We start from the raw sequence: 557,919 nt of genomic DNA on the forward strand, positions 1-557,919 counted from the left end.
AGCCAGAATCAACACTCAGACAAAAGGGCAGCTTTCCAAGGCTTTAATTCCATTTATCCTAATGAGGCATACAGATGCTAATTGCTTGAGACTCAGAGGAACCACAAAGGGACAGCCATCTAGGGGTTTCTAAGGGTTAGGACGTCAGTTGATCTCCGTTTGGGAAAAACACGGCAACTCTCTGAACTTAAGGGGTGAGAGGGGAAGATCTCCCCCTCTCCCGTGATGCTTCTGGGCGCAGCTGTTGACATCGAGCCAATCAGGCTGAGTGCCGAAGCTCAGCCCCTGTGATCTCTCGCTTGTGCCTGCATCTGCGCCTCACATCTAAAAGCTCAGGTTGTCCCTCCCTTTCCCATGCCTGGTTCACTGTCACTCCCAGGGATGTGAGCAGGGGGGGGACTCCCCCTCCAGCTGCGCCTCTGAAGTCTGAGAGAGTTCCTCCCCCTCGAATTGTATCTCCTCCTCAGAATCAGAGCTGCTTTGGGACTCTGTGGGCTCAGCTACAACCCTGACACCAAGGGAATGCCTTTATGTTAGTGTCTTGTGCTCCAGACAGTTCCCACTCCAGGTTTTTTAGGGTCCCAGAGCAAGACACCCACAATAGTCCCCTTACCTCAGCAAGTCTACCTTCTCACTGACATGGGCACCAGCTGCTATTATTCCTAATCCTCTTTCTCATCATTGCTACCACTTGCTTGCTTGACAAGCAGAGCTCCAGTGAGCAAGTAGGCAGTCATAGCTACTGCTCTACTTTCTCACCACCGCTGTTGTGTGGGCCAGAGTGAGAGGCAGGTGAATAAGTAGGCTGTAATGGTGAAGAGGAGGAGCAAGCCCAGGGGGATCTTGTAAGTGGGCCCCTGCTGGGATGTGGGCCCTTGGTAGGTGCCCAACCATGCCTACCCTTCACACTGGCCCTGGCTTCAGGTTTGGCATTACAGAACACACTGAAAAACTGAAGAGGTGCTCCTAGAGTAAAATTAAGGTTATTTTACACCCATTCTCAAAGCAAGGATTTGTACATTGGCTACAAGTCCGATGCTTGTCCTGAACTGGTCTTTGTCAGGCATTTGGGCCAGCAAGGACTTTAAAATAAGATGTGTTATATTGCAAGGAATATCATTTGGGGGGCATCTGGGAATGTGAGGATGTTCCCTAAGTATACACATTTGTAATTTTGGCATGGCCCCTTAGGGGCAAAGCAATTGTTGTAGTTTAGTTTCACTTACCATTCAGTTATGCCAGGGCACGAACTAGAAGAAACCTTGCCTCGGCTCTAATAAAGGGTGCTTCCAGGGCTCCTAGCACTACCTGTAAGAAGGCATTGTGCAGCTATCCCACCTTTTTTTCCTTAACAGATTTTCTGAAAAAAGAAGGAAGAAGTGGTAGGAAAACACAGGAGGTTTACAGGCAGAATATGACATTTTTGGACCCCTTGTGCAATTCTGTGCAGTAGTGCGATGGTGTGATAAATGCTTCGTCTGGAAGTACCAAAAGTTTCAACTTGTCATCTAATGGGTGTTTGTGGAATTATTACAGGATGAAAAACCCTAACCTATATGTGTGCTATCATTGCTGTGGAGGCAGGATATGTTCACATGGTATATCCAATCCCATATATTACAGACATGTCAGTGTGATTGTTTATCTCAGTATGTGGCATCAAGCCTTTTCCTCCTCTCCGAAAGATGTTTATACAGCAGTGGGGGTATAAAGGGCAGGGCACGAATGCAGTAGAGTGGGGAGACCATGTAGGGTTGTCACCTTTTAATCTGGCAAGCTATAGACTGTCTAGCCATTCACTGCTTCACTGGATTATTACAACCATAGTATAATCATGGAGATATAGTCAAATTGGTTTAATTATTTTAACTAGTAAAATAAAGAATTGGAAAACAACACTAAAGCCTATTATGTCATTATTATGCCCCCTTCATACACACAGACATTTTCAAATACAGCATTCTGTTTTCAGAGCATGTATGGCAAATGAAATTATAGTTATGAATTACATTTCTTCAAAACAACTTATCCTTATTACTACTACTACTACTTTCTCATTGTACCTGGTGTTGCTTTTTGCTGTTTCCAGAAGCTGCCGTCCCCCCCAACCCCAGCACATAGATACTTATGACATTTAAGACTGGACTGATAAAAGTTTGTTTGAGTTCTGCCTTCAAATACACAACAATGGACAAACCCCTACCCATAATATTGATTGTGGACAAACCTTTCAAAATTTGAACAGTACATAATATTGATGAAGAGGCAGCAACTCTAAGCTCAGGAGGGGCTTTACTCCTGAGAACAGATTCTGCTGGGATTCTGTAATGGAGCACATGGCTAATCTACACAGCACCTCAGGGAACCGGTGGGATTAACATGCTACATTTGCTCATCCTGTGGGGGCTCCGGCCTGCTCTAGGGTGGGGGAGTGGGACATTATCGCCTACTCTTTAGCTGATAATCACTAAGTGATCAGCATTACCTACTTAGGTCTCTGTCTCAGGGGTCATCAGTATTGTCTTGGTTCCATTAGACTGCTGTGACCATCTTAGCCCCACACTGCTGCCCCACTAAAACAAAAAGCCCCCATTCTTGCTGTCCATCATCAGATATAAGTCTCCCATAATAATTTGGGTTGTTACAGTGTGTTACAGGACAATTTGGGGGGGGGACCTGTTAACAGGGGTAGAGGATGCCGATTCAGACAATGATTCTGCTCAGAATCATGTGTTGTTTTCCCTCCCTCTATTTAATTATGCTCTTGGGGAATGTCAAAAGATCATATCAAGCCCTGAAACATCTTTCTTAGTGTTATAAATAGCTCTGCCCCTCACCTCCATTTGGACTGGGGCTGCAGCATTGGAGGCCGCTCAGTGCTTAAAAAGAGGTTCAGATATTTGGCCATAGACCCGTTGTGTCACACGTAATCCGGCCCTGAATGACATGAACAGTCACAATTCTGTACACCACCAGTCAATGTCTGTTTGGACATTTTGCTGTGGTATGCAAAACTGCTTTCTATTCGTGAGAAAGAGATGACCATCCAGCAAGAAAGAAAAATCACCTGGCTATGTGTGGTCACATGATCCATCTTGAAAGTCCTACACAAGGTGTACTGAAAGCTCTCCCGTCCATGGCTGAAATAAAACCCTTGTAAAAATAGTGAAGGAAAGTGGGAAAGGAACTGGAGATCCATGAATTCTGTTGGCTGGGTGGATAGAATGATTGACTGTCCAGGCTTGAGAGAGACCTATGCAGAGTGCATTTCTTGCCTCACCCTGTGTTTGCATGGGAACTAATGCTGATCCTGGCAAGCAACAGGGTGATGTGACCTGCTTCAGGCAGCACCATTAGGAGTGAGATAGATGAAGGCACAAATTCATCTAGCTCTTTTCAGGACTGGCCCTAGTATTGTGTGTGTACAGCTGGCCATTTGGGACCTACTACAGGCAGCAAATATCTTGGGCTGCCACTGATTGGAGCTGTGTGTACCACCTTGGAAGACTAAAACAAAAAGATCGCACAGCTGTTTGTGAGGGATTTTGGGTGCCCAGCTTTGTATAGGCAGAAAATGCCACCATGCTTGCAACTAGTGGAGCAAGTTTTAAATGCGGAATCTCTGATGCTTGGCCCAACCCAGCCTTCACTCTTTTTATCACAGTCACTTCACAACCACTTAGCAGGGTTGTAGCCAGGGAGGGGCCAGGGGGTATATCTCCCCATCCAAAGCACTGATTTGTTGCCCCACCAACATTTTTTTAGAAAAACCAGCATTTTCATCTGTAAGATGACAACTTCCATTTCAAGAACAAGGAGCTGTTTTCAGAACAGAAGAAGAATGCCTATGGCAGCTGGTTTCTTCCCAAAGAAGTAGTGCTCCGAATTCCACCCACTTGGCCAACCCAGCCCTGCCCACTGAAGATTCCCTATGGCTCAAGATGAATTTTTCCAAGATGTCCGTCACTTTTACCATGCTTGTTGTCCACTTGCAAAAACCTCCTTTTAGCTACTATGGGCATTTCTATACCAGGCTAAAATCCCACAACTTTACTAGAGCTTTCTGCTTCCATTTTCTTTGCAGGTTTAGGACGGGTTCCTTTAAACAGCGAGCACTTGATGTGGGATTGAAAACATCCTTTTTCAGCAATGCTCTATGAATTCAATGAAACTGCACCAGCTAGTACTATGCTGGCTTCACACACTGCCAGTATTGCGTAATTAAGGTTTATTACAGCTTATCTCTGATCTTTTTGAAAGCAGGATAACTGGGGGAAAGTGCAGGAGACATCCTGGAAGGTGATGACATACTGTAAAGGACCTGCAAACTTCCATGAGTGGCCAATCATGAACATGCAATAATTGCCCATGTAGAGAAGCCCTATGACTGTGAATATGTCAGGGTGCTTAAAGGAGGTACACAGTAAAGGAAAGCTTGAGGAAGTTATTGTTTATTTAAGGAAGGTGCTCATTCTAAGCAGCAAAAGCTACTGACCATTAAAGGGCGCAATCCTATGCAGATAGGCGGCTGCCTTCGAACTTGGAGGCGACTGCCTATCCAATGCAGGGCAGGAGAAGCACGGAGGGGATCGTTCCCTCTGCACTTCTCCTGCCCTGCACTTTCGGCGAGACAGCTGATTGCGGCTGCCTAGCCACGGGAAGGCGGAGTGGGGGAGCAAGCTGCTGTATGACACACTGGATGTGTTGTACAGGCATATCCACCCTCCCCGCCTGGGAGCACCCCATTCTGGCCGCTCCACACTCCTCTTGCGAGCACAGAGCACGGGGCTGTTCTGTGCTGCCTGCAAGGCAGCGCAGAAGTGAGGGAAGGTCAGTTCTCTGGGAACTAACCTTGGAGCACGGGCTTGGAGGTTGGTTCCCGGAAAACCAGATATCGTGTGGCTGTTCAGCTGCTGACTAGTGGCCATAGGATTGCTCCCTAAATTATTGTTCTTATTAAACTTCCACCTTTCTGATGTTAACAATTCATAGACACCTAAAAATACATAGGGACTTGGCTTGGTAACAGGATTATAGACATCTCTCTCTCTTTTTTATGAGGAAATTACTGATTTTCTCATACATTTCTTTGAAGCACTACCTGGAAATGTGACAGACCTGCTTAGCGAGGAAGGCTGGCTATTTCCCTGGCACATCATTGCTCTTGTTTAAGATTTTTGAATGTTCAACTCTACCATAATTGAAGCACACTCAAAGGTGTCCCCTATGATTGCTAGGTAATAGATAGTATCATTAAGAGCTATGTGCAAATGGCACCATCTGCTGGTTATTGCCTTTTCTCACTATTAAGAAGTTAAGTGCACAGCTGTTGCAAGAACCGTACATATCTCCTGCTCATTTCAGTGGAACACTCCGTGTGAATTGTGCCCTTGTGGCTGATGAGCAAAACAAGAATATAAGCTAGGTAAGGCATTACCATTGAAAATTGTGAGTTCATACTGAAGGTAACTCATTCAATTCAGATGAATAATAACATGCTTTGAATGTGGAACTATTTTATTAGCAATACATATACAATGTAGAACACAACACACCTCTGATAATAATTATCAGATTAGATACATTATTTTAAATAAATTAAATACATACCATATTGAAAACACGATATTATTATGTTTTATATTTAAGCTACCCTTGAGCTTTAGGGGTGTATTTTAAAGATAAGAAAACCCCAAGCCACTGGTGGAATGGTGGAGTCAATATTAACACACTATTTCAAAAGACATTACTCAGAAGTATGTCTCATTGGTTTCAATGGGAACTCCCCTACCCCATCCCAAGTACTGTGCTTAGATTAGGTCAGGGTATAAGATATTTGGAAACCTAGCAGGACAGTCCTAACCATGTTTAATAGGAAATAATTTATATTATTTATTTTGGGAAGCATGCTTAGGGTTGCAGCTGGGATCTCACTAGAAGTCACCACCCATGTGCTTCTGAAAACGTACCCTAAATTTGTAAAGTATATCAGAGCTGATAAATTTTAAAACTTCAGATACTCAGAATGGCTTTTGCTTTTGCATAGCTGTACTTCAGCCATACCAGAGCATCCTTTCTATTGGCTTGTCCTTTGCAGTTCGGTGTAAATGCAGTTATCAGGTAGTTCAAAGGACTCCTTATATCCATCCTGAACTACTGAAAAACAATGGAATGTTTGTAGAGATGAATGAGGATAAAATCAAGTAAGCCTGAGCCTGGCATGGTGGGAGAGGGAAACCGCTACTTTCATCTTCAGAAATTTGTTGCAGTCTTAGCAAGACCTCTAAAAACTGTATTTTCAACATTAAAACATTCATAAAACTTGAACATAAATATATATATATATATATATATATATATATATGTCATCAAAGGAAAATTCATAATTAAAGGCAGAGCAGGAATTTTTGACTGCATCTTATTGCTATCAAAGAAGTGTTCCGCAGCCCTGCTTTTAACTGTGGGCCTGAAGCTGATTATACAAGGATATAAATTCTTTAAATTGGCATGAATGGGAATATTCCGGTGAAGTATTCCGGGGCTGTGGATATAAGCCATAGTCTTTTCATTCTGTTGATATATATAAAATGTTGTAAAACATACTTCTATTTTAAAAAAAAAAAACCAGTTATCTTTTGCCATATATTTGGGAGCATTTTACCTACATTTTTCTGTAGAAGTAAATATTTTAGCAGTTTTTGAATCACACAAAACTGCACTGAGAGGAAAATGCCCAAGTAATAAATACAAGAAGTGATATAAATATTACAGTACCAAATCCCATAGGGATGAAATATTTCTAAAGCCTTAGTTGGTTTCAGAAAACACACTAACATCATGGATGAAATTACACCTTTGCTTTTACATAGAGAATTCGGTTATCATAGGAAAGTGCTCTGTAAAACAGCAGTCAGTGAGGGAAAATATTACATAATTATAGCTAAAATAAAATTCTGAATAAGTTTGATCTTTGCAAGCTCCGCATTTGAGAAATGGAATGGAAAATTCATTTCAATGCTAGTTAGAGATAAAAGTATTTTGTTAATACATTTTTATGACTATAAAAACTTGAATTCTAAGTTTCAAAAACTATTTTTGGGGGCTGAAACAAGAAGTCTCATTTCCAAAGGCTAAGCACTTGGACAAAGCTAAAATCCATCTCCAACCAGGCTCTAAAAACAAAATATCAAAATGTTGCACTCATTTGGACATCTTTGGATTTGTGTATAGCTGCATGACAATTCAAAGTATGAAATTCTAGGTCAGAATTTCCACATATACATTTAACAGTTGAGTGATATTTTTTTCCACTAGTACATTTCTGCTCTAGCACTGTAACAGTAATTATTGTATTTCGTGAAATAAACTTTATTTAATAAAGTTTATACAGGACATTAGACCCAATGGGTGCTAGACCCACTGAAACAAAAGTGAGCTAGCTGTGCATTGCAACACAGTGGGTCAGGAGAACGTCCTGGTAGATTGTGCTCAAGGCCACCTGTTCGTACTAAAAACCAAACCCAAGCAGGATTGCTGTGGTGTAACAGGAAGATATTTCTCAGGTGTTGGTCACCAGTGTGTTTTCTCTTCAGTCCGTAGGATGATCGGTTTCTTCCCAAGGCAGCATGTTTTATCCTTGTCCATGTAGAGGCCATGCTCAGAAGCTTGCTGGATATTATCAGAGAGACTACCAACTTCACTTGCCACAAGCAACCATTTTGTTCAGGTTGTTCTTATTGGCAAAACACAATAGCTTCTGATTTCTAACCTATTCTCACTCTTCATTCTTCTTCAGATTTTTCAGTTATTAGTGAAGACTGCTTGGAATCCTATGGAAATACAAAATTTGCAATTTAAAAGAGAGGCATTCAGGAGAAAGCTTGCATAGTCTCTTATTCCAAATACTTCTATGGCTGGGCTATAAACTGTAACTTATTTTTCCTCACAGGTATTGTTTGACCTGCATGCAGGCCCATAACCAGCCTTTCTCAGAAGTTAGAGGTGCCATTTCCAGATGGGGCTTCAAGGAAATGGATGGAAAGCAGTGATTTCCTCATAATTAATGCAACTTCTATAATCCTATTGCCAAGCTTATGCATTAATACCTTCAGAAACATATGATTTTATAACACTGTTTAATGTTCCAAAGCTTTTACTTACTTCTAAGGAAAATCTTCCTTAAGGAAGTTAAGATTTTAAGTTATCTCCTACCCCCTTTAAGCAGTCATAAGACCTAATGGTAGTTTTTTTTTCCAGGAACATTTAAACATGACAAGGGTGATGATGCTCTTTAAAAACCTACCCTGGAGCAAGGAAAATCTTAGGTAGGCAGAGCTGGAGCAACAGGTTGCTAAGATGACAGGAATCTAGAACACTACCACTTGTACGAGGGAGCACCAGCCCACAGTATTTTTTTTAAATCAGAATTTTCTGTATACTAGAAATAATCAATCATCCTTTGAATGTCACAAAAGTAAATGACCACTGTTTAAAAATAATGATGATGATGCACATCTTAATTGGGGAAAATCAGGAGGGAACTGCAGCCACTGGGCCCCAACCTGACTATGGTCCTACCTATATGTAGGCAACAATTTGTTCCATGGAATGTTCAAAGCCCCAGGTCCTTTTCTAATTTCTCCATGGTTGCTCGCACCTTGAATACTCAAATTATGTGTCCAGTTGCTGCCTTGGACCCTTGGTGAAAAGTAGGGCGCAATCCTATGCATGTTTAGACAGAAGAAAGTCCTACAACTCGCAGCATTCCCCAGCCAGCAATGCTGGCTGGGGAATGCTGGGAGTTGTAGGACTTTCTTCTGTCTAAACATGCATAGGATTGCACCCTTAGAGAATTAAATAGATGTCCAGAGCCAGCAACCAGGAAAAAACAAAAAACACTATACTCCATACAAATGAATCCTGGTATATGTCTCCCACAGAACCTCCAGCATGATTTTTCTAGGAACCAGAGGACTAGGAACATGTGCTAGGGAAAGGAAGGAAGGAAGGAAGGAAGAGTGAGCGAGCCTCGGCTCATGGGATTCTGTGATAGCTGTAGTTTCAATTGTAATTTTGGCCATGTTGGTTCCCAGGCTCCCTGCACATAAATGAACCAAAGGCAAAACCTATGAATGCATGCAGCTACATTATGCTGACCAGTACTGTCCTCTTTGGCCACCAGAATCACAGACAGGGGTCCTTCCTGGTTTTGCTCCCTATGATTCCTTAGCTGGAGATGCCAGGAAGTCCCCTTGCATTCACTGAGATATGATGACTCCTGCCCCCAACAATGGTCCAGCGTTATATGCATTTCCCAAACAAACAAAGACTGTGACTTTTCTGTAACTTACTTGATTAAATCAGGTGATCGGTACTTTGGAAAGCACCTTCTGAATCAAAGCTCTGGCAACTACTGTAAAACATAAGTTTAAAAAAAAATCAAGTCACTGGGCCTGAAAACAATATGGTGCCAGCCCAAAATTACTTTGAATTTCCCATATGAATTTTGAAGCACAACATACCTGGCAGGAATAAATTTCTTTGCTGCAATAGACAGGCAGAGAGAAAAGATATTAGTTCTTAAACATTAAGGCTGCAATTCTATGCACACTTACCAAGGAGTAAGTCCCACTGAATTCAGTTTTCATTGGACTCACTTCTGAGTAAACATGCACAGGAGTGGACTTCACATAATTTTGCTTATATCCCATTTTCTTATCCATTACTAATATGAACTCATCTGACCTGTCCTCTTGTACTCTGTAAAGTTCCATGCATGTTAATGGTGTTATAATAAATAATAGTAAATATTGCACTGATATACACCATCAGTCATGTAACTGGATGGGCATGGGATGGGAGACAATGTTGCTCTTCTCCTATTTATTACACTGTCCTCTTCTGCCCATTCTCACAGAGCCAAACTAGACATAACGTTAAATGTGTCTTTGCATTTAACATGCAGGTTTTTAAAAAGAAAACCTTCAATGGGTACCAATGGGAGATTTCCTCCCAGTGCGAATACAAGCTTCAGAGGTGTGTTGTCCCTCAGGACTGCAGCAGGAGCAGAAAGGATTATGTGTCCCATCCATGCCTGCTGTGATCTCATTATTATCAGCCCTCTCTGCCCACCAGCTGATCCTAGCTGCATTAAAAAAAAACCCAACCTTGCATGTTAAATACAAAGATGCATTTATCATCACATCTGTTTTGGCCATTTGTACATATACTTGCAGTTTTGAATCAAATTCAAACTTAGTTTATTGCTAAATTGGTAATCAGCCATTATAACAGTCTGCAGTCAACCTCTTTTGATTTCCAGGCTTAAGTGCCATGCCCTGAGGTGGTCATGGGAACACTAATGCCACTTGCAGAACTCAGTATGGGTAATTTAGATAAACGATCGATCGATCATGCCTTTTACAGACTGTGTGTTTCTGTCTCATCCTAAACTAGCCTTCCCCAACCAGGTGCCCTCCAAACATGCTGGCTGGCTGGTCATGATGGGAGTTGGAGTCCAACATGCCTGGAGGGCTGCAGCTGGGAAGGCCACTGTAAACACAACTGGGTGTAACGTGACAGTAGCAGATGGTGGGAATCTCTCACCTTTTCTTCGAAGACGCTTTATGAGCCAAATAAGGAATGATCCTACTGACATGAAGGAGGCTCCAGCAGCTGTTGCTCCAATTGTCAAGTAACGCCCCAAATCCTGAGGAGCTAAAGTATGAAAGTTTGAATTAGCTCAGTTCTGAACATGTTTTTCTAGTCAACCCCCCCTTTTAAATTTACTACATTTCTATCCTGCCCAATTGCCGAAGCAATCTGGATGGTTCACAAAAAGGCATTTTCCTGCCTTTGTTTTCTATTACTATTATCCTCATGGATAAACTCCTGTTTATGACTAGTTGTTTATCTCCCATAACTCATATAAGTGTTTCCTCAAACTAGACCCAGCCCCAAATCTATTTCCCAGGGCCCCAAATCTATTCTCCAGGCCCCCGATCTGTCACCAGGAAAAGGGCCTACAATGAAGCTCTTAGTGTGTTGTGCACCATGTACCTGAGACCCAAGCTGTGCAGGATTTTAAAAGGAAGCACAAGTACTTCGAATTGTACTCAGAAATGTACTCTGAATCAGTGGAGCTATTTCAGAACAAGATAGTTGTTGTGTGTAGTAAACTAGTTTTCATACAAGTCTTCATCCACAACCTATCCTGAAACAGGTTTATTATCATTCCTGGCTACTTGTGTGACCTTGGAATATAACTTATAGAAAAGTGGGCTATAAATATATCAACATAAGTAAATAATAGGCCAGAGAAAACTTTACTAAATATGTTCAGGATAAAAGTTGCAATCCTAGCTTTGAAGAAAGTAATTCCTCCTCACAGACTTGAAATCTCACCTTTTTCGCATTTGGGAATTGACTCTGACCATTGGCCTGTTGATGAGCACTGAATTTTGGATGATCCTCTTAAGGTGTAGCCCTCCATACAAACAAAATCACAAGTTGAGTTGAAGGTCAGTTCTGTGGCTGTATGGGAGCAATTCACAAAGCCTTTTTCAAGCTGATGCACCTCTTCACACTTCACTGCTGGAAAAGACACCGTTGAAACCTACAGTTAGTTTGGATGTCACTGGAACAGTGCCATACATACGGAAAACGAATCTCTTGGTGCAGGCAAAGCCAATGGCCAAAATGGGATGGTACCTTCACATTCTGGCTGCAATCCATCCCACTCTCCAGAAGCACCACACTGGAGCACACTGGATCCCTTCAGGTCAAACCCTTCTTCACAAGCAAACTTGCAGGATGAATTCCAGGCAAAATGTCCAGCCGGGTGAGAGCAGTTCAAGAAGCCATGAGCAGGAGGCTTTAGTTCATGACACTCTGCAGCTGTAAATGACATATTAGCGTGCATTAATTATGTCCTGGGGTGAACAAGGAGATGTGCTTTACAAGTTAAGCATACAAATAATGATGAGGTTAGGTTTAAGGTTTTGTAAGTGGAAAATATGCTTTTAGGTCAAAAGGACTAGTAGGCTTGAAGGTTTCAAAGACAAGATGCTGAGAAGTAGCAATATTTCCACATTGTGGAATTGGGCATAGGTAATTTCAAAGAGGCTGGTGAAGAGAACGTGGTGATGGATTCTACCCATTATTTCATGAAATGAAATAATTATTTGTATAATGGTTATAGCTGAAATGTATTAGTGGGAAAATTCTCATTTAAATTCTCAATTTTTAAATGAAGACGTGGAACTTTGAACCTGGGGCTAACAGCTGCATGATTTTCCATGGGAAAATGACTGGCAGTGGGTTGGTTGGTTAAAAGGCTCTTCCAGCACTGTGATCCTCATACATTAAAGGGACAGCAATGCATTCATGTAGCTTAACTTGTAGCTTAGCTCATACGTGGCTGTGGATTTTTCAGATTTTTTCTCTCTCGTGGGTGGCTTAAATCTTACCTTCACATTTGGGAATTGACTCTGACCATTGGCCTGTTGATGAGCACTGCATTTTGGATGATCCTCTTAAGGTGTAGCCCTCCATACAAACAAAATCACAAGTTGAGTTGAAGGTCAGTTCTGTGGCTGTATGGGAGCAATTCACAAAGCCTTTTTCAAGCTGATGCACCTCTTCACACTTCACTGCTGGAAAAGACACCGTTGAAACCTACAGTTAGTTTGGATGTCACTGGAACAGTGCCATACATACGGAAAACGAATCTCTTGGTGCAGGCAAAGCCAATGGCCAAAATGGGATGGTACCTTCACATTCTGGCTGCAATCCATCCCACTCTCCAGAAGCACCACACTGGAGCACACTGGATCCCTTCAGGTCAAACCCTTCTTCACAAGCAAACTTGCAGGATGAATTCCAGGCAAAATGTCCAGCCGGGTGAGAGCAGTTCAAGAAGCCATGAGCAGGAGGCTTTAGTTCATGACACTCTGCAGCTGTAAATGACATATTAGCGTGCATTAATTATGTCCTGGGGTGAACAAGGAGATGTGCTTTACAAGTTAAGCATACAAATAATGATGAGGTTAGGTTTAAGGTTTTGTAAGTGGAAAATATGCTTTTAGGTCAAAAGGACTAGTAGGCTTGAAGGTTTCAAAGACAAGATGCTGAGAAGTAGCAATATTTCCACATTGTGGAATTGGGCATAGGTAATTTCAAAGAGGCTGGTGAAGAGAACGTGGTGATGGATTCTACCCATTATTTCATGAAATGAAATAATTATTTGTATAATGGTTATAGCTGAAATGTATTAGTGGGAAAATTCTCATTTAAATTCTCAATTTTTAAATGAAGACGTGGAACTTTGAACCTGGGGCTAACAGCTGCATGATTTTCCATGGGAAAATGACTGGCAGTGGGTTGGTTGGTTAAAAGGCTCTTCCAGCACTGTGATCCTCATACATTAAAGGGACAGCAATGCATTCATGTAGCTTAACTTGTAGCTTAGCTCATACGTGGCTGTGGATTTTTCAGATTTTTTCTCTCTCGTGGGTGGCTTAAATCTTACCTTCACATTTGGGAATTGACTCTGACCATTGGCCTGTTGATGAGCACTGCATTTTGGATGATCCTCTTAAGGTGTAGCCCTCCATACAAACAAAATCACAAATTGAGTTGAAGGTCAGTTCTGTGGCTGTATGGGAGCAATTCACAAAGCCTCTTTCAAGCTGATGCACCTCTTCACACTTCACTGCTGGAAAAGACACCGTTGAAACCTACAGTTAGTTTGGATGACACTGAAACAGTGCCATACATACGGAAAAGCCAATGGCCAAAATGGGATGGTACCTTCACATTCTGGCTGCAATCCATCCCACTCTCCAGAAGCACCACACTGGAGCACACTGGATCCCTTCAGGTCAAACCCTTCTTCACAAGCAAACTTGCAGGATGAATTCCAGGCAAAATGTCCAGCCGGGTGAGAGCAGTTCAAGAAGCCATGAGCAGGAGGCTTTAGTTCATGACACTCTGCAGCTGTAAATGACATATTAGCGTGCATTAATTATGTCCTGGGGTGAACAAGGAGATGTGCTTTACAAGGTAAGCATACAAATAATGATGAGGTTAGGTTTAAGGTTTTGTAAGTGGAAAATATGCTTTTAGGTCAAAAGGACTAGTAGGCTTGAAGGTTTCAAAGACAAGATGCTGAGAAGTAGCAATATTTCCACATTGTGGAATTGGGCATAGGTAATTTCAAAGAGGCTGGTGAAGAGAACGTGGTGATGGATTCTACCCATTATTTCATGAAATGAAATAATTATTTGTATAATGGTTATAGCTGAAATGTATTAGTGGGAAAATTCTCATTTAAATTCTCAATTTTTAAATGAAGACGTGGAACTTTGAACCTGGGGCTAACAGCTGCATGATTTTCCATGGGAAAATGACTGGCAGTGGGTTGGTTGGTTAAAAGGCTCTTCCAGCACTGTGATCCTCATACATTAAAGGGACAGCAATGCATTCATGTAGCTTAACTTGTAGCTTAGCTCATACGTGGCTGTGGATTTTTCAGATTTTTTCTCTCTCGTGGGTGGCTTAAATCTTACCTTCACATTTGGGAATTGACTCTGACCATTGGCCTGTTGATGAGCACTGCATTTTGGATGATCCTCTTAAGGTGTAGCCCTCCATACAAACAAAATCACAAATTGAGTTGAAGGTCAGTTCTGTGGCTGTATGGGAGCAATTCACAAAGCCTCTTTCAAGCTGATGCACCTCTTCACACTTCACTGCTGGAAAAGACACCGTTGAAACCTACAGTTAGTTTGGATGACACTGAAACAGTGCCATACATACGGAAAAGCCAATGGCCAAAATGGGATGGTACCTTCACATTCTGGCTGCAATCCATCCCACTCTCCAGAAGCACCACACTGGAGCACACTGGATCCCTTCAGGTCAAACCCTTCTTCACAAGCAAACTTGCAGGATGAATTCCAGGCAAAATTTCCAGCCGGGTGAGAGCAGTTCAAGAAGCCATGAGCAGGAGGCTTTAGTTCGCGACACTCTGCAGCTGTAAATGACATATTAGCATGCATTAATTATGTCCGGGCAGGGGGCGGGATCTTCATGACAACAGAATGTTGGAGTATTACCCGGATTTTCATGGAATCGGCTTTGCTCCATCAGGAACTCATGAGCAAGATAAGCAGAATGCACCGTGCCTTCAAAATCTGGTTGTCACTTCAGGGGCTGCACAGTGCTTGGAAGAAACATACGTCCGGGTGGGGTGGGGGGAGTAGAGCTGAACATCATCAAACTGGCAGGGCTGCTCAACCAATGAGAGAGGCTTGTTTTCCCCACCTGACCATGCTTCCCCTTGCTAATACAGTATTATGCATGGAGAGAAACTAATTTTCCCCATCTGTGCAGAGTTCCCTGAAGGAGCCAAAATCCCTGGTTCTGGAGTGCAGCATCTGAAGGGTCCCCCTGAGAGCTTTCCCCACCCCAATTTTGCCCCATTCCAGCACTCTGCTCTGGAGTTATTGCTTCCAACCCCCCCCCCCTTTCTCCTTCTCCCTGCTGGCCTGCTCACAATGAGAAGCTCCCATAAACCCAAAAGATCGTTACTGCAATAAAGAGAAGGGACTTTACATAACAGCAGAGAAATGACTTGAAAATACAGAACTTCAAAGAAGCACAGCATTACAATAGTGATTTAAGAGAACACTGGAGAAGTGAAAGAGTGCTTAGGGTGAGTTACTGAAGTTAGCCTTTAACCCTTGCACTGCAAGGGAGCAGGATTTATTTTTTTACTTCTGAGTAAACATGCACAGAAGGGGGGCGGGATATGTTAAAGATTAAAAGCGGGCTACCTAAGGTGAATGATTGTCCCCACTACTGCAGTAAAGTGAGGGGTCTCTACTGCGCTCCTGAGGATTTTCTCAATGGGAAAAACTACTTCCACTGGGGAAACAAGAGAGAATGGGGCGTCCCACCCCGTTGACCACATCTGTGTCAGATCACAGAGGCATGCCCAGGATTTAATGTGGGGGGACATGGCACACCGTGATAAAACCGCCAGGGAGCCGCTTTCAGTAAAAAAGTTGGAGTAAAAGGAGTTTCAGAAAATGTGGCTTTTCAAGAGGGAAGCAGCTGGTTGGCAGCAGATTGGTGACAACATCATCTGTCACAAAGGAATTCAGACTTCTCTAACTTCACATTTGGGAACTGGCACTGACCTTTGGCCCATTGATGAGCGCTGACTTCGGGATCACAGAATAGTAGAATCATAGAATAGTAGGGTTGGAAGGGGCCTATAAGACCATCAAGTCTAACCCCCTCCCTTAAGAGGGATGACCCTCTTAAGGTGCAGCCCTCCATACAACTAAATTCACAGGCTGAATTATAGGCTGGATCTATATCAAGAGGGGAGCAGTTAACAGAGACCATTTCAGGCTGATGTACTGCTTCACATTTCACTGCAGAAAGATACAGTTGGCACCTACAGTTAGTTTGGATGTCACAAGGACTCCATACATTTAAAAAATGAACTCTGTAGTACAGACAAAGCCAGTAGTCAAAATGTAGTGGTGCACATTCTGTCTCCTGTCCGTGCCATTTTCATAAAAGGTTTAAATCTTACCTTCACATACAGGAATTGACTCTGACCAGTGCCCTGTTGATGAGCACTGGATTCTGGGTGATCCTCTCAAGGTGTAGCCCTCCATACAAACAAAATCACAGGTGGCATTGAAGGTCAGTTCTGTGGCAGCCTGGGAACAATTCACAAAGCCTCTTTCAGGCTGAGGTACCGCTTTACATTTCACTGCTGAAATAGATACAGATCACAGCTCTAGGTAATTCAGGTATGTTATAGGAAGGCCACATAGAAAAATAATGAGCTCTGTGTGAGCAGGCAAGGCAATGACACAAAACTGTCACCTTCACACACTGGTTCCTGTCCATCCCACTCTCCAGATGCACCACACTGGCGCCTATTGGAGCCCTTCAAGAGGAAACCTTCTTCACAGGCAAAGCTGCAAGATGAGTTCCAGGCAAAATGTCCCAAGGGGTGGGAGCAGTTGAGGGAGCCATTTGCAGGATTCTGTAGCATACGACATTCCACAACTAGAAATACAATGGAAGTGTATTAGAATTGTTTACCTTCTCCAATCAAGATACGCAATGGGTAGAGCTGAACCTAAAGTCATGTATTCTTACTGGGGAAGTGACAGTAATAAATGAAAATGTGGTAGGGGATTGATAATGGAACATTGATCTATCTAGTTTACTAGCCTCCTCAGATCATGTTCATTTAACATGATCATCTTTCCAATTCAAAGATTAACAGAAATTACATGTGTACCTGCAACAAAATGTTGCAGTGTGGAATTCTCATGAACAGTGTTCCAGCCATGTTCTTTCCCAGAATATTCCATTCCATTCCCGCCCCCCGTTTTCTGTCTTTTCCTCTCAACACTGTGTGGCCACTGAGCATGCTTTGTCCTCACTGGACTGTTTTGTGGGGAGGGGGAGCTCCACCTCCCCCCTGCCCCAAAGGTGGTTTTTAAAGTTTATTCAGACCTTGGGATTCCCCCAAGCCTCCCTCTTGTGTGTGGGTGGTGGTGTTTTGGCTGTGTAAGGATCCACACTCAGAGAATGAGTTTGCTATTCGTATGGAGGATTTGGGGATGATTCAGGCTATCTTCTTGAGACATATTCTCATAACTCCAACAGAAACTAGCACAAAACAATCTTCTTGGCCAACTGAACGAAGGGTTTGACACTGCATGGCTAAGGTAGAATAATTTATATCACCTTATCTAGATCTTCCTCTAGTTCAAAAACATTGACCTTAGGGAATCTGCACTGGCTTTCACTGACTTAGGACTTGCCCAAATCTCTTACCTTTACACACAGGGGTGGCTGCCGTCCAGTCTCCAGAATGGGTGCAAGCTACTGGTTCGTGCCTAGTTGATTTGTAACCCTCCAAGCATTTCACGTTGCAAGATGAGTTATAGCTGAAATCCTTCACTGGATGGTTGCACTCTAAGGTACCATGATCTGGTTCTTTCAGGTGATCACAAGTAATTACTACAGAGAAACACAAGCAAGGAGTTCAGGCAGTTGTTTCAAGCCACATACACTACATTTACAGAATTAAAAATTCCACTTAGTGGAAGTAGAACTGATTTGACAATGCTCACTTTGTTCAGTTTGAAAAGAATTATAAGATTAATCGTACCATGTTCGCAGTCACGCCCATAGAATCCTCTATTGCAGTGGCAGGTATAATTATTAATAGCCTCCACACATTCACCATGACCACTGCAGGAATGTGGCTTACAGGAGGCTGTAAGACAAATCAACAGAGTATGAATAATTTCATAATATATTGGTTGATACAACATGATCTAAGCAAACTGTTATAACGAGATAGTGGAATCAGACCTTGGGTGTGTCTCTACGAGTGATTTACTGTGAGGTTGCTGCGTTCGGAGGTCATTCGGGGCACATGACATTGGGGCCATCTTGCAGTCACCCTGGAGTTTCACACCGAAACTGGTTCTTCTGGGACTACTCTTAGTCTAATTGTTTTCCTTAATTTGGCTTGTCTGCACTTCTGTTGTGGTGTGAACTACCCTACGCATCTACTCCGGCATGATTTCCCTGCCCAGGGGTGTTTCTTTCACCTGGCCATGACCTCACTGACTCCGGTCAAGGGGTGCTTCCCCAATGTTTTCCCCGCCTCTGTTTCCCCGATGTTTCCGCCATTTCAGGGCTGGCCGTCAGAGTTCTGAGCTACCTCATGGCATTTACTTCACCTTGCCAGGACTAAACTCTGGTGGCCAACCCTGCAAAGTATAGGTGTGCTCCAGGCAGCCTCTAACTTTTTTTAAAAAGTAAAGCATTAAAGCAAAATAGTGCTTTCGTCCAGCAATACCCACTATCCCACTATCTCACTATCGCACATTTGCCAACAAGTCCTATAGCCCCTATCTCACTATCTCTGTATTGCACAATTGTGCGATAGTGAGATAGCATTCTTTTTGCAATCCTTACAACAATCCTTTAAAATAGACCAAGCTAATTATTTCCAATTTATAGGTGCAGAAATCATTGTTAGAGAATCTTGGTTTGCCTATGACCATTTAGTGAGTTTATGCCATCCATGCTGAACCATGCTTTTGAGAGGGTGTGTGTTGCGGGGAGGGGAGAGAGAGATGCTCAGCAATCTGCTTGCCATAGAGCACAAAAAAGTGCCTTCTTACACCTAGTAGAGTCTGTCAAATTCTCTGAATTTCAGCAGGCTTGTTTTTGAAAAAGCAAGTTTCTAGCAGTTTTAATTGCCTAGATATTAATCAAAAGGATCATACCTGTATAGCACAACGCTATTTTCTTTTTACGGCATGGTTCATCATTCCACTTCCCTGCATCTTTTTCTCTTTTGATGTAGATTTCCACACAGTCCTCATCTTTCCTTCGGTTGTTTGGCTCACCTCTCGCCCAGTTTTTAGCTTCTTCAGTTAGTGGCTTGTTTGTTCCAACCCATCTCCACTCCTTGTCAATTTTTCTGATCCCGATCCAGTAATGACCTTTAGAAAGGTTTGCATTCAAGTACTCAATTTCTCCCTTGTTTTGAATAGCAACCAGGTGAGTAAAGTAGGTTTTACACCAGTTTTCTGCTTCAATGTAAGTGTAACTTATATTTTTGGGTGAAGAATGGTATGTCCAGCAGGTGCTGTCCTTAAATAATACAAATCCTAGAAAGAGAAGACACCAACAAGTTGTTATGCTGGGGGAAGGTACCTGGATTGCACTGAAGTCCTAGGGTTCAAGAACGGGGTCCATGCAGGAGAAAGAAAGTAAAAGAGACAGAGGACCAAGTCAAGAGGCAAACTATGGCAGGAGCAGCAGCTTGGCCATGGAAGTGGTGGCAACTATGTCTTCCCAGTGACTGACCCAAGAGGACAGCACAAAGCCATCAGTCATGCAGCCCCAAATGCTCCCCCACCTGGGAATGGAGGCTATAGTTTGTTTGCGATGTAAGCCTATTTGTAAACAAGGACATCCTCACGACTAACTACAAACTGAGGGTGGAAAGGAAATGGGGTGTCTTGGCCTATAAAAGAAAGAATGAGGAAGCAACCAAGGATCTCCTGAACTCCCAGAGTTTCTGAGGCCTTGGGCAACTGGTTGGGGGAGAAGCTTAAGATCTCCTCTGATGGGTGCACTCCCAAAACACACACATCCTGCATAGTCTATATTAGTTTGCTCTCTGTTTTTTTTAATAAATAGATGGTTTCCAGTTTCTGACATTTTAGTATACTTTAAAATAAATCTCTGCAAAAGAAGATTGCTTTTTCAGTTAAAAGAAAACCCAACAAGGAATGTTGCTTCCATCTAAATCTAGAGGGTTTCCCACTTTGAAACATACCCACTTACCATAGATGACAATGGGCAGGAACCAAAAGGCATTCATCGTGAGCTTCTTTTTTCACTTGGGCTGGCCTTGCAGAATTAACTGCATATAAGTAAGGAAACACAGCATAGCGCATCATTTAAAACAGATAAGCAAGTAATGGGTTTTTAAGTACAAGAAAAATATATTGAGGTTGAACATTTGGGACACATTTTTAAGTTGTACTGTTGTTATAATTCTGCTTTTGTTTCAGGAATTCTAAGTGGAAAACATTTAAATCACATAACAATTGATATAGATATTATAAACATCAATCTGGAATCAAAATCAAACTAGCAATTAAAATTCAAACCTATTCTTAACATTTTCCTTAAAGTTTCTCTCAGCTCAATAATAGCAGTAACAAGCTGTTTGAGGAGATTATGGATTCTCCTTCCCTGGGAATGTTCAAGAGAGCTGGACTTAATTCTGTTGGTAACACTTTAAATATAAAGCAGGATGCCCTTTTCAATACATAATATGTATATTGTCCTGGTGCACTCATTCCTCATGATTGGTTATGACTCCCTGGTGAATGTATGGTTGATGGTAATGCTAGCGTTGCTGTCACATTAATGTGTGAAATACCTCATATATTTCTATGATTTTGCAGTGTAAATATAAGGCTTTGTAGTAGAATTTTCAGCAAATTCTGGTTTCAAGGTAGAAGGAGTCCTGGAATTATTTAGATGGCCTTTCTGCTCAACTTTCCCTTTACCCTCTTATTAAAAGTAAGATGCACAAGAATGCTTTCAAAGCCTTTTTACTTACCAATAATGGCTGCACAAGCTAGGGTCTAAGAATTCTGCTGGTGTAGTTGCCTTGTAGTGCCTGTTTCCTTTGTGAACTCAGTATTATAAGTTTTGGTCTTAAATACAGCTTATGACTTTCACTTGCTGATAGTTGCTTCGGCTCTGGCCTGGCATCCTTTATATAGAGAGCAGCCTTCTCATGCCCCCTTGGAATTCCCATGACGAGTCCAGCAAGATGTTACCAGAAAGAAAGTAAGAATTTCCCTAGGCAGGAAAAACAACAACCCCTAAATCCTTGGAATATCCATGATGCTAAAACAGCCAGTCAGCCTCCCTGCCTCTTCCGTTTCAAAACACTTGCCTTGATGAATATCTGTGCTGAGTTTTAATTCCTGGACGCAGATGTTTACAGTAGAAATCAGTCATAACAATAAAAATTGATGTCTTCCTTTGTTGGTGCAGCTGTATGGGGGACTGAGTTTATCTTCACACAAGAAAGGTCTTTATTCTAAACTAAAATAACTCAAATTCTGGAATCAAAATAAGTTAATACAAATGTACAAATAATTTCTTTTCTTTCAAATCCAAGTTTCCAGATTTTTTACAAATACGTTTACAAATAGGTTCTCAAATATTTGGGTGTGGGTTGAATGTTGTAGCCACTAACTTCTTTTCCAGTCAGGCCTGGCCTTAGGGGTGGGCGAGCTGGGTGATTGACCTGGGGGCACTGAGCTGCGGCGGGGGGGGGGTGCCAAGCTGAACTGAGGGTGGCATGCACCAAGGTGAGCTCAGTGGCTTGTTTTTTTAATGTACTGTCTGCAGTGAGCTAAGGTGGCAATTTGTTTTAACCTTTCTTTCTTTGAATATATTTTTATTTATTTTATCTTTATAAATGAAATATACAATACCAACCTGATCAATACTAGAATTTCCCAACAACCTGATCAATACTAGAATTTCCCAACAATACAATATTCTGATGAGGACACCATAATAACAAGAAAAGGAAAAAGAAAGAAAGGAAAAAAAAAAGGAAAAAAGGCAAAGGGAGGAGGAAAGGAGGTGAAGAAAAAGGAAGAAGAGTCTTTCCCCTTCCCCCCCTCTCCCTCTCCCTCTCCCTCCCCCTTAAAGAATTAAATTTAAACTCCAATACTCCCCAGCCTCCGATGCCATTCTATTTTACAAACTATATAACCTTAACAATCTTACAGTTTAATAAACAACCTTACATTTCAATATCATATCATCAATCTTTTATCCAAGAAACAGGTCTACAGTTTCCCAGTAACCTAGATTATTACTACTACTAATAATAATAATTTTAAAAAGGAATATAGTGTTATACAATAATAAAACTTAAAAGAAACCTTCAACAGTCAGTAATATATTTTATATTTTATGCTAGATATATAAGTACACATTGTACCCTCAAACATTTAATTTAAATACAACATACCATATCTATTTTGAAATAAACAATATAAAGAAAAGCAAGAAAAAACAAAAGATGAAAGAGAATAAACGAATGTATATATAATCATTTATCTTCTGACCTAGCCTGGATCATGTAGACTAAACACAAACCGTTAACAAAACTTGTTTAAAGATTCCAGTTCATGGGGTTGTAACAGGAATCTCGCCCATTTTTACGTTCAGCCATGCCTCCGCCATTTCATGATTTATAAACTTCTTCATCTGACCTTCAGACACGATACAAAGTGTAGCAGGATATTTTAAGTAATATTGTAAGTTCATTTGTTTTGCCATATTTTTTGCTTTGATAAATTGCCTTCTTTTATTTGCCACCTCTTTGATGTAATCTGGAAATAACATAACTTTATCTTGTTTCCAGGAAAGGCTTCCACCCTCTCTTGCCAAACGCAGGATATAATTCTTTGTGGAGACATTTGCAAATTGGACTATGATGGTACAGTCAGTCCCTTTCACATTTGGCACATGAAATGCCTGCTCAATATCAAGTAAATAATCAGATGGGATAGGGAGTATCCCGATGATATGGGATACCCACTCCCTGTAGTTGTTTCATTAAATACTGATGAGTTTTCTTCTTTTTTATAATGTTTCTGGACAGAGGTCCTGGAAGAACATGACTGTTGCCTTTGTACTCTGCATTTTTCAAGCTGTTGGGCAGTGTGAAGGGTTTTATCTTATAAATATTATCTTATAATATTTTAATTGTTTTTATGTATTTTATTGTTGTAAGCCATCTTGGGAGGGCTTCTGCCCTGAAAGGTGGCCAAGAAATATTTTAAATAAATAAAAAATAAATAAGTTGCTGTTGGTAAATCATGAGAATGCCCCCAGGTCTTCCATTTTGCAGTTCAACAGCGAGGATTCTGTTCACAACATCTATGTCCTTGGGATTCACCATTAGTTCTGGAAATACTGTAGATATGAGCTTTACCAGGAACGTTGTTAAGTCTTGCCCTTCTATTGATTCTTTAATTCCTTGGACCCTTAGATTCAGACATTAGCTCTGGTTTTCCAAATCTTCTACACATTATTGCAGGTCGGTATTAGATTTCTTGAGTTTTGCTTTGGAGGTTTGATGTTTTATTCCTAACTAGGAGGCTTCGTTCACTGTCTTGGAGATATCTCTGACTTTTTCAATTAAGTCCAGTATTTTTGTTTCCCAAAGTTTGATTGCATTGAAACTCTGTGCCTTTAATTCTTGTTTAAGTTATTTTATCTGTACCAGGACATTGGCCATTAATTCCCAACTCTCCTTCCCTGAGTTTGGATATTTGCATACTATTTATGGGCCCCTCTCCTTGTCCATCTGGATCATGCTTGAGAGGTTATTCCTTCATCTCAAATATGATTTCAGTCAGTGTTCCCAATGGTGCAAGGGGCTCTGTAGCATGACCTGTTAGTTCTTTGTTATTTCACCATTATTTTGTTTAGTTTGGGATACTGTTTTTAATTAAATAGCTTTGTTGGGGTTGGGACTTCTGAGCTGAGCTGCAATGACATCACAACCCCCATAGTCTCTTAGCCAGTATACCACACTTAAGGATAAGGTAAGTCTACTGAAGGCCTATGGGCAGCTTTTAGGGAAAGGAAGGAATGATGATGAGAAATAATGGGCACAGGGGGTGCTTTACTTTACAGCTGCTTACCAGTTTTCCTTTGAAATTCAAACACCCCCCTCCCGAAGCTGTTTTTCCCTGAAAGAAGCTGGTATCGGGGTTTTAATACACATGTTTTCATATCATGTTTAGCCCCTAAAGAGGGGCTCTATGAATACTGAATTTGACCATCATTGCTATAGGTCCTGTAATTATAACAACATAATTCACCAATAAAATGTGCACCTTATAGTTTCCAATTAGGAATCCCATATCCTTATATTTGCTGTGATTATTTATTAAGCAATTCCAACATACTCCCAACATTAGAAGATTCACTTGTGAATTAAAATGTATACTTAATCATGACTGGCTATTTTCCCACTAGTGGATTTTCCCTACTGGTTACCGCTCTGGTTCAAATACTTCTTTATTGACAGGAGCTCTCAAAATGCTTTGTGGTAATTTCACTGGAATAATGGCTCATTAGTGGAGTTCCCAAAAGGAAGGAAACTCCTAGTTATTTGGCTTAGATAGAAATACCTTTCCTGTGTAGTGCCAAACAAGACTTTATGTCTGGTGGCAAGTCAGGAAAAATGACACAGTAGCATTTCAAAACTGTCTGCCAAATTTGTTTTGGCTGCATACTCAGCGTCTTTGGAAAGCGCAGGAGCATTTGCTAATATAACTCAAGCAGGTCTATTAATAAATAGTGTGTGTGTGTGTGTGTGTGTGTGTGTATTTATTCATTTATATCTATATATCCTCTACCGATGAAATCCTTCCCATCAAGCTGCTTTTTTTTCTTTTATCCCTGTGATAGTTTTATCCTGATTTCACCTGCAGCAATTTAAATAACAGAAGATCTAAACACAAATTTCCAGTGGCAGAAAATGGTAGTTCTTGCCTCTTTTGATATTATGAGTCAAGGATAATCAACATAAAAAATTGAATGTTCACCCCCATTCTGCAAATCCTCTTCCATCTTTACATTTTAAAAACGCCTGTAGTTGGGCCTTTCCGCCCGATCAGGTTATTGCACATTAAAAGTCAATTTTTGCACACAGTTCATGCATTGTTTTCCAGATCGCATTCTTGTTGCAGGTAAAGCGTCAAGGCAGCCATCTATTCTTCTGTCTTAACTTAAAAGGTAAGTTTGGAGACAGGCCAAGGAACTGCCCAAGGAAACCAGACTACGGTTGCAATCCTAAACCCACTTACTTGGCACTAAGTCCCATAGAATTCAATGGGACTGACTTCTGAGTACATATGTATAGAATTGTTCTGTAAAAGATATTATCTTGAGCAGAATGAAGGGATATGCAAAACTGTCTCCAAGAAACATCAGTAGTCTTATTCAAACTATTTTTGAATAAGACTACTTACAAATTCCTCAGAGGGGGAACCCTTAGAATCTAGGTAGAGAAATTGCTAGTTTAAGGATGTTGGACATCCTGCTGTGCAGTGACAACTCCAACCAGCCATGCTGCCACCATCTCCCTACAGGAAGCAAAAACGAAACTCACACCTCATCATATGCTTCTGCCTACGCACACCCTCCACACCACTGGGTAACACCAATTCAAACAGAGTAAAGGTGCAAATATATGCTTAAATTTCACTGGTTGGGGAGCTTTAGAATTTGGCATAAGTCCCTTGCTCTGGTGGAATTGGCCATGAGCAAGTTCCCATGAATACAACAGATACAAAGGGCAGGTAGCATCAGACTGAAATTCCAGGAACATAGATAGCTCCTGTCAGCTAACTTGTTCAGACAAGGGCTCAACTGAGGCCTATTATCCCTTTGACAATCATAGTATCATAGAATTGGAGGGGGCCTTGAAGGCCATGTAGTTCAACCACTGCTCAATCCAGGAAATCCAGAGCTAGAGCATCCCCAGCAGTCCTACCTCTGCCTGAATAACTACAGTGAGGGAGATCCCACTCCTTCTAAATAATTGTTTCTATTGTCAAACTGCTCTTACTAGTAAAAGATTTATCCTAATGTACAACTGACATCTACTCTCCTGCAACTTAAGTTCATTACCCAGTCCCTCTGGGGCAGCAGAGAACAAGTCTTTATGAGGGCTGTGCACTGCTTCGGTCCAAAGCCCGAATAGCGAGTCAAAGCAGGCTGCTTCGGAGGTGCCTCCACATGATACGAGGTGGAGCAGAATAGCATCGAGGTGCCTCGAAGCAAAGCGGCTTTTATACAAAGTGCCTCGTCCAACTCTGTGATTTGTTCTGAGCAACCCAGACAGCCTGAGAAAGTTCAGCGAGGGGTTGAGGAGGAGGGAGGGGGAATGGAGGAGGAGGAGGAGGAGGGAGGGAACTTTGGTGAATGGAAACTCTAGTTGCCAAATCAGGGCTGAATGTAACCCAGCAATCCCCAATCAGTGACAGTGGTGGAGGAGAGGGGGAAGATTGAATAACTGGAGAAAAACAGCTGCGTTTCAGAGCCAGAGATCATTGTGGTGGTGTTATTTAGGGATGTGAGAACCCACCCCCATCCAGGTACTCCGGATGCCCCCCCCAGCCCTGCTCCGCTCGCCGGTCCCTTCACCTCCACCGTGATCGCCATGTTTTTAAAAAACATAGCAATTGGAAGTCTATGGGCACATAGACTTATACGCAAAAAGCTCTGTGAATCACCCAGGCAGGAGAAGGCACTGTGCACGCCGCTAGCTAGCTGTCCTCCTCGCAAGCAGGAGACGGCTAGCAGTGGGGGGCATGCACCACACCAGCTCTTCCTCCTCCCTGGTTGGCTGTCAAGGACAGCTGACCAGCAGTGTGGCTCACACTCCCGAGGCTCGCTAGCTGTCTCCTCCTCGTGAGCAGGAGATGGCTAGCAGTTCTTGGGGGTGTTTCCACCAGTGATTTACCCCTTCAGCTGGCAAGGCACAGCACAATCTCAAGGCACCGATTCTCCTTTGTTTGGTTTATTGCCTTAGGAAGAAACTTTGACCCTTTGCTATAGAGATCCTGTGGGTTAAAATGGGGTGTGGTTTCGCTCTTTGTGTTTACTGTTCTCTTTCCCACAACAAACTCATTGGTGTCTTCTCAGAAAACTCCTATTGTGGTCAATGAGGCTTGCCCTCTTAATGCCCACAGAATTTACATAGATCCCCCTCAATTGGCACGGCACTGTTTAAAGCCCAAATTCCCTAAGTGCGGTAAAACGCAATCTCAAGGCTCCAATTCTCCTTTCTTTGGTTGATTGCATTAGAGAGAAACTATGTACACCCTTTGTTATACAGATCCTGCAGGTTAAAATGGGGGCTGGTTTCTGTCTTTGTGCTTACTGCTCTCTTTCACAACACAAGAATGTGTGTGTAGTAACTCCCATTGTGGTCAATGAGGTTTGCTCCTGAAATGCAGGTGCATCTGGACTTTCAGGGGAAAGGAGAAAGGGGGGGAGCAACCTCTGCCAGTCAGATGATGTTCACTCCAGCCCCCACCCCCATCCAAAAGTATGTTCTGTGAAGCGATTTTTACTGGTGCAGAGAACCTGCTCGTGGAACCCTGCATGGACCACATCTCAGCAAAGCTGATTCCTTTTTAAAAAAAATCTGGTACTCCTCCATTAGCTCCTCCTTCTGTTGTCCTGGAAACATGGCCATAGGCAGCCGAACAGGCAGGAGGAGGAGGTATAGCTGAGAGGTATAGCTCTTTGCTTTGAGAGTTTTTGTGGAAAAATCAAATTTCAACTGCACCTGACACAAAAAGTACTGGGCCAAAATAACTGAAATTTGGCAGGTGGGATCCCTTCCATGGGGGCAGAGAGGGCCCCAAGGGTCATGTATTTATCATGAAAACAGAAACAGTTATGGCCATTTGTGTTTTCCCATGCAAGTCAACTGGAAAACACCCAAACCAATCTGGATATCCGAATCTCAAACTGAATCGAAGCAGAGGTGGTCCGAATTGGTCCGACTTGAAGTGGGGCTGATTTGAAGGGTCCGAAGCAGCATCTAAAGCAAAGCGGGGGGTCCGTGCACAGCCCTAATCTTTACCCTTTCTGTGTAACAGCCCTTCAGGTATTTGAAGAGTGAAACATGTCCCTCCTCAGTTTCTCTTCTTCAGGCTGAACATACCTAGTTTCTTCAACCTTCCTCATAGAACTTATTTTCCATACCCCTGGTCATCTTTACTGCCTTCCTCTGAACCCATTCCAATTTGTCTATATCCGTCTTAAAGTGTAGGGTTCAGAACTGAGATCTAGTGCAGACTAAAGTGGAAATATTACTTCTTATCACTTGGAAATAATGGTTCTACAAATGTGTACTAAAGTCACATTAACCTTTTTTGCAGCCACATCACAGTGCTGACTCATGTTTGGCTCGTAATCAGCTGCAATCCTGAGATCCTATCACATTACTACTGCCAAACTAGGTAGTACAATACACAATAATATTGCTCACCTAGCAGGACTTGAACCTTTTTTCCAGGGATCCCTGCATGGTATTTTAGGCTGGTCTCTGCCCATAAAAGCCGACCACATGTACTGCAGTGTCTATCCATCCTTTTTTTCGGGGGGGGGGATCTTAAAAGGATTCATGAAGGTGGGCATACCAATGCCACAGGGTGGCAGTGTGTTTTTTTTTTCTTTTTCTTTTATAATTTTAAGAACACCAATGAGCTCCTCTGAGCAGCTACCAGTTGGGAGCTTCCATTCCTCCCCTTGGATGGAACATCATTCCAGGGCAGTCTGGGCAGGTTCCAGTGGTGAGGGTCTCACCAGGACAAAAACCTGGGACTTTGTTTGGAGCTGGGTGTCAGCCGGGTCCCTCCCACTCCCAGCCTACCGCTGTGGGGCAGGTGGCTGGAAGAGCCTGAGATGCTGCTGCTGCTGCTGCTGCTGCTGGTGAAGGCAGCTGGAGCAGCTCCCTGCAGCTGTGGGCGCCAGGTTAGCAGAAGGCTACAAGGTGAGGGAGCCATCGTCACTGTGGGAAGGAGAAAGGGAGTTGGGGGTTTGCGTGGTATGTTCCCCTCTTTCGTCTTAGCTGTCTGCGTGGAGAGTGCGCCCGACTTTGTACACTCCCCTTCCTCCGTTCCCTTCCTCCCCCTCCTCTTGATCCTGCCTTTCTCTCCTCCGGCCTGTGGAAATAGAGAGCTGGGAAGAAAAACAAAAGCTCCAGCCAGGGGTGGGGGAGACGGAGGAGGAGGCTGGGTCTAAGAAAACTCCTGCAGCCTTTCTGTGTTTTTCCTTCTGCTTTTCCCTGTGTGCTTAGTGGAAGGGAAACTGGGGAAGGTGGAGTCTGTGTTGTGCCCAGTAGTGCAGTGGCAAATTCAGAAGTGCGGGGTCCTTTCGAGACAGTCACAGCCACGCCCCTTCTAAGATTGTACAACTTTGTAAGATATACAGCCTTCAGCTGGGATGCAAAAACAGTGCAGCTGAGAGTAAGGCAGGGGTATTTCAATTGGATGTTTGTGGGGAAAAATGCAGGGGTGTTAATCTTTTTCACTCACTTAAACACAAACATTTTAGGTTTTCAAAATATGATACTCTATGGAGGCTTCACCCTCTCAACTCAGGCCTCATGGACAGATCCCTTCTCATTGAAATTTGAAACAGCCCCCTTGCGCACTCCCTTAGTGCCCCAACATTACCCATTAGCCTTCCCTAAGCGCCTTCATTATATCTCTCCCATCCCGCAACGGAAACGTCCACACACCCAGCTGGATTGAACCACGCATACTTGTGCACATACACACACACACACACACACCCCTTACCTTCTTTCTCCTCTCCCTGCAACTGATTTTTTTTGTTTCCCTTCCCTCCACCACGGTTTGTTTGCCCAGATACATGCCAACCTTGTACCAAAAAGTGTAGCTGACAGAGCAGGTTGCATTTGGCAATTCTGCTTACTGTAGAAATTGTTCAAGAATGAACAGTGCAATCCAGTGGGTGTGTATTTCGAATTAAATTTACAGAGATCTGGGGATGGCAGCTAACGCAGTCCTATGCACACGAACCTGAGAGAAAGCCCAGTTGGCACTTGAACATAGTGGGGCTGACTTCTGAGTAAGCATGCATAGGATTGTGTGATAAATCCTAAAAACTGGCACAAACCAGCCACCTGCCCTGCCCCATTAGTAAATGGTGGCAGCGTCCCCCCTCCCCCGCTGCTGCTGTGGCCAGCAGCAGCAGCAGCCCTGAACGGGTGGCCGGTGTTGCAGGAGACGAGGGCAGCGCACAGGCACAGAGCAGGGACGGGCGGAGAAGCCAAGAGCTGAGGGGGGGGGGGCGAGGGGAGGCTGGAGAGGTCCCTCAGGCTCCCTCTCTTGCTCGCCCCCTCAGTCTGTCCAGCTCTGTGTAGTAGACGAGAGGCAGCCAACAGGCAGTTTCCCCCACTCCCTCTGCTCCCTCCTCCTTCCCTAGCAGACTGCGACCCAGCTGGGGGCTGGCTTCAAAAAAAGTGCTGGAGCAAAGCCCCAGCGTGACCTGCCACCTCTGCAGCACTGGTTGTGCCACTGCACAGTACATGGTCTTGAGGAGGTTACATTAAAAAAAAGGCAGGTGCAGGCCCCTAGAATTTAATGGGGTATAAACACTCATGGATTCCTGACAGGCCTCTTTGATTTCTTTATAATAACAGAACAGCCTGTTTGGCTGTTGCATCTGAAAGAGGCAGTGAGTTAGTTTATGTCTCTTTCTTGAGTGAGAGAGTGCATCAATGTGTGTTTATGTTTTCTGTGTCTGTGCACTGTATTTTGTAAAAGGAGAAGCTTGTGTTTGTATTTCAGTTTTCTACCATGAAAGAGCAAAGTCTTTTGCTTCCAGGAAAGCATGGAAGATGATTTCCACTAAAGTATGTAGTGAAAAATGTTTTTGCATTATTATAGTACATTTGTGACTCTCTCTCTCTCTCTCTGTATGTATGTTGTGTGTGAGTTCAGTGCCGGGGGCCGAGTAGGAGGCTCACTAGGGACAGCTACTCTGGGGCCCATCATGGCCTTGAGCTGGCCCTTGCTGAGTGGCTTTGAGGATATCATCATTAGCAGTGGCAGTAGCCATTGTTTCTTGAACAAGAGAATGTGGGTCCAGAGAGAGGAGTGCTTTTGTGTACTGTGATTTCTCCAAGGTTGAGACATTGCTCAGAAGGCCACATAAAGGGTTGGATCGAGACTTAGTCTTGCTTAGAATAGACTCACTGAAATCAATGGGGAAAGTTAGTCACGACTTATGACTGTCTTAAGGTCCTCTGATTTCAGTGACTCTACTCTAAGCATAACTAAGTCTGGATCCAGCTAAAACACCATAAGAGATGACTGAACTATGGATTCAGGACTCATGAAAAAAAAACACACCCAATGAAGTCAGTGGTCGCAGAGGCCACAGAATGTTGAAAGAAACTGAAACAGTGATCAACAACCCTGACTGCTGCTCTATGGAGAATATAACAAGATGTCTTTCTGGCACTGTGGGTGATCAATTGGAACTTCTGGAAGCAATTATTGCCTTCTTCTTGCTGAATCTCAAAAAGACATGCCCTCATCCTGCATTCATCGCTCAACCAAACTTAAAAATCACTGAAAGCTCATTTTTATTGTATAATCTTACGAAGTTGTATAATCTTAGAAGGGGGCATGGCTGCGAGGGGCGTGGCTGTGACTATCATGAAGGGACCCTGCACTTCTGAATTTGCCACTACATTACTGAGTCTGGGGTGGGAGAATGGTGGAGGTCATTTTTTGTGACACTGCATTGGGACATTTTAGTGCCATTTGTTCTCCAGAATGATGCTTCCCTGTGAGAAATTGTATTCTGGTGTGGGCAAGAATGCTGGCTGCCAGACAGCGGCCACCAAGAAAAGCTCCTCATCGACATCCTTAATTTTTTAAAAACATTTAAAAAAGAAAACTCCTCCCCACAACCTATTAAGAAATCCTGCCTCAAAACTTCACCCAGTTTTCATACACAGTGCATCCAAATTTGAGTTAAAATGTATCTGGTGAGAACGTTTGGCTCAGCATTTGCTCTTATAGCTGCACCGCAGTGGTTGCTACACTGAAAAGCACTGTGGTGTCCTTGTCTGTCAGGCTGGGCCTTGTGTGCCATGGTGGCTTAAGTGACATGGTTGGGGCTTTGCACCCTTATTGTGAGTGGATTAGTGCCATCCATGCATCACTAATGAGGGCGTGTTGTCAGCATGCCACTCTGTGACTGGTGTGTAGTGGCAATGTTGCCATGGATACTTGGGGTGGTGGTGGCAGATTTGCTATGCTGTCTGTTTTTCAAAGTGATGTTGTTTTCTTCTCAACTTTGCTGCTGGAGGTGTGTTGGATCCTGACTGCGCTATGCTGATGTTACACAATAATAAGCTGGCCACCAACTTGCTGGGACCATAGGATTGCCTAGTCCATGTTGAGCATCCAGGACCCATACCCCGTGCACAACAGAGAGGATGAGAAACAGCTGTAGAAAATGTCAGAAACAAAAAAGACAGCTGTACAACTCTAGAAGTCCCCAACGTGTGTCTTTCAGTTTCAAACAACTTGAGACACCTCTTTCAGCTCAGTTTAACAACTTAATGTCAATTTTTTCTGGAAAAAATATTGATCCTTTTTTGGAATTAAGTATGAACAATTCAGGCCATAGGTCCCCAGAAGCCTCAGAAAACTACTTTTCCTGCTCTGCAAAAAGCTCAGAAGCACAGAAAAATAAAATCTTTAATATTTTAAGACAGAAAGGATTAGATATGGTGAAATAGGAAGAAATGGCAGCAACAGCTGGAAGATGTTTCCTGTTCATGTGTGTGGGGGACAGAAAGAGTGTGTGTGTTCCTTAAGATTTTGGCATTACTTTAAATTACTCCTTTGTGTCCAGCAAAGAATAGAAACATGCCTGTCAGTATTTTTTTTTCCCTGGGAAGAAGCCTTTTGCAGATGCAAAGATGATGCTGAAATGTTTAAAAAAAAATTCTTGCCCCACCTCACATTTAAGGGAAAGAGACAAAGCATTGAATCCTGCCAACTCGGCATTGGGAGGTTTCTGATATTCTTTTCTTTTGGCGTCGGGTGAGAGAGACAGTCTCCAGTCCGTCTGGCACTTGCTATTGCTAGAATTTGGAATTCTCTGCTTGAGTCATACTGATTATCTCATTCAGTTCCAAGAGCTACTTTTCTTCATACGGCTGGAGACACAATAGTTTTTAAGAGTGTCGAAAGTGATTTCAGAGAAGTTTCACTTCCCACAGTGTCCTCAAATTTCTTTCTGTTGCCTGCGAAAAACCTGTTTCCCAGAGGCAGAAGTGGGTTGAATGTGTGTACACACTGTGAAGAGCTATCCCTCTTTCAACCCTCCTTCAGTTTATTGACACAACTAACATCTGTTACATATTTTCTTTAAATATGTGGAATGGATATCAAAGAAAACACTTATAAGGTGCTTATTAAATAGTTTGTTACTCCTGTACAGATTAGTAAAAAACCCCAGCAATTACAATCTTAAGCGTTGGAAGCATCAGATCATGAACAATTTTTTTCTCCCCCCCCCCACCACCTATTTTGTGGGTTTCTTTATAGCCAATCCCTCCCACAATGGGAAAAGATAAAAGCTTTAATGGAAATATAATATATAACTGGAACTGCTGCTTTTCTTCTTACTTACAGTATTTTAATTGTACTTATATTGATGTAGTATACTTAGCAAGGACAGAAAGCTAATAAATTATATGGTTAAAGCAGCAAGAATAACTTATATGATTTTGGAAACAACCAAATATTTTATCTATTAAGGACTGATTAGATAAACTGTGGGAATCCCCCAAAATAGCAAAACAAATCTTATATACACAAAGAAAATGTTAAACAAATGCTTTCAAAACAAACGGAACATCTTTTTATTCATTTCTCTAGTAGTAATGTTGTATTTTGATACACAATCTGTTTGAGCTTCTTATGAGTATTTTTTAAAATCCCCACTTTTCAAACAAACCAGCAAGCAAGCAAACAAAAAGCACTGTACCATCTGTCCAGCAAGCAGGATAGCAAGATCATTAAAGAGAAAACAGCTGTCAGAAGAGCTTTTACCGCAAGGATATAAGCTCATGTGAAGGGCAGATAGTTGTAAGATTTTTTTTTAAAATGCTGAGGCAACTTCTATACAGCCAAAAATATACCCTTTCATCAATGGAGTTGCAGATGTTAACATTTGTGGCTTGCCTCCAACCCTGCCCCGCATCCTCAATTCTAGCCCTCTTTACACAATATTTCTTTTTCCTACACAGAAATAATCCCCCATTTAGGAAAATCTATTACACCATCACATGTGAAGAACAGACAAATATTTACTTTGCTACAAGAATTTGTGATGAGGAGCTGGATTCAGAATGGACAGTGGACCAAGCAGCCTCATCAATTCTTCCTCCAATAATTCAGCACTGCCACACTCTGAAAAAGTGGTAGTGTAGTCAAGCTCACTGCCACCTTTGGCAATTAGCCAAAAATCCACTTCAGGAGAAGAGCTGAAACTGTCTACACATCCAGAGTAATGCTTGAAGTTGAGAACTACATCAGCAACTCTTGCTCAAGCTGGAAGGGAGATCACTACTGCCACTGGTGTATAAGACAGGAGATACCAGGAGAGAATCCCCCAATATCAGGTGGGAGCAAGCAATCTTCAGCTAAGTGGAGGTGTGCCATTTCTGTCTCCGGCTTATTCTCCCTCCTGTTTCCACATGTTCAAAACTGAAAAATAACCCCAAGACATCTGCCCCAGCTATGGCCAGTTGTCCTCACTGAATCCCAAAGCTTCAGCCCTTTTACCTTGTGTCAAGGAGACACCCACTAATTTAACTGGTTTCCTTTAATCAATATAGGCGTAGTAACAGGAAAACAGATTTTTCTAATTTGGTGGTGTATTTTTAATACTTTTTATTTTATTTTTGTCTTTATAAATGAAATAAACAATATCAACAACCTAATTGGTAGCTACAGTTTCCCAACAATACAATATTCTTAAGAGGACACAGCAATAACAAAAAGGAGGGAAAAAATTACTTAAAAGGATTAAATTTAAACTCCAATACACATGGGCTTCAAATCCCATTCTACTTAAAAATTATACCTATAACATTGGTAATATTACAATTCAATACAGCATGAATAATCGTATCATGTCATCAGTCTTATAGCAAAGAAGCAGGCCTACAATTCATTTTCAGTAACTGTATATTGCTTTTCAGTTAGCATATAATAGTAAAGCTTAACAATTTTACTAGCCAAAAATCTTACTAGCCAGTCTCAATAATGATAATAATAGTAAAAAAGGAGATTAAAAAGGATAAATAATAATAACAAATCACTAATAAATAAAGGTTAAAAAACAACCTTACAACAATCAGTAATATATTTTATACTAGATATATAAATGAGTGTGCACATTTCTATACACCCTCAAACAGTATATTTAAGTACAATGTGTCATATCCATTTTAAAGAATAAAGCTTTTTTTAAAAAAGGAGAAAAATAAGAGAAAGCAGGCGGATATATATATAAGCAATTAATTCTGGCCTAGCCTGAGTTATTCAGACTAAACATAGCCAGTTGGCAAAACATGTTTGTTAAGGATGTACGAAAGTCACTTACCTTTCCGCGGATTATGTTCATGGAGGGGGGGAGGTGTTCCGTCCTTCCCCCCGGAATCCTCGACGGCCGGCTGTGCTCCGCGGTGGCTCCGCAGAGCAGCTGGCCATGCCCAGTCCAGAGCTGTCTGCAGCCAGATTTCTGGCTGCGGAGGGCTCTGGGTAAAAAACAAAAACAAAACCCCCCATGTACGGCTACGGCCGCCGCCATTTGCTTTCCTTATTTTTCACCGTCTTAGTCTACATAAATATTTTCGTAGGCTAAAACGGCGAATCAAAAAGGGACGCAAATAGCGCCCACTACGCTATTTGCATTCCCCTTTATTTTCACCGTAATAGTCTACGTAAATATTTACGTAGACTAAGATGGTGAAAAATAAGGAACGCAAATGGCGGTGGCCGTAGCCGTAGCCGCCGCCATTTGCGTACGCATTTTTTTTTAACCCAGCCGTGATAGGCTACGTAAATTTTTACGTAGCCTATCGCGTCTGTAAAAAACAACAACAACCCCCCCCCCAGATTGCAAATGGCGGTGGCAGCCAGTTGGAAGACCAGCCGCCGCCGCTGCCGGAGCCGCCGCCACCGGAACATCCGCCCCAGGTAAGTCTCGTCCTGGGGGGGATCTGCGGGGGGGTGGTAGGCCGTTCCGCCACAGATTTTGGGGGGCCAAATGCACTGGCATTCGGCCTCACCGAGATTCGTGGCGGAATTCTCTGACATCCCTAATGTTTGTAGATTCCAGTTCATGGGGTTGGAACACCAATCTCATGCATTTTTGCATTTAGCCATGCCTCTGCCATTTCATGATTTAGGGACTTCTTCATCTGACCTTCAGAAACAATGCAAAATGTAGCAGGATATTTTAAGTGATACTGTTAAGTTCATGTGTTTGCCAGATTTTTCACTTTGATGAATTGCCTTCTTTTCTCAGCAACTTTTTTGGTGTAATCCGGAAATAACATAACTTTATCTTGTTTCCAAATAAGATTTCCACCCCCTCTTGCCAAACACAGGCTATAATTTTTTGTGGAGATCCTTGCAAATTGGACTGTAATCGTATAACCAGTCCCTTTGGCATTTGGCACACGGAATGCCTGCTCGCTATCAAGTAAATAGTCAGATGGCACAGGGAGTATCTCATGCAAAACTTATCTACAAAAGTAGACAAATTTACATCACTAGGCAAATCCTTAATACCAATAATACATACATTTGCTCTGTGCATAAAAGCCTCCAGTTGGGAAATTCTGACAGAGGAATTGTTGAAAAAAACTTGTGACGCAGTTTCATTCACTGCCACCCTATCTTGCAGCTCGTTAACCTCCATTTTTTGCCAAGAAGTGTTAATTAAATCCACAGCCCCTTGCAGGGTAGTGATGGAATTTTGAATTGTATCCAGCCTCTTAGCCTGTTCAGCAAATTGCGAAGACAAAGTTTTTATCACAGTAAATAACTCCCCTGTTTTTTCAGTTCTTGGCGACTTTGCCAAAGGAGGTACAGGGGGAGTAGGCGGAGATGCATTTCCTTTTTTTCTTTTTGTTGCAGCCATGTTTCTCTTCAAACAGATCTTGCAGGTCCTCAAATATCCTCAAATATTCTTAATATTTCTTAAACCATTCCTCAGATATTGTTGGTATTTCTTAATCCATAAATTACAATGGAGCACGTCAGCCCTAATTTCTCCTATTTAGATAGGAGTTTCAAAACAACTTTTGGCGATAATTAAGCTCTGGGAGGGTAGTCTCGGAATCCAGCCCCCCTGCTGCTTCGCTGAGAGGACTAATTTTCTAAGACTTCATCCAGATGCTGCCTTGCCTCCCCTTTTCATTCCAGGGGAAAGATGAAAAGGTTTTTCAACCTTTTAAAAAGCTGTTTGAGATAGCATCCCACCGAAACTCCGTGGAATGCTGCAAGGGCGACTGCAAGGCGCACACCATGCATCCACTATATTTAAAATGACTGTACGTTTTACTATCTGTTGTAATGGGGGGTGGGGTGTCAATATCGAAGTGGACCAAATACTCCCTAAGGTTTTTAGCGCATCTGAATCCTGTTTATGGTGAAACAGGATTGAAAGCAGATTCCTGTAATCTATCTACGTTTATAAACATCCAAGCTTCAGCTTTGTACTTCATGTGCTGACCTATGCCTTTGTAACCAGTATGTTTCACTCCTGGACGGTTTATCTTATAATGTAATCAGTGGAGCTCATGCTACATCAGTTTTGATATTGTGTTGGTCTGTTTACCTCTTTGTTGTTGTTACTAATTATATCATTACTTCTCTCATTTTTGTGCAGTTGTATGCATTTTACCATTGATTCATTTGGTTTGCATTCAACTGGTGCCGTGGGTTTGTGGTAATGGGTGAAACTCCGACTGGAACTCTAATTTGGTAGTGTTAACCAATCAAGCTGACATGAGGAATTATATAAATAATAAAACAAATAATATTTTATGATTTATGAGAGAGTGTATAAAGGTTATTATTTAACCATCTTATATTTATCCCTAACCTATCTACCTCCCCTTCTAAACCCATCACTCAAGCCAGTCTCACTAAATGTACATTCATTGGATCACTAAACCCTCTCGACTGTTAAACTGTCTTAAACCCCTTAGAATTCCACTCACTCACAAGCACCTCCCACCTTTCCCTTACACACCCACATTCCATTAACTCTAACTTACCTGGATAACATTCTACAACTCAAACACAAACATTTTATCTTTTATATTCTTTTACACTGTTGAACATTTTTATATCCCAACATTTTAATATGTACCTGGGAGGACTATTGAGCAACTCAGGGGGTCGGGGAGGTGCCACTATAACTGTGGTCATGGGCAGCAGGAGGTATGGCGTTGGGGGATTAACAGGCCAGCTGAGGAGAAGAGGGGCTAGACACCTTACAGCTGTCCCCTCTTCTGGTTCTTCCCCTAACCTGATGGTTCCTGGCAGCCTTACCAGTCTGCCCTCGGGTCTGGTGGTGCTGCTGCTGAATGCCAGGTCGGCCCAAAATAAAATCTCCCTCATCCATGATTTGATTGTGGATGAGGGGGCTGACCTGGTATGTATTACTGAGACCTGGGTGGGGGAACTGGGAGGGGTTACTCTCTCCCAGCTGTGCCCCCCTGGGTACTCAGTGCAGCACCAACACCGACTCAAGGGTCAGGGAGGGGGGGTTGCCGTGGTCTATAGGAATTCAATCTCCCTCTCCAGGCTTCCTGCTCATTTGAGTGAAGATCTTCAGTGCTTGTACCTTGTGTTGGGTACCCGGGACAGATTAGGGATTCTGTTGGTGTACCTCCCACCCCGCTGCCCATCAGACTCCCTGCCTGAGCTGACGGAGGTGGTCTCAGACTTGGTGTTGAGGACCCCTAGGATGATGGTCCTGGGGGATCTCAACTTCCATGCTGAGGCCGCTGTATCCGGGGCAGCTCAGGACTTCATGGCCGCCATGACAACCATGGGGCTGTCCCAACATGTCATCGGCCCAACGCATATAAAAGGACACACGCTTGATCTGGTTTTCTCAACTGGGCAGGAGGATGGTGATCTAAGAGTGGAGGAATTAACATCTGTCCCTTTGTCATGGTCAGATCACTACCTGCTGAGGTTTAGACTCCTGGCAGCCTTCCCCCTCTGCAAGGGTGGGGGACCTATTAAAATGGTCCGCCCCCGGAGATTAATGGATTCCGATGGATTCCAGAGGGCTCTGGGGGATTTTCCTGCTGGTATGGCTGGTGCTCCTGTCAAAGCCCAGGTCGCTCTGTGGAATGCAGAGATGACTCGGGTGGTTGACACGATTGCGCCCAAGCGCCCTCTCCTTCTGAGCAGAGCCCGGCCAGCTCCTTGGTATACATCTGAGCTGAGGGCAATGAAAGCAAGAGGGGAGATAGCTAGAACGCAGGTGGAGGAAAACTCGTGCTGAGTCTGACCGAACACAGGTAAGAGCCCACTAACAAGCCTACTCTGTGGCGGTGAGGGTGGAAAAGAGACAGTTCTTTTCCACCAGCATTAGTGTCGTCCAGCGGAGATTTTCCGAGTGGTTCGCAGCCTGTTACATTCTGGGCCAGGGCGAGAGACGGTGGAACCCTCGGTGGCACGCTGTGACGAGTTTGCATGGCACTTTGAAGATAAAGTCACTCAGATTCGTCATGAATTGGACACCACGATTAATGCAGTTCCATTGGTAGAGGCTTTCAGAGCACCGTCTGGTTCAGTTTTTATTGGATGAGTTTCAGTTACTGAAGTCTGAGGATGCGGACAAGGTGCTTGGCCAAGTCCGATGAACCACTTGTGTGCTTGACCCTTGCCCTTCATGGCTTATTAAATCAAACAAGGAGGGGATGTCTGGCTGGGTCCAGGAGGTTGTAAATTCCTCCTTGAGAGAGGGAGTGGTGCCGGCTGCTTTAAAAGAGGCCGTAATCAGGCCACTCCTAAAAAAGCCTAACCTGGACCCGGAGGATGTTAACAATTATAGGCCAGTGGCCAACATCCCCTTCCTGGGCAAGGTGCTTGAGCGGGTGGTTGCAGGACAGCTCCAGGCACTGTTGAATGAAATGGATTATCTAGATTCATTTCAGTCAGGCTTCAGGCCTGGTTTTGGAACGGAAACTGCCTTGGTTGCCCTGTGGGATGACCTCTGCCGGGAGAGGGATAGGGGGAGTGTGACCCTGTTGATTCTCCTGGACCTCTCAGCGGCTTTCGATACCATCGACCATGGTATCCTTCTGGATAGGTTGTCTGGGTTGGGAGTTGTAGGCACTGCATTACAGTGGTTCCGCTCCTACTTGGATGGCCGACTCCAGAAGGTGGTGCTGGGGGATTATTGCTCTGTGCCATGGCAATTGTGCCATGGGGTTCCACAGGGCTCTATTTTATCCCCTATGCTGTTTAACATCTACGTGAAACCGCTGGGGGAGGTTATCCGGAGGTGTGGGCTGAGGTGCCATCAATATGCGGATGACACCCAGCTCTACCTCTCTTTCTCATCAAAACCAGGTGAGGCAGTGGCTGTTCTGAATCAGTGCCTGGGCACGGTAATGGACTGGATGAGGGCCAATAAACTGAAACTCAATCTAGACAAGATGGAGGTACTGTTAGTGGGTGGTTCGTCTGCCCGGCTAGGTGATATTCAACCTGTTCTGGAGGGGGTTGCACTCCCCCTAAAGGATCAGGTTCGTAGTTTGGGGGTGCTCTTGGATCCAGAACTGTCACTTGAGGCACAGGCGAACTCAGTGGCACGGAGCATTTTTTATCAGCTTAGGCTGGTATACCAACTACGCCCTTATCTGGACAGAGATAGCCTAGCTACAGTTATCCATGCTCTGATAACTTCTCATCTGGATTACTGCAGTGCGTTATACGTGGGGCTGCCTTTGAAAACGGTCCAGAAACTTCAGCTGATCCAAAACAGGGCAGCAAGATTGTTAACAGGGACTGGCCTGCGAGCTCATATTACGCCAATACTTTTTCAGTTGCACTGGCTGCCAGTCCATTTCCTGGCCCGATTCAAAGTGCTGGTATTAACATTTAAAGCCCTTAACTGCTTGGGGCCAGGTTATCTGAAGGATCGCCTCCTCCCATATGTGCCTGCCCGGACCTTAAGATCATCCTCAGCGGCCCTTCTCCGTGAGCCCCTGCCAAAGGAAGTGAGGTGGGTGGCTACTAGGAGGAGGGCTTTTTCTGCTGTGGCACCCCGGCTCTGGAATGAGCTCCCTGGTGAGGTTCGCCTGGCACCTACATTGTATTCCTTTTGGTGCTAGGTGAAGACCTTTTTATTTTCCCAGGCATTTTAGCATTTTAGCTTTCTAAACTTTTAGCTTTGATGTTTTAAATTTGTATTTTAAACTCCTGCACTGCTGCTAGGTTTTATTGTGGTTGTATTGTTATATTGTGGTTTTAATGTTCTATATATTTTAAATTGTTATATTGTGTGCTGTTTGGTTTTAATTTTTGTGAACCGCCCAGAGAGCTTCGGCTATTGGGCGGTATAGAAATTAAATAAATAAATAAATAAATAAAATTTACATTACCATGCATATGTTACGAGATAGGCAAAAGGTCACTTCCCAAAATGGCAGTTAGTAGGCAGACAGGCCAGAGGCAAGTAGTATAGTCCAGACACATAAACATTCCAGACATAGCAGCAACTGAGTGGAAAGGTGGCCAGCAAGCCCTTAGTCTGGCCAGATCTTCTCAGCAGTGGGTACTGGGCAGGTTGCTCTGACTGACAGGCAGGTTCCAATACTGAGGATTTGGAGAACCAGGTGAGCTGCACTGGTTCCCTGGATTGCCTGCCCAGGTGATGAGTCAGCTAGTGTGGCTTGTAATGCCATCTAAGCTGCGCCTGAGGCTAACACAGTGCAATCCACAAGTCCTGGGGAATTTTCTTCCAAATTGATAGGTGCTAAATCAATGAATTCGCTCTTAGAAGGAACAAGTGGGAACTGCAACAAAATGTTGCAGTATAGAGTGCTCTAATTCAGTGTTCCAGCCAGCTAGCCAGCCATGTCCTTTTCCAGGATATTCCATTCCATTCCTCCTCTCCACCCCACCCCCCCACCAGTTTTCTGCCCCTGTGCCCCAACAGACACTCAGTACTCTGTGACCACTGTGCATGCTTAGTTCTAACTGGACTGTAGAGTCCCCTACCCCACTTAAGATTTTTTTGTACTTCTACAAACTTTGGGATTCTCCCAAGTTTGCTGATACCTCCCTCTTCTGTGTGGGTGACACCATTTTGACTACGTAACGACAGACACTCAGAGAATGAGTTTGCTATTAGTATATACTATAGGATGATGATAATACTGATTCTAGACATGAAGCTAGATCAGAATATTTAACCTAATGTTCTGTTCCCAGCAGTGGTCAGACAGATTTCTCTGGGAAGCTTACTATTAGGGCATGAAGGCAAAAGCCTCCCCTCCTGACTGCCTGCAACATCTGATACTCTGTGGTATAATGTCTCTGAACAAGGCAGTTCCATTTTAACTATCATGGCTAGTTGCCATTGGCAGACCTGACATTTCTGAATTCATCTAGTTCCCCCTACCTCTTAAAAATCCATGTATGCCGTTACATCCTGTGACAGTGAATTTTATATATTAATTATCCTCTAGAACATGATGTTCCACTGCCCTGCATGTGGGCTTCTCAGAGGCATCTGACTAGCCACTGTTGGGAACAGGATGTTGAACTAGATGGACCATTGATCTGGATTCAGTGAGGCTCTTCTTATAGCATTACATGAGTGTTATACACAGATAACACCATGTTAATGTTTAAAATAGTTCATGTTCTCTCTTAAGCCACAAATACCTGAATTTCATCAGAATATTGATTTCTTAGTCGTTTCTACTGAGGAAAAACAATTATGTTCGAATTCATTGGAAATTTGGAAACCAGCTTGCTAATAAACCTGTCTTGCACACATTTATTTTCCCTTCTCTCCATTCAGCACCTATATTTCTAGTCATCTGATTGGCGCTACATCCTGAGTTACTATTGCAATATACAATTAAGACTGCATTCCTTACATACTAGCCCCATTGGATACAGCGGAATTCCCTTCTGAATAAACATGCATAGGATATCTGGCATAGAAGAAGGAAGCCACCCCCCTCAACAGCTGTGTACCCTTCTGTTGGGAGAAAGAGGCACCCGCCATTGTGCAAGGAAGAGGCAGCAGCAAAGAGAATACACTGGGTAGACTGGATTTCCACATAGACAGAGAGAGATTTGAGAATGCCTCAGGTCCAGGGGTCAAGAAAAATAGTTTGTATAGATTTGGAGCCATCCATTCCAAAGTGTGATCCAAAAGTTGTATACTAGTTCTCATTGTGGGACACATTTGCTGTAATGCACCCTATAATCCATAACTATTATAAAAAGCAGGCCATCCAGTCCTTGGATTAGGTTGGAGAAATAATCCCCAATGGACAATGAAAACAGCACTAGCAAAGCTTTCAGGGACAAGGTTGTAAGCTTCGCTACAGCGAACAATGGTGGAATTACTTTTTTCCTTGTAATGTTTATATTACATGTCTAAAATGTGTTTAATGATTCCCAAACATAAACTGAAGCCCCTGGATCCATTGTCTGAATTTTGACTCTTCAGATTTTATTACTAAATGTTATAAGAACACAAGTAATTAAACACTTCAAGGATAGGAACTTCGTATTTCCTTTATTTGTGGCTGTAAAGGCTAAGTCAGCAGCCTTATTCTGCTTCTGCGGAGGATTCTAGCAACAATACCATTTGTTAAGTTTAGAATTGCATATCAGAATTTTGTTTACAGGGTAAACTTTACACTGGTGTGATACTGTTTCTGTCAAATTGGATCAAACCAAGACTTGCCTCCTAGGCACTGATTTTTCCAAGGTTGTCCACTGTGGAGAAGGGGTTGAGAATTCAAAAAAAAATTGCCTCTTTAAAAATCCCCTGTATATGGCACAAAGGCCTAGCTTTGCCATTCCTATTAAACATCCTGCCATATCCAAGCATCACTCAAACAAACATGATGGAATTTCCCCATTTTAATGTGTCCTATGTACCAGGAGTAAAAGGGAAATCTCTCCCCATTCATATCTCTTAATTCTTCCTACCTGGATTGTTGGAAAAGTGTTAATATCACCTTTCCACAAATTCCTCTGCTTAGGTGCTGAAATGCCATGTTTCCAAGGCTACTGTAAAAGCCCATCAAGAACACCATGGTCAAACCTGATTGGTGGATTCTCTTCCCCCTGCCAGTACTCCAGCGCCTGAGTCTACAGGGATAAGATACGGGGCTTTTCCCTATGATATATATCATCCATTTTATCCTTTTGTCATCTTGGAACACCTTGTATGTAAGTTTTAGAATCTCGCTGTAACACTGTCTAGTAGAGATTATTTGTTGTTGTTGTTGTTGTTCAGTCATTCAGTCGTGTCCGACTCTTCATGACCCCATGGACCATAGCACGCCAGGCCTTCCTGTCCTGCGCTCTCCCCCGGAGCGTGCTCAAGTTCATATTCATTGCATCAGTGATGCTATCTAGCCATCTCATCCTCTGCCGTCCCCTTCTCCTTTTGCCTTCAGTCTTTCCCAGCATCAGGGTCTTTTCCAGAGAGTTTTCTCTTCGCATTAGGTGGCCAAAATATTGGAGCTTCAGCTTCAGTATCTGTCCTTCCAATGAGCACTCAGGGTTGATTTCCTTTAGGATTGACTGATTGGACCTCCTTGCAGTCCAGGGGACTCGTAAGAGTCTTCTCCAGCACCACAGTTCGAAAGCATCAATTCTTCGGCGCTCAGCCTTCCTTACAGTCCAGCTCTCACAGCCATACATTACTACTGGGAAAAACATAGCTTTGATTAGATGGACCTTTGTCGGCAAGGTGATGTCTCTGCTTCTTACTATGCTGTCTAGGTTTGCCATAGCTTTCCTCCCAAGGAGCAAGCGTCTTTTAATTTCATGGCTACAGTCACCGTCTGTGGTGATCTTGGAGCCCAAGAAAGTAAAATCTGTCACTGCTTCCATTTCTTCCCCTTCTATATGCCAGGAAGTGATGGGGCCAGATGCCATGATCTTAGTTTTTTTAATGTTGAGTTTCAAACCAGCTTTTGCACTCTCCTCTTTCACCCCCAACAAGAGGCTCTTTAGATCCTCTTCACTTTCTGCCATTAGGGTGGTATCGTCTGCATATCGGAGGTTGTTGATAATTCTCCCAGCATTCTTAATTCCGACCTGTGATTCATCCAACCTGGCGTTTCTCATGATGTACTCTGCATAGAAGTTAAATAAGCAGGGTGACAATATGCAGCCTTGTCGTACTCCTTTCCCAGTTTTGAACCAATCGCTTGCTCCATGTCTGGTTCTTACTGTTGCTTCTTGACCCTCGTACAGGTTTCTCAGGAGACAGGTAAGGTGGTCTGGTACTCCCATCACTTTCAGAATTTGCCACAGTTTGTTGTGATCCACACAATCAAAGGCTTTAGCATAGTCAATGAAGCAGAAATCAATGTTTTTCTTGGATTCTCTTGCTTTCTCCATGATGCAGCGAAAGTTGGTGATTTGATCTCTAGTTCCTCTGCCTCTTCGAAACCCAGCTTGTACTTCAGGTAGTTCTCGGTTCGCATACTGCTGAAGCCTAGCTTGTAGGATTTTGAGCATCACCTTGCTGGCATGTGAAATGAGCGCAATTGTGCGGTAATTTGAACACTCTTTGGCGTTGCCCTTCTTTGGAACTGGAATGTAAACTGACCTTTTCCAGTCTTGCGGCCATTGTTGAGTGTTCCAAATTTGTTGGCATATTGAATGCAGCACTTTAACAGCATCATCTTTTAGGATTTTAAATAGCTCAGCTGGAATACTGTCATCTCCGCTAGCTTTGTTGTTAGTAATGCTTCCTAAGGCCCACATGACTTCACTCTCGAGGATGTCCGGCTCAAGTTCAGTGACCGCACTATCATGGCTATCAGGGACATTCAGATCTTTCCTGTATAGTTCTTCTGTGTATTCTTTCCACCTCTTCTTAATCTCATCTGCTTCTGTTAGGTCCCTGCCTTCTTTGTCCTTTATCATGCCCGTCTTTGCACAAAACATTCCCTTGAGATCTCCGATTTTCTTGAAGAGATCTCTAGTCTTTTCCATTCTGTTGTTTTCCTCGATTTCTTTGCATTGTTCATTTAAGAAGGCCTTCTTGTCTCTCCTTGCTATTCTCTGGAACTCTGCATTCAGTTGGATATATCTTCCCCTTTCTCCCTTGCTTTTTGCTTCCCTTCTTTCCTCAGCTACTTGTAAAGCCTCCTCAGACAGCCACTTGGCTTTCTTGCTTTTCTTTTTCTTTGGGATGGATTGAGTTGCTGCCTCCTGAACAATGTTACGGACCTCCATCCATAGTTCCTCAGGCACTCTGTCTATCAGGTCTAATCCCTGAAATCTATTCCTCACCTCCACTGTATATTCATAAGGGATATGATTTAGGTCATACCTGAATGGTTTAGTGGTTTTCCTTACGTTCTTCAATTTAAGCCGAAATTTTGCAAGAGGCAGCTCATGATCTGAGCCACAGTCAGCTCCAGGTCTTGTTTTTACTGACTGTATGGAGCTTCTCCATCTTTGGCTGCAAAGGACATAATCAATCTGATTTCGATATTGACCATCTGGTGATGTCCATGTGTAGAGTCGTCTCTTGTGCTGTTGGAAAAGCGTGTTTGCTATGATCAGCGTGTTCTCTTGGCAAAACTCTATTAGCTTTTGTCCTGCTTCATTTTGTACACCAAGGCCATGCCTGCCTGTTATCCCGGTGATTTCTTGACTTCCTACTTTAGCATTCCAATCCCCTATGATGAAGAGGACATCTTTTTTGGTGTTAGTTCTAGAAGGTATTGTAGGTCTTCATAGAACCGATCAACCTCAGCTTCTTCGGCATCAGTGGTTGGGGCATAGACTTGAATTACTGTGATATTGAATGGTTTGCCTTGGATTCGTACTGAGATCATTCTATCATTTTTGAGATTGTACCCCAGTACTGCTTTTCCCACCCTTTTGTTGACTATGAGTGCTACTCCGGTTCTTCTAAGGGATTCTTGCCCACAATAATAGATATGATGGTCACCTGAATTAAATTTGCCCATGCCTGTCCATTTTAGTTCGCTGATTCCCAAGATGTCGATGTTCAATCTTGCCATCTCATGTTTGACCACCTCCAGCTTACCTTGATTCATTGATCTGACATTCCAGGTTCCTAAACAATATTGTTGTTTTATATCTTCTTCAGGGCCACCCAATTTCTCCTTCATCATTAATCTTAATAAAACTTAAAAATCTTGGGTTTGACTGTATACAGTATTGTGGATAGCCCAAGGATCTAACCTCTGCATTCCAGATCACTCTTGCACACTTCACAGAAGGAAGAGACAAGGAAGAGACAAGGGGAGAAATTGGCTAATTCAGTCAGGGCTGATCGAGGAGTTTTTGCTGGTAGATGCCCCCTTCTAGGTGAAAGCCCATGTCTCTTGGGGTTCCCTTGCCCACATTTTAGGGTGAATTATAAGGGAGAAGTGCTGCAGCCTGGCCTGCACCACAGGGCGGGTGGGGGCATTCTCCACATCTACATCCTGGCTTCCCCATGAAAGGCCGAAATACTGTACACAGTATTAAGCAGCTATGCATAGCTACTTAAGAGTAAGCCCAATTGAACACAATGGGTCTTACTTCCAAATAAACACATATAAGACTGGGCTACACCTCTCTAAAAATTCACAGTGAGGAGCCTCCTGTTGACTACAGTGGGAGTTCGATCAGTCTATCAGCATACATATATACCAGTTAACAACTTATTAACTACTCTGTCATGTGTACAATTTGAGGAGACAAAGGGCAATAAAGGGATAGATTCCCCCAACCCTGTCAATGCATGTTTGTGGTGAAACAAAGATTCTAACCTGTGTTGGTGATTGTGATTAAAAAAAACAAGGGATTCTTCCATATTAACGAAGTACAAATGCAAGATCTTCTTTATGGGTTGTATGAAGCAATCCTTCCTTTGGCCTTCCTCTCACTTGAAGTAGTAAACCTGTCTCTGGACTGTACCACTTCAGACTACATCTGTGGACTCACATGATTGAATGCTTCTTCTTACAAAACTATTTCCTTCCTGCACATCAAAAACTAAATGTCAGAGGGAATGGTTCTAGTTGAGCTAGTTTTTTACATGTGGGATTTTTTTTCCCCTGTGAGACATTGCTGAGTATGGCAATCAGTGTGGTTCAACAGACAGCACACTCTGACCCAAGCGTATTTGAAATGACCAATGCTGTTTAAATACACATTTCACTTAATTCACTTCAGCAGGCATCTCAAGCAGTAGATGGTATGATGCCTCACCCTGCAGGTGAGAGGATATTTGCTGGTATTACCAGCCCACTGCCACCTCTTCAGGAATTTTCTTCTGTTACCCTGTGCCCTCAAGTGTGCAATGGTAGCTGTTGCTGCTATTGCTGCTAGGAAAGCTAACCATGTAGGAGCTGACTTCATCCAAGCCACACTGGATATGCAACAATATATTCTATTTTCCTTTGAAAGAACAGTAACAACTTGCATCTTTCTCACAAAGCCTAATTGCTCATGCAACCTCCCTTCAACCATCTTAACAGTTTACAGAATCCCACTGTCCAGTCTAATCTCAGGAAAGAACCCCAATCGGAGTGAAGTTCTAGCATCACAACAGCCAATCAAATAGTATATTTGCCTCCCTTCTTATTTCATAATAGCCAACATAGCATTTTATATTTCTCATAGGTAGACAGACAGAGCAATATGCAATGGAGAGCTTCCTCCCCCACTGATTCTTTTCCACCCTGCCGATTCCATTGTGCAAGTGGTAGGTCCCACCGACTGTGTTGCGCAAGTGGGACCCACTGCTTATGGGAGATTTAGCATCCTAGGGGAAATGCTTGTTTCTGGAAGGAAGCAGGTCAGCAGAGCTCCCTTATGTGAGCTCTGCTGACCTCCCTCCTTCCAGAAATGAGCATTTCCACTCATTTTGGGTTGTCCTGGAAGTGTTAAGGCACTGTTGTGCAATCGGGGGCAGGGAATGCCCTGCTGGATTCTGCCTATAGAGATATAATCCATGGAACTTTAATAAAACTCAACAATTCTGTTTCACCACAGATGGTCATTTTTAAATGTGCGTCTGTGTGTGCATGGACAAACATGCGCATGCAAGCCTGCGAGTCATCACTGGGCTTATCTGAGCTGCGGTAAGCTTCTATTCCGACAGGCCTTTAGTCACTGAGCAGTCAATTAAAGTACTGCCCAACGTATGAGCCATTAGCATTTCCTCTCCTTTGAACAAAAGTTATTTTCAGTGTCCTGTTGGGCACAGAACATGTCTCTTGGGCTTAATGAACAAAGGCGAGAGTGCCTGATAGTAATGTAGGGCAGTGACTAAACATGAACTATCTATAGACAGACAATTTGCATGCTTAAAGTGTTGCTTTCTAAAAGCTTATCTTTGCAGCACCAGATATACTGTTGCCCTATTCCCATATCCTACTTGGGCAACAGAACAGACACATCAAATTGTTCAGAAATGGCCAGTTCAGAATTTCCCCAATAGAAGGGAATTTTCCACTGGAACAAAGCCAGTTCCTTTTCCACATGCCTCCAGCTATCCACTTCATTATACATTATGATGCAGAGGTGCAGAAGTAGCCTAAATACGGAACTGGAGTTTGCACACTGCTACACCCCAACATAATTTTTGGACCACCCGAGTCTTATATTCCTGCCACCATGAGATTATTTCCCAAGATACCATAAGATTGTATGTAGCTCAAAGTTTTATTTTTATGCAAGTTGCTCTCAGACATGATTCCCCATGTCCATAATTGCCAATTCACCTACAGAAAAGGAACTGGGACTTTGCACCACAAACCAGCCACCCAAAATCATAAACCTGGGAGATGTCCTCATAGATGTTCTCTATGAAATGTCTGGGTCACCCCTTTATGTCTGGGTCACCCCTTTGTTTAAGTGTAAGGTAAAGCTGGATGCTTTACCCCTTCATGGATCACTGCCTTATTTATTTATTTATTTATTGCATTTATACCCCACCTTTTTTCCTCTTGCAAGGAACCCAAGGCGGCTTACATTATCATCCTCCTCTCCATTTTATCCTCACAACAACAACCCTGCGAGGTGGGTTGGGCTGAGAGTCTGTGACTGGCCCAAAGTCACCCAGTGAGCTTCCATGGCTGAGTGGGGACTAGAACCCGGATCTCCCAGCTCCTAGTCCAACACTCTTGCCACTACACCACACTGGCTCTTGTTGTGGCGAAGGGGCTTGCGTAACTCAGTGAAGCCATAAGCTATGCCGTGCAGGGCCACCCAAGACGGACAGGTCATGGTGGAGAGTTCTGACAAAATGTGGTCCACTGGAGAAGGAAATGGCAACCCACTCCAGTATTCTTGCCAAGAAAACCCCATGGAACGTATCACAAGGCTAAAAGAGATGACACCGGAAGATGAGCCCCTCAGGTCGGAAGGTGTCCAATATACTACTGGGGAAGAGCAGAGGGTATTTCCAAGTAGCGCCAGAAAGAGTGAAGTGGCTGGGCCAAAGCCAAAAGGACACTCAGCTGTGGATGTGTCTGGTGGTGAAAAGAAAATCCGATGCTGTAAAGAACAATATTGTTTAGGAACCTGGAATGTAAGATCAATGAATCAAGGTAAGCTGGAGGTGGTCAAACATGAGATGGCAAGACTGAACATCGACATCTTGGGAATCAGTGAACTAAAATGGACAGGCATGGGCAAATTTAATTCAGGTGACCATCATATCTACTACTGTGGGCAAGAATCCCTTAGAAGAAATGGAGTAGCACTCATAGTCAACAAAAGGGTGGGAAAAGCAGTACTGGGGTACAATCTCAAAAATGATAGAATGATCTCAGTACGAATTCAAGGCAAACCATTCAACATCACAGTAATTCAAGTCTATGCCCCAACCACTGATGCCGAAGAAGCTGAGGTTGATCGGTTCTATGAAGACCTACAACACCTTCTAGAACTAACACCAAAAAAAGATGTCCTCTTCATCATAGGGGATTGGAATGCTAAAGTAGGAAGTCAAGAAATCACCGGGATAACAGGCAAGCATGGCCTTGGTGTACAAAATGAAGCAGGACAAAAGCTAATAGAGTTTTGCCAAGAGAACATGCTGATCATAGCAAACACTCTTTTCCAACAGCACAAGAGGCAACTCTACACATGGACATCACCAATATCGAAATGATATTATGTCCTTTGCAGGAAATATTATGTCCTTGGGAGGAAACCCTGGACTGCAAGGAGGTCCAATCAGTCAGTCCTAAAGGAAATCAACCCTGAGTGCTCATTGGAAGGACAGATACTGAAGCTGAAGCTCCAATATTTTGGCCACCTAATGCGAAGAGAAAACTCTCTGGAAAAGACCCTGATGCTGGGAAAGACTGAAGGCAAAAGGAGAAGGGGACGGCAGAGGATGAGATGGCTAGATAGCATCACCGATGCAATGAATATGAACTTGAGCACGCTCCGGGAGAGAGCGCAGGACAGGAAGGCCTGGCGTGCTATGGTCCATGGGGTCACAAAGAGTCAGACACGACTGAACGACTGAACAACAACAAAGCTGGATGCAATGCTAGGGGCATCTGAAGGAGACAGTTTCCTGGAGGTAGGGGTGTATATTTTGGGATGGCCTATAGGTTATTTTGGGGAGCAGATTTGTGGAAACTTCAGTTTGTTATTCAGACTGCGTCTGCACCTCCATGTTGAATAAGGAACTGAGAACAAGGTAGGGTTCTGCCCTTAAAGGCAGCCTAAAATATTTTTAAATAAAATAAAGTTCAGAATTCCATCAAACCAGTTTCTTAGCAGGTATGCATAGAATTATGGCATTCCAGCTCCAGTCTACATTGCCAAGATTACTTAAGATGAATTCCCTCTTAAATAGCCTTAAGCATCCCTTTCATATTCCCAGCTAGGGTGATTAAACAGTGGTAGAGAAGTTCCCAGTGGGCGTGATCTGATTTTCTTTTTTTGTGAATGGTAGTCTCTGCAGTGTCTGTAACATAATGGTACAAAACTTTCAAAGTAATGGAGAATACACACAAGTGTCCAATTATCTGAGGTAATTTGTGGACTTACACTGGGGAGGCTCATATGTTCAGATACCATAAAGCTCATTGAGCGACCCTATCCAGTCACTATCATTCAACCCTAGTCTATTACAAGGTTAGTATGAGAATACTAAAAGCCCAGGTAGCCATGTGATGTTGGCAATAAGAAAAAAGAAATCAAGCCCCCTATTAGGGTAATACCTTTATTAGGCCAACTTAAAGGTCACAGAATTGTGTGCAAGCTTTCAAGATCTCTTCATCTGGTAAGCAAGTTGGTGCGGTTACGGAAGAGGAGGAGGAAAGGGCTGACTTAAATGTTGGTCCTAAAATCTGCATGGTCAAGAAAGAGACTACAGACATTCAAATTAGGTTCTTATCAGTTGCTATGACTGTTTCAAGTTGCACTTGGGACTGACCCAGGACTGCTGGGATGAAGAAACAAAAGAACAATGGTTAATATACCCCATTTTTAAAAATACAGCTGTTTCCCAGAACTGTCTCCATCCTTAGGTGGAACACATAGGTTCCTTGGTAGGTGGAAAACAGAAGTAGAGAGAAACCAGATAATTTTAGATGATGTACTAAGTAAAAAATAATAACCAATAGCTTTATCTAGTAGCCAGAGGAGATATACTTTCAGAGAATAAAGTCCCAGCTTCAGGATAGGGTCTATGTTGGAACCCTTTTGTTTCTGAGTCACCACTTTGCCAGTTTTTTTTTTTCATACACTACTGCTGCTCTGTAGTCACTTGTCAATGAATACAGCCCAGTATCAGCTGTGTTTATAACATGATCAAGTGCTATGTACCAATGCATAGTGTTGTAACTATGGAAGAAGTAGGAGGAGTTTGAAAGGTCACATGTGTTTTATCATTGCATTTATAGCACAAGCACATGCCACATAGCTCTGCAGTTGCAGGCGATGTGGGAAGTTGTGCTGCCATTGTTTTGTTTTTAAGGTCTAGTAAATGCATGCATGCACGCACACCTGTGCAGGAATGCAGGTTTATCTATATATTTAAAAATGTGTGGTCATTCAGAGCTGTGCGTTGAAAAGTAATAATTAGACCAACCACCCTGGTCATTGAAGGAGAGGAAATGGAGGACAACCACAGATTTCCTTTCTGCAAATCCCTTCCCTGGGGCCAAAGGAGAAGATGGGGGAAAAGGTTGCCAAACAGGTGCTACAACTCTGAAGCCACTCCCAAAGGTAAGAGTTACAATACCGCTGGATTGGAACACACATAACTCAGTAGTTCATGGAAACCACAATCAACATAACAGGAAAAAATGGAATATTGAGGGGGAAATAGCATCACGACAATGGGTGGGGAGTGAGTCATGTGCCATGCAAGTGAGCCAGATGTTACAGTAGCTATATAAAATGCTAGCATACATTGGCTCCAAATGGTATAAAATCCTCTCCTCCAGTGTAGAATCCCGCTGTCTACAACCTTCTTCCACATCCCATCTTAAGACTTTGACCATGCAGACGTCATGATTGTAATGTCAACTCAGTCTTCCCTGCTCTCCTGCTTTTTGTAATATCTTTCCTGATGAAGAGATCTTGAAAGCTTGCACACTATTTTGTGACTTTTGAATTGGCCTAATAAAGGTATTGCCCTAATAATATGGATGCAAGAATACTGTGTTAGGTCAGGTGTTGTAGAGAATGTCTTAGAGGAGAGGAATCCAGGTTTAAATCCCTGCTCAACCATGAAGCAAACTGAGTGACCCTGGGCCAGTCATACACTTTCTTTCAGCATAGCCTGCGTCACAGGATTGTTGTGAGTGTAAAATGGGGAGGAGGGAGTTATGTACTCCGTTTATGGAAAAATCTCCCTGATGAGGCCCGCCTGCACCAACATTGTCATCTTTCCAGCACTAGGTTAAAACTGCCATCTTCTCTTGCATTTGGCAGCATATAATGCATCTCTTGATTGTCTCTGGCTGATTGTTTTAAATTGTTTTAGATGTTATGTGTGTTATTTGTTTTATGTCATTATGTATATGGCTTATATTTTATATATTTCAGTTGGTTTAAATTTTTGTGAACCGCCCAAAGAGCATCAGCTATGGGGTGCTATAGAAATATAATGAATGAATGAACAAACATCAGTCTGATTTCCTTGGAGAAAGGGTGAGTTGAGTATGTAATAAAGATAAACCATCTGGAGAAAGTTAATGTTTACTTCTGGGCTTTTTATCGGTTTCTTTTCCCACTACAGTTCTTGTAGTCTAACACTTCGGGAGTAGGAGGCAGGCAACCTGAGGCAGAGAAAGTCTGCAAATTAAAACAGAAGCGATCCCACACATATTATGCACTTTTGTCGCATTTATCTCAGCAGTAAAGGTTCAAGCACATCCTCACTTCTCCCCTGGATTCAATTCGAGGAACTTCCGTTAGGCTGGGTCGTGCCACCCTAGACCGCTACGCTTCCAGTCCTTATTCCCAGAACTATCCCCGCCTCCCGCCGCCAATGACCCAACCAGCGACTCACTTATGATAGGTTCGAGCCAATGAGCATTTGCGGTTAACGCCCCCCCTCGAGTTCCCGCTCTTATTTTAGAAGCAAGATTCGCGCGTCCCCGTCGGCCTTGAGGCGCCGTTCCGCTCTGGGGTTGCTTGGGCTTCTCCACGGTGAGGCCCAGTGATGGCGGCGGCAGGAGAGCGGCTGAGCTTGGTGCCCGAGGTGCAAATAGACTCCAGCGGCACCTTCAAATACATCCTGGTGCGGGTGCAGGGCGGCGGTGACGAATACCGCGATGTCGTGAGGGGCACCGCGACCGCTGAGTTCCACAGTGAGTGGAGCCGCCGGCGGGAGGACTGCGGGCGGGCCTGAAGCCCCTCTCCTGCCCCCCTGAGAATGCGAACGTGGGAATGAAGGGCGCCTATCCCTTCGGGCTGGTGTGCGCTACTTGTGGGGAAGTGTTACAAGGAACGCAGCCCGCTTCGGTTTGCATAAGACCGGTATGGGTTCGTGCATGTGTACTTGAGTGCTCGCCGACTCACTTGGGGTAGTGACATTTCCGGGCTAGAGAACTGAAATTTGATTCGCTGTGGCCCAGGGCACCACAGTGACTAGAAAAGTGTGAAAGTGAGGTGCCGCTTCATCCTACAAAGGGTGCGAAGAGGATGCGCACCCTAAAATCATTACATCGCTTCCGCAGAAAGCTGAAATTTTACACGTGATACCAAGACATCCGATTTCTCAGAAAAGCCTAAAACCAGGATGAAAGTATGCCTTGTGGAAATATGGGATATAAAGAGGATCCCAAAATTTTGCTTTGAGAAAGTTTGAAAACCACTACCATAACAAGAGGTTTAGACATGAGGAGTTAGATGTCCCCCTCGTGTGTTTTTTCAACTGGGGGGGGGGGGGGCTGGTCGTCTGAACACCACTACCCCTATTTCTTCCTTCTTGGGAGCCAGTATGTCTCTAAACCTGAATGTATCCATTTAGCTGACCAGGGCATTAGATGTAACAGCGGTTGACATCCCACGCTGCTTATACATACACACACTTAAGGAAGGCAGCCTTGTTCAAAATGGATTTAGGAAGCAGGGATGGTACAGGAGATACAACTTGAAATGTTTAAATGCTTAGTGAGAGAATGTAGCAACACTTTCCCAACTGGTATAGGATAACCTTTGGATGTACTGGTTCAGTATTGTAACGTGATGTTTGACTTCACTGTAAGATGCAGTTGTAAAAAGAGCTGCTCAGATATAGGGATTGTTTCTGTTGTGGACTACTGTAAGTTTTGTCTTTGGCTTTTTTACTCACAACAATCCTTTCTGGTATTACTCTCATGATGAACCGAGAATGAGAGAGTGGTTTGCCTGTAATAAAACCAGGCCTCCCAGGCTCAAGCTCAACTCTATCCTATAGATTTTCTTTGTTCTGGTGTAAACCACAAGATAAGGAGCAGCAGTGTTGGGTTGGAATAATTCCTGACTTCTTCTAGGCCTGGAACACCATGGACAAAAGAGCTCAAAAGTTATCTGTGTAACTTTAATGAATACAAAAGCTCATGCGGCAGAACTTTTCTACTACTTCTGATCTTTCTACTTTTCAAAAACATTTTTTTAAATCCTCATTATGCTTTCTTGTTTTAAGGTCCTCTTAGTATTCTACTTTTGTCTTGCAGATCACATATTTGAAAAGGTAAATCCTGAAATGGAAAAGCTGGGCTTCGTATGCAAGTGTCTTGGAGGAGGAAAAATTGAGCATAATAGCAAAGACAAGAAAATCCGTGTATTTGGTCTTTCTACAGTAAGTGTTGTATACATCTAATGCTTAAATATGATACATTCATTTGCATATAAAGATGTGATTATAATAACCCATTAAAAATTCTTCATTTTTTTCTTGCCAGAAGGAATAGGCTTCTGAGTACATTCATAATCCTATAAATTATGTATAATTTTCATAGATTTGGAATGTTTTTATTCAGCATGTGAACATATTATTTCATAATCCACTAAAAAACACATGCAATTGCTCTTTTACATACAGAATAAACAAGAAATTAGATGCACATAATCTGTTAAGGCATTCTGAATAATATGCTCTACGAAAGTATAATTTTATAATCAAACTGCTACAAAAGCTCAGGATAGGTAACAACATCCTAAAATAAGCTAGCAGAAATGAGCCATGAAGGAAGGACCATTAGTGGTTGAAGTACAGTTTGCTGAAGTCCAACATTTACAACTCAGTATTGGGTATTAAAGGTATCTAATAAGATGTCCCCTCCATTCCCACCTTTCTTGTCACAAATAGATTATTTAATGGCTTCAAATACCATAGAATTCCCCCTTCTCCCTTTCCCTAGTAGTCACTCTCTAACTTTGGGACATAATCTATCCTTTAATCACTAGGTTTTCCAACTGTGAAATGTGCCCTCCTTTGGCTGTTCATTGTTAACAACAAGGAGCAGTGCTAACTCCTTTCTCAAAACGCATGGAATGCCATTTCTGTAGATTGTCAGTGGCCTAATTTCTACCAGTTCAAATATCCATATGCAGTTTCACTGTGCCATAGTGATGCTACTGTGCTAGAACTATGCAGGCACAGTACCAGAAGCATCGGATGAAAGTGCCTGTGTTGACTTACAGATGTTTTGTACAATAGTTTAGTAACTGTTCTAATCCAGTTCCCCTTGTTCTCTCTACTTCCCACTCCCCTCACTGTTTTGTTTCCCAATAATGTCTTACTATCATTATAGGAAGGAATAATCTGGCCCATTGACCATAGAATAAGAGAGCCCAGAGATCCCAGCAGATCAAAACTATGGGTTGCTCTGAATTATTCATTAAGAGAGCAATCTTATGGTCCCTGGAGATCATCCCAGGGACTTTATCATTTTTGAGAGTCCCTCTCCTGAAGCTATAGACAGTACTATGACTTCAAGAGGGGGACTCCAAAATTCGATCCCTCCCCTGCTCCTAGTAGAGGTTTTAAAGGGGAAGAGAAGAGGAAAAGCCAGGATATGAAAAATCCTATGACCAGCACGCTTCCTCTAGACAGGCTCAGAGGTCTGTCTAGAGGGAAAATAAACAACACAAGGACAGAGAGGTGAAAATTGCCTCCATCACTCCTCCCACCCTGCCATCAGCAGCCTGGTGGGGGATTGGACACTTGGAAGCCTCCAAGTTCAGAGGCCTCCATCTAACGGAGATGCAACCCATAGGATTGCACACTAAATGAATGAAAAATGAGGCTGAAGATCATATGCTCTCTGCTTTTTTTCAGGTACTACTAGGAATCTCTTGCAAAGAGTCTCTCCCTCTTTGGGAATAATCCTAATGGGGAAAATTTTGTTTTCTTCCTACAGGGATACGGTAAAGCTGATCATTCCGTGACTGTAGAAATACTGAAGAGAAGCTATATAAATTATGAAATTAGTTGGTCAGATGACAAGAAGTGAACTACTGCTGTGTATTCTAAAATGTCAACGTAATGTAGACTTAATTTTAGGTTTTCACCAGAAAGTACAGTCAGTGTATTTAGCTTATTCTGAATAAAAAGCTTGAATGTGAATTTGTGGGTGCATTATTCAAATAGGCTTAAGTACCCAGAAAGGGTACTTTCTGGTACCCTTTCTGGTACTTTCAGGAACAGAAAGGGAGGTGGGGTTGCACTGTATGTGAAAAATACATATCTCTGCACAGAAATACAGGAGGAGGAGCTTGGTAGCCCCATCGAGAGCATCTGGGTTGAAATAAATGGAGCAAAGAATAAAAGGAACCTGGTGGTCGGAGTCTACTACCGGCCACCCAATCAAGGAGAAGCCAAGGATGAAACTTTTGAAAAGCAAATAGCCAATGTTTCAAGGAAGCATGATGTAGTAGTAATGGGGGACTTCAATTTCCCCGATATTTGTTGGGAGACAAATTCTGCCAAACATGGCCCCTCCAGGAGATTCCTGACTTGTGTGGCGGATAACTTCCTCCTACAGAAAGTAGAGGAAGGAACTAGAGGATCGGCTATCCTTGATTTGATCCTAACCAACAGAGATGACTTAGTGGATAAAGTAGCAGTTACAGGAACTCTGGGGGAAAGCGACCATGTTGTACTTGAGTTCTTGGTTCTAAGGGAAGCAAAAGCCGAGTGTACTCAAACGCGTACCCTGGATTTTAGGAAAGCTGATTTTAATAAACTCAGAACAATGATCAGTAAGGTCCCATGGCAAGCGATGTTAGCGAGAAAAGGAGTCCAAGATGGGTGGGAGCTTTTAAAAAAAGAAATTCTCAAGGCACAATCACAAGCAATTCCAACAAGAAGAAAAGGTGGAAGACAACAGAAGAAGCCAATGTGGCTTCACAAAAAGCTTAGGGATGACCTGAAAACAAAAAAGGACACATATAGGAAGTGGAAAGAAGGCCAAGTAACAAAGGAAGAGTACAGGCAGGTAGCACAGAATTGCAGGGATGGCGTCAGGAAGGCTAAAGCGGAGAACGAGCTGAGGTTAGCGAGGGATGCTAAAAACAACAAAAAGGCTTTCTTCAGCTACGTGCGTAGTAAAAGGCAGAGGAAAGAAATGGTTGTTCAGCTATTAAATAAGGATGGCAAAACAATAACAGATGACAAAGAAAAGGCAGAGGTGCTCAATTCCTACTTTGGCTCAGTCTTCTCCCAAAAGAGGGTCTATGACCCCCCTGGCAAAGGCGAAGTGCAGGCTGAAGGGGCAGGATTGCAGCTTGAGATCGACAGGCATATGGTCAAGGAACACCTAATGACTTTGAATGAGTTCAAATCTCCAGGGCCAGATGAACTGCATCCTAGAGTCATAAAGGAACTGGCAGAAGAACTCTCAGAACTGCTGTCTATTCTCTTTGAGAAATCATGGAGGACGGGGGAAGTGCCAGATGACTGGAGGAGGGCTAACGTTGTCCCTATCTTCAAAAAGGGTCAAAAGGAGGAACCTGGGAACTACAGACCAGTCAGTCTGACATCAATCCCTGGGAAAATTCTGGAGCAGATCATAAAGCAATCCATCTGGAAGCACCTTGACAACAATGCCGTGATTACTCGAAGCCAACATGGATTTGTCAAAAACAAGTCCTGCCAGACAAATCTGATCTCATTTTTTGATCAAGTCACCTCCCTTGTAGACCGTGGTAATGCTGTAGACATCATATACCTCGACTTCAGCAAAGCTTTCGACAAAGTGCCCCATGATATCCTGATGAGCAAACTAGCTCGATGTGGGCTAGATGAAACAACGATCCGGTGGATCCACAGTTGGCTACAGAATCGGACTCAAAGAGTGCTTATCAATGGGACCTTCTCAAGCTGGGGAGAGGTAACGAGTGGTGTACCGCAGGGCTCAGTCCTGGGCCCAGTGCTCTTCAACATTTTTATTAATGACTTGGAGGAGGAGGTGCAGGGAATGCTGATCAGATTTGCAGATGACACAACATTGGGAGGGATAGCTAATACTTTGGAAGACAGAAACAAAATTCAAAGTGATCTGGATAGACTGGAGTGCTGGGCAGAAAACAACAGAATGGCATTTAATAGGGACAAATGCCAAGTTCTGCACCTAGGAAAAAGAAACCAAATGCACAGTTACAAGATGGGGGATACGTGGCTCAACCACACTACGAGCAAGAAGGATCTTGGAATTGTTGTCGATCAGAAGCTGAATATGAGCCAACAATGTGATGTGGCTGCAAAAAAGGCAAATGCTATTTTGGGCTGCATTCATAGAAGCATCCTTCCAAATCCCGGGATGTACTAGTTCCCCTCTACTCAGCACTGGTTAGGCCTCATCTGGAGTACTGTGTCCAGTTCTGGGCACCACATTTTAAGAAGGATGCAGACAAACTGGAGAGGGTTCAAAGGAGGGCAACAAAGATGATCAGGGGACTGGAAACAAAGCCCTATGAAGAGAGACTGAAAGAACTGGGCATGTTTAGCCTTGAGAAGAGAAGACTGAGGGGAGATATGATAGCACTCTTCAAGTACTTGAAAGGTTGTCACAGAGAAGAAGGCCAGGATCTCTTCTTGATCATCCCAGAGTGCAGGACACGGAATAATGGGCTCAAGTTACAGGAAGCCAGATTCCAGCTGAACATCAGGAAAAACTTCCTGAGTGTCAGAGCAATACGACAATGGAACCAATTACCTGGGGAGGTGGTGGGCTCCTCCACACTGGAGGCCTTCAAGACGAGGTTGGACAGCCATCTGTCAGGGATGCTCTGACTTGGATTCCTGCATTGAGCAGGGGGTTGGACTCGATGGCCTTGTAGGCCCCTTCCAACCCTACTATTCTATGATTCTATACCTTTGTTCTTGTGTAATTTCACCATTAACACATAATAGCAGTATCATTAGTATACTAAAGGCACAGTAACCAGGCATTATTCACTTTGTAATAAATTAAGGACATAATTGATTGCTGCCTTGATGATTGTAAGCCCCTGAACTCAGAGGCTTATGAGCATCCAATGCAGGGTGGGAGGAGCAGCAGAGGCAATCTTCGCCTCCCCATCCTCCCGTCCTGCATTTTCGCTAGGTGGGCTTTTCAGCCTGTCTAGCAAAGGCATTTGAGAGGGAAGGAGTCTGGCAGAGGCTCAGGATAGCTCATATCCTGGCCTCTCCAGTCTCTTCCCTGCCCCCCTTTCCCCCTCTCCAAGGTCAACTTCCTGACCTCAGAAGCCAGCCGATGCAGTTCTTTCTGTGCTGGCTGTGATCGGTCAGGGCCGGGGGGAATCCGAACTAACCTATCTATGGCCCCTCAGATGCTGTCTAGGAGCCATAGGATTATTCCCTCCGTCCCTCTTTTTAAAGTAGCTACAGACGTTCCTATTAAAAATACGAACAGTTGCATTCTTTGTTGTGTTAAATTTAATCTGATACGAATGAGCAAATTTCAAGCAGTCAGTTGTTACAAAATCCCACCCTCGCATTTTCTATCACTGCTACTGCCACTCAAAGATGTTTAGGTGGCCCAAAGGCCAACTCCAGTTTTCCTTCAAGAATCAACTTGCATAGGATGGTTTCTGTGTTCGTTATGATTCTGTACTGAATTGTTGCAATTGTCTTGTTTACTGAGTGACTGTAAGCCACTCTAGGAGCCTTTAGTGGCTGAGGAGCAGGATAAAAATACTTTAGATAAATAGATAAATAACCTGCACTTCAAATTTTATGCAGGGGCATTTTCTCTCCAATGTTACACACAGCCCTTCCTGCAAATGATACCCATTTAAAAATCATCTAGGGACCTGAATTGACCTAAGCCCTATTCAGGTGTTACTCATCCTTAAAGTCAACATGGATACAGCAAGGCTATGGGGCTGCATGTTTAGCCCCACCCTGAGGTCACATGACTCTTCCTGACCCCTCAGGTGATCAGGGTGAAATTTGTCTTATCTCAGTATTCACAAGGCAGTCATTCTATGGGCCAGCAAATTAGTTCAAGATGTTTCTCCTGAAGAGCTAGAATGAGGGCACTAAGTTCAACCTGGTCTCCGTGCTTCATTGGGGATGTGATTTCTGGAGATTCTTCAAAGGACCTTTTAGCAGAAACCATACTTAAGAACATCATGCCTTCAGCCTTGAAGGAGGAACTGGAAGAGCAACAAGCCCAGGGATTCTAGGGACCATACATCTCCCTGAGTCAAACTCCGGAACAGTCCCATAGCGAAACTGGCCCTACCTCAAGTGGAGGGAAACCTAATAGAAGACAACAGCTGGCATGACTGCCAATTTGCCCCTCGCTAGTGGATAGAGATTGCAACTGCTGCTTCTTGACATGGGTGGCTTTCTCCATAGATTAATGGGTCATCCAGATGGTGCAGGAGGGTTGTTATATAGATCTGTTACACTTTCCCCACAAGCACTTCATTGCATCTCCAGAAAACCAGAAACACACCTGCTGTCCTAGTCAGCTGGAGATACAGACCATCCAAGTTTCAGCACAAGAACTGGAAGGCTCCTTCTGTTCAGGCTTCCATTCAGGCTTATTGGTTCTCTGCAGCCTTTCCTTAAAAATGTGAATGAGTTACGTGATTCACAACTGCAAAGGAACTATACACCTATCTGATGTGCCTAATTGTATCTGGTATGTGAGGGTTTGGCTCTATAAAGTGGCTTATAAATACTTTAAATAAAAAATAATATCACTCAGATAATTACTCCATGTTCATAGTTCTTGAGAAGAATGGAGAACCATTTTGGAACTCAAAAGGCTAAATTGATTTTGCAAGAGGTTCGGATTCCACATGGAAACTTTGAGGACTATCAGTGAGAGCATCCATCAAAGTGGCTAATTGTAAGAGTGTTCAAACTACCGCACAATTGCGCTCATTTCACATGCCAGCAAGGTGATGCTCAAAATCCTACAAGCTAGGCTTCAGCAGTATGCGAATTGAGAACTACCGGAAGTACAAGCTGGGTTTAGAAGAGGCAGAGGAACTAGAGATCAAATCGCCAACATTCGCTGCATCATGGAGAAAGCAAGAGAATTCCAGAAAAATGTCTATTTCTGCTTCATTGACTACGCTAAAGCCTTTGATTGTGTGGATCACAACAAACTGTGGCAAATTCTGAAAGTGATGGGAGTACCAGACCACCTTACCTGTCTCCTGAGAAACCTGTACGAGGGTCAAGAAGCAACAGTAAGAACCAGACATGGAACAACCGAGTGGTTCAAAATTGGGAAAGGAGTACGACAAGGCTGCATATTGTCACCCTGGTTATTTAACTTATATGCAGAGTACATCATGAGAAACACTGGGTTGGATGAATCACAGGTCGGAATTAAGATTGCTGGGAGAATTATCAACAACCTCCGATATGCAGACGATACCACCCTAATGGCAGAAAGCGAAGAGGATCTAAAGAACCTTTTGTTGAGGGTGAAAGTGGAGAGTGCAAAAGCTGGTTTGAAACTCAACGTTAAAAAAACTAAGATCATGGCATCTGGCCCCATCACTTCCTGGCATATAGAAGGGGAAGAAAAGGAAGCAGTGACAGATTTTATTTTCTTGGGCTCCAAGATCACCACAGACGGTGACTGTAGCCATGAAATTAAAAGACGCTTGCTTCTTGGGAGGAAAGCTATGGCAAACCTAGACAGCATAGTAAGAAGCAGAGACATCACCTTGCCGACAAAGGTCCGTCTAATCAAAGCTATGGTTTTCCCAGTAGTAATGTATGGCTGTGAGAGCTGGACTATAAGGAAGGCTGAGCGCCGAAGAATTGATGCTTTCGAACTGTGGTGCTGGAGAAGACTCCTACAAGTCCCCTGGACTGCAAGGAGGTCCAATCAGTCAATCCTAAAGGAAATCAACCCTGAGTGCTCATTGGAAGGACAGATACTGAAGCTGAAGCTCCAATATTTTGGCCACCTAATGCGAAGAGAAAACTCTCTGGAAAAGACCCTGATGCTGGGAAAGACTGAAGGCAAAAGGAGAAGGGGACGGCAGAGGATGAGATAGCTAGATAGCATCACCGATGCAATGAATATGAACTTGAGCACGCTCCGGGGGAGAGCGCAGGACAGGAAGGCCTGGCGTGCTATGGTCCATGGGGTCACGAAGAGTCGGACACGACTGAACGACTGAACAACAACAACAACATGGAGGCATACTTACATATACCAATTCATCCCAGATACTGGAAGTCCCTGCACTTTGTGTATGAGGTAAACCAATATTTATACAGAGCTCTTCCTTTCAGTGTCTCCTCTTTGTGGTTGTTCATTAAACTGACAGACACTGTAGTGGCACATCAGAGAATCTCTTTCCTGGACAACCTCATCTATTAATTCTCTCTGCCAACAATATCTAAGAGATACCTGGTTGACTTACCACTGTTTAGTGCAATATACAGTCAGGGTCAGAAATATTGGAACAAGGATAACTGTTTTGGCAGTTGGCCTCTGTACACCACCACATTGAAGTTGAAAGGAAACACACCCAGATGGGAGCGAAGTCAGGACTTTCAGCTGCAATTCAAGAGGTGTGACAAAAGTGGGGCACTAACCATTCAGGAAGGACTGCCAGTGGCATGCACACACATCCATTGTTGGTGGCTCATAAGTAATGGAACAAACCATCATTTCAAACTTAAGGATCGCCTTTAATACCTGGCTGAAAATCCTTTGCAGTCAGTGACTGCCTGAAGTCTGGAACCCATGGACATGACCAAATGCTGAGTTTCCTCCCTCAAGATGCTTTGCCAGGCCTTCTCTGCAGCTGCCTTCAGCTGCTGCTTGTTTGTGGGTCTTTCTGCCTTCAGTCTTGTCTTCAGGAAGTGAAAAGCATGCTCTATGGGGTTGAGATCAGGTGACTGACTTGGCCATTGAAGAACATCCCACTTCTTTGCCTTCAGAAACTCTTGGGTAGCTTTTGCTGTATGTTTTGGGTCATTATCCATCTGCAATATGAAGCGGCGTCCTATCAGTTTAGCAACATTCGGCTGAATCTGAGCAGAAAATATAGCCCTATACGCTTCAGAATTCATCCTGCTGCTTTGATCAGCAGTCAGGTCATCAATACACACCAGTGACCCGGTTCCATTGGCAGCCATACATGCCCATGCCATAACACTGCCTCCACCATGTTTGACAGATGATGTGGTCTGCTTTGGATCATGAGCTGTTCCTTCTCCATACTTTTCCCATCATTCTGGTACAAGTTAATCTTGGTTTCATCAGTCCAAAGAATCTTACTCCAGAACTGGGCAGGCTTTTTTAGGTGTTTTCTGGCTAAGGGTAATCTGGCCTGTCTGTTCTTGAGCGTTACCAGTGGTTTGCACCTTGTTGTGAAGCCTCTGTATTTACATTCATAAAGCTGTCTCTTGACTGTAGATGTTGACAATGACATGCCTACCTCCTCAAGAGTGTTCTTGACCTGGCTAGATGTTGTGAAAGGGTTCCTCTTCACCTTGAGCAGAATTCTGTGGTCATCCACTTTAGTGGTCTTCCATGGTCTTCCAGGCCTTTTGCTGCTGCTGAGCTTGCCAGTTAATTCCTTCTTTTTCAGGATGTTCCAAACTATTGTGTTGGCCACTCCCACTGTTTTTGCTATCTCTGATGGGTTTATTTTGTTTCCTCAGCCTAATGATGGCCTCCTTCACTTGCATGGACACCTCTTTGGACCTCATGTTGGGAGTTCCAGTGAACAACTACCAAATGCAAATGTAACACTCAGAACCACCTCCAGGCCTTTCATCTGCTTGAGTGATCATGGGGCACCCAGGAAATAGGCCACACCTGGCCATGCAGCTGCTTGTCAGCCATTTCTTCCATTACTTATGAGCCACCAATGATGGGTGTGTGTGTATGCCACGAGCTGTCCTTCCTGAATGGTTAGTGCCCCACTTTTGCCAGACCCCTTGAATTACAGCTGAAAGTCCTGACTTCGCTCCCATCTGGGTGTGTTTCCTTTCAACTTCAATGTGGTGGTGTACGGAGGCCAACTGCCAAAACAGTTATCCTTGTTCCAATATTTCTGGCCCTGACTGTACATTCTTGGTGAACACCCAGAAGAGAGCTTTGCAACCTGCCCAAAGTCTGCAACATCTAGGGCTCAGTTCAGCCACCTTCAAGAGATAGTAGCTCTCTCCATGAGCCTATCTCATTTCATACCTGATGTGAAGCACCTTCTGAGGTGGGGTTTTGTTGATGGTACATAGGTTTATTGAAAATATTTATTACTTGCCTTTCAATATGAAGACCGTTTAAAATAAAATAATAAACAACTGAAAAATAATGGCTTGGTTCATAAGGTAAGTAAACTTAAGGAAGTTCTCAGAAGGAACATTTCCCATCCCCTGCAGCCACCAGTGCCTCACTGAAAAACCTCTCGGGGGGGGGGGGGGTCTAAACAATGTACAGCAGGGTACAAGAGGCTGCTGGAAGAGGGAAAAATTGCTGGAAATTGGAAAGGGTTCTGCCCAATTTGGGGGCAATTATTCCCTTTCCCAGTAACCCAGTGTCTCATCCGATATTTATCAGGAAGCCTCAACCTCTAGAGCAGGGATAGGAAACCTTTTTGGGCCCATGGGCATATTGGCAATTTGAGAAACTGTCCTTGACACTACCACAAAATAGCTGCCATAGGAGGTGTGACTAGTCCCAACAGACAAGCAACCTGCCCAAAAGACTGAGTAAAAGGAAGAGGTAGGGTCTGAGCCACAATGCACTAAACAATTATCTTGAACCCATCAACAGAAACCTATTTCACAGAAGGCAAACTCTTTTTCTCTAACCCATCTCTGCCAGCCAACTCATTCTACACTATGTCTTTCTCTCACACGTTCTGGTTTACCAGCCATACGCTCTCTCTCACCCTAGCTCACCACCCATAGACATGTGCACTCTCTCTCTCTCTCTCTCACTCACACACACACACACACCCCTCCATACGCATGCAAGCACACAAGCATCCATCATGCATGCATACCCACATGCCCTCCTATCTCCTCAGTGAAGGCACATTAAAAAACACTTCCAGGATCCCTCTAAAATCCTAGCTAAACCCTTTATTTCCCTCTTTCTCACACACATGCAGCCCTCATCTGACCAGATATACAAACACACAACCCCCAGAAGAGGAGCATGGAGCAACCAAAATGTGGCGTTCCGGGGCGAGGAAGGCGGAAAGGCTGGTACGACACATCCTATGTGTCATCCGGTAGCCTCCTCCCCCGCTTCACCTTCCCGTGGCTAGACAGCCGAAATCTGTCTAGCCGCAAATGCAGGGCAGGAGAAGTGCAGAGGGGACAATCCCCTCCATGCTTCTCCTGCCCTGCATTGGATAGGCAGTCGCCTCCGAGTTCGGAGGTAGCCGCCTATACCCATAGGTCTGCACCCTAAGTTAACTTTCGATTGAAGTTAATTAGAACCGAATTTAAAACATTTCCCAACCTGGGAACTATACATGTTCTAGGCTGTAACCAAGCTGCTCTTCAAAACCACATGCAATATTTCCCCTTAAGATGCTGTCTCGGAAGGTACTGTTCATGGTTGCACTTACATGTACATGTTGATTTTGAAACTGGGAGCTCTGAAAGGAGCTCTGCATAATCCAGGCAGGGATAGGGTCATCCTCAGGATAGATCCTACCTTCCTACCTGTGATTAACTCCACCTTCTATAGAGCCAAGAGCTGGTGCTTTGCTTCTTTTATCTAAATCCCAAGGACCTCACGGGGAAGGAGTGTCACACCAGACATTCACAGCACCTTCAAGGTGTAAAAGGCACAAAGCTCTTTGTCTTTCAACTGTCCACCAGTCGCTAAAGCCAGGCTATCCTGGTAGATAAGGGCCTGCATTCATTTTCCTTTGTGGTCATGGCCACTAGGGTGCCTGAACCTATGACTGCATGTTCCACACATAGTGAAACCACTTTGGTGGCCCAGTAGCACTCCTACTGGATATATGTATAGCAGCCACATGACCATCAGCATCCACCTTTGTTTGCCATTAGAGACTGGACTCTGTTAAAGCCACCTCTGGGAGGTGGGTGCTTCGAGTTGTCCACATCTGACCCTGGGAGAGGGCTTATTTGGGGATGGTACCACTACTGAGCATCCTGCTCAAGGATGGCTTCATCCACGGAAGGAGAAAACAACAGTGATATGTTCATTTTCTTCAGCGTATTCTACCCACCTGGAGTCTGGTTATCTTACTTTCAATGTATCAGTAGGGAGGGTTCTCTGGTTCCCAGAGGGTCCATTCAGAATAATATGCCTCCTGTTGGGAATGAAATTATTTCTCTAATTTTGGGGTGAGAGTTCTGTTACTGTTGCAGCTTAACTATTAATAACTGTGATGTTTTTATCCTTTATTTTCTTCTTAGCTGTTTTGGTGTAGGCTTCCTCAAACATCACTTACATTTCATAGGAGTTGGTTCTTCTTTTATTGTAATGCCTATTTGGCAGATTGTGTACTGCTTTGTCCAGCTGGAAAAATCAAGAATGCCTAGAAGGTCCAGCCATGTCACCTAAATATATTCAAAAGAGCACATCTATATTTTTTATGTGTATGGTACTGAACAAGAAGCTGGCATCCCAAAATTTTAAAATGTAAAATTCCCATAGATATCACAGTTGGAAAGCTCTTCAACAAAGGATTAATTACGGATATATTTTAATCAAATTATTAAAATGGGACAAGGTCTTCACACCAGTATATAAAAATGAGTTCCTCCGGCCTTAGCACTGTCTTTCCATCTACCTATTCCTTTGCTCCAAACTCTATTTGGGATAATTGTAGAAGCTGCTGCTAAACTGGCTCAGCAGCCTCTTGAGTCTAAATTTACATTCACTTCCTGCAATCAGTAAAACACACTTAATCCCGCAAAGATGATTCCGCTAAGACAAATGCTTGTCCCATTTGAATTATGCACCCCACTTCCTTTCTGCACTAATTGCCAACACAGTTGATGGCACTTCATTGTCCTGCTTGATTACTGGAAAAAAAATGAAGGCAGGCTGGCTTTCATACAAGAAAGTTGCATCTTTTGATACAGAGATATAGTGGAAGCACTGGAAATTGTATGCAGAAGGTAGCAAAATAGACTGGACAAGCCTGAAAAAAATGGCATTTTAAGAAGCCAGACACCGGTTGAAAAAATATTAAACCATTAGACGCCAGCATTATATTTGTAGGAACCTGGGCAATCAGGCACCTGTGTCTTTTTTAGGTGTGGGATGGACTCTTCAGTGAAGTTTGCAAGGAAAACACCTTAGAATCAGCCTTCCCCAATCTGATGCCCTCAACGGCACACTGTGTGACAAGTTTCCATAACACCTTGATCTGATCCAGCACAGCTGTTCTTATGTTTTTAACACCTTGAAGCTAAAGTTGCTTGCATCAGACATGACTTAGATTCCACAATTAGTAACTCCTAGCAGTGGAGGTGTCCCAAACACCATCTACTCCAGTTGCGTTGGATGAGGAAGTGGACAAGGTGCTTGGTCATGTTTGGCCAACCACTTGTATGCTTGCCCCCTTGCCCCTCTTGGCTTATTACATCCAGTAGGGAGGGGATGTCTGGCTCAGTCCAGGTGCTTATAAATTCCTCTCTGAGAGAGGGGGCAGTAACAGCCTCTTTAAAAGGGGCAGTAATCAAGCCAATTCTGAAGAAAGTTAACCTGGACCTAGGAAGTGAAAACTACTATAGGCCAGTTGCTAACATCCTCTTCCGGGTCAAGTGCTCAAGTGAGTGGTTGCTGATCAACTCCAGGCTCTCTTGGATTAAATTGTTTTTTTAATTGTTTTTCTGTTTTCAGTTTGCTTCAGCCCTGGATTTAGAATGGAAACTGCCTTGGTTGCCCTATGGGATGACCTATGCTGAGAGAAGGATGAGGGAGTGTGACCCTGTTGTTTCTCTCAGCCCTCTGTGCAGTTTTCAGTACCATTGACCACGGAATCCTTATGAACAGGCTGTCTGAGTTGAATTGCGGAGGCACTGCATTGCTGTGGTTTTGCTCCTGTTTGGATGGATGATTCCAGAAGGTGGTGCTGGGGGGTTACTGCTCTGCCTTGTGGCAATTGTGCTGTGTGATTCCTCGGGGCCCTTTTTTATCGCCCATACTTTTTAACATCTACATGAAACTACTGGAGAAGTTATCTGGGGATGTGAGCTTTGGTGTCACCAGTACATGGATGATACCCAGCACTACCTCTCCTTTTCATATAATACGGGTGAGGCAATTGATCTGAACCACTGCTTGGGCAGAGTAATGGACTGGATGAAGGTCAATAAACTGAGACTCAGATAAAATGGAGATACTTATTCTGGGTGGTTCATTTGTCCGGTTAAGTGGTATTCAACCTGTTCTGGAGGGGGTTGCACTCCCCCTAAAGGAGCAGGTTTGTAGTTTGGGGGTGCTCTTAGATAAGTCATTGTCATTAGGTGGCCTCAATGGCCTTTTATCAGCTTAGGCTGATATACAAATTACAACCCTACCTAGACAGAGAGAGCCATGCAACAGTTATTCATGCTGTGGTAATCTCCTGTTTGAATTATTGCGATGTGTCATATATTTATTTATAGCATTTTTACCCCACTCTTCAGCCAAAAAAGGCTCTCAGAGTTGTGTACACAGATTAAAAGTAAGACACAGGGCTGCCTTGAAAACTGTGTGGAAACTTCAGTTAGAACATAGGGTGGCTGCCAGTCCATTTCTGGGTCTAATTCAAAGTGCTGGTTTTAACTGTTAAAGCCATAAACCGCTTGCATCCAGGTTACCTTACGGAGCATCTCCTCCCATATTCATCTGCCCAAACACGAAATCATAATTGGAGGCCCTTCTCCAGGTGCCCGCATGGGTGGTTATAAGACAGAAGGCCTTTTCAGTGGTGGCACCTGGTCTGTGTAACACCCTCTCCAAAGAGGCGCACTTGATGCCTGCGCTATGGGATTTTTGGCACTTGGTGAAGAGCTTTTTATTCTCCCAGGCATTTTAAGAACTGTTTTTAGTGCTTTTCGGTCACAGCATTTTAATTTTTTTGTTTTTATGTGCTGTAATGTTCTTACTTTTTGCTGCTTTTTACCTTGGATTCATTATGTGCTATTTTTATTCATTTTTTGTTTGTACATTGTCCAGAGAACTTGGGCATTGGATGGTTTAAACCCCAGTCAGTGTTTTTTAATGGTCACTTCCCACCTCTCTGTGAGAACTTCCATCCCCTGATGTTACTCTGAGTGTGGAAGCTACTAAAGTGAAGTTATTTCCCACACTGCTGATGTTACAAAGGAACATCACACCCTTTGTTTGGTTTCCAATTTCTCTCATTCCAAAAAATGGTTTCCAATTTCTCTCATTTTCCTGAAAGGGCAGTGTTTAGAGGCCTTGCAACACCAGTACCTGGGGGACAAACAACACATGTTGCACACGTCTCCTATTTGTTGGTTTCCCAGAAACATCTGGCTGGCGACAGTTGGAAACAAGACGTTGCAGTGGACTGGCCCAGAGTCTAATTCAGCAGAGGTCTTCTTATATTCTTACCTTGCTGGCTTGGAAAGGACTCACACTGCAAATATAATATAAAAAGGGGGCTTAGGCTTTGCCCAACACTCATCAAAAGTGGATGTGGAGAAAGGAGAATACTGCCATCACTATGGCTGTATTGCTTGTCATCTCCATGGATTGAGAGGCATGTGGTGGAGTTAGCATTTTTCCAACTTACTTTGGCCAACCAAACAGCCATATTAGATAGCTCACTTGTGTCCAAGACTTCTTCACTGGTGTGAATTGCTGGGAAAATGAAAGGTTTCTATGCTATTGAACTCAGTGAGGAGTACAAATAATGGATAAGGAAGAGGCAGGAACAGAACAAATAAGACTGGAGGAAGAGAAGGGGGAGGTCAGAGATGGGGATGCAGAAAGATAAATAGGGAAAGAGCTGGGGGCAGAGAAAACACTATGAGCTGAAGAGAAAAAGGGCAAGAGAGATGTGGCTGCTAGCTAGCCTTTGGTGGTACAGAGAGAGAAAAGAGGTGGGATACACTATGGGGTAGAAAGGGTGGAGAGCGGGAAAGAGTGCACAGTGAGGTGGAGAGAAAAAAGGGAGCATTAACAGAGAGGGGTTCAGAGAGTGGTGCAGAGATAAGCTATGCATGTTGTGGGCACAGACAAAATTGAGAATGGGTTAAAAGAAAAACATTGACTTAGGGCGCAATCCTACGGGGATAGTCGGCCGCCTCCGAACTTGGAGGCAACCAAGTGTCCCATGCAGGGCAGGTGGAACGGATCATCTCCTCCGTGCTCCAGCCACCCTGCATGTGTGGTTACACAGCCAATTTTGGCTGTCTAGCCAGGGCGCCTTGGAGTGGTGGGGGGGGGCGGGGTGTGCATAGGAAGCGCCGTAACAGTGCTTCTGCCATCTCCTCCCCTCCCCTCGGAACACCCCCTTTTTGGCGGCTCCGAATTGCTCTTGTGAGCGAGGAGCTGAGGACGAACAGTGTCACTCACAAGGTGGCGGGGAGTCAGCTTTCTGGGAACTGACCTCAGAGTGCGGGTTCCAAGCTCAGTTCCCAGAAAACAAAAAAATCCTATGGCTATCTAGCGTCTATAGGACTGTGCTCTTAAGAGTTGTAGTAAAAATGCTTTAATGCAGTTAACACAGCAATGTGGCCGTCTCAAATTAATAAAAATATAAGACTGGACTTCAGAGTGATTAGAGCTATGCACCCCTGGTATAATGCAGCAGTTGGCCCATCTTCAGATTATCCATTACACAAATTCAGCCGTCTACCATGTTGATTGTAGAATATCAAACACATGTATTCGCTATAGGTGTGTTACTTTCCAGAGGCAGCTTATGCAACAAATTTAGAGATATAATTTTGATTATCAGGTGCAAAAGATGGACGCTATAACTATTTTGCCCTGCTTACTAACATCTTAGAGGCACTTGGCATGGGACTCCAAGGCTAGATGGACTTTTGTATCAGTAAGAACAGCTATGGGGGTGTACATGTCAACTCTGGATAGATGTGTAAGAAGAGAAAAACATTTTTGAAAGAACAGTATCAGTGCTAGACAAAATAGGTAAGGAAATAATCTCTTTTGAATCAAGTTGAGTGAATGAAATAATGCAACCTTTGACCTTTACAGGAGAGCTCATATACCTGATACAAGCAAAATATCCAGACCTGGTGTATCCTGCATCAAACAATAACAAATGAAACTCAGATTGTGATTTCTGTGTAAATTATGATCTCTTGGGTTTTTGAGTTTCTGGCAAGGACTCTACGGTGGAAGAGAAGGGGGAGTAATAGGAGCAGGGAGACAGAAAAGGAGCCATGCAAGAAAAACACAACTATGAGCCAAAGACAAATACACTAGCAATTTACCAAAAGAATGCAAAAACATGTCTTTATTAATGCACTGAGATAGTAGGCATGTTAGTACAGGAATTCTTAAAAACCAGTTCAATTATAAAACGCTTTAGCCCTTTGTCAATAACTGTAACTGTTCTACACTTAAACACATTTTTCTCTTCAATGAATTTTGTAAAAAGGAGGACCCCACCTCCACACCCAAAATAGTGTGCTTTGCTAGCCAAATATACACAGCCATTTATTCCAAGTAAACTTGAAAGTGTACCATGCAATGCCTCATAGTAATCAGGATTGTAAATTGTCTCTGAGGTGAGTATAAGATCATATTTTGCTAAGGGATTATTGCTGTTTAAAAGAAGTTTACTAAACTCTGACCATTCCCCAGAAAAGAATCTGCATTTAGAGAGCAAGTCTTGGGTGAAGTTTTCTTTCCTGCATCGTGTTAGAGGAATCTCAGTAATTCCTCCAACATCATCGTCCTGATGAGCACAGTTAACCAGTACATTAGGCAGGGTTATTTCTTCAATTACTGAGCTGTTATAGTCCTGAAAATGAACTTCTTCAGCATTTCCTTTTAATGCAACTATTCCTAGCAGTCCAGCCCCACAGCCAAGATCCAAAACTAACTTGTGTGCAAACTGAATTTTAGATTCTGACAAATAATCCATGAGATCAAAGGTGCACTCCCAGATCTTCAGACCTCCTTCATAAACACCTGTGATTAGGTCAGACTGAGAAGAAATACTTTTAGACACTATGTCTTCCCCAAGGGAGTCATCTGGGATTGCCATCTCCACCACAGAAATATTTACATGGCACATGCCTGGTAGAACCCCCACAATTTTATTTTCTAACGCTTTGCTGATGTCTTTAGGGACATTATGTTCCTTGACAGATTTAGGACACGAGTGTTTCTTTGGCAAAGCCATGGCCTCGCTTTTAAAAACACTGTTGTCTCCCACATTAACGGTGATTTCTGATAAAGGCTCCTGGTTTAATATATTTTCTTCTGAGGAAACCTCTTCCCTCTTTTCTGAAGAGTTTTCTTGCTTGTCCAACGGGACTAAAGACTTCTGAATCATTTCCTGTTGCAACTTTCCATTCCCAATAGCCTCTGTTCTGTTTTCTGCTGTACTGTCTACTGAGAAGTTGAACTGAAATTCCATTTTCTTGTGAAGCAGGCACAAAAAATAAGAGTATGTCCAAAGTATGAACACGCAGAGACACAGGACCAATGGAAGTACTGACTGTAATGTGCTGAAAGAAAGTTTGCAAGTCCAGTCTTTACTGTGAGATTCTCTTCTGTGAAATTAGTTTTTCCACTGGCTCTACCAAGATCCTCTTAAGTGCGCACATATGCTCTGAAAAAAAGAAAAGTGATATACAGTACGTATGACTGACACACACACACACACACGATAACAGTAGTAGTGGTAGTAGTAGTAAAAAAATAGCAGCTACATTTTTTCCCCCTAACATGTTGGCAACTCTGAGGGGTGGGAGAGCTAAAGGTGTTTAAAAAGTACCCAAGATTCCCCAAGCTGTTCCTTGCTGCACTTTTCCAACCAGGGAGGAATTTTATGCTGTGCTGTCCATAATAAATACAGAAGCTATTGTGGATAGAGTTTGTCTTTATGTTTTGTGGAGGCAGGATTGTTTGTTCAGAACAACTTCAATAGTCCTGTCTTTGCTTTTAAAAATATATCCTTAGCTTCTGGATAAAGCTAAGAGCAATAGCAAGTATGCTGTCTACCCTATTAGGGTGATTTGCATATCCACTCTTGAAAAATGAACTTTCTGTGTAATAAGGAGTTACAATGATAATTTGGAATCAGTTTGAGATTCATTTCCACTTCCACATTTAATAACTAAAAGCATGTGGAGATTTCACTTGTAAAATACTCATATTTGTTATTCATATGGTGAAAAAGGACTGGACAATCCATAATTTGTGAGGTTAAAGTGACTGTCCTGGAAAAAATAAATTCCCTTACCACCAGCTGGTGGAAAGGTGTGTGTCAGAGAGCAGTCCCCAAAGAGATACGATGGCATGGACTTTCCTTGGCAGTAGGATTACCACCTTGACTCAGAATTTGACCAGGTTTCAGCTAGGTCAGCCACCATCTCCTCAGCATCTCCCCAAAGAAGCTTGTCTGGCACCAACACTGTCATATTTTTGGCGCCAGGCAACGACATACTTATTTTCCCAGTCAACTGGACATTAGTTATGGCCCAATTGTTGTGGGCTGCTTTTGTGATGTTCATTCTAGGATACGAGTAGGGGGAGATTTTGTGTATTTGTGGATGGACACTTTTCATACTGTATTGTTTTTAGTTTTTATTTATATTATTGTGCTGATTATGGCTTATATTGATTTTGTCCCCACCCCCTTATATTTATCATGGATTTGTGTATTGTGTAAGTTGTTTCAAGACTGCATTTTGCAGTGAGAAGCAACACATACATTTAAATAAAAATAATAAATCAGTGTGGGAAGCTCTAGAACCACAACTCTGAAGCATTACGCTCTTCCCATGCCATCTCCTGCCCCCATCAGGCTCCACCTCCCTTACCTGCAAGGAACAACATCTTAATTCCCAGGCGCCTTTTCCTGCATTTCAGGGTCTGACAGCTCCTAAAACCCCTACCTGGACATCCTGTTTCTTGACCCAGAATCCTTTCCTGCCAGTCAGTAAGTGGAGGGAGCTTGACGAATGTAGCGCCTCTCTTAACCTTAGGGGGAAGGGCCACAGGTCAATATGCATACAAAAAGGTCCCAGGTTCAGTCCTTGGCATCTCCTGATGAAGGTGGGAAAGACTCCTGTCTAAAACCAAGAGACTCTACCAGTCAGGGTGGACAATATACTGAGTTACACGGACCAATGATCGGACGCTGCACAATAAAGGAGCTTGCTATGTTCCCAGTTCTTACTGACGAGGTAACCTGTGGTCCGGATTAGACCAGAGTACAAAGAGGGGCTCACAGGCTTGAATACTCCTCTATATCAAACAGCATCAGGGCACTAGCATGTCAGCGAGAAGGCTAGGCGCGCCTGGCTAGCCTTCCAGGAACATGCCTCACTCTAACGTGCTAGTTTTCTATGTGGAGGGATTTTTAATTTTATTATGAGAGAATATTCAAGCGCGTGAACCCCCACCTGTAGCCTAAAGCGCTACTGTCCAGACAAGAGGCGAGAACTAGGCCCGAATTGTCCACTACTTCGTCACTTCCCCACAAACGCAGGCTCCACGGCCAGCGCAGTCCCGCGGGGAGGCGGGAGGGGAGCAGGGGCTTGACGAACGCACCTCCGTTCCCCGGGCGGCTTCCTCGCCGTTCCTCGTCCCGCGACTTTCGCGTCAGCCGCCATCGCGAGGGCCGCGCGGTGCCTGCTGGGAAGACGCGATGGGCGGGCGGATGGTCTCCGCGCGAGGCGGCAGATTCGGAAGGCGTCGGCGAGGCCTGAGGTGAATTCCCGGCGTCGCCATCGTCATGTCCCAGGCCGAGCCCGAGGCGCTGTCGCTGCTGACGGAAGTCGAGGGCTGGGATCCCGAGTTGTGTCGCCGGCAGCTCCCCGCAGCCCTGCCTCGTCTCCTCATATCCTTGTCCCCCGCTGCTGTCGTTCGCCCGCGGGGGGTGGGTGGGGGAGGGGGCTCGGTAAAGGGAAAAGCGGCCGAGAGGAGGGAGGTAACGAGGCCTGAGGCGCTGCGTTCCCCGTTTCTCGGCCCGATGTGATCATGGCCTTGCACTCCTGTAGATGCTTATATTGTGGTGGATGGCGTGGTGGAATGAGGAGACTTGAGTTCAAATCCCTTGCATCAGCATTGTTGCCGACCGGGCGGCTTTAAGCCAGGCACACACAGCCAGCCTTGCTCACAGGTTGCTCTAAAAATTAAAAGTGGGGTGGGGTAAGAGGGGCCATGTTGGAGGAAGGTGGGATAGAAATGTGAGAAATAAATATTTATGGTAGGGATAGGCAACCTGGTGCTCTCCAGATGCTTTGGACTACAACTCCCATAAGGTCCCATAAGGTCCAGTCAGCGGCCAAGGATTGTGGGAGTTGTAGTCCAAAACATCTGGAGGGCACCAGATAGCCTACCCTACGGAATTACTCTCCACCCTAAGGTCTATCGAAAAAATGGGTGTGGGAAAAATCCCCATTTTGCTATAGTCGGACCTCTCTCATACTCTTAATCCTGCACACAAAAGGTGGTTAAAGAAGGGCTTCCATAGTGACAAATTCCAGACATGTGTGGTAGTCTGTTGCATAAAAAAATCTTGTGGCATCATAAGACTTAACAGATTTACTGTGGCAGAAGCTTTTGTGGACCGGAATCTGCTGAAGTGGGATTTAGTCCACAAAGGCTCATGCCACAAAAATGCGTTGTCTTTAGGGTGCCATAACACTGTGTGTGATTAAAAGATGCAATCCTAAACATGTGTACATTATTTACTTTAATTCCGAATTGCCTTTCTGCCATGCACTCAAAGGGATGTACAGTTAAACCTAAACTCCATACATTTAGAGTGAAATCCTATGCATATTTAGACAGAAAAAAGTCCTGCAACTCCCAAGATTCCCCAGCCAGCATATGATTGCACCCTTAAGAAAGAGGATGCAAAATCCATACAATCTCCAAATCACAGTATTTCATATGAAACAGTAGAAGGCCAGCTCATTTAAAACCACTATAGTTATCAAGCATCAGCTACCAGCAGGGCCTGATTAAGACATGCTGAGGCCCTAAACCATATCATGTTTCAGAGGCCCCATACCATAAAAATAAAGAAGTATTACATTATAATAGGAAGGGTAATGAAAGGGTACCATCCAGTATTAGGGAGTGCCAGTAGTTAAACAGTGTTAGTCTCTGAAGATGTGCACTAATAAAGTAAGGGAGCAATCCTATGGTGCTAGTCAGCGACTAGATGGCCATAGGATATGTGGGTTTCCAGGAACCAACCTTGGAGCCCGTGTTCCGAGGTCAGTTTCTGGAGAACCAGCCTTCCCTGCCTTCTGTGCTGCCCCAGCAGGCAGCACAGAACGGCCCTGCGCTCAAGCAAAAAGGGCATTCTGGGGCTGGGGAGGTGGAAATGCTGGTACGACATGTCCTATGTGTTATCTAGCAGCCACCCACCCCACTCTGCTTTCCTGCAGCTAGACAGCCAAAATCAGCTGTTTATCTGCAAATGCAGGGCGGCTGAAGCACGAAGGGGATGATCCCCTCCATGCTTCTCCTGCCCTGCATTGGATAGGCAGCCACCTAGCCCCATAGGTTTGCACCCTAAGTTGATTTGAACTTCTTTTAAACTGGCTCTTGTTTGCACTTATTACCTCCAGTGCTGTGTTGCTATGCTTTCTTTGTATAAGGCAACTCTGCTATAAGTCAGCAGATTTTCCAACATATTTAAGCCAAAGCGATTTCATCGTAGTTATCTTACATCTTAATTATCTCCAGCATATTTAGAGGTCCCTCAAAATAAGAGGCCCTAAGCCATGGCTTACTTGGCTTGTTCCTAAATCTGTCCCTGGCTGCCGGGGGAAGCTTTCTTAAATGAAATAGATTTTAACCTGTCTCCTAAAAAACAAAAAGTAATGTAGAATACATTCTACATTTTAACCTGTCTCCTAAAAAACAAAAATGAATGTACAAATACCCCTTCCCCCAGGAATTCTAGAGGGCAAACACCATGACCTGAAAACAAATGCTGTTGAACTCTTGTGTGTCAGAGTGAATATGGGTAGGATCAGGTTAAAAGTGTGCTGTGACCTTGATACATCAAGTTTGGGTTCACGCTTTTATACTAGATTATTTAATACAGAATGACACTCATTCCTTTGCTCAGCCATTAAAATTAAAAAATGTATGTGTTTCCGTATAAAAAAAACATACATGGGAATCCAATGGAACCTGCAGCAATTGGAAATGGACGAAATGCTACTTTCCAGAATGAAGCAGGTCAGCCAGTCTTGCAGAAGGGGGCTCCGCTGACCTGGCCCTTTATGGAAATGAACATTTCTGTTTGCAGAAACAGTGGGAGCACAGTAGCGGTATTGGATAATGCCCACTGACATAGCAGAAAAGGGATCAGCTCACTTCAGGGCAGGTCCAAACAAGTAAAGAAATCCTTATTGTATGTCCCCCCCCCCCCCAATCCTTTTTCCTCTTGAATCTTTAGCTATCCTGATTGTGAGGATGGTGTGGTTGAACATTGGTAAGGAATTTCTAATAACAAAGTGTTAAAAGACTTGTTAAACAATGAAAATGGCTGTAGGGGTTATGTGATCTTGTATGTTTGTCCCATAACCCTATCTTTTTAATTAGAATTAAAGTCTGCTGAATTCAGTGGGACTTACTCCCATGTAAATGTGCCAAGTAAATGATTTTTGGGCTTAGTTTGTTCTGTCTGTTGACCAGTAGAAATAGTATTATTTATAATATTTATGAGTTGCCTGTTTACATAAAGGCAGGTACTCAAGGGGACATACAATAAGGATTTCTTTACTTGTTTGGACCTGCCCTGAAGTGAACTGATCACTTTTCTAATTATCTGGCTTTTCTGACCTTTTGTTCTAACATCTATTTTAAGGTTAATTGCTAGGAAGTTAACTAGTCCTGGAGACGAAGAGGTTGTGCGTTCTAGCTCAGCCTAGGGCCAGTTGCTTTTTCTGCCTTCTGTGGGTTGGATATGGAGAATACTGTTGCTTCTCAAACAAGTAAAATTCACAGAAAATACCAAATCTGATCTCTATCTGGGACTGGCTCAGGAAGCAACTGACACATTCCTTTGCAGTTTCATTTCTCTAAAAAGCAATATTTATTACATTTTATCCTGCCTTTTTCCATGATGGAACTCAAGGTAGCATACATAGAGTTCTTAGGTAGTCCCCCAGCTAGGCATTGACCAGACTCAGACTTGCTTAGTTTCAGCAAGGTTGCTACTTCTTGTGCCTCAGACCAGACCCTTCAATGGCAAGCATGATATTCTTCATTCTTTGCTTTCCTACAGTACCCACATAATTATGTTGATATGCTCTGTTTCTGCCTTTTCTTTTTGAAGTTTTCAGTGAACAGGAAGGTTGGAGATTATGTAAAATCATTACAATACTGGAAAATATATCCATGATTATTCTGATAATTGGTACATTCATAGTTATATTTGGAAAATAAAAATTATATGCACAACATTGCATCAGAAGTGGCACTAAAAGAGAAGATAACAATAGTGTCAAGCAGATTTAGGATGGTGTTCAAGAAAGCATAATATACTTACTAAAAACTGTTTAGTGCTTAGCTAGTTGATTGTAGTAATTTGTTATTGCTGTGTTTTTATTGTTTGAAATTTATTGTTCGTATTTTTTTCTAGGAAGCCGCCTTGAGAGGGGTTTTACTCTTAAAGGGGGCATAAACATATTTTAAATGAATAATTTCAGCCTGCAACCTTGTTGTTCTGGGTTTAAGTACATTTTGGAAAATACCCTTCATGCACACACCTAGGCTGTAATCCTAAACATAGCTACAAAGGAGTAAACCCTATTGAATATACAGGGATTTACTTCTGAGTAGACATGCATAGGATTGCTCGCTAGTTGTGTAGGAGCTATTTCTCTGTGGTGTGGTCCTACAATGCTGTTGAGTGTATGAGAATTCTAACCACATGGGTGGAGATGATTGGGTCGGTCCTTCCTACTGGATTAGGTGGGAAAGACCCACATGGTTAGAATATTCACATTTCCCAGTAGTGTAGGATCACGCTGCAGGGATACAGCTCTCAGGCTGCTTGGTATGTGTAAGGAGATTTGTGTTTTAAGGAATATAGTGGTTAGAATGCTTATGGATTGCACTCCAGAATTCTACACTCCAGAATTAAAACCGTTTAACAATAATACCATCTAGTGGGTACACTTTTGCCAGGGGCAAGGATGCTGATTATCCAAAAATGGAAAAGTCCCAATTGACAATTGATAAGAAGATCTGACATGTGATGATGTAATTTTAAAAGTAAGGGCAGGACATGAGGATGGAATTATCTTATTTAGGGTACATTGGGGAAAATAGTATTTTGCAAATGTCTCTGATTCCTGCCTGACCTCTCATGGTGGTGGGGCTTGGAGTAGGGCCTTAGAGGTCAATCTCAGCACCTGAACAGGCTCATCTGGTAGGAGGTGGTCTTTATAGGTCAAAACCAGCTCTGTGAATTGTGCTTGGAAATGGACCAGAAGCCAGTGTAATTGTTTCAAAACTGGCAAGATATGTTCCATACCTCTGGCCTCAGTTAATAAGCATGGTACTGTATTTTGCACTAACTGTAGTTTCAGAGTAGAATGGAAGGTGATAAGACTATTCTAAAACAGTTTTGAGGCATCCTTTATTTGCAACCATATGCTGTTTTCCTTAGTGTTTCTACTCTATGTATCAGACAACTGAAAATTGGACTCAGCATATTTGTAAGTAATTCCTGTGCAAACTTTAGTTAAACTTACAGTGCATACTTACAAGTGTGTTTCTATTCGCATTTATTGTACAGGCATTCTTCTGCTACATATATGATTTATCTTACTTTCTTTTCCATGAGGAATGATTGCATGTTTTAGGAATGAATATGGGAAACATTTTCTTTTACTACGAACTATCAAAGAATTTAAGATCTTACTCCTTAAACATGTATCTCTGTGTTCCAGCAGAAGAAGTGGACATTTGATCTTTTTTCCCATGCAGTTAACATAATTTGCCTGTTCTTTTAATGAACAAGACAGAAACCACATTTCTTAGATGAACATGCTGATTTATTATATTAAATTTATGTTCGGTATATAAAATCTTGATATATCAGATTGCAAATCAGGAGAGCTCAGATACATAATAGATTTGGTTGATTGTCTCCTGTTGGAGAGTACGTAGCCTGGCTGTACCCACTTTGACCAACCTTGCAAATGTGCTGATGGGATGAGAGAAGCTTTAACCTCTGCCCCGCCCCCCGGCTATTAGCAGCAGGCAAACAGTGGTCTTGGTCAGGACCGTGGGGGGGGGGGCAGGGAGTGTCTCCATCCCTCCTAGTAATCCGGATCACTTGCAGTTGGGAGGATTTAACTATCCCCTTCCCCTTGCGATCCAAATGCAGGGAAGATAGCTGTTTCCCTGCTACTATTAGCTTAGATGGTTCTTCAGCACTTTGTTATATTTTTCCAAGCTATAAAGAAATAGAAGATTTGTGGCTATAATTTCAGTCCTCACTATTCAGGATGTACAGACAAGGCTGTGTACAAACAATTATACCTCTGGAGCAATGGGAGTGGTTTCCCCCTTCTTTGTATCCATGGCTCTATTCCTTACTAAGCAGCAGTGTACAAGTTAATGTGCTGGGGGGGGGAAGGGGGGGGAGCTTGTTCGCTACATTTTCCTAATTGCAGCCACTTCTAGTCCCATACATGTCTGTGCAAAGATGAAATTAATTAGACAGGATTGTAAGTTGCTGCTATTGAGACATTTTCACTTCGAAGGAAACTTTGTGCTTTTTTTCTTTTTGAAGAGATATGTAAGGATGGGTATGAAAGGAAACCCATCCTTTAATGTATTTAAAATAACTTAATTTGTAAAAAGATTTACAAATCGTTTGCTCAGTATGGGAGCAGTGGGTAGAGGAACATGTCGCTTTTGAGACACCTCTTGGATCACACGCATGATGTTAGCATACCAAAACACACAGTTGTTGTCATGCTTGCTCAGGATGTGTCTCTCTCTATACACATCTGCAAACTCCTTCTCCATGTTCAGGAAATACGTTCTTCCAGAACATGAATGACTGGGGGTGAATTTAGCTCAAGTGCTCAGGAGACCTCTTCTCACGACACTTCTAGCTCTATTTTGCTGGAGGACAGAGTGCTGTCAGTCTAGTAGAGCTGACCCAGAAACTATCACATTTACCAAAATACATAGGAGCACAGTGTGCATAACTTTAGGCACCTAATCTAGTAATTAAGTGCCCTCATAAGGTAATTTGGAAGGAGCAATAGAGATGAGTTCAGAGGTTTTCTTTATTGAAAAAGTAAAGCAAAAGGCAATTTATGGGTTAACCATTGAAGGCTGTCCCAGGGAAAAGAGGAGTAAAGGAAGAATGAGAAGTAAGACAGCAGCAAGTTAGGGAGGATGCATCCTGATGCTTTGCCTGGGGGGGGGGTGATGAGGAGGAAGCTGGCAGTGGAAAGAGAAGGAGAGAGTTACATATTTCCTTCCTTATGACCTGTTCAAAAACACTTTGAAATGAGAGGAGTAAAGGTCCGTAGTGCTGGGGGCAGAAAGAGGAGATTTTCTTCAGCCATGGCAAGGCTTTGCTGGGCAGAGACCACTTGATGCTGAGGTGCAGAAAAGGGCCCAAAGCACCAAAATCACTCTCTGTATATGAATATATTCATCCCAGTAAAACCTCTTCTGGAATAGCCTTGAGTTTAGAGGTTCAGGTTTGCAAGAATGGCACCTGAATCCAGGAATTCAGAAGCTAGCTAGACTGAGTTAATTTCAGCAAGGCTACTCTCCTGGAGGTTACGTTGACTTCAGTGTTATAGTCTTAGAAAGACAGTCATGGTCTTAGACAACAAGCAGTACAAAAGAGTAAGGTGGTCCTGGAATGAATGATCTCCAGGTGAACAAAAGAAAGATGACTGTGGGTGTGTGTCTTCGGAGGTCGCTCAAGAACTCTCAGTAGCCAGTTGATCAGTGATACAGTCTTGCCTTATTGAATTAGGAAATGGAGATTAAGCATGAGTGATTCCAAAAATTCCTAAACCAATGTATAGAGGGTGGGACACTCCCCCATCCATCTTAGGTGTCAGTAGGAACTGCAAATGCATTTGTCCTAGAGTGTTCAACCTTGCCAGCTAACTTTTCCAGAGACCTTAGCAAAGGTGATCATGTGGGGACTCAAATGGAGGCAGTATGGTGCTCTCTGGCAATATTGGTTACACTTTGAAGGGAGGAAGTTTCAGCAAATCCAGAATACAGCTTAAAACACTACAGAATTGCAAAACCAGTTTGACCAGAAACCCCAAATGAGTATGAAAATGAACGTTTGTTCCTTGGGCAATTATAGCTCTTTACAGTACCAAGTTTCTGAAAAACTCTTCTCTGTCTACAGCCTCAGCGTGCTTAGAATTGAAGTCTTTCAAACTAGTATCCTACATCATTCTCAAAACCTCTGCTTAGTATACGTTAATCATCTATACCTTAATTTTATTCTTAGATGAAAAGTGCAAAATAATATTTCCATATATGTATGTATGATCACTTATTCATGGTTAGAAGCTGTTATTCACCAACATATAAACCTTGATTTGATTAAAATAATGTTTCCTAAACTTATTCATTTGCAGGTGTCTTAAGGATCATAACAGAGAGATTTTTACCTCACATTAATATTTCTGAGTTAGAACAAGCATTTTCCTCTAAAATACTACCAAAGGTATGATGTTATATGTTATGAACTGGCAAGTGTGAATTAAGAAATGCTGAGTCTTCACTGTGTTCTAATTTGCATGATTAAGCTGTTCTTCCAGAAGCATGTCATTTCCTTTTTTAGGTATGATTTTTATTCGTTGATTTTGTTGCTTGTTTTAATGAGAGCTTGGCTTGGGCTGGGCCAATGGTCAGTTTTGGACAGGAGAACCAGCAAATACTGGGTTTTAACAACTGAAACAACTCTTTAACAACTTTGTTTAATTTAACAAAAAAAGTCTCAACCTGCATTCTATTATTTCTTCCTTATCTATAAAAAAATACACTTCTGAATCTGGAAAGTTTGTTAACCATTGGAAAACAAAAATGGTATTATTCCCCGTTCTAGAAATTCACTTGCTGGGCAAAATGTCAAAATAAAGGTTGAATTACACAAACATTTTTCCATTCTGTGGGGAAAGACACTGTGATGTTCCTGCCCAAGGTTCTTTCTCCAGCTTCCTCCTCAGAAACTGAGAATCAAACCCATCAGGAATGTCTGCAAGAAGGAAATAGATATAATAAAGATAGTGTAAAAATCAATCAACACATGGGTTGAGAGAATCAATTGAGCATAATGAGTTTCTCTGGAACCCAGAGAGAGAAAAAAGGCTGAAGCTTGTGGGACAGCTGTCCCAAAGTGAAAGCAGGCGCTCCTGAGGGGTTTGGTTCTCAATTTCTGAGGAAGAGGCTGGAGAAAGGTGGAACCTCAAGTGGGAATGTCACAATCACCTCTCAAGGAATGGTGCCATTATAAACTTCCAGTGGCTCTCAGTCTTTTCAACAGTTCACTGTGTGGTCAGATTATAGGATAAGATGAGCTAGGCAAAATTGAGGTCGGTTTAATTGGGTCAAAGATTTGCAAGCCACCATGCATTTGGACATTTATTGATTTGTGCTTTAATCTGCATTGGTGTATTATCTCTTTTGGAACTTTTAAAATGATTTAAAATGTTTTTCCTGTTGCTGACATTGATGGGTTTTGCCTGGTATTCAAGACTGGTAGGTTCTTGAAAGGGCTGACTGTTTCCAAGTAAAGTGTTTTGTGTGAATGGAGCAGAAACAAGATTGGGAGAAAAAAGCTTTTTGCAAACCTGCATTGAGAAGTAAAGAATAATGGTAAATTTAAATGAGCATTATGGAAAGCATAAATTACTTTATTTACTAACAGAGCAGATCTTAGAAGAAGATGACGTCATGCTATTTTAGCATGTTATGCTTCTGGCAAGCATGCTGCTTTGGAACAGTTACATGTAAACCAGGAGTGGGGAACCTCTTGTTGTGGGCCAGATGTGAACTGTGGGACCTATTCATCTTGCCTGTGGCCTGCCCTTTACCCCCCCCCCCCCCGGAATTACGCTTTTAAATAGCTTCCATTGGTATTGTGTGTTGTGTCCAGCAGGGCTTTTCGAGCCCTCTCTCTTCCTGTTGTGGCCTCTCATGCCTGCCCCCACCCCAAAGCTGCCAGTGATGTTTAGGAGAACACACCAGAACATTGTGCTGTTGTGCAGGGGCTTGCAGGTAGAAATTAAAATGGGGGAGAGGGGGGAATGGGACAATATGCATGCAGGGGTCTTGGGATCTTTGCTTTCTTCAGTGGCCATCTAGATGAAAAAACAACTGGTAATCAAATGTATGTTATTTCTTAATGTGGAGGTTCTGTGTTTGGCTGTCATAGCTAATAATCATCATCTGCCCTGAATCAGTCTTGTACTTCTTAAAAGCCATCAGAACTAGCAATCATCACCCCAGGGCTCTTTGTGAGAAAGAGTGGGATATAAATCAAATAAGAATAATAATCCCATCCTATGACAATGCCCTGCATTTTGGTTGTATTTAATCTGTAGAAGCCCATATTGGTTCTCTGCTAATATAATTTTAATTATTTTAATCTGCTTTGCTTTAACAGACAGTACAATTATTTGATCTTTTGATATATGAAATATCCAGCCAGGCTAAACGATTAACAAACCAGAATGTAGAGTTACACATGACATTGAGGAACCATCTGCAGGTAAATCCAGTAAAGTTAGCTCTAACTAAAGGAATTGTGGCTATTACATATTTCTCCATAGTGATGGCAATATTTTGGGAGGATTTATACCAGTATATAAAATTAAATCCATTCAGAATTTCTGAGCTTTTGCTGGGTGGTCCTATTGTACAATGTGTGTCTATTGTTTAAAGGGATTCTGTCTAAATATATCCAGAAGGGGAGCTGTATTAGTCCGTGGCAGCAAAAACAACAGAGTCCTGTGCCAACTTAAAGACTTACAGATTTAGTCTTTAAAGTGGCACAAGACTCTTTGGTGTGTGTATATGTGTATGTTAGGAGTAATGTGACTTGAACAGCTAATGTGCATAACAACTAGGGATGTACGAAAGTCACTTACCTTGTCACGGATTCTGTTCATGGTGGGGGAGGCGTTCTGTCCCTCCCCCCGGAATCCTCAATGGGGGGGAGGCGATCCGGTCCTCCCCCCCGGAATCCTCGACGGCCGGCTGTGCTCCGCAGCAGCTCCGCGGAGCAGCCAGCCAGCACAGGGCTGTCAGTAGCCGGATTTCCGGCCGCGGTGGCTGCTGGGTTAAAAAAAAAAAACCGCGTATGCAAATGGCGGCGGCTATAGCCGCTGCCATTTGCTTTCCTTATTTTTTGCCATTTTAGTCTACGTAAATATTTACGTAGACTATTACGGCAAAAATAAAGGGGAATGCAAATGGCGTAGCGGGCGCTATTTGAGTCCCTTTTTGATTCACCGTTTTAGCCTATGTAAATATTTACGTAGGCTAAAACGGCGAATCAAAAAGGGACGCAAATAGTGCCCACTACGCCATTTGCGTTCCCTTTTATTTTCGCCGTAATAGTCTACGTAAATATTTACGTAGACTAAGACGGCGAAAAATAAGGAACGCAAATGGCGGCGGCCATAGCCGCCGCCATTTGTGTACGCGTTTGTTTTTTTTAACCGGGATGTGATAGGCTACGTAACTCTTTACGTAGCCTATCACGTCTCTGTAAAAAAAAAAAAAAAACCCTAACGACCAGACTGTGAATGGTGGTGGTGGCAGCCGGTCGGAAGACCAGCCGCCGAAGCCGCCGGAGCTGCTGCCGCCCGGAACATCCTCCCCAGGTAAGTCTCGTCCCGGGGGGGATCTGCGGGGGGTCAGAGGGGGGGCAGGCCGTTCTGCCACAGAATGCACTGGCATTCGGCCTCACCGAGATCCGTGGTGGAATTCTCTGACATCCCTAATAACTTCCGGTTGTGCACAATTTGGGCTCTATTCAGCACATAGCAGATGGCAGGTGATGGTCTTTGTATGATGTCTGACCCATACCACCATCGTTAAAAGTTGACTAAAAACCTCAGCTTCCATAGCTGAAAGGATTGTATGAATAGGTCTGCAAAGTTTCCTTTTTTCCTTGAAGTCAGATAATACTTTATTAAATGGATAGGTTTCTTTAAGTTTTCTTTAAGATTTCAGATTAAGTTGAACTGTTGTTTCTATAATCACTGTTGATGCTTTTATTAATAACATGTTTTCCATGGCAGGCACTGGTACATGTGCTGGAAGCATTGACAGGGTGTGTGCGACACATCTGTACTATGCAGGAGACTGTGTCCTTAGAACATGTCCACAGTCTTCCTTCTTCCGTTCTTCATGTAATCAAGAACACATTTATACATTGCAAGGTTGGTGAGTTTAATCACACAATAGGTGTTTAATATTCATGATCTAGCAGATAAGAAAATGTTCTAGGCTTTTTGTTTTGGGGGAAGTTTCAGTTGTCAGCCAGCAACTGCAGCGGACCAGTTGCAGAAGGGGACTTCACTTCCAAGCAAACACCTTTTATTTTTAAAGGCCGCTTCATGTTACACTGAAGTATTATCACCCGCACCAACAGCTCCTTCCCTTCTGCAGACACCAGTCACTTTTGCCTCCCCACCCCCCACCCTTTGTGCTTGTCACTTTCCTCCACTCGTCTCCATTGCTAGCTGTCAGGTGTACATGAGGGTTACAGAGCAGTGAGTGGGATTGCAAAAATTATGCAACATTCATGGCAGGGCAGTAAAACAGAAGGGAAAATGGTGCAAATTTCAAGGAAAAGCAGTACAACGAAGGGGAACTTTACACAATTTTCATGGAAAAGCAGTGCAGTGGAGGGGAACATGCAAAATTCGTGGCAGAGCAGTAGAATGGAGGGGAATTTGCACAAATTTAATGGCAGGGATTTTAAAAAAAACTTTGCAGATGCTTAGCAACTTATGCTTAGCAACTACAGATACTATGAATGGAGAAATAACTTGTATTATGAATTAGTTGAAATATTTTCTATTTCCTGAACCTGCATCCATCGCTGATCTGTATAATATGTTCATTTTATTTCTGATTTTGTCTTTTGCTACAGAACAGTGAGACATTGTACAGTGAGTGTCTTCACTTGTTTTCTGATTTACTCCAGTCTCTGTTTAAGGAGGCCTATTCTTTGCAAAAGCAGCTTATGGAACTACTTGAGATGGTATCTGTGAACTCCTGTACTCCTGAAGACAGTATAGCAATTATGGTATCAGGTGTGTATAAAGAAGATGCATCTTACAACAGGCCACTCTTTACTGATGCTACAAACCAGGTCTCCAAAACTTGAAAACACGCATTTCCTTTCGTGAAAGTTGATGTTACTCATCAGTTCAAAGAAACCTATATTTATTTTGCCAGGGCAAAATATATTTATTTTGCCAGGGATTACTCCCTCCTCAGATTCAGGCCCACATACAGATGGAAGTAATTGAAAACATATTTTTCCCTTATGCATTCCATTAGTTAATTGCTATTGTGAACTTATGGAAAACAATATTCCGGTTATTGAATACAGTAAATGCTGTTCACTGTGTTAGATGCTGAATTTACCTTGCATTTAATTTTTGTTCCTTTTTCCTCCACAGTGATTCACACTGTGCTGGAGATCTGCTCTGCTATTTCCAGAATAGATCATGCCCTTCATGCAAATACATGGAAGTTCATAATCAGGTACGTTTCATGCTATTAATGTTATCTGTTATATTATATGAAGTTCTAAACAGATCATATAGCCACTTTTTTACAAACAGCCAGTCTGACTTACTGTTGAGCTCAGATGACGTTCTTGAATTTAAAGCAGTGTAGTTCTGTAGTTTCTTATATGTCAAAACTGCCTAAAATCCAAGTATTTCAGTTGTGGGTTGAGTAGCTAATTTAAATGTTTAGGAGTGTGTATGTCCTTACTCCCATTGTAATTCAATATTTAATTAGAGCACAGTGGAGCAGCTTTATAATTTAGACATGGGACATCCCGGGGTATGGAAGTTCTGTTGACTGGTCCTGCTCCAGGGCTACTCACCTCTCTTCACATCTCCTCCACCACGGAGCATTCCTGATTCTCATCTCTCCCTTTATCGTTCCTTCCTTTGTGTAAAGCTCAGGCCCAGCTGCTTCAACATCCTCTCTCAGCTTGTTGAGAGGGAGGGGGTGAAAGGAATATTTGACCATTTGCCCTGGGTGCTGATTCTTCACCTTTACTCCATTCTTTGTCTTCATCCTCTGGGTCTTCATCTTCAGTTTCCACGTCTTAGGGATTTCATCCCAATCGGGCGAGGTGATGATGTTGCGCACTTTGGCATCCTTTGTGCCATCCTTCCGAGCTCAGCGTATCAGCCTAATGGCTACTTGTTCAGCCTTACGCTCCCACGCCTCCTCGGAGGCCAGGCTGTCTTGCAACGTTTCTCTAATTTAACATCTTCAGATCTTGTTCTTTCCCCCGCTCGTCCTTGAGCTTTTCTGCTTTCTCCATTCTGACTCCTTCTGCCCGACAGTTTGTAATGCTGTCAGCAAAAAGCCATGCCAGAGTTCCTGCACTCTGTGCCTCCTTAGCTGACCACTTTTCCAGCTGCAGAGATTCCAATGCAGTTTCCAGAGCCCCTGGCATGCAGTCCTTCTTGACCTCTGGCCATGCAACTGGTCCGCTCAGGACTGCTGATTGCTTTGCGACTGGACCCCACAGCTCCAACTGCGGACAGCCCTGGAGTTGGTTTTGCACACCGACAACTGCATCCTCCTTCCCTTTGAATCCGAACATATCAGTTCTCTTGGCACCCTGCTCACTGCGCCAATTGTATGCCTTGGCTGTGGGCTGCTAAGGTTTGGAGGTGCTGAGATAGTGATGAGCCAGATCCAGGTTTGCTTACAAGGAGACTTTATTGAGTACCTACAGCACACAGAAGTACCCAATGGTTGGATCAGACAGCTTCTCTGAACCCAACCATTGGGTATGCCTGTGTACTGTAAGTACTCAATAAGGTCTCCTTGTAAGCAAACCTGGATCTGGCTTATCACTATCTCAGCATCTCCAAACCTTAGCAGCCCACAGCCGGGGCATACACCAGTGGAGAGGTTCTTCTGGCTAGACATCACTCATGGACTGCCAGTTAAACCACACTGAACCAGACCTAAGTGAAAGTTGCACTGAGACTCTCATTCTGTTATTTTCCTTTAAAAAATTATATATTATCTGTGGCTGTAATGTTCATTCCTTAACATCTGAATCAACTCATTATTTTCATTTGGAATTTAAGCATTATCTAGTCTGAGTACCCAGCTCCTATTTTATGTTTCAGTATGTAAGCATACTGTAGGTAGTTAGGCCAGAATGGTAAGATCTATCACTAAATTGTCTTTGGTTTTTTCCAGGCCTGTGCATACATCTATTCATGTAATTATTCCTGTATTTAGTAAAATTAGAAGTCTGCTTGTAGAATAGTAAGACAGAAAGCACCTCTTCTGAAGATTTCTCTGATTGTGAACTTGGAAAACTCTTGAGTCCAGGGAAGATCAGATATGCTCAGTAGACTAAAACAAGTGAGTCCTGCAACAAAATGTTGCAGTGTATCCTTACCTTCTAACATGAATGCTGCTGTTCAGGGTGTCAGCCAGTCATGGCATCCTCTAGGTTTTATTTTATTTATTTCATTTCTATACCGCCCAGTAGCCGAAGCTCTCTGGGCGGTTCACAAAAATTCAAACCAAAGAGCACACAATAAAACAATATAAAGTATATAAAACATTAAAACCACAGTATAACAATACAGCCACAATAAAACCTAGCAGCATTGCAGGGATTTAAAATACCTGATTTAAAACAGCAAAGCTAAAAGTCTAGAAAGCTAAAACGCTAAAATGCCTGGGAAAATAAAAAGGTCTTCACCTGGTGCCGGAAAGAATACAGTGTAGGTGCCAGGCGAACCTCACTAGGGAGCTCATTCCGCAGCCAGGGTGTCGCAGCAGAAAAATCTCTTCTCCTAGTAGCCGCCCGCCTCACTTCCTTTGGCAGGGGCTCATGGAGAAGGGCCACTGAGGATGATCTTAAGGTCTGGGCAGGCACACATGGCAGGAGGCGATCCTTCAGGTAACCTGGCCCCAAGCTGTTAAGGGCTTTGAATGTTCATACTAGCACTTTGAATTGGGCCTGGAAATGGACTGGCAGCCAGTGCAGCTGAAAAAGTACTGGTGTAATATGAGCTCGCAGGCCAGTCCCTGTTAACAATCTTGCTGCCCTATTTTGGACCAGCTGAAGTTTCTGGACCGTTTTCAAAGGCAGCCCCATGTATAACGCATTGTAGTAATCCAGATGAGAGGTTATCAGAGCATGGATAACTGTAGCTAGGCTATCTCTGTCCAGATAAGGGCGTAGTTGGTATACCAGCCTCAGCTGATAAAAAGTGCTCCATGCCACTGAGTTCACCTGTGCCTGAAGTGACAGTTCTGGATCCATTCTCCCCCTTCCTCAGTTTTCTACTTTTTAGACAGACACTCAACATTCCATGGCTATTGATCATATGAGCATGAGCATGTGAGTATGATCAATCCTGATTTGACTGTTGGGGTGATTGCCCCCTTAGGCTTTAAAAAATATATATTCTTCACTTCCACAAGCCTTAGGATTCTTTTGAACATGCTGATACCTTCTGCTTGTTTCTCAGTGGCCCCTGTTAGCAATTACTATTTCATTCACTATTAGAGGGATTGATGGAGAGGTTGTGGTTCTAATAACCTATTGATTATTTACAACTTGGCAAATATTTGTCCTTGTCAGGCAAAGCCTCAAGCACAAATCACTGATAAAGAACAGCTTGAAACATTCTGATATCTTCAGTGGCCTTTGTGAGGACATCCTGTTTTCTTTCCAATCTTGTTTGCAGCTGGCCGAGCAGATGAAACGGTCTGGAACACAGGTGAATAGATTATTACTTACAGTATGGGTGGGACATGTTTTGGCCTACACCTCTTATCAGCTCTAGCCAGCACAGCCAATGATGAGGGATGATGGGAGTTGCAGTCTAAAAACATTTGGAGGGCCATAAGTTGCCCACCCCTTGATTAGAAGTTGACTTCTAAAAGTGCCGAAATTAAAGTTGCAAGGGATGATAATTGAAAACACATACATACATATTAGGCAAGGCTACAAGGATAGCCTTTAGGCTTTGGGGCAGCATGTACCCTACTGTTAGAATCCTGGGAATCCTAGCTTTCCTTTTGCCTTTTAAAAAAAGTATATGGCAGGGATGGGCAAAGTCCCCTTCAAGGGTCTACCTCAGGATATGTAAAAGTTGCCCCACAATGGCTTGGGTGAGCATCATGTTGACTGTCACTTGTCAATGGGACTACACTGTCAACGGGGCTACACTGCTTTCAGGGAGCAAACTTTATTGTTGATCTGTGATGCACTGATTTAGCCAGAGCTTGATGAGAAAATTAGGTAGAGCCACAGTGGCGGGGATTCCTGGATGGAACATGATGCAGTAAAGAAACCCCTGGCATAGAGATGATGAATCTGTCATGCAGGCCATAAGATGCCTGAAAATGTGGTGGTGGATGGAACAGAAAACGTATGGAAAAACAATAAAGTCAAGTTATCTGTTTTGAATTTTCAGAATTCCTAAGCTCATGTATCATGTTATATACTGGAAGTTAAAAAAAAAAGTCTATTAGCAGCTATACTGTAACTTTCATACATAAACAGTTTTTTCCTATTCCATCTCTTGATCATGTTGAACTTCCATTATGCACATAGAAGCACCAGAAGAAGTTTTCTAAAACATCGTTTAATGTTGTCCATTTGAGCTTTGCTGTTTCTTCCCTTTTGGATAGGAGAGCATTGATTACAAGTTGTTCCAGAGGACAATCAAACTCTGTAGATTCTTCGCTAATTCCCTGGTACACTACACCAAGGTAATTTATGTGTGTGGTGGTGAAGAACTATGCTATCTATATGTTGATACAGTTTTGGCAAGCAAGTCCCCAAAAGTTACTAGCCTGCAAAATGTTTTACTAGACTGCTGAGGGCTGACAAAGGAGGGATGGAGAGCTGCATTGGGCATGGCAGACAGGGATTCCCTCCTTCAGCAGTGTGCCTGGTTTCTATGTTAGGCACAGAGAAGGGATGGAATGCTCTGTCCCTCCTCTGCCAGCCTATTCACTTGTCTGTATGGAAGTCCATGCATTCACCTTCATGCAATTCCTCATAACCTATGGCGACCAGGCTAGTGCTTAAATACAAGGCTGTATTAATTTTGGTATTCTTCTTGACCATAGTGAAGCCATGCAGTTTGTACCCAAAGTCATATCTGAATATGGCTAAGTTTCCAGTTTATCATATCAATTTTGTCATATCTGATTATCTCTTTTTCACTGTGTATTATACCAGTTCCACTTCTATTTAAGTCTTCAATTATAAAAGACAGTTCCAATGTGTCAGTTAGTGAACATCCTCTCCCTTTCTCTAAATCTTTTGTTCCAGTTTGAAATTAAGTGATTTGATTGCTTCAGAGAAACATCATCTGACTCAGAATCACTAATTATATCTGAACTATAAGTTTTTCTTCTAACAGAGGGTGTGTTTTTTTCTTGGGGGCATCAGCCCTAATCTTATCCTGTTTTGAATTTTACATTAAAATAGTATTTGACACTGTTGGCTTTACAGGAGTTCACTTCTTTCCTGGTGGATTCCTGCCCTCAGCTTCATCGGACATATCTTGAAATATACAGGTAAGTGAAAATGATGATTTAGATCCTTTCCGATCTGGATTAAGGCCTTGTTTGGGGACTGACACTTCCTTGGTTGCATTGGAGGATGATCTTCACTGGAAACTGGACAGAGGGAGTATATCCCTGTAGGTGCTACTGGACCTCTCAGTGGCTTTCGATATGATTGACCTTGGTATCTTTCTGGGACACCTGAGATGGAGCTTGTGGGCACTACTTTCTGTTGGTTACTGTCCTACCTGCTGGGCAATCCCAGAAGGTGGTGTTGGGGACAGCTGTTCAACCCTTAGACCATTGACCTATGGAGTCCCTTAAAGCTCCATCTTGTCCCCCATACTGTTTAACATCTACAGGAAACCAGTGGGAGAGGCTGTCTGAGAACTGGGGTTGGGTGTCATCAATATGTAGTGGTGATCAGCTCTATCTCTGCATTTCCTGTTATGCTGAGGAGGCAATGAAGGTTCTGAATAAATATCTGAGTGCAGTGATGGATTGGATGTGGACTAATAAACTGAGATTCAGTCCAGAAGTGCTGTTCGTCAGCAGTGTACTCTATGTGTGGCTGCCTTTAAAAACATTCAGAAGCTTCAGCAGGCACAAAACTTGGTGACCAGAGTGATCTCTAGAGTTTGTTTTGTGGAGCATATTACTCTATTCTTGTACCACTTCTCCAGGCTTCCAGGTGAAATTCAAACTGCTGGTTGTTACCTTTAAACTCATAAACAATTTGGAGCCAGCCTTATGAACCTGCTCAGTCACAGTGTTCAGTATTGGAGGCCTTGCTCCACATACCATTGCCTTCCACAGTGCAGTTGGCTGGGAAATGGAATAAGTCCTCAGTTCCAGGAACCATATTATGGAGCTCCCTCTCTAAACAGGTTTCATTGGTCCCCTCTCTTTTGAGCTTCAGATGAACTTATTTCATCTGAGTTTTTACTTAGGGTTATTTTCTCCTGTTATTGGTTGATTTATATTTTTTGTTATCCTTTTTGTTCTTGGCTTTATTTGATTTTTTTTTTGGCTTTTAATTGTATAACTGTTAATTTGGCTTTTATTATAAGTTGTTTAGGGGCCCTTTTTAGGACCAAAAATCATGGTATAATAAATGAATACAAAAAATTAAAAAACATATGTTTTATTTTTCCTGGACCTTAGAATTTGCTCAGGACAAAGAAAAACTTGTGTTTTTATGGATAGCCAAAGGCTTACTTTTATGTAATACCTCAGTGAAACCAGCTCATCTTAAAATACCCTAGGCAATTTAAAATATCCTTGCCAATACACTGGCAATTTATTTTATTTAAAATATGAATAAGCCTCTCTTCAGCAATGTTCTCAGAGTGACCCAGAATAACATAATAAATTCACATTTTAAAAACAATGAATCATAAGTATTCAACAAAATAAAATACAGCAGAGCTAAAAAAAAAAAAAAAGATAAAATGCCAGCACAAAACCTTGGACACTTAAAAGGTCTGGGCAATTGGAAAGGTTTTCACCTGGTGCCAAAAAGAAAAGAATGGTGTTAGGCCCATCTGTTAGGAGAGGGGATTCTAGAGGTGAGATGCCATAACAGAAAAAGCCCTGTTTCCTGTCATCACTCACCCAATCTCCAAAGGTTGGTGGGACCCAGAGCAGGGCTTCAAAAGCTGTTCTTAACACTCAGGCAGGTTCATGTGGGAACAGCTGGTCCTCTAAATAACCTGGTCACAAGCCATTTAGGGCTCTGTAGGTCAAAACCAGCACTTTGGATTTTGGCTGGAAAAGGACAAAAGCCTGTGTAACTGTTTAAGAACTGACAATATGTGTGCCATACATCCAGTCTCAGTTAATAATAAGTGTCCAAGGTTTTATGCTGTATACATGCTGCTGTATTTTGCACTGACTGCACTTTCCGAAGGTTCCTCAAAGGTAGCTCCAAATGTAGTGCTTTATAATTATTTAAGCAAGATAAATACCAGTGCATGCATACCCTGTGGCCAGACTATTTATGTCCACGGCGATGTTGCAATTGGGTCAGCAGTCTGTAAGCTAAGGCCACTTGAGCTTCCAGTGATGACACTGGATTGAATAGTACAGTGCTTTAGTTTATGCTACTTTTAATCTTAGAAATTCATGCATGGTGTTGTTCAGAATGCAAGCAGTAATGAAGCGTTCTGTATTCCTTCTTGACAGCAAGTTTCCTCCAAGTCTTCATGCTCCAGTGATTTCTGAGGCTCATCAGGATGAAATAGCAAGGGGATTCCTAGTGGTGCTGGATTCCCTCCTCCTGCAGCTGCTCTCCTCTAGGCCATTCCTAGAAGTGGTATTATGTAAAACTTTAGGTAGTCTGAAAGGCCCTGATTTGTCTGCACTGCATTCTCTGCAGTAGAGAACTGAATAACTGCTACCAGGGGCTCACACTTCTCTCTGGCCTTGGTAGCCAGTCTTTTTTTTTCTATTAGGTAGCTGTGTAGTACAATCCCACTGCAATAATATTATATGCATTTTCAAAATATATATTGGTATAAGCAGATTGATTAACTCAAAGGTTATCTATGTTAATGAACACCTGACTATTTATTTATTGCTGTTAATCATTTCATAGCTTTCGACTATTTTTCTTTTCTAACTGTTAAGGCTCATCTGCACAGAATTACATTTTTTAAAATTAAAAACTCAGACATTATATCCTTTTACATATTGACCCAGTTCACATGTAATACTAACGCATGGGTGAGCATGAGCAAGCGCAACCTAGAGTTTAACACAATAACTAATTGAACTAATAACTGTCCATGTTTAGGTGTCACACTTAACCTACAAAAGGGGAATCGTAGGTTGGAAATTGAAAGTGGAAGTGAGGAGCGTGCCAGAGGCAGCAGACTTGCTTGCTCCCACTGGTGCGTGATGACCCATGGTTTAAACAACTCATCGGTTGGCATGATATCTGAACCAGCTCATTATGATATAAAATCCAAAATATGGAGAAAGTATAGATTTTGACGAGTAAGATGCCTATTTTAATTCCTTTCCAAGAAATTTCATTGTAAAGATGATGAAAGAATTACAAGTCTTTCAAGAAGCAGAAGCCCAGTGGCTCTGTATGGACTAACAATTTTTTTTTGGCTTGAGTTTTCACAAGCTAGAGTCTACACAGTTGTTCAAGCTAAATCACTGAAACTGGGCCCACAGGATTTGGAAAAGCTGTATTCAGAGGTTTCAATATGAAACTAGATTTTTAGCATGTATGGCCTTCCATTTAGAGTTCTCCGAATGGTCCAAAAAGTTTTATTAAAAAAATGAGCAAAGGTCTCTGTTAGAAAGGGGGAAAGCAGCTGTATTTGAGTTATAACGGGTGTTCTACAGACTATGGTGTCTCCAGCCGAGGCTTTTATGCCACCGTGGCTCATTCTCATTCACAATATTTTATGGGTGGTGGTGAGGTATCCAGACATCATCTCCACTCGTAATCCTCCGTGTTTTCCTAGTGCTTCTTCTGTATTTTTCTTACCGCAGAAAATCCATTAAGGAATAAAAGATGGAATTGTTGCACAATTTCTCATCAGTAGTGGTAGGAACTGTCTGTCCGGAAGCACCCTGAGGCTGCAATCCTATATTTACTTATGTGGGAGTATCATTAAATTCAATGGGACTTACTTCTAAGTAGACACATATATTATTGTGCTATACTCCTATGCGTGCTTACATTAGAATAAACTTTATTGAACTCAGTGTAACTTACTTTTGTGTAAGCATGCATAGGATCAAGCTGTAAAATGCACTGAGCACTTGATTACCAAAGCCTCTCCTGCCACCTGTAGTGCAGCCTTTGCACTTCAAATGCCCAGCTAAATAATCTCACTAATAATTACTTCATTTCTAAATGCTTGCTCTTGGTTTTCTAAAAGTTTTAAACTGTTAGGCTGTGCTAGGAACCCTGACAAAGAAAAAGAAATATACTACCTTGCCCTGCATAATTATTTTCCTCGTTCTTCTATTTTTATTTATTTATTTTTGGTATTTAGTCTAAGTTCAGGCTAACAGCTTGAAACATTAGAATTTAAAGTATATGCTCAAATCTGTCCTGTGACTTGTGGATCAAAAAAAGAGGGAAATCAAACTTGTATGTTCCCCCGTTGATTTTAGTCTGGAATCCCTGTTGGCACCAATTAGCAAAGATAAGATCATTAGTCCCATGTGCCTCTCAAATGCCCCTTAGAGTGCCTTGCCCAGCTTCCTATATTTTCACATTTCACTTGAGTCAGAGAGGAACAGGAGGGACATTCACCAGAACACGGAGGGGCAGTTGCTTGGAATGTCCTCTTGTGGACTGCTGACTGCTTCTGTTCAACCTTCATTTGTTTCAGCAAGGCTTTGTAGCAGTAGCACTTCGTAGATTTGTGCCTCAAATCATTTTGTGTCAAGCATGGGTGAAATCCAGTTCAGTTTTTCTGCTAACAAAGCAAACTTTGTTGTTGTGTTGGGGGAACTGGGGCCTAGGGTCCATAGTGTACCGTATTCATTTTTCTTTTCTTTTTTAATGTGATTCCCCCTTTGTCATGACCTTTGGCTTGTACAATAAAATGTGTAGATATATGATTCTGTGAATGAAGGATTAAGCTTTGAAGTGATGCAAATATCCTCATTTACAGAAGAAGAACGTAGGATTTCTACTCACAAATGTGTTTATGGAATCCCTGATCCAAACCTGTTAAATGGGCTATGGTGTTTTAGGATCTAAACTAGAGTTGTAAATTTCTGGAGTTGTAAATGTTTGCATGGTTGTAGAATTCTATCAGGATATAACATGAACGCTCCATACAAATGGAAAATTATTTTAAAAGTTGTAACACTTTTAAAACATTAACTTCAGATCTCTCTCCTGAGCTGCACTTTCCGCAATGTCGTCTTCTGCTTTCTGTCATGGACATGTTGCCATCTCAACCCCAAGATGTGCAGGCTCTTTGGAACACAGGAAGTCAGTTCCCAGAAGAGATTCCCAGGTAATTCCTTGCTACTACACTGGGTCTGTGTTAGCAGGTAGGGGTTTATTTGACTCAACATGCTCTATGTTGGCAAGGTACCTGTGGTACCTTCAATATGCTTTATAAAGAAAAGGTGTGTTGATCTTTTGAAGGAAGGATGGTGTCTGGATTTAGTGAATAAATGAAGGTCAACATTTGTTGTTGTTGTTGTTCAGTCGTGTCCGACTCTTCGTGACCCCATGGACCATAGCACGCCAGGCCTTCCTGTCCTGCGCTCTCTCCCGGAGTGTGCTCAAGTTCATATTCATTGCATCGATGATACTATCTAGCCATCTCATCCTCTGCCGTCCCCTTCTCCTTTTGCCTTCAGTCTTTCCCAGCATCAGGGTCTTTTCCAGAGAGTTTTCTCTTTGCATTAGGTGGCCAAAATATTGGAGCTTCAGCTTCAGTATCTGTCCTTCCAATGAGCACTCAGAGTTGATTTCCTATAGGATGGACTGATTGGACCTCCTTGCAGTCCAGGGGACTCGTAAGAGTCTTCTCCAGCACCACAGTTTGAAAGCATCAATTCTTCGGTGCTCAGCCTTCCTTATAGTCCAGCTCTCACAGCCATACATTACTACTGGGAAAACCATAGCTTTGATTAGACGGACCTTTGTTGGCAAGGTGATGTCTCTGCTTCTTACTATGCTGTCTAAGTTTTCCATAGCTTTCCTCCCAAGGAGCAAGTGTCTTTTAATTTCATGGCTACAGTCACCATCTGCGGTGATCTTGGAGCCCAAGAAAGTAAAATCTGTTACTGCTTCTATTTCTTCCCCTTCCATATGCCAGGAAGTGATGGGGCCAGATGCCATGATCTTCGTTTTTTTAATGTTGAGTTTCAAACCAGCTTTTGCACTCTCCTCTTTCACCCTCAACAAGAGGCTCTTTAGATCCTCTTCGCTTTCTGCCATTAGGGTGGTATCGTCTGCATATCGGAGGTTGTTGATAATTCTCCCGGCAATCTTAATTCCGACCTGTGATTCATCCAACCCAGCGTTTCTCATGATGTACTCTGCATATAAGTTAAATAAGCAGGGTGACAATATGCAGCCTTGTCGTACTCCTTTCCCAATTTTGAACCAATCGGTTGTTCCATGTCCGGTTCTTACTGTTGCTTCTTGACCCTCGTACAGGTTTCTCAGGAGACAGGTAAGGTGGTCTGGTACTCCCATCACTTTAAGAATTTGCCACAGTTTGTTGTGATCCACACAATCAAAGGCTTTAGCGTAGTCAATGAAGGAGAAATAGACGTTTTTCTGGAATTCTCTTGCTTTCTCCATGATCCAGCGAAAGTTGGCGATTTGATCTCTAGTTCCTCTGCCTCTGCGAAACCCAGCTTGTACTTCTGGTAGTTCTCGGTTCGCATACTGCTGAAGCCTAGCTTGTAGGATTTTGAGCATCACCTTGCTGGCATGTGAAATGAGCGCAATTGTGCGGTAGTTTGAACACTCTTTGGCGTTGCCCTTCTTTGGAACTGGAATGTAAACTGACCTTTTCCAGTCTTGCGGCCATTGTTGAGTGTTCCAAATTTGTTGGCATATTGAATGTAGCACTTCAACAGCATCATCTTTTAGGATTTTAAATAGCTCAGCTGGAAGACTGTCATCTCCACTAGCTTTGTTGTTACTAATGTTTCCTAAGGCCCACTTGACTTCACTCTCTAGGATGCCCGGCTCAAGTTCAGTGACCGCACTATCATGGCTATCAGGGACATTCAGATCTTTCCTGTATAGTTCTTCTGTGTATTCTTTCCACCTCTTCTTAATCTCATCTGCTTCTGTTAGGTCCCTGCCTTCTTTGTCCGTTATCATGCCCGTCTTTGCACAAAACGTTCCCTTGAGATCTCCAGTTTTCTTGAAGAGATCTCTAGTCTTTCCCATTCTGTTGTTTTCCTCGATTTCTTTGCATTGTTCATTTAAGAAGGCCTTCTTGTCTCTCCTTGCTATTCTCTGGAACTCTGCATTCAGTTGGATATATCTTCTCCTTTCTCCCTTGCTTTTCGCTTCCCTTCTTTCGTCAGCTACTTGTAAAGCCTCGTCAGACAGCCACTTGGCTTTCTTGCACTTCTTTTTCTTTGGGATGAGTGAGTAACTCTAAATTTAGACAAAATTTAGACCTCAGAGTGGTCTTTTCTGCCAAGGTTCTAGTAAATGTTTGTTGGCTATAAGATGCCAATTTATGTTTAGTATATATCAGTGCTTGCAGATTTTTACAGCTCCTGTTTTTTTCTGGAAACCTAGTAGATAATAGCATATTATCTACCAAGCATTGCTTAGTGCTGCACAGTCTTGATTCTTTTTAGTGCAGCTTGACAGATGACTAAAAGGATCTAGTCATTTGGTAGTAAGGAAGTAACCCTGCTGTTCTCCATTTCTCTGCAGGATGCCCTTGTTTGCAGCCCTGTTCCTCAGTCTTCAGCAGTGCTCTGGCGAGCTTTCCCTTCCCTTTTTGCCAGGAGCGATGGGGACAGGGCAAGCTGAAGGTCCTGTCACCTTCTACCACTCTGTTTGTGTCCACTTGTGTACCTTCATCACATCCATCCCTGAATCACATTTCCATCTACTGGTAAGGAGGAGTACTACAAGCCAAGACTGATCTGCTGACTTGGAACAGCTGGTGGATTTTGAAACTTTTAAATCAAGCTTTTGGTTCATGAGATAAAGATAAGTCATTCCTCCCTGATGCATATGTGGGAAATACTAGTATTATTAAGAAACGTAGACCATTAAACCCCCCCAAATCATGTACTATTTTCATTGGGTTGTATCCAATGGTTTGGTTCGCAAGCAAAAGGGCAACTGCTGGTGGAATGGATTTCCTCTGCCCCCTTCAGCCCCCCACAACCTCCCCAAAACAGCTCTGGAGGTTTGGGGGACCCTTCAGAACAGATTTGGGGACGTACACAGGAAGAAGACAGGGAAGTCTTATAGCGCCAGCAGACTTGCGCTCATGCGACATTGGATGCAACCTATGGTTGCTACAGTTGTGGCCAGAACTGAGTGTCTGTACTGTGATCTTAGCTGGAAAGTTCAAATTTCCAGGATGCTGGTATCAGTTTTTAAGTACCTTCAGAGTTTAGAGTGACTTGAATTGATCTTAGGTTAATCCAAACACTGTCCTTTTTGCAGATAAATCATTGCTATCTCTAGCTCCTTGGATTAAATGTACAGCACAGTATGAATTGCATCTGACCTGTCAACATACCTATAAAATCTGGAGCTCTTAGAAGAGGCTCTGAATGGAATGAGTCAGATCATGTGATTCTTATTCACACCATTCTAGATTTCCTAGACTGGAATCTAGTACAAAAAGCCTTGCTCAGGCCAAACCTTCTCTGGAGCTGTATATTTCACAGTGCAAGTAGTGCTATACTTTTGATAGTAGCTTGATATGTATGGGCAGTACTCTTGCTCTAGTTTCCAAATAGGACATAGTGGTTTCTTTGCACAGCTAGACCCTGGAATGTTATTCTGGGGTGTTTTGCTTGACTCAGCTGAAAGTTTGTCTGTGTTCTCTTATTAGCTCGTGTGATGACAATAAAAAGCAGTTTTGAGTTCTTCTTAAGCAACGTTTTGCTTCTGTATGTGTTTGTTTTTTCTCAGGAATGCTCCCTGCTGGAGGCTGTACTTGGTTCTAACATGATGACTGCTCTCTTGGCTATGGATGCTTGGTGCTTCCTTGCCCGGTAAGATACCAGTGTACTGAAGGATAGACAGCTGTAGCAAAGGCCTAAGCTGCTATGTTTCCTCTTCTGTGAGGAGCTACTTATTTATTACACCTGGAAACCACCCTTTCTTCAAGGGCTGAATGCCATGTATGGCATTATTCCAGTTTTTCCCCTCTCAGTAAACCCGTTAGACCAAGAAATAGTAGCATGCCAGCTAATGAGCTTCAAGATTAAATAAGGACTTGAACCCAGGTCTTCCCAGATCAAGCTCAACACATACTAGCAAAGGAGGAGGAGGTGGCCTGCTTGACTAGCTTGCTAATCTTGCGCTCTCTCATCTTGTAGGTATGGAACAGCAGACCTGTGTGCTCATCATGCATTTATAATAGCACATTTGGTAAGCAGAATGCAGTTTTGTTTACAAGTAGACATATGTTTGAGCAGAGCAGAAAATTTAACTGCCATTGCACAGCATGAAGTAGATCCAAATTCTAATCTCACGGCTCCTGAAGCCTTGGGAAACTTTATTGTACAAAACAAGGAAAATGCTAATCTTCCCTCTCAGTTTCCTGACACGCTTGTACATTTAAGTGCTAAGTCTTTGCTTTGTAATGTACCAGAAAGAATAGACCAAGTGCAGTGAAAAAGTTGATAAAAGATACATGGTTGGATGCCACTTCCCAAAGTTGCATGGATCACTTTCGGGCTGCAGCACCCAACTTCCCCGAGCCACCTGCTCTTTCTTAAGGGGAAAGCTGGGTGGAATGGTGGAGCATGCAGTGGATGCCACAGCCTGAATGAAATTTCCCACTCCTGCTTTGGGAGATGCTCCTTTGTTGGGCTATGTTTCATTTTGGAAAGCATTTTCTCTATGCTTGATTGTCTGATGACTAGGATTTTTTCCTTCCTTTGAAGTATGTGATTTGGCTCATTTGTTTGAGCCATTTAGATGATTTTGCTAAACTATTCCTTGCCTTCTTTAGGCACCTCTCATGAGGGATTCTTTGGGGATTTCTGCTTCTGGAAATAGGATAATGCATGTGGTACAGGGTACTCTGAAGTGGCTTGTGTGAAACAGGTGCAGATCTGTGCAGATGGCATTATGCTAAACAAATTACTCCTAAACCATTGTGGTAAATCAATAACGTTAAGAATAAAATTGTGATCTTGGATTCGTTGCTGCTTGAAATTGGGCTCAGTATATGATTAATCATACAGTGCCTTGCATAGGTATCTCCACACACACACACACACACACACACTTGACTTTTCCACATGTTGTGTTACCAGCTGGAATTAAAAGGGCTTTAACTGACATTTTTACTATTTGATTTACACAACATACTTAACATGTTGAAGGTGCAAAATATTTTTATTGTGGCACAAAAGTTAAACAAAAACAAACTGGCATTTGTTGGTTGCATAAGTATTCACCCTCCTGAGTCAATGCTTGGTAGAAGCACCTTTGGCAGCAATTACAGCTGTGAGTCTTTTGGGGTAAGTCTCTACCAGCTTTGCTCATCTGGATCCTGCAATTTTTGCTCATTCTTCTTGGCAAAATTGCTCAAGCTCGTCAGGTTGGATGGGGATCATTAGTGAATAGCAATTTTCAAGTCTTACCACCGATTCTCAGTTGGAATAGCTTTGACTGGGCCATTCGAAGACATTCTGGTTCTTATTTTTAAACCACTCCAGTATAACTTTGGCTGTGTGTTTAGGGTCATTGTCCTGCTGGAAGGTGAACCTCCACCCCAGTTCCAGGTTCCTTGCAGACTGAAACCGGTTTTCCTCTAGAATTGCCCTTCATTTGGCTCCATCCATCTTGCCCGCAATACTGACTAGTTTCCTAGTCCCTGCCGATGAAAAGCATCCCCTCAACATGATGCTGCCACCACCATGCTTCACCATGGGGATGGTGTTCTCAGGCCGATAAGCACTGTTGTCTTTGCGCCACACATAGCATTTTGTGGTAAGGCCAAAAAGTTCAATTTTGGCCTCATCATACCAGAGAACCTTTTTCTACATGTTTGCTGTTTCCCACATGCCTTTTGTCAAAATCCAAACAGAATTTGATATGGGTCTTTTTTTTCAGCAATTGCTTTCTTCTCACCACTCTTCCATAAAGCCCAGCTTTGTGGAGCATCCAGGTGATAGTTGTCTCATGGACGGTTTCTCCCATCTCAGCTGTGGATTTCTCCAGCTCCTTCAGAGTTACCATTGACCTCTTGGGTGCTTCTCTGACTAATGCCCTCCTTACCTGGTCACTGAGTTTTGGTGGATGGCCTTCTCTAGGCAGAGTTGCAGTTGTGCTATATTCTTTCCATTTTGTAATAATGGATTTAACGGTGCTCCGGGGGATGTTCATAGTTTGGGATTTTTTTTATAACACAACCATGATTGGTGCTTCTCCAGAACTTTATCCTGGACTTGTTTTGATAGCTCCTTGGTCTTCACCATCATCATCATTTAATTTATATGCCGCTTTTCTACAAAAAGTGCCCAAAGCGGCTAACAAAACAGCAATACAACAACAACATTATAATAGACCTCATCACAATCATAAATAACTCATTACACTGATACTAACATAATATTTCAGATTAATTACGAAATAGGCAAAATCAAACATTGCATCACAATATCAATTATTATCTTTCAGTAGTGTGTAAACCAGAGCCCAATAAACTGGATCTTTCCTGGTCATTAAGGCATTAATAAACATTACAAACTGCAACAGCTATGCCAGGAAAACAAAATTCAGCAAACAGCAGCCAAGTTTCTTAAAGCCTGCAGCAGATCTCTCCCATGCTCCACTCTCTCATGCTGGTGAAGTTCTCAAAGCTTCAACAGAGATGAGGGGGCGGGGGCATTCAGTCTCTTCCCCTGTGCTCTAGATGTTTCTGCTGCTCCTGGGGGGCCTGTGGTGGCTGCAGGTATATACCCAGCCACTCTGGAAACCAGGTGTTTTCAATTTACCCAAGACAGAACTCACTATATTCCACTCTCTCACAGTGGTGCAGTTCTCAAGGCTCCAACAGAGACAAAGGTGGTGGTGTTCTGTCTCTTCCCCTGTGCTCTAGATGTTTCTGCTGCTCCTCATGATGCTGTATGTTTAGATGTGCTCTCCAACAAACTGTGGGGCCTTCCAGAAACAGGTGCATTTAATCTGAGATCATGTGACACTTGAATTGCACGCAAGTGGACTCCATTCAACTAATTATATGACTTCTGAAGGCAGTTGGTTGCACCAGAGCTTATTTAGGGGTGTCACAGCAAAGTGGGTGAATACTTATGTAATCCAGACTTTTTTTTTATTTATAAATCATTTTGTAAAATATGTAGATTTTTTTTCCACTTAGACGTTATGGACTATTTTGTGTAGATCAGTGACAAAAAATCCTAATTAAATCAATTTTAATTCCAGATTGTAACACAACAAAATGTGGAAAAGTCAAAGGGGGATGAATATGTATGCAAGGTGCTCATTGTTTCTTATCCCATTTCAGATAAAAGCTTGCCCTGCTGAGGGTTACGAAGTCTCTCTACTAGGCGTCCTGTTAAGACGGCTGCTCTTTCTGATGGCTGCTGATCACCAGGCAAGTAGTGCTGCAGCCTCTCCTTCCTGTATTTGCCTACAAATACTTGGGTTGCATTCTTCAATGTTGAGCTGGTTAATTGGTAGGGGACAGTTCCAGCTGAGGAGAGTCAGTGTGAATTGATGAGACTGAGCAGCAGGGGGACACTCGTTTATTATTTTAGGCTAGTCCAGTTTTGGTGTGTTGTCATAATGGGGAATGAAAAAAATGTTTTATTTAATATGTGTATATGTTACTTCTTTGACTGATATCAGGCATCCAGGGTGCCTAACAATAAAATGTAATGTTAACTCATTATAGAATTACAATTAAAAATCTACTTACCCAAGAATGAAACAGGATATAAACAGAAAAACAGCATATAGACAATAATTCCCAGCTAGCAGAACTGCACGATCAACAACCTTCCTTTGGAGACTTTCCTAAAAAGTAGAGGGTTTACTTCTGTTTTGGAAGAGGGAAGAGAGGAGCCCACTTCCCTGTGGAAGGGGTTCCATGGACAGGGCCCCATGTGTAGTAACCATGTACCTTACTTCAGAAGGTGGGGGAACCTGAAGCAGGGCCTCCAATGATGTCATAGCCATGCAGGAAGATTGATGCAGAGATTGGGGTGGTCATTCAGGTATCCTGGTCCCATTCTGAGTTGTTTATGGGTTAAAGAACCCAGAGTTAACCCATGGGCCATTCCTGGGCTCTTGATTAAAAGTGTAAATGGCTTGCACGCAGCTTGCATGTTCAGCTCATCTTCGCAATTCCTGGGTTAAACAACTCCGGGATTCCTACCATGATATGCAGACCAGGTCAGTGAGTGGTCGCTGCAGAATGGAGATGCCTTCCTAGAAGTTTCAGAAAAGTCCATCCTGTAGTCTAATTTCATAAAGACATTCAACATTTTAATACTATGGGAGGTAGAGGGGAGAGGTGTCTTCTCATCCTAGGATGTTATTGCCCTTGAACTTTCCTCTTCAGACTTCTTTCACTCAGTGAGAATGGCAAATTAGGCTCACCATGCATTTCCTTTCTGTTTAGTGAGAGAAGAGTCATATGTTCCACCAGTGCTCTCATTTACATCTGGAATAAAGTTCCAGGCCCAATTCAGCTGTTACATGCACCATGGAAAGGTGGTCAAAATATTTCTTTAGGGTGGCTGCCTTAAATTTTGTGCAGTTAGATGAGACTTATCATGTGGAGAGTCCCCATACCAACAGCTTCCATGAATTTGCAGGACTGCCATGGAGAGTCTCTCTTTGCACATAGGAAAGGAAAGGTTCCTCTTGTGCAAGCACCAAGTCATTACTGACCCCTAGAGGGACGCCGCTTACGCTGGCGTTTTCATGGCAGACTATAGCGGGGTGGTTTGCCACTGCCTTCCCCAGTCATGACTACCTTTCCCCCAGCAAGCTGGGTACTCATTTTACCGACCTCAGAAGGATGGAAGGCTGAGTCGACCTGAGCTGGCTACCCGAGACCCGGCTTCCGCTGGGATCGAACTCAGGTTGTGGGGAGAGTTTTGGTTGCAGTACTGCCGCCTACCACTCTGCGCCACACGAGGCACATAGTAAACAGCATGCAAACTCCTGCTCTGCAAAAGCATTTTATGCAAGCCTTAATGTCTGAACATGAATCCAAAGAGTCACTGTGCAGAGGTTCTCTGTAGTTAAAGGCACAATCCCATGTCCCCTAGACAGCATTTGGGGGACATAGGAGAATTTGGTTTCTGGGATCTGAAGTGGGAACCAGAAACTGTGCTCTCTGCCCCCTCCCCCGCCCCCTCGTAGCCAATGTAGTCCTCTCCATGCTGGATGCATCTCTGCACTTGGAAACGGAGTGCGGCAACGATGAAAAGAGGGGTCCCGGGCAGGGCGGGGGGAGGAGAATGCTGAAGCTGCGTTACAGAGCTTCCTATGCATGTCCTGGCTTCCTTCCCTCTTCCTCCCCAAAGCCATGCCAACATGGGCAAAATCATTTGACTAGGGAACATGCAGGGTGGCCGGAGCATGGAGGCAAGGATCACCTCTGTGCTCCAGCTGCCCTGCATTGGATACTTACCAGCCCCTGACTTTGGAGGCTGCTGATTATCAAGATAGGATTGCACCCTAAGTCTCTCATGGATGTGTCTCAGCACTAATTGAAGCTGTGTACCCATCTGTTCTATTGTTAGTGTAGACATATTTTGTGATTATTGGCATGATTAGTTGACTGTCTTAGGAGGAGAGGGGATGAAGTCATGTTCTACTAGGGGAGTGGAAAAGCTGCACCTGTGTAGATTGTTTCAGCTGCACCTGTGTAGATTGCTTCAAAACAATTGGCCCTGTTTTGTTTTTTTTAATTTGAGAAGGAGAATGAACTTTCTCCAAACTGACCTCTGATTATATCTCACAAATGTTTAACTTTTCACAAACAGTAATGTTTGTGGGATTTTCACATTGAATTCTTCTTCGTGGTCTCTGTGCATCACACACAGGGGCTATGTGCCTGCACAGAGCCTCGATTCGGGAAACTTCTATAGCTGAGGAACATTTCTGGTGGGAACCCTCCCCCACCGTCTACTGTGCATGTCCTAGTGGGTTCCCACCCATTCCCTCAGTTCTCTTTCGACCGCTGTAGTGGTTTCCTCATTGGGACCTTTTCTGCATCATTTTGATATTTGTAATTGCTGAGGTCCAATTCCTTTTTTTTCTTCATTTCATTCTAGCTTTTCTATCATTGTTCTCCCTTTCTTTCCTGCGTTTTTATTTCGTTCACGTTGTGCTTGTCGATCACTGTCCGCCTTAAGCAGATGGCCCTATGGGCACCATTTCGTAAGTGTGTCCATTGTGGGAGTAAACTCCCCCCCACAGATGGACACTCCTTCTGTCTTTTCTGCTTGGGAGAAGCTCAGGTAGTGGAGGCCTGCCCGCAGTGTCAGTCTGTTTCGAAACAAGCGCAGAAGAATAGGGCTGATAGACTGTAGGCGTCCCTTTGGAAAAAAGCTTTGGAAGTAGTGGACATGCCCAAGGTACAGAGGTCTCCCATTTCAGAGTCGGCTCTGGCAGCGGAGCATGCAGTTCTACTGACGCCTTGTCGCTCCTTGTTGCTTTCGGCGGCTAAGAAGCTCACAAAGAAAGCGAAGACTCCAAAACTATCCATGGATGAGCAAAGAAGAAAGAAAAAGAAAAATAAGGAGAAAGAGAAGGAAAAAGTGTCTATTCCCCCTCTTCCTCCACTATTAGACTCTCCAGTATTGACTGTCTTGGTGTCGGTACTGAGGTCTTCGGTACAGACTGTAGATACAGGCCATTCGATATTGATATAGGCGGTGAAATATGTGACCCCTCACCTGTTTGGTCTCATTTGTCAACACCACCACGGGTACAACCTTATCCTCCATTGACTTGTCACCCTGATGCCCCACGCTCGAGAAACAGACCTCTGGAATTGCTAAAATCATTTGCATTGGGCTGTAGGATGCACCCTTATAAACATGGAGATTATCATGCTAGATCTAGGTAACTGATGCGAGAGTGGGATCGATATTCTGATTACCAAGACCCATCTAGAAGATTTAATTATTGGGAGGATTGGAAGCAATATGATTGAGACAGATATCGTGATTGCATGCGTTACCTGGGAGTGCCAGTGCCTCGATACCGAGCTGCCCCTTCAGTGTTGCTTTCCTGGCCTCCAGCAGAACCAGCCTCTCCATCGCCGCCTCCACCAGTGGGGCCTTCACCAGTGGGGCATGATTTTCTTCCTTCACCAGTCCTTCCGTGTTCTTCTTCGTTGATGAACAGACAACAAGAATCATGTCGTGACCTACCTCTTCCAGCTACATCATCAGGACCACACATGGAAGAGGCCCCTGCGGTCACACCACAACAATCTGAACTTGAAGACTGTCGGTCGGATTCTACTCCTTATTCATCAGTGCCTCCTTCTATCTCTTCTCCAGATGAAAATGTCTGCATCCATGACATGACATCACCTTTGGAGGATATGGGGATTTCACTGATCAGGTGCTTCATATGGCACAATCACTGGGAATTGAAACACAGCAACCTATGGAAAAATTGCAAGATCCTGTATTTGATGCTGTCTATACAGAGTCTACCACACCGGTAATGGTACTGTTTCTACCTACCTTGTTGCAAACCGTACATCTCTCGTGGAAGGCCCCATCTTCAATGTCTCCAAGTCCCAAATGCTTGGAATCAATGTACAAGGTGCAGGAGAAGGAGGCAAGGTTTTTGTTCATGCACCCGAAACCAAATTCCATCATTATAGAATCTTTGCAGGAGAAATTGCAGAAAATACATGTTTCACCAGTTGACAAAGAGGGCCGTTGACTCAATCTACTTAGTCAGAGAATCTGTTCATCCACTGCGTTAGGACTTCATGTTTCTAACCACCAGGCAATGATGGCCAGATACCAACTTTTTCTGTGGGAAAAGTTGGATCTTTGTGTGACTATCTACCAGACGATCAATGTGAACTCGCCAGGGCATTTCAAGAGGAGGCTTTAAAATTGTCAAAGCAGCAAATCAATACTGCTCAATACCAAACTGATTGTGACGCGAAAGTGATGGTCGGAGTAGTAGCTCCGTAGACACACATGGCTTCGCTCAGCTTGTCTAACCCCAGAGGCCAGATCACAAATTGAAGACCTGCCTTTTGATGGGGCGGGCTTATTTAATGCTGGTACCGATGAGGCCATGGATAATGTCCAAAAGGCCAAGAACACGGCGAAGAAAATGGGATTGGGACAAACTCAGCAGTCTTACAAACCGCATTGTTGGTTCTGACAACAGCCTTATTACACTCCTCATCACAGTAATGACCATGCAGTGCGCCAACAGCCATTCATTCAGCACAAATGTCCCTATGTGCCTGGTCACTTTTGCCAAAAGAAGAGGGGAGAATGAATCAGCCTCAAAGCGTTGTTGGAGATCATCTGGCCTATTTTTTTGTGAATTGGATGGTAATAACATCAGACACTTGGGTGCTAAATATCATTTGGGAGGGATACAGGATCGAATTTGAAGTCCTCCCATCCCTCAGTACCATAAAACATTCTACATCCACAGACATACTGCTGTTGGAAGCAGATTCTCTACTCAAGAAAGGAGCCATTCAGCGTGTGCCACGGATTCTACATCCAGATGGGTTCTATTCCTGTTATTTTACGGTACCGAAAAGGGATGGAGGGCTTCTGGACTTCAGAAATCTAAATTTCTTCATCTCCACCAAGAAGTTTTGCATGACCACACTCGCGACCATCCTACCACTTCTACAGGAGGGTGTGTGGTTTGCAGCGATCCATCTCAAAGATGTGTACTTTTTCATAGCAATCCACCCCTCGTATCACAAGTACCTTCATTTTGCGATCGGCCAGCAGACTTTTCAGTTCCAAGTGCTCCCCTTTGGATTGGCCACAGCTTCAAGGGTATTTACAAAATGCACAGCTGTAGTTTGCACTTTCCTTCAGACCCAGCGAACAGAGATATAGCCATATCTGGACGATTGGCTAATAGTGGGACAGTCCAGAGCGACTCTATCTTGAGTCGCTCTGGACTGTCCCACTATTAGCCAATTGACAAATCGCTTTCATATGCAACTTTTTGCAGGTTTTAGGTTTGTGCATCAACAAGGAGAAATCACAACTTCGCCCGTCATAAAGAATTCTGTTTGTCGGGGCTGTTCTGGACTCCAAAGTTGGACGGGCTTTCCTCCCACCGAACAGGATATTGGCCATTACCAGTATAGCCACAGAAATATTCCATTGGAAGGAAGTGACAGCTTTTTACATACAGTGTCTCCTTGGATTTACGGCAGCCACGGTTTCAGTGGTGGAGTGGGCCCAACTTTGGATGCAGCCTCTTCAAAATTGTTTTTTGCGGGCATTTTCCATGACAGAAAATGCTCATCGGGTTCAACTGCGAGTGCCGAAAGGCATCCGGCAATCTCTCCTGTAGTGGACAACTGTCAAGAACCTTTGCCAAGGGCTACCTTTTCACCCAACTCCATCATGCTGTATACTTACAACAGATGTTTCACTCCTCGGATGGGGAGTGCATTGTCTCTCTCGTCAAACTCAAGGTCTCTGGACTGCGTCAGAGAGAAGGCGGCGCATAAATCACCTAGAGCTCTTAGCAGTGTGGAGAGCATTGAAGGCCTTTGAATGCATCTTGTCCAGTAATCATGTACAAATTGCGTCAACAACACAACGGTTGTTTGGTACATAAACAAACGGGGTGGGACTCGAGCACGGGGTTTACTGCCTCTGACCCTAAAGATGTACCATTGGGCCATTCACAGAGGAATTTCTTTGTCAGGAGTACATATTGCAGGGAAAAACAACATACTAGCAGACTCCCTAAGCAGGATTTTTTAGTAATCCCACAAATGGCAGCTTGCACCCGACATTCTCCACTGTCTTTTTCGGATGTGGGGGACCCCCACGGTGGACCTGTTTGCGACTCCAAACAATGCGGTATGTGAGAAATTTTGCACAAGAGCAAGGATAGGAAGTCTATGAGATGCCTTTCTCCTTTCTTGGATAGACAGACATTTTTACCTGTTTCTTCCCTTTCCACTGCTATCGAAAGTCATCGAGAAATTAATAGTGGACAAGACAAAGGTGATTCTAATTGCACCGTGGTGGCCACGACAAAGCTGGTTAGCTCCCCTGCTAGCCCTTTCCAAGGGCAGGTATTGGCACCTCCTGTTGACTCCAACTCTGTTGTCACGGAATCAAGGTCAGGTGAGGCATCCAGATTTGGAAAGTCCTCTTCATCATAGGGGATTGGAATGCTAAAGTAGGAAGTCAAGAAATCACCGGGATAACAGGCAAGCATGGCCTTGGTGTACAAAATGAAGCAGGACAAAGGCTAATAGAGTTTTGCCAAGAGAACACGCTGATCATAGCAAACACTCTTTTCCAACAGCACAAGAGGCGACTCTACACATGGACATCAGCAGATGGTCAGTATCGAAATCAGATTGATTATGTCCTTTGCAGCCAAAGATGGAGAAGCTCTATACAGTCAGTAAAAACAAGACCTGGAGCTGACTGTGGCTCAGATCATGAGCTTCTTGTTGCAAAATTTCGGCTCAAATTGAAGAACGTAGGGAAAACCACTAAACCGTTCAGGTATGACCTCAATCATATCCCTTATAAATATACAGTGGAGGTGAGGAATAGATTTCAGGGATTAGACCTGATAGACAGAGTGCCTGAGGAACTATGGACGGAGGTCCGTAACATTGTTCAGGAGGCAGCAACTCAATCCATCCCAAAGAAAAAAAAATGCAAGAAAGCCAAGTGGCTGTCTGATGAGGCTTTACAAGTAGCTGAGGAAAGAAGGGAAGCGAAAAGCAAGGGAGAAAGGGGAAGTTATGTCCAACTGATTGTAGAGTTCCAGAGAATAGCAAGGAGAGACAAGAAGGCCTTCTTAAATGAACAATGCAAGGAAATAGAGGAAAACAACAGAATGGGAAAGACTAGAGATCTCTTCAAGAAAATTGGAGATCTCAAGGGAACGTTTTGTGCAAAGACGGGCATGATAATGGACAAAGAAGGCAGGGACCTAACAGAAGCAGATGAGATTAAGAAGAGGTGGAAAGAATACACAGAAGAACTATACAGGAAAGATCTGAATGTCTCTGATAGCCATGATAGTGCGGTCACTGACCTTGAGCCGGACATCCTCGAGAGTGAAGTCAAGTGGGCCTTAGGAAGCATTAGTAACAACAAAGCTACTGGAGAGGACAGTTTTCCAGCTGAGCTATTTAAAATCCTAAAAGATGATGCTGTTAAAGTGCTGCACTCAATATGCCAACAAATTTGGAACACTCAACAGTGGCCACAAGCCTGGAAAAGGTCAGTTTACATTCCAATTCCAGAGAAGGGCAACGCCAAAGAGTGTTCAAACTACCGTACAGTTGCGCTCATTTCACATGCCAGCAAGGTGATGCTCAAAATCCTACAAGCTAGGCTTCAGCAGTATGCGAACCGAGAACTACCGGAAGTACAAGCTGGGTTTGGAAGAGGCAGAGGAACTAGAGATCAAATCGCCAACTTTCGCTGGATCATGGAGAAAGCAAGAGAATTCCAGAAAAACATCTATTTCTGCTTCATTGACTACGCTAAAGCCTTTGATTGCGTGGATCACAACAAACTGTGGCTAATTCTGAAAGAGATGGGGGTACCAGACCACCTTACCTGTCTCCTGAGAAACCTGTACGAGGGTCAAGAAGCAACAGTAAGAACCAGACATGGAACAACCGATTGGTTCCAAATTGGGAAAGGAGTACGACAAGGCTGCATATTGTCGCCCTGTTTATTTAGCTTATATGCAGAGTACATCATGAGAAACGCCAGGTTGGATGAATCACAGGTCGGAATTAAGATTGCCGGGAGAACTATCAACAACGTCAGATACGCAGATGATACCACCCTAATGGCAGAAAGCGAAGAGGATCTAAAGAGCCTCTTGTTGAGGGTGAAAGAGGAGAGTGCAAAAGCTGGTTTGAAACTCAACATTAAAAAAACTAAGATCATGGCATCTGGCCCCATCACTTCCTGGCATATGGAAGGGGAAGAAATAGAAGCAGTGACAGATTTTATTTTCTTGGGCTCCAAGATCACCACAGTCGGTGACTGTAGCCATGAAATTAAAAGACGCTTGCTCCTTGGGAGGAAAGCTATGGCAAACCTAGACAGCATAGTAAGAAGCAGAGACGTCACCTTGCCGACAAAGGTCTGTCTAATCAAAGCTATGGTTTTCCCAGTAGTAACATATGGCTGTGAGAGCTGGACTATAAGGAAGGCTGAGCGCTGAAGAATTGATGCTTTCAAACTGTGGTGCTGGAGAAGACTCCTACAAGTCCCCTGGACTGCAAGGAGGTCCAATCAGTCCATCCTAAAGGAAATCAACCCTGAGTGCTCATTGGAAGGACAGATACTGAAGCTGAAGCTCAAATATTTTGGCCACCTAATGTGAAGAGAAAACTCTCTGGAAAAGACCCTGATGCTGGGAAAGACTGAAGGCAAAAGGAGAAGGGGACGGCAGAGGATGAGATGGCTAGATAGCATCACTGATGCAATGAATCTGGACTTGAGCACGCTTCCGGGAGCGAGCGCAGGACAGGAAGGCCTGGCGTGCTATGGTCCATGGGGTCACGAAGAGTCGGACACGACTGAACAACAACAAGCTAACAGCTTGGAAAATTCATTAATTGCCTTACCACCTGCTGTGTGGTCGGTTCTGGAAGCAGCGAGGAAACCCTCAACAAGGCGTTTTTATGCTAATAAATAGAAAGCTTTCTCTGTGTTTCTCAGTACCAACGATGTGGATCTTCTCCATTGTTCTTCGGGTTGCATTCTACGTTTTTTATATTCCTTATTTCTCAGAGGCTTGAAATAGTCTTCCATCTGAGTTTACCTAGCAGCTATATCTGCTTTTCACTCACCCGTAGATGGCTGTATGTTTTTTTCTCAACCATTACTAAGACAGTTCCTCAGAGGACTAAAGAACATTGCTCTTCCGGTTCGAGCACCAGTATCTCAATGGAGTTTATCGGTGGTTTTTACATGCCCTCACAACTAAACCCTTTGAACTGCTTGCCATGGTCAACTTACGTCTGTTGTCTTGGAAGGTGGCTTTTCTTGTAGCCATTACTTTGGCAAGAAGATTGAGTGAGCTCGCTGCATTGAGAATAGATTCTCTGTACCTGATTTTTCATAAGAGACAGAGTAGTTCTCTGCCCAGACGTTACTTTCCTTCCTAAGGTAGTGTCCGAGTTTCATCTGAACCAGGTTCAATTTGCCAGCTTTCTTCCCGAACCCCACATCTCCATTGGAAGTATCTTTGCATGTTTGGAGGGCATTGGCTTTCTACAAAGCTCGTACAGACTCTTTCCGTAAGTCCAACAGAGTGTTCATTTGCTACGGAGGGCAGCAGAAAGGTTTTCCGGTATCATCGCAACAGTTAGCTTCATGGGTTGTCCAGACCATTCGTTTGGCTTATGAACTAGCTGGCCTGGCGTTATTGCCACACATAACAGCTCATTCAACAAGAGGAGCGGCTACTTGGGTAGCGTTCGACAGAGGTGTGGTATTGCCTGATCTATGCAAGGCTGCAACCTGGGCGAAGCCATCCACGTTCATACGACACTACAGGCTCAATATTCAGGCGAGAGCAGACTGTACTTTTGGTCGTACGGTCCTATCGTCTATCTTACATTGAAACACTGACCCACCTCCAGTAATTAGCTTGTTATTTGCCCATATGTGTGATGCACAGAGACCATGAAGAAGAAATGTGGGTTGCTTACCGAGTGGTCATCTGTGCATTCACACAATCCTCCCACCGTCCCTCCTTCGATGTTAATGTTGGATTTGATGTTGCTGCCAAGGCGTTTTTGTTTTTCCTTGGATCTGAGGCCATGTTAGGCGGTCTCAAGGAACTGAGGGAACGGGCGGGAACCCTCTAGGACATGCGCAGTAGACAGTGGGGGAGCGTTCCTGCCAAAAATGTGCCTCAGCTATAGATGTTTCCTGAATCGAGGCTCCATGCAGGCGAAGAGCCCATATGTGTGAATGCACAGATGACCACTTGAAGAACCACAGTTACAGGTAAGCAACCTGCATGCCTCTCATGTTCTTTCTAATGTTGTCATCTCGTTGCAGGTGAAGTTTATCCAAAGCTTTCCTCCAAAAGATACAGAGAACCTACTATTGTGGCAGCATCTTTCTCTCCAGGCTTTGATACCTCTGCTTAGGCAGCAAGTTGCTCATGAGCTTTTTGTGGCAGGACTTGCACAATGTCAGGAGTGGCTGAGCGGTGAAAAGTCAGTGGAGGAACTTCCACAGGTGGTAAGCAAAGGCTTGAATGAATGGGCTTTCCTTGTGTACTAAAAACTCAAGTGAAGATTCTCCTTTCCTGTTTGGTCTTACTGCATCTCTGTTTGAGGATCCCTACAAGAAGGAGCCCAGCTTCCTGGATTTTTGTTCTAATAATAGGGGACGTAGTCTTCATTGACGTATTGATTGATTTTACAGAGAGCTGGGGCTTGGTGTATACCTTTTTGTGGCATTTCTTGGAATCTGTGCGGCCATAATCAAGCATCTGTATAAAGGATGCAGAACTCCAGAATCCTGAGATCCAGAACTTTTACTTTAAAAAGAGAGTTCACCCCCCCCCCCCCATTCCTTGTGATTGCTGTGAGGAACCTGAATGTGCAAGAGACAATTTCTGCTGAAGGCTTATAGATCTGGTTCGTGCTTCCAGGGATCAAAATATGCACCATGATAAAGCCTGGTTGATTTGTTTTAGTTATTTCAGTGAAAGAGTTTATTTGGCCACTGAATTTTTGTAGTGTTGCCTCTACAGATCTAACCTTGTAAAACTGTTCCAGTAAGGCTCCATGTCATGGAAATTTTTGTGCTTTGGAGTTCAGCTCATGAAGTGTTCCTAATTCCTCACATCTCTTCCCTACTCTGCTAGAACACTGCTCTCTCTGCCTTGCTGTCCATGTGCCAAACTGCTGGGGAAATGGTGGAGGAGGGACAGCGAACAGCCCTTGTTGGAGCTGTCGGCCAGTTCTTGGTAGTTCTGCATGCCACACAGGTAAGGAAATTCTATTTTCCCCGCTTGCTGTTGCATCATCTTGTCCTCCCTTCCCCATAAGAGATATATTAGAATGGATGGATGCAGTTTCCTCTAATAAGAGGGCTACAGGAGGAGAGAACAGACTTCTATAAGAGTGTGTGTGTGTGTGTATCTATGTATTTACTATTTAAGATGGGGTCTTCAAACTTTTTGGGGCTAATTTTGAAGCAATGGGCTGGGTACTGCCACAAATTAGTTGCTGGAGTGGATGGAGAGTGACCAACCACAAAAATATTGGGGGCGCGTGCTCCTTCTCTGTGCTTGAAATAGTGTGTGTGTGAACACACTTTCTCTGTCTGGCTTCTCTTTTCTCTCACTGACCTCTCTCTTTTCTTTCTCTCTGCCTCTGTCTTTCTTCCTTTGGCTTCTGCTTTTCTCTCTCTCTCTTCCCCCGTGCAAGTGAATGGAGGAATTTCTCCAATTCATTTGCGTGCATGCGTGTGCGTGTGTGTGTAACTGTTGATGCCAAACATCATACATTTTTGTTTTGGCCTCCTCTGGCAAATATAGCTGGGCCAGGGTGCAGCAGTTTGTGTTGATCTAAATTTAATGCTAATGTAAGCAGTTCCAGGAATCTTTTAGAATCCAGAAATAGGGGTGCTATGAAGCCATAAGATTTTCTTTTTGTCTGATGAAGGTTTCCAGTCTGCCCTGTCTGCAGCAGGCATTTTGCTTGATGCTTCATCTTCTACAGCTCTTCATCCAAATGTTGGAGCCTCAATTGCTAATTCAGGTAAGAAACTGTGTGATGGGCAGGCTTGCCTTACATACACAGATGCTTGTGTGGCAGAAGCAGCAGGCAGCAACAGCTCTCAAGACTTCAAAAAATGGCTTGAGAACACCACTAGCTGGGAGATGGTGCCTCACTGCTACTTGTAAAGTGGGTAGCTGACATTAGTCAGCTATGTGGGGTTCCGCCAAGTCCCCACAACCTGAATCAAGCTCTTTCAGCACAGTACAGGGAGGGCAGGGCACCACTTTCCTGCTAAAGATGGGGTCTGCCATCCACCTTTCATAGGGGGCCATATGCTTCGGGCCACCAGCTAGTGTGGCTGCTGGTGGAGGACCTCTCTTGCTGCCTCACTGTGCCCACCCGCCAGCACGCACTTCTGTGTTTAACACAATCACACAACCCATGGGTGAAGCAATACAGCAAATTGCCAGCAAACCCGGGGGGCGGGGGGAGCCTTTGAAGCAGGGTTTGTCACTGCGGCATGTCCAGAAGCCGTTTTCACTCCCCCGACTCCCTCGTGGGCTTCACTCCTGCTACCACCAGCGCCCTGTGGATGCTTGTGGTGTGCCAGTGGCAGAACATTACACTGGCCAAAGTTACTTTAGAAAAAGCATCTGGGCCAAGAAGGAGGATTCTGAGCTGATCCCCCCCCCCCCCCGCCCTAATGGTTGGCCTCTGTGTATGTATAATGCCACCATGGTTTATAAGGGCAGGGGGAGTTCATGCTGTGAATGGGGGAAAGGGAGCAATATGTGAGCCTTCAGCTGAATCCTGATTCTTAATGGGCAATCTTGGACATTCTCTTCTCAGTGTAACAAATTTCTTTTCTGAAATCTTCCTGGTGTTTGATGATATGTAGAATTCTCTCTTCCTGTAGATACTTGCACTGCAAATGTCCCTCCTCCAGCTGAATCCCCCAGATCATGTTTTAACTGCAGTCTTAGATTTTCTCTCTTCAGTGGGGAAACTCTTTATTCCACCAGATTTCCAGGTAAATATACTGGATCATTATTCTAGTCTTCTGTAGGTGCTATTTACAGGTGGATATAATAAGATGATGACTGTAGTACTAAGACATTATTTGTCAGTGCAGCCACTAGGTCCAGAGTACATTAATCATGAGGATTCCAAGTTCCTAATATTTTTTAGAAATCCTATATGATAGACATAGTATATGTACAGAGTAAGATCTTTTAATAGTCCTCCAGGGACAGAAATATATTTCACTTTTACATTACCCCTGGACTTGGTGTTCTTGCCACTGAGTTTATTTTAGCCCAACAGTCATTGACACCTGGCAGTTTTCCATTTCTAAAGTTTAGTCTCCTGTTGAATATAGTGGGTTAGTGTACATGTGTGCATTTCGACAGCTGGGCTGGTACATTGAAAGCCTGTTTGTTGGTTTATTTTGGAGGGTGAGAAATGCTGATTCTTTGGCAAGCCAAGACAGCCATGGACTTTCCATGACTGTAATTCTGGGAGCTATATCTGGGCTGTCTTTCTAATTATGATTCCCAGGAAAATAAGGGAAACGGGGAAATATATTGACTTAAAACACAAATGGTAACTTCATTATCCACTTGTTAGGTACAGGTTCTATCCAAGCTGCCCTGTCTGTTTGCTTCTTTGCTGGCCAACAGTAGCTGGCTGATTCAACAGCATGCTATAGAGGCATTCACTCAGTTTGCAGAGGTAAGAGGAAGTCCAGTTGTGCTTTTCAGTTTTGAAAACAAATGAGCATAATTCAGCTAAAATTAAGCATTTTAAAGTCCAACATTAGTTCTCTCATCAGTGTTAGTAGGACTTAAAAGGACTCAATCCAGCTAAATTTGTTTGCAGGTGAATAATGGGTGTGCAACATGCACACACACACAACACATATACATGCACACACACATCCACACCCACTCACCAGCGATTTTCATGAGGATCTCTGGGGAAGGGAATAGAGAGAGTACAAATGACAGGGAGCTTGGTGGCAGTGAAAGGGTCAGGGCACCCTTGGGAGCCCCAGGTTGTGCACTCCTGAAGTAACTGAACTCCAGGGGCAAGTGCCCTGGACCTCTGGTGAGGACAACCAGTGGCACATCCCCTCCTTCGAGGTCTCATTTAAACTGCAGTTTGCATAAATTAGAAGCAGCAGATGTCTTTGCCAGTGTTTCTTATGTTGTCCAAACTATAGTTTAATGCATGGGAGGGGAACCGAGTTAGAGTGGGGGGCTGCATGCTCCCCTACCCAGACCTCTGCAGACTGGATGGTGTCAGGGAGCATGGCTATGCCCCCAGTGAGGCACTGGCTGGAGCTCCAGCTGGCACTTCATGTCAGGGCTGCTTCACTCAAGTCATGTCCTCCCCGACAGAGGAAGGTGCAGTGAGGCAAAGCTGCCCTGGCCAAAGCTGCAGCTGGAGCACTCCAGCCTCAGCTGGGGCTAGTTTGCTGTGATGTCCCCACCATGTCCTCCATGATGGGGGAAGGTGTGGTGTGGGCAAAGCACTTACTGTGGTGCTTGCCCTCCTAATTGGGAGGGGCGTGCTTGGGGGGATCCTCCTCCCCAAGGCTCCAGGGTGCTTGGGGGAGGAATTCCTGTCAATAGTCAGGGACAACAGGGGGATTCCCCCCGCTTTCTCAAGCCTGGGTAGACTCCTGGGAGCGGGGCTTGGGCAGGGGCGGGCATGCAGAGGGAGCCAAAGCCTCTGCAGGCCAGATGGGGATGTTGGAGAGCCAGGAGCTCCCCTTTGCAGGTTTAATGAAAGAAGATTCTGCCTGTTGCGGAAGGTACCACTTAACTTCCATTCCTTTCAATAGTACTTAATCAAGATTAACTTGAATGAGATCAGGACCCATGAACTGCTTATAATTGGCTGGACTATGCTCCATAATAGAAGTGGTATAAGTTACAATTGTGCACTACCAACTATTTTTTCTGGATGACTGTAAATGTTTGTGCCATTAAAAGATGGCAAGTGAATGGAGAACGGCTACTGAGGACAGGAGAATATATATGGAGAAGCTTGACACTTCTGGACAGCAACTCTGCTTATCTGAGTTGATGGTTTTAATTTTTCCTCTTTTCATAAGTTACCATAGGTATAGTGTACAGAGTCAAAAGTTATGGAATTTTTAAATAGTAACATTAAAATACATGTATTGATCAGCAATACAGATAATGGAAGAGGTGGTTTAGGAGCCTGAACGTTAGCAAGTGACTGAATCATCTTCATGCACTTTCATTGTAAGTTCCACTTGTGCCCACTATTTCCAGTAATTTAGTAGACATTCCTGGATTCATCTTGATTCTTTTGCCAAAGTAATTGAGTAACCAAGTTGGATTGTATTTGAGCCCCCCATCCCACCCTTTTTTTTTTTTTGTATTAAGGGAACAAGCCATGAAGTCATACTTCCCCAGTGTCTAAACTCTGAAGAAATTAAAAGCAAAGTTGTTGGCTTCCTGTCAAAGGTATTTCTTTAACATGAAATTGATGACTTACTGCTGGCGTTAGTTTTTGAAATTAATGTTTCCTAATCAAGCATGCATATTATCTTGCTGTTGTAATTATGACATCTGGGGATGGATCCAGGATTTGCCTTCCATTGATGGAAGAGCTCCGCTCACAGAAGGTGCCTCCACCTTATTCAAGAGGATCTCCCCCTACAGTACCGCTCACCCCATTCATCAGGGGCCCCTAACCCTCTGTGTAGTATTTTCAGGGGGCTACAAGGGCTGCCGTGGGGAGGAGGGGACAGGGAAGTCTGCTTCCACCAGCCCAGTTCTGTGTGTGGCTATTGGGTGGCATAGAAATGTAATAAGTAAATAAATATAAAAACTCATTGCTTTTGCAACTAATTGGAGCCTTTTTAGAACGTAGGAGCATAATTCAAAGCCTTTGGTTATGTAGCCCAAACCCCTTGTGTATTGCAGAATTATGTCTTCATAGTGATTAGACAGATTTCTTTCACTGTACATATGTAAGGACCCTAAGCAAAATCACTTCTTTGTGGTCCCTGTGCAATCCCACACATGTATTTATTTTATCATACTTTTCAGCCTGACAATAGGCCCCCAAGGCAGCCAGTAAATGAAAATCAGTAAAATGAGAGCTGTGGGATCTTACCTATACAGAGCTTGATTCAGAACATTCTAAAGCTTTAACCTGGAAACTGATCTAACCCCTCCATCAGTAAAGTGGGAAGGGTTAGATCAGTACCAGAGGCATTAAGCCTATGTACCCCAACCAGTTGAACATGGGTGGGAGGTTGCTGTTGCGCTCATGCCCTGTGTGTGGGTTTGTGGTTGACAGCTGCTTGGTCACTGTGAACAAAATGCTGGACTAGATGGCCCCTTGGTCTGATCCAGCAGGTCTCTTCTTATGTTCCAAAGTGGGAGATCCTGCATGTGTGCATATGACCTTACAGGTAGGATGAGCAACTTCCTCTTCACCCTCATCTAGGGGAAAACTGAGCTAACACAGCCATTAGAAGCTCAGTGCTCTTCTAACTCCCATAGTAGTAGTAGCTATTCTTTTAACTGCATCGTTGTCTACTCTTACTTACGTTTCCTTTGGCTTTCCCCTCAGACCTACCACATAGACGAGACAGCAGAAGCAAGAGCAGAACGAATTAAAGAGGAAAATGCTCTTTTCAAGTGCCATTTACTAGAAGCTACAGCCGACAGACAAAGGCCCCTGATCTTAGAGGTACGTTGCAGTCCTGTGGGTGAGACTGAATGCAGCAAGTGATGCCCACTGACACACTCACTTTCATTTTTACACAGCACTAAAGGCAGTATTAGGGCTAATTTGTACCAGACATTTTTTTGTCAGTATGAGTAACCCTACATGAACATATGTATTGTGTGAACTAGGTGACCACAGCTGTAGTCAGCAACCATGGAAATTGCTGTTTGTCCAGTTCATACTGTTTGTACACAAGAATGTGTACGCAGAGGCTGTCAGAATTACTCATATAGACAAATATTGGGTTTAGGCACATTAGTCCTCATTTTATAACACTTCAGTAATGTTGAGCTTTACACATAAGCTCTTGCTAGCTTGTAGAAAAGAGGAAGTCCTGCCTGCAACAGGGAAGATACCACCTGCCAGTCACTTCTTTATGGAGAACAGACTTCGCTCATGCACTTCTAATTCAGAAGGTGGTGCTTAATCTTTTGTTATTAGGAGGTGAGGATAGCTCCACTCTGTGGCTTATTCTTATCTTTAAGCAGATCATCTTAAGCCAGATCAGAGAGACTATTGTAAAGGGTTTTGACCAATGTAACTTATGGGGGAAAGGTCTCTCAGTTCTCCACCCCATGTGGCATGGAAGGAACTGCAGAATTTCCCCCTCACAATAGCTAGCTTAGTGTTTAGGAGTCCTTTTAGGCAGGTTGAGACATATGTTAAGATGCATTCTATGGTTATTGAATATCCCATCTTCATAACATAGCCTCTTCCCCAAAATGGAGTTTGTAATGACTGGGCCACAGCTACTTCCACAGTCCTGTTAAATGGCCCATGCTGGAGTATGATAAGAAACTGTTTAGTGTACACAAGTAACCAGAGGCATGAAAGCAGCTTTAACAAAAATGCAAATTGGAGGGTACCTGATGTCCCCCTTCTTCGGGGTTGGCAGTCACAGGCTGAGGAGCTGGCTTCTAGCGATCTCTCCAAACAGTTGCAAATCAGACCATCTTAAAGCCTGTTTGTAAGAAGCACCTTTTAGCCAGCTATGGGCAGTATCTAACTAATGCTGCCCAGGTGCCAGCAAGACCAAGTGCTTGTGCAACAGGTATTTAGTGCTTCGGATAGGAGCCAGGAATGAGCAGAAATCCAGAACGACTTGTTGCGTAAGGCATAGGTCAGACGTCACAATGGACTCGGTGGGAGCACAGCAGCTCCATTGGACGCTATGCTTAGGGCCTATGGTTCACAGAAATTGCAAAGCAGATTCCACCAGCTAAGCTCTATTGGGCTTTACTGCAATGACTGGATGAGTCATCTTACAATTGCTAACATTCCTCTGCTTGGATGCTTTCTGTTATACAATGATTCCTTGTTTTCACTCTGTAGCCCTCTCCCAAAAGAACGTGCTTCTCACCTAGCGAGGCACAGTACAAGTCAGCAATGGACACTGCTGAAGGGATGTTGGAGGCTGTGAAGCTGCTGCTACAGAAGGGCCCGCCTCCCATTTGGCTCCCAAGGAAACTGGAAGCAATACAGACAAAGCTGAGCAGCTTGAAGAATAGCATATGTTGACTGGTTTAAGTCTCCTCTTCTGGGTGATTGCTAGCTGCACCTCCACCCAGGACCCGCCACTAGAAGCCAAAGAGGTAAACTGCAGCCCACCAGGGGTAGCTCCAGAATCTAGATTGAACCTGCTTTATGTCTGTTTATGTATACAAGTTGCAGGGGCTTGCTGAATAGAAAAGTAAAGATAGCAAATTATCACTTAACATGAATGATCGAACATAGACTAAAATAAATACCTTTTTTTCTATGACATTCTCTTATACTGCAGTCTGCCTTTACTACCAGTAGGTAGGAAGCATTACAGATATGTTCAACTGTTCCCTCTAGAAACTAAATTGTTCAGCATAAGAACAAAAATTTGCTATGCTATGATACTGTTCTGCCATCCTAATATAAGTCCACAGCTGCTCACATTGTAGATATGGCTTTGTAGAAACATCCTTGAATCTTGCATGTTCACCTGTAGAATCGATAGAACCACACTGAAGCCCAGTTTTCTCATTCAAATAGAGTGCACAAACATTTAACTAGTGAATTATCCATTTATTTTTCCTAGAATTCCACAAACAATAATAATTGTGGAAAAATAAAATCACACATCTGCAATATCTTCCTCTGTCCAATAACTCCTTTTTAGCACCTAGGGCAGGAGGCCCTAGTTTTAGTTTGGGGCAAAATATTGCAGGTCAGAAGGGCGAGCACTTGAACTGGCTGTGAAGATCACAAGTTTTTGCTGCTTGTGGAGGGAGGTATTGGGAAGAAGCTACCCAACACAGCACAAGATCGTAGTTGTCACCAGGTGGTATCATCTTCCCAACTCAGCTCCTCCTCTTCTTCCCAGCCAGCAACATCCACCTAGGATGATGATAAAAACATTAATTACATCAGCAAGATCAGTACTAAGCTAACCAGCCGGACAGCTAAGCTATTCCAGGCCACTGCTTTTGATTGGCAGGGGAAGAGGGCAGCCAAAACTTTTCACAGTCTGTCCACTACTCCCTCCCTGAACAGCCACAGGAACAAAAGTCACAGCCATCATGGGAGTCCTGTCTGATTAGCCTGCACCTGAGGCAGCTAAGCAAAGTACAGGTCAAAGCAAATTTACTTTACTTGCTGTTTGCTTGATATACAGTTTAGCTCGTTATACAGTCTCCTCTTACACCCTATCAGGAACCTGCATAGGCTTGCTGCAACCACACTAAATGAACAGTGATGCTGAAACCAAGCCATGCAGAGATCCCCTCCCTCTTCTTCAAATTACTCAGTCCATATAGCCACTGTAGCATTGCTCACAAGGACCCCGATTCCGTTTCTTGGGCATTATGAGAAATACTTGAGGCCTGTACCACGAAACCATCATAATAAAAAATAAAATGTTAAATAGCTAATAAAACATACAACACATTGAACAAATAGTATCTTGCTGTAGGAGATATGGGAGATACCACCCTTCCTGCACTAGAATAAACAGTTGTAGCTGGGGTAAACAGCTGCTTCCTTTGAACAGTAACCCACTCAAGAATAGAGCCATGTGGTACTTTCTCCTTCCCAGAGTAAGTATTAGAAAACATTTTAACAGGTCTCTATAGTATTACACAGGAACCAGGGCTGCAGTGGATAGAATCTTATGTTACACCTCATCAAGGTGATAATAGTAGTAACATCTAGATATCGCTACTTGACCAGTATATAAAGCAAATTGTGTACAGCATTAGAATTACATGTCTTAGCAGTTCTCTGTCCCACAGTTCCAAATCCTCACCTCTGTAATTTCAGCAGCTGCAAATTTAGAAGAAAACGGCACCTCCTGAGCTTCACATTCAGTGCTGGAAACTGTGTTTAGGTTGCTATGAATGACAGGCTGGGGCCCCAGTTCTGGCAGAATCAAAAGAGCTGATGGCTTGATATCTGGAACCATGTCAGCAAACCAGTCCAGCTCTGTATCATACAGCTCTTTCCTCTTCACCTGGATCATGAATTCCTCTCCTAACCCACATTCTGACTTGGGAGACCTCTGTAGAAATGATGACTTGAGCAGAGAGATTTCACCCTGCTGGTCTCTGTGGTCAATCCCATCACTGTTGCTGCTGGACTCTGGAGAGGGATTGAATGTGAGAGTTCTAAATTCTTTCTTGAGTTCAAACATATTTGGAGACTGCTGGAGCTCTGTGATGTCATTTAAACCTATAGCACCGGGGCTAGTTCCTGAGGAGAGTTTAATGTTAGGGTTATGAGCCTCATCATCCCAAGATTTCTCATCCACATCATGATTGGCAAGACAGGGGCTGCTGTTGACACAAAGTTCATTCCTTTTAGAATCTACAGTTGCACTTTTCTCACTTTCTGGCTCACACTCACTCCAGTCTGGCCATTCTTCTGCTGTCTTCTCAGTTGCATGCTGGCAGCTTCTACCATTCCTGAATGTATTTAATCTACCAGGAACACTGTATAAGTTCAAAGACTCTTGTTCCCCTGTAGAAGATACAGAACATATGTCTATTTGACCAGTAACGCATTCCCGTGTCTTACGCCTGAAAATTATAACCTAAATTATATATAAAATAATAACCTACGTGCACACCATTACTTCCACTTAAAAACCTAAAATTTAATCTAAGATAAGGAGAATTGCCCACTGGATCAGAGCATTCATCTAGCCTGACACATGGCCTGCTATGCTAAGGCTCAGCTAACCAGTAGGCCAGCAGATGTAAGCGAAAATTTCAGAGGGTTTTTTTTTAGTAGGAAGGGCTGTTGCAAGAAAAAAGATCAAGGTTACCTTTTTGTAAGGCAATGTGAGGATCTTGCCTTGGCACATGGTTTCTGTTGGTGAAGGACAGATTCCCAGAGTTGGGGCACTTCAGGAACACACTTGAGTTATTCTGCAGTGGCTGATAGATCAGCTTTCTCTGGCAGCTCATTACATGGTTGGGGGAATCTACAAGGGTACATGAGCAAAAAAATTGACAGAATAGCATCATGCATAAACAAAATATTTTTCAAAATTTGTTTATTAATTTACATATCTATGTAATGTTAATCAATTAAAACATGATAAATGAGCTACATTTCTTTGAGTGGTAGCCTTGATCGTTAGTACAATGGATAACTGCCCGGAAGATTGCACGTTGTATTTATGGGGCCCAAATGTAAGATTTCTTATCCCTCTGTCACATTTTGATGAGGGCAGCCTTCCTGAATAGATGCGATATCTGTACTGCTGAGTGGAATTCATTATTTTTAGTGCACCAAGTACACTTGGCTCCTTCTGAGTTAATTTCCCATGCACAGAGGGGCTTGGGGGAGAGGCAGGGATTTCTCTCATTGCTAGGCTATGAAGAAAGGAAACAGCAGGAATCTGCTGCTTAATTCCTTCCAACCTCACTGCAAGTTTTCTGGCCATTGACAGGGTGGTGATGGTTCAGGCATTTCTCTCAGTTGTGCTGAAGCTTGAAGAGACTCCTGCTGTTTCTTCTTCAGACCACAATTATGGACATCCTTGCATTTGGGCTTGATGGAGTCACAAGATGTGCAGACTTCTACAAGGTCGGCACTGTGTGTTCATACCCTTGTGAACACCCACAGTGACAACAGCAATATGCATTTAAGAAGCTAGGTGCTGCTGGTGCATCAAACATCATGTGAATAATCAAGTATAACCAAATGTCCATTCCTCAATTTCATAATATTAGAAATAGGACACAACAGGTTGGGCCAATTCTTCTTCCTGGGACCCTCGGTTCACAATTTGTTTTCCTAGAATACGTTTACTCATATTTCCATTCTTTAAGTGGAAGATCCCTTTAAAACACACAGACAGAAACCTAGGAACATTTTTGGCATCAGAAGGATCGGCTGCAATGCCATTTCTGGACTGACTTAGCACGTGCACAGGCAATAAGCATTGTATTGTATTACAATGAAAAGGAATTTGCTGCATAAAGTGTAATGATCTCTTTCTGCTAACCTCATAATGCACTCTAAAGTCACATTCCATAAGTAAATATTTCCTTTGTTTAGAACTGATAATGTAAACAACCTCCCACCCAATGGAGACAATCACTGAATTTAAATGGCCCAGCTAATCTTAGTGGAGTCTCAACAGTGTAACTGTCATCCCTGGTGCTTTCCTCTTTAGATTATAATTGCAGCAGCATACAGAAAATACAGTTTGTTAACAAATATGTTACCCCAATTACAATCACTGCTCCAGTTTGACCATCAGAGCTGGTCTCCAGCTAATTTTGACTGTAGGAGAACACAAAACCTGCCGTATTTCCTTACCTTCTGGGGAAAGGTCCATAGTTTTAGTGAAACTTGGTGCTGAACGTTTGAAGATCTTTGTTCTGTCACCTCCCACAACAACATCAGGTCCCAGCAGAGAGACCAGCACTCCTAAGCTTTGCAGCGTTACAGCCACCAAAGAGTCACTGGTATCTCGCAGCCCCAGTAAAACCTAGAATAAGGATAGGCTGTCAAGCACAGCTTGCTTCCTACATTCACCTGAGAAACTACACCTAATGTAGGTTCCCACAGTTCCTTTCTTGACAGTCCTACCATTTGGGAAAAATCCCTTCTTCCATGGCTCACTTCTTAACCAGCTTGCCCCCAAATCCAGTGTATTTTAAGCAAATCCCACTATCCTTGAACTCCCTGACTTCTTTGCAAAGCACGTTTAGTAATTTGGACACCAGACATCACCTGCTCAGCATGGATTCAGACCATGAACAATGAGACACAAAAATGTGGGAAAGAGAGTCAATCAGATAGCAGTAAGCATTTGTTGCCCAAACCACAGAGGTCTGACTGTACAGCATGGGCTATAGGAGACTATTGTGTATACATGTGTATACCCACAAACAAGCAAAGATGGGAAAGTGGGTCAGGACTGAGAATGATGGATAGAACTTGGCAGAACTATCTTTCTGCGTAGACATGTGAAATAAGATTGAATGGTGTCAGAATAGGGCAGCCTAAACAATCCCATAGCAAAAGCCAATGCTTCCTTAATACACCACTCCCAGGTTCTTATCTGCTATATTTACCTGTGGCAATATGATGTTTTTCAACTCTTTCTGAGTGAACAGTTCTGCATAGGCATCTAGGTGAGATAGCAACACCACCCGAACATGCTCTTCATGCACTTCAAACAGTTTCAGCAGCACAGGGCTGACATGTGCTTGGAACACAGCTGGAGACAGCAAACCATTGATCTGGCTTTCACCCACTTTATCTGGGGTGAAAGGGTTGAAGGGTTAACATGATGGCAGTTGAAACGAGCGATTCAAAATTCTTGTCACAGGTATATAAATGTCTGTACTATCACAAAACCTTCAATATTGTTTAGCTATGTGGCTCTATTGGCACTGGAAGCAAAAGTTTAAAGCTATTCAAAGACCTCTACAGTGACCCACTGTCTTTTCTAGTGCCTACAGGCGGCCGGGGGCGGGGGGGGAGTATGTGACGGAGGGGACAGAGATACTTGCTGAATGAAGCCAAGTGGAAGAAGGGGAGAAGCAGGGCACCACTCTTCTGATGGTAAGGGGTGAAACCCACTGGAACATTTAGACCAGAGGGCAACCTTAATCTCTGCAGGAATGTTAGGGAAGCAGAGACAGAGAGGCTGCAACAGACATAACCCTTACAATTTGTGGGCAGGTATACAGTATGGGTAACAACTCCACAAATGAAGCCATCACCTGTAGCATTATTCAGAATTCTACATCAAGAGTCAGCCTTAATTCCAAGCACCCCCACATGCACACTGCATATTTGTGCTTATTCTGAAGAGAAAAAATTCAAAGTTTACCTTTCTTTGGACCCAGGAGATGAGGAAGGAAGCTCTTGACAGCTACAGGCTCAGCAAACACAAGCTGATTGAGCAAGAGAGGTACCAACCGCAAAGCTATCAACTTCTCTGACAAGCCAGCCGCTCTGTCCAGCAGGAATCTGTATTAGAACAAATTGCTCAACTTTCCCTGTCACTGCCTCACACACAGTTTACACATTTACATCTTATATTGACCTCCTTCCTCTCTCTTTCTGGCATGTCATTTTGCAGTTCAAACTCTCTGGGTGCCGCAACTAACTCCCACCATGTGTCCTGAGTGCATGTCAGATGTAGCAATGGCCACAATTACACAGGAGTCCAATACAATAGCAATACAAACAGATGTGTCAATTCTCCTTCAGCAGTGGACATTATCCTGGAGTTGGTTATGACGGTTCGCCCTCAGGGAGTGAGAAGTCTATTGCTGGTATTACTAGTCTGCTGCCTGCACTTGAGGAATTTCCTGGTACCCTCAAGTATACAAAGGTAACTTAGTTGTTGCTATGAAAGCTATTAATTAACCTTTTGAATAAAAGTGTGACAATTGAACTGAAGTCATACTGAATAGGCCCTGTCATACTTGATTTTTTAAAATAGCAGTGGCTACTGTACAAAAGTATGCACAAAGTCAAGACAAGTAGGCAACCAAAGCAAAGAAGACAAAATATACGGACCTTACACTTTTCTGTGTGTTTGAATAAAAATTAAAATTATTTGAGGGAGTACTCCTTTCCTTGCTCTCCTAGAACTCAAGGGCAGGAACTGTCCTTTTTTTAATTGAGTGTATGTAAGCTGCTCCAGGAGCCTTTTCAGCTGAGAAGCAGGATAAAAATGCTTTAGACCAGAGCTTTCCAAACTTTTCATGTTGGTGGCACACTTTTTAGACATGCATCAATTCGTGACATGGTAATTCAGTTTTACTAGCAAACCGGAGGTTAAACTAACCTGTTATAAGAGATACGGACACATACATAAATTGTAATAACGAAATGTATGGGGATAGAACGTATCTCATGAAAACCTTTCATGTATATTTTTAAAAATAAATGATTTGTAAGATAACATACATTGTTGTCATTTATGAGTAATAGTATGTAAATATGTGAAAGAAAATGTGAAAAATAAACAAAATTAACTAAAGTATTTACAATACATATTAGGACACATAGGTCCAGGTAGGAGCTCAGCTGCAAAAACACATGAAGTAGAGAAGCAAAAGTCCAACAAAAATGGTGTAAATATATATGTCTCACTACAAGGCTATATTGCTGTAAATATTTGCAATGCCTATGTCCAGAGTCCAGTTCCAGCACTCTCCGGTGGTACACTGCCAGTGGGTGGTTAATCCACAATTACAGCAGAGTAAAAATAAAAATAAATGGCAGAAATCAAATTATAAGTGCCACGTGGTGGTTGGCTTGCTGTTTGCCACACTGGGTTTAGGAGGGTGGCCTCCCTTCAGCCGGCAGTAGGTGGGTTGACTGGGTGAGAGCCTGCAGCTGCGCTCGCCCAGGTGATTGGGAACACGCTGATTCTGAGGCTTCTGGCCTCCACTGAGCTCCGTTCCAACTGGCCAAGACGGCGGACGGCCCGCTTGGTGCAGTCCCAGTCCCAGGTGGCGTTTCTGCCCGCACGCTACTCTGGCCTGGCCGTGCAGGAGCGCGGTGCAGAAGTCTGCGAAGGGCGCGCTCGAAATCTCGCAGGGCTGGTGGCCGCTGCCACTTCTCCGCGCTGGCGCCAGCCAAGCTCTGCTCCCAGGGCGGCACCTCCCCTCCCCTCTCTTCGCCCCGCACCTCTACCTCACCGTACTGCTCCAATACTGCCAATCACATGCGTCCTATGTCAAGACGCTACATGATCCTAAAGCAGCTAATGTTAAAGCAGCTAAGCCTTAGCTGCTTTAACATTAGCTGCTTTAGGAAATTCTGGGGGAGAGGCCAAGTGAAGCAAACGCGAGTAAGGGAGCTCCGCGGTGCCCTTCCGCACAATTTTCTGCATTTCGCGCAACACACCTATACACTGCTGCCGACACGCTAATGTGTTGCGGCACACAGTTTGGAAAGCTCTGCTTTAGACAAACAAATATTTGGCTGGAGAGCCTAGTGCAAGAATCTATGTAGCGCAAGGCTGGCAGTTTCAGAGATCAGTCACAGCAATATTTTGGTTAGAGGTCAGAGTGATTGATCTGGCTCTACAAGTTTTTATTCTGTTTTCAAAGGAACATGTGCTGGTCTAAACAGACAGTATCATAACAAAATCATATGGAAACAAGAAAAGAAGGATAAGATAAAGTCGCTGTTCCTGAAGCCATCCTCTTTCTTTATGGAGCACCATGTTCCTACAGTATTTTAATAACAGTTCTGGTGAAGGGAATTTACAACAGCAAAGCCTTCTCAGCCTTTTGGCTAAGATCAAGTGTAGTTTAAAAAACACCAAAATGGACTTGCTGAACTACTAGGATTTGGATGGAGTGGAATCCCAACCCACGGTTTTTCTTTGACCTGTAGGTCTCCCTCTTTCCTTCTCCAATCAACTAAGTTTACAGATTCCCTGCAAGCTTTCTTTGTGACAAAACAGAAACCATAAATGCACTAAGTGCAGTGACTCCTCCCCCCCCCCAAGGTCTCCTACAGGCCTTCATACCCCCAGTGCTTCTCTCCAAGTTGTCTTGAAATGCTAAGGCGGCAAGATCAGACATAATTCTGGTAGCTTCTTGCTGACCCCAAAAGGAGTATAATTTTCAGTTTAGCTTGTCATTCTTCCCAACCTTCTGCTACAGCCAGACCTAGTGTCAGGGATTACAAGCCCATCACACCTGAAGTGACTAACAGAGGCTGGGGGCTGTCCTCTGGGCCTAATTAGCTAAACAGAGCTTTTGTTAAGAGAGCTACTCTTGCCTTTCAACCAATGGACGGGTTTCCTGCTGTGCTTGGCAGGATTTTTCTGGGCTCCTTCCTTCAGGGAGGATCCTCTTGCCCCAACTTCTGATTAGCAGCTAATCTGGCGGGACACCTCCCACCTCCTCTCAGCTCCACCCACTTAACTCAGTGGCAAGCTCTGGCATCTATTAATTCTGGTGCTTCCTCTTCCAACAGAGCCTGGGTTCCCTCAGGGAGGGGGAGGGAGACAGTCTCTGGCCTTTCTACTTGCTTAGCCCCTGGGAAGGTTTTTCGCTGACTCCTAGAGATCTTGGGGAATTTCCTCCCCTGCTCCCTGTTTTGGCTGGGCTTCTTCTAGGTCCGTCTCCAAATCTCAATCAGAAACCAAACCAGGGAGCTTGGGCCCAATTCTGACACTTAACCTAGCACTACCTCGCTGTTTATAGAGACTGAAAGATACATTCTGGAATCGTTTCAGTATAATAAAGGAGAAGTGGACACTCCTAACTTCCAAAAGTGCATCTATGTGAAAAGCTTCTCAGTGATAGTGCAGGTGTTGGAAAAGAAAAGAAGATTCATTCCTTGATGTTAATTCCAGGTCTTTCTTGACAATTATTACTATTTATTCATTTATACTTGGCCTTTTGACAAATTGTTCACAAAGTGGCTTGCATAAAATTACTGTAATACAAAGCAAGATAAAAATACAATCTAAAAAACAAACTAACAAGTAAACCAACAATCATTAAAATGAACAGCCTTTTAAAAACAGCAACAGAATACACAGCACAATCCAGTTTCTGAAAAGTCCTGCTTCCATGCCTGTCTAGAAGTAGACCATGAGGGTGAGGGCATTCCACATCCTGGGGGCCACAACTGAGAAGGCCCTTTCTCATGTACCCACCCAATTTAGCCCAATTGTCTTTTTTTTTTTTAAATGCCATATAGTAGACCAAGCAACTGTGCTAGGTAATAAAAGTACCTAGGTTAATCTCTAGGCATCCTCACTTGTGGCATTTCCTTAAGGGAGCTTCTCTGCTGAACCCTCTGACTGCTCAGCTATTCCCTACTGAATCTGTACACTGTTCGCAGAGTTCTTACTAGGAGCCTATCAGGTCAACGTCTCTTGCAGTTCTAGAGTAGTGTATTTTGTTTTGGGATGACAATAACTTTAGATCTCCCTGTGAGGAAAGAATAAGGTGCCTCCTTCAATTAAAGGTGTAATCAGGACTGTTTCCAAGAACAGTATGTTCTTCAATAGAAGCCAAGAGACTCTTACATTATTTTTGTTCTAAGCCTAATCCCAAGGAAGAAGTATGGCACACAATATGTCCAGAGGCTGGAGGATGTACGTTAAATGGACTTGGGAGTTCACGGTGTCAATCACTTCCTTCCACACTTTCACTATGAGAAGTTCCAAGGGCATTTTGGCAAGGTGGATAAAGGCACACAACTATGTCAGGTCCCATCTGGCCTTGCTGTTCAGTTGTTCAGTCGTGTCTGACTCTTCGTGACCCCATGGACCATAACACGCCAGGCCTTCCTGTCCTGCGCTCTCTCCCGGAGTGTGCTCAAGTCCATCTGGCCTTCCTATTTTTAACACACCAAACATTTTTGCCACCTTCAGAACTGTAGGACAGGTACTTGGGCTTCTGTCACTTTTGTTCAGCACTACAGACTAAAAGTGTCCACACCTTCCAGTGCTGCATTCATCAGGTGGATGCTCCAACAAGTAGTCTTCTGTAGGACATTTTGCAGTGAGGTACACCACCCAGGTTGGCCATACTACTGTTTTACATCCCATTTAACCACCACTACTGAAGTGAAACAAATTTTGTGGGAGACCTAGTAAAGGGCTAACTTTCAGACAAACACAGCTAACATATATACCCATCTAGACTGTTCACAGGAACAGTAAGATCCATTTGTGGGGAACTTGTGCAGTTCTAGGTATGTGAGGGCTGGGGAGTAAGGGGAAGTGATTTGCAATCGTGACAGGCAGATAATTTTCTGCAAAATGCTACTGCTCTGACAGACACAGAAGCAGCCATTATTTCAACACAAGGTTAGCATGACATTATTTTGGAATTTGTAAATGTTGTATGCCAGAGGTGGGGGACTTCTTCCTCACTGAGGGCTGCATTTGCTTGGGGCCCTGCAAGCCAACCAGAATGAAAAGTTGTGTCGTTCCTTGGAGAAGGTGCAGCATCTCATTCTCTTCTTAACTAGTCTGCCATGAGTGATGCAGGGCACCATGGGATTTGGAGGGCTGGGGGAGTCACTGTGGTTCATAGAACCTCTCCAACTTGGAGCAGGCCTTGAGGGGCTGCACTTGCTGTTGGGCCATAGAGAGAGATTGGGGATGCTGCTGGTGTACTGCGCACCTGCTGCCCAGCAGCCTCCCTGACTGAACTGGCAGAGGCAGTCTTGAGTGTGGTGTTGGAGGAACCCAGGATGCTGGTTCTGGGTGACTTCAACTTCCATGCTGAGGCTGTCTCTGGAGTTCCAGCTCAGGATTTCATGGCCTCCATGACAACCATGGGGCTGTCTCAGTTTTTCATCGGCCCAACACATGAAGCAGGCCATACCCTTGATTTGTTTTTTGCTCCAAGTTGTGAGTTGAAGATTGGGGGGGGTGTGTGTCCAAGTAACCCCACTGTCATGGTCAGATCATTTCCTGGTGAGATTTGAACTTGTGGTGTTACTTCCCTCCTGCAGGAGTGGGGGACCCATTTGGATGGTCCACCCCAGGAGACTGATGGAATTCAATGGATTTCTGAATGCTCTTGGGGATTTTCCAGTGGAGAGAGCTGGTGATCCAGCCAAGGCCCTAGCCTCACTGTGGAACTGAGATGTGGAAGACCACCGATTTGATTGCACCTGAGTGCCCCTCCAGTGCTGTACAGCCCGCTTTGCTCCTTGGTATACTGGGGAACTGCAGTCAGTGAAACAGGCTAGATGTCGGCTAGAGCAAAAATAGTGTAAGACTTGAAGTGAAGATGACTGAACACGCTCTAGAGCACATAATCGTGCCTAATGAGTGCCAGTGCGGGCAGCAACAAAAGCTTATTTTGCTGCCTCCATTGTGTCCTCGAATAGCTGTCCAGCGGAACTCTTCCAGGTGGTCTGGGGGCTGTTAACACCCTCCCCAGCAAGTGGGACCCTGGCAAGGACCCACTGTGACCTTTTTGCATTGCACTTTGAGGACAAAATCATTTGTTTCTGCAGCAAACTTGATGCTGTTATTACAGCTCCAGTCCAAGTGTCTTATGCCACCATCTGCTTGATTTTGTGGGATCAGTTCCAGTTCCTGCAGCCTGATGATGTAGGCAAGGTGCTTGCAGCAGTGTGACCGGCCACATGCCCTCTTGATCCCTGCCCTCTTGGCTAATAAAAGCTAGCCAAGGATGTATGACTGGGTGGGCTCAGGGTGCTGTGGATAAATGCTTCCCTGCGGGAAGGGCGGTCCTTGCTGTTGTTAAAGAGGAAGCAGTGCAACCACTCCTGAAGCTGCCCACTCTGGACCCAACGGTATTAGACAACTACTGCCCAATCGCAAATACCCCTTTCTTAGGGAAGGTACTTGAGAAGGTTGTGGCAGAGCACTCTTTGAGAATACTGATTATCTAGACCCATTCCAGTCTGGGTTTAGATCTGGTTATGGGACTGAATCTTCCTTGGTCGCCCTGATGGATGGCCTTTATCGAGAGAGGGACAGGGGGAGTGCACCCTGTTAATACTGCCCAACCTCTCATCAGCTTTTGATACCCTCGACCATGGTATTCTCCTGGATTGACTCTGTGAGATGGGTATTGGAGGCACAGTGCTACAGTGGTTCCAGTCCTACCTATGGGGCCAATTTCAGCCAGTAACATTGGGTGACTATTCCTCAACCCTTGGCAACTAAGCATGACATTTGTGAAGGGACATGAGCAAACTGGAGGAGGGGCAACAGGCTGCTCTGTCACACTTCCAGCCGGTTGCTCTGCTTCTGTGCTGGCAGGGAAGAAAGGGGCTTCTCTTTCTCCCCAACCAGCAAGGAGGCAGAGTGAGCTGCCAGGTCTGTCCCCACTCAAGCATGCTTGGCTTCCTCTGCACCCATCCTAGAATAGGCTCACAATGAAGACTTCTTTAAAGACTGGCTTCATAGTGGTTGAAAGGTGGAAGGGATAGGGCCAGATCGGAGTGTGTTACAGGTCAGTGGCTCCCTACCCCTGGCCTACATGTTAAAACCAAACCACAGATGCAATACCATAATTAATGGGAGAAAATCCTAATTGCCATTTGAAATGGGACTTTTTAAACAAAACAGTAGACTTTTCAAAAGTCAGATCCATTGAAATCAATGGGACTTGACTTAGTCATGACTAACTTAAGTCCCACTGATTTGAAAGGGTTTTCTCTAAGTATGATAAACCTTTTTAAAAGGTTTCTGTTTTCTCTAAAAACTCCCTTTCCAAATGGCCAACAATTTTTACTTACTTGAAAAATTCAGTTTTCTCCTCCTCCGTTTTCAGTGTTAAACTGTTCAGAAAGCTCACAACTTCCAGGAAATCATTTCTGAAATTGTTTTTAAAAGGTCATTACTAAATAAGAATTTATAACCAGAAGTAACAGGAACTCAATATCCAAAAAACAACTCTCAAGCAGAATAAAATGTGTTGAAACTAGAAATGCCAGAATGTGGCATTTATACCTGTTGGTGTGGAAACACACAATCAAGAGACCATTCCATTCCAAACCTCTCAAGGGGGCATGATCTTGAAATCTGTTCTGGAATGGCAGCTGATGCAGAAGAGGACGGCTCTCCTCTTAACGTGAGTTCCAGATTGTGCACTGGAATGTCTCCAAGGGATAATTCAAGTTGTTGGTTTTAACCCATAGTCCTAAATAGGTTGGGTTCAACATACTAAGGAAGTCCCTGTCTCTACTGTTAATTCTACAGTCAGACATGATCAGATGCCTGACAATGGCTCTGCACACCAAGCACAAATGGCAAAGGCACACATGTGCAACCCTATGTGCCATATTTGAAACTTCCTTTACCTAGATGTTGCCACACCCAAGGCTGAGCATCATCATTCTAGATGAGATGTAGGAATGTCAGCCTTTTTTAGGAGAGAAATTTTGCAAACAGATATAATTTGGGGTGATTTTTACTTGTGTATTGATCATTTGATCTTTGGAAGAGAATTACATGACTTGTTCTGTTCCTGCAGGACAACACTACATAAACTCCAGATTACGAGACAGAACTGAACGATGCAAGGATCACAAGTTTGGCCAATTACAGGCAGAACACAATGAGATTTTTCTTCACCACAGCATATTGGAATTATGGTTGGAAATAATATTTTCTATATCAGAGGACAGTGTTGTTTAGGCAATTCTGACTGCTGGGTGTAGAGAATGTCAGTAAATATAACCCTGGAACACTAGAGTGCCTCAAAGCATTGTTTCCTGTCCCATATATTGCAAAACCAAAATTGAAGCAATTACAGTTGCCACCACTTTACTACCTAGTACTTAATTTAAAAGGCTACAGAAGTTCATTTAAGCGTTAAGGAATACCCTTGTTATATATTCCCAAATGTAAGATTCCTTTCATCCACACTCCGAACTTGATAATGACCTCTGAATTTCCCACTCAGAGAGCACTCTAAGAAGTTTTAAGAGAACAACCAGTCAGCACATATTCTAATGGTATGCTCACCTGAAGAATTCATGAGAGAGTAGACTGGACAGAGGAGCACGGCACGTTAGATCTGGATTTAGCAAAGCAGAGCGCAGGGTATGCTGAAAGCTAGAGAGAACATCTTCTGAAACTGAAACACACCGTTTAGCAATGAAGTCTATGTAAGGAATTGAGACCAAAATGTTCTGGCAGCTCAAGAGAATATAGGAGGTAGTAAGGTTCATTATTCTGCACAATACGTTTAACAATACTTACAGAAATGGGAATAATTTTTTCCCTACAGTGGCTAAAGAATGTAGAAAACAAGACAAGGCCAAATGATGATACAAGCACTGAGATGAAAGTGAAGTACCAAGGAAGACCCTTCCAAAGGAACAGAATTTGAGAACATGCTTAAGAATTAAGATTATCTCCTACTTTAGGACTTAGTCCTACTTGGTAATTCTGGGAAGGTACTCTTATGGAAGCAAAGCTGCTATCCTGTACACAATTACCTGGGAATAAGCCCCATTGAACTCAGTGGGGCTTACTTCTGAGTAGACATGTGTAGGATTACACTGTAATTCATAATACACCACAGCTGAGCAGCACCATTTGCTTTGGTGGAGCTTCTGCAGATATGCAAGTGCAGTGCTTTGTAGAGTACTTGTGCCCAAAAAGCAGAGAAATATTACCACAGAATGGTCCACCAATATAACATTTTTGTGAACTGCCCAGAGAGCTTCGGCTACTGGGCGGTATAGAAATGAAAATAATGATGACGATAATATAATTTTTAAAAATGATTATTAAAAAATGACTTCACTGCAGATTGCCATGCTTTTTCTATAAATCCTTTGTCTAATTTATGTGAATGAGAGAGGCCACTGCTGTCTCAGTGAAGATCATCTTAAACACAATAAATGAGCGCATTAACTACTGGACAATTCCCACACTTAAGGGAATCTGTGTAATTCTTACACAGATTCACCACAGCAGAATATCTAATGGAGGAATTTAGCGAATCAAAAACCCTCAATTCGTTACTGGCTTTAAGCAATATTTTGTCCCCAATGTTGCTAAATGTATCATTTTGTAAAACAAAAATCAACACTGCTTAAGAGGTTGTTTCCAACACGGAGTATCTATGGAATTAGAACAATCCTTCAGTATCACCAAATTCTGAAATATCAAGGGGAAAATAATGGATAATTCTGTTTCTCTGGAGCAAATGTTCTACTAAGATTCTCTACCAAAAGCAGTTCCTTAGAACGTAAGATCAGCAGTGCTGGATCAAACTAAAGGACTATCTAGATCAGCATTCTGTTCCTACAATGGCCAACTAGATGCCTATGGGAAGCTGATAGGCAGGACATGAGTGCAATAGCATCCCCTTGCTCGTGTTCCTCAGCAACTGGTATACTGAGGCATACTGCCTTGGAATCTGAAGGCAATATGTTGCCATCATAACTAGCAGCCATTGATAGCCTTATCCTCCGTGAATATGTCTAATCCCCTTTCAAAGCCACCCAAGTTCGGTGGCCATCACTACATTTTGTGGTAGTGAGTTCCACAGTTTATGAGATGAGTTCTTCCTTTTGTCTGTCCTGAATCTCCTACCATTCAACCACAAAAGAAACTTAGCATTAGTTATTTGAAACTATGCTATTTCATTTCCATATGATAAAATGGTTTATGATAATATTCTTACCCTCTTCATTTAAAAAAATCAGCAGATTTTCAACCAATACACCAAATGAGTAGGCATCCCGGGAATGTCCTTGGCCCTCAGGAAGAATTTGGAAGTCTGCAGACTATAGTAAAACAAAGAAGATTATGCAGCAGAGACCGCCTTAATCATCGTCAGAAACACTCCCCTCCTCTTAATATATCGATAGTGGACATTTATACCCCACCTATCCATTAAAACATTCAAGATGTCTTACAAAAGTTAAAAACAATAATACAAAACAGGTAAAAGACAATAGCAAGGAACCTAAAATATATATCTAAAAGAGCAACCTAAAAATCAGAATCACAAATGCAAAGTTTTCATATAGAGCAGCTTCACCCCAAAAACAAAATTCAGGCAGTTCAGACTGAAGAAAAATTAAAACAACTTCCTATCCACTGAAGGCCTTTTAAAGAAGAAAGATCTTACCCTTGTGCAGAAGGCCATCAGAGGAGGACCTCCCTAGGAAGGAAGTTCCAAAGCCATTGAGAAGTCCCTCTCCCTAGTCCGAAACAAACACACTTTTGATGTTGGTGGGGCAGAGAAGAGCACCTCTGCTGGTGATCTTAATAAGTGGGCTGGCTTATATAGAGAAGGTGATCGTTCAGGTATCCCAGACCCAAACTGTAAAGGGCTTTAAAAGTCATAACCAGCACTTTAAATTGGGTTTGGAAACAAACTGGAAGCCAATGCAGTTGTTTCAACACAGGAAATACACACTCCCAATACCTGGTTCCACACAACAATTCAGCCATCACATTTTGGAACAAATGCAACTGCAGGCAGTCTTGAAAGGCAACCACACCTAGAGCACCAGTCATTATGTAAATAAGGCATGTGTCAGTAAAACCCAACTCGAATAGTACCTGCATCACACTGCAAATGAATAAGTATAGGAAGAAGTCATGCCAGACCAATCTTATCTCCTTATTTGAAAGAGTTACTGGTTTGGTAGATCATGGGAATGCTGTAGACATAGTATATCTTGATTTCAGCAAAGCATTTGGCAAGGTTTCCCATTATATCCTTGTTGATGATATGGTAAAATGTGGGTTGGACAATACTACAATTAGGTAGCTACACAGCTAGTTCAGCAATTGTACTCAATAACTGCTAATTAATGGCTTGGCATCCTCCTGGAGGGAGGTCTTGAGAGGAGGGCTGAAGGGCTCTGTCCTAGGCCCTGTGCTGTTCAACATTTTTATAAATGACTTGGATGAGAGTGTAGACGGATCACTTATCAAATTTGCAGATGACATGAAGCTACAAGGGGCAGCTAACACCACAGAAGACAGGATCATAATTCAAAAGGATCTAGACAGGCTGGAATACTTGGCTGAATCTAACAAGATGAAATTCAACAGACATAAATATAAATTCTAAAGGCACAATTACAAACAATTCCAACAAGAAAAAAAAAAAAGGTGGAAGATGACAGAAGAAGCCAACGTGGCTTCACAAAAAGCTTAGAGATAACCTGAAAACAAAAAAGGACACATATAGGAAGTGGAACAAAGGAAGAGTACAGGCAGGTAGCACAGAATTGCAGGGATGGCATCAGGAAGGCTAAAGCTGAGAAAGAGCTGAGGTTAGCGAGGGAAAATAAAAGCAAAAAAAGGCTTTCTTCAGGTATGTGCATAGTAAGACAGAGGAAAGAAATGGTGGTTCAGCTATTAACTAAGGATGGCAAAATGATAACAGATGACAAAGAAAAGGCAGAGGTGCTCAATTCCTACTTTGGCTCAGTCTTCTCCCAAAAGAGGGTCTATGAGCCCCCTGGCAAAGGCAAAGTACAGGCTGAAGGGGCAGGATTGCAGATGGAGACTGACAGGCATATGGTCAAGGAACACCTAATTACTTTGAATGAGTTCAAATCTCCAGGGCCAGATGAACTGCACCGCAGAGTAATAAAGGAGCTGGCAGAAGAACTCTCAGAAGCATTTTCTATTATCTTTGAGAAATCATGGAGGATGGGTGAAGTGCCAGATGACTGGAGGGGGGCTAACGTTGCCCCTATCTTCAAAAAGGGCAAAAAGGAGGAACCTGGGAACTACAGAGCAGTCAGTCTGACATCAATCCCTGCGAAAATTCTGGAGCAATCCATCTGTAAGCACCTTGAAAACAATGCAGTGATGACTTGGAAGCCAACATGGATTTATCAAGAACAAATCCTGCCAGACAAATCTGATCTCATTTTTGGATCAAATAACCTCCCTTGTGGACTGTGGGACTGCTGTGGACATCATACACCTCGACTTCAGCAAAGCTTTCGACAAAGTGCCCCATGATATCCTGATGAGCAAACTAGCTCAAAGTGGGCTAGATGAAACAGCTATCAGGTGTATCCACAAGTTGGCTACAGAATCAGACTCAAAGAAGGCTTATCAATGGGATCTTCTCAAACTGGAGAAAGGCAGGAAGCGGGGTACTGCAGGGCTCAGTCCTGGGCCCAGTGCTCTCCAACTTCTTTATCAATGACTTGGAGGAAGAGGTGCAGGGAACGCTGATCAAATCTGCAGATGACACAAAATTGGGCAGAATAGCTAATACCTTGGAAGACAGAAACAAAATTCAAAGTGATCTTGATAGGCTGGAGCGCTGGGCAGAAAACAACAGAATAAAATTTAATAGGGATAAATGCCAAGTTCTGCACCTAGGAAAAAGAAACCAAATGTACAGTTACAAGATGGAGGATACTTGGCTCAACAATACTATAAGCGAGAAGGATCTTGGAATTGTTGTAGATCATAAGCTGAATATGAGCCAACAATGTGATGTGGCTGCAAAAAAGGCAAATGCTATTTGGGGCTGCATTAATAGAAGCATAGTGAAGTACTAGTTCCCCTCTACTCAGCACTCGTTAGGCTTCATCTTGAGTACTGTGTCCAGTTCTGGGCACCTCACTTTAAGAAGGATGCAGGCAAACTGGAAAAGGTTCAGAGGAGGGCAACCAAGATGAGGGGACTGGAAACAACGCCCTATGAGGAGAGACTGAAAGAACTGGGCATGTTTAGCCTTGAGAAGAGAAGACTGAGGGGAGATAGGATAGCGCTCTTCAAGTACTTGAAAGGCTGTCACAGAGAGGAAGGCCAGGATCTCTTCTCCATCATCCCAGAGTGCAAGACACGGAATAATGGGCTCAAGTTACAGGAAGCCAGATTCCGGCTGAACATCAGGAAAAACATCCTGACTGTTAGAGCAATATGACAATGGAACCAATTACCTTGGGAGGTGATGGGCTCTCCCACACTGGAGGCGATCAAGATGAGGCTGGACAGCCATCTGTCGGGGATGCTTTGACTTAGATTCCTGCATTGAGCAGGGGGTTGGACTCGATGGTCTTGTAGGCCCCTTCCACCCTACTATTATATGATTCTAAGTCTTGCATTTAGGTACCAAAACAATCAAAGGCACAAGTACAAGATGGGGGAGACCCTGCTTGGGAGCCATATGTGTGAAAAAGACTTAGGTGTCTTTGGGCACAATCCTATGCATTTTTAGACAGAAAACAGCTCTACAGCTCCCAGCATGCCACAGTCAGCCAGCCATGTAGGGGATAGTAGGACTTTTTTCTGTCTTAACGTGCATAGGATCATGCCCTTAGTGGATCACAAACTGAATTTGAGCCAGCAGTGTGATGTGGCAGCTCAGAAAGCTAATGCAACTTTGAGCTACGTTAACAGATGCATAGTGTCCTGGAAGTAATAGTTCCGTTCCGTTCTGCATTAGTCAGGCTGCATTTGGAGTACTGTGTCCAGTTCTGGGTGCTCCATTTTAAGAAAAACACTGGCAAGTTGGAGCATGTCCAGAGAAGGGCAACCAGGATGGTGAAGGATCTGGAAACCAAGTCCTATGAGGAATCGTTGAAAGAGTTGGGTATATTTAACCTGGAGAAGAGAAGATTAAGGGGAGACATGATAGTGGTCTTCAAATGTATGAAAGGCTGTCATGCAGAAGATGGAGCAGACTAGTCCTCTGTTGTTCCCAGGGACAGGACTAGCTTACAGGCTGAAATTGCAGGCAAGCAGATTTGGCGTAACATTAGGAGAAATTTCCTAACATTGAGAGCTATTCAGCAGTGGAACAGATTCCCTCGGGAAGTGGTGGGTTCTCCTTCACTGGTAGTACTTAAGCAGAGGCTGAATGGCCATCTGTCTGGGATGCTGTAGCTGCACCCTGCAGTGCAGGGCCTGCACTGAGCAGGTGGATGGACTAGATGATCTCTGAGGTATCTTCCAACTCTATGATTCTATAATCAAAAGTTGCAAACAAGAACACTATGGTCCCCTACTAACACCTCATGGTGTCTAGTAGCCTAATCTTAAAAACACTTCCTTGTACCCCTGTATTAAAGAGTTATAATTTGTTGATTTTAGCAGTACCTAATTGAAATACCTTCCAATGAAATCAGACACATTATCATGGCATAATGGGATAACGATGGCAGTTTGTACAAACAACATTTTCAGTGCTGGGCACAAAGTTTTTTTTATTCTATTCACATACTTCAAGTATAGAAGATAAATTAATAAAAAGCTCTTGGTATTCAAGAGCTTTTTATAAATATATGTATTTGCATAAGATTCAGAACACCCCCTTTTGGGGCAAGATGTTTGATAGGGTCGTGGCCGTGCAGTTGCAGAAGTTCTTGGAAGATACAGATTATCTTGACCCATTTCAGTCTGGGTTCAGGCTTGGTTTTCGGACAGAATTGGCTTTTGTCACCCTGAAGTGGGAAGGAGACTGAGCAAGTGCAACTCTGCTGATCCTACCTTAGATCACTCTGTTGACCGCAGTATAGTTCTAGATCATCTTTGGGAGCTGGGGACACTGTTTTACAGTGGTTCTGCTCCTACTTATGGGGACAGTTCCAGAAAGTAGCACTGGGTGACTGTGTTCTGGCAGCCTAGCAGCTATGCTGTGGAGTGCCATAGGATACCAGCTTGTCCCCAATGCTCTTTAAAATCTTTATGATGCCTCTGGAGGTGGTCATTAGGAGATTTAGGGCAAAGTGTCATCAGTATGGTATAATTCTCAGATATCCGAGTCAGGGGCGGCCATGAATGATCTGAACTAGCGCCTGGTCACAGTGATGGGTTAAATGAAGCGCAAAAAACAGATAATGAATCCAGACCAGATCGAGATTCTATGGGTGAGCAGTTCCCGAGTATGGGAATTGGGGAGTTTGCCTGTTTTAGATGAGGTTACACCCACTCATAAAGAACATGTACACAGTTTGGGGGTGCTCCTGGATTTAGCAATGAGATTAGAAGCCCAAGTGACTTCTGTGGTCAGGAGTGCCTATTACCAACTTTGGCTGGTGTGCCAACTACGCCCTTTCTTAGACAGGAATAGCCTGGCCACTGTAGTCCATGTGTTGGTAACCTCATGTTTAGATGACTGTAAGGGTGCAATCCTATGGCCACTAGACAGCGGCTAGACAGCCATAGGATTTTTCGTTTTCTGGGAACTGACATTGGAGCCAGCACTCCGAGGTCAGTTTCCAGAAAACCGCCTCCCTACCCCGCCACCTCATAGGTAGCGCAATTCATCCCTGGCTCCACGCTCGTAAGAGCAGTGCGGAGCAGGGGAAAAGGGGGCGTTCTTGGAGGAGGGGAGGGGACAGAGAAAGCGCTGGTACGATCCTTCCTATGCACCGTCCGGCCTCCCCCCTCCCAGCCACCCCAGCTAGACAGCTGAAATCGGCCATCTAGCTGCAAATGCAGGGCAGCTGGAGCGTGGCAGAGACGATCCCCTCTGCGCTCTGCCCGCTGTGCACTGGATAGTCATTCACCTCTGAGTTTGGAGGCGGCTAACTATCCCCATACAATTGCACCCTAAGACACTTTATGTGGGACTGCCTTTGAGCTTGGTTGGGAAGCTGCAGTTAGTGCAGAATGTGATGGCTAGGATGCTGAGTGGGGCGCCTGCACATATTATGCTGAAGCAACAGCACCAGCTGCCTACTAGTTACTGAGCAAAATTCAAGGTTTTGTTGCTAACATAAAGTTCTGAACAATACAGACCTGTTAGATCACTAAGATCCTCAGAACAGGCCTTGCTAGTTGCACTGCAACTGGCAGAGTGCCATTTGGTGGCAACCTGGAAGCAGGGTTTCGCCATGGTGGCACCCACTTTGCGGAATGCCCTCCCCCTTTTTATGTGGGAGGTGCCAACCGTGGCATGTTTTAGGCACCAGTTAAAGACTTACCTTTTCACCCAGACCTTCCCCTTGGCTGACTGTGCTGCCCAATTTGTTGATTGTTATTTCACTGATTGTAAGTGTTTTAACTGAGGATGCATTTATTATTTTAAATACTTTTAACTGAGATTCTTTGTATTTTTCTTTTTAGTTGTTTTAACTCTGGATGTTTTGTATTTAAAATGTTTACATTGTAAACCACTTTGAGAAGTTTTTTCAGATAGAGTCAAGCAGTCTATAAATTAATTAAATCCATAAACAAACTGCACTTTTACAGACATTAGCCATGAGAATTAAATAGGGCCTCCAGATTCAGAGGCAGTGTACTTCTGAATACCAGATGCTGGGGGCAAACAACAGGGAGGGCTGCTGCTTTCATGCCCTTGCTTGTGGACTTCCCATAAGCATCTGGCTGGCTACTGTTGGAAATACAATGCTGGACCAGACAGACCCTTGTCTGATTCAGCAGAGCTTTCCCCCCTCATATCCTTATCACTAATAGCAAGAGCAATGCCTGGGATTAGGTTCAGTCCTGTCTGGGTCTGCCTCCCCACTCTGGAGAAGAGACTGGTTTGGATGACTCACCTCCCAACAGGAGACAGGGCAACACTACAGCCACTCAGAAGCAATCATCTGAGGCTCCCACAGCCCTTGACACTGGTGCTGCAGCAGAACAAGCACTTGTTTTAGGCATCAGAGATGACCAGGCAACTGAGATGTGGCCTGCCCCCAGGTCTCATGACAGGCAGAGAGCCTCTTGCAAGTAGGGATTGACGGGCACCCCCTCCCATCTGGGTTCTCTGGGCGCCTGCCAAGCCCCTGCCCCCACTCGTGCCAACCCCAACCCCCGAGCCGCCCACGCTCATCCCGGGCCCATCCAGCGATTTGTGCAGCTGTCATTTTGCAAAAAAAAGTGCCTGCAGATACAGTCAGGGCCAGAAATATTGGAACAAGGATAACTGTTTTGGCAGTTGGCCTCTGTACACCACCACATTGAAGTTGAAAGGAAACACACCCAGATAGGAGTGAAGTCAGGACTTTCAGCTGTGATTCAAGGGGCTTGACAAAAGTGGGGCACTAGCTATTCAGGAAGTACAGCCAGTGGCATACACACACACCCATCCTTGGTGGCTCATAAGTAATGGAAGAAATGGCTGACAAGCAGCTGCATGGCCAGGTGTGGCCTGTTTCCTGGGTGCCCCATGATCACTCAAGCAGATGAAAGGCCTGGAGGTGGTTCTGAGTGTTACATTTGCATTTGGTAGCTGTTCACTGGAACTCCCAACAGGAGGCCCAAAGAGGTGTCCATGCGAGTGAAGGAGGCCCTCATTAGGCTGAGGAAATGAAATAAACCCATCAGAGAGATAGCAAAAACAGTGGGAGTGGCCAATTCAACAGTTTGGAGCATCCTGAAAAAGAAGGAATTACCTGGCAAGCTCAGCAACAGCAAAAGGCCTGGAAGACCATGGAAGACCACTAAAGTGGATGACCACAGAATTCTGCTCATGGTGAAGAGGAACCCTTTCACAACATCTAGCCAGGTCAAGAATGCTCTTGCGGAGGTAGGCATGTCATTGTCAACATCAACAGTCAAGAGATGGCTTTATGAATGTAAATACAGAGGCTTCACAACAAGGTGCAAACTACTGGTAACGCTCAAGAACCGAAAGGCCAGATTAGCCTTTGCCAGCAAACACCTAAAAAAGCCTGCCCAGTTCTGGAATAAGATTCTTTGGACTGATGAAACCAAGATTAACTTGTACCAGAATGATGGGAAGAGAAAAGTATGGAGAAGGAAAGGAACAGCTCATGATCCAAAGCATACCACATCATCTGTCAAACATGGTAGAGGCAATATTATGGCATGGGTATGTATGGCTGCCAATGGAGCCAGGTCACTGGTGTTTATTGATGACCTGACTGCTGATCAAAGCAGCAGGATGAATTCTGAAGTGTACAGGACTATAGTTTCTGCTCAGATTCAGCCGAATGCTGCCAAACTGATAGGACGCCGCTTCATATTGCAGATGGATAATGACCCAAAACATACAGCAAAAGCTACCCAAGAGTTTCTCCAGGCAAAGAAGTGGGATGTTCCTCAATGGCCAAGTCAGTCACCTGATCTCCGCCCAATAGAGCATGCTTTTCACTTACTGAAGACAAGACTGAAGGCAGAAAGACCCACAAACAAGCAGGAGCTGAAGGCAGCTGCAGTAAAGGCCTGGCAAAGCATCTTGAGGGAGGAATCTCAGCATTTGGTCATGTCCATGTGTTCCAGACTTCAGGCAGTCATTGACTGCAAAGGATTTTCATCCAGGTATTAGAGGCGACCCTTAAGTTTGAAATGATGTTGGTTTGTTCCATTACTTATGAGCCACCAACGATGGGGGTGCGTGTATGCCACTGGCTGTCCTTACTGAATGGTTAGTGCTCCACTTTTGTCAAACCCCTTGAATTACAGCTGAAAGTCCTGCCTTTGCTCCCATCTGGGTGTGTTTCCTTTCAGCTTCAATGTGGTGGTGTACAGAGGCCAACTGCCAAAACAGTTATCCTTGTTCCAATATTTCTGGCCCTGACTGTATGTGCACATCTGCTCTTATGCACAATGGTGTTGTGAAGGGCTGATATACGTGAGATTACAGGTGTAACTGGGCCATTTATACCTGTAACCTTGCATATATCGGCCATTCACAGCACCATTGTGCATAAGAGCAGATGTGCACATATCTGCGGGCTCCTTATTTTTTTGCAGAATGGCAGCTGCGGAGATTGCTGGACAGGCCCAGGGTGAGTATGGGCGGCTTGGTGAGCGGAGGGGGAGGGGCTCAGGCAGGGCAGGGAGCTCAGCAGGCACGGGGTAGCGGGGAGTCTGCTGGACTCCTGGACTTAATCGGGGGCTGCACCATCCCTACTTGCAAGCATACAGACTTTGCCACACTTTTTGGCATGGGAGGGAAGCAGCCCTATATCTTTGCTCTCTGACTTGATGGTAGGCATGGAAAAGAAGGAGGAACAAAGTCCCAATAAATCTCCTTTCTTACATATCTGAGTCTCGCAGAGGGCAGGAGATATCCAAAGTGTAATAATTCTATTCTAAGCTGATATGAGTTTGTAATGTGTATTGTTATGTTTATTTTTGTGATTTTGATATTTTATGTTTTATGATGTTTTAGATTTTTATTAGCCACTTTGGATATAGCTTCTCTATGGAGCAGCAGGATATACACTAATAATAAACCATAAAGTTGCCAGGCTACAGAACTTTTTATTCATCTAAGCTTTTCATGTTTCATGGTTCCATGTTACTGTTTGAGGTTTTACAGCTGTTTTTTTCTGTCTCTGGTTGTATTTTATTTATTATTTTTAATGTTGCTGCTGTTGTTTTTAACTAGTGAAAAACAAGTGCCCTGAATTTATTTATGTTTTCAACTATACGGCAGGATATACATTTCGAAAAATAAAGGTAATTGTCAAAAAGGTAAAATGTATGTAGCATAAAAAAAGAAACAGAAGTAAACTTCAGTATTATTATGTGGCTATCTGTTTTGAGAGGGTTTGGGCTCTAAAAACTTTAAATAAATTAACTTTACTTATTAAAATATGCCTGAGAAAGTCAAGCTGGACATCTGGGGCTGCCAAGTTTGGAACTAAAATTAAAAATGTTTACAGACAGACAATCCAGACATATGATTCATGAGGGTGTAGTTCTCTCATTTAAATTATTTCAGTTTTTCTTACAGACAACTCCAATACAGAAATGGAACAGCAACATCACCTTAGTATCTTCTAAAGTAGATGCACACAGGAGATAACAATGTTATCTTTTATTTGTTATACATCTCAGATGAATCACACATAAATGGAAACTGTTTTCTGAATTTATTTTTCATGTCTGCCTTAGCAGAGCTCCAGCAGAAAAATAGAAAAGGCCTACCAGTTCTTCAGGTGGAATGCCTGTCTTCTCCCGTATTGACTGGATACTATGTAGAAACTACAAAGAGAGAAGAAAACTTTTAGCTAATGAAAGGCTACATTATCACTGAGCAATACTTTGTGAAAAGCAGAAGCAACAGAAGCCGTCACATGTTAATCTTTGCTATTCCCATTACCCTGGCCACACAACACAAGTCAAAGATACCAGACTACCTAGCCTAGAGCAGTGCTTTTTAAGTTGTGTTCACAGAGCCATGGACTTCTGCAACAAGTTAAAGATGGAATAAAACAAAGCTACTCATATGGTTGTCTTTCAACCTTGGGCCTTAAGAACCAGCATCCCTTAAAGGCTATAGCACAGAGAAAAATCACTTCACGTGGCAGCACAGCACTGTGCGGGTTAAGAGGTACAGGAGTGCTGCTGTTGAATGTTGGGGCCAGTGATTGACAGTTAGTGAAGGATAGGGATGTCGGAGAAATCCACAACTGAGTCAAATGAGTTCAGATTTTTATGAATCCGACCTGTGGATTCTGCAGTGGACCAGCTTTTCTCCAGTTGGGCAGATTCTGAGGACTTGCTAACAGTTTTTCAAACTTTCTGGAATTTTGTGCAAATTTAGTAACAGAAAAATACACAAAATAAAAAAAAAAAACTGACTGAAAATGTGCATTTCCCCCATAGGATAAAGTTTGAAAATGTGCATATGGGGTGGTGGGGCGGTTGCACATTTTGGGGGGTTTGCACATTTTCACAACCACAAATTTGAGCAAATGTGAATTTTCGCAGGTGCAAACTTGCACAGGTTTGTTCAAATTCAGAAACTAAAAAAAATCTGATTCCGTTGATGAGCGGACAACGGAACAAAAAGCGCCTGACAATCTGTGAAATGCAGACAAAACAGACTATACAATCTGTACATCCCTAGTAAAGGGTATAATTTATTTCTAGTGCAGATTGCCACTTTCCTCTGAAGCTTTGATTCCAGACATCTGTTTCTCACTGTATAGGATACTAGTCTATAAGAAGCAACATCTGGACAAGTGCAAGGATATAATGGATAGCTTCTGTCATCTTCTCTCTTCACTGTACACATATACTGGGCTGGTTCAGACATCACGCTAAGCCATGATGGTTGGGGAATTTCCACTAACCACAGTGGCTTAGTGTGTCATGTGGGGGAAGAAAACCACGTTCCTCATGGTTAGTAAGCTAATCACTCCCCTGCAAAAGGGTTAAGGGGCCCCAGGGTGACTTACTGTGTCATCTGGCGGGCTCCCTGGTGGTTAAAATGGGCTCTGGAGGACTTCCAGGCTGCAACCACAGAGTCCGCCAGCTAGAGCATCCACCACTGCAGATGAAGGGATGCTCAGTAACCACACCAAGAAGATCACTAGGTATCTACAGATGGGGGGTGATTAGCAAAACCATGTGGAGCCATGTGGTTCCCGGTTGTGCAACAGGCACGCATGCTGTGATTTTGCTAACCCCTCCTCTGTAGTTACCTTAACTACCCTCTACCGATGTGTGTCTGAACAGCCCCCCCCAAACAGACACATAATCATGGCATTCTCTCTTCACCAACATACACAACCGTTACATCTCATATACACATCTATACAGCACCATATTACCCCCTCCAGCAGTTGCACTTCTAAAGACCATATAGCATGTGTTCTCACTTTCGCACACACTTATAAAATACCCTCCACAACCACCTCCTCACTCTCCCTCATTCACTCTCTCTCACACACACGCACACACAGAACGACCTTCGCTCATATTTCCTGGCCAGACATAATCTCTTCAGTTTCCACCATGTGTTATTAGTGCAGAGGTAGCTTCCTACATAATACTCTGTAGTTCAGGCACTGCACATTCTGGCAGTCTTAACTGGGTATGCTGGGATTACACGTTTTCTCATTTAGGCTGCAGGAGTGAAACCTGCACATATGCCACAGCAACTAGAGCACAGTGGTGATCAGGCACAGAAATGAACAGAATAAAGGCATGATGATTACCCAGGCTGCAACAGCATTACTAAGCAGCTGTCCTCAGCAGCCTACACGAAGTAGTCACTTTCAGGATTGCAGTTAATTATTCCCTGATTTTGTTCAATACCATTACTTAGGGAATCTGCAATCTCACTTTGAAAGAAGGGATAAGGCAAAAAGGCTGGGTAACAAGACCACACACTTTTCAACTGAATGAATGTCAAACTACTAAATGGGGTAGAATTCAATGGTGAAGATCACCTAGGGAGCAGGAAATGCTCTGCTTCGGTGCTGCAAAGGAAAATGATGCTTGACTCTACCTCTGCTGTAGCTTCATTCTGGTTGCAGACAGTTTCCATGCCTCCTAGTTTCCAGTGTCCATCCTCACTCACAAATACAGAGGACAGACACACATTGTTGTGTGTTAGGTTTCCCTGAAATATATTTTTTAAAGGAAGGGAAAATATACAGTAAGATTGGGAATAGTTGTATTTATAAAACTCTTGTTAGTACTAATTAGGTGTCATGAGACTCCAGAGGACTGCTGCCAAAACCACAGAGAAGTTTTATATGCCACCTGAGAGCTCTGACAAGGAGGGGAACTTTATGCTAGGTCAAATTTAACTAGTGCAATTCAGTTGATTCCCGGCACACCATATCTGCACAGAGAACAATTTATGTTGTTGCCTTAGGATCTGCTCCCTTAAGTTCCAGAAAAGAACCCCCCAAAAACAAATTCCTAAACAAAACATTTGAAGACATAGTAATAAATTGTATAAACAATGGAAATAAACTAATTAGTCTAAACCCAGGAATTATTCAGAAGGCACATGTTTTCAGTTATATATTCCAAAAAGCATCTTCCTTTATTTGGCCTGCACCTACAACTAACTCATCTATATGAGGTACCTAGGACCAGATATTTATTACCAGCAAGTTATCTTAGTGGGCTCTTTGTGAAGAGGGGTAGGACATAAATATAATGAATAAAAACCTTCAAGAGCATGATTTCTCTTAATTACACAAAACACATCTACCACCAGGAATAGATGGATTTCACTGTTCTTTGTGCTGTTAATTCCAGCCAGCATGGTTAACTATTCCTCCCACACAGTCTCTCATTCCCTATGCATATAGCCCCATGTGTCCCTGTTGGCCCTCTCACTCCAGACAGTAATCTAACATTCTAAGGGTGTAATCCTATGGCAGCTAGTCAGCAGCTAGACAGCCATAGGATAGGTTGTTTTCCCGGGAAGTGACCTTCACCCCCTCCTGCGCTAACGGCCCCGCGCTCAGGAGAGGAGCATGGAGCAGTGAAAATGGGGTATCCCTGGGGGCATGCCGGGGCAGGGAACTCGGAAATGCTGGTATGACACATCCAACGTGTTGTCCGGCCGCCGCTTCCCCCACTCCGACTTCCTGCAGCTGGACAGCCGAAATCGGCTGTCTAGCCGCAAATGCATGGTGGCTGAAGCACGGAGGGGACAACCCCTTCCGTGCTTCTCCTGCCCTGCATTGGATAGGTGGTCGCCTCCGAGTCTGGAGGTGGCCACCTATCCCGGTAGGAATGCTCCCTAAAAAACCCAAATGTCAAGGTGAGAATAAAGCAGCCAAATAGAATGTTTTTTTTAAAAATGATCAGATCTGTATAAAATGTATTTCCAAAAATGTGTGCTCAAAAGGCAGCTTTTAATATAGAATTTGTCTTATTTTTGAAACAGGTTACAACATGTCTTCCAAGGGGTCCTCCTAACTCTACAAGTGCAAAAGCAGCTCAAACAAGACATAAATATATCTTCTTAGAAGGCTGAGGCTTCTACAAAGTCCTTCTTGCCATCTGAAAGCACCCCTGTAGCTCTGTTATCAATGGGCATAAAGTTAAGTTGTTCACTTTCATTTGGCTGTGGAAGTGATGGAAGAGCACTTCCATCAACTGCTCTTGTTACGAAACAAGCAGACTTAAAGAAGCATTGAAAAGCAACATCAGACATTTGATTTTACAAGTCTTACACCTTGCAATCAAAGCAACACAGCCCATCTCCCTATGCAAAAACCCCTCCATTCCCACATAAACATCCACCTCTACGTACTCACCCTATCATGCAGGAACACGAGAGCTTGCAGAACATCATAGATTCCAGCACATATCTCTGAAGAAGAGAGGGTCTCCAGGACCTTCTCCAGTGGTTGAACACGCTCCGTAACCAGGTGGATTCCATCTGTTTCCACAGTACAAGAAAGGAAGCGCAGGAGGCAAGGGTGGCGTAAAGTTTTCAGGTGCTTCCAAAATGCAAGATAAAACCACTCAGTATGAGACATCACACAGCCAACCGTAAAAAGGGATAGTAGATATGCATGATTTTCCTATGGCTGCTATGTAATCTGAATGTTTTGGCTGAAATTATTACTTCTAGTTTCCTTGCCCTACAGTTAAGACTCCCATCAACATATCCAGATCAGACTCTAGTTTCACACAGCACAAAAAGTGATATAGAAAATCCTGACAATGTAGAGTCCGAATTTCAAAAAGCAGTCAAATAGAAGGAGACTGAGGTCAAAGATGGACCACTCTATATGACTGTCCAACTCTCCAGTGCTTGGAAAGGAAACTCTTCACCATTTCTATGAAATGTCGCAGATCTCCAGTTGTGAATATCCTCTTTTCCAGGGCTTCTGCGTAGATTACTTATAATGGTCATAACAGAGATAAATTTAAGTTTGCTCTGATCTTGCATTTATTTCCCAAAAAAGGTTTTTAGTAACTGAAAGGGCACTGATAAAAGAATCTGTAGACAAAGTTAGTTTTGAGTTAATTTCATTTGAGAATTATAATTAAATCATCTTGAAGTGCTCCTTATTGACTACTAGGATTGGGACAATGAAAACTGGACTTACAGATTTCACCTTTTTACATATTTTCATTTATTTTTCTTACTCTACACCGTTACTCAATGCTGTCAGCTCAATTCTAGTCCATATCATTTTTTTGAACAGCACTCATGGGGAGTATCCAACAGGGCACAGCTGCTAATGTAAATTATGTTGCGCTACTGTAAACTACTCTAGTGCAATGTTAATAGTGTTAGCTGGGGTGCCAAATTCCTGGGGAAACTGACATGCCAGCTAACATTATTGGCACTGCTATATTTCTATAATAAATAATAAAATAAATAATGTTGAATCAATACAATACCTTGGCAGCTTTGTTAACATTATCTTCATTCTCTCTCCTGTACACAAAGACTGAAGCAAGTTTGCCACGCTGCAGTATTGCTGGATAAATATCAACTCCAGAGGGTAATGTAAATGGAAGCTCTTCCAGTGCATCACGCTTTAAAGCGCTGTTCTCCGAGCCCATTACCTTGTAAACTCAAGCCGTTTTGCAGTGGCTTTTTCTAGTATCAAAGAAGCTTTAAAGAGAAGTGATTCCAGACAAATTATTCATCAAAATTTTTAATGTAAAATTTCTTACAGAATTCTTGGTACAAGGCTGAAAGAACGCACAGTAGGTATTGGGCTGGATCCAGGAGCTGCCTTCCATGAGAGAAAGGGCTCTGCATGTGGATGGTTCCTCTGCCCAATTTATGGGACTCCCCCCCCCCCCACACACACATCACAGTTCACCCATTCAGCAGGGTCTCTGTGTAGCATTTTCAGGGGGCCGGAAGGGCTGCCATGGGAAGCAGAGGGCAGGGACGTCCACTTCCATCAAAGCAGTGGATCCAGAGTAAATCTGGATTCAACCTATTGTATTGGTTTTTGTGTTGATAGAACTGAGATTAAAGCTGCAATCCTAAATAGATTTACTATCAAGTAAGCCCCATTAAACACAATGGGACTTACATCCAAGCAAACATGCATAGGGCTGCAGTGAATGAATCTTGGGTCAAAGTGTTCACATTCCAATCAGTGCCTTGAGCAAGGTTCCAGATTCATCATGTACTGTAACTGCTGTTTAAAGTAATATCAGCACTACTGCTATCTGTCAGTGCTGAACCATTAAAGCAGAAGCACTGAAATAGCACCAGAATCTGCCTTCTCACCAACTCTGGAAGCAGAAAACTAGCTGTTCATACTCCCTGTGCAGCCCATATTGCAGAAGGGGAATCAGCCACAAACAAGAAGGGGGACCAGTGCAATTTGGACTTCCCCATATACACCCCATCTGTGGGGTTTGGAAGTGAATCTAAAGAATTAAATCTTTTCAAAAATCTATGCAAAAAGAGAGGAGAAAGGACTAGAAGTGGATTAATAAGAAAATCTTTAGCCAAAATGTATTTTTCATACAAACTATACTGTTGTTAAGACATTAAGGCATTGGTGTTTATTTGTTTTTGAAACAATCCATGTAATCACTTGTGGATTTGCCCCTTGAGCCTAATGCTGAAAACTCTAACTATCCCTATAGGCTGCACAAGTTTGTTTTTTCTCCTTGACTCAGAAGAATACAGGAACAACACATGTACAATGCCAGCACTTGCCTTCAGAACACTCCTGTGTGCTTCAGATGTTAAGCTGTCTTCCTCTTGCTTTCCCTGCTATCTGCGTGAAAGTCTCGTTAAAATCAGTGATCATACCAGATAGGCCCCCTTGTAGCTGCTTACTGCTTGTGTACTATATTTAGGAGACATTGCTTCATATGCAGAACGCAATTATGTTTTCAGGTTTCTCCTCTGTAGCCTAAAGCTATTAAAGGTGATAATTTTAAGATTCCAGCAAATAGCTTTGCTACCCAGAGAAAACCTCCTGTTGACAAATACAGTCAATGAGATCTTTGGTAAGACAGAACTGTCTCATATTCAGAAATAAGATGAGTAATATTTTCCTCTGTATTATTTAAGCGAAGTTTTCTGGGCACCCAGAATGTAGTGCCAGTAAATATATGCTGAGTTAAATCTGATACAATTAAAAGATCTGCTGCTCATGACACACCATGAAGACTACTTGACAGGAGCCTGGCAAAACCAACCCTCTCCCTTATTCCTAAATGGGCAAAGTCACCTACCCTACCCACCAAAGTTACCCAGTTTGACAGCCCCTAACTCTCAACTTTCCCCTGGCGCGGGAATGTCACTGGAGGAAGTCCCGAGTTCACATGCACGCACACAAGCACAAACAACTAAGTCTTGGGCACCTTAAAAACTGACAGCTTCATTGTGGCATAAGTTTTTGTGGCCCAGAGCCCACTCCATTAGATCCAGGAAAGGTTATCCTCAATTAGCAACAGACACAGGCACACACATACTATACAGAAGACTGTAAACAGTGGGGGTGAGAAGGCCATGAGATGCAAGAGACAACACTAGCATTTCTATGTCACAGACCTACTGCTGCCTCTTACTGAGTGGCCTTTTCATCCCACTCTTTAACCCCCCCCCCCCGGTGTTCCCAAGGGTCTATATACATAAATCTGTCAATTTAGGGCAGCATCTGCATGTGATTGGGCTCTAGTTCACAAAAGCTTCTGGCACAATACCTCCACTGATACCTAAGGCGTCACGGAGTCCTTGCTGCTTCTCTGCAACAGACTCACACGGCTACCTCTGGAATAAACGCCGATGAGCGCGGGCGCGCGCGCGCCTCAGCGGGGCCACAGAACAGGGCACGGATAGGAGTGTAACCCTTTGCTTCCTTTCAACCACCAACGCCTTTTATTTTTTGGTGGGTTTTCCTCTAGAAGCTCCACCTCAGTATTGTCGGGGAGAGCAACTGGGGGCATCCCCAAGAGACACCGACCCCCCCAAAATGCCTCCCTGTCAGAGTCGACCTGGCCTGAGCAATCACCACAGAGTTAAGGCGGGGGGAGAAGCCGCCGCCGCGCCCCGCTCACCTGCTGCCCCGCGGAGGGGGAGGGGAGGAGCCGAGCTGCCCTCGACTCCCCGATCTTCGCTTCCTCAACAGCCGCTTCCACAGCCAGCGGAGGGAGGGGGAGGAGGCCAACTTCCGGCTCAGCCACACCATCGAATTTCACCGGAGGACCGACTGACTCCCACAAGCACTTCCGCTGCGTCTTCCGTCGGCGATGCCGCCATACTGGTTGAGGGAACCATCCTGGCTGTCGGCTGAGGGAAATTGCGATCGACTTTTCTTTCAGAACAGCGACAGTGCTCCGAGGGCGTACGCAGGCATCCTGCCTCTGGTACTGGAGGTAGCTTAGAGCCGTCAGGACTAGGATCCATGGACAGCCTCATCCACCATTAATTTGTCCAGCGGCGTTTTAAAGCCGTCCAAATTGTTGGCCTCACAACACCTTGTGGAACTGAATTCCATAGTTTTACCTATGTGCTGTGTGAAGAAGTGCTTCCTTTTATCTTTCCTGAATCCCCCTCCAATCAGCTTCACAGGTTCTAGTATTATGAGAGGGGGAGAAAAATGTCTCCCTGTCCACTTTCTCCACACCGTGCGTAATTTTGTACTCCTCCATCATGTGCCCCTTATTTGCCTTTTTTTCTAAGCTAAACAGTCCCAACTGCTGTAACCTTTCCTCAATAGCTGCCCTAGCCCCGTGATCACTGGAGGGAGCAATCCTGTCAGGATAGGCGGCTGCCTCCGAACTCGGAGGCGACCGCCTATCCAATGCAGGGCAGGAGAAGCGTGGAAGGGATCGTCCCTTCCGTGCTTCAGCTGCCCTGCAGTTGCGGCTAGACAGCCGATTTCGATTTCTGCTGTCTAGCCGTGGGAAGGCAGAGCAGGGGAAGCGGCTGCCGGACAACAGAGAGGATGTGTCGTACCGGCATTTCTGCCTTTCCTGCCCCGGAACACCCCCAGGAGCGCTCTGAGCGCAGAGCGCGGGGCCATTCCAAGCTGCCTGCAAGGCAGTGTGTGTGGGGGGGTCGGTTCTCAGGGAACCGACCTCAGAGCCCGGGCTCCGAGGTCAGTTCCTGGAAACTGACGTATCCTATGGCCATCTAGCCACTGACTAGTGGCCATAGGATTGCCCCCAGTTGCCCTTTTCTACATTTTTCCCAACTCTACAATATCCTTATTTAAGCATGGTGACCAGAACTGTATACAGCAGCGGCCCCCAACCTTTTTGGGACCAGGGACCGGTCCGTGGAAGACAATTTTTCCACGGACCGGGGGGGGGATGGGACTGGGCCACATTAGGGGTATGGGAACCCCCCTTACTTTGGGTCTGCGGGGGGGGGGCATCCGCCCCTCCCCCCCCCGAATCCTCGCCAGCCCTGGCCGGCTCCGCTCCGCGTCTGTGGAGCTGCTGGCCGGCTCCGGCCGGGGGAGGACTTCCGGCCACTTGGATGCAAATAGCGTCCGTATAGCGGATAATAGGCTATTATGGCAAAGAACAGGGCTGGAGCTGGCGGGCAGCTCTGTGGACTCATGGCAGGGCGGAGCCGGCCAGGGCCGGCAAGGATTACGGGGCGGGGAGGAGGGAAGGATCACCTCCCCCCCCAGAGACCCAAGGTAAGGGGGGTTCCCACACCCCTACTGTGGCCTGGTCCCTAACAGGCCACATACCGGTACCGGTCTGCGGCCTGGGGGTAGGGGACCCCTGGTATACAGTATTCTAAGTGTGGTCGTATCATAGATTTATATGCTTTTAGCAGTTTTATTTTCAGTTCCTTTTCCAATTATAAGTAACAGAATTCACCTTTTTCACAGCTGCCACACACTGGGTTGACCTTTTCATCAAGCTGTCCACCATAACACCACAATCTCTTTCTTGGTTGGTCACCATTAGCTCAGTTCCCATCAGCTTATACTTGTCATGCCCCCATTGGATGACTCCTCCTCCGAGGAAGAGTTAGAGGCCCCCAACAGAGGAAGGTGCCCAATTCTTGCCAGGGCCTGCACCGCAACAGGGGCCTGAGTCCATGGAGGAGCCTGCTGAAATCCCAGCCACTCAGGAAGAGGGGGAGTCTACCTCAGAGAAGGAGGCTAAGCAGCCCCCCAAATACGAGGGAGTGATGGTACCAGAGGAGGCAGGACGAACTCAGAGAACCTCAACAAAGTGCCAGGCTGCAGCAAAGGTCTACTCAAGAGGAAAGGGGCTCCACATGAGCAGGGCTCTGACCTACTCTACTCTAAGGTGCTGTAGCTGAGCCCTGGATGGGGCAACAGACTCTGCTGTTAAAAGCCTTCAATATCTGCCTACCTAGTATTGGAAACAACACTGTTCCAGCTGCTCTAGTTCCTTGTACTATGCCTCCTGCACCTTGTCCTGTGACTGGTGCTCCATGATACTGACCCTTGGACTCCTTCTTGACTTTGCTTCTGGACTGAGTAATATATCTGACTACCTAGCTGTGTTTGACCACTGCCTGTTTGACCACTCCTGCTTTGCTTGTCTCCATATACTGGACTGATCGCCTGTGCTTTGACCCTGCTTAATTGACCGCTCTCTTGTGTACATTCCTGCATTGGCTTGCAAAAAGCTAGGACCCAGTTTAAAGCAGGACAATACCTGAAGTTGGGATTTTTTTGCCTCAATGTACATCGCTTTGCACTTGCTTACATTAAACCATATTTGCCATTTTGCTGCCCATTCCCCTAATTTGGAGAGATCCTTTTGGAGCTCTTCATAATCCTGTTTTGTTTTAACCACCCTAAAGAATTTGGTGTCATCGGTGCTGGCCACTTCACTGCTCACTCCTCATTCCAGATCATTTATGAACATGTTGAAAAGCATTGGTCCCAATACAGAGCCCTGTGCAACACCACAGTTTGCATCCATCCACTGGGAGACTTTTCCATTTATTCCTACTCTCTGCTTTCTGTTCTTTAACCAGTTACTGATCCATAAGAGGACCTGTCCTCTGATTCCATGACTGCTAAGTTTGCTCAGGAGTCTTTGGTGCCGAACTTCATCAAAAGCCTTTTGGAAGTCCAAGTAAACAATGTCCACTGGATCACCACCACCCCCATCCACATGTTTATTGACACTCTCAGAGAACTCGGAAAGGTTAGTGAGACAGGACTTACCTTTGCAGATGCCATGTTGATTCTTTTTTCAGCAGGGCTTGTCCTTTGATATGCTTACTAATTTTATCTTTGATAATGCCAACTTACCCAGAACAGGCATTAAGCTAACTGGCCTGTTATTTCCTGGATCTCCCTTTTTTAAAATAGTGTTACATTGGCCTTTCTCCAGTCGTTACAGAGGTTGATCTTAGGGACATGTTACTTTTGTTAGAAGATCAGCAATTTCATACCTGAGTTCTGTAAGAACACTAGGCTGGATAGCATCTGGGGCCGGTGATTTATTAATCACCAGGCTCAATTTGTCAATAATGTTAAGAACTTCATCTTTTGTCACCACTATTTGTCTCAGTTCCTCAGACTCCCTTCCTGAAAACATCCGTTCAGGCACAGGTATATTGTCCTATATCTTCTGCATTGAAGACAGGTGAAAATAATTCATTCAGCTTCTCCACAGTCTCCCTTAGACTCCTTTGGTACTCCTTTAACTCCATTATCATCCAATGGTCTAACTGCCTCCCTAGCTGGTTTCCTGCTTCTGATATATTTAAAGAATTCTTTATTGTTGGCCTTTATGTTGTTCGCGATATGCTCCTCAAATTTTTTTTTTGCACCTTATTGTCTGCTTCTATTGCCGTTGTGCAAGCATGTGCTGTGTTTTCTTTTCCTTATTTGGGCAAGACTTCCATTTTCGGAAAGAAGTTTTCTGTTCTCTAATAGCTTCTTTGATGCTGCTCATTAACCATGCTGGTGACCTCTTAGACTTGGTGCTGCCTTTCCTATCCTGGGATATACATTCTAGCTGAGCTTCTGTTACTGTGGTTTTGAGTAACCTCCAAGCATTTTGAAGGGATTTTATCTTCTTAACCCCTCCCCCCCCTTTCAATTTTGTTTTTACCAGTCTCCTCATTTTAGAGAAGTTTCTTCTTTTCAAGTCAAATGTGACTGTGGTGGACTTCCTGGGCAATTTTCCACTTAAATATATATTAAATCTGATAGCACTGTGGTCATTGTTTCAATTGGCTCTACAACATTTGCATCTTGTACTACATCCTGGGTGACACCACTTAGGAGTAAATCCAGGGTTGCTTCCCCTCTATTGGTTCCATGACCAATGGTTCTAGGGCACAGTCATTTAGGACATTGAGAAATTTAACCTCTTTGTTGTAACTGGAACATGCATTTATCCAGTCAAGGTGGGGATAATCAAAGTCACCCATTATTACAACACTTCCTTGGCTCCCAGATCTTGTTTTCCATCTCAAGATCACCCTGGGCGAATAGGTATTGGGAATGACAGCATGTTCCTACTACTAAATTAGTTTTGGAGCTTGGTATTGTCACCCACAGCACTTCTGTGGAAGAGTCCGCCCCTTTTAGGTTCTCTAGTGTGCTCAACACTATGCCCTCTTTGACGTACAAGAGCAACACCTCCTCCAATATACCCTGCCCTGGCCTTCCTATAGAGTTTATATCTAGAGGTGACCATATCCAACTGGTTCTCTCTATTCCACTAGGTTTCCATAATGCCCACTATATCTAGGTTCTTCTTTAAAACCAGGCACTCCAACTCTCCCATTTTGGCTTGGAGGCTTCTAGCATTTGCATAGAAACACTTATACACAGCATCCCTCCCCAGATGGCATCTTCTGCTATGGCACTTAGGCCTTTCCTTTGTTCATTCCCTTGATCCATCCTACTCCTCTTCTACCCTTAAAACTTCTGGAATGTGCTGCTAACTCCTGCATTTTTTTCTATTTTTCAACTCCTTCTTTGACCTGTTGCAATCTGGCTGCTGCCCTCAGTGCTCCACTGAAACTACACTCACCAGAATCACTGATGATCCCTACATCCCAGGTCCAGGGGTCTCTATCCTGACCTCATCCTCCTTGACCCCTCTGCTGCTTTTGATACTGTTGACCATCATCCCCTGCTTGATCCCTCATTGTTCTAGGTTCTGTCCTTGGCTCATTCTCTTCCTATCTGTTAAACTGCTCATTCACTTTTTAGACAGGGAAAAACCCTCCTTTGTTTTACTCATGTATGTTGGGGTTCTTCAGGGTTCTGTTCTTGGTCCTCTGCTATTCTCTGTGCACATTCTTCCTAGACTGCTTCTTCAAATCCTGTGGCTTTCAGAAGGTACTACATATACACAGATGACTTCCAAGGGTGCACTCCCTCCATCCAACTTTGTCAGCTCCCTGATACTTCTTGTTTTGATGTCTCATTGCAGTCTCAAATTCAAAATGCCCAAGACTAAATTTCTCATGTTTCCTCTAAAGCCATCCTCCCTAGTTCACTTTCCATAGCCATTGACATAGCCACTTTTTATGTGTTACATTTATATCTTGCCTTTCCTCTTAGCAGCCCAAGGTGGTGTACATGATCCTCCTCCTCTCCATTTTATCCTGTTTATCAGGCATGAAGCCTTGGCTTTACCTTTGACTCCTCCCTCTCCTTTGCTCCGTAAGCCATATAGCTTCTCCCTGTAAAACATTTTGAAAATCTGTCCCTTCCTTTCCAACTTAAAGTTAAAACTCAAATTTCATGGCCCTGATCATCTCTGCCTTAACTGCCTCATCTCACCTCTATCCAGAACTCGTCACCAAAATCGTATACCTCTTTCATTGCTCAGACTATACAAGACCCTTCCTTAAATCCCTTAATTAGCTTTCTATCCACATCAAATTGAGTGCTTGTGTGTTGTGTCATTGGTATAGTATGTTAATTCATGCACATGTATACTATTCCAAAATCAACCTTTCCTTTCAGTTTCAGACAAAAAGCCCTGTTGAAGGATGCCTCCACATGGTGGCGGAGACGAACTTGTATGGTGAGTTCAGTATTTCTATATATCCCACCCAATGGTGTTAACATGAGCTGGGATATTTTAATGTAGTTCAAAAAACACTGAAGAGATACATAAAATCTCTTATTTCATATATTATGGGAATGAGTCCAGGCTCAGATTGAACCAGTCTTGCAGCATTTAGGGAGATTTCCCCTGCCCCAATTTGTTTCTGTGGGATTTGTCCATACAATCTTGACACACATTACACATTGGGAAGCCTGTTAGTAACTGCTCAAGTGGTCTGAAGTGTGAGCCATGGATGTGAGGACCAAATGGGCAAGGCAGGTGGTCTGTGTGAGGCCTCCCCCACTCAGAGAAGCTTGGCGTTTTCTTCAGCATTTTAACGAAAAACAACATAAACAGGCAGGTTTAAAGCCATTAAAGCAAATAGTTTTCCATGCGATGTAGTAAAAGGACTAAGGGGAGACATTTCCTGTGAGCATTTTGGACAGCAAAATGAACATGGGGAAAAATAACTCTACCACATTGGGAGGTCTGGCTTTTCCAATTTTAATTTCATCAGGAATTATTCTTGTTCTATATGACATTGAAATATTAGGATATGGTTTGCCAATTAATTTTGAAGCTCAAATACAGAACAAGTAAAAATGTACCTGTGGTTTTGCTTATAAGAATTAATATAATTTTGCCACATTAATTATGTACTAATGGTGGCATGGCTAAAAGAAGTCTGATGTAACTGAAGGCTCCAGCAATCTGGGTCCCAATGCAAAAGTGGCTGCCACACACCTGAATGTCTTGTGTTTCAGAGATGAACCTTTCAGTTAATGTTGTATCATAATGAACATGCAAAACAAGAGTCAATCTTGAGTTGCACACATTATTTCATGTAACATGGGTTGGGCATCTTGACAGAGCTGTTCCTTGTATCATACTGCTCCACTAGGGAGGAGGTACTAGTATCTACTTAAGCAAAAATATACACCAATGCTTTGAAAGACCCATCCTGAATGGTGCAATGGCTTTCTGCCAGGGTATAAATAATGGGTAACTTGGAACTGTATCTTTACGTTTCAATTATTTGGGAATATCAGTATGCTAATAAACTCTGGCTTTCTGGACCCCACATCTATACTTGTGGGTTCCTTGCCAGTTTGTGTCTATCTCCGCATGTCTATTTCAATCAAAGCAGCTTTGGTCGAGAGTCTCTACCCTTCAACACTTCCACCGCATACAGTTCAGGCATAGCATATCCAGCTCTTGAAGCCAGTGTCAAAAGCTGCAGTATACCAGATGTTGCTGCAGATCCTCCATTCATTTTGACATAGTAGTAATGGCTAGCAGACAAACAAAAGAGTTGATAACAGCACTCTCTTAGAAACAGACCACTACATCAAAACACACTTTATCAGATCCCAGGAAAATGGGGTTAGGGAAAAATATTATACCAGTATTGAGAAATACCAGAGAAGCTGCAAAGAGAAAAAGGGGACATTCTATCATACATATTGGGACTTTTCTATGACTATTTTTTTCCAAGGATATTCAAGAATAACAATTAGTACTGAACAGTTCATCATACCAAATATCCTGTACATCAAGGATTTGGGGGGGAGGGGGAATTTGACCCACAGCCCCTAGGCCCTGCTCCCTGCGCAACAGTTATGCTTAGAAAAAAAGCTTCTGTTGGTGCCAATAGCTTTTCTCTGTAAGCCTAATTGCAATTAATGGGGGTGATTATGTTGAGGGGAAATAGGAGATGGGGGGAAAGGCCCCACCTCTGACTCTGGCCTCACTTCCCCCCATCCCAGTATATGGCCCCCAAGCAATATGGCCCTGGACATTTAAAAAAAAAACACCCTTTCCCACTCCTGCTGTAGATCATATTCATGTACCACTAGAGGTTATGAAAAAAAAGGAAGGAAGGTACCAATCCAAGTAAAAAGAAGGGAAGCCTCAAAGGCACACAAGAAACAATGCAGTTTATACTAGGGCTGTGCACTGCTTTGGTCCAAATCCCAAAGCGGATTGGGGTGATTCAGACTGCTTTGGTCCAAATCTGAAGCAGGTCCAGAGAACTCTGAAGCAGGTCAGAGTGTTCTGAAGTGGTTTGGATCGCTTCAGCCGATTCTGAAACCCAGACAGCCTGTCTGAGCAAATGTAACAACTAGCTAGAAAAGGGAGAGGGGAACTGAGCCTTGGGAAGTGAGATCTCTAGGTGATAATAGGGCAAAACTCTTAACCTAGCAGTTTGTTTACTTGCTTTGTACTGTTTTTTCTTTGGCTCCCCGCTCTTCTCAATTACTATTCCTTCCCTTTTTTCAACTTTCTATATTCTTATTAAAAAACCCTAAAGAATACAAAAACAACAACACCCTTTTCTCTTCTGTTAGGCTTTAGTGTTATTTCCCTTCTCCTCACTCTTATAGGTAGTTTTCTTTTTGTAACTGCTTTTATTTTGGTATTGTGTGTGTGTGTGTGTGTGTGGTGTGAGTGCACCATACAAATGACTGTGCACAAACTGTGTGTGGCCAAAGCAGTACACTAATACACATAATATGAAGCATCATCACTTTGGCTGATTTTCCAAGACGCTTTGCCTGTCACTTATTTTCCCTTGTGTACATCAAATGACCATAAGAGCCAGGGCCTGCAGGAGAAGCCACCACCACCACCGGGGAAGAGGCGCGCCTGCTGCTGCTGGGCCTGCTGCTGCTGCCGCCGACACCACCACCACCACCACCACCACCACCACCACCAGGCCTTCCCTGTGGACTTCTGCCTGGCAGACTGCCAGTCCCTGCAGGACCAGGCCCCCAGGTACCGAGCCAGCTGTGCTGCTCCACCTGCCCCTCCCTGGAGGGGCTACATAAGCTGGCTGGCTGAGGTGGCCTGGGAGAGCCAGGGCCTGCAGGAGAGGCCACCACCACCACCACTGGGGAAGAGGCGCTGCTGCTGCCGCCACCACCACCACCACCACCACCACCAGGCCTTCCCTGTGGACTCCGGCCTGGCATTATTTTTAAGGAGATTTTAATAGTTTTTTTGGTGCGTGCGTGTGTGTGTGTGTGTGTGTGTGTGTGTGTGTGTGTTTTTCTGGGGGATTTTGTTGTGTTTTTAGGGGTGGGTAGCCTGCCTGGTAGGCGGGAGCGAGGGGGCATGTGTCCACCTGATGGAGGCAGTGGGGGGAGTGTTGGGGGCCAGAAGATACCGAGTCTGGGCGGCAGGCACTGGCGGAGTGCTAGGGGCAGGCCATGCCAGGTAAGGGGAACCAGGGAGAGATGTGTAGTATCTGTCCCCTGCTCCGGGCCTGTCCAGAGCCAAAGGATGGCTGGGGGAGGCGTGACCCCATCTTCTGGCCTTCGTTTGCTGCTCTGCAATGCCAGGTCTGTTACCCAGAAAACCTCCCTCATCCATGACATGATCCTGGATGAGGGTGCAGACCTGGCATGTATTACGGAGACTTGGCTGGCCGAGGCTGCAGCTCCAACCCTTGTAGCCATGTGTCCAGCCGGATTTTCGTGTGCACAGCAGCCAAGGGCTGGGGATCGGGGAGGGGGAGTGGCTGTTATCTACCGAGAGTCCTTGGTCTTCACCAGACCCCCTCTCCCGGAGACCAAGGTTGCTGAGTGCATGTACTGGAGGTTGGGCCCGAAGGGCAGTCTGGGGATTCTGCTCGTGTACCGTCCACCCCGCTGCACGACTGACTCCCTGGCCGAGGTGCTTGAGGTGGTCTCTGATGTGCGTGTACAGTCCCCTAACTTATTGGTGTTGGGGACTTCAACGTACATTCAGAGGCCATCCTCACAGGAGCACCTCGGGACTTCATGGAGACCATGGCCTCCTGGGAGCTGCACCATACTCTAACTGGGCCCACCCATGTAGCCGGTCATGCACTACACCTTGTGTTTGTTTCTGGAGAAGCGGGGAGTGATCTGGAAGTCGGGGGTATATCCACCACCCCCTTGTCATGGTCAGATCACTATCTGGTGACGTTGGACTTCTCGGTTCCACAACCCCTCCGCAGGGGTGGAGGACCCATTAAAATGGTCCGCCCCAGACGTCTTATGGATCCAAATGGATTCCTGAATGCGCTTGGGGATTCTCTGGGGCACGCCAACGGCCACTCGGTCGAGACCCTGGTGGGTGGCTGGAATGCCGCAATCACTGGGGCATTAGATCAGGTGGCTCCGAAACGCCCTCTCCCCCTGAACAGGGCTCAGACTGCACCATGGTTCAATCCGCGGTTATGAGCTCTGAAACAGGAGGTTAGACGGCTAGAGCGCCGGTGGCGGAAGTCTCGCTCCAAAGACGATCAGACACGGGCTAGAGCTGTATCTTCAGTCTATCACGTGGCGGTGAAGGCAGCAAAAAAGGAATATTATGCTGCCTCCATCGCGTCTGCAGAGTGCTGTCCCAGGAGGCTGTTCCAAGTGGTCCAGAGCCTGGTCTATCCTGTGGCACCGGAACCACTGGAGCATTCTAAGGCCTCCTGTGAGGCCTTGGCAAGGCACTTTGCAGATAAAATTGATCAGATTAGGTGTGTTACTCTGCACGCTGTGGATACAGTTAGTGAGCAAGAGGCGGCCTGTGGCAAACCGGTTTTGTGGGATTGGTTCCAGCTTCTTCCTCCTGATGAAGTTGACAAGGTGCTTTCATCTGTACGGCCGACCACCTGCTTACTTGATCCTTGCCCATCTTGGCTCATTATGGGCTGCAGAGAGAGACTGGGTGAGGGGATCAAGGCAGTGGTGAACGCCTCCCTTGAGGAGGGAGTGATGCCATCAGCCCTCAAGGAGGCAGTGATAAGACCGCTCTTAAAGAAGCCCTCCTTGGATCCTCAAGTTCTGAACAACTTTTGCCCAGTCTCAAATCTGCCATTTTTGGGCAAGGTGATTGAGCGGGTGGTGGCGGTGCAGTTGAAGGCACACTTGGAAGAAACTGATTATCTAGACCCATTTCAGTCGGGCTTCAGGCCTGGGCATGGGACAGAAACGGCCTTGGTCGCCTTGGTAGATGATATGAGGAGGGCTCTGGATAGGGGTGAATGCTCCTTCCTTGTTCTCCTCGACCTCTCAGTGGCTTTTGATACCGTTGACCACGGTATCCTCCTCGACCGCCTGGAGGGGTTGGGCATTGGGGACACCGTATTGCGGTGGTTCCGGTCCTTCCTCTCCGGCAGGTACCAGAGGGTAGCACTGGGAGAGGAGGTTTCAGACCTGTGGCCACTTACTTGTGGGGTGCCACAGGGTTCCATCCTCTCCCCGATGCTATTTAACATCTATGTGAAGCCGCTGGGGGCTATCAGGGAGGTTTGGGGTGCAGTGTCATCAATATGCGGATGACACGCAGCTCTACCTCTCGTTCAAATCTTCACCAAGGTTGGCTGTAGAATCCCTGTCCAAATGTCTGGAGATGGTGAGTGGCTGGATGGGGAGGAATAAGCTGAAGCTGAACCCTGACAAGACTGAGGTACTTTTGGTGGGAGACAAGAGGAGGCTGGGGGATGTTGACCTGGTGTTGAATGGGGTACGGCTACCCTTGAAAGACCAGGTCCGCAGCCTGGGGGTCATTTTGGACTCCCAGCTGTCCATGGAGGCTCAGGTGTCAGCTGTGAGCCAGACAGCGCTGTATCAACTCCATCTGATATGGCGGCTGCGCCCCTTCCTTCCCAACCATCTGCTCCCATAGGTAGTACATGCCCTGGTCTCCTCTCGTTTAGACTACCCTAATGCGCTCTACGTGGGGTTACCCTTGAAGACAGTTCGGAAGCTGCAGCTGGTGCAGAACGCGGCGGCTCGCCTGAATAAAGGCAGCCGCCGGCGAGATCACATCACTCCAGTGCTGAAGGAGTTGCACTGGTTACCAGTTGTTTTCCGGGCCAAATTCAAGGTGTTGGTTTTGACCCTTAAAACCCTATATGGTTCCGGCCCAGCCTATCTTAAGGAGCGCCTCCAGCAGCACCAGACAGGCCGCTTAACAAGATCAGCCTCAGATGGCCTTCTGTCTGTCCCATCAGCCAGGACAGCTAGACTGGTGGGGACAAGGGAGAGGGCCTTTTCTGTGGTGGCCCCCACTCTGTGGAACTCCCTCCCTAGGGAACTCCGTCATGCCCCCCCTTTAATGAGCTTCCGCCGTGCATTAAAAACGTGGTTGTTCAGGCAGGCATTTGGGGTGGGTTAGGGTATTTTAGGAAATGTTTTTATTGTAGAATTTTATTGTTTTAAACTGTTTTATTGTATGTTGTACATCGCCCAGAGTGGCTGGGTGACCAGCCAGATGGGTGATTAATAAATTTAATAATTAATAAATAAATAAATAAATAAAACCCTAAGAATATGATCAGGCTAGACTATGTGCATTTAAAAAAATGTTTGCTTCATCTTACTCTTCCTGGGGAAAAGGGCTGGCAAAATGATCAGGGGGCTGGAACTCCTCCTCTATAAAAGGCTTCAATGTTTGGGCTATTTAATTTAGAAGAAAGGCAAATAAGGGGGAAGGTTTATAAAATTATATGGAGTAGAGAAAGTGCAGCAGTGCAGTTACATAAGACCCACTGAGTTCAGTCAGTGTGACTTTTCCAGGTAATGTGTATTGCAATGTGCAGCCAAAGAAATGCTTAACTTTTCTTTCTTCCCTTGAGAACCTCTCAGTGGCAGATTCAGGAAAGACAAAAGGAAAGTACTTTTACACTTGAAAAAACCCTACACCAGAGTTTAGGGATAATGACCTCCTAATTGTCACCTTAAACACCTTCTGATTAGGATCTCTAATCCCCTGCATGGCTGAGTTTTTTTACTTTTTTAGTTTCTGAGAAAAGGAAATGTTATGCATGGCTAGAACAAAAACTAGTGGACGAGACTGACATTTGGCAGGTTCAGTCACCTCCATAGGGGCTGCCAGTTCTCTAAATTTCATGCACTTACATGGAAGCACTGAAACATTATAGCTCTTTGCTTCCACAGATTTTCTTGAAAAAAGCCAATTTTACCTGTGGCTAGCACAAAAACTACTGGACCAAACTGTCTGACATTTGGCAGGTTCAGTCACCTCCGCCAGGTATCTAAATGTCATGTATTCATTATAAAAACCAAAGAAGTTTGTTTTCCAATGCAAGTCAATGGGAAAACATAATATCAGAATATTTTGGATGTCTGAATCTTGCTTCGGATCCAGAGTCTGATGCAGATCAGGGTCAGTTCAGAAGCCAGGGTGTATGTCCGTGCACAGCCCTAGTTTATACAGTCAAACAGCAGCAACTGCAACTATTTTATGAAAGAAACCACTTGAGAGTAGCACAGTCTCTTGAAATGAGACAGAAGACAACCCAGAGGGAATTTCATGCCTTTGTGTTGAAGAGGTAAAAGACATTCCTGCCTGTCATTACCATTTCAAGAAGTTTTAGTGCAAAGGATGTTTGACTTGAAATGCATCGGACCTAAATAAACTGCATTGTTTCTTCTGCACCTTTGAAATATCTCCTTTCTTCTGCCTGTTACTGGTTTACCAAATGTCATAAAGCGGTGGGAAGTTAAAATGCAGAAAGAATGCATCCATAATTTGTGCTAGGTATCAAGATGATTCATACAGATTATAGACTGACCCTACTGAGAATGTATCTGTATATTGCATGCTAAATATTCAGACAGTCCATATAGGGTATTCTTGGTACTGAGATGGACTGCCTGCACAGTAACTGTTCCAAACATGAATGAGGTACTCATTCAAAGCAGCACTGAACTTCAGGAATAGCAGGTGTGGGGTTTCCAAAAGCCTCTGGAAATGACCCCACAGAGGCTCTATGCTTAAACCAATCAGAAGCTACAGGAATTGTGGGCAGAGGCATCAACAGCTAATAGGTGAAATAGTTGGCATTGAAGGTTCTGTAGTAACAGGAGCTGGAACCCATGCAGCTTTGGGGATATGAGCCTCTCTTGTACTCCTCATGAAACTAGCTGTAGTTGAGATCTTCGCAAGAATTGCTTGTTTGTGAACCCTACTATCCTGAAGCCTTTAGTCTGGATGGTCTATAAATTGGATTTTACAGAGTTGTTTGGGCTGGAGAGTCAACAAACTGGATCTGAGACTGACATGGCAACCAAGGCAAGTAGTGCAGAGACGGATTCTGGAATTGTACCTATGGTGCTTTTACAAGTCATACCTGGATCACTCGAACATCGGACACTCTGGGCCACACACATGGAGACGTTTACAATAAACACCACAGAGGCAGAGAGAGATGTTGAACACATGGGAACTGATTCCAAGTCAGCTGGGCAGGGGGCAGGGGAAGGCATTGGCAAGGTGTCAAGGTTGCAGGAGTGGTGGGGATAAAGTAATAGAGGATGAAGCCCAGCTGCTGTCCGATCATTTCGACAGCCAGGCTGGGCCCTCTGAACAGGTGGGAATGCAGGCTCCTAACGAGGGGGAGGGAGTCAAGTGAAAAAGGAGGAACAACACAGGGTCATGAGGCACTCCAAGAGACTTGCAGCAAGGGAGGCTACCCCATGGAAAGATCCACCTTGAGGGTAGGACGTGGTAGCCTACTCCATCTGAGAAGGGGGGGTGCATAGTAGCAAGCAGCAGTTTAGTAGCAACTCTAATTCATGGTGGTTTACCTGGAGCTACCTGAAACCTATTGTATTATGCAAAGCCTGCTAGGGAAGCTTGTTGCTGACTGCTGCATGAGGATACTGTTTGTAGCCTGAGACAATACCTGTTTGTTTGTAGTTTGCATAATAAAGGTAACTGACTGGAAACATGGCTTGTTGGTTTAACTACAAAGGAAGCCAGGGGCTGGGCACCTGGCATGTTATCTTGAAGAAATTCAATGTCTTTTCCCAGGGAGGCATGTACGCTTAAAGCCTGATGATCACAGGCTTTTTTTGTGTGAGAGAAATTCAAGCAATGCAGGCAGAAGCTGATATTAAGATGGAGTTGTACAAGACCTTGAAAGCCATCAGGTCCAACCTCCTGCTTAGTCCAGGATCTACAATGAAGGATGTAACTACAGCATCCCTGACAGAGGCCATCTCGCCTCTGTTTAAATACCTCCAACAAATCTATGAGTCCTATCAAGCCACAGAAGACACCACTGTGACTGTCAATACAGATTTTCCCATGGAGACACAGCCTATTCGGGTATGGACTCAACCCAATGCTCTTCTCTCTCTGTTTTTGATGATGACAGTAAATGACAATGAAGTGAGAGGAAAACAAATGAAATCTAAAGTAAAAAAAATCTTCTGAGTAGTAGTTATAAGGAAAAAACTTTAAAGCTCTAGACACAATTCCGTATTACACTGCTCAGGCTTGGGGGTCAAAAAGGAATTGAAGAGAGACTTTGCCCCTTGCAAAAGATTTAGGAATCTCGGCTTTCTAGCTCAAGGGCAAGGGTGAAAAGACTCTAGGTCGGGGGTCCCCAACCTTTTTGGACTTGTGGGCACAATTGGGAATTTGAGAAATGGCTGTGCACATCACCATAAAATGGCTCCCATGGAGGATGTGGCTAGTCACATCATGGCTGCCATGGCTAGTCAAAAGTCAGCTTAAAACGTTGTGGGGAGAAAAATGGTGAGGCTAAAAACTGGGAAGGAGGGGGAAATAGCAAGGCAAAGTAGTAGAGGGAGAGAAAGAGCAAGGCTAGAGGCTAGAAAGGGAGAGAAAGAAGACTGCCCATTTTCCAAAGTTTTTTATTAGATAACTTTTTTAAGGGAGGGGGGAGTGGAGCGCTTCATGGGTACCACTAGAGGTCCCTGAGGCTGCCATGGTGCCTGTGGGCAACAGATTGGGGACCCTGCTCTAGGTCTAGAAATTTATGAAATGCTGGTCTTTATAGGCACAGATCCTACATAGGTGCCAGCCCACAGACCACAAGGAACACTTTTTAGCTGTTACTTGATTCTGATAAAATTGGAAAGAAAAGGAAATGATAATCCATAAGTGCATATTGCTGGCAAAGTTGTGGAAAAAGAGAACATTATACCATACAGCTTGAAACTGTTCTATACTGTTTGACAATCACGTCATTTAGTCGGGGGGGGGGGGGGTTGCCACTAAAGTAGTATGGCAAAAATGCATGCTGGTCCAACACCATAATGTTTGCAAGCAACCCTAATGTTACCAATCCTAGGAGTGCAAAGAAAAAACAGGCAACCTTGAAAAGGTGCTATTAAACAGTTTGTGATGAAGAAGTTTCCATGTAGAAACCCAAACCCCTTCCAACTTCAAAAACAACTCAGGCAACACAATCTTTGCATAAACGTAAGTTATGAGCAATTTTTCCCAAGGAAGAATAATTAAACTCAAATTTGGCATCCAAATGAATTCTTCACCTTTATGGTGCTGCTGCCCGTATTTCTAACAATACAGCATCGCGTAACTATGGTTTCCCTTGTAATCTGCAGACAACAATGTACAGTTTGAAGTTTATTTCTACCACCGTTAAAAGTCACAAATGTACACACACATCTATGCAATAACATCAATACAACATACAGGTGTGTAAAGTGTGTGGCCTGTTTGGAAGAAGTCTCAGAGAAAGGGAATGCCTGGCTCTGGATTTAAGAGGGTTATTGAGTCTTCCTCAAGAGCATTAAAAATGATAAATTAGTTACATTTTCACAAGCCAATTAAATTATTGCTCAAACACGAAGTAATAAGCGTTGTTAAAAACTAATGACACCTGGGCATTCAGTACCATAGACTACATAATCAGTTTTTAATAGTAATTAAATTAGTTGCACAACATACATAACAGTGTTTACTTTCCAGTCAGTAGATTCCAACATCTGGCAAAAACTGTACAAAAGTAAAATAATGTACGGGGATGGGGTGCAGGATGAGGAGTCACCAAATGACAAACATTTCTTTGGAATAACACATACTAAAAGAAATGTACCACACAGACCTGAAAACAGTAGCATCATGCAGTACTAAAGAAAGAATCTTAATTCAGCTACAGTTCAAGAATACAGGAAGGTAATAGTTTAATACAGCAGATTGCTTTATCGGGCTCCAAAGCTGTAGTAGTAAGGTTCATCAGGACGATATCCATAAGCAGTGGTGGGGCGGCTTGGAATACCCATGGGCTGACCAAATCCATCCATTGCAATGCTATACAGAAAAGAAAACACAGTTGACATTTTTAATACAGACATGGGACATCATCCAGTGCAAGGTGCTTTGATTTTTTCAGAATGCAAAAATACCTTGGCAAGTATTTATTTAGTACCAGCCATATGCTGGGTGCTGAAATCTCTGTCCAGTCTTAAGAGCTGGTTCTGATGATCAAATTCTACAAATATCTGTTCGTGTGAGTGGTCTCTGTGTGTGTGACCAGTGTAACATGGCAGCAACAACTAACAGAAGCATCTCCTTTCCCATCTGTGGGCTCAGAAATGGCAGGTTGTGATTCTTCTAGCTGATGGAAGAGGAGTCATAATCATAACTAAGTTCCTAGTTCAAACATTACACTGCCCATGTGAGTAGACCGCTTATGTGAGCAGTTATTTGTTGGCTACTTGATCATGGAAACCAACTGTAAATAAGACAAGAAAAAGGTAAAAAGAAGTGGGGACAATGATGAACAAACCAATGAAGCAAGCATGAAAGGAAGGGAGAGCAGCATATAATGTAGGAACTTAGTACCAGGTAGGACCAAAATACTTATGGCTAGTCACCAACCAACTACATAGTACAGGTGAAAAGTGTTATGTATGCATCACCTGGAAAGACACTCTCACGCATAGCAGATGGGAGTAGAAAATTCCTTTTGAGGTCAATGGAACCTACTCACAAGCCAACTGGCATAGGATTACATCCTTATGGGGAAAAATGCAAAGTTTGGTATATTAACCAAACACATTGTCCCAAAGCATCACTGCTTGGCTAACAGATTCTATCACTGATGACATTATTTTTATCCTTACAAACGGATGAAAGCAAGACTTCTTTCACACAGTTTAAGTTGATGTTTCCAAATTCAAGCTCTTGGAGGCTGTCATGAACAAATTTGAAAAGGCTTAATAACTTGAAGGCAGGAGAAGTGGGATTCTACAGGTACATGTTCTGTATGTAGATGATCAGCTCGCTGAGATCTGACTCATCCACAGATCAAAAAGAGTTGTTATGTGCAATTCTTTATAAACTTGGGAAGTGTAAGCTCTTTAAGGAGAATATATATGATGCCTGTGAAAATAATGTCATCAATGGAATCTGTACCACCAAGATTCTCCTGGAAGATTTATTTGATGAATATCCCTTGATTTGAATATCCCAGTGTCAAGAGAACAGGTAAAGCTACACAGGTCTAATAAGGGATCTGCAGAACTATATTTGAGAAAGGACTTAAAGGAGCAAAGGCTGTAAAGGCACTTCTGGATATAGGACACTAAGTGGAAGAAAGCTGGAATGAGAACAAGAAAAACATGGAGCAGAGCAAGGGAATGAGGGGAGCAAGATACCTATTGAACTTCTTTAATGACAAATTCCCCACCAACACAGGATTTGCATGATAGTACTCCCTTGTTCTTAGTACAGCTGTTAATGATGCTAGATGTAGTGGGCTGGTTGGTGAGAAGAAAATGTGGACTCTACAGAGTTCCCAAAATGCATAGAGATCTGTGAAGTTTAACTTAACCAGCAGTTTTATGGTTAAGAAAGCAGGCCTTTAACACAGGCTGACAATTCACAGCCTGCCTTGAAGCTGTTTATACCAGCTAAATTATGTCATTCTGAAGGCAGAGATAAGGATGAACTGCCTTGATTCTCATGGAAGTGTTGGGAGACTCCCCCACCCAAAAGGCAATTAGATTCCCAGGTTAAATGTTTCGGGAACCTTTTGAGTAAGAGAGAAGCCCACCTTCTTTTGCGTGTGTGTTAGCCTGTTGGTTTGAGAGAGGAGGGAGAGAGGCGTTGCTCATGGACTAGAAGGAGGCGTCCAGCAGAGAAGCTTATAAGATGCAGCTTGCTGGCCCGCCCTTTGGTCTCACTCTAAGGAGGAACACGGATGCCACTAGCCTGGAGAACCAGGAACGGCTTCCCCTTCTGTCTTGGGGACTCAGATAGACATATCAGCTTATGACAAGGGTGCCTGCTTTGTCAACTGCGGGGAGGTGTGAACTGTCTTTGTATATATATATTCTGCATCCATTTTCTATCAATAAACTGTCAAATTTTGCACAAGAGGCTTGTTTCATCTTGGTAATCAAAAGAATCTGATAGATGACTGGGACCTGACAGACTCAGAACCCAGAACCAACACATGAGAGCCCTCCAAAAGTAGCAGAACCTTGTAACCTTAAGGGGAACCTGCTGCTTACAGACTCAAAACCCAACATAACTTGATGGTATGAAACAAGAGGAGGCAGGAATCAAGGGCTGACTTGTGAAGAAAAGATGTGAAGGGAAAGTATGGGTTCCTGGGGTACTGTTATCATCTCTCCCAGTGTATATTATAGCTGTTATAACTATATTAGTATTCATATTTTAATATTGAGTATTTCACTTTTTAAGCTGCCTTGATTTTTTTTAAGGTGGTTTAGAAGCTTTTTAAACAATCCAGCTTAATATCCCATAACTGAACAAAAGTCCTTGATCTCATCCTCAAATCGGGTACAATCCTACAGGGGAAAGATTCCTGTTGCTTTCCAAAAGAGTATCAAACAGGAGAAAACTCTTATGCACATAAGGGCTGTCTGTTCGGGATAGGACAGGTAGGTACAGCTTTGGGGGCAATTTCATAATGTAAAGACAAGGTGAGTTCCTGGTTTACATCTTTATATTTGATAGCACATCTAGTAGAATCACTGGCTATATGAAGTTCTAACTAGTGCTAGGTTTGATTGGTTACTTCAGGAGCATGGGGCAGGAGCATTAGAGGCTGCTTTGTACATACAAAGTTGCCTTACACGAAGTCAGATCACTGGTTCACCACAACCAGTATTGTCGGCTCTAACAGCAACTCTAAGGTCTATGCATGACTTTCCCAGTCTTGCTACTAGAGATGTATTTATTTAAATATTTATAAACAGCCTTTCTGGTCAAGTACATTCAATGTGGCAAACAATAGCTCCTGAAGACTGAGCAGATGTTCCTTTGCTGGCAGAAATGTTGTGCCCTATTGCATGCATTTCTTTGCTAGATACAAGGGGACATAAGAGCAGGCTATCTAGAAGTCTTCTTGAACCACTAGATGGCACCCTCTCATCTCTGGACATCACTAGCTGGTTCCAGCCATTTTCAATCTACTTCAACTTAGCTCAAAGTACTCCTGAACATATTTTTAATTAGGTAAGGGAGGTGACTCATGGTTTCAATTACATTCTGATCAAATCAACCCTTTTAGTTCAACAAACAAGTAAGTAATTAGGTACAGAGCCTTAGAGTTCAGAGCTCGAGACGCTTTGGTTATTTTCAAATGGCTTACGTATGCAGTGGCTCAGGTACGAACATTTTGGACATTAGACCAAACTGATATTAAAGAATTCAGACTATGAATCTGGCTTAATTTACATGTTATTTTTGTGGCATGGTTGCTGCTCCTCTATGGTCAATTCCCACATTGCAATGGTAATGTCTGAAGTTTCAGTTGTTGGGTAGTTCCCATGGCAATGTGAGTGGTCCAGTAGACAGGTAGCATTGGTGTGGAACTGAAGACATTTCCTATTTGATGTGGGAACCAACCATGGGAGAACAACAAACTTGCCACAAAGTTAACATGTTAATTAAGTCTCTCTCTGCTTCTCATACTTATTGTATGTTTCCAGGAGCAGGAACACAGCCACTCACTGATTATCTTTTTAGGTTGGTACAAACACAGAAAACATATCAACTGATCTTCAGACCACCATGATGATCAACTCACATCTGTAATACTGTCAGAAGTTGATTATCTTAAAATATGTTGTCTTAGTTCTTCATTGCCCTTTTCCCCCACACAGGGAATCTTTAAGTTTCAGATAGAAGAGGGAAACTAGGAATAATTCACATTGCAGGCTACAGGCTAGCGGAGACTCACTGTTCCATACAGAGTGGAAAATGTGGGTGTTTCCAGACGGGACTTTTATCATTTCATCCCCCTGCCTCATTCATGGAATTTTATGGGGGCTTTAGATGTTGACATCATCCACTTGTAACCCTCCTGTGTTTTCCCACCACTTTTTCTGTCATTTCTCTTACTACAGAATATCCACTAATGAGAAAAAGATGGAATAGCTGTACAATGCCTTCTAATTAGTAGCACTAGAAGCCCTCTGTCTGGAAGCACCCTAAATGGCTCAAAGCTGGCCACAATGTTTATTCTAAAAGCACAGGGGCACATTCACTCCAGAATCCCAAGAAAAGATTGCCCAGAGCAGTAACAGGCAGCTTGAAATGTGTGAAACATGCAGATAGCTGGAACTGACCAATGCTCTGCGTGTGCACGCACACACACATGCATATAAAATTGTTCTGGAAATAAATACTCTTGAAATACCAATGAGCTTTAAAACGATTATACAAATTCATGAAGATTTCATCTTTTCACGCCTATTAGTTTAGATTCCTAGTTCTCAAAGTGGAAGACAGAACTTCCAAGGGTCTTTCCAGACTATCTTTCTTGTATAATAAATGTGCAGTGTGTCCCCCTACCCTGAGCTAATGTGCCCATTATGGCTGTGAACTCAGTACAGAGTACGGTTGTACAAATATCATGTGGGGACGAATGATACCGCCAAGCGGAGCTACGAAGAAATCAAGTCAGACTTTGAAGCTTTGGGAAGGAAACTCAAGAACTTTGGGGCCCAGATAGTTTTCTCATCCATCCTTCCAGTTGTTAGAAGAGAGACAGAAAGGGAAAGAAAAATACTCCGGGTGAATGACTGGCTACAAAGGTGGTGCTGGCATGAGAGATTTGGATTCTGGGACCACGGGCTATACTTCCTGTAAGATGGGCTGTTGGCAAGGGACGGGTTGCACCTCACAAAGGCTGGGAAGAATGTGTTTGGCCACAGCATGAAGAACTTCATCAGGAGGGCTTTAAACTGAATCCTATGGGGAAGGGAGACGTAAAGTTGGGGGTAACAATGGATGAATGCTCATGCACCACAACGGAGATAACAGCTCTAACAGCGCCCAATAACAGTCTTCAGAAACATGTAGGAAGAAAGCCAGACCATGAAGCACATGGTCTCCGATGTCTATATACTAATGCCCAGAGTATGGGAAACAAACAGAACGAACTTGAACTCTTAATACAGGAGGGAAATTATGACTTGATAGGTGTAACTGAAACGTGGTAGGATGACTCCCATGGCTGAAATACAGCAATTGAAGGATATAAGTTGTTTAAAAAAAAAACCAGGAGGAACAGAAAGGGAGGTGGAGTTGCACTATATGTTAAAAATACTTATCTCTGCACAGAAATACAGGAGGATGAGCTTGGTAGCCCCATCGACAGCATCTGCATTAAAATAAATGGAGCAAAAAATAAAAGGAACCTGGTGGTCGGAGTCTACTACCAGCCAACCAATCAAGGAGAAGACGAGGATGAAACTTTTGAAAAGCAAATAGCTAATGTTTCAAGGAAGCATGACGTAGTAGTAATGGCGGACTTCAATTTCCCCAATATTTGTTAGGAGACAAATTCTGCAAAACATGGCCCCTCCAAGAAATTCCTGGTTTGTGTTGTGGATAACCTCCTCCTACAGAAAGGAGAGGAAGGAACTAGAGGATCGGCTATCCATCCATTGCGGGTGGCAAAGAGACAGTTCTTTTCCACCAGCACTGCATCTTCTCAGTGTCATCCAGGGGAGATTTTCCGAGTGGTTCACGGCCTGTTACATTCTGGGCCAGGGAGAGAGATGGTGAAACCCTCGGTGGCATGCTGTGATGAATTTGCAAGGCACTTCGAAGATAAAGTTGCTCAGATTCGTCATGAATTGGACACCACAATTAATGTAGTTCCATTGGTAGAGGCGTTCAGAGCACCTTCTGGTTCAGTTTTATTGGATGAGTTTCAGTTATTGAGGCCTGAGGATGTGGACAAGTTGCTTGGCCAAGTCCGATCGACCACTTGTGTGCTTGACCCTTGCCCTTCATGGCTTATTAAATCCAACAAGGAGGGGATGTGTGGCTGGGTCCAGGAGGTTGTAAATTTCTCCTTGAGAGAGGGAGTGGTGCCGACCTCTTTAAAAGAGGTGGTAATCAGGCCACTCCTAAAAAAGCGTAACCTGGGCCCGGAGGATGTTAACAATTATAGGCCAGTGGCCAACATCCCCTTCCTGGGCAAGGTGCTTGAGCGGATGGTTGCAGGACAGCTCCAGGCACTGTTGAATGAAATGGATTATCTAGATCCATTTCAGTCAGGCTTCAGGCCTGGTTTTGGAACGGAAACTGCCTTGGTTGCCCTGTGGGATGACCTCTGCCGGGAGAGGGACAGGGGGAGTGCGACCCTGTTGGTTCTCCTGGACCTCTCAGCGGCTTTCGATACCATCGATCATGGTATCCTTCTGGATAGGTTGTCTGGGTTAGGAGTTGGAGGCACTGCACTGCAGTGGTTCTGCTCCTACTTGGATGCCTGATTCCAGAAGGTGGTGCTGGGGGATTATTGCTCTGTGCCATGGCAATTATGCCATGGGGTTCCACAGAGCTCTGTTTTATCCCCCATGCTGTTTAACATCTACATGAAACCGCTGGGGGAGGTTATCCAGAGGTGTGGGCTGACATGCCATCAATATGTGGATGACACCCAGCTCTACCTCTCTTTCTCATCAAACCCAGGTGAGGCAGTGGCTGTTCTGAATCAGTGCCTAGGCACAGTAATGGACTGGATGAGGGCCAATAAACTGAAACTCAATCCAGACAAGACAGAGGTACTGTTAGTGGGTGGTTTGTCTGCCCGACTAGGTGATATTCAACCTGTTCTGGAGGGGGTTGCACCCCCACTAAAGGATCACGTTCATAGTTTGGGGGTGCTCTTGGACCCAGAACTTGTCACTTGAGGCACAGGTGAACTCAGTGGCATGGAGCACTTTTTATCAGCTTAGGCTGGTATACCTACGCCCTTATCTGGACAGAGATAGCCTAGTGTCAGGAGTGCCCTAGCTGCCTCTTACAGTCCCGTCCAACAGCCAACTCAAGACACAGATGAAAAGGATTCTTTCCAAGGCTTTATTTCTTTTACAACTTAATGACTCTTTCAGATGCTAATCACCAACGACTAAGCAAGGAACTGCACTGGGGTAGTTAGCAGAGTAGCCTAAGCGCCAGGTAAGGCAGTTGGTCCCTGTTTGAAGGAGGAGGGTGGGAAGACTCTGAACTTATGGGCTATGGAGAGGTCCTCCCTGTTACCCTTGGGTCCTCGGGACACGACCATTGTTTTAGCGCCAAGTGAGCAGAGCGCCTCCTCTCGGCGTCCTCCATCTGGCGCCACTCCCTGCGTCTGCACCGAGTGTCCAGCAAGGCCCATCCCCCACTCTCTCGCTGCGAGGGTCACTATCTCTCTCAGGAATGCAGGCAGGAGGAATCTCTCCCTGCCGCTGTGCCTGTGAGAGATTAGCGAGCTCCTCTCCCACGGGTTGTTGCTCTTCTTCAGAATCAGAACTGCTCTGGGGCTCTGTGGGCTCAGTTTCCACCCTGACACCTAGCTACAGTTATCCATGCTCTGATAACTTCTCGTCTGGATTACTGCAATGCGTTATATGTGGGGCTGCCTTTGAAAACAGTCCGGAAACTTCAACTGGTCCAAAATAGGGCAGCAAGATTGTTAACAGGGACTAGCCAGCGAGCTCATATTACGTCAGTACCTTTTCACCTGCAATGGCTGCCAGTCCATTTCCGGGCTGCATTCAAAGTGCTGGTATGAACATTCAAAGCCCTTAATCACATCTATGTGAAGCCGCTGGGGGCTATCATCAGGAGGTTTTGGGTGCAGTGTCATCAATATGCGGATGACACGCAGCTCTAGCTCTCATTCAAATCTTCACCAAGGTTGGCCGCAGAATCCCTGTCCAAATGTCTGGAGACGGTGAGTGGCTGGATGGGGAGGAATAAGCTGAAGCTGAACCCTGACAAGACCGAGGTACTTTTTGTGGGAGACAAGAGGAGGTTGGGGGATGTTGACCTGGTGTTGAATGGGGTATGGCTATCCTTGAAAGACCAGGTCCGCAGCCTGGGGGTCATTTTGGACTTCCAGCTGTCCATGGAGGCTCAGATGTCACCTGTGAGCCAGACAGCGCTGTATCAACTCCATCTGATACGGCGGCTGCGCCCCTTCCTTCCCGACCATCTGCTCCCATCGGTAGTACATGCCCTGGTCTCCTCTCGTTTAGACTACCCTAATGCGCTCTACGTGGGGTTACCCTTGAAGACGGTTCGGAAGCTGCAGCTGGTACAGAACGCGGCGGCTCGCCTGATTAAAGGCAGCCGCCGGCGAGATCACATCACTCCAGTGCTGAAGGAGTTGCACTGGTTACCAGTTGTTTTCCGGGCCAAATTCAAGGTGTTGGTTTTGACCTTTAAAGCCCTATATGGTTCCGGCCCAGCCTATCTTAAGGAGCTCCTCCAGCAGCACCAGACAGGCCACTTAACAAGATCAGCCTCGGATGGCCTTCTGTCTGTCCCATCAGCCAGGACAGCTAGACTGGTGGGGACGAGGGAGAGGGCCTTTTCTGTGGTGGCCCCCACTCTGTGGAACTCCCTCCCTAGGGAACTCCGTCATGCCCCCTCTTTAATGAGCTTCCGTCGTGCGTTAAAAACGTGGTTGTTCAGGCAGGCATTTGGGGTGGGTTAGGGTATTTTAGGAAATGTTTTTATTGTAGAATTTTATTGTTTTAAACTGTTTTATTGTATGTTGTACATCGCCCAGAGTGGCTGGGTGACCAGCCAGATGGGTGATTAATAAATATAATAATAATAATAATAATAATAATAAATTGTTTGGGGCCAGGTTATCTGAAGGATCGCCTCCTCCCATATGTGCCTGCCTGGACCTTAAAATCATCCTCAGAGGCCCTTCTCCGTGATCCCCTGCCAAAGGAAGTGAGGCGGGTGGCTACTAGGAGGAGGGCTTTTTCTGCTGTGGCACCCCGGCTGTGGAATGAGCTCCCTAGTGAGGTTCGCCTGGCACCTACATTGTATTCCTTTACGTATTCCCAGGCATTTTAGCTTTCTAGATTTTTAGCTTTGCTGTTTAAATCTGTATTTTAAATTCCTGCACTGCTGCTAGGTTTTATTCTGGTTGTATTGTTATATTGTGGTTTTAATATTTTATATTGTTTTATTGTGTGCCGTTTGGTTTTAATTTTTTGAACTGCCCAGAGAACGTCGGCTATTGGGTGGTATAGAAATGAAATGAATGAATGAATGAATGAATAAATAAATAAATTCAGAAGAGCAGGAATAATCCAACAAAAAGCTAGAAGAGAAAAACAGTCATTTACCAACACCTTTTAGATGGTGTGTCAAAGAAGGCTGGGTTCACACAACATGTTAACCCACCATGGATTTTCTTGTTGTCTGAATGTAGCGTGTTTTCTGCAGGGTGGCTTGTTAAACATGCAGGGTGGTTTATTTTTGGCTTGTTGTTGGGTTGTTCAGGGTGTTTAACAAGCCATGCTGCATGGTTAACTAATGACCCCGTGGAAAACGGGCTGCGTTCAGACAACACGATAACCTACCCCGTGGAAAAAGCCCTGCATAACCCACCCTGTGGAAAAAGTGCTGCATTCAGACAACATGAAAATCCACAGTTCAACAACAACTCTCACTGCATGGGTAGCGTGTTGTATGAACCCAGCCTTTAAATTACAGAAGTTTCATGTCACTGATGGAACGTACTGACAAGTAACACAGGCTCAGAGGCATCATCTTCTCCTGGACCCTTGACACTGTGACTGGGAGACATGGAGTTAAAGTAGTGAACAGCTTAGTTTAGCTAATTACTGTTTAATGCTAACCTCAGTTACTAGATCATTTTAGAGATCCGTTAAAATAGGAACTGTGTATTTTACCCCTATGCACTCTTAATGATTTGTTTTTTTAGTCTGAAATCATTTCCAGCCATCAGCTATACTTGTGGTCTCTACTACATGTGCACTCCTCTTGAGCACAAACATTTCTTTTTCCTACTGGCCTGCCAGCCTTGTCAGAATGAATTTCACTGTAAACTAAAAGCCAGTACTTAAAACTCTTGGGTTACCCAAGCTACTAGCATGATCTAGGACCTCTTCACAATGACAGCTGAGCTTTCTAATTTGCTTATAAGAACTTGTCAAAAAAGGAAATGTTCCAAGAATGCAAGATACATTTTGTAAAGCTATTGGGACTTACACTGATTCAGAGCAAATGAAATGCCACATGTATTCAGGGTCCCTAAAGCAGCTAAGGCACATCAAAATGCAATGACCTAACATAATCAGAATTACGCTAATAAATCACAAGCTTCTTTCATAACCACATCCTCCAGCGCTTTGGACAGTTACGTTCTGGTGCAAAGGCCTGCCTCAGCACCAAAGGTGCATGTCCAAATAGGTGGGGACAGCACCTTCCTGCTCTGATCCCAGTAGACTGATGCAGGAGCCAAAGCAAACCAGGGCCTAAAACATGAAAGAAAGCAAGGTCCCACAAGCTGCAGAAGGGAAAGTGGATGGCTGCACAGATGACCACCTGAACAACTACAGTTACAAGTAAGTAACCTTTTTTATGCATGGAGTCAAGAAATCCATTTTCTTATTAAGATTTAGCTGCTTCGAAGGAAGCTCCATTTCATGAGGAGGGGCCTGCACACATTAGTTAAAACCAGCTGTGTGCGTCATCATACAATTTTTTAGTCTCTAGGCTCGTCAAGGCCAGAGTGGAACTTTTGCCAAATTACACTGACTGATTTAAGCTGGGCTGCGGTGAGAACTTTTCACTTCCCCCTCACCTTGTGGAAGACAGGGAAGTTATCCAGCCCAACAGTGACTGGCTATGGAGGCTCACCTCACATTTGTCAAGGGCCTGCAGGGGTATAAAGCCGGGGGGCTAGTGTTGCCATTTGGTCTTCATCTTGGTCTTTGTTTGGGTCTCCAGTCTTCATCTGCATGTGCTAACTGGCTCTCAGGCCTGTGAGCTTTTGGATTCTGAACTGGGCCCTGACCTACTAGAAGAACTTTACCTAGGGATAGAATAGGATAGGATAGGCATTGCATCGTTATTTTTGCCTGCAGCATTCTTTCAAAACGTCTCTCTATTCTTCCAAAGGGTTTCTCTGGTTTCCCTGTTTTCTCTAATATTTGTACACCATTTTATCCTTCCCCCATTCCTTAATAAGCTTCACATCCATTTCAAAGTCTGTGTGTACTTTGCTTCAAGTAAAGTCCCAGTACTAAATTCTGAGTCTTCTGTTTGGTCTTCCTACTGTCTAGAATTTTTGGCTTGGGGCTGGAAAAGAGGGTTCAGCTTGCACCCTCATTTCTGCGTCCTGAATGTGTCCTGAAAGGTCTGAGAATTCTCTGGCTCAGGCTGAGGTGGATGTAAGGGGTGATGGTAGTCGGGTAAAAGTTTGCCTGCTGCCTATCTTCCAGGGAATTTGGGCAACTCCCTTCCTCCCCTTCACACATGGTTTCTGTGTGGTTGCACATATAGAAGATCCAACATAGTGCTTTGCTATGTGGAGGGCTGAGGTCACGTTGCAGCTCAACAGAACTCGGGGACTGACACACTTTCAGGAAGCAGCCAACACAACAACTGCCCTGGTTGAACGAGCCCAAATGTCACATGGCTAGACATTGGCTTGGATGCAGACTATGTTCACTGAACACAGTCTAACTTGTCCCATCAATTTCAACTAATTTAGCTTGGATCCAGCCTGTTATGGCAAAACGCAGAGGTACTGGGGTGTGATCCCACCAGCCTACTGCATATTGAGTTAGCTGAATGTGCACAGGGCTCGTGGCTTTTGCCTACTGATGCTACCAGATCATATCACAAGAGGGGAGGAATCCAAATTTCCAAATCACAAAACAAAGTATAAAGGCAGATACTCCCTCTTCCATATCATGCATCAGGAAGAAATAACAAATATAAATTCTCCCTTAATAAGTTTATAAAGGAGAATTCATGGTGACTTCTGCTCAAAGGAACAGATAAAGAAGACTTAGAATAATAGAATAGTAGGGTTGGAAGGGGCCTACAAGACCATCGAGTCCAACCCCCTGCTCACTGCAGGAATCCAAGTCAGAGCAGCCCTGACAGATGGCTGTCCAGCCTCGTCTTGAAGGCCTCCAGTGTGGGAGAGCCCACCACCTCCCTAGGGAATTGGTTCCATTGTTGCATTGCTCTAACAGTCAGGAAGTTTTTCCGGATATTCAGCCAGAATCTGGCTTCCTGTAACTTGAGCCCATTATTCCGTGTCCTGCACTCTGGGATGATCAAGAAGAGATCCTGGCCTTCCTCTCTGTGACAACCTTTCAAGTACTTGAAGAGCGCTATCTTATCTCCCTTTAGTCTTCTCTTCTCAAGGCTAAACATGCCCAGTTCTTTCAATCTCTCTTCATAGGACTTTGTTTCCAGTCCCCTATTTTCACTATGAAACTGTGAGCACAAAGAATGCATTTACATGCAGCACAATTCTATACAGCTTTACTCATAAGAGAGTCTCACTGAGTTCAATGAGACTTCCTCCGAAATAAGTGTATATAGGACTGCAAAATACTATGTTCAAATACTAGCTTGGATTTAAATTTGCTTCAATGCCTCTTTGTATCATGCTATTCCCATAGAATGCCAGACCCCACTGATTTTTTAAAGCTATTATTGACAACATTCCCATCACTGCTGGGAAGTATGACAGGGAACAGTGATCCCACTCAGGGTCACTGGGGTGGAGAAATAGGCTTTAGCCTCCTCCCTGCCACCGCCCTATTGATCCTATTGCAGCTGGGATCACTGTTTCCCTGCTGTTAATGGTGGTGGGGAAACGGCAATACAGACTGGAGCCACAGAGAGCCTTTATTCTCCCCAGCCCCAAGTGATCCCAGTGCTGCCTAGATCACTGCTGGTCAAGGGTGAAACTTTAACCTCCCCTCCCCCCAGCAATCCCACCTCAGCAGGTATGGAGGGGAGGGTTAAACCTCCCCATCCTTGCACGCTGAGACATGTGTGTGTTTCTACAAGTTATGTATCCCTGCAGTTTTCTGCAGGGATACATTAGTGTACTAATGTTTATTAGTACACTAACCAGTTAACAGTGCAACCCTATACATATCTACTCCCATAAGTCCCATTTAGTTCAATGGTGATTACTCCTAGGTAACTGGGTACAGGACACACACAAAAACTGAGGATGAGTAAATCCCTGTCATGGGTTCTAATAAGACTGAGCCAATTGTCACTGTTTCCAGTACCCTCCACCATCCAATTTCCCCAAGATATACTTCTGGGACACTGTTGTAGTAACAGGCTTAGAGGACAAACTGAACTGCTAGGAACAACTTCCCGCTCCTCTGTATGTCTTAGTAAGATTCAAGATAATTAATAATGATCTTCAAATGATCCTTTTATTAGCATGTAGTGATTGTCCCAGCTCTCTCCAATTCTATCCTCCTCCAATAAAATGTTTAAAATTGATTTTTAGAATACCACAAAGTCCTGTTTCATTCCATTGGCTCCATCTAAAGAAGAGAACTGGGCCATGAGTTTAGAGAGTGCAATACTTATGCTAAAACTCAGTGGCTTTGACACTGTAACTCTACTTCCCATGCAAATACTTCCACTTTGAAAATAATTTGTTTTCATTCTGAAAGACTAACAACCTGACCCTCAGTGCTCTCCACTGAGGGTAACCATATTCTTATAATACTATCATTTAACTTCTGGAAGAATATATTAGTTTGACAGTTTTGTAATTAACATATGGTATTGCTATAGTTTTAGCAACCATAGTGTAAAAAGCACATACTATAAAACATGGTAATTTATAATGCTGAATCAGGTGGCTGCATATCATAGACAGAATGAATGGATTATGTGCAAAAAAGTAGAAATTAATATTTTTCTCACCGGACGTTCAAGTAATGAAATCAAAGCTTCAGTCAAAATAATGTTTAGACCCAAGCATGACAGCAAAATAACTATATATACTATTTAGGTGCAACGTTTTGTTTCCAAGCACCAAAAGCGACAGGAATATATTAAACTTTTGAGATCTATTTTGCTACACACACACACACACACAGTTTAAGTGCTGAGAAAAGATTCTAGCAGCCAGACTGAGGACCTCAAACACTAAGCTTGTTCTTGTTAGCTTTTTCTTGAATTGTATTTTTTGGCTGCTGGTTTTACTTCCATTGTTAAAAGCAGCCTAAAAATACTTTTAAACAAACAAACAAACAAACAATTCAATAAAGCCTTGCAAGAGCTCCCAACCTGCTATCTTTTTGTTTTGAAAACTATTAATTCTAAGCTAGAAACTAAACCTATAGTCTCCAAATGTTATTCTACTCACTTCAAATAGACAGCAAGACATCTCATATACCATACAATTTTCTAGCCATATACTCTTAGTTTGATATCTGGTTTGTTTTAATTAAACAGAAAGAAGTTTTGAGCAGGAGGGAACTATTGCAGTCATATCCTGCTTGTGGGATTTCCACAGGCATCTGGCTGGACACTGTGGAAACAGAATCCTGGACGAGATGGGCCTTTGGTATGATCCAGCAGGGTTCTTCTTATGCTCTTAGAACAAATCACAGTTCCCCAAGCTGAGATGTAACACGGAATGGTAGTTACTTTCGAAAGTGAACGCTTTCAGTCTCTGCCTCTGAATCATGAGGGAGGACAGGGGAGCACCTGAGCCCAAGGCTCATGCAGGCTTGTTCTTGTAATGGGAAACCACCATTTCCCATTACATCTAAACCAAGTTACTCTGTGTTCAAAAGAACTTTCCTTAAGGCCAGTTCTGACTGTTTAAATAAACTTTTAACACACACACCCTGCCCCCATGAATAGCTATAGTACAGCAAAATCAAGATTAAGGTTTGCCTATTTTAATGAGAAATTACATCATCATCATCATCATCATCTATTTATCTATATCCTGCCTTTTCCCCAATACTGGGACTCAAGGCGGCTTTACAACATTAAAAACTTGTACAGTTAAAACATATATATAGATATATACACAAAAGTTAAAAACATAATTGTATCAATATATTAAAATTATATAAAGTGTTAGAATTTTAAAAAGCCAACAACAATATAAACAATAGTATCAATCCATCATGGCAGTTTAGATCACGTAACTGATTGTGTCTATGTTAAAGCTCTCTGAATTCTAGATAGCAAAGATATAAGGTTACTGATTATGCAAACCACTGTAAGCGGTGCACTACCCCTTGAGGACACGGGTGAGATCAAGTAGTTACTGGACAAACAGGTAGTAATTTTTAGTCAGTTGTCTAGTTTAGAATTCTGGTGACTAGAGAGATTAGGGTTATGTCAGAGCTTTGGAACCTTAATTAGTTTGCTTTGCTCTGACAGTACACTTTTATTTTTCTTCTTTGAAATAAGTTATTGGGGAAGAAGGATTGGAATACAGAATATGGATGTGGAAACAAATACGCAGAGGAGCAGGCTTAAAATGTCTGCTTGGTGAAATATCACCCACTAGTGACTGGAAATCCAAAACTATTTTCTAGCTCCACATTTTAGGTGGATATTTTAGTGAAAAAAATTCAAATTATTCTCAGCTAGAATGAACATGTAGCTCAGCGGTAGGGCAACTGCCACACATCCAGATGTCTCAGGGTCAGTCCTTGGCATCTTCACTTAAGGAGCCGCAGGCTGGGAAAGACCTCTGCCTGAGACCCTGTAAGGGAAGACAGTACTAGTCTAGATAGAACAGTGGTCTAATTCACTCGCTTTATATGTCCAAGAACTAGATGCCTGTACTTTAAAACAACAACTGTTTCTCTGGATTCAATGGGATATACCAAGTTCTGCCGTAGAGCTATTCCCTGTGTGACTTGTAGTCAGATTCTTAGGGCATAATTCCCAGCATATATGAACCCCAGTGCTTAATCTGTCTCTCATTTCTAAACTAAATGCACTGCTAGGACAGCTGTCTCATAAAATATCACAGAACTAAAATATGCCAACTAGCAAACAATAATTACAGTGCATTGTCTGTACCACAGGAATTCCTGTGAGAGGAGGAGAGCGAGAGATGGTTCACATTTTTTTTTTACCACCCTGACCTAGAAGTCAATACCTCCCCTCCTACCTCCTGAACTTTTGCTCCATTTCAAATAGCCTCTGCTGAAAGTCTGGTGATCCACTACCAAGGCTCCACTGATGAGTATCTATGCCACAGATAAATACAGCAGAGGAATGGATAATCACATTCTGAAAGCCAGAAAGATGATGAGCCACCTGTCTACAAATACAATAGTGCAATCAGTCTTCGAAAATAAAATATTGCTATGGGATTGTCAGTATTCACTTTGATACACAGAGGAAGTACAAATGATATGGACGAGCAGCGATAAAAAAAAAGAATTCTTACCTTCAGAAGGAGTTGTAGGATCACGTTACAAGACTGGTTTTCCCACTGAGAGGTAGGGATGTATGAAAAAATTCTTTCAGTTCATTTTTTATCAGGATTTACCCAGTTTGTACCTTCCAGATCAAACACAGACTCAGACACAATCTGTGGGTCAAAGTCTGTACATTTCCAAGGTTTCAGTGTGATTCGTGTACCAAAAAATTTGTGTTTGACAGCATGGGTACATTTGAAAAATGTGCATAAATACATTTTAATCAATGGGAGAAGAAAACGAAAATTTCAAAGATGCACACATTTGGAAAAGTATGCACAAAAATATGCACGCATTTTTCATGCTTAAAGAAAAAAACCCAAAGCTTGCAATCTGATACTGAGTTGGATTGAGCTTCAAGATGGAATTCAGAGAACTTTGGTGAGCTCAAGTTTTCTTGATTCGCATATCCCTACCCAGAGGATTATGCAGCTCTAACAATATTAATGGCTACAAGACATGCAGCAGTGTTACTATGGCCTCTGAAACAAAATCTGGTGCATCATATAGAACCCAGCAACAGAGTTGGCTCTTTTATCTATTCTTTAAAAAAAATAACTATGTTTTTACTGAACAGGAAATTTTTTCATATCATTTTTATAAGAAAAAAGGAATATACAAAAAAATAAGGACTTAAGGGTGCAATCCTACTGAGACAAATGTTGGCCTCCAAACTTGGAAGCTGATGTCTATCCAATGCAGGCTGGGCGGAGCATGGAGGGGATCCTCTCCTCTGTGCTCTGCCTGCCCTGATTTCTTGGCTAGATGTGCGATTTTGTGCATCTAGCCAGGGCTGCAGAGAGGGAGCAGGAACCGGCCTGGAGATCCCATAAGAAGCAACATAAAGGGACTTCCACGGCCTCCTCCCCTTGCCCTTTTTGTCCTCTCTGCAGTCCATTTTACCAGCACAGAGAGGCAGCCACTGTGGTTCTCCCCATGCAGGCTATGAGGGGGCAGGGGTGGGGAATGCAGTTTCCTGGCTCAACCTCGGAGCTCTGTCTACAAGCTTGGGGCCAGTAAACCAAAACATCCTATTCCCTCTAGACAGTGTCTAGTGGCCATACGATTGCTCTCTAGACATAGGAAAGATATATTTATTTATTTGTTTACTTTCCCGAAGCTCTCTGGGCAGTTCACAAACATGAAAACCACAAAGTACAACATAAAACAATATAAAATATGAAAGCTTAAAATTACAATATAAAAGTACAACCACAATGAAACCTAGCAGCAATGCAGATATTTAAAACACAGATTTAAAACAGCAGAGCTGAAAGATCAGAGTTCTAAAATGCTGGGAAAATAAAAAGGTCTTCACCTGGCGCCAAAATGAGTACAATGTATGGATTCAGTATACTATTATAATGGGACTTAATTTATTTACACCGTAAGTACATCTGACCAGAATGACATGTATCTCTCAGAAAAACATGTAATTGATGGCTCATTATTTACCTATTATATGAATGGATACCAAGCATCCATAAAAGCATCCAAATTATTTCATTTTTTATAGGCGTAACTTTGTTTTGTTAATTTCTCCATTAAAGCCAGGGTCCTCTACCAATGGTATATGGGAATCCTGACTCTTTCATGGCTGTGCTATTTCTAGTCTTCCTGCAAACAAGAAAAAACAAGAGTCTTGTGCAGAATGTCCTAACGTTTCTGTCCAAAAATGCTTAGTAGCACCAATTTAGTTGTAAGTATAAAACTATAGTACATTATGTTAATTTCATCAAAGATTTGCCTCCAGAATCTGTTGATGACATCACATTCTCCTTCAATGTTTTGGAGAAACATTGTAAATAGAACAAAGTTTTAGCGGATACCAGCAATGGATTACATTTAAGGAGCAGCGCTTAAAAACATGAAACTGTGTTATGTTGAACTGAACCACTGGTGGGACTGTTTGTGGCCCCTCAGTGACAATCAATTTAGAACATAATCCTATGAATGGGTTAAACGAGCATGTGACTCCCATTTCGGATATCCAGCAAATCTATGCTCCACCACCTACATCTCTATTGTAAAGTTAATATAACAGGTGAAATTGTGGTGGTGGAAGAATGTACAAACATCCACAGAGTAACATACCCTCACTCTGTGGACGATGGTGGCATGCTCTGTTCTAATACAAAATGGTTCTTTCAAGGCTACCCAAAAGGTCTTGTTGCACCGGGTATAATCATGCTAGATGGAATCCAGAATACTGGGGGGTAATTTTGCAAGGGCTATGAGAAGGCCCACTATAAAGCTGCATTAAGTTATAGCTTCTGAAAAGCAAAGCGCTTTGTAAAACAATAAAATTCTACCTGGCAAAAACAAAAAATTAATTATCTGAGTTGTTAAATAGGCCAGTTTTACTCAGAAATATAATCCTCAAGAAATGGGTCTGGTAAGATCACTCTTCGTCTCTTTAATTTGGAATTATTCAAGCACGTCTATTCACAGTCACACACAGCCCTGTTCAATTTATTAGTATTTTAAATCTTTTTTCCAAGTCTGGCTTTGCAATTGCTAGTTTAGAAATAAATAGGGTCACATAAAAAAGGAAAGCACAATAAAATGAATTATGAAGGACAAGACGATTAAACCGATTCTGCCGCTTTTGTACCATGCAGTGGAGCTCTGCAAACATTCTACTGGCTGTGGCTTGGCATTTAACAGCAAGTGATCAGTGAGGAGGAGGAAATTTTATTCCCTTTAACTGTCGCAGATTTACTGCAGTGAAAAAGGGCTATGTAACCTGAGAAGTGACAGAACAGAGAGATCAAAGCAGTAGTCTGGAAACTAAAATAAACCTTCAGGCTACTTCCTGCAAGAAAATTCACTTTGGCAAACTAAAACAGAGTCCACCTAAAAACTGTTCTGTTTTATGAGCTGTCACAGCAGCTCAAGTGGTTTGGACCAGTCAAGTTCAGAACATTATATTTCCTTGTTTCTGTCTCACATACTTCTGTAAGCAGTTTTATAGGGGGGTTTATTTAAAAAAAAGAAAAACAGAATTCTTTCCTTTTGGTTGAAATTGAGAAGGTCACAGCTAAACTCATTAAAATAAGCAGGTCTTCATTTGCACATTCCTTTCCCATTTACTACATTTCAATATTTTATTTTTGAGATTTACAGGCAATGTACATGTTCTTTAATAACTCTTCCGCATTCTGTTCAATTATTGTTTAATACAGGCACAAATCAGTTTACACAGGCCATATGGCTTGTAACTCAGGAGCTGGTCTATTCCTAGCAGCACATCTGGAGGAAGTTCAGGCAGCAGCAAGAACATGGGAATTAATTAATACTAAGTTTCAAAAACTGACAAAAAAATTGTTCCCCCATAGGACATGGAAGAACCTGAAATTACTGCACCTATATTAAAGACAGTGTTTTGGTATGTATTAATGCTACAGGTGAATCGCGTTAAAGAGCCATATGTAAAAATCAATGCAGGTAAATACTTGATATAAATTAACAGCTCAATACACTGTCTCCTTGAAAAAGGTAACATATAATTATCCTTTTCAAAATTATCACCACTGATGGAAGCCCACAGGCCTCTATTAAAATAGCTGAAAACTAACTGCTGAAGCAATTATGGGACTTCTACAAATCACAAGCCAGAGCCACTGAGTGAAATTCATTGTTACTGAGCAACCCTCCATTAAGGATTGTGCAGCGCCTGAGGCATGTCCAACTGAAATAACAGAAATGTTACCATCCAGATCTTGGATGATTTCAGTCAGTATTGATAGCCCAACTCCTTATCTTCCCACTGTAATTCAACACTACCCCAGTTATATAAAGAAGCAATCATGATGCAGCAACTCCAGGACTGTCAACTGGAGCACTGAATATTAAGGTTGGAGAACAAATTCAGAAATGAGAGGGTTTGGAAACAAACTCCCTCAGTTTGGAAATCCATGAACCAAACTCAATCCCATCCCTCCAAAATGGCTCAATGCCAGCCCTCTTGTCTATGAACATCATTGACCAAGAGGAATAAAAAAACCCAAACACCTTACATTTCCCAGAGTTAAGCAGAACTCTATTTCTAAGCGGTTATGGAGTCTATAATGAAGAGTCCTGAACATGCTTGTAGTTTGCACTGCTGTGTCATTTTCCAGAGGGACTGGGAGAAGCTGAGCCAGATGAGGAAAAACAATCTCTCATCAGGAAACCCTTTTGTTTAGGTGTTGGAGGCAGGGTGCAAGTAAACCACAGCCGAAAGCCCAGCCTAGAATGGTGTCCCCTGCCACAAGAGAAATAAACTGCTGAAGTAAAATTAAAATGGTGTCACAACAGTTCAGATAATGAGCAACCTCAGAACCTTGCTGCTTGCTAACCAGGCTGCTCTGGTCTGGGAGTGAATGTGAAACACCTCGTCTTGGTGTTATTCTTGCTAGAGGCCCTGCTTGTCAGCCAAGAAGAGATTATTCCCAGAAGTAAAAACTGCCCCACCTCAGAACTACTGGAGAACAACTATGGGGGGTGAAGCATGCCTGAAAGCCTTTGTTTTAGAGAACTGGAAACTTAAGAGAGCACCCTGGGATTTTGCAAACTGGCTTGGTTCTTCTCCACCCACTCCCTGCAACTTCTATGTTTGGAATGTGTGGGAGAGGGTAGGAGAAAGGAAAGTGACAGCTTAGAGGGCTGGTAACTGTAAGAAAAGCTCCCCTCAAGCTGGCTTTTTCTAAGCTTTGGCAAGTTGTGTAAAAAAGCCTGAGTTTGCTCCTGGTCAAGATGGGCAGGTTTTACCCATCTCAGTTAAGTAACTGCTGCATTAAAAGGGATAGAGGGACAAAACATGACAATGTACACAAACAGATGTCGAGGATTTCATATGCTATGCGACTGATGACAAAATCTTGCCTATTAAATCTGATTCTAAACTTTTGGCTAATACACTTAATATTATAGGTGAATGCATTGGTGGTGATCAAACAGGTGAAAATAGTGAAAATTAGTTAGCAAAATTAGATGGGGAATTAACACAAATAATGCTAAGATCAATAAAGGTTCCAATGTTACTTTTAAGTTTAATTTTAACAAAGTCCTTTGATCACATGGAATGAGCTTATTTATTTAAAGTTTTGGAGAGATTTCAGATCGGTAAGAAATTTAGAACTTGGATACATTTTATTTATTTAACACCTACAGCCAAGAAACATATCAGAGATTACTCCAGCCCACTGTATTGTCTAGTGTTATGAGTAGGCTGACCATACATACCGTTTTAAACAGGACAGTACCGTTTTTTCCATATTTCCCGACCGTCCCGTCGTTTTAATATAAATGTCAATTTTGTCCCGTTTTTTATTTTTTCTAAAAAAACTGAACACGTTTATCATAAGGCTGTATGCTAATCAATGCGTGCAGTACAACTACTAGTGTGACGAAAGAGGAAGTTCCATTCCCTTTGTCCAGCCAGGGCCAGGCTTCTTGAGCTAGCGACGATCAGACGCCGCCCTTTGCTTGTCTGCAGTGGAGGGGAATTCAAGAGGTGGTTGCTAAGCCCCATTCAGAGCGTGGGAGCCAGGAGGGTGAGTCTTACTGTTATTTCTACCGTCATTCCTCCTATAGAGATTCTTTCTGCCCTACTTTCAGTTTGATTCGGACTTTTCAGACTCATATTTTGGTTCAACAGGCTGTTAGCTATTTTTTTATTACAGCGGAATATTACATAACCCCATCCCGTTTTTGTCATCCCAATATCCCATTTTTGTCTCAAGGAAATATGGTCAGCCTAGTTATGAGGCATGTTTTGCTCTAATATTAGAATTAATTATTGCTTTCAGAGGCAATTAAAGAGATTAGAACATGATGGTGAAAACTATCTTTCTATGTAGATTATGTCATGGTATTTATGGAACATCCTATGGATTCTCCAACTTACCTCTGGAAACCAATTTATAGGTAGCCCAACCTCAAAATATAAAACCCGCAATGATAAATCAGAGTTTTTAACTATAAATAGCCTAGTGAAATCTCAAATATATATGAGTGAATATGTATGTATGTATGTATGTTTGTTTGTATATGAAAAGAAGACTAAATCCATATTGTTTATATCTGAGCAAAGATCAAAGAAGGGGTGTGTGTGTGTGTGTGTATAATGTTATCTGAAAGGTTAATGCGCATATCAACTAGCCACTGTACACATTCACCACACCTCATGGAAAATGTGCATTTAATCTGTGGAATTGTGCACATTTCCTGGTCAATATCCACACTCTCCAACAAGCCTTGGAGAATGTGGATATCTTGACAACATTTTGTACATTCTCCAGGTCAATATACATAGTCTCCAAAGAAACATTCCCTTGGTTTAAAGGTATTCTCAAATAAGGCATTTTGTATTACAGATGTTGGGTAAAGAAGATCAAGTGAGATCCTTGAGAAAATGTGAAGAGTTATACGTTTTGTGGCATAAGAAATACAAAAGGCAACTTTTTAGATTTGCTAATGGTGATGTGCAGGAAACTAATGTAACTACTGGACTGTAGGCCCAATTTGCTAAAAAAAATCTAATTCAATTCTTATAGAAAATAATAGCACAGTCAGGAGTAACTGAGCATGGGATGGACTTGTGCAAAGCCACTAGCATGGACAGGTGACAGTTTTGTTACAAAAGTGGTAGAGATGCCTGGATGCTTCTCCAAGAAGCTACAGCTCCTTCCTGAGCAGGGAAAGGAAACTAAATAAATATTCATAACCAGGGAAACAGGAAGTGGGTGTAGCTTGAGATCCATTGAAAAAAAATAGGTGAGGCAAGAGGCCAAGGAGGAGCTGCCTGCCACACAATCCTGACTTGAAGGGAGAATTGGGAAGGAACCAAAGGACGATCAGTGCCTGCCAACCCCCTTTCCACCTTCTTAGGCCATAAAGAACTGGCATGGGAATCAGAGAGGGAGAAAACAGCTTCCATGTCCCTCGCACCAAGCCTTTGTCCTCTCGGCATACAGATTTGGTGAATTTTCAAGTGGGATCTGCAACAAAATGTTGCAGTGTGGAGTGCTCCTGTTCAGTATTCCGGGCAATCAACCATGCCTCCTTCCAGGATATACCATTCCAACCCCCAACCCTCAGTTTTCCCTTTTTTCCTCTCCTAACAGACAGTCAGCATTCCATGCTCACTAAGCATGCTCATGTCTGTAAAGCTGTGCACAAATGGCTTTTCAGAATTCTCCACCCTATCTGGGGGCAGAGAAATCAAGGACATAATTGCACCAAATCTCTCCAGGGGAAAAGAAATCCTCCAATACTTTCTCAGTGTGGGGCACACCAGCAGGCAAGCTGGAGAGGGTTCAGAGGAGGACAACAAAGATGATCAGGGTATTGGAAATAAAGCCCTATGAAGAGAGACTGAAAGAACTGGACATGTTTAGCCTTGAGAATAGAAGACTGAGGGGAGATAGGATAGCGCTCTTCAAGTACTTGAAAGGTTGTCACAGAGAGGAAGTCCAGGATCTCTTCTCCATCATCCCAGAATGCAGGACACGGAATAATGGGCTCAAGTTACAGGAAGCCAGATTCTGCCTGAACAGGAAAAAGTTCCTGACTGTTAAGAGCAATGCGACAATGGAACCAATTACCCAAGGAGGTGGTGGACTTTCCCACACTGGAGGCCTTCAAGACGAGGCTGGACAGCCATCTATCAAGGATACATTGAGCAGGGGGTTGGACTCGATGGTCTCATAGGCCCCTTCCAACCCAACTATTCTATGAATAGCAGTGGCAGTATCAAATTGTGTTGGCAGCTTGTCTACCATTTTGCATCCTCCAGAATGCCCCAGACGTAGAATCATTCTGGGGTGTTGTGGGGAAAAATGGCTGCTGCCACTCAAAAAATAGGGAGAAAATGCTGCAAAGTGGTGAGAAAAAGAAATATCTTAAAACCTCTCAGAACAATGTTTGAGAAATTTTGCCTCAGCTCTAGTTTGGGGAGTGGGTTGCTGATATCTCCCTCTTGTTTGTGGATGGCACTATTTGGCTATTTAAGGAGTGGCACTTAGAAAACTGAGTCTGTTATTAATATATACAAGTGGGACCTGCAGCCAAAAAGTTGGCAGTGTGGAGTGTTGCTATTCAGGATTCCTGCCACTCCATTCCATCCCCACTCCAAAACAGCCAGTCAGCATTCTGTGCCCATTGACTGTGCTCAGTCTTCACTGGGCTGTTTGGGGAGCTTTTCTGCCCCCCTCAGGCTTCCCCCCCTAATTCTGAAAAATGTTCCCCCAAACCTGCTACCTGCCTCTTGTATACTGGTGGTGCTGTTCTGGCTATATAAGCAATGGCCCGCATAGCCTGAACATTGGAAAAAGAGGGAATCAAGTTTGCCTGTTAAGGTCATACTTTTTAACAGATTAAAACATTTTTCCTCTGGAAACTCCAGTTTTTCAAAGCCTCTCTAGAGACCTTTTCTTGTTCATTGAAGTCAGATTTACAGTTTGCTAATGCTGATGTGTGATCTACTAATAAAACGTAACTACTGAGTTATAGGCCCAATTTGCTAATAAAATCTAATTCAGCTCTTCCTGGAAAGGGGAAGCAAATGCATTATGTCCAAATGCTAAAAGTTGAATATCATTTCATTTCACTAGATTTCAAGAGTCCTCAGAAATCACTGAATTTCCTCAGAACAGAAGTGTATGATACACAATATAAGTACAGTATAAGTTACACAAAATTAATAGTTTCATCACTGTATTCTATGCACTATCACCTGGATCTAAATCTAGTTGTGTGTAGTTATATGCATGACTAGAAACTCCAGAATGTGGTTGAGCAGCCAGACAGTAATGCAGGGTGTACTGGCAACATCCACATTTAAATGCATACCAAAACTGTTAAAACATGCAAAAGCCTGCTTCCCCATGGTTCACCATCTAAGAATATTAAAGAATTTGTTGGTGTGAAATAAAAATAGCTGTAGTAATTTTATGGCATTTCAAATGTATTGTATTGGAAACCAAATAACTTCCAGATGCTTAAAAAACTTGTTTATAAAGTGGTGAGAATTATGCCAAGAAAGTATATGCATATTTATTTTATTCTACATAATTTACTTCGGGTGGGACTACAGGGCCATGCACAGAGTTCCATAAACCGACGGGGGCATTTCTAACCCCCTCTTGCCACTGCAACTTCTCATGCTCCCTTGCCCCATTTCTAAAAGGTCAAAAAACTATCTAGAGAGGGATTCAAAATGCTGCAATTCATGCCGTAGGTAAGCAACATCAGCAACTTCTCCCCCCCACCAATAACCAGAAGTACTTTACACTCAGATACAAGGCTGTTTGGACATCTGCATTATGCTGCATATTATGGGTATAGGTGTATACACACACACTCAAGAGTGTTCTGACGATTACAGGGGAAAAGAAGCCACCGTGGCTTTGAACCTTTCCAAGAGAAAAATGAATGTGTCCTCCCCTTCCCCTTCTATTTTCCCCTAAACCAACATGTTTCTTTCTAGTGATTAAGGCTGCAGTCCTATACCCACTTAACTGAAAGTGAAATCAAAATTCTAAGTAGACGTGCTTCAGAGTGTACTGTTAATCTGTGGTCCCCATCCCCAAATTGCAGCATGAGGCTTTTAAACCCCGTGGTTCACATTTAGTAACACATTTCTGCAAAGCTAAAAGAGAATTTATTTAAAGAAGTTTTTTGGGGAAAGGAGGTACTGTTAGTGGGTGGTTTGTCTGCCTGGCTAGGTGATATTCAACCTGTTCTGGAGGGGGTTGCACTCCCCCTAAAGGATCAGTTTCGTAGTTCTGGGGTACTCTTGGACCCAGAACTTGTCACTTGAGGCACAGGTAAACTCAGTGGCATGGAACACTTTTTATCAGCTTAGGCTGGTATACCAACTACGCTCTTATCTGGACAGAGATAGCCTAGCTACAGTTATCCATGCTCTGATAATCTCTCGTCTGGATTACTGCAATGCGTTATATGTGGAGCTGCCTTTAAAAACGGTCCGGAAACTTCAGCTGGTCCAAACTAGGGCAGCAAGATTGTTAACAGGGACTGGCCAATGAGCTCATATTACGCCAGTACTTTTCCAGCTGCACTGGCTGTCAGTCCATTTCTGGGCCCGATTCAAAGTGCTGGTATTAACATTCAAAGTCCTAATCGGCTTGGGGCCAGGTTATCTGAAGGATCCCCTCCTCCCATATATGCCTGCCCGAATCTTAAGATCATCCTCAGCAGCCCTCCTCCATTAGCCCCTGGCAAAGGAAGTGAGGTGGGTGGCTACTAGGAGGAGGGCCTTTTCTGCTGTGGCACCCTGGCTGTGGAATGAGCTCCCTAGCAAGGTTTGCCTGGCACCCACATTGTATTCCTTCCGGCGCCAGGTGAAGACCTTTTTATTTTCCCAGGCATTTTAGCATTGAAGCTTTCTAGACTTTTAGTTCTGCTGTTTTAAATCTGTATTTTAAATCTCTGCATTGCTGCTAGGTTCTACGCTGGTTTTATTCCGGTTGTATTGTTATATTGTGGTTTTAATATTTTAATATTTTATATTGTTTTACTGTGTGCTTGCTGGATTTAATTTTTGTGAGCCACCCAGGGAGCTTCGGCTATTGGGTGGTATAGAAATGAATGAATAAATAAATAAATAAATAAATAAGGAGAGAGTGAAAATAAATTCAAACCAGAAGTAAAATCACTTTCAATACATAGAGCTATGCAGGTGGGAAGAAGCAGACACACATACAATAAAAGATCAATACCAGCATTCTTTAAAGCATTTACCTACTTTAAAATACCCCAGTCTGCTTTTCTGTCCTTTGGTTGCTCAGTACATACTCACAAAACTTTTCAGCAGGCAATTTTCCCAGCAGATATCCCTGGTGAACAAGGCAGCCATTTTTTATGGCTGCAGCCATTTCAATTCCCCCCGCCCCCAACACCAGAAAACAAGGCATGAAGGGGAAAACAAAATGGCCACCACAACGAAAAACAATGCCTACGAAGGCTGCTGGTTTCCCCCCTCAATGTTCTCAATCAACAGCTGAGAGGTGCCAGGGAGGCTTCTGCATCTGTGTGGGCTTATGGTGAGTCCCACTGACTCTCATTGCTTATTAAAAATCTTCTGTTAAAAAAATGAAATAAAATAAAAGCAGATTTTTTTAAAAAAATTAAAAAGCAGTTTCCCACTGATTCCAGCACAAGAGAAATAGAAAGCCATTAATGGTTTATGTGAGGCCACATTTATTTTTTCAGATAACTTGACTGAGAATGGTCACCAATCTGTTTCTGAATGTCACTATTGACAGAGGGTTTTTTTTTTTTCATTCTTTGTCTTTAAACGACTCTTTCTCCCTCAAACTTTCATCAATTTTCCTGAAATGTTTAGGGCAGGTAAATCTAACACTATCTTCTGGCTCCTGTACATTTCAGAAAGATGAAACCATTCTGATTTTATGAAGGTTAGAATGAACCACCCTCCTGATTACTGTTTTACATGGTGGAGATTTTTTTTTTTAATGATCCTTAACAAAGGACATACTATTGTGTGTCCTTTAATAATGGGCCATCTAGGATTTAGATTTGTTAGATGCTGGGAAACATTTTGGGACAAGCCAGGCCTGTACAAAAGGGATGAGGTGCACTTGAATCAGAATGAAATCAGATTGCTAGTACTTAACGCTGACATGTCAGGTAAGGGAAAGGCAGGAGAGATATTTGAAATCTGTCCCATCTTTCGGTCCTTCCCCCATACCTCAAAATCTAGGTTGCCCTATCAGCCCACCCTCTGATCTGTTGGTGCTACTTTTGAATGCCAGGTCAGTCCATAATAAAACAATTATTACCCATGATTAGATTGTGAATGAAGGGGCTGACCTGGTCTGCATTACTGAGACCTGGGTGGATGAGCTGGGCGGGGTAGATCTGTCTCAGCTTTGTCCACCAGGGTACTCAGTGCAGCACCAACCTAGATTGGAGGGTTGGGGGCGGGGGAAGGAGTTGCTGTCATCCATAAGGATTCCATCTCCCTCACGAGGAAACCCATCCATCCTAGCACCAGTTTTGAGGGTCTGTACCTTGTGTTGGGCCAAAGAGACAGAACAGGTATGCTGCTGGTGTACCGCCCACCCTGCTGCCCAGCAGTCTGCCTGAGCTTGCCGAGATGGTCTCGGAGGTGGTGTTGGAGAATCCTAGGTTCTCCCCCAGAGCATTCAGGAATCCACCGGATTCCATAAGTCTCCAGGGGCGGACCATCTTAATTGTTCCCCCACCCCTGCAGGGAGGATCTGCTACTGCCAATTCAAACTTCACAAGGAGAGTTTGAAAAGGAAAGTTTCGATCTGACAACTACAATGGGGTTGTTGAACCCCCCCTCGCCAACCAGATCATCCCTCATCCATCCAAGAGCAAAAACCAGGTCCAGGGTATGTCTAGCCCCATGGTTGTCATGGTTGCCATGAAGTCCCAAGCAGGCCTTGTCGGGATAGCCTCGGCGTGGATGTTGAAGTCCCCCAGAACCACTGTCCTACGGTGATGACATTTAAAGCCCTAAGCAGCTTGGGACCTCGATTTTGAGGGAGCGCCTCTCCCTATATATGCCTGCCCAAGAACTGAGATCTATTGGAGGGGCCTTCCTCTGCGTCCCACCAGTACGAGACATACACTATGATGGGACGTGGGAGAGGGCCTTCTCTGCTGTGGCACCCTGGTTGTGGAATGCCTTCCCCTTGGAGGCCCGATTGGCGCAGACACCGGTCTTGTTTCGGCTCCAAGTAAAAACATGGCTTTTTACCAAAGCTTTTGCGGGCTAAATGCATTCCCTAGCACATTGTTTTAACTGTTTTATTGTTTTAGATTTTAACTGTTTTTAGCTAGTTTAATATGTTTTTGGTGTTTAAATTATTGTTTTATACTGTTAAAACTGATTTTATCTGTATGCTGCCCTGAGATCTTAATGATATAGGGCGGGATAGAAATGTTTTAAGTAAACAAACAAACAAACACCATAAAGTAGCAAAGCAGTTTTTAAACTGAACCCTGTGGGAAAGCTGGCAGAAGCTGGGGAGCTTCCAGTTCAACTGAATCGAGGATGAAGGTAAAAATGTTTCCTGTCCTGGGGTAGAAATTGGACACAAGCATACAGTGAAAGATGATAGCCAGGGTAAGAGGCCAAAGAGCCATGCCAGAGACAACTGGAGAGGGATGCCGGGTAAAGGTGTTTCTATGCTAACTTCAAGCCAAGATGGGAGAGCTGGAGTGTTTGGCTTTAAGGGAGAACATAGATGTAGTAGGCATAACGGAAACCTGGAAGAATGGAGAAAACCAGTGGGATAGGGTCAGCTCTGGAGGGCATAGCAATAAACACATTTGAAACCTTACAAGGGGTCTGAATCTTCTACAGAATCACTGTGGGTGACAATATCAGACCAAAAATATAATTTAGTACTGAAGACATGGTATTGAGCCCCTGACCAAAATGCTCAGGGTGATCTTGAGATTCAGAACAACATCAGGGAGATATCCAAAGGAGACTGTACTGTAATAATGGGTGACTTCAATTACTCTCACACAGACTGGATAAATGCTGTTCCGGTCATCAGAAAGAGGTCAAATTTCTTGATAGTCTAAACAACTGTGCCTTAGAACAAAAATGGCCAGTGGGAGGTGACCCTGGATTTAATCCTAAATAGTGCCCAGGATCTAGTGTAACATGATGTGAGTGCTATTGAATTGGCCACACATCTATCAAGATAATCAAATTCAGTTTACATATAAGTGGAAAATTGCCAAGAAAGTCTCAACACAGTCACATTTGACTTCAAAAGAGGAAACACCTCCAATGGCTACTAGTCATAATGGCTATATACTAACTTCAGTAGCAGAGGCAGTATGCCTTTGAATATCAGTTGTTGGGGAACATGAGCAGGAGGGTGCAATTGTATTAATATCGTATTGTGGACTTCTGATAGGCATCTAGTTGGTCACTGTGCAAACAGAATACTGGATTAGATAGGTCTTTGATAGGACACAGCTCTTCTTATGTTCTTAAAAATAACCTGAAGGAAAGTTCAGCTCTTCCCCTGCCCATTGCCACAATATATACACAGCTTTGGAGAACAGAAGAGAATCCAAACTGGAAATATGGACTTCTAGAAAGCATTATAACTAAGGAACAAGACATTAATGTAACTTTCCATTTTAAATATTAGTTCAATGGAAAATGCAACTTGATATTGATTTGCATTTTCCCCCTAGATGTGAAGCAAAGCTTTGAGGAAATTGCATAAAATAGCAAGTTTGATCATTAATGTTATATTTTAAAATTACAATTATCTGTTGTATTAGGAGTTAATACAATGGTGGCATGCTCCTCCCATAGCCATACCAAAAAGAAAGGCCAGAGGAGGGCTTGATAAAATCATAGAACAGTAGGGTTGGAAGGGGCCTACAAGGCCATCGAGTCCAACCCCCTGCTCAATTCAGGAATCCAAGTCAGAGCATCCCTGACAGAGGGCTGTCCAGCCTCATCTTGAATGCCTCCAGTGTGGGAGAGCCCACCACCTCCCTAGGTAATTGGTTCCATTGTCGTATTGCTCTAACAGTCAGGAACTTTTTCCTGATGTTCAGCCGGAATCTGGCTTCCTGTAACTTGAGCCCATTATTCCGTGTCCTGCACTCTGGGATGATGGAGAAGAGATCCTGGCCTTCCTCTCTGTGACAACCTTTAAAGTGCTTGAAGAGTGCTATCCTATCTCCCCTCAGTCTTCTCTTCTCAAGGCTAAACATGCCCAGTTCTTTCAGTTTCTCTTCATAGGGCTTTGTTTCCAGTCCCCTGATCATCTTTCTTGCCCTCCTCTGAACCCTCCCCAGTTTGTCTGCATCCTTCTTAAAGTGTGGTGCCCAGAACTGGACATAGTACTCCAGATGAGGCCTAACCAGTGCTGAGTAGAGGGGAACCAGTACTTCCCGGGATTTGGAAGCTATGCTATTAATGCAGCCCAAAAGAGCATTTGCCTTTTTTGCAGCCATATCACATTGTTGGCTCATATTCAGCTTGTGATCAACAACAATTCCAAGATCCTTCTCGCTTGTCGTGTCGTTGAGCCACGTATCCCCCATCTTGTAACTGTGCCTTTGATTTCTTTTTCCTAGGTGCAGAATTTGGCATTTATCCCTATTAAATGTCATTCTGTTGTTTTCTGCCCAGTGCTCCAATCTATCAAGATCACTTTGAATTTTGTTTCTGTCTTCCAAAGTATTAGCTATCCCACCCAATGTTGTGTCGTCTGCAAATCTGATCAGCATTCCCTGCACCTCCTCCTCCAAGTCATTAATAAAAATACTGAAGAGCACTGGGCCCAGGACTGAGCCCTGCGGTACCCCGCTTGTTACCTCTCCCCAGTTTGAGAAGGTCCCATTGATAAGCACTCTTTGAGTACGATTCTGTAGCCAACTGTGGATCCACCGGATCGTTGTTTCATCTAGCCTACTTTGAGCTAGTTTGCTCATCAGGATATCATGGGGCACTTTGTTGAAAGCTTTGCTGAAGTCGAGGTATATTATGTCCACAGCATTCCCACGGTCCACAAGGGAGGTTACTTGATCAAAAAATGAGATCAGATTCGTCTGGCAGGACTTGTTCTTGACAAATCCAGGCACTGCTCTGCAAAGGTACCTGGGGTGCCTTCACATAGCAGTACTCAAGTTGGCAGGGAGATGGGGTGAGGGGGTGGTTACTACAACTTTTGGCTTCTCCTGGACTGCAAGGCCATCCCAAAATTATAGACCGCTGGGTAAATTTATTTTATGGAATCTACGTAACAAAACAAAATGGTGTGTGTGAGGGGGGAGTAACAGTAACAACTGCTGAAAAGCTAGAAGTGATTTACTGAAAAGGAGGAGCCTCAAACATAGTAAAACATAATAACATACTGTTATAAGATTTTAAACAGTGAAGCACTACATGTCCTAGAATTATCTTACAGTATGGATGAAATGTATTAATAAAAGAACCCTGACATTCTCTGATTATTTTTAATTAGGCTTTCTATCAAGGCTAATTGGATTTTACCTTTCAATACCAATTCAGATCTGGGGAGGTGAGTTGAATTTTGGAACTCAGGAGAATAACAATTCTGTTGTTCACGCCTCAGAACACTAATGCATTTTACATTAAATCCTGCTCCTGGTGCCAAGAAGTTCAAAACTGTAATGACACATGTCTGAAAACTGGGATTCACTACCCAAATACTGCTGTCTATTCTATCGGACAAATCATTCTCTCCCCCTCTTTTGCTATCTGGAACAGAATATTTGCAGCAGAATGTGTTTTCAATTAGGTAGCCTTTGCCTAATGGACAGCTCCATGGATGACCATGTTAATATGTATTCCTAGAAAGAAGGAAAATACTGAAAGATCATACATAGGATTTGCTGAAGTGCCTTTGTCTACTACCCCAATTCTAAACATTACCATGGTTTATTTGCCTGAACTGCCACTAATGTCCTATAATTTAGTACTCATACAGTATTACCGTACATTAGTAATATTGCAGTATAGTTATTGGAACATGATAGCTGTGACTGTGAAACAACTGACAAGTCCCTTTTTAAACGTTTGTGTGCTGGTCCAAGCCTTGGAAGAGGTAATTGGCATCAGGAGGGCTCACTGGACAGGCCTGCCTATCCTGAACTTGAAATGTGCTTTTAAGGATGTGCAAAAATATCATTTTCTGTCAATTCTATAGTAAAAACTGCAATATGAATCCCATAGTTTTTTTTGAGGGGTTGAGTGGGGAAGAGGGGAGGGACTTGCAAGAACCACCTGCAATTGCCATTGAATGCCTGCAAAAGCCTTCAAAGTTTTTCTAAGTATTTGACAGAAATGCTCATAAACCCCGGATGGCTTTTAGAAGTCAATGGTTTTGGAGGTCAGTTCTCACATCACTAATTTGTATACCTGGCAGCCTTCCTATGAGCAGAACATTAGGTTTTCAAAGATGCAAATGGTGAGAAGATGCACACGTCCCTCATGAATAATTATGTATAAAATGCCTAAAGGCCATAGTAAACATTTCTAACAATCTAGATGATTACTTCTAATGCAGCTCTGCATAGGACATTTGGGATATTCTAACAGTTTGGGCAATTAACACACACACTCACTCCATAAAGAAATGCATGACACTTTCGTGGACTTTCTGTGGACAGATGGCACCCAATATTCTGGTACCGTGATCACCTCTTGTCTGCAATGAAGACAGTTCACATTGTGTTCAACCCTCTGAAATACAGACAGTGTACAAAACCATCTACTCCTAATTGATTTACATGTTCAGGTATCTGACACTTAGTTATATAAACTAGTACCGCACTAAGTTTACATGGGGTGCGATTTGTGGTGCAAAGACTGTCATGGAGGAAAGGGGCTGAAACTTCTATCAAAACAATGCACAGTATGATTGCTCTTCCTCTTGGCAAACAAGAGAGGGGAAGGCTCAAACTGTATATCAAATGCAGATCATCTCCTAAATAGCAGCTGCCACTTTAAAACAGATAAACATTTTGCACATACTCATGCATCCTGGACCTTTGACAAAACACGGGGGCATTTTTTGCAGACTACAAAAGGTTTCATAGAAAGCCCCAGCCCCATTTTAATTCAGCACTAATGTAACCATCTCTAAGTACATAATTCTATGTTACCAACTGTAGCCAAAAGTTCAGTTTTCAAAATGCCTTATAAATCTATCTTTTGTTTAAGTTTGCAATTCAAGGCCCTGCAAGCAACAGTAACATCAGCATTAAGACACCCTGTCTTCCACACCTGAAGAAAACAGCCTCTGCTGGCAAACTGACAAGATCTCCAAAAACAAGCCAAACTGCAGCCATCATCATCTTTCATAAGAATATACAGCCCAGAGGAACTCAGCTGATCAAGATGGATTATTGCAAGCTGAAACCTCTCATCTCAACGGGCCATAACTAAAAATACAGAAGTATCTGTGAACCAAACTTTCAGACTCCATAAGCTGTTTTGCAAACATCTGTGCTCAAACAAGTAATATTCTTTGGTAGGCAATTTAGTTATCTGAAATAAGGCAAATGAAATAGCCCAGCCCTTAGTGCTTTCATATTTTATGTAAACCTTTAACAGTTCTATACCACTACTTCAAAGCAATGCTAGAGGGGTCAAGTATTCCAGGAAAACCTGTCCAATGGATAGCCTATCCAATGCAGGGCTGGAGAAGTACGGAGGGGATCATCTCCTCCACACTTCTCCTGCCCTGCATTCGCGGATAGCCAGCTGATTTCAGCTGTCTAGCTGTGGGAAGTTGGAGTGGGGGCAGCAGCAGCTGGACAACATATAGAATGTGTCATACCGGCATTTCTGCCTGCCCTGCCCCCAGGAACACCCTGTTTACGCTGCTTACGCCGTTTACGCTGCTCTCATGAGCGTGGAGCTCAGGGCCATTCCGCACTGCTTTGTAGGCAGCGCGGGAGGAGGGGAACATCGGTTCCCAGAAACCGACGTATCCTATAGCTGTCTAGCCACTGACTAATGGCCATAGGATTGCTCCCTCCATTGGTCTCCCCTGAAAAGCTGTCACATGACCAGAATAGAACAGATTGCCAAGATAAATCGAAGAGAACTAAAACACAATGGTCAACCAAAGCACTGAATTGTTATATTATTAGATTTTCAACATGAAAAGTGGGCTTTTGAGTGGTGAAAAACCCATAGAAAACTTCACCCCCTACTTTAGTGGAGTTTTGTATTTTTTTCAGGTCTATTCAGAATCCCAATATACGTTCGCTTCTGTATCATTTAAGGCAGGAGTGGGGAACATGTGGCCTGCGAGATGTTGATGGATTGCAACTCCAGCATACCTAATAGTGAGGGATTATGGGAATTGCAGTCCAACAACATCCAGAGGACCACACGTTCCTCATTCTTGATTTAAAGGCCACAGCCAATCAGGGATCATACATCATGGCAGCACATAGCCAACCAGTTTTGATTATGTATCAATGCCACTGACAGTAAACTCACTCCATGATGTGCTGCCATTGCACAGGCTTCTGGGCAACATGGAACGTCCATATTGCACACTGATGGTTTCCCTGAATGCCACTGGTGTGCGACAAGCCTTATGCCTTGATCCAGCTTGTAGATGCACATGGCTGGATAAGGTAGAATATACATGAGGATGTGCTTCAGATGAGATTTATATTTTGCCCTACCTAGTCAACTGTGTGTAACTGGATCAGAGAACAGACCATCAGCCAGCTGCCTCAGAAATAGGGACATATTCCCTCTTCTCTCTGACACCTGCTTCCTTGTGAACAGCTTCAGAGCCTCTTTCAAAAGGATGCGAAAAACCACTGAAGAATGGGGGAGATTTTCAGAAGGAGAAAATGTTTGCAAAGCATGCCCCCTCTCACCTGTGTTTCAGCTAAATATTAATTTAGAACTAGGGCAATGGAGAAACATATCTCACCTTTCCAATGGGCTTTCTGAAGCCCATGGCATCAGCACCATTAAATGGAAATATTTAATTAAAAGCAGGAAAAATGGCAGCTATGAAACACATTTTTAACATATCATTTAAAATATTGAAACCAACTCAGCTAACTAATCAAAACCCCATTTCCAAACAATGATGCTTGAAGATGAGTGCTTGAGTAACAGTTGCAATGCTGAAAGAAGTGTGTGGTTTAGTTTTCTGTTCAATTTTTATTGCCCCGGGCAGTAAGCAGAAATATTTGGATATAAAAATCTGTTAAAAGAAAACAAATACTCTAGTGGCAGGTGATAAAATTATGAAATCTGGTGAGTGACTTTCATAAATTGGGTTTCACTTTGCACATTTGTTCTCTATACTTCTTAAAAGTAGCTTAACTGATGCATCAATCCTATACTCTAATTATGCCATGGAGAGAGATACACTGAACTTGTTCGCACCTAACGCTAATCCATGGTATGGTTTGTCGAGTTCTAGGTTGTCGAATTCTGGGTTGTCGTGATGTGTGAACCCAGTTATGCTAACAAACCATGGTTTGTTAGCCATAAACAACCTGGAAAGAGAACTCATGGTTTGTTGTTGGGCTGCAAAGTCTGGGTTGTTTAAACCCTAGATTATCATTATGTGCGGATCCAGGACTGTGGGCTGTTCACGGGTTGTTTTGGCAGCTACAGAGGCGGCAGGCAAGAGATGTTAAAAAAACCCCAGCTGCTTTAAATGCCAGTACTATAGAACTGCAAAGGAATTTGAGATACAGGGAGGGAGCAGGCGAAGGAGGAAGGAAACAACTAAGGGACTGAAAAACAAAGCACGGTTTGTTTGATCATCTGCCAGACAAACCTTGGGTAGGGAAACAAACCATGGGTTAAATAAACCAAGGGTTAGCGTTATGAGTGAACTAGGCCAATGCTGCCATGCCAGCAGAATGGCTGCTGCCTTATGTGTACTCACCCACATACCTTCTGCATCCTGACAAAAACCAATCATTTTAGGGGCAAAAGGGAGGAATATGCCAGGGCTTGAACCCACAATAGTACTAGCCCTTTTGGCCCACTCTTCCCTTTGGCAACCAACACGATCAGTTTCCACCTGTAAATTGCCTGATGGGCAGGCCCAATCAATGGGAGGGAAATTTCTTGTGCCAGGTCTGGGGCTAGCATAAAGCTGTATCATTGATGGGGGTGTGGCCATGGACTGATGGGGTAAAGGATATGGCATCAGCATGCTTCTTCCCTGTGACACCCACAACTCCATCCCATTTTGGCCATTCCACTAGCGTATCTGGTTGTCGCCTGCCTATCTTTTGTGCCAGGAACATATCTCAAGTTCCATTGGCATAGTGGGGCTTCCGCCAAATCCTATGGTTGCTCAGCTGGCTGAACTAAACTACAGGACTGAACCCTGAAACATGTGCTTGGAAATGTAGAAATCAAGGACTAAAATTTTGATGATTTGTGATCTTCCAATGAATATAAGTTAAGCGCTTTCTAGAAGTAATTTACCTGCTAGAGAAAGGATGCTGACCCACAAGGTCTCCATTCTGAAGGTGGTAATCACTGAAGAAATCAGGACTCACTGCTCCATCATGTGTTATCAGTCCATCTATAAAAACAGAAAGGGTAGAGGCTGAGAATGGTTTTTCTGGAACAGTTTGTTTGCTTGAAGATGCCATTGCTCTGAAACAAGGGGCTTGCCTGCCTTATATTTTGCTGCAACGAGCAAATGCATTTTCTTATGAGTGTATGACCTGTCCAGTCCGCATTTCCACATGGATCTGCTATTAGCTGCACCAGTTTGATGTAGTGTGCTGAAAAAGCATATTGGCAGCTGAAGATAAGTGAATTCTCACTTTCATTTACCATCCTATAAATATGTGTTTAAACAGAAGTCCCACAAACCTGACAGTTAGCATTATTACCTTTCCCTACTCCCTTTTTGTCTAAAGGGAAATTTGGATCTACTAGATTTACCTCCTTATGTAAATTTTGCAAACCTATGCAGTTATCAACATAAGCAACCACAAATGTCAACAGTGAAATAGTAAATCTTACTATATTGTGCAAAGTAGGAAAATGGGGCGGGGGGGGAGGAACTGAACATTCACAGTACTGATCTTGATGAGAAACAACAAACAAAAGTCATCTGAACATGCAACTATACTACGCATAGTACAGACTTACGATAGCAGGGGCTCCTACAAGGCAATGTCTCTTACAGACATTGGAAGCCTCTGTAGGAACACACAGGTGCTCAAACCACAGCTCAACAATGGGCAAAGTTACAGTTCCATTACTGGGGTACTAAGGAGTAGTCATCCCCCCTCCCCCCTTGCCATTCTCTGTGCTGAGAGAGGCACAGAGTTCCATGCTTCTCTCAGCACGGAGAAGGGGACTTTGCTGGTGCTGGGAGGAGTGGCTGCCCTTCCCAGAGCTGGCAGAATTCCTGGTGCTTCAGGTGCCATGCAAAGCCACTCAGCCAGTGCTGGGAAAAGTGACTGGCTGAGTCCCTGGCTGAGTCCCTACATGCAGCCCCCCCCCCCCCCGCCACACAGCTGCTCTTCTCAGTTCCGGCCAACTCACACCTGCATCCAACTGGCAGGAGGAATGGCATGCAACGGAATCCCCACTGTTATCTCCGAAATGAGATTGGAAATAACAGCAGGGATTCCTCCAGGGGGCAGGGCTTCTTGGGGGAAACCAAGGAGTCTCCGTGGGTAGATGAGGAACCTCCACGGGCCTAGGTGCTAAATCTAGGTGCTTCTAGATTTACCTAGGTATATCCATATTTGGCCAAGTTTTTGGAATTACCCTAACAAATACACCATTCAAATGGAAGTAAAAAGTGCCACAGATTACCTAGGAAGTACAAGTATGAGTTGTTTCAGCATCTGCGAGAACAGGACAGCAGAATCAAATAAAGCACGTTCAAACAAAATCAAGGATTTTGTTCAAGGAATCTTCTCCTAGTCAAGCACACAACTGCAAAATGTGCAGTGATGAGAGCAGAAAAGGATATGAATAAAGAAATATAGACACGTTTGTCTGATTATTGTTTTAAGTTACAACCATTTATACATAATTAAATGGAGCAAGCCAACATTCCTATGTCCATTTCTTCCCCTATGCCCCAATGACGAGCGATGGAGGGCACGGAAAGGAGGCGTAGCGCCTGTTTGGCGTGCAAGCAATGGCCGTGTCCCATGGACCCAAGGGAAAGAGGGAGGATCTCTCCCTAGCCCATAAGTTCAGGGTCTTCAAGTGATTCTCCTTCAAATGGGGACCAGCTGCCTACCCGGAGCATAGGCTACTCTGCTGTTCATTGCTTAGTCGCTGGTGATTCGCATATGAAAGAGTCATTAAGTTGTAAAAGGATTAAAGCCTTGAAAATAATCCTTTTGTCTGTGTCCTGAGTTGGCTATTGCAGTGTACTGAAAGAGTCCACTAGGGCGCTCCTGACAATTAAGAGTTCAAGTTTGTTCTGTTTGTTTCCCATACTCTGGGCATTAGCATACAGACATCGAAGACTATGTGCTTCACAGTCTGGCTTTCTTCCTACATATTTGTGAAGACTATTATTGGGCGCTATTAGAGCTATTCTCTCCGTTGCGGTGCATGAGCCTTCATCCATTGTTACCCCAACTTTACAGCTGCCTTCCCTGTAGGATTCAGTTTAAAGCCCTCCTGATGAAGTTCTTCATGCTGTGGCCAAACACATTCTTCCTAGTCTTTGTGAGGTGCAACCCGTCCCTTGCCAACAGCCCATCTTCCAGGAAGTATAGCCCGTGGTCCCAGAATCCAAACCTCTTGCGCCGGCACCACCTTCATACTTACTATTCACTTCGGCAGTGTGTATTTCTTATTTATTACAGTTATTTATCCTATCAGGATAAAAATCCTTCCAAGATGGTTTATAAGACAGACAACAATATATTAATAAAACCCAACATATACAATATTTAAGAACAACAAAAACTCAGAAGGATCTGTCTGGCAGGGCAGTTGATGGTAGAAAGCGCTGTAGAGAAAAGTGGCGGGGGGAAGAGACAGGTTAGCCAGAGCAGCAACTTAGATGACCTTTACCTGCCTGCCTCTCTCTTCTGGGATCCTTCCCACAAAGCAGTTGGTGGTAATGGCCCTGTGGGAGGGCAGGGACAGTCCTGCTGGAGCAAGGTCTGGGATGGCTGTTCTTGCTCGCACAGGAAAAGTTCAGTGATGCTTAAGACCTGTGAAATCACAGGGTAACTCCTACAGTGTTTTAAAACTATAACACTGCCAGCTCTGAAGGTTCTTTAGAGAAGAAACACAACTGAAACATTCAAACAATCTTTCCCTGCCTTACAAATTTCTAGGATGGGCTTTGCAGATAAAACAATGACATGCGATGATAAAATGCAACAGAGTTAATACATCCAGATTGCTAAGTGGTATTTGATAATGTGCTACAGAGACTCACGGATGTTAAAAGTTGAAAAGAAAATGATTGAATACAATATAACAGCTTGTAAATGGGGAAAAATGTTAGCCATAAGAGTATTTGTAATAGTATTGGTTCTTAAGAGCCCATTTCTAATTGTGAGCATGTGTTTACATAAGTAGAGAAGGAGAAAAGCCATGATAATAAAATCTCACTATGAACATTCTTGTCTTTGCACATCATTCAAATAGAGTAATCTTCTGGGTTAAGTGTTTATTTGTAGCCTGCCTCAAGGACGTCCAAGGTTGTTTAGAAAGTGACCTTTTGAATAACGCATCTGCCTATTAAAAACAACCTTGTAAATACTATTTTAGAACCAATCACCCTCCCCTACTTCATTTACCTGTAACTGCCTTCTCCTCTACACTCCGCCCCCAAACTATATTAACTCACCCCATTCTTATGAAGAGGATGAGGGCTACAAGGATCAGTGAAAAAGGGGGAGACAGTCTTCAGAGTTTGAGAAAACAAAATGTATTGTGCTCAATGCGTTTCGGAATGCTTCCTTCCTCAGGAGCTATTTAGAACATTTGATCTCTTGTTCTGAAATATACAAGTGTGTTTTCCTCTGGATACTTGCGAATGCTATTGAGCAACAAAAGCATTTGCAAGTATCCAGAGGAAAGAACATTTGTGCATTTCAGAACAAGAGATCAAATGGCTCTTAATAGCTCCTGAGGAAGAAAGCATTCCAAAACATGTTGAGTGCAATAAATTTTGTTTTCTAGAGCACTGGAGCCTGTCTCCCTTTTCACCGTTATTCACGGTGCTCTTTCCCTCTTCACTTCGACTACACACAGCAGTAAACATTAGCACTCACTGCACTGTATAGTGTTAACCCTAATCAGCCTCTCCTTTATATGACATACAGCCACTGTGACGTTATCCCTATGTTAAATAGAGACTGTTTTTCCTTCATAGGAAGAAGAAGTGACCTAACTTGGAAGCCCTAGCAGAGCAGCACTGTGAAAGCTGTAGATTGGCTTTCACATTTCCAGTCTTAATATCCAGACTGGCCCTGGCAACAGGAGGAATTGAGAATTTCAGTGTAGATTTGTTACACTGCTGTATCCAGGAAGGGGGGTGGAGAGAAAAGAGTAATGAATTTTCAGCAAATATAGTGTTTTTTTTTTTAAAGTGAGGCTTCATATTTTAGATTTTTTTCTGGAAGAACCCCCCCCCCCCCTTCAGAGAACAGTAAAAAGACTTCAGTCGCTATAATGAATCATAGTCCTTTAAGTGTTATATTGTGTGTGTATTTTCTCACTGTTCAGGCTTACTGACAACTGCAAAGAAATCAGATTGGCATTTAAAAAATACTATCATTACACCATTTAAAATCAAAAAGGCATTTTGACCATCTGTGCAACATACTGACCCTGTTTGCATGATTAAACAACTCTGTTAACCATGGCTTGTTTGGGAGTGAGTGGGAGCAAGCGAGGGAGCTGGCTCCTGCTTGCCCACTTCTGGTTTGCTACACAACCCAATAGGTCACAAAGTGGATGCAGCCTGCCTGGGAGCTGGGGGAAAGTCCCCCCGCCCCCGTCTTTGTGTCATTTCCTGCTGCAGACCCTGCCTTCTCAGCAAGACAGAAGATGTAGTTTTCATGATGGCAACCAATCCAGCACCAGCCCTTCAGGGTAGCCCCCTGGATACTCACCTCTGCCCCTTGTTCTCTGCCACCACTGCTTCTAGTCAACCCAACCTCCAGCTCTGAAGCTGTTTAAGTGGAAGTAGGAAGATAGCCAGTTGTGCTCCCGGTCTCCACCGGCCAAGTGGTTACTCAATCTTTCCTCCTCTCCCTCCTGGCATCTTACTCTGTAAAGCGTGACCCAAATGGTCTAGGCAATACTGGGGGAACAAACTGGTCTTTGAAAGTGTAAATAGGAATCCACTCCAATCCAATAGTCCAATTAAGTAAATTGTATTAAAGTAAAGATAAAAACAGGATAGTAAAGGAAAGCAGTGAGTATGCACAATAAAATAAGAAAACAAAATGTAAATATCAAAATGCTGGCCTATCTTCTAACTATGCTGAGTAATTGAGGAGAGCACCAGAATTGCACCTGGACCCCAGTTCCCATCAACAAAGTGTCTCATGTGGGTCAAAAAGGGACAACTCAAAATGGGCATTATGCCATGTTTTATGCTGTATAATCAGGGTGATCTTGACTGACAGCTGCAACCTCTCTGACCAATGAGCACCGGTTCATGTACGCAGCAGGGTGTGCTCAAGTAAAAGGGCAACCAGCGTCGGAGGAAGGTGAGAAGTGGCACAAGGAAGGGATAATTCCCTTCCTGCCAGACTGCTCTGTGTTATGAGGGGCTCTGGGATGGGACGTGACTGGAAGGATGGCCCCAAAGGGAGGCTGCTCTTCCAGACACTATCTGAAAAGTTCAAATGTCAGCCTTGGCAAGCTCAGGCTTCTTGACAGTACTTTCCTGAAGTAAAGACTGGCTCATTCTCGAAAATGTGGAGATTATTCCCACCAAGCTGCAACTGGAGCATCCACTGATGCTTGTGGTGATCCATACTTATCTTTGGCAAAGAATATAAGTTGTTGACCAGATGATGCATCTTACAATCAGTGGAGCTCAAATATTCCACATCCAGGACTGTCTTGGAGGATTCTGGAAAGGGCTACCAGAGGTCTGGGAGCCGTCTGAGGGAAAACAGTGCTGACACCAGAGGGCTCCTTATCTCTCACCTTCATCATTCAAAGGTTGTAAAGTCTGTACTGCTTTGGAAAATAGCCAGGAAAAGCCTCCTCCTGTTCCACAACCTCCCATTCGCCTTTTTCCCTGTGGAGGGGGAGGGGAGGATGGAGGTGCATATAACCCAACCAAGGATGAAGACAGGGATCAGTAAGAATGATATCAGACAGCATGGTTGGGGTCAGACCCAATTTGCCTTTGACTGGGTTGGGAACAGGGCAATGTGGACAAGCACGACCCTTTTTGGAGTTGAATTAGGAGGTCTGAACTGAGGCTAGCATTACAGTACCCTTTCGGGCAGGGCCCATGGGCTGAATGTGACCACTGAGGATTGCCTGTGGAGGTTCCATTTGAGGTCCTGCCCTCAACCCAGGGGAGGAAACCCCACTGTTATCTCCAATCACTAATCACAGGAAAAAGGTGTCTTGTCTTAGGGCCTGTGTGCGCTTCTCTTGCCCTCAGGGGCCCAGGCAAAACTGGTCCAGAGGAGAAGAGACAGGGTGCTACAGCGGTGTGATCACTGAGTCAACTGAGTTCCTTCCCTGCCTGGACCAGGAGAAGGGGCTGTGTCCATGTGGTGGCTTGAAAATGCATCACTGGGCAGCCTAAATAGCCCCTCTTCCCCTACATGACTCTCCAGATAGGAGGAGACAGAGGTGGGGAAACCACTGCTCACCAAGTTGCTGGAGGAGCAGTTAGGCAACTCATCTCTTCTTCCTTTCCCCCCACAAGGCAAGGAATAAGGTTGGAGGATAGGGAGGAGAGAAGCAACTGCCCAAGCCCTGTGGGCAGCAGGATAACAGGCAACACTCCCTCCCTTCTTAAGTGAGAGAAGGGAGGGAGTCGAGTGTGTCAAATCTTTATAACATGCTTGGAGGTCATTCACAACCACAATAATAAAAGCTCAGCTAGAATGTATAACAAAGGTCAGGAAATGCACAGTCAAGTCCTAGAGGATATTAGTGTGGTTAAAAAAGCTTCCTTCAGAAAAATGGGAGTTCTCCCCAAAGGAGAACAAAAAGGAGCAGAAATTCTGGCAAAACAAATATAAGTTGACAATAAGGCAAATGGAAATATAATTTGAGGTGCATATTACTAAAATCATTGAAGACATATAATTTCTTAATATACATCAGGAGCAGGAAAAACGATGAAGCAGAAAATTGGTCAGGACCATTAAGAGCTGGACCATTAAATGACAAGGGAGTGAAAGGTATAATTAGGTGTCCTCCTAAAGGAGGACAGAGGAGACTGTAGAGAAACTGAATAAATTCCTTATGTCTCTCTTCACTGTGGAAGAAGGAGGAGAGATTGTTGTTGTTGTTCAGTCGTGTCCGACTCTTCGTGACCCCATGGACCATAGCACACCAGGCCTTCCTGTCCTGCGCTCTCTCCCGCAGCATGCTCAAGTCCATATTCATTGCATCAGTGATGCTATCTAGCCATCTCATCCTCTGCTGTCCCCTTCTCCTTTTGCCTTCAGTCTTTCCCAGAATCAGGGTCTTTTCCACAGAGTTTTCTCTTCACATTAGGTGGCCAAAATATTGGAGCTTCAGCTTCAGTATCTGTCCTTCCAATGAGCACTCAGGGTTGATTTCCTTTAGGATTGACTGATTGGACCTCCTTGCAGTCCAGGGGACTCGTAAGAGTCTTCTCCAGCACCACAGTTCGAAAGCATCAATTCTTCGGCGCTCAGCCTTCCTTATAGTCCAGCTCTCACAGCCATACATTACTACTGGGAAAACCATAGCTTTGATTATACGGACCTTTGTCGGCAAGGTGATGTCTCTGCTTCTTACTATGCTGTCTAGGTTTGCCATAGCTTTCCTCCCAAGGAGCAAGCGTCTTTTAATTTCATGGCTACAGTCACCGTCTGCGGTGATCTTGGAGCCCAAGAAAATAAAATCCGTCACTGCTTCCATTTCTTCCCCTTCCATATGCCAGGAAATGATGGGGCCAGATGCCATGATCTTAGTATTTTTAATGTTGAGTTTCAAACCAGCTTTTGCACTCTCCTCTTTCACCCTCAACAAGAGGCTCTTTAGATCCTCTTCGCTTTCTGCCATTAAAGGAGGAGAGATACCTGCGCCTGAACTGACATTTTCAGGGAGGGCGTTGAAGAACTGAATCAAACAGAGGTGACAAGATATGAGGTTCCATTAGGTCTGGAGGACATCCACCCAAGAGTTCTTAAATATCTCAAATGCAAAATTCCTGATCTTCTAATAAAAACATTTAAGTTGTCCCTAATAAACAACCACCATACCAGAGACTTGGAACAATGATTTTTAATAAGGGGTTGGGGGGGGGGGGAGAGCAAGGAAATAACAGGCCAGTTAGCTTAATATTTGCTTTAGATAAATTGGTGTAAAGCAATTTAATCTAGATTGCATACAGAAGTATCATCCATGTCTTGTGGAAAAATCAGTATGGCCTCTACATGTTTTCTACCTGTGTTTGCTTTTTCCTGTTTTTACTGAAGAACAGTCTGTGTAGCCACTGTTAAATTTTGTCTGTTGTTCTTGGTCCTTAAAAAAAACTGTTTCTGCTGAAGCATTTCCCTTATTTTCTGTGGGAGCTGGCAGTCACTAAGAATATTGGAGCTGGTGGCACTATCATGAGTATGTTCTGCCCATTCTTCCAATAAGCCACATCAAACCTACCACAGAAGCATACTAATAACAAGTCTGCTTCAATCCCTTGCCACCACCTCCCTCCCAAACCTATTCTTTATTAACATTAGTACTTACATTCTGTGATTACTCCATCTATTAATACAGGCTTAAATAGTAAGTTATAAATTGATTCACTGCAAGAATTAGGTATACTCATTTCCTAATCAGGGAAATAAATTTGGGCTTCATTGTAGTAGCATTGTATAAGGAGAACTAGGCCTCATTTGGACATCATGATAACCCATGGTGGCTTAATAAGCTACTCACAGTAGCTTATTTTTTAAATAGTCCATGATGCCCCACCACACAACTGGACTAATAAGCTACTGTGAGTAGCTTTTTAAGCTACAGTGTGTAATTTGACTCACTCTCCACCTCCCGTCCTGCTGTAGTCCTCTCGCCCAAGCAGTGGCGTTGTTTCACCTCTAAGGCGCTGGACATTTGCAGGATCGGGACAAAACTTTATATACAGCCTCCCCCAGTCAGGAGGCACCCATTCCACCATCAAAACCTGGTATGATCACTCTCGGAGCAGCGGAAATCCCCAGTGCAGCAAAAAGGGGGATGTGGTTATAAAACTTTGGGGGTTTGCAGGATCGGGACCAAACTCCACACACAGACTCTCCTAGTTGGGAGGCACCAGTTCCACCATCAAAACCCAGTGCATCGGGCACCTCCTGAGTAGGGGAGGCTGGCTATGAGGTTTGGTCCTAATCCTGCTCATCCCCCCCTCAATTTACACTGCTCGCTTGGTCACTTTAACACGTTCCTAACCACTAAGCCAGTGAAGAGCAGAGCAGCACTGGTTTTGACCACTCTTCCCACACAGCTCTGTAGCCAGCCAAAACAACCCACTGTGACCGCCAGATGACAAAATAACCCAAGATGTGTTAAATAACCCACTCTGCAGACTATGGGTTATCAGAGTGGGTTATTTTGGCCATTGGGGGTTAAACCCCCCCACCAGATGACACAATAGCCCACAAAAGGTTAATTAAGCCATCATGGCTTAATTAGCCCATTGTGGGTTATTGTGACATTCGAACCCAGTCCTAGTCTAGATGCCTATGCCATAGAAACACGGTGAATAATTACATTATTAAGAGAAATATTTGGGTCGAACCTGTTTATGAGATTGGGTACATGAGATTACTGCAGACAGCCTGTGCAGTGCTGGAAAGTGTGTCATGATCTATATCAGCCTTACCAGCATTGTAGTAAAGATCAGGTCTCTCTAGGATGTCCCCTTCATGGATATAAGGCTCAATGCGGTCATCTCCATACAAGTACTGCTCATTTTCATCCATCTGCCGACTTTCCACCATTTCCAGCCACTGGGAGTTGTGCCATCTGAACTTCTCACTCTGGATCTTCTTAGCCCACTCCTCATCATATTCCTGTTATGAAGTTTAGAGATTTTAATACGACTTCAAATTAATAGCTTGGTTTTAAAGGCAAAGATGTCACAGGGAGGTGCAGGGGAAGAGAGGCAATTTTTCTATTCCTGCATTTCAGGAATGAAATTGAATGTGGAAAACAACCAGTGACTAGGGTTCTCTGTCACTCCATGATCTAGAGTTAAGTTAGAGTTGCAGCATGTCATTTACTGAAATTTGTTTTTGCCAGTGAAAGGCAAAAGCCAAAACCTTACATTAACATGAAAACCTAACATCACTAAGAATGAAGTATCACATTAAATGGAAACACTGTTTTTTAAAACGTTACAAATTCATTATTTATGGTATGCATTTATTCAGTTTAAAATTTGGTCCCAAGTACTACAAACACCTGTTCAACAGCCCTTACTGTCAATGTCCATGGTATATAAGGCTGCAGACTGATCTAAAAAAAGATTAATATGGCACAGTTATGCCTGTCAACCCTAGAGATCTACCAAAACCTCAACTGCAGTTTCAATGTTGTGTCCATCCCAATGAAACTCGTTATCTGTTTTGAAAATGCATATTAATATTCTTGCAGTATCATAGCAAGACTGTGTTTCACAGCTGGTGAATAGAAAAATGGTTAGCTAACATGGCCAGCCAGAACGTGTGGACATCTGGAGAGTGGGAGAAAAAGCAATGAAAAGTAGGAAAACCCTAGTTTGCGCAAACACTGGCTAGACCTCAAAAGGAGTAGAGAGACCCTGTGCTCTGTTCAAAGGCAGAGCAAGAGAACTGGTAGGCCTCTTCCCTCCAGAAGGGAAGTCAAGTTTTGCTGGCCCTGCCCTCTGCCAGGGGAGGAATTAACCATTGCTTCCTGTTCTCTTGCCAGTTGAATGTGAAGAAATGTTCTTGTGCCTGACTCATGACTCAGTGTCATTTGCTTCACCATTACTTCAAGCTTTCAATCGACACATAAAATACCGGAAGCACGTGGGGAATCTCTGCTAGAAGTCCAAACGAGCGGATGCAAACATGAGAAGCAAGACCATTGTTTGAGCAAATATAGCAGTGAAAATATTATTCTTCTACATGCTGAAAATAATTTAAACAGAGGATACTTTTAAAGTTCTCCTTATTGCCCTCTGTGTTCACTGGCACCTTGATCATGACAAATATATATTTTTTCTGCAAGAAATGCCCCATCCCTTTTGAAGTTGTACATCCAGCTTGTTTGAGCTACTAACCCACTGAAGCATTATGAAGTATTAAGTATCCTAACAACAAAGCCAGGCTGTTACCCAGCAGGGTTTGCCTTCGTCAGTGGCTTCCATCACATCGTGTTAACTAATTAATACACTCTACACTAAGGGAGAACTACACAGATTTGCTTTTTGCTTCACTGTGGCTGATAGAAAACAGATTTTCTTATTTTCTTTAATGTGGCAGGGCCTTAATTTGGTCCGTAATATGGCTCATTAAAGACAATGGTTTGACTAAATTAAAGCTGCTATGCAGTAAAGTAGAAGCTTAGTAAAGTTTCATTTGTAAAGCAATACATGTATATCTTTGCACATTACATAAGTGCACAGAGAAGCAGTCTGCCTGAAACCATTAGGCTAATAGAGATTCACTATTAGATTCACCAAAATGATAACTTTGAATTTTGTTTTTTGGTTTTTTTGGTTATTTATCTTAAATGGTGTAGACCCTAACTGCAATCTGGCCATCAACAAAAACTGATCCATTGTCCTTATCTGCCCTGGTGAGATCCAAGTACAGTTGAAACAGAGCCAAGTCAGACTTACTTTAAATATATTATGGATATATACCGTGGAGCCTTTACATTATATTGTAAACACCTATCTCTTCAAGAAGATTGGAAATCTCAAGGGAACGTTTTGTGCAAAGACGGGCATGATAAAGGACAAAGAAGGCAGGGACCTAACAGAATCAGATGAGATTAAGAAGAGGTGGAAAGAATACACAGAAGAACTATACAGGAAAGATCTGAATGTCCCTGATAGCCATGATAGTGCGGTCACTGAACTTGAGCCGGACATCCTCGAGAGTGAAGTCAAGTGGGCCTTAGGAAGCATTAGTAACAACAAAGCTAGCGGAGATGACAGTCTTCCAGCTGAGCTATTTAAAATCCTAAAAGATGATGCTGTTAAAGTGCTGCACTCAATATGCCAACAGATTTGGAACACTCAACAGTGGCCACAAGACTGGAAAAGGGCAGTTTACATTCCAATTCCAAAGAAGGGCAACGCCAAAGAGTGTTCAAACTACCGCACAATTGTGCTCATTTCACATGCCAGCAAGGTGATGCTCAAAATCCTACAAGCTAGGCTTCAGCAGTATGCGAACCGAGAACTACCGGAAGTACAAGCGGGGTTTCGAAGAGGCAGAGGAACTAGAGATCAAATCGCCAACGTTTGCTGGATCATGGAGAAAGCAAGAGAATTCCAGAAAAACATCTATTTCTGCTTCATTGACTACGCTAAAGCCTTTGATTGTGTGGATCACAACAAACTGTGGCAAATTCTGAAAGAGATGGGGGTACCAGACCACCTTACCTGTCTCCTGAGAACCCTGTACGAGGGTCAAGAAGCAACAGTAAGAACCGGACATGGAACAACCGATTGGTTCAAAATTGGGAAAGGAGTACGACAAGGCTGCATATTGTCGCCCTGCTTATTTAACTTATATGCAGAGTACATCATGAGAAACGCCGGGTTGGATGAATCACAGGTCGGAATTAAGATTGCCGGGAGAATTATCAACAACCTCAGATACGCAGATGATACCACCCTAATGGCAGAAAGCGAAGAGGATCTAAAGAGCCTCTTGCTGAGGGTGAAAGAGGAGAGTGCAAAAGCTGGTTTGAAACTCAACATCAAAAAAACGAAGATCATGGCATCTGGCCCCATCACTTCCTGGCATATGGAAGGGGAAGAAATGGAAGCAGTGACAGATTTTATTTTCTTGGGCTCCAAGATCACCGCAGACAGTGACTGTAGCCATGAAATTCAAAGACGCTTGCTCCTTGGGAGGAAAGCTATGGCAAACCTAGACAGCATAGTAAGAAGCAGAGACATCACCTTGCCGACAAAGGTCCGTATAATCAAAGCTATGGTTTTCCCAGTAGTAATGTATGGCTGTGAGAGCTGGACTATAAGGAAGGCTGAGCGCCGAAGAATTGATGCTTTCGAACTGTGGTGCTGGAGAAGACTCTTACGAGTCCCCTGGACTGCAAGGAGGTCCAATCAGTCAATCCTAAAGGAAATCAACCCTGAGTGCTCATTGGAAGGACAGATACTGAAGCTGAAGCTCCAATATTTTGGCCACCTAATGCGAAGAGAAAACTCCCTGGAAAAGACCCTGATGCTGGGAAAGACTGAAGGCAAAAGGAGAAGGGGACGGCAGAGGATGAGATGGCTAGATAGTATCACCGATGCAATGAATATGAACTTGAGCATGCTGCGGGAGAGAGCGCAGGACAGGAAGGCCTGGCGTGCTATGGTCCATGGGGTCATGAAGAGTCGGACACGACTGAACAACAAATCTGGTACCTATTAATCAAAGTTCAGTCATCCTTAACTAAACATTCTGGATTTTTTCCAGGTTCACATCCAAACTGGTTATGAGACTGAAATTTATTTGGTTGCCCTAGTGCAAAGGTAGGCAACATGATGCCCATGGGCACCAATGCACCTCCAGACACCTTTCTTGGAACCCGCCAAGGTGCCCTACCTGCCCTCACTTTTTTTTTATTTAACACATTTTCTGACAAGCAGCTGAGATTACTGTAAAATTGGTTTCTGCTGTTGCTGAAAACTGTGGGTTCAAAGGAGTTGTTTAGAATGTTGAGGCTCAAACTCTACCTCTGCCTTGTACTCAGTCTTTTGGGCAGATTACTTGTCCTTTGCCATGCCTCCCATGGTAGCCATTTTGTGCTGGCATCCAGGACAGTTTCTCAAATGGCTAAACTTGCCCATGGCCCCAAAAGGTTGCCTACCCCTGCCCTAGCTGATATGGACAGGGGAAGCGTGAACCTATTAATTCTTCTGGATCCCTCTGCAGCAGTTTATGCCATTGACCTCAGTATCCTTTTGGACCACTTTCTGAAATAGGATGCTGTACTTAGGTGGTTCTGTTTTTTCTTAGATAGCAGATCCAAGATGGTGCTAGCAGATTGCTGCTCAACCCTGTTGTCAGTGGCTTATGGAATGCCACAAGGTTCCATCTCATCTCGTATGCTTGTAAACATCTAGATGTACCCCGATGTTGTTACCTATTTGGGAATACTTATTCCGACAGACATATCTCAAATAATCAAGCTCAATTTGAATAGGTTGACTAATGAGGTCTTATGGGATTTAGATAGATGAGCATCTTTAAAGCTGAGTTTGTGGGGTAAGGTAAATACACTCAAGATCAATATTATACTTTGGATTATTTATGTTTTATCTATCTATAGGTTCCTCTATCTATACCTGGCAAATATTTTCAAAAACTGAATACTCCGTTCTGTAAATTTTGGAGAGGTTGCTCCCCGCCACAAATATCCTGAAAAGGATACAACTTCCAATTAAAGAAGGTGAGTTTGGCTTTCCAAATCTTGCTTTATATAGCAAGCCTATTTGTTAACCTGTACTAAATTTTGTGCTTTCCCACTTAGATCAGATTTTTCACCTTGGTCAGTTTTGGAATGTTCTTGTCTGGATCCTCTCTGTAAATGGATGGAACTAGATTCTCAGCACATTCAATGGATAGGGTTCCTCCCACAGTTATGACATGTGGATTTTGATCCATTTTTTCATGCTAAATTGACTCTATGGGGAACCCCAGATCTAAAAATTGGTAATAAAATGTTTTTGTGGCAGACTTAGATGGATAAGTTGATTTTTACACTGAATCAACTAGTGGGATGCTGATGATGAGTTTTTGTCATTCTTGGCTTTGTGTGCCAAATACAACTTGCCAGATACAGCTGAATGGCAATAATTGCAATTGCAACATCTACATTTAGCCCTGCCACTTTTACAGATTCAGAGGCTGCTTCCCTATTGGAAGCACTTATAGGGCAATCATTCATACTGACCCATGATCCATGCTTCAAAACTACTTATTACTCGTGAATCAATATGATACATATGATCTTAAGCGGGAATGGAATAGGGAATTGAATTGTTCCCTTTTGCCTAATCAGTGGATCACTGCTTTAGGGTCTGTAACCAAAGCGTCTGTGGATCTCAGGTTACACCTTATTCAGTGAAAACATTTGTTCCATATCTATTGGATGCCATAGCATCTCTTTAGTAAGGATTTGTCTATGTTGGCTAAGTGCTGGAAGTGCTTCTTGTGACCATATCTTTTAGCAATGCCCAATAGTTGCCTCTTTTGTGGAGGTGGTTATTATACAGATAAACCTTATTTTGGAACACTCTTTAATATTTATTGATGTACATGTCCTCTTAAATTATCTACCTGCTTCCTGGAAGTTAACACATGATCAGTGCAAATGGATCCTCTGTGCACTTTTGACAGCTAAAAGACTGATATTACAACACTGGAAGGATATACACTCACCTCCTATAATGCAATAGATTGAAGACCTAACTATGCTTTCAACATTGGAACAGGTGGTATACAGACACCACTTGTGAATGGTGGCAGGGGAGGCATTATCATAGGGTAAAGCTGGAACAACAACAAAAAACAAATGCAAAAAACAAACAGAAATATGAGAAGATTTAAAGAAATAGTAAAAGAAAAATGAAAATAAACCTTGGTGTGTTCTAATTTTCCCTCAGGAAGAAGCAAACAAGACAAAAGGGTCCCAATGAGGCTGCCACTGCGGCAGTTGAACGAGGGAATAGGTGAGAACCTGCTTGAGACATGTGCACTGGGATGGTGGGGGTGGGGGGCTTCCCACCAAATTCCTCAGCTATAGAAGGTTCCTGATCCAGGCTCTGTAAAGGCACAGAGCCCATATGTGCAATGCACAAAGAAAAAGCCCCAATAGTGGACAGTACTACTGTGGCAGACAGAACTAGAATAGCAGGTACTGAAGAGGTTCTACATACTGGTGTCAAACTGGAGGTTGAGTGGAAGATGTAATAACAGAATCTTTGGAATGTTTAGCCTTCTTCTTTAGTTCCAAGGAAGAGACAGATGGATCCTTCACCTGGCCTTATAGTGCTTGGTTCATGACTGAATATGCAAAGACTACATAGCAACTGTCAGTGTTAAAGGTGCCTCTTGACATGTGCAGAGGGTTGGTGCCAACCGTGGCAGAGAATCTCAAGACACTGAATCTGAGGAAATGGGGATGGAAACACCTGGGTCTGTGGCGAATGACAATGAACCAGAGGAAGCAGGACTTCAGGAGCAAATGGTTGGCATGCGGAAGGTCCCAGGATCAATACCTGGCATTACCGTTTAAAAGGTTCTCGGAAGAAGAGATGGGAAAGACCTCTGCCTGGGATCCTAAAGAGCCAGAGGAGAGTGGATAATACTGGGCTAGATGAATAAACAGGCTGACCAGGTGTAAAGCATGTTAACTTGTATTAGAAAGGAGAAACTACGTGTGGGAAGAATCTAACACTGACAGGTTTTTGCTGGCAGACTTGTCAGTGGACATTATGTCCAAGGTCTGAAGTGCTTGGTCCCAAACTGAAGCCCTGAGGGAAACAAAAATCCTTTCCTTTGAGCCTGAGTGGTGAACCTCAGGTAAAACGGAACAAGAGTCTTAGTTTTCCTTCCCCAGACGGAGAAGACACTCAGCGTACCAGTCAGAGATGGGGACCTTCTTTCCGAAACCACAGCTCATTTTGAAGGAGCTGTGTTGTGCCCTACAGTGCCAAAAGGGTTACAGTCCAATGTCGACAAAAGACAAGACACAAAGACGGAAGGGGAACTATACCTAGCACTGAACAAACTCAACTCAGGAGAACACTTTTAAAACTTTCAAAAGCTCAGAAGCAAGGAGAGGTGTTCAACTGTGCTGCTCAGGTGGTAGTCAGAAGAGAATTGAGTGGGGAAGCACACGCCCACCACTCAAAGTATGCACAGAACTTCCCCCTCAAGGGGCAGGATGCTAGCTCCCATGTTTGTGAAGCTCTGGAAGTTTCCAAGATGTTGCAATGTGCTGGCACAAATCCTTTTCCAACCTGGTGCCCTCCAGATGTTTTAGACTTCAAATCCCATAAACTCTTGTGAGTTACAGTCCAAAACATCTGGAGGGCACCAGGTTGGGGAAGGCTGGTTTAGAGACTACAAAGAAATACTTTTAACTTTCTTCCTCATTACAGTTCACATCTAGGTTGCAGAGTACACATAACTGGCTCCCAGCTAGACCAGTAAACTACTTTTACAGCAACACAACTTCATATGTGCTAGCTACACAGGAGTGGTTCACGGGAATAATCCAATACTTTTAAGTCAAATTAAGGAAACAGCTAAATATAAATAATTTGTTTTCACAAAATATTTCATAGGATCCAAATGGATGAAATAACCCAGTGTGGGAAACTGCATAAATGCAAAACTGTTACAAACACCACTCATCACCACTGTCTCATTAGGGCAAATTAAGTATTATTTTTGTTTACTACAAAAAATGATGTTGTATCCATTATAATCTGAAAACGTTACAATAATAAATAATTTGAAATACTCATTTGCATCTAAAAAATTAGAGCCTAGTGGTTTTCAAGCATGCAGATATTCATGGCAGTGTTTCAGTGCAAAGATGGCACTGGTTTTTCTAATATTACTATCTAATATGATCCAAATGATATGACAACAACTATACATTATAAATGGATATTAGCCATACTGGATACTAGGAAAAGCTCATTAAAACAGTTCTAATTAACCAAAGGTGTTTATAAAATTATATCACACTGAACAATTTTTAAAAAACACATAACGTATCAGAGATGTAACTAATACAATACACGATAAAGCATTCCACCCATCCTGTATTTCCAGCATATAATGTAAAACAACAAGAGTAAATTTTACTGAAACAACCTTGCAATATAATGGACATAATTTGTAAATATATTACTGCTCTTCTGAGTAAGAGTTTGTCATTTTCATTCATGCTCATACAATAGATAACAAACAAATGAATATGTCACCTACTGCTATTATATCCAATGTATTGTCACAGACTTTACGAATCTCAGCATTTTTATCATGCATCAGATCTATAAGATATGCTGGAGCCTCTAGGAAGACAGAGTTAAGGATGTAAAGCAATTCTGGATGCCTACAAATGGTAGTCTATACAATTTTGCTGTAAAAAACGTATCAGGGAAGAAGAAAGAGGAAATGCACATTCATTTTTGTGTTGTCACTTTTTTTACCATAAGCCTGAGGGAAGGGAAGTCTTATTATTGATCTTTGCAAGCCACTCTGACTTGCAGAGCAGAATAAAAATATTTAAAACAAAAACCTGCCAACTCCATAGCCCAGTGGTTGGAAGGTAGTTTGCCATAGAACCCATAAAGCATACTGTCCTCAAGAGAAGGGCTTGAGCACACAACATGGCTATAATGTGAGACAAATAAGCATTTTGCAAGGGAGTATGAAGGTGGCCATGTGGGGAAGGAAGAACGTGCACTACAACAGCAAGCTCACCACACATAACCTGCCTGGTAGCCTAGTGGGAAAAATCAGCAGGACTAGTCGACTGTGTGGACTTGGAATTCCAGTTTTAAAGTATAAATCTTCCCTGCGTTTCCTGTTTGTCCTTCTGTTTCTCATAGATTTGCTTTGGTGACTGAACAATAGATGCTGGAATGTATTTTGACCATTTGATCTTTTATATGTCTCCTTGCAAATAGTTTTTTTTTTAAATGGCAAATACCCTGTACGGTGACTTAATTATGGAGCTAACAATATGAACTGAACCTGTTTTGTGTCAGGTAATTAGTAACAGTTTTTGTTTGTTTTAATGTGAAATACCAGAATAATCAGACATGCTGCTTTGGGGAATTTAACAAAAAAAATGGGGCACATCACATAGTTTAAAAAATAATGCATGTTCACAGGTGTGAGCTTTTGCTGTTGTGGGAGATGTTGTAGCAAACCACGCCTTAGGTGGGTACAAACACTTGTACAGACATACTATAACAACTCGTAAATCAAATTAAACAATATTCCAGCTTATCCTGGTAGCTCAGGTTAGCCAACAGAAGTTTGACATTCTCTCCCTACATATGATCTGAACTTCTAAAAAGAGCTGCAGACAACAAATCTCTTGACTGCATCCTGTTAAGGTTGAAAAGAGACTGATAAACGAGTGGGGGAGAGGAGAGAGAGTCTGAGCTTCTATCCTTCACCTGTAACACTAAACTGCTGGATCTGGAAATGGGACCTGAGAGCAAAAATGATCCTTCCAAGAGTGAGGAGAATTCTGAGGAAGGTAATATTTGCCATATAAGATACATAAATGCAAGAGGGTTTTAACAAAGGATTAGAGTCTGGATAATAGTTCAGGTGTTATATTCCAAGTTAAAGACATGGAGGTGTTAATGTTCAATTAGTATATTCGGAAGTTCTCTCTGGCTTCTAGTAATCCAGGATTGGATTGTTTTCTGCTATGGGACACTAGAAGCAAGAGACTGCACACTAACACAATGGCTTTAACCTGAAGTACAATACATAAATTGAATTAAAAAAAAATAAAAATCTTTCACTCATTCCATCCACCTTGAGTATCATTTTTGGTAGAAAGGTGGGATACAAGCCAAACAAACAAACAAACAAACAAACCCTCCATATTCTTGAGCTTCCAGTTCCCTTTCCTGAAATCCAACAGCTCAGAGTTACGGATGGGGGAAGAAGTAAAAACATTTATATTAAATTATCATCAGACGATCTCTCTTTTTATCAGTCACTCTATTCACCTATATACGTACAGACAGGTTGCTTACCTGTAACTGTAGTTCTTCGAGTGGTCATCTGTGCATTCACACATATGGGCTCTGCACCTGCACAGAAACTTGTTCGAGAAACTTCCAAGCTGAGAAAGTTTTGGCAGGAACCCCTCCTCCACTCTCCATATTATATACCGCGCAGGTTCCCATCTTCCCCTCAGTTCCTTAAGACCACAGAAGTCTCGAGTCCGAGGAGAAAAAATATCTCGGTACCATTAAGAGATGACATTGACACCGAAGTGGGGTCAGTGAGAGGGTTGTGTAAATGCACAGATGCCCACTCGAAGAACTACAGTTACAGGTAAGCAACCTGTCTCTCTTCATTGTGGTCTCTGTGCATCACACATATGGGTGAATAACAAGGTGACTTACCAGAGGTGGGTCGGTGTCTCACTGCAGTACCGATGAGAGCACAGCGCTGCCAAAGGCACAGTCTGATTGAGCCCGAACATTCAGCCTATAGTGCCTTATAAAGGTAGAGAGCTTAGACCAGGTAGACCAGGCACCTGCTCAGAAAGTGCCCCATAGCCTCAGAAGGCGATGCTCTATCTCTCGTTCCAACCCCATCATCCAGAGAGGAGACCGAAGGAGGAACAGAAGAATGGGAGGAAGAGTCTGACTGGTAGTCTTCTCCCGATTCAGGTGATGGGGCAGGTTGTGTCTGTGCCACGTCTGCCATACCATGAGGTGGAACTGGAGGAGGAGCCAGTCAATCATGACCAGACCCTTGTAACATCATAGAGGTAGTACGCCTTGGTACTGGAGGAGCAGGCAAGAAAACGTCCTGGGTTTCAGACTGTGGAACTTGCTCAGGCTGAAACGGAGCATAGGATCGAGAAGTTTCTCCCAAATAATGAGAACAATCAAGGAAAAGGTTCTGATCCCTTCTAAGTCTCCAATCCTCATCTCGCCGTGATCTACAGGGAGAGGAGAAGACCAATCAGAATACCGATCCCAGTCACGGGTTGGAAAGCGAGAACCATCACAGTCATATTGCCCATGCCAATAGTCCACATCATATTGAACCAGAGATCAGTATTGAGGAGGCAAGGCACTTTGCCGAGGAGACAATATCATTCGGTACCGAGGAGACTGTAGTTGCGTCTCCTGATGGTTTGGCATCGGAGACCTAGATCTTCAGTCTCAAGTTGTCTGAACTGGACAGGGTGGGGGAGTTGGCACAACCCTCAATTCATCCCCTGAGAACATGGAGGCTGGGTCCAAAACCACCACTTGTGTAGGAGAGAACACAATACATATAGGAGAATTGAGTAGTGGAGGGGGAGGGGGAATGTCCCCCTCCTTCTCTTGCTGTTTACAGATGTTCTCCCTCTTCTTCTTTTCTGGTGCATCCGCAGCGTATCTGGGACGTTCTGCCTTTTTGGAAAGTTTTCTGGCCACTGAGATGGTTAGAGTCCTTCCCGGTGTAGGTGGGTCTACTCGAGCCCGTCCGTAGTTTATGGAGAAGTTTGAGCTATAGAAGCCGCCCCCTTCGCACTTGTTGGAGCAACAGCAGACCGTTCACAAGGTGTCTGGGCCTTAGGCATGTCTACTGCCTGAAGGGCCCTTCGCCAAAGGATCGCTTGCTTTTAGGCTACCTGCCTTATTCTTGCGGGCCTGCTTCAATAAGGATTGGCAGTGGAGGCAAGATTCCACTTTGTGAGATTTTCCCAAACAAATTAGGCATAAAAAGCTACCATCCAAAGAAGGCACTTTATTGCCACAAGCCGTACATTTTGTAAATGGGGCCTTTTGGGCCGTAAGTCATGAAGCGCATCACTGCTGAGGCGAACGAAACTCTCCTCGTCCTTCACCTCTCTCTCTTTTTAAATAGATAAAGAAGATAAAGATAGAAAAAAGAAAAAGGGGCAAGAAGCAAGATAGAAGTAGAAACACTCAGCTTTTGACAAATTGTTGAAGAAGCTCCCCATGAAGTAACCCTGAGGTGGTTGAAAAGGGCCTGTGGGGAAGGCGGGAGCCCACGTGGTATATAATATGGACGGTGGGGGAAGGGTTCCCACCAAAACCTGTTCAGCTTGGAAGTTTCCTGAACGAGTCTCCGTGCAGGTGCAGAGCCCATATGTGTGGTGCACAGAGATCACGATGGAGAATTATGCATGTTCCTTAAAGCACTGGTTCTCAAACTTTCTACTTTCAGGAAATCCTGATGGTCAGGGAACCCGGTGCACTCTTGTTGTGTATTCAGCCCCTGTTGTGCAACTTGTGCATGAGAATTGGCATTGCGTGTGGTGCTTGAATCGTGTAAATATGTGGAAGAGGCTGCTATATTACGATGGGGGAGGAGACAGAACACCTTGTGTACTCATATAGTGATGTGGGGAGACAGGTGACTGATCTTGAAAGCTTTAGGGAGGCTTTAAATGGAAGCTATGAATCCGCTTACTGTTAGCTCCACCTGTTGTTACCCCTGGGTAACTACCATTAACTGCCTTGCCAGCTGCCCCTGCATTAAACAGTAGCCAGCAGCCTCTTTAGATTGGAGGGGCCATAGCACAGTGTTCTGGACACAATAGGTCTCAAGTACAATCCCTAGTATTTCCTGGTAGGGCTGGAAAAACTCCTGGAGCGTCGCAGCCAGTCAGCGTCAACAATACCGGACTAGATGGCCCACTGGTCTGACTCAGTAAAAGGGAGCCTCCTGTGTTCCTACGATGCTTTCTCAATACTAATTTCAGTTGCCTGCCCAAGGCAGGTCAACACCATTTGGGGATTCTTGGATAAGTCTAGAAAATATGTAGCTACTTCTTAAAATTATTTTAAATGATCCCCAAGCATAGACAGGGTTTCCAATCAAATTTCAAACTGAAATTTCTGGCCCATGAACCCATAATTATTCTTCCATGGAACAAACTGTTATACTTACTTTGCAGAACAAATAATAAAAGCCCTACAGCAAAGAATTTTGGTCCAGAAAAGGATACGAGTCTCCTTAATGATGACATCTCTAGTGGCTTGATGAAAGACCATCTGGTAAAACACATAAATGATTTGGCAGACAAATTCATCATCTTCCTGCTGAGCTATACAAAAGAAAAATAATTGCCCCTGTCAAAGTTCGAAGTCGTGGGTAAAAGCATTTAAAACATGAAGGTGATGCATTCAATTCACTGGATTAGTATAAGCCATGTGAACATATGCACCACAAACACACCAATTTTAAGCTAGGACACCTTAACCCATCCCCTTTTACAGAAATTCAAAATGGTAGCTTTCTGAAAGTCTCTCAAGATACCCCTGTCCCTACTCCAAACCTCACAGGGGCAACTATGTCCCCTCTTTCCATAGTTACTTTCAGAAGGGGAGAAGGATTTAAACTAGTTTACATTCATGTCAAGGATTGGGAAGAGAGACCACAAGCTGGATCCAGGCCGTACAGCTCCCCAACCTGGTGTATAATATTCCAACGGACAGCACCATTTCTTGCCAATGCCACTACTTTGGGTCCTAACTGGTCTTGATTGTGCATTTGTTCAAAGTACATATGAACTAAATACGTATTAGATTCTTGAAGGTCTGCTATTTTTGAAACGTATCTATGGGAATCATTTCATATTCTTCTTATTTTATTCGTTGGAGTAGACCACACTCCCCACCTCAGTCACATTTTGGAGGATGGTGAGCATTCCACCCCCAGTTCGCTACCAGGCTCCACCCACTTAATCCCGAAAATTATCCTTGGCTCCCTATCACATCCATAAAAAACAGAGTGAAAATCCCAGCCTCTCAATCCGAATCTCTTAATCCAAAACTGGGCTTCTTGGCCCAGCACAAAAGAAATATGAGAGTCCCTAGTCTGCTTGACAGAAGAGGTGGCTCCTTCACAGTTTTTTTTTTAATATATATTCTACCTACAGTATAATAGGCTACTGGACTCAGTCATGAAGAAGGAAGTGGACAAAAGAGTCAGAAAGTGGTGCTTTGGAGCCACAACATCTCTGTTTTAAGGGCAGAACTACATATTTCACCCCAATCTTTTCCCAACTCCACCTCTTCTACTGCACAGACAGCGCCACGGACAGCATTCTAAGGTGAACCAGGAGCTGTGAGACAAGCTGGCAGTCAGAACTGGAGAGTACATCAGAACCAAAGGGCAAACCAGGAGCAGGTTCAAGAAACAAGCCAGAAGTCAGGACCAAAGAACAACAAAAGAAACAGGAGCAGACCAGAGCTCAGGAAGACCTTGCTGCTCAAACGAGGCCCAGATGGAACAAGAATCCCCTTTATACTTGTTCCTGTCCAGGATGATCCAATGGCCAGCCTGGGTGAGCAGTCAGCCCAGGGCCTGGAAAGCACAACTGAGCTACCTCTCCCCCTTCCTTCCTAGTCCCCTTTCCCTTCCCCAAACCAAAACATCCTCACTGTCATCTACAAAAGCTGGCAGTCCTTGGTAGCTACCCCAAATATGTGGCTGTCCAAGAGGAGCTGGGTCTTTATCTGATGTCACACCAAACTCTGAGCCTCTGAGACTCAGTGCTAGAGCAAGCACTGATCCCCTCTTCCCCACCTCTGTCCCTAGGTGAGAAGGGCTCTCTGGAAAGCACGTGAGTTTGAGCGACAGTCTTTTCCTCTCACCTTCTGAATACCTCTCAATGCAAAGCAGTGCTCTGCACATGATCTGCTTTCCTCTACCAGTGCATCCCTGCCCCTTTTAGGCATTGCTGAAGGTTGGAGCTGGAGGTTGTGTGCACATACACACTGCACAGCAGCAGTGGTTTCTCACATGCTGAGCACTTCCTAGAACTAAGAGGTACAGGAGAGGGAGAAGGAAATGTTGGTCCTCTGCCCTTGTCTTGAACTCACAATTTGGGGAGATCCTCTGCTGTTTCCTCCTCCCCATTGTCCCCACATGCTTCCACCTCTGTGGTTGCCATCTCAGCCACCTGATCATGTCCTTTCCCACCAGAGTCATATGAAAGTTTCCTCCTCTCTCTCTGGCACCTCTCAACTGTAGAGATACTCAGTACTCAAGTAGTTGTTCCATTCCACACGGTGTGCGCACATTTGCACACTAACTCCAGTCAACTCTGGCTGAAAGCGGTAAAGATGCACTGGTGGAAGGCAGCGGCCGCTCTCTCACTGAATACTCCTTAGCACTGAGAAGTGCTGGGAAGGGGGAGGCTTCCATACTCATCACTGATTGGTACTGGGAAGGAAGGGAAAGTGGAGGAAGAAGATGAGTAACACACAGCTTAATGGATGGGTAGTGACTTAGCCTCTTCCCTTTCTGGTGGCCATGTTTTCATGGAGTGTGTGGTGAGCATATCTGTTGACTCCTATGGAAGCAGGTATTAGACGGTGGAGAGCTCTCTTCGAGACAGTAAAGGCCTCTGCCCTGTGTACAGCTCCTATTCAATACACAGGCCGTTGGCTTGTGGTGTCCCTCAGGGTTCAATTTTGTCCCTATGCTATTTAACATATAAATGAAACTGCTGAGAGAGCTTGTCCAGAGTTCTTGGGTTCTGCGCCACCAGTATGCTGATGACTCTCCTTTCCAGCAATATCCTATGACTCTCCTTTCCAGCAATATCCAAGGAAGCTGTTCTTGTTCTAAATTGGTGTCTGAGGTTGGTAATGGACCGGACGGAGGTGTACAACTTGAAGCTTAATCCAGATAAGACAGGGGTGCTCCTAGTTAGTTGAAAGGCTGATCAGGGAACAGGAATCCTACCTCTGATCAATGGGGTTACACTCCCCTTGAAGACTCAGGTTCACAGTTTGGGTGTACTCCTGGATTCAGCCCTGAACATGGATGCCCAGGCTTCAGTGGTAGCCAGGAATGTGTTTGCACAGCTAAGGCTACTGTGACAACTGCATCCATTCCTAGAAAAGGCCATGGTGACACATGCTTTAGCTACATCCTGTTTGGACTACTGTAACATGCTCTACATGGGCTTCCTTTAAAATGTGTTTGGAAACTTCAGCTGCTCCAGAATGCTGCAGCTAGACTGCTGACTGGGGCTGGATACAGGGAGCACATGACTCCCTTGTTACAACAACCGCTTCATTGGCTACCAGTCAGTTTCTGGGCACAATTCAAAGTGCTGGTTATGACCTATAAAGCCCTATGTGACTTGGGGCCAGGTGACCTGAAAGACAGCATTCTCTTGTAAAAGTCTGCCCAGGTTTGAAAAACTTTGTGGGAGGCCCCTCTCTTGGTCCCACTGCCATCGGAGGCATGTTTGATGGGGACGTGAGAGAGGGCTTTCTCAGTGGCTGCTCCAAGGCTCAGGAACATCCTGCCAAGGAAAGCTAGGTTGGCTTCTTCTTTGCTGTCCCTCAGCCAATAGACCAAGAGGTTTTTATTCAGGCAGGCCTTTGGCATGTAAACTGGTCTGCTGCTGAAGGGAATGTTAACCGGTTGGGTGCTGTTTTATTCTTACAGTTTAATAGTACTCTTAATTGATTTGTTTTTATGTTACGTTTTAATGAAGTTTCTGTTTTAATCTTGTATTCCATTCTTGTTAGTCACCTTAAGTGCCATTTTTGGTGGAAAGGTGGGATATAAATGTAATAATAAATAAATGACAGCATTTGCAGCCAGAGCTCATAGGTCTGGAATACAAACCCTACAATCTCCAGCTACAAATGATGCTCTTGGGTTATTTTTCAGCCAAAGGGAGGCCCTGGGGGCCTCTTCTGTCTGGAAAGGAACAGTCCGGAGCTTATTACCCCCTCCCACATAATAAGACTTATTTGACCTGGGGAATAATGAGGGACTGCACAGGGCATAGCGGAGGCAAGCTAGAAGCCAGATTTCTAGTCGGCCCAGCTTGAAGGAAACTGGACCCAACTTGAATTATTGCTGGCCTATTTCAGCAAGGGAGAAGTGAGTTTGCTTTTCAAGCTCCAGCCCCTTGAATACCCACCCCAGCCTTAGTCTATACTGTTATTAGACCTTCCATTAAAAAGATGGCTATACTGTGCTGAAGTAAATTGCTCTACTTCATAAAATTCTATAGAGGGTTTTGGGGGGGGGGCAGGCGGGAGATCAAACTTCTTAAAGTTCTGCTGAAAATCTCGATTTCAGCATGCTGCTGAATTTGGCATGAATAAGAATCAGGAGACAAATAATTTTAACTTATAATAAATAAGTATGCACAAGGTAGGTTTCATTTTAATACTAAGTGCTTACTGACTCGTGGAAGTGGGAATTGTGTGCATGCCACAATATTGCTGGGATACATACCATTCAGCAGTTCAATCAGTGCTGGAATAATCCCAGATTTTGCTAGCAGCGCTGCACAGGAGTCATCCATGGACACAGTTCCAATCATTATTACCACTTCCAAGACAAGGTCATCTTCTGCAGAACCTTATGCATTTAACAGAGAAACTGTATTACATTGGAACACAACCCTCCTTGGTGGAAGACTCTGAGAGCAGCTTTCAGTGTGCCAGCAAACCTTGGCTTTTTTCTTTGAACAGCAGGAAGCCCATGTTAAATCACAGTGTCAGGAATGACTGCAGCACTGATGTGGCATCTTGGTTCAGCCTTCAACCCCAACAAAATACTGATCATATTATTGTGCTGGCTCAGCAGCTGTGGCACCCCATCCTAAAACATGTATTTACTAATGTGGTGGGTTAACAGGACCAGACTCAAAGTCTTCCTGCTATGTCATATGTTCTTTGAGGGCAACCATTGCTTTGGGAGCTAGTAGGCCAGGAGGCTAGTAGGCACTGTAAGACCCTTCGGCCTACCAAAGGTTTTGTTTTTGTTTTTTTACCAGCCCATGCAACACTGTGCCACCATCATGTGGTGATTCACACTCAGGATAGTTGTACAAGGGGAAAAGGAGGGAAGCCTGGATGCCCCGCAGGCCTTATGTTGTCTGTCCCTGCACTTGTCATTCATTTGGCCCAGTAAGTTGGATTTCATGACTGTTGTTGTTGTTGTTGTTCAGTCGTTCAGTCGTGTCCGACTCTTCGTGACCCCATGGACCATAGCACGCCAGGCCTTCCTGTCCTGCGCTCTCTCCCGGAGCGTGCTCAAGTTCATATTCATTGCATCAGTGATGCTATCTAGCCATCTCATCCTCTGCCGTCCCCTTCTCCTTTTGCCTTCAGTCTTTCCCAGCATCAGGGTCTTTTCCACAGAGTTTTCTCTTCGCATTAGGTGGTCAAAATATTGGAGCTTCAGCTTCAGTATCTGTCCTTCCAATGAGCACTCAGGGTTGATTTCCTTTAGGATGTACTGATTGGACCTCCTTGCAGTCCAGGGGACTCGTAAGAGTCTTCTCCAGCACCACAGTTCGAAAGCATCAATTCTTCGGCGCTCTGCCTTCCTTATAGTCCAGTTCTCACAGCCATACATTACTACTGGGAAAACCATAGCTTTGATTAGATGGACCTTTGTCGGCAAGGTGATGTCTCTGCTTCTTACTATGCTGTCTAGGTTTGCCATAGCTTTCCTCCCAAGGAGCAAGCGTCTTTGAATTTCATGGCTACAGTCACCGTCTGCGGTGATCTTGGAGCCCAAGAAAGTAAAATCTGTCACTGCTTCCATTTCTTCCCCTTCTATATGCCAGGAAGTGATAGGGCCAGATGCCATGATCTTAGTTTTTTTAATGTTGAATTTCAAACCAGCTTTTGCACTCTCCTCTTTCACCCTCAACAAGAGGCTCTTGAGATCCTCTTCGCTTTCTGCCATTAGGGTGGTATCGTCTGCATATGGGAGGTTGTTGATAATTCTCCCAGCAATCTTAATTCCGACCTCTGATTCATCCAACCCGGCATTTCTCATGATGTACTCTGCATATAAGTTAAATAAGCAGGGTGACAATATGCAGCCTTGTCGTACTCCTTTCCCAATTTTGAACCAATCGGTTGTTCCATGTCTGGTTCTTACTGTTGCTTCTTGACCCTCGTACAGGTTTCTGAGGAGACAGGTAAGGTGGTCTGGTACTCCCATCACTTTCAGAATTTGCCACAGTTTGTTGTGATCCACACAATCAAAGGCTTTAGTGTAGTCAATGAAGCAGAAATAGACGTTTTTCTGGAATTCTCTTGCTTTCTCCATGATCCAGCGAATGTTGGCGATTTGATCTCTAGTTCCTCTGCCTCTTCGAAACCCCGCTTGTACTTCCGGTAGTTCTCGGTTCACATACTGCTGAAGCCTAGCTTGTAGGATTTTGAGCATCACCTTGCTGGCATGTGAAATGAGCACAATTGTGCGGTAGTTTGAACACTCTTTGGCGTTGCCCTTCTCTGGAATTGGAATGTAAACTGACCTTTTCCAGTCTTGTGGCCACTGCTGAGTGTTCCAGATTTGTTGGCATATTGAATGCAGCACTTTAACAGCATCATCTTTTAGGATTTTAAATAGCTCAGCTGGAATACTGTCATCTCCGCTAGCTTTGTTGTTACTAATGCTTCCTAAGGCCCACTTGACTTTACTCTCGAGGATGTCCGGCTCAAGTTCAGTGACCACACTATCATGGCTATCAGGGACATTCAGATCTTTCCTGTATAGTTCTTCTGTGTATTCTTTCCACCTCTTCTTAATCTCATCTGCTTCTGTTAGGTCCCTGCCTTCTTTGTCCTTTATCATGCCCGTCTTTGCACAAAACATTCCCTTGAGATCTCCAATTTTCTTGAAGAGATCTCTAGTCTTTCCCATTCTGTTGTTTTCCTCGATTTCTTTGCATTGTTCATTTAAGAAGGCCTTCTTGTCTCTCCTTGCTATTCTCTGGAACTCTGCATTCAGTTGGGTATATCTTCCCCTTTCTCCCTTGCTTTTCGCTGCCCTTCTTTCGTGACCTACTTGTAAAGTCTCATCAGACAGCCACTTGGCTTTCTTGCATTTCTTTTTCTTTGGGATGGATTTCGTTCTGCCTCCTGAACATGACTGTAGCTAAACATAGAAACCAGAACCCAAAAAGCTGTATGCACACCCTTCCTACTATAGTTCCTGTGCCATTCATAAAAATGCTGGGAGACTCTTTGGAGTGGTATCCCATTAGGTGCAAGAGGCTGCGACCGGAAAAGAAAAATTTGCAGGCACACCTTTTTCTGTGGATCCTTGGCCAAAAGAGTTTCAGTGTGGGAATTGTTGGCTATCTATAGGAAAATTTCATTTTAAAGCTTACAGATGTAAACGTATATATGGATAGTAACTAAAAATACAATTATTGGTTCATACCCCTAGAATATTGTTTTTTCAATGAAATGGGAAAAAACATATTCTTGCGAAGCTGATTAGCATGTCAGATGCTTTAATTTAACCAAAAAAACCAGTGCCTAGATTTATTTGGGATTTGAGCCCAGCTGTGAACTTGCTGAAATGTTATTTAGATTATCTTTAATTTACCAACTAAAACTCCAAAAGAAAAAAAGGCCAATTAATGCAACACAATAAAACACACACACACACACACACATATATATATATATATAAATATATATGGGGAGAGAGAGAGAGAAAGAGAGAGAGAGAGAGAGAGGGAGGGAGGGAGGGAGGGTAGTTATTCATCATACAGACCTGGCTTTAATTTATCTTTGAGGTATGGTACCATTTTGTACTCTTTCAGCACAAGTTCCCAATCCAAGTCAGGCAAAGTCAAATTAGCCAGTGTTCCTAAGCATTCTATCACAAATTCTTCTTCTTCATCATTGGATATCTGGGCAGCTAGGTCACCAACATAATCCTAAACAAACAAACTCATTTAGCAAATATATTGCATGTATATAAAAGGCAAGAGAGTGGAGGAAATGAATTAAAGCAATTCCATTAACATTGTCCTAGTCTACCCCACTTCTCTGCCTAACACTTTTAATAAACTGAACCCAAACCATTAGTGATTTGCAGCAATCTTTATGGTTATGTATTTTTTCAATTCTAAGATCTTTCCACCCTTTTCAAAGAGTTTTGGTCTTCCAGAAAGCCTTTAGGGATTCTGAGGCTATGAGAATTTCTTATTGCTGGTGATATGGGGAATTGTTGTGGAGTTGTTTGTGGTTTAAACTAGGGATGTCAGAGAATTCCGCCACAGATCTCGGTGAGGCCAAATGCCAGTGCATTCGGCCCCCCAAAATCTGTGGTGGAACGGCCTGCCACCCCCTGCCCCCCCGCAGATTCCCCCCGGGATGAGACTTACCTGGGGCGGATCTTCCGGGCGGTGGAGGCTCCGGCAGTGGCTCTGGCGGCTGGTCTTCCGACCGGCCGCCGCCGCCGCCATTTGCCTTGTAAAAAAACAAAAAACAAAAAATGACGTGATAGGCTACGTAAATCTTTACATAGCCTATCATGGCTGCGTTAAAACAAAAAACAAAAAACCGCGTATGCAAATGGTGGCGGCTACAGCCGCCGCCACTTGCGTTCCTTATTTTTGGCCGTCTTAATCTATGTAAATATTTACGTAGACTATGACGGCGAAAATAAAGGGGAACGCAAATAGCGTAGCGGGCGCTATTTGCGTCCCTTTTTGATTCACCGTTTTAGCCTACGTAGGCTAAAATGGTGAATCAAAAAGGACGCAAATAGAGCCCGCTACACTATTTGCGTTCCCCTTTATTTTCGCCGTCATAGTCTACGTAAATATCTACGTAGATTAAGACAGCCAAAAATAAGGAACACAAATGCGTGCGTGGGTTTTGTTTTTCCCAGACCCCTCCGTGGCCGGAAATCCGGCTGCGGACGGCTCTGGGCTGGGCCTGGCCGGCTGCTCCGCGGAGCTGCCGCAGAGCACAGCCGGCTGTCGAGGATTCCGGGGGGGAGGAACAGATCGCCTCCCCCCCGTCGAGGATTCCGGGGGGAGGGACAGAACGCCTCCCCCCCCCATCAACATAATCTGCGGAAAGGTAACTGACTTTCGTACATCCCTAGTTTAAACAATCCCATGTTAACCCAAAAACAAACCATGGGTTAACTTGGGGTTGTTTAACCCACAAACAACCTCAAGTGTTCAGGTTCGGACATCAAGGAAGCAACCTACGAATGGTGCATTCATAGGTTGTTGCTGGAAACCAAAAACAGCTTGAGGTAGTGCAATTAATTAATCCACAAATTGCTACTGATCGCTGTCATTACATCCGACTGCAGTCACTATCTCATTTCAACCACCTAGAACAAGCCCCTGCATCATGAAAGGATGGAAGTCACTGAGAATGCACAAATGCTTACAATAAACAAAGTTTTGGTTGGCCCATCATGCTGAGAGATATTCCTAATCATCTTCATCAATAATGGGTCCTTGAATTTCAGTGCTCTCTTCATCAGCATTTTCAGGCCATTTCCTGAAAAGAAACATCACAAACCAAAAACAAAGGGGGAATGTATGAACCGATTATGTTTTGTATATTAACAAAGAAAGAATCTGATCCATTTATACTGTTAATGATTCACAGTACTTAGTAAGCATTTACTATAAGTCGTCAACATAAGGTTAAGTTTTTTAAAAGGGATCCAGGGGGATCAAAGCACTATAAGGCAGAAAGCCTAATGTCCATTCAAAGTAAATTGGAGGAAAGCAATATTAAAGATATAATCAGTAAATATTCGGAAGAACAAGTCTTGCTGAAGAAGACTCATCATGGCGTCCACAAAACGTAGCCATGCTATCCCAGCCTTTTGGAGTTCCAACTGTCAACAAGCATGTAGTTATTTTATTATTATTTATTAGCATTTATATACCATTTATATTAGCATTTATATATAAGTATTATATACTTAGTGGATAAAGTAGCAGTTACAGCAACTCTGGGGGAAAGCGACCATGTTATACTTGAGTTCTTGGTTCTAAAGGAAGAAAAAGCCGAGTGTAGCCAAACGCAGACCCTGGATTTTAGGAAAGCCAATTTTAATAAACTCAGAACAATGATCAGTAAGGTCCCATGGCAAGCGACTCTAAAGAGAAATGGAATCCAAGATGGGTGGGAGTTTTTAAAAAAGGAAATTCTCAAGGCACAATCACAAACAATTCCAACAAGAAGAAAAGGTGGAAGACAACAGAAGAAGCTAATGTGGCTTCACAAAAAGCTTAGATGACCTGAAAATGAAAAAGCACACACATAGGAAGCGGAAGGAAGGACAAGCAACAAAGGAAGAGTACAGGCAGGTAGCACAGAATTGCAGGGATGGCGTCAGGAAGGCTAAAGCTGAGAACGAGCTGAGGTTAGCGAGGGATGATAAAAGCAACAAAAAAGTGTTCTTCAGCTACAAGCATAGTAAAAGGCAGAGGAAAGAAATGGTGGTTCAACTACTAATAAGGATGGCAAAATGATATCAGATGACAAGGAAAAGGCTGAAGTGCTCAATTCCTACTTTGGCTCAGTCTTCTCCCAAAAGAGGGTCTATGACCCCCCCTGGCAAAGGCAAAGTACAGGCTGAAGGGGCAGGATTGCAACTTGAGATCAATAGGCATATGGTCAAAGAACACCTAATTATTTTGAATGAGTTCAAATCTCCAGGGCCAGATGAACTGCATCCTAGAGTAATAAAGGAACTGGCAGAATAATCTCAGAACTGCTGTCTTTGAGCAATCATGGAGGACTGGTGAAGTGCCAGATGACTGGAGGAGGACTAATGTTGTCCCTCTCTTCAAAAAGGGTAAAAAGGAGGAACCTGGGAACTACAGACCCGCCAGTCTGACATCAATCCCTCGGAAAATTCTGGAGTAGATGATAAAGCAATCAATCTGTAAGCACCTTGAAAACAATGCTGTGATGACTCAAAGCTAACATGGATTTGTCAAGAACAAATCCTGCCAGACAAATCTGATCTCATTTTTTGACCACAGCACCTCCCTTGTGGACTGTGGGAATGCTGTGGACATCATATACCTTGACTTCAGCAAAGCTTGTGACAAACTGCCCCATGATACCCTGATGAGCAAACTAGTGGGCTAGATCAGCGGTCCAAAACCTTTTTGGGACCAGGGACCAGTCTCGTGGAAAACAATTTTTCCACGGACCGGGGATGGATGGGACTGGGCCGCAGTAGGGGTGTGGGAACCCCCCTTACCTTGGGTCCACGGGGGGGAGGGGAGGCGATTCGTCCCTCCCCCCCCCCGAATCCTTGCCATCCCTGGCCAGCTCCGCTCCGTGGCAAGTCCACGGAGCGGCCGGCCGGCTCTGGCCGCTGATGGACTTCCGGCCGCTGGGACGCAAATGGCATCCGCATAGTGGATGCCATTTGCGTCCCTGTTCCTCTAGGAGTCAGCAATGACTCAGTGCTTGCACAGGAGGAACCTTCCTTTTTCTTTTTTCTTCAAGTAATCGGCTACGTAAAGATTTACGTAGCCTATTACTTGAAGAACAGGGATGCAAATGGCATCTGCTATATGGACACCATTTGCGTCCCAGCGGCTGGAAGACTCGCCGCAGAGCAGAGCCTGCCAGGGTCGGCGAGGATTCCGGGGGTGACCGGATTGCCTCCCCCCGTCCCCCGCGGACCCAAGGTAAGGGGGGTTCCCACACCCCAACTGCGGCCCAGTTCCTAACAGGCCACGGGCCGGGATCGGTCTGCCACCCGGGGGTTGGGGACCTCTGGGCTAGATGAAATAACTCGCAGGTAGATCCACAGTTGGCTACAGAATCGGACTCAAAGAGTGCTTATCAATGGGATCTTCTCCAACTGGGGAGAGGTAATGAGCGGGGTACCACAGGGCTCATTCCTGGGCCCAGTGCTCTTCAACATTTTTATTAATGACTTGGAGGAGGAGGTGCAGGGAACGTTGATCAAATTTGCAGATGATACAAAATTGGGCGGGATAGCTAATACTTTGGAAGACAGAAAAAAAATTCAAAGTGATCTTGATAGGCTGGAGTGCTGGGCAGAAAACAACAGAATGACATTTAATAGGGATAAATGCCAAGTTCTGCACCTAGGAAAAAGACACCAAATGCACAGTTACAAGATGGGGGATACGTGGCTCAACGACACGACAAGCGAGAAGGATCTTGGAATTGTTGTTGATCACAAGCTGAATATGAGCCAACAATATGATGTGGCTGCAAAAAAGGCAAATGCTCTTTTGGGCTGCATTCATAGACGCATAGCTTCCAAATCCCGGGAAGTACTAGTTTCCCTCTACTCAGCACTGGTTAGGCCTCATCTGGAGTACTGTGTCCAGCTCTGGGCACCCCACTTTAAGAAGAATGCAGATGAGCTGAAGAGGGTTCAGAGGAGGGCAACAGAGATGATCAGAGGACTGGAAACAAAGCCCTATGAAGAGAGACTGAAAGAACTGGGCATGTTCAGCCTTGAGACGTGAAGACTGAGGGGAGATAAGATAGCGCTCTTCAAGTACTTGAAGGATGTCACAGAGAGGAAGGCCAGGATCTCTTCTTGATCATCCCAGAATGCAGGACACGGAATAATGGGCTCAAGTTACAGGAAGCCAGATTCCGGCTGAACATCTGGAAAAATGTCCTGACTGTTAGAGCAGTACGACAATGGAACCAATTACCTAGGGAGGTGGTGGGCTCTCCCACACTGGAGACATTCAAAATGAGGCTGGACAGCCATCTGTCATGGATGCTCTGACTTGGATTCCTGCATTGAGCAGGAGGTTGGACTCGATGGTCCTATAGGCCCCTTCCAACCTTTCTATTCTATGATTCTATGATACCACCTTAAAACACACCTTCGATGGAAGGGTTGTTTTATCCTTTGAGAATTACAAAAGGAATTAAATAATTCAACACAAAGAATTTTTAAAAATTCTTCCAAGGAAGCTGAGCCTTTAAAACAGACACCTAGCTATCTTTTTACTTTTACTCAGTGCTAGAGTGCTGGTGCACTCTTGCAGAAAGACAATATCAAAACATAATTCACACATAAATCATTTTCCAAGGAAATAAGTCATGCATGAAAAACTCAATGTATGCTATTTTGTAATTTTCATAATAATTTTTACTAATTTAGGGCACAACCCTATCAAGTTGTTGCCTGTCAGAAAGAAGCCTCAAATCTTGGAGGCTTCTCAGCATCCTATGCCTTGCTGGGGTGCTGCCAACAGGGTAGAAGGAGTAATGGAGGTGATTTTAACCTCTCCATCACTTTTTTTTTTTTTACATCTTCTTCTAGATGGGCCTCTGAGCCCATTTAGAGGAGTCGCACTGCTGGGGGCAGGGGTGGAGAAACCATCGTGGCCCCTCCCCGCCCCACTCACGAGAATGCCCCCTTTTTGACCTCTATGTTATCTGAGGCTGATTTTGTGACTTGGAAAGCAAGTTCTTTCCATGGCAGCTGGGTGGGGTGGAGGGAGGGACTGGATTTTAAAGTCCCTCTCCCAAAGTTGTAGCCATGTCTGCAGAGTTGGGAGGGAGGATCTGAAAAATCCTAAGCTCTCCCAGGGACTACAGCATTGAACCCTTAACCCTAATTATATTTTTTGTTGTTTTTAAAATGTTTTATTGTTTCTGTTACTTATTTACCTTTGTTGTAGGCCTAATTGTTTATTAACTCAGTATTTTAATAGCGATTTTTAATACCTTGATATGTAAACCCCTTGGATATTTTGTTATATCAAGTGGTATACATGAACGATTAATAAAAAATAAATACATCTTTTTGCCAAGTTTAACAAGAGACATTTTTTTTCCTAAGGGAGCATGGATAAATAAAAGAAGTTTATTAGAATTATTAATTTTACCAGCATCTGGTTTTTTTAGGTTCCAGGGAGATGAGGTGCCTGCAGTTTTTCCAGTCACTAATATTAAGATTCTGAATACAAAATGCAAAATATCCAAAGCACCATATTACTAAAAATCTAAGGAATTAAATTTCCATTTATATATTTAGATGTATCGTTCACCAAATTGATTTACCTAGATTTTCACATTACACTTAAAATATATCTTTACATGCAGCCAAATTAAAAATCAAAAGGAATGGGTGTGTGGAGGACAGAGGGACAGGAAGGAAATCTGAGGAAGGATCATGTACCTTTCTACTCACTTTCATTCCTGTACCCATGGAAGTTACTCTGTTCACCAAAGATACAAAAGAGCATTTGAGAAGCTGTGTAAAATAATTGCCCCACATACAACTCCCACACATGCAAGGCCTCACACTGTATTATTTCAAATGGAAAGAATTCTGTTAGCAGAGAAATAGATGAATACAAGTTGACTCATAGTGTTTTTTACACACCCAAATCCCATTTCTCGCTAGAGTCGGTTGTCATTCGTTATGTTAGGCAGTTACCTCAAGCATGCTGTTCAATTCTCACCTTCACAAATGAGTTGTACATTCCTCTTGTTAGCAGCTAGGTTAATGCAGAAGGAAATGAGCTCCAGGTCAACACGTTCATCAGGACACTCAAACAGCATTTTCATTAACTATCAACACATGAATTTGAAGCCATTAGATTTTCCAAAAGAATGGCAATATATTTGGCAGCAGCACTAAAGAGCATCTCTCTTAAAAAGGAATCTGGAACATTTTTCTTATGAAAGTCCCATAGGAAAAGTCAATTGGGGGCTGCAGCTGATGGTGGCCAGAACCAGAGCCAAAAGTGGGCAGAGTTTAAAGCACTGCATAACTCTCTTTCCCTGCCTCATCTTCCTTACACACACACTCCCATGAACTGCAACGAACTCCCAGAGGGGCAGTCTGGAGGGCAGGATGACAGCAAAGGCTGCATATGGCCCGAGAGACACAGGTTCCCCACACCAGTTTTATATGGAATCCACACATCTGCTGCCACATTATCTCAACATATTTGCCCCAAGCATTGCTCAACTATTATGGTGGACCTTGGTGAAACAACCTAGGTCACAAATGAAATACAAGTTTAAGCTGCACAACAACAGCACTTTGTGGATGATGTACTTGAACAACTTTTAGGCAAGAACATAAGGCAGTAAATTAACCACAGAGCAAAGAGTAAATAAAAAGCAGGCAGCATAGGGGGCCATATAAATTACCGAACACCACCAGTGCAACTCATGATAGAGGACTCTGTGTCAGATGTTTCTGTAAATACATCATGTTTATTATAGAGGGTGTACTGATGTTAATAAGAACATCAGAGACACTAACAAAGGTTCATTTGTTTTATACTGTGGAGGAGCATGAACCAGAACACAAAGATGGGAGCTTCCAGTGCTCAAGCATCATTTCTTTGGGCCTGGTACAAATTTGGAACATGCCCCCTTCCATGATTTCTTGTCTGCTTTGAAAAATCAACGAGAAAGGCCTTGCCTTTTTAAGGCAAGTTTTAAGAACTGGAGGATTAATCTTTCTTAGGGTGCACTCCTATGGCTGCTAGGCAGTGGCCAGACAGCCATAGGACTGGTTGGTCCCTGGGAACCGACCTTGGAGCCCACACTCCGAAGTCGTTTCTTGGAGAACCGCCTCCCCACCCCTCCCCCGCCACCTCATAGGCAGCGTGGATCATCCCTGTGCTCCATGCTCATAAGAGCAGCGCAGAGCAGGGGGAAAGGAGGCATTCTCGGGGGCAGGGAGTTCACAAGTGCCGGTACGACACTTCCTATGTGTCGTCTGGCCTTCCCACCCTGTGCTCTGATGTCCTGCGGCTACACAGCCGGAATCGGCCATCTAGACGCAAATGTACAGTGGCTGGCGCGCGGAGGATATGATCTCCTCCACACTCCTCCCGCCGTGCATTGGATAGGCTGTCACCTCCGAGTTCGGAGATGGCTACCTATCCGCATAGGATTGCGCCCTCCACCTCTTATATTTCTCTGTGTTTAAACTCCTTGTATATTTATTGCAAGTGTCGGTTCTTCTATGTGTTCTGGAGACTTCTAGTCTAATTTATTCCCATATATTCTGGGGCTTGAGTATCAGTAGCACTGCTTCACCTGTCCCTGAGATCTCAGTATTTTTTATTATAATACTTGTTCCTCACTCCTGCTTGGCTCCTTCTGCCTGTGGACAGGAAGTGTCAGCAGGGACTCTGGGACTTGTAGTTCTTGAGAGCACATGCCGCAGAGGAAGGCATACTTCCATGTGTCACAAACTAGTTTCCTGTAAAAGCTCTGTGAAAAGCGCTGTGTGTGTTCATTTCGTAGAGGAGGACCTGGGGGACAACTTGCTATTCAGAATGTTGCTTAGACTAAGACAAATCTAGGGCTCTCACACACTGCTCAACTCTCATGTTGACTTAGATTTTCACAGGCAAAAGTGCAACACCAATGTATGAAAGTCAATGCAGCCTCAATTTCTACGTGCAATTAAATACTGGCTTTGGGCTGGAAGGCTTCTAAGGAAGGGGTGGGGAACCTTTTTCAGCCTGAGGGCCAAATTAAATTTTGGAGAATCTCTCAGGAGCCACATTCCCATGGTGGGTGAGACCAAAGGCAAAAGGGCTGCAGCAAAATACTACCATATTATAGCTTAAAGCTCTTACTGCCAGTAACTAAGCCATAAAAGAGACATTTCAACATTACAGAATAGGGAAAATCTGCACAAAAGCAAGGAAACAACAAAACAGCTGATAGTTGGGGGCAAGGGGAAGAGGGCATGATCACCTAGAGAAACCCAGAGGCCCAAATTGGGACCCAGGACCTGAGGTTCCCCACCCCTGATCTAAGGGGATGATTGGCATTTCAGGCAACTTGAAATATGCTTTGTATGGGGGATTTTTGGCTGGAAATGCAAACAGCACCAACAGAAAATGACTAGGGGTGGGGAGAGTAATAATTTTCATAGCAGGATTTAAAAGCACTGTTTAATTACCACTGAAGCTCAAGCCAGATTTTTTTTTCTTTTATTTGTGGGGTGGGTTGGGAGGGAACATTGCTGTCCAATCAAAACTATGCTATTTTTCCCCCTCAACTGAAGCAGCTGTCACGTGTATGCAGAGTTAGCCCCCCACCCCCCAAAAAGTGGTGCTAAAAGGAACCATGAAGTCCTGGGCCCAAGACAATGGATGTGTGATGCAAGTTTTCTTTATCTCTATAGTTCTAATTTTAACCTTCCAAGTTTTTAACCTTCCAAGATAAATTATTGATGTATATGTAACAGCATGCCTGAAAAGATATCTAACCATGAAATTAAACTGAAATTCAATCTATTCCCAATAAATGTTGCTCCTGCCAGGACAAGATGACAAAACAACAACAGCCTTCCCTTGGCAAAACCTCTGGTTCACGGTCTCATTCCTCATATTGAGTATTGCAACCTTCTCCACCCTAGTCTTTCATTGTCACACCTCAGCCCTACTCAGCTCTACTTAGAATTTTGTTGCCAAAACCGACAAGAACCCTACACTAACTTCAATCCACTCACATATCCAGCACAATCTCTTCATTCTTACATTCAGAGCCCTAATAGCTCTGCTCTCCCTTATCCCTCCACCCTCATATCCTGATATTTCCCTGCCCATGACCATCTCTTCTATTCTCAGCTGCCTGAAAGCTTCCTTTTCTAAAACATATGGAGGGCACCAGGCCTAGGGGCGGGGCAGGGGGCTATTTAAGACTGTAAGCTGCTTGGAGAAGGAACCTGTTTTTTTGCTCATGTTTCTCTGCAAAGCACCACGCACACTGACTGCACTATCCATAATAATAACAAAGATACCATCACTAACTACTATCACATGCCTAAATTAACACAACTAGCCAGAATTAATCATAGCAAGTAAATCTTGAGATAAGAGCTGTCTTGCTGGATCAGACCAATCTAGTCCAGTATCCTGTTTCCTTCAGTGGCCAGCCAGATGCCTAGGGAAAACCCACAAGCAGGCAATAGTGCTGCCCTGCTGCTGTTCCCCAGTGACTGGTAATCAAAGGTGGCATACAGCTGTCAGGACTAGCAGCCATTGATAACCTTATCCTCCATGAATTCATCTAATTCATCTAAAGCCACATTCTGTGGTAGCAAATTCCATAGTTTAACTACATGCAGTGCGAAGTATTTTCTCTTTTCTGTCCTCATGTAAGTTTTCATATCAAACAAGGGCTGCTGAGAGGTTGCACGCTTTGCCTCCCAGGAAAAGCCATGATGGCAAGGGGAGGCCACTGGGGAAAGAAGGAGCAGCTGCAAGAAGCTTGCTTTCCCCCTCCATGCCAGAAAGAACACTCTGCTCCAGCTGCCAGTTGCTCTGGGATTGCAGGCCTGAAGGAAGCATCCTCTGGCCTCTGCCATCTACCAGGGGACTAAGGGCTGCCCAGTTGGGTGGGCTTGGCATGTGTATTATCGTCAATATCATTCATTATTATTTTCTGTTGTAAGCTGCCTTGAGAATCATTTGACTGAGAGAAAGGATATAAATTTTCTAAATAAACATGCTACCAAGCAGGAATTGCCCAAAGCATGATTCACCCAAACACGCAACTTGATGAAACAAAGTAGGCTTAAAATTATCTTTGCACATCTAGGAAGTAAAATTGTTCTCTCTTCATTAAGAGGAAAATTAAACAAAGTCAAAGTATGTTACCAGTACTGAGCTGCATTCCTGTAGGAAGTGGGAAAAGTTCTGTAGTTTTATCTAAACTAGCTCAAGTTTTTAGAGTAATCCTTTGGTATGAGCTCCATGTTTCCCATTATGTCTTCATTTAATTTGATTGCTACTCGTGCCACTTCAAAGGGGAGCGTAATTGCTACCAAATAGGAAATATTAAAATTAAATTTGTTCTGCTTTTACTATGTCCATTGTCATCTTTTCCTCATTTACCAGGAAAGCAGTAAAAGGGCTACAGCGCGTGCAATGAAGAGGCAGTAGTTTTCAATCAGACAAGTCCCATATTGAGTATCAGATACCACAGCCCAGGACTAAAATCACTGTGTCTAGACTCTCTGGCACCTGACTTCACTTATTTACCAGTGACCAGAGGCCAACCCCCACAGCTTTCTTTTCATACACCTCAGTCCAGCCCTCTCCCTGTCCCCAGCTCAAACATCTTTGAATGATTATGCCAGAACTGCATGCCTCAAGAATCTCTTCTGACTGGCGACTCCTTAACTCTAATGTTTGAAGTAATGCTCTGGTTTCTGAACTTCAGCAGATAATGGTGGACAAAAGCAAAGGGGGCTGTCAAGAGAGGACGCTTACCAGCATTAAGCTAAAAAGAAACCTGTAGATCAAAGAGGAGCCAAACAGACAACTGTGGTGGAAAACATGTGGATAAGTCAGCTGCAGACAAGTTTGTCTACTGCTTTGTGGAAGAATATTGAATATCACTATGACATCACTGCCCAATCATGCCCTTTGATTGGCCAATCTATTACCTATAAATGCTTTTATAACCATCTGGAAGGCATTTGCACCTATTTAAATAAAGCATGCACGGCTGGGGTCTAAACAAGAATGGACTGTTAATGCTCACTTTTAACTCTTACTACAACAACACCCATTAACTCAAGCAAGGCATGGGAGTGTTTTCCAGCGATATTGCATTCCTTTTAGCCACTAAAATGGTACAAAAAGATAGACATGCCAGTGAACCCTACGAACATACAAGTTGCAAGCTGAAACCCCACAGAAGCTTCTAACTCACACGGTGAGTGATATTGTAGTCCATGGGGTGTTTTTGTATAACCTGCAGACTTTTACAACCCCAAGAATTCAGAATTTAATTTTTGAAAGGCAAGATGCAAGTTCTCATAGCTGTAGACAGATTTTTTATGATAGCACTGCAAAAACATGAAAAAATTGAAACAAGGAAATTGAAATAATAATTCTTGATTCTATAATCAATATTTTTCAAGGACAGACTGAACTTCATAATATGTGAATGCAACCAGTTCTGAATACAAATACTAACAATAAGCAGTGTCTCTGTAATGGCAAAGGTACAAAATATCAGATTATTTTAGGCTCTTCAGGAGTTGTCTTGATTTGCCATGTCAACAGAACCATTAATCAGGGCAATAAGAAGGGACAGATGTAACAAGTAGGACAGGAGGCACGTAAGATCAATTTATATGCAGATGATATAGTTTTATTTATGAATAAGCTTGAGAGATATTTTGTGAGACTTGAGGAATTTGTACAAATATCTGGCTATAAAATAACATTTATTCAAGTCCATATAGATGGGAGTTAACAGGGAAAAACCAGCCAAAAGTAAGTTATCAAAAAAGTCTTCAGTTCAACGGAGAGAGCCAATTTAGAAGCGCTAACTCCAGGTCCCTACTATTAGGCACAGCAAGACAACAACCTCAGGTGGTAGATATTGGGGGAGTCGTGGTGGCAGCCCCCTGCTGTTCCTCCTGAGCCCCTTGGCCATTCCCCTCTGTTGGAGGACAGAGCTATATATGTCACACAGCCTGTCCTGGGCCCTCTAAATTTGCCTGCTGCTTCAGATGCAGTGGAAGATGCTATCCAGTCAGCAGTGCTGAAGTGATATTCAACTGCCTGCCCATTCAGCTTCAATACATGAAATGGGGTGGGGTGGGGTGTCAACTTATCCTTTGCCTCAGGAAGAAAAATGTCCTAGGCCAGCCCTGGCTAACATGACATAATAATAGCAATAAACTTATGCAAGAGCTAAACAAGACTAAACTAAAACAGCTACTCACTAACAACAGATCATGCAACAGACATACACATATAGGAACCAGATCCCGTGGCTGATCTAGATGCCAACTTTGTCTCCATATCTAATGCAACAACACTAGTACGGAACCGGATTATGCGATCCACAACATCCAAGGTGCATACACCTTCACACCTTCCAATGTGATATATGCCATCACTTGTCAGCAATGCCCTACTGCATTATGCTACATAGGACAAGCAGGCCAGCCTCCATGGAAAAGAATGCACACATACCTGACATCAGAAATGACAATGTTTAAAAACCTGTGGGACAACACTTCAGCCTCCCAGGACGCTTGGTCACTGACTTTAAAGTGGCCATGGTGGACCAAAGAAATTTCAAAGGGAGATTAAATTGAGAGACTGCTTAGTTATAATTCATCAAGGGGTTCAATTCTGTCTCCAGAGGCTTGAATCTTTTTTTTTTAAATCATGCTACATGTGTTAATTGGATTACCTAACGCCAGGATGTTTATGTTATCAGCAGCAACTCTTGTGTGAACGGCCACTGTTAATAATGTGATTGCCACTGTCAGTACTTTCTGCATTTAATTTCCTTTCAACCTCACTGTTTACAATTCTTCCTCCTCCCCTGACCTTACACATATCTGAAACCCCTGATAACTCTTCAAAGCTTATGTCAGATTAATTTGTTAGTATTTAAGATGCCACAAGATTCATGGATGTTTAAGTGGTTTACAAGCTTGTTGTAAAACAGAATATTGCTATAACATACAGGAACTTGAAGGAACATGATTCAATACAACCACACACAGTATTGAGAGCAATCTAAGTTTCACAGAAGTTACTGACTTGTTGATCTGTATAACGAATTCATGATGTTCTTTTATTGGTTTATGAGTTGTTGACTGAGAATTATGCAAGTTTCTTTCTTTTTGTAAGATTATGTGAAGTCTAATATACTGTTTGGTATGTATAGGAAAACTACTAATAATTAATATTATATTAATAATAATATAGAAAGCACGAAGGATAAACCCACTATTTAAAGAGCAGATTTGTCATCTGCCATTCTCATGAATTTAATATTAAAAGTATGCAAATTAAAGATGGTGCTCCAGCTCATGTTATTTCTAATGCTGAAAGGAATGCCTACCCCGCCTTAATCTATCTACTAAGGGTTACATTGAGGCATGTTCAGGACACAATTCTATGCACACTTATCTGGAAGTAAATCTCATCAGTGGGACTTAGCTCTCAGTAAACATACATAGGATTGTACTGCACATGTATGTATCTTATGAATAATATCTGCCCTTACTTGTCTATCCTAAAGTCATCTTAAGTTGAAAAAATCTTTTATCTTATAGGCATAAATGTCCAACTGCTGGCATTTGTAGTAGCTAACATCCATTTAATACAACTAAAGTTTTGGAACACATTTCATAACAGGAAACCTGAATGCCTAAACCCTTATGAATTAACTAATGAGCCTGAAGCCCAATATAACTAATCACTAATGTCACATATTGACAATAATATCAAACAGAGGACAAAATTCACAGGGCAGGTTCCAACAGGGTGCAACCACTAACATAAATAACATTGTGCTTACATGGCCTGTTCTTTGGTTATTTGAGGGTTATTCCCCCCCCAAACAAGTCATGCTGCTGGGGTTCATATGACACAACAAGCCATGTCTGGGCAGGTAATTAGGCAAATGACGTCCAGCACACACCATGGCTTGTATAAGTTGTGGTGGTCATGCAAACCAAGTCCATCCTATATTAGTCCTAGTTAGACTAGACCCAATGAAATGACATGAGTTAAGTCCCATTCATCTGAATGGATCTACTCCAAGAAGGACAAACATTGGATACTAGCTTATGGGCTTGATCCAGCCAAAATGACATCCTTGTAAGTTTCATCAGTTTCAATTATTAATTATGTGCTTAAATCTCTTCCCTTTGTTGTGAATGGAGCTTGAAAGTGCGTTAACTGGTTTTGGAACTACATAATTCAATCATGTATTATAAATATACACTGGGATCTGTACTAGAAAATGATAAAATAGGCATGACAGCACAGAATTCCCAACAAAATAACAGGCTTCAATGGTCCAGACCAAACAGAAGAAACTATTACAACCCCCCCCCCCCCAATTTAGCAGTAGAAATAAAAGAGAATACGGAGATGCAGAACTACAAAAATAGCCTGAACACAACAGAAAAATCTCGAGAAAATCTGAGTAGGCCAAATAAATGTATTCAAAAACTTTGCCCAGTTGCTGAGATTTGTCTGAAGCCGCTGTTTTTAAACAGATTTACACTGTCTAAACACCATTACTATAATTAAAACAGTGCTCTAACTGTAATAAAACAATGGTGCAGCATTTGGCTGCCAACGCAAAAGCAAACTATTGCCTAGTCTAAGAAAAACGGGAGCCTACAAAAAATAATTGAAAGAGCATTAGCAAGGGTAGAATTATTGTCACTATCATCTGAATGTCCCCTTATGAACTCTACTACAAGGAAAATGAAGCTAGAATTAGTATGAGGGAAATGGTCATTTGAAAAGAAGCAGACCTACCTGAGGTATACAGTCTGTATATGCAAACATTGATTTAAAACGGTCATCCATGCTTATGTGATAGAGAATACACATGGCCACTTGCTTATAATTTTCATTTCCTAGGGAAAAAGAAAATGAGAATCATGCAAAATTATAATCTGGATAAATCATTCACATCTGAACTGAATTTGTTTCACATTTAGCTAGGTTTGGGGCACAACACTATGGTTACTGGAGAGCATCCTAGAGACCATAGGACTTTTTGGATTCCCTCTCCTGAAGTCAGAACTGCTATGACTTTGGGAGGGGGACTCCAAGATCCGATCCTTCCTCCGCCTCCTCACAGCCGCCATGGATAGAACTGCACTGCCTGCTTTCCGAGGTCGCAAAAGCAGCCTTGGATTAACTCATAGAGGTCAAAAGGGGGGCATTCCAGTGGGGGGGGGGAGTACTCCAAGCTCCCTGCCTCCTCCCCCTCACAGCCGGTGCTGCCGGCTGCCTCTCCCAGCTTGCAAAAGCAACCTTGGAGAGGAGGGAAAGAGGGCATGCTGGTGGGCGGGGAGGGAAGGAAGCGGCAGAGACCTGAGGACAGACTGTAGGTGAGCCTCCCTAGTCCCCTCCCCTCCCCTGGAATGCCCTCTTTCCCTCCTCTCCGAGGTTGCTTTTGTGAGCTAGGAGAGGCAGATGGCGCAGTTCCCTCTGCACTAGCTGTGAGGGGAAGGGGAGCTCGGATTCCTAATTCTGAGGTCAGAGCGCTCCAGGAATCCTAAATATCCTACGGCCCACCCCCCAGACTCTGTCTAGGGGCCACAGGATTGCTCCCTCCATGCATTTTCAGAGGGGGGGTAGAATGGGACTGGCCAGAGAATCTCTTCAAGATTCTATTACCAGGTCCAATCCAAGTTTCAGGTGCTTAGAACCACACAGTCACTTCTTCCACTGAATCATTTTCCACTTTCCCATAGCATGGCTGGAAGCACCAAACCCTCTGACCCCAAAATACAGGCTATACTTTCCAGGAAACCATTGTAAAAGATAAGGGAAGAGCAGGAAAAGGATTTTGAGATAGGTAGTACTCCAGTTTGTTATGCAGTTGCCCAAGGAGACTATAGGCAGCCTATCCCAACCCAGTACCCTCTAGGTGTTTTGTTCTACAATTCCCATTAGCCCCAGGCAGTATGGTTAATGGTCTGGGATGATAGGAGTTGTAGTCCAAACTATCTGGACAGGTGGGAGAACGCTGCTACAGGTGGTAAACTGTGACTTGCCAGCCATTTTGTACAAACCATATTCACAGCCTATGAGCTCTAACTATGCCAGTCTCTATCACTGGAAGTTTGATGCCATGGTGCTTCTACCAATTACTTTGTACTATGGGGGAGTGAACAAAGGCAACAGACAAGAGAAGGCAAGGACAACATCCAGTAGAGCACTCCTGTTGACACCCATGACAATGATGATGACTGAGTGTACAAATGAGATTTCATGGGGTTTCATCAGCAAGGCACCAATTCAGACACAAACATAAAAGCTATCCTTATGCAAGGCCTTTTAAGACGAGACAAAATCACAACTACCACCACCACAACAACAACCACAACCACAACAACAACGCCTTGCAGACAAACAGTTTAAAAACACCTTTTAATGATTCATGGTGGATTGGCTAGAACACTAACAGACAGCTTGAGAAACCAACAGCCTGGACATTATGTATTATGGTAATATATCTGAATACTAATGAGATCACTGGCTAATAAATGGAGTGGTCAGAAATACCTTGAATTTATTCCCACAGATATTTATCATTTATTAATCAAATAATTATTCAGAAATGTTACTTAATTGTCCTTTGCATTTATACTGCCATTCCAGAACACATGGTCATTCCCAGCTGAGGGCAGTTAATGCTCAACAAACCAGTCATTAGCAGCAGTAACTGATTTTTCTGTGGAAATTATTGCCATTATAAAATATACTCAGTGGCTTATAGAAATAATATTGTTTAAATTTGCAGCTGCAGTTCATCTGGAGCAGCTGGGGTGGAAAAATATTATGTCCCTTGGGCTGTTTTCACAACAACTTTTCAACAAATTAAAAGCTCCAACTACGCATGTAATGGATCCAAAGTTCAAAATTATTTTAAGCTTTTGAACATTAAGCAAGCCATCTAATAGTACTTATGGACCAGAACTACTGTACTTTGCTCATCAGCACACCATTTCTACCAATTTTAAGGCTAATAAAAATGGCTATAAAATGGGGTTTATCATCTCCTTACATTTTCTGATTCTGGGCTTGTCTGCCCTACTCACTAGAACCAATTTGAAGCATCTGACCTAGAGGATATGCACTGGAACAACTGAGAACACATACAAGTACACAAGAACCCTGTGCTGGAGAAGAAGTCAAGATGTGCCACTTTGAAAAAGAGATGATGCCTTTTTATAGCTTGCTATATGAAATCTCAGGCTGTGCTAGATGTACATATGCCTTCCTTTGCCTATCACCTTTGTCCATTCTCACATAGCCCAAACGTCAATGCATACCTTAATAAGCAGATTGTTTCCCTCATGTAATACTCTGTAGATGAACAAAGTGATCCTAAAGTCAAGTTACACTGGCTGAGGGGTAATAGGATATGCTGCCACCATGGCAGGTATACTGGTGGAAGTGCCCAGATATGCCAGCAGAATGCTTTAGTGGTGTAGCTAAAAAAAAGAGCAGAATCATGGGCAGGATAGGGGTGGCAAAGGGAGGAGCATATTTACACTGCATCCTTGACGTCACAAGACCGTAGCCACACTCCCATCAATAGTACAACCTTACACATGGCTCAAGGAATTACCCTTTTTATTTCAAAGGGAGGTGATTTGTGTGTGTGCACGTGCGTGTCCATGTGTGTGCACGTGCGTGTCCGTATCTATATCTACACCCATATTGATGACCATCTTACCCATGTCATTATTATTTACTAAATTTATGCATCGCTTCCCACAGCAAAAAGCAGTCTTACACACACAATACAGAAATCCATGATTAATATAAAGGAGGAGGAAGAAGGAGACCAAGAAGAAAACCCCAAAATCAATATAAACCATAATCAGCACAATAATGTAAATAAAAATACCACAAATATATAATCTAAAAACAATACAATATGAAAAGAGTTAATCCACTAACACACAAAATCTCTCCCCACCCCCCACTCACAGCCTAGAATGAATATCACAAAAGCAACCCACAACAATTGAGCTAATGTTCAAATACCTGGGAAAATAAATACGTCTTTGCCTTGCACCGAAAAAATGGCAGCGTCGGTACCAGACTCCCCAAGCTTCTCTCAGAGGGAGCACACAGAGAAGGGTCTTTGAAGGTGACCTGAGGGACTGCGTAGGTTCATAAGGGGAGAGGTGGTCCTTGAAGTATTGGGGTCGTGAGCCATGTAGGGCTTTATAGGTTAAAACCAGCACTATGAATTTGGCCCAGAAACAAATTGGCAACCAGTGCAGGTGATCCAGGGCTGGGCATATATGTTCACATCACCTAGTCCCAGTCAACAACCTAGCTACTGAATTCTGCACTAGCTGCAATTTCCAAACCACCTTCAAAGGCAGCCCAACTTACAACACATTGCAGTAATCTAACCTAGAGGTTATCACAGCATCGACCACTGATGTTAGGATATCCCCAAGCAGATAGGGTAGCAACTGCACTACCAACTGAACCTGATAGCCACAACAGTGCACAGAATATGTGGAACTTAGCACTCAATCACAACACACCACCACTGTACACAAAAAGACCACAACTCAGATGACAGGGCACTGGGCTATGCCTCTCTGATCTAGGGATGTTGGAGAAATCCACAACACAACCAAATGAGTTCGGATTTCTGACCTGTGGATTCCACAGCGGACTGGCTCCCCCACCCCATCTAGTGGATTCTGCAGACTTGCAGACCAATTTTCTAACTTTCCTGAATTTTGCACAAATTTCATCATAGAAAAATATGCAAAATAAAAAGCCCAGCCAAAAATGCACATTTCCACCATAGGCTAAAGTGTGAAAACGCGCATTTGAGGGGAATTTGCGCATGTTTGCATGTGCATGTTTGCAATTGCGAATTTGCGCAAATTGGGGAACAAAAACAATTCCAATTCCGTCGATGAGCAGACAACAGAACGAAAGGCCCCTGACAATCCATGAAAAACAGACAGAACGGATATTACACAACCCGTACACCCCTACTCTGGCCTCAGGAGATTCATACTTAAAGAGCTCACGGGGAGGGGCAGGGAGACTCTTGTGTAAGGATCAATGGAGAAAAGGCACTTTGCACTAACAGCTTATTTCCAAAACACTCCTAGAAACTTGAACACTGCTAATGCTTCTCTTCCCAATTTGTGAAATTACAATTTTATAGTAATTATTTATTTTAGAAGTGTTTGAGATGTTGTTACATGTTCCGGAGTAACATGAAATAACTAAGATGATGTATTTATATATTTTTATTATAGCCTCTGAAGAAGGAAATCAATACTTCCGAAACGCATTGGGCCAATCTAAATAAAGAACTATAATAAAACTTTTCTGCAGGCACCTGGGATTTCTCCATTTTCTTTTCTTCATTGTTTGTTCCTGCATACATGTCTCCCCTCCTCTTTTTATCTCTGATAACTCCATACACACATCTTTCCCTTTCAGGATCTCCTCCATCCCAGATGCTGTGCCATAAAGGATATGACTGCCACATGTGTTGTTTCCTTGCTGGCAGCTAGGGATCCCTTTCCCACATGCCTTTGCATGTTGTGCTCCAGCATGCTGTGATCTGGCTTCAGCTGTCCTCAGGACTGGCCTCTGAGGAGTCAGCCAGTGGCCTCTCCTCACTCTGCTGACTCCAGTGAGGGGGAAGGCCTCTCTGAGTGCACAAGTGGGACTGGTGCTGCTCCCAGGATGTATGAGGCAGTCAGGTGGGGGTGGGGAGAGGGAGGGATGATGAGGAACAGCTTTAAGCTTAATACACAACTTTCCTAAAACCTCTATTCCCCTCCCACTTCCTTCCTCAACGTTGATAATTTATTTCCACTTATCCTTGGTATTACTTTTGATTCTTGCCATCTATGTTTGGCAGAAAATCTTAGCCTACATGTGAGGGTTCACACCAAATGGGCAGACCTACACTTTGCAACTCCCATCCACGCTTGAATGACATAAACTAGCACTAATGGGGCACAAGCACAGCCTAACAACCACTCCTGCCAAAGCACCATCCATCGAGACAACCCCAGGCCTCCGTGGATTACACCCAATCACGGACTTGGGGGGTCAACATATTTTTCCAAGACATGCATGCTGCAAATAGCACAAAATCCACTTTCAAAATAAATCTCTGAATAATTACTGTTTTCCAACAGACCAGTCCCTTTATTCTTAATATGATTCAGCCTGTTGCCGCTAGAAAGAAATGGACACCTTAGGCAATGTTCACACAGCAAATATTGGAAACAGCTGTGGCAAAACTGCTGTAGGAATAAAGGTTTCTCCATTTAATTGGGAAAACAGGAGGAAGCATAACATTTTACTGCCATGAATAACTTCAAGCAATCCTGATAAGAATTTGCTACATTCTCAAGGCAGGACATGTGCTTTCTGTTACGATCTGCCACATCTAACCCCTATTGTTTGCTCACTTAATCGGATAGGAAAATGTATGTTTCTTTATAGGATGAATTAGGCTTATTAAAATTAGAAAAACACTGCTGCAGCCAATAAGAAGCTCCTTTCTTAAATAAATGTGTGAAACTGCATATTAAATTCATTTCAAAAAGGCCAAGCCAGGCCATAAAGAAAGTGTTGATTTAAAGCTTCTTGGAAAGAAGCATTAATAAAAATAGCAGAACTTTAATTAAGAAGAAATACCATAGCTCTTCTAGATATAGAACAGGGCTTTTAAAAGGCAATAGATAAAATGGAACAGCATCGCAGCATATTACACTATGAGCCAGCTTCAAAGGCATAAAATGTTTACTGGTGGTTGTTCTGCTCATCAACTAAACCTTGTGAACAAGGTAAACTGGCAAATCACCATAAGTGATTTCTATATGACCATATGTTTCAAGGTTCTTGGTTCATATTTATTAAAGAAACAAATAGCAGAGGGAAGCAAAACATTGGTTCTGAGCAATCGAAAGTAGCAAAGTAGGTTTTGAAGACTGGGATCACCTCTATGCATTGCCAACATCAAAGAGATGGATTTACTCACTGAAAGTTGTTATTTCCAACATGCTTTGGAAGGGTGTTGTTAAACTCAGACTGATAAAGCCATGCAGTTATGTCCAAAACATGAAATTAGGGAGGAAGGAGCTTGGGAAGAGTCTGTGGGGAAGGAGTGGCCAGAGCCTAGCTGCACCTGTGGATCCTGAGCCTGTGTTTGTCTCTGTCCCTGCCCACCAGGTATTTAAGGTGGGGCTGCCAGAGGCAGCGCCTCAGCAACACGCCAAGTGTGACACTAACCTAAGCTAAGCGTCACACTTGGCATCGCACAGGAGGCTGCCCACGTTAAGAGGCTTCTCCAATCAAGAGGTCCCTACGTGACATCAGAACATACTGTGATATAACGATTCATCTAGAAACATCTGAAGAATATTCTATGGGATTTGGTCTCACCAATGTTCTGTCCTAGCAAAATGGGTGCTATAGTTGCTCTGTGATACTTTGGTTAGGACTGGTGGAGCCACTATACAGGGGTTATCTCAAACCTATCTTAACATATGTTCTTAACATATTTTACTTTTAAAGTTAGAATTATATTTTTGCGTTTTTTATAGTTTTAGAGCAGAGGGCCTAAAATATCCTTTTTCAGCTGCTAAAGTTCTTCGGTGCTTACAGAAATATTTTTAAAGCAGAAAGTTTGCCGACTCATCTTTTTAGTTTGCTTGGTTGTCTGTCTCAATTTTATTATTTTAAAATAATTTTGAAAGTATTTTTTATCTTGGGATATGACTTCCCATTTTAAAATATTTAAGGTTGTCTTTTCTTAATTGCAGACAGTTTTCCTTTTAACTTTTCAGCTATATTATTGTTATTGGTCAGAGGTTTTTATTGCATGGCTTGGTAAAGCTTTTAAGGTATAAACACCTGTATTATTAACAATGTTACTGTGGCTGAACCCTGATAGAGTACCTGTTGGGTTTCACTGGTGGGTTGCTATGATCTTTTATTTTATTTTTTATTCTTATTTTTTACATAATGGTCCTCACCAGAGGAGGGTATAAACAAATGGGACTGGTACCAGTGACAGAAGATGTGGCATCCTTTGTTAAGGCCCATAATCAACCTAAAATCACTCATTTGTTTCCATCCTAACTCTGAAAAAAGCAAATTACCAGTTACTGAGCCACCAGGCACTGAGACTAGGCTAGCTGATGTAGAGATTCTGGATTGGTCACTGGGCCCTCAATGTATAATGAAGTCCTTGGATTTGGAAACTCAGGAAGAAGGTAAGTGTAGTCTAGCAGCGGAACTGGACTCAGTGGAGGAGGGCCATTCAGCACTTAGACAACATCTTGCACCTCCTCAGTGAAGCCCAAAAGGTTCCATTATTCGGTCTCCCTCAAATGGTTCTAGGATGAAGATGTGTGATTCACTTCCTTTTCAACCCTGTATTTACTCAAACTCAAATGATGATAGGAACTTTGATTCATATTCTGTTACCAACTTGCTTAGTAATCAACATGTGTTGATCAGATCCCTGTTTAATGGTTGGTCAGATGATATATTCCAGATAAAGTTCCTGTCTGAGTGCAAGGAGCTCCTGACCACCCTAACCGACTTAGTACTAACCAAACAAAGTGGGGGAGTTACAGCTATCTCAAGAGAAACTGAAATAAAGAATAGTGAACAAAAGTCTAAGCTAAAAACCCATGCTATAATAGCTACGGAATCCACTGAACAAGTATATCAAATTGAAAAGGAGGGTAAAATTTGCAGTAACAGAAAGAGTAATTAAAAAATAACATGTTTGGCCAATAGGAAATCTTAAACATAAAAATATTAAGGCCCCAATTTGTATTGAACAGAAAACTAAAAATATAAGTAGTACAGTTAGGGCTAAAAGCTCTTCCAAAATAAAATGTGATATATTATTTAAGATCTTGGAAGAAAATGATAAGAACCAGGAGGCACACCCCATGAATCCCGACAAAAAAGTGGTTAAGGACATGGACAAAAGTATAATTTTGGCACTGAAGCCAAACATCTCTGGTCACAAGTTATTATTGTAAACTTAACTGTAGCGCAAGACCCTTCGTTGATTTTACACCTCCAAAGTAAAGTAGCAACTCCTGCTCTAGAGCCCCTGAAGCAAGAATCTACGCTGAATCATACTTGGACTAATAGTTCTTGGCATCTTCAGTTAATGAAGCAGAATTTGGTTTTCATTAACTATCCAAAGCCAAAGGGTAGGCTGACGCAACGGGAGCGTAAAGCACATTTCTTGCAGCTTACATTAGCTCTTCCTGAGACATTGTTAGATTTAGAATCAGTCCAGAAGATAGAATACCTTTTTTATAACTATAACACAGAGCAAGCTGTTACTACTTTGGCCTCATCAAATGTAGTAGCCAGAATCTATCATGCTAAAAATGACTTTTACAGATTAGGCATAAGAGTAAGCAGACATTTTAAAGATGTTTCTCCTGCTATCTCTTTGGGAGTTCTGAGAAGAAGTATGGGATGTTCTCCCTTTAAGGATCCTCCAGTTGGGGACTTGACTGATCTAAGTGTCCCTAATGATCCACCACTTCATAGCCTTTACCAACCACTGAAAGCTACTCTAGCCTTGGGAATTTCTAATAACTCCAGAGGTACAGAGGAACCCCAATTAGGGGGTTTAATGCTATCCCTGGATACTTCTTCACAGAAGAATTAAAGTTAATAGAAAGTTTTGATGCCCTACCAGTGCAAGATCAGAGGGAGAGTCTATCACGATTATCTTCCTTATTGGAGTTGTTGAAGAATAAGGGCCACCGGGACCCTGGGACCCGATTAATACCTCCAGAGTTGGCTGTGACCCCCATAATGAAGGGGTAGCCAGACTGGCTGAGGGGGAGTATGACACTTACAAAGGCATGCCTTTGACATGCAATTTACAGCCCTCTAATAATAAGGGAGAGTTAGCATTAAGTCCTGGGTCATTGGCATTACAACCATCTAAACTTTGCCATAATATTGTCTCTTCGAACTTTGGCGTGCAGGGGTATAGTGTAGACTTCACCGTGTCCACTGCAGACTGTTTTGCTTTAAAGGGGATAACACACAAAACAGACACATTATATCCAGATATTAGTATTGTTAAAAGGACCTTAGAGGGTCACCCAGTGACACATAAGTGCAAATTTGTATTTCCCATGGACTCAGAGAGAGGGAATGACAGTTAGTCAAAGAAGATAGGGCTCAAATGAGTAAGGATGGCAAATTTGATTATGAATCCTGCTGTTTTTGAAGGGGAGTTGTCTTTGAGCCCACCTGGAGAAGGTACCTCTTTTGATGTGCCCAAAGTTAAGTCAAGTAATACTTGGAAACCTTTGTCTTTTAAGAACTGACATAGAGCTAAAAGAAGCATATCTATCTATCTATCTATCTATCTATCTATCTATCTATCTATCTACCTACCTACCTACCTACCTACCTACCTATCTACCTATCTGATTTATTAGCCACCCATCTGGCCGGCTACCCAGCCACTCTAGGTGGCGTACAATACTAAGAACAACATGAAATACAACCAATTTACATAACCAACTGAAAAAAACAACATAACAAAACAACACTGCTCTAAAAAACCCTAACCTACCCCAAATGCCTGCCTGAACAGCCAGGTTTTTAAAGCCCAGTGGAAGCTCATCAAAGAATGCAAACATCCCATGCCACATTCAGCCCAAAGGGCACAGTTAGAACCACCAATAAAATCATTAACATTATTGTCTTGGAATATTTTGGGGTGTGGGAACAAGATCAGGGCTTTCTACAGTACCTGTCCCAGTTTCATATATGTATCCTTCAAGAAACCTGGATTCATAAGATTGAGCTACAAGGCATTTGGGTATTTTCAGTGCCTGCTAGAAAGGATAAAAAGAAAGGGAGAAGCAGGGGTGGTCTTGCCTTTGGGGTGTCTGCCAGTTTGGATGTTGAGGTCCAGGTTCTGGAAACTGATTCACCATGCTTGCAGGTTATCCATTTCACCAGCTCAAAGGGAGTAAGATTGGTGTGCGTAAATGTGTACATCCCCCCGAAGAAGTTCTAAAGATTATGCCTCTAATACTTGGGATACTTTTGAGTCCCTTTTGGAAATTGCCAATCAACAGTCTCCCTTATGCCCAATTATACGTAGTAATGGAGACTTTAATGCAAGAATAGGTGATGAATATACAATAGCAACACAAAAGCTTGCCTTAAGTATGGAGGATATAGCATATTTGCCAGATAGGAAATCTAGGGACGTTATAAATAATGCCAGCATTTGTTTATTTAAGTTACTATATAAGCTTACAATGCTTCTATGTAATGGTACTGGCCCAGATGAATCCACAGGCAACTTCACGTATTGCTCCTTGAAAGGGGGGAGGGTCATAGTTTTGTTGTTGTTAAACTCTTTAAGTGCTGCCTATGTAAAGAAATTTTCAGTTGGAAAACAGCCAGCAAGTGATCATCAGCCACTGCTTTTGGAGTTAGTAGGATTTCAAAAGATTAAGAAGGGCATGTGGCAAGATCCCCCCTATGAACAGTATGGGAGGCGTAGATTGAGATGGGACTTTAATTTACAGTTAAAGATAGCAGATGTCCTATTAAGTGAACATATGCCGACGCTAAAGAGCGAGATTTCTTGGGCAGATACACAAGATCCCCTTCCTACGTATCAGATCATGGTGAAGCATTCAGGCACTATTTACTCAACCAACTCTCCCCTTAAGCCAAGATATCATCCAGAGGGTTGGTTTGATAGGGAGTGTAGGCAAGTGAGATGAAATCTCTGCTCCTTGAGTAGACAGGCTCATGTTGGAGCCCTTAACACCTAGCTGCGGGATTTGATGGGGAGGTGTCGCTTATACAGGAAATTGCTGAAGCACAAGCAAGCCTCTTACTACACCTAGTTCTGGGCAGATACAGAACAGGCAGCAATCAGTTGGGACTCAGTGAAATTCTGGTAGCTGGTATCCTGCAAATTAAAGGAGACTAAATATGGTCTGGATGCACATATTATGCCTAAGACAAGAAATATATTTTGAGCAAGCCCTTAATTTTGAGGCTGGCATAGACCTGGGCACAAATTATCTGTCACCACTTCAGCTCCCTAACATCACAGAAACTGATATACAGCCAGCTGTGACTGCCACTGAGGTGAAGCAATTAATTTCAAACTTAGGTAGGCGGAAGGCACATGGGGAAGATATGCTTCCTCCAGAGATTTTTTTGAATAATTTACATTGGTGGCCCCCCGTATTGGCCAAACTTTTCACTTGTATCAACTCAGTTGGCAGATTCCCCAGTGATTGGAATCAAAGTATTGCTGTCCCGATTTTCAAGAAGGGGGACAAATCCTCACCAGCCAACTATTGCCCCATTAGCCTGTTGGATGTATCCTCCAAATTGTATGCACGATATCTGCTTGCTAAAGCGAAGGCTTGGGCAGATCAAAGTAACATCACTGGAGAAGAACAAGGAGGCATGGTAGATCGGCCATAGATCATTGTTTTGTGTTAAATCACCTGAGACAGAAATATGCATGTCTCCTGAAGAAACATTTATATGTCGCTTTTGTCAATTTGACCTCAGCCTTCGATAGAATAAACAGAGCAAGAATGTGCCATAAATTATGAAGGCTTGGGATGAATAGACGCCTTTTGATTTTGATCAAGAATTTATATTCTGATACGGTGATTCAAATAAGAGCTGGTAAAGAAGGACAACTATCAAAGGAGATTAAAACAAAAGGTGTAAGGCAAGGATGCCTGCTGACTCCATTTTTGTTTAACATTTATGTAAATGATACAATTGCACAGCTAGCCAATGATTCAAATTTCCCTGTGTCTGTCGGGGCTCGGAAATTGGAATATATTATTATATGCTGATAACATGGTTCTTTTATCACAGAATTTAATAGGCATAAGAAGACTGCTGAAAGTTTTGGGGGATGTTTGTAACAAGGAACAACTATATGTCAATTACTCAAAGACTAAAGTTATGGGTTTGGTACCTGCTTCCCCAAACATAAATGGATACTGAATGAGAATCAGCTGGAACAGACTTATCAATTTGATTATTTGGGAGTCTGTTTCACTGAGCTGAAGGCTCAAAAATCTACACAGACAATATTAAAATTTGCTAAAGCCAAGGGAGGTAATTTAGTTATTCCAGCTGCTAAGAGGTTTTGTTGCAAAGGTCATTCCCCAGATTATATATGGGGCTGAGATATAGGGTTTCTCTGAGAGATCTTTCTTAGAGTCTTTAGAGAATAAATTCTTAAGAACATTACTGGGTCTCCCACCAGGTACACCTGCCAGTTATATACGCGCAGAAGTCAAAGTAATTTTATATTTTATATTTTATATTGTTTTAATGCTGCACTCTGAAGTTGTAATTTTTGTGAACCACCCAGAGAAATACACAAACAAACAAGCGCCAATAATATACTCAACTTGGCCTACTGTGTTCTTCTACTTTCTCAAAATGAGATGCTGAGCTAATGAACGAATAACTCATTGAGTAGCAGAGCAGAGAAGCTCCACTGTTAAAAAATAATTGGTTAATAAGATGTGAAGCAAGTTTGAAGAAATTTGGGCTTGACCATAAAGTGGTAGCATCTAGTGATATACAGTACCGTTACACATCTATTAAAAAACAGATGTAGGAATATAATGTTAGGTTGGACATTGAAGCAATTACGGTATCCAGATTTTCCTCGTTACCCCTCCCGAAAAAAATACCATGGGGAAGAGAAATATCTGTCTGAGATCACATCTCCCTTGCTTCCTCAGAAGAGGAAACTGCTGAGGTGAGGAAAAATGACGTAGAGGATACTCCTTGGGAAGGGTGACAGGAACAGAAGATCTAGAAGACACTCAGCACCAGTGGAGGCGGTGAAACTAGGGAACTGTTTCCAGGTACTTGAGGATGAGACTGGAAGACAGCCTGCAGAGGAAGAATTACAGGGGAACCTGCATGACAGCAAGCAAGAGGCTGAAGGTCAGCCAAGCAGAGGCGATGAAACCAAGGCCTACAGCTACAAGAAGAGAAGAGGAGTAGTAGTGGAAGACTCCTTGCTGTGTGGGATCAAAACCCAAGTATGTCGCGAAGACCTGTGGACTCGCCAGGTATGCTGTCTCCAGGGAGGACGGAATTACAGATGTGACTGAAGGGTTGCCTGCACTCATAAAGCCCACTGACAGGTATCCCTTTCTTCTCATCCATGTGGGAACAAATGATACCGCCAAGCAAACCTACAAAGAAATCATATCAGACTTTGAAGCTTTGGGAAGGAAACTCAAGAACTATGGGGCCCAGATAGTTTTCTCATCCATCCTTCCAGTCATTAGAAGAGAGATAGAAAGGGAAAGAAAAATACTCCGGGTGAATGGCTGGCTAGGAAAGTGGTGCCAGTGCAAGAGATTTGGATTCTGGAACCATGGACTATACTTCCTGGAAGATGGGCTGTTGGCAAGGGATGGGTTGCACCTCACAAAGGATGGGAAGAATGTGTTTGGCCACAGCATGAAGAACTTCATCAAGAGGGCTTTAAACTGAATCCTACGGGGAAGCGAGATGTAAAGTTGGGGGTAACATGGGCGAAGGCTCATGCACCACAACAAAGAGAACAGCTCTAATAGCGCCCAATAATAGTCTTCACAAACATGTAGGAAGAAAGCCAGACTATGAAGCACATAGTCTTTGGCCCAGAGTATGGGAAACAAACAGAATGAACTTGAACTCTTAATACAGGAGGGAAATGATGACTTGATAGGTATAACTAAGACTTGGTGGGATGACTCTCATGACTGGAATACAGCAGTTGAAGGATATAACTTGTTCAAAAAGAACAGGAGGAACAAAAAGGGAGGTGGGGTTGCATTGTATGTGAAAAATACATATCTCTGCACAGAAATATAGGAGGATGAGCTTAGTAGCCCCATTTACAGCATCTGGGTTAAAACAAATGGAGCAAAGAATACAAGGAACATGGTGGTCGGAGTCTACTACTGGCCACCCAATCAAGGAGAAGATGAGGATGAAACTTTTGAAAAGCAAACTGCCAATGTTTCAAGAAAGCATGATGTAGTAGTAATGGGGGACTTCAATTTGCCCAATATTTGTTGGGAGACAAATTCTGCAAAACATTTTTCCTCCAGGAAATTCCTGACTTGTGTGGCGGATAACTTCCTCCTACAGAAAATCAAGGTAGGAACCAGAAGACTGGCTATCCTTGACTTGATCCTAACTAACAGAGATGACTTAGTGGGTAAAGTAGCACTTACAGAAACTCTGGGGGAAAGTGAACATGTTATACTTGAGTTTATCGTTCTAAAGGAAGCAAAAGCCGAGTGCAGAGAGATGCATACCCTGGATTTTAGGAAAGCCGATTGTAATAAACTCAGAACAAAGGTCCCATGGCAAGTGACTCTAATGAGAAAAGGAGTCCAAGATGCATGGGAGTTTTTTAAAAAAGGAAATTCTCAAGGCACAATCACAAACAATTCCAACAAGAAAAAAAGGTGGAAGACAACAGAAGAAGCTAATGTGGCATCATAAAAAGCTTAGAGATGACCTGAAACAAAAAAGCACACATATAGGAAGTGGAAGGAAGGCCAAGCAACAAAGGAACAGTACAGGCAGGTAGTACAGGCAGGTAGAATTGCAGGGATAGCATCAGGAAGGCTAAAGCTGAGAACAAGCTGAGGTAAGTGGGGGATGCTAAAGGCAACAAAAAGGCTTTCTTCAGCTACGTGCATAGTAAAAGGCAGAGGAAAGAAATGGTTGTTCAGCTATTAAATAAGGATGGCAAAATGATAACAGATGACAAAGAAAAGGCAGAGGTGCTCAATTCTTACTTTGGCTCAGTCTTCTCCCAAAAGAGGGTCTATGACCCCCCTGGCAAAGGCAAAGTACAAGCTGAAGGGGCAGGATTGCAACTTGAGATTGACAGGCATATGGTCAAGGAACACCTAATGACTCTGAATGAGTTCAAATCTCCAGGGCCAGATGAACTGCATCCTAGAGTAATAAAGGAACTGGCACAAGAACTCTCAGAACCACTGTCAATTATCTTTGAGAAATCATGGAGGACGGGTGAAGTGCCAGATGACTGGAGGGCTAATGTTGTCCCTCTCTTCAAAAAGGGTAAAAAGGAGGAACTTCGGAACCACAGACCAGTCAGTCTGACATCAATCCCTGGGAAAACTCTGGAGCAGATGATAAAGCAATCCATCTGTAAGCACCTCGAAAATAATGCAGTGATGAGTTGAAGCCAACATGGATTTGTCAAGAACAAATCCTGCCAGACGAATCTGATCTCATTTTTTGATCAGGTAACCTCCCTTGTGGACTGTGGGAATGCATCATATACCTTAACTTCAGCAAAGCTTTCAACAAAGTGCCCCATGACATCCTGATCAGCAAACTAGCTCAAAGTGGGCTAGATGAAACAACGAGCCGGTGGATCCACAGTTGGCTACAGAATTGGACTCAAAGAGTGCTTATCGATGGGATCTTCTCCAACTGGGGAGGGGTAACAAGCAGGGTACTGCAGGGCTCAGTCCCGGGCGCAGTGCTCTTCAACGTTTTTATTAATGACTTGGAGGAGGAGGTGCAGGGAATGCTGATCAAATTTGCAGATGACACAAAATTGGGCGGGATAGCTAATACTTTGGAAGACAGAAACAAAATTCAAAGTGATCTTGATAGGCTGGAGTGCTGGGCAGAAAACAACAGAATGACATTTAATAGGGATAAATGCCAAGTTCTGCACCTAGGAAAAAGAAACCAGATGCACAGTTACAAGATGGGGCATATGTGGCTCAACAACACTACAAGTGAGAAGAATCTTGGAAATGTTGTCGATCACAAGCTGAATATGACCAACAGTGTGATGTGGCTGCAAAAAAGGCAAATGCTCTTTTGGGCTGCATTCATAGAAGCATTGCTTCCAAATCCCAGGATGTACTAGTTCCCCTCTACTCAGCACTGGTTAGGCCTCATCTGGAGTACTGTGTCCAGTTCTGGGTACCACATTTTTAGAAGGATGCAGACAAGCTGGAGAGGGTTCAGAGGAGGGGCAACAAAGATGATCAGGGGACTGGAAACAAAGCCCTATGAAGACAGACTGAAAGAACTGGGCATGTTTAGCCTTGAGAAGAGAAGACTGAGGGGAGATAGGATAGCGCTCTTCAAGTACTTGAACGGTTGTCACAGAGAGGAAGGCCAGGATCTCTTCTCCATCATCCCAGAGTACAGGACACGGAATAATGGGCTCTAGTTACAGGAAGCCAGATTCTAGCTGAACGTCAGGAAAAACGTCCTGACTGTTAGAGCAATATGACAATGGAACCAATTACCTAGGGAGGTAGTAGGGTCCCCCACACTGGAGACATTCAAGATGAGGCTGGACAGCCATCTGTCAGGGATGCTCTGACTTGGATTCCTGCATTGAGCAGGGGGTTGGACTCGATGCTCTTGTAGGCCCCTTCCAACCCTACTAGTCTATGATTCTATTATATTGATAGGTATCTGTTGTTCTCTTTGGCTATAACCTGCACTTGGTTGCCTAATAAATAAATAAAATTAAATTAAAAAGATGAATCAAAACCAAAAAAAACCTCTCTTGGTGTAGTATGATAGTGGAAACATTATCTCCCTCACTTTCCAACAATAACATTCCATAATGCATTTGCCAAGAAAATTGCTTCCTAGAAAGTCAAGGTATGCACTGATAGAGAATGGGTGCCTCACCATTAAGTGGGTTTTAGAAGTGCCCAAGGATCATTGCTTTATTCCTCTGGGCCTAGTACAAACTTGTAACGATCCCACCCACTGCCATGGTCCTTTTTCTGTTCTGTCAAATTGACAAGGAAGGCCTCATCTGGTTTCAAAAACAGGATTCGTGTGCTTTTGACTGCAATCCTGTACCCACTTCCATGGGAGTAGGCCCCAATGAATGCAACAGGACCTGAATCCTTGACGTAGGTATGTATAGGATTGTGCTGAGACTGGATTAGGATTCTGTTAGTGTACTGCCCACTGCACTTTCCAACGGTGTCGCTGACTAAGCTGTCAGACGCGGTCTTGGGGGCGATGTTTGATTCCCCCAGGTTACCTGTCCTAGGGGATTTCCACATCCAGGCCAAGGACCCTATTTGGTTTGATTCAGGATTTTGTGGCTTACATGACAACCGTGTTCTTATCAGTTACTATCAGGTCCAACACTGTGTTAGGCACCTACTTCATTGGATGTTTTGTGTTGAGCAGGATTAGGGTTAGCTGTGGGTGAGGGATCTGGGGATAACTCCATCATGGACAGACCACGATATGATAGGGTTTAGACTCAGAGGGTCTCCTACACTCTGGGGCGGTGGGGGACCTATTAGGATGGCCCACCACGCCACCCTTGGCAGGCTTCTACTGAAGCTTTGGCTGACCGCTGGAATGGGAGAATGACGCAGAAGGTCAATACAATCACTTCTAAAAATGCCCTCTCTTGCTGGTTAGAGCCTATCAGGAGCCACTGGGGCTAGAACCAGAAACCCTCTGTATGAAGTTGCCCTGTGTGGTGAACTACCAGAACTTTGGTTTGGATTGTCTTCCTGGGCAGCGAAGTATTCTCAGGCACTGGATAGCCCTGCTCCAGGCACTCACAATCACCACTGGGGGCCCCTAGATTTCAATTTATTCATTAAAATATTTCTGAACCGCCTTTCATCCATTCAGATACCAAGGCGATGTAAAGAAAGCATGACCAATGAGCCATATAAAATAAAACAAACAATGCCCAAAATTAATCAAAATAAGGTATATAACTAAGCAACAAATATCACATAACTGACGAGCACCTAAAACCAGTGATGCGGGGCAGACATTTCTCCAAAATGGGAAAGTTTCCAGAACATTTTCTAGTACTTTATTTTTCCATGGAAATGTTTCCATTTCAAAAGTTCATTAGCAACAATGAATGGATGCCAATTGCAAATACAATGTTAGCCAAACCTGGCAGTTTCAAAGTTATAATTAATGTTTTTCAGGTTATTATCTCTAGCAAGTATGTGATAGAATATATACATGTCACTGAAGTATGCCAGTGTGAAATGGAACTACTAAGCAGTGACAGCGAAACTGAGGGTGCCCCAACAACCTCAGTGGAAGAGAGTTGAACTCTGTTGAAATAGATGAGTGGTTGTCAGCAACCATATCATGCAGTTCTTTGGGGTGCTAAAATTAATTAGTGCAGCGTGGTGCCCTCCAGATGTGTTGGATTACAAGTCCCAGCATCCCCCAGCCAATGAATTAGTGTGTCAGCAGTTCTCGATACATGTGCTTTTTCCTTGCATTTAAACAATGTAAAGGACATACAAGCTATTGGGCAGTATTCAACTGTGTCATTCCGTTAGCAGAAATGACGTTGGGCTAGCAGAAACTAGGCTCCGAAATACACCCAAGAGGAGAATCCACCTAAAGTTACGTTTGCGCAAGTGGTTGTGCATTATGCTTGCACAACCAGTTGTGCAACAGGTTGCACTTAATTCTTATACAACCTCTTGTGCAATCGCTTGCACATCCTGCTTGCGCAAATGTTTGTGCAAGTGTAATGGGCAACCGCTTGCACAATGGAAAGATTCGACAGAGTTCTGCTAGTGCTATTTGAGTTTGCAGAATGACACTGTTGGACATTGCCCAATGTCTTTCAATATTTACAAGTATTCCAAAAGAACATTCTACATAACATTTAAATCACATTAAGTGTGCTTTAATTTTTTGCTCAAATATTTCAGGTTAAATACTTGTGATACATTGGGTCAAAGAAACTAGAGGTATCCTATGTTTTTAGCTTTGTTATCTACTAAATACAAGTAAAATAAACATACTAAGTTAGTTAATTCTCTAGGTCATCAGAAAATGTTCAGGTGCAAATGACCCTAATCTGCATGGGAAAATTTTCCAATTCAATTTTTTTTAGAAATCTGACATCACTGGCTAAATGAAGAACAATAAAGCTTTGACCTGCTACCAAAAAGACTGTAGTGTCAGAGCCAGTCATACCTCTATGGGAAGGGTGTTCCACAGTTAGGGTGCCACTGCAGAGAAGGCACTCTCCCTCATAAAGCTCTACCTCTTGTTCAAATCTTCACCAAGGTTGGCCGCAGAATCCCTGTCCAAATGTCTGGAGACGGTGAGTGGCTGGACGGGGAGGAATAAGCTGAAGCTGAACCCTGACAAGACCGAGGTACTTTTGATGGGAGACAAGAGGAGGCTGGGGGATGTTGACCTGGTGTTGAATGGGGTAGGGTTGCCCTTGGAAGACCAGGTCCGCAGCCTGGGGGTCATTTTGGACTCCCAGCTGTCCATGGAGGCTCAGGTGTCAGCTGTGAGCCGGACAGCACTGTATCAACTCCATCTGATACAGCGGCTGCACCCCTTCCTTCCCAACCATCTGCTCCCATCGGTAGTACATGCCCTGGTCTCCTCTCGTTTAGACTACTGTAATGCGCTCTACATGGGGTTACCCCTGAAAACGGTTCAGAAGCTGCAGCTGGTACAGAACGTGGTGGCTCGCCTGATTAAAGGCAGCCGCTGGCAAGATCACATCACTCCAGTGCTGAAGGAGTTGCACTAGTTACCAGTTGTTTTCTGGGCCAAATTCAAGGTGTTGGTTTTGACCTTTAAAACCCTATATGGTTCCGGCCCAGCCTACCTTAAGGAGCGCCTCCGGCAACACTAGACAGGCCGCTTAACAAGATCAGCCTTGGATGGGACTAAGGAGAGGGCCTTTTCTGTGGTGGCCCCCATTCTGTGGAACTCCCTCCCTAGGGAACTCCGCCATGCCCCCTCTTTAATGAACTTCCGCTGTGCATGAAAAACGTGGTTGTTCAGGCAGGCATTTGGGGTGGGGTAGGGTATTTTAGAAAACGTTTTTATTGTAGAATTGTATTGTTTTAAACTGTTTTATTATATTCTATACATCGCCCAGAGTGGCTGGGTGACCAGCCAGATAGGTGTTTAATAAATTTAATAATAAAGCACCTCCCCTAATACATGAAGAACCTCGCCTGAAGATCTGAAGACATGGGCAAGTTGGTACAGGTTCCTTCAAGTAATTGGGTCCCAATCCGTTTAGAATTCAAAGGTAAGCATCAGCACCTTGAATTGAGCTCAGAAGTTAATAAGCTATAAAAAGCTTTCTTGTTTGGGCTGAGCTTATCTGAGCAATAATGTTTTTCCTGGCTCTCCTCTGACATCTACCTGTGACCAGCCCTGACAGAGCCCAACCCACTCCCTGGCTTTCCAGTAAGCTGGGAATGGTGAAATGGCAAGGTAACAGCTAAAGCCTTTTGAAATTTAAGCCACACCTTGTGCTTTAAAAGCTATTTTCAAGGAGATGTTTCATCACAACATGGAGCAAGCCTATAACATGAGTAAGGGAGATAAATCCATTCTGAATACATTCATTTTTGAAAGTGCAACTAGGGGTGGATTTAATTTCCTCCACTATATAAACATTCATGGTTTTTCAAATACATGAAGCTCCCCACCACATACAAGCAAAATGTTGTTTTCCTGTAATTTCAATAATATATTTACCAATAAGCCACCACTAAAAGGTCAAGCAGATGAATGCACAAATTCACCCTAATTTCAATAATATATTTACCAATAAGCCACCACTAAAAGGTCAAGCAGATGAATGCACAAATTCACCCTAATTTCAATAATATATTTATCAATAAGCCACCACTAAAAAGTCAAGGAGATGAATGCACAAATTCACCCTAAGTGCTCTCTTTGTAGTATACCGAAGCGTAACTGGTGTTCTAAGTCTATGTGTGGTCGGGAGTGGGGTGGGGGTGGGAGATGCCATCCCATTTATTTTCAGGTAGTCCTAAAGCCACACCACTTCTTTTCAAATGACATAAAACCATCCTGCCTTGTTTCGGAGAGCAGGGTCACACCAGTTTTACAACGCCTGAGAAAATACTGGCTGCTAGATAGAAAAAGGCTCTCCAGGCTTGGGACTTCAGATGTTAGAGGAAGATGAAGCTGCCTCTGCAGTGCTTGCCTCCCCCAGCTCAATAGTCTGTGGCAAAATTTGCAGCCAGCCAGAGAAAAGTATAACTAATTCATACACAAGCTAGACATTTTGGGTACAACAAAATGGCCCACATAAAGCAACACTGATTTTGGAGAAAAACACGTTCATGGGCTCCTGAAATGTTAAACGGCTGTGTGGTCACATCAGTAGAAGCCTTTTGAGACTATGAAATGAATGCTGACAGTGTGACAAAATAATAAAGGACCTTCATGCATTTAAAGCAACTGTTAATAACAGTTCATAACATGATCATAATAACAGAATGATCATAACAATAGAAAATGAGTGAATGTTCAGAACTATGAATATCATCATCTTGTTGATAAGAAATTCAATATTACTGTAAGTAGCTTCCAATCTGAAGTTCATCTGCTTGGTCAGCCCTCTAGAACAAGTTTTTACTCCAGAAGATTATGTAAGATGATGAGTGGGAGAAGAAATCATGCCATCTACACTTCTTGCTGTTCCCCAGCACTAAGGAAGTGCATAAGATTAAACACCTGGGGTTATCTGGGAGCTTTTTTGAAGATATGTCATGTCTAATATTAGGCTAAATTTACTAGTGTTTGACTTCATTTACAACATCAATCATTACAAAGAATAGTTGACACTAATAATGTCAAAGTGTGTACCTAACTCAAACTTGAATATCTTTTATGCAGTTAGGTGGATGGCCCATAGTCTAAATCTCCTTTTTCTCCTACCTCGAGCACTGGGTATAACTCCAGTTATACCCTGGCTATAGCATTCTGAATCATCTTCACTTAAGGGGAAGTGCCAGAGAACTGGCAATAATTAGAAGGCCAGTAGCAAAAATATGGTTCTCTCAAAAAATTCTAACAATTATCAACATCTTATCAATAACTCCATTCTTAAAATGACTAGTGACAGCAGAATGAAACTTACCCAACAATGCAGTGAGTTTTGGAAGAAGCCCAACTTGTACCATTTTATTTCTTAAGCCTGTGTCAAAGGAAAGGTTCAGTAAAAGTCGGAGAGTGATGTTCAGCAGGTCTTCGTGCTCACATGGTACCATTTTCACTAGTTTGTCAACAATATCCATTTCAACCTGTGTGGAAACCATTCCTGATAAAAATCCTCTGGCTGAAGGTTATTGAAATGCATAAACATTTTAGTCAAAGTTCAGCTATACTTAACACATGGAAGATAACCTGTTTTAGTGACGCTGTAGGCTTAGAACTTTAAGGATGTAGTTCAAGGTTAACTGTGTAGACAACAATGTACTGGGAAAAGGGGGGAGGGGAAATGAAACAAGTTGCCATTCTATAACTATCACTGAGACACTGCAAGTGTTCTAGGCAGCAAGATAATACCCTTTATTTTGACAAATGTGTGAACGTCATGTTCAACTGCAAATCATTTTAAATGCCACAATATTTTTTAAAATTAAATTTCATTTTAAAAAGTATGTTCCACAGACTTATGAGCAGTATCATTTCCATATATCATATTTTCTGGAGAGAGGAAAAGGGACATTTGATCATGACTGGCAGATAAATGAGGTCTCTAATATTCTCAGAAACATTTCTCTGTTACATGTCAGTCCATCACATTGGGAGGGATCCAAACTTAGTCATGCTTATTTTAGACCCATTGAAATCAATGTAAGTTAGCCATGACTAAGTCTGGATCCAACCCACAGAGGTTGTCTGGCTTTGTGCTAAGATATGTCTATTTCATTCCTCTAAGAAGCAAAACTAAAAGGGAACAGAATGCCTATATCCCGCATCCTGAAATCAACAGAAACTGTAGAAGGGTATGTGCTGAATGGGTTAACTTAATTCAAGGGCATTTGGTACAGAATCAGGCATTTTAAAAATAGCAAGATTATAAAGTTTAGAGTGAAGCAGCTAAGAGCACTGGGTGTCACTCACTGGACTGTCTCCTGCACTTCCCCCACTGCAATGAATGAGAGTTGACTGTAAGATTCCAAATCAGTTCAAGGAAGCCTGGGAAGTATGGAGCAGCAAGACATACTATGGCAGCTATGAGGCCAAAGTCTTAACTGTACATATATAAGTGCTTTTTTCTCCCAGAAAATAGGAACATGCCATTTACAAACTCAATGGTTTCACTAACAGTCTGAGGGCTGATTTATGGTGCCATCTCCCTCCACACTCAAGCCTACCTGATTTTCCCTCCCACCTACCATGTACTCAATATATAGCATGGAAAAATATAAATTCTCTCTCATCTCTCCCTATACCTTCAAAATAAAAATGGCTATTAAAATATGAATCTGAAGTGCATTGTTCTTTGTCTAAAAAAAGCTAAAATAACCGACAGTTGCTTTAAAAGGTAATATTCTATTCATGCTTTCAAGATTACTGTCACCATTAAGTTGAGGGAGAACTGGAAAATAGGTCCCTCTCTATTGATTCTGCTGAGAGACCAGCTCCATTTCATTCCTCCTCTCCCTGAACTGTTTCCATTCCAGCTGGTTATTATAAGAACAGGTACTTGTTCTTATAATAACGCCTGGGCGCTTGTTTTCTCTTCCCTACTCATCCCTTTCCTCCTTTCCTGTTGTGTCTTTTAGGTTGTAAACCTGCAGGCAGGGACTGTCTTGTTTGTTACTGATCTTATGAGAAAGGCTCCGGGAGCCTTTTTGGTTGAAGAGTGTGGTAAAAATGTTTTAAATAGATAAATATTAAAATAATTAATCTGTTGCATTTACTTGATTTGACACTTTGCTACACTCACTAAAATTTGAAAAGCACTGGTGTCACCAAGGAACAAATCCAGTTGTTAACTGAATCCTTATATACCTAACAGAGCACTTCAGAGCATTTCTTCCTGCCTAATTTTATGTAACTCTCTAAATCTACAGACCCTTTTTAGAACGATCCTCTAGGAATTTTTCCACCCAAACCTCATTTAAATAAAATTAAATAAAATCGGAGCTGCATAAGAGTGCAGCTTTTAATACCATCAACCATGGTATCCTCCTGGATCAACTCCATGGGATGGATATCAGGGGCACTGTGTTACAGTGGTTCCTTTCCTACCTGTGGGGTCGATTTCAGAGAGTAACATTGGGTGCCCATTCCTCAGCCCCTTGGCAATTGAGCTATGGGGTTTCACAGGGTACCATCTTGTCCCCAATGTTATTTAACATCTATATGAAGCTGCTGGGAGCAGTCATTAAGGGATTTGGAACTAAATGCCATCAGTATACTGATGACATGCAGCTCTATCTCCCTGTGACATCTGAATAAGGAGAGGCTGTGCAAGTCCTGAACCAGTGCCTAGACTCAGTAACAGGCCAGATGGAGGCCGCTAAACCGAAGCTGTATCCTGGCAAGGCAGAAGCCCTGTGGGTGACTGGTTCCTGAGCCTGGGAGATAGGCTCATTGCCTGTTCAGAGTGCCTTTTACCAATTTTGGCTGGTTTGCCAACTACAGGTTCTCCTCGACAGGGGTAGCTTGGCCACAGTGGTACAGGCGCTAGTAACTCAAGACTGGATTACTGCAATGTACTCTATGAGTGGCTTACCTTATGGCTGCTCCAGAAGCTGAAGCCAGTGCAGCACGCAGCAGCTTGACTGTTGTCAGGAGCTGCCCCTTTTCAGCATGCAACTCCTTTGCTGATGGAACTGTACTAGCTACCTATTCACTACTGGACCAGGTTTAAAGTTCTAGTATTAGTGTACAGAGCCCTTGGGACCAGGATACATGAGAGTGCACCTTCTCCCTTACCAACCTGCCCAGTCACTGAGGTCATCAGAGTGCATGCTCCTGATAGTTCCACATGAACCTATGGACCAATGGGAGTCCACCTGGAGAAGAGCCTTCAGTGTGGTGGCCCCCTTTCTTTGGACCTCCCTGCCCCTGGAAGTCAGGCAGCACCAACACTGTGTTGCTTCTGGCTCCTCCTGAAAACAGCACTGATCCAAGAGGCATTCCTTAACTGACGAGCCACGGTTTTACTGCAATTCTGTTTTTAAAAGGCATAATTTTAATATGGTGTTCTAATTTTTTTATTCTTTCACTATTTTACCTTTTATGTTCACCTGTTTTAGATATGAAGCCACATACAAATATTGTAAATAAATAAAATAAATAAGATTGCACAGATCTTTGCACAGTTTGGCTACATACCAAATATCCAGATAATGGTAAGCAATGCAGAAGTTGAAACTGAGGCTAGAATATGTCAGACTTATGCAGCTCAGATCAGTTCTTGTCAGGAAAAGGGTGAGAAAGCCTGTGCCTGATGCATCCCCCCTCCCGCCCCCCTCTCCCACACACACATTTTTGCAGATTGGCACTTTCAGGTGCTTCTAAGTCATGCTGGTTTTAATCAGGTTCTACAAGGTATTCGAGATTATTCACCTATTCATCTGCCCCAAGATTCCAGGATGGGCAGATATACATTTTAAAAATAAAGTGGGTAGTTGTACATGCCTTACAAGAATTGTTTAGGAAGATAGGAAGACTGGGAACCAAACCACACCTACGTACATACAGAGAAAATGCAGTTTCTCTAGTAGTGTATGCATTTAGAAGTTATGCTTGTTGTATGAACATATGAAGCTGACTTATGCCAAGTTGAAACCACTGATCCACTTATCCCAATATAATCTTCTGCAGGGGTCCCCAGCCTGTTTGAACTTGTGGGCACAGTTGGGAATTTGAGAAACTCTGTGACCACCACCACAAAATGACTCCCATGGAGGACGTAGCTAGTCACATAATGGCTGCCATGGGGGCCTGGCTAGTCAAAAGTGGCTAAAGAGGTGCAGGGTAAGAGAGATACTGAGGTTAGAGGCTAAGAAGGTGGGGGAAAGAGCAAGACAAAGGGCTGGGGAAAAAGCGAGGCTGGGAAAGGGGAAGAAACAGTGAGCAAAAGAGGTGTGGGGGGAGAGTAATAGCGAGGCTAGAGGCTGGGAGGGAGGAGGAAATAGCAAGGGGTAGAGGAGAGAGGAAGAGCAAGGCTAGAGGTTAGAGAGAAAGGTGACTAGGGTCAGGGGAAAGAAATAGCAAGGCTAGGGACTGGGATTCAGGGGGGCGGGGGGAGAAAGGGAAAAGTCTATGTGGGCAGAAGATTGGGTAGCACCAGAAAGCAACTCTTTCCTTCTCTGTCTCCCCGCCAACAGCTGAACTGCAGAAGGTTCAGGAAGAGGAAGGAGAACCTGGTGCTGTACTATTTTTCAAGGTTCTTATTAAAAATACATGTTCAAAGGCAGCAGGGAGTGCAAAGCTTCGTGGGCACAACTGGAGGTTCCTGTGGGGCATCATGGCACCTGCCAGCGCTGTATTGGGGACCCCTGATCTACTGCAACTGGCTGTGGCTTTCCAAGGTCTCAGCCAGAACTCATTTCAAGGACTGCTACTCAAAATTCTTTTAAACAGATGCAAAAGACTGTACCTGGGACTCTTCCGCATGGAAGACATGTGCTCTACCAGTGCTCATGCATTCCCATGCCCCATGTGAGTGAATGGAGGAGCAAATTCTTAGACACTGGTACATTGTAAACTATTTAAGATAATGTTACACTATGTTGTATAAGTGCAGATTTAGTCAGCAGTGGAAAGCAGGAAATAAATTTGATTGCCTTTTGTTGAGTATCTTTCCAACAAACAGTGTTTCAGCAGAGTGCTACAAGATTTACCATATCATTTTTGTTTTCCATAAAGATGCTGAGTTTCTTCAGAAATGACACAACCAGTATCAGCAGTTCGAAGTTATCTCGGTCCAGAGCTTTTACCAGCATGTGGACAATATTCTTGTTTCTCATCTTCAGCTCAGTACGAGTGTCCTCCGCAAGATTCAGCAGCAAATAAAGGGCAACTGGCACATTAAGGGGAAAAAATAACACTATGAGAGATTTAAAACATAAGGTTAATTCATTCTATAAGCACATGAAATGTTTTCAAAGTTCTTAGAAACTGCAAACTTCTCCTGTGCAAGGTCTATCGAAATAAGACTTATAGAAGAAAAGTGTGCCCTCTTTGCACCCTGATTCATTTCAACCTGAAACGGAAGTACGTCACTACATCTCTTTCAAGTCTTTTAGTTTACTGGGGGGAAATGTGGTTTAAACTTTTTAAAATAAACTCCAATATATGCGTCAATTATCAGAAGAACAAAAATAAGTAGACATGGCTTGGCTCCTGCATTCTTTCAGTAACACCTCCCTTCCTTTATACCCCATCATGTCCATCTCCACCAACTCTCTCTTAACAAAATAATCACTGCACCATATTTAAACATCAAAAGGCAGACCAAGGCACATTTCCAGTGGCTGCCCAGAACAATGGAACTCTCCTTTCCCTGAAAGTTTCAAAAAAGCAATTTCCAGAAGCAATGCAAGGTATTTCTGTTGGGCTGGAATTTATGGATAGTGACCAAACAAGCAGGAAGTTAAAATGGCTCTTTTTACCAGCTAAACATGCTATCTTCACTAAGGGTTTTGGAAAATGTTGCATTCAAATTATAAGCAGAAATATAAGCTAGACCAGACTAGTTAGTTGCACTTTGATTCTACCATCTTGTTACGCACTTATAAAGTCCACTGAAATCAGTGGGATTTATCCATCCATAACCAAAAGCAAAATAGCATTCCAAATCTTATTCTCTAGATAAATGCAACAAATTACATGAAAGTGTTAAGAGATTTCATACTCCATTGTTCTGTAGTCATATTCATACTTCTGTGCAATGCATGAAAAAAAATTCACTTCTCCCCATTTGTGCTATAATATCTCATGCTATTTAGGGGAATACTGATTCCTCCTGTTCCAATGTTGTTGTTAGTAGTATTTATTACCCTTATTTATATCCCACCTTTCAAGATACAATCCTTTGACGGTGGCTTACACGTAACTAAGATTTATATTTTATTATTATTATTTATTATTGCATTTATATCCCACCTTTTTTCCTCCTGCAAGGAACCCAAGGCGGCTTACATTATCCTCCTCCTCTCCGTTGTATCCTCACAACAACACCCCTGTGAGGTAGGCTGGGCTGAGAGTCTGTGACTGGCCCAAAGTCACCCAGTGAGCTTCCATGGCCAAGTGGGGACTAGAACCCAGATCTCCCAGCTCCCAGTCCATCACTCTCACCACTACACTACACAAATATAAGGATCCATAAGGATCTACCCCAATCGGCAGTTGGTGACAGAAGGACCTGTGGGGAGGAAGAGAAGAAAATCCTACTGGAGCAGACACCCGAGGTTGTCTTTGCCTCCCTCCCTCACTCTCCTGGAATCATTCCCACATGGCACTTGGTGGTAGCAGCCCTGTGGGGAGAGGGGAAAGTCCAGCTAGAGCAAGATCTGAGGTGGTCTTGCCTGCATGCCTCCCTTTTCCTGTTCGTATTTGTATCTAATGTCAAATTTCCATATTTGTTCAATATATTTTCATTCCTAACACTATACCCCAATTTTTAAACAGCTGCTAGAGCTTACTAGTTGCTACCTGGTCGATATAAGCAGTATGCTATGATCTTAGCTCTCTACAGACCTCTGCCTTGTGTAACCTAAAAGGAAGGACTCCTTTTAATAGAATATTTCTTTTAAAAAGTTGTTAAACTAACATGAGCATCACTAAAATAACAGTTCGGAGTATCACAATTCGCTCCATTTCTAGCATATGGAGGGAGGACATGCACAGTATTTGAGGGTTTTCCACAATTTTCCATTAAAAGTTGAGAATGTAGCTACTCCATACATCCATATCTTGGGAATTAGGACTTTGTACCTCGAAGTAGTTGCTCTTGCTTGACAACCAGCCCCTGGTACTTTTTAAAGGTTTTTTCATATTCTTTTTTTAGGGTTTGATTATCCGGATCTTCATCAAGTGAATATTTGGAGTTAAGAATATGCTCAACATATCAGAAAAGACAAAGAACAAAAACTGATAAAGCACTCTTTCATCACAAGCATACATGTTCTGTATGAGTAAAAGTAGCCTGATGTGATTGCAAGATAGTATCCATCAACTCCTTTATAAGTAAAGTGATCATATTAATAATTAGGAAATTTGCTGTGTCAACAACACATAAGATTATTTACTTATTTACTCTATCTATGTACTAACAGCAAACTCAACTCTCCAAGTATGTAGCCAAAGCAACACCATTCACATACAAAAGAGAGATATCAGCATGCTTAGGAAACTTCAAGGTTTATGAAGTAAAAAAACAAATCTTTAAGAAAAAAACCCTATAGGGCAGAGACCGCTGACTGAGCACTGGGGTGAGGATGCAATGGAGTATCCTAGAAAAGGGTATGGCTGCATGAAACCCCTGAACAGCAGCATTCTGTGCTGCAACATTTTGTTGCAAGCCCCACTTTTCTATTACAAATAACAAAGCTAATGTAACGCTTACGAATTACAAAATGAAAGGATATCAGCCTTCTTCTTCTTTGTGAGCTCTTCCTGCCAGAGCTCATGTCTCTTCAGCTCATGATCAATTATATTCATGCAGAGAGCTCCAATTTTGTAGTGTGTGATGAGTCCATGGAATTGAGAAAAGCTATATTAAGAAATATACCCGTGTAAATACCAACAACTAGAGTGACTGGCTTCAAACCAAACCTCTTCCACCATCGATTCAAAAAACACAGATCAATGACTTGGTAACCACAAAATTACTAACTTTTCAAAACACATTAATATACCATATTAATTAGACATACCTAGAGAAGCAGAAGAAGATATAAATTATATTAGTGGCAAGTTCTACACTTTGTTTCCAATCCTCTCGTAGAACTCTGGCTAAAGCACCCAAAGCAGTTTCTAAAGAGTGGGGAGAGAGTGTGATCAGTCTCAACAGCGGACAGCAGAGCATCTGGCTAATTTCCTTATGTCTAAACCAGAGGTGCCGAACATTTTCAGCCTGAGGGCTCAATTCAATTTCACAGAAGCTCTCGGGGGGGGGGGGGGGGGCACATTCCAGCGGTTGGTGGGGCTGTATGCAAACGGGGGCAAAGTAAAAAATACCAACATAATTTAGCTTAAAACTCTTGCTGATCAGTGCTAAGAGAATGTGCTTTGCATGGTGAAAGTCCCAGCTTCAATTCCCAGGTAGGGCTTGTAAAGACTGATGCGCAAAACCCTAGATAGCTGCTGCCAATGTTAACAAAACTAGGCTAGACAGGCCAGCGGTGTGACTCAGTATGAGGCAGCCTCCCATGTTCCTATGCCAGTAAATGAGCCTTACAAGAGGCATTCCAACCTTTTAGAATGGGAAAAACATTCAAAAGCCTACAAAGCAATTGACAGTTGGGGGAGGGGGGGCTGCCATCTGGAGAAACCATGAGGGCCGGATTGGGACCCAGGCAGAGTGGATTTGGCCCACAGGCCTGAAGTTCAGCATCCCTAGTCTAAACAGAATAAAGCACACCTGATGTATTATCATCATCATAACATGACTTCTGCCTAGTGTCTAGACCAAAAAGCAGAACCATCTCCTAACAAGTTAAAGGATCAAGGCTTTCAGGAAAACCTAAGACACTCATGTCTGTATGAGCCTAAGCTTAGCCACACTGCACCAACAAGGGTTGCAATCTGGTTAGAAATGCTTATTCATACACACACACACACACACACACACACACAGGGATCTTGGCTCAGTCTCCTGCTTAAGTGCCAAGACTATACTTTTTTCAGTTGCATGGTTATACAAGAGTTCTTCTGCTGAACAACTGTACAGATTATTTTGACAACAAACAGAAAGCTATGAGGCCACCAAATCCCCATGAAATCCCATAGGAATCAAACATTATTTTTACCCTAAGAGCATCTGAAACCTGCACTCAGCCACATTGCATCCTGTCAAGTTACTTTAGATTACTCGCCTCCAATTCCAAGCTGAAGTAATTGTGTGAGCCACTGTGATGCATATGCATATTAAAAGTAAGTGACATTGGTACCTAAACCTAACAGATTTGTACACAGATGACTAAATTTGCTCTATTTACTGAGGCAAAGGCCAACCCAATGTTATTTAAAAAGTTTAAAATTACCATTAAGCAGAAGTTCTTCCAGATTATCAGGGTTTCTGGCCAGCTGCAAAATGAGGGCGGAGCCACGCACCTTGTCAGGAATATCTTCATAAAGTAGCTCAATATATTCATCCATGTCATTGATATTGGCTACTTCATCAATCTGAAAACATCAAGCAGATAAAAAGAAAAATATTGAACATGCCAGGAAACAAATTGCAATTACCTGTATGAAAAACTTAAGCGTAAGTCCAAGTAGCCACACTGCATTCAAGGGGATCATTCATATTGGTAGCTAGAGGGAATGAATCTTGTATAAATACATCGAGAAATTACTGCTGTATGGACCCCCAGCCCAGTTTTATTACACCTGGGATTTTTGAGAGCTAAAGAAATAATCATGCAACAGAAATGGGATGCAGCCAGGAAGAAGAGGGAAAGGGCTCAGTACTATCCGACAGCTGGCAATTACAACAAAAACTTTGTTCCTGCAGATTACATTTATGCTCTGGAAACCTGTAAATACTGCAGAGCCTTTACTTTGGCTCACTTTAACGTTTTGCCATCAGCTCTTCTGAAAGAGAGATACTCACTAATCCCTCACTTTCAGCATGTCTGCCTCTTTCAATTGGGCATGGTTGAAACAGCTGAACATGTCTTATTATACTGTTTATACTATGCGGTCATTAGCTCCCATTACATTGCCCCAAGTGTAACAAAATTTCCTGACATATCTGATAAGTTTTACTCCTCCCTTCTTCTCTCAGACTCTATTAATGAGCTTACTCCTAAAATGACAAAGTCCTGTGCCCGGGCATGTTCTGTTAGGAAACAGATAATCTTATTATAATTCATCTTAGTATTAGCTGATACTATTAGATACTGTCACTGATGCTAGTTCTGATTTGAACCTGCCATTCTATGTAGGCTTTGCACTTGCAGTTGATATTGTATTTGTCACCTTGATTTATATTTTGTATTTCTAGCAGCTCGTCTGTGATAGTAATTAAATAAACTGAACTGAGCATATAAATACATCTGAAAAAGACCTTCAGAGACAGTTACTGCTGAAAACTTTAAGAACACGGAAGATACCTTCTCCCTTATAAGCCTTCCTGGTCACTAAGGTCATCAGATGAGGCACTTCTGGTTAGGGATGGCGGAGAATTCCGCCACAGATTCCAGTGAGGCTGGATTCTTTAGAATCCGGCCCCCTGGAATCCGTGGCGGAACAGCCTCCTGCCCCCCCCGCCGAATCCCCCCGGGATGGCACTTACGTGGGGCAGATTTGGCAGCGGCGGCTGGTCTCCTGGCCGGCCGCAGCAGGGCTGCTGCCACCGCCATTGCCATCCTTGCACTGATAGGCTGCGTAAGAATTTACGTAGCCTATCACGGCTAAAGTAAAACAAAAACAAAAAACCGCAGCATACGCAAATGGCGGCGGCTACAGTGGCCGCCATTTGCGTGGCCTATTTTTCGCCAACTTATCTTACGTCAATATTTACGTAAGATAAAACGGGGAAAAATAAAGGAACGCAAATAGCGTCCACTACACTATTTGTGTTCCCCTTTTTTTTCGCAGTTTTATCTTACGTAAATATTGACGTAAGGTAAGTTGGCGAAAAATAGGCCACGCAAATGGCAGCCGCTGTAGCCGCTGCCATTTGCGTACGCTGCGTTTTTGTTTTGTTTTTTACGTTAGCCGTGATAGGCTACGTAAATTCTTACGTAGCCTATCACGGCTGTCTAGCTGGACACAGTTGGAAATCCATCTGCGAACGGCCCTGGCCGGCTGCTCTGCGGCCTGGCCGCGGAGCGCAGCCAGCCGTCGAGGATTCCAGGGGGGAGGACCGGATCACCTCCCCCCCCCACATCGAGGATTCCGCGAGGAGGGACAGAGCAAAGGTAAGTGACTTTTGTACTTCCCTACTTCTGGTAGCTCCGCATGGACCTGAGGTCCATTTGGAGTCTGCATGGAATAGAGCCTTTAGAGTACTGGCTCCCTCGCCGTAGGATATCCTGCCAGTTGATGTCAGGCAGGTGCCAATGTTGCTTTGTTTTCAGTGTCTGCTAAAGACAGTTTTATTTAAACAAGTTTTTCCTGAATGACCAACCACAGTTTTTTTGTATAACTTTATTTTAAATATTTTTATTCTTTTGTATTTTGGATTCTTTTCTTTACTGTTCACGCTCAAGAATCTTTTTTTAGATATAGGCCTGATTCGCACAATGTGCCAGGTGACTTTTTGAATATGCAACCCAGCCACTGTAGGCTATTTGAGGGTTAAACAACCCTTGCATAACCCTACTACAAACTGAGTGGTTTATAAATTTTGTAAATAAATAAATGAAACAAATAAACAAACATAATTTTATTTTGTAACGGACCTGTTTCTATATCAGTTAAACAGCAGAAGATAACAAACTTTGTTTGGAATAAGGAATCGCCAAGGATATCAATAAAGACTATACAAAAAAGGTTATGAAAAAGGGAGATTATTTCTCCTTAATATTGCCATGTGCTTGAATCCTGAAACTATTTGGTTGGAATATATAAAGGAGTGCACAGACGTATCAAATACACAGTTAATTGGTAATATGTTATTGTCAGCAGAAATCCTAGTGGCTTTAAAATGGAAAAAAATCTTAAGAATGCCCTTTTGACCCACTCGGCCAGTCCTCCCCCGCTGCCTTAATCAGCCCTTAATACCAAAGTTGAGTGCACAGGTGGAAGACATCACAGACAGTGCCAAGCACCCTGTCCACAGGCTGAAAAACTAAAAGTTATCCCTAATAACAGGACAAGTAGCAGCCAGGGGTACAACTTCAAATACTAGTCAAAGATTATCACGTTCTATTGATGCAACAATACTTAGTTGGACCTAGCTGGCAGAAGCCTATGAACTCATAACATACATGTCAATGTGGAGGCACGAGAGTAAAGTTAAAATGCATTTGAAAACCTCTAAAATTTAGCAGTGCCTACCTCCATCCCTTCAAAGGGTGGTGGATCTTTTGGCTTACTGGATTTCTCTTTCTTTTCTATGGAAATAAAATACAAAGTTATCACTTTAAAGCACTTAAAAAACAAAAGGTAGCCATGTTGGTCCATGAGGGGAAAAAAATCCAAAATCTACAGTTGAGTAATATCTTTATAAGAACCAACCAAAATTCTACAAAATTGTGCAAGCTTTTGAGCTACCCAGAGCTCTCCACCAAGCAAAAAAGCATGGGACACAGGGAAGAAACAAAAGATTGGCCAGGAGTCATGGTCTTGAGGTCTGCAGTAGATAGACCCAGGCTCAAAATTGAGATTTGCAGTCTGCATGAATTAGTCAAGGGCTAGTTACTGCAGGTATCAGATTACACCTAGCAATGTATTTTGGGAAGCAGTAGCACTAATGAAAACACAAAGGCTGGCTGTAACTCTGATCTGCCTCTTGCTTGGGCAAAGCACACAGGTTTCTAAGGCAGAATAGGACAGAAGTACAGAGAAGTGGCACCCCCACTGCACCCCCAAAAAAGTTTTTAAAAATTAACCAAAAATATTGACATTCCCACAAGCAAATTCAAGTGCAAGTGCTTACTTCCAGGCAAATGTACTGACATCAGGATGTCAGTCTGGCAAATTAACACCAATTAGTACAGATTAACACTGCGGCCAGGATCCAAAAAGGAGTGCACACAAAGGGTTGTATCCAGTGTCAGCGCTACTTAGAGTAGACCTATTGAAATGAATGGAAAGTAGTTGGGCACCTGCCAAAGGGCCCACTAACAACAGCCCCCTGGAGCTGCTCCTCCTGTTCACCACTGCAACCTGCTTGTTCTCTTGCCTCTTACTCTGGCCCAAACAACAGTGGTGGTGAGGAAGAAGAGGAGCAGCAGATGCCATTGCCAACTTGCACACTGGCTCTCTGCTTGTCAAGCCAGAAAGTGGTAGCAATGATGAGGAAGAGGAACAAGAGCAGCTAGTGGTAATGGTGATGAGAAGGCAGACTCTCTGAGGGCAGGATGCCATTGAGAATGCCTTGCCCAAGGCCCCTCAAATACCTCGAGCCAGGACTGTCCATGGGTCTACTCTAAGTAAGACTAACATTGGACACAAAGGACTTTCATAGGCACACCTGGGGCGATACTTATCCTTTCCAGCAACAGCTCCTTGCAAGCCATGGAATACCATTCCGGAGGAAAGATAGCCGTTCAAAAGGAACCGCTGAAAAGAATCCATACAGTGGATCGAACACAATCTTTTGGATCCCAACCTTAGCCTTCCCCCCCTGCACTCCAAATAGAAGAAGAGTAGAAAATTTCTGCAGCAATTTTCTCCAACTAAAACATGCCAAGTGGAGAAAATAATCCTCAGTAACAATGGTGTTATTTATGTTGTTTAATTAACCAAAATGCATTTATATTTCAATGTCATTATACTTGGCTAATAATGATTTCCCCATAAAGTTCTATCAGTTTTTCTAGGTAAAATAGAGGCTACCTTCAATATTGCCCTCCTCTTCTCAACACAATAAAAAAGGCCCACTCCATGGGCCATTACCAGCTCAACATTTAAACTTGCTTTGCCCACCTTTTGCTGATGAAGTGTCTCTACGGTTCTGAAGGTAATAAAGCAGTTGTTCCACCTCTGCTAGTTTGGAGGGGTGAATAAGCTTGCATTCCTCCACCACCTTTCGAGCCAGGGAAGAAATATCTGTATTTGCATTGAGACTCTTCAACCGAATGCTGAAAAGTATAATACAGAAGTTTTCATCCTTGGCTTATGCAGAAACCATATATTCAGTACTTGCCTTTAAGTTTACATTCAAGAATTTCGTAAAATAGAAATTATCTTGCACAGTTTTCAAGCATTTGCGTTGGGAACCAAGTTATGGCATTTTTCTTTTTATGGCCCACATGTTCAGCCACAAGATATGGACCACATCCAAACCCAACAGTTTGTATCCTAGTATTTATTATCCACTGCAGCAGTTATAGGCCATGCAATATAATGCAGGAAGCATTGAAAAACACAGAGGAAAATGCAAAGGCAATCAGTATAAAAGTTATCATGTACCATGTTTTATTTAAGGGAAGAATCCTGCCAGGATCTTCTATAGAAGGATGCCTTATACACATCAAGACCCAATGTGGTTCAGCAGACAAAACATTTGACTTGGACTACACGACCCAAGATCATATTGCTGCTCAGTTATAAACCTCTTGGGTAGACCCAGGCAAGTCACAGCCTTAGGACAAACACCCCAAGTATACATGCCAGAAATAACCCATTAAATTCAATGGGATTTACTAAGTTGGAAGTCAAAAGTTTAAGATTAGGCAATTCGTAGTACATACAGTCAGGGCCAGAAATATTGGAACAAGGATAACTGTTTTGGCAGTTGGCCTCTGTACACCACCACACTGAAGTTGAGAGGAAACACACCCAGATGGGAGTGAAGTCAGGACTTTCAGCTGTAATTCAAAGGGTTTGACAAAAGTGGGGCACTAACCATTCAGGAAGGACAGCCAGTGGCATACACACACACCCATCTTTGGTGGCTCATAAGTAATGGAACAAATGGCTGACAAGCAGCTGCATCGCCAGGTGTGACCTGTTTCCTGAGTGCCCCATGACCAATCAAGCAGAGAAAAGGCCTGGGGGTGTTACATTTGCATTTGGTAGCTGTTCACGGGAACAGCCAACATGAGGTCCAAAGAGGTGTCCATGAGAGTGAAGGAGGCCATCATTAGGCTGAGGAAACAAAATAAACCCATCAGAGAGATAGCAAAAACAGTGGGAGTGGCCAACACAACAGGTTGGAACATCCTAAAAAGGAAGGAATTAACTGGCAAGCTCAGCAACAGCAAAAGGCCTGGCAGACCACGGAAGACAGCTAAAGTGGATGACCGCAGAATTCTGCTCATGGTGAATAGGAACCCTTTCACAACATCTAGCCAGGTCAAGAGCGCTCTTGTGGAGGTAGGCATGTCACTGTCAACATCAACAGTCAAGAGATGGCTTTATGAATGTAAATACAGAGGCTTCACAACAAGGTGCAAACCACTGGTAATGCTCAAGAACCGAAAGGCCAGATTAGCCTTTGCCAGCAAACACCCAAAAAGGCCTGCCCAGTTCTGGAATAAGATTTTTTGGACTGATGAAACCAAGATTAACTTGTACCAGAATGATGGGAAGAGAAAAGTATGGAGAAGGAAAGGAACAGCTCATGATCCAAAGCATACCACATCATCCGTCAAACATGGTGGAGGAAGTATTATGGCATGGGCATGTATGGCTGCCAATGGAACCAGGTCACTGGTGTTTACTGATGACCTGACTGCTGATCAAAGCAGCAGGATGAATTCTGAAGTGTATAGGCCTATACTTTCTGCTCAGATTCAGCCGAATGCTGCCAAACTGATAGGACGCTGCTTCATATTGCAGATGGATACTGACCCAAAACATACAGCAAAAGCTACCCAAGAGTTTCTCCAGGCAAAGAAGTGGGATGTTCTTCAATGGCCGAGTCACTCACCTGATCTCCACCCAATAGAGCATGCTTTTCACTTACTGAAGACAAGACTGAAGGCAGAAAGACCCACAAACAAGCAGCAGCTGAGGGCAGCTGCAGTAAAGGCCTGGCAAAGCATCTTGAGGGAGGAAACTCAGCATTTGGTCATGTCCATGGGTTCCAGACTTCAGGCAGTCATTGACTGCAAAGGATTTTCATCCAAGTATTAAAGGCGACCCTTAAGTTTGAAATGATGTTGGTTTGTTCCATTACTTATGAGCCCCCAACGATGTGTGTGTGTGTGTGTGTATGCCACTGGCTGTCCTTCCCGAATGGTTAGTGCCCCACTTTTGTCAAACCCCTTGAATTACAGCTGAAAGTCCTGCCTTCACTCCCATCTGGGTGTGTTTCCTTTCATCTTCAATGTGGTAGTGTACAGAGGCCAACTGCCAAAACAGTTATCCTTGTTCCAAAATTTCTGGTCCTGACTGCACATAAAAGAGCAACAGTAAGGATAACAAAACGCCCTGTATGATTACCTGCGTTGGGAGTGAGACAGGGACAGTGTGACCCTGTCGATTCTCCTTGATCTTTTGGTGGCTTTAGATATCATCGACCATGGTATTCTTCTGGGGCGACTGTCTGAGTTGGGTGTGGGGGGTACTGCAGTGGTTTTGCTCCTACTTGGATGGTTGGCTCCAGAAGGTGGTGCTTGGGGGTCCCGTGAATTGTCCAACATGGGGGTCAGTTTTGTCCCCCTGCTATTTAACATCTAAATGAAATTGTTGAGTGGGGAGTTTTGGAGCGTGTTGCCATCAGTATGCTAATGATATGCGGCTCTATTTCTCTTTTTCATCTTTTATCAGGTGAGGCTGTGAATGTGCTAAATCAGTGCCGTGCTGCAACAACGGACAGGATGAGGGCTAATAAACTGAAGCTCAACGCAGACAAGACTGAGATGCTGTTGGTGGGTGGTTCTGCTGACCGGATGGAGGGAGTTCAACCTGTTCTGAATGGGGTTGCACTCCCCCTGGAGCAGATTCATTGCTTGAAGATTCTCCTGGAGCCATCATTGTCACTTGAGGCTCAGGTAGCCTCAGTGGCACAGAGTGCCTGCTACCAACTTCAGTTGGTGGCCCAGCTACATCCCTATCTGGACAGGGATAACCTGGCTTCAGTAGTCTATGCTCTGTTAACTTCCAAGTTAGATCACTGAAATGCACTCTATGTGGGGTTGCCTCTGAAGATGGTTTGGAAGCTGCTGCTTACGCAAAATGCAGAGGCCAGATTGATAATGAGGACTCAAAGGTCTGAACATTCAACAGCGATTCTGGCCTGCTTGCACTGGCTGCCTGTACATTTCCAAGCCCAATTCAAGGCACTGGTTTTGATCTAAAAATCCTTACCTGGCTCAAGATTGCAATACCTGATTGAGCACCTCTCCCGGTACAAAACTACCTGTACACTTAAGATTGTCATCTGAGGCCCTCCTCCAAGGGAGCTCGGAGGACAGTAACAAGGCCCTCTCAATGGTAGCCCCCCAACTGTGGAATGATCTCCCCTCTGAGGTCCACCTGGATGTAACCCTGTCATCTTTTCAGCACAAAGTTGATGAAATCTCAGGAGGCTGACATGTGGCTGTATAAAGTTTCCAGAGTTTCAAGTATTCAGGTTTGTGTTAAGTTTGGTGAGGTTCTGAACAGCAGTTCAAAAGTTATAAAGGTTTTCTGCCCCATGAAAGCCTATGGCAGCAACTGCTAGCAAAGTTATATTGGACATGCTCAGTTTCATTCTGAAACTAGAACGCTTCCAGTACTCCAGTGTTCCTGTCAACCTTCTGACAGTGGGGGAGGGGTAGGAGGACACTGAGATAAGACTGAGGTAACTGGGAAGGCTGAGGGAGTCACTCTACCTGATTAATAGAGCACTGATGAAGAAGGGAAAGGGTATGCTGTAATCGTGTGCAGGCTTACTCAGAAGTAAGCCTTTCTGAACGTACAGGATCTATTCATTATTAATTTTTTAGTTTTTTTGGGGGGGGGGTTCAGAACACTGTAATACTAATTTTCCTTTTTAAAACCAGGGAAATTCAATGATCAAAAACCCTTCAGGTTTAAGACCAGAGTTAAGGCTATCTCATGTTGGCTCAAGCTCCACAAAGCCACAAAATTGGAAGCTAAGGCTGATGCCTTAACTGATGTGCCCATGATCAGTCATGATGTTGTGCAATGTCACAAATTGTACTTGCTTACAAGTAACAAATAGGTGCAGCAGAATATGCATTGTACTGCATGGAACTGATAAGAATCTGTGTATTTTATAGATGTGAGTAGTTCTGTGTGTGTATTATAAGATAATTATGTGTAATGGAATGTATTCCAATATAGGACCAGGACAACATGAGGCATCTTCAATGGTCCCAGGCACTCCATCCTCCCTAACTGGATTTGGGCTTGAAAGACCCAGTAAAAATGTGGATGCATGGAAGGAAAGTTGTAAGCAAACACAATTTGTGACATTGCACATTACTGATCACGGGGTACATCTGTAAGGTATCAGCCTTAGCTTCTAATTTCCTGGCTTTATAAAGCTTGAGACAACAAGATATAGCCTTGCTGGATATAACTCTGGTCTTAAACTGGCAGGTTTTTTGATCATTGAATTTACAAGTATTCCAGTAACAATTTCCAGTTAAACCTTGAATTTGTCTGAACATCTAAACCACTTTAAGTTAGCACTGGGCCGAAGTATTTACCAGATACTTTTGTACAGGGAAAGGGGGGGGGGAGCAATGAAAAATACGTTCTTTTCAGAGGGAAGGCAAATCTATTATCAGGGGGCTTACCATTATGTAAGAAGGCAGCAGAAGATTTTCCAGTTTCTTTCTTTTAAACAAAAATAACTTGAAGGAGCAGCAGCAAGTGTTGGGGCTTTTTTAGGTAAAAGTAAAAAATTTGGAAAATACTCTGCTATACCTTTTTCCAAAATAGTAAGCTTCCCGCGAGTTAATAGATTCCACCTCCCCCCATAAAACTTGCTAAAAATCCCCCCTTTCACAGGGGACCAAATGGCCCTTGAGAAAGTTGTGGGGTGGGTGTTGGGCTACTGCTACATTTAACAGTGCAATCTTATGCACATCTACCCAGAGATCCCACTGAATTCAATGGGACTTACTCCCAGGTAAGTGTGTTTAGGATTGCAGCCTAAATGTGAATTATTTTTTCCCATATAAAATAATTTGAGGTATAGAAAAAGCTTTTGACATATTTATACAGCATGTAATATTATATATCATGTAAAAATAATATAGTGTACTGCTTCAAACTTTTGTTTACTAAATATGTCAAGTAAGCTAAATCAGATCCCAATTCATTTAAGGCATCAGAATTTTTCCTGATTCAACATTTTCCCCCAAAAGTTTAAAAATGGAAGGTCAGACATCCAGAAAATTTATCAAGCACTACTGAAGATAATCTTGTATGATATCATAAACTTACATTTTTTGACACTCCTTGCGTTCTCCCAACATAGGATCTCCCATCTCCCCAAGAATTGTAGCTTCCACTTCATAGTGAACAATAAGTGCCTTTTCTGATGGATGTACATCAATATTTCCTCCTTTTACCTTCCTGTTAAGTAAAAAATTAAATGCTGGGTGACACAATATGTCTAGCCTCTGTATCAGACAAGCACATTAGAGACTCAGAGAGAACAGGCAGCCTTTGAGTGTCTTCCCATTCTGCATGGCCTTAATTGGATTTTAAGAAAACAGAGCAAATATCAGTCTTGTATTTTATCTGGCATCTATTATATAATTGATGTATAACAAGTCTTCCTCTCGTTACTATTTGTCCATGAACTGTGGAATGTTAAAGAGGATAAAACTGAACACCAATAAAACCACTTCCCATCATCAAAAAGCAAGGAGGAGAAATCATGCCTGATCCTGATACAGAAAGGGCAATAACAGAACTGATGACATCATATTAAATGGCCACTTTCCATCAGGAATGCAAATAGATTCAAGGGATACCATTTTCCAGGTGAGCAGCAATATTTATTGCTTTGTCATTATTTTAATGGGAAATGTGCTTTTCTCTTTGTTTATCCCCAGACATCTAGCTGAGGCAGGATCTACTATTCCCAGTTTAACAGATGGAGACATAGGTAGAGATTTTATAGCATAGCAGTAGCTAGGCTTTATTTACATCACACAGTAGGTGCCATTTCAAACAGCTGTCTCCAAGTTTCCATTTAGTTAATGGATACAACTTTTTTCTGACAGCACCAAGGTGCCATTATTTCTCAAGAGAACTGAGGCTGAGTCTTGTGTCACCCAGGTCTACTGATCAAACCACAAACCATAAAAAAGTCCTGCTAAATCTGTCAAAGAGCCATTTAATATCCAACAATGACCAGCCACATGCCTTTTGGATGCTCCTGAACTCTGGCACATGCATGAAGGCCACAGCCCTCCCCTGGTATTTGTCCCCCAGGGACTAGCATTCAAACACATACTGGGTTAGTAGTTCACATGTAATGACAGCCCATGGGTTAAACCCCATGGCTGTTGGGGACGAGCAGGAGAAAGCAGGTGAGCTGCCTGCAGCAGGCCTGCCACTTCCACTTTCACTCAGCAACCTATAAGCGGCTCCTTCATAGGTTACTGAGTGTGACGTCCAAACCATGGACTTAGGTTGCTGAGTGTGACGTCCAAATCAGTTAGCCATGGGTTAACTGCTGGGTTGTTTGCCCCTAAACAGCCCAGTGGCCCTGGTTCAGAAGGAGCAGCTCATGGGTTGCTGAGTAAAAGCAGAAGTGGCGGATGTGCCTCAGGCAGCATGTCTGCTCTCCTCCACTTGTGCATGACAGCCCAAGGGGTAGCCATGTTAAGGTGCTTCCAGAGAAAGGGCTTGAGGTGCTACCAATTAGAAGGCATTGTGAAACTATTCCATCTTTCCTTATGGCTGTTGCTGGTAAATCATCACTCTGCTTTGTCACTTCACACGCACACTCCAAACTTCCCTCACTTAAACCTGTTAGAGCAGACCACAGAGGAAGTCAGCCCACTTACCCTGCAGCCTCTCATGCAGCCATATGTGCAATGGTGTGCTGGGAGCATGGGCTACAGAGCTCAAGCAAGTGCACTAAGGATGCTTCCAGCTGGACAGCTCCTGACACTACCAGTCAAAAGACACTGTGGAGCTGTTCCATCTTTCCCAGAGAAGCCTTAACAGACTTTTCTGTAATAAGAAAAAAGGCAGAAGTAGCAGGAAAACACAGGAGGGTTCAAATGGAAGATGAAAATGTCTGGAGGCACTGCAAAATTCTGTACGTAAGGCAGAGCACAGCAAAAACCTCATCTGGAAGCACCCTTAGTATGCTGAAGCAAAAACAAACTGTTTCGTGCCACCTTCAAGTAGCAGCAAGTTTATAATGGCGCAAGCTTTTGTGGACCATAGTCCACACCTCATCATGCAACTGATGAAGTGGGCTCTGATCCTTATGCTATGAGATAAATATGAACAAATGGATACTATGATGAAATGGGGGAGATTTCATGGTGTACCAGTAGAAGATAAGTTGTGTTTGTGGAGAACCAGTCCTAGAGGACTTGGCTCATTATGTACTTGGTGCCAATTATATAGAGACATAAGAGAAAGTTATTTAGAGCCTATCTACAGAAAGTAAAATACAGAGGTGTAAAGGTGAAATTGAGTTATTTATTACAATCAAACAACCCATACATAATACAGAGGGTTGCGGTATTTGTGGTGAAAGCCACTGGTTGTAGAGCAAGGTTTTGGGCTACTACTGGTGTGAATTGTTATAAAGATTCAGAGATATGAAAGTAAAATGATTGACATGATATTAAAGGTTCCTTTCTGCTATACTATTGTTGCACATCCACCCTATTTTAACTTTAGTAAAGACTTGATATGTATCTTATAGTTCTGTTGTTTTAACTTTATGTGTAACTTTTGATATTGTATAAGAGCGTTTTCCCCTTCATGGATCACTGCCTTGTTGTGGTGAAGGGGCTTGTGTAACTCAGTGAAGCCATAAGCTATGCCATGCAGGGCCACCCAAGACAGAGAGGTCATGGCAGAGAGTTCTGACAAAATGTGGTCCACTGGAGAAGGAAATGGCAACCAACTCCAGTATTCTTGCCAAGAAAACCCCATGGAACGTATCACAAGGCTAAAAGATATGATGCCAGAAGATGAGACCTTCAGGTCGGAAGGTGTCCAATATACTACTGGGGAAGAGCAGAGGGTATTTCCAAGTAGCGCCAGAAAGAGTGAAGCGGCTGGGTCAAAGCCGAAAGGACACTCAACTGTGGATGTGTCTGGTGGTGAAAAGAAAATCCGATGCTGTAAAGAACAATATTGTTTAGGAACCTGGAATGTCAGATCAATGAATCAAGCTAAGCTGGAGGTGGTCAAACATGAGATGGCAAGACCGAACATCGACATCTTGGGAATCAGCGAACTCAAATGGAAAAGCATGGGCGAATTTAATTCAGGTGACCATTTTATCTACGACTGTGGGCAAGAATCCCTTAGAAGAAATGGAGTAGCACTCATAGTCAATAAAAGGGTGGGAAAAGCGGTAATGGGGTACAATCTCAAAAACGATAGAATGATCTCAGTACGAATCCAAGGCAAACCTGGGGGTTACCTGAAGGATCGCCTCCTCCCATATGTGCCTGCCCGGACCTTAAGGTCATCATCAGAGGCCCTTCTCCGTGAGCCCCTGCCGAAGGAAGTAAGGCGGGTGGCTACTAGGAGGAGGGCTTTTTCTGTTGTGGCACCCCCGCTCTGGAATGAGCTCCCTAGTGAGGTTCGCCTGGCACCTACATTGTACTCCTTTCGGCGCCAAGTGAAGACCTTTTTATTTTCCCAGGCATTTTAGCTTTCTAAATTTTTATCTTTGCTGTTTTAAATCTGTATTTTAAACTCCTGTACTGCTGCTAGGTTTTATTGTGGTTGTATTGTTATATTGTGGTTTTAATGTTCTATATATTTTAAATTGTTTTATTGTGTGTTGTTTGGTTTTAGTTTTTGTGAACCGCCCAGAGAGCTTCGGCTATTGGGCGGTATAGAAATGAAATAAATAAATAAATAAATAAACCATTCAACATCACAGTAATTCAAGTCTATGCCCCAACCACTGAGGCCAAAGAAGCTGAGGTTGATCGGTTCTGTGAAGACCTACCATACCTTCTAGAACTAATGCCAAAAAAAGATGTCCTCTTCATCATAGGGGATTGGAATGCCAAAGTAGGAAGTCACGAAATCACCAGGATAACAGGCAGGCATGGCCTTGGTGTACAAAATGAAGCAGGACAAAGGCTAATAGAGTTTTGCCAAGAGAACACGCTGATCATAGCAAACACTCTTTTCCAACAGCACAAGAGGCGACTCTACACATGGACATCACCAGATGGTCAATATCGAAATCAGATTGATTATGTCCTTTGCAGCCAAAGATGGAGAAGCTCTATACGGTCAGTAAAAACAAGACCTGGAGCTGACTGTGGCTCAGATCATGATTCTTGTTGCAAAATTTCAGCTTAAATTGAAGAACGTAGGGAAAACCACTAAACCATTCAGGTATGACCTAAATCATATCCCTGATGAATATACAGTGGAGGTGAGGAATAGATTTAAGGGATTAGACCTGATAGACAGAGTGCCTGAGGAACTATGGACAAAGGTCCGTAACATTGTTCAGGAGGCAGCAACGAAATCCATCCCAAAGAAAAAGAAATGCAAGAAAGCAAAGTGGCTGTCTGATGAGGCTTTACAAGTAGCTGAGGAAAGAAGGGAAGCGAAAAGCAAGGGAGAAAGGGGAAGATATATCCAACTGAATGCAGAGTTCCAGAGAATAGCAAGGAGAGACAAGAAGGCCTACTTAAATGAACAATGCAAAGAAATCAAGGAAAACAACAGAATGGGAAAGACTAGAGATCTCTTCAAGAAAATCGGAGATCTCAAGGGAACGTTTTGTGCAAAGACGGGCATGATAACGGACAAAGAAGGCAGGGACCTAACAGAAGCAGATGAGATTAAGAAGAGGTGGAAAGAATACACAGAAGAACTATACAGGAAAGATCTGAATGTCCCTGATAGCCGGGATAGTGCGGTCACTGAACTTGAGCCGGACATCCTAGAGAGTGAAGTCAAGTGGGCCTTAGGAAGCATTATTAACAACAAAGCTAGCGGAGATGACAGTCTTCCAGCTGAGCGATTTAAAATCCTAAAAGATGATGCTGTTAAAGTTCTGCACTCAATATGCCAACAAATTTGGAACACTCAACAGCGGCCACAAGACTGGAAAAGGTCAGTTTACATTCCAATTCCAGAGAAGGGCAATGCCAAAGAGTGTTCAAACTACCGTACAATTGCGCTCATTTCACATGCCAGCAAAGTTATGCTCAAAATCCTACAAGCTAGGCTTCAGCAGTATGTGAACCGAGAACTACCGGAAGTACAAGCTGGGTTTCGAAGAGGCAGAGGAACTAGAGATCAAATCGCCAACTTTCGATGGATCATGGGACAAAGCAAGAGAATTCCAGAAAAACATCTATTTCTGCTTCATTGACTACGCTAAAGCCTTTGATTGTGTGGATCACAACAAACTGTGGCAAATTCTGAAAGAGATGGGGGTACCAGACCACCTTACCTGTCTCCTCAGAAACCTGTACGAGGGTCAAGAAGCAACAGTAAGAACCAGACATGGAACAACCGAGTGGTTCAAAATTGGGAAAGGAGTACGACAAGGCTGCATATTGTCACCCTGCTTATTGAACTTATATGCAGAGTACATCATGAGAAACGCTGGGTTGGATGAATCACAGGTCAGAATTAAGATTGCCGGGAGAATTATCAACAACCTCAGATACGCAGATGATACCACCCTAATGGCAGAAAGTGAAGAGGATCTAAAGAGCCTCTTGTTGAGGGTGAAAGAGGAGAGTGCAAAAGCTGGTTTGAAACTCAACGTTAAAAAAACTAAGATCATGGCATCTGGCCCTATCACTTCCTGGCATAGAGAAGGGGAAGAAATGACAGCAGTGACAGATTTTATTTTCTTGGGCTCCAAGATCACCGCAGACAGTGATTGTAGCCATGAAATTAAAGGACGCTTGCTCCTTGGGAGGAAAGCTATGGCCAACCTAGACAGCATAGTGAGAAGCAGAGACATCACCTTGCCGACAAAGGTCCGCATAATCAAAGCTATGGTTTTCCCAGTAGTAACGTATGGCTGTGAGAGCTGGACTATAAGGAAGGATGAGCGCCGAAGAATTGATGCTTTCGAACTGTGGTGCTGGAGAAGACTCTTACGAGTCCCCTGGACTGCAAGGAGGTCAAATCAGCCCATCCTAAAGGAAATCAACCCTGAGTGCTCATTGGAAGGACAGATACTGAAGCTGAAGCTCCAATATTTTGGCCACCTAATGCGAAGAGAAAACTCCCTGGAAAAGACCCTGATGCTGGGAAAGACTGAAGGCAAAAGGAGAAGGGGACGGCAGAGGATGAGATGGCTAGATAGCATCACTGATGCAATGAATATGGACTTGAGCACACTGCGGGAGAGAGCGCAGGACAGGAAGGCCTGGCGTGCTGTGGTCCATGGGGTCATGAAGAGTCGGACACGACTGAACTTCTGAACAACAACAAAGAGCATTTTTAATTTTAAGTTTGTATCTTTTGCAACAATCTTTGGATTGAGCAATAAATGTATGCTATGTTGTGTGTCTGCACGTGTGTCTGCGCATGTGCGCCTTGAAAGTACCACAAGACTTGGTTATTTGTTCTTCTCTGGGTAAAACAAAAGGCCCAAATGAAGGCGTGCGCACAGAAGAATCGAGGCTCCCGAGAGGTGATGCCCCCATACCCTGCACTGGCTGCCAATGTGCTTCTGGTTGGAATTCAAGGTTTTGGTGATGATATTTAATGCCCTAAGCAGCTTGGGATCTCGATATTTGAGGGAGCACTTCTCCCTATATATGCCTGCCCAAGAACTGAGATCTGTTGGAGAGACCCTCCTCTGCATCCACCAGTGTGAGACATACAATATGGTGAGAGGTGGGAGAGGGCCTTCTCTGCTGTGGCACCCCAGTTGTGGAATGGCCTCCCCTTGGAGGCCCAATTGGTGTGGCCACTGGTCTCATTTTGGCACAAAGAAAAAAACATGGCTTTTTACCAAAGCCTTTGACGGCTAAATGCATTCCCTAAGGTACCACACTGTTTTAATTGGTTTGTTTTAGATGTTAACTGGTATTAGCTTGTTTAATGGTCTGATATGTTTTAGGTGTTTAAATTATTTATTGTTTTATATTGGTTTTATCTGCACGCGGCCCTGAGATCTTAATGATATAGAGCGGGATACATTTTTAAAAAATAAATAAATGCCCATGAGGCTTCAGCCCTGAGGCGGTAGGCTCACACTGGCTCTCCCTAGGCGCGCCAAGGGGCCGCCCGCTGCCCCCACCCGAGCCTCGGCGCCGGAGCCCCCAGGCGCTCCGCGATCGCCAGCCGCCCCGCGCTCCCTCGTCAGCGGGAGACGGAGCGCCGCGATCCGAGCGCCGCCGCCCCGCTGCCCTCGGGCATCCTTCGCCCGCCTGCCGTTGCCTCCCGGCAGCGCGGCCGCCGCGGCCTCCTCCTCTCCATTCAACACGGCTCAGTTCAACGCACCGCTCCTCCCCGGCGGTCTCTTTGCCGGGGAAAGCGTTACCTTTTGAGGTACCGGGCGTCCTCCCCCTGCATGGAGGCGGCGGCGGCGGCGGCGGCGGGGCTGAATCGCGAGGGAGGCCAAGCGCGGCGGTCGCCAGCTGAGAGAAGATAGCCGGCAGAGACGCGGGCGGGGGGCCGTTACCAAGGGGAGAGAAAGCAGCTCGTGATGCGCAGGCGCAAGCGGTCCGCGCAGGCGCGGAGAGTGAGTCCGGAAGGGAGCGCCTTGTTTACGGGCGGCAGGAATGAATGAATGAATGGAAGGGTGGAGCGAGCTGCAGAAGGCGAGCCAGTCGGTTTGACTGGTCCCTTCGGGAATAGATCCGCTGTGGTCAGCCGGGTTGATCCCCTTCCCAGAGCCCAGGACTCTCCCCTCCAGGAAACCGTGTTTTTTAGAAGGGGCGGGGAGGATTTGTTTTCTGTTTTAAAAGGGGGGAGTGTATTGGGAAATAGTAAGCATAGCAGCAGGTCTTATTCGGCTGGCTTCAGGGTGTTTTTAGCAATATGTTATTTGAGCGGGGGCTGCTTCCCGCGCTCCCGCCGCCGCCCCCAGCAGCAATTCCTTACGCTTAAGGCACAATCCTATGCACATTTAGACAGAAAACTGGCTGGGGCATGCTGGGAGTTGTAGGCCTTTTTTCTGTCTAAACGTGCATAGGATTGTGCCCTTAGCCTGTTTTTCATATTCACAAGCGCACGGGCTGGACCCTGACACGGCTCTCTTCAAATTTAACAACTTGAAGCGTCCTACTGTTTGAGGGAGTTTATTCTGAAGTCAGTCTGCAGCTAAGCTGTGACCTCTGAGTTGGCCTAATAAAGAGGTTGCTCCTAACAGAGGTTTTGGAACTTTACATTTTCTAATTCGGGTATGTTCTGAAAGTGCATGCTTTTGGGTTAATGCGATTCATTTATTTGTTTGCAGTTTGCACTGTGCATATGCAAGGACGCAAGGTCACTTGGTTGAAGACTGTGGCTGTAATCCTCTCTGTGCTCCCTTGGGGGCAGTCCTCTCCCCCTGAACTCAGTGGAAAGCAAAGCATGCGGTTGATCCCTTGCACGCTGACTGAGGAATAAGTGCCCAGAACTTTTGAGAAGCAAGGGCTCCTAATTACTGGACAAAACCGATGTCCAGAGGGGTAGCCATGTCAGTTGTACCCTGTGGCACCTTAAAACTAATGAACTTAATATGGCATAAGCTTTCATGGACTAGAGTCCATTTTGCCAGGGTGTTATCCTGAGCATGAAGAGCTATCCTAAATTGCAAGTATATACATGGGGTGGGGGTGGATTGTGAGTTCCGAAAGGACATGGGTCTAAAAATGGGGTGGTTGGTTGGTACTAAATGGAGGGGTTAAGCAAGATAACCCTTTTTATATAGCATATGACTCTAATGGCATTATTAACTATGATGGCTGTCCGTAATGAGTAGCTTTCACTGAAAAAAAGTACCATAGTTGGTGGGGGTGGGGGGTTAAAGGCTGAAAACATGTAATACTGAAATGTGCAAGGTGAATCAGCTCCGGTTTTCATCATTCTACATATGCTAATTCACTTAGCAATGTCAGGATGTTTATGTTATCATCAACAGTGCTTTGTGAATAGACACTATTAAGCTTTAACATAATTGTCACTGTCTGTACTTTGTGCATTTCATTTCCCTCCAGCCTCACTACTTACAACCTCATCCCACCCCCAACTCTGCGTGTGTGTGTGTGTATGTGTGTGTCAACTTAGAATAACACTTCATGCATCTGATGAAGTGGCTCCTAGTTTATGCCATAATACATCTGTTCATGTTTAAGGTGCCACAAGACTCTGTATTGGTTTTGGCAGAACAGTATTTCTCAGTGAGATGGAAAGTAAATTTACATGCACTTTAGCTGATAGTCATTTATAATTTGGGATCTAAGCAAACTGTAGAATTCAGATACTTAGATGGCATAAAGTAGATGACTAAAAGATTCTGTTGATCTCTGCGGAGAATTGCTTTGATCTCTTTTGTGCTTGTTTTGCATTTTGTTACATAGCATGTTTTCTGGTAAAGTAAGTCTAGAGCAGGCATGAGAAACCTCTGGACGATGGATCAGATATGTCCTACAGGGTTTCCCCATCTATCCTGTCAGCTTTTTGCACAAGCTCTACCCTCACTCCCAGGCAAAATATCTTATTTCAGATCAGCACCTATCAAAGATGTGACCTTTTCCCTGCTCAGCATTGAACAGATTTGGATGGATCAGTTGAGGGGGAGACTGGGAAGACTGACCGGGTTCACAAGATTACAGGGTGGTTAATAAGCCACAGTGGCTTGTTAACCACCACCGTGCGTGCCGCCCAATTTACTTAATTACACTTGTTGTCCGTGGCTTGTCATGATCTGTTCTAAGGTTGCTGGGTGGCTTGATGACCAGACCAGCCATCCTCCCTCACTGGGTTTCAACATCACAACAAGCCGCACTTGGCAAGGGTAATCAGCTAAATCAAGCAGCATGCGCAGGGTGGTTAACAAGCTGTTGTGGCTCATTAACAATCCTCATGTCACGTGGCAAGAAGCCATTGTGGGGTCTTTCATTGTGGCAGTGGCCATCATTCTGAATGTTCAGGATGCAGTGGAGGCATGGCGTAGCTTCTTGTTATACACAGACCCAGCAAGGGATGGTTGTTGTGGTGGCTGACAATCCTTATGACCTGGATTCCCTGAGCAACTACTTAAGGATCTCTTGCCTCCTTAAGAGTACCACCTTCCTTCTTTTATCTCCTCCTTTCCAATAAGGTGGGGTTTAGGCTGTAGGTGTGGGGTGATTGACACTCTAGACACAGGGTTTAACCACAACGATTTACTGGTAAATTAATGCAAGAAAATCACAACTAAAGGTATTTACACAACAAAGCTGAGTGATAACAAAAGGCATTAAAAGAAAATAAAAGTTGCAAAACACAAGTTCCTTTACCCTAGCTGTACTTATACTTCTTCAGGTTACTTCTTTCTGCTCCCTCTTCAGGCTCTGGTCTTCCTGACTGCTCTTACTGGCTCTCTTGATATACCCTCCCCTCTCAAAACTGAAAGTACTGCTTCACACCTGAAGAAATGAAACTTAACCATGGAAATGAAACTACTCCTTGCAGGGATACCCCCTCCCAACAAAAAAAACCAGGCCTCAAAGCCTGACCTTTTCCCCCTTTGCCTTTGTAGGCCTCAAACCTTCACAAACACAAATCACAACTTAACTTTCCATTGCAGATCTTTCTAATGTTCAGTTCAATTTTACTGCTCAATAGCCATCCAGGCTTTTGCATATATATATCAAACAAAACACAGAAACAAGACAAATACAGAATGTCAACATATAAGGAAATCAAACTAAACATAATGATAAGAAAATAATGTGTATTGATTGCAGAATATTGTAATTGGTGTTCATGATCAGAAGTTTAGGGCGCAATCCTATGCATGTTTAGACAGAGAAAAGGCCTACAACTTCCATTATTCCCTAGCCAGCCTTGCAATGCTGGAAGTTGTAGGCCTTCTCTCTATCTAAACATGCATAGGATTGCGCCCTTAGATAATCTATTCACCACAAGCATGGTGTAGGCCAGGGGGTGGGGGTGCCGCACAGTCGTACACAAAGGGGTTGCGTGACTCCTCTCTTTCTCACTCATCATTGCAACACAGCCTGGGTGAGCTAGGATGCTTCCAGACAGAGGGCTCAGGTGCTAACAATCAAAATGCATTGTGTAGCTATCCCATCTTTCTGTCCTTAATGAGGGGTTTTCTGAGAAGAGAAAAATGGGAGAAGCTGTGGGAAAACATGGGAAGGTAACAAATTGAGCTGACATTTTCTACATTCAGCTTGGTTAGTCATAGATTGTACAGGCTGATGCTAGAACTTAAGCCTAGTTCAAGAACACTATCCATTTAAATAAAAGCAGGTAGATGTTTGCTCTGTGAAGGTGATTTGTGTGTGCATACATAAGAACTAGTGCCTGAGTTTGCTTTTTTCTTCCTCCCTCCCAGTCCCTTCTTTTTTTGTGTCATGTCTTTTAGATTCTCAGCCTGAGGGCAAGGATGGTCTTATTAAAGATCTTTGTAAGCTGCCCTGAGAGCCTTCTTTGGGTGAAGAGTGGGATAAGAATACTTCAAACAAATAAATCAAGTAATACATGCATACATAACATGGACACACATACAGAAGACATATGCATACACCAAAAATAGGAAGCTGCCCAGTACTGAATCAGGCCGTTGGTGCATCTAGTCCAGTTTAGATTACTCTGACTGGCAGCTCTCCAGGATATCAAGCAGCGAAAGATCTTTCTGAGCCCTGTTGCCTGAGAACCTTTTTAACATGCCAGGGACTAAAACTAGCAAAAGCATGTCCTTTACCAGAGAACCACGGCACAGTTAGTCTCCATAAATTTTGTATATGCAAAAAAGACAAAAATTGGTGTTTGTATGTGTATGTGTTGCACGCACGCACACACATTTTCATTCATCACATATCCCATAAATGAACAAACTAAGATAACTTCTCTGGCCACAAGCCAGAAAATTATTCTGGTATTTTCTGGGAATAGGTCCATAGATTTGAAAAGAATCTCCATGTGGTGCATTACAGTATTATGAATGTTTGCTATTTCCCTGGTGGTTGATGTATTATAGGTATTTGAGGGATGGGGTGATTTTTTATTTTATGATGCCACTTGTCTACCTGAAGTGGTAAAACACTTAGCATTAGTAACATTTCTGTTCTTCATACAGCTCAGAGTTTAGCTCCCTTATGAATGATGGAAAGTGTCTTTGAGTAACTCCAAAATGTGTATGCCACCCCAAGCTTGCTTAACAAAATGTGCCACTTTAGATTACTTCATATCTCTCTATTTTAATTGATTTACTTTTAAAACTGCTTCTTGCCATTAATTTACTTTTAAAACTGCACAGAAGTCAGTCTACAAATGGCTGGCAGTAAAAAAGAAGCACACAGTAAACCAAACCAAACCCAGAAGGGGCTTTATTGTCCAATATAAACTTGCCAGGTGGCTTCCCTGCCCATAAGATGGAATTATTATGGTGTTACCTAGTGACAATGCTGAAGAATGGATCCAATGCTTCCTGCTGTCCAGGTACCTCACCCATCATGAAGGTCTGTGGTATTCTTCCCTTTTAGCCCACAGTGGTCCTTTGGGTTGATATCATGGTGAAAGAGGCATTATTGTTGCTTGGGCCTAGCATCTCAGAGATCGGTAACTGTGACATCACTCTGATATCTTCAGACTCATTGGCTGGTAGGAAAAGGGAAGTGACACATTCTGCACATTAACTTGTGCTCTTGTTGTCCTTGGGGGCAGGGGGGAAGCTGACAAAATTATTCGTAATTCCAAAGCATATGTCAATAAGCTAGCCCTACAAAAATCCTGCATTAAGGTTGGAATTTTCTCTAGGTCACTACAAGACCCTCACTTACAAACTTGTATGTGTTAACTGTTCCTGTTATTCTGAGATTGAGTGTCTGTAGTCCAGCCATTTTATATATATATCTACACACACACACACACACAGTTCGTTCATGTGTTTGAAATTGAACTTTATTATTACTAAATTATTATTTTATTATTTTATTAAATGGGAGCCATGACTAACAAGATGAATGAATGTTGACTGGGATATATGAGCCTGTTTTTAAGTTTGCCTGACTCATCAACCTCAAGGGGTTCCAGAGTGGCTCAGAATAAAAGTAATCATTAAAACAGACCAGATAAGATTAGGACATATTGTGACATTAAAAACCAGTAGAACCTCTGGACAGATAAGGAACCTCTGGCTGTGGAGTCTCCCTGTCCAGCTCCCAGTGGGAAGGCAAGTGGTACAAAAGGGAATCCTCTTGTTATCGCTGATTTGTCATCAGAGAAAACAAGGGGATTCCTCTTACTTAGCGCACCACTTCCCCTCCCAAATGGGGGGGGGGGGCAAGCCGGCTGACACTTGCAGGACAGGAGTTCCTGAGCTGGGCGCCCAAAGACAAGGCCAGAAGTAATGGCACCTCCAGACTGCAAAACTGATCTTTTAGTAGGAGTACTGCTCTATCTAGAATAGGTTGGACCCATTTGGTTCCTCTCTCAGAACAATCTCTTGCAGTGACTGTACCACCTGATCATCACATACCTTCATTATGTAACAATACGAAAGAGATGGTTCATCATCCCTTCTTTCTAGGATTGTATTATTTTAAACTGTATGCCCTCAGCAGCAAGGCAATAGTAAATAAACAGCAGATCCTGTGCACAATATGGAGATTTCCCCATGATTTTGGGAGAACTCAAAAGCATTTGTGGGCTTCCATAGCCACAACAGAAATCAACAACAACAAAAACCACAGAAATTAACTCAGAGCATCTTTTCTTACACTTATGTCAAGGACTGGTATTAAACGTTTCAGAATCCTTAAAAAGATGTTAAGGCTTATCTGTGTCAAAGCAGATACAAAATCGTTAAGAATCTGCAACTTTTCCAAGGAAAACAGATACAACATAAAGAATAAGACTTGTGAATAAACTTTCCATTGTAATAAGGACAGTTTAATGTTATAAGAAAATCCCTGGCATTTAAGATAGTCTTTACACAAATGCTACTTGCAAGCTTTCTTACTAATCCAGGGGAAATATTATCCTACTAGTCCCCAAGGCTCAATGTCTAGGTGTTGGATATTTGATAAACTTAACATGGTGCTTTCTTAGTGAGATACGGCCCTCCTGGGACAGCTTAGTACAACCTAACCCATTAAAAATACAATTTAAGCTTCCCTTGTCAGGTCACTAAAGTAGTTCCTTTTTATTTACCTTTGTTACTTGATCAGACTCCTTATTCCCAACCTCTGGAGGAAATCTTTAGTCCATTCATGTCTTCACGATTTCACAATTCTTGGGAACAACCTGGTACAGGCTTTATGTTAACTACTAAGTTACCCTGAGTCAAACAGAGCTGAAAGGAGTCATATAAAGGAAATGTACAAAGAAAGGCTGGACATAAGTATTTTAAATAATAATAATAATGTAAAGCCAATAAAATGTACACTTTTTTAGGTTTAGCAGGTGAATACAAATGACCACTTACCTAATAATATGGTCGAATCCTTTGAATGTAGGACATGTCAGAAGTCTTGTAATGTTTTGCAATGTTCAGTCAAGTGGGGAGGATACATTTTTTCACTCCCCTGCTTTTCTAGATTTCTGATTTGGTTACAGATAGAAAATTATCCTCACACTTGACAGAGCATTAGAAGACAACTGGCTTCCCACACAGGTTTTCTATATTTAAAATGTATTTACAATTTTTTCTTTAAAAAACAACTCCTAGAACAACTGAAATCAAATTAAAGAATTATAAAAGCATATGCACAACTTGTGGCACACTGGGCACAATGCAGTCCGCCAGCTGTGTAAGATGGCCTACCAGGAATGCAAGAAATGCCCTGATTTTGCTATCTTTCTAGGATTGCAAAAGCTGGAAGTGAATGTCAGGCTGCTAGCAGGTCATGGTACATGCTTAGTAAACTGCATTTCTTTGGCTTGGTTTGTCAAGTTGTTCAGCCCTGGGTTAACTGCACTCCACTATGAGAAAAAGCACTGGGAGAAGAGAAAAAAAAAAAAGTGAAGAAAGCAGATCGACAAGACATCTGTCAGTTAAGGAAGACTGTGAACCCAAGCAACAAGACTGACAGACTGAAAGAACGATGTACAGAAACTAGTACTGCAGTTAATTGACACCATGCCATGTAACATAATGAGTAATTTTGCTTTGTTGTTTATTATTATACTTGCTAATTAATTGGTTGTGTTTTTAATTTATAAGATAAATATTTTGCTGATCTGTCTTTCCTCATCCATAATAGAGAACTGAGTGCATTACATTGGTCACAGAAATAGGGTTGAAGAGTTTGCAGCAGAGGGAAATCTTCTTAGAAACACCATGAATGATCCATCTGGTGATAATGCAGATCATGAATCAGTAAGCATGCTGGCACAGCAGTCATGGGAGTGAACTCCACTGACCTTAACCCATTTATCTGAGGCACCTTGACTGCCTAAATTTTCAGGAGAAAATATGTAGAGCATTGTAAATTTGGAGAATTCAAACCAACACTTCAGTTCTTGTTTACATTGCATGCATTGCCAGAAAGACAGAAAACAGAGATCAGTTGGTCAAATGGAAGGCACGGCAAAAAGGGAGGGGGCCATTTGGACGGAAGGTGAGAAGGAGACAGTGCAGCCCATCTTCAGAAGACTGAGGTGCATGCTTGATAGGTACAGCCTTTCTGAACTGGAGCAGAGATTTTATGGCAGAGTTCAGGGGCCTACAGAGTGTTTGAGAGAATATACTCTGGAGCTTCAAGAGGCATTAAGAGTAAGTGAATGGTTGGAATCAAGATGGAGTCAAGATGGACCAGATGGTCATGGGCTGAGTATACAATTAAGCTTTGCAAATGAAATTAAACTTGTTGCTATAGCAAAATAGTTCAGTATAAGGCAGCTGCTCAGGGAGAAAGAGGGGTGATCGCCAGACCGAGATACCTGAGGCAAAGATGGCTTTCTAAAATTCCTTGCTCTTACACTTCAAGGCATATGGTGGAGAGCAGGAGTCAAGTCCATCCAGTTCTGAGTGGGAGCTGTTCATCAGAGCACAGCTGAAATCTTAAGAGCTTGGCTGTATGGATGCTAATGCAGTATTCAAGAGGCAAATGGAGTCTAGAGACCAGAAAGCAGCACTGTTGTTCCATCGCCTGGAAGACAAGACTGCAGAAGCTGAGATAGGAAGCATGAGAAATGACACCTTGCAGACAAAGGTGCCATGCTTAAAACATATTGTGGAGAAGCTCCAGTAAAGAGCTGAGGCTGCTGAAAATGCCATTTAGGAACTGGTGCACTTGATTAGCAGATTACACTAGCAGCTGATGAGGCAGCAGACTTTGGACAGGCAGTTGGAGACAGCACAAAATTACAGAGGACCAAGGAGGGTACATAAATTTTAAGGCAGGAGCCTGGACAATGGGTGTTTCCAGGCGGAGGACACTCTAGAGCTACCAATCAAGACATTGTGCAGACACTCTATCTTTCCCTCCTTAACAGATTGTTTTGGTAAGAAAAAATATGGAAGATGGTGCGAAAACACAGGAAGATTACAAACGGAAGACTATGGCATCTGGACCATCCATAAAAGTCTGTGAATGAGGCAGGGTGATTGCACAACAAAAGTCTCATGTGGAAGTGCCCAATTCTAGAAGGAGTACGAGAGAGCCTGCAGGAGAAGGTGCTCAAGTACAAGAAGTCCAATAGAGCAATGGCTCTGGACATCTAGGAAGGAGCAGGAATGTGGCTAACTTTGAGACACAGCTACAAATGAATCCACAGAGTCACACAAAGCGATACAACAAAGTTATTTCATTTCAATACTGCCCAATAACCAAAGCTCTCTGGGCTGTTCACAAAAACTAAAACTACAAAGTGCAGCATAAAACAATATAAAATATGAAAACTTAAAACCACAATATAACAGTACAGCCAGAATAAAGCCTAGCAGCAATGCAGAGATTTAAAATACAGATTTAAAACACCAGAGCTAGAAGATTAGGAAGCTAAAATACTGGGGGAATAAAAAGGTCTTCACCTGGTGCCAGAAGGAGTACAACGTAGGTGCCAGATGAACCTCTGTAGGGAGCTCATTCCACAGCTGGGGGGCCACAGTGGAAAAGGCCCTCTTCCTGGTAGCCACCCACCTCACATCCTTTGACAGGAGCTCCCAGAAATAGGGATGTACGAAAGTTCCGCCATGGATCTCGGGGTGGTGGAACGGCCCGCCACCCCCCAGGACGGGACTTACCTGGGGCGGATCTTCCTGGCGGCAGCGGCGGCGGCTCCGGTGGCAGCTCCGGCGGTGGTTCAGCGGCGGTGGCGGCCGGTCTTCCAACCGGTTGCTGCCACCGCCATTTCCAGGTTTTTAAAAAAATAAAAACAAAAAAACGTGATAGGCTACGTAAAGATTTACGTAGCCTATCACGGCTAGATTTTAAAAAAACACCGTGATAGGCTACGTAAATCTTTACGTAGCCTATCATGGCTGACTTTAAAACAAAAACGCGCGTACGCATTTGCGTACGCGCGTTTGTTTTGTTTTTTAATCAGCCGTGATAGGCTATGTAAAGATTTATGTAGCCTATCACAGCTGACTGCAGGGACGCAAACGGCAGTGGCTACGGCCGCCACCATTTGCATCCCTGCTAGCCAGCAGCCAGATGTCTGGCTGTTGGCGGAGCCGGCCGGCGGCTCCGCAGAATCGCTGCGGAACACAGTCGGCTGGCCAGGATTCCGGGGAGGGGGGAGGAACGGAGCGCCTCCCCCCCCGGCGAGGATTCCGGGGGGAGGGACGGAACGCCTCCCCCCGCACCATCAGCATAATCCCCAAAGGTAAGTACCTTTCGTACATCCCTACCCAGAAAAGGACCCCATCTTAGGGTCCTGGCAGGTACATATGGGAGGAGGCGATCTTTCAGATAACCTGGCCCCAAGTTGTTAAGGGATTTGAATATTAATACCAGCACTTTGACTCCAGCCCGGAAATGGACTGGCAGCCAGTGCAGCTGGAAAAGTACTGGTGTAATATGAGCTCATTGGCCAGTCCCTGTTAACAATCTTACTGCCCTATTTTGGTCTAGCTGAAGTTTCAGGACCATTTTCAAAGGCAGCCCCACATATAACGCATTGCAATAATCCAGATGAGAGGTTTTCAGAGCATGGATTACTGTAGCTAAGCTATCTCTGTCCAGATAAGGGTGTAGATGGTATACCAGCCTAAGCTGATAAAAAGTGCTCTGTGCCACTGAGTTCACCTGTGCCTCAAGTGACAGTTCTAGGTCCAAGACCACCCCCAAATGATGAACCTGATCTGTTAGGGGGAGTAAACCCCCTCCACAACAGGTTGAACATCACCTCGCCGGGCAGACAAACCATCCACTAACAGTACCTCTGTCTTGTCTGCATTGAGTTTCAGTTTATTGGCCCTCATCCAGTCCATTACCATGCCCAGGCACTGATTCAGAACAGCCACTGCCTCACCTTGGTTTGATGAGAAAGAGAGGTAGAGCTGGGTGTCATCCACATATTGATGGCACCTCAGCCCACACCTCCGGATAACCTCCCCCAGTGGTTTCATGCAGATGTTGAATAGCATAGGGGATAAAATAGAGCCCTGTGGAACCCCATGGCATAATTGCCAAGGCACAGAATAATAATCCCCCAGCACCACCTTCTAGAATTGGCCATCCAAGTAGGGATGTCGGAGAATTTCTCCACGAATCTCCGGGAGGCCGAATGCCAACGCATTCGGCCCCCCAAAATTGGTGGAGAAACGGTCCTCCCCCCCCCCCCCCCCGCGATGGGACTTACCTTCGGCAAATGTCCCTGGCGGCGGCGGCTTCCGGCGGTGGTGCAGCGGCGGCGGGTCTTCCGACTGGCTGCCGCCGCTGCCATTTCCAAGTAAAACAACAACAACAAACGTGATAGGCTACGTAAAGATTTACGTAGCCTATCACGGCTGACTGCAGGCCAGGGACGCAAACGGCGGCAGCTACGGCCGCCGCCATTTGCGTCCCAGCAGGAGAAGAACTTTCGCGGCTGGAGAGGCGGGGCGCTCCCCCCCGGCCAGAATTTCGGCGGGGAGAGATGGGGCGCCCCCCCCGGCCAGAATTTTGGCAGGGAGGGACGGAGCGCCTCCCCCCCACCGCAAAGCAAGCTGCGGGACCAGGTAAGTGACTTTCGTCCATCCCTACATCCAAGTAGGAGCGGAACCACTGCAGTGCAGTGCCTCCAGCTCCCAACCCAGACAACCTATCCAGAAGGATACCATGGTCGATGGTATCGAAAGCCACTGAGAGGTCCAGGAGAATCAACAGGGTCACACTCCCCCTGTCCCTCTCCCGGCAGAGGTCATCCCACAGGGCAACCAAGGCAGTTTCCATTCCAAAATCAGGCCTGATGCTCAATTGAAATGGATCTAGATAATCCATTTCATTCAAGAGTGCCTGGAATTCTCCTGCAGCCACCCGCTGAAGCACCTTGCCCAGGAAAGGGATGTTGACCACCAACCTATGGTTGTTGATGTCCTTTGGGATCAGGTTAGTTTTTTTCAGGAGTGGCCTGATTACTGCCTCTTTTAAAGAGGCCACACCACTCCCTCTCTCGAGGAGGGATTTACAGCCTCCTGGCCGAGCCAGACATCCCCTCCTTGTTTGATGTAATAAGCCATGAAGGGCAAGAGTTGAGCACACAGGTGGTCAACCGGACTTGGCCAAGCACCTTGTCCACATCCTTGGACCTCAATAACTGAAACTCATCCAATAAAACTGGACCAGACGTGCTCTGAACGCCTCTACCAATGGAACTGCATTAATCATGGTGTCCAATTCATGACGAATCTGAGCGACTTTATCTTCAAAGTGCCTTGCAAACTCATCACAGCATGCCACCGAGGGTTCCACCATCTCTCTCCTTGGTCCAGAATGTAACAGGCTGCGAACCGCTCAGAAAATCTCTGCTGGATGACACTGAGAAGCTGCAATGCTGGTGGAAAAGAACTGTCACTTTGCCACCATCACCGCCACAGAGTAGGCTCGATAATGAGCTCTAACCTGTGTTCGGTCAGACTCAGCACGAGTTTTCCTCCACCTGCGTTCTAGCTATCTCCCCTCTTGCTTCATTGCCCTCAGCTTAGGTGTATACCAAGGAGCTGGCTGGGCTCTGCTCAGAGGGAGAGGGTGCTTGGGTGCGATCGTGTCAACCACCCGAGTCATCTCTGCATTCCACAGAGTGACCTAGGCTTCGACTGGAGCACCAGCCACACCAGCAGGAAAATCCCCCAGAGCCCTCTGGAATCCATCAGAATCCGTTAGCCCCCGGGGACAGACTATTTTACTAGGTCCCCCACCCTTGGGGAAAACCTGCTGAAAGTCTAAACCTCAGCAGGAAGTGATCCAACCATGACAAGGGGACAGGTGTAAATTTCCCCACTTTCAGATCACCATCCACCTGCCCATTTGAGAAAACCAGATCAAGCGTGTGTCCTTTTACATGTGTTGGGCCGATGACATGATGGGACAGCCCCATGGTTGTCATGGCAGCCATGAAGTCCTGAGCCACCCCGGATACAGCAGCCTTGGCATGGAAGTTGAGATCCCCCAGGACCATCATCCTAGGGGTCCTCAACACCAAGTCCGAGGTACACCAGCAGAATCCCTAATCTGTCCCGGGTACCCAACACAAGGTACAAGCACTGAAGATCTGCACTCAAATGAGCAGGAAGCCTGGAGAGGGAGATTGAATTCCTATAGACCACGGCAACCCCCCCTCCCTGACCCTTGAGTCGGTGTTGGTGCTGCACTGAGTACCCAGGGGGGCACAGCTGGGAGAGAGTGACCCCTCCCAGTTCCCCCACCCAGGTCTCAGTAATACATACCAGGTCAGCCCCCTCATCCACAATCAAATCATGGATGAGGGAGGTTTTATTTTGGGCCGACCTGGCATTCAGCAGCAGCACCACCACCAGACCCGAGGGCAGACTGGTAAGGCTGCCAGGAACCATCAGGTTAGGGGAAGAACCAGAAGAGGGGACAGCTGTAAGGTGTATAGCCCCTCTTCTCCTCAGCTGGCCTGTTAATCCCCCAACGCCATACCTTCCCCTGCCTGTGACCACAGTTATGGTGGCACCTCCCTGACCCCCTGAGTTACTCAGTGTAATTCCCAGGCACATATTAACAATGTTAAAATATAAAATATAAAACAATATAAAAGAGAGCAACAGCTAAGAAGGAGCAAGTGAAGATCTGCATTTGCCCCTTTCTTGTTCTTTGAAGCTGCTGCCCTCTGCTGCTGCTGCTTGCTGCTGTTAGCTGGCTGCAGGTATCTCTGGGAAGGCAGTAGGCCAGGTCTTACATGTGCTCCTCTGTGCATCTCCAAGTGCTGCACACACACAACCGTTTCTTCACACTGCAGGAGAAATACACGGGGAGGTCATGGCACTCCTGTTGCACGGGCTGAAAAAATACTGTTTTTTTTTTCCATTTGGCGATAGCACAGGATAGGCAAGGGGAAATGGCGGGAAAATCACTGGGGGATTATGATGTCGTGTAATGGACCTGCAGACTTCTGTGAGTCACCAATCATGAATGTGCAATAAATTGCAGGTATAGAGATGCCCCTAAAGTCCAGAAAATTCAGCTGGAATAGTCTGCAGCAGCACAGCCCTAAAAGCGCCACTGGTTGCCACTTTGTTTCCAGGCTAAATTGAAGGCATTGGTTTTGACCTTTCAAGCCCTTTTTAGTGCCTGAAATTGTGAGCTGAAATCAGAAGAACAGATGTTGTCCTGGTTGCTGCCACCGTCTGAAGTGAGGTTATCTGCCATCACAAGTGTCAGACACAGACCTGGATTGTAGAACTGCAATGCACACACTTCACATTTATGGATAAGGAGAGGCAAATTGGCAACCACTCTGGAGTCTAATAAATACGAACACGCTCATTTTTCTTATAAGTTAAGAACAGTTAACACCATCAATTAATTGCAAGTATAACCATGAAAAAACAGCCCAGCCCCAAACGGATGTTGGTTACACAGCATAGCGTCAGTTCACTGTTCCTAGTTTATCAGCATGTTCTCATGAATTCTGTTCTCATTAGCCCTTCCCCCAATAACATTCTCAAATTAATCTTGGAGGATGGCCATCTTTGTTTTGCCTGGGCGAGTCTGTCAGGAGGAGTTCGTCAGGAGGTGTCTCACGCGAGGCTGGGGAGCCTCAGGAAAGCATTGGCCAGGAAAAGGGGCAGCCCCAAGACTGGGAAGCCATTCTGAGAGCTGAAAGCATGTGAGGCAGAAGCTGAAGGTCTGCACAACCAAACCACCAGTAATCTGTGATGGGAGGGAAAGGGGCAGGAACCAGGGAGTAAATTTTGTGATTCCCCCAGTGTGTGCAATGGCTTTTTGCGGAAAAGTGGCCCCCCATGAAAAGGTAAGGAATAGACTATAACAAGATAGAAACAACTGTGTAAAGGAGCTTGATCTAATCCTGTGATGAAAGTGAATGGAGAAAGCCCCAGTATTGATGCAGATTTCTGTCCCTATGTGATAAACCCCTAGAAAGGCAACCACGTAAAAGGCATTACAGTGATTTAGTGCAGAGCAAAGCACATCAGATTCGCTCATGACACATGATGTTGTTACCACTCTGCAGCAGCCCTGCAGATTTCCCCTGAAAACAGCGCATTTTTGCAAAGTAATTTTACTGCAGCTGAATCTACACATAGCAGTTATACCGTTATCATAACTGTTGGTACACATGACACCAATGGGCACCAATAGTTATGATAACAGTATGAGCGGTATAACTGCTATGTGTAGATTCAGCCTGTGTCTTTTTTCCTTAAATGCGGCTCCCACACAGTTCCGCTGCGGTGTGCCTCATTCCCCTGAATTAAATCCTGCCTACTGGGTGTGCCTAGGGGTGTGTCTGTGACCTGGCTGTGACAATGACCAAGGCCATATGGCCAAACTAGATGCGATGCTAAACGTGTCATGTCATTAGGAAGCCTGACAGTTTTTATTCAGTTAATAGCAGGTGGGGGAGGGGCTGATACCCATCAGGCCTGCAGAACACAGGGAGGGGATGTTTAACCCTGTCCACCACCACTACCATAATCCTTATTTAAATCACACACACAACACACACACACACACACACACACACACACTGCTATTGTCAGGGTGGAAACTGAGCCAATAGAGCCCCAGAGCAGTTCTGATTCTGAGGAGGAACAGCAATCCGTGGGAGAGGAGCTCGCTCATCTCTCACAAGCACAGCAGCTGGCAGAGATTCCTCCTGCCAGCATTCCTGGGATAGATAGTGATCCTGGCAGTGAGAGAGCGCTGGAGGGGGGCTTGCTGGACGCTCGGCGCAGACGCAGGGAGCGACGACAGATGGAGGGTGCGGAAAGGAGGCGTAGCGCTCGTTTGGCGCGCAAGCAACGGTCGCGTCCCGAGGACCCAAGGGAAAGAGGGAGGATCTCTCCCTAGCCCATAAGTTCAGGGTCTTCCCGTGATTCTCCTTCAAACGGGGACCAACTGCCTTACCTGGAGCTTAGGCTACTCTGCTATCTTTCCTCAGTGCTGTTCCTTGCTTTGTCGCTAGTGATTAGTATCTGAAAGAGTCATAAAGTAATAAAGGAATAAAGTCTCGGAAAGAATTCCTCGTCACCTGTGTCCTGAGTTGGCTATTGGTGGGAACTGCAAGAGGCAGCTAGGGCGCTCCTGACAGCTATGCCAATGTGAGGGTTTTTTTCTGGGGCTAAGTGCAGTCTGTGTGTTTGTGGGCAGGGGAGTGATTTTCATTAGGATCTTGGTCAGGCAGGAAAAGGTTAAACCTCCCTTCCACATGCACCACAGTCGTCTTGAAGGTTCCCCTTGAACAGTAACAACAATTGATGGGTTTTCTATTGACCCATTTAACTAAGGGTCTAGTTTGGCCCTTAGTCTTCAGGACAGAGTGCAGCTCAGTTTCTGTTGATAGAACATACACTTGGCCACAGTTGCTACTTGGATATGCAAAAGCAATGCCAGGTGCAGGAGAACTGGTTGCCCCTTAGAAAGGGGAATGTGACCCCATGAAGAGGTAGCATTTCCCCACAAATCCCAGGGAACACAGTCAGCTAAAGACCTGGCCACTGCCATTCATGCTAAAACCTGCTCGACCACAGAGGCAACAGTGGGACAACGGAAACGAGTGCACACCACAGCCAACTATGATTCTGTCGTAACACCTTCAAAAGCTATTATCTGCCTTCAGGCTTAAAGGAACAACCAGGTCTTCATTTGAGGAACAACCAACCAACAGAGGGCAACATGCCCACATGAAATTATGTTTGCTACTACTTTTCCCTTGAAACATCTGGCAAAAATATTCTAGTGTGATCTAGAAGAAGAAGAAGAACAAGAGCCTCAAACAATCCACCATGATAAATCATTAGTAACTTTGAATAATTTTGGAGAATTTAATTTTAAATTGTATGGTCCAAATGCTTATCAGCTGGGAAACACATTTTTATTGTTAGATTTTTAAAATGTATATATTTATTACTTTACTACACCGCCCAATAGCCAAAGTTCTCTGGTTAGTTTACAAAAGATTACAGCTTTAAAATACAAGATAAAACATACATAAAAACCATTTATATATAAAATAGTTAAGGGCACAATCCTATCAAGATAGGTGGCTGCCTCTGAATTTGGAGGCAACCACCTATCCTAAGCAGGGCAGGAGAAGCACGGAGGGGATCATGCCCTCCGTGCTTCCCCTGCCCTGCTCGTTTGGCTAGACAGCCAATTGCGGCTGTCTAGCCGCAGGAACATGGAGCGGGGAAGGATGCTGCTGTATGACACATTGGATGTGTCGTACAGATAGTTCCGCCATCCCCACCCTGGAACGCCCCCGCCCTGGAACGCCCCCTTTTCGCCCCCTCCGTGATCCTCTTGTGAGCTCAGAGGGCGGGGCTGTTCCGCGCTGCTTCTGAGGCAGCACGGAAGTGGGGGGAGGTCAGTTTTCTGGGAACCGACCTTGGAACGCCGGGTCCAAGATGGGTTCCTAGAAAACAGCATACCCTATGGCCGTCTAGCCGCTGTCTAGCGGCCATAGGATTGCTCCCTAAAACAATAATTAAAAAAATCCCAGGACTGGTTATAACCTTATCATATGCTGTCAAATGCCTGAGAGAAAAGTCTTAACTTGATGCCGAAAGGATGCCAGGCAGACCTCTCTGGGGAGAGCATTCCATAATCGTAGCTACCACCAAAACGCCCTCTCCTTTGTTGCCTTCCTCCAAACCACCTTCACAGGAGGCACCTGGAGAAGGGCCTCAGATGATGATGGTAAGGTACTGGTAGTGCTGTTTCCCGCCTCCCAGCTGAGCAGAGCAGAGCAGAGCAAGCTGCTCCAGCTGGTCCAGGTAGGGGTGGCAGAGAATTCCACCACGGATCACGGTGAGGCCGAATGCCAGTGCATTCTGCCCCCCGAACTCCATGGCGGAACGGCCTGCCTCCCTCCACCCCCCCTGTGGATCCCCCCCGGGACGAGACTCACCTGGGGCAGATCTTCCAGGTGATAACAGATGACAAAGAAAAGGCAGAGGTGCTCATTTCTTACTTTGGCTCAGTCTTCTCCCAAAAGAGGGTCTATGAGCCCCCTGGCAAAGGCGAAGTACAGGCTGAAGGGGCAGGATTGCAGTTTGAGATCGATAGGAATATGGTCAAGGAACACCTAATTACTTTGAGTTCAAATCTCCAGGGCCAGATGAACTGCAACCTAGGGTAATAAAGGAACTGGCAGAAGAACTCTCAGAACTGCTGTCTATTCTCTTTGAGAAATCATGGAGGATGGGTGAAGTGCCAGATGAATGGAGGAGGGCTAATGTTGTCCCTATCTTCAAAAAGGGTAAAAAGGAGGAACCTGGGAACTACAGACCAGTCAGTCTGACATCAATCCCTGGGAAAATTCTGGAGCAGATGATAAAGCAATCCATCCGTAAGCACCTTGAAAACAATGCAGTGGTGACTTGAAGCCAACATGGATTTGTCAAGAACAAATCCTGCCAGACTAATCTGATCACACTTTTTGATCAAGTAACCTCCCTTGTGGACCGTGGGAATGCTGTAGACATCATATACCTCGACTTCAGCAAAGCTTTCAACAGAGTGCCCAATGATATCCTGATAAGCAAACTAGCTCAAAGTGGGCTAGATGAAACAACAATCCGTTGGATCCACAGTTGGCTACAGAATCAGACTCAAAGAGTGCTTATCAATGGGACCTTCTCAAACTGGGGAGAGGTAACGAGGGGGTACCGGAAGCTCAGTCCTGGGCCCAGCGTTCTTCAACATTTTTATTAATGGCTTGGAGGAGGAGGTGCAGGGAATGCTGATCAGATTTGCAGATGACACAACATTGGGCGGGATAGCTAATACTTTGGAAGACAGAAACAAAGTTCAAAGTGATCTTGATAGACTGGAGCGCTGGGCAGAAAACAACAGTATGACATTTCATAGGGATAAATGTCAAATTCTGCACCTAGGAAAAAGAAACCAAATGCACAGTTACAAGATGGGGGATACGTGGCTCAGCAACACTACAAGCGAGAAGGATCTTGGAATTGTTGTCGATCACAAGCTGAATATGAGCCAACCATGTGATGTGGCTGCAAAAAAGGCAAATGCTCTTTTGGGCTGCATTCATAGAAGCATAGCTTCCAAATCATGGGAAGTACTAGTTCCCCTCTACTCAGCACTCGTTAGGCCTCATCTGGAGTACTGTGTCCAGTTCTGAGCACCACACTTTAAGAAGGATGCAGACAAACTGGAGAGGGTTCAGGGAGGGCAAGAAAGATGATCAGGGGACTGGAAACAAAGCCCTATGAAGAGAGACTGAAAGAAGTGGGCATGTTTAGCCTTGAGAAGAGAAGACTGAGGGGAGATAGGATGATGTTGTTGCTGTTGTTCAGTCGGTAAGTCATGTCCGACTCTTCGTGACCCCATGGACCACAGCACGCCAGGCCTTCCTGTCCTGCGCTCTCTCCCGCAGCGCGCTCAAGTCCATATTCATTGCATCAGTGATGCTATCTAGCCATCTCATCCTCTGCCGTCCCCTTCTCCTTTTGCCTTCAGTCTTTCCCAGCATCAGGGTCTTTTCCAGAGTTTTCTCTTCGCATTAGGTGGCCAAAATATTGGAGCTTCAGCTTCAGTATCTGTCCTTCCAATGAGCACTCAGGGTTGATTTCCTTTAGGATTGACTGATTTGACCTCCTTGCAGTCCAGGGGACTCGTAAGAGTCTTCTCCAGCACCACAGTTTGAAAGCATCAATTCTTCGGCGCTCAGCCTTCCTTATAGTCCAGCTCTCACAGCCATACGTTACTACTGGGAAAACCATAGCTTTGATTAGATGGACCTTTGTCGGCAAGGTGATGTCTCTGCTTCTTACTATGCTGTCTAGGTTTGCCATAGCTTTCCTCCCAAGGAGGAAGCGTCTTTTAATTTCAGGGCTACAGCACCGTCTGCGGTGATTTTGGAGCCCAAGAAAATAAAATATGTCACTGCTTCCATTTGTTCCCCTTCCATATGCCAGGAAGTGATGGGGCCAGATGCCATGATCTTAGGTTTTTTAATGTTGAATTTCAAACCAGCTTTTGCACTCTCCTCTTTCACCCTCAACAAGAGGCTCTTGAGATCCTCTTCACTTTCTGCCATTAGGGTGGTATCATCTGCGTATCTGAGGTTGTTGATAATTCTCCCGGCAATCTTAATTCTGACCTGTGATTCATCCAACCCAGCGTTTCTCATGATGTACTCTGCATATAAGTTAAATAAGCAGGGCAACAATTTGCAGCCTTGTTGTACTCCTTTCCCAATTTTGAACCACTCGGTTGTTCCATGTCTGGTTCTTACTGTTGCTTCTTGACCCTCGTACAGGTTTCTGAGGAGACAGGTAAGGTGGTCTGGTACCCCCATCTCTTTCAGAATTTGCCACAGTTTGTTGTGATCCACACAATCAAAGGCTTTAGCGTAGTCAATGAAGCAGAAATAGACGTTTTTCTGGAATTCTCTTGCTTTCTCCATGATCCATCGAAAGTTGGTGATTTGATCTCTAGTTCCTCTGCCTCTTCGAAACCCACCTTGTACTTCCGGTAGTTCTCGGTTCGCATACTGCTGAAGCCTAGCTTGTAGGATTTTGAGCATCACCTTGCTGGCATGTGAAATGAGCGCAATTGTGCGGTAGTTTGAACACTCTTTGGCGTTGCCCTTCTTTGTAATTGGAATGTAAACTGACCTTTTCCAGTCATGTGGCCACTGTTGAGTGTTCCAAATTTTTTGACATATTGAGTGCAGCACTTTAACAGCATCATCTTTTAGGATCTTAAATAGCTCAGCTGGAAGACTGTCATCTCCGCTAGCTTTGTTGTTAGTAATGCTTCCTAAGGTCCACTTGACTTTACTCTCTAAGATGTCTGGCTCAAGTTCAGTGACCACACTATCATGGCTATCAGGGACATTCAGATCTTTCCTGTATAGTTCTTCTGTGTATTCTTTCCACCTCTTCTTAATCTCATCTGCTTCTGTTAGGTCCCTGCCTTCTTTGTCCTTTATCATGCCCGTCTTTGCACAAAACGTTCCCTTGAGATCTCCGATTTTCTTGAAGAGATCTCTAGTCTTTCCCATTCTGTTGTTTTCCTTGATTTCTTTGCATTGTTCATTTAAGAAGGCCTTCTTGTCTCTCCTTGCTATTCTCTGGAACTCTGCATTCAGTTGGATATATCTTCCCCTTTCTCCTTTGCTTTTCGCTTCCCTTCTTTCCTCAGCTACTTGTAAAGCCTCATCAGACAGCCACTTTGCTTTCTTGCATTTCTTTTTCTTTGGGATGGATTTAATTGCTGCCTCCTGAACAATGTTACAGACCTTTGTCCATAGTTCCTCAGGCACTCTGTCTATCAGGTCTAATCCCTTATATCTATGGAGACAGGATAGCGCTCTTCAAGTACTTGAAAGGTTGTCGCAGAGAGGAAGGCCAGGATCTCTTCTTGATCATCCCAGAGTGCAGGACACGGAATAATGGGCTCAAGTTACAGGAAGACAGATTCTGGCTGAACATCAGGAAAAACTTCCTGACTGTTAGAGCAATATGACAATGGAACCAATTACCTAGGAAGGTGGTGGCTCTCCCACACTGGAGGCCTTCAAGATGAGGCTGGACAGCCATCTGTCAGGGATGCTCTGACTTGGATTCCTGCATTGAGCAGGGGGTTGGACTCGATGGCCTTGTAGGCCCCTTCCAACCCTACTATTCTATGATTCTACTATTCTATGATTCTATGGTAGGTTCATACCAGGAGAGGTGCTCCATCAGGTATTTCAGCCCTGAGCCATATAAGGCTTTACAAGTCAAAACCAGCACCTTGAATTGGGCTTGGAAATGTACAGGCAGCCAGTGCAAGTGGGCTAGAATTGTTGTTATGTGTTCAGACTTTCTGGTCCCTGCTATCAGTCTGGCTGTCACATTTTGCTCAAGCTGCAGCTTCCAAACTGACTTCAAGGGCAGCCCCACATAGAGTGTGTTGCAGTACTCTAACTTGGAGGTTACCAGAGCATAGACTACTGAGGCCAGGTTGTCCCTATCCAGATAGGGGCAAAGCTGGGCTACCACCTGAAACTGGTAGAAGGCACTCTGTGCCACTGAGGCCACCTGAGCCTCCAGTGACAAAGATGACTCCAGGAAAACCCCCAAGCTACTAACCTGCTCCTTCAGGGTGAGTGCAACCCCATCCAGAACAGGTTGAACATCCTCTAGATACCATGAATATATGCATTTTCAGTACTTTGCACAAATCTATCTTTACAAAGCTTTGCTTTGTCAGCACCCCAAAACTCAGTGTATCTTTCAAAGGTGCTAGAACTGTACCAGAATGAGAAAGCTGGTTTTCAGTTACCCCAAAATGTTCAGTTGGACAGAACGTTGCAGCTTTAGCTACCAGTTGGTAGATATCAACAGTAAGTACACAGATGGGAAAACAGGCAAAAGCCATACATACTGTTAAGTAGCTCCCAGACACCTTGGGCATCTCTACAACAGCCTAAAATCCTGCATTTAAAACGGGGCTTTCTGCGTCCTTTTTAAATGCAGGATCACAACTGACTGCCTTTACACGCGCCCCTTTCCCCTCTCCCCTTCCCCCCTCCTTCTCCCCGAATGTGAGTCTTCCATTATCTTTCATTGATCTCGCTCCTCTTCTTCCTGCTTTAACTCTTTTCATGGAGGAAACTGAAGCGGAACACAACAGGGTAATTTGATAGCTCATTATCTGTGATCAATTTAAAAATGGAACAAAGGGCATTTAGTGCAGGAGGGTCATGGCAGGGTCACGGTGTCATGTAAAGAGCCCACAAACTTCCATGAAGGAGCAATCTCAATCACAGGATAAAGGCTCAGTGTGAAGGAGCCCTTTATTTCTCCAAAAATGCTCACATGCTCAAAATGACTCCAGTGCATGAGTCTTTTCCGACCTAGCAGCATTGTGATTTTATTTTACTGCTTTGCCGTTATTCGTCATCTAGTATCCTAATCTGTATAAGTAGGGGAGAAAACAGGGAGAGAAGGCATGTCAGCAGCTGCGTCTTCAGCACAACATCACAAAACTGGATGCAATGCCAACATTTTCACAATACAGTAGTGCAACAGGCCATGCAAATATATAGGATATGCTTGCTAAATTATAACCATGTTTATTCCTGGCCACTAAATGCCTGCTCAAATAAACATGTCTTATGTTAACCCTGATTGAAAGCACAAGCCTGGGTTTTGGTGAATCTCTGGGGAAAATAAGTTATGGGGCTTGTAAACAGCCACTAAGGATGAATCTTAGCATGTCCTCCTTGTTCTTTTACGTTATATAGAAGACATTATCATGAACATGTCTGACCACACAGTAGGGCACAAAGGGAGGAGAATTGTATGGTCCAAGCCATTAGTGGCTTGTGGATGGGATATAACCCTAAAGAGGTGACCTTTGCATGGGGAAACAACCTTATCGTCTGCAGTGCAAAGAGTATGGGAGGAACCCCTGGGCAATATTGCTCTCCCTTTTCGGAAAAAGTTAATGCAATTTTAAACACTAATTAAAGTGGCTTCATTGGGCACAGATGTACTTTTACCCTGCCTAAGCAATCTGGCTTTTTATCACTTCCCAGCACCTGCTAGTTTAGGAGCATGACAGTTCAGAGATTATTCTGAGCAAGTGGCAGGAGCCAAAGGCAGACATACACCCAAGTATAGAATGACAGAGATGGGCATGGCTTAAATGACACCATTACAGCCCTTCCAGTGGATGGAAGGGTCCCACTTGGGCAACCCAGGCAACTTCTTCCAGAAAACTATGAACAGTATGTATATGCGGGCCCATTTAGCCTTTAAATCACATTGGCACAAGATGGGTGAGGAACTTTGTTGACACAGCATGTCCTTCATCTTGTACAAGGCAGTTAGGAATAATTTTTTTCAGAGTTACCTCTAGCTGCTGGAGAAGCTGCATCTGGGTGAGTAAGTCAAAAAACAGCACTGTGCATAGGTGATGAGTGATGTGCACAGAATGCTTGACTTCTACAAACAGGAACAGGGGTTCAGTCAAGAATCCCAAAAGTTACACCCATATGCCTGGAAGCCCTACCCCCATCCAAGATGTAGGGTAGCCTTCCCCAACCCGGTCCCCTCTAGATGCATTGGGCTACAACTCTCAGCATCCCCCAGCCAGTAGGATCAGCTCACAAAGAGATTATGGGGCTGAGCTCTGCCTTCAGCTAGTGGGCAGAGCAGATTTTATTCCCCTGGTTGTCTCTTGCTGGTGTCCAAGTTGCACTGATGCACTGAGATCTCTTAACAAGCCTTACCCAAGTTAGAATAGGTGGGGAAGAGCAGGAACAGTTATTTCTGGTTACATTTTTCAGTTCACATAGCTCCATAATTTTTGCAGATGCAAAATTAATTTATTTGCTTTTGAAGTGCTGATCTACAGGCATCTTTTAAATGGGAGATGCTGAGGACAAGTCCCTTTAAAAACATGGATTGTAGTCAACCAGCATGTCTCGACAAGACATCTCCAAATGTCTTATGAGTGTGGAAAGCAATCAGTAACCCGCATAGTCAATGCCACTGACCAGTTAATGGCATGATTGCAGACTGTAAATGCCGCTAAGATGAATGAAAACCTCTCATTCGGGGGCCCAGCATCTATCGCTGGAATTTGGCCAGATTCCCTGCTGGCCTGCTTCAATTTCTTGCATGCCCCTCGAGCAGCAGGTAACGGTGGAGGGGTGTGGGTACAGCCTATTTTCGCTAGTACTGCATACCAATGAGTAATGCCAGGAAGAAACGAATGTACAGTGCAATTCCATACATGTCTACTCAGAAATAACTCCTGTTGAGTTCAATGGGACTTGCTCCCCGGAATGTCTAGGCTTGCTACCTAATATCCAAATCTTAGGCAGGTCTGCTCAAAAGTAAGCCCCATCTAGTTCAACTGGGCTTACTCCTCAGTAAATGTGTAAGAGAATTAAAATGCAGAAAGAGGTTTTCTTGCTCCTCTTTATACTCATGAATATATGAGTATATTCATATACTCATTCTATGCATGAATGTGTATGAGTGAACATTTTTTTCTGGGGACCATTCCATATGACCGGAATCATATAATGGGAAACAGATTACTGAATGTGTGTTGTGTTTAATCCTGTGGCAACATTTCTTGTTGCACAAGGGTGAAAACTGACAACATGAAAAGCGGATTCTTCTCTCATTTGTTTTTATGCCATTTATTTATAAAATTATGAATCATCTTTCAGCCCAACTACAGCCCCCGAGGCAAATTACAATTAAAACAATTTGAAAATTTAAAAATATTGAGAACTTTAAAAACTAATTGAACAGTTTAAAACATCACCAACAGCAGAATTAAGAGCAGGAGAGAATCTTAAAAACAGTGTGGCGCTAATACATTCAAAATGCTAAAAAGCCATGTGGAACAAAATAGTTTTAACAGCCCACCTAAAGCTGAACAAAGAAGGCCAGCCTAACTTCCTTTGGGAGAGAGTTCCATAAGTGGAGTGCTGCCACAGAAAAGACCCTGTCCTGCGTGCCCACCAACCTAGCCTCCTTCAGACTATGCCCTGGAACAAATCGGCAGCCGGTGTAGTTGATACAACTAAAATGGTCAACGAGGTGTGCACCAGAAAGCACTGTCGTTGCTGCAATTTCTGAATACTCATCCAGGTCAGCCCCACATAGAGTGCATTGAAATAATCTAAACAGGAGGTGATTAAGGCATGGATCACTCTAGCCAGATGTCTTCTCCAAAAAGGGGCACAACTGGCACATCAGCTGAAGCTGGGCAAAAGCACGCCCAGCCACAGCAGCCACCTGATCCCACCGGAGCAATGCCAGGTCCAGTAGCACCCCGCGCTGCAAACCTGATCTTCCAGAACAGGCTGTACCCCAAAACATATTTGTTTTTCTACTGACCAATGGTCCCTTCATCTTGTTGGGGTTGAGCCTCAGCTTCACCTGGGCCCCAATAGTGCTGACTGGGTCTATTGCATCGTTGGAGCTGCTCAGCTCCTGCGCTCTGGATGCTCAACAACCTAGATATGTGGGGTCTAGTTACTGCACAATTTTGCTGCAGCGCAGGAGCCCAGCAAGGGCTGTTGCCGCCGCGAGCAACAGTGCCTAGCAGAGAGGGACGCAGTTGCTCTCGGCTGCGGCGGCACAAAGCACCACTTCTCTCTCCCATCCCCTCTCACATCGCAACTGCGGGCAGGATGGGAAGCAATTGAGAAGAGAGAGAGGGGAGGAGGAAAAAGGTGTCACAGTGTCACTCACCACCCACTCCACACCCACCACAAACCATGCTGTCACCCCGAGGGATGGTTAGACAGCACACCCCGCTGTAGTGAAGCCGCAGCAGCTGAAAAAGTCGGAGGAAAACTACACCTTGGAAATCCGCATTTTCCTGGCAGAAACCATAGAAGACTGCGAGGTGGCGACTGCGTCGTCTAATCAAATGGACCTGCACTGGCCCCGGCTGGAATAAAAGGCACGTCTAGATGTGCCCCAGGTGGAAGTGATTTGAACACACTTTTTCTGCCCTGAAAAAAAATGCTTTGAACTGCGGTGCATGTGTGTCCAAACCTTTCCATCCCACTAAAAATGTTACATCGATCTCCACCCAAAGAACGCTGCAGCAATGATCGTCTTAAATTGCTTGAGTGCCTGAGATGGAAGGAAAGGCTGAATGGCTTTGTCCTGAAGACGTGCACACAGTGAGAGGATTGCCGCTACCGCCGCCTCCTCCTTGGTCTGTTGAATGTTGCAGGAGGGAGGAGAGTGGGTGACCCTCTCACTACATGAACAGCTCCAGTGGAAGGCTGGAAGTGGCAAAGCCTCCTCCCATCTCATGCACTCACAAAAGAAAGATTGTTTCTACAGCTGCAGTACACTGGTGGGCAGCTCAGATGAAGCATGGAGAAGTGTGGAAGATTGACTGCTAAACCAGTGTTTGGTCACTTGTATGTAATCTCTTATTTCAGTTGCAAAGCTGGCAAGAAGCTGCAGAGTGAGCTTTGAAGATGGGAAAGGCAGTTCTGCAGGTTTACATTATTGACCAGTTTGATTCAGCAAAAAGCCACTTGTGGGGGTACTTATTGGCTTCTGCAGGTGACGTTACCAGCACTCCCAGGATGCTTCCAGACAAGGCTGTTCATGTACAATGGATACACCTCTTTCACTCTGTTTTGCAAATCTTCCAGACAACATTGTTTTCCCACCACTTCTTCTGACCGTTTTCTTATTGCAGAAAATCTATTAAGGAAGGCAACAGCAGAGTAGCAATAGCACTATCATTGCTGGTGTGGATAGGAAAATGCTTGATTGAGACACAGGCTATATCTACACTACTGCTTTATAGTGGTATTGAAGTGCATTGATAACTTTGGGGGCACATTACACATTCTATATTCTACTATTGTAGTGTTATTTCCTGCTTTTTATTGCACATTATCCAAAATACTGCACAAATGTCATTGTGGGTCCTACGAGTTATAAATGCACAAGAGGGATATAATGTTACCATGATGGGATCGTAATCACATGACACAAGGTGTAGATCTGGCCACAGTGGGAGGAGTTGTCCCTGAGGAAGGTGCATGACATGTTGGGGACGCCCTTCCTTTCTCTATCGCTTAACTTACATTTCCAGTTGCAGACCATTTTGTGTCCTGCATGACAGCTCCACTACAGAGCTTTTGCACTCTTTCCTGTGTTTTCCCTCCTCTGGCTTTTTTGCCTTCCAAACCTTTCCTTTAAAAAAAGAAAAGAAAAAAAGAGTAAATGAGAGCACTTCATGTTACCTAAAGCAACTTCTCCTTCTGCCTTTCTCTGCAATTGATTGCTTCCTGACTCTTCCTTTTCTGGACAAGTTGTCCTACCCCCACCCCCCATCCCCTTTGCAATAAGCTACTTAGCTGGGGGAATCTATTATGCCTCTCTCTCTTTTTAGTTGATTTGAGCACTTACACAATTCTGATTTAACATAATAAAATTATTGGATTTGTTTTGAGGGTCTGCTTTAGGGCAGTTCTTGTTGTGAAAGAGAAATATACATACCAAAGCAATGAATATGTGCTGCTTTTAAAATATTTCTATAAGATGGACAGCTCAACTAGTGCGTGCAGGGTAGGACAGGACTGGACCAATATACTGCCTTGGCACTGGAAGCTGCTCCCCAATCCACTGTTTAATTTACTGTTATCTACATCCGTAGCACAAGTTGTGATGCTAGGTTCACACCGTGGGTGAAAACATGATGTGACTGTTCTTTGTATGCTCCCTCTGCATTCTTCCTAAGAGAACTGGACATGGCACAGCAGAACCATTACTGCCCATGCCATGCGCACTGTCGGTTTATGTAAACCGGTTTTGCAGGGTTCTAATAGTACTCAAAAACTTGTTCAACCAGGGGCAAGAGTGTTACAAAAGGAAGGAGTTGTATACTGTTTTCTCTCTCCAGACTTCGATGGTTTTATGACTGTGCTGCAGATTCTAACACACCCAATGTAATCTGCTGGAAATGTATAAATGATACCGATAAAATACTTCAGACGTTATTTCCACTCCACATGGAAGGAGAAACAAGGAAAGCCTCCCCAAATTGCACAGGAACCATCACTGCGCAGCCACCACAATCAGAGCATCATCTGCCACCAATTCCTTCCATTATCCAAAATCTTCCTACACAGGGTGCAAAAATAAATCAACAGGGGGTGTAAAAATCTCAAGATTTGATCCTTGGTGAGTTCAGTGCTCACTTCCAGTATGCATCTCTCAGGCATAACATAAATGTGAACAGATTAAAGGTTTAACGGTATCCGCTCCACAGTTAAGCAGGTGATGACAAGGAGGGTTGGGAGCGCTGCTTTTGCTAGAGGGAGCAATAGCCTGGGCGCACGGTTTCGATGAAACCTAAGAGCCCCATTCTCACAGTCTGGCTTGCTGTGAATTACTGCTTGCAAGGGATGCTACCCTTCTTGTCAAAATAGGCAGGCCTGGGCTTGCCGTAATGAGCAAGCATTGAACCTTGTTTATTCGCAGTATGTGACCTCTCTTATATGCCCTGACTGGAGCACCAAAGGTTGCTCATGGGCTGAAAAGCAACATTTTAAACAATTGAAGCTGGACTTAAAGAACACTAACCCCAAAATTAAGAATGCATTTCAGTCTTTCTTGTGGTATATTTATCACATATGTATATATGATTGTTAATGCAGGTCAGAATACAAAAGAAAATGTGATTGTACAGTCCAGCCAATGTAGATTTTATAAATCTTGTTACAGAAAGCAGAAACACTTGGTCACTCATGTGAAAACATCACAGATGGTGGAAGATCTTGTTATAGGGTGATGTGTAAGTATCATAAATGAAATGAAATGAAATAAAATAAGAAGAGGTCCAGATCTCATCCTAATGCATAATGGGGTTCATCACACAAGGCTGTTTATTTTGCAATTTACTGGGGCTTCTGTTTCCGCATTCTAAGTGAGATAAAGATCAGCTCTTTACACAGACAAGTTCTTGGCAGCCTTGGGGCAGAGAGCGAGCGGCAAATCAGTGGGTCTCTGGAGAGATTCAAGTATCTCTCATGCACGCACGCATGCACACACGCGTGCACTCACTCTCTCTCTCTCTCTGCAAAGCAGCGCATGGGGTGGGGGTGGGGGGTGGCTTTGTTGCTATCAGCCCTTTACATGGGGAGTCACCATCTTCTTCCTCCCCGAGCCCGCTCCACACTCACTGTGAGCCTGGCCAAGAAATCTCTCTTCCCAGCCCAGGTCAACAGGCAGACACACTGGAAGAGGGGAGGGGGAGAGCAGTTGTGATTTTCCTGCTCTTCTCAATGGCTTCTTCTTCCCAGGCTGTGTTTATAGTAGAACCACTCATTTACCCACAGCCATTAAAGCAGATTTACATTTAAATAGTGGATTATCTCCGGGTTTTTTTTTTAGCAGGATAAAGATGAAATACAGCTGGATGTGCCCTGGGGGTTGATGGCGTCATGTAAATGACCTGCAAACTTCCGTGAGTGACCAATCACGAGCCCATGATAAATGCCTCGTGTAAAGACAGCCAAAGATTCCAGGCACTGTATATGACAACAGATAGAAAGCAATGTTGGAACAACAGCAAGCAACATGCCTTGGCTAATCCACTGCTAAGAATTTTGGAGTGGCCCTAAACGTTTATACAATATTTTAACTAGGTGATCACCAGATACTGAATCAGTATGATGTAGGACAGTCAGTGTGGGGTAGTGGTGAGAGTGTGAGACTAAGACTGGGAGACCCAGTCTGAGATTCTCACTTAGCTATGGTGCTTACTGAGTGTCCTTGGGCCAGTGAGCCCTCTCTCAGCCCAACTGACCTGGCAGGCCTGTTGTCAGGATAAACTGGGGGAGGGAGTGCTCTCTGTGCTGTCATTTCTCCTTGGGAAAAAATGCGGGTTATATATGTCACAAATAGCACCAAAAAAAAAAAAACCTATTTAAATATTGGTGTGGCAGTGACTGAACTGAGGTTTTGGGCAGCCCCTGCACCCCCATCTTGTCCATAACAATCAAGAGTGCTAATGGCACCTCACTAACTGTGACTGGAACAGGCTTAAGGGCTCATGGCATCAGAGTTGCTCTGCAAACCCAGCCTTGCTCTCACACGCCCTGCCTGGCCTCCCTCGCTCCTTGTCCCTCGCTGCCCGCACCTTGACATCCACCTTCCACTGGCCTCTAAATCTGGGCGCTTCTGGGCAAGTCCTTTTCATCAGAGTTGATGCTGTTCACTCATTGGGTTACTCCAGAGAATCCAGGCAGCAGCATTCCTGTTTCCCCTGTTTTCCTCCCGAATTCCCACTGCCCCTGTGCTTCCTTGTGACCATTTTTTCAGCTTTAAGGGATTCTGCAGTGCCTGCCAGCTTGTCTGGACTGGCACAGCCCACCTGTCTTGCCTTCAGCAGAGGGGTGTTCTGCCCTAAAGGTAGTGACACAGTTGGTGGCGAGGGCCTCATCTACATGAGCCATTTACTCTGGGGCTGCTGTGATTTGAGGTCCTTCGGGACACATGACATAGTCACCACTTCGTGGCCATACTGTGGCTTTCATCCTGAAAATGCAGATTTCCACAGAGGCATTTTGCTCTGATTTTTTGGTTTACTGTTGGGTTGCTGTGGTTGTCAAGCTGTCTGGCCCTTCCCCAAACCGACTTCGCATTTTCTGGTGGGCATGTGGTGGGCATGCTTAGTGATCGCGGCGTCACTGTGTGATGCCATTCACTATTGCAGTCATCCCCGCCTCCTCGTTCCTTCGCAGCTGCGCAGTTACAGTTGCACGAAGGAGCGTGCTCGTTTTTTGAACCACACCTTCACAGCTTCGTATCTTCACAAGGGCTGCTTTGGAGCCAGTCGCCAAGGGCCGAGGGGGTTCATGGAAACACCTTGAAATACTGCACCTACTAGGTGTGTGGTTAAGTCTTTTATTAATTTTATTTTATTTATTTATTGCATTTATATCCCGCCTTTTTCCTCTTGCAAGGAACCCAAGGCGGCTTACATTATCCTCCTCCTCTCCATTTTATCCTCACAACAACAACCCTGTGAGGTGGGTTGGGCTGAGAGTCTGTGACTGGCCCAGAGTCACCCAGTGAGCTTCCATGGCCGAGTGGGGACTAGAACCCGGCTCTCCCGGCTCCTAGTCCATCACTCTCACCACTACACTACACTGGGGTAGGTGCCTGGCAGTGGCCGGAGCCGCCGTCATCGCTGCCACCGCTGCTTCATCCGCTGCCAGAGCCGCCACCGCTGCTGGAGCTGCAGCCAGGTAGGCTCTGTTTCGCAGGGCTTTCGCGGGGTGGTGGGGCAGGTTGCTCCATTCTGCCATGGATTCTGGAGGGCCGAATTCACTGGAATTCGGCCTCCCTGGGATCTGTGGCGGAATTCTCTAACATCCCTATGGCATAGGAACAAAGGAGCAACCTACCCACATTTTACCAAATGAGAAAACGACAGACACAAAAGAACCCCTAACGTACAAAGGAACCACTAAAAACTGGGGCATCGTAGCCGCATCTTCACGTTGCTGTACAGCTGTGCATTTAAAAAATATATGTTAAAAAAATATGTAGCAGTGCAACTGGAGACTGCCACAGTTTACTCCGCATTCACAGCTGTGTGTCACAGCACTGCAGATTTTTCCCTTGGAAAAGTCCACAGTAAATCGCACTGTGTACTGCAGCAGAAGCTAATTTGCAGCCGCACTACTGTGCAGCTACAGCGAAATGAAGGTTGAAAGCAGTGCTGTGTAGATCGCCCCAAGGTCTCTTCCCACACCTTTCTGTTTCTGGGTTGCATTACCCCTGCAACAACTGCAGGGTTGTTGTTTTTTGTTAGCTTTGGAACAGAATGAATGGAAACAGTGGCCATGTTAATCACACACTCATGGGTTCTGTAGTATAACTGGGCATGATCCATGTTCAAATAAAGTTCTCAGGCTGTGATTCTGATGCTCCCCCTTCCCCCACCCCCGCCGGGTGTGGAGCTGCCTGTATGGTACTTGTGCATATGTCTTTACAGGTAAGGAAAAAGGGGAAGCCCAGTTACTGCCCGCCTATAATGTCAGCAGTATGCTCCTTTTGCTTTTCTCGCCATCCATTTCAGAAGATAAGTAAATAAACGAAAAGCCACTATTGCAGATGGTTATTCACTTAAATATATGCATATTTAAGGCTGCGTATTGGCTGTAATTTTCCTTCCTCTCCACCCAGCTCAACATTGGGACAAAATGTCTGCCCTAAATCTTGTCTTTTTCCAAACTTCCCTGTATAACCTAGCTGGATTCCTTTTTCTTATGTGCTTCTTCACTGGGGATAGATTTTAAAAAGTCAGTTTATACTGTTAGCCTGGTCTGTGATCAATTATTGCTTTTGTCTCTTTGCAGTCAAACTTTATGCTTAGACAAGCGAAGTCATCAATGGTGAGATGCAATTCTATGCCAGAGCCAAACATTTCTACAGAGAGGTGCCAGCATCAGAAGAGGGCATGATGGGAGATTTCATGGAGTTGTCCAACACTGATATCAAGTCTTCTAGTTGTCTACCTAAGTGAGTTATCTACCATTGCAATTCACATATATTGATGTACCCCATCCTTTGGGTTTCTGATTATGCCTCCATTTACTGCATTCTCATGTGCTGAGATGAAGAAAAAATTCTGAGAGAAAATTCTCCTCAAATTTCAAAGTTGCATGTATCTGTAGCTCAAAATCCAGCCTGTGCTGGTGAGAGTCATTCCATCCCATCTACTAAGCAATCTTAATTGCAGTATACATTGTGGCTGGAGGTGGAGACAGGGAATCACATTTTTCCAATGGCAAAATATGAGAAAATAGAAGTTCTTTGCAAGAAGAAAAGAAAAAGAGCTATGTGGCGGAGTTGTGTAACTAGGGTTGTATAACTAGAACATTAGCCCTGGGGGCAACCTGGATAGAAGCACAAAATAGCCATCCAAGATCATGTAACATACTGACAGTTATTAAAGTCATGTTAAATAATGGCATTTGCTCAGAGGCTTAGTGGGAGCAGCTGACCAGGCAGATTTGCTCCCCTGCAGTTTCTCCTTGGCCCTGACCCTTCAGCCTAATACTAAAGCACATTAATCCAATGACTATGGTTGATAGGGGAGTTAAAAGATGGAGCTATTTGACATTGGCCAGTAGCTGAAACCAGCAGCCTTGTTGCACAACAGCTTCTGAGCAAGAGCAATTTATCTGCCTGAGCACTGAGAACTTGTATGCTTAAAAATGCACAACCATCCTAACTCACCCTGGTGTTGGTTCTTGCAGTGGAGGATATTCAAGCAGGAGCCTGCCTCGACCAGGGAAATGATTTCAGCCCTGATCCCTTGTAACCAATTAATAACAACTGTATTTAATGTGCCCCGACAGGATAATCTGGAACAGGGGAGGGCAACCTCTGGCCTTTGCTGGGGCCCAATCCGGCCTGTAGAGCACTGAGCAGCCTCCACAGGCCCCTCCCTCCCTCCCTCCCAAAGCCTTGGCCCCTGAGGCACAAAGGGGAATCTCTTTTTTTCTCCAAGATCAGCGGTAAGCTGGGGAATCCCCTGCACCATTTCCTGTACCGTTTGTGCCCCTATTGGGACACATGCAGTGGCGGAAGGAGCAGACTGACTCAGCCAGGGCTTGCAGGAGTCAGCTCCTGCAAGCCCTGGCTGAGTCCCTTTCTCCATGCAAAGGAAGGCAAGGAAGGGAAGTGGCTGCAAAAAAGGCAAATGCTATTTGGGGCTGCATTCATGGAAGCATAGCTTCCAAATCCCGAGAAGTACTAGTTCCCTTCTACTCAGCACTGGTTAGGCCTCATCTGGAGTACTGTGTCCAGTTCTGGGCACCACACTTTAAGAAGGATGCAGACAAACTGGAGAGGGTCCAGAGGAGGGCAAGAAAGATGATCAGGGGACTGGAAACAAAGCCCTATGAAGAGAGACTGAAAGAAGTGGGCATGTTTAGCCTTGAGAAGAGAAGACTGAGGCGAGAGATGATAGCGCTCTTCAAGTACTTGAAAGGATGTCATAGAGAGGAAGGCCAGGATCTCTTCTTGATCATCCCAGAGTGCAGGACACGGAATAATGGGCTCAAGTTACAGGAGGCTAGATTCCGGCTGAACCTCAGGAAAAACTTCCTGACTGTTAGAGCAATACGAGAATGGAACCAATTACCTAGGAAGGTGGTGGGCTCTCCCACACTGGAGGTGTTCAAGACGAGGCTGGACAGCCATCTGTCAGGGGTGCTCTGACTTGGATTCCTGCATTGAGCAGGGGGTTGGACTCGATGGCCTTGTAGGCCCCTTCGAACCCTACTATTCTATTATTCTATGATTCTATAGGGAGGAATCCTGATAAGTCAAATGCCTGAACAGGGCTTCAGGACGAGATATAACCGAAGGAAGGTTTTTCAGGCCACAGCTGTCATCTGGGCATCTACCAACAAAGCAGGATCCAAGGGATTCATCGGAGAATTTCTCCACGAATCTCCGGGAGGCCGAATGCCAACGCATTCAGCCCCCCGAAATTGGTGGAGAAACGGTCTGCCACCCCCCCGGGATGGGACCTACCTTGGTCGAATGTCCCTGGCGGCGGCGGCTCTCGGCGGCGGATCTGCGGCGGCAGCCGGTCTTCTGACCGGCCGCCGCCGCCATTTCCAAGTGTAACCCCCCCACACAACAAACGTGATAGGCTACATAAAGATTTACGTAGCCTATCACAGCTAGATTTTCAAAAAACACCATGATAGGCTACGTAAATGTTTACGTAGCCTATCACGGCTGACTTTGGGGGGGGAAAAAGCACGTACGCAAATGGCGGCGCCCATGGGCGCCGCCATTTGCATTCCTTATTTGGGCACGGGTAGTGTACGTAAACATTTACGTAGACTACGGCAAAAATAAGGGCAACGTTATTTGCCTTGCCCTTATTTTCACCGTAGTCTACGTAAATGTCTACGTAGACTACACGTGCCCAAATAAGGAGCACAAATGGGGGCGCCCATGGGCGCCGCCACTTGCGTACGTGCTTTTTTTTTTCCCCCCCCAAAGTCAGTCGTGATAAGCTACGTAAACATTTACGTAGCCTATCACGGCTGACTGCAGGGACGCAAACGGCAGCGGCTACGGCTGCCGCCATTTGCAACCCGGCAGGAGAAGAGGATTCGCGGCCGGAGGGATGGGGCACCTCCCACCCGTCCAGAATTTCGGGGGGAGGAACGGAGCGCCTCCCCCACCGCGAAGCAAGCTGCGGGACCAATAAGTGGCTTTCGTCCATCCCTAATCCAGACATGTCTCCAGATGGGGATTCCTGGCATAAGAACCTCAGAAGAGTCCTGCTGCATCAGGCTGAAGGCCTAGCCTACACATTTTCCAGCTCTACAATATCGTTTTGAGGTGTGTGGACCAGAGCTATACACAGTATTTAAATGGTGGTTGCACCATAGATTTTTACAAAGGCATTATGATATTGGCATTGTTATTTTCCTTTCCTTTTGATCCCCAACATGGAATTTCCCCTTTTCATGTATATCTTTCTCACATATCTGGGTAGACGTTATCATTGATTCACAACTCCAAGATCCTCTTCTGGTCCATCACCACCTACTCAGCCCCCATCAATGTATATGTGAAGTTAGGATTTTTTGCCCCATTATGTATCACTTTTCACTTGCTTACACTGAACCGCATATTCCCATTCTCCCAGTTTGGAGAAATCCTTTTGTAATTCTTAGCTATCCCTTTTTGTTTTAACCACCCTGAATAATTTGGCATCATTGGAAAACATGGCCTGCTTACCCCTAACTTCAAATAATTTATGAATAAGTGAAATACGACTAGTTTCAAAATACAGATCCTTGGGGGACACCATTGTTTACATACCTCATTGCCAGAACTGTCTGTTTATTCCTACTCTCTGCTTCCTGTTCTTCAGCCAGTTACCAATCCATAAGAGGACCTTTCCTTTTCCCCCATGACTGCTAAGTTTGTTAGGAGTCTTTGATGACGACCTTTGTCAAAAGCCTTTTGACAGTCCAAGTAAACAAAATCTGCTGGATCACCCCTATCCACAGCCATGTTGACAGTCTCACTAAAAGATTGGTGAGACCTGCTTACCTTTGCAGAAGCCACATTGACTCTTCCAAGACTTGTCTTTCTATATGCTTGATTATATTATCTTTAATAATGCCCAGAACAGACGTTAAGCTAACCAGCCTATAATTTCCTAGGATCTTCCCCTGGATTCCTTTTTTAAAATTGGTGTTACATTGGTTACTTTCTAGTGCTCTGGTACAGAGGCTGAGTTTAGGAATATGTTATATATTTGCATTAGAAAATCAGCAATTTCACATTTAAGTACTTAGGAACCTTTGAGTGGATACCACCTGAAGCTGGTGATTTGTTTATTTTCAGTTTAGCTGAAGCATATTCAATCACATTACTCTCACTAAAAATGTTATTAATTTTTCTTAGTGAGAGCAAAAAGCGGGGTTGTACCGTTAATAAATAAAAGACAATATTTTAAAAATAATGTATATTTCATCTTTATCTCATCCTTTTTTAATTTAGATTTTTGTGTATGTTTTCTAATGTGCATAATATATTAGTACAGTAGTAAATGTATATCAAGTATAAATAAATATACATATATTGGGGGTGCGTGCTTAACGTTTATTTACTGGTAGGGGTGCATGATCAAAGAAGTTTGGAGACCACTGTTCTAGAGGATATGTTGAGGGATCGTCTTGTCTGTGGGATTTATGATGAAGCACTACAATGACCCTTCCTGACCCACTTTTTCAGGCTGATCAAATTGCTAGGCTGACCGCTAGAGATCCTGTAGTGGCTCGTGTTTTAAACTGGGTATGGAGTGGGTGGCTGGATGAGGAACTGCCAGAGGAAGTGAAGCCATTCAAATGCCATCAGCATGAGATGTCTGCCCATAAGGGATGTCTGCTATGGGAAAACTGTTGTTATTCCAGATAAGGGTCGTCAAACCATCTTGACCACACTGCATGCAGCTCATCCAGGGATCATTTGCATGAAAGCATTGGCCAGGAGCTATGTCTGGTGGCCCAGTATTGACTCGGATATTGAAAAAACTGTAAATGCATGCAGTACTCATCAAGCCACTAGGCACAATCCACCAAGGGCACCTGTCTTTCCATGGGAAGTGACCAAGAAGCCTTGGTCAAGAATCCATATTGATTTTGCAGCACCATTTCAAGGAAGAAACTTCTTGGTTGTGGTAGATTCTTACTCAAAGTGGCTTGAAGTAGTCTTAGTACCATCACAAACAGCTGCTGCAACAATCACAGCACAGTGCCACTTATTTGCAACCTATGGCTTGCCTGATACTGTAGTCTCAGACAATGGGATTGCTTTTACATCTGCTGAATTTAAATCATTTGCAGACAAGAACCTTATTTGGGCTGTCACCATTGTACCTCGCCATCCCCGAGCAAATGGCCAAGTTGAACAGATGGTGCAGACAACAAAAGATGCCCTGAAGCTCATTGTGGGAGGCGCCTGCCCAACACGCCTTGCCAGGTTTCTCATTGCTCAGCATTTTACTCCTTGTGCAGCAATAGAGGTCAGTCCTGCACAGTTACTTATGGGGCGGCATCTAAAAACTTGCCTTGACCGTCTCCACCCAGACATAGCTGAAGACTTACAAAGCCAATGGGAGCAAGCTCTGGATGCTGCCTTCTCAGCTTCTACTCTCTGTTCATTTGCCCCACAAGATCAGGGGGGAATCTCCATGGTGACGGGTTTAGTTCGCTCTCCACTTTGTTGTAGTTTTTACTGGAGTAGAATCTGCTCTGTCTGGGGACACACGGGGGTCGAAAACCCGGATTATCCCAAAGCTAGCCTGGGGCTCTCGGCAGGTTGCACGCAGTTTACTGCAAATTGTTTGGGTGGCTCCTGGGTGGAGTCTCATCCACGCCATCATTTAGAGAGCCTGTTCCCTCTCTCCCACTCTCACCTTGTTCTACCTCTTCTGTTTTCTCTGGCCAATGTGTGTTAGCCCTCCCTCCCCAACCTGTGTTCATTTCTTTGTGAATCCAGTCCTCCAGAGCTCTCCCCTCCCCCACAATTTTGCCGCATCCCAGCAATCTGCTTCAAATTCCATCTTCAAATTCAGATTTCAGTTTGCCCATTTTGGAAGGGATTCACCTTATCATCATCATCACCACCACCACCACGTTCCTCTTTTCATTTCTCAGAACTCCTCTGGGAGGTGGTGGCTGCAATTCTAAACCCAACTTACAGGGGAGGAAGTAGAGATGCATTCTGACATCTGAGTAGAGATGCATAGGATTGCAATGTTCCCCATTTCTAACCCCCACCCACCCGAATTTCACCACATCCCAGCAATCTGCTGCAGAGTTACTACTCCCCACCCCATTTTTCCCCATGTGTGCACTTTTGCCTACTGCTTCCACCCCTGCTCTTTCTCCCTTTCTCCTTCCCCTGCTTGCAATGCAAAGGCAAGATCTCATTACTACGATCAAGCAGAGAAGTGATTTTAGAAAACAGAGAAACTACAGAACATCAAAGATGCACAACGTAGCAATTGCCATCTAAAGGTGCATCAGAGTAGCGAAAGAGCACTCAAGGGTGAGTTACTACAGTTAGCCTTTAACACTTTCAATGCAGGGGAGTGAGATGTATTTCTTACTTCTGAGTAAACATGCACAGAAGGGGGGTGGGGAATGCTAAAGATTGGGGGAACACCCCTTGACCGGGGTCAGTGAGGTCACGGCCAGGTGGAAGACACACCCCTGGCCAGGGCTATCGTGCCAAAGTAAATGCAGAAGGTTGGTACACACTGCAACAAAAGGGCAGACAAGCCAAATTAAGGAAAACAACAAGACTGAGAGTAGTCTCAGAAAAACTGGTTTTTCCACGAAAATCTCCAGGATGGCTGCAAGATGGCCGTGATGTCAATGATGAACGACCTCCAAACGCAGCAAACTTGCAGTAAATAGCTTGTGGAGACACCGCCCAGGTGTCTGCTAGGAACTATGGTGCTGGACCAAGGTGGGTTCTTTCCTCTATCACTGAGGTCACTGGACCTGTATCATACAAGGTCCAGAGTGCAGATGGGTCAGTGTGGCATTGCCATGTTGACCAATTGAGAAGGCGTTCTGGCCAGAGTGGGATGTCACCAGCAGAGGTAGCTGCTGCTGATCTATCTGGAACTGATGTGTTTCTCTCACTGCCTGTTGAAGTGCCAGAGCCACTATGCAATGGGAGCACTATTCCTTCCTTACCTACAGCAGTTATTGAGAGAAAGCCATCTGAGCAAGCAACACCTATTAATCGAGTGCAGAGACTGTGCCGTGAAAGGGTACCTCCTTGTTGGTTGAAAGACTATGATAGCTAAGGGGAAAGGAATGTTATGTATTCTAGTAGTACTGTCGGTTAGTTATTGTTTTTGAACCTTGGCAGCTCCTGTAAAATTGGGAGCAGCAACAGCTGGTGGAGCTTCTGCTAAATTCTTCAGTTTTGTGTACGCTGAATAAAGAACAGTTGTGTTTGAGGCCTGCTGATTCCTGCAGTCATTCCTATTACCAATAAAACAGTAACATAACTCTCTGTGATAACTAATAGAATATGAGCATGATTTACTGGAACATTCTGCTGCACAATCCTGAGTGAAATGAAAACAAATGGCCCCAAAAGATGATGGTTCCACTTTATTCAGGGCCAAACTAGATATTTAGCAGCAGACCTGTGCCTGGGGGCCTAAGGGCTTCTCCACATTGGTCTTTTATCCCACAATTGAGATGGGTTACTCACAGAGGTTTGCAGGTCCTTCACGTGACATCGTCAATGTCCAGCGCCTCTCCCATGCTTTCTGACAAATTCTGTGGCTTTATTTGAAATGAAGATATGAGGTAATAAAAATAAATTATTTGAATTTTTCCATGTAAAGAGGAAGTGGTGCTATAACAACAGCACCATCTAATGGCTGTATAATGAAACGTATAGAACTTGCAGAGAAAGCCAATCCTCCGGGGGGGGGGGGAATGTGTGTGTGAAGGAGCGCATCTTAATCCCGCAAAGAATTCGGAAGCAGAAGCGCCAGTAAAGCTGTGGGATAAAAAAAAACTGATGTGGTCCCATTTGGAAGAGGGAAGCAGTCGGCAGAGGAGGTGTTCCTTACCATTCCCACTGGCCACTGCTTGTTTTCTGAACTCCTCTCCCCAGCCAGCCAGTATTCCCATGGTGGTGATTCTAGACATATCTTTGTCAAAACTGGGAAGGAAAACACCTGGGGGAGAGGAATGCAGAGAAGAAGCAGAGGGCTGGGAAGGCTGAAGCATTCTTCCCCTACCTGGTGCTTTTTTCCTCAAAACTGCACCTTCTCCACGCTGCTTTTAAGATGCTCCCACCCCTGGTCTGCTTTTGAATGCCTAGACTAGCCCTCTTTCCAATAGCGCTTGTGCAAGGTAACTTTTCAGTGGATTGCTCAGTGGATTGCTCAGAGGAATCTGGGGGCCCAGGGCAATGGAATTTTCGTGGGGCCCCTGTCTCACACAAAAATCACAATCGCTTTGAAATTATATATAATTGAAAGACCATAAATCCCATTAAAAAGTTCCAGCTTCTCAAATAACTATAGTATAAATATAAATACCTACATAATTAAAAAGTAAGTATCAAAATATTTGTACCTAATAACTAATTATGAGTACGTTTAATCTCTCTAATAGGTAATCAAAAATATTTCGGATCTAATGTTAAAGTGGGTTTGGAGAGCAGCATCCCGTGTTGCTGGACCGAGTATTTTCACATTTCAATATATGCTGTTTATCCCTTACAAACTGACAATTTTTAAAGGAAATTTTGGTGAAAAAAATGGTTAAAAATGTACTATTTATCATTTAGTTAAAACTGCTGGGGGAAAAGGTGTATGGCCTCCTCCTCCTCCCCTTGCAGCTACCCCTATCCTCCATTCACTACTCCTAGAAGAACTATGCACACAGGGCTTTCAGAGGCATAGTAAGTAACCACTGCCAGGAAGTATTCCACAACCAAGTTCTGAGCTGCTTCCTCAACTTGTTTTTGTCAGACGCCTGGAACAGAATGCAATATTAATACAAAACAACATGAGCTGATAGTTTTACTATGCCCTGTACCACTGTAATGCTATGCACAGTCAAGAGAGCAAGAGCCTTTACACTAATTGTGACTTCAGAGTGAAAATGCATACAATTGAAAGAAGGCCGACGAGGTACACCACATAACCAGCCAATGTGGAGTAAGGATTATGACCAGAAGTTCTGTTATAATGGGTGACCATTATAGGAAGAAGTGATTGAAAAGTTGCCCTTGAATATTTGGTATAGATAATCACAGGCTTTTTTAAAAGTGTGGCCCAGCAAGCAGAAAAAGGAGGAATTTAGCCAGGAATATGTGTTCTAAGGCAACTTATCAATGATTGGAAGAAGGGGGAGGGGAACACACATTTGACACACAGGGAAACTGAGGCAGCAGGCAATTGAAGTCAATGCTGAGTATGGGTTACATAATCATGACAATAATTTTGACAAGCAAATAGAAAACAGGAGGAATATAGCCAGAATTGTGTGTTCTAAGGCATTACTTTCCACCACCAAAAGAAAGGAAAGGGTAAAAAAAAGCAGACTGAGAAGCATTGTAAAGCACCACAAAATGGGGGCCAGGCATGGGCCACAATTCATTACTTAAGGTAAGCATAAGGGAGGACAAAAACACCCCCAATTTAAAAGCAGTTCAGCCTCCACCCCCACCCCATTCCCCACCCCAATTTATCCAGAATAGCAGCACAGAGAAAGCAATTTCTGGCAGAGGCCACATAACTATTTTTCCCAGTTGGGGGTGGGGCGAGGGGGGAGGTGGTGTAAACAAGATGGGAACAAAGATTTTTATTGCATTTCACAACCCAGCACCACCTACAAATTTCTCCAGACACCCAAAACAGGAACTGGAAAGATGTTTAAATAAAGAGCATACCAGTATAAATATATATTAAAAAACAGTGATGGTCTGGTCTGGTCTGGTCTGCTCTCTCTTTCTCCCCCAATCCCCCAGCCCTTTCTACACGTGAAGAAGGGTAGAGTGGAAATAAAGCGGATTCAGAGTATCTCTACACCAGCCTAAAATCCTGCATTCAGAACAGGACTTTCTGCTTCCATTTTAAATGCAGGATCACGACGACTCCCTTTTTCACCCCTCCCCTCTCCTCTCCTTCTCTCTGTATCTGAGTCTTCCATTATCTTTCATTGATCTCGCTGCTCTTCTTGCCGCTTTTCCTCTTCACAGAGGGAACTCAAGCTGAACACAAGTGGGGTAGTTTGATAGCTTATTGTGATCCATTTAAAAATGGAATACAGGTCATTTAGTGCGAGAGACACACTGGAGAGACACTCTGGAGGTTCACGACGTCATTTAAAGGGCCCACAAACTTTCATGAGTGAGCAATCTCAATAGCAGGATAAAAGTGCCGTGTGAAGGAGCCCACTGTGCCTCAGTCACTCCACCCACTCCATTCAACTGGGCTTGGACTGCCCAACACACCCACAAGTGGCTCTGATTGGCCACTGACTGGCCAGCCAGCCACCTACTCCATTTACCAGCCAGTCAATCAGCCAGCCTCCTTCCTCTGTGTGCCACCCCTCCAATGCTGTCCTCCAAAATCTTTTATTTTTGTGGTGCTTCCCCTCTTAATTAGTGGGGCTAGCATGGCTTGGCGCTGGGCGGCAGGCAGACTCCAAAGCCTTTTTGGTCCAGGGAAAGGCTCTGGAGCAGCAGGAACATTCTGAGCATGTGTGAGCATGTTTTTCAAAATTAAAAAAAATGCTGTCCTTGCCTTGGCTCATGTGAATGGCTCGCAGTTTCTTAAAACAAAATAACGCTTGTCCAGGGGGGACCCCTGCTGCACAGGGCCCCGGGGCAAACTGCCCCCTTTGCCCACCCCCGGCAGGCCTATGCCCAGTGGCAGCAATATATAAAAAGGTCAGTTGCTTGAAGAGAATAAATATTTTCACAGATGATAACAATTCTTTGCCTAACCTACACTATTAATCAGGAATATATAGATTAGTTGTAAAGGTTTGTAACTCCTCAATGGGCTCCGAGCCAGAAGATGGATTACATGTAACAAATTCCACTTCAGGGCTGTTTGGTTATCTTAAACGGCTCTCAAGTGGTACTTAATCCTTTCTACTTACTCATATGCTCAGTGTGGATTTGAGCTTTCAGAGCAGAGCAAGCTGTTCCTTGTTAGTTTCAAAACAGTCACATTTTATTGTTGCTGATAGAACAAAAAGGTAATAATTTCTCATTCTGTTTTTTGTTTATTGCATTTTGATTGTTCCCATGATGTGTTGTTTTGGTTGTACCTACAGCAGAACAAAGGAGCAAGCATGGGGTTCATGCATCCTTCCCCACCTTGCAGAGAACCTCCAGTGCAAAATGGGTGCATAAACACCTCTCCAAGTAAGCCTCATGCATACAAGTCCTTCCACCCCTGTTTTCATGGTGGATGAAGGAGTGGGGCCTGCTTATCTACAATTCTGCACACATAGGGCAGTATCCAATGCTGCCACTGCGGCTCTGCAGTTTTTGTTGTGCCAGCAGGACCCACAGCTAGCATGACCATGATGCTATTGGGAACAGCTCATTTCTGGAACAGGACTGTTCAGCGAAGCTCCCTTCTGCTAGCTCTGTTGACCTGCTCCATTCCAGAAAAGAGTGTTTCCTGTTGCGCAAGTGATGGATCGCACTGGTACACAGGCAGCATTTGATACTCCTTGTAGGTTCCAGTTCATGTTCAAAATAAGAAGTGGTGTAGTAGGGTGGCTAAGGCTACAGTCTTCTACCCACTTACCTGGGAGTAAACTTCACTGAACTCAGTGGGCTTTACTTCTGAATAGACACATATAGGATTGTGCTAAAAGTAACTAACAGTGCAATCCTGTGCATGTCTACTGAGAAGTTAGTTCCAATGAGACCAATGGGGCTTACTCCAGGTAAGTGGGTAGAGCACACTTGAGTCAGGAAGCCCTTGTTGATTAGGCCAACCATACTCTCTCAGCTTAGCTTCTAGGGTGTGTACTGCTTCGGTCCGAAGCCCAAATAACGAGTCGAAGCAGACGGCTTTGGAGGTGCCTCCACATGATACTAAGTGGAGCAGAATAGCAATGAGGCATTCCAGAGTGAAGCAGCTTGTGTACAAAGCGCCTCGTCTGACTCAGTGATTTGTTCTGAGCAACCCAGACAGCCTGGTGCCAACTTCAGAAAGGTCAGTGAAGGGTTGAGGAGGAGGGAGCGGGGAAGGGAGGAGGGGGGGGCAAGGAGCTTTGGTGAATGGAAACTCTACTTGCCAAATCAGGGCTGAATGTAACCCAGCATATGATTTTTCACACCATTGGAGGTGAAACAGAAGATCTGGGATCTGCTGAGAAGCAGCAGATCTAGGATTCTTAGTGTGCAATGCATACGTGGACAAGATAAGTTCTGTGCTTTGATGGGGGGGCAGTGGGGGCCCAATGTAAAAATTCAGAGCATCCATATTGAATTGGGCATCTTATCCATGCCTTTATAACATGATGGTGCTATGAAGCCCCAAAATCTATGTTTTTTGTCACTCAGTCCGTGGGCATAGATGTGCTCTGTGATATGATGGTGTTTGGGAGTATCTTTCTTGTAAAAATCATGAGGATCCCTGCCTCAAATCCAATTTTTCCCACCGTGGCTGTACCCATGAGTGGCAGATCCATGATTTTTTCTGGTTCAGTCTGTGGAGGCAGATGTGCTATGATTGGATGGTGGCTTGGGGGATTTGATCTGCAAAAATCATAGGAAATCATGAGGATTCCTGCCAAGGATCCATGTTTTTGAGCCACGGCTGCACCCATGAGTGGAGGATCTTTGATTTTTCTGGTTCAGTCCATGGAGGCAGGTGTGCTTTCTGATTGGATGGTGGTTTTGTGGGCCTCCCCTATAAAAATCATATGAAATCATGAGGATCCCCTTTTGATTTTATGTATCATATCCTCATTTTACGCAGTCCCCTTTGTGTTTACTGCTCTTTCCCAGCACAAGCATGTGTGTGTCTACTCAGAAGTAACTCCTATTGTGCTCAATGAGGCTTGCTCCTGAAATGCAGGTGCATCTGGACCTTCAGGGGAAATGGGGGAGCCTCTCTTATTGGTTGAGCAGCCCCTGCCAGTCAGGTGACATTCACTCCAACCCCCAACCCCACCTGGAAGTATGTTCTGTGAAGCGATTTTTACTGCTCCGAAGAACCTGCTTGTGGAGCCCTGCATGGAGCACACTGGAGCAAAGCTGATTCCTTTTTAAAAACCCAGTACTCCTCTTTCAGCTTCTCCTTCCATGGTCGTGGAAACACAGCCATAGACAACCGAGCAGACAGGAGGAGGAGGCGGAGCCAGGCTGAGAGGTATAGCTCTTTGCTTCGAGGGTTTTTGTGGGAAAATGCAAATTTCAGCTGCATGTAGCACAAACAATAGTGGGCCAAACTGTCTGAAATTTGGCAGGTGGGATCCACTCCATGTCAGCAGAGAGGCTACCAAGTTTCATGTATTTATCATGAAAACTGAAAAAGGTATGGCCATGTGTGTTTTCTCATGCAAGTCAATGGGAAAACGCCCAAACCGAGTGATCAGATATCCTAATCTCACTTTGGATCCAGAGCCAAATCGAATTGAAGGGGCTCTGAATTGGTCCAAGTCAAAGCAGGGCTGATTAGGGGGGTCCAAAGCAGCACCTGAAGCAAAGTGGGGGGTTTTAGCTACTAGCTACCTACCCTATTAGCTACCCTCACCTGCAAAATGGGACTAATGATTCTCACCATCCTTACTGGTCTCGTAAAGTTTACAGCAAAATAATGAATGTGAAGTGCTTTGAAGATTAGAATGTGCTACATGAATGCTTAGTATTATTGTCAAGGTTCTTTGCAAGATGAGGGAGGGCATGTGAAGCAGACTCCCATGTCCTTTACCTTGTACAACCTGCGTGTCAGGTCCATGTGTGAGCTACCTCTGTTTTTGTAAAGTCCTGTCTCTAAAACTGTCAGCCTCTCTGAAATGTGTGACATCTATCGATAGGCTCTTGCACAGTAACATGAACCCATTTCCAAAGCACCAGGAATGATGAAAGACTACTTCCTTAATGGCAAAGGTGTCCTATCTATTTCTGGAACCTGGCATAAGGTTCCAGAAGAACATGACGAGCTACCCTGAATGAATGGGATCCAGGGAAGTGGAAGTTTCTGGTGGAAATTTTGCAGTCCTCTTATACTGCCAAAGGATATGTTTAAAATATATGGTAGAGAATTAAATTCTAAATGTGGTGGAATACAACAGGCTGAGCATCTTTTGTCATAACAGCCATCTGTATTCTCCAGCTGGAGCATGAACCATATTATATGTATGAAATTTGTAAATGGGCTGCTATCTCTCTAAAGTGACAGCCCAGTCGTATGCATGTTATTAAGCGCCTTGGTGTCCAATACGGTTAACTCCTAAGTAAATGTGTAAGTAATCAAGCAGTTTTACTTGGAAGTAAGTCCCATTGCACTCAGTGGTGTGAACGTCTGAGTAAATTTGTTTAGGATTGCATTGCACAGCTAAAATCTTATGCATGCTTACCTGGAAGCCCAGTTGAACAAAATGGGACACTGGATTGGGCGGCATATATTGTTGTACTTGTAGAAAACCTTGTTCCCTATATATTTGGGAATGTGTTTCCTTTCCATTCTACCCAACAGAGTATTGTATAACTTGAACTTTGGTAAACTCATTTAAACCAACTGTTCCAAATATATTATCAGTTTGTATTGCTGGTTGTTGTTGTTGTTCAGTCGTTAAGTCGTGTCCGACTCTTCGTGACCCCATGGACCATAGCACGCCAGGCCTGTCCTCCGCTCTCTACCGGAGCGTGCTCAAGTTCATATTCATTGCATCAGTGATGCTATCTAGCCATCTCATCCTCTGCTGTCCCCTTCTCCTTTTGCCTTCAGTCTTTCCCAGCATCAGGGTCTTTTCCAATGACTTTTCTCTTCGCATTAGGTGGCCAAAATATTGGAGCTTCAGCTTCCGTCTCTGTCCTTCCAATGAGCAGTCAGGGTTGATTTCCTTTAGGATGGACTGATTTGACCTCCTTGCAGTCCAGGGGACTCGTAAGAGTCTTCTCCAGCACCACAGTTCAAAGGCATCCATTCTTTGGCACGCAGCCTTCCTTATAGTCCAGCTCTCACATCCATACATTACTACTGGGAAAACCATAGCTTTGATTATACGGACCTTTGTCAGCAAGGTGATGTCTCTGCTTCTTACTATGCTATCTAGGTTTGCCATAGCTTTCCTCCCAAGGAGCAAGCGTCTTTTAATTTCATGGCTACAGTCACCATCTGTGGTGATCCTGGAGCCCAAGAAAATAAAATCTGTCACTGCTTCCATTTCTTCCCCTTCCATATGCCAGGAAGTGATGGGGCCAGATGCCATGATCTTCGTTTTTTTAATGTTGAGTTTCAAACTAGCTTTTGCACTCTCCTTTTTCACCCTCAACAAGAGGCTCTTTAGATCCTCTTCGCTTTCTGCCATTAGGGTGGTATCATCTGCGTATCTGAGGTTGTTGACATTCTCCCGGCAATCTTAATTCCGACCTGTGATTCATCCAACCCGGCGTTTCTCATGATGTACTCTGCATACAAGTTAAATAAGCAGGGCGACAATATGCAGCCTTGTTGTACTCCTTTCCCAATTTTGAACCAATCGGTTGTTCCATGTCTGGTTCTTACTGTTGCTTCTTGACCCTCATACAGGTTTCTCAGGAGACAGGTAAGGTGGTCTGGTACCCCCATCTCTTTCAGAATTTGCCACAGTTTGTTGTGATCCACACAATCAAAGGCTTTAGCATAGTCAATGAAGCAGAAATAGACGTTTTTCTGGAATTCTCTTGCTTTCTCCATGATCCATCGAAAGTTGGTGATTTGATCTCTAGTTCCTCTGCCTCTTCGAAACCCAGCTTGTACTTCCGGTAGTTCTCAGTTCACATACTGCTGAAGCCTAGCTTGTAGGATTTTGAGCATCACCTTGCTGGCATGTAAAATGAGTGCAATTGTACGGAAGTTTGAGCACTCTTTGGCATTGCACGTCTTTGGAACTGGAATGTAAACTGCCCTTTTCCAGTCTTGTGGTCACTGTTGAGTGTTCCAAATTTGTTGGCATATTGAGTGCAGCACTTCAACAGCATCATCTTTTAGGATTTTAAATAGCTCAGCTGGAATACTGTCATCTCCGCTAGCTTTGTTGTTACTAATGCTTCCTAAGGCCCACTTGACTTCACTCTCGAGGATGTCCGGCTCAAGTTCAGTGACTGCACTATCATGGCTATCAGGGACATTCAGATCTTTCCTGTATAGTTCTTCTGTGTATTCTTTCCACCTCTTCTTAATCTCATCTGCTTCTGTTAGGTCCCTGCCTTCTTTGTCCTTTATCATGCCCATCTTTGCACAAAACGTTCCCTTGAGATCTCCGATTTTCTTGAAGAGATCTCTAGTCTTTCCCATTCTGTTGTTTTCCTCGATTTCCTTGCATTGTTCATTTAAGAAGGCCTTCTTGTCTCTCCTTGCTATTCTCTGGAACTCTGCATTCAGCTGGATATATCTTCCCCTTTCTCCCTTGCTTTTCACTTCCCTTCTTTCCTCAGCTACTTGTAAAGCCTCATCAGACAGCCACTTTGCTTTCTTGCATTTCTTTTTCTTTGGGATGGATTTAGTTGCTGCCTCCTGAACAATGTTACGGACCTCCATCCATAGTTCCTCAGACACTGTATCAGGTCTAATCCCTTAAATCTATTCCTCACCTCCACTGTATATTCATAAGGGATATGATTTAGGTCATACCTCAATGGATTAGTGATTTTCCCTACGTTCTTCAATTTAAGCTGAAATTTTGCAATAAGAAGCTCATGATCTGAGCCACAGTCAGGTCCAGGACTTGTTTTTACTGACCGTATAGAGCTTCTCCATCTTTGGCTGCAAAGGACATAATCCATCTGATTTCGATATTGACCATCTGGTGATGTCCATGTCTAGAGTCGCCTCTTGTGCTGTTGGAAAAGAATGTTTGCTATGATCAGCGTGTTCTCTTGGCAAAACTCTATTAGCCTTTGTCCTGCTTCATTTTGTACACCAAGGCCATGCTTGCCTGTTATCCCGGTGATTTCATGACTTCCTACTTTGGCATTCCAATCCCCTATGATGAAAAGGACATCTTTTTTTGGCATTAGTTCTAGAAGGTATGGTAGGTCTTCATAGAACCGATCAACCTCAGCTTCTTCAGCATCAGTGGCTGGGGCATATATTTGAATTACTGTGATGCTGAATGGTTTGTCTTGGATTCGTACTGAGATCATTCTGTCGTTTTTGAGATTGTACCTCAGTACTGCTTTTCCCACCCTTTTGTTGACTATGAGTGCTACTGCATTTCTTCTAAGGGATTCTTGCCCACAGTCGTAGATATAATGGTCACCTGAATTAAATTTGCCCATTTTTATCCATTTTAGTTCGCTGATTCCCAAGATGTCAATGTTCAATCTTGCCATCTCATGTTTGACCACCTCCAGCTTACCTTGATTCATTGATCTGACATTCCAGGTTCCTAAACAATATTGTTCTTTACAGCATCGGACTGTCTTTTCACCACCAGACACATCCACAGCTGAGTGTCCTTTCGGCTTTGGCCCAGCCGCTTCACTCTTTCTGGCGCTACTTGGAAATACCCTCTGCTCTTTCCCAGTAGTATATTGGACACCTTCCGACCTGAGGGTCTCATCTTCCGGCGTCATATCTTTTAGCCTTGTGATACGTTCCATGGGGTTTTCTTGGCAAGAATACTGGAGTGGGTTGCCATTTCCTTCTCCAGTGGACCACATTTTGTCAGAACTCTCTGCCATGACCTGTCCGTCTTGGGTGGCCCTGCACAGCATAGCTTATGGCTTCACTGAGTTACGCAAGCCCCTTCGCCACAACAAGGCAGTGATCCATGAAGGGGATTGCTCGTTGTATTGAGATACTAATGACTTTGCTCTGCTGATTGTACTGTCCCCAATGTAAACATACCACACAATTTATTTGACTTTTTACAAGAGAGTGCTTAGTTCACATGCATAAGCCATGGGAGAAGCTGTCAAACCCTGTGGTACATAATAAGAGGTTCCTGCCTCAAAAGTAACAAAGGTTAACATGACAGCCAGTTTAAATATTGTTGCCTTTAAGCCATGCTCCCGTTTTAGATGTTTGCAGGGTTTCTAAATGAAAAGGAACAAGCCATTTAAACTACTACACTGGGAATGGAATAGCAATGACTTTCTCATCACTGTACAGGATAATCACTTTGGTGACGTTTTTGTTGTCTGACTGAGCAGGAGTGCAGTAGATATAAGATAAATTATTCCTCATTCATATTAATCTTCTTCAGTATGAGGTAATGGAAATTGATGCTCTTCCCTGCCCCCAAAGGAAAATTGGTGGTTCTTCTTGGATCTCAATTCTGTGATGAAACTGGAAGTAGATATAGCAATTAACAGTGTAGAAAAGTTCTCGGTCAACAGACAACAGAAAATATCCCATTCCCACTGTAGTAGTCTAAATGGCTTGTTCCTTTTCTGTTAGAAACCCTGCACATTTCTAAAATGGGAGCATGGCTTAAAGGCAACAATATTCAAATTGGCTGTCATGTTAACCTTTGTTACTTGTGAGGCAGGAACCTCTTATTATGTACCACAGGGTTTGACAGCTTCTCCCGTGGCTTATGCATGAGAACTAAGCACTCTCTTGTAAAAAGTCAAATAAATTGTGTGGTATGTTTACATTGGGGACAGTACAATCAGCAGAGCAAAGTCAGAAGGGACAGGGTGCCCACTGAGCTCTTTCTACAGTTACTCTCTACAATGACAGGTGCCCCTAGAATATTTATAGCAGTGACGCCATCTGCATGCCCCTTGCATGACCTTAATAATCTGCTGAATTAATCACTGAAGCAGAACCCAAGGAGCGATGATATACAGGCAACTGACATGATTTACTACTATTAGTCATGTTAGGGGGCAGCTATTTAGAGCCAAACCCTGCCCTGACGTAACTCTGATGACAGCCATGTAACTCTGATGACAGCCATGTTTGTGGCGGTGGCTGGATTTAGGCTCTAGCTTTAATTTAATCAGTCCTGTGATATAACGAAGCAGCAGAGAAGGCATTTTGATTGGAATCTCTTCTTATTTTATGGTTCCCCACTTCTGCAAACAGGAGGAAGTTCCAGGGGACAGTCAGTTCCCCTGTAAGGAGAGCTGGGCTGACCAGGGGAGTTAACAAAACAAACAACACCCCCCTCTCCAAGATTTTTATTTTAGTACATACATTAATATATCATTAAATTTGTGTTTTCTTTCAGAATATGTATTTAATTATGTATTTTGATATGTTTGAACTGCATCACAACATTCAGAGTAGTGCAAAATTCAGTGGATAGCTACTACGTTCTAACCTGATTTGAGAGGTGCAGGTCAGGTTATTTCATATAGGAATCTGCAAAGATCAAATTTCTCAAGCATCACTGGAAGCAGCATACCAATAGGACCAAACTAGTCATAAAGGGGAGTATCTAATTTGGTCCTTCTGAGTGCGGCCAGCCCCGTCGATTCTGGTCCACACGTGGATCAGGGCTGGCAAGGCCTTCCACAAGAAACAATATTGCGTTTCTGGGGGCAAGCCCCCAAATGAGCGGCAACACTCATTTCTGGAAGGGGGGAGGTCACCAGAACCCCCCCTTCCAGAAACAAGCGTTTCTGTTTGTTTCAAGGCGTGACCCGGAAGTGCGATATTGCATTGTGCAAGTGGTAGGTGCTGGCGGAGCCTTCTGTGTGTGGACCAGAACTGGCAGGACTGGCCATGCGTGGAAGGACCCAATTAGATACTGCTCACTGTGGCAGACACGTGGAGGGGCAGACTGTCTTGTTTTTAAACAAGTTTGACTGGAGAAGGTCTGAACAACAGGAGTAATGTTGCTACTACAACCCCCATCATCCCTGACCATTGGCCATGCTGGCTGGGGCTGATGGAGTCCAACAACATCTGGAGGGCCACAGTTTTCCCACCCCCAGCCTAACCCTAACACCATGGGCCATTGAAGATCTCTCTCCAAGTTGCTTTTCTGTATGCAGGAAGAAAACTTAAATGAATCTGATCTCTTCTTCATTGTGGTTGGGAACTGGGAAAGCAGCTCAAATGGGGCCATCTTGATGAGATAAATGGCCCACAGGAAAGAGTTAAGCAGCCCTTCCCCTCACACTGCTGTTGTGATCAAATCTGGAGTCTTCCATGGCTGCTGTAAAGAAGAAAAAGAGACTGCTGGGACTGCGATGCATCCCATCTCTCTTGTCCTGTCTCGCATCTAGTTTGGCCTAAGTGTTTGCATACAGTTGCAGTAAAGTTGTGAAATTCCAGGCAACGTTGGCTAAGAATATCTGTCAGAATTTGAGGAATCTTAAAGGAATTTCAGTAAGATCAGTGAAGCTTCTGAAGAAAGCTTCACGTATTTTTTTAACTTATACAGAATTTCATCTAATGGGAAATCTGAAGCAACTCTGGAAGCACTTATTTAGATGAAATATCCATCAGAATCACACAGGAAGGTAACAGAATTTCTATAGGAGTCACAAGCATCCTGAAGTGTATGTCTGTGTTTTTGCACATCTCCAATATACAGTCTAAAGGATATGGAAATATTTTGCTGCTGTGATGCATCCCATCCCTGCACTGTGGGCAAGCAGGTGCCATCAACGGTAAGGAGGAGACGCCATCACCATTCCCCACAATTACTCCGAGTGGAGTATGTATGGGTGGAAGAAGGAGATTCACTTACCCAAGAATCCATCTGGCCCCCATTTAGGGGGAACTTAATTCCACTGTGCTGCAGTTAGGTTCCCCCTAAACCCAATTGCAGCACGGTGGAGGGGGGTGGGATTTTTGTTGGGATTGCAGCTCCCTTCCCTGCGTGCTAAGATCCCAATAAGAATGAGTCTCCCCTGCACCTACTGTTATCATTTTTCGAAAAGCTAACCACGTAAGTTCTATTAAAGTAATGTCTGTGGTTTGGCCCTGGACAATGAATCAGAAAACCTCTGGTGTGAACTCACCAGCTGGTGTTAGGTAAGCCATCATCTCTCTTCTTTGCCCTCTTCTCACCAGCTATGAGATGAAGATAATGTTGATCTATCTTACAGGGTAGTGGTAAAGATTACTGAGGTAACATATGTGAGAGGTTTGAACAGTAAAAAGTTGTTCCTCCTCCTCCTCCTCCTCCTTCTTCCTCCTCCTCCTCCTTTCCATAGGGACCTGGTAAAGCTGGAACTGACCTCACCCTTGACTGTGGCATGGGAATTGGTAGGGTCAGCGAACATGTCCTCCTTCCCCTGTTCAAACATGTGGAGCTGGTGGACATGATAGATAGTTTTCTGGCAGAAGCTCAGAGGTACTTACGGGGTCAGGGAGAAACAGTAGACATGTACTATTGCTGCAGCCTCCAGGAATTTACACCAACACCCAGAAAATACAATGTCATCTGGATGCAGTGGGTTTCAGGTCAGTCCCATAACTTTGTCACCATGTAAAGATGAATGGGGAAGAGAATGACAGGCACATAATTAGCCATGTTGGCAAATGACACAGAATATGCACTGGTTAAGGTGTCTGGACAAGAAGATCACCCAATGACATTGTATCACAAGCAGCAGGTACAGGACCAGTGTCTGTTGGGTAGGAACAAGGGCTAGTAAGGGAGAATCCAAAAGATTTAACTGATAGGGCAATCAGTACTTGTAGTGAGATCAGGATGCTGGGAATGGATCAGTGATACAGGAAGGAAGGCATTTTCACACATTATGTGTCAATGAACCTGGATTTGCCACTGACTGTATACACATCATGGAGGGATATCTGATTGTGACTCTTGGTGAGTGTATTTGTATTGCACCATGCTTCACACTTTACATTTCTGCATGTATACCTAAAACATCTTGGGTATACACCTGAAAGCATAATGTATGAAGGAGCCCATCTTACATTGACACCATCAACAGTGGTGCTAGGGGAGGGGTAATCAATCCTTCCTGCACACCACAGTCTGTTTTTCCTGATCAAAAATCTCCCCCACAAACACACAGCTGCTTTCCCACCCAATGGGGAAAAACAGGGAGATTCATGTGAGTGGGAAAGAAGGCGTAATTTTGATAAGAAAAACAGTCTGCAGGGGAAGTGTTAGTCACCCCTCCCCCAGTGCTGCTGCTGCTACAGGTCACTTTGCAGCCCCCCCTCCCAGCCTTCATTTCTCCCCACCCCACCTCCCAACCATCTGGAAGTCTGGATATTCATTCATATTACACTGTATAGATCTTGTACACCACTCTGTCAGCTTCGGCCCCACCTGTAATGTAAATACTAACTGTGGATTACATTGCAGGGCCCTGCAATGTCCTGAGCCACCTTCACAGCCACTGATGCGGAAATAATGATGATGGGCTGCATTTGCATTTGGAGGGCAATTTTTTAATGTGTGAAAACTTGAACATTGCATATAATCCAAAGGAAGCAAGACTGAACTTAGAAGTGCACGGGCTCTTGCCTTTTGCTTGAAGGGAAACGTGTGGCACTGGCTTGTGCTTCACAATCATTTAGCTTTGTTAAAATCCTGAATCATTACATCGTGTCCTGTGGGCATTTGCCACTTCTGTGTCGAGGGAATCAAGAAGCCTCATCTCAAGACAACAGAATTATCAGTCCAGATTTTAAAATCTATGATGAGAACATGGGGAAATTTATAGAAGGCAGAGATTAGGCCTGACCAATCAGGAGCAGGTGGGTGGTGGAAGGAGAGAAATCTGGGTGCTGTCTAAAGACCAATTATTAGTGGTGGAGGAATACTTGTGGAGCACACTGCTGAAATGCAAAAGCTACATGGATCTGGGGAGAAAAGATCCACTAGCAGGGTACTAAACTCCTGTGTCAGCTCCTGCAGGGGGTGTCTCCACCAGCGATTTACTCTGAGCCAGCTGCGTGTTGAGGTCATTAGGGATACATGACGTCATGGCCATCCAGCAGCCGCCCCGGAGTTTATCAGGATAAAACTGGATTTCCTGAGACTGCTTAAAGTCTGATTCTTTTCCTCGAGTCGGGTTCTCCCCGGTATAGTTGCTGTGTGCCCCAGCCCCCACATTTAGCTTGGGAATGCTAGCCCTGCCCAGGGGTGTGCCTTTCACCGTGACCCCGGTCAAGGGGTGTTTCCTGTCCCTGTGTTTCCCAGCACAAACCAATTAATGTCTACTCAGAAGTAACTTCCATTGTGCTCAATGAGGTGTGTGCACATCAGAATTTACAGAGATCCCCCTGAATTGAAATACAGATTTTAAAGCACTGATTCCCTGAAGACTGTAAAGCGATTCTTGTGGCTTGGTTTATTGCCTTAGGAAGTAATTACTTCACACCTTCGTTATAGAGATCCTGTGATTAGAAAGGGGGCTGGTTTCCCATCCCTGCGTCGTCATCCCCTTTTCCCAGAGCAAGCGTATGTATGTCTACTTGGAAGTAACTCCCATTGTGCTCAATGAGGCTTGCTCCTGAAATGCAGGTGCATCTGAAATTTCAGGAAAAAGGCAAAAGGGGGGAGGAAGCAGCATGGCAGGGGGAAGCCTCCCTTATTGGTTGAGCAACCCCTGCCAGTCAGATCATGCTCACTCCACCCCCACCCCCCAGAAGTATGTTCTGTGTAGCGATTTTTACTGGTGCGGAGCACTCCCTCTTGGAGCCCTGCATGGACCAAAGCGCTGCAAAGCTGATTCCTTTTTAAAAAATCCAGTACTCCTCCATTCACGTGTCCTTCTGTTGTCAAGGAGACATGGTCCTGGTTGTTGATATTTCCTTCAAATGCACACAGGTTTTGAATACCATCCACACCATCATATTCAACCACCTGTAGTCACCTTCAAATGGCCTTCCATTGCCAAAACATTGATCCTACAACAACATAAGTATAACCACATACTTAAAAAGCACGAATTTTCCTGATCCCCACAGAAAAAATACATACAGTGGGACTTAAACTCACATGACTGTTTTTTCTGGATCGTGTCTTTTTTACGTGTGAGGCTTGAAGCTTGTGTTCTATTCTATGCCAAATCTCTGGGCAAGGCCAAATGCAACGGCAATTCCATAGAGATCTCCTTTGAAGAGTGGTAATAAACCTGGAGGTTGTACAATATTAAGTAAAGATTGCTTGTTCCACCTTCATAGGCAGCCCCAGAGGGTAGGCAAGGGAAGCAAACAGCCTTAGCCAACAAAGTAGTTTTCCCCCTGTTCTCCCACACATTTGGTCAGTTTGTCTTTTGGAAATCTAAAATGTGGGACAAAGCTTCCTCCTCTAGAAATGCACGGTCCCCTTTCTGTGCCCTCCCCCCATTTTTTTTTCTTGGTGCCACCTCTGTCCACAGTTCTGACTCCTGTGGCAGCATTTTACAAAGTTTGCAATGCAAACTTGGAGGAGGAGGTGCAGGGAATGCTGATCAGATTTGCAGATGACACAACGTTGGGCGGGATAGCTAATACTTTGGAAGACAGAAACAAAATTCAAAGTGATCTTGATAGACTGGAGCGCTGGGCAGAAAACAACAGAATGACATTTCATAGGGATAAATGCCAAGTTCTGCACCTAGGAAAAAGACACCAAATGCACAGTTACAAGATGGGGGATACGTAGCTCAACAACACTACAAGCGAGAAGGATCTTGGAATTGTTGTCGATCACAAGCTGAATATGAGCCAACCATGTGATGTGGCTGCAAAAAAGGCAAATGCTCTTTTGGGCTGCATTCATAGAAGCATAGCTTCCAAATCCCGGGAAGTACTAGTTCCCCTCTACTCCGCACTGGTTAGGCCTCATCTGGAGTACTGTGTCCAGTTCTGGGCACCACACTTTAAGAAGGATGCAGACAAACTGGAGAGGGTTCAGAGGAGGGCAAGAAAGATGATCAGGGGACTGGAAACAAAGCCCTATGAGGAGAGACTAAAAGAACTGGGCATGTTTAGCCTTGAGAAGAGAAGACTGAGGGGAGATAGGATAGCGCTCTTCAAGTACTTGAAAGGTTGTCACAGAGAGGAAGGCCAGGATCTGTTCTTGATCATCCCAGAGTGCAGGACACGGAATAATGGGCTGAAGTTACAGGAAGACAGATTCTGGCTGAACATCAGGAGAAACTTCCTGACTGTTAGAGCAATACGACAATGGAACCAATGACCTAGGGAGGTGGTGGGCTCTCCCACACTGGAGGTGTTCAAGATGAGGCTGGACAACCATCAGTCAGGGATGCTCTGACTTGGATTCCTGCATTGAGCAGGGAGTTGGACTCGATGGCCTTGTAGGCCCCTTCCAACCCCACCATTCTATGATTCTATGATTCTATAATACCTTGCACCGAAGGTTTACATAAGAACACACTTGATCTAATTAAAGATACAATCCTGACTTATTTTATGTCCTATAGGAAACCTGACAGATAAAGACTTACTGGGGTTTTTAATCCGCTGCCAGAATGGCTAGAAGGAAAATGGCATTATCATTCTGAAGGATAATGTGGCCCGGGAGGGCTGTGTCCTGGATCCCTTGGACAGCAGTGTCATCCTTGATCTGAACATTCTCAGCAGCCTCATCGCAAAGAGTGGACTTACCATCCTGAGGCAGCAAAAGCAAGAGGCCAGAGCAAGAATTCCAGAGCAATGTGTGCCTCTCTGGATGACAGCCATGCAGAAGAGTCCCACCCGTACCAGAAATGGGATGCTGCAGTAAGAGCTACTGAAATGGGGCTGGAACTCAAGGACTGGGAATCAAGGGAGAGGAAAGGAAAACAGAAATGGCGCACTCTGAACCCCATTAATACTTCCACCGCTTCCTGTGCTACTGCTGTAACAATGACAACCTGTCTCAAAATGATCCTGAGAGCAAATCACAAAGGACGATCCTGCTTTTCAAGTCAGTCAGCCTCGTCTTCAGTTCTAAACTGTTCTATAGGCATCAGCTTGGATCCTAAGATAAGTAAGGTAGGGTGCAATCCTATGCATGTTTAGACTTCTGTAAACTGCCTAGAGAGCTTCGGCCATGGGGCGGTATAGAAATGCAATAAATAAATAGATAGATAGATAGATAGATAGACAGACAGACAGACAGACAGACAGACAGACAGACAGACAGACAGAAGTCTGCAACTCCCAGCTGGCTGGGCAATGCTGGGATCTGGAAGCCTTTTTTTCTTTCTGAACATGCATAGGGTTGTACACTTAAGGAAGTTAATGGGAGGAAGGTTTCCCGTTGTCTTTTTCCTGCAGTCCCCATGCTCCCTGAAAAGTAGGGATGTCAGAGAATTTCGCCACAAATCTCGGGCATTCGGCCCCCCGAAATCGGTGGCGAAACGGTCTGCCACCCCCCGCCCCCCCTGGGACGGGACTTAACCTTGTGCGAATGTCCCTGGCGGCGGCGGCGGCGGCTCCGGCGGTGGTTTGGCGGTGGCCGGTCTTCTGACCGGCTGCTGCCACCGCCATTTCCAGTAAAAAAAAAGTGATAGGCTACATAAACATTTACGTAGCCTATCACGGCTAGATTTTTAAAAAATACCGTGATAGGCTATATAAATGTTTACGTAGCCTATCACGGCTGAGTAAAAACAACAACAACAACCGCGCGAACGCAAATGGCGGCGCCCATGGGCGCCGCCATTTGCGTTCCTTATTTTGGCACATGTAGTCTACGTAAACATTTACGTAGACTAAGACGGCGAAAATAAGGGGAACGCAAATAGCATAGACGCTACGCTATTTGCATTCCCCTTATTTTCTCCGTAGTCTACGTAAATGTTTATGTAGACTACATGTGCCAAAATAAGGAACGCAAATGGCGGCGCCCATGGACGCCGCCATTTGCGTACACACGGTTTTTTTGTTTTTACTCAGCCATGATAGGCTACATAAACATTTACGTAGCCTATCACGGATGACTGCAGGGACGCAAATGGCGGCGGCTACAGCCGCCGCCATTTGCATTCCCAGCCAGCCAGGATTCACGGCGGGAGGGACGGGGCGCCTCCCCCCCAGCCAGAATTTCGTGGGGGAGGGACGGGGCGCCTCCCCCCCGGCCAGAATTTCGGGGAAGGGACGGGGCACCTCCCCCCCACCGCAAATCAAATTTCAGGCAAGGTAAGTGACTTTCGTACATCCTTACTGAAAAGCCACTCTGGATGATCCTCTGAAAGGCTGGATGGAGTGGGGGTTTGCTAGGGGAGAGGTGAAATCCCCAAATTTTGAATTGGGTTCTGCCCAGTCTCCCCTCCTCTAGCACACACGCCCCCTGCACCCCATTGCACATTGTTCAGGTGGCCTCTCCACCCTCTGGCAAGGCTTTCGGAGGACCGTGCTGGGGCAGAAGGATGGAGGAGGGGTGGAAAGCATCCCTTCTGTGAACTCTTTAACTGATCTTAGGATCCAAGCCACGGTCTTTTTACTTCAGGATATCATCAAGATAAAACCTGTTAGCACAACTCAGTTCTAAAAATACTACTTGGATGTAAGTTTAATTAATTTTAATGTAAGTTACATTTAAAGATACATTCACAAAACCAATATGCTAATCATGTTTTACTGGCCATGCAGTGAAGTAGCTATTTGATTGGTGCATCTCCCCCCCCCCCCCGTTGATCAGCACATGATGAATTGCAATCCACATCTTGGCACATAGCAGAGGTTCTGTGAATTGGCCATAAATGTCCTGAGCATTGTGGCCTTAAGATGGATTTTTAACAGACAGTCAGAGGAGCTTCAGATGGTGTGTATTATGTGGCAATAGTGCAGGAGGCAAAGTGCTACTCCAAAGTGGGGACGGTGACATGTAAGCTCTCCCCAACATCTGGATGCCAGGCTTCCCTAGATGCTACAGAGGAAGTACAAGCAGAGGTTCATGCTCTCCCCACCCTCCACTCTCCACATGCATTACTACATGATGCCTGAAGCCAGCCTCCTGTGTGGATCTCTGTAACTCATGAGCAGAAATTATTTCAAATATGACCTTTGGCATTTACCTTTAAAAAGGCTGAACATCCACAGAGTGTTTATCTCTGTGGGTGTGAAAGTCATGCTTCTCTCAGGTGCCCCTAATGCAGGGATCAAATGGGAGATCTCTGCCACTAAGTGGCAAATCTCTGCCACTAAGCTCACATTTACTTCAGTGGACACAGACAAAGATCTCCAGTGGATTACCCATATGGTTAGAGAAGCCTCTTAGCATACTTTAAACGGTAGTGGCATTTCATGATGTGCTAATCTTGCCCCCCCGCCCCACATTCCACTAATTGACAGATGCACTCTCTTACAGAAATTCTATCTACAGTTCTTATTTTGAAAACTGCCATGTATGCTTGCCTCTGCTATTGCATGATGTGTGTATGTTGCAGAATGTGGTAGCAGGCGCATAATGTACATAATTAATACATTAATTATGTATTAATGTACATAATGTAATGGGAAGGAGCCTGGGGAAGGAGGACCAGCCAGCAGCTGCACCGGGTGAGCCTGAGCCTGCTTCTCCCCCCGCCCACAGGTACTTAAGGCGGGGCTGCCAGAGGCTGCTGGGGAAGGAGGACCAGCCAGCAGCTGCACTGGGTGATCCTGAGCCTGAGCCTGCTTCTGCCCCCGCCCACAGGTACTTAAGGCGGGGCTGCCAGAGGCTGCTGGGAAGGAGCCTGGGGAAGGAGGACCAGCCAGCAGCTGCGCCGGGTGATCCTGAGCCTGAGCCTGCTTCTGCCCCCGCCCACAGGTACTTAAGGCGGGGCTGCCAGAGGCAGTGCCTCGGCATGCGCCTCGGAGTCGCGCTAAGTGCGCACTTAGCGTCACACTTGGAGTCGCGTAGGATCTGAAGATCTACCCACCTGCCTCTCCAGAGACACCAGCAGCCACAATACCAGCAGCAAATAGCAGCAGCAGAGGGCAGCAGCTTTAAAGATAAGGGGAAGGGGCAAACGTGGACCATCTGCTCCTTCTTAGCTGCTGTTCTCTTTTATCTCTTTTATATTCTTTTAAACTGTTGTGCATTTTATATCCTAACATTTTAATATGTGCCTGGGAGGACTATTGGGCAACTCGGGGTGGGGGAGGTGCCACCATAACTATGGTCACGGGCAGGGGGAGGTATGGCACTGGGGGATTAACAGGCCAGCTGAGGAGAAGAGGGGCTAGACACCTTACAGCTGTCCCCTCTTCTGGTTCTTCCCCCAACCTGATGGTTCCTGGCAGCCTTACCAGTCTGCCCTCGGGTCTGGTGGTGCTGCTGCTGAATGCCAGGTCGGCCCAAAATAAGACCTCCCTCATCCATGATTTGATTGTGGATGAGGGGGCTGACCTGGCATGTATTACTGAGACCTGGGTGGGGGAACTGGGAGGGGTCACTCTCTCCCAGCTGTGCCCTCCTGGGTACTCGGTGCAGCACCAACACCGACTTGAGGGTCGGGGAGGGGGGGTTGCCGTGGTCTATAGGAATTCAATCTCCCTCTCCAGGCTTCCTGCTCATTCGAGTGCAGATCTTGAGTGTTTGTACCTTGTGTTGGGTACCCGGGACAGATTAGGGATTCTGTTGGTGTACCGCCCACCCCACTGCCCATCAGACTCCCTGCCTGAGCTGACGGAGGTGGTCTCGGACTTGGTGTTGAGGACCCCCAGGATGATGGTCCTGGGGGATCTCAACTTCAATTCCGAGGCCGCTGTATCCGGGGCGGCTCAGGACTTCATGGCTGCCATGACAACCATGGGGCTGTCCCAACATGTCATCGGCCCAACGCATATAAAAGGACACATGCTTGATCTGGTTTTCTCGACTGGGCAGGTGGATGGTGATCTGAAAGTGGAGGAATTAACATCTGTCCCTTTGTCATGGTCAGATCACTTCCTGCTGAGGTTTAGACTCCTGGCGGCTTTTCCCCTCTGCAAGGGTGGGGGACCTATTAAAATGGTCCGCCCCCGGAGATTAATGGATTCCGATGGATTCCAGAGGGCTCTGGGGGATTTTCCTGCTGGTATGGCTGGTGCTCCTGTCGAAGCCCAGGTTGCTCTGTGGAATGCGGAGATGACTCGGGCGGTTGACACGATCACGCCCAAGCGCCCTCTCCCTCTGAGCAGAGCCCGGCCAGCTCCTTGGTATACACCTGAGCTGAGGGCAGTGAAGCAAGAGGGGAGACGGCTAGAACGCAGGTGGAGGAAAACTCATGCTGAGTCTGACCGAACACAGGTAAGAGCCCACTATCGAGCCTACTCTGTGGCGGTGAGGGTGGCAAAGAGGCAGTTCTTTTCCACCAGCATTGCATCTTCTCAGTGTCGTCCAGCGGAGCTTTTCCGAGTGGTTCACGGCCTGTTACATTCTGGGCCAGGGAGGGAGATGGTGGAACCCTCGGTTGCACACTGTGACAAGTTTGCGCGGCACTTTGAGGATAAAGTCGCTCAGATTCGTCATGAATTGGACACCACGATTAATGCAGTTCCATTGGTAGAGGCGTTCAGAGCACCGTCTGGTCCAGTTTTATTGGATGAGTTTCCGTTACTGAGGCCTGAGGATGCGGACAAGGTGCTTGGCCAAGTCCGATCGACCACTTGTGTGCTTGACCCTTGCCCTTCATGGCTTATTCAATCAAACAAGGAGGGGTTGTCTGGCTGGGTCCAGGAGGTTGTAAATTCCTCCTTGAGAGAGGGAGTGGTGCCTGCCGCTTTAAAAGAGGCAGTAATTAGACCACTCCTGAAAAAGCCTAACCTGGACCCAGAGGATGTTAACAATTATAGGCCAGTGGCCAACATCCCCTTCCTGGGCAAGGTGCTTGAGCGGGTGGTTGTAGGACAGCTCCAGGCACTGTTGAATGAAACGGATTATCTAGATCCATTTCAATCGGGCTTCAGGCCTGGTTTTGGAATGGAAACTGCCTTGGTCGCCCTGTGGGATGACCTCTGCCGGGAGAGGGACAGGGGGAGTGCGACCCTGTTGATTCTCCTGGACCTCTCAGCGGCTTTCGATACCATCAACCATGGTATCCTTCTGGATAGGTTGTCTGGGTTGGGAGTTGGAGGCACTGCACTACAGTGGTTCCGCTCCTACTTGGATGGCCGATTCCAGAAGGTGATGCTGGGGGATTATTGCTCTGTGCCATGGCAATTGTGCCATGGGGTTCCACAGGGCTCTATTTTATCCCCCATGCTGTTTAACATCTACATGAAACCGCTGGCGAAGGTTATCCGGAGGTGTGGGCTGAGGTGCCATCAATATGCAGATGACACCCAGCTCTACCTCTCTTTCTCATCAAAACCAGGTGAGGCAGTGGCTGTTCTGAACCAGTGCCTGGGCACGGTAATGGACTGGATGAGGGCTAATAAACTGAAACTCAATCCAGACAAGACGGAGGTACTGTTAGTGGGTGGTTCGTCTGCCCGGCTAGGTGATATTCAACCTGTTCTGGAGGGGGTTGCACTCCCCCTAAAGGATCAGGTTCGTAGTTTGGGGGTGCTCTTGGATCCAGAACTGTGACTTGAGGCACAGGTGAACTCAGTGGCACGGAGCACTTTTTATCAGCTTAGGCTGGTATACCAACTACGCCTTTATCTGGACAGAGATAGCCTAGCTACAGTTATCCATGCTCTGATAACTTCTCGTCTGGATTACTGCAATGCGTTATACGTGGGGCTGCCTTCGAAAACGGTCCGGAAACTTCAGCTGGTCCAAAATAGGGCAGCAAGATTGTTAACAGGGACTGGCCTGCGAGCTCATATTACGCCAGTACTTTTCCAGCTGCACTGGCTGCCAGTCCATTGCCGGGCCCGATTCAAAGTGCTGGTGTTAACATTTAAAGCCGTTAACGACTTGGGGCCAGGTTACCTGAAGGATCGCCTCCTCCCATATGTGCCTGCCCGGACCTTAAGATCATCATCAGCGGCCCTTCTAAGTGAGCCCCTGCCAAAGGAAGTGAGGCAGGTGGCTACTAGGAGGAGGGCTTTTTCTGTTGTGGCACCCCGGCTCTGGAATGAGCTCCCTAGTGAGGTTCACCTGGCACCTACATTGTACTCCTTTTGGCGCCAGGTGAAGACCTTTTTATTTTCCCAGCCATTTTAGCATTTTAGCTTTCTAAATTTTTATCTTTGCTGTTTTAAATCTGTATTTTAAACTCCTGTACTGCTGCTAGGTTTTATTGTGGTTGTATTGTTATATTGTGGTTTTAATGTTCTATATATTTTAAATTGTTTTATTGTGTGTTGTTTGGTTTTGATTTTTGTGAACCGCCCAGAGAGCTTCAGCTATTGGGTGGTATAGAAATGAAATAAATAAATAAATAAATAAATAAATAAATGTGGCTTTTTAAAAACAACAGCAAAGTTTCTAGCCCTTATGGCCACAAATATATGCTTAAAAGTTTGTGAGCAAATGCTTAGCAAAATATCAGGAGTCGGGGATATCAGGAGTCAGGGGGATTGGGGAATATGGTTTTCAGTGGCTGTTGGCAGGGTTTCAGCACCCCATGTAATTCCTTATCCGTTCTCATAGCTAGAAAGGCCAAACTAGATGTTACAAGGAGTTCTGTGATTATTTCCTCCAGTTCTGTTTTGTGTTTTAAGCACAATCAGCCTAGACAGGCTGCATGATGGGAAGATGCTGCTTGGCCCTTTCCTGTTTGTGGTATTCCTCTATGCTGGCCCTTCCCAAGCTGCTTCGTCACTTGTGAGGGAATACATATGGCAGTTTGTTGTTCTGGCCTCACATGGAGAATATCTGTTAGACATTATAAAGAGCAGTTCAGAGTACTGTTTCTGAGGTATTTCCACGAAAGTGGAGACTTGGAGATGAGTAAGTTAAGTAGCAATTGCGGTTACTTGACCACCTGGATGCACAGAATTAGTCAGATTATTTCTTAACATTTCACGGTTGTTGTTTTTAATCACCTCAGACAAATAACCCCATTTGAGAGCCAAGCTGTAAACCAGGGCTGGGCATCTTGTGGCCCTCCAGGTGTTTTGGCCTGCATCTCCCATCATCTGTCATTATTGTCTAAGCTGGTTAGGTCTGATGGGAGTTTTAGGCCAAAACATCTGGAGGGCCACAAGTTGCCCATTTCTGCTGTAAGATGATAAGATCTGTGATGATGATGATTCATCTCTTGCAGAACTGGTGCCACCAGTTGGGATGCATGCATTGTGTAAAATCCATTCCGTCTGTCTTTTGAGGGTTGTCAGGCACCCTTTGTTTCATCGTCTGCCCATTGACGGAATTGGATTTTTTTCCGTTTCCAAATTTGCGCAAAGTCGCATGTGCAGAAATGCAGATTCCCACAAAATGCTCAAATTCCTCCAAAATGCACATTTTCATGCTTTAGCCTGTGGGGGAAATGCACATTTTTGGCCAGTTTATTTTAAAAAATGCGTATTTTTCTATGACAAAATTTGCACAAAGTTCCCGAGATTTAGAAAAACGGTCTGCAAGTCTGTGGAATCCACCTGACAGGAGGAAGCCGGTCCTCTGTGGAATCCATGGGTTGGAGTAATAAAAATCTGAACTCATTTGGTTCTGTTGTGGATTTCTCTCACATCCCTAACTGCCAGGCATCCGAATGCATCAAATGCTTCTTCAGAAGAAAAAGATGCAAAATATTTGGAGTGAAATGTTTCAGAACAGCTCCCTCTGACTTTGGTATAATGCAGTGTCTTAGAGAATATTCAGTCAAAATGCTAACAATGGGTTATCTGACAATAGACAAGGGATTATGTTATTCCTTTCACCATGGCTCTCAAAATACTCTGATTTGGGTGCATGCAAGAGTACATGAGCCTATGTGGGAGTCTGGGAAGGAAATGTCGGCTGCTAGGATGGCCAGTGCCCAGGAGGCTGGACATTCGTTCCATGTTTCCCCACTGTTGTATATAACTGGACTGGGTTCAGGGTGTCCACAGTGCTCTTATATGGGACTGCAGGGACTGCTTTTGGCATTGTTTTGGAGCTAACGTTTGTTTGTTTTTATTCCACATTATCCCACCCTACATCCAAGGAGCTCAGGGTGGTTCCGCTTCATTTATCCTCATGACAACCTTACGAGGTGGGGTAGACTGAGAGAGAGGAACTGGACTTGCCCAAGGTCACCCACTGAGCTTCATCTGCAGATCTTTGTACCTGCAGATTTGTGGACTGGAGCTGCAGAACATCCATTCTGCCATTTTCCAGGGCGAGGAGAAGGAGAGGACTTCCTTGGCCATTTAATGGCCAGCCTGTTCCACCTGAGGCTGCTGAAGAGTACAAAGGTGAATTCATTACTTCCCATGAGAGCTATATTTATATTTTGTATTATTTTTGTAAGTGACTTGGCGAGTGTAAAAGTGACTAAGGGCGCAATCCCATCCAGATAGGCGGCCACCTCCGAACTCAGAGGCGACCACCTATCCAAAGCAGGGCAGGAGAAGCATGGAGGGGATCGTTCCCTCCATGCTCCTCTTGCCCTGCATTTTCGACTAGACAGCCAACTGCAGCTGTCTAGCCACAGGAGGATGGAGCAGGGAAGGAGGCTGCTGTACAACACCCTCCCCGCCCCAGAACACCCCCAGCCAAGCCCCTTTTCGGCCACTCCACGCTCCTCTTGTGAGTGTGGAGGACAAGGCTGTTTTGCGCTGCCTCTGAGGCAGCGCGGAACTGGGGGGAGGTCGGTTCTCCAAGAACTGACCTGGGAGTGCAGGCTCCGAGCTCAGTTCCCAGAAAACAACATATCCTATGGCCGTCTAGCCACTGCCTAGTGGCCATAGGATTCCTCCTTCCAGCTGCAATCATGTATACACTCACTAGGAAAGAGTACGCCCCACTGAATATAGGGACTTACTTCTGAGTAAACATGCATAGGCTTGTAGTGTAATAAATGTAAAACAAACCCCATTTTCCCATAATAATTCCAACTATATACCAACAGAGCCAATTTAGACGTACAAACAATACAAGGCAATGGCCAGGGGAGCTTCCATTTGACACATCTTTGGTGTGCGTCTTTATTAAAGAATTTGCAATTAAAGTAGCTGTATTCTGCAAGCGATTGGCAGGAGCAGAGGAGAAGGGGAGAATTTTGACCGGGGGGACTTTATCTTACTATCAGAAGAACTAATAAATAAATGAAGTCTTACACCTTATAGGGTCAAAGGTAGCTCAGTCAGAAGAGCCTCCCATACTAATTAATATGCGCAGGCCACAATCTCTGTGGAAGTCCTCCTTTACAAGCTTAATTTAAATTAATCTCTTGTGCAGCTCTGTTCATTTCAGTAAGATTTGTGCACGAGAATCTCCCATGGACTGGACCACATGGGTCAGATCTGTCTGCTGCCCATTCTGCCACCTGAGGTGGGCTGCCTCCCTTTGCCTCATGGGAGGGCCACCTCTGGCAGATTGCATGATGAATTTTGCTCCTCAGCATACAGAAGCAGTCAGAGCCAATTTAATGGTCTTTGATATGACTATAACTTCAAAATAAGTCAGGGTTCCATAGGAATAATTGACATTCTTATTGGACACACAAATTGGACACAGTCAAATTCCCACAATTAATGTAATAAAGCCACCTATCACATATGTATCTTGACTATTATTGCCATCTTTGTGATTTTCTGCTTCCTTTATATGTCAAACTGCAGATAATGGTCAAATTAGTTTGACTCTTATATGTGATTAAAAACAGTTGTGTTGACTCCCTCCTTTTCTTCTCTTCCTTTGATGCTTGTGCAATCAAGCCAGGAAAAGGCTGCTGCATTTCTTTGCAAAGATTCACTTCTTTTGGAAGGTCATCATAACCCAACTGAAAGGATAAATCATCCTGTTGAAGCAGTTCTGTTTATCTAAGAGAATTAACATCATAACATAAGAATTGCCTTGGTCGATCAAATTAGGCTTGTAAAGGCACAGTCCTATGGGCGCTAGTCAGTGGCTAGATGGCCATAGGATAGGTCGGTTCCCTGAGAACCGGCCTCCGCCCCCTCCCACACTGCCTCATAGGCAGCATAGATCAGCCCTGCATGCCACGCTTGGAAGAGGAGCGCAGAGCAATGAAAATGGGGCATTCCTGGGGGTGAGGCAGGGCTGGTAGAAGTGCTTTTCCAATGCTTCCTATGCATCGTTCAGCATCCGCCGCCCCCACTCTGACTTCCCATGGTTAGACAGCCAAAATTGGCTGTCTAGCCGCAAATGCAGGGCGACTGAAGCACAGAGGGGATGATCTCCTCCACGCTGCTCCTGCCCTGCATTGGATAGGCGGTCGCCTCCGAGTTCGGAGGCCGCCACCTATCCTGATAGGATTGCGCCCTCCGTCCATTTTGGCCACTTTCAGATAGTGGGGGTTGGTGGTGGTGGGGGGGGGTGAGGTATCACAGTGATGATTTCGAGCCCAGATCACCTCAAACTACTTCCATACTTACTGACCTTTTTCTTACAAGAATGTAACAGGGAATGGGCTAGATCCAAGTACATAAAAAAGCTGAAATTGAGTAAATGTTTGCACCCATCATTTACAGTTGTTGTCAGTCAAAAGAAGGCTTAAGATGCTTAAAAATTCACTCACACGTCAAAAGGCATGAGTGTGGCCAGTACTGCCATTAATTTCCTTGATCTTGAAAACCTGGTGTAGTAGTTGGCCAGCATCTATTTCCATTCACGTGATACCATCAACCCCACCCCAGCAGAAGGAACTGAGGGTGAAAGTTGCCTTTAAGCCACAAGCCTCACCGGGAAGCAAAATGAGCTTCTTCCAGGATGGCTGGACTGCAAATATCACGGCTAGATTTCCAAAGTCAGCCGTGATAGGCTATGTAAATCGTCACGTAGCCTATCACAGGTGACTTTGAAAAAGAAAAAAAAAACGCGTACGCAAATGGCTGCGCCCATGGGGCACCTCCATTTGCGTTCCTTAGTTTGGCACGTCTAGTCTACGTAAAGATTTACGTAGACTACGGCGAAAATAAGGGAACGCTATTTGTGTTGCCCTTATTTTCGCTGTAGTCTATGTAAATCTTTACGTAGGCTAGATGTGCCAAACTAAGGAACGCAAACCGCCATTTGCGTACGCGCTTTTTTTTTTTCCAAAGTCACCCGTGATAGGCTACGTGACTATTTACATAGCCTATCACGGCTGACTTTGGGAATCTAGCCGTGATAGGCTACGTAAATCATTGCGTAGCCTATCACGGGTGTGTGTTGTTTTTTTTACTTTATTTTTTTATTTTGCAATGGCGGCGGCAGCAGCCGGTCAGAAGACCGGCTGCTGCCGCCACCCCCACTGAAACGCTGCCGAAACGCCGCCGGGACCCGCCGCCGAGAGGGACATTTGCACGAGGTAAGTCCCATCCGGGGGGGGGCGGGGGGCCGGTGGAGAATTTCTCCACCAATTTTGGGGGGCTGAATGCGTTGGCATTCAGCCTCCCGGGGATTCGTGGAGAAATTCTCCGCCATCCCTAGCAGACCCTTGAGAAATCCCACCAGGACTTCTGTCACCTCACCCTCAATCTGAGCCTGGACCAGTTACAGCGGGAAGCTGACTTCCCAGACGCTATGTTGCAACCACACAATGGACATATAAACACTAACTCTTACTGAAAACCCACTGACCATTACACTTTTACATGTTTTTTGCTTCTACCTCAAATATATCACACAATGCTCTGCCAAAGCCTATGATACACTTGAATATGTTCCAACTGATTCGATAGGGATACGCCCCTTAAGGATTTACATCAGGCATTCCTAAAACTATAATACCCACCCACTGAAGTGAAAAAATAAATTGACAGGGCCAGACTGATACCCAGGAATAATAGACTGGGTGGCTGCTCTGGAGAACCACTCCTGCTCCACACTCCCACTGCAGAAAAGGCCACAGCAAGACAATGGCCAGTGGGGCTCTCCAGCCAGGACAGGAAAGCAGCTGGTGAAGCTCTCTGGACTCTGGAGTGAGTGGGTGAAAAAGATTAACACCCCTACAGTGCGGAGTGAATCCCCCAGCTCAGGCAGCAAATTGCACTCTCCCCCTGCCAGGAGTGCCCACTGCAACCTCCAGGCTGCTTACGCTGTGGTGATGGTGGTGGCACAACTTTTTTTCAAAGAAAAAAAAAGAGGTATGGCATGACAGTTTTGACAGTGGTCAGCCACTATAAAAAGGCAAAATCCCATTGCTGTCAGTGGGTTTTTGATCTATCAGGCACACTATAGTGGGCTCGACATCTAGCTGAATATTATAACCATTTCAGTGCACTGTCTTGGGTGGTTCCTGTAGGACATTGGCATGGTTCAAACCTTTTTTTTAAAATAAATCCAGGCTTGCTCCCCAAAAGGCAGGAAAAAGCCTCCCCTCTGTTCAGTGTGATAGGAAGAGCCTCTGCTGAGATTTCTCTGTGGAGACTTTGGGTTTTCCTGGCAAGCAGAATTGCAAGATACTCAGCAGAACGTCTACAGCTTTGCATGTCAAGAGGAGCCAGGAGGCTGGGTGTGCCAGCCAAGGGAAACACAGCATTGGTCCCAAGAACGCTTTTACGGAGACAGAGACGCAGAGCAGATTTGGAGGAGATGACTGAGCTCGAGCCTCTCCCCCACCCCCTTTGCAAATTCCCAGCAAAGAAATCATAGTATACAAATGGATATGCGTTGTTGTGGTTGATGGTGGTTTGTCTGAATTCCTGATACTTCAAGTGTATTAAGAGACCCTTAATACACTCCTACCTTCCCTTGAAACACTCACAGAGCAATCTGTCAAGCAAGTGTTTCCATGGCCAAGTCCCAAGAAAAGGGAGTTCCCCTCTAATCGGGGATTTTAAAAAGCCAATAAAGAAAAGGCAGGGATCTCACATGTCTTGGTGAAACTGCAACTCCGCCTGTTACTATACAAATAATCTCTGGAAGACATGAGCCTTAAGGAGACAGGCAGTGCGGGAGAAAGAAACAGAATTAAACCACAGCTGAAATGTAAAAATGGGCCCTGACACCTCATAAATTATGTGCAAAGGCCTAAACAAAGCTTCAAAAGGGTAAAGCAGGACACTGAGGTCAGTGTTCATTTTTCCATCTTCTCTCCATTGCGAGAGCTTTTTTGTCAATCTTTAGAAAACCACCACAAAGGGAAAAGCAGGCGCAAGGGGAATCTTTCCCCCCTCCCTTATAGAATCCTAAACAGGACTGGTCCAAGACATTTAGGTGCCTGAACTTCAAATGGCACCCTCCCCCTGCACACGCACTAGTTGACCTGTCCCTGTTCTTGGCTGCTTCTATTCATTCCAAAGGGGCCTGCACAGGCACATTAGAAGAACTAATTAGAAGAACTACAGGATCCATGTAGTCCAGTATCTTGTTTCTAGTAGCCACCCAGATGCTTCCAGAAAGCCAGTGGTGGCTGGTGGCCAGTGAGACTGGTAGGGTGGAGAGCAGGTCAGCATAGGCGGAGCCAAGGAACCAGCTGAGGTGGAGCCAATGACATCTAGTTTTGCTACACAAAAGCAAGAGGGTGGCCACTGCTTTTCCTCCATGCCCAAATTAATTGCAAAAAAAGAAAGTCCAGAGCTATTTTCCTGAAACCCCCAACCCACCTAAGCATGCACACACACAGTAGTGTAGTGGCAAATTCAGAAGTGCAGGGTCCCTTCGTGACAGTCACAGCCATGCCCCTTCTAAGATTGTACAACCTTGTAAGATACACAGACTTCAACTGGGATCCAAAAACAGTGCAGCTGAGAGTAAGGCAGGGGTATTTCAGTGGGATGACTGAGAAAAAACACAGGGGTGTTAATCTTTTTCACCCACTCACTCAAACATAAACATTTTAGGTTTTCAAAATATGATACTTTATGGAAGCTTCACCCTCTCAACTCCACCCCCATGGACAGATCCCTTCTAATTTAAACAGCCCCCTTGCACGCTCCCTTAGTGTCCCAACATTATCCATTAGCCTTCCCTAAGCTCCTTCATTATATCTCTCCCATCCCGCAACGGAAACGTCCACACACCCAGCTGGATTGAAACACACACACACACCTCTTTCTCCTCTCCCCCCAACTGATTTTTTCCTGTTTCCCTTCCCTCCACCACGGTTTGTTTGCCCAGATACATTGCAATCTTGTACCAAGAAGTGGCAGCACGGGGGGGGGGGGGCGCTGCCACCACCACCACCTACCACCACCCACCACCACCACCACCACCACCACTTACTAATGGGGCAGGGCAGGTGGCTGGTTTGTGCCAGTTTTTAGGATTTATCACACAGTCCTATGCATGTTTACTCAGAAGTCAGTCCCACTATCTTCAGTTGCCAACTGGGCTTTCTCCCAGGTAAGTGTGCATAGGACTGCAGCCTTAGCTGCCTTCTCAAATGCAACCTGACAGAGCAGGTTGCATTTGGCAATTCTGCTTACTGTAGAAATTCATGTTCGAGAATGAACAGCGCAATCCAACGTGTGTTTATTTCGAATTAAATTTACAGAGATCTTGATAAGGCAGCTAAGGCTGCAGTCCTATGCACACTTACCTGGGAGAAAGCCCAGTTGGCAACTGAAGATAGTGGGACTGACTTCTGAGTAAACATGCATAGGACTGTGTGATAAATCCTAAAAACTGGCACAAACCAGCCACCTGCCCTGCCCCATTAGTAAGTGGTGGTGGTGGTGGGTGGTGGTGGTGGCAGCGCCCCCCCCCCATGCTGCTGGTGAGCAGCAGCAGCCCTGAATGGGTGGCCGGTGTTGCAGGAGACGAGGGCAACAAGGGCAGCGCCGGGCACGCAGGGACAGAGCAGGGACAGTCAGAGAAGCCAAGAGCTGAGGAGGAGGAGAAGGGGGGGCGAGAGGAGGCTGCAGAGCTCCCTCAGGCTCCCTCTCTCGCTTGCTCGCTCCCTTTGTCTTGCCAGCAGCCAAGAGGCAGCTGCCCCCACTCCCTCTGCTTCCTCCTCCTTCCCTAGCAGACTGCGATCCGGCTGGGGGCTGGCTTCAAAAAAAGTGCCGGAGCAACGCCCCAGCGCAACCCGCCACCATTACACCGCTGGTAATGAGGCCCCCCACCATAAACAAACCTCAGTTAAGGGTATATAAATCAGCTTTATGTGTATTTTTAATAAAAGGTACAAAACAATGGGAGCATATTTTCAAGAGGAGGACTAGGTCATTCACACCTCCACACCCTTACTTCCTAAAGGCACATTATATCTAAATGGTGTGAGGAAAAAGGAGAACATGATGATGATGATGACTTGTATAATAAAAAAATAAGTTTCAAACAGCTATGTAACTTTAGATTACAAATTAAATTTAAATTTAGATTGTAAGCTTCTAGGGGCAGAGACCTGACTTTTTTGCTTATGATTCTCTGTAAAGTACCACATATATTGTTAAAAACAAAGTCTGTGCATCTTCTGGAAGCAGCTGAAGACACGTTTTATTTAAACTGACTTTTGGTGGCCAGCAACAGGGAAAGATAAAGTAGATTGATTAGCATATTGTTACCAGCCGTAAGCCTTTGGGATGAAGTAGGACTATACAGCCAATCAATTAAGGGTGCAATCCTATGCATGTTTAGACAGAAAAAAATCCTACAACTCCCAGCATTCCCAGCTAAGCTGGCTGGGGAATGTTGGGAATTGTAGGATTTTTTTCTGTCTAAACTTGCTTAGGATTGTGCCCTAATTAAATAAATAATACATCAGATATGGACAACAATTATGATGTATTTTTTTCTACCTCAGATAAAATAGTAACCCTATCATATGGATAGAATAAAGCCTCATGTCCATGGGGCTTACTCTCATGTATGGGGGCTTACTCTCAAGTAAGCACAAAGCAAATATATGGAGGAAATGGGTGAGGGTGTGGGTGTGGCGAGGGAGAACAAGAAAAAAGCTGCTTTACTTAACAAATGTATTTAAAGACCATCAGGGTTGCTGGTAATGTGCACTTTAGGCCCTCACCCTCTGCAGGAACAGCCAAGAAGAAACACAGCAGGCTGCAGCCTTCCCCTACCTGGCGCCCTCCAGATTTGCTGGATGACAACTCCCATTGGCTCCAGGAAGAATGTTGGCTATGCTGGCTGGGAGGGGAGATGATAGGATTTGCAGCCCAACACATTTGGAGGGCACAAGGTTGGGAAAGGCTGGGTGAGAGACGCAATGGAAAAGTTCTGCAACCCCTGCCCAGAGCTGTGCAGGTTGTGCGGAGGCAGGCAAGGCAGCCAATATCCACATATATGTCTTCTTGAAAGTAAGCATATAGATTTCACTGGGGTTTATATTCTCAGGTACTTCTTCTCATTTTAGTTTAATTTTTAAAAATTCTTTTCATTTATTTTTCACTCATATAGACTTCCTCTTTCTTCTCTCTGCCCTCCCCATGCAGAGGAGGGAACACTGCCTCAGAATGTGGAGGTTCCATTTACCTATCTGGAAAGCAATTCAAGGATCGTGGAAGACCACTGTATAATCCCCATGAGCAACAGTTCAAATCCTGAACTGTGGATCAAAAGAAAAGGGGAAGAGAGCAGGTGTGCAGAGGCCTGCTTCAGGCTGGAATGCTCTAGAGCTGAAACCTTTGGAGAAAGGGCATGGTCACCCCACTGTCTTTATGACCAACAAAAGGGTGCCAACTTGTTTTGTTTTCATCAAACCAGGCAGGAGGCAGGGGGCATGGCTTGGGACAAGCACTGACTTCAGTACAAGCAGAGCTGATCGCAAAAGGTTTTCCGTGGCTGCTGTGGCTGTGGCTGGCAGATACAGCCAGGGCCAGAAATATCGGAACAAGGATAACTGTTTTGGCAGTTGGCCTCTGTACACCACCACATTGAAGATGAAAGGAAACACACCCAGATGGGAGCAAAGGCAGGACTTTCAGCTGTAATTCAAGGGGTTGGACAAAAGTGGGGCACTAACCATTCGGGAAGTACAGCCAGTGGCATACACACACACCCATCGTTGGGGGCTCATAAGTAATGGAACAAACCAACATCATTTCAAACTTAAGGATCGCCTTTAATACCTGGCTGAAAATCCTTTGCAGTCAGTGACTGCCTGAAGTCTGGAACCCATGGACATGACCAAATGCTGAGTTTCCTCCCTCAAGATGCTTTGCCAGGCCTTTACTGCAGCTGCCTTCAGCTGCTGCTTGTTTGTGGGTCTTTCTGCCTTCAGTCTTGTCTTCAGTAAGTGAAAAGCATGCTCTATTGGGTGGAGATCAGGTGACTGACTTGGCCATTAAAGAACATCCCACTTCTTTGCCTGGAGAAACTCTTGGGTAGCTTTTGCTGTATGTTTTGGGTCAGTATCCATCTGCAATATGAAGCAGCGTCCTATCAGTTTGGCAGCATTCGGCTGAATCTGAGCAGAAAGTATAGGCCTATACACTTCAGAATTCATCCTGCTGCTTTTATCAGCAGTCAGGTCATCAATAAACACCAGTGACCCGGGTCCACTGGCAGCCATACATGCCCATGCCATAACATTGCTTCCACCATGTTTGACAGATGATGTGGTATGCTTTGGATCATGAGCTGTTCCTTTCCTTCTCCATACTTTTCTCTTCCCATCATTCTGGTACAAGTTACTCTTTCATCTGTCCAAAGAATCTTATTCCAGAACTGGGCAGGCTTTTTTAGGTGTTTGCTTGAAAAGGCTAATCTGGCCTGTCCTTGAGCGTTACCAGTGGTTTGCACTTTGTTGTTAAGCCTCTGTATTTACATTCATAAAGCTGTCTCTTAACTGTTGATGTTGACAGTGACATGCCTACCTCCACAAGAGTGCTCTTGACCTGGCTAGATGTTGTGAAAGGGTTCCTCTTCACCATGAGCAGAATTCTGTGGTCATCCACTTTAGCTGTCTTCTGTGGTCTGCCAGGCCTTTTGCTGTTGCTGAGCTTGCCAGTTAATTCCTCCTTTTTCAGGATGTTCCAAACTGTTGTGTTGGTCCCTCCCAATGTTTTTGCTATCTCTCTGATGGGTTTATATTGTTTCCTCAGCCTAATGATGGCCTCCTTCACTCACATGGACACCTCTTTGGACCTCATGTCGGGAGTTCCAGTGAACAGCTGCCAAATGCAAATGTCACACTCAGAACCACCTCCAGGCCTTTCATCTGCTTGAGTGGTCATGGGGCACCCAGGAAACAGGCCACACCTGGCCATGCAGCTGCTTGTCAGCCATTCATTCCATTACTTATGAGCCACCAACGATGGGTGTGTGTGTGTATGCCACTGGCTGTCCTTCCTGAATGGTTAGTGCCCCACTTTTGTCAAACCCCTTGAATTACAGCTGAAAGTCTGGACTTCGCTGCCATCTGGGTGTGTTTCCTTTCAACTTCAGTGTGGTAGTGTACAGAGGCCAACTGCCAAAACAGTTATCCTTGTTCCAATATTTCTGGCCCTGACTGTATGTTGGGCTGGCCTGGCCTGGCCTATGCTTGGTCGCGAGTGAAGTGAGCAATCCCCACAGCTGTTGCTGCCAAATCATCACGTTGCTCTGACACTTCACCCCCCCCACACACACACACACAAACTTCCCTCACGAAAGCCTGTTAGGGCAGACCATGGAGGAAGCCACCCATTTACCCTGCAGCCATGTGTGCAATGGTGTACGGGGTGCTCAACCACCTGACTCCTTTGTTAGCATGCATGGTCTACAGAGCTCAAGCATGTGCGCTAAGGGTGCTTCTAGCCAGATAGCTCCTGGCACTACCAGTCAAAAGACACTGTGGAGCTGTTCCGTCTTTCCAGAGAAGCCCTTAATGGACTTTCTGTAATAAGAAAAAAGACAGAAGAAGTAGTGGGAAAACACAGGAGGGTTACAAGTGGAAGACGACACTATCTGGAGGCACTGCAAAATTCCAGGAATGAGGCAGGGCAATTGCACAACAAAAGCCTCATTTGAAAGCACCCTGAATGAAAATGATTCTGGCAAGTTTTCCAGTTTCAGCTTTACTCAAAGAGTAATTTACTCTGATGAAACCTCCCTCCGCCCAGAATGGCTGGTTACCCCCCAGTTTGGTTGCCAGTCGTAAGTGACAAAAAGATTTGGGGGACAGGATACATCAACATTTGGTCCACCATATGGACCTGACTTCACTGAAGTAAGAAAAGGCTTCTGGCTCATGTTCCTGGCTACTGCTGAGTTTTACATAGTTGTTTTAGCAAGTAATTATTTGGGGAAGAATGCTGAGGCCTGCTTTTCTGAATCACAACTGAATCCTGAATGCCCCTTGGAATAGCAAGTGGGCTCACCATTAGCAGCCTCATTCATCAGACTGAAATACAAACTGTACCCGTCTGTAAACCTGGTCTTTCAAACACATACTCGTGTAAACTGTGCATATGAGTAGCCTTCTTCATTTGGATAGAAATGTGCATATGTAGACTGGGATCACGTACAAGATTGAGAAAGCAAAGGAGGAAAAATATCTCCCTCTGGAAATCTTAACTCTATAACCATTTGGGGGGGGGGGAGAGATCAGATAATTGGGATCTTTATGATGGTTGTTAAAAAATGTTCTGGAACCAATTCAAATACCAATCAGAAACCACATTGTTCAACTAAATCACTTTCAGATGCCAGTTCAGATACGAATACAATTACTCCCATTTTCAAATGTAGTGTTCTCTCTCTGTCTCTCTCTCTTTTTAAACACACCCTTATTTTCCATTATTTTATTTTTATCCACTTTGGCAGAAATTCAGGCCTGCCACAGATGATCTATGGATGGGCTTTCTCTTCTCCTTAACAACTCAAGGCTTCCTGAACCCACCAGGCTGTTTTTCAGAGCCCCATGAAATGGATATGAGGGCTGCTTGCTTTCCATCTTATAGATATTTGGCAGAGCTGGAGGGGCTGAGATGGCCATCAGGCGACTCTCTGGAAATGCACATCCGTATCTAAAGAATGAGGCAAGAATTCCGTGACTGGAGTTGCCAGGTCACCAGAGGCTGCAGCCCTGAGACCCAGGTGGAGAAGCTTAGGAGACAATGGCTTCTGCCTGGCAAATTCCCAACTGCACCTGGTGGGCCATGGACAATGTCTGGCTACATCAGCTGGCTCAGGCATGAAGTTGGATGGACGTGGGGGCAGAACAAGCAGCAAAAGCTCTCATCAGGCCCAACAGAGCAGGCTCTCTCCCTCTGCCTCCCCCGCCCCCGAGTTTTCTCCTCTTCCAGGAGACCTTGAGAAGGACACTGAAACCCGGAAACCTCTGGTCAAAGTGAGACCCAGCCACTTCACCTGAAATCAACATTAAAACTTCTGGATGCACTTAAGGCTTGGGTAGATTTTGTCTTAAATTATGCAGGTATTAATCTTGGTAAAAGACTGTCCACTTTGAAATGCCATTTAACCCTGCCCTCCGCCCACAAATACCTTGTTGCACTCTGCCCCATTTTAACTAAAGGATACTAATACTAATACTAAATCCTCCCTTTGTCACAACTTAGCTTAGGGTGTCTCTACATTAGCAAAAAAGCCCACCAAAAAACCTGCATCATTACTGAGGCTTTCGGCTTTTGGTTTCATTGCAGGATTAGAATGAGTTCCTTTACACAGCAGACACATGGTTTAAATCAAGGGAGCACCTCCCTCCTTCCCTGGCACATGTGCAAAGGAGTGTGGGGGGGGTTGCTTTCGTTGCTTAACTTGTGCTGTACTGTTTCCTTGCAGACCCAGGAAAGCTATGATTTACTTCTGAGGAGACATAAGGCTGTGCTTTAAGTCTGCAACCTTAGGCACACTTACTTGGGAGTAAGCCCCATTGAAGTCAATTGGACTTGCTTCTGAGTAGACATATGCTGTAAGTGCAACCCTCAACACACTTATTTGGGAGTAAGCCCCACTGAACTTAATGGGGTGCTCTGAACCAACAGAGGATGTTGATTCTGAGCTTGGTGGGGTGCAGGATCAGATCTGTCTCACTTTTTTGCAGGGAGGCATTTTACCCTCTTCTCCCTCTGATTGAGAAATGTGCTCAAACAGTTACATGTAAGACACATGGGTTGAATTGAGAAATGTCCTTCCTCGGCAAGTTATAGTGCTACACACTGCCAGTATCCCAGTTTTGTAAAAAAAAAATAATCCAGCTTATCTCTGATTTTTTTGAAAGTGGGATAAATGGGAAAAGGGGTGGGAGATGTCCTGGAGGTTGATGACATCATGTAAAGAACCTGCAAACTTCCATGAGTGGCCAATCACATCTGTGCAATGAATCAAGAAGGATCTTGGAATTGTTGTAGATCACAGCTGAATATGAGTCAACAGTGTGATGTGGCTGCGAAGAAGGCAGATGCTATTTTGGGCTGCATTAATAGAAGCATCAATAGAAGCTTCCAAATCCCAGGAAGTACTAGTTCTCCTCTACTCAGCACTGGTTAGGCCTCATCTGGAGTACTGTGTCCAGTTCTGGGTGCCACATATTAAGAAGGATGCAGACGAGCTGAAGAGGGTTCAGAGGAGGGCAACAAAGATGATCAGGGGACTGGAAACAAATCCCTATGAGGAGAGACTGAAAGAACTGGGCATGTTTAGCCTTGAGAAGAGAAGACTGAGGGGAGACAGGATAACACTCTTCAAGTACTTGAAAGGTTGTTACAGAGAGGAAGGCCAGCATCTCTTCTCGATCATCCCAGAATGCAAGACACGGAATAATGGGCTCAAGTTACAGGAAGCCAGATTCCGGCTGAACATCAGGAAAAACATCCTGACTGTTAGAGCAATACGACAATGGAACCAATTCCCTAGGTGGGCTCTCCCACACTGGAGGCGTTCAAGACGAGGCTGGACAGCCATCTGTTGGGGATTCTCTGACTTAGATTCTTGCATTGAGCAGGGAGTTGGACTCGATGGCCTTGTAGGCCCCATCCAACCCTACTATTCTATGATTCTATGAATGTGTGATATATCTTATGGATGCTCTATAAATATGTTTATTTTTTACATTCCAGTTTCCTAACAAGTTTAACATTCCACAAGAATCTTGGAAGGAGCCCAGTATTTTGTACTCAGTACTGGATACTACTGGTCGAGCTGTACAGAACATAACAAGATGGTAGTAGAGGATTTTATTCCATGCTGTTCATTCAAAATTTGATCTACAATGCCAAACAAGTTTCCTCATGTCTCTGGAAACTTTTTCATCAATTATAATGTTAGTATTTGTTGTCTTTGAACCATGTGGTATCTATTTTTTTGCCTGGCCCTTATTGGTTATTTGTTGAGGATGGCTGAATTTGCAGTAGGTATCAGAGCATATTACACAGAGACCCGCATAACATTCTTCTAGTTTGTTTGTTTGTTTGTTTGCAAAGAAGGGTGGGTGGGGAGGAAGTGCTTAACACATTTCCTGCTGACCATTCTCCCATTCAGTATTGCCACCCAAGCTGTGTTTTTTTTCCCTTTCACAGAGGAGAAGATGCATTTCCCCTCACAGGGAGAAAAGCAGCTAGAGGACAATGATTTTGAGAAGAAAAACAGCTGACAGGGAAAGGGTTAAGAACCCCCTCTCCTTCAACCCCTTCTTCTATTTCTCATTGCAGTCTCCAGTGGCTGTTTAAAAATAATAATAATCTGTGGAAAGTTATACTGAACTCTCTGTGTGATGTATAGTTTGGTCATGAGATGTTGGGGGATCCATATTTAGAAGTAGAAACTGCATGGTCTGAGAGAGAGACTTGCCTGAGTGATCTATCCAAGAGCATATGCTCTAACATCCTCCTCTGAATCTGGCAAGCAGTGTGAGGTTTTTACATTGAACAGGCCTGGTATAAATGCTAAGAACCTGGCCTTTTGCCTTTTCTGAGCAGAACCTCACCCTGCTTCCGATAGCAGGACCCTGCTTGGGTGAGCATGCACACCAGGTCTGGTTCTGGGTATGGCTGCCCACAGCCCATGTCCAGCCTTAACAGGAGGACTCTTGTGACAATGGCAGTAGCATCCCATGGTCCCACTTCACAACTGATGTGCACATCTGGGATGATGGAAAGTATCCCAAAGGAATGGAGGCACTTTTTCCCCTGGGACTTTCTGGTGGTGTAAACTAGAAGCCAGCTGGATGGCCAGCCCTGCTTGTTCTGGTCTTACTCTTGTCCCTGTCATCTGTGTTGCTTGGGGATCAGCATGCTTAGATCAGGATCATCAAAAACACCCCCCCCCCAATCCCTGGGAACAAGCACCTGCGTGTTGCTTCTGGTGCACTGCCACAAGAGAGCACAGGCTGATTTCAATAGATGCAGTATCTGGATGGTGGTGCCTTAGGGGAAGATATTGAACTATGTTATTAGGCAGTACACATGGGCTGTTCGATTTTATCATCATAACATCCCCGTACGGTACCTTAGGCTGAGAGAGACCGGCCCAGTGTCATCTGGATCAAGTCCCAACACCTTTGGTCCACTCCAGCGCTCTCATTCTATTCAGTGAGCCCCAACTTTGAAAATGGGCCTTTTGGACTGTAGAGAAATGAATTTGATGAAGCCAATATTTCAGTGTGAAGTTGGTGTTTCACCTCCATAGCCCATTGAGGTGACTTAGGGAGCAATCCTATGGCCACTAGTCAGCGGCTAGCCAGCCATAGGATATGTCGGTTTCCAGGAACCAACCTCTCAGCCTGCACTCCAAGGTCATTTCCCAGAGAACCGACCTTCCCCCTCTCTCATGCTGCCTCTCCGGCAGCGTGGAATGGCCCCATGCTCTGCGCTCACAAGAGGAGCGTGGAGCAGCCAAAACGGGGCACTCCAGGGGGCGTTCCGGGACAGTGAAGGTGGAAATGCCGGTACGACACATCCTATGTGTTGTCTGGCAGCCACTTCCCCCGCTCCACCTTCCCGCGGCTAGACAGCCAAAATCGGCTGTCTAGCTGCAAATGCAGGATGATTCTCTCCGTGCTTCTCCTGCCCTGCATTGGATAGGCAGTCGCCTCTGAGTTTGGAGGCGGCCGCCTAGCCCCATAGGATTGCGCCCTTACTTACTTGGCTTGGTCACAACATGAATGCCATAATGTTTTACTGTTTACATCAAATAAGTAATTAAATGGACTCATTTTCTTCTGCCAAAAACTGGAAGGTGTTGTGCACCTTTTAAACATATCTTTTATCCTATGCCAGAATTTGAACTATTCAGTGGTAAAAATTAGATCTTGGTCACAGATGAGAAACAGAGCTCCAATTAGAGTACACTAATATTTTTTTTAAGAAATAAATGTAGTATGGCTGCACATGCAAAAATTAATCCCTATGGACTTAGTTGGAAATGGTCATTTTTATACCCTGCTTGCAACCATGTGCAAATAACCTGCTATACAAAAATAGGGAAAGATTCCACTTTCTGCAGGCAGTTCTGTCCTTAGGGGCTTAGATGGACTAAATAGGAGAGGTTCTGTGTCTGCACCTTGTAGGGTTTGTACACTTGTCCTTTCCTCATCCTATCAGGGATCTGTAACCTGATTGGATACGTCCAAACTCTGGGGAATATTTTCCAAATTACTGTTATTACGTTTAGAAACATTTGGATGCTTTAAGTCCTACAACAGAGACCAACCAACACATGTGAAAATACCTGAGATTGGCGCACACTTCTCTTTTGTTACCCTTCTCTGGATAAACAATTTTTAAACCAATGGAAAAACAACGAAGAGATTTGTGGCACCTTGAAGACCAACACATTTATTGTGGCGTAAGCTTTCACAGACTGCAGTCCACTTCATTACGTGAATGTTACTCAAAATAAGGCGAGGTGTTATGCATGTTAACCAGACAAAATTAGGGTGTTCTTGAGGCATTCTGACATTAGCCAACTCCTTCCCCTTAGGTTAGGGGTGGCCAATTATCATGAAAATATGCATATTAACCATCCTTTGGGCAACACCTGTAAGATATCCAGTAGTGCAGAGGTGTTAAACCTGAAGGCGTTTCGTAAGACCAAATTCCCTACTCAGCAGATACCCAAACAGATTTATCTTAGCATTTCTATACTGCATTCTTCATCCGTCTATACCTACATGGCATCTGCTTAAAAGTCAACTCCATCTGTCTTTGACACAAGAGCAGACCACCAATTCCACCTAAAGTAGACATTAACATTTGAAAAATAAAAAAGGTATCCTGCAGTTCTGGTATATTACCTTTACTTAAATATTTACAACATGAATTTGACTATAAAAAGGTGTTGTTATGGCCACTGCCACCATAATTATCCCACCACCATCATCAATTCCCCTCTATTTTCAGTGTCCAGGCTCTGAGTGCAGTTGCTTATGTAGCCAAAACAGCACCACCCATGAGAGAGACAGAGAGAGAGACAGCTCAGCAAGGCTGGGAAAGCCCCAAGGTTTACAGAAGTACAAAAAATATTTAGGGGAAAACCCTCAAGGGGAGTGGACGCCCAAACAGTTTAATGATGACTGAGCATGCTCAGTAGCCAGGGAATGCCAACTGTTTTTTGGGGTGGGGAACAGAAAACTGAGTAAGAGCGGGAAAGGGATATTGCATTGTGGAGGAGGGCTGAGCTGACTGACTGGACAGTGAGCAGGAGTGCTCAACACTGCAACATTTCATTGCTGGTTTTCCTTGCATATACTGTCAGTGACCTCAATTTGCAAGAGTGCTGGTCCTTATGTAGCCAAAACAGCACTGTCCGTGGACAAAAGGTAGGCGCAGGGGAAGCCCAACATTTGTAGAAGTACAGACAACTTCAGGGAAATAATAAACCTGGGGGGCAGGGCAGAGAGCCTCAAACAGCCCAATGAAGACTGAACACCCTCAGTGGCCCTGGAATGCTGGCTGACTGTTGGAGAAGGGCAGGGGGAATGAAAAAGAGAGGAATGAAGTGGCATATGCTGGATACAAGAGTACTCTACGCTGCAACATTTTGTTGCAATCCCCACTTTTCCCCTTTGTTAAGCAGATGGTTGGTTAATAGCCTAGAGTGGTCAGCTGACGGGAGCTAGTGCTTAGATACTCCTGATACTCTTGAGAATTTTGAATGAGAAAGCTATTAGAGTTTGGGGAAGGTGATGTCCTTCCAGCTGAGGGGAGGAGAAACACACTGGAAACACACATTTCCTTTGCTGTGTCAGGCAAAAGTGTTTCTAGCTTCCAAAAGGCACCTGTTGAGAAAGGCACATAAACACCCACCTCAGGCACAGGTCAGCCCTGAAGACCGTTCAGTAATTTGTATGGAATGCGGCCAGGCTGCTTTAGGAACCCCTTGAGGCCCTGTTCAGCCCCCCCCCACACACACACTTTTATAATTGACAGCCTGGCACGGGTATGTTTGTTTTCTGAGACTTTGATGAAACTGAGTGAACCGGCCCTATATTGAGCCAGAATACTTGTCTATCCAGCTCAGTTTTTTTTTACTGGGACTGGTAGTGTCCCTCCCAGGTCTCACGGATGGGTCTTTCCCAGCCCTGCTGCAATTCTGGTTGGATACTGAACCCATGATGGAACCTCTGTATTCAAAGTCTGTGTGCAGTGATTGAGCTTTGGGTTCTCCTTAAGCTGTGAGTTGCAGTTCCCTCATACCACGGGGGAACTGGCATTCTTTACATTAAGTATGGGGAACCTCTTTCAGCCCAAGGGCCAAATTAAATTTCAGAGAAGCTCCCGGATGGAGACTGCATTCCAGTGGTGGGTGGGGCTGAAGGCAAAAGTGGGGGCAAAAATATCAAAAATACCAGCATGTTATAGCTTAGCATTCTTACTGCTAGTAACTAAGAGATTCATCACACAAGGCTGAAATCCTGCATCCTTACTGGGCCTTCTGCTTCTGGTTTCTTTGTGGGATTACAATGGGCTCCTTTACACGGGGGCATGTGATTTGAACTGAAAACTTACTTCCTTGGCAATGTTCTATATGTTTTATTATACTGCGCCATCTAGTGGCTGTATTGTAGCGCAATGCCATCATTAAACACTGCCGATACCTCACATTAACGTTTATTATTGGCTTATCTCTGATCTTTTAAAAAGTGTTATAAAGCTCAAAAAGCACAGGAGATGCTCTGGAGGTTGATGACGTCATGTAAATGACCTGCAAACCTCTGTGACTGACCAATCACAGGCAATAAAAGCCTCATGTAGAAATGCTCTACATCTTAAGAGTGGCATTTCAACCTTTTAGAATGGGGAAAAAACAAGAGCTGTGCACACATGGCCTCTTGAAACTCTCCACCCTATTTGTGGGCAGAGAAATTGGGGGGACAATTTCATTGAATTTCTCCAAGCGGGGGAGACTGAAAAGATCAACACGCTTCCTTCTTTAATCTCCTTGTATCCACTGCAGAGGACCTGTGCACGTTTAATTACTTTAAAGAAGGAAGCGTGTTGATGCCCTTTCTTTTCAATCTCTGCTTATCCAATGCAGTGGACCTGTGTATAAGTTTAATGACTTGTTGATGCCGTGAGACTCCACCCACATATGCCCAAACTAATGCAGTTTCTCATGCAGTCTGCCCTGCAAAAGCATTTTTCCTCATGTATAAGCTGCTTTAATTGGCTGCATGTGCCAGAGGAGGCGCAAATCTGAATGGATGAAAATGTGGTTTTAAACTGAATTGTGTTGGAAAGTGTCTCTGCGTAGATGGAGCCATAGTCTCTGTTTCCTGTTCTTGAGCCAGTTACTGATCCATGAGATCTCTCCTATTTTCCCATGACTGCTAAGTTTGCTCAGGAGTCTCTTGTGAGAGACTTTGTCAAAAGCTTTTTGCAAGTCCAAGGAAACAATCCAGATCCCCCCAGTCTGACACTCTGACACTCTGAAAGAATTCTAAAAGTTTAGTGAGACAGGATTTACCTTTACAGAAGCCATGTTGATTCTTCTTCAGCAAGACTTGGCCTTCTGTTTGCTAGGTCATTTTATTTTTAATAACAGTTCCCACCAATTTACCCAGAACAGGTGTTAAGCCTGTAATTTCAGCATCCCCCCTGGATCCTCTTTTTAAAATTGCTGCTACATTGGTCACTTTGCAGTCCTCTGGTACAGAGGCTGATCTGAGGTACATGTTACTTTTTTTTAAAAGAAGATCAGCAATGTCACATTTGAGTCGTTTAAGAACTCTTGGATGGGTTTCATCTGGACCTGATGATTTCTTTGCTTTCAATTTGTTATGGGTCAGCAGATTTGCTGCCTGCTGCATGAGTGTATTCGGCCGCTCTTATGCTCTACTTATATATTTATAAATAAAGCAAATATTACAGACATCCTAAATGTCAAGTGCTCACTCATCCAAACAAAAATAACCACAACAGTATTGCCCTAGAACATCCCACCAGTAAAGGAAATGGAGATGACTTAACAGTACATAGAATCATAGAATCACAGAATAGTAGGTTTGGAAGGGGCCTACAAGGCCATCGAGTCCAACCCCCTGCTCAATGCAGGAATCCAAGTCAGAGCATCCCTGACAGATGGCTGTCCAGCCTCATCTTGAATGCCTCCAGCGTGGGAGAGCACACCACCTCCCTAGGTAATTGGTTCCATTGTCGTATTGCTCTAACAGTCAGGATGTTTTTCCTGATGTTCAGCCGGAATCTGGCTACCTGTAACTTGAGCCCATTATTCCGTGTCCTGCACTCTGGGATGATGGAGAAGAGATCCTGGCCTTCCTCTCTGTGACAACCTTTCAAGTACTTGAAGAGCGCTATCCTATCTCCCCTCAGTCTTCTCTTCTCAAGGCTAAACATGCCCAGTTCTTTCAGTCTCTCTTCACAGGGCTTTGTTTCCAGTCCCCTGATCATCTTTCTTGCCCATCCTCTGAACCCTCTCCAGTTTGTCTGCATCCTTCTTAAAGTGTGGTGCCCAGAACTGGACACAGTACTCCAGATGAGGCCTAACCAGTGCGGAGTAGAGGGGAACTAGTACATCCCGGGATTTGGAAGCTATGCTTCTATGAATGCAGCCCAAAAGAGCATTTGCCTTTTTTGCAGCCACATCCCATTGTTGGCTCATATTCAGCTTGTGATCGACAACAATTCCAAGATCCTTCTCGCTTGTAGTGTTGTTGAGCCACATATCCCCCATCTTGTAACTGTGCATTTGGTTTCTTTTTCCTAGGTGCAGAACTTGGCATTTATCCCTATTAAATTTCATTCTGTTGTTTTCTGCCCAGCACTCCAGTCTATCCAGATCACTTTGAATTTTGTTTCTGTCTTCCAAAGTATTAGCTATCCCGCCCAATGTTGTGTCATCTGCAAATCTGATCAGTATTCCCTGCACCTCCACCTCCAAGTCTTTAATAAAAATGTTGAAGAGCACTGGGCCCAGGACTGAGCCCTGCGGTACCCCACTCGTTACTTCTCCCCAGTTTGAGAAGGTCCCATTGATAAGCACTCTTTGAGTACGATTCTGTAGCCAACTGTGGATCCACCAGATCGTTGTTTCATCTAGCCCACTTTGAGCTAGTTTGCTCATCAGGATATCATGGGGCACTTTGTCGAAAGCTTTGCTGAAGTCGAGGTATATGATGTCTACAGCATTCCCACGGTCTACAAGGGAGGTTACTTGATCAAAAAATGAGATCAGATTCATCTGGCAGGACTTGTTCTTGACAAATCCATGTTGGCTTCGAGTCATCACGGCATTGTTGTCAAGGTGCTTCCAGATGGATTGCTTTATCATCTGCTCCAGAATTTTCCCAGGGATTGATGTCAGACTGACTGGTCTGTAGTTCCCAGGTTCCTCCTTTTTACCCTTTTTGAAGATAGGGACAACATTAGCCCTCCAGTCATCTGGCACTTCCCCCATCCTCCATGATTTCTCAAAGATAATAGACAACGGTTCTGAGAGTTCTTCTGCCAGTTCCTTTATTACTCGAGGATGCAGTTCATCTGGCCCTGGAGATTTGAACTCATTCAAAGTAATTAGGTGTTCCTTGACCATATGCCTATTGATCTCAAGCTGCAATCCTGCCCCTTCAGCCTGTACTTCGCCTTTGCCAGGGGGGTCATAGACCCTCTTTTGGGAGAAGACTGAGCCAAAGTAGGAATTGAGAACCTCTACCTTTTCTTTGTCATCTGTTATCGTTTTGCCATCCTTATTTAATAGCTGAACAACCATTGCTTTCCTCTATGATTTAGGATGCAATCCTGTACTCACTTACCTGGAAGTAAATGTCAAGGAGAAGGCCTTACGGGGCCAAAGCCGTGGTGGGAAAGAGTTAATTTTACCTTGCATAGTTTTAGATGGTGTTTTAGGGTAGGAGATAGAGTGGGATCCTACAAGAAGATTTACAAGCCAGGGCACCTGGAGGGAGGAAGAGTTGTGGGCATACCAGGATCGAAGGTGCCAGGACAGAGGCCTTATCAGGGGCCCAAGGTCATAAAACAACTTGGCCTGCCAAAAGGCCAGCACAGCTGGGGAGGTGTGAAAAAACCCAGCTCATCCTCCCTGAGGGAAGGGAGGGTGGATGAAAGAGTGAGGGACTGGGTTTGGAATGGGACCTGCAGCCATTCTTCTTGGTCCTTTGGTTTCCATCTGGTCCGGGTGGAAGGTGTTGGAGTGCTGGTATTAACCAAGGATCCTACGCAGAGGTGTGAGTAGACTAGGGGTATGTAGTCTTTTATTGTTTTAGTCTGTGTTGGGTTTCCAAATGGGTAGTTGATATTTGGGGAAATTCTAAATTGCACTTTGTCTTGCCTCTCTTCTCATTCCCTTACTCCTTATTAGTAAATAAACGTCTACCTCAAAATCATGGCTGCTGTTTCTTTTCTGGGTCAGTACTAAATTCAGTGGCTACCGTCTCCTCCTGTGGGAAGGGAGGGGGTTGGGGTGTGCTCACAGGCCAAGCTGAGCTGGCTTGGAGAGATGGGAGGGCTGTGGATCAATGGGGGCTGATTGAACCCAGAGATCTAGTCTTCCTTTATATGGTGGGAGTGGTGGGATGCGACGCTGACTCAGGGCAGGGAAGAGAGGGATTAGATTGTTTGGAAACCCGACATAGGGATTGTTATTTTGAGTAGTTAGGGTGACAATGCAGAACACTGGAGAAGCTGTGACCGCTCAAGAGTTGGGAGCGGAGACCGCCGGGGCGGTGGCCCTCATCTCCTATGAATGGGAAGTGGAGGGAACCTCAGCCCAGGAGGGGTTGAGGGAAGAAAAGTCTTTCATGCTGGGCGCTGAAGAGGAGGCAAGAGCTGCCCCTCTGGAAGAGGGAGTGGCTGGAGGAGTTCCGGGAAGGAGGACCGGTTGCAGCAGAACCATCTTCCTTCATCCGATGCCAGGAGTGGGAGTGAGGTGGAGTTGGAGGACAGCTTAACCCCCGCCGGAGAGACAACATGCCAACAAGAGTTGAGAATACAGAAGATGTATGACCATAACATCCAGATGATGTCCTGTTATCTAAAGGTGATGGAGACTCAGGAGAGGGAGCAGGCAGCTGCCCCAGCACGGCCTCCCCCTCCCATGAAAGTCAATAGAAGGCAGTTTCCAAGGTATAGGGAGGGGAAAGATGTGGCTGCTTTCTTCACCTTGTTTGATACAGCCTGTGAAGAGCTGGGAGTGAGGGGGCATGACCGAATGAGCGTGCTGAGGACCCAAGTGACTGGAGGGCTGGTTAGCCTTATGGGGCAGCTCCCTAGGGAGTTATGCTTGGACTACAAGTATTTCAAAGGATTGGTGCATCAACAGTTTGCACTCTCCAAAGAGCATTGTAGGAGGCGGTTTAGATCACTGAAAACGGGGGCCACCGAAACCTACGCTGCCCTAAATACCCAGCTAACCGCCACTAGGGATGTCAGAGAATTCCACCACAGACTGAAATGGGATCAAATTCCCTTCATTCCGTGCCATGGAATTCTCTGCAAAACAGCACCATGAGGTCCTGCGGAGCCAGCAGTCATGCGGCTTTTTTTCGTCATCCGCAAAGAGTCGCAGAATTTTCGTAAATAAAAATGCAGTGTAGTATATTCCGATAATAAATACGTAAGTTTTAAAAAAAAATGAATTGTGTTCACTGCCTTGTTTGTGGGTGTTCTTTTTAAATTGAAATCCTCCATCTCCATTTACTTTCAGCCAAAACACTTCTTTTTCCTAGGGGCTTCCCAAAACAAGGCTGTCCTAGGTGTGCCTGAGTGATGCACTCTTTGTTTAAAGCAATGCTGTTTTAAAGAAAGAAGAAACCTTTAAAATGACCATGCCGGTCCTGGAGCCCTGCATGAGGTATTATTCTCCTTGCTAAGCTTTATATTTCCACATCCAGTGTTGTTGTTGATGTTGTGAGGCTAAAATGGAGAGGAGAACCAACTCTGTGCATGTCTACTCAGATGTAAGTCTTACTGAGTTCAATGCGCCTTACTCCTACACATGTCAGCACCCCACTTGCCCCCAGCTCAGCTTTGTATTTCCACATCCAGCTCATTAGCAAACCTTCTGTTAGTTATCTCACTGGGTGACTTTGGGCTAGCCTCTAACCACTACACCACACTTCTGTTATGAAACTCATGAAAAAGAGACCGTATAATGGAAAGTTCTTTCTGAAGCAGTCACACTTGTACAAATGCAGCATGAAGGGAAAGATTAGCAAGCTTCTCTTTGTTTGAATAAAAAGCACACTCTGCACATGCTCAAGAGTTGGGAGCGGAGACTGCCAGGGCAGCGGCCCTCATCTCCTAAGAATGTGTTATGAATGCACATGCTCAGGGAATGGACAAAATGAGGAATAAACATACCAGGGAATATGAAGAACTGTATTCTTCCATGTGTGTGTGTGTGTGTGTGTATGGAGATTCCCTCTCAATCCAGCTGTTTCCCTGGTACATTCCTCATTTTGTCCATTCCCTGAGCAAAGAGCAGGGGCGCACATGGTGTAGCGGCCACCACTTGCACCCCTGCCTTTTGCCATGATAGGCTACGTAGATACTTATGTAGCCTATCACGGCTTGGCAGGGACGCAAATGGCGGCTGGTGTAGCGGCCGCCATTTGCAGCCGCAGCCTGGCAGCGGCCGGAAGACAACCCGGAGACGCCGCTGGAGCCACTGCCAGAGCCGCCGCCAGGTATGTCTGTTCCGGGGGGGATTTTGGGGGGGCGGCGGGGGGGTAGTCCATTCCGCCACGGACTCCAGGGGGGCGGGTTCTAAAGAATCCGGCCTCACTGGAGTCCGTGGTGGAATTCTCCAACATCCCTACAGCAGAGGCAATGGAGAAGTGCCCCAAGAAGCAGGGAGAGGGGAAGTACCCACCAGTGCCAGCTCAGCAGGGAGGAGGGACTGTCCCGTGTGGAAATTCCCCCCCCCCAAGGGAGATTCAAAGGCAGCCTCTATGCCCCGGTGGGGGGCTGTTACTACTAGGGATGTCAGAGAATTCCACGACGGATCTTGGTGGGGCCGAATGCCAGTGCATTCGGCCCTGCGAAATCCATCGCGGAATGAAGCCCCTACCCCCCCACCCCACAAAAGGCACGCAGGAAGAATTCCCCACCGCCCCCACCCCACAAAAGGCACGCAAAAAGGAGCACTTACCTGCTCCTGTCCGCGCTGCTTTGCGAATGGCGGCCGTCCTGCGGCCGCCATTGGCTTCGTCTTCATAGCCGTGATAGGCTACGTAAATACTAGGGGTGCACGAAAGCCACTTACCTGGTCTCGCAGCTTGCTTCGTGGTGGGAGGGAGGCGTTTCGCTGCTCCCCCCGAAGTTCAGCCCGGGGGGGGAGGCTTCCCGCCTCGCCAGGCCGAAATTCAGGCCGGGGAGGAGGCGCCTCACCTCGCCCGGCCTCAAAATAAAAAGTTTAAAAAAAAAATGCCCCCGTGATGGGCTACGTGACGATCAACATAGCCTATCACGGCTAGATCTGCAAAGTGAGCCGTGATAGGCTACGTTAATCGTCACGTAGCCTATCACAGGTGACTTAAAAAAAAAAAAAAAAAAGCGCGTACGCAAATGGCGGCCCCCATAGGGAGCCACCATTCGCGTTCCTTATTTGGTCGCTGTAGTCTACGTAAGTCTTTACGTAGACTACGGCGAAAATAAGGGCAACGCAAATAGCGTTGCCCTTATTTTCACCGTAGTCTACGTAATCTTTACGTAAACTACAGCGACCAAATAAGGAACGCGAATGGCGGCTCCCTATGGGGGCCGCCATTAGCCGTACGCGCTTTTTTTTTTTTTTAAGTCACCCGTGATAGGCTACGTGACGATTAACATAGCCTATCACGGCTCACTTTGCAGATCTAGCCGTGATAGGCTACGTTAATCGTCATGTAGCCTATCACGGGGGCGTTTTTTTTTTTTTTTACTTTCATTGGAATTGCAGCGGCGGCAGCCGATCGAAAGACCAGCTGCCGCCTCTGCCCCTGTCGAAGACCCGCCTAACTGCCTCCGGGACCCGCCGCCGGGAGGGACATTCGGGAAAGGTAAGTCCCATCCCGGGGGGGGGGGTGCAGGGTGCAGGGGGGGTGCGGAGAATTTCTCCCTGAAACTACTTCGGGGGGCCGAATACGTTGGCACTCGGCCCCCCGAAGTTTCGGGGAGAAATTCTCCCCCATCCCTAGTAAATACTTACGTAGCCTATCACGGCTACGCAGGGATGCCAGTTGCATCCCTGCAGAGGCCGTGATAGGTTACGTAAGTATTTACGTAGCCTATCACGGCAGGGGGAAAACCCCCCAGCATACACAAATGGCGGTGGCTACCACCATTTGCGTACACTGGGGTTTTTCCCCCTGCTGTGATAGGCTACATAAGTATTTACGTAGCCTATCATGGCTCAATACAGGGATGCAAATGGCGGCGGCTATGACAGCCGCCATTTGCGTCCCTGCAGGGCTGCCCAGCAGCTGGATGTCCGGCTGCGGGTGGCCGGAGCCGGCCAGGCAGGATTCCGGGGGGGAGGACTGGATCGCCTCCCCCCCCCCGTCGAGGATTCCAGGGGGAGGGACAAAGCGCCTCCCTCCCACCGCGGATTGCCTGGTGCGGAGCCAGGTAGGTGTTTCGTACCTCCCTAGTTACTACTGTCAAGAAGTGGGCCATTTGAAGAGAAATTGCCCAAAGCTGGCCCAGAAGCAGCTGCCAGGAGCTGCCACCAAGCACGCTATCTCCAAGGCCGTCCTGGCTGCGGCCGCGCCTTGTGCCCACCTTCAAATTGGAGTGACAGTAGTGAGGATGAAATCGAGCTGGAGTGGGAATATCAAGCCGGTTTTCTCAACGGGGCTGGCCAGACAGGAGTTTAAGAAGATCTACCCCCTGTGGGAGAAGGAGACCCCAGCTGAGGGTCTCCTACCCAGCTGAGATTTATATCCCCTACCCAGCTGAGTTGGAGTCAAAAGAAGTTCTGTGAGTGTCTTTTAAGTAACCAGAGGGAGGTGATGGGTTATCGAGACTCTGGGGTGGATCTGTCTTCTATTAGCTGGGAACTGCTTCATCCTGGGCAGCAGTAAGGGGGACAGACTTTTCCTGTTACTCTGTATGGAGCAGCCACTTTTGAGGGCCCCCCTGGCAAAAGTAGAAATTGAATATAAACTGGAAAGGGGAGGCTGTAGTGCTTGTCCATTTTTCTGGACTGTATAATTTTCTGATTGGGAATGACTTGGAATTCATATCCGCTATTATGCATGTCCTCACCTGAGGGCAGGCCCAGGCACACAAGAAGGCTCTTAAAGGAGTGGGTGGCTCGTCCATCGAAGAGCTGAAAAGAGATTATCCTGTTAAAGCATCTGTTGTGCCAAAGGGAAAACCACCTGTCAGGGAGGAACTGAGATGGGAAGGGGGGCCCTTAGATCCGGAAGAGGCACCATGCTTTAAAGAAGCAGTGAAAGAAGATCCCAGTTTATAGACTTGTCACCAAGAAGCAGAGAAAGCCGCCCAGGAGCCCCTCGCCGCAGGGACAAGCCGCTTCCTTTAGGAACAGGGGCTACTGTACAGAGAATTTGCAGCTAGAGCAGCTGGGGGGGGGGGTTGTTAAGGAAGCAGCTGGTGGTTCCGACAACCTACTGCTCCGGAGTAATCCAATTAGCACATGAGACAGTGTGGGGAGGCCATTTAGGCATCCGACAAATGCTAGCTCAAGCAAGTCAAGGATTCTACTGGCCTCTAGTGGCTGCTGATCTGAAAAACTATTGCAACACTTGTGAAATTTGCCAGCGAGTTGGGTTCCCACAAGATCATCCAAAAGCACCCCTCCAGCCGTTGCCGGTTGTGGGGGAGCCCTTTGATGAAGTGGGAATAGATACTGTGGGACCTTTTTCACCATCCACCCAGACTGGGAAGAAGTTTATTTTAACTATTGTAGATTTTGCCACCAGATATGTGGAAGCCATATACCTTTGACTTCAGTTACCTCCATTCAAATTACTAAAGCTTTCTTATCTGTTTTTGCTCGATTAGGAATGCCACGGACTTTGGTGAGTGACTTGGGCTCCAGTTTCATGTCACAGTTAATGAAGAGACTATGGGAGTTGGCAGAAGTTCAGCATTGTACATCCTCAGCATACAATCATGAGGGCAATGGATTAGTGGAAAGTTTTAATCAGACTTAGGGGAAGATGTTAAAGTCTTATGCCTTAGCCCATAACACTGACTGGGATCAAGCATTGCCCTTTTTGCTGTTTGCATACAGAGACTTGCCCCAGGATAGCTTAGGCTACTCCCCAAATGAACTTATATTTGGAAGAGAACTTCGGGGACCATTGGCTTTGCTCAAAGAAGAGTGGGAGGGGCGGCTGGCGTCGGCCCCCTACCTCTCTAGTGGCATATGTGCAGTGGCTACAAAATATGCTGCAGGTGGTGGGAGAGATTGCCTGGACTCATTTGACGGCAGCCCAGGGCCGTCAGAAGACCTGGTATGATGCCAAGGCCAGGGAGAGGGTGTCCCAGCCAGGGGATAAGGTTTTGGTATTGAAGCCGACAAAACCAGATAAGCTGTTGGTGAGGTGGGAAGGCTCCCTGGTGGTAGAACAATGCCTGAACTCTGTGAATTACTTGCTGAAGTGCCCCAACTCTTCCAGGAGGGCTAAAGTCTATCATGTAAATATGATGAAGCTGTTCCAAGAGCGAGGGAGGGTGGTGATGACAATTGGGTCCGAAGCCGAGGAGTTGGGGCATGTGGTGGACTTACTTGAGGAGTCCCAGCGTGGGGGAGGGGTGGCAGAGATACCTCTGCCTGAGACTCTAGGAGCCAGGCAAAGGACTCAGCTACAGGAATTATTAGGTGAATTCCACAATTTGCTTTCTAGTGCTCCAGGACGGACTTCTTTGGCCTGCCACTCAATCCCCATGGGAGACTACCCACACATTCAGTCTCCCCCCATAGAGCCACAGGGTGCCACACAGATGTTGTGGCTAAAGAATTGCAAGAGATGTTGGCTCTGGCGGTGATTAAAGACAGTCAAAGCCCCTGGTCTTCCCCGATTGTGTTGGTAAACAAAAAGGAGGGGGGGTGAGGTTCTGTGTTGACTACAGATCCATCAGTCATGTTACCCAGGCAGATAACTACCCCATGCCATGTGTGGACAATCTGATAAAGCTGCTGGCTGGGGCTAAATAAATCTCCACCTTAGATCTGGCTAAAGGGTACTGGCAGGTCCCATTGGACGAAGATGCTTAGCTAAAATCCACATTTAGCACCCACCTTGGCTTGTTCCAGTTCACTGTTCTACCGTTCGGCCTCAAGGGGGCATCAGTGATGTTCCAGAGGCTAATTAATGGACTGTTGAATAGGGATGGCAAAGAATTCCACCACGGATTCCAGTGAAGCCGGATTCTAAAGAATCTGGCCCCCCGGAATCCGTGGCAGAACGGCCTTCTGCCCCCCTGCCCCCGTGGAATCCCCACGGGACAGAACTTACCTGGGGCGGATGTGGCGGAATCGGCGGCGGCGGCTCCAGCGGCTCCGGCGGTGGTGGCTCTGGTGGCTAGTCTCCTGGCTGGCCGCAGCCAGGATGCTGCGTCCGCCATTGGCGTCCTTGCAGCTGTGATAGGCTACGTAAGTATTTATGTAGCCTATCATGGCTAACACCCCCCCCAAAAAAAAACAGCGTATGCAAATGGCGGCGGCTACAGCAGCCACCATTTGCGTTCCCTATTTTTTGCTGTTTTATCCTAGGTAAATATTTACATAGGCTATTACAGCGAAAAAATAGGGGAACGCAAATAGCGCCCACTATGCTATTTGTGTTCCCCTTTTTTCGCCGTAATAGCCTACGTAAATATTTACGTAGGTTAGAATGGTGAAAAATAGGGAATGCAAATGGCGGCCGCCGTAGCTGCCACCATTTGCGTATGCTGGTTGTTGTTGTTGTTGTTTTTGCTTGGGGTGATAGGCTATGTAAATACTTACATAGCCTATCACGGCAGCATGGCTGGACACAAATGGCGGCCGCTGTGGTGGCTGCCATTTGTGTCCACAGCAGCCCACCCATGGCCGGAACTCCGGCTACGGACGGCCCTGGCTGGCTGCTCTGCAGAGCTGCAGCGGAGCGGAGCTGGCCGGGCAGGATTCCGGGTGGGAGGACCGGATCACCTCCTCCCCCGTCAAGGGTTCCAGGGGGAGGGATGGAGTGCCTCCCCCTCCACCACGAATCACATCCGCGAACAGGTAAGTCACTTTCGTACATCCCTACTGTTGAATGGGATGCGGGGGAAGGGTTGCTTGTGTGTATTTGGACGATATTGCGATTTTTAGTTCGACCTGGGAAGAGCATTTGGCCCATGTTCTTCAGGTGCTGCAATGCCTGAAAGGGGCTGGTTTTAGTATTAAGGCTACCAAGTGCCAATTTGGGAGGGGAGAAGTAACCTACTTAGGCCACAGGGTTGGCAGTGGAAGCCTAAACCCCCTGGAAGCTAAAGTAAAGGCAGTACAACAATGGCTCATACCTACCACCAAAAAACAAGTGCAATCCTTCCTGGGATTTGCAGGATACTATTGACGTTTTGTTCCCAACTTTAGAGCCATGGTAGCCTGTCTGACCGATTTATGTAAAAAATGGCAACCTATAAAGGTACATTGGACAGAACAATGCCAGAGAGTCTTTGATGGACTGAAACATCTGTTGAAACATTTTCCTGTTTTGAAGGCCACCGACTTTGAACATCCTTTTACGCTACAGACTGATGCTTCTGAGACTGGGTTGGGGGCTGTCTTGTTACAGACTGGGGAGGGGGGAACTCTCTATCCTGTGGCTTACATTAGCAAAAAGTTATTGCCCAGGGAGAAGAACTTAGCCACCATTGAAAAGAGTGTTTGGCTATTATGTGGGCTTTAGGAAAACTGCAACCTTACTTATGGGAGAGGCCTTTTCAGCTCCAAACAGACCATTCCCCCCTGTGTCGGTTGACTAAAGAATACGCATCAAAAATTGTTGCGTTGGAGCTTGATCCTGCATGATTATGATTTTTCGGTGACTCGCATTCTCAAGCAGGAGAATGTAGTGGCCAATGGGTTGTCTAGAGTCTACCAGTGACTGAGCTAAATAAAGAGAGTGTTGCCTAGCTGAAATTTAGAGGTAAAAAAGCCTACAGTTACCAGAATTCCCTGGCCAGTATGGCTGGCTAAGGAATTCTGGGAGTTGCAGGAAATTTTTTCTATCTAAAAATGCATAGGAATGTGCCCTTAATCCATTTTCCCCAAATTAATTTGGAATGGGGGGAGGGAGTCCCTTATGATTAGTTCAAACTCTCCATTTGAAAAGAAAACACTTTTCTTCTTCATTCTTCTTCAGGTTCACCGGCCACCTTTAAATCACTCTCCTAATTTTCCCTCTTTCCCAGCATTCCATGTTCCTCCCTTCAAGCTCCTCAGTTCAGTGATTATGCAAGAGAATAACACAAGCCACCAGGTGGAGGAGTTACTGTACCTCTGGGCCAATAGAGGGGAATACATCTAGCCTTGTGTTAATGGCGAGCTTTGCTCAACCTGTGTCATACATTTCAGCTGTATGTGATGCTCATTCCAGTTCATTCAGAGATTCTCAGAAGGACTCAGTGCAAATGTGCCAAATCCTCTAGGCCTGTAGTTCCACATTTTTGGGAGCACAGATGTTGCTCAAAGCCTCCTATGGACAATCTCTTTTAAATGTTATGCTTCCAGAGTCCCCCCCCCCCCTTGCCGCTTGTAAATTGTATGAAGAGGGAGGGTGGTGGGGAGGACACTATTTTCTGTGGGAACATTATAGCAGGCCTAATACAAATGCACTTTGCATCAGGCAGAACTCAAGGCAGTTTGAAGTTCTATCTGAAATTAATCTGAGTTGGGAGCAAACATCTAAAATTTAGTGTTCAGCTGCCCCCTCTCTGTTTGGAGTTTGCCCCAATCCTAGTCTGCACATCATATCCACAAGATAATAAGGACTTAGGCTGGCCATGTGTCATACTTTACAGAGCGCAGTCCTCTACTTCAAGGACTATCAGAGGATAGTCCTTATTTGAAGGTGTCTTCCACTTGAAAGGCTGTCTGGTCCAAGTCCAGTTTAAAGAAAAAGAATCTCAAGAAGTCGGGAGAGCAGGGGCCTTGAAGTTGTCCATGAACAGTCAGAACCTCAACAGTCAGCAGACTGAGCAGGCAGATACACAGTTTACCTGGTCACAGTAGTCCCCACTAGGGTCAGATGTGTTGTATTTTTATTGAAATGATAGTAATTCTTTCTAAATTTGCATCTATACATATCAATTAGCATATGCAAATTTTATGCAAATTGATACCCCCTTTTGTCCTCTTTTGGGGAGATCTGTAAGTGGCCACCCCATCAGAAATGTAGACAATGGGCACCAGCAACCTCCTTTTGTGAGACTGGGTGTATGATCCTAGCACGGTGGCCCCACCTTTGCAGTTATTGCAACTGAAGGGATATGAGAGAGGGGGGAGGGATTTCCACTGAAAGACACACACTAAATGAATTGGCTGGCTTTCTATTTATGTAATCTTTCTTAAAAGCTTAATATTACCTGTTAGCAAATAGTATGATTTATTTATGATTATTTGTTTCAAAGGCTGTAATTAATCATGTTGAGTTAAACCGTTTTGGTTTAATATTGGATCAATCTTCCTTCTTCATAGATGGCTCTTCTGCTTCTGCTCATACCCAGTATAACCAAGACATCTGAAGTTACTTCAGTGCAAATCTTTTGGGCCCATAGCTCAGCTGTGCTGTGAAAGGCATAGATCCAGTAGAGCTTGCCCACTGGAGCGGTAGGTTCCAGAGCCTTCCCTTCCCTCAGGTATCCAGAGTGAGGAACTGCTGACATTTTCTCTCCAGATGACCTGCCTTGATGTCACAGAGGCTAAGAGTTTATTGCTTTGCTTGTGTCTCTAACACAGCTGTGGTGATCAAAGGGGTGTCAATTACATCTAGGGCTAGAGACAGACAATAGTTGTTTCAGAGTGTTTGAAAGTGGTATGATAGGTGTGTTGTTCCTTGCGATGTGGATGCACATCCTACCAGCAACACTGTTCACATGTTTTTATAGTGCATAAGAAACCTGCAAAACCTGCTTGACCAAAGATGACAATGGTGCAAAAGAAATTGCGTGTACACTATGGGCAGCAATATTTAATTGTTCCACCATTAGAATAAACTCTCAGCTGTCGCCAGTCATTTGGGTGCATTCATAGCAGCATTTTATTGCAGCCACTATTCCTAAAAGCGTTTGTGCCATCTGTAGGGTATATATTTCCCAAGTGGAAATTCCATATCATCCAATGTGTTCATGCCTGGTAGAAAATCCATCAATCATTCTAAACATCCAAGGGAAACAGCATTAAAAGGCACCACTTACATCTTTGACATGGTAGAGCTCCACATGGCAGCACAGTGTGAATAAATTTGCATTAGAGATGGGCTGCAGCTCAGTGGCAGAGCACCTACTTTGCCTGCGGAAGGCCCCAGGTTCAATCCTCCACTTCTCCAAGGAAGACTAGGAAAGTATCCTGCCAGAAACCCTGGACAGCCGCCACTGCCAGTCAGCATTGACAATACTGGGCAAGGTGGACCAGGGGCCTGACTCCGTATCAGGCAGCTCCCTGTGGTCCTATGTTCATGGGCCACGGTATTTACAGTGCACATATGGGAGTGGGCAGAAGGCAGATCTACTGGCAGATCACTGGATGGTTTGGAGTGGATTGGCAAGGTGTTCTCACTCCTAGTTGCTTGAATAATTTTTTTCCATTCCAAATTAAACTGTTAGAATCCATGTTCTACAGTCACTCAGGGACAAACTACACATTACGTTAATTGCATAGTATGTAGCATATAACTACATATATAGTGTATATGTAGAATACACACACACACACACACACACACACACATACATATATATATATATATATATATATATATATAAACTCTAGAGTAAGTGTGCACAGCCCTGATTCAGATTGGGACCATCTCGCAGCAGGAGGGGAGGATTAAACTTTCTCCCCCCACGCTGCTTTTATTTTTAAACCGAAATGCCCCCTTTTTTTCTTCAAAAGGGAAAAAAGCCACAATTGATTTCAATTGAGGTGTTTCTTTGTGTTTGTTTGTTTGTTTTAATCCTCCTGTGTGGGAGGGGAATTTGGGGGGGAAAACTGGTAGAAAGAAGGTTTAATCCTCCTCTCTCAGTGCACCGTAGTCCCAATCCAAATCAGGGCCACATGCATTTAATCTAGAGTACAAAAACACAGAGAGAGTGATTCTCTTCAGCCACACGCTACTCAATTAATGCAATGTGCTGTTTGACTAACATAATGTGCCGTTCATTACCATCCCACATGTGATGCTTTAATGCCCCTCTGCATACTGTTATTTAGTACACATATGCTCAGGGTTTTGTGGGAATAATTTCTGCATCCTTAAATTCTGGCAGTCTGTGAAGCTTTCTCGGTTTTAACTGGCTTTGGTAGTGTAGCAGCAGCAGCAGCATAAGAAGAAGGCTCCTGCTTCTGGGTCCCCTTCCCATCAAACGTCTCATCTGTTTGAGAGGAAGTTGGCTCTTGCAGCAGGAAAGGGTTAAGCAGTGTTGTTCCTTGTCACGTGACTCTGGGAATGTGAGCTGAGTAGGAACCTCAGGAGCCAGAGCAAGAGCCGCTGCCGGAGAGGCACATCTTGCCTGCACATGTGGTGCAGACCACAAACACTTCAAAGTGCTTCCCTCAGACTGACAGAACATTCTGACGCCGACTGTAAATGCCCTTGACTCTCAAAGTGGAAAATATCAAAAGCTCCAGCGGCCCCAAAATGCAGCCTGCTTCTCTGGAAAAATTCTTAATGAACCTGCAGTGGGGAGAAAGGAAGAAAGAGCTGGGGCGGCAGAGGTGGGATGCAGGTTCTCAATGGTCTTTTGTGCTATCCAGATTGGCAAAGGCCTTTTGCTACGTCTTCAGGTGCGATTGGAGTTTCCTTGAAACCCCAAGAATAGCTTGGATTCTGGTCCCAGGTATTGCTATGTTAAGGGCCAATGTTGATAGCCACACACATTTTGGAAAGGTTTCCGCTCTGTAGCAATGCCTTTTGCGACGTTGCTTTTCCTTTCAGTTTCCCCCTCATTGTCCTGTTTTCGTGCATTTCCCCTACATGAGTATTTTCGTCCCTTGGTATTTGAAGGATCTTATAAAAAAAAAATTGCTGAATTTGTGCAATTATAGCTGTAAACCTCAGCAACCAAACACAGTGGTAATTTTGATGTGGTATTGAAAAAAGGGAGGCAGGGAACTGTATAGATATCTCCATTAAGTTGTCTGAGCTGTGGTAGTATATAGGTGGATTTGCACATATGGAGCTAATGGGCATCTCTACACCAGCCTAAAAATCCTGCACTTAAAATGGGGCTTTCTGCTTCCGTTTTAAAAGCAGGATCACGACTCCCTTTTTCATGTGCTTCCTTTTCTCCCACCCCTTTCCCCTCCTTCTCCCCGTACCTCAGTCTTCCATTATCTTTCACTGATCTCGCTCCTCTTCTTACCGCTTTAACTCTTTTCATGGGGGAAACTGAAGCAGAACACAACAGGGTAATTTGATAGAATCTGCGATCTATTTAAAAATGGCTTTTAGTGTAGAAGATGCCCTGGAGTGTCACGGAATCATGTAAAGAGCCCGCAAACTTCCGTGAAGGAGCAATCTCAATCGCAGGATAAAAGCTCAGTGTGAAGGAGCCCATTGTTAGGACTGGGGAATCTGTGTGGAAGGAGACAATGAGTAAGATGAGGGTCATTGTGAGATTATTTTTCCATTTATTTTTAGGAAGGTTACTATCACTAAAATGAAGCACAAACTTTCACATGAAAAAGAAGTAAAACACCAATTTTGGGGGTGGGGGAGATATGCCAGGGCAGAGCACAAAGTGTCAGCTCTTCACACTATTTTCAGTTATAGATTGTCTGAAAATGACTTGCCCTAAAGCTATTTTGTAATGTTCACATCCCTGTTTTCCTCAGCACATCATCTTTTTGTCTGCTCAGGTTGAAGCCACTTCTCCATCTTCTCATACAAGCCCCCCAACACTTTGATTCTATGCAAGTATGATTTTAGGGTCAGGAAAGATCAACACATGTTCAAGGATGGATTAATGAAGTTGCTATACTTAGCATTCTCTTGAGTAGGCCTGAAGCAAAGTTCGTTCTTACAAGATGTCTAGTAGATTGAGCACCAAATTACTAGAGACAAAATTAATTTTCAAAACTCTTCTTTTGATTGGAATCTTGCATTTTTAACCCATCTAAAATCTCTTTCCACATCCTTTTCTCCCAAGATCTGTTTTGCTCTTTTTCAGAGAAGAATTTCTGTCAGATGTCATGGTATTCCATAGCCAGCAACTTGAAAATAAATTTTGGACATCCGTACTAGCCGTGCTGTGCATGCCTGAACATAAACTGGCAGTATCCATATCCACAGAATTCACCATCACCATCATATCCAAGCTGACCCTTTCCAATATGGCAACATATTGGATATAGGTGGTATGGCCCTGGACATCTTTAAGCACAAAGAGTAAAGCCATTGCATATTTCCATAACCTCTGAGAAGGTAATCATAGAGGAATTGTCAGCACTCTCTTTCTTAGTAACATAAGGTAATTTTTGTGAACTGCTCGGCGAGCTTCAGCTATTGGGCAGTATATAAATCTAATGAATAAATACATAAATAAATAAATAAGGTAAGACCTCCATGTATGTGTGTCTCAAAGGAGGAGACACCTTGACATTCAACTGGACCTTCATCCTACAAATTCAAACTTGAGAGCTTTTGAAAACCCCAAACAGGGAGATGTAGGTTTCTTCCCCCAACTTTGAAGTCTTTGCCCTCTGTCCCTACTGTTTGAACTCTGATAGAAGTATTTTTTTAAATAAGATTAGGATACACATGTCAATATTTCCATTCATTTTGCATTCTAAATATAAATTAAAAGCTAAAGCATTAAAATATTTCCTTCTGCTATGCTTAAAGGCTGAACATAGAATTAAGCATTAATGTTGTTTATACGTTCAGTTGCTTCCAACTCTTCGTGACTTCATGGACCAGCCCATGCCAGAGCTTCCTGTCGGCCGTCGACAACCCCAGCTCTCCCAAGGACAAGTCCGTCACCTCCAGAATATCCTCCATCCATCTTGCCCTTGGTCGGCCCCTCTTCCTTTTGCCTTCCACTTTCCCTAGCATCAGCATCTTCTCCAGGGTATCCTGTCTTCTCATTATGTGGCCAAAGTACTTCAGTTTTGCCTTTAATATCATTCCCTCAAGTGAGCAGTCTGGCTTTATTTCCTGGAAGATGGACTGGTTTGATCTTCTGGCAGTCCAAGGCACTCACAGAATTTTCCTCCAACACCACAGTTCAAAAGCATCTATCTTCCTTCGCTCAGCCTTCCTTACGGTCCAGCTCTCGCAGCCATAGGTTACTACGGGGAACACCATTGCTTTAACTATGCGGACCTTTGTTGTCAGTGTGATGTCTCTGCACTATTTTATCAAGATTTGTCATTGCTCTCCTCCCAAGAAGTAAACGTCTTCTGATTTCCTGGCTGCAGTCAGCGTCTGCAGTAATCTTTGCGCCTAGAAAGACAAAGTCTGTCACTGCCTCCACGTTTTCTCCCTCTACTTGCCAGTTATCAATCAAGCTGGTTGCCATAATCTTGGGGTTTTTTTGAGGTTGAACTGCAACCCAGCTTTTGTACTTTCTTCTTTCACCTTTGGCATAAGGTTCCTCAGCTCCTCCTCGCTTTACCTTACTGGCATGTGAAATAAGTGCCACTGTTCGATAGTTTGAACATTCTGTGGTGCTTCCCTTTTTTGGTATGGGGATATAAGTTTATAAATCTAGGAATCTCCAGCTTTCTGGCAAAGGAGCTTAATTAGGGTTGTTTTTGGTTTTTTTAGCATAGTTTTCTTCTCAAATCTTCCAAAGGAACTGAGATGAGGTTGACAAAGGGCTTTTCTTTGATTTAGCAACCTCTGTTCACCACTCTCTTGGCCAGCTGAACTCAAGTTAGGGAATCAGCAACATTGTTAGGAATCACAGTGAACAAGAAACTGAGTAAAACAAGGACAAAGTCAGATAATCATTTCAGAAACTGAGATTGTGGATTTGTGAGGTGAGGCCTAGGTATGGCCATGCTCTCTCCTGGCAAAGGTTCTATGCTTTTAACAGCTTCATGATAGGCGGAAACTACTTGGGTGTGGCGTTTCCATTCACTGCATCTCCAGGCCAGGAAGAAAATGCCCCTGTTGAATTTCTGCCTCTCATGATGTGGCTGTTAAAGGAACATAAGCTCCTGTAAATAGAAAAGTGGCAAGCCATCCTCTTCTCAGGCCTTAGTATTCCAGTCACTACCAGCCAACAGTTGGAACCTGGAACCAGACTTGAGGCCTCACTGCTTCATATGTATAGGAATGTGCCCAAGCCAGTGACTCAGATAGCCTCAGGAATGCATGTGTGTCTGAGCTGTTTCCCTTTGACCATCTGGGGAACATCCTCCCCCTGTTACTATAGCTACACCTTCCCAGAGAATATAATTTTAACTGTGTGATGAAGGGAGAAGGGAGGAAGGCATGTGAATATCACACATTTGAGATGAAAGAGGCCGTAGTGTAGAAATCTTTCCCTGAAAAGCTCTGGTTACAAAGATGGTGTCTTGCCAACTACAACATACAGTCGGTTGGTGAAGCAATGTTGCAATAAACACTGAGGAGGTTGATATATGTCCTTGGCCCCCAAAATCCTTCCCTGAAATAGAAGACCACACCTCTTAAACCAAGCATGCAGAACCCTTTCAGGCCATGGGCCAAATTCCATTTCAGAGAAGCTTTCAGGGGCCACATTCCAGTGATGGACTTGGCCAAAGGCAAACGGGGGCGGGGGCAAAAATACCAGCATACTTTAGCTTAAAGCTCTTCCTGCCAGTCACTAAACCTGAAGAGAGGCACTTCAGCCTTTTAGAAGGGGGGGGGGGAAACACTGCACAAAAGCTGGGAAACCACCAAGCAATTGCTAGTAGAGGGAAAGGGGTGGGCCAGGAGAAGACAGAGTAGCCATCTGGGGAAACCCAAAGGGCCAGATTGGGACCCCAGGAGGGCCAAATTTGCAGCCCATGTTGTGAACAAATCTTGACCCCTGCCAAGCTGTTCCTCCCCCCCCCCGCTTTATTGCTTTGCTGAACTCCAATGCAGTAGTAGGTGAGTGAGGCATAGAAAGGGAGCCATGTGGCCAGGGAACAGGATGAGCAACCACCTCCATAAAACTTACTTACTTACTTACAAGTCTGATCTGAGATGGTTCTCTTCCCAGGTATGCCCAGTTGGCCATTTATGATTAAATCTACTCTGCAGACAGAAATAGAGACAATGGGTTTCTTTACTGCTTTCACACCACTTCTTTGCTTTTGAGACCACTTCTACATTTATTTGCACTTGCCTTTGACCACTGGCTTAGCGCTACTGAAACTACCTCCAGAAATCCTCTTGCCACTGTGGCCAGCTATTGCTAATTCCAGTTTAGCTACTAGGAGAAACTGCAGGAAGCTGTTATTAAAGAACATCTGTGATAACTAATTTAGTCCCCCTTAATTGACCTCATTGGTCTGTCCATTTATCTGTGGTCCAGACTGAGAGAATTTGCTTACTTGAGTGGAAGAAAGTGGGGCTGCTACCCAGGGTGCTGCTAACATGATGATTGTAGCCTAAGTCTTCAGACCTCATGCAATTATGCCATCATGTAAGGCTTGCTGGCTCCACCCCTTCTGTTGCATCCCCAGTGATTGAAGTGAGGAGGCTGCTGTATATGCAGAAGCTCCCTGGATACTTTAGAACATGGCACCATTAGATTGTGCAGGGAGCTTGTGTGTGTACAGCAGGCTTCAGACCTTCAGCCAAATGTGTGAAGGGTGGCAGGGTGGATGCAGGGCCCGTGGGTGTGGCCCCATTCTCCCCCTCACATGATGGTAATCACGTGTGGTTTGAATGCCTGGGCGGCGTGTCTCCCTGTTGGTATATCAAGTCCCAGTCTGGTACCTGTCAGCCATGTGGACTAGCAAACAATGAAGAACCCCAAATGTTTTGACTGTGTAGACTGGAAGTGTTCGAATCCGTTCCCCCGACTCCAAAATTAGGGCCATCCTGAACAGACTTAAGATGTGAAAATGCAAATAACAGTATTGATTGTTACTTCTGTGTATTTAACTTCTAGGTAAACCTTCTAGTATTGTGGCATAAAACAATGTAACAAAGAAATTTGCATTCCTGCATTGAGCAGGGGGTTGGACTTGATGGTCCTGTAGGCCCTTCCAACCCCGCTATTCTATGATTCTATGAAATGCAATAATTAAAGCAAATACATTAATTAAATGTGTTGTTATGCTGATGTCTAAGTTAATCAAAGTTGCTTCTGTGTTCATACTGAATCATTAGTGCTTTGAAAGAGCACTGCTAAAATTACTTTGGATCCTTCAGTCAAAATTTTGTTGCCATGATATGACTGGGGACCTCAACTGAACCGAATTCCCAATCTGGTATCATTGTAGGAGCTTTTTCCTGGCATGTGGCTAGAAAGGTCTCAGATGGCAACATATATTGGGTTGAAATCAATGGGACTTAAAATAGTCACAAGTAATTATTATTGATTTCAATGGGACTAGTCCAAGTTTCTCCAGCAAAGGAGATCGTTACCTTGTCGTGGTGCTGAAGCTTGAGCACCTCAATGACGTCATGAGCTAAACCGTGAAGGGACACCCAAGACGGGAAGGTCATGGCAGAGAGGTCAGACTACATACAATCCCTGGGGAAGGAAACAGCAATCCACCCCAGTATTCTTGCCATGAAAACTAAATGGATCAGTACAACCAGGGATATGTCGGTATACCATCGGAAGATGGGACTCCCAGGTTGGAAGATGGTCAAAATGCTACTGGGGAGGAACAGAGGATAAGTTCAACTAGCCCCAGATGTGATGACGCAGCTAGCTCAAAGCCAAAAGGATGGCTAGCAGCCGATGGTGCTGGTGGTGAACGACGAATCTGGTGTTCTAAAGATCAACACACCACAGGAACCTGGAATGTAAGATCTATGAGGCAGGGCAAATTGGATGTGGTTATTGGGGAGATGTCAAGATTAAATATAGACATTTTGGGTGTCAGTGAACTGAAATGGACTGGAATGGGCCACTTCACATCAAATGACCACCAGATCTACTACTGTGGACAAGAGGACCACAGAAGAAATGGAGTAGCCTTCATAATTAATAATAAAGTGGCTAAAGCAGTGCTTGGATACAATCCAAAAAATGACACAATGAACTCAATTTGAATTCAGGGTAAGCCATTTAACATCACAGTGATCCAAATATACGCCCCAACCACAGATGCTGAAGAAGCAGAAGTAGATCAGTTCTATGAGGATCTGCAGCACCTACTGGATAGTATGCCAGAAAAAGATGTTATTTTCATTACAGGAGACTGGAATGCTAAGGTGGGTAGTCAAACGACACCTGGAATTACAAGCAAGCATGGTCTGGGAGAACAAAATGAAGCAGGACATAGGCTGATAGAATTTTGCCAAGACAACTCACTGTGCATAACAAACACTCTCTTCCAACAACCTAAGAGATGACTTTATACATGACTTTATTCACCAGACTGTCGACACTGAGATCAGATTGACTACATCCTTTGTAGCCAAAGGTGACAGACATCTATGCAGTTGGTAAAAACAAGACCTGGAGCTGATTGTAGTTCAGATCACGAACTTCTTATTGCACCATTTAGAATCAGACTAAAGAGAATAGGGAAGACCCACAGATCAGTTAGATATGAGCTCACTAATATTCCTCATGCATATGCAGTGGAGGTGAAGAATAGATTTAAGGGACTAGATTTAGTAGATAGGGTCCTGGAAGAACTATGGACAGAAGTTCGCAACATTGTTCAGGAGGCGGCAACAAAAAACATCTCAAAGAAAAAGAAAACCAAGAAGGCAAGATGGCTGTCTGCTGAGACACTGGAAGCAGCCCAAGAAAGAAGGAAAGCAAAAGGCAACAGTGATAGGGGGAGATATGCCCAATTAAATGCAAAATTCCAGAGGTTAGCCAGAAGAGATAAGGAATTATTTTTTAACAAGCAATGTGCGGAAGTGGAAGAAGATAATAGAATCGGAAGGGCAAGAGACCTCTTCCAGAAAATTAGAAACATCGGAGGTACATTCCAGGCAAAAATGGGTATGATCAAAAACAAAGATGGCAAGGACCTCACAGAAGCAGAAGAGATCAAGAAAAGGTGGCAAGAATATATGGAAGATCTGTATAGGAAGGATAATAATATCGGGGATAGATTTGACGGTGTGGTCAGTGAGCTAGAGCCAGACATCCTGAAGAGTGAGGTTGAATGGGCCTTAAGAAGCATTGCGAATAACAAGGCAGCAGGAGATGACGGTATCCCAGCTGAACTGTTTAAAATCTTGCAAGATGATGCTGTCAAGGTGATGCATGCCATATGCCAGCAAATTTGGAAAACACAAGAATGGCCAACAGATTGGAAAAAACCAACTTATATCCCCATACCAAAAAACAGAAGCACCAAAGAATGTTCAAACTATCGAACAGTGGCACTTATTTCACATTCCAGTAAGGTAATGCTCAAGATCTTGCAAGGTAGCCCCCAGCAATTCATGGAACGAGAATTGCCAGATGTACAAGCTGGGTTTAGAAAAGGCAGAGGAACTAGAGATCAAATTGCCAATATCCGCTGGATAATGGAGAAAGCCAGGGAGTTTCAGAAAAACATCTATTTCTGTTTCATTGACTGTTCTAAAGCCTTTGACTGTGTGGATCATCACAAATTGTGGCAAGTTCTTGGTGGTATAGGGATACCAAGTCATCTTGTCTGCCTCCTGAGGAATCTGTATAACGACCAAGTAGCAACTGTAAGAACAGACCACGGAACAACGGACTGGTTTAAGATTGGGAAAGGAGTACGGCAGGGCTGTATACTCTCACCCTACCTATTCAACCTGCACGCAGAACACATCATGTGATGTGCTGGGCTTGATGAAGCCAAGGCTGGAGTTAAAATCACTGGAAGAAACATTAACAATCTCCAATATGCAGATGATACCACTTTGATGGCTGAAAGCGAGGAGGACCTGAGGAACCTTCTGATGAAGGTGAAAGAAGAAAGTGCAAAAGCTGGGTTGCAGTTCAACCTCAAAAAAACCAAGATTATGGCAACCAGCTTGATCGATAACTGGCAAATAGAGGGAGAAAACGTGGAGGCAGTGACAGACTTTGACTTTCTAGGCGCAAAGATTACTGCAGATGCTGACCGCAGCCAGGAAATCAGAAGACGTTTACTTCTTGGGAGGAGAGCAATGACAAATCTTGATAAAATAGTGAAGAGCAGAGACATCACACTGACATAGGGATGTACGAAAGTCACTTACCTGGTCCCGCAGCTTGCTTCGCGGTGGGGGGGAGGGGCTTCGGTTCTCCCCCTGAAGTTCAGGCCGGGGGGGGAGGTGCCCCGCCTCACCCAGCCGAAATTCAGGCCGGGGCGGGAGGCGCCCTGCCTCGCCCGGCCGAAATTCAGGCCAGGGAGAAGCGCCCCGTCTCCCTGGCCGCAAAATAAAAAAGAAAATGTAAAAAAAAACAACACACACCCGTGATAGGCTACGTAACAATTTACGTAGCCTATCACGGCTAGATTTCCAAAGTCAGCCATGATAGGCTACGTAAATCATTACGTAGCCTATCACGGGTGACTTTGGGGAAAAAAAAAAGCGCTTACGCAAATGGCAGCGCCCATGGCCGCCGCCATTTGCGTTCCTTATTTGGTCCCGGATAGTCTACATAAAGATTTACGTAAACTATGGCGAAAATAAGGGCAACGCAAATAGCGTTGCCCTTATGTTCGCCATAGTCTACGTAAATCTTTACGTAGACTACCCGGGACCAAATAAGGAACGCAAATAGCGTTGCCCTTATTTTCGCCATAGTCTACGTAAATCTTTACGTAGACTACTCAGGACCAAATAAGGAACGCAAATGGCGGCGCCCATGGGCGCCGCCATTTGCGTATGTGCTTTTTTTTCCTCCAAAGTCACCTGTGATAGGCTACGTAACGATTTACGTAGCCTATCACGGCTGACTTTGGAAATCTAGCCGTGATAGGCTACGTAAATGGTTACATAGCCTATCACGTGTTTTTTCTTTTACTTTATTTTGTAATGGCGGCGGTGGCAGCCGGTCGGAAGACCAGCCGCCGCCCCCGCCCCCGCCGAACCGCCGTCGAACCGCCGCTGAGACCCGCCGCCGAGAGGGACATTTGAGGGAGGTAAGTCCCATCCCGGGGGGGGGGCGGGGGGGGAGAATTTCACTGCCAATTTCGGGGGGCCGAATGCATTGGCATTCGGCCTCCCCGAGATTCGTGGAGAAATTGTCCGCCATCCCTACACTGACAACAAAGATCTGCATAGTTAAAGCAATGGTGTTCCCCGTAGTAACCTATGGCTGCAAGAGCTGGACCGTAAGGAAGGCTGAGCGAAGGAAGATAGATGCTTTTGAACTGTGGTGCTGGAGGAAAATTCTGTGAGTGCCTTGGACTGCCAGAAGATCAAACCAGTCCATACTCCAGGAAATTCTGGAGGTGACGGACTCGACTTTGGGGGAGCTGGGGGTGGCGACAGCCGACAGGAAGCTCTGGCGTGGGCTGGTCCATGAAGTCACGAAGAGTCGGAAGCGACTGACCGAATAAACAACAACAACAACTCCAAGTTTGACTAAGTCTGAATCTAAAGCTTTGAATGTACACAGAAGGCTTCTTCACGTGGAGCTTTTATCCTGCTGTTGAGATTGCTCACTCACAGAGGTTTGCGGGTCCTTTAGATGACGTGGTTAACTTCCAGGGCATCTCCTGCACTAAATTACCTTTATTCCATTTTTTAAAAGATCAGGGATAATGAGCTATCAGCTTGAGTTCCCTCCATGAAAAAGGAAAAGCGACATTATGAGGAGCTAGACCAATGAAACATATGGAAGACTCAGATAAGGGGGGAAAAGAGGGGGGAAAGGGGGGGAAAGGAAGCACGTGAAAAAGGGAGTCGTCATGATCCTGCATTTAAAATGGAGGCAGAAAGCCCTGTTTTAAATGTGAGATTTTAGGCTGGTGTAGAGATGTTTAGTGTATGCAGAGGACACAGAACTAAATATTTTTCTTAGGGCACAATCCTATTCAGATAGGTGGCTGCCTCTGAACTCAGAGGTGACCACCTATCCAATGCAGGGCAGGAGAAGCATGGAGGGGATCGTTCCCTCTGCACTCCTCCTGCATTTTCAGCTAGACAGCCGATTGCGGCTGTCTAGCTGCGGAAGGGCTGAGTGGGGGAGGCTGCTGTACGGCACATTAGATGTGTCATACAGGCATTTCCGCCCGCCCTGCCCTGGAACGCCTCCCGGAATGCCCCTTTTCGGCCGCTCGACGCTCCTCTTGTGAGCGTGGAGGATGGGGTTAATCCGCCCTGCCTCTGAGGCAGCGCGGAAGTGGGGGGAGGTCAGTTCTCCGGGAAAACAACATATCCTATGGCCTTCTAGCCGCTGTCTAGTGGCCATAGGATTGCTCCCTCTGAAAGTTAAGTGGGTCTAGACCACCGTTCTCCATCCAACAATGTGGTTTTGTCTACATGCAACCTATGTAAAAGTAATTTAAAATTAATTCAGTTTTCTAAATCTTTCCAAAACATATAAAAACATTCTGATATGTGATTCCCATCCCCACACCCCATCACCAGCTGGAAAATCTTCACAGTGGGATTGATTTAATTTTTTCCCTCTTTAAAAACCATAAACGTTCACAGTACAAGAAACGGTAGCTGTTGTTGATTAAAAGTTCATTTGCCTTGTCTTTGCTGATGATTGATACTACAAAGAAGGGATAAAACAAGGCAGAGGGCATTATGCCTTGCAGAAGGAAAGAGAATGTGTCATACACATTACCTATTGCTTAGAACAATGTTAGTGTTGGAAGAGTTGGAGGTTTTGAGAAATAAGAATTTGAAGTAGGTGTTGTGCCAAGGGTTTTTTTGAGGTGTGTGTGTGTGTGGGGGGATCTTCATACAGCAGACATGTCCATTCTAAATAACCAAGGAATGTAGGCAGAAAACAATTTTTACTGAGAATTTTATGAGCTGTTGAAGGAAACCAGTTGTCAATTCTGTGCAGTCTCCTGCATCAAATTTTAACATGCTCACATTAAGTAGCATGTGCCACATATGTTACTATTGGGAAACTTGAATGATTTGGGAAAATCTGCATCTGTTTATCAAGAGCAGTTTATACATTCAAATGGTATCAAATGGTAAGGATTTTCTTGTGCTACAGTGCTGTTTAAAGCTCCAGGTTGCAGGTGTGTTTGTGTGTGACAGGTTTCAACATCCCCCACAAATTAAAATTCATTGCACCTGGAAAAGTAGTATGTCAGGGAGGTGTTTGGCCTAGGTGTCTTCCTGACATGCTAGTTGCATATGTGCAGGGTGGTAGGTGTATGCATGAAAGAGAGGGTGGGGGGAACATGGAAACCTCCACCAGCAGCCCGCAGTGGTACAGTTCAGAAAAAGCTTTATCACTTGATTCTGTTGAATGTATGAACTGGCCCTTCAGAACTGGCTGTTGGAGAAACCAAGGGTAATGCTCAAGGCTTCTAACCTAAAAACTAACTGCTGTTTTGAGTTCATGGTTGGGCAAGACCTTTATTAGGACTAACCAAAATTCCACAAAAAAGTGGTAGGTGTTGCAGGTACCAGATTACACCTAGCAATGCATTTTGGGAGAGCGGAGCAGCAAAGGTTGATCTCAATTTCTGAAAACACGAAGTCTGGCTGCAACTCCGATCTGCCTGTTGCCTTGGGTGAAATACACAGGCTCCTGTGTCAGCATACACAGAGGAGAATTGATACCTACCATTGACTAATTCATTCAAGTCTGCAATCTCCATTTTCTGACCCCATAGCCATCACATTTGGCCAGATGCTTGGACCTTTCTGTTTCTTCCCCCAACCATTGCTTTTTGTGCTATCTAGACTGATGAAGAGTTCTGGAGAACTCAAAAGCTTGCACAGTTTTGGTGAAATGTTGATTGGTCCTAATAAAGATATTACCCAAAGGTGGATTTTGGACTGGTATGGATGCCCTCCATACAACTACTTTCCGTGGGATGTCTATTCCCGTTGAGCGCAGTCTGCCACAACTAGTCACTCACTAATACCTATTTAAAATACGTCTACAGCTGGATCACAGTCATTCCCCTTAATACAAAAATCTATGGGCACAGCCAGATTTCAAGCCTATCCTCCCCCCTTGCTATTTGTGTCCCCTTCCCACTTACTGTAGCTGACAGGCAAGTATGAGGATCAGAGCAAAAGTCTATAGTTTGGAACCATATGCCCCAAATAAGCCAATAATGAAATAGTAAAAACTGGCTGCTACTTCTTTCTTAAATGTCTCATGGGCCATTAAGGAGTGTGTGTGTTTGTGTCTAAGACACTCAGGATGTTTTCGCACTTTAGGCATAAAGAGCTTGTCAGAGAGTTGCCTGGAAAATTGGTTTGTAAATTTTTTGATTCAATTTTTATTGTGAGTTTTAACAAAACAAAACAAAACAAAACAAACAAAAAACATAACATAACAAAATTAAATTAAAATATGACAACATATTCTAAAACCTCAGTTTCAAATATTACAATATTCTAAGGAGAAAAAAAGAGAAAAAGAATAGATTACACATAAACTTCAGTAAAAGCAGACCAGATATCCAGATATAAGTCCATTTGCAAGTTCCGTCTATATACCGCTCTTTCAAATGTTGCTAGCATTGTTAAGTCTTCAATCCATTGCATTAGGGGCAGTGAGCTTTTATCCTTCCAGTATTGTAGTATCAGTCTTTTAGCAACCAAAAGGGTGCAAAGGATCCATTTATGCTGACCATGTGTTACATTCCAAAAAACAGGTAAGTAATTTAAGAGAACATTTACATCAGTGAATATTAAAGAGCTTTCCAATTCAAAATTTATCTGTATAATAACTTCCTCCCAAAAGGAGGCAGCTATTGGGCATTTCCAAAACATCTGAATAAGAGAAGCATTAACTGCATTACACCTCCAACAATTAGGTGAGTTTGACAAACCTTTATTGAAGAGACCTTGTGGCGTCCAATAGACCTGAAACAAAATTCTTTGCTGAATAAGATGTAACCAAAGATCCATAGAGATATCCGATACAGATGCCAAAACACCGGTCCATTGATTAGACAAACTAGGACATTCCAGTTTCCTGTTCCATTCCTGCTGTAGACCATGTGTATCATATATTCATTGATAATAAGTATATATAAACATGAATTGTGGGTCGATATATCTGGTTAGCTTCAATAAGTGTTTCCAATAGCAAAGGAGACTCCGAGGTAGTGAAAGCAGCAGGACCAAATGTAGATACTAACAAATGTTAGTATCTACATTTATCAAATGTAGTTTTTGTAGTATTTTGTAGTATTTGTTAGATACTAACAAATGTTAGTATCTACAAATACTGCCATTGCACAGTAGCAGGCAAATCAAATGTATCTTGCAAAGTTGAAAATAGCAAAAACTCATCATCAACACCCAATAATTGATCCAGGGTAAAGATAATTTTATCTGTCCAGGTCCGTCAAACTGTAATTGGCGTGACATTATATGCCACACATCTCTAACTACCAAGATTATGGGAGGAACGCTATCTGCCTTAATATGCCAAGAACCTAATGCCATCCATTTGGAGAGAGGCTCCAGACAAGAAGATTCCAACACTGACCAAGGTGGAAAATCAACTCTGAGTGGAAAAGACCAAAATTTAGTACAGGTCAGCAAATAAGCCCGATGGTATGTAGCAAGATCCAAAAAACTGAACCCACCTTCTTTAATTGGAAATTGCATTTTTTTCAAAAATATTCTTGGTGGAAAGACACCCCCCCCCCCAATTTACGAAACAAAGCATTATGTTTTTGGAAATATTTGCTAGGCATAAGTATGGGGATACCACGTATAACATAATTTGAGGTATAGTATTCATCTTAAGTGTATTAACCTTACCCTATAAACTCAACTTTAAGAATGCCCATCTATCTATATCTCATGAAATATCATTAATCAACATATTTAAATGTAACCTAATCATTTGAGATATATCTCTAGAGATAATTATTCCCAAATAAGTAAGAGATTCTGGGCATTGTTGAAATTGCCAATTGGCAAAAACACTAGAGTATACCCTATCTCCAATCAGTAGGGATGGGCGGAACACTTACCTCTGGGTCTAGGGGGGTGTCCGCAGGGGGGGAGGCAATCCGTCCCTCTGTCAGGGTGGAAACTGAGCCGATAGAACCCCAGAGCAGTTCTGATTCTGAGGAGGAACAGCAATCCGTGGGAGAGGAGCGCGCTCATCTCTCACAGGCACAGCAGCTGGCAGAAATTCCTCCTGCCAGCATTCCTGGGATAGATAGTGACCCTGGCAGTGAGAGAGCACTGGAGGGGGGCTTGCTGGATGCTCGATGCTGACGCCGGGAGCGACGACAGCTGGAGGGCGCGGAAAGGAGGAGTAGCGCTCATTTGGCGCGCAAGCAACGGTTGCGTCCCGAGGACCCAAGGGAAAGAGGGAGGAACTCTCCCTAGCCCATAAGTTCAGGGTCTTCCTGTAATTCTCCTTCAAACGGGGACCAACTGCCTAAACTGAAGCATAGGCTACTCTGCTGTTCCTTGCTTAGTCGCTGGTGATTAGCATCTGAAAGAGTCATTAAGTTGTAAAAGGATTAAAGCCTTGAAAAGAATCCCTTTGTCTGTGTCTTGAGTTAGCTATTGGAGTAGACTGAAAGAGGCCGCCAGGGCGCTCCTGACACCCTCCCCCTGGGAATCCGAGCCAGCCGGCTCCGCTCTGCGACAATTTTGCGGAGCCGCTGGCCAACTCCAGAGTGCCAGTGATACAGCCACCACTGATTGCCATATCGCTGGCTGGGCGGATTGACTGCAGATGCAAATGGCGTCCACTACGCCATTTGCAGCCGTAAACGTCTCAGTTTAAGCTAAATGCAGCTGTAAATGGCTGCATTTAGCTTAAACTAAGACCCTTATGGTTGCAAATGGCGTAATAGATGCCATTTGCATCTGCAGTCAATCCGCCCAGCCAGTGATATGGCAATGGCGGTGCTCCAGAGCGTATCACCGGCGGTCCAGAGCCGGCCAGTGGGGGGGATCCAGCCAGTGAGGATTCCTCCAGGAGGCAGAGGTAAGTCTTCTGATCCTCCATGGACTCTGGGGGGGGGGATTCTTTTGAATGTGGCCTCACTGGGTTCCGTGGAGGATTTCTCCCTAGAGATGTACGAAAGTGACTTACCTTTCACGGATTATGTTGATGGTGGGGGGGAGGCATTCCTTCCCTTCCCCCGGAATCCTTGATGGGCGGGGAGGCGATCCGTTCCTCCCCCCCGGAATCCTCGATGGCTGGCTCTGCTCCGTGGCAGCTCCACGGAGCAGCCTGCCACGCCCAGCCCAGAGCCGTCTGCAGCCGGATTTCCGGCTGCAGAGGGCTCCAGGGGAAAAAAAAACCCGCGTACACAAATGGCGGTGGCTATGGCCACCGCCATTTGCGTTCCTTATTTTTGGCCATCTGAATCTACGTAAATATTTACGTAGACTATGACTGCGAAAATAAAGGGGAACGCAAATAGTGTAGCGGGCGCTATTTGCATCCCTTTTTGATTCACCGTTTTAGCCTACGTAAATCTTTACAGCACTCTTCCAAACATTGCAAGTATTATTAAATCTTCAATCCGCTACACCACAAACGGTGAACCTTATCTTTCAGTATCGTAACCTCAGTCTTATAGCAAAGGAATGGGAGCAAACAATCCATTTCCATTGGCCATATATTACCATTCAGTTAATGCATATTAATAAACATTAAAAGTTTAGCCAACAAGAAATAGTAGTAATAATAATCCCATAATGATGATGATGATGATGATAATAATAATAGTAAAAAGATAAAAAGTTTAAGAAAAATATAAAAAACAAAAAACAAAAGCAAATCATTTAATATCATATCTAAAAATATATTTATATGTGTACACACACATACACACAAAAATAGGCATTTTATTACAATATAACATAAAAAAGGAGAAAGAAAATAGAAATATGCAAAGATTTACTTTGGCATACTTCCTAGACATCTTATCAGCTATAGCCCAAACAGCACTTCAAAAGAACAGTAAAGATGGCTAAATTCCAACTCAGGAGGCTGAGAGAGTTGGTTCCCTTGTTTTAATTTTAATACCAATTAAAAATTATTCTGCAGCATCAGGATGCAAAAAGCTTTTCATCTGGCCTTCAAAAAGAATGCAAAATGTAGCCTGATATTTAATATGATATTGCAGGTTAATTTGCTTTGCCAAACTTCTCGCCTTGGTGAATTGCCTTCTTCTGTCAGCGATTTCTTTAGTATAAGCAGGAAAGAGCATAATGTTGTCATTTGCTGGTCCCCACCGAAGCTCACCCCATTCTCTTGCCAGATGTATATTTTTTTGTAGAGACTCATGAAAATTGAACAATAACAGTCCCAAAAGTCCCTTTAGTGCCACGTATTGAACCAGGAACACGATATGCATGCTCGATATCAAGTAAAAAATCAGACGGTAAAGCAGATAGCTCGTGCAAAAGTTTATCCATAAATTCAGCCAAACCTATATCAGTAGCCACGTCTTTAATACCAAGGATCTGTAGATTCGCTCTATGTGTGAAGGCCTTCAGTTGAGAAATTCAAGCAGACAAAATATTATGAGAAGCTTCCATGGCAGTTTCATGAGCAGTAACCCGATCTTTGAGAACATTAACCTTCTATTCCATCTTTTGAAAAGAGATATTAATTAAATCCACAGCCCCCTGAAGGGCAATGATTGAGTCCTGAATTGTTTCAAGTTTCTTTGACTGCTCTGGTAGCTGAGAAGACATAGTTTTTATCAAAGCAAGCAACTCCTCTTCATCTCCGGCATTTCTAGAAACCTTTGCCGGGGGAGCAATGGGGGGGGGGGGAGTGGCGTTCTCAAGCCTTTCTTTTTTTCCTTTGGTACTGCCATCCTCCACTTTCAAAAGCACAACAAGCAAGTATAATTGCAGAAACAAAACAAACAAACAACACTTAAGCAGATTTAATTACAAATCCTCAGATATTGCTGGTAGTTTAAATTCAGAAATACTATTTGGAGCCGTTTGTCCTTATGTCTCCTAATTGCTTAGGAGTTTCAAATAGCATTCAGTAGATGACACTTCAGCATCTAACCTTAGATTTCAGCCCCTCTGTTTCTCCGCAGAAGCAGCTGTTCTTCCAAGATTTCATCCGGATGGTACTGTAAGCTTCCCCTTTTAATTCCAGGGGAAGATAAAAAGGTTTCTCAACCTTTTCACAGCTGTTTGAGATAAGCAACCTGCGGAGCTCTGCAAGTCACTGCAGGATGACATGGCTCCAACCAGATGTTCTCAAGAGCTCAGCTTCTTATTTTAAAAAGTCTCTTGAGTTTTGTAAAGGGTTTTTTTTTTTTGTAAGAAGCATAAGCAATAAATCAGCCCCTTATAAAAGCTTTACTGGCCTCCCATTCAATGGCACATGAACCTCCCATACCCTCATTAGTATTAAAATACTCTGTCAGTTCAGCTAACAGCTGAGTTTTAAACTTCTCATCACTGAGATGAGAAACATTAAAGTGCCAAAGACTGGGGGTCCTAGGAGTGTCAGAAAATTGCAGTTCCAAGCATACTGGGGTGTGATCTGACACTCCAATGTGTCAATCTTGCAGTCTTGAATTTGACATACTAAACACGTAGAGATAAAAAAAAGTCTAATCTAAAGCAATTATTAAACCATATTCCATCATGTAAGCTTGGAGTGCCAGTCTCACAACAGATTGGGTCTTAGGAGAAGGTGTACTCCTATCTAACAAAGGATCTAAGACCCCATTAAAGTCCCCACCCACAATCAAGTAATCATAAGCGATAGCAATTGATTTAGCAAAACAATCAAGAAACATAGCTGGAGAATCAATATTTGGTCCATATACGTTAATCATAGCAACTAATTTACCCATATACTTCCCTACCAGAATAAAAAAATGCCCCTTAGTGTCAAGCATCACCCATTGAACTGAAACAGAAAGTTGCTTATGAATTAAAATCACAACCCCTTTACACCTGTTGAAGTATCTGTAACATAAGCCTCACCAACCCTGTTCTTCACAACATCTGTCCATTTACAGCCATCAAATGGGTTTCTTGTAAAAAAGAAAAAAAAGAAAAGCCGTGTCAACATTAAGCTCTTTTAACGTAGAAAGAACTCTTTTCTGCTTGTTTACATTTAGCAGCCCCTTGACATTCCAGGAAGTCATTAAGCATTGGAAAAAAAAAAAGGAAATCATTTACCCCTCCATCCAAATACATTTTTCCAAATTTACAAAAAAACCCTAAATTTGTATAACATAAGTGGTATGACAAATACATCCTTAGTTTACATTTAGGACTAACCATTTCAAAGATCATCAGAAAGTTCTTATTGCATAGAAACTGAGAAAAAAATTAAAATTACTTAAAGATTAAAACAATAATTGAAAATTTAAAAAACTCCAAATAAAAATCAAATAATCCCATTTGTGTCCACATCTTTCATCTAATACCAGAAAGAAAAAGTGCCAAAAAAAGCCCCCAACAAAACAAAACAAAAAAACCTTAACAAAAACAAAAACTAAGAGCTTTTGCCTTCCGTTTGGACCAACATGCAACCACAGTACTCAGCTAAGCCCCTCCCATATATTGAATACATACGCAGAGCAAGATTACAAACAAGCAAATTTAACCAGCAAGAAATAATAATAATGATGATAAATAAAAACAAAAAACAAATAGGTATTTAAAGTAATATTTTATCTGGAGATACGTGCGTGCGCGCGCACACACACACACACACACACATCCTTATTAAACTAAGTTTAATGTGATTGCTACATATAACCTATGTTTAATCAAAATATGTAAATAGACACCACTCAGGAACACAAATTATATACATATGCAAAAAAAAAGGAGGGGGGAAAAAGGAAGAAGCAATAGAATGTGATACAATTAGGTCTGGCATGTCACCTAGACTTGATATCAGAAAATGCCAGTGCAAAACCAAAACAAGACATGAAAATACTGACTAGCAACCCCCCCCCCACCCAAAGTAGCTGAAGTCCAAATTCAGGGCACTGAAGAAGACAGATCCTTAGTTTTAATTTTAATGCCAGTGAGAAATGATTCTGCAGCATCAGAACTTAAAAACTTCTTCATCTGGCCTTCAAAAAATGCAAAATGTGGCAGGATATTTGATGTGGTATTTCAAATTGATTTGCTTTGTGAGGTTTCTCGCCTTGGTAAATTGTCTTCTTCTATCAGGGATTTCTTTAGTATAATCAGAAAAGAGTATAATCTTATCGCTGGCTGGCCCCCACTGAAACTCTCCTCTCTGTCTTTCTGTACGCACGCAGCAGAAATTCTTTAGTGGAGGCCCGTAGAAACAGAACAATAACTGGCCCCGCTCTAGAATCTTGTGTAGAACCGGGAACACGATAAGTATGCTCTATATCAAGTGGAAAATCAGAAGGCAAAGCCAATAACTCACATAGAAATTTATCCATAAACTCAGCAAGGCAGAAATCTGTAGCCAACTCTCTAAGGCCAAGAATACGCAGATTAGCTCTCTCAGTGAGGGCTTCTAACTGAAAATTCGAGCAGATAATACACTAAGAGAGGCATCCATTGCAGTTTCGTGAGCAGTGATCTGGTCTTCAAGTGCATTAACTTTTGACTCCATCTTTGGAAGATGAACACCTGTTGAATCTACAGACCCTTGAAGAGTAGTGATGGAATCCTGAATCAATTTCAACTGTTCGAGCTGCTTTGACTGAAAAGATAACTGCGAAGACATATTTGTTTTTATCAAAACAAGCAGCTCCTCTCCCTCAGTTGCTTCTTTGAAAACCTTTGCTGGGGGACCCCCGGTGGTGTAGGTAGCATTCCCAAGCTTTCCCTTCCTTTCGGTGTTGCCATGCCCCCTCTCACCCCCGAAAGTACAAGCAGATATAAATGTAGAAAACAAAAAACAAAAGCTTAAGCAAGGTTAACAGCAAATACCCAGGTAACGCAACAGTCTCAAAGGACTATTTTTAAAGTTGAAACTTGGGAGAGATGCAGCAAAGATCCGATCACAATGCCATCTCCAACCAGAAGTCAAATTGATTGGTAAATTTAATGAAAATCGAAGTTGGCCAAAATGCCCATTTGCTTCAGAAACGCTTCTTTCACATTTTCTCTTTCATTAACAATAATTAGTATGTACATTAATATCTCAAGAGAAAGTCAAAGGTAATTTAAGGCTCATGTGTGAAAATGTCATTCTGGGCCAGGTGATCAGCTAGATCAGGCGTGGGCAACATGCAGTCTGTGCACTGCATATGTCCCTGAACCTCTGGTGCAGCCCCACCCCACTGCACAGGCAAAATGTGAAAAAATGGCTAAATTTGAAAACAAGGGGGGATCTTCACGATGACAAAATGAGAGGCGTGTTGGAGTATTATCTGGATTTTCATGGAATTGGCTTTGGTCCGTCAGGGACACATGAAGCAAGAAAAGCCAATTGTACTGTACCTAGTTTTCATGGGTCACACAGCTCTTGAAAGGAACATACTTCCGGGTCGGGTGGAAGGAGTAGAACTGAATGTCATCAACCAGGCAGGGGCTGCTCAACCAGTGAGAGAGATTTGTTTCCTGGCCCATGTCCAGGATCCCCTCTGCTACTACATTATTATGAATGGAGAGTAACTAATTCATAATTCTCTAAAAGCAACCCAATTATCCAGTACAACATCTGAAGGCTCCCAATGAGAGCAACCCACCACGCCAATTTTGCCTCATTCCAGCAGACTGTTGCAGAGTTATTCCTCTCCCCCGCCCCTTTTCCCCAATGTGCGCACTTTTGCCTGAAGAAACCAAAATCCCTGATTCTCCAGTGCAACATCTGAAGGCTCCCCCTGAGAGCATCCCCCCCCCATTTCACCCCATTCCAGCAAACTGTTGCGGAGTTATAGCTTCCCCCCACCCCCCTTTCTCTTTCTCTGGGCACTTTCTCCCTGCTCACAATGACAGGCTCCCTTGATCCCGAGACCTCGCCAGATTGCTACTGCGATAAAGCTCTTATGCATCAGTGAAGCGACTTTACTCAACATCAGGGAAGCAAAGTAATACAAACATCAAAGCAGTGCATAATCACTGAGGCTAATTACTCCCACTGGCTAAAAGGAAGTGCAGGGTGATTCTGAAGGCTTGAAAGAGCACTCTAGGGCTGTGGTCTCCAAACCTTTTTGATCATGCACCCCATCAGTGAAATTTTTTTGAGCATGCAACCCCCAATATATGTATATTTATTTATAAATTATATACATGTACTACTGTACTAATATATTATGTACATTATAAAACATACACAAAAATAAAAATTAAACAGGATGAGATAAAGAGGAAATAAAATAAAAAACTTGTAAAAATATTATTTATTTATCTATTTATTTACAATATTTATATATTGCTCCACATCAGAAGATTTCAGAGTGGTGAACAACATGGTAAAAGAATAATAAATATTGTTTATTTATTAACAGTACAAAAGCCCTTTTTGCTCTCACTTAAAAATATTAATAATAATATTTTTAGTGAGAGCAATGTGATTGAATATGCTTCATTATTTTTGAAAATCTTGGTTTAACACTTTGTGATACTGCGATTCGAAGGTCTGGTTCTAAGTTCAGTTTATTTCAATACTTTGTTTTGTCATAGCTGAAAAAGACACTTCACAAAGATATGTAGATCCAAATGGAAGAAGTGCATCGCTGACTACACTTACTAAATCATGATACTCATTTTTCAATCCCATCCACCAATTATGCAAAGGTTTTTGTTGAAACTCAGCTAGTAAATTTCCATCTTCCAGCCCCACATATGAAGTACAAGGCAGAGGTAGGGTCTGAGCCCCAGCACACTAAACAACGTATTTGAACCCACAGTTGCTGTTTTTTAAAAAACTGACAGAGCTCCATTTCACAGTAAGAAAATGTGGATTAAAAAAAAAGAGACACCAAGAAAGGTATGGGGAGGGGGGAGGCACACTGGTGCCCACAGGTGCTATGTGTCGGGGGTGTTTCTGAGTGCAGGGAGTGGGTTAGCAGTTTAGATTCTGAAGAAGAACCATTAGACATGGGGGAGGTGTTTTCCCAGGCTAGTCCAGATATGAGTAGGCCTGCTTCTCAGGTTCCAAATGTCCAGATGGCTGAGCTTGAGGGTCCCTCTTCACCCTCCACCCCCGTGAGAGGCAGTGAACAGGAGGCTGACCTACTAGATGCCAGGCGCAGATGCAGAGCAAAGAGAGAGAAGGCAGGGGCGGAACTTAGATGGGCTACCCAATTGGGCTTGTTTAAGAAGCTGCGCTTAGAGGCCTCACGAGAAGAGAGGAAACTCGCCCCCTTAAGTTAGGCTAGCAAGACTGCTTCCCTCTTCAAATGGTGGGCAACTCTCGTAAATTCTATTTGGATCCCCTGAAGGCATTCCTTGTAGGAGAGTTTCTCCGAGAATTTGCATCTGTATGACCCTGTGAAGTATTGGATTAAAAGCTGTAGACTGAAGCCTCTCGTCTGTGTATGTTTGGGCACTGAAGTGAAATGGGGGCTAAGGGAATCGTGACACCATGTTACCTACCCACTGCTTTTATCTACTCAGCTGCTGTCAGGTCTAGCAGCTGGATGTTGTCCCATCACCAGTGTTGAAGTAAGATGCCACTGGTAATCCGGTCAGATTCTGTGCCTGGAATGTGCATGTGCGGAGCAGGGGGTAGGGGATCTTATGCTTTGCCTCAGGCAGCAAAATGTCTTGGGCCAGCCTTGCTGAAGGCCCCCGAGGAGACAGAGCCCCACATAACTGAAAGAATAACACAAAAAGGCTGTTTCAGGTGGTCTCTAGTGGTGTAGTTTTGTGGCAATCAATGAAGAAAGAGGGGGATAACATTAAAAAACCATTTTGTGGCAAACGCTGGAATTATACTTGTTTCAAACTATCCTTAGAGGGGGTTATGGGAATGGGTGGGAGGGGGGCGCCAAGGTAGACTCAAATTAGTAACTGTGAAGCAAGGCATAAGCACAGTCCAATTCCTTAGCGGAGCGGGAGTATTTCCTGCTGCCCGGCAGCAGAGCTGAAAAGTTCAGCAGGCACAAGCTGCATCATCTGGCAGATGCAGGGGAAGCGCCTCCTCAGGCTCGCCTTCCCCTCCCCTTCCCTCCCCTCGCCTCCCCCGCCCCACAGGAGGCGGCGCTGCCAGCCTCCACTTTCCAATGCTGGACCAGCACTGGCACGCGGAAGGGGCCGTGCTTGCTGTGCCAGCCCCGCCGATGCCAGCAAGCAGAGGAAGCCGCGGTCACAGACTCCGGCTGCTCGCTTCCCCTGCGCCTGGGTTCTGCAGTTGAGCCCTGCTCTGCCCCTCAGTAGCCCCGAGGGCTGCAGCCTGCCCTCCTCTCCTCCACTTCCTTTGTGTGTGTGAGGGGAGCAGAGGCGGTGGCGGAGGAGGAGCCGCTCGCTGCCTCGTTTGTCAAGGCTGAGCCACTCAAGTGAAAGGGGGGGAAAAGGCGAGGGGGGAAGGAGCTGGTGGGGCGGCTCGAGTCAGCAGGAAGCCTCTTTTTCCTCAGGTGCAGAGAAAGGAACTGGATGCAGCACAGGGCCCTTCTTTGGGCAGCCAGAGCAGCTTCTCCCCCTTGCGAAGGCTGAAAGGGGCACAAACAAACCACCAGCAGCAGCACGTTATTTGGCTGAGCGGCAAGCAAAGCCCAGGTGGTGGCTGTTGCCGCTGCTGCTGCTTTGCTCAACGCGGCTCCCACACTTTGCCATGGGTTGGAGGCTGCAACGGCAGCCAGGCAACAGCAGGAGCACCTGGGCTAGTCACTAAGCTTCCCTCTCAACTCCTGTCCCATCCTGCTGCTGCAGCTACCCCTGCCCACTTCGTAGGAGAGCAGCAGAAGGCAGCTCACACCTCCCCCATGGATTGTGTCGCGCACCCCCTGGGGCGTGCACAGCACACTCCACTTTGGAGACCACTGCTCTAAGCCTTTGATGTGTTGGAAAAGCAGGCACGTTATTTGAGTTACCTAGTTTACAGAGGGCAGGGCCAGATGAAAGACACCCCCCTGGAATGCCCTGATCATACCAAATTTAAAGTGGAGGGATGGGCCCACAGCAGCTGAACCACAGGGGAGCTGAATTAAAGAAAAACAACAGAGTAAAAGTACTCTGCAAAAATGCAGCCTCCCCACAGGTAAACCCCGGGTGGCTGCGAACTGGCCAAAACGTCATGTGTCCCTAACGACTTTAAGCCACAGCAGCATTGGAGAAAACCTCCCTTGCATACCGGCCCCAAGGCAAGCTAAATTGTCTCCTTTAGGCTTCGGTGGCGGTTTGCCACTGAAATTCAGTGGTAGACTGCCAATTGGGGGGGAGGGGTGACTGTCCAGGGGGGTAGAAAGTGGTCCCCAGAATTCCCAAAGTTGTCCACCCTGAGCTAGATGTATGCCTTCTTGACCTAGTCCATACAGTTATGTGTGTGTACATCTATGAAAGCTCTAGTTCTAGTGTTACTATCTGATTATTGGGGGTAGAACTGTCATTATGGCTTTGCCTTAAGGGACATGAAAAAGGAATCCTTGTGGCTCAGAATGTGTACTTGATGCTTTCTCAGGGGAAGAGATACAGAGATCTTGGTGGGGTGACCCCCCCCTCCAAAACTAGGATGCTATAAGTTAGATCTGGGCGGGGGGGGGAGCAAACAAACAAAAAAGCAAGTGTTGGGAAAGTGAGACAGAGAGAGAGAACATGTGCAAGTGCTGAGCTGAGAGCTGAAGGCAAAAAAGAAAAGTATTTTGGGGGTACTGGACTGTCTCTCTCTGGGGATTTAATCTGGGGCAATGTATTTGCTGTGTGTATGAGTGCTTAAGCCATTTGTTTTCATCTGTGCTCAGCTTGTATTTTTGTAAATGAACCCAAATAAACCCAAATAATATTTGTAATAAATATTACAAAACACCATACAGCTCCAATTATCTCTTCCACCAAAGGATAAGCACTGCCCTCTGCGTGGGGTAGCTGGGACACCATATCACCATGCTTTTCCCCCTGGATGCAATTTTCACTAGGAACAATGTATATATTTTAGAGAACAGTGGTGACTGTGGGCCATTTTGCTAGACTGAATGAAGTCTGTTTGGTTCCCTTCCAGTCCTGCATAGGGCATTAGCCGGAGCTTGTAAGGAGAATGAAACAAGCAAGTTAATTCCACCGGGGAAAGGGGGAGAATGAGAGGATGAGGTTGAATAGTATTCAACTACGTTCAAAGTCTTGACAGTTCCACACATGGGATCCAGATGTCTACCCTTCCTTTCTAGCACCTTCCCTTGCAAATACAGGCTGATGCTACAGAAGAAAGATGAATTTGAAAATGAAAGATGCCAGTATGGAACTTGAGAAACGCACATTCACTGTCAGTTTAGCATTTGCACACTGCAAAGACATTATCATTGCCATAGCTCTAGTCTAGCTCACTAGGCCTGTGAAATAGGCCAAAATTACTATCCTCATATTGTGGATAGGAAGGAGGGGGCTGAGGCAGACTGATGGATAGTGGCTTCCCTACGGGCCAAACTGAATGTGACCCAAGAAATCCACAGGCAAACTGAATTTTCCATGGTTTATAAAAAAGCAGCTTCCAAGAAGTCACGTGGACCTGCTCATCTGATCTAGGAAGTGGCACTGGGGGACAAGGTGTGTGTTTAACCATTTGTTCCCATCCCACTTCCCCAATCTAAATCAGCCCCTACCTGAAACTGCCACAGTTCAGCAAAGGAAAAACTTAAAAAGTGAACTGTTTGCATTTCACTATCCAGGCTGGATGAAGGGAGCCCTGCCAACTGGGATATTTGAAACACCTGGCCCTGGAGGTCTCTTAAGGTGGGTGGGGTATTTCCTCCAGGCCAGACACAGCTGGCAGGCTGGCCCCAAAAGGGAACCTTGGAAAGGAATTAGAGAAAGATATTTGGTTGCACACCCAGGCCCAGTCCTATAACGAAGCAAACTAATGTGGGTGCATCAGGTGGTGGAATAGGAAGAGCAGCGAAATGCGCCACTCTCCCCCTCCAAAGGCCCCGCTGCTGCTTCTTGCTGCCCGCTGCCTGGCCACTCACTCCTGCCCAGGTGCTTGCCTGCCCAGCTGCCTCTCCCGCCTTATGCCCAAGCCATGGGGCTCCTGGGAGAGGTCAGCCAAACTACTGTGAGAAGTCCTGAACTATCACAATAGGTCCTGATCCTCTCACGATAGTTCAGGACCTCTTGCAACAGTTCGGCCAACCTCTCCCAGGCACCCCAAGGCTGTGGCACAAGGTGGGAGCAGCTGCAAGGCAGGAGTGATGGCCAGGCGTGTATGCACGTGTACACAAGCGTAGGTGGGTAGGACTGGCCAGCTGGGTTGGCTGGCCAGCCAGCTAGCTGGCCAAGCAGGTGGGGTGGAGTGGGCAGGAGGTGGTGGTGGCCAAAAGAAGAGGGGCAGTGGCAGCAGTGTGCCACAGTGGCCCTAGTGTGCACCTCCTGTCCCCAAAAAACTTTTTAGTTGTATGCACTTAAAAAAAATTGCTCTTTGGGCATTTTAATTGTTTTACATAGGTGATACCAGTATGTGCCTGGGAGACTCACTTGTTGACCTGAGGTGTGTGGTCATGGGTAGTGTTTGTACCTTGTGTTGGGTACCCGGGACAGATTAGGGATTCTGTTGGTGTACCGCCCACCCCGCTGCCCATCAGACCCTGCCTGAGCTGACGGAGGTGGTCTCGGACTTGGTGTTGAGGACCCCCAGGATGATGGTCCTGGGGGATCTCAACTTCCATGCCGAGGCCGCTGTATCCGGGGTGGCTCAGGACTTCATGGCCGCCATGACAACCATGGGGCTGTCCCAACATGTCATCGGCCCAACGCATACAAAAGGACACACCCTTGATCTGGTTTTCTCAACTGGGCAGGAGGATGGTGATCTGAAAGTGGAGGAATTAACATCTGTTCCTTTGTCATGGTCAGATCACTTCCTGCTGAGGTTTAGACTCCTGGCGGCCTTTCCCCTCTGCAAGGGTGGGGGACCTATTAAAATGGTCCGCCCCCAGAGATTAATGGATTCCGATGGATTCTAGAGGGCTCTGGGGGATTTTCCTGCTGGTATGGCTCGTGCTCCTGTCGAAGCCCAGGTCGCTCTGTGGAATGCAGAGATGACTCGGGCGGTTGACACGATTGCGCCCAAGCGCCCTCTCCCTCTGAGCAGAGCCCGGCCAGCTCCTTGATATACACCTGAGCTGAGGGCAATGAAGCAAGAGGGGAGACGGCTAGAACGCAGGTGGAGGAAAACTCATGCTGAGTCTGACCGAACACAGGTAAGAGCCCACTATTGAGCCTACTCTGTGGCGGTGAGGGTGGCAAAGAGACAGTTCTTTTCCACCAGCATTGCATCTTCTCAGTGTCGTCCAGCGGAGCTTTTCCGAGTGGTTCACGGCCTGTTACATTCTGGGCCAGGGAGAGAGACGGTGGAACCCTTGGTAGCACGCTGTGACAAGTTTGCATGGCACTTTGAGGATAAAGTCGCTCAGATTCGTCATGAATTGGACACCACCATTAATGCAGTTCCATTGGTAGAGGCATTCAGAGCACCGTCTGGTCCAGTTTTATTGGATGAGTTTCAGTTACTGAAGCCTGAGGATGCAGACAAGGTGCTTGGCCAAGTCCGATCGACCACTTGTGTGCTTGGCCCTTGCCCTTCATGGCTTATTAAATCAAACAAGGAGGGGTTGTCCGGCTGGGTCCAGGAGGTTGTAAATTCCTCCTTGAGAGAGGGAGTGGTGCCTGCCGCTTTAAAAGAGGCGGTAATTAGACCACTCCTGAAAAAGCCTAACCTGGACCCAGAGGATGTTAACAATTATAGGCCAGTGGCCAACATCCCCTTCCTGGGCAAGGTGCTTGAGCGGGTGGTTGTAGGACAGCTCCAGGCACTGTTGAATGAAATGGATTATCTAGATCCATTTCAATCGGGCTTCAGGCCTGGTTTTGGAACGGAAACTGCCTTGGTTGCCCTGTGGGATGACCTCTGCCGGGAGAGGGACAGGGGGAGTGCGACCCTGTTGATTCTCCTGGACCTCTCAGCGGCTTTCGATACCATCGACCATGGTATCCTTCTGGATAGGTTGTCTGGGTTAGGAGTTGGAGGCACTGCACTACAGTGGTTCCACTCCTACTTGGATGGCCGATTTCAGAAGGTGGTGCGGGGAGATTATTGCTCTGTGCCATGGCAATTATGCCATGGGGTTCCACAGGGCTCTATTTTATCCCCCATGCTGTTTAACATCTACATGAAACCGCTGGGGGAGGTTATCCGGAGGTGTGGGCTGAGGTGCCATCAATATGCAGATGACACCCAGCTCTACCTCTCTTTCTCATCAAAACCAGGTGAGGCAGTGGCTGTTCTGAATCGGTGCCTGGGCACAGTAATGGACTGGATGAGGGCTAATAAACTGAAAATCAATCCAGAGAAGACGGAGGTACTGTTAGTGGGTAGTTCGTCTGCCCGGCTAGGTGATATTCAACTTGTTCTGGAGGGGGTTGCACTCCCCCTAAAGGATCAGGTTCGTAGTTTGGGGGTGCTCTTGGATCCAGAACTGTCACTTGAGGCACAGGTGAACTCAGTGGCACGGAGCACTTTTTATCAGCTTAGGCTGGTATACCAACTACGCCCTTATCTGGACAGAGATAGCCTAGCTACAGTTATCCATGCTCTGATAACTTCTCGTCTGGATTACTGCAATGCGTTATACGTGGGGCTGCCTTCGAAAACGGTCCGGAAACTTCAGCTGGTCCAAAATAGGGCAGCAAGATTGTTAACAGGGACTGGCCTGCAAGCTCATATTACACCAGTACTTTTCCAGCTGCACTGGCTGCCAGTCCATTTCCGGGCCCAATTCAAAGTGCTGGTGTTAACATTCAAAGCCCTTAACGGCTTGGGGCCAGGTTACCTGAAGGATCGCCTCCTCCCATATGTGCCTGCCCAGACCTTAAGATCATCATCAGCGGCCCTTCTCCCTGAGCCCCTGCCAAAGGAAGTGAGGCAGGTCAGGTGGCTACTAGGAGGAGGGCTTTTTCTGCTGTGGCACCCCGGCTCTGGAATGAGCTCCCTAGTGAGGTTCGCCTGGCGCCTACATTGTATTCCTTTTGGCGCCAGGTGAAGACCTTTTTATTTTCCCAGGCATTTTAGCATTTTAGCTTTCTAAATTTTTATCTTTGCTGTTTTAAATCTGTATTTTAAACTCTTGCACCGCTGCTAGGTTTTATTGTGGTTGTATTGTTATATTGTGGTTTTAATGTTCTATATATTTTAAATTGTTTTATTGTGTGTTGTTTGGTTTTGATTTTTGTGAACCGCCCAGAGAGCTTCGGCTATTGGGCAGTATAGAAATAAATAAATAAATAAATAAATAAATAAATAAATAAAATAGTGGGAGGTATGGTATTGGGCTGGGCTGGTGGTCATAGGCTAGTTGAAGAGAACAGCCATTAGACATCTTACACTTGTTCTCTTCTCTGGTTCTTTTCCCATCCAAACAGCTCCAGATTGCCCAGAAGTCTGTTGGTGCTGTTCCTGAATTCCAGGTAGGTCCAAAATAAAATCTCTCTCATCCATGATTTGATTGTGGATGAGGGGGCTGACCTGGCATGTATTACTGAGATCTGATTGGGGAAACTGGGAGGAGTTAGCCTCTCCCAGCTGTGTCCTCCTGTGTACATGGTTCAGCACCAATATAGACTCAAGGGTTGGTGGGGGGTTGCTGTGGTCTATAGAATTCTGTCTCTTGTCTCCAGGTTTCCTGTCCATTTGAGTGACAATCTAAAGTGCCAGGCAATCAGGACAGATCAGGGATTCTGCTGGTGTCCAGCAGTCTCTCCTGCCTGTGCTGATGGAGAGAATCTCAGAGCTTCTCTACATTAAGCAAAACCCGCATTCTTACTGGAGTGTTCTGCTTTCGGTTTCTTTGTGGGATTTTGATGGGCTCCTTTATACAGCGGACACATGGTTTGAACTGAGGAAAGTCCTTCCTCGGCAAGTTCAATTTAAAGCCACTAGATGGCACTGTCATTATAGCACTATGCCAGCAGTAGGGATGTAGGAAAGTCACTTACCTGGTCCCGCACCTTGCTTCGCGGTGGGGGGAGGCGCTTCGGTTCTCCCCCCGAAGTTCAGGCCAGGGGGGGAGGCGCCCCGCCCCGCCCCGCCTCGCCCGGCCGAAATTCAGGCCGGGGAGAAGTGCCCCATCTCCCCGGCTGCGAAATAAAAAAGAAAATGTAAAAAAACAACAACACACACACCCGTGATAGGCTACGTAACGATTTACATAGCCTATCATGGCTGACTTTGGAAAACTAGCCGTGATAGGCTACGTAAATCATTACGTAGCCTATCACGTGTTTTTTTTTTTAACTTTATTTTGTAATGGCGGCGGCGGCGGCAGCCGGTCGGAAGACCGGCCGCCGCCCCCGCCCCCGCCGAAATGCCACCGAAATGCCGCTGGGACCCGCTGCTGAGAGGGACATTCAGGGGAGGTAAGTCCCATCCCGGGGGGTGGCGGGGGGTGGCGGAGAATTTCACCAACAATTTCGGGGGCCGAATGCGTTGGCATTCGGCCTCCCCGAGATTCGTGGAGAAATTCTCCGACATCCCTACATTTCACATAGGGATGTACGAAACTCCCTTTACCTGGCTCCGCCGGGTTCCGTTGGGGGGGGGCTCTCCATCCCTCCCCCCGGAATCTTCACTAGGGGGGAGGTGCTCTGTGTCTCACCCCCGGAATCCTGGCCGGCCAGCTCCGGTCCACTGGGATTCCGCAGAGCCGCCGGTCGGCTCCACCAGCAGCCGGACATCCGGCCGCTGGCTAGCAGGGACGCAAATGGCGGCGGCTATAGCCGCCACCGTTCGTGTCCCTGTAGTCAGCCGTGATAGGCTACGTAAAGACTTACGTAGCCTATCATGACTGGCTTAAAAAAACAAAAACGCGCGTACGCAAATGGTGGCGGCTGCGGCTGCCGCCATTTGCGTTCCTTATTTTTGTCCATCTTAGTCTACGTAAATATTTACGTAGACTAAGACGGCAAAAATAAGGGGGAACGCAAATAGCGTCCGCAAATAAGGGGGAACGCAAATAGCGTCCGCCAGAAGAAGGGGTAGTTTGGGCACAATCGTATCAACTGCCTGAGTCATCTCTGTATCCAACCTGATCCGAAGTCAGTGAAGCAAGATGGGCAATGACTAGAGTGCAGGTGGAGGTAAATCTGTGCCAGGTCTGACTAAGCACTGGTTAGAGCTCATTACTGATCCTATTCTGTAGTGGTGATGGTGGTAAAGAAAGAGTTATTTTCCACCATCATTGCATCTTCTTAGGTCATCCAGTGGAGTCTTAGAGGCCTATTGTCATCCAACTAGGGATGGCAGAGAATTCCGCCAAGGATTCCAGTGAGGCTGGATTCTTTAGAATCCGGCCCCCCAGAATCCGTGGCGGAACGGCCTCCTGTCCCCCTGCCCCCCCCCCGTGGAATCCCCCTGGGATGGAATTTACCTGGGGTGGTTCCGGTGGCGGCAGCAGCCTTGCAGCTGTGATAGGCTACGTAAGTATTTACGTAGCCTATCATGGCTAACTCCCCCCAAAACAAACCAGCGTATGCAAATGGCGGCGGCTACAGCGGCCGCCATTTGCGTTACCTATTTTTTGCCGTTCTAGCCTATGTAAATATTTACATAGGCTAAAACAGTGAAAAATAGGGAACGCAAATGGCGGCCGCCATAGCCGCCGCCATTTGCGTACGCCTTTTTTTGGGGGGGGTTGCCGTGATAGGCTATGTAAATACTTATGTAGCCTATCACGGCAGCCTGGCTGGACACAAATGGCGGCCGCTATGGCGGCCGCCATTTGTGTCTGCAGCAGCCCATCTGCAGCCGGAAATCCAGCTGCAGATGGCCCTGGCCAGCTGTTCCGTGGAGCTGCCGCGGAGCAGAGCCGGCCGGGCAGGATTCCGGGGGGGAGGACCAGATTGCCTCCCCCCCGTCGAGGATTCTGGGGGGAGGGACGGAGCGCCTCCCACCCCACCGTGAAAAATTCCGTGAAAAGGTGAGTTTCGTACATCCCTACATCCAACCCTGTGAGAGATGTGATGGAACCTTCTGTAGCACAATGTAACAAGTTTGTGAGACACTTTGAAGATAAAGTTTCTCACATCGATCACAACTTAGACTCCAGTTAATGCAGTTTTTTTTTTAATGGAGCTGTCCAGAGCACCCTCTGGTCCAGCTTTCTCAGATGAATTCCAGTGGTTGATGCTTGAGGATATGCACCTGATGCTTGTCCAAGTCCGGCTGACCATCTCTATGTTTAACCATTGCCATTCTTGGCTTATTGTATCAAATAGGGAGTGGTTGTCCAGCTGGGTTCAAGAAGCTGTACATTTATCTTTGAGAGAGGGGGTGCCATCAGCCTCTTTGAATGTGGCTATGATCTAATCTGAACCCAGAAGATCTAAACAACTATAGGTTGTTTGCCAGCATCCCCTGCCAAATGATACCTAGCTCTGCTTCTCCTTTTTATCTCAGCCAACTGAAGCAGTGGGTGTTCTGACCCAGTTCTTGGGTGCCATAATGGACTAGATGAGAGCCAATAAATTGAGGCTCAATCCAGGCAAGACAGAGATTTGGTTAGTGCGTGACTTGTCTGCCCCATTGGGTGGTGTTCAACCTGTTCTGGAGGGTGTTGCACTCTCTCTAAAAGGAAAGCCCATGGGTTGCATGTGGCTTTTGGCTGCTCCAATTTTTCCTGGAGCCCAGCTGATCAGTTGGGCTGCAGGGAAAAGAACACTGTTTAGTTCTGGACTGGATTTCTACTAACTTTTCCATTTCAAGTAGGCTAAGGAAATAAACTACTCCGAAAAAATTAAGAGAGGTAGGTAGCTATGTTAGTGTTTGTAGGACAAACAAAAGCCCAGTGACATCTTAACTAACAAGCTAATTATGACATAAGCTTTCATGGAATACAGTCCTCTTCATCAGATGCATGACAGATGAGACTTCATGCATCTGATGAAGCAGACTATAGTCCATGCACATTATGTATTTATGTATGTATTTAGTAGTAGCAGTACTTGTATACTGCTTAATATAAAAAAATCTCTAAGCAGTTTAGATACAAAAATATTAAAAATCACATTTAAAAGTATATATATAATACAATATGACACTAAAAAAATCAACAACAGAAGTAAGATAAAGGCCATGTTCAGACATCACAATAACCCATGGTGTTTTAATAAGCTACTCACAGTAGCTTATTTTTTAAAGAGTCCATGATGCCCACCCCCCATGACCAGCTGCTGTGAGGAGCTTATTAAGCTACTGTGTGTAAATTTGACTCATCCTCACCCCCTCCACCCGCTGTCCTGCTGCAGTCTTCCCACCTGAGCAGTGGTGCTGTTTCACATCTACAGCTCTGAATGTTTGCAGGATCCTGCCCAAACTCCACACATAGCCTCTCCTAGTCAGAAGGCACCTGATCCACCATCAAAATCCTGAGCAATTACCCCAGGGGAGCAAAAATCCCAAGTGCAGCAAAAAGAGGGAGATGCATATAATACCATGGGGGCTTGCAGGATTGGGACCAAACCTCATAGCCAGCCTCCCTTACTGAAGAGGTACCCAATGCACCCTCGAAACCCAATGCCTTGACACTGACAGCAGCAAAAATCCAAGGTGGCTATATAACCTTGGAGGTTTGCAAGATCAAGACCATTCTTGATCTTTGGTGCCCTGGAGGTGGCCAGTGGCTCCACGGAATTACTGCGGAGCACAGCCAGCCAGCTATGATTCTGGAGGGAAGGGACGGATTGCCTCCCCCCCGGTGGACCCCCCTGGCAGACACGCCCCCCCCCCCCAGAACGGCAGGTAACTGTTCCATACATCCCTAGCCTGAATTGATATTTTCAGGGAGGGAGTCTGAGGAATTGAGGCAAATAGTGGTGACAAAAGTTCTCAACCTTATTGATAAATTGAAAGCAAATAAATCACTGGGCCCAGATGGTATCCATCCTCGAGTTCTCAAAGAACTCAACTATGAAACTGCTGATCTTCTAACCAAAATATGCTACATGTCCCTAAGATCAGCTTCTATACCAGAGGACTGGAAGATGGCCAATGTACCACCAATTTTCAAAAAGGGATCCGGGGGGATCTGGGAAATTACAGGCTGGTTAGCTTAACGTATGTGCTGGGTAAATTGGTTGAAGGCATTATTAAAGATAAAATTAGTACGCATATAGTAGGACAAGCCCTGCTGAATAAGGATCAACACGGCTTCCACAAAGGTAAGTCCTGTCACACTAACCTTTTAGAGTTCTTTGAGAGTGTCAATAAACATGTAGAAAAGGGTGATCTGGTAGACATTGTTTACTTGGACTCCCAAAAGGCTTTTGACAAAGTCTCTCACCAAAGACTCCTGAGCAAACTTAGCAGTCATGGAATAAGAGGAGAGGCCCTCTTATGGATCAGTAATTGGTTAATGAACAAAAAGCAGCAAGTAGGAATTAATGGTTAATTCTCCCAATGGAGGGAAGTAAATAGTGGTGTGTCTCAAGCAAAATCAACGACATAAGGCCAACATGAGAAAGATCAAATCAGAGCAGCTTAGGGTGCAATCCTATCGGGATAGCTGGCCATCTCTGAACTCAGAGGCAGCTGACTATCCAATGTAGGGCAGGCAAAGCACAGAGGGGATCCCCTCCTCAACGTTCCAGCTGCCCTGCATTTGCAGCTAGAAAGCTGATTTTGGCTGTTTGGCTGGGGATGTCGGAGCAGGATGCGGGAGGCCAGGCAGCACATAGGAAGCATCGTAATATGCTTCCACAGTCTCCTCCCCTCCCCGCCCCTGGGAACACCCCCTTTTGGCCTGCTCCATGCTGCAGTTACAAGTGTGGAGACAGGGAAGAACCATGCTGTGGTCTACAGCTGTGAAGGAGTTACTTCCTAAGGCAATGAATTGGAGCCTCGAGATCGTGCTTAATTGCACTTAAGGAATTGGGCTTTAAAATGTGCCATGTTAGTTGAGGGGCTTCTCTGTAATTTCTGTGGTCATTCAGAGGGTGGGCCTCATTCAGCACAATGAGAGAAATCACCCCTTGACTGGGGTCATGGTGAAAGGCACACCCCTGGGCAGGGCTAGCATTCCCAAGCTAAATGTGGGGGTTGGGGCACAAAGCAACTATATCAGGGAGAACCTGACTTAAGGAAAAGAATTGGACTTTGAGCAGTCTTAGGAAATCCAGTTTTTCCCTGATAAGCTCTGGGGTGGCTGCTGAATGGCCACAACGTCATGTATCCCTAATGACCTCAACATGCAGCCGGCTCAGAGTAAATCACTGGAAACATCCCCATAGTCTTTGATTGTGAATCAAGACCTCATAGTAAAAGTCAAACAGTAAAACCATAACTGGCATTCCAAATACCTTTGTAATTTTTAAGGGACAGGTTAGTGGATCTTGACTAGTGACCCTATGCCTTGTAGCAGAGGAATGAATTAAATCAAAGTTATTATTATTAATTATTATTATTATTATGTACTTGACTCTATGAACTCAGGATTGAATTGGACTTTGTTTATGCTTTCAAATAGGCAATGATGCACACTAAAGCCAGATCTGTGCTCTTGGATTTGAAGTGAGGCACAGTTGACTTGCATGAAAATAAATGGGAACATTTTGCATATTGCTTTTGTGAGGGGGCCCTGACTCACCTGATCACTGATGGGAGAAGAGGAGGGGAGCCGCCCAAGCCTAGCACTCAGAACTACATCCCATGCTCTGGGGCTAGACAGCATGCTCCAAGCAAGGATAGCTATTGTCAGCAGCCATCTGCCACTGTCCCCGTTGGCCTGGGCAAGCAATGATAGCAGCTGAAGAGCTAGCCATGGGAGGGAAATGGCAAGGAGAAGCAAGAGAGATGGGACAATCCAACAGCCATCACCACTGGTCATCCCTGGCTTATGGGGAGGGGAAGATGGAAAAACAGAGCCCCAGACAGTGGGCTGTAACTGTGAGACAGATCCCACTTGAATGAGAGAGCTCGGAGCCCAAAGGCATTGTGCTCTACAGCCTTGGGAAGTGGCCTACTGGATAGAGAGGAGTATAGAGAACTAAACTTCAAGAGCAATGAGGCAAGTCTGGAGTCAAAGTCCAGTGCCAAAGGGGGAAAACTGGCAAGTCTGAGAAGCCCAGTAGTAGTACAACAACTGTGGGGCAGGAAGCCGCTTGAACAATTGAGGACTGTGATATGTCCACTATCCACAAAACCCCCGCTTTGAACTTAACTGTACCTTCTTGCGTTCTTGGGAGGAGATGAATTCTCACCTGCCTACTCCCACTGATCCGTATAAATATTAGATTGGATCTGAAACCAAGTCCTTGGATCCAGATACCATTGGGACAGAGTTTTATTACAGAAATGGTACATTGTTCTCTCTACACGAGTTCAAGTCAAACTATTTTGCAATGTTTCATTAGCGTGGCATTCAAGCAACTCAGCATTTCCATCCAATCTGGGATGAAAACTAATGCCCCAAAGCCTGGAATTTCCCCACAGGATGGAAATATTTTCCCACCAGCCATGATTCTGGCCTTTAGCAGTGCTCTGCATCCTTCTGCCCATGAGTCACTCTGTGACTAGATGACTCATAGCTGCTGGAGCTTTGCAGAACTGCCAGAGAGTTGGTCTGAAGCTGAAATGTCCAGGGAAGGGGGCACTATTATTACATGAAAACTATTGGGGTGCCCACTGAATGCAGGGTGTGTGTAGGACCACATTGCTTCCCTCTTTGACCACCATTTTCCCAAAATATACAAAGTTATATTTTCAAAAGTTCTGCTCTTAATTATCAAAGTATTACAACCCCAATTAGCACTTTATGGTTACAATAAAGAACAATTAAGCTCAATAACTTTTTATTCCTATCATTTGTAAACTATTTTCATTTTCCTTCAAACTGAATTATCTTTCATCATCCTTCCCTCACATATTCATTCATTTATTCATGATGGGCAAACCCCTAAGTTTTAACAACCCTTCTATTGTTACTGCGGCTTTCTTTTTAATGTAAATTCTCTAGCCTTGTAGCAAGAACTATGTGAAATAAATGTCATTCTTATACCTTGTTCCCATTTCCTCATCATTCTACTGCGGCCTATCCCATTGGCCATGTTAGCCACTGCCTTTGTGATATCAGCAGCCATACATCAATCCTCACCTTTGTCTTAGACCTCATTGTCCCTTTCTTTAGGTGCTCAATCAGGGTGCTAACAATTGGAAGACATTGCCCAACGTGGGAGGATTATGGGTGGAAGATGACAATGTCAGGACCCAGTGTTGGCTTCAGGCTGTGGAGGGCCCTTTGGCAAGACACCTTCAATGCCCCCACTCCCTCAGTGAGCCTGCTTTCTTACTGCTGTTGTCACCAGCTGCTTTTGCTCCTCATCCTCTTTCTCATCATTGCTACCACTTGCTTGCTTGATAGTCAAGGAGCTAGAGAGCAATCAGGCATCTACTGCTCCTTACTACCATCCCCACTGTATGGGCCAGAGATGGGTGAACAAGCAGGTTGCAATGATGAAGAGGAGCAACCCCAGGGGGCTGTCAGTGGGCCCCTGCTGGGCTGTGGGCTCTGAGCAGGTGCCTAACCATGCCTACCTTTGCTGCCAGGCCTCTCTGGACCCCCCCCCCCCCAATTCCATGAATGAGTCAGGGCAATGGAGCAAAAACAAAACAAACACAAAACTCACCTGGAAGCACCCTTAGATATGCTGGCTGTTAGGCATGCATTTTTGGATGGAGAATGGTATAATAAGTACTAATGTTTGAAAGGGCCTGATTTCCCCCCTAAAGCAAGTAAAACCCTTTTATGCTATATAGTCCTATGTAGTTCCTAAGGTGTAAGGGACATTTGGGGGACTTTCTCCTAGGTGAAGAGCTTTAGATTCTGAAACACATTCCCTCTCAACTTTCAGATGGTATCTTTCTTGCCATCACCAACAACATGGTTCAGAAGGCAGTGGACAATCAGACAGACTTGCAGAGATGTGGGATACTATTATTTTGATTAGGTGGCATCTGAGGTCCAGTTCTTGTGATATAGTTTGCACTCAGCTACAAACATTTCAGTACAAAGTATGCATGTTGCACATCAAATGAGAAGAGCACATTTGTAGAAAAGGCACCAGGTCATCACTGCAATTCCGCTGGTGTATTTGAATGGTTTGTGGGTTGGTGGACAGAATATCTAAGGGCTGGGCAAGAACATTTCCTTCTGCCTTTGAAGAAGCAGGATTCCATCTGGGACATAATCTGCATGCTGAGATCAGACAAACTCTTCCTGCTCTGGCATACTGAAGTGCTCGGTAATACCTTATTGCCCATATACCTTTTATGTTTCATTAAGTTGCAGAAGATTACAGTGCTGCTATTTCTGAAAATCTGAGTATAATGAGACAGCTGCTGTGGATTATATGCCTTCTAGGTAAATTGTGTGGTTATAATGGGAAATTAAGCTACAAACCCTTGCAAGTTTATGACCTGCAACTGAATGCAGTCCCCATTTGCTTTATGAGTAGATTCAGCAAGACTTTCTCTCATATATCAGACCTAGAAGGGGACAAGAAGAGTTGTCCTGCCCCCTGCTCCCTGCCCCCCAACACACACAGGCTCAGTTTTGAGGATTCTGAAAGGAATCACATTAATTTCACTCCCCCCATCTCACAGTGCCAGAGCTAAATATCCTAGTAATATTACAAATTTAGTTATAAATTTGAACTGCAGTTATCACTGTAAACTAATAACAACTGTGCAGATACTTATTGTAGTGCTTTAAGTTACAGTGATAATAAATCTGTCATAATCACCATAGCAACTCACTTAGTTACACTGTAGGAGTCACACGATGTTATTGATAAAATCTGCTGAACTCTGCTCTCTATCTGAGCAACCACACAGTGTTGTATTTCCATTTTATTATAAGAGCTCTAGTTAAATGGTGATTTTATGAGGCAAACCCTATTTATTTTCCACAGCAGTTTTATTTTGTTAACTTGCATGAGGCCCCATGGCAGATATGGGGCCTTATGTAAGTTAACAAAAGGCTGCCACCCTAGGCACATGTTCTTAGGAGTAGGCCCCAGCAGGACTGGGCTGCAAGGTGATTTAATTTAAAGTAGGGTCAGAGTGTCCAATGGGTAGTGTCAGCAACTATGGCCAGCATGTTATGCTGGTGTCTAAAAATGGTGATTCTGTTCAGATGCTGAAATATTCCATGGGAAAGGTTGTTCCCAATTTCCAGGAGAGGGAAGACAATGTTGTCCTGATGGCTGATCCAATATTTGATTCACCAGTATGCATATCTGTCATTTCTGTTGTGAAGCCGGGAGGAAGACAGCTGAAAATTCACTGCAAGTTCAGCTTTAGTTTTCATATTATTTCTCCCTCCAGACCTCCAACCTAACAGAATTATCAATACCCTCACCTAACTACTATCCCAGGTTCTGTAGGAGATAGTCAGCACACTGGTATCAGCTGGATTCTCCCTTATCAATCTGTCCATGTACTGAGATAGACATATGAGGCTGTTCTCCAGGTGCCATTGAAGGTAAAGTGGGTAGTAACCAGAGAGAGCCTTTTTGGTGGTAGCTTCCTGACTCTGGGATGCTCTCCCCAGGGAGGTTTGCCTAGGGATGGCGGAGAATTCCACCACGGATCTTGGTGAGGCCGAATGCACTGGCATTCGGCCCCCCTGAAATCCATAGTGGAACGAAGCCCCCACCCCCCAACCCACGAAAGGCGCGTGGAACAGAGTCCCCAACCCACGACAGGTGCATGGAACAGAGCTCTTACCTGCTCCCGTTCGCGCTGACTTGCAAATGGCGGCCGCCTTGCGGCCGCCATTCACTTTCTGATCATAGCCGTGATAGGCTGTGTAAATACTTACGTAGCCTATCATGGCTAATGCAGGGATGCCTTTTGCGTCCCTGCAGAGGCCGTGATAGGCTACGTAAGTATTCACGTAGCCTATCACGGCAAGCAAAAAAAAAAAAAAGCGTACGCAAATGGCGGTGGCTACGGTGGCCGCCATTTGCGTTCCCTATTTTTCGCAGTTTTATCCTATGTAAATATTTGCATAGGCTATTGCGGCAAAAAAAGGGGGGACGCAAATAGCGTAGTGGGCGCTATTTGCGTTCCCCTTTTTTTCCCGCCATAATAGCCTATGTAAATATTTATGTAAGATAAAATGGCGAAAAATAGGGAATGCAAATGGTGGCCACCGTAGCCACCGCCATTTGCGTACGCTGTTTTTTTGGGGGGGGCCTGCCATGATAGGCTACGTAAATACTTACGTAGCCTATCACGGCAGCCTGGCTGGACGCAAATGGCGGCCGCTATGGCGGCCGCCATTTGCGTCCACAGCAGCCCATCCGCGGCCGGAGCTCCGGCTGTGGACGGCCCTGGCCAGCTGCTCCACAGAGCTGCCGCGAAGCGGAGCCGGCCAGGCAGAATTCCAGGGGGAGAGGACCGGATCGCCTCCCCCCCGTCGAGGATTCCGGGGGGAGGGATGGAGCACCTCCCCCCCCACCGCGAATCACATCCGCGAAAAGGTAAGTGACTTTTGTACATCCCTAGGTTTGCCTGGCACCTGCTTTTCTATCATTTTGGCACCAGGTGAATACTTCTTAAATTTTCCCTCTTAAACTTGCTAACTTCTTATTTTTAAAAAAAATCTTTTAAGCCCCAGTGAGTTTTTATTGGTCTGAGTTTTATCCTACACTGTGCTGCTGTTTTATGGTCATTTTTGATGTTAATAATAGTTGTGTCTTTTACTCTTTTGGAAGCCACCAACTGGCAGTGGTGTTGTAGAGAAGCCATGCAGCCATGATGGCTTTATGTACATTGTGTTTATGCAGTTTGTGTTTTATTTCTTGTTAGCATTACTAAATAAAGCCCATAAAAACAAGCTAAAACAGATTAAAACCTGAGAATGCCGGAGCTGTTTGAAATGCAGCTAACTGCACCACCGCCATCTTTTTTCTCCATCTCTCGTTGGCATTACTCTACCACTCTGGAGAAAGTATCCATTTTGTTCTGAGAAGGGAACAAGAGCAAGAAGCTTGGAGGCTGCCAGGAACAAGAGAGCCCTGGATCATAATAAGGGAGCTGCTAGCCCACCTTGTTTTGGCAGCACAGTCTATGAGAAGCAAATTACAGCCTGTCAGCAGTTTCTCTGAGAATTGTTAGGGAGGATGGGTTCCTCCTCAGGCTGCAGGCTGATAACATTGTGCTTTGTGCAGTAACTGAGTATCAGTAGCTGGCAAGCGTTGACTCTGTCCAGGGAAGGAACATTCAGCCCCTTTCCAGATAACAGACTGTGTGAATGCCTCCAAGTAATGTGGCTACTAGAGCATGCCAGGGGGGAGATGTCAATTGATACTGCAAGCTAATTTTATGCTCTTAAAGTGGATTCCCCCACCTCACCAAGATAGCTCAGATTTACTCTGGGTGATCCTGGAGTGGGAATGGAATACAGCACAATAAAGTCGGAGAAGGAAAGTTTTCTGGCAGGGGAAGCCAGCTTGGTTGCCTGGGCAACAGGGGGATGGGTGGAAATTGGCTGGTAGTTGAAGCAGGCTGAATATGTTGGCCTGCAGTGGGATCAGAGAAATTGTCTCCTCCTGTGGGATCAGAGAGTGGTCCCATGTATGTTTCCTGTTGCTAGGGTTTTCTGTTAGAGGGAATATACATGGGATCTTCTCTGATTCCACAAGAGGATGCAATTTTGCAAAGAGCTCAGGAGGATTCTAAATGCAGCTTTGCAAGCCACGTGTGCTTTCAAAGATGGGAAGCGGCCAGCTTGGGGGGGGGCGGGGCTCCCAAACAGTTTGACTGGGTACAAAGACTTTGAGCCTGAAGATGAGGGGAAAGGAAATCTCAGCGGAACCTTGGCCCTCACCTCCCATGTAGTTGCAGCAAAAGCAAGTTGTTCCTTGCAGCCAGCCCCTCATCTCTCTTCACAACTGCCTTTTTTGAATTTAAGCAAATTCCCCACCCTCCAACCCTTTGGTACCCTCTGATGGAACAATGTGTGTGCCTTACAATGGAACAACCTCCAAGCAGTTTTCTTCACAGCACGGGTTTCTCACTATAGACAAAATTATAAGGTCAGGAATGCTCACATGCCAACAACCTGATTGGCAGACTCTCTCATGGGGCTTCATAATAAAATATTTGTTCATTGAAATGGAATCAAAGCAAAGCAAAGAGTTTGCAAAGTAAGTCCCACATCGCACGATATTGAAATAACAGATGGAAATATCACAGAATTGAAGCATTCTTTCTATGCTGACTCTTCTTTGAAGTGTGCATTGAGCTGAGCCAAGAATGAGGGGAAATGGACAATGTCATTAGCTCTTCCCAGAAGATGCATATCCCAACATGCACTGCTAGTGACCATGGGTTTCTGGTGCTTTCCCTGGGGTCTACATCCCAGCACACACTGCTCATGAGTATGCCCAGGAGAGATTGCTCAAAGGAAATGTGGTGACCACACTCATAATTTGGATTGGCTGGAGTTCTATCATTTGAACACAGTTTTCAATGGACCGTTACATTTTTGTTTTTAGCAAAAAGGGTTTGGTGCCCTTTTGCCCCAGGAGATGTGAAATGGAAGAAATTAATATTCTAGCAAGCCAATTTGCCATTGTAGCAATTTGCCATTTCTGAGGGAGGGAGAGAGACAGAGACAAAGAGACAGAGAAAGATAGAGGCATTCCAATTTCACTGAACTGATTCAGAGAAATAGAAGAAACCATAACAAAATATGGGGGAACCATCCAGTCAGAGTTAAAACAGTTGTCGTTAGTTCCAGCTGATTTAAATCAGAAAGTTAAGCATGTCCATCTATCTCATTAAAATCAACTGGATTTAAAAGTGCTTAATTTTGGCTGGACACAAAACTCTCTGAATACAGCCCTCTGAAGCCTCAACGCAATCTAGTGTTGTCAGTTCATATCCTTAAAACGTCAAGAGAAAAAGAGCATATAGTTTTGCCTGTTCCTTTAAGTCTGGAGACATAATCTTTTTAAGAATAGTCAAAATTATTTTTAAGAGAGACTCCATTTCCCATAGTATATACGTGTAGTTCTTTTGCTCCCCTGTTGCCTTGCTCTGATCAAACAAGTTCTGTAGATTTATTAAGTAGTGTAAAAGCCTGCTAAACCTGTTTGTCCAGAGGTGAAAGTGGGGTAAATGTATACAGCTTGTGCAACAATCCCTGTTTGAAATTGCATTCAGTTTTCTAAAAAACCCAAAAACCTGTTTCTGTTATCAGCCTGAAATTAAAGAACTTTCCTTTAAAAACCAAAACTTTGCAATTGCCTCTGATTTTTGAGTGGTGAGCCAACAAAGTGGTGAGCTTTGGGGATGAGCCAACAAATCTTGTTATTGGCATATAAATGGGATATGCATGTTTGCAGTATACCTTCACCTATTACAAGCCCACACTTATAGAATCCTGTCTGAGATCTGCAAATAAATCTTGGCTGTGCCTGTGTGTTCTGTCAGTGTGGAAGATCCACTCCACTCAGGCTCAAACTACATGAGATGTGGGAAAGCTGTGATCAGACCTCCAGACATTTTTATGTTAAATCAGCTGCTGAGAGCTCTGATTTTGATTGGAGCAGTGCTGATGAAGTTAATCCTTTCCCCCAGGCCATATTCCCAATCTAAATTCCCACTGCCAAAACTGTCAAAAGTATGCGGGGGGGGGGGGAATTTAGATGAGCACAGAGCAGTGTTGCTGTGATCAAAACTGGATCCTGCAGTGGCTGCTTTAAGGTAGAAATAAAAACACTGGGGGGTCTGATCAGGGATCTCTGCATCTCATGTAGGGTCAAGCTAGCCATAATTCGGGAGGCCTGTGATTTGATTTCCTGTTGTTGTTGTTGTTGTTAGCAGCAGCAGCAGCAGCCTTGGGGTGTTGATTTGAGTTGGGACTGTGGCTCTGAGGGAGGATGAACTTTCCCCCTGCAGTATTTCTCTGATTTCAGTCCCCTCCCCAAGCTGCCTGCTATTACCCACAGAGGGAAGAAAAGTCAGGTACTGATATTATACCTGCCTTGCCCCTCTCTTGTGGCTCATAACAGCTTTGGGGTGTGAGCAGTGGTGCACCTAGGGCAAGACCATGTCGCCAAATGACCACCCAGAGAATAGCAGGGGTCGGGGGCAGCAGCAAGTAGGTCACCATCTGGGATGGCAAACCCCATTTTATTCCTGTAGGCACGATGGTGCTACAATTTAAATAAGTTTAAAATGCAAAACTGCACATGCTCCGAGTATTTTTTTTTTCATGAGGATTGGCAAAAGGTTTTTTGTTGCTTCACTCTAACATATTAGAAATGCAGAAGGAGCTATAAAGCATGGAATGGAAGTGGGGGGAGAAGAAGAGGAATGTTAATTGTGTGCTTCATACCCGAAATAATACACGTGGCTGTCTAAAAGGAGTGGAGGTATAGCACCATTAAGTCCAGGGACTAAAATTACCTAATTGTGCCACTGCGTGGGAGGGATTTTAGTCTGGGAAATGTCCTGAGGGGAAAGGATTAACTGCCTCTTTCCTAGTGCCATGTCCTCATCCAAATCCTGCTACTGCTGTGGCTGCTTTTAACCAAGAAAAAGACGTCAGGAGACCAATCATGGATCTCCAGCCTCGTGGATGAGGTGTTTACTCTGCAATAACCTGGGTTCTTTCACTCTGTTTTTATAGGGCATCTACATGATGTCAACATACAGCCTTATCCTGTTTTCCCTGTGCAGCTTCTATTTCATTTTGGAGGTCAGAAAAACCAACTTGTCTAGTTTGACTTTCAGTCACTGCTCGAAGCGGAGCCTTCGCCATAATGGCACCATGTCTATGGAATGCCTTCCCGGGAATGGGGGGACGGGGACCTCTGCCAGTGCTTGTCATCACTCCCTGCTTTTAAGAGAATAAAAATTCTTAGAAGCTTACTAAGGATCTTCTAATTTTACCAGTCTTAGATCATTTGAAGGATGTGATGCTACTTCTTGTGTTATTTAGGTGTCAGGGTGGAAACTGAGCCAATAGAGCCCCAGAGCAGTTCTGATTCTGAGGAGGAACAGCAATCCGTGGGAGAGGAGCTTGCTCATCTCTCACAGGCACAGCAGCTGGCAGAGATTCCTCCTGCCAGCATTCCTGGGATAGATAGTGACCCTGGCAGTGAGGGAGTGCTGGAGGGGGGCTTGCTGGATGCTCGGTGCAGACGCAGGGAGCAACGACAGATGGAGGGCATGGAAAGGAGGTGTAGCGCTCGTTTGGCGCGCAAACAATGGTCGCGTCCTGAGGACCCAAGGGAAAGAGGGAGGATCTCTCCCTAGCCCATAAGTTCAGGGTCTTCCCGTGATTCTCCTTCGAATGGGGACCAACTGCCTTACCTGGAGCTTAGGCTACTCAGCTATCTTTCCCCAGTGCTGTTCCTTGTTTTGGCTCTAGCAACTAGTATTCTGAAAGAGTCATAAAGGAATAAAAGAATAAAGTCTTGGAAAGAATTCCTCATTGTCTGTGTCCTGAGTTGGCTATTGGTGGGGACTGCAAGAGGCAGCTAGGGCGCTCCTGACAGCTTGGTCCCCGTTACTCTTTTTTCTCTCTCTCTCCTCCTACTGCCTCTGGAGGCTGCCATGGACTCGGCGGTGCAAGCTCTCGCGCAAGAGAACCAGGTTCTCCGTGATCAAGTGGCTCAACTGATGACTGCCATACAGAGTCTGCAAGCTGCGGTTCAACCCCCATCACCTCCGATTCTCCCCCGCCGCAAATGCCCGGTGGCTTTGCCAGAGAAGTTGTCTGGTGAGAAAGGACTTTTTCAGATTTTCCGGGCCCAATCGGAGCTGTTCATGCGCCTCCGACCTGAGGATTTCCTGACAGAACAGGTTCATGTGGGCTTCATCATTAACCTACTTTCAGGCATGGCAGCTAAATGGGCTTCGGGACTTCTCGCTAATGACCCCCTGCTCGGGGACTATCAAGGTTTCCTGACAGCGATGGCTAGTTTTATCAGTGACCCCCTGAGCACACAGACGGCTTCTTGGGAGATTCACTGCCTCAGGCAGGGCAAGGACTCAGTTTCCAGCTACGCGGCAACTTTTCACTTGCTGATGCAGGATTTACAGTGGAATGATGCCGTGCTGGTGGCTCAGTTTTTGGACGGTTTGAACGACGAGATCTTGGATGAGTTGGCATGCACGCCTAGCCCGCCTACTTTGGAGGACCTCATCCAGTCCTGCCTCCAGATAGTCGGCTGGAGGGGCACCGGCAGACCCGGCGGGGTGCCGGGGGCCGAGATTTCCTTCCTCTCATTCCCTCCTGTTTCCTGCCCCCTTCCCCTCCCCCGCCCCTGCAGTGGGGGTGGAGGAGACGCCGATGCAGCTGGGAGCTACCTGAGCCCCGCTGCCACTGGAGGAACTACAGCGGCAGCTCACGGAGTGCTGACACTTTCGGTGTGGAAAGCGGGGACATTTTGCCAAAACCTGCCGCACTAGACCTGCAGCCCCACTGCCTCCCCCTCCTCTTTTTCCTCCTCCTCCTCGTCCCCAGGCCTGACTAGGCTGCCCCCCAAGCCTGTTGGGGGTCTCCAGTGTGGGGGTCGGTTCCCCACCAGGTGGGTTCCTTCTGCAACCCCCCCACCCTCCCATCTGCTATTGCATGTTCACCTCCACTCCTCCCAGTGGAGTGAGGGGGAGGCCCTAGTTTTAGTGGACTCCGGGGCTACGACCAGTTTCATGGATGAAACGTTGGCTCTCTTCCACAAGATTCCTACCCTGCCTCTTCCTGCCCCCTTGGCAGTGGAGACCATCGATGGGCGCCCTCTTTCTTCGGGCGTGGTAACCCGGATTACAGCTCCGCTCACTCTGCGCACCCAGTCCCATGTTGAGCAGATTCAGTTTCACTTGGCCAAGGTTCCCCAATACCCAATCGTGCTGGGTGTTTCCTGGCTCTCTAAGCATAACCCTCAGATTTCTTGGGGGCTTCAGCAAGTGGAGTTTGCGTCTCCCTACTGCCGGGACCATTGCCTCCCGACTGAGGCACCAATCCCAGTCCAGGCCTTAACCCTTTCCTCCCCCTCCTCATCTGCTTCTGGCAGTTCTTCAGCTACTGTGATCCTCCCAGAGAAGTATGCGGCTTTTCGTGATGTTTTCAATAGAGATGTACGAAAGTGACTTACCTTTTGTGGATTATGTTGATGGTGGGGGGGGGAGGCGTTCCATCCCTCCCCCCGGAATCCTCAAACGGCCGGCTGTGCTCCACGGCAGCTCCATGGAGCAGCTGGCCAGGCCCAGCCAGAGCCGTCCGCACCTGGATTTCCAGCCGTGGAGGGTTCTGGGTAAAAAAACAACCCCCCCACAAAAAAACAACCACCATTTGCGTTCCTTCTTTTTGGCCGTCTTAATCTATGTAAATATTTACGTAGACTATGACGGCGAAAATCAAGGGGAACGCAAATAGTGTAGTGGGCGCTATTGGCGTCCCTTTTTCATTCACCGTTTTAGCCTACGTAAATCTTTATGCAGGCTAAAATGGCGAATCAAAGGGGACGCAAATAGCATCCGCTACACTATTTGCGTTCCCCTTGATTTTCGCTGTCATAGTTTATGTAAATATTTACGTAGATTAAGATGGCCAAAAAGAAGGAACGCAAATGGCAGCGGCTGTAGCTACCACCATTGGCGTACGCGTTCTTTTTTTTAAACCAACCCCCAACCATGATAGGCTACGTAAAGATTTACATAGCCTATCACGTCTTTTTTTTCTTTTTTTTTTAAACCTAGCCATGATAGGCTACGTAAATATTTACGTAGCCTATCATGTCTTTTTTTCTTTTCTTTTCTTCACAAGCCTGGAAATGGCGGCGGCTGGAGCCGGTCGGAAGGCCAGCTGCTGCCGCAGCAGCCGCCACCGGAGCTGCCGCCGCCTGGAAGCTCCGCCCCAGGTGAGTCTCGTCCCAGGGGGGATCTGCAGGGGGCGGGGGGGTGGCAGGCCATTCCGCCATGGTTTTCGGGGGGCTGAATGCACTGGCATTCAGCCTCACCGAGATCCGTGACGGAATTCTCTGACATCCCTAGTTTTCGACAAGAAGGAGGCCGACCACTGCCCTTTTGACTGTGCCATTAACCTCATTCCTGGGGCGACCATCCCCGCTGGCTGGCTGTATTCAATGTCGGAGCTGGAACTTCGAGCTCTGTGGGAGTTTTTGGACACAAACCTCAGACGTGGCTTCATTCGCGCCTCCTCCTCCCCCGCCTGCGCCCCTGCCATGTTTGTGTGCAAAAAAATGGGAGAACTCCATCTGGTGCACGATTTCAGAGCACTGAATTCAGTCTCAATCCCTGACAAGTACCCCCTCCCCCTCATACCAGAGATGCTGGAGCACCTGGGGCGAGCCAAGATTTTCACAAAGTTGGACCTGCGTGGCGCCTACCATCTGAATCGCATCCGGGAGGGGGATGAGTGGAAGACCTGTTTCGGCACCTGGTACAGAGCGTATGAACACCTAGTGATGCTGTTTGCGCTTGCCTGCGGGGCCCCCCCCCACGTTTTCGTGTTTTATGAATGCCATCTTCCGGGACTATTTGGACACTTTCCTGATTGTGTATCTTGATGATTTACTTATATTTTCTGAGGACCCCCATGCCCATCAGCACCATGTCTCCACCATCCTCCAGCACCTCCGTGAGCACCATCTTTATGCCAAGCTGGAGAAATGTGCATTTGACCTAACCTCCTTGGACTATCTTGGCTACATTATCTCAGCTGACGGTATCAGGATGGATCCTGCAAAGGTCCAGGCTGTCCTCTCCTGGCAGGCTCCATCCACCAAGAAGGACTTGAAACGTTTTCTGGGGTTTGCTAATTTTTACAGAAAGTTCCTGCCCAGCTTTGCTCGGCTGACATCTCCTCTCACGGACCTCCTTAAGGGTGGGAAATCTCGTTTTCATTGGACGGCATCTGCCCAACAGGCTTTCGAGGAACTTAAGAAGCTTTTTAGTTCTGAGCCGATCCTGTTACATCCCGACCCGAGGAAGCCTTTTGTAGTCCAAACTGATGCCTCTGACTTTGCGGTGGGGGCGGTGCTTTTTCAGCCAGATCGGGCAGGCGGCAGGTTGCAACCCTGTGCCTACCACTCCAGGAAGCTGAACATGTCTGAGAGGAATTATACCATCTGGGAGAAGGAACTGTTGGCCATCAAGTCCGCTTTGGAGACCTGGTGTCATCTTCTGGAGGGGGCACAGCACCCAGTCGAATTAGAACTGATCATTGCAACCTGGAACATCTTCAGACAGCCTGTGCCTTAAACCAGCCGGCAGATTAGGTGGTCGCTTTTTTCCCCCCGGTTCCACCTTAAGATTTGCCATGTGAAGGCCTCTGACAACCTACAAGCAGATGCTCTTTCTCGTAAGCCGGACCTCCAGCCAGGGGGTGAGGGAAATCCCCCCTCCTCTCTGATTCTCCCCCCGCAGAGCCTGGCGGTTCATCACTTCATCACTGACTTGCCTCGCTGACATGGTAAGACCACTATTCTGGTGGTGGTGGATTTGTTTTCTAAGATGGCCCATTTCATCCCCTGCTCTGGGTTGCCCACAGCCAGGGAGACGGCGGAGCTTTTTTTGACGCATGTTTTCCGGCTCCATGGATGGCCCAAGGGTCTCATTTCGGATAGGGGGGCCCAATTCACTGCCCATTTCTGGAGGGAGCTACTTGGGCTTCTCCATGTGACGCTCCATCTTTCCTCCACCCACCATCCACAAACGGACAGTCAGACCGAGCGCACCAATGTGACTCTGGAGCAATATTTGTGCTGTTATGTCAATTACCAGCAAGATGACTGGTTTTCCTTGCTGCCTCTCGCAGAATTTGCTTATAACAATGCCTGCCATGCTTCCACCCGCCAAACTCCATTTTTTGCCAGTTTTGGTTACCACCCAAGGCTTTCCCATCCACCCTAGCTCCCTCTTCAGTGCCGGCGGCCCATGACTTTTTACAGGAGTTGCGAGCGGTACACCACCTCTTACGGGACTCCCTCAAGCAAGCCAAGACAGCCTAGAAGGCCTTTGCAGACCAGTGGCGCCAGCCGGGTCCGTCTCTGCAACTGGGGGACTGGGTTTGGTTGTCCACCCAATACCTCCCCTCTCACTTGCCCGCAAGGAAGCTTGCGTCTCGCCGCACAGGGCCTTTCCAAATTACGGCCCAGATTAACCCTGTTGCTTTTTGCCTGGCTCTCCCCCCCTCCATGAAGATCCATCCTGTTTTTCATCGGTCCTTGCTGTCCCCACTGGTTTCTGATGACCCTCATCGCTTGGCCGGCTCCCCCCGCCGCCGCCAGTGCTGGTGGAGGGGGAGGAGGAGTTTGAGGTTGCGGAGATTCTGGACTCCTGCCTTTCTTGCGGCCGCCTGCAATATCTGGTGGACTGGAAGGGGTACGGGCCAGATGAGTGATCCTGAGAACCTGTGGAAAATGTGCATGCTCTGTTGCTGCAGAGGCGCTTCCACCAGCTGTACCCCCACAAACTCGGGGCCCCAGGGGAGGAGCATGAGGGGGGGCCTCATGGGAGCAGGAATGATGTCAGGGTGGAAACTGAGCTAATAGAGCCCCAGAGCAGTTCTGATTCTGAGGAGGAACAGCAATCCATGGGAGAGGAGCTTGCTCATCTCTCACAGGCACAGCAGCTGGCAGAGATTCCTCCTGCCAGCATTCCTGGGATAGATAGTGATTCTGGCAGTGAGAGAGCGCTGGAGGGGGGCTTGCTAGATGCTCGGTGCAGATGCAGGGAGGGACGACAGATGGAAGGCGCGGAAAGGAGGCGTAGCACTCGTTTGACGCGCAAGAAACAGTTGCGTCCCGGGGACCCAAGGAAAAGAGGGAGGATCTCTCCCTAGCCCATAAGTCCAGGGTCTTCCCGTGGTTCTCCTTCAAACAGGGACTAACTGCCTTACCTGGAGCTTAGGCTACTCTGCTATCTTTCCCCAGTGCTGTTCCTTGCTTAGTCGCTAGTGATTAGTATCTGAAAGAGTCATAAAGGAATAAAGGAATAAAGTCTCGGAAAAAATTCTCATCGTCTGTGTCCTGAGTTGGCTATTGGTGGGGACTGCAAGAGGCAGCTAGGGCGCTCCTGACAGCAGGCTGCACTCCCAAACAAACTTACCATGGAGCAAGCCCAACACAACTAAGTGGGACTTCTGAATAAACATGCATAGGATCACACTGTTGGTCTTTTTGGAAGTGTATGCACTATACTGGCTACTATGAATCATTATTTGGTTGTGGGCTGTGGTGTGTAGTATTTTTTTAATAGAAAGGCAAACAATATGTTTTGGTATAAAAAAATAAAAAATAAATAATACAAAGTGTTTGGTAGTATAAATGGGCAGGCAAACTGGAAGGATTGGGACTGTTCAGAGACTAGTAACCCAGTCATGTGTTTGTTTTTTCAGCTTTTGAAGATAGAGTCCTGTTTTGAGCCTTTCTTGAACCCCCTCTCAAAAAACTGTCCAAAATTGGCACATACAATCCAGTGCTAAATACAGGGATGCGTTGACTATACTGCAAGTCAACATGATGTTTTCAGCATGAAACCTTATTGGTTGCCTAATGTCACATTATGAAAGCACCTGCCAGCCGCGGAGGCCTTGGAAGCAGGAGCTCCTTGATTGCAAACATCTAACAAAGTGTGCAAATCAATTGACAACATGATCTCAATGGCACAAATGAGGAAATGAAGTACTGTTGCACCCCTTTAAAAAGAGTGTATGCTCAGAGAATGTTCTGGAAACAGGAGGTATCAAAAGGGGAAGGAAGAAAGAAGAAAGAGGCAACAATTATAACCCAGTCTGCAACATTAGGCTGCAATCCCATCCACTTACCTGGGATATAACTTGTTCAAAAAGAACAGGAGGAACAGAAAGGGAGGTGGGCTTGCACTATATCTTAAAAATACATATCTCTGCACAGAAATACAGGAGGGTGAGCTTGGTAGCCCCATCCAGAGCATCTGGGTTAAAATAATTGGAGCAAAGAATAAAAGGAACCCGGTGGTCGGAGTCTACTACTGGCCACCCAATCAAGAAGATGAGGATGAAACTTTTGAAAAGCAAATAGCCAATGTTTCAAGGAAACATGACGTAGTAGTAATGGGGGACTTCAACTTCCCCGATATTTGTTGGGAGACAAATTCTGCAGGCTGAAGGGGCAGGATTGCAGCTTGAGATCTATAAGCATATGGTCAAGGAACACCTAATTAGTTTGAATGAGTTCAGATCTCCAGGGCCAGATGAACTGCTTCCTAGAGTAATAAAGAAACTCTCAGAACCACTGCCTATTATCTTTGAGCAATCATGGAGGACGGGGGAAGTGCCAGATGACTGGAGGAGGGCTAATGTGGTCCCTCTCTTCAAAATGGGTAAAAAGGAGGAACCTGGGAACTACAGACCAGTCAGTCTGACATCAATCCCTGGGAAAATTCTGGAGCAGATGATAAAGCAATCCATCTGGAAGCACCTTGACAAAAATGCAATGATGACTCAAAGCCAACATGGATTTGTCAAGAACAAATCCTGCCAGATGAATCTGATCTCATTTTTTGATTAGGTAACCTCCCTTGTGGACCGTGGGAATGCTGTGGACATAATATATCTCAACTTCAGCAAAGCTTTCGACAAAGTGCCCTATGATATCCTGATGAGCAAACTAGTTCAAAGTGGGCTAGATGAAACAACTACCAAGTGGATCCACAGTTGGCTACAGAATCGGACTCAAAGAGTGCTTCTCAATGGGATCTTCTCAAACTGGGGAGAGGTAACAAGCGGGGTACCGCAGACCTCAGTCCTGGGTCCAGTGCTCTTCAACATTTTTATTAATGACTTGGAGGAGAAGGTGCAGGGAATGCTGATCAAATTTGCAGATGACACAAAATTGGGTGGGATAGCTAATACTTTGGAGGACAGAAACAAAATTCAAAATGATCTTGATAGACTGGAGCGCTGGGCAGAAAACAACAGAATGAAATTTCATAGGGATAAATGCCAAGTTCTGCACCTAGGAAAAAGAAACCAAAGGCACAGTTACAAGATGGGGGGTACATGGCTCAACAACACTACAAGCGAGAAGGATCTTGGAATTGTTGCAGATCACAAGCTGAATATGAGCCAACAATGTGATGTGGTTGCAAAAATGGCAAATGCTCTTTTGGGCTGCATTAATAGAAGCATAGCTTCCAAATCCTGGGAAGTACTAGTTCCCCTCTACTCCACACTGGTTAGGCCTCATCTGGAGTACTGTGTCCAGTTCTGGGCACCACATTTTAAGAAGGATGCAGACAAACTGGAGAGGGTTCAGAGGAGGGTAACAAAGATGATCAGGGGACTGGAAACCTATGAAGAGAGCCTGAAAGAACTGGGCATGTTTAGCCTTGAGAAGAGAAGACTGAGGGGAGATAGGATAGCGCTCTTCAAGTACTTGTAAGGTTGTCACAGAGAGGAAGGCCAGGATCTCTTCTTGATCATCCCAGAATGCAGGACACGGACTAATGGGCTCAAGTGACAGGAAGCCAGATTCCGCCTGAACATCAGGAAAAACTTCCTGACTGTTAGAGCAATACGACAATGAAACCAGTTACCTAGGGAGGTGGTGGGCTCTCCCACACTGGAGGCATTCAAGACGAGGCTGGACAGCCACCTGTCAGGGACGCTCTGACTTGGATTCCTGCATTGAGCAGGGGGTTGGACTCGATGGTCTTGTAGGCCCCTTCCAACCCTACTATTCTATGATTCTTTGATCCTCTGCCTCCAATTTTTCATGCTGCTTCTGGCTTCTAGGATGATTGAGATGTTTCAGGGACTACTTGCTGATGCTCTCTCTTGTCAGACATTAAATAAGAACCTAAAATGTATCTTGGTTTGCTCATAAAATTATCATGTTTGATATATTAAATATAAAAGTATAGTTTATTCAGACAATAATTACAGATTTATTGAGTTTACTTTTAATTTTTTAAAAATATAATTTTATGAGCAAACCAAGTTATACATAATAAAACTTTAGAAACATAAAGTTTGCTTTATGTTCCTAAAGCAGCTTTCCCCAGCCAGGTGCCCTCCAGAAGTTTTGGACTACAATGCCCAGCATGCCTGAGGTTGGTGGGAGCTAAAGTACAAAATATGTGGAGGACACCAGTTGGGGAAGGTTGTCCTAAAACAACGAAGTGACTTTAAATCTGTAAAGAGTGTTTTTAAAAGGTATTGCTTATTTTTCAATTTTCCCCAAAATTTCCTTTTCTCCCAAACCTCCCTGGGAAAAAAACTGTTTTTCCCCACAGCTTCAACATTTCCAGAAATTGCACATCTCTAGTTCAATTGATAGATGCAGAACCATCAGAAGGAAAAGCTAAAGGGCCTTTAAGGTGCCCATCAGCAGCACCTGGACAGCACACTGAGCAAGGTACACAGGGCACCTGGTTACAGTCTTTCACACTATGGGTTACATCCAATGTTAATCCTACTTATAGTAGACTGAAGTCCCATTCATTTCAATGGGTCTGTTCTAAGTAGGACTAACATTAGTGACAACCCTATGGTTGGATGTACTGTATTTCTGTGTAAATTATAATAATTATTTCTAAATTTGCATCTGTATATATTAGTATATGCAAATTTTATGCAGGTCAGTGTCCTATTTTGTCCTCTCTTTGGTGATGGGTTTTCCTATTTTTCAGCAGTTCCTAAGTGGTAGGGATGTGTGAAAATTCCGCCACGGATCTCGGGGAGGCCGAATGCCAGTGCATTCGGCCCCCCGAAATCGGTGGCAGAATGGCCCGCCCCCCCGCCCCCCCGGACGAGACTTACCTTGGGCAGATCTTCCTGGCGGCGGTGGCAGCTCCAGCGGCGGCCGGTCTTCCAACCAGCTGCCACCGCCGCCATTTCCAGTTTAAAAAACAAAACAAAACAAAACAAAACAAAAAAATGTGATAGGCTACGTAAAGATTTACGTAGGCTATATCACGGCTAGGTTTAAAAAAAAAAAACATGATAGGCTACGTAAATGTTTACATAGCCTATCACGGCTGACTTAAAACAACAACAACAACAACTCGCGTATGCAAATGGCGGTGGCCACGGGGAACGCAAATAGCGTGGCCGCCATTTGCGTACGCGCGTGTTGTTGTTTTTTTAAAGTCAGCCGCGATATAAACATTTACATAGCCTATCACGGCTGACTGCAGGTACGCAAACGGCGGCGGCTATGGCCGCCGCAATTTGCGTCCCTGCTAGCCAGATGTCCGGCTGCTGGCGGAGCCGGCCAGTGGCTCCTCAGAATCGCTGCGGAGCACAGCCAGCCAGCCAGTATTCCGGGGTGGGGGGAGGAATGGAGCACCTCCCCCCCCGGCCAGGATTCCGGGGGGAGGGACGGAACGCCTCCCCCCCAAGCATAAACATAATCCACGAAAGGTAAATACCTTTCATACATCCCTACTAAGTGGCCACTCTAAAGGACAGCAAACATCATGCCAAAAGAGGTAAGGCAGGTGGCTAGCAGGAAAAGGGCCTTTTCTGCTGTGGCGCCCCCAGTTGTGGAATGAACTCCTTAGAGAGGTTCTCCTGGCGCCTACACTGAACTCCTTCCGGCACCAGGAGAAGACCTTTTTATTTTCCCAGGAATTTTTAGCATTGTAACTTTCCAGTTTTTTAGCTCTGTTGTTTAAAATCTGCTATTGCATTTTAAATATCTGCACTGCTGCTAGTTTTACTCTGGTTGTATTTTTATTCTGTAGTTTTAGTCTATTGTATCTTATATTGTATTTTCTGTTGTATCTTTGTGGTTTTAATTTTATGAACTGCCCAGACAGCCTTGGCTATTGGGCGTTATAAAAATGAAATAAAGAAATCATATTAATCAGGAACATGGGGAAGCAGGAGGAAGTGTTGCTGATAGGATTTACAGGCTCCAGAACAGATGTGAGTAAATGAGTTAGGCCTGCACTCTAGAAGAACTGACATTAGATCCTTGGGACAGGGGGAAGCATATAAAAGGCTTTAGTCACTCATATATAATGAATATACATACATGTCATACTGCCATGTCTGGCTATAAATATACATTAGGGAGCTAGAAGCGCAAGGAGCTTAAACAAAAGAAGCTAAAGGATACCAACAAATCCTCCAATTTTCCGAAGCAGACGAGATTGGGGCTGTATTATAAGTTTATACCCAGATGAATTTTGCTTGGGCACTGGATCTTTCCATGAGTAAACAGTTCTGAATCCTACTGTCATTATGCCCCTGATGGAGGAATCCTCCTCCTCCGAAGAGCTAGAGCTCCCAGAGACAGGCACCACCAAGGAACCACCCATGTCAGGAGGCCCAGGGTGCCTGAACCCTCAGGGGAGATGACTGTGGGTTTCTCCCCACAGGAGGAGGGGAGTTCTACTTCTGAGGAGGAAGCTGAGTGACCACCCAGTCCCCAAGAGTGTCATTGCCTCAAGAGGCAGGCCAGTAGGACACCTTTGAGAAGGAGTGCTTGATTTCAAAGGAGGACTCCTCAAGAGGAAAGGGCTCCTTGAGAGCAAAGTCCTCCTCTCAAGTAGGACTTTTGGCAGCAGGCCTGTAATGAATTGCAGCTGAGCCCTGGGTGGGTCTCTGGGTGCTCTGGATATATAAGCTTCAGTTTCAGTATGCCTGTTGTTAAAACAATGTTTTCCTATCACTTACTGACTTGTATCCTGTTTTCCTGACCTTGCCTTGTGATTGCACCTCCATACTACTGACTTTTGGACTCCTGCTTGATACTGCTTTTAGGACTACATTTCTGTTTGCTCTCTTATTTTTGGATCTTGGATGTGCCTCAGACCTCTCTTCTAGAAACCACCTACTTGACTGGTAATACTGTGCTCTTGATCCTTGCCTGTCTACTGACTTAGCCCTTAGTGGGCCCTAACACTGAGCTTGATTTAGCCATAGCAGGTATGAGGTATCATGATCCGAGGTGTCATGCTGTCACTGGAATCCCCTTCAGAGGATCCAGAACCATCAGAGTCAGGTGGTTCCAGGGAACAGGTTGCCTCAAGAGACACTCCTGAATCTAAGATAGTCCAGGGCCCTCGGGGATTATGCCCCAGGATCTGTCTCCCAGGGAGACAGAGAGCTCAGTTTCTGATGCACAGGAGGATGCAGCCACCTTAAGATTCATGATAGAACAGTGGCCAGGTAAAGGAGTGCTTGCTTGCTTACTGAAGAGGGCTCCTCATAAAGAAAGGCCTATTTGTGAGGAAAGACTCTCCTCATGAGGAGGACATCTGATACAAAGCCCCTACCACAATGCAGCTGAACCGTGTGGTGGGGCTTTGGTAGCTCTAGCTATATCAGTGCTCAGTTGTAACTTGAAAGCTGCTAGAAACAATGTGTTATATTCAACTCCAGTCTCTGGTATTCTGTTTTTTTCCTGACCTTGCCATGTGGTTGGATCTCCATGCTACTCACCCCTGGACTCCTACCTGGCTCTACTTTTGGACTACTTGACCAGCCTCCTGGATGTTTACCACAGCTGTGCCTCAGACCTCTCCCTGAAAAGACCCCTGCTTGCCTGTGGTTGACCATTTGCCTGCTAAATTGACTTCCCTATTGTATTCATCCCTGTATTCGTTTAGCAAAGAGCTGGACCCAGTTAGAGGGTCTGATGAGCAGTATGTGTGAATGGGACTTTTCTGTCTCAAGTACACATGGCCTTACTTGGGTAAGAGCGTGTAAGCTGCTTTAAACTGAGTCACACTATCAATCCATTTACTTGTGGCCCGCCGGATGTTTCAGCATACAATTCCCTTCAGCCCTAGCCAGAATAGCCAATGGTGAGGCATAATGGGAGTTGCAGGCCAAAATATCTGGAGGGCCACAAGTTGCCCACCCCTGATTTAACCCAGCATTGTCTACTCTGTTAGCAAGTCTTCACAAATAGCCTCAGCCCTATTATCTGGCATCCTTTAACTAAAGATGCTGGGGATTGAATCTGGAATGTTTTGCTTCTAAAGCATTGCTGTACCACTAGGCTTATGGAAGGCATATTTCGTTACTCTGGCTAATGGCCATAGTAGCCACTGAGATATAGCTTCTCTTTAATGCACTGCTTTATGCTCAGAACTGGTCCCAAGTAGTAATGGGTGAACTGACACTGTCGTAGTTCATTTACTGGGTTACAAATCCAGTATTATAAACCTAGATGAAAGTTCTCTGTTACTGCAAGTTTTTGATTTAGCTTTGAATTTTTGTGCATCACCGAAGTGGATCATGAGAACATGGCATGTGTGGGGCTTTTATCATTAGGAAACCTCCATAATGTCCCAATTAACCAGCTCTGACTCAGCTTTCCACAAACAGGATTGCAGTCCCATTCCTAATATGCTAATCTGCTAGTTTTTGTCATGAGCAAAACAAGAAATCACATTTTTAATACCGGAAAGGGGTCTCAGCATCTTGTTAACATCTGTAGTTCAATCGCATTTCTGGGCCGAAAGCAGTGGAATGCCTCAGCAGGACATAAATCTCACCACTTGCTGAAGTTGCCCTACATGGAATCCAGATGTGAAGGGGAGAATTAACATTCACTTGTTACACATATGGGTGTTGGCAGCTTTGAACAAACCCTAACAGAACGGTTGCTGAACTAATGCTGCATAACCACCCCTCAAAGCCCTGGCCCTGGAGTCAGCCCTTAAAGTGAGTAGTCCTCTCCCAAGCGTTAGCATCAGGCATAAGGTGTTTTGAATTGGTCTCAGTCTTGTTACATAGTACTTCCCACATACTACTTGCCTGCTTTGGAATCTTTTAAAATTTCCCAGAGATACCTGAAATTATATGTTTGAGAACTTTGGCTATTGGACAGTAAAGAAATGTAATACATCAATAAATAAACAAAGAGCAGAAGCTCTTGAGCGAAGCACCTACCTTTATGCTGCTGAGCCTCTTGAGTGACAAAGAGATGACACGGAGGGATCAGAATTCTCACCCCATGTTCCTTTTGCAGCTGCTGCCAAAATCTTCATCCATGCTCTTGTCATTTTCCATTGTGGCTACTGTAACCCCTTCCTCAGTGGCCGTTTCTCCTGTTGTCACTCTTCAGCCAGTTCAGGCTGCTTCTGCTAAAGCCTGCTCTCTCTGCTGTCAGCAGGTCTGTCACACCTGTGACCCACCCCTCCCTTGAAACCAGGCCAACACAATTTGTGACCCAACAACAAATGCAGACCACCAGCTATATCTGGTAGCGCTCGAGCAGCTCAGTAAATGTCCCAAGCTGGCAGCAAAAAGACTGCAAAACAAGGCAGCAGGAAGTGTCTGACAGGCCACCAAGCATGGCTGGAAGGTAGTGTTCAGCTTGGTGGCTTTGAAATTGTCCTTACCATTATTATTTCCAGCACTCTCTCCTGAACAAGATTTATTTTAAACATTTCTTGGCCGCCTTTCAGGGCAGAAGCTCTCCCAAGGCGGCTTACAACAATAAAATACATAAACAGTTAGAATATTAAAAGCGATAAACACATAAAAGCAACAATAAAAGCCAACAATAAAACCTACAGCAACAGCAGTCATATCAAGGGAAGGCCACTGCAAAGTAATATGTTTTCAAGGCCTTCTTAAAAGCAATGACAGAGCATGGTGGACCTCCGATGTTCCAAAGGTGTGGGACCGCTGCAGAGACGGTCTTCTTTTCCCACCCTTGTTATCCCATGTCTTCCCTGATGAGGGATCCCCTTCAGTCTCCTACTCCTGGATGCCATCTGCCATAGCTCCCCTCATACTTTACAAGACTTATGGATTGATAGTGTGACTCAGTTTAAAGCAGCTTACACACTCGTACCCAAGTAAGGCTATGTGTACTTGAGACACAGAAGTCCCATTCACGTGCACTGCTGGTCGTGTATGTCCGGCTCTAACTGGGCCCGGCTTTTTGCTAAGCTAATACAAGAAGTCTATTTAGCAGGCAAATGGTCAACCACAGGTTTACCAGGCAAGTAGGGGTCTTTCCAGAGAGAGGTCTGAGGCACAGCCATGGTAAAAAATCCAGGAGGTCGCTCAACTAATCCAGAGGTAGAGTTGGGTAAGAGTCCAGGTGTGAGTAGCATGGAGGTCCAACCAAACAGCAAGGTCAGGGAAAAAACAGGATACCAGAGACTGGAGGTGAAGATAAGCCTGGGGCACTCTGATGAAGTTGTGATTCCCACTTAGGGATGGGAGAGAAATTGGTTTGTTTCACATTTTAATGGGAGCTTACCAAATTTTGTACTTTTGACCCAATAGGCAAACTGAAAAACTGTTTAAAAAAAAAAAATTGCCCGTGTCTGAATCCTGCAATGTAGTTCTCCAGTCAAAAAGAGTCCTCGTGATTCTAGCCCTCATGATTCTGAAATAATCTTGTACACATCTGGGCAATCACTGTTAAATCTTTAGAAACTAGAAGAGTTTCTCATGACTAGGGATGTACGAAAGTGACTTACCTTTCGTGGATTATGTTGATGGTGGTGGGGGGAGGCGTTCCGTCCCTCCCCCCAGAATCCTTGACGGGGGGGGAGGCAATCCGTTCCTCCCCCCCGGAGTCCTCGATGGCCAGCTGTGCTCTGGGGAGCAGCCGGCCAGGCCCAGCCCAGCCCAGAGCCGTCTGCAGCCGGGTTTCCGGCCGCGGAGGGCTCTGAGGGGGGGAAAAAAACCTTGTACGCAAATGGCGGTGGCTACGGCAGCCACCATTTGCGTTCCTTATTTTTGGCCATCTGAATCTACGTAAATATTTACGTAGACTATGACGGCAAAAACAAAGGGGAACGCAAATAGCGTAGCGGGCGCTATTTGTGTCCCTTTTTGATTCACCATTTTACCTATGTAAATCTTTACGTAGGCTAAAACAGCGAATCAAAAAGGGATGCAAGTAGCGCCTGCTACGCTATTTGCGCTCCCCTTTATTTTCGCTGTCATACTCTACGTAAATATTTACGTACACTAAGACGGCCAAAAATAAGGAACGCAAATGGCGGCGGCCGTAGCCACCACCATTTGCGTACGCGTTTTTTTTAACCCACCCAGCCATGATAGGCTACGTAAAGATTTACGTAGCCTATCACGTCTTTTTTTATTTTTTTTTAAACAAGACTGGAAATGGCGGCGGCGGTGGCTGGTTGGAAGACCAGCTGCCGCAGCTGTCGCAGCTGCCACCACCCGGAAGATCTGCCCCAGGTAAGTCTCGTCCTGGGGGGGATCTGCGGGGGGGCGGGGGGGCGGGGGGGCAGGCCGTTCTGCCATGGAGTTCGGGGGGCCAAATGCACTGGCATTCGGCCTCACCGAGATCCATGGCGGAATTCTCGGACATCCCTACTCATGACTATGGAACCTGAACAGCATAGATCCATCAAATTCCCAATCCTTGTTCCTCTGCCTCTATGTGATGACTGCACACGCCCCTCCAGTTGTCTTTGGCTTTCCCCTCCATTTAAAAATCAGCAGAACTTCTACTGTTGGAAATATTGATGGGATTGGGATTGGCAAACTGAGCTATTTTCTTTACAAAATCAGAAAATAGCTTATTTTTCCCCAAGGCCAGTTCTGAATTTCAGAACCTATTATGCTCTTGATGACACCACCCCAGTTCCCTGTGTGAGACACCATGAGGCCTTGAAACTTGCAGCAATCTCTTGCCCCAGTACTCTCATCTGGTGGCGATGATGGTGGCAACGGCAGGGGAGAGGTCTTGTCTGATGCTTCCCTCCCTTCTCTTCTGCTGTAAATGCTGAAACAGCACTGCCCCAAATATCAGAGACCCTGGAAAATCCAATGTTCCCGGGGCATCTCAGTCTTCAGTATGGACACCAGATGCCCTGGAAACTATATGTCCCAGGAATCCCAGCACTATATCAATTAACATCTTCTATAGGTCCCTGGTGAGGATATACTGTGCTTCTCTGCAAACTTTTGCTAGTCTTACTGAAATTATTTCTGCTTCTCTTGGTATTCTTTGGGTGTTTTAGTTGAGGAGAAACTTCCCGGTTTGCTTCAAAATATTGCTTTAGGCAAAATTCATTGGAAGTTCTAATAAAACTGGCATTTATTTATTTTTTGTTCTGAACTATACAAGCTTTCACGTTTCAGAGTCTTCCATATTAGGCAAAATGAAAAGGCATCAGCCGTTAAGAGAAATTGTTAAAGTCGATATTTTAGCCATTTCAGATGGATACTGATCAAATTACAACTCTCATATAACTGAGTACATTGAACATAAACCACAGATCTCTGGGTGTTTACAACACTCACCTGCCAATCAATATGATCTATTTTATACATCTGACAATATTGTGACTGGGCCATTTTTTAACTATAGTGATTGTCTGCACACTTCCCTAGGAGCAAGCCCTAATTGAACACAGTGAGTTTTACTTCCAACGTTTCAAGTCAGCACGTGTAGGATCAAGTTGCAAAACAGCGGCAGTGTTAGGACACTGCATGAAGAGCTGAACGGGCCTGGAAGCATAACCACAGCCATGAGAGGTGGGAAGAGCAGGGCTGAGTAAGCATTGCATTTTCTTCCCCAGGAACGGCCAGTTCCTGCATCCTTTCATACTGCGTGCCATGTTGATGCAACCTGGAGTGTTGTCCATGGCACACTTTAAGCCACTTCATCACCTCCCATACAGTTATGCCCCTTGGGCCAGGTATAGAAAGGAACAAGCGGTGGGGGACAAGATCGGGAAAGCCACCAAAAGTAAACGTGAGGAACGTTGCACTTTTGTCACAGTTGTAGGCATAGTGTGATAGGTGCCTTCCCTGGGCCCTCTCCCCTGCCATCTCCAATCAAGCCAAATATGGGGCTAAATGATGGACAGCGAACCGGTAGCCCTATGTGTTGATTGGTTACTGTGAACCTCAAGCAGCCTCACAGTTGCTCCTCCTCCTCTGCTTCCCCACTTCCAGTCAATAGATGCAACAATGCAGCAGGATAGCACTCCTAAAGCACTGGGCTCTGCAAATTCTTACGGTGGCTCAGAATGGGGGCAGCCACATTTGTTCCCTTCATATATCTGCTCTGTCCATGTATGGGGTGGGGGTGGGGTGGGGTGGGGTGGGGTGGGGCGGGGCGGGACATTTCTATTTTTTCACACCAAGAGAGGGACACAGATGAGGGATGCTGAGCCCTGCCCTCCTCTCATACCTTCCCTCCCCCATGCTCTGTTGCTTCAAACACTTTCCTTCCCAGCTTGGCTCACTTGCAGTCTTGGGGCTATGTTGGAAGAAAACGGCCTCAAGTTACAAATCATGTGAAGGTAAGACGCAAAAGGGTTTTAAAAACTCCTCTCACCTGTGCATTGTTGTTGATGAAAAAAGTAGACCCTTCCTGCCCCAATTCCATACTTCATATAGCAATGGGGCAGACATGTGATTTCTTTTTTTTTTTTTAAAGTGGCTCCTTGCTGGTCCTTTTCCTAGCTGGTTCTTGTCTATCTCACCATTTGTTATTTCTCTAACCAAGAATGCCAGTGGCGAGGGAATTCACAGAAATCCTTTCTTAATTGGAAACAGCAAGTCTGTGTATTTTTTCAGTTGTCTATTTTGATTCTTGTAGAATTAAAGTTAAATAGCTGCAATGCAGCAGTTTCCAAATTCCCACAGCCCTGTCGATTAGAAAGGAAATACGTCCCAGATTTTTTTTGGGGGGGCACATTTATTAATACACTAAGAACAAAGCACTAGCAGCTTTATAGGATTCATCTTGCGAGGGCTGTTATCTGCCTCTAACCAGCTAGATTCTCACAATCACTTTTCTCTACTTTTTCCCAGACGTCTGGACTGACCTAGGGGAACTTCTTCTTCCTGGAAAAATGGCTTCTTTGTGAGCATTACTGTAATGATATGATGGTAGGAAAAGAAATGTTCCATGAGTGGGTGCATGGAGGGAAGCTGTTCTGGGGAACACCAGTAGACAAATGAAACCTATGGCAGCAGCCATTTTGAGTTCAGCTATAGTAAGCGTTTTATGTGAAGTTTGTTCCGCTGTTCAGTCTCCTGTGGCATCATTTTATAAAGTTTGCATTGTGGTAATGAATACATTGTTCTTTTGTTTTAAAAAGTATTTGGCTCGGGAAACCAACTTGTTTTGGTACCAGTGCCATAAAACTCAGTGATGAAGAGTTGTGGAGTAACTAACAAGCATAGGAGGGGAAATAATTTAAAGGGGCAGTACACACTCAAATACACATCACTTACCAACCTGCCTGACCACAGAGGTCATCAGATGGCATGCTCCTGGTGGTTCCACATGGACCTATGGCCTGACTGGAGTCTACCTGAAGAAGAGCCTTCAGCGTGGTGACTCCCTTCCTATGGAACTCCCTGCCTCTGGAGGTTAGGCGAGCACCATCACTGGTTTGTTTTCTGTGAAATTCCCTCACAGAACAACAAGTGAGCCAGACTAGTGCAAAAGTAGTTCTTCAATTTTGTTCCCTGGGAGTGAAATGGCTGCACTGGGTCACATAGAAGAGTTTGATCTGAGTCAGCCAGCATCTTGGGACTCAGAGAAACCACAACAGAAGCATGCAGTTCTTTTGACTGTCTGTGGGACAAAGACTTTTGTTGTGGTGAGAGCCTTTACTGTGCCAGCTGCGCCCAGTTCCAAGAGTTATGCGGAACTGGTGGCCCTCTTGGAGCCACATTTTTGCCCCAGACCATCAGTTACCCTGCAGAGATTTCATTTCTTCAAGCGTGACCAGAAGGCTGCAGAAAGCATTGCCGACTATATGGCAGAACTCCGATGACTTGCTGAATTTTGCGATGTTGGGGATCTCCTCGATCGATGGCCTGTTACATGACCGCCTCATCTGTGGAGAGCATGATGAAACCCAGCGCTGTCTCCTATCAGAGACAAACCTCGCATTCAGCACAGCACAAGAAAAGGCATTGCCAACAGAGGCAGCTTCTCTTAACATGAAGGAAATACGCCATGCACACTGCACTGATGTCTATGCTTTCCAAAACGATAAGAAATGATCACCCCGGCAGGAACAAATGCAGCCAGTCAGGTCGCCAGGACCAGAAACACGTAAGCAGTGAAATCAATATGCATGCAGAAGTTGTGGCGGGCAACATAGGTGGAGTGAATGCCCCTTTAGGAATGTTGAATGCTATGCATGCAAGAAAAAGGGCCACATAAGGAAAGTCTACTGGTCGTCAGAGAGCCTATGAGACAAGGTAGAAATGATAAAGGTGCCCAAACTACACATGCACTGGAGACCAGCCCTTAAAGTGAGGTGCAGGCACTGTATTCAGTGCACAATGTATTTTTGGCTGTCCATCAAAATACAGAATTGACAGCAAATGTTGTCATAAATGGCCTGAAGTGTACAATGGAAGTGGATTTCGGATCTGGAGTATCCATCATAGACAACCACACTTTTGCATGACTATATCAAGACAGCCCCCTTCATGGATCACTGCCTTGTTGTGGTGTAGGGGCTTGCGTAACTCAGTGAAGCCATAAGCTATGCCGTGCAGGGCCACCCAAGACGGACAGGTCATGGTGGAGAGTTCTGACAAGATGTGGTCCACTGGAGAAGGAAATGGCAACCCACTCCAGTATTCTTGCCAAGAAAACCCCATGGAAAGTATCACAAGGCTAAAAGAGATGATGCCGCAAGCCCCTCAGGTCGCAAGGTGTCTAATATACTACTGGGGAAGAGCAGAGGGAATTTCCAAGTAGTGCCAGAAAGAGTGAAGCGGCTGGGGCAAAGCCAAAAGGACACTCAGCTGTGGATGTGTCTGGTGGTGAAAAGAAAGTCCGATGCTGTAAAGAACAATGTTGTTTAGGAACCTGGAATGTCAGATCAATGAATCAAGGTAAGCTGGAGGTGGTCAAACATGAGATGGCAAGATTGAACATAGACATCTTGGGAATCAGCGAACTAAAATGGACAAGCATGGGCAAATTTAATTCAGGTGACCATCATATCTACTACTGTGGGCAAGAATCCCTTAGAAGAAATGGAGTAGCACTCATAGTCAACAAAAGAGTGGGAAAAGCAGTACTGGGGTACAATCTTAAAAACGATAGAATGATCTGAGTACGAATCCAAGGCAAACCATTCAACATCACAGTAATTCAAGTCTGTGCCCCAACCACTGAGGCTGAAGAAGCCAAGGTTGATCCGTTCTATGAAGACCTACAACACCTTCTAGACCTAACACCAAAAAAAGATGTCCTCTTCATCATAGGTGATTGGAATGCTAAAGTAGGAAGTCAAGAAATCACCGGGATAACAGGCAAACATGGCCTTGGTGTACAAAATGAAGCAGGACAAAGGCTAATAGAGTTTTGCCAAGAGAACACGCTGATCATAGCAAACACTCTTTTCCAACAGCACAAGAGGCGACTCTACACATGGACATCACCAGATGGTCAATATCGAAATCAGATTGACCATGTCCTTTGCAGTCAAAGATGGAGAAGCTCTATACAGTCAGTAAAAACAAGACCTGGAGCTGACTGTGGCTCAGATCATGAGCTGCCTCTTGCAAAATTTCGGCTTAAATTGAAGAACGTCGGGAAAACCACTAAACCATTCAGGTATGACCTAAATCATATCCCTTCTGAATATACAGTGGAGGTGAGGAATAGATTTCAGGGATTAGACCTGATAGAGTGCCTGAGGAACTATGGACGGAGGTCCGTAACATTGTTCAGGAGGCAGCAACTAAATCCATCCCAAAGAAAAAGAAATGCAAGAAAGCCAAGTGGCTGTCTGATGAGGCTTTACAAGTAGCTGAGGAAAGAAGGGAAGCGAAAAGCAAGGGAGAAAGGGGAAGATATATCCAACGGAATGCAGAGTTCCAGAGAATAGCAAGGCGGGACAAGAAGGCCTTCTTAAATGAACAATGCAAAGAAATCAAGGAAAACAACAGAATGGGAAAGACTAGAGATCTTTTCAAGAAAACCGAAGAACTCAAGGGAACGTTTTGTGCAAAGATGGGCGTGATAAAGGACAAAGAAGGCAGGGACCTAACAGAAGCAGATGAGATTAAGAAGAGGTGGAAAGAATACACAGAAGAACTATACAGGAAAGATCTGAATGTCCCTGATAGCCATGATAGTGCGGTCACTGAACTTGAGTCAGACATCTTAGAGAGTGAAGTCAAGTGGACCTTAGGAAGCATTAGTAACAACAAAGCTACTGGAGATGACAGTATTCCAGCTGAGCTATTTAAAATCCTAAAAGATGATGCTGTTGAAGTGCTGCACTCAATATGCCAACAAATTTGGAACACTCAACAGTGGCCACAAGACTGGAAAAGGTCAGTTTACATTCCAATTCCAAAGAAGGGCAACGCCAAAGAGTGTTCAAACTATCATACAATTGCACTCATTTCACATGCCAGCAAAGTTATGCTCAAAATCCTACAAGCCAGGCTTCAGCAGTATGTGAACCGAGAACTACTGGAAGTACAAGCTGGGTTTCGAAGAGGCAGAGGAACTAGAGATCAAATCGCCAACATTCGCTGGATCATGGAGAAAGCAAGAGAATTCCAGAAAAATGTCTATTTCTGCTTCATTGATTATGCTAAAGTCTTTGATTGTGTGGATCACAACAAACTCTGGCAAATTCTTAAAGAGATGAGAGTACCAGACCACCTTACCTGTCTCCTGAGAAACCTGTACGAGGGTCAAGAAGCAACAGTAAGAACCGGACATGGAACAACCGAGTGGTTCAAAATTGGGAAAGGAGTATGACAAGGCTGTATATTGTTGCCCTGCTTATTTAACTTATGTGCAGAGTACATCATGAGAAATGCCGGGTTGGATGAATCACAGGTCGGAATTAAGATTGCTGGGAGAATTATCAACAACCTCAGATACGCAGACGATACCACCCTAATGGCAGAAAGCAAAGAGGATCTAAAGAGCCTCTTGTTGAGGGTGAAAGTGGAGAGTGCAAACGCTGGTTTGAAACTCAACATTAAAAAAATGAAGATCATGGCATCTGGCCCCATCACTTCCTGGCATATAGAAGGGGAAGAAATGGAAGCAGTGACAGATTTTATTTTCTTGGGCTCCAAGATCACCGCAGATGGTGACTGTAGCGATGAAATTAAAAGATGCTTGCTCCTTGGGAGGAAAGCTATGGCAAACCTAGACAGCATAGTAAGAAGCAGAGACGTCACCTTGCCGACAAAGGTTCGTATTATCAAAGCTATGGTTTTCCCAGTAGCAACGTATGGCTGTGAGAGCTGGACTATAAGGAAGGCTGCGCGCCAAAGAATTGATGCTTTCGAACTGTGGTGCTGGAGAAGACTCTTACGAGTCCCCTGGAATGCAAGGAGGTCAAATCAGTCAATCCTAAAGGAAATCAACCCTGAGTGCTCATTGGAAGGACAGATGCTGAAGCTCGAATATTTTGGCCACCTAATGCGAAGAGAAAACTCTCTGGAAAAGACCCTGATGCTGGGAAAGACTGAAGGCAAAAGGAGAAGGGGACGGCAGAGGATGAGATGGCTAGATAGCATCACCGATGCAATGAATATGAACTTCAGCACACTCCGAGAGAGAGCGGAGGACAGGAAGGCCTGGCATGCTATGGTCCATGGGGTCACGAAGAGTCAGACACGAATTAACGACTGAACAACAACAATCAAGACAGCCCTCCCAAGTTACAGGCACCAAAGTGTTGCCTTTGTGACTACAATGGCCAGATGGTCAAAACTCTGGGACGCTGTGTTGTGGATGTCCAGTGCAGTTCCATCAAATGGAGGTTGCCTTTCACAGTCACACAAGGACATCACAAGAGTCTTTTGGGAAGGAATTGGTTCTCACCGTTGGGAATCAGAGTGGAAGGGGTGCACAGCATTTGCAAAACTGAAGTGGAAAAGTTGCCGCAGAGTAGTGTTGTACGAACCCCCCACTTTCCAGTCCGGGGGAGGTTCACAGAGGGGCCGTTCATGCTGCTCACGACCCTTCAAAATCCTCCAGAGTGGCTCCGCGTCCGGAGCATTTCAGGGAGCAGCACTCCGGCTCCCTATACTAGGTGACATGGTAATGGCGGCTGCCATTACCCTATTGCTGGCTGTCGCCGTCCCTCTTCCACATGCTGGCTGGCAAAGGCTGGCGCGGGGAAGAGGGGCCTCAGCGCAGCCACCTCACAGTGCTCTCGTCTGTTCTAGGCCCCATTAATGATGGCCCCCATTAGCTTATCTCTGGGAGAAATACAGACGCAAAAGGCATATTGTATGCCACTTGCAGCTGTAAAGCACTGTTTTTGACCTAAATACAGCCCTAAATGTCTGCAGTTAGATCAAAGTCAGAGCTTTACAGCCGCAAGTAGCATCCAATACACTATTTAGGTCTGTATTTCTCCCAGGGATAGGCTAATGGCAGCTGCACAAAAGCCACTCTGCACAAAATCCTCTGGAGCTGGAGGTAAGTGGAGCTGCTCTGCTGTGGATTCCGGAGGTCAGATTCCTTGGAATCCAGCCTCATTGGAGTCCGCGGAGGATTTCTCTGCCATCCCTACTGCAGAGTTTCCTAACGTATTTTCTGAGGGCTAGGTGCATACAAAGGGCCACCAGTGATTTTCTACATGAAACCTGACACAACACCAATTTGTATGAAGGCCAGAAATGTACCTTTTGCACTGCACCCAAAGATCAGTGCAGAATTAGATTGACTCGTTGCACAGGGCGTCGAAGAACCAGTTGTGCGCACAAGCTGGGCCACACCCATATTGCCTATCCTAAAACCAAGTGGAGATGTTCGCATCTCTGGCGATTACAAGTGCACTGTGAACAAAGCCATCAAACAGGACCTCTACCCAGTCCCTGCCGTCAATCAATTATTGGTGGTGCTGGCAGGTGGAAAAGTTTTCGCCAAACTAGATCTTACTCAAGCTTATCAGCAACTGATAGTGGATGAGCGTGCTGCTGACATTCAAACCATTATCACTCACTGAGGAGCTTTCAAGGATAAGTGCTCACAGTTTGGAATTTCTGTGGCACCAGGAATTTTCCAGCATTTTATGGAAACATTGCTCGCTGGAATCCCTGGGCTTGTTTCATATTTTGATGACGTGTTAATCATGGGCCCATCTGAACTGCTTCTTAAAGAATGGATGAGAGAGGTGCTGCAGAGGTTCAAACAATTATTGGAATTACAGTCAAGAAGGAAAAGTGCCAGGTGGGTGTGCCCAGCATCACCTTCCTAGGATTCCAAACTGATGCATCTGGCATCCACCCGACAGAGGACAAGGTGGAGGCCATTCATGATGCCCCTACTCCAAAGTGCAGGCAAGACCTCCAAGCATTCCTAGGACTCTTAAATTTCTATCATGTGTTTTTGAAGGACAAAGCCACAGTGGCAGAACCCCTTCACTGCTTGCTGGACAAAGGTGCAACATGGAAGTGGTATCATCGGCATGATGCTTTTCGACTTGTCAAGAAGCTGCTGTCCTCTACATCTGTCCTTGTTCACTATGACGAACGGAAACTGCTGTCCATCACTTGCGATGCCTCGCCATTTGGGGTCAGAGCTGTTCTTAGTCATATACGTCCTGGTGGCACAGAGGCTCCCATTGCATTTTATTCTAGAGCAATGAATTCAACTGAGCAAAGATATGCCCAGATCGACAAGGAAGCTTTGGCTGTCATTGCGGGAATTAAAAAGTTTGTTTATGGTCGTCCTTTTGAAATCCGAACGGATCACAAGCCTCTTCTAGGCCTCTTCACGAACGACAAGCCAACACCACTTATTTTGTCTCCCCGCATGCAGCGCTGGAGCGTTATGCTACACGCATATGATTTCACGCTCACATACAGACCCGGGAAGACGATTGCTAATGCAGATGCATTGAGCCGTTTGCCGTTGCAGGCTGCCGAGTGTTCCATTCCTCCTCATGCTCGAATCCATGTCTGATCCTCCTCTTCAAGCATCACAGATAGCTCAAACGACGGCAAAAGATCCACTCCTGGCACGTATTCTCAACTGGGTGCTAAGGAGCTGGTCACCTGAGAAATTGGCCAAACAGTTTAGACCTTTTGCATCATGCCAACATGAACTGTCGGCTCATAAGGGTTGCCTTATGGGGCAATAGGGTAGTAGCGCCAGAAGGAGGAAGGTGGGTGATTCTGGAAACCTACATGCTGCACATCCAGGCACAGTCCGAATAAAAGCTGTAGCCAGGCGCTATGTGGGGTGGCCACAAATGGATGATGACATAGAAAATACCGCAAGGGGGTGCAGCATCTGTCAAGCTACATGCCACAATCCACCTAAGGCACCAGTTTTTCCCTGGGAAACAACAAAGAACCCATGGTTGCGCATTCATACAGATTTTGCTGGGCCTTTTCAGGGCAAGTATTTCTAGATTGTGGTGGGCTGACATTGCAAATGGCTTGAAGTTGTGGTTGTTCCAAATCTCACTTCAAGGGCTGCCATAATGGCCCTCAGGCATCTGTTTGCAAAAAATTGTCTGCCGGATTCCATTGTGTCTGACAATGGGACAGCTTTCACCTCCAGTGAGTTCCGAGAATTTGCAGGTGACAACCAACATTAGGGCTGCGTAGACCCCAGGCAAACAGCCAAGCTGAGAGAATGGTGCAGAACACAAAAGATGAATTGAAAAGAATTGTGACGGAAGACTGGGAAACTAGGCTGGCAAGGTTCCTGTATGCTCAGCATGTTACACCCTGTCCATCAACAGGTTCTAGTCCCGCTGAACTCCTTATGGGTCAGCACCTTAGAACAGCGGTCCCCAACCTTTTTGGCACCAGGGACCTGTCTTGTGGAAGACAATTTTTTCCACGGACCGGGGGGGGGATGGTTTCGCTTGTGGACTTCCGGCCACTGGGATGCAAACGGCATCCACATAGTGGACGCCTTTTGCGTCCCTATTCTTTGCAGTAATCGGCTACATAAAGATTTACATAGCCTATTACTTGAACAGGGACACAAATGGCACCCGCTACGTGGACACCATTTGCATCCCAGTGGCCGGAAGTCCACCAGCGGCCGGAGCCGGCCAGCAGCTCCACGGACTCGCTGCGGAGCGGAGCCGGCCAAGGCCAGTGAGGATTCCGGGGGGGGGGGACAGATCACCTCCCCCCCCCCGCAGACCCCAGGTAAGGGGGTTTCGCACACCTCTACTGCGGCCCGGTTGCTAACAGGCCATGGACCGGTACTGGTCCGCGGCCCGGGGGTTGGGGACCCCGCCTTAGAACATGTCTAGATCTGGTCAACCCTGACCTAACTAGACACCAGCAGCTGTGAAAAGAAGAGGAGTTGGATTCTGCCTTAGCATCCTCTACGCCAGGGGTCCACGGACCGGTCCCGGTCCATGGCCTGTTAGGAACTGGGCCATAGGGGTGTGCAAACCCCCCTTACCCTGGGTCCGTCCCTCCCCCCCAGAATCCTCGCTGGCCCTGGCCAGCTCTGCTCCGCAGCAAGTCCGTTGAGCTGCCAGCCGGCTCCAGCCGCTGGCAGACTTCCGGCCACTGGGATGCAAATGGTGTCCGCTATGCGGACGCCATTTGCATCCTTGTACTTCAAGTAATAGGCTATGTAAATCTTTATGTAGCCTATTACTGCAAAGAACAGGGATACAAATGGCATCCGCATAGCGGACGCCATTTGTGTCCCAGCAGCCGGAAGTCTGCCAGCAAAACCATCCCCCCCCCCCGCCCCGGTCCGTGGAAAAATTGTCTTCCACGAAACCGGTCCCTGGTGCCAAAAAGGTTGGGGACCACTGCTCTACGCTTTTTCTCTCTTCAGGAGCCTGTTTTTGCCAAGAACTATGGAAATGATCCTCGGTGGGTTCTGGCCATAATTGAACAATGCACAGGACCAGTTTCCTACACAGTGCAGACTGAATATGGAGAGCACTGGAGGAGACACACAGACCAACTGTGCAGATGGTCTGTGGGAAATACCACAAGTACCAGCCCAGTTCCATCAAACGCCAGCGTAGCTGGGGCATTTTCTTCTGATCCAGTTGATGATGAGGTACCACCTGCTGTACTAGCAGGAAGAAAAGACACTAAACCATCTAGTGGTTTTACACAGCCAGTGGGCCCAGAAAACTCTGAACTGAGAAGGCTGACAGGAAGACCTCAGAGTGAGAGGTGTCAGCCAACATGGTTGGCCAGTTATTGTGTATTGGAGTGTGTACAGCCCCTTTACATTATTTCCCCCTCCTACCATTGTTAGAAGCTTATCACATGACTACTAGAGTAGGGCTTCAGTTCAGAGCAAGCAGCTAAGCATTCAAGAGCGCTCCTCCTGGCAGGCAGGACTAGGCCTCAGCAAGGCCTTGATGTTTCCTACAGACTTAAGGTTGACTACAGTTTGTGCTATGGTCCATGGGGGCACGAAGAGTCGGACACGACTAAACGAATCAACAACAACAGTTTATTTGTTGGATAGTTATTAAAGTCTTGTTATTGTTGGCTAGTTTTGTGCTTGGTTCTCACTATACAACAGTAAGGGAGAAAGCACTCTTTCGGGTATCCTAGTCCCAAGTTGTTCAGGGCTTTGTATACTAGTACTAATATCTTAAACCTGGCCCGGTAGCAAACAGGCAGCCAGTGCAGTTCCCTCTGCAAAGGAATTGCATGCCGAAAAGGGGCAGCTCCCGACAACTGCAGAGCTGCTGCGTTCTGCACTAGCTCCAGCTTCTGGACCAGCCTCAAGGGCAGCCACACACGGAGGGCATTGCAGTAATCCAGTCTTGAGGTTACTAGTGCCTGTGCCACTGTGGCCAAGTTATCCCTGTCCAGGAGAGGCTGTCGCTGGTGAAACAGCCGAAGCTGGTAAAAGGCACTCCAGTCCTTCATGGGCACTTGGGCCTTCAGCAACAGTGATGAATCTAAGAGTACCCCCAGGCTACGAGTAGGATCTAGGAGTACCCCCAGACTGGGTGGTATAGAAATGTCATAAATAAATAAACTTCCTTATATTCATTACAAATACTAATCCTCATCTTCTTAACCTCCATTTTATTAATCCTTCTTCTGAACCTAATTTGCATAATGCAATTTGCATAATTCATTCCCACTGGGAAAAAACTGGCTTTGCTTGCTAAAGCATTTAGGATGTTTTAACTGGCAGAAGAACTCTCAGAACCGCTGTCTATTCTCTTTGAGAAATCATGGAGGACGGGGGAAGTGCCAGATGACTGGAAGAGGGCTAACGTTGCCCCTTTTTTTAAAAAAGGGTAAAAAGGAGGAACCTGGGAACTACAGACCAGTCAGTCTGACAGCAATCCCTGGGAAAATTCTGGAGCAGATGATAAAGCAATCCATCTAGAAGCACCTTGACAACAATGCCGTGATTACTCGAAGCCAACATGGATTTGTCAAAAACAAGTCCTGCCAGACAAATCTGATCTCATTTTTTGATCAAGTAACCTCCCTTGTAGACCGTGGGAATGCTGTAGACATCATATACCTCGACTTCAGCAAAGCTTTCGACAAAGTGCCCCATGATATCCTGATGAGCAAACTAGCTCAAAGTGGGCTAGATGAAACAACGATCTGGTGGATCCACAGTTGGCTACAGAATCGTACTCAAAGAGTGCTTATCAATGGGACCTTCTCAAACTGGGGAGAAGTAACGAGTGGGGTACCGCAGGGCTCAGTCCTGGGCCCAGTGCTCTTCAACATTTTTATTAAGGACTTGGAGGAGGAGGTGCAGGGAATGCTGATCAAATTTGCAGATGACACAAAATTCGGCGGGATAGCTAATACCTTGGAAGACAGAAACAAAATTCAAAGTGATCTGGATAGACTGGAGTGCTGGGCAGAAAACAACAGAAAGACATTTCATAGGAATAAATGCCAAGTTCTGCACCTAGGAAAAAGAAACCAAATACAGAGTTACAAGATGGAGGATACGTGGCTCAACCACACTACAAGCGAGAAGGATCTTGGAATTGTTGTCGATCACAAGCTGAATATGAGCCAACAATGTGATGTGGCTGCAAAAAAGGCAAATGCTATTTGGGGCTGCATTAATAGAAGCATTGCTTCCAAATCACGGGAAGTACTAGTTCCCCTCTACTCAGCACTGGTTAGGCCTCATCTGGAGTACTGTGTCCAGTTCTGGGCACCACACTTTAAGAAGGATGCAGACAAACGGGAGAGGGTTCAGAGGAGGGCAACAAAGATGATCAGGGGACTGGAAACAAAGCCCTATGAAGAGAGACTGAAAGAACTGGGCATGTTTAGCCTTGAGAAGAGAAGACTGAGGGGAGATAGGATAGCACTCTCCAAGTACTTGAAAGGTTGTCACAGAGAAGAAGGCCAGGATCTCTTCTTGATCATCCCAGAGTGCAGGACACGGAATAATGGGCTCAAGTTACAGGAAGCCAGATTCCGCCTGAACATCAGGAAAAACTTCCTGACTGTAAGAGCAATACGACAATGGAACCAATTACCTGGGGAGGTGGTGGGCTCTCCCACACTGGAGGCCTTCAAGACAAGGCTGGACAGCCATTTGTCAGGGATGCTCTGACTTGGATTCCTGAATTGAGCAGGGGGTTGGACTCGATGGCCTTGTAGGCCCCTTCCAACCCTACTATTCTATGATTCTATGATTCTATGAACCAAGAATGCCAGACCCATGACTGGCACTCCTTAGGATGAGCCAATGTGTTTCTTGACACACTGCAGATCACATTATTCTAGTAATAACGCCTAATTTCTCTAATGGAAGGTTAATTCAACCCTACAATGAACTATTTGTGTTGGAATGTTGCTTCGGACTTCAAGTGCAGAATGACAGACTGGCTGTGAACTGGTTGTAAAGTGTAGAATAGAACCTAGGGTGGCCATGTGTCCTAATTTACAGAGGACTGTCTCCCATTTGGAGTACTGTCCTGTTTTGAAGGCATCTTTTATTTGAACTGCTGCCCGGTCCAGATTGGGTTTCCGGATAAAGAACCCTATGAAGGATGAGCAGTGGGCTTGAAGTTACCTATCAACACTTTGCATCTGGCCAGCAGACTGCAGCAGACATAGTCTGCATTTCCATTTAAATTATAATAGTTATTTCTAAATTGGTATCTATTTGTATAAATTAACATATGCAAATTGGTATCGTCTTTTGTCCTGCTTTTTGGTGATGCATTGCCTCCTTTTTGGCAACTCATAAGTGGCCACCCTACTGATTCTTCCAACACAAAACTGGTGACTGCCACAAAGATCTGAGAATTTGAGATTTCATTTTTTAAAATAAGCAAGTTTCTTGTCCTCATGGTTGCGGAAGAAGCTTTGAAAACAACTGGATTGTTGCTCCTAAGGGTTTTTAATGATCACAAAATAAAAACTTTTACACTCAGCACTGCTCCTTCTCTGGTCCCCAGTCCTTGTTCCACTGCCTCTATTCAGTTATTCAACTACCGCTCTTGTGTCCTGTCCCTCCTTTTCCAGTCTATAGGAGAAAAAAATTGAAACAACAAAATTAAAACCAAATGTAAACATCCGCAAAGAGTACATTTTGACTAATGTACATAATTTCTATAATGTATTCCTCTTGAAAGATGTGGGTTTGCTTGTCACAGTATTCTCGGGTGTTCCAGATCCTGCCTGGTGATTGGCATTCTCTCTGCCTTCTATGAATTTATATCCAAATTGATTACTGCACATATGTTCAGAGGCAGATCCTCTCAAATCTTGCTCAGAGAATGAATCATTTTGTACAATTCCCTCCTCCCCTCTCTCAACCACCCAGATGGGATAGCACTGTGGCCAAGAGAGTCTGCTCTTTATTTCATAGCACAGTTAAATCTTATCCGTCCTTTATCTCTCTCTCCAGATTTGATCCCTGCAGAAAAGCAAGCCACGTGGCAATAATTGTGCTAAGAAAACAAACTAACTTCTGAAAAGAGAAAGAGAACAGACAGCTGTTAAGCAATTGACACTTAGAAAGCAAATATACAGATATACAGGAGAGGGAGAGAGGCAAAGGGAATGATTATGGCTAATAATTTTCAATAGGATAGTAGGATAAGAAGTTATACTAGGGCTGCATACACTCTGCACAAAAGTAAATAAAACAAAACTAATTATTTATTTCATTTCTATACCACCCAATAGCCGAAGCTCTCTGAGTGGTTCACAAAAATTAAAACCAAAAAGCACACAGTAAAACAATATAAAATATAAAAACATTAAAACCACAATATAACAATACAACCAGAATAAAACCAGAGTAAAACCTACAGCATTGCAGAGATTTAAAATACAGATTTAAATTAGCAAAGCTAAAAGTCTAGAAAGCTAAAATGCTAAAATGTCTGGGAAAATAAAAAGGTCTTCACCTGGCACCGGAAGGAATACAATGTGGGTGCCAGGCGAACCTCACTAGGGAGCTCATTCCACAGCTGGGGGCGCCACAGCAGAAAAGGCCCTCCTCCTAGTAGCCACCCGCTTCACTTCCTTTGCCAGGGGCTCGTGGAGGAGGGCCACTGAGGATGATCTTAAGGTCCGGGCAGGCACATATGGGAGGAGGTGATCCTTCAGATAACCTGGCCCTAAGCCGTTCAGGGCTTTGAATGTTAATACCAGCACTTTGAATTGGGCCCGGAAATGGACTGACAGCCAGTGCAGCTGGAAAAGTACTGGTGTAATATGAGCTCATTGGCCAGTCCCTGTTAACAATCTTGCTGCCCTATTTTGGACCAGCTGAAGTTTCTGGACCGTTTTCAAAGGCAGCCCCACATATAACGCATTGCAGGAATCCAGATGAGAAGTTATCAGAGCATGGATAACTGTAGCTAGGCTATCTCTGTCCAAATAAGGGCGTAGTTGGTATACCAGCCTAAGCTGATAAAAAGTGCTCCATTCCACTGAGGTCACCTGTGCCTCAAGTGACAGTTCTGGGTTCAAGAGCACTCCCAAACTACAAACCTGATCCTTTAGGGGGAGTGCAACTCCCTCCAGAACATATTGAATATCACTTCGCCGGGCAGACGAACCACCCATGAACAGTCTTCTCTGGATTGAGTTTCAGTTTATTGGCCCTCATGCAGTCCATTACTGTGTCCAGAGCCCCAGACACTGATTCAGAACAGCCACTACCTCACTTGGTTTGATGAGAAAGAGAGGTAGAGCTGGGTGTGATTTGCATATTGGTGGCGCCTCAGCCCACACCTCCGGATAATCTCCCCCAGCAGTTTCATGTAGATGTTGAATAGCATAGGGGATAAAACAGAGCCCTGTGGAACCCCATGGCATAATTGCCAAGGCACAGAACAATAATCCCCCAGCACCACCTTCTGGAATCGGCCATCCAAGTAGGAGTGAAACCACTGCAGTGCAGCACCAGCTACTCCCAACCCAGACAACCTATCCAGAAGGATACCATGGTTGATGGTATTGAAAGCTGCTGAGAGGTCCAGGGGAATCAACAGGGTTGTACTCCCCCTGTTCCTCTCCCAGCAGAGGTCATCTCACAGGGCGACCAAGGCGGTTTCTGTTCCAAAACCAAGCCTGAAGCCTGACTGAAATGGATCTAGATAATCCGTTTCATTCAAGAGTGCCTGGAGCTGTTCTGCAACCACCCGCTCAAGCACCTTGCCCAGGAAGGGGATGTTGGCTACTGGCCTATAATTATTAATGTTCTCCGGGTCCAGGTTAGGCTTTTTCAGGAATGGCCTGATTGCCGCCTCTTTTAAAGAGGTCGGCACCACTCCCTCTCTCAAGGAGAAATTTACAATCTCTTGGACCCAGCCAGACATCCCCTCCTTGTTTGATGTAATAAGCCATAAAGGGCAAGGGTCAAGCACACAAGTGGTCTATCGGACTTGGACAAGCACCTTGTCTGCATCCTCAGGAAATTGTAACTCATCCAATAAAACTGGACCAGACGGTGCTCTGAACGCCTCTACCAATGGAACTGCATTAATCGTGGTGTCCAATTCATGATGAATCTGAGTGATTTTATCTTGAAAGTGCCGTGCAAACTCGTCACAGTGTGCAACCGAGAGTTCCACCATCTCTCTTCCTGGCCCAGAATGTAACAGGCCATGAACCACTCAGAAAAGCTCCGCTGGATGACACTGAGAAGATGCAATGCTGGTAGAAAAGAACTGTCTCTTTGCCACCCTCACCGCCACAGAGTAGGCTCGATAATGAGCTCTAACCTGTGTTTGGTCAGATGCAGCATGGGTTTTCCTCCACCTGTATTCTAGCTGTCTCCCCTCTTGCTTCATTGCCCTCAGCTCAGGTGTATACCAAGAGCTGGCTGGGCTCTGCTCAGAGAGAGAGGGTGCTTGGGCGTGATCGTGTCAACCACTCGAGTCATCTCTACATTCCACAGAGTGACCTGGGCTTCGACAGGAGCACCAGCCATACCAGCAGGAAAATCCCCCAGAGCCCTCTGGAATCCATCAGAATCCATTAGTCTCCAGGGGCGGACCATTTTAATAGGTCTCCCACCCTAGTAGAGGGGAAAGGCTGCTGAGAGTCTAAACCTCAGCAGGAAGTGATCCGACCATGACAAGGGGACAGATGTTAATTCCCCCACTTTCAGATCACCATCCTCCTGCCCAGTCGAGAAAGCCAGATCAAGGCGATGACATGTTGGGACAGCCCCATGGTTGTCATGGCGGCCATGAAGTCCTGAGCCGCCCCAGATACAGCAGCCTCAGCATGGAAGTTGAGATCCCCCAGGACCATCATCCTAGGGGTCCTCAACACCAAGTCCAAGACCACCTCCGTCAGCTCAGGCAGGGAGTCTGATGGGCAGCGGGGTGGGCGGTACACCAGCAGAATCCCTAATCTGTCCTGGGTACCCAGCACAAGGTATAAACACTCAAGATCTGCGTCTCTCTCGAATGAGAAGGAAGCCTAGAGAGAGTAATTGAATTCCTATAGGCCACAGCAACCTCTCCTCCCCTCCCCGACCTTTGAGTTGGTGTTGGCACTGCATTGAGTACCCAGGACGGCACAGCTGGGAGAGAGTAACCCTTCCCAGTACTGAATAAAGAATTCAGTATTAGGCAAACCCAAATTCTGTGACAAGGAAAGCTGAATCCTGCAATCTTGTATAAATTACTGATGTCACAGACGTTGAGAATTTCTTTGTTCTTCATCCATGATGGCTAGGAATTTGTTTCTGAATTCTTGCTTTCAGTTGTGAAAGTCAAGATTTTTCAACTGTCTATTCTGGCACCAGAAAAAACAAGAATCTGTGCAAAAAACGTAGAAAAGAAAAGAAAAAAAACAGCAGCAACCTAGGTGATGGCAGCTATACAGCATTAGTTTTGCTGGCTCACTGAAAGGTGTGTACAAGGGTATGTGAACTTGCATGGAAACAAAGAAAAAAGAGTATTTTGTAAAGATTTTTTTGCTGCACTTGGTGGTGTATAGAGGCGTATGGACTGAGCAGTTAGGGGAAGGAAGAGTGCCAGAATAATATACGCAGATTGTGTGTCCTTTGATTTCTGGGGTATGAAATCCAAATCCAAATTTGTTGGATTAGATCCAAATAAAATATTACTGCTTTTGTATGATTACTTGAAGTCCCTCCCTCCCTTTTCAAGGGAATTGTGCCAAGAACCATGCCAGGAAGTATTACTATTTTGCCTGGTGTTTATCTTATTCCGGAACTTCTGTAAAACTCTCTTTGAAACAGATATTATGAAATGCTCTTTAAAAATAAGTATGTAGCTTGCTTGCAAAGAATTGATTGCAGTATTCCCTGTAGTTAATTAACAGCTCCGTTCAATGATGACAAGTGCCTGATTATGTTGTGTGTTATAATACACACGCTTCGTGCTGATATAATGAACGTTGTAAAACAGTTTCCACTATAACCGCCGTTTTTCACAAGCCCATAACTTTTGAAACATTTACTTTTCATGCTTGGCCTCTACCCAGCGTTCATTAAAACACAAACACACACCCCACCACGTTTGACCCTTAGTCCATTTTGAGTTATGAGAAAGTAAAAGGGACAAAAAAAAACACTTTTGCATGATGATATCATAAAACTGCAAGTGCTCTGAATAGAACACCAAAGTTACCTGCCTCTTGTACTTGGAAACATGACCCAGCTGTAGTCTTTTTGGAACCCTGTTATTCTAAGGCAGCCTTCCCCAACCTAGTACCCTCCAGATGTGTTGGATCACAACTTTAGTTGGAGCATAACCAGCTGGGGATTATGGGAGTAGTAGTTCAACACATCTGGAGGGCACCACTGTTTTAAAATGATTCCACCTTTAGGGTTATCTTATTATTTATCACTGTTCTTGTATGGAATTAGTGTATTTGACCTCACAACAATCTCCTAAGGTGAGCCCGTTCTCATTTTTAGCATGACTTGTGCCTGAGGTTACACACAGTCCATGGCAGGCATGGGAGTCTTTCTAGACCTTAGAACAGCTCTCTAGCCACTGGGTATCTGGGCCTCAATGGCACCACCTTTGAAATAAGCATATGTCAATCTTTGCAGTAGCCTCAGGCTTGTAAACAGCAATATGTCTAGTCACGTATAGTACGTAAGAATTATTGCCAGGTGGCTAAGCAAGGAGGCATTACAAAAGTTTGAGTTTAAGGTGCAATCCTATGCACGTTTAGACACAGAAAGTTCTACACTTCCCAGCTGGCATGGATGGCTGGGGAATGCTGGGAGTTGTAGGGCCTTTTCCTGCCTAAACTTGCATAAATGTGTGCCCTCAGGGTAGAATGCTATGGCTGCTAGATGGTGGCTAGATGGCCATAGGATTGTTCCGTTTCCGGGAACTGCCCTCAGAGCTTGCGCTCTGGAGGGACAACCCCCCCCAGGCCCTGTAGGAGCAGCACAGAGCACGGCAAAAGGGGGTGTTCCTGGGGGCACGGAAGCACCAGTACAACGATTCCTATGCATTGTCTGGCCTCCCCCCCCCCACTCCAGCATCCTGCAGCTAGAGCGCCGAAATCGGCTGTCTAGCCACGAATGCAGGGCGGCTGGAGCGTGGACGAGCCAATCCCCTCCGTGCTCCTCCCACCGTGCATTGGATAGGCAGTTGCTTCTGAGTTTAGAGGCGGCCACCTCTCCACATAGGATCGTTCCCTCCATTTTGAAGCGGAGAGGACATACAGCATAGAAACTACAGAATATCAAAGAAACACAACTTCACAATCGTGATTTAAGAGAGCAATGGAGAAGTGAAAGAGCGCTTTAGGGTGAGTTACTACAGTTAGCCTTTAACCTTTTCACTGCAGGGGAGTGAGATTTATTTCTTACTTCTGAGTAAACATGCACAGAAGAGGGGTGGAGAATGCTAAAGATTGAAACCAGGCTCCACTCCCGCCCAGGTGGCTGTGGTTGGTGAAACTGGAGTGCTTACTTCGGGTTCACGATGGAGCGTCAATGTGCCATTTCGCCTTTTAAGGGGATTTCCTGAAAAGGGAGAGACTGCCAAGCAGAGCACACCTATACTTTTGGGGGGATGGCTGACAGGGGTTAGTGGTAGGCAAAGCAAAGTAAATACCATGAAGTAGCTCAGAACTCCTGAAGGGCCAGCTGAAAAATGGTGGAAAATGGTGGTGAAACACTGGGAAGGGGCTCAGTATGCCATTGGGATCAGTGAAACCTCCTTCCACGTGTAAGGCATTGAGTGTTGAGCTGAAAATCAGCTGAAAATCCAGTTATTTTAACAGGATTTTGGATCTGGGCTGTATAATATTTAAAAACACTTTCGGGGAATTACTAATAAGGAGTGTAAAGCAACATCACTCACTACTATTTATTGTATATTTTCAGAACTATCTGATAAAATTTCTTGTAAGAGCCTATTTAAAAATGATGTATTAATGTAGTGAAAAGATAACATTCTGCCATGGATTAAAAGCTGGCTACGAGAAATAATAATATTTTTATTTTATGCATAAAGTAAAAGAATAGAAGGATAGGTCTAAGATCAGAGTAATCACAGTCAGGTTCTAAATTCACTGTATATAGGAAAAAACAAAGTACAACCGAGATCACCTCAGTAGTAATTAGCGCTGCCAATAGTTGAATGTTTTAGTAAAGGTTTTCAGTATTAACTTTTGCTGTCCATCTGTTAATCCCCACATCACAGGAGTGTAATTTAACAGTGCATGTACATCTGCTATTATCACAGATTTTTCAATATATGAAGAATGACTTCCAACCAAAAAGAAACCACTAGAGGACATGTCCACATCTTACGCTTCCGTGAGGCGTTGTCTTTATTACATCGCCAGTATCTAGCAGAACTAGCTGGCGGCTTCTTAGCAAGCCCCAGTGGTCTCCCATGTACATAAAGCATTTTTGTTGAATCAATCTCAATTTTAAATCTACTGAAACAGTACACATAAAAGCTAAGGCAACTTTCCATTAATTAGACTGTATAGAGCATTCCAATTCCTTATTCTGTTCATCTCTGAACTTCTGAACATCTGCTTTACTACATTCTAAAATACTTTCATAGGCAGCTTTTGTAGGCTTAGTTTTCTGTAAAGTACCAGTTAATTCCTCCAACAATGCAGGAGGCACTGAAGGCTCACTGCTGATGGGCCGTATATAGACACCAACAAATGCTGAAGCTGACTATACTGCCAACTAGTAGTAGATGATAAATGGTATCTAATCCGTAATACTGAAAATGGTAGGAATCCATTCTCCAAATCCATTAGCAGATCTAAATTCCATTAAACCTTTTAACCAATGATTTAATCAACTGAATTTTTGAAATAACCATGTTCACAAAACCCCAATATTTATTTATTTATTCATTTCATTTTTATACTGCCCAATAGCTGAAGCTCTCAGTGGTTTAATTCACAAAAATTAAAACCATAAGCTCAGCCTAAAACAATATAAAATATGAAAGCTTAAACCCACGATATAACAGTACAACCAGAATAAAACCTAGCAGCAATGCAGAGATTTAAACTACAGATTTAAAACACCAAAGCTAAAAGACCAGGAAGCTAAAATACTGGGAGAATAAAAACGTCTTTACCTGGCGCCGGAAGGAGTACAACGGAGGTGGCAGGTGAACCTCTCTAGGGAGCTCATTCCACAGCTGGAGTGCCACAGCAGAAAAGGCCCTCTTCCTGGTAGCCACCTGCTTCACTTCCTTTGGCAGTAGCTCTTGCAGAAGGACCCCTAAGGATGATCTTAGGGTCCAGGCAAGCATGTATGGAGGAGGCAATTCTTCAGATAACCTGGCCCCAAGCCGTTTATATTGATCTTTTGTGATTTTGAAGTGTTAGATAATGTACCAATTAATACACAAAATCTACCACATTATCAGCAGTAAATACCGTATTTAGTATTTTCCCCATTCCCTCAAAAATAAACAAGAGTGCTTTTAACTTCCAGGCCCACTGCTTAAAATTGATCCTAAATCAAGCAGAGCTTCAATACAATAGTCTACTGATTTAAGGCTTGCTATCCTAATGGTAGCTCTATTTCTAGAAAGGGTAGTTACATTAAAATGCAAGGCTACACTGATGTCTCATCTTTTTTCTGATAGCAGTAAATGGCAACCGGTCACATATAATAATAGCTAATATTTGCATATCATTTTCAAGTGACAAAAGAGCACATGCGTTATCATATTAAAATTGTTCCACAATCCTGCAAGGATTATCACCCCCAAATTGAGGGATTGAGGATGATCACCCCCAAAATGTAGGTGTAGGGGGCTTAGCCTTATCTCAAAGGCTGGTCTTCTAATACAGGTATCTACACCCTTTTCAGATCCAGGGCAACCTTAGCTGAAACCTAAGCAGCATTAGACTACCTTAAAAAAAAAGCATGTATGTCCAACTTCCTGCTTATGCTCTAGGGTGAGAGATTAGGGAGGAAGCAAGGCTCCTGTACCTTTAATAGTTACACAGAACAGGGAATTTGGGTAGATGCAGTTGTCATTCAGGAGTGAGAAAAGCAGTGCTTGCTGAAATCCCTTGTTCTACACAACCATTAAAAGGGACAGAATAGCAGTCCTCCATACATCTGGGGCTTCTTCACACAGAGCTTTTACCCTGCTACTGAGATTGCTCACTCATGGAAGTTTGCGGGTCCTTTAGATGATACTGTGAACCTCCAGGGCATCTCCTGCATTAAATGACCTTTATTCTATTTTTTAAAAGATAATGAGCATCTCTACACCAGCCTAAAATCCCACATTTAAAAAGGGGCTTTATGCTTCCGTTTTAAATGCAGGATCACAATGGACTCCCTTGACATGCACTTCCTTCCCCCCCTCTTCCCCACCCTTAACTGAATCTTCCATATGTTTCATTATTCAGCCTCTAGATGGTGCTGTGGTCTAGTGCCTTTTATTGTGGCTTTTCCTTTTTCAAGAGGGAACTCAAGCAGAACTCAAACTCTGCAATTTGATAGCTCATTATCTCTCATCTTTTAAAAAATGGAATAAAGGTCATTTAGTGCAGGAGACACCCTGGAGGTTGACGACGTCATCTATAGGACCCACAAACTTCCATGAGTGAGCAATCTCAATAGCAGGATAAAAGCTCTGTGTGAAGAATCCCAATGAGCTATCAAATTACAATGCTTAAGAGTTCCACTTCGGTTCCCTCGTGAAAAGAGGAAAACCCGCAATAAGAGGAGCTAGGCCACAGCACCATCTAGCAGCTATATAATGAAGCCTATGGAAGACTCAGATAAGGGGGGAAAGGAGGGGGAAATGGGGGGGAAAGAAGTACGTGTAAAGGGGGGGGTGTCTGTCGTGATCCTGCATTTAAAACAGAAGGAGAAGGCCCCGTTTTAAATGCAGAATTTTAGGCTGGTCTAGAGGTGCTCCCTGGTCTCCATCCCCCTCTCAAAAAGAACAACCTTAAACAAAAAGATGTTTTCTTTTTTGATGTCATCAGAAAGATGACAATGATGCCACTGCTACTTGTCACCCACCTTAAATCAGTGTGTATTCCATGTGTGAGTCACAACACACCACTAAAGACCAAGGCCCCATCTACACCGCGCTTTTACTCCGGGGCGGGTGCGAGTCGAGGTTCCTCGTGATAGATGATGCAGTCACGACCTCACAGCCATCTGTAGTTTTCACCCAGAAAATGCAGAGTTCCAAGGGGTTGTTTTACCGTGATTTGGGGGGTTTGCTGTGGGTCCCTCCATGGTTGCGGGCTGTCGGTTCCTTCCCCGAACTGACTTCACATTTTACAGTGGGCATGTTATAGGCGTGTGTAGTGCCTGCGTCACTCTGTGATGCCCCTTTACTCTCCCATCCCTTTGCAGCTGCGCAGTTACAGAGGCACAGAGGGGCGTTTTCATCTATTTAATCACACTTTTGCACAGTTTTGCAGCTTCGTATCTTCGCAATGCTGCAAAACTGTGCAAAAGTGTGCAGCTTCGTATCTTCGCAATCCCCTTCATGGATCACTGCCTTGTTGTGGCGAAGGGGCTTGCGTAACTCAGTGAAGCCATAAGCTATGCCATGCAGGGCCACCCAAGACAGACAGGTCATGGCAGAGAGTTCTGACAAAATGTGGTCCACTGGAGAAGGAAATGGCAACCCACTCCAGTATTCTTGCCAAGAAAACCCCATGGAACGTATCACAAGGCTAAAAGATATGACGCCGGAAGATGAGACCCTCAGGTCGGAAGGTGTCCAATATACTACTGGGAAAGAGCAGAGGGTATTTCCAAGTAGCGCCAGAAAGAGTGAAATCACCGGGATAACAGGCAGGCATGGCCTTGGTGTACAAAATGAAGCAGGACAAAAGCTAATAGAGTTTTGCCAAGAGAACACGCTGATCATAGCAAACACTCTTTTCCAACAGCACAAGAGACGACTCTACACATGGACATCGCCATATGGTCAATATCGAAATGAGATTGATTATGTCCTTTGCAGCCAAAGATGGAGAAGCTCTATACAGTCAGTAAAAACAAGACCTGGAGCTGACTGTGGCTCAGATCATGAGCTTCTCATTGCAAAATTTCGGCTTAAATTGAAGAATGTAGGGAAAACCACTAAACCATTCAGGTATGACCTAAATCATATCCCTTATGAATATACAGTGGAGGTGAGGAATAGATTTCAGGGATTAGACCTGATAGACAGAGTGCCTGAGGAACTATGGACGGAGGTCCGTAACATTGTTCAGGAGGCAGCAACGAAATCCATCCCAAAGAAAAAGAAGTGCAAGAAAGCCAAGTGGCTGTCTGATGAAGCTTTACAAGTAGCTGACGAAAGAAGGGAAGCGAAAAGCAAAGGAGAAAGGGGAAGATATATCCAACTGAATGCAGAGTTCCAGAGAATAGCAAGGAGAGACAAGAAGGCCTTCTTAAATGAACAATGCAAAGAAATCAAGGAAAACAACAGAATGGGAAAGACTAGAGATCTCTTCAAGAAAATCAGAGATCTCAAGGGAACGTTTTGTGCAAAGACGGGCATGATAAAGGACAAAGAAGGCAGGGACCTAACAGAAGCAGATGAGATTAAGAAGAGGTGGAAAGAATACACAGAAGAACTATACAGGAAAGATCTGAATGTCCCTGATAGCCATGATAGTGTGGTCACTGAACTTGAGCCGGACATCCTCGAGAGTGAAGTCAAGTGGACCTTAGGAAGCATTAGTAACAACAAAGCTACTGGAGATGACAGTATTCCAGCTGAGCTATTTAAAATCCTAAAAGATGATGCTGTTAAAGTGCTGCATTCAATATGCCAACAAATCTGGAACACTCAACAGTGGACGCAAGACTGGAAAAGGTCAGTTTACATTCCAATTCCAAAGAAGGGCAACGCCAAAGAGTGTTCAAACTACCGCACAATTGCGCTCATTTCACATGCCAGCAAGGTGATGCTCAAAATCCTACAAGCTCGGCTTCAGCAGTATGCGAACCGAGAACTACCAGAAATACAAGCGGGGTTTCGAAGAGGCAGAGGAACTAGAGATCAAATCACCAACTTTTGCAGGATCATGGAGAAAGCAAGAGAATTCCAGAAAAACATCTATTTCTGCTTCATTGACTACGCTAAAGCCTTTGATTGTGTGGATCACAACAAACTCTGGCAAATTCCTAAAGTGATGGGAATACCAGACCACCTTACCTGTCTCCTGAGAAACCTGTACGAGAGTCAAGAAGCAACAGTAAGAACCAGACATGGAACAACCGATTGGTTCAAAATTGGGAAAGGAGTACGACAAGGCTGCATATTGTCACCCTGCTTATTTAACTGATATGCAGAGTACATCATGAGAAACGCCGGGTTGGATGAATCACAGGTCGGAATTAAGATTGCTGGGAGAATTATCAACAACCTCCGATATGCAGACGATACCACCCTAATGGCAGAAAGCGAAGAGGATCTCAAGAGCCTCTTGTTGAGGGTGAAAGAGGAGAGTGCAAAAGCTGGTTTGAAACTCAACATTAAAAAAACTAAGATCATGGCATCTGGCCCCATCACTTCCTGGCGTATAGAAGGGGAAGAAATGAAAGCAGTGACAGATTTTACTTTCTTGGGCTCCAAGATCACCGCAGACGGTGACTGTAGCCATGAAATTAAAAGACTCTTGCTCCTTGGGAGGAAAGCTATGGCAAACCTAGACAGCATAGTAAGAAGCAGAGACGTCACCTTGCCGACAAAGGTCCGTCTAATCAAAGCTATGTTTTTCCCAGTAGTAATGTATGGCTGGGAGAGCTGGACTATAAGGAAGGCTGAGCTCCGAAGAATTGATGCTTTCGAACTGTGGTGCTGGAGAAGACTGTTACGAGTCCCCTGGACTGCAAGGAGGTCAAATCAGTCAATCCTAAAGGAAATCAGCCCTGACTGCTCATTAGAAGGACAGATACTGAAGCTGAAGCTCCAATATTTTGGCCACCTAATGCGAAGAGAAAACTCTCTGGAAAAGACCCTGATGCTGGGAAAGATTGAAGGCAAAAGGAGAAGGGGATGGCAGAGGATGAGATGGCTAGATAGTATCACCGATGCAATGAATATGAACTTGAGCACACTCGGGGAGAGAACGCAGGACAGGAAGGCCTGGCGTGCTATGGTCCATGGGGTCATGAAGAGTCAGACACGACTGAACGACTGAACAACAACAACAATCTTCGCAATGGTGGTGGACTCAGTACCCAAGGGCCGGGGGGTGGGGCGGTCTTGGGGAAGGACCAACATTGCTTCAGCCACCATTTTGGAGTGATGGCTAGGCACGTAGCACTCACGCTTGTGAGCGCGAACCATCGCAAGAGTCTCAGGCTGGGGAACTGACAAACTGATGGTGCGGAAATGAGGGAGAACAAAACACTCACTTTTTACCTAAAAAGGGACGGAAAGATACAGCAGAGCCCCTCAAATACAAAACAGCCACTGAAGTGCTGCATCCCCACACTAACAGGACTGCACAGCTGCGCATTTCAGCAAAATGGCCAAAAAGGGGGGGGGCATGGTGAGTCTGTAAGGGAAGAGTGCAATACATTGCGAGTGAATTGGAGGACATGCTGACTCGAAGCTGAATTGCTGCACAGTTGCGATGGGGTGGGGTGGGGTCAAAGCGGTGCCATATAGATGCGGCCCAATGTTCTAAAGCAGGGGTGGGTAACCTTTGGGAACTGGGGGGGTTCATTGTACCCAGAACCCACTGACAGTAGTTGTGGCAAAACTCACTCCAATTTAGCAGGGGGCCAGGGCATGAGGCGAGCAAATGCCTTGTTCCCAAGCAAAACCACATTTCTGGGAGTGCAGTTCTGCTTGGAAACAAAGCACATGCTCCCCACATGCCTTGTTTCCCTGCTAAATTGGTGTGAGTTTTGCCACCACCATGGCAAATTCAGCAGTGGCAGGGAAAGAGCCACTCTTGTTCTAAAGAGCAGAGGGAGAGAAAGAAGGGGGAGCAACAGAAATGCTGATGTGTAATGCACTCATAGACAACTACACTTAATTAAGGTTGCTATCCTATGTGTGCTTACCTGGAATTAAGTTCCGTTAATCTCTAGGAGTTCCTTCAAACTAAAATGTGCATAGGATTGTGTTTTGTGCTGTAAAATGCACAGCTGAAGTTGGATGTACATATTGCTATGATCATGGGGATTAGGGAGATGAAGACAGAGGCCCTGATTCAGAGGAACAAATGCAAAAGCCCCCCCCCCATGCCTTTTCTATGTGTGTGCACACATGTGCAGCTACTCTCCCACAGCACTACAGCTCACTACTGAAACTTTGGGGTTCAAATATGGTTTATACTGCCTGGGAGTGAGGGGGTAGTTACTGTGCGGAGAGATACAACAAGTCCAGATGTTCACACAGTCCCCTGTGTATGTGCAAATGGGCTTCCTGGATCTTAGCCATTAGGTCAAATAAAGATTAAGGAACACATTGAGCTAAAGAAGAAAGCAGGCGATGAGGAAGAGTTGTAAAAACTGACGAGGCCAAAGCAAGAAAAGAATTAGAGGCAAGAAACGAGTTAACAGGGAAGAAGCTCTGACCAACCTCAGAGTGGGTCATGACTCATGATGTGATTTGGGGGCAGTGGTAAGATTGTCTTTTGAGAAGAGATTTGAAGATGAGAATTAAAACAAAGCTGGCACACACAAAGGAAAGAACGTTGGATGAAGAGACAGATGATGAGGAACACACTCAAAGTGTGTGTGTGGGGGGGGATGCGCATAAAAGAATGATATAGGAAAGTCATACTAAAAACACATCTGTGGTGGGCTTGTAAGCAGAATCACTTGGTTCCATTCCACTCTGCCCAAGCTCTGAAGTGGGTTCCATAATCGACTCCATGCTTGTGCAAAGAGCTTTGCATTGCTGGGCCTGTGCACGCATGCCCCAAAGCTTCCAATGCAGCAAGGAGCCTGTAAAAATACCATGAGGGGCAGTGTTTTCTCCACCCCCTCACTGTACTGGAGGCTTCCAGCAAGATGATCACAACACATGCTGAGTGTTCTAATTGACCTCTTGCTGCATGGGACACCTCTATGCACATAAGGTAAGGGTTTAGTGCAGACAGGTGTATTGTTTGTTACATATGTTTGTTACATAGGAGGCCTCCAAATGTTTGGGAATGGGTCCAGAACCCACTGCAGGATAGTGGGTCCTGATTCCCTTCTGAAAAGCCTTCTATCCCATCTGGCACCTGGGATGGAATTTGATGGATTTGCAGTTGAAAGAGGTTGTTGCTAGAGTACAGTTCTACAGCAACAGTGGTGGTTTGGAGCCCCTTTTAATTTTGGTGCCAATGGATATGGGTCTCATAAAGTCTTAGGACAGCAGCTGCATCCAAGAGGGCCTTAAATGCTTTCTGATGCCATCTTTTTCAGATGCCACCTGTAATCTATAGCCTACAGAGCTGCAACTTCTGAATCAAGTGGGTTCAAGCTACATCCTTCTCAAGTGATGGCAGCTGTGATGTAACCCTTTCTTCACATTAGGAGCATGTTCAGGGGGAAATAATGTGAACGTTCCTGTCCTCCATGAATTTGTCTAATCCCTTTTCAAAGGCATTTAAACTAGTGACCATCAATTACATCTTGTGGAAACAAGTTCCATAAATTAATTATGTGCTGTGTGAAGAAGCACTTTTCTTTTAGTCTCTCCAGTTTTTCTTCTGGGAAACAGGTGTTTTGTGACTGGCCAAGGCAACAATTTTGTAATGTCCAACTCACATTCGAGTTCCCCCCATGGTAACCATTCTGTGAAAATGCCCATGACACTGTCTCAAAATTCCAAATATACCCACCAACCCAAGAAGGTTGGAGATTGGAAAGGTTGGATTATCCCTGTCCACATGCTTGTTGACACATTCTCAAAGAACTCCCAAAAGGCTGGTGAGGCAGGATGTCTCTTTTGAGAAGCGATGCTGATTCTTCCTCAGCAAGTCTTGTTCTTCTGTATATTTCATAACTCTGTCTTTCATAACGCTTTCCACCAGTTTACCTGGACTTGATGTTAAACTAACTGGCCTCTAGTTTCCTGGATTCCTTTTAAAAGATTGGTTGTATTTATTCAGTTACTTCTGATTTGCCCGTTCACTAAATGAATGCTGGAGGCAATTTATAATAAAATAATAGAAACAATAAAATAAGACCATTGCAAACAAAACTTATCTAAAGCAAAACTGATAAAATACATACATTGCAATAAAAACAGGGGAACTTGGTATGATTTGCTACTTTCCAACCCTCTAGTATGGAGGAGAATTTTAGGGACAAAATTGTAATTTTTGCAGATTTCTACTACAAGTTCAACAAATTTCACATCAAAAATTCTCAGATAGATTTATTAATTTTGTTTGTCAACAAGCCACAGAACTTCATCTCACCATCATCTCTATTGATAGTTCTTCACGCTCTCTCCCTGAAAAAGTTGGTTCAGACTGCAGTCTCTCTATCTTCTTTTAGCAGAACTTTCAATCCTTTACTGCCTCTCTAGCTAGTTTCCTGCAATTTATGTTTTTTTTTTAATGGCTGATGTTAGCATTTTTAGCAATATGCTCCTCAAACTGTTTTTTCCATTTTCCTTATTGTCAATGTACATTTGTTCTGCCATAGCTTGTGCTTCTTTTTCTTCTTTCAGCAAGAATTCCATTTTCTGAATGAAACCTGCTTGCTTTTTATCGCTTTCTTGGCTCTGCTTTTTGGTATCTGTGGTATACATTTTACTTGAACTTCTGCTATTGTAATTTTAAATAACCTTAAATTAGGGCATTAGCGAAAATGAAAGAAACATTAGTAAAACCCTGCTACAGTGTACTGTGTATTTCCTATATAATGCAGCTCTTTAATCTGCCACTACAAGGTTTCCAGCAGTTATTGCTGCATTGGCTCGTGTGAATTAGATTTGTTTTATTCAGGCTAGATATAGCAAAAAATAAAAATAAAATTTTAAAAAATGAATGAAAAATTGCCCTGAATAAAGGATTCATGCAATAGTGTTTTCATACAAAACCAAAAAGGCTCAATATGAACTGGAGAATATCCACTGTGGCTTTTGATACAGTCCTGTTACGTGTATGTGCTTTTCTGGACTGGAGCCAACAGCTTGAGTTCTGTCCCAAATGGAGAACAGAAAGTCTCCCATTAATTTTAATCGTTCTTGGTTGCGCTCAAAGAACTGTTTGCTTGCTTGTCCATTTGCTTGATCGATTTATGCTTATATAAAACATTGTATCATGGTATTCTACTAAAAAGGATGCAAGATGGCTCTTCTACACCTAAATCTCTCCCTGGTTTAAATAAAATATTTTAAGGGTGTGGAGTGAAGAAATGGAAATCTCCTTAAATCTGTTCTTTGAATGCCCTACAAATAGCTAGTGAACGATGGCAGTGACCCTGCCAGAAGTTATTATTTCTGGAAGGGAGGGTGTTCAAACTCCAGAAACCTGGGCTAATCTGACCAGATTATCCACCCCTTCGTTTCTGTTGACACAGAGCAACTGATGGTTGCAGCAGAGTTCTCTTTTAGAGGGAGGGGGAGGAAGCCGCTGACAGACCTCTTTCTGGCCTGTGGCTGAAGTCAGAGTGATCTTCCCCTTGCTGGTGGAGTTCTCGTGGGGACAGAGAGGTGCAACCATCCAGCAGCATTTCCACCTGCTGTGCTGAGGCTAGGATGTCCTTCCCAGGCCTGGAGTATGACAGCTGTTGCTGTGTTGGTTCTACAGAATAAGAGAGCAAAAATTTATAAAGTGCCATTTTAATTAGATCAATTTCAGGAGGTGGAAAGTGGGCATCATTCCCCACTATACAGAAAAGATAGTTACTTGTTGCAAGGGAGTTTCTTGTTGTAACAACCATCCCTATCCCAACTGGAATTTCACAAAAGCAGTGTTCTTGTTATCCACATTTATAAAAAAGGGAGGCAGTGACTTGGAGCATCTCTACACCAGCCTAAACTTCCACATTTAAAACAGGGCTTTCTGCTTCTGTTTTAAATGCAGGATCACGATGGACTCCCTTTACACATGCTTCCCCCCCTTATCTGAGTCTTCCATATGTTTCATTGGTCTAGCTCCTCCTATTGCGGCTTTTCCTTTTTCACGGAGGGAACTCAAGTGTGGTAATTTGATAGCTCATTATCCCCGATCTTTTTAAAAATGGAAGGAAGGTCAATTAGTGCAGGAGATGACCCGGAGGCTGATGACATCATCTAAAGGACCCACAAACTTCCATGAGTGAGCAGTCTCAATAGCAGGATAAAAGCTCTGTGTGAAGAAGCCTTGGTGTTCTGTTGAAAGTGCCACCTGTGCTGTTTGTTGTGTGAAATGTAATTTTAAAATATGAAGCTATTTTGTTCTGAAAACAAATATTTCCATGTTCCCTAGCACACCCCAGCTACACCAGCAGTACATGCACTTCTATGTGAAACTTAGAAAATCAGGTTAAATAGATACAATCAACAACATGGAAATAAAACTCTGCATCCCCTAATTTAATCAAAATTAACAGTTTTGACAGGGCTGACAGACAGTCTGCAGGCAAGCAGATACTGATTGAGCAGGTAGGTAGTCAAGCCCAAAATAGGTACTTGCAATACTACCTTCTGTCCTCCACAGTAGTGAAGCATACCAAAAAGTAACCCAGCAGCTTCTCCCTAGAGCAAGTTCATCCTGCTGCCAGAGTGCCTGGTTCAAAACCCACTGGTTTACCTGCCTAATGGGAATAAAACAGTTCAATAGTGGGTGCGAAAAACCATAGGGCCTCCATAGGTATTCTATTACTACATGTTCAGTGGGATCTGTAACAAGTTGTTGCATTGTATCAACACACACTCAGCGCGCACACACACACACATGCACACACACACGCCCCTAGCTCCTGTTCAGTGTTTCAGCCAGGCATGCCCTCTCCCAGGATTCTATAAACTCAAGCAGAGCATTCCAGTCCCCCGCTCCCTGGTTTTCCATGTTTCTTTTCCAACTGACACTCAACATCTGGAAGCTGCTATGCTCAGTCCTCACTGAGCTATTTTGGGGTGGGTTCTCCTCTCTGCCCATAGGGTTGTTGTTGTTGTTGTATGTTTATATATATATATATATATATATATATATATATATATACTTTTACATACCTCAGGGTTCATCCAAGCATGCTGATGCCTCTATCATGTTTCTCAGGAGTCCCATTTTGGCTTCAATCCTGTTGGCACTCACCACAAGAGTTTTCTAGTAAAGGAAGAGATTTAGCGTAGTGTGTGGCAAGTTGTAAAGCACTGCCCTTTTCCATTGTCAGTATCTAGAATTTCATTGTATTTTTGTGAGAAAATGTGACCAATGTCCTAGCAATCTGCACATAAAATAAGTAACAATTCCTTATGAATGAGCTTTTCTACACAAGGCTGTTAATTGCTGTATGTACTTTCGGTTTCATTGCAGAATTGTGAACTGAGCTCTACACAAAGAGCTTTTCCTTTCCTGCTTTTCCCCCATGTAACCTCTACATGGCACTGTACTATAGCTAGGGATGTCAGAGAATTCCGTTGCGGACCCCAGTGAGGCAGGATTCAAAGGAATCTAGCCTCCGGTGTCCATGGCGGAACGGATCCCTTACCTCCGCCGCCTCCTTGGAACTGTCTGGAGCTGGATCCTGCCCACGGCGACTCCGCAGAGCTGCCGGCCGGCTCCTTATCGCCAGTGATACGGCCACCATTGCAATGCCATATCGCTAGGTTAAGGCTGACTCCAGACGCAAATGGTGTCCGCTATGCCATTTATGTCTATAGTAGTTCACTTTCAGAAATAATAACCCATTTTCCCGCTTTAAATAAACCTGGGAAAGTGCTCTAAAAAACAGAAGCAAAACTGGAGGATCATGACATTGACTAAAGAACCCATAAACAGGGATGTTGCAAGAGTCCGCTGTGGTGTGTAGAGCTGATAGACTCCCTCTCGCCCGCCCTTCTGGATCCCACTCGCTGAACTGCGGGGCTCTCGCAGACCCATTTGGTGAGTGCCCCGTGGCTCGGCGAGTGCCTAGCAGCTGGCCCATCCTCCTAGCGAGCTGCCATTGTGCACAACAGTGGCAACTTGGGTGCTTCTGGGTAGGTAATGTTTTGTAATTGGTGGCCATAAAGGGCCCATTTATGCAACTTCGTGCCTATAATGTTGCATGGTTACAACATGCTTCAGCAGGTGTTTGCTGGGCTGTGACAAAGCTTGCACAGCACTGCAAGCAGGGATGGGCAGCAGCAGCAGCTCGGCGAGTGCCCAACAAAGCCAGGCACGGGTAAATCCATCCATCCCTGCCCGTAAATAACCATGAGAAAGGAATCAGGAGTGCACAATAAATGCCTCATGCAGAAAAGCTCGACATCTCCACAGGTGGAAACCAAGCATTGGGGATTGGATGTGTGTGTGAGAATACTCTTGACCATGGCCTGGAGAACCAGGGAGTCCTGGTTCAGGTTGCACCCCATTACCAAATGAGGGGAAATGAGGCTAAATTGTAAATTCTGCTTAAGGATACCTGTGGAAATGTACAGCACCTTCAAAACTAGCACATTTATTCTGGCAAAAGCTTTCATGGACACTGTCCATCTCATCAGACAATCCCATCTGATGAAGGGAACAGTGTCTACAAAAGCTTATGCCAGAATAAATTGGTTAGTCTTGAGGGTGCCCCAAGACGGTTGTTTTTGCTGCAACAGATTAACAGAGCTACCCCTCTGATAATTATGGAAAGTTATTTCCCATTATCTATGTACTTATTGTCCAACTCTTGCGCAATTTGCTGGAGCCAATTGGAAGCAGTGTTAGAGCAGAACAAGCAACATTCTGAATAATGAGTTGTTGGCCCAGGCGCTTCTCTCGGGAAGAGTGTTCTTGTGCAATTGAACTAGGGCTTGCACTTTGTGACTACACATAACTCCTTGTGCATAGACAGAATGGAGGGACAAAACACCATAACTGATCCCAGGGACACGAAGAACCAGTGCTGCTGGTAAGATTTACAGGCCCAGAATATATGTGAGTAAATGTCTAGTTCACCCCCACCCCACCCCACCCTGCTTGCTGGCTATGCATATTTGTACTTAGAATTTACTTAAACAGTGTCTAATTGAACTGTTAAGTGGATGCACCCTTGGCTTGTTTTATATATTACAAATCCTATAACTTCTGGCTTTGTAAAAAAAAAAAATTGGCTAAAAGAGGCGACTTCTTTAATATACACCACTTGTTTTTAGCTTAGTCCCTCTGAATTCAAAGCTGTAGAACTAAACAAAAATGCAGAGCAACAAGGACACTTCTGTGTATAGTTAAGACTGAACCCTACACTTTTGTAGTGTTCCTATGAGAAGAAAAGCACAGCCATGGCATTGGGCTCTCTTTACAAGCTTCTTTTCCTTTTCAAATGCATTTTCCCATCACACATTTTCTGCACAAGCTCCTTTTGTTCACTGCTGTGAGCCAATCTCCATGTTGCAGCAGCTGCCCAGATGTTCCCTATCAAAGTCCAAGCCATGCCAACAAACTTTGGCACACATGAAAGTACACTGAGTAATGGGCCTCCACAAATGCTGTTTCCCCCTCTGATTTCTGCAAGTATTTTAAAATGCTAATGGGTTCCACTCAGCTGCAATCTAAAGAAGGCTGCAGGGCTGGGCTGCGAGAGTGTCCAGCAAATTAACAGTTAAGGTCTACAAGGCGCCTCAGTGCTGTGGTGCCCTGAGGGTCTTGTCTGGAGTTCTCTAACCTTGAACCGCTGTCACTTGCTTTCCTGCTAATAGCTTTCCAGCAAGGGAGCCAAAACCCGGGTGTTTTTGTTTTCCAAAATGAAACTGAGCTCAGTTTGTAGAGCAAACTCCATGTTTTTTCCCCTCTAGCGCTGCAGTGGATGATGTTGACTGGCTCAATTGACTGGCTCATGGCTGGCTCAATTCCTTCGACATCTTGCATGCCACCTTTTGAAGGGGAGAGAAATGAATGGAGCATAAAGCCTTTGTACTTCTCCACTCCAACAGGCAATGCTACAGCTTGTTACTAGAAACATATTATGCACTGATGACATTATAGGGTGATAGCACTGGGTGGTAACCTATTTAAGAGAATGCTACTTTGTGGTTTAAGAACCTGCCAGAGCATCGAATAGGCCCACCATGTCAGCACCATGTCGACATAGAATTCTTGGGATCCTATGCAGTCCCAGCAGAAAAGCTGAGAAAGAAATGACAGCACTGCAAAATATACAGTACGGAGCAATGCTGGCAGCCATTCTATTCCCCAGCATCCATGGTAACACCACTGACTCCCACCAATCATAGAGCAGCATGCCAACAACCCCTTCCACAGCAGCCAGGTACAGAAGAAGCCCTGTGCACAGCACTAAGACCCCCACCCCACCCCCATGATGTCACCCCATCCTACCACAAACACAAGGCTTTACCCAAAGGCGCAATAACAATGGCACAGCACCCTGGTTTTTGAGGGCGCTTGGGCAGGATATCCTCAATGGGCCCCCTCCCTCAGTGTGTCTACCTTCTCACCACCATTGTTACCAGCTGCTATGGCTCCTCATCCTCTTTCTCATCATTGCTACCACTTGCTTGCTTGGTAGGCAGAGCGACAGTAAGCAAGTAGGCAGTGGCATCTACTGCTGTCCTTCTCACAACCTCTGTCTTCTGGGCCAGAGTGAGAAGCTGGTGAACAAACAGGTTGCAATGGTGAAGTGGAGGAGGGGCAACTCCAGGGAGCTCTTGTCAGTGGGACCCTACTGGGGTGTGGGCCCTTGGCAGGTACCCAACCATGCTTACCCTTGATGCTGGGCCTGTTCAGGTGTGGCAGCTTCTGTTGTACAGGCAGAAAGAGCACAGAATCTGGAAGTTTTCTAGGATGCCTGCACACCCCTTATTGTTAATCCTAACTATAATTATCTGGCCAGACCAGAGACATCCAAGGAAGGAAAGGAAGCCATTCAGCAGCAGGCTACTCAGGCAGTTCCAAAGCTCACTCAGCAGAGGGCTTCCGGAGAGAAAGGATCAAGACCAGGGTGGGTGGGTGGCAACAGCAACCACGTCTAAGAAAGGAGCCCATGGAGTGGAAGGGAAGAGCCAGGACAGGCAACAAGAGAAACCACAATTGTAAAGGATGAAGCACCAGACTAGGAAACAGGAGATGAAGGTTGGAGGCTTGCCAGGAGAAAGAAATATTTATTTTATTACCAACGTGTATTTATTATTAACATTTATATACTGCTTTATTTGCTACAAAGCCATCAAGGTGTCAAGACAAAGACAACCCCCTCCCCCAACCCAGCACAGGCTTCACAGTAGGCAGGAGGCTCATGTGTGAACAGACCGCGTGAGTGAGGGGCAATAGCAGCATAGACAGCCAGGCCAGTTCCTTAAGCGGATAAGACTAAGAGAGGGGCCCTGTCCCTCAGTATTAGCTGATTTCAGGGTAAACTACTTATTGCCTGTAAACATTCAATTGTTGTGTCCCAGTTATTTTCCGCAGCGCCTTTTGCATGCAGGACAGTGATGGCAAAAGCAAAAGAGGAGGAGACAGCAGACCTAGAATCCACGTCTCCCACTCCACGGAGCACATCTTTGACCACACCACCACAGCATGGACACATCACAGGTATGCACAGGTAATTTTTCAATTAATTTGCACTCTATCCCCAGATCATCCCCAGTCAGTAGTTCCTCTTCAGTTATTCTAAGTAATTTGCAATGGCTGTGAACAGGTGTGGAAAAATGCACCAAAAAGTGGGTGGTGCTCCTTTTTTTAATGAGCCCTTTCACACACACGCTTCTAAAACTGGATATTTTTACAAGTGCGGAAAACAAATCTTCCATTGGCACCAGTGGAAGCTCCCCCCACCCCCGTTTAATTGCTATGCAGGGAACAATTTTCAGAAGGGGTCACATTCAGGGAGGCCAAGGTAATCCTTTCCCTCCCAGCTGCATCCTGCTCCCCAACACACCCCTACAACATTTACCCCTAGGGGGAAAAAGCTCCAATCAGCACCACCATCGGCTCCAGTTGGCACTCTAAACCTAAGTGCTGTGTGGGGAGCAGTGAGGAGGCAATGCAAAATCTCATGTGATTTGGCAGATTATCATAAAACATGGTGAAATCTCAGGAGACTTCAGATGGGACTTGGGGAGGCCTAAGACCTCTCTCCACATGCCCTGGCCCCATCCTTTGGGTGACTGCTGTCTGACTGGGTGTTGTTTATGGACTGCCTGGCTGGGCAACAGCCAGTGCAAGCTTTCTCTTTTGATGGAAGCCCAGTAGCCACCATGAAAAGAGAAATGGGCCAGGAGCTTGGGCAGCAGACAGGGGTGTGATGGGACATTTGAGGTGCTCCAGGAAATAAATTAGAAGCGTGAGCCCATGCTTACCAATTAGGGATGTTGGAGAAATCTACAATGGATTCAGATGAGTTTGGATTTCTATGAATCTGACCTATGGATTCTGCAGCGAACCAGCTTTTTCAGTCTCACAGATTCTGCAGAGTGTGTGTGTGTTTTAACTTTTAGGAAGTTAAATTCTATGCACATTTAGTTGTACAAAAATACATTACAAAAAAAACAACACCAACTGAAAATGCACATTTCCCCCCATAGGCTAAAGTATGAAAATGTGGATTTGGGGAGGATTTGCACATTTGCGTAAATGTGCATTTTTGGTGCACGGTTGCACAAGTGCAGACTTTCCAGTGCAAATGTAAGTTCAGGAAATTGAGAAAAATCTGATTCCATCAATGAGCAGAAGATGGAATGGAAGATGTCTGACTATCCATGAAACACAGATGGAACGAATCTAACAAAACCCATACTTCCCTACTAGCAATGCCTAAGTTTTTACTAAACATTAATGATGGACTGTGTTTTGAAAGCAAGACTCAGGATACCTGAGAGAGCGCCTTCTTCTTTACCAACCTGCCTGGTCACTGAGGTCATCAGAGGGCATGTCCCTGGGGTTCCACATGGACCCATGGACTGGCTGGAGTCCACCAGCAAAAGAGCCTTCAATGTGGTGCCCCCCTTCCTGTGGAACTCCCTGCCTTTGGAGGTCAGGCAGGTGCCAATGTTGTGTTGCTTTCGGTACATCCTGAGACATTGTTATTTCAAGAGGCCTTCCTTGAGTGACCAGCCGCAGTTTATTAAATTCACAATCTGTTTCTTTTACAATGTTTTAATTGTTTAAATAAGGTGTTTTATTTTATCTTGTGATTTACTGCTCCAAAATCTTTGATGTGGAGTAGTATATAAATATTGCAAATAAAGAAATAAATAAACAAGAGGCATACCAACCCTTTCATCTTAGCAGGGTGTCTGTGTCCTTGGAAGCATTTGACAGAGAACAATGTAGGAGATGCTGTCTTCGCCCATTGTGCCATCCTCATGTTGAGTATGGCTTCACTGCAATCTAATTTGTGTGTCAGATAGCTTGGAAAGGAATAGGGGCCCTTTATGATTAGGTAATTGGCAACCACACTGAGTCAAAGCTGGATACACGGTGGTTACTGAAACTGTTGGCGGTCTTGTCAGCCTTGCTTGTGCTCTAGATCGCAGGGAGTGTGGAAGGGAGTATGATATTGGCAGTTTTATTCCCAATCCCTTTTACAATTCTGCCTAACATGGAGTTTGCCTTTTTTAGAATGGCCACATACTGGGTTGACATTTTCATCAAGCTGTCCACCACAACTCCAAGATCCCTTTCTTGGTCGGTCACTGCTAGCTAAGATCCCAACATGCATTACTTTACACTTGCTTACACTGAACTGCATTTGCCATTTGGATGCCCATTCTCCCAGTTTGGAGAGATCATTTTGGAGCTCCTCACAATCTTGTTTTGTTTTAACCACCCTAAATAATTTAATGCCTTATGGCAAACTTGGCCACTTCACTGCTCACTCCTAATTCCAGATCATTTATTAGGGATGTACGAAAGTCACTTACCTTTTCGCAGCTTGCCTTCGCGGTGGCGGGGAGGCGCTTCGCTTTTCCCCCCGAAGTTCAGGCTTCCCACCTCGCTTGGCCAAAATTCAGGCCGGGGGGGAGGCTTCCTGCCTCGCCCGGCCAAAATTCAGGCCGGGGAGAAGCGCCCCATCTCCCCGGCTGCGAAACAAATAGCAAATAGCGTGCCCTTATTTTCGCCGTAGTCTACGTAAATCTTTACGTAGACTAGACGTGCCAAAATAAGGAACGCAAATGGTGGCGCCCATGGGCCGCCGCCATTTGTGTACGCGCTTTTTTTTTTTTTTCAAAGTCACCCGTGATAGGCTACGTGAAGATTTACGTAGCCTATCACGGCTGACTTTGGAAATCTAGCCGTGATAGGCTACGTAAATCGTTACGTAGCCTATCACGGGTGTGTGTGTTTTTTTTTACTTTAGTTTTTTTTTTTTTTGCAATGGCAGCGGCAGCAGCCCGTCGGGAGACCGGCTGCCGCCCCCGCCCACGCCGAACCGCCGCCGAACCGCCGCCGGGACCTGCCACCGGGAGGGACATTCGCCAAAGGTAAGTCCCGTCCCGGGGGCGGTGGCGGGGGGGTGGCGGAGAATTTCACCACCGATTTCGGGGGGCCAAATGCGTTGGCGCTCGGCCCCCGAAGATTCGGGGAGAAATTCTCCGCCATCCCTATCATTTATCAACAAGTTGAAAAGCATAGGTCCCAATACAGATCCCTGTGGGACACCACTATTTACTTCCCTCCAATGGGAGAATGTACCAGTTATTCCTATGCTCGGCTTCCTGTTCTTTAACCAGTTACTGATCCATAAGAGGGCTTCTCCTCTTATTCCATGACTGCTGAGTTTGCTCGGGAGTCGTTGGTGAGGGACTTTGTCAAAAGCCTTGTGGAAGTCCAAGTTAACAATGCAATATGTAATCTTTTGCCCAGATACTTGGTAGGTGTGAACAAGTGGGAGAAAAGCCACCTCAGTGCTCTCCCAATGCATCACCCCCCCCCCACTTCCAGTGGCACTGCTTCTGTGTACATTTGGTGTACACTTGTTGGGAAAGGGACTGGATTCTACAATTCCTAGTCCTCCCTTGTGGGAGTTCCAGGGCATCTCTACACCAGACTAAAATCCTGCATTTAAAACAGGGCTTTCTGTGTCCGTTTTAAATGCAGGATCACAACGACTCCCTTTTTCATGTGCTTCCTTCTCCCCCACCCCTTCCCCTCTCCTTCTCCCCCATAGCTGAGTCTTCCATTATCTTTCATTAATCTCGCTCCTCTTCTTGCCGCTTTAACTCTTTTGACGGAGGGAACTGAAGCGGAACACAACGGGGTAATTTGATAGCTTATTATCTGCCATCTATTTAAAAATGGAACAAAGGGCATTTAGTGCAGGAGACACCTTGGAGGGTCACAGCAGGGTCACTGCATCATGTAAAGAGTCCGCAAACTTCCGTGAAGGAGCAATCTCAATCACAGGGTAAAAGCCCAGTGTGAAGGAGCCCCCAGTATGTCTCTCTGTATTCAGTGCCTATTTGTTTAGTTCCACCTGGCTAGCTGTAGTGAGTGTTTGGCCAGCAATGGTGGGAGCAGGGTGTTGTTGTTGCAGCAGGGAGGTGCCTGTGCTCCTTATGACCTTCATTGGTTCATGATGGGACCTTACCTATGTTGGGAGCCTGTGGCCAAGAGTCCCGCTTTCTGCACAGTGCATACTTACTCTGTGTCTCCTGTGTGGATGATGGTGCTACTGGCTGTTGCGCAGGAAGGAAGTGTTTGGCAGCAAGAAAACTGAGAATCCCAGCAGGGGGGGTGGGCAAGGATCCTGGAAAAGAAATGCCAGTGGGCCCAAATGACCATGGGACAAATACGCCCTTGGGACCAGAAAAAATGACAAATGTGCCCATGGGCCCAAAAAGATTACCTACCCCAGGTTTAGCTCATATAGTTTGGCCAATACAGCATAAGATGGCACTGTAAATCACAAACATTGCTGGTAAGCACCCATTTGCCTTGTACCCATGCAATTGTAGGTAATTCCAATACCTGACAAGCTCGTAAGTACCATCCAGGTCTGCTTGCCAGGTAAGCCCACTATTACTCAAAACAGGAGAGATAGGCTTGCACCAGAACATTCCATCTTGATTCACTCTACTGGCTTTAATTATTGATTGCTTTATTATATTTATACCTTATCCTATCCAATGGACCCAGCCTTACAACAATTTTGTCAATATAAATTTCTGTCCCCAAAGGGCTCACAATCTAAGGGTATGTCCAGATGCATATAATTTGAGCAGCGAACACACTGTGGAACTGCACTCACTCTGTTTTGGACAGATGTACAACCTTCTCTTAAGCCCTGAACTTCAAGGAGTTCCTGTTTCTAGTTGAAGGGTTATGCACAGATGTGACTGACTGGCCCTTGTGACAATCATGATGTCACTTCACTCTTCTCTCTGGGACAGTTTTTCAACCACAAGAAGGCACAAAACAAGCATGAATTGGATAAACTTCCAAGGCACTTGGGTGGGAAGACAGGCTGGCAGCTCAGGGAGTGGAGTGAAGAGGAAATTCGCATTAGACTGGGAGACAACTGCATGTGGTGTTTGAAGAGCAAAAGCAGGAGAGAAGAAAGCTCATCCAGCAGCAGAAAAAAAAACACCTTTGTAAGTATAGCTGTATGCACCTTAAGCATTACACAGCTCTCAAAAATATGTCTGTGCTGCCTTGACTTCAGCCACAATTTTATTCAACATTCTTGAAATAATTTACAACAGTGTGGAACTGAACTCTCTCATCCTCTCTGTGAGCTTGGGAATGCACTCCTCGTTTGTTCTATGTACTGCAAGTAAGGCAAGATGCAAAGGAAATTCTTTTGCATATTTTTGACAAACCCGCAACCTGATAGGCCTATTCATTCCTGAGTTTTAAGTACTTTCATTAACATGCGTGTGAACATATATATTCACATATGTTAATCTGAAGTGCCATCACACCCTCATTAAGGATGAAACGGACTCATTTTCAGATTGATGTTAAAAAGAGTCTGCAAACTATCCATTTATAAAACATTAAGACTGGAGACAGCTAACATTTCACACATGGTCTGATTTAAATAGAGCAAGTGGAAATATAATGATCCCTGGAAACTGAATATACTACAGGAGTACCCCTGCAAAGTTCAAAAGGGGTGGAGCTTCCTAGACCGCTCTCCAGAGGTTTCCCACTCTGTAGTATGTGTGAGCGGGTCATAAGCAGATGGACCTATGTTAATTCAGAAGTATTTCTAAGTAGGTGTTACTTAGGTAGGTATGGACCCGATCCTTCAGGCACACACTCAGGCATTTTGACACAGGACACCCCAAATCAGGGAGATGCTTTTATTGTATTTTATCATACTTTTAATCGTTTTTTAATCTTTGTTAATCACCCAGAGAGCTTCAGTAATTGTGCGGTATACAAATGTAATAAATGAAATTAAATGTAGCAAATCCCAAAGCAAATCTTTTAATGTAGTAAAAGTCTAAGGGTAACATTCTTCAGAAATCATATAGCTGGTGACAATTAACTATAAGCTCCATAAGTAATTCCCAAACAATCCAAAGCTAAAAACTATAACTGTGTCAGAGATCCTCCTGAACAACTAACTGACAACTTGGTTTCCCCGTTGTAATCTCCACAGCTCAGAATATAGGACAACGGGCTTGAATGATTCCTAGCATAAGCCATCCCAGGCAATAAAAGACAAGGGTTCTAGAAAAAGACCTAAACAAATCCACACACACAGAGGTTTAGTCCAACCTTGAAATATTCATTGGAACCTCAGTGCTACATGTGCCTATCAAATCCAAGAGTCAAGACAGGTTCAAGAGTAAATCCAGAGTAATCCCACACATGCAGAGATTTCAACCATAGCTTCCACTTTGGTATCTCCACGCTACATTGGTCCAAATCCATAGCAGTAAGAATTCAAGGTCTATGAAAAGTATAGCAGTACTTTTTTATGGCAGGTTCTTAACAATACAAAATTCAAAGAGACAAGAGTCCAAATTGGATGGAGAGTCCAAGCGAAGAGTGCCTTAAGAGGCTCTGACAGTAGTAAATCCAAACAGAGAAGATTTGGGGGGATGTAGATGAGAATGTTCCTAGCAAAAGCTCCAAGCCTGGACATCTGCTTAAAAGTGAAGGTGTGGCTGTGATAGCCCTCCTCCTAAACAACTAACTGACAAGGGATTTTGGCCCATCAACAAGGCCCCTATCCAAACAAGGAGTCTCCATTCTGCCCTTCAGGGGTGACACTTCAACTTGTGTGATCCCCCTGGACACCCTCCCTTTGGTTAGGTTCTCACAGAGAAGCTGCCAGCTTCCTTCCCTGTCAAGGGCAAAGAAGCTGGATGGGAGTAATTTAACTCCCACCTGCTTTTCTCTGAGAACACTGACAGAGATAAGCTCACACTGATTCTGACATTCCACAGGGTGAATAAGACCAAACCCTTCCAGACCACTTCTGATCAGATTCTGGCTTTAAACTATAGTCTATTTTTATTATTATTATTACATTTATTAATCGCCCATCTGGCTGGTCACCCAGCCACTCTGGGCGATGTACAACATACAATAAAACAGTTTAAAACAATAAAATTCTACAGTAAAAACATTTTCTAAAATACCCTAACCCACCCCAAATGCCTGCCTGAACAACCACGTTTTTAATACACGATGGAAGCTCATTAAAGAGGGGGCATGGCGGAGTTCCCTAGGGAGGGAGTTCCACAGAGTGGGGGCCACCACAGAAAAGGCCCTCTCTCTCCTCCCCATGAGTCTAGCTGTCCTGGCTGATGGGACAGAGGGAAGGCCATCCGAGGCTGATCTTGTTAAGCGGCCTGTCTGGTGCTGCTGGAGGTGCTCCTTAAGATAGGCTGGGCCGGAACCATATAGGGTTTAAAAGGTCAAAACCAACACCTTGAATTTGGCCCAGAAAACAACTGGTAACCAGTGCAACTCCTTCAGCACTGGAGTGATGTGATCTCGCTGGCGGCTGCCTTTATTCAGGCGAGCCGCCGCGTTCTGTACCAGCCTATCTACAGCTGAAGACTCCAAGTGCTTGATTGCTTACTGGACTATATTAGCTTCCTAGCTATCCCAAGCAAGGTAATAAATTCCACAATTAGCAGAAGACTGAGCAATAGATATAGTACTATCAATATGTCTTCCTTCAATTGTCATGCTATGACAGGATAATCATCGTCTGATCAAATATGACTATAGGCTCTGTTCCAAGAACTTCCAGTCAGACAGGTGATCAGAAATAGTGATCACTGAATCATTCTTAGGCTGCACCTACCTTGCAGTAAGCCCCACTGAGCATATATAATAGGGCTTCCTTCTAAATAGACATGACTAGGATTGGACCAAAAGGCTGCAATCCTAAGCACTCCCATGTAAACATGCTTAGGACTGGGGCATTTAGTGCTCAGAAAATCCTCATGTCACATATGCACTATGTAATTAGGATACTGAGGGTGACTGCCAAGGCTTTCTTCCTCTGGCTAAGAAGTACTATGTATATATGTATGGGATGTGTTAGTCATGCAGAAGCTGTTAAAAATGTTTCAAAGATTTATCTCAGGGATTATGCATGGTCATTCAGCTATGAATCCACACTCAGAGGTGTCTCTGAAGTGGGAGAACTTCAGAGCCCCACTCTGCTAATCCTTTACAGATTTGAAAATTATGGAAGTGGGAGGGACATGATGGCATATGGATAAGACCCTTATTTATACATATTACTTATCCCTCTAGCATACTGGGTCATCACAACAGACAGCCTGATCCTGTATATGTTTACTTGGAAATAAACTCTACTGAGTTTAATGGGATTTATTCCAAAATACGTATTTATTTATTTATTTATTTATTTATTATTATTAAATTTATTAATCGCCCATCTGGCTGGTCACCCAGCCACTCTGGGCGATGTACAACATACAATAAAAACAGTTTAAAACAATAAAATTCTACAATAAAAACATTTTCTAAAATACCCTAACCCACCCCAAATGCCTGCCTGAACAGCCACGTTTATGTGTATGTGTAGAAATGTGGCCAACTTAGTGGGACTTACTTCTAAGTAGACCTGAATAGAATAGGATCAGTCTGCACATCCGACTATTCATGCCCCTGCAATGCAATCTGGAAATGTTTTAAGCCATAATTATGTGAACCTGTAATATACTTGAACCTGGAAGCTGCTTTGGAGCCCAATCCTGTATGCTTACTTGAAAGTAAATCCCGCTGTGCTCTCTGGGGCTTCCAGGTCAGTTCCTGGAAAACCAGATATCCTATGGCCATCTAGCCGCTGACTAGTGGCCACAGGATTGCTCCCAGAGGGAGCAATCCTGTGGCCACTAGTCACTGAGGACCATAGGATATGCTCTTTTCTGGGAACCAACCTCAGAGCCTGTGCTCCAAGGTCGGTTCCCAGAAAACCGACCTCCCCACACGTCCATGCTGTCTTGGAGGCAGCATGGAAAAGCCCCATCCTCCGTGCTCGGAAGAGGAGGACGGAGCGACTGAAAAGGGGCAGGGCTGGGGATGTTCTGGGGTGGGGAGAGCACAGCTGCGTGTACAACACATCCAATGTGTCGTACAGCAGCCTCCTCTCCCAGTCGGTTCCCCCGTGGCTAGACAGCCGAAAACGGCTGTCTAGCGGAAAATAGCAGGGAAGGAGAGGTGCGGAGGGAACAACACCCCCCCCCCATGCTTCTCCTGCCTTGCTTTGGATAGGCGGTCACTTCTGAGTTGGGAGGCGGCTGCCTATCTTGATAGGATTGTGCCCTAAATGACTTAACACTGGGGATAGCAGTGAACTGCATGGTTTTCAGAAATTCTCATACTCCTCCCCACCCTACCTGGAATAGTACATAGCAGTGTGTAGAGATGGAGATATGTAAATTTTGATTCTGCTCACTTTTCCAACATTATATTTCTTCCATCACATTTCCATATCAATTTGCACTAAAATCCATTCAGATTTTTGTGCACTTCCCCCAGACATGCATTTTCATGCTATTTTCCAAATATATGCATTTTTGTATTTACTTTTTCAAATATACATTTTTCTCAATTATTTTCCTTAATATAATGCATTTTTGTGTACTCTTTCCCTTAATATACACATCTGATGTGCACTTTTCCCTGTTATATGTATGTCTGTGTGCATTTCTGATTTGCAAACTGCATCACAGAATTCTGAAATATGCAAATATTGCTGTATAAGTGTATTCCAACTTGTGTGCAGGTCTGAGCAGTGCAGTTTTCGTACATTTACATTAGAATTCAAAGCCAATGAATTTCTCACCCATCCCTTCTGCTGCTGATAGACATTTATATGTTGTGTTATGAGCTATTTAGGGCGCAATCCCATGGGGACAGGCGATGGCCTCCAAACTCGGAGGCAACCGCCTATCCAATGCAGGGCAGGAGAAGCATGGAGGGGATCATCCCCTCTGTGCTTCAGCTGCCCTGTATTTGTGGCTAGACAGCCGATTTCGGCTGTCTAGCCCTTGGAAGGCGACGTGCGGGAGAAGGCTGCTGGACGACACATAGGATATGTCATACTGGCATTTCCACCTTCCCTGCCCCGGAATGCCCCCTGCAATGCCCCATTTTCCCCGCTCTGCAATCGTCTTCCAAGCGTGGAGCGTAGGGCCATTCCAAGCTGCCCGCAAGGCAGTGTGGGAAGGGGGGAAGGTTGGTTCTCTGGGAACTGACCTCAGAGCGTGGGCTCTGAGGTCGGTTCCCGGAAACCCACATATCTCATGGCTGTCTAGCCACTGACTAGCAGTCATAGGATTGCTCCCTCCATCTATTTGATACTCAAATCATTGTTACATGTCTATATGTGGTGTTATGCTGGTTGTTTTTGTTGAGTAACTAATATAATTGAATGTGTATATTGACCGTGTTGTATAATGATATGTTGTATATTGTTTTATGCATTAATAAAAGGATTTTAAAAAATAATGTATTTTGTGGCATCACTGCCCTTATCATAATATTGACAACTTCACATGACTTGTTCAAGAATTATTTCCTTCATCTTGGAAACACTGGTGAACACTCTCTAGAACAGTCTTCCCCAATGTGGTGCCCTCCAGGTGTTATGGATTGGAACCCCAGCAATCCAGATCATGGCCATGCTGGCTGGGGCTTATTGGAAGTGAAGTCCCAAACATCTGAAGAGCACCAGGTTGGGGAAGGCAGCTCTACAGAGTAGCAGTGGAGTCTGTGGGTAGTGCCTTTAGCAGTGGGAGGAGAAATGAGTCTGCTTGACCAGGTTTTAGGGTTCTAGAAGACAGTGGACTATGCATTTTACTTCTCACATTATCAGCCACTTTTTACATCAGCTAAAAATACCACTTTTGCATGGCTTGAATTTTGAACTACAGCAATGTTTTGGAATTGCATATTTCTCCTTGAACTGTACATTTTGTGTATGGTTGCACATTTTTAAAAAGCCCTGATAGCATCAGAGAACAGGTCTACCATTTCTGATAGATCTGGTGACTGAGCAGTGATAAGACCTGGGCACCAGGTCTACAAAGATAGGCAGATCTAGCCTCTGAGAAATGTGTATACCAGGTCTACCCCTCTGTTGTTTCTCAGACAGAGAGGCTATTCACTCAACATGCTAACCCACACTCAGTGCTTGAGTGTGGGTTGTTTTGAACTGTGGGTTGTTCGTTGAACCATAGGTTAGCATGTTATTGGAATGCAACACATTTTCCACAGGGTTGGTTATCATGTTGTCTAAATGCAGCCAGGGTGGCTTGTTAACCACCCTGAACAACCCAACAACAAACCATGGGTTCTCAAGGTGGCTTGTTCAAGAAAATGAGCCACACTGCATGGTTAACAAGCCACCCTGGCTGCATTCAGGCAACACGATAACCCATGGTTCAACAAACAATCTACAGCTCAAAACAATCCACATTCAACTACGGAGTGTGGCTTAGTGTGTTGTGTGAACAGCCCCATAGACTGGGTTCACATAACACTTAGTGGTTGAGTGTGGGTTGCTGTCAAACCATGGGTTGTTTGTTGAACTGTTGGTTAGCATGTTGCCTGAACCCTGTATATTTTCCACAGGGTAGCTTGTTAACCACATAGTGGGTGGATTCAAATGACATGCCAACCCACCATGAGTCATGTTCAGGAGTGACCCAGGAGGGGTGTATCATGTGGGGGGTGTTTTTTCTGCCCATGGTAGGTACACTACCCACCCTCATAACCCATGCTCTGCAGAATGGGTTACAGGCCCTGAGATGGCTTACCATGCTGTCTGTCAGGTTCCCCATGGATAAATTCTCATGACCATAGAGACGGCCGCCTAGTGGCTGGAAGTGCCAGTGATGCTCTAGCATGCTCAGCCGATCTCTATGGTCATAATCGCCTAGCAATGCAGACACAGCCAGTGCGACCCTGTTCCCGCCTTGGTGGCAGCTGGGATGCGCAGCTGCTGTGGCAGGAGGACATTGACAGGATCATGGGTAGAAGAGAGGTAAGGGAACCACACTGCCCAGCATGGTTCCATGATCATGTGGGGGCGCGTACACTTGGCGTGATTCCCTTACCCCTCCCTGCAGCATGGTTTCGCTCCCCGCCCCCCGTGATTGTGGCTTATTTTTCTTGAATGAGCCACCTTGAGAACCCATAGTTTGTTGTTGGGTTGTTCAGAGTTGCTAACAAGCCACACTGTGGAAAATGTCCTGGGTTCAGACAACATGCTAACCCATGGTTCAACAAACAAGCCACGGGTCAACAACCCACACTCAACCACTGAGTGTGAGTTAGGGTGTTGTGTGAACAGCCCCATTTCCACCCACAGCTGAAGCCCTCAGTTCTTTCCATGACTACCTTCATCCATGACTGCCATTACAGGGTTGAAAGGCATGGTTAATATTGGGGAGTGGTGTGTGTCTGTGTGACCTGCTCAGCTTGCTGTCCACTGCTAGGCTTTTCTCTACAGGCAATGCACAATAGATTTAGGTACCTTCACAAAAGGGTTATTTATTTCTACAATACATGAGAAAACACTTCTGTAGAGTTGCATGGCACACTGTCTCAGCTCCAAGCCCAGCTCTAAGAGACAGATGGGGAGAGGTTCCACTTTGGTTCTCTGCAAGAGCTAAAAATGGCAGATTCTCAGATAGATAGATAGATAGATAGATAGATGATAGATATTTAAGAGAACCTCCCCCCCCATATATCTATCTATCTATATACCCCCCCCCCATATATCTATATATCTATCTATCTCACAACAACCTCTTCTAACTAGGGATGTACGAAAGGGACTTACCTTGTCCCGCAGCTTTTTTCGCGGCGGGGGGGAGGTGCTTCGCTTCTCCCCCCAAAGTTCATGCGAGCGGGGGGTGTCTTCCCGCCTCGCCCAGCTGAAATTCAGGCCGGGGGGGAGGCTTCCCACCTCGCCCCGTCTCCCCAGCCGCGAACTTCAACAGAAAAATTAAAAAAAACAAAAACGCCCCGTGATAGGCTACGTGACGATTAACGTAGCCTATCACGGCTAGATCTGCAAAGTCAACCGTGATAGGCTATGTTAATCGTCACGTAGCCTATCACGGGTGACTTAAAAAAAAAAACCGCGTATGCAAATGGCGGCCCCCATAGGGAGCCGCCATTCGCATTCCTTATTTGGTCGCTGTAGTCTACGTAAAGATTTACGTAGACTACGGCGAAAATAAGGGCAACGCAAATAGCGTTGCCCTTATTTTCGCCGTAGTCTACGTAATCTTTACGTAGACTACAGCGACCAAATAAGGAACGCGAATGGTGGCTCCCTATGGGGGCCGCCATTAGCCGTACGCGCTTTTTTTTTTTTTTAAGTCACCCGTGATAGGCTACGTGACGATTTATGTAGCCTGTCACAGCTGACTTTGCAAATCTAGCCGTGATAGGCTACGTTAATCGTCACGTAGCCTATCATGGGGGCGTTTGTTTGTTTTTTACTTTTCTTGGAATGGCGGCGGCAGCCGGTCGAAAGACCGGCTGCCGCCCCCGCCCCTGTTGAAGCCCTGCTGAACCGCCGCTGCGACCCGCCACCGGGAGCGACATTCGGGAAAGGTAAGTCCCATCCTGGGGGGGTGCGGAGAATTTCTCCCCGAAACTACTTCGGGGGTCCGAATACGTTGGCACTCGGCCCCCCGAAGTTTCGGCGAGAAATTCTCTGACACCCCTACTTCTAAGTCTTAATAAATTGCACTGCTGGTACAATCAATTTCACAGCCCCCTCCCACCCATGGGCAATGTACCTGTATCCTTCCCGCACCTCACCTCACATCTGGGCTAGAAATCAACTCATTGGCTCACATTAGAGTTAACTCAGCTAGGGGCCCATGCCAGGTGGTACAGGACGGGAAGTAACCAGGGCTGTCTTCACAGGATTTGCTTCGAATTCGGAGCATTTTGAGGTCGTTGCTAGGAGATGACATCATAGCCAATCTGCAGCCATCCCAGAAATTTCCAGTGGAAAGTCTGGGTTTTCTGAGACTACTTTTACTCTATTTCTTTAATTCGGGTTCTCTCCACTTCTTGTGCTGTGTGCCCCTATTCTCCACATTTACATCGGCATGATAGCCCTGCCCAGGGGGTGGGTCTTTCACCTGGCTGTGACCTCACTGGGCCTTTCCAGTCTTCAGAATTGCTCCACACTCCCATTTCACCACTAATTAGCCTCCATGATGAAGCACTTCTCTGATGTTTGCATTACTTCGCTTCTTCATTGTTGTGTTAAATCTCATCTCCAATATTGTGTAAAGTCACTTCTTTGATGCTATGTAAAGCGGCTTCTCCAATCTGGTGAGGTCTCAGCAGCCTGTCATTGCAAACAGGGAGAAAGTGCCCAGAGAAGGAGAAAAGGCATGTGTGTGTGTGTGCACGCGCGCACGCGTGTGTGTGTAAGCAGTAACTCCGGAACAGTTTGTTGGAATGGGCTGAAATGGAGGGGGGGATGCTGTCAGTGGGAGCCTTCAGATGTTGACTCGAGAACCAGGGATTTTGGCTTCTCAAGGCAAAAGTGCGCACATGGGGAAAAATGGGGTGGGAGCAATAACTCTGTGGCAGATTGCTGGTCAAATTGGGGGGGCGCTCTCAGGTGGCACCTTCAGATGCTGCACTCAGGAACTGGGGATTTTGGCTTCCTCAGGGAAATCTTGGTGAAAAATTAGTTGCTCTCCATTCGTAATACTGTATTAGCAGGGGGAGCCTGGACATTGGCTGGGAAACAGGCCTCTCACATTGGTTGAGCAGCTCCTGCCAGTTTGATGATGTTCAGTTCTACTCCCCCACCCCACCTGGAAGTATGTTCCTTTCAAGCACAGTGTGACCCCTGAAAACTAGATTTTAAAGGTACAGTACACCTTTCCGTGCTTCATGTGTCCCTGATGGACCAAAGCCAATTCCATGACAATCTGGATAATGCTCCAACGTGCTTCTCCTAGGAATATACGAAAGTCCCTTACCTGAACCCGAAGCTTGATTCGCGGTGGGGGGGAGGCGCTCCGTCCCTCCCCCTGAAATTCTGGCCGGGGGGAGGCGCCCTGTCCCTCCCCCCCGAAATTCTGGCTGGGGGGGAGGCCCCCCTTCCCTCCGGCTGCGAATCCTCCTGTCCTCCCGGGACGCAAATGACGGCAGCCAGTCGCCACCGTTTGCATCCCTGTAGTCAGCCGTGATAGGCTACGTAAATGTTTACATAGCCTATCACGGCTGAGTGAAAAAAACCCCAAAAACCCGTGCGTACGCAAGCAGCGCCCATGGGCGCCGCCATTTGCGTTCCTTATTTGCGTTCCTTATTGCGTTCCTTATTGCGTTCCTTATTGCGTTATGAGATTTAAACTCATTCAAAGTAATTAGGTGTTCCTTGACCATATGCCTATTGATCTCAAGCTGCAATCCTGCCCCTTCAGCCTGTACTTCACCTTTCCCAGGGGGGTCATAGACCCTCTTTTGGGAGAAAACTGAGACAAAGTAGGAATTGAGCACCACTGCCTTTTCTTTGTCATCTGTTATCATTTTGCCATCCTTATTTAATAGCTGAACAACCGTTTCTTTCCTCTGTCTTTTACTATGTACGTAGCTGAAGAAAGCCTTTTTGTTGCTTTTAGCATCCCTCACTAACCTCAGTTCGTTCTCAGCTTTAGCCTTTCTGACGCCATCCCTGCAATTCTGTGCTACCTGTCTGTATTCTTCCTTTGTTGCTTGTCCTTCCTTCCACTTCCTGTATGTGTCCTTTTTTGTTTTCAGGTCATCCCTAAGCTTTTTGTGAAGCTACACTGGCTTCGTCTGTTGTCTTCCACCTTTTCTTCTTGTTGGAATTGTTTGTAATTGTGCCTTGAGAATTTCCTTTTTTAAAAGCTCCCACCCATTGTGGACTCCTTTTCTCGTTAGAGTCACTTGCCATGGGACCCTACTGATCATTGTTCTGAGTTTATTAAAATCAGCTTTCCTAAAATCCAGGGTACACGTTTGACTACACTCAGCTTTTGCTTCCCTTAGAACTAAGAACTCAAGTACAACATGGTTGCTTTCCCCCAGAGTTCCTGTAACTGCTACTTTATCCACTAAGTCAACTCTGTTGGTTAGGATCAAGTCAAGGATAGCCGATCCTCTAGTTCCTTCCTCTACTTTCTGTAGGAGGAAGTTATCCGCAACACAACTCATGAATTTCCTGGAGGGGCCATGTTTTGCAGAATTTGTCTCCCAACAAATATTGGGGAAATTGAAGCTCCCCATTACTACTACATCATGCTTCCTTAAAACACTGGCTATTTGCTTTTCAAAAGTTTCATCCTCGTCTTCTCCTTGAGTGCATGGCTGGTAGTAGACTCCGACCACCAGGTTCCTTTTATTCTTTGCTGCATTTATTTTTATCCAGATGCTCTCGTTGGGGCTACCAAGTTCATTCTCCTGTATTTCTATGCAGAGATAAGTATTTTTCACATACAGTGCAACCCCACCTCCCTTTCTGTTCCTCCTGTACTTTTTGAACAAGTTATATCCTTCAATTGCTGTATTCCAGTCATGAGAATCATCCCACCAAGTCTCAGTTATATCTATCAAGTCATAATTTCCCTCTTGTATTGAGTTCAAGTTCGTTCTGTTTGTTTCCCATACTCTGGGCATTAGTATATAGACATTGAAGACCATGTGCTTCATAGTCTGGCTTTCTTCCTACATGTGTCTGAAGACTATTATTGGGCGCTATTAGAGCTGTCTTGAGCTGCAGGCTGTCCTCCAGTCTCATCCTCAATTACCTGGAATTGGCTCCACAGCTTCACTGCTTCCACTGGTGCAGAGTGGCAACTAGTTCTTCTTCTCCTGTCACCCTCCTAACAGTCATACTACTGCCTGTTTACTTTATAAGGCAGGCACTCCCACAGGCTACCAAACCAAGGGCCTAACCAGCTATGGTGTTGCCCAGTTGGGCCTGCCAGAAAACGGCACCGGTTAAACTTGAGAAGATCCCCGCCCCCGTGTTAAATTTACTGACCTCCGGTCCTGAGCCTTGCCTGGAAACTGAACACAGAGATAGATCGGGAAGGCGCAGCACAGCTGCTGCTGTTGCCACTCTCAGAATGACATCAGGAATTGGGGGTGGGGGAGTTGCACCTCTTTGCCCCATGAACAGATGCCTATGCTTGGATGGGTGAGCCAGCAGAGATCAGGGAAGAAGCAGCCACTCCAACCTCTCAGTCACTCACATACTTTCCTCCTCTAGGCAGCACAGCAATCTGGACTGAGCCCGCTGGAATATATACTACTCCCATATACTCCTGGGAGGTATTCTTGCGGGATCTAATAATGAGCATTATGGAACAGCACTCAGAGTGGGAGTGTGCACATATCAGAAGATGAGGAGGCTGCTCTTTCAGTGACCCTCTATGTTGCAATTCCCAGAGGAAAGGGGGGGGGGGGAGGAAGCAGACACAGGTGTATTCTCTCTCTCTAGGGAGCAGTATGGGGCCAATCCTTCCTGCTGTGCTGCCCAGAGAAAGCAAGTAGCAAGAGAGAGACGGTAGGAACAGCCAGTGCCATCTCTTGGTTGCAGGTTTCCATGCCCACCCCCAAAAGTGGCAAAACTCAGAGGAGAAGGCACCACAGAGCAGAGGGGCCAGGGGGTTCCTGGCCAGGGAGTCCTCCCCCTGCCCGTTTTTCCAGACTCTGCTGAAGGGGCAAGGGAAGGCGGGTTGCTATTGCCTCTCCTCACCCAAATGGCTGCGTTCCCTTCAAAAGAAAAGCAGAAATGTTAAGCAGCCTTTTTCAAGTCCGTGGTTAACATCATGTGTAGGTAGGCCCGGCATGTTGCAGTGGTTGGGCTGGGGCTGAGCAAACCCACCAGTTCTCACTCCTGCACTACCCAGGGCCAGAGTGCAGTACGGGGATGGCGCCGGCTCCTTGTAGACGCCGCGCCTGCTTGCTCGCCTGCCCTCTCCCTCTGGCAGTGCGCCGTACCGCCCAGAGGACGAGAGCAAGCACGGGTGGCACGAGCGAGCTGGAGTCACTGCCGGCTCGCCCGCAGGCTCTCTGGGCGGGTGGCTTGGTTTGCGCAGGTGAACTAGCAGAGGCAGCTGGTTTTTGCCGCGACGGCCTCCGCTCACTTGCTCACCTGTCCTCCCGCTCGGGACGCCTCGCCGGCTGCCCGGAGGGAGTGGGAAGCGAGCAGAGGGCGCAGCAAGGAGCCGCAGCCTCTGCCAGGTCACCCGTGCGCGCGTTTCTGGATAGCGCAGCAGTGGGGGTTGAGCGCGGGCCGGCTACGCACAGCCGTCTCCGTTCAGACCTTCCTTACAGGTGGCGTGGCAGGGAGCGAGGCGCTGCCTGGGGGCGAGTGCCCCGTAAGTCGCCCCGCCGCTCGCTCGCACGGTCGGTGACAGCGCTGCGAGGGGAGCCGGGCCCCGCCTGAGCTCCCTCGGCTGTGCTCTTTTTCTTGGCGACCCAGCAGTCGGCGCTGGGCGGGGGGCGAGGAGGAGGATGCGAGTCCTACCCGGGGCACGTCGCCGACGAAATCTAGCACCGCTCTGAGGCGAAGGCCGCCTGTCGCCTCGGCCTACGCGCTGAGCCCGGCCGTCTCCCGTTTCCATGGCTACACACTGGGCCTTGCAAGCCGCGCGAGGCCTGAGCGGAGCCGCGGGTTTTCCCAAGTGCGGGGGCGGGGTCGGGAGACGTGGCAGCGGAAGCAGGAGCCGGAGCCCGCCGGCAGGGCTGGCGAGAAAGCGCCATGGCGGGGGGCTGGGCCGGGTTCTCCGAGCAGGAGCTTCGGCGACTCCAGGGGCAGCGCAAAGGTAACGCCAGCCGCGGAAGACGTCCGCAGCAGCGGCAGGCGGGTTGGGGCGTTGCGAGCCGACGTGCGTGGACCGAGCTTTTTCCCAGGCTCCCAGCAGAGCCGTGAGACTGCGCCCGCTGGCCGGGCCCCCTCCTTTTGCCCCTTGAGCAGAGAGAGGACGCTGCATAGAGTGCAGTTCTCTGCACGAATGGAAACAAGTTCCGTTCAACTGAGGGGGGCTTACTTCGGCGTAAACACGTGTCGGATCGGGCTGCTGTTTGAGGAAGGATGACATAGAGGGCCTATCTCCGGCCCCACCTGCGGTAGGGAAAGTAACGTTACTTACATTGAGTTGGCCTAATAAAGGTATATGGATTTTGGAAACTTAGTACTAAAGATGCGCCTCCTTCTCCTCGGGTTTATTTCATTTTGAAATGAAAATGTATTTCTAGACCCTCAGAAAGCAACGCAGACTTCCAAAACCCACCATCAGGCAAGACCAACCAAGGTGTCACAAAACAGTGAGGGCCGGTCTCTTGCAGTGAAGAGTGTTCAAACTCTTGTCTACCTTACAGTAAAAAGAAGCATCAACTTCCCGTACCAAATCCTCAAAATTCGCCCGCGGGGGGTGGGGGGGAGGCGGCCTTGGGAGAGAGTAGCTAAATTGTGCTGCAGCTTCTTACCCCAGGTAGCAGTGACCCCAAGGCATATCCACTCCCCATTCATACCTAGCCTAGTTTAAAGGGCTGTGGGATATCACCTTATCTCTTCTCTTGTAGCTCCCTCCCCCTCATAAAACCCTTTCCCACTCCCCTTGCTGGCAGAAGCAGTCCCCAATTTTCCTAGACAAACTGAGAGGGAAAGAATAATCTCACCCATACTTGTTGCTATAAATGCTAGTGCAGCTATAGGAGAAGAAAATACCATTCCTCTCCAGCCATCCAAAATACTCTCCCATTCATGCTTTTGCTTGGGACTTACAGGGAACTGCTACTTCCTGAAAAGATGGTACCAAAGTTAGTGCTGTATTGTGCAAGCCCAAATTCTCTTATTTGTGTATGTGTGTGCAAAATGTCTCATACTTGTATGGAGGTGCCCAGCTTCTTATAAATATATGACAGTTCTCCCATGTCTGTCAGTACTGGGAATTGGCACAATAAAAAGGTAAATCCAGTGTGTATTTTACTGTGCTGTTGCTGTTAAGTAGAACAGGGATTGCACAGGAGAATTTCCTACTAGACTGTGCCCCTTGTTAGTTCTTACCCTTCGGCATTTCTGCGTAGAATTGTTAATATCTGGGGGAAGTAGAATATCTGACACTGCTGTGCTATTTTAAAATCATCACGTATTTGGGTTTTCTAATCAGTTTTTATGGGGGTGGAACACAGGACATATAGCCGCATGTACTTTTATGCATTCATGTGCTTTCTAGCCTACCCTGTCACAAGCATTTAGAGCAAGTAACTGTTCACAGATGTAAAGGCCTAATTTTTACTTATTTGTGCTATTTAGATCCACCAGAATCTCTTCTTGAACAGCAGTGTCGGATTCAGAAGCCTTCTATAAACAAAAGCCGCCAACATCTGCAGCGCAAAAAGCCTGTTCAGCACATATGTGAAAAAATGGAACTGCCGGATGGAGCAGCCTTGTCACCCCTGGAGCAGCAGCTTTCTGTGCCTAAGCAGAAGAGCTCCTCTCCACAGGTGTCTCTATCACCATCCCAGTCTCTGTCAACAGGAGAGAAACAGAGTTCCAGTAATCAACAGGTTGAACTTGGACTCGAAAAATCCTGTAATGGTGATCCCTCTGCAGAGTCAAGTCATAATTTGGTGAAAAAGAAAATGGAATTGTTAGTAAGTCTGTAATAAAAGCTGCAAGAATTTAATCATATCTAATCAGTTAAATGCAGCGTTGTATAGTAAACTGAAAGACACGTGCCACATTCTTCAGTGGGTTTTAGAGTAATAAATAATAACCTCCTTTGTTCTTTTCACACCTTGCTGCATTTTTATGTGTAGCGCTAAATCTGATCAGTAATCCGGCCTTGTGGACATGTCCATCATTTTGGAGGCTTTTTTTATATGCAGGAAAACGGCTGGCTCTGTGTCCTTAATTGCAATGAAAGTTTCAACTTATGTAGAAATCTCTGTACATGTTTAATACTATAGTACAAAATGGGTTTCAAACTCCTGACCTTCAGGGAACAATTTCCACATTTGCTTATCTGCTACTGGACCCCAGTGCATTGCAAAAAAGTTCTGGGGCGTGTTGGAGGGTGCACACTCGATTCATGTTAGGCACTAGTCAGACCTTTTAGGTGTCACTGTTGCCCCACGTGAAGTTGAACTAAGAGCTCGCCCAAAACTCTGCTGTAGCTGCGCATTACAAGGGAAGATTGGCAGTAGTCAGTCAAGCTGTCTTGTCTGCCACCTTCTCATTGAAGAACTCTTATTCTTGTAAATAAGTCTGTAGTTTATCAGAGAGTCATTTGAAAACCACCAATACAAAGGATACAGAACATAAATGAAGCTGCCTTATACCAAGTGAGACCATTGGCCTGTCTAGCTTAGTATTATCTGTACTGTCTGGCATGACTCTAGGGCAGCCTCCACTGACCTGGTGCCCTCCAGATCTGTTGGATTGCAACTTCCATGACTCCCAGTCAACATTGGCCATATTGGCTGGGGATGATGGGAATTGTCCAACACATACGGAAGGTACTAGTGTGGGGAAGGCTTCTCTAGTGTTTCAGATGGCTGTTTCCCAGCTGTACCAGGGGATACCAGGGATTGAAGCTGGACCTTCTTCATGCAAAGCATGTACTGTACTACTGAGCTATGGCCCTTCTCCTTTCTAAGCCCCAAGAGGATCACAAAGGATCAAGTTTTCAAGAATCTCTCTTCAAATAATCATTGCTATCCAATCTGGTAATAGTATAAATAAGTCGCCTTGCAGGTATCTGAAATGTATAGTTCTATCTTAACTACCTAGGATAGTCAGTTAAGTTTGGATCCCTTTTCTGTTGACAGCTGACGTAATAATAGTAAAACAGAGAATTGTTAGTAAGGTTTGTGACAATCGATGGTTAAAATGCTTCCTTGATTATGTATTTTGATGGGATGGGGAAAGTGAAATTAAATAGCTTTTTACCATGGTTAAGTAAATTCAAAGGGTGCAATATCTACTACGTACAAGATTAATATATTTGTGACAAAGTTCTGTACAAGGTTTAAAGGATTATCATTAAGAAAATATACTTTTTAATAGGAGAAATGCTAAATGAATTAGAAAGGAAGACAACTTCCTTGCAACAGTATCTTCTCCAGGAAAAAGCAGCATGAATGCACAGACTTGAGATCCAACTTTTGTACATGGGTTTCAAAAAATGAAATTGCTTCCGATTATTTATTTCAGGGATAGGCAACTTCTGGGGCTTGCGGGGCTGCACCCCCCCCCCCTCAGAACCCTGTGAGGGGAGGGTGTATCCTTCCCCATCACCAGATTTGAATGCTACCACGAAAATCCCAGTGCTTCTGCTCGGAAACAAGGCAGCCAGTAACATATGTCTTCTTTCCTCTTGGTGGGTTGTTAGGAGCCCCATTCTGCAGAGAGACAGAGTATGTGAGGGAAGCCATCCTGTCTGATCTGTTTCTCCGCAGAAACAGTGATTCTGCTGGGAAAAAGGGTGCAGAGGGAACACACACACAGTTTCTTGGCAGCCTCTCAAACAGCTTCTGCTGGGATTTCCAGGGTGGCAATAGGAACCATGTGGACGCCATGGTAGGCCACATGCAGGCCACAGGCCACTAGATTTGATGGGCCTTCTTGCTCTTGGGATCTTGTGGTATCTGTAAAACATTTTGCTTACAGCTTACATTTCTCTTATCTAATATCCACAAATTAGGATGCTAAGCAACTCTTGAATCCTTTTTGGGGAATCTAGTTTTTTTTAAGGAGTATTCTGAAATATAATGGGGGTGAAGCTGAACCCCAAGGTGTGTCAGAGTAGTCTGTTTACAAAACCAGGTCTGGCAATTAGAGCAATTAGCTTCTATCATTCAAGTGTTTCTGAAGCATTTGCAAGATATGTTACTAAGTCAGTTAAGACCCAATCCTATGCATATTTAGGCTGAAAAAAGTCCTACAAGTTGTAGAACTTTTTCTGTCTAAACATGCATTTGTTGTTGTTGTTGTTGTTGTTCAGTCGTTAAGTCGTGTCTGACTCTTCGTGACCCCATGGACCATAGCACGCCAGGCCTTCCTGGCCTCCACTTTCTCCCGGAATGTGCTAAACATGCATAGGATTGCACTATTAATTGTTCTGAAGGTTAGTTTTGGAGAGGAGGGAGAAGAAAGATGATTCCTTGTTAATTCTATTACTTTGTCAATGTTCAGGCAGGAGAAGTCTCGGTGGGAGATTCTGCAACAGGAGCAGAAGCTTATGGAAGAAAAGAACAAACGCAAGAAAGCTCTCCTGGCTAAAGCAATCGCTGAAAGGTGTGGAGACTGTTACGTAATATTTGGGCAAGCCAAAGGGACATGATGCATGTTTTTCCTGAACAATGTTGATGGAGTTTAGCAAACCCTTATTTTCTCAGCACTACCATGCAGCCTTTTCCCACGTGAATATGAAAATAGAATTCCACTTGTGACACTTTGGAACATGCAAACCTGATTAAAAACTGCTTGCTGCTCCTTTTCTCCTTGTAACTAAGACTGTAATCCTAAACATGTTCCTTGATGTCTGTTGAAAACAATAGGATGTACTTTCATGAGAAAGTTTAGAACTGAAGTAAGTTCTTACAGTAAGCAACTGTAAGATGCTGTTATTTCAGAGAAAAGGGAGTGTACAGTGCATTTGCATGAGGTCTGGAATCCTGATCTTCGGTATGACAGATTCAGATTGAGCTTCCTAGTTTCAGCTTTCTAAAGCAGGTCTTTAACATGCTTGTGAAATTCTCTATAGAAGCTGAATGAAGAAGTGATAGACTGTTTCCATATTTTAAATACCAGCTCTACCTCTCTCTCTCATCAAACCCAGGTGAGGCAGTGGCTGTTCTGAATCAGTGCCTGGGCACGGTAGTGGACTGGATGAGGGCCAATAAACAAACTCAATCCAGACAAGACAGAGGTACTGTTAGTGGGTGGTTCGTCTGCCTGGCTAGGTGATATTCAACCTGTTCTGGAGGGGGTTGCGCTCCCCCTAAAGGATCACATTTGTAGTTTGGGGGTGCTCTTGGATCCAGAACTGTCACTTGAGGCACAGGGGAACTCAGTGGCACGGAGCACTGTTTATCAGCTTTGGCTGGTATACCAACTACGCCCTTATCTGGACAGAGATAGCCTAGCTACAGTTATCCATGCTCTGATAACTTCTCGTCTGGATTCCTGCAATGCGTTATACGTGGGGCTGCCTTTGAAAACGGTCCAGAAACTTCAGCTGGTCCAAAATAGGGCAGCAAGATTGTTAACAGGGACTGGCCAGTGAGCTCATATTATGCCAGTACTTTTCCAGCTGCACTGGCTGCCAGTCCATTTTCAGGCCCGATTCAAAGTGCTGGTATTAACATTCAAAGCCCTAAACAGCTTGGGGCAAGGTTATCTGAAGGATTGCCTCCTCCCATATGTCCCTTAAGATCATCCTCAGCAGCCCTTCTCCACGAGCCCCTGCCAAAGGAAGTGAGGCGGGTGGTTACTAGGAGGAGGGATTTTTTTGCTGTGGCACCCCAGCTGTGGAATGAGCTCCCTAGTGAGGTTCGCCTGGCACCTACACTGTATTCTTTCCGGCACCAGGTGAAGACCTTTTTATTTTCCCAGGCATTTTAGCATTGTAGCTTTCTAGACTTTTAGCTTTGTTGTTTTAAATCTGTATTTTAAATCACTGCATTCCTGCTAGGTATTATTCCAGTTGTATTGTTATACTGTGGTTTTAATGTTTTATGTATTTTATATTGTTTTATTGTGTGTTCTTTAGTTTTAATTTTTGTGAACCACTCAGAGAGCTTTGGCTATTGGGCAGTATAGAAATGAAGTAAAATATTAAATACATAAATTGATTGTGCTATGTGCCAACGAAAGTTCCTAGAGATATAGGAACCTATACAGGTTGTGTGTCTGTTTTAAATACAACCCATATATCTTGAAACATTTCTCCATAACTCAGGACTAAACTCATGCTTTTATTTTTTAAAAAAATACAAAAATTGAGTTTTTCAGGAAGTCTGGTTCCTTCTCTGTTTGGAAAGCACAAGCTGCTTAACTGAACTCTGTTTCTGTATTTTGCAACTGAAAACAGTTCTAAAATGCCTGCACACTTTTGAGCAGTGTTAACAAGTAATCATATCTCCTATTGAAATATTTGATTGCACATAACAGAAGATCACAAAAAAAACCCAAACCAATCCAACCCTCCAAAACAAAATGTGTTTCTTCCCAGATCTAAAAGAACTCAGGCTGAAACAGTGAAGTTAAACCGGATCCAAAAGCAACTCCAAGCCCTAGATGACATGGTATCTGCTGATATCGGGATTCTGAGAAACAGGATTGACCAGGCAAGCTTGGATTATTCGTGTGCTCGGTAAGGCATAAGTATAGAAGAATAAAGGACTGCTTGAAGAAAGCATTTTCTTTTTGTGGACTCCTTCCTTATGGGGGATGGTTGAAGGAATAGTGATACTGGTTAGAACTAGTTTTTTTTAATTAAATGCATTGCTTTACATCAGTGGAGGCCAGAAGGTAGTTCTGAATCTACTGGTAGATCACTGGGTGATGTGCAGTAGATCAGGTGGATTTCTGACTCCCAACTGTTTAATAATAGCAGTGACAAAATGTCCCCATACCCTAAATTATATTGCTGAAATGAAGAAAGCTTGGGGCAACCAAGACTGGATATTTGTGCAGAAGGACTGTGGGCACCTTTCAGTTTTCATATTCAAAACAAATTCATGGCTTCAGAATTCTTTAATTCTGACTATATGTCTTTTGCACCAGGCTCCAGTTGGTGGATGTCATGGTTCCTATAAACAGCAAAGTAGATCCAGCAAACGTCAAATCTGCCTAGTTCTGCTTTAGGTTACCAGCTTGAAATGTTTTCTTGCAGAAAACCCATCTTGCCAGCAGCTGCTTTCATCACACGGGTTTATTTTCTGGTGGGCCGGTCATAAGCACTGCTCTGTCACTATTTTCTATAGACTTTTGTTCCTCCTGGGATAACCTGTTGGTTACAAGCAAGTTTAAGAATGTCATAACACACCACTGCTCCAGACAAAAGTTAAAGTTTAGGAAAGCAGCTGTGTTGTCAGTCAGATGTCTAATTTGCTTGAATCATGGCCAGAATTAGGAGATAGACCTTGTTCTAATTATTCATTAGTCCTGTGTTATTTTGGTCATTCTGCTGAGAAAACTGTTCTTGTGATTCAAGAGTAACTAATTTCAAATATTAGTAGAATGTTACTATTTATTTATTTATTATGGAGATTTTTATCTCACTCTTCAAGCAGATTCCTAGGGCGGAATGCAAGCAAGAAGTGTGTGGGGTGGGTTGCCCGTCACAGTGATGCCCAAGCAAGTCGCTGCCCCCCTGTCAGCCTTTCCTGCCTCACTGTGTGAAGGTTTGCTGAGTGTCCTTGGAAACCTCCTCCACTGGCCTTTTCTAAGGGAAAGGTTTGCAGGGAAGGGGAAATGTGCTGGCTTGGGTGTCACTGGGTGAAGGTGCTTTTCACAGCAGCAAGGAAATTTCTTGTTGCTAGATTGTCTCTGCAGGGTCAAGGCACTTTGGCCACACAGCTGCCAAACGCTCCCAACCTTCCTCCAGATCCTGGAACTGGTGGGGTGAAGGCAGGGATCACTATACAATTTTCAAGACTGTCCCCACCCACTTCTGTACTTCAGAGGTGGGAAGGAGGCTGGTTGCTCACTATGGCAAGCAGAATTGTTGCAGTCTTAAAAAAAAAACACGCTCCCCTTTTTGTGCTGTAGGGATGTTCCCGGTGGAAGGAAAAAAACAACACTGTTGTCACTGTACAGAGTGCCCCCCTCCCATGTAGCAATGAAATACTCTGGATCAGGACTGGCAGCCAACTCCAAATCTGAACACCTCTGGTGCTGTAGAGCACAGAAGAGAATGTCTTGAGGCTGGGTGTGAAAGAAATAAGATGACTTTCTCTTCTCCCTGCCCCCCTTCCCCCAAATAGCACTACAATAGTCTAGCTAGAGCCCTGAACAAAAACACTTCTAGGTGGTGGGGATACACTACAGCATTTTGTTGAGCTTCTAATTAATGTTGAGCTTCACTCCTCAAATACCCAAGGAGTGAAGATCTAATGGAATGGGCTTGACTTGATTCTGTTGTCTCTGCTTTCAATTTGATGTATGCTTCTTTCCCCCAATTTCTTCAGCTGATTAGTTTTGTTGTGCAGATTACAATAACTTGTCTGTTCCAGTTCATAGAGCACATGAACGTTTTCTGTGACTAAAAATGGTTAAATGGGTGCTTCTTCTTTTTCAGGAAACGTTATGATAAGGCAGAAACTGAATTTGTGGCTGCAAAACTGGATCTCCAAAAGAAAACTGAAATCAAAGAACAGCTCACAGAACATTTGTGCACAATCATACAGCAAAATGAGCTCCGCAAGGCAACGAAACTGGAGGAGTTAATGCAGCAGCTGGAAGTGGAGGCAGATGAAGAAAATCTGGAACTCGAGATAGAGGTGGAGCAGATGCTGCAGCAGCAGGAGGCAGAAGCTAGAAGGCAAGTGGCTGAGTCGCAAAAGCTTGCTCCTGTTGATGTAGAGGATACAGCTCCACAGACTAATAAAAGATATGAGCACAAAGGCCACATGGTTTCAGAAACATTAGTGGAACAGCCCGCACGTTCTCAGACAAATGGCCAAGGTCCAACAATAAACTCAGAAGAAATAATGGCTCACAGTAGTACATGAACACTAAATCTGACAAACTAGACTTCAGTTGGTACCATTCTCTATTCACTCATATGCTTCAAAGGCTGCATTGCTACAAGAGCCCTCCGAAATTTGGCCTGGTGGCATTGTGATTTCCATACTTTTTCTGAATCAACAGTTTACTTGTATGAGCAGTTTCTCTTCTCCCTGCCCATCTTCCATCTCTTGAGCAAACTATGGGTGTTCCATTATGGAAGGGAGAGTACAAAGAAAAGAGCAATGTTGTTTGAAATCTTTAAATTTCAAAAAAACCCAAGCAAGTAGGAGTGAGGAGGCACTTCTTACATGACGGGTCAAGCTACATCATATGTTATCAGTTGGCTTTCCTTCTTCCAATGTTGAAAAGACATTTCTTTTTTAGGGTCCACAAATTTAATGAGAGGACTTGGTGATAAAACGGCCCAGTCAGTCAAGGTGTCTGTAGATAACCAGGGGTGTACACATGTATGTGCAACTCTAGTCTCAAGTGAAGTGATTGCACTGTATTTTGTAAGTAACTGATTCTTGTGACTGGGGTGTTTACAGATGAACTTTCGTTGTGCAGTACACTGCATCTTTCACAGAATTCTGTGGGTTCAGATGTTGGCATCTTCACTTTGTAACCTTCTGCTTTGCCACTGCTTCTTCCATCCCATTTCTTACCAGAAAAAAAATCTGTTAAGGAAGGAAAGACAATAATTGCACAATTCCTTTAGATTGTTAGCACTAGGAGCCCTCCATCTTGAAGTACCCTAAGCTTTCTTTGAAGATCTTCCACCATGGGTCTGTGTTAAATCACATAGTTTTTAACTTATTTAACAAATAGGATCCGTTATATTAAAGCATTAATTTAGCTGAGTTGTACTGTATAAAATACATCAGTATTTAATGGGAGGTGCTAGAAGCAAGGAGGATATCCCCCACTCCTCTGTCCCTACTTCACCAGCCATCATGGAAGCTGATTGGACTGGCCAAACAAGGACAGAACACTCTTCATTACTCATCGTTAAAGGTATCTTGTCTTAATCATCCTGATATATTTCCCTAAAGTTCCATGTGTTGTCGGAGGTGCCAGTCCTTATTTGTTCTTATTTGTATTATCAAAAAATGTATGCAAAATTTCAGTATAGCTGTGACATATCACCCTTCCCCCACCTGTGATTATTATAACATCACCATTCCTCATAAATATTTTGACATCACCAAGTACTGATTTTAGCTCCAGAATTTCAGTACCTCTATAGTCTCCCAAACTCTTCCATGAGATAATACCATAAAGCAAGAAGGAATACATCAACTATAACCTAAGCAATCACTTTACTAGGACACTGCCACCACCCTCCTCCTCGTGAGAAGAGAACCTTTGATTTGTGTGTGTGTGTTGATTCGTAGACCATGGCTTGCTTCTTTCCTGGATTCATCTAACCCTTTTACTGGCAACAAATGAAATGGAGAGTGGCGTGGTTTGAAGGAACAAATTAAAAATGAAAATTTATTTACATAGTATAAAATGTTCCAATGCCGTTTGAGTTTTATGTGGTAAAAATTCTTGTTTCAAGTTTTTTTATTAATTCCTTACCTACTCTATCCTTTCTAATAATAAGACATCAACATAATAAATATACCTCCCTCCACCTCCCAGGGGGATCTAACCACCCTGAAATGAGAGCCCAGGGCCCTGATCCCACCCCTCAGAAAGCCCGTCCCTGTCTCCAAGCGCCTGTGATGCCCTCTCTCTCCCAGCTGAAAAAGCAACAGCCAATCAGGAGACACCGTTTAAACCTTAACATTCTAACTCCCCCCTCCCCCCTACCCACCATAGCCTTCAGGAGAAAGGACATGTTAGAACACATCCATCAAGCAAATAAACTAAAATATACAATTGCACAACAAAACAAAATACCATTTCATCACAATTGTCTTTCCCTGATGCTCCAGCTGCTGCTCTTGTTTGGTTATTCTTGTAGTGCTATATTCTATAAGTGATAGTATGACAGAGTTCTATTCAAGTCTTTCTCATCCTTTCATTTATTCTGATATTTGTAATCTTGATCTTCTAGTATTAACCATTTGTGTTACTATTTTAAAATATTCAAATAAATGAATTTCTTAGTAGAGGGCCTTTGACCTTCCTTATTTTGAAAAGTGAAACATAAAAGTATATCAGAAGATAAAATCAAGCTTGATTCTACCATCTTTGTTTTCTCTGCACATTCAGATACAGCCTAGCCAGGTAGAAAACTAACAGCTGCTGCAAATGTTGCATGTTTCATATAAAGAAAATACTTCCATTTAGGGAAAAGCATTACATCTTTTTCTGTTTACTGTGTGTCAGGTAACACTTAAACTAACCCAAGTAGGTTGGTATTATGTGGGCATTTGATTCCATTCTTAAAGATATTTTTTGCATGTTGCAAACTGTAACACAGAGAAATTAAGCAAGATAAACTTTCCTCTATCTTTTGGGGTAAAACTGTATTTCTGCTTCACCCTGCTTTTGGGGTAATACTTTAAGCACAGTTGGGGCAATTAAAGGTACCCTCAGCTTGTTCATTATAAGCATATCCTTTTCTGTCTGAAGCTATGAAAAAGAGTTATGTGAGTTTTTAGTGTGGCTCAGTTTGAAATGGGGGAAGTGGTGGTAAACAGTACTGTTGATTAGAGCCTATGATGGATGTTGAACCTCAGGCCTGCACGCAAAAATCAGCCCTCAGGGATTTCCCAGATGGCTATACCCGTGTCCTTTGGCTCCATCTATTTTACCCCAACTGCCAGTCGTGTGGTGGTTTCTTGGCCTTTGCACACATTTTTTCCCATTCTAAAAATTTGAAATGCCTTCCATAAGACGTAATTAATGGCAATAAGAGCTTTAAACTAAAATATGCTGATATTTTTGGCTTAGGCCCCGACTGCCACTGGAATGCAGCCCCTGAGAGCTTCTCCAGAACTGAAAGAGGTTCAACACCCCTGGCCTATGATGTCACCTTCACATGCACACCTCCCCGAATCCCTGGGATAGTTTGCATTTTAAAAATATGACAATATACGCCACTTCAAAGAGTATAATAAAATGCAGCCTACCTGAAGCCTGAGTGGAGGGGCAAGACTGAAGACATGTTTGCCTTGCCATTTCTGGCATGTGAGTCAGGCACGTTACAAACATAGGATCACACCACAGGTAATGGACCTGCTATAACTGCTTTTAAATGTTGCAGTTGTCTTTACCTTTTATTTTCATATCATGAAGAACTTTCCTATCTAAGGCGGCAATCCTGTACACTTACCTTGGAGTAAAGCCCTTGGAACTCAGTAAGGCTTCTGAGAAGACATGTATAAAATTGCAGTGGTCAGGCTGCTGTTAAAGGCAGAGATTGGAAGAGGCAGGTGACAATTCAAAAGCACAAGCCAGAAATCTTCATGTTGTTCAAGTACTGAATAGTGCAAGTTGGATATTTCAGCAAAGAACTGCAATATCTCACTGGTTTCTGAATGCTGCCATATCAGATTGGTGACCGTGTGTGTGTAAGTGTGTAAGAGAGAGGGAGAATAGAAACTGGCCTGTTTGTCCTTTGTAGAAAGTAAAAGAGTAGTGTTGGCAGGTGGTAGCAGATAACTACCACGTTGGAAGATTAATTAATCTGTGATGCTGCATCTGGTGTTACTAGATTCTGCAATAGTTGTGGCTGAAGAGATATGGGTAAAGAGTTGTTTTTGTTATTTCCCATGGTTCTTCACATTCCTTTTTGTTGTGCTGGTGTTGCTGTCAGTGAAATCATAAAGTGAAATATTTATGCCATGCAAATGCCAACTATGGGTACAATGTTGGAATTGTTCATTTATAAGTTTCATTGACTTCAAAGGGACCAGTCAATGTGTTTTAAGCTAGCTGCCAAAAAATCTTTGTGCCATACCATTCGCTGCATCATGGAGAAAGCAAGAGAATTCCAGAAAAACGTCTATTTCTGCTTCATTGACTATGCTAAAGCCTTTGATTGTGTGGATCGCAACAAACTGTGGCAAATTCTTAAAGAGATGGGAGTACCAGACCACCTTACCTGTCTCCTGAGAAACCTGTACGAGGGTCAAGAAGCAACAGTAAGAACCAGAGATGGAACAACCGAGTGGTTCAAAATTGGGAAAGGTGTACGACAAGGCTGCATATTGTCACCCTGTTTATTTAACTTATATGCAGAGTACATCATGAGAAATGCCGGGTTGGATGAATCAGAGGTCGGAATTAAGATTGCTGGGAGAATTATCAACAACCTCCGATATGCAGATGATACCACCCTAATGGCAGAAAGCGAAGAGGATCTCAAGAGCCTCTTGTTGAGGGTGAAAGAGGAGAGTGCAAAAGCTGGTTTGAAACTCAACATTAAAAAAACTAAGATCATGGCATCTGGCCCTATCACTTCCTGGCATATAGAAGGGGAAGAAATGGAAGCAGTGACAGATTTTACTTTCTTGGGGTCCAAGATCACCGCAGACGGTGACTGTAGCCATGAAATTAAAAGACGCTTGCTCCTTGGGAGGAAAGCTATGGCAAACCTAGACAGCATAGTAAGAAGCAGAGACATCACCTTGCCAACAAAGGTCCGTCTAATCAAAGCTATGGTTTTCCCAGTAGCAATGTATGGCTGTGAGAGCTGAACTATAAGGAAGGCTGAGCGCCGAAGAATTGATGCTTTCGAACTGTGGTGCTGGAGAAGACTGTTACGAGTCCCCTGGACTGCAAGGAGGTCAAATCAGTCAATCCTAAAGGAAATCAACCCTGAGTGCTCATTGGAAGGACAGATACTGAAGCTGAAGCTCAAATATTTTGGCCACCTAATGCGAAGAGAAAACTCTCTGGAAAAGACCCTGATGCTGGGAAAGACTGAAGGCAAAAGGAGAAGGGGACGGCAGAAGATGAGATGGCTAGATAGCATCACCGATGCAATGAATATGAACTTGAGCACGCTCCGGGAGAGTGCGCAGGACAGGAAGGCCTGGCGTGCTATGGTCCATGGGGTCACGAAGAGTCGGACACGACTGAATGACTGAACAACAACAACAACAACAATTGGATCAAAACACCACTGGAAATAGACACGGATGGAACCCACATCGTGAGATATATGGCTAGGGGGAGAATCCAAGCCATCTGGGTGGGTCTAGTCTGGTGACAGTTTTGAGGAGAAAATCTAGTAGGAAGTGTTTATCACTGCTTTTCCTCCTTCACACAACTGTTGGTGAGTTCTCTCCTTGGATCTGGTAAGTATCAGCCAGCACAATGCTCCTGCATTTCAGAGTAGTGAAAGGGTGTGATGGAATGTCATCATGAAAAGCCTCATTTGCTAAATATTATGGTTCAGGAGAAGCAGACAATGTCAATGTTAGTTCGGAAGATGAAAACATGAGACATGAGGGCAAAGAGGATTTCCTGCGTGGAATAAGATGTTTTTAACAGGGATGCAACCTTTAATCCATTTAGTTGGTAGGTTAATCTATTAACATTTTTGTTGATTAGTTATTGGGGGTGAATTTTAATGAAGCTGAGAGTTAATAGCACACATATTTCTTTATGTGGCACTATTTTGGTTCTGTTATGTTACTTTAACAAGAAAGGAAATGGGAAAAAATGCAAGATGTCTTTTCCTTCTAACAAGGAGTGGTAGATTTTAAGCATGGACAAAAACATAGATTTTATTCTGTAAGGATACACAGATTGAAAACTCTCCATGGCTTTAGCTTGGAAGTTTATGTATTACCAATACTTTTAATTATTTTCTAAATGTTTCTTGCAATCCTGGAAAGTGAAGTGGAGCATTATTCATCAAGATTCCTGAAAGAGAGTAAGGTAGAAGGAATTATCTTGACTTTTAAGAATAATTTAAATAAAGTGGAACACAATAGGGAGCCATAGCATTGGCCCAATAAAACCAAATTCAAGCAGGTCAACAACAACAGTACTACTACTACTATCTGTAGCAGGACCAATCAGGATTCATAACGTAAGCTTTTGAGTTGCATTCTTCAGGCTGCAAGTTTAAACAAAATTTAAAAGTGAAAACATGTTTCTGGAAAGGGTGTAGTGTTCAGCGCTGTGAGCCGCTTATTTGTCTTCAGATGGTAATGGAGGAAGCCCTTGCAGACTAAGTAGATTAGAAGAACTGTTTCTTGTGCATGCTAGAACAGACTGAGGCTCCCCCTTTGAAAATCCAAATGTTAGCAGCTAGCTGAATTTGTCTGTTGTACTAATTGGAATGATTCAGGAGTTGATGATCAACAGCATGAAATGCTGCTAAGAGAGCTAATAAAAGAACAGTGAAACATTCCTTCTGTAGGTCTCAAGATAAAGAGCATCCATCCATCAGAGTAGTCTCTGTCTCTCACCCTGGCCTGCTGCTTCAACCCTGTATGAATCCAAAAATATGAGGGGCAGGGGCGGGGGTTGCTTGGTCTATTTCTCAAACAAGAGCCTTCTTGGGATATGGATATTTTGTTTAGTGGGGAACAACAGAATGGTTTCTCTGTATCTCTTCCTGTAATAGAAGGGAAAGAGCCTCCCCCCATGGAAACACTGAAAGGTATTGCTTTGTATTCTGTGAAAGTCAATAAAACCCTATTACACAGCACCTTTTTAAAAATACCTGACAGATTGTTTTCAGAGTTGAGTGTTTTCACCATTTTTATGCTCCTGTTAATTGAGAGCTCTTAACATTTGTCAGTTAAGTAGACCCAGACACTAACATCTAGCATCAGGGCTTGCAGGTAGTTGAGTGGCTGCTGTCAAAAACCTGTATGGGGAGTTTCAGCTGAAGATGGAAAACACCCTTCTTGCAGACCATGATCCATCTAGTCCAGCATCTTGTTGCCAGTCGTAGTGAGCCAGCTGCCTCTGGGAAGCTCACAAGCAGGGCATGAAGGCATCAGCCCAAGTTTTGAAGCTCAGCTCCTATAACCACAGCCACCATGGCCAATGACCAGGAATCCTGACCGTTGTTAGCCAAAACATCTGGAAGGTACCAGGTTGGGCAAGACTGATTGAGCTGCCATGACCAATAGCCAAGGGTAGACCTATCTTCCATGAATTTGTCTGTTTGCCATAATCATCAACCATTTTAATACTGTACTTGGGTCATCCAGTTCCTAAGAGTTTTGTAGTGAAACCGGGAGACCCAAAAATAAGGTAGTGGTTTCTACATACTTGGGGTGGCGGGGGGGGGGGGGGGGCTTGGTTTGCAGAACTATATTCACTTTAAATTCACTACGTTGGTGGTGCTCTGGGGTTTCATAGGGAATGTAGATGGGAGGACCAAGCTGTCCCACTCTTCAGTGGAGTTGTGGAAAAGGGTTGGGGCAAAGCTAATGTAGACAGTGGGCCCTGCTAGAGCCCTTGAGCCCCGGCAATTAACTGCAGATCTCAGGTCCTGTCGCCAGCCCTGATAATGCCTGTTCTCATGGCTAGGACCAACCAAGACAGAGTACATCTCATTTTAAACATTTCCTAGAGGCTCTGAATTATCCAAAGAGCTAGTGGCAGCCACCAAGAAAACCAGTTTAAACCCATGCAGAGAGGGAAGGAAAATATGGGACAGTACAGCAGCTGTGCAGATTTTGCAAAGGTGCTAATCTTCTAATCCCATTTCTTACTATGGATTTATAAGCAAGGATATTAGAAGCATGTATGTTGAGATATTAATTGTATCAGCCCTCTTCCTAGGGGTTTTAGATGGGACATGATATTTTAAATTACAAGGTGTGAAATAAACTGTGTAAACTTCTAGCCCCGCTGGAGGAACTCCAAATTTTTACTTTTTTTAAATGCAAAATTATAAGTGATGAGTCCAAACGTATTTTGTTCAGAAGTAATGGAGGGACTTCCAGTTGCTTTCTCCACTATATAATTAATGTAATTTGGATTTGCTGTTAGGATTGCGCACCTCATTCCTAGTTGGGTCATATTGCATGTTCTCCTTGGTCTCTCATTAAAGTTTCTGACAAACTTTAATGAGAGGCACAGAAATGGGAAAGAGGAAAAGGAGGAGAGGAACTGAAGGAAGATGTGGGAAGCATACGTACAGAAATGTGATGGGGGGATAGAAAAAGTGGAGCTCTGGAAGTTTGCCAGAGGGCACCAAAGGGAGGTAATAGTGGAAGATGAGAAAGGGGTGGATAGTAATGAGAAGTGCTAAAGGAACAGGAACAGAACAGAAAGGAAAAAACATGGATGATTGGGGAAATAATTGAGAGGATGGTAATGTTGGGGCTGCCAATGGATCAGAAAGAAATCAGATTGATCCACAGACATCACCAGGTGAAGCTTCTCATAGTATGGAGATAAACATTATTACTTGCTAATGTCTGCAGGTTCAGCTGCTGTTAAGGCCACAGGATGGGGGCCAGTAAAAAAGATGGCAATCCTACCTAGGGGTCAGGTAGTAAATACCACATGACATGACCAATATTAGCCTATTGCCATTAATAAGCTTCCCAACTGGTTTCCCTTTAGTTCCCCCCTTTGGACAGATCTTGGTGGTTGGTATACAGGCTGAATCCTTGACTTACACTCCTCAGGTCCCACATTCAAGAGCCTTTGTGATCTCAAGTCTTGGCACATGTTCCCTTGTGCAACCCACAGTAAGCTCTTCGTATCACAAAGTTGCTGCTGCTACCTGCCATTTAACCAGAATCCTGCTGGGTGCCTAGCCTTTTTCTTCTCTTACACTTGGATCCTTTCCCTCTTACTCAGTTCTTCCCTGCTACCCTCTAGCATAAAGCCTTCGTGCTTCTACTCTTGCTGTTCATAAGGGCAGCTCCACACATTACAATTGCTCTGGGAAACACCAATTTTACACTGGCATTTCGCACAACAACGTGTAACGTGGACTTAATACATTAGTATATTATTATTCCCCGCCTTTTCCCCAGTACTGGGACACAAGGCGGCTTACAAAAATTAAAACATAAACAATTAAAACATAAGAAAATATACAAAAGTTAAAATATAAATTAAACAACAATACAATTAAAATTATATTAAAACAGCATTTTAAAACAGCATTTTAGCGGCTTACTCCCAGGTTCCAACTATGTCCCAAAGGCCTGGTGGAACAAGAATATTTTAGTATGCCTCCGGAAACACATCAAGGAGGGAGCCATGCTACCCTCCCAGGGAAGGGTGTTCCACAGCCATGGAGCAGCCACCGAGAAGGTCTTTTCCCGGGTTCCCACCAAACATGCCAGTGACAGTGGTGGGACTGAGAGAAGGGCTTCCCCAGAAGATCTCAGGACACAGGCAACTTCATAAGGGAGGATACGGTCTTTCAGGATATGGCGTACACTCTTTTTAAATCAGAGTGTACACATCTGGAAAACCTGATTGGGCTATATTTCCCAGACACATAATACACTGGTGTTTACAGATGCACATGCATTTGTGTGAGACATACTCACATGATTACTTAGGAAACATACATGTAACAATGGTGCATCTATCAGCAATCATAATGTGTACAGCTGCCCTAACACACATTTATCCAGTGGCATTTTGCAAACCCATGTAGAAAAGCTTCCAGGACATTCCCTTTACATGTCACAGTTGATACTGGCTTCTAATAAGGGTGTGCACTGATCACAAGATTTGGTTTGGACCCAGATTTGGCAATTTGGAAAACTGCCTGACTCACTTCAGATGCTTAATTAAACTCAGGTCCAAATCTTGATTAAAAAATCCAAAACTTTGTACCTCCACTTGACTATAATTGGAATTCAACATATGGCTATAACCTTTTTGCTGGATGACATTCACAGGCGCAGGGCCCTTGTAAGGGGATGAAACGTGCCAAATTTCAGATGAATACATGAAGAGGGTTAAGTCGTGGGGGCTGTCTTCACGAGAGATTTAATGCAAAGTTAGAGCAGTCTGAATTCCTTCACGACAGATGATGTCACCAATCCGCTGCCAACCAACAGCTTCCCTCTTGAAAAGCTGCATTTTCTGAAACTCCCTTTACTCCGACTTTTTTACTGAAAGAGCATCCTTGTGTTTTTAACACAGTATGCCATGCCCCCCAACACCACCCCGCATTAAATCCTGGGCATGCTTCTGTGACCTGGCAGTGATGTGATCAAGGAGGTGGAATGCCTCATTCCCTCTTGTTTCCCCAATGGAAGTAGGGATGGACAAAAGTCCCTTACCTGGTCCCGCAGCTGTTTTCGGTGGGGGGGAAGGCGCTCTGGTTCTCCCCCCGAAATTCTTGGTGGGTGGGGAGGCGCCCCGCCCCTCCCGGCTGAAATTCTGGCCGTGGGGGAGCGCCCCGTCTCCCTGGCCGCGAAAGAAAAAAAAGTGTAAAAAAACAAAACAAAACAACGTGATAGGCTACGTAAAGATTTATGTAGCCTATCACGGCTAGATTTTCAAAGTCAGCCGTGATAGGCTACGTAAATCGTTACGTAGCCTATCACGTTTTTTTTTTTTTAAACTTTACTGGGAAATGGCTGCGGCGGCAGCCGGTCGGAAGACCGGCCACCGCCGAACTGCCGCCGGGACCCACTGCCGAGAGGGACATTCGCACAAGGTAAGTCCCATCCCGGGGGGGGGGCGGGGGGTGTCAGAGAATTTCCCCACCAATTTCAGGGGGCCGAATGCGTTGGCATTCGGCCTCCCGGAGATTCGTGGAGAAATTCTCCGACATCCCTAAACGGAAGTAGGTTTTTTCCCCATTGAGAAAATCCTCAGGAGTGCAGCAGCAGCCCCTCACATTATCACAGTACTGGGGACACTCATTCACCTTAGGTAGCCTGCTTTTAATCTTTAACATATCCCCCTTTCCGTGCATGCTTACTCACAAGTAAGACATAAATCTCCCCTGCAGTGAAAGGGTTAAACACTAACTGTAGTAACTCAGCCTAAAGCACTCTTTCTCTTCCCCATGCTCTCCTAAATCCCTATTGTGATGTTGTGCTTCTTTGATGTTCCATAATCTCTTTCTTCTGGGCTAGCAGGAGCTTCTCACTGGGAGCAGGGTAACTCCAGGGCAGAGTGCTGGGATGGGGTGAAATTGGGGTGGGAAGAAGCTCTCAGGAGGAGCCATCAAATACTGCACTGGAGAACCTGGGATTTTGTCTTCTTCAGGGAAATCTGCACACATGGGGAAAATTACTTGCTCTCCATTCATAACAATGTAGGCAGTGGGGAGCCTGGACAGGGGCAGGAAACGCCTCTCTCATTGGTTAAGCAGCCCCTGCCAAGTTGATGTTCAGTTCTACTCCCTGCACGCCACCCAGAAGCATGTTCTGTTCAAGCACTGTGTGATCCCTGAAAAACAGATTTTAAAGGTACACTACACTTGGCTTATCCTGCTTCCTGTGCCCCTGATGGACCAAAGCCGATTCCATGACAATCCAGGTAATACTTCAATGCGCTTCTCATTCCGTTCTCCTGAAGATTCCCCCCCCCCATGTGTTGATTTTTTAAAACAAAAAAAACTGCCAGTAACTTTTTGAAAATATCCTGGCAGAATTGGATGAAGCGTGCTGGCACGGTTACCCCTTCTGAGGGAAACAGACATGACAATTTTATGATCATAGAATCATAGACTAGTAGGGTTGGAAGGGGCCTACAAGGCCATCGAGTCCAACCCCCTGCTCAATGCAGGAATCCAAGTCAGAGCATCCCTGACAGATGGCTGTCCAGCCTCGTCTTGAACGCCTCCAGTGTGGGAGAGCCCACCACCTCCCTAAGGAATTGGTTCCATTGTCGTATTGCTCTAACAGTCAGGAAGTTTTTCCTGATGTTCAGCCGGAATCTGGCTTCCGGTAACTTGAGCCCATTATTCCGTGTCCTGCACTCCGGGATGATGGAGAAGAGATCCTGGCCTTCCTCTCTGTGACAACCTTTCAAGTACTTGAAGAGCACTATCCTATCTCCCCTCAGTCTTCTCAAGGTTAAACATGCCCACTTCTTTCAGTCTCTCTTCATAGGTTTCCAGTCCCCTGATCATCTCCGTTGCCCTCCTCTGGACCCTCTCCAGTTTGTCTGCATCTTTCTTAAAGTGTGGTGCCCAGAACTGGACACAGTACTCCAGATGAGGCCTAACCAGTGCTGAGTAGAGGGGAACTAGTACATCCCGGGATTTGGAAGCTATGCTTCTATTAATGCAGCCCAAAAGAGCATTTGCCTTTTTTGCAGCCACATCCCATTGTTGGCTCATATTCAGCTTGTGATCGACAACAACTCCAAGATCCTTCTCGCTTGTAGTGTTGTTGAGCCACGTATCCCCCATCTGGTAACTGTGCCTTTGGTTTCTTTTTTCCTAGGTGCAGAACTTGGCATTTATCCCTATTAAATGTCATTCTGTTGTTTTCTGCCCAGCGCTCCAGTCTATCAAAATCACTTTGAATTTTGTTTCTGTCTTCCAAAGTATTATCTGTCCTGCCCAATTTTGTGTCATCTGCAAATCCAATCAGCATTCCCTGCACCTCCTCCTCCAAGTCCTTAATAAAAATGTTGAAGAGCACTGGGCCCAGGACTGAGCCCTGCAGTATCCCACTCATTACTTCTCCCCAGTTTGAGAAGATCCCATTGATAAGCACTCTTTGAGTCCGATTCTGTAGCCAACTGTGGATCCACCGGATCGTTGTTTCATCTAGCCCACTTTGAGCTAGTTTGCTCATCAGGATATCATGGGGCACTTTGTCGAAAGCTTTGCTGAAGTCGAGGTATATGATGTCTACAGCATTCCCACGGTCCGCAAGGGAGGTTACTTGATCAAAAAATGAGATCAGTTTCATCTGGCAGGATTTGTTCTTGACAAATCCATGTTGGCTTCGAGTCATCACTGCATTGTTGTCAAGGTGCTTCCAGATAGATTGCTTTATCATCTGCTCCAGAATTTTCCCAGGGATTGATGTCAGACTGACTGGTCTGTAGTTCCCAGGTTCCTCCTTTTTATTTTACCCTTTTTGAAGATAGGGACAACATTAGCCCTCCTCCATTCATCTGGCACTTCCCCCGTCCTCCATGATTTCTCAAAGAGAATAGACAGTGGTTCTGAGAGTTCTTCTGCCAGTTCCTTTGTTACTCTAGGGTGCAGTTCATCTGGCCCTGGGGATTTGAACTCACTGAAAGTAACTGAATAGGTTCAATGAGTTTTGTGCAAGAGCAGATTTTATATTTGTGGGGAGTGTTCCCCAAAAAAGTATGCACTTATCCCGCTACATTCTTTGCAGGCAATTGTTGTGAAAATGGCATTCAATATAGAGGGGGCCCTAGCTAAGAAACCTGCAAACTTTCAGAGTTATAGATACAGCAGTTTTGGTGGAAGGGGAGTCTTCAAATGTTTTTTGAAAGTTCTTTGCCCTTCCCCCCACCCACAGTTTTTATGGCAATTTATGTGAAAATGGCATACATCATGAAGGTGTCCCTAGGCAAGATATTTCAGAAGGATAGGCACAGAGGCTAGAAAGTTACGATGAATGAAAAACAGTTTAAGGCTCTTTTGTTTTCTGCTCAATTGGCACCAGTCACAGGAAGTGCAATAGAACAGCATGGATGATGGACGTGGAGCCAGTGGCATAACCAAGAGAACTTGAGCATCCATCATTTGTCAAGCAAGCACACAATTCTGCACCCTCCCAGGTCCCAAAGACTCCTTACAAACTCTTTATTTCTGCTCTTGGGAGAGAGTAGTAGCAAAGAGGACTGAACATGGTTTAGTCCTGTGATATATTACTTCAACATCCCTTCCCCAAAGCGCTGGTATGCGAGAGCCCTGGTAAAACTATCCACTGTCATTAGAAGGGAGAGCTGTCAGTCACAATACCACCTTCCCAAAGTGCCATTTTCCCTATATAAGAAATGTATCAATGTTTCAGACACACTGGGTTTCTGTGTCCCACCAAATCCAAATAGCTGATGAAACTTTGGAAAAGTTCAGATTTGGATCTATCTGCTTCAGTGGAGTCCCGCTTTGATTCAGACAGCTCCTGAATCTTTCAAAGCCAGCTTGATTCAGTTCACGATTCAGCCAAATTCAAAGCACACCCCTACTTCTAATCCTAACATTACAAAGATGAGCACATGTGACCATTATCTGGTTGCTTCCCTACACACATCTGTGGAATGCCTGAAGAAATACGAAGCATTGGAAAGCACTTAGGAGGCCCAGCTTAGTTTGTGCACTTCCACCCATGACATTTAGACTGTCTGGGCCTCTCTCATGCTATTTGTATGCACATGTGAATGTAGTTAATATGAGCTAGAAATCAGAACAAAACCATTTTGAAACAATGCACATTCAGTTCTAGCTAATGTAAGTTTTATGCTTGAATTGTAGCATAAATGGAAACGAAAATGGCACTTTCAGTGTCATGGGTGAAAATGCCTCCAGTGATGAGGCCAGCTTTGATGATATGATCGAGTGCTAGCCCCTCTGGCCCTCCCAAGCCACATGAATCCATCCTGCTCCAGGGTGGAGGGGAGAAGTTGTGCTGGCATCATGGAACTGTATCAGCAGCAATGGACATCCGATTTCCAATTGATTGCCTACAAATCAGATAACTGTCACCTCTGCTTTGAACTGCTGCTGAAGCTGGATGGGAATGTTATCTGGATGCATCTGGATCTTTTCAAAATCCAGCTCAGCTTTGATCACCTTATTGAACTGACTGTCCCCTTCAGGGCATGGTTTCCATCTTGGGGGGTCTCTATTTCTGGCATGCACAGTTAGATGTTCTCCTGTAAAGATCCTTGTAGCATGTCTTGTGTTTGCTAATTGAACACCAACCCCTTTTCCCTGATAAGTGGCTTAATTTTTCCTAAGGTTCTGTTCCTGTTGAGCTGCTCTTTGGGCACTTGAAGGAGGAATGCTTTCCAGGAAGGCAAATGAGTCTCTACTAGCTCAGCCTGGGGAGAAAAACCCTCTGAAACATACCAAAATGTAATACTGCAGTTCCTTCTCTCACACACCACTGTTATGGCCTGTTGCTTTAAAGTTGCAACATAGTTCATCTCAGAAATAAAGAATGATCTGAATATTGTAGAACCTCAGAGATTCAAGCCCCAGAAGCAGAAACAAATTTCAGAAGGATCAGAAGCTGGGTTAGTTTGTTGCGGCAAACCCATCAAAGGTTCTTGTGGGGCCTTAAAGATGAATAGATGTATTGTGACATCTGAGAAAGCTGGTTCTAGTCCACGGATTTGTTCGCATGATAAAGATTTAATTCTTTGTGGTTCTGCAACTTCTCTTGTATAGTGATCACATGTGCTATTCAAGAGAAATTTACCAATTCCTGTTTTCCCCTGAATTGGTTGTACTGCAACATCTTATGCTGGATGTGCATAAAACTTCTTGCATTGTTTTCACATGGAGCATTGAACGTATTCTGCGCCTAAAATCTGCACTTCCATTCTTAACTTCTAAATGCTTCAAAACAGTTTAAGCTTTCTAGCATATTAAAGCTACAGACATACACGATGTTCACCTCTTCTGTACAAAAACCTACCCACACTAAGGGGAAGCTCAGCCCACAAGGCCACACCCTTAGGAATGACCCACATTAGCCACTGGGTATTTGTAAGCAACTGCTGCCTATGGTGCGTTTAACTCACAGCCTCCTCCAACCTGGTACCCTCCAGATGTTTTAGGCTATAACTCTGAGCATTCTTGACCATTATACATGCAGGGTGGGGCTGATGGGACCTGAAGTCCAAAACATCTGGAGGGCACCATGTTAGGAAAGGCAAGGAATCACGCATGTGCTACAACTTCAGAGATCTTGCTCTACTCTCTGTTTCCATTGCTGCCTTTTTGTTGCTTGTGAATGGAATTAAGCAAAAGAGTGATGGACTGAAGTCTTCATATTTTAGGAAGCCCAGGAAAGGCTGATAGGAAAGGTGAGAAGGGGGCTGGTGAAGAGTCCAGTGGGCAGAGGTCTGCAGGGGTGAACAGAGCAGCCCACCACCTCATGGGGACCCAGTGATAGGAGTAGGAGGGGAGTGGGGGGGGGTAACTGGCAAAGTTCATCATCATGCACAGTGTTTATACAATTATTTTAAAAAGTGCTTCACATCCATTATCACATTAATCCTTACAATAACGCTGTGTTGATTTGCCATCCAGAATCCACAGTGGTTATATTCTCTTATCGGTTGTGCAGTATGTTTACTCACTTGTCCCAATGAGTTCAAGTGGGGCAGGTTTACTCCCAAATAAGTGTACACAGGATAGCAGCTTGAATTAGCTTTTGTAGTATACATATAGTAATTATGTTCTAAGATCTCATTCAGATATGTGAATTTGTTGGAAACAAATTAAACAGCAGTCCATGCAAGTGTTTAAAAACATTGTTTTTAGCCCAGCTAAGTTTTGGACTTGTCTTTCTTCCTTCCTGTTGACATTTTCCCCCTCTGTGTATTTATATAACTTTGTTCATGAATGCAAGATTTTTGCAGAACTGAGACCCAAGCTGCAAATTCTGCAACAGTTATCCCAAACATTGTCATGTATTATACTTTTTAAAAAACAAATACCACAGCATGACATGCACTGAAAAATTATTAAATGAGTGAAGAGCATGCAAATGACATAATGCCTTTTTCAAGATTAAAGACAAGTTTAGAAGTCAATGAGATTTTAATTAAATTAAATGGTACTTTAATGGGTACTTACTAGGGAGATTTATGGAAACACATAAACTTGGTTTCCATGAGGTGGAGCCTAAGCTTTTAAGAGTTACCTTACGCTGTTTTTTTCTACTGCAATATAATACCCCAAATATTTGTGAGTTGTGACTAAATGATGGAGTCTTTTTTTCCCTTTAAAAAGGGGGGTTGCAGGGGTGAGATCAGTGGTGCCAATTTGTCTGCCTGTGCTCTGATTATTGGATGCTTTTTTTTCTTTTCTTTTTTTGGATAGAGGAGAGAGGTTGAGGGGTGGTGGTGGGGAAGGTTTCTTCCCTTCAGGGTTAGAGATATCTGATATCCATTCTGAGTGCAGCCAGAAGGACAAACTTTTGTCTCAGACTGCATAGAAGGGAGGGTGAGTGTGGAGAGGAGAGCAGTCAATGGATAACTTTCTTTTGGCAAACTTTGCAGGAAATCTGTTTCCTATGGGCAGTGCTGTCTGTTTTAGTATTTCTGATTCAAAATACTGATTCTCCCCCCTCCCCCCAACTTTTCTTTAGGAATGAAAAAAAAATATTGATACTTTAAAAGAGGAGCAGGGTGGGGGTTAATTTGTATTTATTTATTTACTTACTCTCCCTCCTGACTGCCCCTGTCTCCTGTCTAGAAGTGCTACCCAGTGACCCCTGGCACTGATTAAAGTTTCAAGATGACCCCAGAGAGCTTTTGTTACACTGGCTGGTAATAAAAGTTGTTTAAACTATTGGCTTATCCAAACCTCAGGCTTTCTCTGTGCAGAGTCTGAGTCTGTTCCGTTTGCTGGCATAGAGGACTGTATTAAAGGGCAGATGGGCTAGAATGGGGAAGGACCACTTGGAACATGGTTCCTCTTCCTTGCCCACAGAATAACATCTGGTTATCTAAAGACATGACAACAAATAGGGAGAGAGTAGATGGTTCTCTGTGTGTATCAGATGGACTAATTCAGTGCATCCGAGCCTCACAAGCCATAGAGTGCGAGTATCTAGTTCTGGAATGACCCCCCACTGCCCATATGACTGATGTGAAAGATCACTAATAATACACAGCAAAGCTGGCCCAAGATATTTTGCTGCCTGAGGTGAAGAACAAGATGGCACCCCCTCTCATTCCATGTATACGAGCTGACTGGACTGGTAGCTGCATCTTTCTTCAACACTGGCAATGGGACAGCACCCTCCTTCACTCCTGAAGGCAGCAGGATAGCTGGGGGGTGGGCACAGGGCAGGCCGCATGAGCCACAGCTCTCTCCTGCAACACCATGCTGCTGCCTCACAGCATTTGCCACCTGAGGCAAATGCCCCAATCTGCCTAATGGTAGGGCTGCTCCTGATACATAGACTGCCTAATCTACAAAGCAGCACCATTTCAGGTTTTGGTAAGGGGAGGTAAGGGATTTCCAGGATTTCATGAGGTCAGCACTTGAACCACTGAACCACTCCTCCATTCTGGTGTGGCAATAGTGTGAGCTTGTCTGCACAGGACAAAGGCTATGCAACAATTATGGTGGAGATTTTGTTAAAAAAATACTGCCACAATTTGGTCAGAAATGAGATAGAAGAAAAGAGAGGAGATGCAACAGGTTGGGAAGTGCATGACGTGGATTCTGAGCAATAAGTGAGTGGGTGAGACTTTACATCCACCTTCCCCAACCCAGTACCTTCCAAATGATGACTACAGTCCCCATTATCCCCAGTCAGCATGGCCAATGCCATGCTGGTTGAGGATGATGTGAGCTATGGTACAACACTTCTGGAAGGTTCCAAGCTGAGGAAGCCTGCCTAATGTAGCACTGGAGGAAAAAGCCAGTGTGAATCTACCCTCCGTCTGGATCCAGAATTCGCATTCTTTGTTTGGAACAGCCTTCCTTATCCCAAACCTTGGCTATGCCTTCCAAAAGCCACATTTTAATGAGCATTGCTGTCTTCCTTCATGCTCTCAATCAGTCTTGTAATAAGATGCAATGAGTGCTGAATGCTAAAACTGACATGACTGCATGAGACGTGAACTCAAACATGAGTTCTTAATGTTTTGGGGAGAGAGAATAAACTTTGGTTTCAAGTTGCTGCCCTATTGCAGACTTGATTGGACTCTGATGGTCCACTCACCCTAAAGCAGCCTGAGGTATTTGGAGCTCGAAAGCCTAATTTTAAACTGCTTGTGGCGTTTCTAGATGATATCAAGATGTTTGGAATTTTAAAGAAAGTTGGATTTACTGTGGAAAGTTAACATAGGCTACCTAAGCTCCAAAGATCTTTCAAATAGGGACAAAATGGAAGAAGATCACATTAGCCTTGGTGGGAACCTTGGGTTATGTTCTATAAACAAAGACTTGATGTGAATGTAGTGGATAGTTTATGGGTGAGCATGGGTGTAGGCT

General features: G+C 44.5%; 9 protein-coding genes across 30 annotated transcripts; 5 read left to right on the plus strand and 4 right to left on the minus strand.

Moving 5' to 3' along the window:
- Positions 1 to 9,354: 9,354 nt before the first annotated feature.
- Positions 9,355 to 22,089, minus strand: SELE (selectin E). Its single transcript, XM_084848175.1, has 14 exons — positions 21,197 to 22,089; positions 20,410 to 20,488; positions 19,341 to 19,727; positions 18,209 to 18,316; positions 17,872 to 18,057; positions 16,906 to 17,091; positions 16,607 to 16,792; positions 14,849 to 15,034; positions 14,568 to 14,753; positions 13,529 to 13,714; positions 12,771 to 12,956; positions 10,606 to 10,716; positions 9,522 to 9,543; positions 9,355 to 9,412 (listed from the first exon to the last, which is right to left on the minus strand). The coding sequence occupies exons 2-14, from the start codon at positions 20,444 to 20,446 to the stop codon at positions 9,355 to 9,357; spliced, it is 2,025 nt and encodes a 674-aa protein (XP_084704301.1). The 5' UTR covers positions 20,447 to 20,488; positions 21,197 to 22,089.
- Positions 22,090 to 28,692: 6,603 nt separating this feature from the next.
- LOC146347667 (14 kDa phosphohistidine phosphatase-like) lies at positions 28,693 to 58,560 on the plus strand. Of its 2 annotated transcripts, none has more exons than XM_084851056.1 (3): positions 28,693 to 29,191; positions 56,666 to 56,790; positions 58,355 to 58,560. In XM_084851056.1, exons 1-3 carry the CDS (start codon positions 29,104 to 29,106, stop codon positions 58,445 to 58,447), a joined length of 306 nt encoding a protein of 101 aa, XP_084707182.1. In that variant the 5' UTR covers positions 28,693 to 29,103; the 3' UTR covers positions 58,448 to 58,560. The 2 variants fall into 2 exon arrangements, with proteins under 2 accessions (XP_084707182.1, XP_084707181.1); XM_084851055.1 differs by lacking the exon at positions 28,693 to 29,191 and adding an exon at positions 55,108 to 55,315.
- Positions 58,561 to 73,842: 15,282 nt separating this feature from the next.
- Positions 73,843 to 77,217, minus strand: METTL18 (methyltransferase 18, RPL3 N3(tau)-histidine). 3 transcript variants are annotated; one of them, XM_084851071.1, is made up of 3 exons: positions 77,135 to 77,217; positions 76,477 to 76,561; positions 73,843 to 75,188 (listed from the first exon to the last, which is right to left on the minus strand). In XM_084851071.1, the coding sequence occupies exon 3, from the start codon at positions 74,991 to 74,993 to the stop codon at positions 73,866 to 73,868; it is 1,128 nt and encodes a 375-aa protein (XP_084707197.1). In that variant the 5' UTR covers positions 74,994 to 75,188; positions 76,477 to 76,561; positions 77,135 to 77,217; the 3' UTR covers positions 73,843 to 73,865. The 3 variants fall into 3 exon arrangements, with proteins under 3 accessions (XP_084707197.1, XP_084707198.1, XP_084707196.1); XM_084851072.1 differs by having other exon boundaries at positions 76,987 to 77,217; XM_084851070.1 differs by lacking the exon at positions 76,477 to 76,561.
- A 47-nt stretch (positions 77,218 to 77,264) lies between these two features.
- On the plus strand, positions 77,265 to 143,811 carry FIRRM (FIGNL1 interacting regulator of recombination and mitosis). Of its 7 annotated transcripts, XR_014790357.1 has the most exons (26): positions 77,265 to 77,423; positions 82,236 to 82,275; positions 85,195 to 85,283; positions 87,225 to 87,329; positions 88,867 to 89,007; positions 89,724 to 89,886; positions 90,259 to 90,343; positions 93,441 to 93,579; positions 94,496 to 94,576; positions 95,328 to 95,392; positions 97,565 to 97,713; positions 100,245 to 100,374; positions 102,780 to 102,963; positions 104,001 to 104,083; positions 104,411 to 104,462; positions 107,572 to 107,661; positions 118,331 to 118,516; positions 119,148 to 119,270; positions 119,950 to 120,045; positions 120,923 to 121,036; positions 121,633 to 121,737; positions 123,423 to 123,503; positions 124,621 to 124,740; positions 126,112 to 126,371; positions 132,484 to 132,607; positions 140,220 to 143,811. XR_014790357.1 is itself a non-coding variant. In XM_084851057.1 (24 exons), the coding sequence occupies exons 1-24, from the start codon at positions 77,319 to 77,321 to the stop codon at positions 126,295 to 126,297; spliced, it is 2,712 nt and encodes a 903-aa protein (XP_084707183.1). In that variant the 5' UTR covers positions 77,265 to 77,318; the 3' UTR covers positions 126,298 to 127,782. The 7 variants fall into 7 exon arrangements, 3 of the variants coding, with proteins under 3 accessions (XP_084707183.1, XP_084707185.1, XP_084707184.1); XR_014790355.1 differs by lacking the exon at positions 132,484 to 132,607 and having other exon boundaries at positions 77,265 to 77,422; positions 82,235 to 82,275; positions 140,220 to 140,436; XR_014790354.1 differs by lacking the exon at positions 140,220 to 143,811 and having other exon boundaries at positions 77,265 to 77,422; positions 82,235 to 82,275; positions 132,353 to 133,176.
- Positions 126,814 to 160,448, minus strand: SCYL3 (SCY1 like pseudokinase 3). 7 transcript variants are annotated; one of them, XM_084851066.1, is made up of 15 exons: positions 160,364 to 160,448; positions 159,015 to 159,071; positions 157,727 to 157,943; positions 156,628 to 156,813; positions 154,854 to 154,967; positions 152,543 to 152,599; positions 142,386 to 142,488; positions 140,714 to 140,825; positions 139,483 to 139,560; positions 132,101 to 132,240; positions 131,337 to 131,524; positions 130,576 to 130,747; positions 129,071 to 129,229; positions 128,054 to 128,763; positions 126,814 to 127,146 (listed from the first exon to the last, which is right to left on the minus strand). In XM_084851066.1, exons 3-15 carry the CDS (start codon positions 157,889 to 157,891, stop codon positions 127,084 to 127,086), a joined length of 2,247 nt encoding a protein of 748 aa, XP_084707192.1. In that variant the 5' UTR covers positions 157,892 to 157,943; positions 159,015 to 159,071; positions 160,364 to 160,448; the 3' UTR covers positions 126,814 to 127,083. The 7 variants fall into 7 exon arrangements, with proteins under 7 accessions (XP_084707192.1, XP_084707193.1, XP_084707191.1 ...); XM_084851067.1 differs by having other exon boundaries at positions 156,628 to 156,752; positions 159,015 to 159,075; XM_084851065.1 differs by having other exon boundaries at positions 159,015 to 159,075.
- A 6-nt stretch (positions 160,449 to 160,454) lies between these two features.
- LOC146347671 (uncharacterized) lies at positions 160,455 to 175,038 on the plus strand. Of its 6 annotated transcripts, none has more exons than XM_084851073.1 (4): positions 160,564 to 160,681; positions 163,281 to 163,453; positions 166,243 to 166,303; positions 174,330 to 175,038. In XM_084851073.1, exons 2-4 carry the CDS (start codon positions 163,316 to 163,318, stop codon positions 174,614 to 174,616), a joined length of 486 nt encoding a protein of 161 aa, XP_084707199.1. In that variant the 5' UTR covers positions 160,564 to 160,681; positions 163,281 to 163,315; the 3' UTR covers positions 174,617 to 175,038. The 6 variants fall into 6 exon arrangements, 4 of the variants coding, with proteins under 4 accessions (XP_084707202.1, XP_084707199.1, XP_084707200.1 ...); XM_084851074.1 differs by having other exon boundaries at positions 160,608 to 160,672; XM_084851075.1 differs by lacking the exon at positions 160,564 to 160,681 and adding an exon at positions 162,706 to 162,774 and having other exon boundaries at positions 174,330 to 174,710.
- A 1,556-nt stretch (positions 175,039 to 176,594) lies between these two features.
- KIFAP3 (kinesin associated protein 3) lies at positions 176,595 to 309,299 on the minus strand. The gene is made up of 20 exons (XM_084851060.1): positions 309,114 to 309,299; positions 301,868 to 301,999; positions 296,447 to 296,601; positions 294,854 to 294,909; positions 291,889 to 292,030; positions 290,560 to 290,659; positions 290,272 to 290,396; positions 289,619 to 289,717; positions 287,524 to 287,702; positions 282,795 to 282,957; positions 260,558 to 260,658; positions 251,729 to 251,837; positions 246,676 to 246,788; positions 245,035 to 245,200; positions 241,741 to 241,866; positions 237,476 to 237,574; positions 232,735 to 232,820; positions 224,403 to 224,592; positions 214,832 to 214,931; positions 176,595 to 177,397 (listed from the first exon to the last, which is right to left on the minus strand). The coding sequence occupies exons 1-20, from the start codon at positions 309,143 to 309,145 to the stop codon at positions 177,289 to 177,291; spliced, it is 2,382 nt and encodes a 793-aa protein (XP_084707186.1). The 5' UTR covers positions 309,146 to 309,299; the 3' UTR covers positions 176,595 to 177,288.
- Positions 309,300 to 333,108: 23,809 nt separating this feature from the next.
- NTMT2 (N-terminal Xaa-Pro-Lys N-methyltransferase 2) lies at positions 333,109 to 367,786 on the plus strand. Its single transcript, XM_084851607.1, is given in 5 exon segments — positions 333,109 to 333,268; positions 342,257 to 342,419; positions 362,660 to 362,735; positions 363,285 to 363,534; positions 367,485 to 367,786. Coding segments are annotated over 5 exon segments (951 nt in total).
- Positions 367,787 to 529,834: 162,048 nt separating this feature from the next.
- GORAB (golgin, RAB6 interacting) lies at positions 529,835 to 541,443 on the plus strand. Of its 2 annotated transcripts, none has more exons than XM_084851077.1 (5): positions 529,835 to 529,971; positions 531,465 to 531,801; positions 534,348 to 534,449; positions 536,389 to 536,529; positions 538,459 to 541,443. In XM_084851077.1, the coding sequence occupies exons 1-5, from the start codon at positions 529,908 to 529,910 to the stop codon at positions 538,889 to 538,891; spliced, it is 1,077 nt and encodes a 358-aa protein (XP_084707203.1). In that variant the 5' UTR covers positions 529,835 to 529,907; the 3' UTR covers positions 538,892 to 541,443. The 2 variants fall into 2 exon arrangements, with proteins under 2 accessions (XP_084707203.1, XP_084707205.1); XM_084851079.1 differs by having other exon boundaries at positions 529,835 to 530,275; positions 538,459 to 541,005.
- Positions 541,444 to 557,919: the final 16,476 nt, after the last annotated feature.

The sequence above is a fragment of the Heloderma suspectum genome, chromosome 4 (assembly GCF_057233095.1).
Source record: "Heloderma suspectum isolate Gila_16-S chromosome 4, 16-S_ref, whole genome shotgun sequence".
In the NCBI taxonomy this organism is placed as follows: domain Eukaryota; kingdom Metazoa; phylum Chordata; class Lepidosauria; order Squamata; family Helodermatidae; genus Heloderma; species Heloderma suspectum.

Bases quoted from the DNA above. Each gene is read 5' to 3' on its own strand.
- SELE (XM_084848175.1), bottom strand. From the start codon at position 20,446: ATGAATGCCTTTTGGTTCCTGCCCATTGTCATCTATG. The intron at 13,715-14,567 runs GTAAGATTTAAG...TGTCTTTTCCAG, and splicing joins GTCAATTCCCAAATGTGAAG to CAGTGAAGTGTGAAGAGGTG. The intron at 12,957-13,528 runs GTAAGATTTAAG...TGTCATTTACAG, and splicing joins GTCAATTCCCAAATGTGAAG to CTGCAGAGTGTCATGAACTA.
- LOC146347667 (XM_084851055.1), top strand. From the start codon at position 55,168: ATGGCGGCGGCAGGAGAGCGGCTGAGCTTGGTGCCCGAGGTGCAAATA. The intron at 55,316-56,665 runs GTGAGTGGAGCC...TTTGTCTTGCAG, and splicing joins CGCGACCGCTGAGTTCCACA to ATCACATATTTGAAAAGGTA. The intron at 56,791-58,354 runs GTAAGTGTTGTA...TTCTTCCTACAG, and splicing joins GTGTATTTGGTCTTTCTACA to GGATACGGTAAAGCTGATCA.
- METTL18 (XM_084851070.1), bottom strand. From the start codon at position 74,993: ATGGAATTTCAGTTCAACTTCTCAGTAGACAGTACAGCAGAAAACAGA.
- FIRRM (XM_084851057.1), top strand. From the start codon at position 77,319: ATGTCCCAGGCCGAGCCCGAGGCGCTGTCGCTGCTGACGGAAGTCGAG. The intron at 89,887-90,258 runs GTGTGTATAAAG...TTTCCTCCACAG, and splicing joins TATAGCAATTATGGTATCAG to TGATTCACACTGTGCTGGAG. The intron at 124,741-126,111 runs GTACGTTGCAGT...TTCACTCTGTAG, and splicing joins AAAGGCCCCTGATCTTAGAG to CCCTCTCCCAAAAGAACGTG.
- SCYL3 (XM_084851062.1), bottom strand. From the start codon at position 157,891: ATGGGCTCGGAGAACAGCGCTTTAAAGCGTGATGCACTGGAAGAGCTT. The intron at 139,561-140,713 runs GTGAGCATACCA...AAACAATTTCAG, and splicing joins CTCTCTCATGAATTCTTCAG to AAATGATTTCCTGGAAGTTG. The intron at 131,525-132,100 runs GTAAACTTTGAA...CTTTCACCCCAG, and splicing joins TCTCCTGGGTCCAAAGAAAG to ATAAAGTGGGTGAAAGCCAG.
- LOC146347671 (XM_084851073.1), top strand. From the start codon at position 163,316: ATGACTGCTAAGTTTGCTCAGGAGTCTTTGGTGCCGAACTTCATCAAA. The intron at 163,454-166,242 runs GTTAGTGAGACA...CTTTCCTTTCAG, and splicing joins CTCTCAGAGAACTCGGAAAG to TTTCAGACAAAAAGCCCTGT. The intron at 166,304-174,329 runs GTGAGTTCAGTA...TGGATTTTACAG, and splicing joins GGCGGAGACGAACTTGTATG to AGTTGTTTGGGCTGGAGAGT.
- KIFAP3 (XM_084851060.1), bottom strand. From the start codon at position 309,145: ATGCAGGGGGAGGACGCCCGGTACCTCAAAAG. The intron at 302,000-309,113 runs GTAACGCTTTCC...TTTACTTAACAG, and splicing joins GACGCCCGGTACCTCAAAAG to GAAGGTAAAAGGAGGAAATA. The intron at 241,867-245,034 runs GTCTGTATGATG...TAAATGCATAAG, and splicing joins CAAAGATAAATTAAAGCCAG to GTTCTGCAGAAGATGACCTT.
- GORAB (XM_084851077.1), top strand. From the start codon at position 529,908: ATGGCGGGGGGCTGGGCCGGGTTCTCCGAGCAGGAGCTTCGGCGACTC. The intron at 529,972-531,464 runs GTAACGCCAGCC...TGTGCTATTTAG, and splicing joins ACTCCAGGGGCAGCGCAAAG to ATCCACCAGAATCTCTTCTT. The intron at 536,530-538,458 runs GTAAGGCATAAG...CTTCTTTTTCAG, and splicing joins TTGGATTATTCGTGTGCTCG to GAAACGTTATGATAAGGCAG.